Source organism: Triturus cristatus, chromosome 12 (genome assembly GCF_964204655.1).
Source record: "Triturus cristatus chromosome 12, aTriCri1.1, whole genome shotgun sequence".
Lineage (NCBI taxonomy): Eukaryota > Metazoa > Chordata > Amphibia > Caudata > Salamandridae > Triturus > Triturus cristatus.
The window spans coordinates 18862207-19378535 of NC_140595.1; the positions used below are offsets into that span (position 1 = coordinate 18862207).

Below are 516329 nucleotides of genomic sequence, written 5' to 3' on the forward strand. Positions count from 1 at the left end.
GGTGTTGTTCGTTTACACCACAAGGCAAAAGTATCGGTGTGCTATTTCGAAAGTGCTCTCTGGGGGACGAGTGATTGCTTTCGTTTATGATGGGGGGTAGGGGACTGAGTCTTTTGTCCTGGAATGTTAATGGACTGGGGGACAGGATAAAACGAGGTGTGGTCCTGCAGTTCCTCAAACGAATTTCACCTGAAATAGTTTTTCTGCAGGAGACACACCTCATTGGCAACTCCTTTTGTGCTATGAATCGACGGGGCTACCGCCTTGTGGCCCATTCGGGCTTCACGTCTGGTTCAAGGGGTGTGGGCATCATGGCCAAGAACTTGCTCCCGTTGGAAATTGATGAGGTGATCCATGATGACAGGGGACGTTACACGGTTCTGGTGGGTAGAATGGAGGGCAGAGTGGTCGTTTTTGTGTCTGTCTATGTCCCGCCAGGGTTGCAGACGACCACCTTTGCGGATCTGGGACGCCTCCTCCTTGGCCTTCCGGAGGGGATTCTAGTGGTTGGGGGGGGATTTTAACGCTGTGGTTTCTGGAACGGAGGATCGTCACCCCCTAGGGATCTCCCCCGTGCCCAAGCGTGGTTGTCTGGCCTCTTGGATACCTTGGGGCTGGTGGATTGTTGGCGTTTGAAACATCCCACGCAGCTACAGTACACCTTTCATTCTGGGGCCCACGGTAGTCTCTCAAGGCTAGATTATGTCCTGGTGCCGGCGGCGCATGCGGGGAGGATAGGGGAGGTGCGCCATTTGGCGCGGGGTATTTCAGACCACTCCCCGCTCTTGTTGCACTTTGATATTCTCCCGAGGGGAGAGGGTAGGGTGGTCCCGATTAATCCCTGGTACCTGCGTGACCCCACCATTCGCGCAGAGTTGGTTAAATCCCTTAAGCGATACTTTGACGATAATGTGGGGTCTGTGTCATCGGCGGTCTCTCTGTGGGAGGCGTTCAAGACGGTACTCCGGGGGGAGGCTCTGTCCCTTATTTCCCATTCCCGGAGGCGCGAGCGGGAGGAGGTGACCCGTATTGAAACTGAGATAACCGAGTTGGAGGGTGATCTAGAATGTGGGGTGACGGATGACAAATTACATGTTCTCCGACTCAAGCAAGCGGCCTATAAGGCCCTCGTCACGGAGGCGTCAAAGGGCCTCAGTAGAGAGCAACAGGGGAGGCTGTATGATGTGGGTGATAAGGCTGGTAAATTGATTGCGTGGCTGGACAAAAAGGAGAGAGCGAGTCGAGTTGTCCCAACGATTGAGAAACAGGATGGTGTGTGTGTCACTGAACCGGAAGAAATTGTTGACTGCTTTGCAGAATATTTCCGTGGGGTGTATTCCCCGGTGTCCTCCCGCTCAGAAGAGGATTCCCATGCCCTGCTCAGAGATATCGCGCTGCCTTCCCTTTCGGAGGAGGACAGAGTGTCGTTGGACGCCGCCCCAACATCTGAGGAAATTGCCCTCGCCATACGTTCGGTCGCTTCCGGCAAGGCCATGGGTCCTAATGGTCTTCCCATCGAGTTGTACAAGCTGCGACCGGCTACGTTGGCGCCGCATCTCCGTGCTATGTTCCTCGCGGCCCACTCGGCGGGTTCCCTCCCGCTAGACCAGCGTCTGGCTACTATTGTGGTTATTCATAAGGAGGGGAGGCCGCGGGACCGGGTCACATCCTATCGGCCTATTTCGCTGTTGAATGCGGAGCCCAAAATTCTCGCCAAGGTGTTGGCTACTCGGCTGGTTGGCGTGGTGTGCGACCTGATTCACCAGGATCAGTCCGGCTTTATCCCTCATCGCAACACTGCGCTTAACCTGCGGCGCTTGCATGGGGTGCTCGCACGTGTCCCGTTCATACGGGAGCCGGCCATCTTGGCGTCCTTGGACGCCACTATGGCGTTTGACACACTTGAGTGGCCATATATTTGGGCGACACTCGCGAAGTTTGGGTTTGGCCCAGGATTCATCGGTTGGGTAAAATTGTTGTACTCTGGACCGCTGGCACAGGTGGTTGTGAACGGTAGAGTGTCGGCTCCGTTCGAGCTGGGCAGGGGCACGCGGCAGGGCTGCCCGTTATCACCGCTCCTTTTCGCGCTTGCCCTGGAGCCCCTGGCGGAGTGGCTGCGGTGGGAACCTTCTATTCGTGGTCTCCGTTGGACCCCTGAGTATGAGGACCGCGTATCTCTTTACGCTGATGATATTCTTCTGTACCTGGCTTCCCCACGTAAATCACTGATAGTGCTGGTTGATGTATTGCGCTCATTTGGCCTCAACTCCGGCCTTGTCATCAACTGGGCTAAATCGTGTGTGTATGTTCTCTCTGGGGAGGATCCTATCCTTCCGCGGGGTTGTCCTATCCAGATCGCCCCGCGGGGATTTAGGTACCTGGGTGTCTTCATTACCCTGGACGCGGAGGCCCGATATAGTCAGAATTTGCTTCCCCCCCTCCAGCGCCTGAAGGAGGACGTCGCGCGTTGGAGGCGCTTGCCGCTCTCGCCGCTCGGCCGGGCGGCATTGTTTAAGATGATGTCGCTGCCACGTTTCCTGTACGCTTTACAGAACACAATGGACGTCGTCCCGGCGCGCTACTTTCGCGAGGTGGAGAGTCTGCAGCGCCGACTGTTTTGGGAGGGTAGACCGCGTATCGCCCTGGCGAAGCTGACGCTCCCGTGGTACGACGGGGGGGTCGCCTTCCCGGATATCAAGCGATATTATTGGGCCTCCCAGCTGGCTGCGATCAATCACGGCCTGTACGGGCCCGCTCTAAACCCTGCCTTTGAAATGGATAAGATGTTACTGCCGGGTGGTGATTATAATCGGGCGCTTTACTCTAGCTCGCTCGACGCACGTCTGACGGGCCCCACGCGGGTCATGGTACGAGTGTGGCACGCGGCTAACGTGGCGATGGGGTGGAGGGACCGCTTGACCCGGGCGACGCCACTATACGCATCTGAGCGGCTGGGCTCCCTGTGGACCTCGAAGGGCTTTGAGAAGTGGGACATGATAGGCATCAGCAGGGTGGGCGATCTCTGGACGAGGGGGGGATTCAAGACGTTCGATGTGCTGCAGACAGAATTCCAGCTGCGGGACAGGGAGTATTTTCGATATCTGCAGATTCGTCATGCGTTGTGCTCCGTCTTTCCGGACGTCCCCTCCATCCCGGAGTACTCCCCTCTGGAAGATAGAGTGCTGGATAGGCATGTACCGGACGGCACGATTTCATAAATTTATAAAAAACTTATCAATGACCGTTCGGGACTGCTGACTAGCCTTCGTGAGGCATGGGTTGCCGATGGACTGGAGCTGGATGACGAGGACTGGGTATCTGCGGTGGCCTCCCCGAAAGAGGTGGCCATACCGGCCCGCCTTCGCTTCGTCCAGCTCAAGATACTCCATAGGGTCTATGTTACGGGGCCGAGGCTGATGCGTATGGGCTATGCTGTGGACGGGTTGTGTAAGCGTGGGTGTGGCTCTTTGGGGACCTTTCTCCATATTTTGTGGGAATGCCCGGATGTGGCGCGATTCTGGCGTGGTGTGCATGAGGTTTTGCGGGTAGTTACGCGTGTGCCGCTGCTGCCCGAGGCGAGGAGATGTCTTCTGAATGTGTGGGAGCCCACCGACTACTCGGTGCCGCAGACGTGGTGGGTGACTCTGGGATATATGGTGGCCAAACGTGACATTGCTCAACTGTGGGGTTCCCAGAGGTCGCCGACTGTCGCGGCGTGGAAGGATAACATGGATTGGTGCATGCTTCGGGAAAAGGTGGTGTATGTTGCGAGAGGTAAGCCTGGGACATGGGTGAAAGTATGGGGCCCCTGGAACGCCTACCGTGGGGGAATCTGTACCCCGCCGTTATTGCCCGATACGTCACCGGCCCCGTCTCCTTAGCCAGTTTGTCTTCCCGGTTCTGGGCAATGAGTCTACTTAGTCCCCGTCCTGACCTTTTCCCCCCCTCGATACTCCTATGGACTAGTGGGGTCCCCCTCCTCGGGGAGCACATGCTGCTGTTTTCGATTGTGGGTTGCCTTGCGGATTTGTTTTTTGTTGTTATTTATATTTAAAAGAAACCGTTATGTGGGGTCCGGATGGTGTGGCTGCCAACGCTTCTTCCAACTCCTGTGACTTTCCCTCTGCCGCAGCATGCGTGCTATTGTCTGTATCACATGCTCCTTCTGCTTGCTAGCGGCCGGCCTGAAGGTTGTAGGCCCATCATTGTAAATTTTTTGGATTCTGTAATAAACGGTTTCAAAAAAAAAAAAAAAAAAAGAAAATGATGGGCAGGGCTTCAAGTCCCCTTCTGAAATCTCCTCTACCCCAATATGTCTTGCAGAGCGAGCAGCGCATGCCCGCTGCAACACTAGGAGAGACCTAACAAGTCAGACACAGTGACTTTAAAAACAAGCCAGACCTAGTGACTTCAAAAACAAGCCAGACCTAGTGATTTTAAAAAACAGCCAGACCTAGTGACTCCAACAACAAGCCAGACCTAGTGACTTTAAAACCCAGCCAGACTTGGTGAATTCAAAAACCAGTTAGACCTAGTGACTTCAAAAACCAGCCAGACGTAGTGACTTTAAAAACAAGCCAGACCTAGTGACTTTAAAAACAAGCCTGACCTAGTGACCTCAAAAACCAGCCAGACCTAGTGACTCCAACAACAAGCCAGACCTAGTGACTTTAAAACCCAGCCAGACTTGGTGAATTCAAAAACCAGTTAGACCTAGTGACTTCAAAAACCAGCCAGACCTAGTGACTTTACAAACAAGCCAGACCTAGTGACTTTAAAAACAAGCCTGACCTAGTGACTTCAAAAACCAGCCAGACCTAGTGACTCCAACAACAAGCCAGACCTAGTGACTTTAAAACCCAGCCAGACTTGGTGACTTCAAAAACCAGTTAGACCTAGTGACTTCAAAAACAAGCCAGACCTAGTGACTTCAAAGACCAGCCAAACCTAGTGACTTCAAAAACCAGCCAGACCTAGTGACTTTAAAAACCAGCCAGACCTAGTGACTTCAAAAACAAGCATTAAACATGCAATAGGTCTCGCCTTTCATTAAGTTAAAGCCATTTGCTTTGCTATACAATACCATTAGCAAAGCAAAGTTCTTTAACATAAAGGCGAGACCAATTGCATTTTCAATGCTTGTTATACTTACCATCAGGGGGAAAAACCAATTATTAACTCTACCACCCTTTACAGCCTTTGATGTAACTTCAAAGACTGCATTATAGTTACTTCATAGTCTCATCATTTCAAAACGGAAGCATTTTCAATATGCTATAATGTAACGAAGTCATCGTTGTTACTTATTTAGGTTATGCAACTAACAACCATTGACAAAGCCAATAGTACTAGCTTGTTGTAAGTGTAATGTTACTTGCTGTATTATATATCTGGATGTAATGACAGAAGCAGAAAATACCAGTCAGGTGGCACACTAAACTAAGCACAGACTTTCAGTTGACATGTTTTAAGTCACGCCCGAATTTACATCGGTCATGCCCCTTTGAGGGACCCGCGCCCCCAATTTTTTGGATCCCACTTAAACCCCTGACTGCATCTATAACAGTGACCAGTCAGTGAACGCCGCCACGTGAGGCAACTGGTGTCACACAAAGTAAATTATAACGTTGTAATCTACAGACAGACGCGGGGATCTCAAGCTATTAACACAATGCTTCTCTACGGCCCGTGCCATCACATGGGGATGCAGAGACCGCCACGAAGAGCAATGTTTCTTGGCCTTGTAGTACGAGTTACTTATTGTAACAGAATTAGGGTTCCTATGGCACACCTTCATATATATATATAGTAGATCTATAAACATTCAAGATCAAGTGTATGGAAACTATAAAGGATAATTCTCCCTTCTTCTTTTTCACAATAAACGAGATACAGTAACAGGGATTCAAAACATTAATTCAACACGATCCAATTTTAGTGAAAATCTGTATTTCTTTATTCTTGTCCGTGAAGATATTCCATTGTTTTCATAAAATATTCCTAGCACATTATAGCCAACACGTGTTTCATCTTGTCCTAAGACTTTCTCAAGGCTGGAATAGTAAACAAACTAACATGAATATATTGACACACGAGGACAAACACATATATAACTTTAAAACGAAAAAGGAAACGTATCCATTAAGCAATGTGCCAAGGTTGACACAGGAGTAGTAGCATAGCCAGTCATAATTGTATATACAGGCCAAAATATAGACTATGTATATTATACTTCTGCATTTTAATATTGTATCACCAAGCACAGAGCAAGAGCGGAACAAGTTGAAATGTGGTCATTAACATGAGAGTAGAGAAATGTGCAAACTTTTAGAGTCCCAAATCACCCAAGAACCACTGTGAAACCCTAAATGGGGTGCAACCAAAACCCTAAAAAATATATTAAACCTACCATTTGAGTATAAAGCTGCATATCATATAATAGTAGTAGCCAGAGTTCTTTGAAACATGATGAGATTTATTTTAAAAAAAACATAAGTAGGTACTGGTATACCCCTCAGAAAACTGGAAGAAAAGAATATCAACCGAATCAGAACAATATATAACCTTGCCCTGAAATGAATTGAACAACATGCACCAAATAAGTTAAAAAAATATAAATATAAAAAATGCATCTACTATCACAATTGTTTTCAAGTTCGAATCCCACTAATGTATGGGAACTATAACATAACTCACTTCTCGTAAATATGGATCAACTACATCAGACCACTACAACCCTTCTGAGTAAAAAGGTAACTCATGTAAATTCATAAACAGTGTAGCTTGTTTATTCAAAACAAAACTTCATGTAACGAATATGTGTTGTCATATAGTAACAACAAACTCACATTCCCCTACTATCAATGTATAGATTCTAAACTGATAACTACCATCAAACATAGTAAAAATACACATTAAAAGGATACACCAGCTCGATGTCCCCTGAACCGTTAAGATACCGTGCTTCTATCAAAACGTGGTGGAGTAGAATGTAAACAACCTTAATCAATAATTAAACGGAGTTGCATCCATTCATTCTGAAACTACCAAACCTTAGTACAAGTGCCCTGAATACAATTAAAAGCACAGAACATCATATATAAATGAAACCCTCAATTACCCTGTCACTAAACCAAAAGGGCCTTTCTCTCTAAGTAAGCGACACTCACCTCTCACATGAGAACACAATTAGTCAAAAATGCCATCACCAGGCTTCATGTATTAATTCAGTTTCCACGGTACAAATATGATAAATTGTCGCCTGTAACACAAATAATAACATGCTGCTACACTTTTGTACGGCATCTAATGATTTAAATAGGCATATCACCTCTTCTAAGCACTTACCGGACAAAAGTAAATGAAAACGCCGATCCGCGTGTTTGCGCACCAATGATGGAAATGAAACGCGAGAAACACTCGTGTTTTAAATGGCGCCTCCTTTCATTTCAACCAGTCACATGACTTCTATCCACCCAAGTGAGTATAAATAAACAAAGGACATAGCGGAGACCTGAACCACATACCGCAATGCAGCGCCATCTTGATGTGTATATAAACAAAGGCGACCCCATAGTAAAAGACAATGTGCAAGCCGAGTTTAAAGCTATATTTAACTGATGTGACTTGCACAAACATCCAAATTAAAATAAAATAGATGATGTCACTAATGTTCACACATAGTGCTCATCACTATCTAGAGCGGGTCAACTCACACATTAAACTATTAATTGACACCTTAGGGAGGAAGGCCTTGAGCGCCAAACGTATCGCCCGTAATTCCAGAAGGTTTATGTGAAGCAACCTTTCCTCTTGAGACCAAAGACCCTTGATCTCCAGATCCCCCAGATGCGCACCGCACCCTAAAGTGGAAGCATCCGTTATCACTGTGGCCACCGATGGAGGTAGATGGAAGGGCTTTCCTTGAGACAGATTACCCTCCACGCTCCATCAAGACAGATCCGCCGCAGCTTCTCTGGAGATCCTCACAGACTCCCTGAGATCTCCTTTGTGCTGATACCACTGCCTGCGGAGGCACCACTGGAGCGCCCTCATGTGCCAGCGTGCATGGTTGACCAACAGAATGCAAGAAGCAAACAGACCGAGCAGGCGAAGGACCTTCAGGACTGGAACAACCGCTCCATTGTAAAACAAGGGAATCATTTCCTGTATGTCGAGAATCCTTTGTGGAGGTGGGAATGCCTGACACACAGTAGTGACCAGTACCGCCCCTATGAACAGGTTGCGCTGAGAGGGCACCATGTGAGATTTGGGCACGTTTATCGAGAAACCCAATTTGTACAACAGCTGAGTTGTAACCTGCAGATGATGAAGCACCTTCTCTGGCGACTCCGCTTTGATCAGCCAGTCGTCCAGATAGGGGAAAACTGAAATCCCCGACCTTCTGAGATGGGCTGCCACCACTGCCATCACCTTCGTAAAGACTCAAGGACCGCAAACTGATAATGTTGTGACCCTACCGTAAACCGGAGATAATTCCTGTGGGACTTCAGGATGGGGATGTGGAAATACGCATCCTGCAAATCGATCGACACCATCCAGTCCTCCTGATGCAGCGCTTGAAGAACCTGCGCAAGGGTGAGCATCTTGAACTTCTCTTGCTTCAGAAAAAGATTCAAGATCCTGAGGTCCAATATTGGACGCAAAGTGCCATCCTTTTTCGGAATCAAGAAATACCGGGAGTATCATCCCTGACCCCTTTCCCGCTCTGGAACCACCTCTATTGCACCTTTTTTTTAGTAGTGTCAGGACTTCCTCCTGCAGGAGAAGAAGGTGGTGGTCCTCCGAGCAAGTACCTTGGCAAGGAGGGTAATTTGGAGAGAATTCCCAAAAGGGAAGGGCGTACCCATTTTCTACAAGATCTAGAACCCAAAGATCTGTAGTAACCGATTCCCAATCTTGTAGAAAATGGGTAAGCCGGCCCCCCACAGGACCAGCATGATCCAGAATGGTGGATCTAGGGCTGCTTTGCAGTGGTGGGAGGGGCTGAGGAAGAGTAAGAGGAGGAGGAGGAAAGCTGTCGACCTCGAATGCGACCTCTGACTCTGCCTCTGTAGCTCTTATACAGAGTGTTCTGCTGTTGCTGCTGCTGCTGCTGGGGCTGTCTGTATGAACGAAAGGATGACCTTCCAAAGCCCCTGTATCTCCTAGGCTGAGTTTGAAGGCCCAAAGATTTAGCCATGGCCTTACTCTCCTTAAATCTTTCAAGCGCAACACTTGCTTTTTTACCAAAAAGTCCAGAGCCATCTAAAGGCAAGTCCAGGAGCGTTGCCTGCACATCAGGGGAGAACTCGGAAGATTTGAGTCACGCACTCCTCGTAGCAACAGAAGAACCCATGATCCTTGCGACCGAATCAGCTGTATCCAAGCCGCTTTGGATTACCTGACGTGCAGCCGCTTGGGTATCCGACAGGACCTCATTAAAGTTCATCCTATCCTCTTCTGACAGCTTTGGGGCCAATTGCTTAGCTGAATCCATAAGAGCATGGATATACCGGCCCAAAAGACAGGTGGCATTCGTCGATTTTAAGGCCATACTGGCAGAAGAGAAGGCCTTCTTAGCCGACTGGTCTAATTTCTTCGCATCACTGTCACTCGGGACTTGGGTAAAAGCACCTGTAGATTTTCTGGAACAGGCAGTCTGAACCACCAGCCTCTCCGGAGAAGGATGAGATGTTAAATGTGAGAAGTTGGCCTGATGTATGATGTCACTAGTTCTAGTGTACACCTTATATCAGTCCAAACAACCCTTATGGTGATTGGTTGTAAAGTCAACCTTATAGACCAGCTATCCTAGTGGTAGCATGGACAAGAGCAGTCTTAGGCTAAACTCTGAATGGCATGTGAAGCCAGCTGTGATACCATATATAATCCCTTGAATACCAAATGAAAGGACACCACAACAGATATATATATAAAATAAAGTGTATTTATTCTAGTCAAACCCTCAGCACTCTTTATGAGATTCGAGGTAAGTACAAAACAGTCTTATTTAAGCATACATTAAGTCACACAGGTAAGTAATACAGTTAGGCCCTAGGGGCCACGCAAACCATATACTAAAGAAGTGGTATAAGGACCACTGTCACGGAAATAGAATAGGCCTAGGCCTAGGGAATCGCTGGGGCTACACTACACTACCAACAGTTAGGAAGTGGGAGGCCCACGGGATTCAGGTGCAGAGTGGAAACACTCATGCGTAATGCGTAAAAGTCAATAGAATCACTAGCAGTTAGAAATAAGCAGTTTTAGGACACTTCTGGTATAGCTAGAAAGTCGAGACTCGGAAACTAGACCCTAGGATAGTCAATACCCTTGTGAGCACCGAAGTACCCAAGTTACCTAGCCCACGGGCTGCGGGTGCATAGGTGTGAACTTGCGTCGGGTTTCGTCGTGGACTTCTATGGATGCCTGAAGGAAAGTTGCTGACAGGCAGTCAGTGAAGAGTGTCCGGTGGATCCCAAGGCTGGGATCAAGAAGAGAGGATACCTGCAAGCAGAAGGGACAGAGTCTGGGTCACTAGCCAGTGACCACGTGGAACCAGGAAGGAACCAGGCGATGTCGTGAAGATTGCAGGTGAAGCTTGTCGCAGCAGCCACGGGTACCAGGAGACGTCGAGGATGACCAGGACCAGGAGGCGAGCTGTCCCACTGTGGTAAATATTTCTCCTTTACCGGGACTGAATTTGATACAGGAACATAATAAAATAGCTCAGTAAAATGAGAGGCAGAATCCGTGGTATTAGAGGTTCGGAATGGGCTTTATTCCAATAATCGATTATAATCGGTTGCTCCCAATGTTCCGTCACCACGAAGGTTCAGGAAGTGAAGCACATACTTTATTGACAAGAAATGACTTTTATAGTACATACATGACAATGAAGTAAATGCAGTAGGCGTAACAATTGATAAGGAAAATGACGAGTTGTTCTGCGTAACCAGAAATGGGTGTAATAAAGAGTAAAAAGGAACATAATTGGTGGTGATGTCACCTATAGGTGGATCTATAAGATAATACTTGGCATAGATGCGCGCGCAGCAGCATGACGTGTAATTGACGTGTAACTAGGGGGTGAAGGGGACTTGACATTTAGCTCTACATGTGGAGACAAGAAGTCTGAGGGGTCAAGTCAACCTAATCCCAAATCATATCTAACATCCTATGTTTAAAGAACTATGTTATCCATAAAAGAAGGACTCTCGGACAGAATCTATTCTATACTGACTGTGCGTGCATGTACAAGCGTCTAAGTGTCTACACTAAATGCGAGGGGGTAGGAATATTCCATGGTAACAAGGCTATGAATTACTTGCATGAGGACAGAGAAACCGGCCTTTTGCTCGGTAACTGGAAGAATGTTTACTTAAGCTACTAGGCAGGAATGCATCGGCTGAGGGGGAAGCAGATAACTCGAAGGTGAAATACAGTTCTTGGCAGAGAATAGGCTGATGTCAGGCTTCGTGAGCCGCGCAGAGAATGAGACAAAGTTCATGGTCACAGATGCAGGCTCAGACTGGAGCTTTCAGAGGCAGAAGGCAAGAAGAGTTTGATGACAGAATCAGGGCCTACTTGCCTGGACTGTAAAATGGCATAAGTGAACCATATAAAGCCGGTGGCTTTTCATACTTAGGAATGGAATATCCGGCCTATTCATGGCGGATCTGACAGAGGACATGTTGACGGTGGACGCACATGTGTTTGCGTCTTTATAACTGGAACTGGAGGGAACACACATGTACTTGTGACATGCACATAGAACCGTTGGGGTCCAAGATAGGGGACATAACTGACCAGAAAAATCCATATTTCCACACCACGAAGGCTCTTGCTGTCGGTGGTGTCGAAGTCGAACTAGGACTCACCAAGCCTTGGCAAGCGGAACCCACGAAGAATGGAGGACTTGCTTCTGGTGCAGACCAGGAAGGTCTGGGGTGCTTCTCTTTTGCAGAGGAGCGGGAGCCAGTCTGGAGGAGCCAAACCAGCAGTGAAGATTCAAAGGTGTGTCGTCGCAAAGGCCGCTAGCCAACGGGCAAGCAACCGGACAGACGCGGCAAGCAGGAAAATGCAGAAGGGCCCCACGCAGGACTCGTGGAGTGTGGGGGACTGATCTTCAGTGCAGATGGTGCTTGGGGTTGGGGCTTCTCAATCCCCGGTGCACAACTTCGAGGGTACCTCAGAAGCTGCGCTGGAAGATACTCCCCACTTTTCCCAGGTAGCCGGTCCCACGTCTCTCGTCGCCTCCACGGATCTCACCTCGGATGTGGATCAGGGTCGGAGAAGTCTGGAAGTCAAGGCTCTGGTCGGGCTCTGCAGTCCGTCCCTCGTAGAACTTCAGCAAAGCAAAGGGTAAGTCTCTTGATGGTGCCTGTTTGCACAGGGTAGCCACTCCTTGGCCACAAGGGAGATTCTTCAGTCTTCTTCTTTCGTCGAATGTCCAGAGTTTCTGTTCAAGTTGCAGGTTCAGGATAATCTAATCTCCTGGGGCCCAGCTACCACTCTTATACTTATCTGGGGGGCTGGGTTGCCTGCTAGGTCACGCCTTATGGGTGGGACCTGGGAGGGGGGTGGTTACACCCCCTTCCCTTTGACCAGTTTCGCGCCAGGACTGGGGCTGGTGTGCCCCAGCACCGGTTTGAACTGGACTATGCATAGGACACCTTGTGTGCCCCAGGCAGTGTCTCGTTTCTTTCATCCCTCCCTGCCCCAATACACTAAGGCCTGTCTGGGGTGGTGCTCGCACCTCCCAATACAGGAAACGTATTGTCCAAGCCTCCCGTGCTGGGATCACTCCCAGCAGCAGGAGGTCAGACTTGTGTCGTGGCAGCAGCATCCATTTTGTGATGCTGGGGCTCTGGTTAACTTTAACCGGGTAAGTAGGTTTCAGCATGTCTTCTCCCTCTAGAAGGGAGGGATAATATCCTCATCCCCAGAAATGGGATGGGGGTATTATTCCAAAGTGTTAGACACCTTACACAACATGTTTTGATAAAGCCAAACCATAGTTACCATAACCGTTTAAGATTATAAGGCACTTTAAGAGTATATGGTAGGCTATATCATAGAACAGCTATAAGGACATGGTTCCGAAAGCTGCAGACAGGATCAGCTCATGCTAGAGCACCATCTCACATGTTACCAAGCACTCTGCCTCCAGGATTGTTAAGGCCTGCCATAGGAGTGGCTGATAGGTACACATGTGTCTATATATAAGGTAGGTATAGGAATACTACACCTAAGCAAGGGGTGATTACACGACCTTGCCCCAGCTGAGTGATCAGCCAGTTGTGTCATAATGGAAGGCCAGGCCAGGGGTGGCATAATACATGCTGCAGCCCCTGGTAGGCCTAGGATACACCTATGCCCTGGGTACCTAAGGTACACTGTACAGGGGCCAATAAGGTGATCCTATCCAAATGGGTTATGCACCTAAAGTACATAGTATTAATTTAGAGAGAGAACAGCAGGGCTGTGGGTCTGATTAGCAGGCCCACAGCCACATCTAAGTCGAAAACCAGTAAAGCAAAAGCAAAAAGTGGGGGTGAACATAGAAAGCAGACCCTACTCTCCTACATTAAAAAGTCTGGGTCCCCTGGAGCTGCCCTATACCTCCTAGCAATGACCTTAGAAACTGAAGGAGCAGAGAAGGGCTTACACCATACTTCCATTACAGGTTCTATAATGGCGTCATTAAAAGGGAGCAAAGGCTCCGATGCAGAGGAAGGAGAGTGTAGAACCTCTGTCAGGATGTTAGGCTTAAACTCTGCAGATGGCAACTGCAGATCTAGAAGTTCAGACGCCTTCTTAATAACAGCGTGGTATGGAGCCACATCCTTTGAAGGAGCATCAGCAGGAGGGGTAATCTCCCATTCAGGCGACAAATCCAGGCCACTAGCCTCCTATAACTCATCAAACACATCGTCTGACTCCTTCAGCTCATCTTCTACTTCCTCCACCAGGTACCTCTGTTCCTCCAGCACCCTTTGGACCTCCCTCCTAGATCTGATCCTCACAGCAGGAGTCGGCGGCGATGTGACCGAATCCGACGGCGCCGGCGTCGAGCGTGGATCCAAAGGAACAGCCGGCGTCGAACGAGGTTGAGTCGGCGCCAGTGAAGAAGGAAGCGGCGTCGATGTCCTCGGCGCCGGTAGATGCCAAGACGGCGTCGCCGTAAAAAAATGGCATGAAAGGAGCCTGAGAATAAGCTTGGGGAACCCCCAAACTGAAGGCCATAGGACCCATAGGACCCGAAGGTGCACCAGAGGGGTACAAGGCTCTGGAGAAGACCCCATACATAGCATTAAGATAATGCGACGGATCCTGACCTGGGGCTGGAAACGATGGATATGGCTCAGGCATCACCGGACTCGGGCCGACCGGTGCCAACGGTGGAATCTGCGGAGCCGAAGGCTCACCCGGAGCTGGAAGCTCCTCAATCGGAACAGGAGACGAAGCCAGAGCCGGGGATGGAGCCGGCATCGGAGAATGCTCCGGTGAAGCCACAGGTGATGACAGGCCAACAGGAGAATCAGGAACAGGCGAAGGAGACACAAAGTCCTTACGGCGTCGGGAGGGCGATGTCGATCTCAGAGCCGTCTCCCTATCCGAGCAATGTCGAGATCCATGCCTCTTCTTTTTCTTGTGCTTCTTGGACTTGGAAGCATGTCCCGAAGTCGATTTTGACGCCGACCTCGATCTTCTGGCGATGAACAATTTGGCTTCCCTCTCCTTTAGAGCCTTTGAGCTCATTTTGCATCAGGAAGAACATCCATCCACATCGTGGTCCGATGAAAGACACCAAACGCAGTCTTCATGCGGATCCGTTATTGACATGTGCTTAGCGCACTCGTGGCAAGGCTTGAAACCAGACTCCTTCATCATCATTTTCAGCTGAAGACAAGAAGAGAGAAAGAGCCAGCAGAAAACAAAGTATCAAATACAGCTACAGAGAGAGTCCCGAAAACCGTTAGTGTCGACTGCGCGGAAAAAAGGGAACTGACGTCATCACACCAACTAGGTCTTTTTATGGAGCCGGTGACGTCAGCGGAGTCGCGAGCGGAGCCGTGTCTCTGTGACGTCGTCTTCGACCTCATCGGCGTGGACTGCTACAAAAGTTTCCGAATGTTGCTGGCGCAGGGGATATTCACAAGGTGAGGAATCCACTGGCAGATGTATCCATCAGAAAGAAGGACAGCGCCCGTTTTGGGTCCAGACGGTGGAGCCTCTCTTCCTCTTTCGAGGGATGCGGAGGCAGAAAGAAGGTGGGCAGTGTAACAGACTGGCCGATGTGAAAGGCAGTTACCACCTTAGGGAGAAAGGAAGGACGAGTCATTAGAACAACTTTGTCTGGATGGACAGAAAGGAAAGGAGGCTTAGAAGAGAGAGCCTGGAGCTCACTCACCCTTCTAGCAGAGGTGATGGCAACCAGGAAAGCAGTCTTAAGCATCAGCAGACAAAGGGGACAATTATGCTCAAAGGGAACGCACATCAGATAGGTCAATACTAGATATAAATCCCTCTGAGGCATTACGAAAGGGACAGGAGGGAACATGTGGGGCTTTAAAAAGAGAAGGCTTATCAGGAAGCCGTAAGAAAGCAGAAATAGCCGAAAGGTATCCCTTGAGGGTGCCCAGAGCAGAGCCCTGCTGGGCCAGGGAAAGAAGAAAGAGGAGAACCTCAGAAAGAGGGGCAGAGAGGGGATCCACAGCCTTTGCTGTGCACCATGCCACAAATTTGTTGCACCTGCAGGCGTATACCGATTTTGTGGAGGGACGCCTGGCTGCCAGAATAACATTACAGACTTCAGGAGGCAAGAAAAATGGCATAAACTGCCGCCGCTCAATCTCCACGCATGGAGGTGGAGGCTGGACAGGTTCTTGTGGAGGATCGTCCCCTGCTGCTGCAACAGAAGGTCCTCCTGAAGAGGCAGTCGGATCGGGGGATCGATCAATAGACTGAGTAGCTCGGGATATCAGTATCTTCGTGCCCAATCCGGAGCCACAAGGATGACTTGGGCCCGGTCTCGCCTGATCTTCTTCAGCACTCTGGGCAGAAGTGGTATAGGCGGAAAGGCATACAACAGACCGCAACTCCACTCGCAACGAAAAGCGTCTCCGAGCGAGTGCCGCCTTGGAAATTCCAATGCGCAGAACTGCTGACATTGCGCGTTCTCTTCGGTGGTGAATAGATCTAACCAAGGCTCTCCCCACTGCAGAAAGAGGCCTTGCGCCATGTCCGAGTTCAGACGCCATTCGTGATCCATCATGCACAGGCGGCTGAGTTCGTCTGCTCTAGCGTTCAGAGAGCCCGCCAGATGTTGAACCACCAGGGTGATGCCCTGATGTTCCAGCCATGTCCAGAGGCACAGAGCCTCCTGACAAAGGGTCCATGACCCCACCCCGCCCTGTTTGTTGCAATACCACATGGCGGTGGTGTTGTTCATGAACACCTGCACTACACTTCCCCGGACAGAGGGAAGGAATGCCTTCAGTGCAAGTCGGTTCGCCCGCAGCTCCAGAAAGTTGATATGGAGCCGGGACTCCGCCGGAGACCAGAGGCCTCTGATCTCCGCCTCTCCCATGTGGCCCCCCCATCCCAGGTTGGGGTAGGGAGAGGGATCTGCCACTGACCCAATCGCGGTCCGTGAGCCACCACTGCAACTGTCTGGCAGTGCCCTCCGAGATCAAGACATGGTCGGACAGGTTGCCCCGATGCTGGGCCCACTGAAACTTCAGGTCCCACTGCAGAGCCCGCATCCGCCATCTGGCGTGATGTATCAACAGGATGCAGGAGGCCATCAGACCCAGAAGCCGCAGCACCAACCTGACCGAAACCGGGATAGAAGCCAAAAGATTGGATTGAGAGCCTGAGTATCCCGGACCCGCTGTTCCGGAGGATAGACCCGAAACTGCACCGAGTCCAGAACCGCTCCGATGAAGAGGAGCTTCTGGGAGGGACTCAGATGCGACTTTGGCACATTGATGGAGAACCCCAGCAAATGCAAGAGGTCGGCCGTAGTCTGGAGGTGGGAGACGACTGCCTGGGGCGAGCCCGCCTTCAACAACCAGTCGTCGAGATAGGGGAAGACTGGAACCCCTAATCGGTGCAGGTGAGTTGCGACCACCGCCATCACTCTCGTGAACACCCGAGGGGCACTGGTGAGGCCGAAGGGGAGCACGGTAAACTAAAAGTGCTTGTGGCCTACCGTGAACCACAGGTAACGCCGGTGGGCCAGCAGGACGGGGATGTGGATATAAGCGTCCTGCAAGTCCAATGCTACCATCCAGTCTCCAGGGTCTAGGGCAGCCAGAACCTGAGCTAAGGTGAGCATCTTGAACTTCTCCTTCCGGAGGAAGGCGTTGACGCTCCTGAGGTCCAAGATCGGGCATAGGCCCCCTTTGCCCTTCTTGGGAACCAGAAAGTAGTGGGAGTAACAACCCCAACCTACTTCTGGGCCAGGAACGCGCTCGATGGCCCCCTTTGCCAAGAGGGCCGTAACTGCCTCCTGCAGAAGTTGCAAGTGATTCCCCGACATGCGGTGGTACTGCGGTGGCATGGCTGGAGGGGTCGCCTCGAAGGGGAGGGAGTAGCCCCTTCGGACAATTTGCAGCACCCACCTGTCCGATGTGATGGTACACCAGTGGAGCAGGTGATGGCGAACTCTGCCTCCCACTGGCGTGGAATGGGCCTGAAAGCACGGACTAGGAGGGCTTTGAGGCAGATGCTGCCAGGGTAGATGTGGATGGACCGGCTCGTTGTCCCCCTGCTCCGCCTCGGTGGAATCCTCGTCCACGAACGCGTTGAGACTGGTTCTGCGGCCTGTGGCTAGACGGACGTGAGGGGGCGCCCCTTCCTTGGCCACGAAAGGGACGAAAAGCGGAAGTTTGCAGGCGCGGGCCGAGACGCCCAAGGACTTAGCCGTAGCCCTGGAGTCCTTAAAGCGCTCCAGCGCACTGTCCGCTTTGTCTCCAAAAAGGCGACTGCCATCAAAGGGCATGTCAATGAGGGTGCTCTGGACATCCCCGGAGAAACTCCTGGACCTCAGCCAGGCGTGGCGACGAATCACCACCGTGGTCCCCATTGCCCTGCCTAGCGAGTCCGTTGTGTCCAGTCCACATGGATTGCATGCCGTGCCGCATCTCGCCCCTCGGCAAGAGCCTGGGCGAGCCGTGTCCAGGCCTCCTCCGGACACTGGGGCAGCACGTCCTCTACCGCATCCCACAGGGAGTGGGAATAACGGTCCAAAAGGCACGCAGTGTTGATAGACCGCAACCCCAAACTAAGGGGGGAGAACAGTTTCTTCCCAAACTGTTCGAACCGTTTGGAGCGGACGGGAAGGAGGTCTGGGAAGTAGAGGCCTGGATAACCAGGCTCTCGGGCGTGGGGTGCAACGACAGAAAACTGGGGTCGCCCGGTGCAGGGCGGTGGCGCCGGGCCACGTTCCGGTCCACAGGAGGGACTGTGGAGGGCTTGGACCAGGTGCCCTTCAGAACGTCCGACAGTGCTTCATTGAACTGCAGCAGAGGCTCCGAGGAGCTTGCTGACGGTTGAAGCACTTCAGTGAGGGGATTAGTCCTCACGGCCACAACAGGCAGCTCCAGCCCAAGGGCTTCAGCCGCCTTGCGCAGCACCACAGAAAATGTAGCACCTTCCTCCGAAGCCACTGTCGGAGGAGAGATGAAGCCAGTGTCAGGGGAGGTATCAAGACCACTGGCATCCCCCAGGTCGTCTGCCCAGTCCTGAGATAACTGGCACTACCGTGCCAGAGGATCCTCAGACCCCTCCCAGTCGTCACCGTCATCCGATTACTGGTATACAGGTGGAATGATCGGAGCCGGGTGGAAGATGAACCTGTCACCCATCGGCGTCGGAATCGGCGCCGGGAGGTGCCGCTCCGATGCCGGGCCCGGACCGGAACTAAACCGGGGAACGGTGTCAGCCGAAGGCGGCGCCAGGGGCGGCACCAGAGGGGTCAGCACCGGCGGAGGGATCGTAAGGTCGACCGGCGTCGACCGGGAATCAGGCCTGGATCCCGCGGTGACCTGCGGCGTCGGGACCGGAGTAGACGACGGTCTCGGGGCCGGAGCCACCGGATCGCTAGGCCTCCCAGTCGTGCCTGCGGGGCCCGAAGGCGCGCCGGCATGTGTCGACGACGGAGCCAGGCTCCTCATGGCCATGAGGAAGTCTCTGATCTCCGCCGGAGTCGCGTCCGACCCAGGGACCGGAGGGTATGGGGTCGGACGGGACTCCCGCGGCTCCGACAGAGCCGCGTGGGTGGTGCCACCCGAACCCTCAGCCGAGTCGCGCGACCGGCGAGGGGAGCCAGAAGAGCGATGACGCCTCTTCAACTTCTTGCTGTGCTTCAACTTACCGGAATGCGAAGACTTCGACCCCGACGAGCGGTGATGACTGCGGCTCCGCGACCGGTCCCTCGACCTCCTCCTCGACCGGGATCTTGAGTGGCACGGAGCCGACTGACGGATCTCGAGCAGCTTGCGGGACCGCTCCCGCCTAGCCTTCGAGGTCAAGGCCCGGCAGTCGAGTGATCCGTGACCGATATCAGTCGGTGACAGGCGTCACAAGGCTTGAAGCCAGGCATCCCTATCGGCACCAGAGTCGAGGTCGACTGGAAATGGAACCAAAAGAGTTAAAAAAAAGTTTAGTCAAAAAGTGACTAAAAGGGTATGCTCTTCCCGGATCGGCGCTTACTGGCGTGGAAAAAAGAACTGACGTCAGCGCGTGAGGGCGGCGTCTAAGTATTCTGACGACGTCATCCCGGCGATCACGACGCCGACGACGGACGTGGAGCCACAGACAACGCCTAGCGACGCGCAAGGGTATTGCTGATATAAAATCTTTCCAGATCCAGCGTGACGCCTGGGGATATTCTAAGGTGAGGAATCTAACTAATGTGTTTCTTTCAGAAAGGATCCTACCTGCCTGTACCATTTTGGAGTGTGCGTGTGTGGGGGTGTAGGGAGGAGATGCATGTGAGCGTGTTATACAGAGAACACGTCTTGCTCTCTTGCAAAGTGCTCTAGTGCCTTTAGAAGACTGTAAACGTGATGCTTCTGCGCGTCTTATACAGAGAAGTTAGAGAACACGTCTTGCCCCAACGCCATTGCGCTAAAGAAGATTGCAAATAATAAAAAAATATAAAGTACACGTCCCTGAAGCGCAAGAGCATAAGTGCCCAGGGAACTTGCAGCTCCTCTGGCTGCGTCCAGTGCCCGCTGAAAGGCCGCTGCAGTGTTGATATAGGTGCTCGCCCTGGAGGACGTGAAGCCTTTCGTGGCAGTTCACATGTCGGCCTTGAAGTTTGCACTGTGCGTTTGTAAACAGAGCCTCAGCCTCAAGGTCCCCGCGGTCAAAGCAAACAGGGAAAATAAAAACTTCTCTACTAGGCACGCAACATGGTTGGGACCAGGGCTTTAACTGAAAGATGAAACAACCACGGTAGCGCAAAGGCAGCCACGTGTTTATTTTCGCATCGCGCTTTCGCTTTAAGTAAGTGAAAGCGCTATGCGAAAATAAACACGCGGCTGACTTTGCCAAAGCCGAATGTGAAGGAAAAAGTGCGTACCGACTAATGCAGGAGAGAGTGTCACGCCGCCAGTAAACGATCCAATACCGGTAGGCAGGGCCAAAAGGAGACAAGGCGGCAACAAGGAGGGATTAAGAAGCCTCCTTTACAATCAGAAGCCAGCATTTTGCATGGAAGATGACGCTACCCAATTAAAAAGAAGGGGGGGGGGCTTCACCTCCGCCTCCGAGAGCTTCGGAATCTGTATTGATTCCAAGAAGCTCTCAAATGCCAAGACAAACCAGACCTAGTGGCGTCAAATGCAAGCCAGATCCAGTGATTTCAAAAACAAGCCTGACATAGTGACTCCTCCAAAAAAACAGACCTAATGACATCAAAGCAATCCAGACCTAGTGACTTTTAAAACATGCCAGACCTATTTGTCAGGATCTGATCGTATCGCGCCTACCGTAAAGAAAGGGCCACATCAGTAGACTAACTACACCTCCCAGAAGGCCATCCTTCTGGGAGGGATCCAACACATATAATAACGTACTACGTGGGGAGCGTTGTACGTGATTCTGTTTGGCGGTTGGTGTTTCCCGTTGTCAGAGCGGCTACTCTGACCGTGTTCTGCGAGATACCACGCCTGGGGATTGTACCGCGTTCTCTGCTGAGACACGGACGGATATCAGGACATTACCGCTGAGGCTCCCACGAAGCCGTCTGGTACGTTCCTCTCGGCTGAGCGCGAGCGCCTTCCACGACCTGCAGTCTCTGTGGTGGGCTGTGCAGAGACTCCATCTCTTCCCAACGGCAGCAGCGGAGACAAGCGAGCAGGATCTGGCTGTTCCTCGAGGGGAGCTACCTTTCGAGACTTTGATAGCTACCGGCGCTGAATCTCAAGTACCGGTAAACTCCCTGGGCATCCAGAGAGGATGTCCAATTATAGGGGCGCGTAGTGTCTTTTCTTTTCGAACTAATTCATCTGGGAAAAGCGAACTCTTGGCTGGGACAGCTGTGCATTCCCAGGAGTCCTTATTTTGGCGTTCTAGTGCCAGTACATTGGAAGAACAGTGGCTTTTGGAACTTGTTGATGCTCTTTTGATTTTACAAGCGAACTGTGCCTGAATACTGAGAAACTTTCCTTGGTGTTGGAGTTGGCCCGTTTTCGTAGTTTTGTGGAAGAGAGAGTGGAAGACAGTGGGTATGTATGGGGTATGTCAGGGGCAGTTTACCATCATGGCACTGTTGTATGAAGCCTAATCATTTGTGTTCGCCCTTTAGGTGTGTGTACCTTTCCTATGGTGAGAGACGTATCCTGCCAGAGTGAGGGAAGGGGTCCACCTCGGGAGCACTCCTTTTTAGGTATGGTTGGGACGCTAGTGAGATTTACATGAGAGTAGACAGAGCGTTGTACCCTATTAATCCTTTGCTTATTTTGTTGCAGGTCTTCCCTCTTCCACCGCTGTTCCTACCCTAACCCTATCCCTCGCTTGACTGCCTTTATACTCTGTGATCTTATTTCATCAGAGTGTGGGGAAGTCAGGAGGTGGACCCCTTTGAGCATCGCCCTGATCCTGAGGAGCTTAGTTGATCTTGACACTATTGACTTAAAAAACGAGCCAGACATAGTGGCGCCAAAAACAAGCCAGACCTAGTGCTTCCAAAAATAAGCCAGACCTAGTGACTTCACAAACAAGTCAGAACTAGTGACTCCAAAAACCAGCCAGATGTAGTGACTCCAAAGACAAGTTAGACTTAGTGACTTCAAAACAAGCCAGACATAGTGACTTCAGAAACAAGTCAGTCATAGTGACTCTAAAAACAATTCAAACCTAGTGACTTTAGAAACCAGCTAGACCTAGTGATTTCAAAAACAAGCCAGACCTAGTGACTTCAAAGACCAGCCAGACGCAGTGACTTTAACAACAAGCCAGACCTAGTGACTTCAAAAACAAGCCAGACCTAGTGACTTTAAAATCAAGCCAGACCTAGTGACTTCAAAAACCAGCCAGATGTAGCGACTCTAAAGACAAGTTAGACCTAGTGACTTCAAAAACAAGTCAGTTGTAGTGACTCTAAAACCAATTCAAACTTAGTGACTTTAAAAACAAGCCAGACACAGTGACTTCAAAGACATGACAGACCTAGTGACTTCAAAAACCAAGACATAAATTGTGACTTCAAAAGCAAGTAAGACTTAGTGACTTTAAAAACAAGCTAGACCCAGTGACTTTAAAAAGCAGCCAGACCTAGTGACTTCAAAAACATGCCAGACCTAGTGATTCCAAAAACAAGCCAGACCTAGTGACTCCAAAAATAAGCCAGACCTAGTGACTCCAAAAACAAGCCAGACCTAGTGACTTTAAAAACAAGCCAGACCTAGTGACTTAAAAAACAGCCAGACCTAGTGACTTTTAAAAAAAAAGCCTGACCTAGTGACTTCAAAAACAAGCCAGACCTAGTGACTTCCCAAACAAGCCAGACCTAGTGACTTAAAAAATCAGCCAGACCTAGTGACTCCAAAAACAACCCAGAACTAGTGACTTAAAAAACGAGCCAGACATATTGGCATCAACAACAAGACAGATCTGGTGACTACTAAAAAGAGGCAGACATAGTGACTTCACAAACATGCCATGCCCAGTGACCAGTAAAGCAAGCCAGACCTAACGACTTCAAAAACAAAATAAACCATACCTAGGGGCATCAAAAGCAAGCCAGATCCAGTGACTCCAACAACAAGCCAGACCTAATGACATAAAAAACAATCCAGAGCTATTGACTTAAAAAACGAGCCAGATATAGTGGCGTCAGAAACAAGCCAGACCTAGTGCCTTCAAAAACCAGCCAGACCTAATGACTTAAAAAATAAAGGCAGATCTAGTGAATTCACAAACAAGTCAGAACTAGTGACTCCAAAAACCAGCCAGGTGTAGTGACTCCAAAGACAAGTTAGACCTAGTGACTTCAAAACAAGCCAGACATAGTGACTTCCCAAACAAGTCAGTCATAGTGACTCTAAAAACAATTCAAACCTAGTGACTCCAAGAACAAGCTAGACCTTGTGTCTTTAAAAACCAGCCAGACCTAGTGACTTAAAAAATCAGCCAGACCTAGTGACTCAAAAAACAAGCCAGACCTAGTGACTTCAAAAACCAGCCAGACCTAGTGACTTCAAAAACCAGCCAGACTTAGTGTCTCCAAAAACAAGCCAGACATAGTGACTCCAAAAACAAGCTAGACCTAGTGACTTTAAAAACCCGCCAGACCTAGTGACTTAAAGAATCAGCCAGATCTAGTGACTCCAAAAACCAGCCAGACCTAGTGACTTTAAAAACAAGCCAGACCTAGGGACTTCACAAATAAGCCAGACCTAGTGACTCCAAAAACAAGCCAGACCTAGTGACTTTAAAACAAGCCAGACCTAGTGACTTTACAAACAAGCCAGACCTAGTGACTTCAAAAATCAGCCAGACCAAGGGACTCCAAAAACAAGCCAGACCTAGTGACTTTAACAACAAGCCAGACCTAGTGACTTTACAAACAAGCCAGACCTAGTGACTTCAAAAATCAGCCAGACCAAGGGACTCCAAAAACAAGCCAGACCTAGTGACTTTAACAACAAGCCAGACCTAGTGACTTTAAAAACCCGCCAGATCTAGTAACTACTAAAAAGAGGCAAACATAGTGACTTCACAAACCTGCCATGCCCAGTGACCACTAAAACAAGCCAGACCTAATGACTTCCAAAAGAAAACAATCCATTCCTAGTGGTGTCAAAAGCAAGCCAGATCCAGTGACTACTAAAACAAGCCAGACATAGTGACTCCAACAACAAGCCAGACCTAATGACATCAAAGCAATCCGGACCTAATGACTCTTAAAACATGCCAGACCAATTGACTTCAAAAACGAGCCAGATGAAAAAGTTATTTACCTTCGGTAACGCTTTTTCTGGTGGGTACAGTATCTGCCTCTGGATTGCTCACCTTATGAATATCCCCTGCCGCAGCATTCCGCAGAATTTTTTCCTAGCTCTTCACGCTGATTAGGACGTTGGCTCCGCACGCAACACTGCATGACGTCACCGGAGCCATAAGAGAGCCTCGTTGGAGTGATGACGTCAGTTCCACCCATTTTTTCCGTGCCTCCGAGGCGGGCAGGTGGACCGACAACAGATTCAAAGTATACACAGTACACAACATTTGAACAAATATACATAGTACAAAATCAAAGAGGAAAGCTAAAGGACATAAGCATTTCCTATAAATGTACCAGATAGAAAGAAGATACAATTTAAAACAACATGCCAAACAAGGCAATCTTTATGGTATACAAAGGTGGACAACGGGGAGGCGGGTGGGTCAGTGAGGAATCCATGCAGATACTGTATCCACCAGAAAAAGCGTTACCGAAGGTAAGTAACTTGTTCTTCTGATGGATACATCTGCCTGTGGATTCCTCACCTTATGAATAGATTCCCACAGCAGTCCTGCTCCCGGAGGAGGGTGTCCACCCTTCTATACCAAGAAGTCCTGCAAGACAGAGCGAGCAAAGTGGATCTCCATCCTCATTTCGGAGACAAAGCAATAATGCTTTGCGAAAGTGTGGTGGGAGGCCCAAGTCGCTTCCTTATAAATGTCCAGTACAGGAACAACTCTGGCCAGAGCAGAGGTGGAAGACTTGGCTCTAGTAGAATGAGCTCTAATACCCTCAGGTGGATCCTTACCAGCAAGGGCGTAGCAGATCTTGATGCACAAGATGATCCATCTGGATAGAGTGCGCTTGTGCACAGCCTTGCCTTTTGTGCATCCAACGTAGCCCACAAAGAGCTGATCGTCCATAGGCAAGTCCTTTCTCCTGTCCAAATAAAAGCTCACCGCTCTTTTAGGGTCCAGGCGGTGAAGTCTCTCCTCCTCCTTAGAAGTGTGAGGGGGAGGATAAAACACAGGGAAAGTTATGGACTGCCCCCGATGAAAGGGAGTAACTACCTTAGGCAGAAAAGCAGCCCTGGTCCTGAGGACCATCCTTTCAGCATGTATGGTCAAAAACGGGGGGTTTGAACTAAGAGCCTGAAACTCACTCACCCTCCTTGCTGAGGTAATGGCTGCCAGAAAGACTGTTTTAAAAGACAAAAGCCTCAAAGGACAGCTATGTAAGGGTTCAAACGGGGAACCCATCAAAAATGTTAAAACAAGATTTAGATCCCATTGGGGCATAACAAAGGGAGTAGGCGGAAACCTATTGGTAAGGCCCTTGATAAACCTCAAAACGATAGGAGACTTAAATAAAGACGGCTGATCAGGTAGACACAGAAAAGCCGATAAGGCCGACAAATAGCCCTTAACCGTGGCCACAGCACAACCTTGCTGAGCCAAGGAAAGAGCAAACTTAAGAACATTCAACAAGTGGGCCTTTAAAGGATCAATGGATCTCTCTCCACACCATTTAACAAACTTAGACCGTCTATAGGAATAAATCGACTTTGTGGAGTTTTGCCTGGAAGATAAGATAAAATCCACAACATCCGGCAGGAGAGAGAAGAAACTCAGGTTGCCCCGTTCAATCTCCAGGCATGAAGGTGCAGGGTCTGGAGGTGAGGGTGTAGAACCTGCCCCTGCGACTGCAAGAGGAGGTCTGCCCTGAGAGGGAGACGGAGCGAAGGGTGCGAAGAGAGGTGAAGAAGATCTGTGTACCACACCCTTCTTGGCCAATCCGGGGCGATCAAAATGACTTGGGCCCGGTCTTGCCAAATCTTCCTCAGAACCCATGGAATCAAGGGTATGGGAGGAAATGCGTAAAGGAGTTGTGGGCTCCAATCCAATTGAAACGCATCCCCCAGCGCTCCCTGCAGCGGAAACTGGAGACTGCAGAACAACGGGCACTGCACGTTCTCTTTAGTGGCAAACAGGTCCAACCGAGGAGATCCCCACATCCGGAAGATGTGATGGACCACCTTCGGATAAAGCCGCTACTCGTGATCGGCCGAGAAACGCCGACTGAGACTGTCCGCACGAACATTCAGCACACCGGCTAGATGATTTGCAAACACAAAAATCTGATGGTCTTGAGCCCAAGACCGAGTCGCAGAGCCTCTTGACAGAGACGATATGACCCTACACCTCCCTGTTTGTTGATGTACCACATCGCAGTAGTGTTGTCCGTCAGGACCTGAACTGACTGACCGCAAAAGGAGGGAAGGAAGGCCTTTAGTGCCAAACGTATCGCCCGCAATTCCAGAAGGTTGATGTGAAGCAACCTTTCCTCTGGAGACCAAAGACCCTTGACCTCCAGATCGCACAGATGAGCACCCCACCCTAGAGTGGAGGCATCTGTGATCACTGTGGCCACCGGCGGAGGAAGCTGAAAGGGTTTGCCTTGAGACAGGTTGCCCTGCACACTCCACCAAGTCAGCTCCGCTGCAGCGTCTCTGGAGATTCTGACTGACTCCCTGAGATCTCCGTTGTGTTGAAACCACTGTCTGCGGAGGCGCCACTGGAGCGCCCTCATGTGCCAGTGTGCATGATTGACCAACAGAATGCAGGAAGCGAACAGAACGAGCAGGCGAAGGACCTTCAGGACTGGAACAACCGCTCCATCGTAAAACAAAGGAATCATCTCCTGAATGTTGAGAATTCTTTGTGGAGGAGGAAAAGCTCGACACTCATTAGTGTCCAGTACTGCCCCTATGAAGAGGTTGCGCTGAGAGGGCACCAGGTGAGATTTGGGCACATTGATTGAAAAACCTATGTTGAACAACAGTTGAGATGTTACCTGCAGATGATGAAGCACCATCTCTGGCTGCTCCGCTTTGATCAGTCAGTCGTCCAGAAAGGGGAAAACAGGAATCCCCGACCTTCTGAGATGAGCTGCCATCACCTTTGTGAAGACTCGAGGTGCAGTAGTAAGACCAAACGGGAGGACCGCAAACTGGTAGTGCTGCGACCCTACCGTAAAATGTAGATACGCATCCTGTAAGTCGATCGACACCATCCAGTCCTCTTGCTGCAGCACCAGAAGAACCTGAGCAAGGGTCAGCATCTTGAATTTCTCCTGCTTCAAAAATTCAAGACCCTGAGGTCCAGAATAGGACGTAACCTGCCGTCCTTTTTGGGGATCAGGAAATACCGGGAGTAGAATCCCTGACCCCTTTCCTGCTCTGGAACCACCTCTATCGCACCTTTTTGTAGTAATGCAAGGACCTCCTTCTGTAGAAGAAGCAAATGCTCCTCTAAACAAAAAGCTTGGCAAGGAGGGTAAGGAGGAGGAAATTCCCAAAAAGGAGGTGCATACCCGTTTCGTTTCGTTTGAAAAACTTTATTCGATTCTTGTGAATCATAAAAGTACATAGTTATAGTAATAAAACATTGCTTAAAATTAATCCATATTACATTTTACACATACTAAATATAATCAAAACAACATATAAAATTTCTTAGCCAGGTTTTCTATAAACTACCATTTTCTTTATATCAATCCAAGGGTGTAAAAATAAATAAGTAATAAAAATTGCTTAAGGCCCTATTTCCCAATTTCCCTATCACATTTCATATCTTTTCCTGATTCGCAAGACAGTTCTAATAAAATTTAACACAGCACAACATGTGACGGCATTGGACAAAGAACGTAAATAATTAAAACCATCCTGATATGAACAAGGGACAATTTCCCTCAGGATGGGCCTAATAAAACGAGCCCTTATATCTTTATACATAGTGCAAAACAGCATACGGTGCATTGTGTTCTGTTCGGCTAGGTTATCACAAGGACAGGGAGTCAGTCTCTCACACCAACTCACCTGATTGGGAAAAGCCACAAGAAAGTGCCATGTGCAGAGACGAAACCTCGTCAAAAGGAAGCGGAAAGGTGTATGAGTACTAAAAGATAAATAGAATTGATGAAGATTTGGGATGGAGTCTCATCGTGCAGGTTAGATGCAACTAGCTCATTATAATAAGCCTTTTTAATCATTGTTTTAATGTTGGTTGGTATACCATCAGGATTTTCAAAATAATTGCCTAAGCCAATCTTACTTAAGGCATTTTTGACATAACAGAGCCAGGGAATAGACGATGCATTTTCTATACTTAGACAGTCCCTTATAATTGCTCTAGTAAATGATAGTTCTTTCGATGACCACACTTTCCCCCATAGAATCATGGGCGCAATTTTAATTCTATCTTCAACATAATCAAATCCCAGCTCAGAATTACAAAATTTGGTAGGAGAGCTAATCAACAATCTTTTTTATAAATTTGTTTTCCAAAATTTGCAATTGGCTGCTTCTTTGACTTCCCCATATTCCCGCCCCATAGGTTGTGACTGACCAGCATTTTGATTTATATAAGACACTGGCGTATGTCCTAATTTGCACGCAAAACGAAACAGGCCCTCTATTGTTCTACTGGTCTGTTGGGCCCTAGTCACAACCATGTTGTCTCAATTTAATTTATTATTAAAAACATTCTCGTTCTCTACAAGATTTAAAACCCAAAGGTCTGACGTGACCGATTTCCAACCCTGTAGAAAGTGAGACAGCCAACCCCCTACAGGACCCACATGATCCAGGATGGGGGATCAAGGGCTGCTTTCCTGCGGTACCAGAGGGAGCGGGGGAGTCAGAAGAGGAGGAGGAGAGATTGCGGGCAGAACCACGCTGGCGACCTTTGACTCTTCCTCTATAAGACTTATAGAGTGGATTCTGCTGCTGCTGAGGTTGACGCAAGCTGTGAAAAGATCTTCCAAAGCCACGATATGTTTTGCAGCCAAAACCCCTTGACTGGGTTTACAATCCCAAGGATTTCGCCGTGGCTCTGCTATCCTTAAACCTTTGCAAAGCCAAATCGGTCTTTTCCCCGAAAAGTTTAGATCCGTCAAAGGGCAAATCAAAAAGAGTGGCCTGGACATCAGGGGAAAATCCAGAGGATCGAAGCCAAGCTTGCCTTCTTGTAGCTATGGAGGAGCCCATAACTCTGGCCACTGAATCAGCCGTATCCAGGCCTGATTGAATAACCTGTCTAGCTGCAGTCTGAGCATCCGAAAGAACCACCATAAAGTTTCCCCTTTCCTCATCAGGTAACTTGGGAGCCAACTGTTTTGCAGAGTCCATCAAGGCATGTATTTAACGGCCCAAAAGACAGGTAGCATTGGTCGATTTTAGTGCCATACTAGACGAAGAGTAGACCTTTTTAGCTGACTGCTCCATTTTCTTAGAGTCCCTGTCAGCTGGAGCCTGAAGAAAAGCACCTGAAGATTGTGTGGAGCAAGATGCCTGCACCACTAAACGTTCTGGAGATGGATGAGAAGTGAGAAATAGTGGATCCCCTGGTGCAGCCCTTTATCTTCTAACCACAGCCTTAGAAACAGCAGGCGAAGAGAGTGGTTTACGCCAAACCTCGAGGATAAGCTCCAATAAGGCTTCATTAAAGGGTAACAGGGGCTCAACTGTAGAAGAAGGCGAATGCAAGAGCTCTGTTAACAAATTTGGCTTATACTCAGCAGTAGGTAACTGTAAATCCAAAAGCTCCGCAGCTTTTCTTATAACCATATGGTAAAGAGCTACCTCTTGAGGAGGAGAAGCCCTTGTTGAAGAGAGTTCCCACTCAGGGTAGGTGTCCAATCCACTTGCCTCCTGAATTCCCTTGAATTCATCTAGAGACTCTTCCAATTCCCCCTCTTCTACTTCCTCTCTGCGATACTGCTCCTCTTCCAACAGTCTCTGTGCCTCTCTCCTTGAACGGATCCGCGGAAGCGGCGTCGATGGCGTCGTACGTGGCACCGACTGCTCCCGAGCCAACATCGAAGGAGGCTCCGAAGGAGGCATAAGATCCATACGAGGCCAAGAGGAAGACTCACCAGATGGTGCCGGGGATTCCATCAACAGCGTCGAGACCCTTGGAGCCGTAACTGCCATGACGGCGCCATCTGCATGAAAGGCACGAAGGGTGCCTGGGCATAGTACTGGGGCACGTCCAAGTTGAAAGCCAGCGGAGCCACGGGACCGGAAGGTGCTCCGGATGGGAAGCCGCCCTTGCAAACACTTCGTATGTTGCATTAAAAAAATGCGACGGATCCGAACCTGGAGTCGGGAACTGTGGATACAGATTTGAGCCAGTATCCAAACGGGGAATCTCCGACGTCGAAACAATCGGACCCACTGCCGAATCCACCGCCGAATCCACTGGTTCATTTTCAGGCACAGGAGAAGATGGATCATCATGCACGGCTCGGCTTTGGAAGCCGGTGAATCCCTCGGCGCCGGAGACTACGCCGAAGCACCTTTAGGCGAAGGAGACCTCTCCAGAGTCACACGAGGTGAAGGCGAGAGCGAAGGAGATACAAAGTCTTTATGGCGATGTCGAGGAGCAGGCGAAGGTGACCTCGAAGCCTTACCCTTCATCGAACGGCGCCGAGATCCATGTCTTCTTTTTGTCTTATGTTTTCTTGACTTCGATGTATGCGAAGTCGACGACTTCGACTTATCTCTCTTACGCCCTCTTCCTTCCTTCTTCGCCTTGGCCAGAAACAACTTGGCCTCCCGTTCTTTAGGCGCCTTCGGATTCATTTTCCTGCAACAGGAACAGTCCTCCACGTCGCGATCCGACTACTAGCACCATAAGGAATCTTCATGGGGTCAGTGATGGACATGTGACCCCCACAATCCCTACAGGGCTTAAACCCAGACTTCCTCGAAGACAACATCGCAACAGCAACAGTTAAGGTTGAAGGAACAACAAAGTAACTCTACAAAATATGAAGAGTGCTAGAAAACCGTTACGGGTCGACGGCGTGGAAAAAGCCGACGAGGCTCTCTTATGGCTCCGGTGACATCATGCGGAGTCGCAAGCGGAGCCGACGTCCTCGTCGGCATGGAGAGCTAGGAAAAAATTCTGGGGAATGCTGACACAGGGGATATTCATAAGCTGAGGAATCCACAGACAGATGTATCCATCAGAAATAGTGGCGTCAAAAACAAGCCAGACCTAGTGCTTCCAAAAACTAGCCAGACCTAGTGACTTAAAAAATAAAGCCAGACCTAGTGACTTCACAAACAAGTCAGAACTAGTGACTCCAGAAACCAGCCAGATGTAGTGACTCCAAAGACAAGTTAGACCTGCTACTGACTTCAAAAAAAGCCAGACCCAATGACTTCACAAACAAGTCAGGCGTAGTGACTCTAAAAACAATTAAAACCTAGTGACTTTAAAAACAAGCCAGACACGGTGTCTTTAACAAGACAGACCTAGTGACTTCAAAAACAAGCCAGACCTAGTGACTTTAAAATCAAGCCAGAGCTAGTGACTTCAAAAATCATCCAGACCTAGTGACTTAAAAACATAAAGCCAGACCTAGTGACTTTACAAACGAGTCAGAACTAGTGACTCCAAAATCCAGCCAGATGTAGTGACTCCAAAGACAAGTTAGACCTAGTGACTTCAAAAACAAGTCAGTCGTAGTGACACCAAAACAATTCCAACTTAGTGACTTTAAAAACAAGCCAGACACATGACTTCAAAGACATGACAGACCTAGTGACTTCAAAAACAAGACAAAAATTGTGAATTCAAAAACAAGTAAGACTTAGTGACTTTAAAAACAAGCTAGACCTAGAAACTTTACCAAACAAGCCCGACCTAGTGACTCCAAAAACAAGCCAGACCTAGTGACTCCAATAACAAGCTAGACCTAGTGACTTTAAAAACCCGCCAGACCTAGTGACTTAAAAAATCAGCCAGATCTAGTGACTCCAAAAACCAGCCAGACCTAGTGACTTCACAAACAAGCCAGACCTGGTGTCTTCAAAAACAATAAACTAACAAACAACACAGTTCAAGGGGAGAGTCCAAGGGAATGAGTTTAAAGACCACTAAGGATTATATCCCCAAACAACTAGTATTATCAAACAATGAAAATCCTAGGGTCTATACAATTACCGGAGGTACCAGTAAACGAAGGAGCAAAAGAACGGAAAGAAGCAAAACAACACCACCTCCAAGTTGTAACCTAAACCGGTGCGGTGATGGTCAACCTATTTGGTAAGAATTGGCAAACAGAGTGCGTCTAAGGGCAAATCCCTTTTAGGACTTAATCCCTCACTCACCAATGGTGACATGCTTCATCATAGGGACTCTCCTCCCAAAGGAAAATCCTAGTTCCTTTGGGGGCTACAACCCCCTCACTGAGAGGGAGGAGCTCAGGGATGTTTTGTTTATAGTTTTAGAGGATCGACTAAATCCACATATGATGAGCCAGGATGTATGAGTGAGGATGCAGCGCAAACAATATAGAAGAATTAGTGAATATGTGAAAACAAGTGATGGTTAAAACTGGCTAGGAGGCATCAAAACTATACTTTAATCAGGAAATGCCCACTGTCGGGATTAAAAAAGCAGTGAGTACACCTGCGGTATGGATTTAAACCGTTATGGTGTAAATTTAGATGGTCAACATGTTTCAGCCCTAGAAGACCCAAACTGGATCAGGCTTTCGTCAGGACCTTGCAAACAAGCTACTGCCAAAAGTGAAGTGAAAAAAACTGAAAAGGATATGGGGCCAGAACACTGTCATTGGCCTCTCATAACACCTGCCGATACCTGTAATAGAAAGTAGATGACATGCATCAGGTATATACACAATTGTATCAGCAATGTGAAAACGCACTGAAAATAACCTGTACAACCAATCTTGATAAAAAAGAGATAAACACCTTACCCGCCAATGCTGGGTTCAGGACCTCACCTCTACCTGGCAGCCGCTCAGGAAGGCAGCACCGCTCTACAAAAAATATATTTAAAATTTGTAGAGTGCAAATACAGGTAGGTAAACACTCAAAAGAAACCAAACCTGATCGTACAGTGGTAAAAGTAACCACCTGTACCAATCATATAAGCTGTGCTTTGTGTATAGAGCTGTTAAAAAAGGGGGAGGGGTTCGCACACAAAAATACCAGTAGTAAATAACCGCTACAATGGGTCTGGTACGGCAGATCAAGCAGCAAAAGGCTATTACACAAGTAGCCATTTACCCCAATCCCATGTAACAAATACACGCACTCCATAGCAACTATGTTCATAGTAATGGAGAAGCACATAAAGCAATATCTGTCTTGAAATCTGGACTGACACTAACCATAGTGTCATCTCATAATTGTAAAAAGATGGGACCATATCACTAATGCCTAGCAACTAAACATAGTCTAGTTCCCAAAAATCCCCCAAACCAAGGCGTTTACTGGTACCTCCGGTAATTGTATAGACCCTAGGATTTTCATTGTTTGATAAGTCTTCAAAAACAAGCCAGACCTAGTGACTCCAAAAACAACCCAGAACTAGTGACTTAAAAAACGAGCAAGACATAGTGGCATCAAAAACAAGCCAGATCCAGTGACTACTGAAAAGAGGCAGACATAGTGACTTCACACACATGCCATGCCCAGTGGCCACTAAAATAAGCCAGACCTAATGACTTCCAGAACAAAATAAACAAGACCTTGGGGCGTCAAAAGCAAGCCAGATCTGGTGACTTCAAAAACAAGCCAGACATAGTGACTCCAACAACAAGCCAGTCCTAATGACATAAAAAACAATCCAGACCTAGTAACTCTTAAAACATGCCAGACCTATTGACTTCAAAAATGTGACAGACATGGGGGGCGTGGTTTGGACGCCGGAGAAGATGGCGGCTTAGCGCGGCGCTCCTCCCGTGGACGGCGATCACGGATCGTTTTTGGGAGTAACGAGCCATGCTGTGCCGGTGAAAGTACACACAGGAGGATCGGAGGGTAGTATCTCCGCCTAGGCTGAATCTGGGACAACTGGGTGCCTCTGAGGACGAGATCTGACTCGGAGCACTGGAGCCGGTTCCCATGCGGTAGCTGCGAGCGGCGCCTGCGGCCACGGGACCCTGCCGAACCCGGCAGATCACGCCGGTACTAACGCGAACCTGGAACTATGATCGGCGGACAGCAGAAGGGACCCTGATGCACCTAAGGACATACGGCAATCGTGAGCAATTTCTATGTTGTATTGGGGTCTGACTACGTCGATGTTTGATGTCCCAGCCATGTGGAACGCCGTGAGGTAAAATGGCGGCCGTCCCTGGGTGACTGTCAAAGCGTGTGTGCACTGGCCTGAGAGAGGTGGTCGGCATGGGAAGTAACGTCCTTGACCTGCAGGAGGGATGGTATACTCTCTATCACGCGGGCGTGTCAACCTGTACAACCTCATCGCATAGGGCGATTCCGAGAGCCTCAGGCGCACGAAACATCAAGATGGCGGCGATAGTGGCTTCTGCCGGTTTGTGAGGCCCATGTGGGTTCGGCGGAGCTCGGAGCTATTGTATTGAGGTGGGTGACCAGCATCGGTCTGCTAATGGAGTGATGGGGAGTGCAATGTCATGGGACCAGAGCGCTACGGAAGCTACTGAGGCCGCGAAGGCGACAGCAGATGTCTGGTTTCCAATGTAAAACACAGGGCTGCTGCAAGAAACTCCCATGTATTTTTCGGGTGGCGGCGATGGTTGTAAAGCGGCGATTAGTGGATTCTTTTAGTGTCACCACGAACAGCATCGGCTCATCTGAAGCTCGACACTGCATTTGTGTATTCAGGCTACACATGTAGGTCACTGGTCTGTAATAAGTGCACTGTAGACGGCAAGGGTGGAAGGCAAATGATCTAAGAGATGGTCTGCTGACGGATTTGCTCTCATAATGTGCTTCTGCACTATCTGCTAAGATGATGTTTGAATATGACGAGGTGGAGCTGCAGGTTGGGTTGGGCGCCCGTGGTGTGCTATGTGCCTAACTCTGCACCTGGACCCATCGACATCACTCTCTCTACGTGGTACAGGCCTAATATGGGGCACTCTAAGCTATCAACTTTCTGATCTCCCGATAGTACCGGTGACAGGCGGTGGAGGGATACCACAGCAGTATCAGAACAACATTGTATATCTAATCGGCACACGGCTGTAGGTCCGAACAGGAGGCTTTTTGCTGCTAGCTGACTGGGCCTCGATCTGATAGGGCCTTAGTGGAAATCGTATGCTGGGATCTCAAGTCCGGTAGGCGGTTCTTCGAAACGAATAAGATGGGGGACAAAGACACAAAAAATCTCAAAAGACTCAAGGCTGAACCTCCTAATCCGATCTCCCCTGTCAAAGGTAAAAAGGATGTAACAGACACGATGGACATGATACTAAATAGATTGGAAGAGGTTAGGGAGATTGCGAAAGCCACGAAAGAAGAGATTGTGGCTATCCGGAAAGACATCAGGGATACAAATGCCAGACTTACAGAATCGGAGTCAAGAATTAGTCGGCTGGAGGACACGGAGGTTGCAACATGTAGCTCACTTAAGCGCCTGCACATCTCCTCGGAGCAGATGTCAAGGAAGTTGTCGGAATTGGAGGACAGAAATCGGAGAGGGAACCTAAGGATCTTTGGAATTCCGGAGGGTTCCGAAGAGTCGTACGAGTCGTGTGTCCCATTCCTAGAGGCATGGTTTTCGCAGGCCACCAATCTCAATTTCCGTCATCCATTAGAGTTTGATAGAGCTCATAGAGTCCCTGGAAGAATTACACCGGGTCAAAAAGGCCCACGGCCTATTGTTTGTAAACCCTTACGTTATCAACACGTGGATCAAATACTGTCATTTGTGCGTAAGAACAATCATATACTTTGGAAATCCAATAAAGTTTACATATCTCAAGACTACAGCAAAGAAACTGTTGACACGAGGAAAGCCTTTCTTGCCCTACGTCCTCAGTTGAAATCGCTGGGCCATCAGTTTGGCTTTGTGGGTCCTGCAAAATTCCGGGTAGTCATCAGAGGGTCTCCACAGGTCTTCACAGATCCAGTGAAATTGGGGCGAATCCTGGAAGGCGATGTAGAACAACGTATGGAGACCTCGTCGGTGGTCTCTGCTTCCTCCTCAAAATAGGTCTCTTAAAGGACTATGGCAGTCTGTTGTGCCGATGTTACGTTGATGGCAATATAACGATGGGTCCTGACGTATTGTTGATATATTGTTGATATATTGCTGATATATTGCTGACATATTGAGGTATTACAGCGTTGGTGTTGGTCTATTGTGCTCAAGTAGAGGGTCGCACCAGACCTATTCAGACCTCTTCAGACCTCTTTTTGTACTATCACATAGAATGTGTGCAATTTGAATGCTAATCACCAATAGAATGCTACTCACCGGTCTGTAACTGATATATGAGCGGATTCCATAGCTATGGAGGTATATCTAATGTCTCCTCAAAAAAGGATCTCGCGGGTGGGGGAGCGGGGAGGCGTCATTGGGAGTGGTCCAAGTGCACTATGCCTCTGTTCGCTGGTTGTCGCTTTGATGCATGCCTCTGCTTGAGGGAAACATGTGTTACGCATAGGTTACGCATAGGTTACGCGCCATTGGGGATGATCCAAGTTTCATTTGTCCATACTCACTGGTTGTTACGTTAAGAAATGCTGCTGATTGTAAGAAGCATAGGAATTATGGGTTATGCACCAGTTATGTAATGTTTCATACAGTTGGTTAACTCCTTAATTGTTGACATGCACGAGGAACTCGTCCAAGGGAAGGATGTCATCTTTCCGAGTCACCATGTCTACTAGTTTTTCTCGGGGTGGGGAGGAGGGTGAGGGTGGGTTGAGACGGAAGGGGGAGGGGGGAGGGAAGAGGGGGGCAAGGGGGGGTGAATGTCTATTTTTTGTATTTATTTCCTTTTATATCGGTTCTGTCTATGTCATGGTATGGTGCACACCTGGTCCCACGTCATTTTATTGCCAATGCCTTTGCCGATTGTCACACCAGGGCCCGGATAGAATGCGGTGCCGAACCTTTTCGGCTAACATTTTTCGGCCGACGCCAGCCTCAGTTAGTCGGACTCAGTATAATGACCCTGGTAACCCTAGTATTGTTGCTATGCTTGTGGGGGGGTTGTTGGGAAGCCTGAAGGGGGTTTACGTTTGTACACTCAGGGGTAAACTGTTAATGCTCTATCATTTTAGCTACTGATTAGATATGGTACTGTCTACGATTAATACTCCTGTAGGAATAACAGGCTTGAATCATCTGAAAATACTTTCTCTCAACGTCAAAGGCCTTAACCAGCCCGTTAAACGCCAGAAAGTGCTGGATTATGCAAGGAGGCAAAGAGGCGATATTGTCCTGCTGCAAGAATCTAAACTTGACACTCAGCAGTTTCACAGTCTCAGGAATAAATATTTTGTTGAGGTAGCGGGTTCAAGTGCGATAGGGAAGAAAAATGGGGTCCTGACACTGATTGCAAAAAAAGCTAATGTTGATCTACTTTCCTCCACTACTGACACTAAGGGACGGTGGGTGATGACCAAGTTGTTTAAAGACGATACTGAATTCTACGTCACGAATGTATATGCTCCTAATACATGTGATCTGACGTTCTGGGCCGACCTAACCAAGCAATTAGAAACTATCCCCGACTCAGCCATACACATCCTTGCAGGGGACTTCAATCTCCCATTTGATCCCATTTTAGATAGAGACTCCAGATGCTCCTTCCGGGGTAATAGATCTCATAAGGCCTTCACTAACCTGTGTTCCCGTTTCCAGCTTGTAGATACATGGAGGTTGCAGAACCCCGATGGGAGGGATTACACCTTTTATTCTCCTCCACATGATTCATTCTCTAGGATTGATTATTTATTTATCACTAAAAATGGAATTCCCAGAATAGAAGAATCTTCCATAGAACCCAGGGTTTTATCTGACCACTCATGCATCTCCCTGTCCATATCCAACGTCAAATCGTCCACCAGACAATCAATATGGAGATTTAATGAGGAGGTCCTTGAAAAGGAGCAACATAGAGTAATGTTAGAGACCGCAATTAAAGAATATTTACAGCACAATATTAGGGGGGACACTACGGACCTGACCCGTTGGGAGGCATTGAAGAGCACGATACGAGGAGTCGTAATTAAAATAAAATCGGCTATAAACAAAAACCACAACAAGGCGCTGGAGACGCTGGAGGTTGAAATTGCGGGGTTAGAGAAGAAGCACTTGTTGGATAGGAAGGAAGAAACTATGAATAAACTGGCCAACAAAAAGTACGAGTATAACAAAATAGTGAGTGAGAGAGCAGGGATTTGGCTCAATAGGAGGAAACAATTCAAATTATGTGAATCTAATAAGGCGGGGAAGAGCCTAGCCGCATACCTTAAATTCAAAATACAGAAAACTATGATAAATTCCATCAAAGATCAGGGAGGGACTACGCATTCAGATCCGGTCAAGGTGGCGGAGGTTTTTAAAAATTTCTATGAACAGCTTTACGCCAAAAATACAGAAGTTGTTGAGCCAAACATTGCTGGCTACCTGGGGGAGTGTGATCTTCCATCCCTTTCTAATATGGAGCGCGACGAGCTTAACGCCCCCATCACGCTTCAAGAAGTTGAGTCAGGCATTAAATCATTAAAATGCGGTAAGGCACCCGGGCCGGATGGGTTCACAGCCAGATTTTATAAGAGTTTCTCCTCTCTCATCTCACAACCGCTACTGAACCTATTTCAAGAAATTAGCTCTGTAGGTGAAGTGAAGGGCACGCTATCTGAGGCCATCATTGCGGTACTTCCAAAGGAGGGGAAGGATCCAACTCTCCCAAAGAATTACAGGCCTATATCGCTTATAAATCTAGACTGCAAACTCCTAGCCACGATTTTAGCTAATCGACTTCAGTTGGTCCTGCCCAAACTGATACACGCTTCTCAAGCGGGCTTTTTGAAACACAGATTGTCAAGTGACAACACAAGAATACTAGCTCATGTGCTCGAAAAAGCAAAACTGTTATCTACTCCCACTGTCGCAATTACACTGGACGCCGAAAAGGCCTTCGATAGAGTCGATTGGACCTATCTGAATGCGGTCTTAAATAAATTCGACTTGGGCAATTCCTTCACGAAGATGGTGATGTCGCTATATTCCTGTCCCACTGCTAGAGTTAGGGCTGGAGGTTCACTCTCCTCTGCGTTTCAGTTGCACCAAGGCACTAGACAGGGATGTCCGCTCTCACCGTCACTGTTCCTTTTGGCCATTGAACCATTTCTGCACCACTTGAGAACTAATGAGAATATCGCTGGAATTCCATTTGGTGATTGTGTTATAAAACTGACCGCCTATGCGGATGATGTCCTAATTGTATCAGAAAGGGCGGAGGAGGCTATATCGGCCCTTATGACTACCATCGACGACTTTTCCAGGGTGTCAGGATACAAGTTGAATAAAGATAAAACTGAGGTTAAAATGTTGAACAACTTGGGAAACAGGGAAGTTATGGGGACTTCTGGCCTGACGTGGCAGCCAGGTTGCTTTAAATACTTAGGACTGGAATTTGACAAAGACCTAATCACGACACTGGGGGTTAATGAGGACCTAGTCTTGAAAAAAATAACTAAATTGCTGGAGGGATGGTCGCCGAAATTCCTTTCGTGGTGGGGTAGGGCGGAAACTCTGAAGATGATGGTGACTCCTCTGGTGAACTATCTGGCTAGTATGCTCCCGATGGTATTTTCGGAAGCCTTCTTAACAAAGGTAGGGAGGCTGTTTGGTGAGTTCCTGTGGCAGGGGAAGAAGCCTAGGATATCAATGAAAAAACTTCAGTTATCAAAGGGCAAAGGAGGCCTGGGTCTCCCTAGCTTCAGGGATTATCAGACGGCATTTCTCTGCAAACAAGGGGCACAGTGGTTTACTGAGGGGGCGGAGTATACTCCGCTGTGGATCGGTATCGAAAAATCCCTAATTAGGGACGCTCCTCTAGTGGCACTGCTCACAATGGACCTTTCTCACCTGCCTCATTCCAGATACATTCTACTCAACACCAGAAGAGCAATGTTGAGGCTTGATCAGACTCATAAAGTGGGGTTGCTTTGGAGGAAGTCTACCTTGATTTCCTTATGGTATAACCCATCCCTTAAGATGGGAGGGAAACCCATGCTGTGGGAGAGCTGGTCCAGAAATGGAATTAACCTAGTGCGGGATTTATTTGAGGGGGGATACCCGTTGCCTTTTTCTTCGCTTCAGACAACTCATAATCTGTCACCAATGGACTTCTATGATTTCTTGAAACTCAAGGTTGTTTTGTCTCCTCGCTCCCTCAGCGCGGCAGACCCTTGGCTTAAGACCCAGGTTCCACGATTTCTGAAATCAGGTCATTTTGTGTCCAAAATTTACAAGTTACTCTTACCTGAACCGAACAGGGCACATAAGAAAAATGAAGCTAAGTGGGAATCTGAGACAAACTCTACTGGTTTAGTATTTGACTGGGGCATGATACATACCACTGCCTTAACGAATAAGATCTCACCGATTTTAGCCCAAACCAAGTACATGCTCATTAATAGGACATACTGGACGCCAGAAAAACTCCATAAACTTAAGTTGAGGGACAGTCCACTTTGCTGGAACTGTGACGCGGAGGTGGGAGACTTAACCCATATGTTATTTGGTTGCTCCGCGCTGGGTCCGTTCTGGAGGAAAGTGTTTGACTGTATAGATCATATACTTAATTTCAGGTCTAAAAGAGAGTTTGTCTACGTGCTCCTGGGAGTGTTGGATCAGGATTTACACAATGACAATGATCGTCAGTTGTTAGATGTTCTGCTCACTTTAGCCTGCAAGGTGGTGTTGTGTAAGTGGAAGAGCGCATCTGAGGTATCATTCAGGGTTTGGCAGGAATGGCTCTCGTTTTTAAGAGGTGCGGATAATCCGGCTCTGCACTCCTCCCCGTGGCGTGCTCCCCACAAGAGGCTATGGAAGGCCCTAGACAGATCGGCATTTTCATTTGACCCACCCTGAAGGGAGGATAGGGATAGAGAAGATAGGGCTGCACACATAGGTATAGGGCAATGGCTATCAGGGCACCCTACCGCACTAGCGCGAAGGGACAATGATGCGCTGTCAGTGGTACCATGACATATTTCAGTCTTTTAGTCTTTCAGTCCTTTTATTTTTACTTAACAGCGCATGGTATCGCTAGTCCAGGAGTTAGTCGATGCTCTCGGATGTGAGGTCCTTTCGTTCTGTTCAGTTCTAATGATCTCATTGTACCGATTGTGATGACTCTGTACTCATATGTATCTGGAATGGAGGTGTACCACCTACAGAATCACCAAGCTCAGGACTAGCGCCTTGTTATGTAACGAGATTTCATGTGTCATTTATTGTATGTCTTGTCTTTTCCATGCTTTTTGTTTTTTCAATAAAAAAAAATGATTTGAAATAAAAAAAAAAAAAAATGTGACAGACATGGTGGCGTCAGAAACAAGCCAGACCTAGTGCCATTAAAAACCAGCCAGATCTAGTGACATAAAAAATAATGCCAAACCTAGTGAGTTCACAAACAAGTCAGAACTAGTGACTACAAAAACCAGCCAGATGTAGTGACTCCAAAGACAAGTTAGACCTAGTGACTTCAAAACCAAGCCAGAAAAAGTGACTTCAAAAAACAAGTCAGTCGTAGTGACTCTAAAAACAATTCAGTCCTAGTGACCTTAAAAACAAGCCAGACACGCTGACTTTAACAACAAGACAGATCTAGTGACTTCAAAAACAAGCCAGGCCTAGTGACCTTAAAATCAAGCCAGACCTCGTGACTTCAAAAACCAGCCAGACCTAGTGACTTAAAAAATAAAGCCAGACCTGGAGACTTCACAAACGAGTCAGAACTAGTGACTCCAAAAACCAGCCAGATGTAGTAACTCCAAAGACAAGTTAGACTTAGTGACTTCAAAAACAAGGACAGTCGTAGTGACTCTAAAAATAATTCAAACTTAGTGACTTTAAAAACAAGCCAGACACAGTGACTTCAAATACAAGATGGACCTAGTGACTTCAAAAACAAGACAACAATTGTGTATTCGAAACCAATTAAGACTTAGTGACTTTAAAAACAAGCTAGACCTAGTGACTCCAGAAACAAGCTATACCTAGTGACTTCAAAAGCAAGCCAGACCTAGTGACTCTAAAAACAAGCTAGACCTAGTGACTTTAAAAACAAGCCAGACCTAGTGACTCCAAAACAAGCTAAACCTTGTGACTTCGAAAACAAGCTAGACCTAGAAACTTTACAAAACAAGCCCGACCTAGGGACTCCAATAACGAGCTAGACCTAGTGACTTTAAAAACCCTCCAGACCTAGTGACTCCAAAACAAGCTAAACCTTGTGACTTCAAAAACAAGCAAGACCTACTGATTCCAAAAACAAGCCAGACCTAGTGACTTTAAAAACAAGCCAGACCCAGTGACTTTAAAAACCAGCCAGACCCAGTGACTCAAAAAACAAGCCAGACCTAGTGAATTTAAAAACCAGCCAGACCTAGTGACTTAAAAAAATTTAAGCCAGACCTAGTGACTTCACAAAAAAGTCAGAACTAGTGACTCCAAAAAGCAGCCAGATGTAGTGGCTCCAAAAACAAGCCAGACCTAGTGACTTTAAAAACCAGCTAAACCTAGTGACTCCAAAGACAAGTTAGACCTAGTGACTTTAAAAACAAGCTAGACATAGTGACTTCACAAACAAGTCAGTCGTAGTGACTCTAAAAACAATTCAAACCTAGTGACTTCAAAATCAAGCCAGACACTGCGACTTTAAAAACAAGACAGACATAGTGACTTCAAAAACAAGCCAGACCTAGTGACTTTAAAATCAAGACAGACCTAGTGACTTCAAAAACCAGCCAGATGTAGTGACTCCAAAGACAAGTTAGACCTAGTGACTTCAAAAACAAGTTAGTTGTAGTGACTCTCAAAACAATTCAAACCTAGTGACTTTAAAAACAAGCCTGACACAGTGACTTCAACGTCAAGACAGACCTAGTGACTTCAAAAACAAGACAAAAATTGTGAATTCAAAAACAAGTAAGACTTAGGGCCCGATGTAGGTGGCTAAATACCAGTCGGTAACCCCGAAATTCAGTAAATTTCAGGGTTACCGACTGGTATTTAGCCATTCCTAATGTATGTGATGATTCGGTAAATACCGAATCTGTATATACCGAATCGGTATTTACCGAATCTGTATTTACCGAATCGGTAAATGCAATGTAGAAAGCACATAAAAGAGTGCTTATGTGCTTTAAGAATTTGTTAATAACCACCAACTTCAAGTTGATGGTAATTAACGAATTCCTTTAAAAATTTACTTTAAAATTTTTTTTAAGTGCCATGTGGCACACATCCATGCCCTTAGGGCATGTATGTGCGCCACATGTGCACACAGGCACATTTCAGGCGTGCAGGACACCCTGGCACCCTTGAAATACCTCCTGAATTGCTAATACAGAATGGCTTTACATTCATTCCTATGGGCCTCCAAGCCCATAGGAATGAATGGGTACGTATTCCTTATTACCGAATCGGTATTACCGATTCGGTAATAAGGAATATTAAGGAATCGGTAATTTTTACCGATTCATTAGCTACATAAGAAATACCGATTTCTTAATACCGAATCGGTAAAATTCGGTATTAAGAATTCGGTATTTATGGATTACTTAGTGACTTTAAAAACAAGCTAAACCTAGTGACTTTAAAAACAAGCCAGACCTAGTGACTCCAAAAACAAGCCAGACCTAGTGACTCCAAAAACAAGCTAGACCTAGTGACTTTAAAAAACAGCCAGCCCTAGTGACTTCAAAAATCAGCCAGACCTTGTGACTCCAAAAACAAGCCAGACTAAAGTGACTTCAAAAGCCAGCTAGACCTAGTGACTTCAAAAACAAGCCAGACCTAGTTACTCAAAAACAAGTCAGACCCAGTGACTCCAAAAACAAGCTAAACCTAGTGACTTTAAAAACCAGCCAGACCTAGTGACTTCGAAAAATAGCCTGACCTAGTGACTCCAAAAACAAGCCAGACCTAGTGACTTTAAAAACCAGCTAGACCTAGTGACTCCAAAAACAAGCCAGACCTAGTGACTTTAAATACCAGCCAGACCTAGTGACTTTAAAAACTAGCCAGACCTAGTAACTTCAAAAACCAGCCAGGTCTCATGACTTCAAAACCAGCCAGATCTCATGACTTCAAAACCAGCCAGACCTAGTGACTTTAAAAACAAGGCAGACCTAGTGACTTCAAAAATAAGCCAGGCGTAGTCACTTTGCCAATGCTAGTTATTTAATACAGACGCTGACATGGTGTGGCTCCACTAGAGTAGCCTTGTCAGGCACTCCAGTATTCACTCACGTAGGGCGAATCTCCCATGCTGTTCTCAGGCTCGCCCTAGTGGTTAATAGTATTTGAGGCTAGGGGTTCACTCCATACCCCTCGAATAGGCATGGGGTAATGTCACCTACGAGGAGGCTCCCTGGTCTTCCTTAGTGGCAGATAAGTAAGTGGACAAAGTAAGCTTAGTGTCACCAAGATTTTGGGAATATCAGGGGCATGTTCCAGCAGATTATGCCAGCCATACAGGGACCCTAAAGAGTCCAGAGCTCTGCAGCTCAGCACTATCCCCAGATGGTTCTTGCAAGCGGCAGAGATGACCATAGCGTGAGGAGTGACTTATGAGGGGTCACGCCATGGGCCCACTGCAGGCATGGAACATTCACCCCCAACTACTAGTTGAGGAGTAAAACGCAGTAATGAAGGTTCACGGGTCCCATCAGTCCTCTAGGCCCCGGTGCAACTGCAACTGCTCCACCAGGGAAAGCTCTGCCCCTTGGGATGAGGGGTTCTTTGTGTATTTGCTTGGAAGTGGCTTGAGGCAGCCTGGAGCTAAACTGTCCCTCCCTCGGGGCCCCAAGGGTCCAGTCCCACCTTCAAGTCTCTCCTTTCCGTTGCCAGAGTTCTCCAGGAAGATAACAGGGGCCCCTCGAAGAATGTGAACTGGAGCACAGAGTCTCCTATATCTCACAGAAATTCGTTGGCCGTCAGCTGAATGGGGCCCATTGAGGGTTTGGGGGCCCCCTAGGCCACAGGGGCTGCAGGGGCCTGCGTAACGCTCTGGGCTGCAGGACCAGGACAATGGGAGGTAAGGCCTCGTGGCGTTTCCTCATACACTGAACTTCTAGAACATTCACATGTCAAGCACGAACAGCCAGTCACTCAGTGGCAGACTGATCTATTCAGCTTCTTGTCATCATTCACTTTAGGCTCCACCCCACTCATTCCCCTGTGACTCCGTGACAGCACGCTGGCACCCCCTGTGGGTCTCACAGAAGCACTGCACACAGACAGCGAACTATAACAGCAAACCTTGACATCGCCCATCGTGAGACGTCTGCTGGTACGTATGACTGAAGTCTCTCTAACATCTCTGGACACAAAAATTTACACCACCAATCCCATATCTGCCATCTGAAACCCCAGCGTCTGTGACCCCCTCAGAGCCGCCCAAGTCCCAGCCCCTAAGGGTGCAAAGCGACTTTCGGTGGAGTCTGGAAAAACACATAAACAGATAACACTCAAAAGTGTACCCACGGGAAAAATGCTGTAAAAAGCGCTGTACCAAAAAAGAAAGAGAAAGTTAATCCGTTCGTTTGTTGGAACAACATTAATTTACAACGACATGCCCTTTGTCTCTTGTCTCCAATATAAATTAGTCTCGACAAGGCTGTTTTGCTCGTGCGTGACGAAGTAGGTCCTCGGACCGGGAGGACTGGGTTGGAAGCCCCTGTGGAGCGCGAGTAATGGAACAGCAATCAGTGCATGTCAACCTCACCGTGGCCACTAGGTGGCGCCAGGCACCCGAGAAACCCCTGACTCCTCGCAGATGGAGTTCAGTGACAATTGTGCTCTCAGTAGCCTCTGCATCACAACGCACAAGCACCCTCCAGACAACACGGGAGAGTCAGTCCCTGCACACTCGTCCAGCACCCTCAGATAATCTGTACAGTTGTGCATCACCGCTATCACACCATCATATATATATCACCAAGGTATATAGATGTGGAGTTATAAAGAGTAAATCTACACCGAGTGCATGTTAGTGTGGCAGTCAAGGTTCTAACGTGCAGCCTGGTGGGAGAACGGGCCCACTCGTGAGCGGAGCTCACACCTACTGCTCTGGATTGCAATCCCAGAAGCTCTGGGCGCTCCACTTCGGATGTCAGTCTCAATTGTGCACTTCTCACAAGCTCTGTAAATCGCATATGATCGAAAACGCGGTATTTATATAGTTTAGGCTGTCAAAGTGCAAAAATTCACTAGAAAGAGTCAGGCCTTGTAGAGCGCGCGGCGCGGCGAAACAAGATGGTCGCCACGTGAAGAGCTCCGCTCGGTCGAGCCGGCTCGAACACAAAGGAATCCCGTAATTGCAGCGGAGCTTCGTGACAACGATGGATTTCGACATTGGAGATGGCGGTGACTAATTTGGCAAGTTTTTAGACCGAAAATGCGGTCTTTTTGTCACTCTATTTGCTGAATTCTGTTCCTCTCAGACAGCGGCCGCCATTTTGTCTTCCATGCAGCGTTTTTTTTTTTTTTTTTTCTGCTGCAATCATGTTCTCTTGCCAAATCCTTGCTTTAATTCAGAACCACTAAAGTGGAGGCTGCCTTTTTTATGTCATGCCATTTTTCCATGGGTATTTTTGTTTCCTGTTGGACTCCTTCAGTGTCTTTATAGTAATTTAGCATCAAATCTCCCAACAACTACTGAAAAGTGACTATTTTGTGCAATCCTCAAGTGTTGTCCCCACTTTGCTTCAATGGCAAAGTCCTTATTATACAGTCTCTCTGGTGCTGCTGGTGTTGCTGGTTCCTTTGCGCCACTCTAACTGACAATTCGCTTTTTCTCTGAGGCGCGTTTCTAGCACCCCATATTTCAACGCTACCCATCGCTGCGCTGTGTTGGAGAATTGTCGTCATTTGTTTTTCACTCTGAGCTACACTTCCTCTTACTACTGCTTCATCAACACTATTGCTGCTCTGCCTGCTGTTTTCATTTGTCATCATTTGTCACTATCTGCTGTGATACCTCCAACACGGACACCGAGCATTCACACAAACCTCATGGAGGCTCCTCAGGAGGTCGGAAGGACACGAATGCTTCTTCTGTTAAACGTACCAAAAAAGATCCGCCTTCCCCAACTAAGTCTCCGCTGCCTCTTACTCTTGAAGACATTATGGAGGAGTTGCGTCTTATCCGTCCTTTTATGACAGACACTGTTACCACACTTCAGAGGTTAGATGACAAATGGTCTAGCCTGGATACAAGACTTTCCGATGTAGAGCAGAGGATTAGTGATGCTCAAGATGTGGTCGCAAAGGTCAACACTCTCACCAAAGAAGTCAGCCAGCTCAAGAAGGTTGCGGAAGATTTAGAAAACCGTAATAGGCGCAATAACCTGCGCATTTATGGTATTCCGGAGAGTTCTGAAGGGTCGGATATGATCCAATTTTTGAAAACTCAAGTTCTTCAAATTGTTGGCCTCCCGAAATCTTCAGATTTCAACATACAATGAGCCCATCGTTTGGGGCCAAAGAATACATCTCCTGCGTCTAAACCTCAAGGAATTATTGCATATTTCCTTCTATACTCAGATCTCATGACGGTTCTCCAAGCTTCTAAGCAACATAAGCAAATGATTTGGTCTGGCCACAAAGTCTTTTTCACCCAAGACGTCTCTAAACCTACGGCTTATCGTCGAAAGGAATTTTTGGATCTTAGACCTGCATTGAGAGCCATGAATGCACACTACGGTTTAATTCATCCTTGTTTTTTCAAAGTGACCTATAAAGACAGAACTTTTAGTTTTGAAGATCCTGCAGACCTGCGGAAGTTCATTCATACTCACAAAGGAGAACTTATGGAATTGAGCAAACCCTAACTGTTCTTTGTTAATGTCTGACTATTGAGTCTTGTTCTATTTCTATTCTAGTATGTATAGTATAGTTCTTATGCTTCCTTTGTTCACCCCATCTTTTGTCTTGCAGGTCTCTCCCATGTGGTGTTTTTGTTAAGGTCACCTTTTGTACCGTCCTGCTGTATACATTGTGCATTCCACTCCGTTGCTGTTTTCTTTCCCTAGATGTTTGGTAAGTTCCTTCATTTGTCTTATTTGATTGCCTTTAGTTTTAGACTTTTACTTCACAGTTTTTAATTTTTTTTTTTTTTTTGGCAATCTGTTTTCCTAGGTGTCTCTTCTTAGTGTGGCTGTCTTGTTCTTCGTTGCCCCCCTCCCACATTAATGTTTTTTGTTCAATTGTTCCCTGTGGCTGAAGCCCATTGGCTTTTTGCCATCCTCCTTTGGATGCTTTTTGGGGATCTCTGTTCCCCTTTACCCTCCTTTTTACTCTTTCCCCTTTCCTCTCACTTTCTTTCTCCTGCCCCTACTTTCTTTTCCTTTCTCCATTCCTTTTTATCCCTTTCATCTCAATATTTTTGGCAACATTCACACTACTTAACCTACTTTACATTTTCCTCTTTCCTACTTCTGCTTATGGTACACCATTATTTTTCTCCTCTATTTCTGTCGCCATCTCCGTGGTGGACACTTACCTTAGCTTCTTCGTTCCTGGTTGTCCTTTGTCTTTTACATTTATTCACCATCTATCTTCATTTTTTCTCTAATTTTCCACTTGGTCTTAAATTCTATATCTCCTTTTGCTTATTTTTATTTTACTTCCAGAAATGAACAGTCTTCGTGTTATTTCCTGGAATGTGAAAGGAATTCGAAATCCTGTTAAAAAACGTGTTTTATCTCATTTAGCTACACTGAAATGTCATGTTGCACTGTTACAAGAAACTCACCTTAACTCACAAGATTTATCTTCACTACGTAAACAATGGGTTGGGGAGGCTTTTTGCTCTCCGGCAGTGAATAGTAAAAATGGTGTTATTATTTTGTTTCATAAATCATTGTCTGTTCAGCTGCATAATGAACTCCATGATAACTGTGGTAGATGGCTACTTTTAAATGTTACTGTCAATAATAGACAATTTTCCTTCTGTAATGTTTACGGCCCTAATGGTAGAGATTTAACCTTCTGGAAGGACTTTTCTATGCTACTTTCCTCTCATGCGAGTGATGATTTGATTGTAGGAGGTGATTGTAACCAACTTATGGATCCCTTTCTTGATCGTAAGTCACTCACCAGATATGTTCCTAATAAAATGCAAAAGTCCTTTTTTAAAGCCATCTCTTCTAGAGGTCTTATAGATTCATGGAGACTTTCTCACCCTGACACCTTAGAATTTTCCTTTTTTTCTCCAGTGCATGCATCACACTCCCGTATTGATTATATCTTTCTCACCCAACATGACCTCCAATTTATGACTAATTCAGAAATAGGCTCTATTCTTATATCCGACCATGCCCCTGTTGTAATTGACATGGATTTTCCCTCACCTACTCCCACCTCTCGGCGCTGGCGCATTCATAACTCGCTCCTCCTTGACCCACAATTTACTGAACAATTTACGCTCTTTGCAGAAGATTTCTTTACAAACAATCTTCATTCTACTACTCATTTTCATTTTATTTGGGATGCTTTCAAGGCTGCTGCCAGGGGATTTATTATTGATTTTGTATCCCGAAAAAAGAAATTAGCCTTATCAAAATCAGCTCAAATTTTTTAACAAATTAAAGACCTCGAGCACCTTTACTTTACCAAGAGTTCCTCAGAAACACTTTCTTCTCTCATTAAAGCAAAAATGCAATACAACAAACACTCTTGGGATTCTGCATGTAATAACCTTCTCAATTTTCACCCGAAAATGTACGGGGAACGCAATAAGGCTGGTAAATCTCTCGCTACCTTCTCTCAAAATTAAAAAACAAAAATCCAAAATAATAACCATTACTGATTCACAAGGGAATCATCAATACACCGACGACAAAATCCTTGATTGTTTCGTTCAATATTATTCTTCACTTTACACTCCGGAATCCGTTCCCTCTCCTACCCAAATTGACTCTTTCTTTCTGTCTATTCCCAGGTCCTCTGATAGTTTTATTGATCTTTCTTCCCTAGATGCCCCCCTCTCAGAAAAAGAAATACGTAACGCTATTACTCTTCTTCCCAAGGATAAAACTCCAGGTCCAGATGGTTTTACGGTTCGTTTCTATCTTCACTTTAAGGATATCCTGTTATCACATTTATTCTCGTTGATTACTTATTTTCTTGCACAAGGAGAATCCAAAGGCTCTTTCACACAGGCAATGTTATGCCTAATTCCTAAAAAGGACAAAGACCCCTCCCTCTGTAAAAATTACCGACCTATTTCCTTAATCAATACTGATTGTAAAATGTATGCTAAAGTTTTGGCCTCGTATTAATATAATTATTCCTAGCCTTACCAACATTTATCAATCTGGGTTTGTTAAAGGCAGGTCCATTACTGATAATTCGAGAACTTTTCTCAACATAACTATTTAATATATCCAATTGTTATACTCTGCCCCCTCTACTTCTATCTGGGTTAATGGATCTCAATCTCAATATTTCTCTCTGCATAGAGGAACCAGACAAGGTTATCATCTCTCCCCTCTTCTTTTTATCCTCGCGCTAGAACCCTTTTTAGAAAAAATTCGACGTTCACCATCATATACTGGTTTTACATTTCAGAACATTGATATTAAGTTTACTGCCTATGCGGATGATATTTTACTTTATATTTCTAATCCGACCACTTCTTTACCTTCACTGTTTTCCTTGTTACAAGAATATTCTCTGGTTTCTGGATATAAACTTAATATAGATAAATCTGAGGTTCTACCCCTTAACAAATTTTGCCTTCCTCATATGTTTCAGGGCTCTGGCCTTGAATGGAATTCTAGTAATATTAAATGCTTATGTATTCTTTATGCTAACACAATTAGTGAAACTATTAAGCTTAATCAGAAAGATATAGTCAAAAGCTCTCTTCCCTTATAGATAGTTGGTCTCCCCTTTATTTTATCATGGTGGGGGAGGCTAGCCACCATTAAAATGATTTTTCTTCCTATTGTTAATTTTTATCTCTCAATGCTTCCAATCTCCCTTCCACTCTACTCTTTTAAAACAATAAACCTCATTTTCACACAGTTTTTATGGAAAAAACGCAAAGCTAGGATCTCTCTTTCTCGTCTTCAGCAACCCAAAGATTTGGGTGGAGTCAACTTCCCCAACCACTCTCGATTCCATTCGGCTTTTACCTTAAAACAAATTTGGCCTTTTCTATCAGGCTCGACTGTCCCTCCCCTAACAGCTTGGAGTTCTATTGAACTTGCGCAAATTTCGCCCTTCTCATTTATTACGGCCACTCGCTTATCTCATCCCCCGCAGCGTTTTCTTATGCGCCGTTCTATGTATATATATATCCAGATTTATTTAGGTTTTTTTGTTGCAGTTTTAGAGAGGGCGAACTCGACTGAAGGTATTGGAGAGCTTTACATGAGCACCAGGCCTGCAGTGATCAGGGGAACACTTTGCCAGTCCCTCGGAAATGCAGGGGTAACGGGGAGTCCTACCCTAGTTGAAATGCCCAAAACTCTCCTCTCTCTGCTGTAAATTGGCTTTATGTATGGTAGTTTCTTCGGAGATCTGGATTTGACCCAGACTTGGGCCCAAACTTTTGTCCGGAACCCCACGTCCGGGTTATTGAAGGCTGGCGTGCCGCGCTCCAAGGCTGTGCAGTGGTGTTTCCACCTCATGCCTCAATCATTCACTACCAAACACATCCTGCCTCTTTACCTGACTGTTTTCCATCCCTGCTTTCTACCTTTGACACTGCTTTCCCTCTTTCGCTTCCTCCTCTTTTTGTGTTTTTCTCTGTCTTGCTCTTGGTCAAAATCTGTTGAGTTTAAAATAAGAGCACGTCCCCAAAAATAGAATCACTTGCAGCCACCGTCTCAAATTAAGCTCTAATGTGGCCGAAGAATTATCGAAGCAATCCCAATGGGCTGCCTAGAGCCACCAGCAAAGTGATTGGTTAATAATGAGCTTACGTAAAAGATTTACATAAAGCGAGGAATGAGGCAGAGATGTTCACTTTCTCCCTTATTAATTGATATTTATGTAGAACCTTTATCAGGCAGAACCAGGGAAACTTCAGAGATAGCGACATTTAATATAAGGGGATTTGAGAAAAGGGAGCTCTCTATGTCATAACCTTGCTGTGTTTACAAGCTGTCCAGAGACGAGTATCCCCAAAAAGGAGGGAACAAACAGATATTTTGGCAATCCCTGGTAAGGCAACTGATACAAAATCAGAAACTTTAGTTTAATACCAACTTTCAGGCAGGAGATTAGATCCCTTAGAGTCACTGCTGTTCCCAAAGTGGGATTGCTGACTCCGATTAATTTAAAAAGAGTGACGGATGAAGTCAGAGAACTACCTGAGCGATGAGAGGGTATCCGCTCAACTCTATAGGGAGGATCAACTGGATGAACATGTCCCTTCTTCTGAAATATGGTTTTATTTCTCAGTTTATCCTCTTTTGTTTATTAATGTGAGATACAGAATGCCAAAGATATGTGTAATGTCTTTATCTATGGAGGGGCACAGACTAGTGTGGAAGATATCAACCGGTGCTTTAAATAGGGGTGGATGAGCCCTGCCAAACTTTCGGTTATCCTGTTGGGCCTTTAAAGTCTTATGTGGAGATGTGGACTTGTACCCCACGCCCCTTCTCAGAGCTTGGCTTGGACTGCTCTGTCTCACCACCACGAGGGTCAAGAGTGGCTGTAAGAAATGTAACTCTCGTTGCCTGTCTCCTCTCTCCTCTTCCCCCCTTGTTTCCATCCCCTTTCTCTCTCTGTCTCTTTCTCTTCTTTCTCTTATTCGCGAGCTACCGTCATGTGGGGTTAGCTAAACATATTTCGAAGTAAAAAACGTGCCTGCAACAACTCTGCTAACCCTGTAACAGAAACGCCAAAGATGTTCATGTAAGAAAAAAAATATATATATATATATATATATATATATATATATATATATATATATATATATATATATATATATATATGTGAAGTTAAAAAAAGAAAAATTCTGTGGAGCCATTCATGTGCGGCCAGAGGAAGACTTCCTAAGCACAGAATGAGCACCACTGACCACTAGGGGGGGGCACCTGCATGCTTGGCGCTCAGTTTGCTAGTAATGTGGCCTCAGAACACCAGAGGAAAAGGACTCCTCAATTTGAGGCAGAAATTCCTTGCCCCTCCCCCACAAATCAGTGTCCACATTTCATCATGAACTGCACCGGCGGTGCATTTTTATTGCCTTCTGTCCTAGATGAAATCAGCCTTTCTCCTGTCCATCTTCCTCGGAGCCCCTGGCTTTAGCAAGGTGAGCTCCACTAGGTGTAGTGGTGGCAGCAACAGAGGTTCATGCTCCGTGTCCAAACTTAATGAAGTCCAGACCTTCAGTTGAGAACATTACACGAGCTGGTCCTTCCCTGGTAGTGCCGCATGAACCTGGAACTCTCTGCCTCCCAGCCACCTGCCTAGTCACCTGCCATCGGCCCTCAGGCTCCTTCTATGCGACAGACACCTCGGGTAATCACCCATGACCAGACGTACGTGCTCTCTCCACCAGGATCTGGACTACCTCCGTCGTGTGACCCCATCGTCCAAATCGAAGCTTTAACTGTGTACGACCTCTGGCCAACTGCTGTAACTGTCTCTTGTGGTAACTCCCGCACACGTCCACCAAAACAAACGCTCGAGTTTAATCACTGCAACTGGAACCCGCTGTGCCCAGGCATCCTGCTACTGTTGTAAAGAGCTCTGGTTCCTCCGAGCCATGCCCGCGCTATGTAAAACTGCCAAACTAAAATAAATACATCAAATACACAAATGAAGGGGCCTTGAGGGTGGTGCGTGTTGCAAACAGCCAGGCTGCCATCATGTGCTCGCTGCCTCCGCAGTGGCGGTGCATGCATTGCTTTCACTGTGGTCGAGTTTCTTCCAGAGTGGACCCCTCTCCCTGCCAGTGGATGATGGCAGCAGGCGTCACAGTGTACGCTGTACAATGCTGGCTTTTCCAGGGCGCGAGTGTGGCACTTCTCGGTGTACGTGCATGCACATGACCTTTGACACTTGTATAGTATAGCGATCCCACTTGGTAGTGAAACAGCTGCTCCCTTCATGCTTACTGTACCCAGGGCTTGAAGTGGGCCGGGTCTCACCAGGTCTGAGCACTCGAAGTTTTTTAAAGGAAGCCTCGAAACGGGTTTCTCTTGGGCTCTGTTTTGTGCCCTGGCACAGGCGGACTGCAGTGACAGCAGGCACATGATGCGCGCTGCTCACACTGCTCACTTCTCACTAGTGGAGAAGCTACGACATGACGTCATGCCAGGTGAGCGTTGTAGGGGAAGGGAAATCCTTTAAAGAGAGTCATTCTCTCTGGATTTCCCTTCTCTCTTTGAAACTCAGGAGCAGCAACATTGCCGTGTCACCAGGGCTGTAAGTGGAAGCTTTTTCAATATTATATACAGGCCATAGTTGCTGCTTATTTGTCTTAAGCAACTAACAACCATTGACAAAGCCAGTAGTCCTAGCTTGCTGTAGGTATGATGTTACTTGTATCATATCTGGATTCAATGACAGAAATAGCAATATAGGAGTCGGGCAGCACACTCTGCTAAGCACAGATTTTTAGCTGGTGTTTTTGAGCCACGCCCATAATTACTTTGGCCACGCCCCTTTGAGAGCCCCCCTCGTTTTTTCATCCCACTTAAAGCCCTGACTGTACCACACATACGCTCTGCACGTGAAGACTACTGTATAAGAATATTTTATCTTTTATTGTACTAACTTTGGCTTTTTTTTAATTTATACTGTATTTTATCTGCATTTGCACTTTTATGGCCCTAGTGGGCGAAATAAAGTTATTTTAAGTGACTGGCTCTGCACGTGTAAAGTACTGTGCTGCACATGTACACTAGGTGTGTGCACACGGGGAGCAGGCGTGGCTTCAGGGTCGGTGCTTGAACCGGTGTCAGCCGGAAGAGCAGATGCTAGAATGCTCCAGCCCCATCACCCAGATGCAGAGTCCTGGAGCACAGCACAAGAGTCTGTGTGCACTGGGTGACCCGGGGGAGGGGGGGGGGGCCTGAGGGTCATTGCTGTGACCAGCTCTTGTGATGTCAGCAAATACAACCGGTGGTGCAAATAATGCGGGAGCAGTGATTCCTCGCGGCGGACCGCCAGCAGCCGCTGGGCAAGGGTTCTTCAAAGTAAATAGATGGACAGTTTGTGTCCATGATGTCACCTCTGCCCCCCCCACTTCCGATCTGTGGGCAGCATCATTAGGAAAATCAGACAATGAAGGCTCACACGCGGAGGTCGACGAACGAAGGGCGCAGCGTCGTGCCAGACGACAAGCGCGCACACTGATGAAAATACACTGCGTATCTTCAGCCACGACTTTCACAACAAGCATTTGCAATGCAATAGGTCTCGCATTTTGCGAGAGTTAGAGCTATTGTCGTCGTAAATGACAATGTCTTTTTCCCATTTGTTTTGGTTTGGAGTGTAGTGGATGTTGGTGTGAAATCATGTGGGTTGTATTGGAATTATTAGTTGTGGTATGATGTGTACATTTGTGGTGTGTTTTGGAGGTATGTGGTGTGTTGTAGAATTGTGTTGTGTATTTGAAATATGTGGTTTTGTGTGGGATTATGTGGTGTGTTTTGTGAATGTGTGGAGTTAAATTGTGTGGCTGCGTGTAAACTGAAAGGTATATGTTAGAGCTTTATGCTTTTTTGCCCAGTCTTTTATCATCCTAATCTTGCTAAAACGGTTCATTTAGGTAGAAACCAATGCTTGTTATTTAAGAGAACCCCTAACAATGATGTTATGTTTTAAATTCTGAATTTGTGCTTTTCCTGAATATGGACTCTTAAACTATATTGCCTACTAGTATCTATGACATGTCACTCCTACACTACACCGTGTAGTTCTGTATGATGTAACATTTCCTATACACTGATTTACACACATGATTGTCAATGCACAAAGTGTGTGATGTAAAGTGATCTGACACCCTACACTAATATGAGTGGTGCTATAAAACTAAATTAATCTGAGAGACAGTGGTTATGGTGGCTTGAGGGGCACTGTTAAAGGGTGCTAGTGCGGGAATCCGTGGCAGTGGTGGTCATGGGGGGGAGTGGCAACAAACATTGTCGCGCAGGGCGCCACCAGTGTTAAAGCCGGCCCTGGACCAAAGCATCCAGTTTTCTGGTCTAATCGGTGATGCAACAGGCAGGGTGGTGGGATTAGTCATTTTAGACACCAACACCCATTATTGGCCAGAGCCTTAAGAAAAGATGAATTCCCCAAACAAAACTGAAACAGTTTCCTACTAATCCAGTTTGCGCTGTGGAGCGTTGTGTTACTTGAGAAATGTTGCAGTATTTTTCTCAGACTGTGCGACAAACACTCAAGAGAAGCAACTGTGCAGCTCTAGGTGTAAAGTTCTGCTCCCTCTGCGCCACCAGACGTGGAAGCCTGGAGGTTCTTGAACACAGGGGAGTTGCACATAAACGCAGCCTTTGAATTTGCGATCCATATGAATGATCCGCCTGTTTGCTGCCCACATTTGATAAGCAAGGAATGTGAAAGGAAGGACGCTTTATGAAAATAAAAAGTAACACGCTCTCTGGAACACAAAGAAACATGATTGCAGAGACACGTTTAAGACTAACATCATGAAAACATTCCCTAAAAAATGGAAGTGAAAGTTTTTTTGTTTGTTTGCTGTTCTATTCCACGCACACCTAAAACTAGCGCTGTCAGGGGTTTAATGCTCAGTGGGCGATGGTTTGTATCCTGTTGCCTAGAACCAACGGGGGCTGAAAGGAACAATTGCCCCATTCCTGGGTTGACTACCTCAAAAAAACAATAAAACGCACTAATGGGCGCCTATCTTAGCCCTGCACCTCATTAATGTTTGTGCGGTGACCCTCCGCGACAGTTCAGCGCTGAGTTACTGGGTTCAAGTCACACCCGGCCGCGGGCAGGGGGAGGGGGGTATCATGTATACACGGGAAGGGGAGTAAATCAGTGCTTGTCTCTGAAACCACTGTCTGGGCGGTCGAGTTTTAGCTACAGATCCACTGCAGTGTCATCACTTTTAGAAGTTAGTGAAAGAATCACGTGATAGGTGATTACTGCAGCACACTATTGTAAATCATTGTAATTGCCATTATATCGCGCTTACTACCCCTGATGAGACGTCAAAGCGTTTAGCGCAATGCCCAACAGAACACATTAGACAACAGATATCAGATCGTCCAAGGCAGGTCCGATTTGCCACATAATCAGGTAATGCCTTTCACCACGGAATGACACCCGTGGCTTTGCATGGGTGCAATTGCCTCCAAAGTATTCATGAAAAATTTAAAAGCGCTGGCCTCCTGAAGCTGCTGTTGAGTGATGCAGCACGGGGGCTGAGGGGTAGAGGGGGAGGGCTTTAACAGGAGTTTTTTATTTTATTTATGCACGACAGCAGAACAGAATTTAAATAAACAAACCTTATGAAAGCAGTCCTTGCGCTTAATATTTTTTTTAAACGGCCTTTGTTATTGCGGATATGTATGTATTTCAAAATGAATTCATAAACCAAAGTGCACATGCAAATGAATCTCTTACCTGACTCCATGACGAGCCGTGCGCGTTCTCTGACTCGCATGCTCCTTGTACTACAAGTTGGGGGAGCCGTGCTGCAACATAACGTGCAGCACCCGGGGGGCAGGGAAGGCACGACAGGGATGAGGGGCTGCAAGCCGCAGGCGCCATTGTTGATTGATTTGAGTGAGGCGCACAAAACAAAAGAAATGTGCACCTGCCATTCTGGGACATGAAGCGTGCCTCGCGCTTTGAAAAATAACACAAAGCGCATCTTAAAACCACAGGTCTTTTTTTAAAGAAAATATATTTTGGCCTGAGCAGCTTTAATAGTGCAGCAGCCATTCTAGAAGCAAAAAACATATGTTAAAGCTCAGCCACGCTGCTTTAAAAAGGGCTGCAGATGAACAAATGTTACTTACCTGTAAACTGTGGTTCTCCAGTATTGGTTTCTTTCATAGATTCACATGCTTGAATATTCCCCGTCGTCGAAGTGGGAGTCCCACCGTACATAACATAGCAATGTAGTAATAACATAAGCCCATGTATGCATATATGAAAGTAAAACCATAGAGATTAAATAGATAGACAACTTGTCACCTCTATAACATATCACTGTCATTATGTTTTAGTCCAAATTCCAGCCAATCAGGCGTCTTAGAATGTTCTCCTCAGAGGCTCAGGCCCTCAGATTTTCGTATCACAAGAGTGAAATTGAGCCAAGTAGAAAAAAAGAGAGCCTCTGAGGGGAGGAGGGTGGGTCGCACGTGAATCTATGAAAGACACCAATACTGGAGAACCATAGTTTAAAGGTAAGTAACTTTTGTTCTTCTCCAGTATTGGGGTGTCTTTCATAGATTCACATGCTTGAATAAGAGTAGTGAACAGTGGTATCAGAACAATAGAAGGTACATAAGAACCAATGTAACCACAATACCCAGTACGAAAAGACTATAGGTATATAAATATAAACATGTACACACACATATATCTATATTACCTACTGGCAGTCGCCAGTAGGTAGTTATAGTTAGGACCTATTTTCCATAGGAAATCCGCAACATTCTATTTGGAATAACGTTGGCGCCAATTGATGAATCTTCGCAAAATTTTCCAAACTTTTGGCCAGCTCCGGTCCGCACCTATCCTGAAAATTTCACGGTGATTCGTCAAGCGGGGGCCGAGAAAAAAGGGGGGTCCCACAACACGTTTTCCCTCTGCATTTTCTCATAGGACCTGTTGACGCAGCTACGGCCCGAACTGCTGAACGGAATTACACTACATTTGGCAAAGAGGTAGTCCTCAGTTCAGACTCGTGCCTTTTGCTTAAATGTGGTAAATCCATCAATAGTTCCTGAGAGAATTAGAGTTAAAAAGATAGATATATCTGGGCGGAGCCTAACCACACATCTCATCGTGAGATCTGATTGGCTGTCAGTACTTCATCCAAGAAGTGTTGGCAGCCATCTTGGGACCACTATACATGATAGCACCTCATTAAAAAGCATTGCAGTTAATAGAAGTTTTTAAGACTTTAGTTACATTATAAATCATTTGTTGATGGTACCATACTCATTTTAGGAATTGTGGTGTGTTCTAAGGTGATTTTACCAGGTGAAAAAGCCTTCTGCTGTGATATCATGAATCATGTTTGAGAGAAAACTATTTTCTCATGCTTTTCCCACAGAGGTTTGGAAGGTGATCTATAAGCTAAACTGAGAGCATATTTTCTGTAAATTCACATTATCTTTCTCAGTCATGTGAGAATGAAGTCTGACATTCTCAGTAACACATGTACATCCAACAAGGGCAGAGACTGTCAGTTGATTCCTTTGTGTTCTACTGCAGCTTCCCAGAGTGTTCTAAAGAACAACTAGAGCGCTAACAGTCCTACTTATGACAAACGTATTGCACACCAGAAGCCATCTTGATTGGAATAAAGTGGTAACTCTTAAAACATCTTATTTAAAAAGGAACAAAATGAGGGGGTTCATTTTGCCATAGAAAATATGATTAGTGCTGCTGAAAGAAAAATTAGGGCACATTTTGAGTGACTTTTCAAATCCTCTTCTATTTCATTAAAAAATTCTGACATGCAGACTGAAACATGCACTTTCAATACCAGCAGCAGACTTCCCTGGTGAGCAGTAGCTTTACTACAGTGATCTAATGAGCAACTAGAGTGCTAACATTCAGAATTTATGGCAAATGTGTGACACATCTGAATGCCTTCTTGATGGTATCAAAGTAAAAAACTGAAAGTATTTCCTACTGAGGAGACTGTAGTAAATGAGGAAATTAGGAAACTTCATAATAAATAAGTCTCCCAAAATGGCCACCAGAGACAAAAGAGCCCAAATGTAGCCCAAATATCACCCAGATGTAGACCAAGTATAGCCCAATGACAGAATGTCCCAGAGTGTTCTTAAGAACAACTAGAGCACTTACTGTCTTACTTATGACAAAAGTATGGCACACCTGAAGCCATCTTGATTGAAATAAACTGGTAACACTTAAAACATTTAATTTAAAAAGGAAAACAATGAGGGAGCTCATTTTGCCATAGAAATTATTATTAGTGCTGAAGAAAGAAAAATTAGGGCACATTTTGAGTAACTTCTCAAATCTTCTTCTATTTCATAAAAAAATTCTGATATGCAGACTGAAACATGCACTTTTAACCCCTTGTGTGCCCATGACGAGCTGGACTCGTCATGGGCCGCGGTTGCGCTGTGCCCATGAACCCCGCCCGCTAATGCAACGCCCGGCACAGGGCGGGGAAAGGGCGTGGCACACAAGGGGTTAATACCAGAAGCAGACTTCCGTGGTGAGCAGTAGCTTTACTACAGTGATCTAATGAGCAACTAGAGTGCTAACATTCAGAATTTATGGCAAATGTGTGACATATCTGAATACCTTCTTGATGGAATCAAAGTAAAAAACTGAAAGCATTTCCTACTGAGGAGACTGCAGTAAATGAAGAAATTAGGAAACTTCATAACAAATAAATCTCCCAAGATGGCCACCAGAGACAAAAGAGCCCAAATGCAGCACAAATATCACCCAGATGTAGCCCACATGTAGCCCAATGACAGAAGTGTGCAAAACACTTATTTTTTGTGTATTTGCAGTTTTATATAGTGTAGACTTGTCAGGTATTGATGTGCTTTACATGAGCATTGGTTACATCACACAAGATCAAATTCATTTTGGTTGTAGACATGGGGAGATTAAGTGATTTGACCAGAATCACAGAATGTGGAGCTGAAGCAGAAACTGAAACCTGGTTCCCCAGTTGCAAAGTCTGCAGCTCTAGAAGTAACACCACATCCTCTCCCCTAAGTGCAACATTTAATCAAGTGGTCAACTGGATAAAAAAACATAAAGATTACAAATAATGTAAAAGTTCTTTGTCGCTATTTGAAAACTCAGAAAATATATCCTCATTTTAGTTTTTTAGAGCACTAACCATAATTTTGATGCAAATAAGACCCTCTCATATATGTAATTTCTAACGGAAATGCTCTAGGTATTACAGTTTTGATTACATCAAGATGACGTCAGACGTTCCACACTTTTGTAATAAATATAGAATGTTAGCAATCTAGTTGTTCATTGGGATACTGTTGAGAGGCAGAGGCCAGGGGCACGGACTCTGAAATTTGAAGGCAGGTAGGAGAGTGCAGAGGAAACAATTTGACCACACTGGGCAGGCAGGAAGGGCAGTGGCAGCACAACAGACTATGGAGGGCAGTGGAAAGGGGGGCAGGGGCAACAAACCAACAATACAGGACTGGCAAGAGAGGCTGTGGCAATATAATAGACCATTGTGGGCAGAAGGAAGTGGCAGTGGTAGTACAACCATACATGCCAACAGACCCATTTCAGCCAGGAAACGTCCAATGTTTTTAAGCTCAAATGGGCTTTATTTGATCTGTCTCCTGTCTACAATCTCCTCTTTTTCAATGCAACTCAAAGGGGAAAATCAATACCCCAGTTTATTTTTCAAAATCTCCCTCTTACCAAGTTCAAAATGTTCGCAAGTATGGTACATGGGATCATGGTAGGCAGGAGGAATTGGGGTTGGGACATGGACTCGGATAACAGAGGACAGGAGGGACATGGAGAGGTGCACCAAACTGACCCTACAGGGCAGGCATCAGGGTTTGCAGCAGCACAATACACCACACAGGGCATAAGGGACGGGAGTGCAGCACAACAATCCATAGAAAGCAATAGGGAGGGGACAGGACCATGCACATGGACAACAGAGAACAGAGGGGAAAGAGGCAATGGTAGCTAGCTGACCATAATGGACAGACAGGAGAGAAAGCTGCAGCATAACAGACCATAAAGGGCAGGATGGACAGATCAGGGGCATTACAATGGAACAGACAAGCCAGGAGGGAGGGAATAGGGGACTGCACATGGAAACTGAGGGCTGGGGGCAAGGGGGCAGGGCAGGCGCAGCAAGATGACCATGGAGGTCAGGCAGGATGGGCACTAGAAACAAGACACACCATGGAGAGCAACAGTGAGACTATGATAGCATACACACAGACCATGGAGGGAAGGTGGGAGGGGGTCTGGGGCAGCTAGCTGACCACACAGGGAAGGTGGGAGGGGCCATGGCAGCACAGAAGACCATGCATGGCAAGCGGAAGGGTTAGTGGCAGCACAATGGCTATGATGGGCAAGAAGGAGGGTGCAGGGGCATGCACAAAGGACCTTGGAGGATAGAAGGGAGGGTCAGGACCTGGGCACAGACAAGAGTTCAGGGGAAGGGGCCTCACAACAGACCGTGCGGGGCAGGCAGGAGGAGCAGTTGCAGCACAACAGACCAGGGAGGGCAGAAGGGTGTGGCAGTAAAATGGACCATGGAGGACAGAAGGAAGGGGATAGGGGCATGGCATGTGGACAGGCAGGGTGGAGGTGGCAGGGACAGGTTACAGTCATCTGACAATGCTAGGCAGGTGGGAGGGGAGTGGCAGCTCAACAGAACACTCAGAGTAGATAGGAGTGGCAGGTCCTGGAACATGGTGGGCAAAAAGGATGGAGCAGGGGCATGCACAAAGACATCGGAGGGCAGGGGGAAGGAGAATAGGGGCAGCAAGCTAAGCACAGAGGCTAAGCAGGAGGTCAATGATGGGCCATAGAATTGGGCAATGGAGGGCAGGAGGAGTGGACTGGTACATCATGCTAAATGGAGGGCAGTGGCAGCACATCAGACCATGCATGGCAGGAGGGAGGAGGCTAGTCCATGGATTCAGACAACAGAGGATAGGGTGGAGGTGGATGGGGCAGCAAGCTAACTGTTCAGAGAAGGTGGGTATTAGGAACTTTATTGTTTTTAAAATGTGTGTCTGTGCAAACTACTTAAAATATGAACAAGTGTGCAGCATAATCTCACTTTTATTCAGGAAGAAGAGGACGTTTGTTACTGTGAATCCGGGCTCACTTGGCAGAAACACCCCCTGACCCTCCACCCCCATCGCAAAATGTAATGCCCGTGAAAAGGGTAGGTGGACGCAGTGTTATATAGAACATAGTCCTGAGAGCACGATTGAAAATGAAAACTAGATATAGTATATGGTATAAACTATGCACCAAAAAGTGTGATATAAGATGAACCGGAGCGTGAAATATAATATGCAATACATTGTGCGCAATGACAGATTCATTGGAGAGCACGAGATAGCACAGGCACTAGCGCGTGCTATGCGATATGCGCCTTGGAGTGTAATATGCACAGGGCAGTGTTGTGTAACCTAACTAGTCTCTAAAGTTGTAATATAAAATATGTGCTGGGGTGTGTAACGTTGCATATGCACTGTGACAAAGATATGGATCCCAGATTGTAATATGTATGGCATAGCACTGTGCGTTATAACATAGGCATCGAGGAAAGCATGTTAGATGGGGCAAAATAACCCGTGTGAAGGCAAGTGTGGCATGACATATTCACGGGGTGGTGTTACAGTGTACATGGGCTAGAGAGTGTCATAGCATACGCACTAGCTGGTGGAATACAACACAGAGGTGTGTGGCACTCGGCGGGCACTGGTGGGTGTAACACAGCATTGGGCTCAGCCAGGAGCACGCTGCGACTCTCAAGTGAGGTTCGTCCCCTTTCCAGAGAGTAAAATAAAAATTATTACACATCCGGCTGTGGATGTGTGTTTTATTAACCGTGAGGGGGGTTTCTTGCATAGTTTGGTCGAATTTTTGTCGAATCCCCTTTGAATGGCTTGGTGTGCATGTGTATTAAATGTGCCCGTCAATAGCTACCCATGTTTGTATAAATAAACGACAAGGGTGTCTACTTGGAGAGTACTCACCGGCGGGGGCGCCGAGATTAGGCACAGTAGGGTGTCAGACACGTCAGAGCTTCACTAGCGGTGTAAATACATTCCACGTGGATTCATTGTATGCATAGTCGCCTTTTAATGAATATCACGCAAATCGTCATGGTGATAGGTACATACGGTTTGTCCAGCATGTCCTAGGTGTTTCTATAAATATATATTTTTTTAAAATATTAAAAAACAACGGCCGGCCCCTGGGGATGGGGTCCCCGGGGCCATAAGTGGCCTGAGGAGGGGGGCAACGCAGCCCCCCTCCTAAAGAATAAAAAACAAAAAAGGCCTTGTCCCGGGGGTTGGGGTCCCCGGGGCCTATTAAGGCCTTGGCAGGGGGGCCACGCGGCCCCCTTCCAAATTAAATTTTTTTCAACAAAAAGAATTAGGGTGCAGGCCCTGGGGGATGGGGTCCCCAGGGCCAATAAATTAGAAAAAGAAGGGGGGCCACACAGCCCTCCTTCTTAAAAAAAAAAGACCTGCATCGCGCCGGAGGTCACGCCCTCTCCTTGCGGCACTCTGCAAACGGGCCCCCTGGCCAGTTGTAAGTTGGGGAATTAATTCCCCTTCAATACTGAGGGTCCCTGAGGGCAAACTAGCCCAACAGGTATCTCCAGTATGCGCCAGGGAGCTGCGTTGCAGACAGGTGTTCTGAGGACACGCCCCTTTTTACACCTCTATGCAACGTAGCTCTGTGGCGCTTACTGGAGGTACCTAGTGGGCTAGTTTGACCCTAGGGACCCTTAGGATTCAAGGGGACTTAATCTCTCAACTTAGAACGGCCACAGGGCGCGTTTACACAGTGGTGAAGGGAGGGGACGGGGCCTGAGGTAACGTGTGCAAACACGCCCTATGGCGCGTTTTAAGTTGGGGAAATAATTCCCCTTCAATCCTGAGGGCCCCTGGGGGCTAACTAGCCCACCAGGTGCTTCCAGTAAGCGCCACTGAGCTGCGTTGCAGAGAGGTGGTCCAGGCCGTGCCACTTTTTACACCTCTCTGCAACGCAGCTCTATGGCGCTTACTGGAGGTACCTCAAGGGGACTTCCCACCTTAAAACGGCCACAGGGCGTGTTTACACAGTGGGAAAGGGAGGGGACGGGGCCTGAGGTGATGTGTGCAAACACGCCCTGTGGCGTGTTTTAAGAGGTAGTTTTAATCCCCTGCCCTATTATATACTAGGGGCTTACAGAGGAGGTCCTGATAATCACAGGGGGACCCCAACGCATAGTGTTCCCTAGTGTATGTAGGTGTTTTCACTGTATTCTGAGTGTCTTTTAACATAGCACTGGCTCTAGGACTGATTAGTCAGACTCAGTTACCACCAGTATCCGTCTGAAAAAGTTGAGGGTACAGGATGACTTTGCAGCAAGGCTTCTTTCTGCTCTTCTGTTTGTTCTTTCTGCACGTTATCCTTCTTCCTGCACTTTTCTTCGTTTTTGAGGACTTCTGTTGCTTCTTTCTGCATTTCTTTTTTTTCTTTCTGTGCGTTTTTTCTTCTTTCTTCACATGTCCTATCTCTGTAGGCATAGTTAGAAATTAGCATTTAAAAAACCTTTGAAATTCACTGAAAAAACCATAGGTTTCAGGCACATTATAGTTAGGAATTAGCATTTAAAAAACCTTAGAAATTCACTGAAAAAACCATAGGTTTCAGGGGCGTTATAGTTAGCTGGACTTTTCACTCGTACTAAACCATTGAAATTCCCCCGTTATAGTTAGTTCAGCTAACTATAACTCGCGCGCCCGCTATGCACTGCTGATGACGTCACATATTACATCACTCATGACATGGTCAGTGACATCACTCATGACATCAGTGATGACAGCTCAAATGACATCCCTTATGACATCATACTTGTGATAGAGTGGCAGACCTCCTCTCCCCTTAATATAACCTTTGATACACACATTCAAAAATAGAAACTAAAATTTTCAAAACAATGGACATACCAATACCAGTTACAACAACCTATTCAGTAATTCTAAGACCCACATACACATCCACTCATTCACCAACAGTCCTATACAGTCACTCATACATGTACTCACTCATCATATGTACTCATCCACCTATACATCCTGTTACACAACGCCACTCATCCATAGAGTTACTCACACACATAGTCACTCATGCTAATAACGAATCAAACATCCATTTACTTGCACATACAGTTATACACACACCACCAAACTTACTTCTACAGAAACTTACACATACTTAGGGCCTCATGTAGGAAGCCAAATACCGGTCGGTAACGGCCGATTTTCGGTAATTATACCGTTACCGACCGGTATTTTGGCTTTTGAGATGTAGGGGAAGAATTTCATGATTCGGTATTTACTGAATCGGTAAAATTACCGAATCGGTAATATTACTGATTCGGTAAATACCGAATCATGAAATGAGATGTAGGGGGAGTGTGTGGTGGGTGTGGGGATTCGTTATTTACCACCAACTAAAGGTTGGTGGTAAATGACGAATAGGTGACAAAAAGCATTTTTGTGCACGTGTAAGTGTGCAATGTGGCAGACATACATGCCCTTAGGGCATGTATGTGCGCCACATGTGCACACATGGCCGAATCAGGGGTGCAAGAGGGTGTCAATGTGACACCCTGCCACCCTTGCATGTGCTCCCCCATTACCGAATCGGTATTTATCGATTTGGTAATGAGGCATACCTTCCCATCAATGGGAAGGTATGCCTCATTACCGAATCGGTAAATACCGATTCGGTAATTACCGAATTTTTCCGATTCGGTAATATTTACCGACTCATTACCTACATTGCATTTACCACTTCATAAATACCGAATCGGTATGATTCGGTATTTATGAAGTGGTAAATGCCAGCCCACCTACATAAGGCCCTTAGTCTTTTAAACAATCACTTATAGAAACACATACTTATTCATACAGGAATTCTTTCAATCTTTCACTCTCACATATACTCACTTATATACACCAATAGTCACATATACTAGTTTAAAACATATGTAGTTACTCATAAAGACACTATTGAGAAAGTGATTCACTCACTAACACACCCATGCACACACTCATCCACCCATACAGTCCTGCACACATGCTGTCTTCAACACATACAAACAGTGAGTCACTCATTCATGCACCTATGCACTACGTAATACCCCCCACCGAATCATACAGACACTCAGACACTCATACTGATACTCAAAAAACCAACTAATAACCTATATAGACACTCATGTAGCTACTCACCAACCCATGCAGCCACTTATACACAAAGTGAGAGACTGATACAGATATTTAAATATTTAAACATTACTCACTAAGCCATGCATTCACTAAGATACACTTAATCAGTCAGTTATACAATCAATTTTTCAAAAACAAATCATCCATTTAGACACTTATATACCCATTTATTCTTCCATCGACCTTGAGATATACATATATAAAACATATGTAATTTTCAGAAAAACACACATTCACTGGATGATGTCATCAGTGATGTCATGAGTGATGTCACTGACCATGTCATGAGTGAAGTAATAAGTGACGTCATGAGCAGTGGATTGCGGGCGCGCGAGTTATAGTTATCTGAACTAACTATAACGGGGGAATTTCATTGGTTTTTTACGAGTGAAATGTCCACCTAACTATAACCTGTGTGAAACCTATGGTTTTTTAAGTGAATATATATATATATATATATATATATATATATATATATATATATATATTACCTACTGGCGGTCGCCAGTAGGTAGTTATAGTTAGGACCACGTTTCCATAGGAAATCCGCAACATTCTATTTTGAATAACTTTGGCGCCGGTAGACGAATCCTCGCGAATTTTTCAAAATAGGTGGGGCGCTACGCTCCGCTCCTACCCTGAAAGTCTCGGGGGGATTCGTCAAGCGGGGGCTGAGATAAAAGGGGGGTCCCAAAACGCGTTTTTCCCATGCATTTTTCCATAGGACCTTTAGACACAGCTACAGCCCGAACGGCTGAACAGAATTACTTGAAATTTGGCAGAGAGGTAGCCATAAGGTCAAGGAAGTGCCTTTTGCAGGTCTGGTGTAAATCTGTTCAGTATTTCCGGAGAAAATAGCATTTAAAAGCATATATATATATATATGCGCGCAGGGTGCGCGCACCGTGCGAGCACCGTGCGAGCACCCTAACGTGCGCGAGCGTAATTCTGATTGGTGGTTACATGTTAGTCAACGTTCGAATCGGTCGAAATCAGGAAGTGTCGGCCGCCATTTTGTTTGTTTTCAGTGCGAGAGTGAAAAAGGAAGGTGGCGAACGTGAAAAGGGGGCAGGGTAGAGAGTTCCTGACCCCCTAGCCTTTGTCAGGGGGTCCCTGAAGGACCCCGAAGGCAAAAAAAAATTTTTTTTTTTTTTTAAATCGCGGGGGTGCGCAAAAACACACAAAAAAAAAAATTTTTACAAAAAAACAAAAATAATTCGCAGGGTGAAAACCCCAAAAAAAAATAATAATAATTTTTAATACGTAGTTTATTGTAAAATAAATATATAAAAAAAATAATACATAAATAAATTAGCATTTAAAAAACCGTACAAATTCACTGAAAAAACCATAGGTTTCACACACGTTATAGTTAGGAATTAGCATTTAAAAAACCTTGCAAATTCACTTAAAAAACCATAGGTTTCACACATGTTATAGTTAGCTGGACATTTCACTCATAAAAAACCAATGAAATTCCCCCGTTATAGTTACTGCAGGCAACTATAACTCACGCGACCGCAATCCTCTGCTGATGACGTCAGATATTACATCACTGATGACATATGTGTCTTTCTGAAAAATAAATATTTGTAATATATGTATAGCTAAAGATTAATGGAAGAAGACATGGGTAAATAAGTGTCTAAATACAGTATTAGCATCAGCAGAGGATTACGGTCGCGTGAGTTATAGTTGCCTGCAGTAACTATAACGGGGGAATTTCATTGGTTTTTTATGAGTGAAATGTCCAGCTAACTATAACATGTGTGAAACCTATGGTTTTTTAAGTGAATATATATATATGTATATATATATATAAAAAACAACAAAAGTACCTTGTATACAGGAGGAGGGAAGCATCAGAGGCTCACCTTATTTAAAAAGGTTACGAAGGACTCCTTGTCCCACAGCTGTGTCAGTGTTGTCCGCAGTATCCAGACAGTAGTGTCTTGTTAAGGTGTGTCTGCTGGACCATGTTCCAGCTCTGCAGATGTGTTGAAGAGGCACCCCAGCAAATAGCGCAGTGGAAGAGGAAACCTTTCTGGTAGAATGCGCTCGAACAGTTGCAGTAAGTGGTTTTCCAGCTTGTTGATGGCAAAAGGCAATTGCAGTAGATATTCAGTGTGCAATTGTTTGTTTGGTGACCGGATGACCATTTCGCATCCGTCTATAGGCCACAAAAAGTTGGTCATTATTACGAATAGTAGCCGTTCTTTGAAGGTAAAATTTCAGACATCTCTTGACGTCTAAAGAATAAAGTGTCTTCTCGGCAGGAGTTTGAGGATTAGGGAAAAATGTTTTTAAAACGACTGGTTCATTGAGGTGGAAATCCGATGGCACCTTGGGGATAGAGGCCGGATTGGAGCGGAGCAAGACAGAGTCCTTGGTAAATTGAAGAAAAGGCGGTTTAGTAGTAAATGCCTGTAAGTCACTGACTCGACGAGAGGAAGTGAGAGCCAGAAGTAGAGAAGTCTTCCAAGTAATACATTTGAGATCGACTTTATGGATTGGCTCAAACGGGGGTTTCATGAGCTGTGCTAATACAATGTTCAAATGCCAAGGAGGAGGTGGTCGACGAATCGGTGGAAACATCCGAAAAAGACCCATTGAAGAATTGTTGAATTACTCTTGAAGAGTAAAGAGAGTTAGAGCCATCTTGACAAAACCGTGAGATTGCTGCTAGAAAAACATTAAGGGTAGAATACGAGAGGCCTGATTTTGCCAGGTGTAAAAAGAAAGGCAAGAGTTGCTCTGGCGTGGAATGAATAGGATGTACTTCATTACACCATAGACAGAATCTTTTCCATTTGAGTTTATATGTTTTCACAGTTGAAGCTGTTCTAGCCTTAGCCAAGATCTCTCTACAGTCTAAAGGAATGTCCAAATTTACAAATTCATAGTGCTCAGGTTCCAAGCCGCTAAACGTAGAGATGCTGGATCGGGATGACAAATTTGGCCGTGTTCCATGGTCGGAAGATTTGGAAGAGGGCTTAGAATGATCAGATCACACTGTAACAGGAGCAGGAGTTCCGTGAACCAGATTTGTCAAGGCCACCGGGGGGCTATTAGAATAATGTGACAGGGTTTCTTCCTCATTTTTCGCAGACCTTTGGGGACTAGAGGTATCGGTGGAAAAGCGTAGGCATATATTTTCGACCAGTTCATCAAAAAGGCATTCCCGCATGACTTTGGTTGGGGAAGCCAACTTGTGTAGAACAGGCATTTGTGGTTCAGATGTGTTGCGAACAGATCCAGATTCGGGGGACCCCATAATCGAAAAATGTGATCCAGTGTGGGTTGATGTAATTCCCACTTGTGATTGGTCGTGGATGACCTGCTCAGGGAATCCGCAAGATTGTTTGACGCTCCCAGAACATGCACTGCTGTGAGGACAATGTGATGTTGAATCGCCCAATCCCAAATTTGTTGAGCCTGAAGGGACAGCAGGATGGACCTTGTACCCCCTTGTTTGTTTATGTAGTGCATGCACGTTGTGTTGTCCGTCCGGATCAACACCGAGGCTCCTTGTATGATAATGCGAAAAGCTTTCAGAGCCAGAAAAATGGCCAGTCACTCCAGCAGGTTGATGTGCCAGGTCTTTTGTTGAGTGTTCCACTTTCCTTTTACTGTTAGTCCCTGCAAATGCGCACCCCAACCCTCGAGAGATGCGTCTATTGTGAGAGTGAAATTTGGAGTATCCACCAGAAATGGATGACCTGAAGAGACATTTTCCTCGAAAGTTCACCACAGTAGAGCTCTTTTCATCCGAGATGTGACCTTGACCATATCGTTGAAGGATCCTAAGACTTGAGCCCATTGCTTGTCCAATTCCTCCTAGATAGGTCTCATTTTTAGGCGGCAGTGAGGGACTAGAGGAATGCAGGATGACAACATCCCTAGGAAAGATTTCAAATGTCGGACAGAAACGGACTCTTTTAAACGGAGGGAGACCGCTAGATTGCGAAGTCGTAGACGTCTTTCGTGCAACACAAAAGCTTTTGCTTGCTTGGTGTCTAGGATGGCTCCCAAGAACAGTCTGTTTTGAGCCGGGAGAAAATGAGACTTGTCCATGTTGAATGTAAGGCCCAGGGACTGGAAGAGGGACCTGCAGAAGAGAGTGTGTTTGGGTGCCTATTCGAACAACCGTGCCTTCAGCAGGCAGTCGTCTAGATATGGAAAGATTTGCACTCCTTGTAAGCGAAGGCAAGCTGCCACCAGTGCAAGGACTTCGGTAAACCCTTGGGGAGCGGAACGAAGGCCAAATGGAAGAACTTTGAATTGAAAGTCTTTTCCGGCCACTCTTAATCTGAGAAAGTTCCTGTGTCTTGGCAGAATGGCAATGAAAATAAGCATCTTGAAGATCCAAAGTTGTCATATACTCCCCCTTGGGATAGTAAAGGAAGTACCTCCTGAAAGGACAACATGCGAAAAGTTTGTTTTTTGATGTATTTGTTCAGGGCACGTAGGTCCAGAATGGGGCGCCATTCTCCCGATTTTTTTTTCTGTATGAGGAAGAAACTTGAATAAAATCCTCTACCCTTTTGTAGTTTTGGTACCACTTCGATCGCGCCCGTTCTTAATAAAATTGTGAGTTGATTTACAAGTTCCTTTAGGTGGGCAGGAGGGGGACCTTTAGGTAGAGAATTGGGTGGAATCTTTACAAACTCCAATGCGTGTCCCCTGCGCACAATATCCAGAACCCATTGATCGATAGTAATCAGTGACCATTTGGAGTAGAAGTGGGAGATTCGACCTCCAACCCTTGAAAAAGCAGGAGGAACCTGGGACGGTGAATGGTGAAAGTCATTGTTTTTTGGAGGGATCCTTTCCACTGTAAGAGGATTGACCTCTGTATTGCCTGTAGGACGAAGAATGCTGTTGTCTGTACGATTGCTGATTCTGGGAGGAGTAGCGTTGTTGTCCTTGTCTATATTCCGCAGGTTGCTAGAGAAACTGTCACCTGTGCTCTGATTCTCTCTCGTTTGGACTACGCCAATGCCCTTTATGCTGGGGTTCCTGGGTACCTTATTAAAAAACTTCAGGTGGTCCAGAACATGGCGGCCAGACTACTCCTGGGCATTTCGTCAAGGAAGAGTGTTACTTCTCATCTGCACTCTCTTCACTGGCTGCCCGTGGCGGCTAGGATCAAGTTCAAACTCTTGGTCCTGGACCATCGTGCCCTCCACGGTCAGGGTCCCCTCTATCTCCAGAGGCACTTTTCTTTTTATGTCCCTTCGCAGGCCCTGCGTTCTTTGTCCCTCTGCTTTGCTTATGTCCCGCGTTTCAAGCTCCAGAGGATGGGGGGGCTGTTCCCTCATGGTTAAATCCAGCATGGCCTGGAATGCTCTTCCATTCGCTCTTCGCTCTACTCATGATCTTGCAGCATTCAAAAAGAAGCTTAAAACACATCTTTTCGTAAGATGGGTCCTTCGTCTACCCCTTGGGTTTCGCGCCGGGATACTCACGAGTAGCTGAGCGTGTTACAAATGGACATAACATAACATAACAAATATTGATTGGAGTTTCCTTGAAAGGAAGAAGAGGAGCCACGTCCTCTTGCGCCTCGAAAAGGCTGCTTTTTAACTGGAGAGTTCCGAGTGCACGGGCAGTGTCGGTGTCCTTTTTTTATTGTTTGAAGGGCATCGTCGATATGTTGGCCAAACAATGATTCACCGTCATAAGGCATGTCCAATATTTTTGTCTGTACCTCTTACCGGAAGGACGTGGCCTTTAACCAGCCCTGTCGCCTGAGGACTGCTGCACCAGCCAAAAGACGGTAATCAGTGAAAGACACATAAACAGCACAATCAATAATTTCCGAGGAAATTCTTTCTCCTTCTTGAAGAATTTTTAATGCCTCTGCTTTAGACGCCTCTGGTATTAGATCTACAAGGGATGATATGTCAGACCACATTTGTCGGTCGAAACGGCCCAAGATAGCTAAAGAATTGGCTGCACGAACTGTAGTTGCCGCCATAGTGGAAAACTTCTTGCCAATGCCATCAAGGCGTCTACCCTCTTGGTCTGGCAGTGCAGATAATGGAGATGATGGGTTTCTGGCCCGACGCTGTGCTGCCTGAGTAATAATGGAATCAGGCTTTGGTTGCGCAATGAGACAAGCAGGTGAATTTGCAGGGGCTTTGTATTTCTTATCCAGCCTCGATAGAACAGCTGGAATTGAATTAGGATTTTGCATGAGCTTGAGGCCTTCTTGCCAGGCTGTGTGTCACAAGTAGAAAAATCCTCTTCTTGAAGGTCATCATCATCATCAGAGTCCTGACATTTTATAAGAAGTTCAGAGGGACTGCGAGCAGCCCGAAATCTGTCTTCATCCTCTGATTCCTCCTTGTCAGAAGAAAATAATTCAGCTGGAGGTTGAGAAGGAGTTTGAATTGGCATCAGGGTATCGAAAGAAGAAAGTTGCTGTTGAAGCAAAGAGCTTGAAGCCTTCAATGGTACCAGATCCATGGATGCAGTTGTAGCTGTCACCGTCGACGATGAAGCCACCGTCGACAACGAAGCCATCGTCAATGACGAAGCCACCGTCGATGAATGCTTTTTCTTATGTTTGCTTGCCACCGTCAACGAAGTCAAAGGCACCGTAGATGAAATAGGTCTCACCTTAATGGATACAAACGTCGACGGTGAAGATGCCGACGACAGGATCATAGCTGGCTTCATAGACACAGATGTTGAAGTCATCGACGTAGACGCAACGACAGCAGCTCTCGTCGACGGAGGAAGCGACGACGAGCTTGTTGATGAGATAGGCAGTTTCCGACGTTAAAACTGCGCAGGTGGTGTCTTTGACGCATGAGAATCAGATCTCGGGGGCGTAGAAGGTGCAGAAAGACTCAGAGGGGAAGAAATCACCCCTTTTGAAGTTGAAGGTTGGATAGTGGGCTTATCCACATGATGTTTCTTCCCCACTTTAGGTTTTGGAGAAATCTTTTGATACTCACTGGTTCTCTTCAAGGATGAAGAAGTCTTGACTGATGACACACTTTCCACATCTGAGATAGGGCTCTCTGAAGTCTTCAACTTCTGTAGCCACAGAAGGAGACGCCCTTCTCTGTCCTTTAGAGTCATCTGAGAGAAGGTTCTACATATTTTACAATCCTTTACCTGATGTTCAGGGTATAGGCAATAGATGCACTTTTTATGAGGGTCTTCAGAATGAAGTCTCTGTTTACCACAGGTTCCACAAGGTCTGAAGAGGGATTTCTTGGTGGTAGACATCATAAAGCTAACTTTCTAAGAAGAAATGAGAAGAAAAATGAGCTTAGCTCAGGGAGACTCCCTTCACACGACGTGCGGTAGAAAATCTGAGGGCCTGAGTCTCTGAGGAGAACGTTCTAAGAGGGTGCTGACGTCTGATTGGCTGGAATTTGGACTAAAACATAATGACAGTGATATGTTATAGAGGTGACACGTTGTCTATCTATAAAAACTCTATGGTTTTACTTTCTTATATGCATATATGGGCTTATGTTATTACTACATTGCTATGTTATGTACCGTGGGACTCCCACTTTGATGACGGGGAATATTTAAGCATGTGAATCTATGAAAGACACCCCAATACTGGAGAACATACAATTACATACACATACATTCACATGTGTCTAGCTCCGCTGCTATCGGGCATCAGCAACAAAATAATAGGAAAATGTGTGGAAAACAGACAGCAATAAACTCGATCGCAGGTTACAAAAAAAACAATACCATTACTGCTGAGGCTGCCGCAATGTTTAACAAGCTGTCACTTCGTGAATACGAAAAAACAAGCATTTTCAATGCAATAGGTCTCGCATTTGCGAGATTTTGAGCTATTGGCATTGTAAGTGACAATTCCTTTTATTTATGTGTTTTGAAAACCTGCAAGCAATGACAAGAAGTACAAAGTGCACATAACTAAAGGCATTTTCATTTACAATGCCAATAGGTCAAAGTTCAGAGAATGCAAGACCTATTGCATTGTAAATGCTTGTTTTTCTTGTGACAATTACTTTGGTCCTAGTTGGTGGCCCTGTCAGTTTCCGCCACCATGTTATATTCTATCTAGAAAAGCTGATTCTGTGTATTTGGCTCTCGTTTCTACTGCCTTTCAGATGGGCAAGTCTACTAAACTTCCTTCTTTCATTGCCCCTCCTCATCCCTTCGCGTAGGGCCAGCGGTTGCAATGCCGCACCTCCTGCTAACTTTCTCCTATTCCAAGTTCCAAATCTATCCCTTTTTTCCAGGGCACTAGGAGCGCTCCAGCTGGAAAAATGCAATTTTGCCTGGAGCCCGTACATGCTTGCATCATTTTTGGAAGCATCTCTGACACTGGAGATGTCAGTATCTTAGAAAGAATTTGAATCATGCAGACAGCTGACAAGTGATATCCTTCTGTTTTGCAGTTAGTCCTTGTAAATTAAGCGAGGTATTGGCACGGAAAGTGCGGCGGAAGCAACTGTAAAGTGTGCGCACATGTTTAAGTGGCAGGAGAGAGTGCGTGGCAGAGTGAAAGGCAGGGCAGGGAATAACATCAGGATAGGTGGCAGGATAAAGTGCTTGGCACAGGAAGAGGCACGGGTAGACAAAAATATAAGGATAAGTACCAGGACACACTGCCAGCGCCTATTTTTCGTCCTAGTCCGATCCTGATGAAGAATCATAGCAGTAGAAAGCACTGTAGGAATGCTTACAGTTGGCACTCCTGCATCGGGCCCTAGTGTGCTGCATCCACTGCACAACTGGTAGCTACACCCCTGGGTGTTTCTATTAGTTCAGGTTATGGGTGGGTGTTTATGAGCGGCCACGATTGAGCATTGACAAAGCCAATAGGTTGGGCTTGTTTTAGCTGCATGACCCGTACTGTGTGATAGGTCTGGATGCAAATATACGAAGGTCACAGAAAGACACCAAACTCCTGGAGTGGCACGCTGTTTATATGTTTGAAGCCACGCCCTTAATTACGTAGGCCACACATCTTGGAATGGATTTCTAGTTACCCCCTCCCCACCCTTTGAGAAACTCCCTTCAGTTTGTTCATCCTAGGTAAAGCCCTGACGCCTGACCTAATTAACTAACCAACTTTACCAGCTTGACGAGGAATTACTGTAGAAGGGCCAGACCTGGTGATTTGGATAGAATGGGAAGAGACATGCCAGGGGACAAACAGAAGACGATAGAAGGAAAGGAAAAGCGTGGGAAGACCCCAGAGAGGAGTGCGAGCCAACTGCGGAGCTATGAAGTGCTGGATGCTTGGGACCATCCATCATACATGTCTGACAGCTTAATCTTATGTTTTTTAATCCGTGTTAGTTTCCCATTCCTGCATCTCCTTTCACTTGTTCGGTTCTGATCCACCGAATAGACAAAGAACTGGAAATAAAGAAAGCACATAGATAGGTTGGTAGCGCATGCCACAGACTGCGCACAATTGAAGAATTAATGTGCGCCCGCATGTTGCGCCCACTAAAAAGAAGGATATTGAAGGCGCTTGAATAACAGGCGTGCATCTAACACGGCGGTACTCCTTGAACTGCTTCACAAGGATGAGTCGGAAGTTGTTGGCCAATGTCGACCCTCTACCGCCCACCCAGCATGAGACGATCGCTTTTCTTGGTGTGGGGAGAAGCTGGGGCTCTCCACTCCTGGGAGAGGGGTGCTCTGACGCACACTTCTTTGTATAGTGCTGGGTTATTTAGGTTCTGTAGGAAGCTGGGTTATATACAGGGCCAGCTTCCTACAGGGTCCCCCCACATCCCGCCTGTAGTGGGGTCCTACACTGGGCGTGGCCACTTCTCGATCACAGGTTGTGTCTGGGGGTCTCTGGCACATGATAATCAGACGAGGGGGGACTGCTCCGACCCCCTCTGTCCGAACAACAGTGCGCTTTACAGATTTTTATGGAGCGGGGGCAGTGGAGTAGGTCACTACTGTAGGTAGATCAAGAAAGGTGACAGATGTTAATTACGCAGACACCGAAATGAATCAACTGAATTCAAAGCGTTACATCCGCATTAACGCCAAATGAAAAGCTTTGCCGTGCATGCTGACAGAGCCAATTCACGAGTGAATAAAACAACAACAAGCATTTCCGTGTGCGATCCATTCTGGTTTGACTTCAAAGGGATGCTGAGGGTGAGGCGGGATCCGAGGGCCCTACGCCATGTGGAGCAGGTACTAGGCGCTGGGAGGAAAGGGGCATCTCTGTCCCTAGATTCTTAAAAGACCGGATGGTATGTGCCGACTTAGAAATGTGCACAATGCTGTGGAGTTTACATTGCACAGCAGTGCCGTTGTTACCAGGAAGTTTCCGGGCCAACTGTGGGATGAGCCAATTATGTTAACACGAGTCTGTTGATGTACAGCTTGTGATCGGAAACAGATACTCAGGCACTTTTGGAGAGGCTCCAAAGGACAGACAAGCGCTAATAAATCAAGTGCGTGGTGGGAGCGTGAAAGGCTCCTATCACTACAAAGGAGATGCTAGAGAGGAGACGCCATGCGCGTGCATATCGCCTGTCCAGGCGCGCACCTGGTTTGTCTCCCTTCGTGAATGAAAGCCATAACAATAGAGTCTCGCCAAGTGAAGCAGCTGCGCTGCATTCACTAGGCGAGACCTAAAAAAGCACTTACCCACTATTTAAAGGAGAACGTGTAACGCCACAAGTAAACGATCAAGTCCGAATGGGCGGTCCCAAAAGTAGACGGGGCGGTAACAAAGAAGCCTCCGTTTCAATCGCAAGCCAGCGTTCACAATAAATGATGACGCCAGCCAATAAGAAAGATGGGAGGGGGCTTCAACTCCACTTCTGAAATCTCCTCAAAGACAATATGAATGGCAGAGAGAGGAGCGCATGCACACTGCAACGCTAGGCGAAACATACAATATCAAGACGGGCTGCTAAAGCCCTTATGGTGGGGAAACAAACCAACCTAAAATATCCACAGCCCCCTTACAGCCCTCACAGAATCAGTCACACTCTAGAGGCACTCTCACAGGCCTCACAGTCACACTTCAGAGGCACTCTCACAACCCTTGCAGACTCACAGTCACACTCTAGAAGTGCTGGATGCTTGGGACCATCCATCATACATGTCTGACAGCTTAATCTTATGTTTTTTAATCCGTGTTAGTTTCCCATTCCTGCATCTCCTTTCACTTGTTCGGTTCTGATCCACCGAATAGACAAAGAACTGGAAATAAAGAAAGCACATAGATAGGTTGGTAGCGCATGCCACAGACTGCGCACAATTGAAGAATTAATGTGCGCCCGCATGTTGCGCCCACTAAAAAGAAGGATATTGAAGGCGCTTGAATAACAGGCGTGCATCTAACACGGCGGTACTCCTTGAACTGCTTCACAAGGATGAGTCGGAAGTTGTTGGCCAATGTCGACCCTCTACCGCCCACCCAGCATGAGACGATCGCTTTTCTTGGTGTGGGGAGAAGCTGGGGCTCTCCACTCCTGGGAGAGGGGTGCTCTGACGCACACTTCTTTGTATAGTGCTGGGTTATTTAGGTTCTGTAGGAAGCTGGGTTATATACAGGGCCAGCTTCCTACAGGGTCCCCCCACATCCCGCCTGTAGTGGGGTCCTACACTGGGCGTGGCCACTTCTCGATCACAGGTTGTGTCTGGGGGTCTCTGGCACATGATAATCAGACGAGGGGGGACTGCTCCGACCCCCTCTGTCCGAACAACAGTGCGCTTTACAGATTTTTATGGAGCGGGGGCAGTGGAGTAGGTCACTACTGTAGGTAGATCAAGAAAGGTGACAGATGTTAATTACGCAGACACCGAAATGAATCAACTGAATTCAAAGCGTTACATCCGCATTAACGCCAAATGAAAAGCTTTGCCGTGCATGCTGACAGAGCCAATTCACGAGTGAATAAAACAACAACAAGCATTTCCGTGTGCGATCCATTCTGGTTTGACTTCAAAGGGATGCTGAGGGTGAGGCGGGATCCGAGGGCCCTACGCCATGTGGAGCAGGTACTAGGCGCTGGGAGGAAAGGGGCATCTCTGTCCCTAGATTCTTAAAAGACCGGATGGTATGTGCCGACTTAGAAATGTGCACAATGCTGTGGAGTTTACATTGCACAGCAGTGCCGTTGTTACCAGGAAGTTTCCGGGCCAACTGTGGGATGAGCCAATTATGTTAACACGAGTCTGTTGATGTACAGCTTGTGATCGGAAACAGATACTCAGGCACTTTTGGAGAGGCTCCAAAGGACAGACAAGCGCTAATAAATCAAGTGCGTGGTGGGAGCGTGAAAGGCTCCTATCACTACAAAGGAGATGCTAGAGAGGAGACGCCATGCGCGTGCATATCGCCTGTCCAGGCGCGCACCTGGTTTGTCTCCCTTCGTGAATGAAAGCCATAACAATAGAGTCTCGCCAAGTGAAGCAGCTGCGCTGCATTCACTAGGCGAGACCTAAAAAAGCACTTACCCACTATTTAAAGGAGAACGTGTAACGCCACAAGTAAACGATCAAGTCCGAATGGGCGGTCCCAAAAGTAGACGGGGCGGTAACAAAGAAGCCTCCGTTTCAATCGCAAGCCAGCGTTCACAATAAATGATGACGCCAGCCAATAAGAAAGATGGGAGGGGGCTTCAACTCCACTTCTGAAATCTCCTCAAAGACAATATGAATGGCAGAGAGAGGAGCGCATGCACACTGCAACGCTAGGCGAAACATACAATATCAAGACGGGCTGCTAAAGCCCTTATGGTGGGGAAACAAACCAACCTAAAATATCCACAGCCCCCTTACAGCCCTCACAGAATCAGTCACACTCTAGAGGCACTCTCACAGGCCTCACAGTCACACTTCAGAGGCACTCTCACAACCCTTGCAGACTCACAGTCACACTCTAGAAGCACTCTAGAAGCCCTCTCAAAGCCCCCACAGTCACACTCTAGAGGCACTTTCACAGCCCTTACAGACTCACAGTCATACTCTAGAGGCACTCTCACAGCCCTCTAAATCACACTCTAGAGGCACTCTCACAGCCCTCAAAGTCACACACTAGAGGTACTCTCACAGCCCTCACAGTCACACTCTAAAGGCACTCTCACAGACTCACAGTCACTCTCTAGAAGCACTCTAGAAGCATTCTCAGAGCACTCACAGACTCACAGTCCCAATTAGAAGCACTCTCATAGCCCTCACAGACTCACAGTCACACTCTACAAGAACTCTCACAACCCTCACAGACTCACAGACACACTCTAGAGGGCCCTCTCACAGCCCTCACAAATTCACAGTCACACTCTAGAGGCACTCTCACAGCCCTCACAGACTCGCAGTCACACTCTAGAAGCACTGTCACAGCCATCACAGACTCACAGTCACACTCTAGAGGCCCTCTCACAGCCCACACAGACTTACAGTCACACTCTAGAGGCATTCTCACAGCCCTCACCGTCACAGACTAGAGGCAATCTCACAGCCCTCACAGACTCACTGTCACACTCTAGAGACACTCTCACAGCCATCACAGACTCACAGTCTCACTCTAGAAGAACTCTCACAGCCCCCACACTCACAATCACACTTTAGAGGCCCTCTCACAGCCCTCACAGACTCATAGTCACACACTAGAGGCACTCTCACATCCCAAACAGACTCACAGTCACACTCTAGGGGCACTCTCACAGACTCACAGTCACACTCTAGAAGCAATCTCACAGCACTCACAGACTCAAAGTCACACTCTAGAGGCCCTCTCATAGCCATCACAAACTCATATTCACACTCTATAGGCATTCTCACAGCCCTCACAGTCACACACTAGAGGCACACTCACAGCACTCACAGACTCACAGTCAAGCTCTAATGGCACTCTCACAGCCCTCAGAGACTCACTGTCACACTCAAGAGGCACACTCACAGCACTCGCAGACTCACAGTCAAGCTCTAGTGGCACTCTCACAGCCCTCACAGACTCACAGTCACACTCTAGAACCCTCCCACAGCCTTTACAGACTCAGTCACACACTAGAGGCACTCTCACAGCCCTCACAGACTCACAGTTACACTCTAGAGGCACTCTCAAGCCCTCGCAGACTCAGTCATACTGTAGAAGCAGTCTCACAGCCCTCACAGACTCACAGTCACACACTAGAGGCACTCTCACAGCCCTCACAGACTCACAGTCACACACTAGAGGCCCTCTCAGAGCCCTCACGGTCACACTCTAGAGGAATTCTCACAGCCCTCACAATCACACAATAGAGGCACAATCACAGCCCTCAGAGACTCACAGTCACACTCTAGAGGCCCTCTCACAGCCCTCTCAGACTCACAGTCATACTCTAGAGGAATTCTCACAGCCCTCACAGTAACACACTAAAGGCAATCTCACAGCCCTCACAGGCTCACAGTCACACTCTAGAGGCATTCTCACAGCCCTCACATTCATACACTAGAGGCACTCTCACAGCCCTCTCAGATGCACTGTCACACTCTAGAAGCACTCTCACAGCCATCAAAGACTCACAGCCACACTCTAGACGCCCTCTCACAGCCCTCACAGATTCACAGTCACACTCTAGAGGCATTCTCACAGTCCTTAAAGTCACACACTAGAGGCACTCTCACAGCCCTCACAGACACATTCTAGAGGCACTCTCACAGCCCCCACAGACTCACAGTCACACTCTAAAAGCACTCTCACTGCCCTCACAGACACACAGTCACACTCTAGAGGCACTCTCACAGCCCTCACAGACACACAGTCACACTCTAGAGGCATTCTCACAGCCCTCACAATCACACACAAGAGGCTCTCTCACAGCCCTCACAGTCACACTCTAGAGGCACTCTCACAGCTCTCACAGACTCACAGTCACACTCTAGAAGCACTCTCACAGCTCTCACAGAATCACAGTCACACTCTAGAAGCACTCTCGCAGCCCTCACAGTCATACTCTAGAGGCCCTCTCACAGCCCTTATAGACTCACAGGCACACTCTAGAGGCATTCTCACAGCCCTTACAGTCACACTCTAGAAGCATTCTCATAGCCCTCACAGACTCACTGTCACACTCTAGCCGCCCTCTCACAGCCCTTACAGACTCACAGTAACATTCTAGAGGCCTTCTCACAGCCCTCACAGAGGAGTAGTCACAGACTTCTGAAAGCACCCCTCCCTGAGTGCCAATCACACACTAGCAGACACATTCTTACACTCCTTGCACACTAACAGTCTCATGCTACCGACCGCATTCTCCCATCCAGCACAGTAGCAGCCAGTCACTGGAGGCACTCTCACTGCCGTGACAGACTTACAGTCACACTCTAGAGGTATTCTCACAGCCCTCACAATCACACAAAAGAGGCACTCTCACAGCCCTCACAGACTCACAGTCACACTCTAGAGGTATTCTCACAGTCCTCACAGTCACACACCAGAGGCACTCTCACAGCCCTCCCAGACGCACAGTCACACTGTAGAGGCACTCTCACAGCCCTCGCACACTCACAGTCACACTCTAGAAGTACTCTCACAGCCCTCACAGACTCACAGTCACACTCTAGAGGCCCTCTCACAGCCCTCTCAGACACACAGTCACAATCTAGAGGTATTACCACAGCCCTCACAGTCACACAATAGAGACAATCTCACAGCCCTCGCAAACTCACAGTCACACTCTAGAGGCCCACTCGCAGACTCACAGTCACGCTCTAGAGGCACTCTCACAGCCCTCACAGACTAACAGTCACACTCTAGAAGCACTCTCACAGCCCTCAGAGACTCACAGTCACACTCTAGAGGCCCTCTCACAGCCCTCTCAGACTCACAGTCACACTCTAGAGGCATTCTCACAGCCCTCACAGTAACACACTAAAGGTAATTTCACAGCCCTCACAGACTCACTGTCATACTCTAGAAGCACTCTCACAGCCCTCAAAGACTCAAGTCACACTCTAGGGGCCCTCTCATAGCCCTCACAGACTCTCAGTCACACTCTAGAGGCATTCTCACAGTCCTTAAAGTCACACACAAGAGGCACTCTCACAGCCCTCACAGACACACTCTAGAGGCACTCTCACAACCCCCACAGACTCACAGTCAAACTCTAGAAGCACTCTCACTGCCCTCACAGACTCACAGTCACACTCTAGAGGCATTCTCACAGCCCTCACAATCACACACAAGAGGCACTCTCACAGCCCTCACAGACTCACAGTCACACTCTAGAGGCACTCTCACAGCTCTCACAGACTCACAGTCACACTCTAGAAGCACTCTTACAGCTCTCACAGAATCACAGTCACACTCTAGAAGCATTCTCACAGCCCTTACAGTCACACTCTAGAAGCATTCTCATAGCCCTCCCAGACTCACTGTCACACTATAGCTGCCCTCTCACAGCCCTTACAGACTCAAAGTTACACTCTAGAGGCATTCTCACAGCCCTTACAGAAGAGTAGTCACAGACTTTTGTAAACACCCCTCCCTGAGTACCAATCACACACTAGCAGACACATTCTTACACTCCTTGCACACTAGCACTCTCATGCTACCGACCGCATTCTCCCATCCAGCACAGTAGCAGCCAGACACTAGAGGCACTCTCACTGCCATCACAGACTTACAGTCACATGCTAGAAGCACTCTCACAGCTCTCAAAGACTCACAGTCACACGCTAGAAGCACACTCACAGCCCTGACAAACTCTCAGTCACACTCAAGAGGCACTCTCACAGCCCTCACAGACTCAGTCACACTCAAGAAGCACTCTCACAGACTCACAGTCACACACTAGAGGCACTCTCACCACCCTCACAGACTCACAGACACACACCAGAAGCACTCTCACAGTCCTCACATACTCACAGTTACACGGTAGAGTCACTCTCACAGCCTTGACAGACTCACAGTCACCCTCTAGAAGCACTCTCACAGCCCTTACAGTCACACACTAGAGGCACTCTCACAGCCCTCACAGACTCACACTCACAATCTAGAAGCACTCTCACAGCCCTCACAGACTCACATTCACACTCTAGAAGCACTCTCACAGCAGTTACAGACTCAGTCACACTCTAGAGGCATTCTCACAACCCTCACCGTCACGTACTAGAGACCCTCCCACAGCCCTCACAGACTCACAGTCACACTCTAGAGGCACTCTCACAGCCCTCATAGACTCACAGTCACACTCTGGTAGCACTCTCACAGCCCTCAGAGACTCACAGTCACACTCTAGGGGCCCTCTCACAGCCCACGCAGATTCACAGTCTCACTCTAGAAGAACTCTCACAGCCCCCGCAGACTCACAATCAGACTCTGGAGGCCCTCTCAGAGCCCTCACAGACTCACAGTCACACACTAGAGGCATTCTCACAGCCCTCACAGTCACACACTAGAGGCACTCTCACAGCCCTCACAGTCACACACCTGGGGCCCTCTCACAGCCCTCACAGACTCACAGTCACATTCTAGGGGCATTCTCACAGCCCTCACAGTCACATACTAGAGGCACTCCCACAGTCCTCAGACTCACAGTCACACACTAGAGGCATTTTCACACCCCTCACAGTCACACACTAGAGGCACTCTCACATCCAACACAGACTCACAGTCACACTCTAGGGGCACTCACACAGCCCTCACAATCACACACAAGAGGCACTCTCACAGCCCTCACACACTCACAGTCACACTCTAGAGGTATTCTCACAGTCCTCACAGTCACACACTAGAGGCACTCTCACAGCCCTCCCAGACGCACAGTCACACACTAGAGGCATTCTCACAACCCTCACAGTCACATACTAGAGGCACTCCCACAGCCCTCACAGACTCACAGTCACACTCTAGAGGCACTCTCATAGCCCTCATAGACTCACAGTCACACTCTGGTAGCACTCTCACAGCCCTCAGAGACTCACAGTCACACTCTAGGGGCCGTCTCACAGCCCACGCAGATTCACAGTCTCCCTCTAGAAGAACTCTCACAGCCCCCGCAGACTCACAATCAGACTCTAGAGGCCCTCTCAGAGCCCTCACAGACTCACAGTCACACACTAGAGGCATTCTCACAGCCCTCACAGTCACACACTAGAGGCACTCTCACAGCCCTCACAGTCACACACCTGGGGCCCGCTCACAGCCCTCACAGACTCACAGTCACATTCTAGAGGCATTCTCACAGCCCTCACAGTCACATACTAGAGGCACTCCCACAGTCCTCAGACTCACAGTCACACACTAGAGGCATTTTCACAGCCCTCACAGTCACACACTAGAGGCACTCTCACATCCAACACAGACTCACAGTTACACTCTAGGGGCACTCACACAGCCCTCACAGACTCACAGTCACACTCTAGAGGCCGTCTCACAGCCCTCTCAGACTCACAGCCACACTCTAGAGGCATTCTCACAGCCCTCACAATCACACACAAGAGGCACTCTCACAGCCCTCACACACTCACAGTCACACTCTAGAGGCCCTCTCACAGCCCTCTCAGACTCACAGGCACACACTAGAGGTATTCTCACATCCCTCACAGTCACACAATAGAGGCAATCTCACAGCCCTCACAAACTCACAGTCACACTCTAGAGGCCCACTCACAGACTCACAGTCAAGCTCTAGAGGCACTCTCACAGCCCTCACAGACTCACAGTCACACTCTAGAGGAATTCTCACTGCCCTCACAGTAACACACTAAAGGCAATCTCACAGCCCTCACAAAGTCACAGTCACACTCCAGAGGCACTCTCACACCCCTCACATAATCATTGTCACACTCTAGAAGCACTCTCACAGCCCTCACAGTCACACTCTAGAGGCCCTCTCACAGCCCTCACAGACTCACAGTCACACTCTAGAGGCATTCTCACAACCCTCACATTCACACACTAGAGTCACTCACACAGCCCTCTCAGACTCAGTGTCACACTCTAGAAGCACTCTCACAGCCCTCAAAGACTCACTGTCACACTCTAGATGCCTTCTCACAGCCCTCACAGACTCACAGTCACACTCTAGAGGCATTCTCACAGTCCTTAAAATCACACACTAGAGGCACTCTCACAGCACTCACAGACACACTCTAGAGGCACTCTCACAGCCCCCACAGACTCACAGTCACACTCTGGAAGCACTCTCACTGCCCTCACAGACTCACAGTCACACTCTTGAGGCATTCTCACAGCCCTCACAATCACACACAAGAGGCACTCTCACAGCCCTCACAGGCACACTCTAGAGGCACTCTCACAGCTCTCACAGAATCACAGTCACACTCTAGAAGCACTCTCACAGCCCTCACAGTCATACTCTAGAGGCCCTCTCACAGCTCTGACAGACTCACCGGCACACTCTAGAGGCATTCTCACAGCCCTTACAGTCACACTCTAGAAGCATTCTCATAGCCCTCACAGACTCATTGTCACACTCTAGCTGCCCTCTCACAACCCTTACAGACTCACAGTAACATTCTAGAGGCACTCTCACAGCCCTCACAAAAGAGTAGTCACAGACATCTGAAAGCACCCCTCCCTGAGTACCAATCACACACTAGCAGACACATTCTTACACTCCTTGCACACTAGCAGTCTCATGCCACCGACAGCATTCTCCCATCCAGAACAGTAGCAGCCAACCACTAGAGGCACTCTCACCGCCGTCACAGACTTACAGTCACACTCTAGAGGTATTCTCACAGCCCTCACAATCACACACAAGAGGCACTCTCACAGCCCTCACAGACTCACAGTCACACTCTAGAGGCATTCTCACAGCCCTCACATTCATACACTAGAGGCCCTCTCACAGCCCTCTCAGACTCACAGTCACACTCTAGAGGAATTCTCACAGTAACACACTAAAGGCAATCTCACAGCCTTCACAGACTCACAGTCACACTCCAGAGGCATTCTCACAGCCCTCACAGACACACAGTCACACTCTAGAAGCACTCTCACAGCCATCAAAGACTCACAGTCACACTCTAGAGGCCCTGTCACAGCCCTCACAGATTCACAGTCACACTCTAGAGGCATTCTCACAGTCCTTAAAGTCACACACTAGAGGCACTCTCACATCCCTCACAGACACATTCTAGAGGCACTCTCACAGCCCCCACAGACTCAGAGTCACACTCTAGAAGCACTCTCACTGCCCTCACAGACACACAGTCACACTCTAGAGGCACTCTCACAGCCCTCACAGACACACAGTCACACTCTAGAGGCATTCTCACAGCCCTCACAATCACACACAAGAGGCTCTCTCACAGCCCTCACAGTCACACTCTAGAGGCACTCTCACAGCTCTCACAGACTCACAGTCACACTCTAGAAGCACTCTCACAGCTCTCACAGAATCACAGCCACACTCTAGAAGCACTCCCACAGCCCTCACAGTCATACTCTAGAGGCCCTCTCACGGCCCTTATAGACTCACAGGCACACTCTAGAGGCATTCTCACAGCCCTTACAGTCACACTCTAGAAGCATTCTCATAGCCCTCACCGACTCACTGTCACACTCTAGCTGACCTCTCACAGCCCTTACAGACTCACAGTAACATTCTAGAGGCACTCTCACAGCCCTCACAGAAGAGTAGTCACAGACTTCTGAAAGCACCCCTCCCTGAGTACCAATCACACACTAGCAGACACATTCTTACACTCCTTGCACACTAGCAGTCTCATGCTACCGACAGCATTCTCCCATCCAGCACAGTAGCAGCCAGACACTGGAGGCACTCTCAGTGCCGTGACAGACTTACAGTCACACTCTAGAGGTATTCTCACAGCCCTCACAATCACACAAAAGAGGCACTCTCACAGCCCTCACAGACTCACAGTCACACTCTAGAGGCATTCTCACAGCCCTCACATTCATACACTAGAGGCACTCTCAGAGCCCTCACAGACGCACAGTCACACTGTAGAGGCACTCTCACAGCCCTCGCACACTCACAGTCACACTCTAGAAGTACTCTCACAGCCCTCACAATCTCACAGTCACACTCTAGAGGCCCACTCGCAGACTCACAGTCACACTCAAGAGGCACTCTCACAGCCCTCACAGACTAACAGTCACACTCTAGAGGCCCTCTCAGACTCACAGTCACACTCTAGAGGCATTCTCACAGCCCTCACATTCACACACTAGAGGCACTCTCACAGCCCTCTCAGACTCACTGTCACACTCCAGAGGCATTCTCACAGCCCTCCCATTCACACACTAGAGGCACTCTCACAGACCTCTCAGACTCACTGTCACACCCTAGAAGCACTCTCACAGCCCTCAAAGACTCACAGTCACACTCTAGAGGCCCTCTCACAGCCCTCACAGACTCGCAGTCAAACTCTAGAAGCACTCTCACTGCCCTCACAGTCACACTCTAGAGGCATTCTCACAGCCCTCACAATCACACACAAGAGGCACTCTCACAGCCCTCACAGACTCACAGTCACACTCTAGAGGCACTCTCACAGCCTCACAGTCACACTCTAGAAGCACTCTCACGGACTCACAGTCACACACTAGAGGCACTCTCACCACCCTCACAGACTCACAGACACACACTAGAAGCACTCTCACAGTCCTCACAGACTCACAGTTACATGGTAGAGTCACTCTCATAGCCTTGACAGACTCACAGTCACCCTCTAGAAGCACTGTCACAGCCATCACAGACTCACAGTCACCCTCGAGAAGCACTCTCACAGCCCTCACAGTCACACTCTAGAGGCACTCTCACAGCCCTTACAGTCACACACTAGAGGCACTCTCACAGCCATCGCAGACTCACACTCACAATCTAGAAGCACTCTCACAGCCCTCACAGACTCAGTCACACTCTAGAGGTATTCTCACAGCCCTCACAGTCACACCCTAGAGGTACTCTCACAGCCCTCACAGACTCAAAGTCACACTGTAGAGGCACTCTCACAGCCCTCTCAGACTCACAGTCACACTCTAGAGGAATTCTCACAGCAACACACTAAACGCAATCTCACAGCCCTCACAAACTCACAGTCACACTCCAGAGGCACTCTCACACCCCTCACAGAATCACTGTCACACTCTAGAAGCACTCTCACAGCCTTCACCATCACACTCTTGAGGCCCTCTCACAGACCTCACAGACTCACAGTCACACTCTAGAGGCATTCTCACAACCCTCACATTCACACACTAGAGTCAATCACACAGCCCTCTCAGACTCACTGTCACACTCTAGAAGCACTCTCACAGCCCTCAAAGACTCACTGTAACACTCTAGAGGCATTCTCACAGTCCTTAAAGTCACACACTAGAGGCACTCTCACAGCCCTCACAGACACACTCTAGAGGCACTCTCACAACCCCCACAGACTCACAGTCACACTCTGGAAGCACTCTCACTGCCCTCACAGACTCACAGTCACACTCTAGAGGCATTCTCACAGCCCTCACAATCACACACAAGAGGCACTCTCACAGCCCTCACAGGCACACTCTAGAGGCACTCTCACAGCTCTCACAGAATCACAGTCACACTCTGGAAGCACTCTCACTGCCCTCACAGACTCACAGTCACACTCTAGAGGCATTCTCACAGCCCTCACAATCACACACAAGAGGCACTCTCACAGCCCTCACAGTCATTCTCTAGAGGCCCTCTCACAGCCCTTACAGTCACACTCTAGAAGCATTCTCATAGCCCTCACAGACTCACTGTCACACTCTAGCTGCCCTCTCACAACCCTTACAGACTCACCAGCACACTCTAGAGGCATTCTCACAGCCCTTACAGTCACACTCTAGAAGCATTCTCATAGCCCTCACAGACTCACTGTCACACTCTAGCTGCCCTCTCACAACCCTTACAGACTCACAGTAACATTCTAGAGGCACTCTCACAGCCCTCACAGAAGAGTAGTCACAGACCTCTGAAAGCACCCCTCCCTGAGTACCAATTACACACTAGCAGACACATTCTTAAGCTCCTTGCACACTAGCAGTCTTATGCCACCGATAGCATTCTCCCATCCAGACCAGTAGCAGCCAGACACTAGAGGCACTCTCACCGCCGTCACAGACTTACAGTCACACTCTAGAGGTATTCTCACAGCCCTCACAATCACACACAAGAGGCACTCTCACAGCCCTCACAGACTCACAGTAACACTGTAGAGGCACTCTCACAGCCCTTACAGTCACACAATAGAGACAATCTCACAGCCCTCACAAACTCACAGTCACACTCTAGAGGCCCACTCGCAGACTCACAGTCACACTCTAGAGGCCCTCTCACAGCACTCCCAGACTCACAGTCACACTTTAGAGGAATTCTCACAGCCCTCACAGTAACACACTAAAGCCAATCTCACAGCCCTCACAGACTCACAGGCACACTCAAGAGGCACTCTCACACCCCTCACAGACTCACTGTCACACTCTGGAAGCACTCTCACATCCCTCTCAGACTCACTGTCACACTCTGGAAGCACTCTCACTGCCCTTACAGACTCACAGTCACACTCTAGAGGCATTCTCACAGCCCTCACAATCACACACAAGAGGCACTCTCACAGCCCTCACAGGCACACTCTAGAGGCACTCTCACAGCTCTCACAGACTCACAGTCACACTCTAGAAGCACTCTCACAGCTCTCACAGAATCAGTCACACTCTAGAAGCACTCTCACAGCCCTCACAGTCATACTCTAGAGGCCCTCTCACAGCCCTTATAGACTCACAGGCACACTCTAGAGGCATTCTCACAGCCCTTACAGTCACACTCTAGAAGCATTCTCATAGCCCTCACAGACTCACTGTCACATTCTAGCTGCCCTCTTACAGCCCTTACAGACTCACAGTAACATTCTAGAGGCACTCTCACAGCCCTCACAGAAGAGTAGTCACAGACTTCTGAAAGCACCCCTCCCTGAGTACCAATCACACACTAGCAGACACATTCTTACACTCCTTGCACACTAGCAGTCTCATGCTACCGACAGCATTCTCCCATCCAGAACAGCAGCAGCCAGACACTAGAGGCACTCTCACCGCCATCACAGACTTACAGTCACACTCTAGAGGAATTCTCACAGCCCTCACAGTAACACACAAGAGGCACTCTCACAGCCCTCACAAACTCACAGTTACACTCTAGAGGTATTCTCACAGTCCTCACAGTCACACACTAGAGGCACTCTCACAGCCCTCACAGACTCACAGTCACACTGTAGAGGCACTCTCACAGCCCTAGCACACTAACAGTCACACTCTGGAAGCACTCTCACATCCCTCTCAGACTCACTGTCACACTCTAGAGGTATTCTCACAGCCCTCACAGTCACACAATAGAGACAATCTCACAGCCCTCACAGTCACACTCTAGAGGCCCTCTCACAGCACTCCCAGACTCACAGTCACACTCTAGAGGAATTCTTACAGCCCTCACAGAAACACACTAAAGCCAATCTCACAGCCCTCACAGACTCACAGTCACACTCCAGAGGCACTCTCACACCCCTCACAGACTCACTGTCACACTCTGGAAGCACTCTCACATCCCTCTCAGACTCACTGTCACACTCTAGAAGCACTCTCACAGCCCTCAAAGACTCACTGTCACACTCTAGAGGCCCTCTCACAACCCTCACAGACTCACAGTCACACTCTAGAGGCATTCTCACAGTCCTTAAAGTCACACATTAGAGGCACTCTCACAGCCCTCACAGACACACTCTAGAGGCACTCTCACAGCCCCCACAGACTCACAGTCACACTCTGGAAGCACTCTCACTGCCCTCACAGACTCACAGTCACACTCTAGAGTCATTCTCACAGCCCTCACAATCACACACAAGAGGCACTCTCACAGCCCTCACAGGCACACTCTAGAGGCACTCTCACAGCTCTCACAGACTCACAGCCACACTCTAGAAGCACTCTCACAGCCCTCACAGTCATACTCTAGAGGCCCTCTCACAGCCTCTGACAGACTCACAGGCACACTCTAGAGGCCCTCTCACAGCCCTCTCAGACTCACAGTCACACTCTAGAGGTATTCTCACAGCCCTCACAGTCACACAATAGAGACAATCTCACAGCCCTCACAGTCAAGCTCTAGAGGACGTCTCACAGCCCTGGCAGACTCACAGGCACACTCTAGAGCAGGGTTACCAATAGTACGGCCCGCGGGCTGCCAGCGGCCCGGCAAGCCTTCCTTGGCGGCCCGCGGACCTTGCAGACATCCTACATGTGTTTTAAAAAAAAATTAAATAGTGTAAACACTGCTGGTTGCAGCAGCCCGGACTCTGAGACTCTGCCCTGTAAGGGCCGGGGGATTCCAGTGATTGTCAAAGTGGAGATGCAGGGGCCTAAGAGGTGACATACAACAAAGTTTTATTAACATGTAAATGGTCTTTTAAAGACCTGTGATGTACTCAGGTGTGGCTGTGTGTGAGTGCTGGGAAGTTGTCTCAGGGCGGCTGTGTGTGCGCGCTGGGAAGCTGTCTCAGCCCATGCTGAGGGCTGACACACACACGGGTGAGATGCAGTGCTTAATTTGTGCCGGGGCTTTCCGGTGCTTAGCACCGGCACCTTTTTATCAGGGCCGGGTCTACGCTGCCAATTTACATCAATGACGCGACTGCACTGCAGTCTGCACATTATGCGTCCAAGTAAATTAAATAGATTTGCCTGACAGACAGACACTAGAGGCACTCTCACCGCTGTCACAGACTTACAGTCACACTCTAGAGGTATTCTCACAGCCCTCACAATCACACACAAGAGGCACTCCCACAGCCATCACAGACTCACAGTCACACTCTAGAGGTATTCTCACAGTCTTCACAGTCACACACTAGAGGCACTCTCACAGCCCTCGCACACTCACAGTCACACTCTAAAGTACTCTCACAGCCCTCACAGTCACACTCTAGATGCCCTCTCACAGCCCTCTCAGACTCACAGTCACACTCTAGAGGTATTCTCACAGCCCTCACAGTCACACAATAGAGACAATCTCACAGCCCTCACAAACTCATAGTCACACTCTAGAGGCCCACTCGCAGACTCACAGTCACTATCTAGAGGCACTCTCACAGCCCTCACAGACTCATAGTCACTCTCTAGAAGCACTCTCACAGCCCCAGAGGCTCACAGTCACACTCTAGAGGAATTCTCACAGCCCTCACAGTAACACACTAAAGGCAATCTCACAGCCCTCACAGACTCACAGACTCACAGTCACACTCCAGAGGCACTCTCACACCCCTCACAGACTCACTGTCACACTCTAGAAGCACTCCCACAGCCCTCGCAGACTCACAGTCACAATCTATAGGCACTCTCGCAGCCCTCACAGACTCACAGTCGCACACTAGAAGCACTCTCACAGCCCTCGCAGACTCACAGTCACACTCTATAGGCACTCTCACAGCCCTTGCAGACTCACAGTCTCACTCTAGAAGAACTCTCACAGCCCTCACAGACTCACAGTCACACTCTAAAGGCACTCTCACAGCCCTCACAGACTCACAGTCACACTCTACAGGCACTCTCGCAGCCCTCACAGACTCACAGTCGCACACTAGAAGCACTCTCACAGCCCTCGCAGACTCACAGTCACACTCTAGAAGCACTCTCACAGCCCTCACAGACACACTCTATAGGCACTCTCACAGCCCTTGCAGACTCACAGTCTCACTAGAAGAACTCTCACAGCCCTCGCAGACTCACAGTCACACACTAGAAGCACTCTCACTCCTCGCACAGACTTGTTCTTTCACCATACCTACACTAGCTTGACAGTAATGACTGAAAGCATGCCTGGCAGGCCTTCCTACAAGCAGGCAGTAGTCGCAGCCCATAACAGAAACACACAATGGCAGAGTCAATAGCTCTGGCTTTCATTTTCCTTTATATGCCTGACCTATTGGTATTCTCAGCGTGTGATAGTCTGCTGTAGGTTGTAATGCATGCTCCCCATTGGTTCTCTGTTCCCTGCTGCTCAGCAGTGTGTCTTGTCATGCAATGTTAGTGAGAGCCTGAAGGAGTGGACAGTTGGAGAGAGCGGGCCGAGCAGAGAGGATGCTTCTCCTGGTGGGATACTTTACTACGTAACCTCTTCAATATACCTACGACCTGTCATTCGACATGAACTGGCTACCTGACTGCTGCTCACGAAGACAGCACATTTAATTTCAACACAAGGCTTGTTCAATGAGTGCTTTGGGTGTATACTACGCCTGGAACTGTCCGTATTCATTCAGTGCAATTTGTTGGCATTCAGTGCACCTGTGAGTAAGGCAGCTTATTTGTCTGCTGGGCTTGCTGCAGAGATCTGGGTGCACTCTGCGCGTCACAGCTTGGAGTACTGTCAGAACGTGGTTGATTTGGGCAATAGAGGTAGCTGTTATCAGTGCTTTGAGATGTTGGTGAGTAAGTGTTATGCTGAAGATAACACGGGTTGTTTCCAGCAACTTTGCAAGTGTAGCAACGCTTGCAGCGCGCGCAGAGACAGTCAGTGCAGAAACAAGAAGATGAAACAAGAGACTATCAGTTGGTGCCATGGCAATGAGTCAGACGTGGCAGTGGGGAGACAGAGAGAGAGAGACAGCTGATCAGGCAAATGCGCGCTGGCAGAAAAACGCAACAGGCACAGAAACACAGAGCACATTGCAGCGACAAGAAGAACTGGCAACCTCCTACAAACTAACAAAAAACAAAGGCTTCATCTGTGAATTATCTGGTGCTTTTTGAAAAAAATAATGTTTTCTAGCGGTTATATTTCAAAACAAAAGAAGTTTTCATTAAAAAAAAACGGTGTTACGTTTCTAAGGTATTGCAGCAAGTGGTAATTCGCAGACCTGAAGTAATTCTTATGAAGCAGGACATGGCATTGTATATAATTTGAAAATTAACTGCAATTATAGAGAAAAGTAAAAAAAAAAACAATTACACAATCAAACCCTTTAGCCAACAAAATTCCCAGGTGGAACACCAAGTTTGAGGTATCTTTGTACCCACACTAAAAGGTTGCGAGATCCAAATCACCTGGGAGAACAAAGGCTTCCTGTGATATCTGCACCTATTAAAACTCCTCTTCAGGTCAAAGCAGTATTTCAACTAAGCTCCACCCACAGGAGGCAATGCAGAACAGGGGTGCCTATTAACAAAGGATAAGTATAAGTGTATATTCATTAATTTGTATATTTAGAAAATACACCCATGTGCAAGTCTACACTTTTTTGCCATTCATTATTTCTTACTGTAGACCGATGCCTTTATGTAGACACACGTCTTGACTGCCACAAATTGGTGGTGGTGTTTTCTGCAACAGGATTTATGAGTGTAAAGTTACTTTGCTCAAGTCGTTGGAAATCTCCACCACCGTGGCAGAGATTTCTCTATGGGAAGCTATAAGTAAACTATAAGAAAACTAATAAAGTGTATTATTCTCAAAACATTATTAAACATATTTGATGTAAGATATAAATTAATTTAATATTTTTTTTTTATCCCATAGCTAATAAAGAACAAGTTAATTACCTTCAGTAACAATATATCTAGTAGAGACAGGATCTAGTCACAGATTCCTTACTTTAAGATCTTCCCCAGGTGGCAGACTGGATCCAGATACGGTTTTCCCACAGTAGGTTCGCGCGCCAGCAGAGAGCGTCGAGCAATTTCGCAGCGATGTTGTCTCTGGATGTGATGTCAGTGGAGCCCGTGTAACCCCTCCGCCGATGCGCTGACGTCAGTTTCTTCGTGACTATAGTTCGCACTCAAAACGTGGAGCCACATACCAAAAGTGTTGTTTGGAACAGTGTGCCAAGACAAGAAGGCTCAGGACAGAAAACAGGACAGCAATGTTCATGTGACCCTTTAAGAGAGAGACAGAACTACCAAAGGTACCACCGTACTGGACGGAAGAGTATGCAGGGTTAAAGCAGGAAAGAACCTGCGACAAAACCAGGATATCCCCAGAGAAGACATCCCATTAGCCTACAACACAACAAGGATGTCTGCAAGGAAGATATCACAAATACAGGCGCCATATGAATGGAGTAACATTTAAAATAGTTTGTAGTGCGGGGAGGATGGGAGGGGCGCAAGGAATCTGCAGCTAGATCCTGTCTCTTCCAGATACATCGTTACCGAAGGTAAGTAACTTGTTCATCTGATAGAGACATCTAGTCGCAGATTCCTTTTTTAGAATCAGATACCTACGCCATACCATCCCGAACTGGGACTACTAAGAATGCACAAGTAATATGAACCCGGTCACAAGACAAGAGACTGGGGAAAGAGGACAACTGAGCATTATCAACTCAGTCAAAAGGTCCGACAAATATACTTACTCACAAAAAGTCCTGCATAAAGGACCAGGTGTTAAGGATTCTACACCGGAAACCATAGGATCAGAATGCCAGTTGGCCTGCCAAAGCAAAGCCAAACGAATGCAACAGGAGAAACAGGGAAGTCTCAACCCCGACGGCATCTGACCCAGGTATATAATGTGACAACAACTGCAAAAACCACAGGGCAGGCAGAATAACATCACGGTGAGAAGAGAAATATCCATGGCAAGAAGAATTGCCAGTAATGGACCTAACAAGGCCACAATGATCACAGAGCGAACCTATGACACTGAATAGGTTATGTGCATTACATAACCTCTGAAAACCCCACAGAGCAATCTTTCATTATCGCAGTGGAATATGCTAATGAAACAGAAACACTAGCACAAATCATCTGCCAGAAGTGCCCATAAATAGAAAAAAGAGAGAGCTTTAGACAATGGAAGAGCTCTTAGGACAATGCATTGAAAAATACAGATATATGGAAATATACAGGTGAACAAATGTAATTAAGATATACAAAGGTATACCGACAGTCACGTATATCCCCTTGGAAAAAGGGGAAAGCGTCAGAATACGTTACTCTACCCAAAGGGAATACGTAATAATAATATGGAAGAATGGCAGTAATAATGGTACGAAGAACCGATACAACAGCATAACGAAAAGGAGTGGAAGAGTACACAGAAAAAAACACTCTATGTACGCCACGATGGGGAGGAAGGAGCACAGAACCCACCATAAGAGGAGGTAACATAATAACTAACAAGCATTGGCATAGCCAATAGGTCTCGCTTTTGGGACCTTATAAGTATTTAGTTTTGCAGCTCAATATCCTCGGTGCAACAACATCAACGTTTGCATGGCTAAACACTTATAAGGTACAAGGTTTAGCCATGCAACAGCTGATGTTGTTGCACCAAGGATAATGTGCTGCACAACTAAATACTTGTAAGGTCCCAAAAGCGAGACCTATTGGCTATGCCACTGCTTGTTTTTGTTTACACTGGAATCTATGTTGTATGTATGGATTTCTTCTCAGAAGGCTGCACTTGATGAATCAGATGTGCATTTAAGAGACTCAGGCTGTGTCTAGTGGAAAGAGAAGTCCAAGGGGATGGGGCCTTCAGATGTGCCCCCCCGAGTGGGGCCTGTTAATGCTGTTTTTTTTCATGTTCCTCCCGTGCCGTCAATGCATATGTTCCGACCGGTGGGTGTTCATTTCCATGTAAGGGCAGCAGTGGATTGCGGGGAGATTGCTGAGTGGCCCTTATTAGTTTGGCGGGGGGAAGAGGGGTAGCGTTGTGTTTCCCTGCCGTTTTGGGCAGGAAGGGAGCCTGCATATGGTGATTTAATGAAGGGCTTGGGCGTTATATCTGCTATACCCGAGCAAAGGGTGCTGCCCAAAGCAGCTCATAGTTTAAGCCCTGCATAAATTATGAAAGCGGCGTGTACTCCGGGAGCTTGCTGGAGCGCGGCCTTGGTGAAGTGGCTACATGCTCATAAAGTAAAACAGCAGGAAATGTGTGTGAAGAGCAAAATAAAAGGAAGAATGAAGTGTCTGCGCTATACCAATAATGTCAGAAAAAGGCCACATTAAATAAAGTAAATAAATAATACAGCGTGGTCAAGTACCTGCACGGAGGGATTCAGTGTGGAAGAGAGGCGCGTGCGAGTGGCAGGCTGCGCTGCTTTCTTTGTTGCAAGCGACTGTGGGAGGGCACCTCAATGGAAGAATCAAACGACTTTAGCCACTGATCACATCCTTCTATTCGGAAACGATCATCTAGTTTGTGGCAGCAAAGGAGGATATGCTGGCTAGCTCCCAAAAATAAACAATGAATGATTGGGTTACAGAACAACATAATTGCTACTTGTGAAGCGCAAACATATCACCTCTTTTAAGGGTTTCGAGGCGCTGGGGATCGTTGGGGCAATTAACTGAGCGACTGTTCAGAGTCACATGATGAAAACAAGTTACTTACCTGTAACTTTGGTTCTCCAGTATTGGTAACTTTCATATCATAGATTTCCATAGCTTGTATCATTCCCCGTCGTCGGAATGGGAGCCTTGGTTCCCATTCCGACGATGGGGAATTATACAAACTATGGAAATCTATGAAAGTTCCAATACTGGAGTAAGCTTAGCTGAGCTGCCGCCGACGATCGAACCGTGAACCCCGCACCCCGGAGACAGACGCTCTGGCCGCTGCACCACACCTATTCTTTATATATAACTGATATTACTGGCAAGCCGGGGACGGAAATTTTTAAACCCTGTATAGAACAGTAAAAATTGGTCCTTCGAACTTCTTGCTATGTGAGGGTGGGGCAAGGAAGTGGTTATCCCTAGCCTTGTGCATCAAATAATGTATAAGAAGGAATAAGAATAGTAAACACAAATGTGAGTATATGGTGCACCTCAGCTCAAACTCTTAGGGAACAATACACACGGATTAAAGATATCCACTGGTTGCCAATTAAGGGGAATGCCCGCACAGACAGCGAAACAATGCAGAATATGACCAGCTACTTAAAGTAAGATGAATACAATAAAACAGGTTTGAGACCCTAGGGGCACTACTGGCTGGGCGACGTATTGCAGTTCATGGCATGAGCAAGCCCCACATTGATCAAGCTGAACACAGGGCGTGTTAGAGTTGGCCATGGAAAGGCAAATGGAAATTATGAGTAAGATGAAAAGGTAAGACCTGGCTAACTGGGCTGCAATGATTCAGGTATTGTCTAATAACCCTGACAGTGGGTCTCCTTAAACTGGTCGGTGTTCTGTGTGGGGAGAAAGAATAAATAGTGATGGCTTCTGTGGTGACTGGGGTTCAGTCTGATGGGTGCTGGAGAGTAGTAGCCAATGCAGAGGTGTTGCGCAGCAAGGTGTGCTTGGTACAGTAGCTCCTGCTCGCCCTATGGTCGTCTATAAATGTTTCTGACAGTTTAAGAAAGTAGCAGGGAAGATGTAGAAGGAACGTTTCAAGTTTGACAGAGTAAATAGAAGGTGAGGAAGATATCGTGAATGTTGACTTGACAGCTAGGAAATTATGTAGGGGTTCAGATTTGACAGTATTTCACTTTGTAAATTAACCATGAAATGTGGGGGAAGAATGAGGACAAGATAAATAGATATGAGATACTGGAAGGCTCCGAGTAGCAGAAGAGGAGGAAAGAAAATATATTGTCCTTGAAAGGGTAGAGCATAAGGCTGTATACATCAATCCACTACTGAATGTCAGAGAAAGAAGTACTAAGTACTAAGTAAGGGAAAGAAAAATGTCAGGGTGTTATGTGGAATGAGGCTCAACCAGGGCAAAATCCCTCAAAAGAGAATTGAATGCATTATGCACCTGGAGGACTACCATTACCATTTGGAGGTGTAGAGTTTTTTCAACTCTTAGAATACACAGACACAGTACACAAATGGGCCATTTAATGAATGCAGTTTGAGTATGAACAATAGCTAAATACCTCTTAGGATTATTGGAAGTTGTTTTTAATGTATCAAGGCACATTGTAAACAGTGATGCAATCTTAATATAGAGTCATTAAGGAGCATGCATCTCTTAATGGTGCACCGACCATGTGAAGCAGGTGTCCATATTCTGATTTCCAAAGTGAATGTAAAGTAGCCATGTCTTACATTGCTGAATTATAGGACACTTACAACAGCACCAAATATTGATGAGTGTTGTGCCAAATTCTATCTAAACGAATGAATTTGCTTCTGTATCATCATAATACATCAGGTAAAAAGCAGCGTGGCAGAAATATACACATCTAGTTCTTGATGGCAGGAATCATAGGCATCCGGATGCAATGTGAAACCATATAAATCTGTTCTGCCAGAATGCAGATCCTGCTGCAAAGAAAACCACTTGACATGTGGGTTCTTAGGAACGTTTTCTCAATAAACTAGCTGTCTTATAAAGGGATGAGGCCCCTAAATAAGCCAACCTATACATTTCTAAGTGTATGTTCATTGGGACATGCATTTAGGTAGACTGATCCCCTTGTAAAGCAATCCCCGAATTAAAGTATATATGCAGGTACAATAGAATAACTTTGTGCCTCAATACTAAGTCATATGTGGACACTTCCTGTTGTGTAGGCACTCGGCCCCAGTAGCTTGTTGTGGCCTATATTTGTAATAAGTATGTTCATGCCTCTTTAATTGTGATGCAGCCCCTTGGAGTCCTGCATACATCATATGGAATGTGATGCCCCTAGACAACAATATACTTATAGAGAGTTATTGAACAGCTGGCCTTGTGTTGGCTGTGCAGTTACATGGTGGATGCATAAAATCTGCGTATGTGTTCCCTTAACATAGCTGTGAGGTAACTCTGCAGCAAACGTAGAAAACACCTCAAGAGGTTAAAATTACCAGCACCCTTTCGGGTCAGGCCAGTGTGAAAATACTGAGAGCATTCCGATTGTAACAACATTAGAAAAACTGATTAACAACATGTTAGGTTATTTCCAAAACAACTGTTATACCACCACAATCAACAGGATACAAACGTGTATTTAGTATGCCGAAAAACGATTTTTTTTCTACGAGCAACAAACATACTTTCACCACAAAAGCGCCAAATTACTCCTAACACTTAAGTTTTGATTTGATTACATCAATAGGATTTAAACAAGGTGAAGAATATGGAGTTTAATCTACGGTAGAATATTAGAAAACGCAGACTTCACGGGGAAGAAATGCCAAGCCCCCCCCCCCCCTTTGATATTTTTAAGTGTGTTTTTTTGGTATAAAGTGCATTAATGTTCATGTTATCAGAACCTGCTAGCAAGTCACCAGTTTGTTCCTGTGACATCTATGCAGCTTCCAATCCATCAAGGGGATTTTACTAATATTGCAATCAATACTGGGAGGGAGGGGGGCAGATCGGTGGGGGGAGCACTCAAACTATCAGGATTCAGAAGAGCTCAAAACATCAACTTTTTGGAAGAGCATAAACACATAGCTTGTAGTAAGAGGGAAAACTGCCTACAACATAGAAGTTCATGTTTTATGAGGGGGAAAATTGGGGGGGGGGGGGGAATTTGAAGAATCAAAATGAAAACATGTTTCGGCAAACCCATCCTTACTATGAAGCGTTGGGGGCGTATAGCACGTTTCATGTTCGTTTTAAGAATTAACATGATGTGAACGAGCCACAAGAGAGGTATTCCCCATTAAAGAACTCTTGATTTGCTTGGTCGCAACAGACCTAGGACCACATTTCAATGTATGGCTACGTCTACGAACGATATTTACAAGTGTGTGCATAGATGAAGACGCGCCTCATAAACAGTTCAAAATACAAGCCCAGTTTAAAACCGAGTTTGTCATCTTTTGCCATTTACCTTCCACCGGTCTTCCTACATGCCACTGGAAGTCTTACCCTGTACCCGGAAAAACACAGACTAAGTTTTAGTGGGGGCAAAACAACAGCACTGGATGGATTCCTTTGGTATGCAAATAGAAGGAATGTCCAAGATATAAGCCCTTAAACAGCGGCAGCACAAGTTTCACAGGGCGGGGGGGGGGGGGGGGGGGGGGGGCAGTGTAGTGAGCACGTTACAGATGTCCCTCAAGGACAAAACTGACTTCCCTTTTTACATTAAACATATTGGTTCCGCTGTTCCCGACAGAAATAGCTATCTGCACTGCATTTTGTCACAGGCAATATTTACAATGTGGACGAAAAGAACTGCTCGCCGACATACTGAGCAGACAAGCAACGGCCACGAGCGCGGCTGCGAGACGAGATATGTGGAGGGGGAGGGGGGAGAAGGGGGAGGGGGAGAAGCGGGAGTTGGACGCGCGGCCGAGAGACACGCTCTGTGACGGGAGGGGGAGCAGGGGGTGAGCCATAAAGGAAAGTCAGGGCACAGAAAGCTGCCGGCTGCACGCGTGCACGCTCGCGTGAACGCAAGCGCTAGGCCGTGTGGCAGCACTTTTAAAAGCCCTAACTAAATGTCTTGCAGAGCAGGGCATGCGCTGGCTCAGGCGAGACCTAAAAAGGGGAGTAGCTTAAGGAAACCCCCCTAATAGCACAATGCAGTGCTGGACCTCAAGTACAGTCGTACTTTCCCTCAAATGCTGCGAATAGAAGCGCCCAGATGACTTTAGTGCAATGCCTCTAGACCGTAGAAGGGATAGAAACTGGATTTCGTAGCAATAAGTCAGTAAGGAATAAACTGGAAGGTATGTAATATACAAGGCAGCCAATATAGATACATCCCCATGCCATATATAGACAAATATGGACCATAACGATAAAGCAAATCCCAACTATCTGCCAGTAGGGTCATGGAAAGAAAGGGACCGTCTTCAAAGGGACAAGAACCTGAAGGCTAGACGAGAGGAAGAAGAAGCAACCAGGGGCAAACACCAGAAGGCTAGCACCTCCACGGCTAACGGAACAATGGTAATGAACACCATCATAACCAGAAAGAACTCCTTATAGAGGAAATAAACACTCCCGAAAAAAGGGAGGCAAGAATAGTAACACAGAGCACCACACCACCCCAAAAGCGAAAAATACGCACAAAGCAGTCACCTGACAGGTAATGGTTAAGAAACCAACATGGCCAGACAGAACGCCTAATAGAGGAATTGATACTCTCGATAAGAAGGCAGAAAGAGTAACGCACAGAGTTATAGCATTTCAAGGGTGAAAAGAGAATACAAATGTAGTGTAAGGCTACAGCCCAGCCATGTGGCAACCATAGATAACGGAACCAAGAACACTTCCTAACTTTGAGCCCTCAGAAGCAGGAAGGGTCACCAGGGCCATGGTAGACAGCAGTTTTACATGCCACCCACAGGAGGCAACGTGCCACCACAGGCGGTCACACTGAAGTAGTGACAGAATGGACAGTGTCACTGTGCAAGAAAAGAACTGCTGCACAGAAGACAGTGAGAGGTAATTCCTAAAAGGAGTGCTGTACCATTCTTTTTCCTCATAAGAGAAAAGGTGACGGCGGCACCTATCCAAAACAGGCTGAACTCAGACCCGTAGAACACCGCTCTGAGGAGGAATACCAAACATAACTATGAACCTATTTGGTTGATTTATCAGGTGGATTAGCTTTTAACTGATACAGGGCCGAATCAGCCTACTCTCCAAAGAGATGGATGCCATCAAATGGCATATTGGGAAGTGCGTATTTGACAGGCTCCGAAAATCCCGGCTGTCGCCGTAGCGCCACAGCCTGAGGCATACTTTTACCGACAGAATCAGTGGTGTCCACGCTACACTTGATAACACATTTGGCAGCTTCTTGGCCATCCTGCACTAGTTGGAGGAGCTCCTGCCTAGCTTCCTCCGGCACCGAGGGCAGATGCTGTGCGACAGAGTCCCACAGAGTGTGAGACGTTCTGCCTAAAACACAGGTAGTATTTAAGGATCGCCAGGCCGCAATGGCAGAAGAGAAGAGACTACGACCACAAGTATCTAACCACCTGGAGTCCTTGCTAGGGGGGACCACCGGAAAGACAAAGGGGTCCACCGACGCAGTGGCAGCCTGCATTACCAATATTTCAGTGGTGTGATGCCGCAGGAGGCAGGGAGGATCTCCTGGGGCAGGGTGATGTCTGTGGCCCACTGCCTGGTCAACAGGCGGCCCAGTGACAGGTTGTGCCCAAGTCCCCAACAATATGTCAAAGAGGGACTTGGGCATCAAGGGATCTGTAGTTAGTTGCACAGAAGGAAATTCTCAATGCAAAATTGTAGCTGCCCCTCTCAACTCTTCTTAAGACCTCTGAGAAAGAGGAACTATCCTCTGTCACTATGCCTGGAGGGGAGATCAAGTCCAAAGCAGGGGATGACTGCAAGCTGCTAACACTCCCTAGATCAGTCATCCAGTGATCCTCCAAGGGTGGTGGGGCAAGAGCACCCAAGAGAGTTTGCTCCACATCCCTCTTTCCGCCTTCAAAACGAGTCTCAGAATGAATAATATCCGAATTAGGTGGATCCGCATCGAGTGGCGTGGCAGACATTGCAGTCTGAAGAGGAACTGACGCTGAGGGTGTGAACCCCGAAGGGCTGTGAACCGGAACCATGTTGACTCCACTATCAGAGTCAGAGGACCCCTCTGCGACCGAGGCCGAAGCCGCCGGCGAGGATGCAGCTGGGATACTCCCTACCTCTTTGGGGATGGGAACTGCACCAGAGGAAGTCGGCAGATCAAAGACCTGCTGAAGTGAAAGAAAATATTCTTTCATCTGATCGAGGTGTGCCCCGGCTCCCGGGCATTCAGGGAGGCGTGGGTTTGTATGAGGCCTCTACTTTTAGGGGATGCGAGGTGATGTCCAACTTACGTTTGGAGCGTGGGGTCTTTGGTGACTTGTGGGAAGCCGATGGTTCCTCACCTGAGCGACTCCTTGACCTGTCTAGAGTCTAGCCGGTAGCAGTCTCTCCAGGTAAAGGTTTACTGACAGTGTAATGGGTGCAAGGATAGCACCACGTCTTGCCAGACAGGCCATAACTAACCAGAAAAAGAATTTTATGAGTAATCAAGCATAACACAATTAACCTAACTCTCTTAAACAGATTATATATTCTGGATTCTTACAGATGATGACCAATTAACCAAACATTTCTATTAGTATTTTTTAACAATCTCAATATGGAATGTTCATTCATTACCTTACGCATCTTGGGCATCTCTGAACACATCCAACAAAGGTGGATCATAGAAACAGCAATATTTAAAATCCCAAGAAACTGGATCAAGAATCCTTTCAAACAAGATTCCACACAAACATTTGATTCATGTGTTAGGTTCTCAACGTCATTTATGTAACATGATTTAAAACTTGTGTCTCTCCGTCATGAATTCCAAAACACATAAAGGTACGGTGGCTTCTACAAACCTATTTTTATCAGTGCTATGGTATGAATCACTGATACATAAATTACCAGGATTCAGGCGTGGATAGGGGTAAGCCCAAGAGGAGAAGAAAGACCAGTCTTATTGGAAGAGGACGCCCCGCTCAAATAATGTGACCTGCTTTTTTCACAGGCAACTCTCCCAACCCTGGTAGGAGAATACCTCAAGGGCAGACTCGGCCTCCTAGTAAACCCGATGGAGGGAGTACTTAAGTAAAATAATTTCTTGGACAAAACAGGGGGATCCAGATTAAGGAAAAGTACCTAGAGATAGCCAGGTTTTCACCTTTATTAGTGGTGACCTCTGGTGCATCTAAAACCAACTACACAATGTAATGAGAGTACAATGGCTCAGACCATCGTCTTATCGTCAACATGTTTCTCCCTATTCTAAATTGGTCGGGGGCATTCTTCAGGGATAAGGAATCCAAAAGACGTAGACTAACAAATAGTCAATAGTAAAAAGTTAAAACCATGCATTAGAAGGACCAAAGTATATCCTACCTGGTCTTAGTGCTAGTAAACCCTCACTAAGGGGATACCGGCCATCCAGTCTGGGAAGGGACAATGTCCTCTGTAGTCACACAGTCATCAAGAGGTACACCGTGCGGAAGCACCTTAATCCGTCCTCACCCCGCCGCATCCTGCACAGTGTACCTCTTAATTAATGTGTGACTGCCTGAAGGCCATGCAGAGAAGGGGCCGGCCGTAGGGCCTGTCCAACCTCCAGGCCTGGTTCTCAACTTTCACGGCACACAGGTAAGCATCAGGCCATCAACGCAGACTGAAGCAGGTAGGGGGTGTCTGTGTGTCTCATTCAGAGACGTTTTAAGGCATGGGCAAAGTGTGCTCTGGCCCAGGGCCCCCATCTTTCAGTGGGCCCCCTGATAGAGCCAGCTCTCTTCTGCGGAGAGCCTTGCCCTTGTGACCTTGAATAATTCTTACACAGATTGTTTTAAATACTGTTTTCCTTTCATTTATTTTTAATGTGGGTGATGCGCAAGAGTCTATTACAAACATTTTGCAGAGAAATATATTAATGTTTAATACATAGTTTTTTTAAAATCAAAACAGGACCTCACGAATGAGAAATAGGAGGGTGCCACAGAGATTATTTGCAGCAATACTACACATCTGTATTCTTGAATATTGGATGTAAACACATTTAAAATATGGATGAGTGTGTCTGTGCACTGTCAGTGACCTGGCCAAAGAGGGCGTGTAACAGCTGAAATTAGATAATAAATTCAAAGCTATTCCAAGCAGGGGCCCCCCAAATACGTTTGGCCCAGGGCCCCCAAAATCCTTAAGATGTCCCTGGTCTCATTCTATCAGACTGGAACTGGGGAGGACAGGGGCTGTGTGTGGCCAAGTGGTACAGAAAGTAGCGGGGTATCTGTGTGTCTCCTTTGTAGAGACTGAATCCTAGAGATGATGGGGCGCAGGTTGGGAAGGAGCGGGATCAGTAGTCTGTGTCTTCCATCAGCACACAGATCCTGGATGAGTCTGCCTGGCTCGGCGTCTTCCTGTCTGTGACGAGCACGTGACATTGGCAGATGCGGAAATGCAGTTTCCCATCAATAACAGGGAGCGCACATGCGGTAAGGGAACAGGGTTAATTACAAGACAGATGCAAATTAACCTCAGAGGACAGCTTTTGTTTCCATTACATCTAATTAGGAAATGAAGTACTTTCCCCAGACCGCTCATTGAATCTGTGCCTGCTACTGAGGTCACGAGGAAGGGGAACTCATCACTTTCCTTCAGAGCAGCAGACAAACCCCAGGAACACCTGAGGCCCGAGTATGACCCCTAGATCGGAAGCAGTTCAGCCAGGCCTGGCTCTTCCTTCTCATTCTAGTACATGCAGTGATATGGTGCACGTGAACCGATGGGGACAGGGTGCACTCTGGTACATGCAGTGATCTGATGCATGTAAACCGAGGGGGACAAGTGCACTCTGGTACATGCAGTGATTTGATGCATGTGAACCGAGGGGGACGGGTGCACTCTGGTACATGCAGTGATCTGATGCATTTGAACCGATGGGGACAGGGTGCACTCTGGTACATGCAGTGATTTGATGCATGTGAACCGAGGGGGAGAGGGTGCACTCTGGTACATGCAGTGATCTGATGCATGTGAACCGAGGGGGAGAGGGTGCACTCTGGTACATGCAGTAATGCACCTACACTAATTTAAGCAAAGGGCACACTGGACATGCAGTGATGTGCTGCATCGTTATTGAGGGGGACAGGGTGCATATTGGAACTTTTAGTGATGTGATTCACCTATTGCCAGTGAAACAATGTGCACATGAATCATGAAAACAAGCGGTGATTCTTTGTTGAGCGAGGGCCTTTTGGGGGATACAGACAAGGCGTTGGTACGCATCCTGATGCTACTCCCTAGTTATGAATGTGTTTGTGTACTTGGTTTCACTGATCCTTCTGATAAGTGTGCGTGGATCCTAGTGCAAGGGAGAAGATGAGCCCCCTTGTGCTGTTTGAATTATAAAATAAAAAAAATAAGAATATTCAGGGTTCAGTGGGCCCCTCGTTCCTCTGGATCACGGTGCCACTACACCTGCTGCGCCATGGGAGCTATGCCCTTGGTTTCATTGGTGTTTATTTTTTTGACTGCAGAACACCCAAAGTGTAGCCCCTTTCGGTGGTGAGTGGCGGTGGTAGAAACAAATCCATTGCCCAGGGTCACAAGTCTCTTCACCTGTTGCCATGAGGGACTCTGACTGGTCACTAGCCAATGGCTTGTCTCATTTCCGAGGCTGCTGGGTTCAGCTGAGGGTCTCTGGGCCAGTGGCCTTTGTTTTGGTCCCCATACATGTGAATTTGCTGGTCTGGACAGGAAGTTTCTGCAGGCAGCAGTGGAAGCCCCAACACCCTGCACAGCTGCGTCGGCTCACACCCCCCTCCCAACAAAGCCTCTTTCTTCCGCCACTCGGCCGCCATTTTGTAATGTCTGTGTTTGACGAGGACAGAATCCCTTCTGTTCTGTTGTCATTCCCATGCAGGGCCCACTACACGCGGAGGCGGCTGTGCGATGACTTCAAGGAGCAGGAACAGAGGAGGCCTCTGTCCCTGATGAACACAACCACAGAGGCCGAAGCATCTAGAAGGATCTGTCAGCGCAGCCTCTATGCGGAAGCAGCTGGGCCAGTGGGTGCGAGATGGGCCGGGGTGAAATAATGTTATTGTGGCCTTTAGCCAAGGCACGCATGCCAGTCGCTCATACAATGGGTCTTCATCGAGCTCTTGAGTGAGTGAGACTGACTGTCCATGCACAGCACTCACATATACAATGGGTATTCATCGAGCTCTTGAGTGAGTGAGAGTGACTGTCCATGCACTACACTCACGCACACAAAGTGTCTTCATCAAGCTCTTGAGTGAGTGAGCGTGACTGTCCATGCACTGCACTCACGCACACAAAGTGTCTTCATCAAGCTCTTGAGTGAGTGAGAGTGACTGTCCATGCACTGCACTCACGCACACAAAGTGTCTTCATCAAGCTCTTGAGTGAGTGAGAGTGACTGTCCATGCACGGCACTCACACATACAATGGGTCTTCATCTAACTCTTGACTGTGTGAGATTGACTATCCATGCACGGCACTCACAAATACAATGGGACTTCATTGAGCTCTTGAGTGAGTTAGACTGACTGTCCATGCATGGCACTCACATATACAATGGGTCTTCATCAAGCTCTTGAGTGAGTGAGAGTGACTGTCCATGCATAGCACTCACATATACAATGGGTCTTCATTGAACTCTTGAGTGAGTGAGACTGACTATCCATGCATGGCACTCACATATAAAATGGGTCTTCATCGAGCGCTTGAGTGAGTGAGAGTGAATGTCCATGCACGGTACTCACACATGCAATGGGTCCCCATCAAGCTCCTGAGTGAGTGAGAGTGACTGTCCATGCACTGCACTCACACACACAAAGTGTCTTCATCAAGCTCTTGAGTGAGTGAGAGTGACTGTCCATGCACTGCACTCACACACACAAAGTGTCTTCATCAAGCTCTTGGGTGAGTGAGAGTGAGTGTCCATGCACGGCACTCACACATACAATGGGTCTTCATCAGGGTCTTGAGTGAGTTAGAGTGACTGCCCATGCACTGCACTCACACACACAAAGTGTCTTCATCAAGCTCTTGGGTGAGTGAGAGTGACTGTCCATGCACGGCACTGACACATACAATGGGTCTTCATCGAACTCTTGAGTGAGTGAGACTGACTATCTATGCATGGCACTCACATATAAAATGGATCTTCATCAAACTCTTGAGTGAGTGAGACTGACTGTCCATGCATGGCACTCACATATACAATGTGTTTTCATCAAGCTCTTGAGTGAGTGAGTGAGTGTCCATGCACGGCACTCACACATACAATGGGTCTTCACCATGCTCTTGAGTGAGTGAGAGTGAGTGTCCATGCAAAGCACTCACACATACAATGGGTCTTCATCAAGGTCTTGAGTGAGTGAGAGCGAGTGTCCATGCATGGCACTCACATATACAATGGGTCTTCATCTAACTCTTCAGTGAGTGAGAGTGAGTGTCCTTGCATGGCACTCACACATACAATGTGTCTTCATCAAGCTTTTGAGTGAGTGAGTGAGTGTCCCTGCATGGCACTCACACATACAATGGGTCTTCACCATGCTCTTGAGTGAGTGAGAGTGAGTGTCCATGCCTGGCACACACATATACAATGGGTCATCATCTAGCTCTTGAGTGTGTAAGTGAGAGTGAGTGTCCATGCACGGCACTCACATATACAATCAGTCATCACCTAACTCTTGAGTGAGTGAGAGTGACTGTCAATGCACGGCACTCACAAATACAATGGGTCTTCATCAAGCTCTTGAGTGAGTGAGAGTGAGTGTTGATGCATGGCACACACATACACAATGGGTCATCATCTAACTCTTCAGTGAGTGAGCGTGAGTGTCCATGCACTGCACTCACACATACAAAATGTCTTCATCAAGCTCTTGAATTAGTGAGAGTGACTGTCCATGCACAGCACTCACGTATACAATGGGTCTCTATCAAACTCTTGAGTGAGTGAGAGTGACTGTCCATGCATGGCAACACATATACAATGGGTCTTCATCAAGCTCTTGATTGTGTGAGAGTGAGTGTGCATGCACGGCACTCACACATACAATGGGTCTTCATAAAGCTCTTGAGTGAGTGAGAGTGAGTGTCCATGCACGGCACTCACATATACAATGGGTCATCATCTATCTCTTCAGTGTGTGAGAGTGAGTGTCCATGCACTGTGCTCACACATACAAAGTGTCTTCATCAAGCTCTTGAATGAGTGAGAGTGACTGTCCATGCACAGCACTCACATATACAATGGGTCTTTATCGAACTCATGAGTGAGTGAGAGTGACTGTCCATGCACAGCACTCACACATGCAATGGGTCCTCATCAAGCTCTTGAGTGAGTGAGAGTGACTGTCCATGCACTGCACTCACACACACAAAGTGTCTTCATCAAGCTATTGAGTGAGTGAGAGTGAGTGTCCATGCACGGCACTCACACATAGAATGGGTCTTCATCGAGCTCTTGAGTGAGTGAGAATGACTGTCCATGCACTGCACTCACGCACACAAAGTGTCTTCATCAAGCTGTTGAGTGAGTGAGCGTGAATGTCCATGCACTGCACTCACGCACACAAAGTGTCTTCATCAAGCTCTTGAGTGAGTGAGAGGGACTGTCCATGCACGGCACTCACACATACAATGGGTCTTTATTGAACTCTTGAGTGAGTGAGACTGACTATCCATACATGGCACTCACATATAAAATGGGTCTTCATCGAACTCTTGAGTGAGTGAGACTGACTGTCCATGCATGGCACTCACATATACAATGGGTCTTCATCGAGCTCTTGAGTAAGTGAGAGTGACTGTCCATGCACAGTACTCACACATACAATGGGTCTTCATCAAGGTCTTGAGTGAGTGAGAGCGAGTGTCCATGCATGGCACTCACACATATTATGGGTCGTCATCAAGCTCTTGAGTGAGTGAGAGTGAGTGTCCATGCACGGCACTCACATATACAATGGGTCTTCATCTAACTCTTCAGTGAGTGAGAGTAAGTGTCCATGCACGGCACTCACACATACAATGGGTCTTCACCATGCTCTTGAGTGAGTGAGAGTGAGTGTCCGTGCATGGCACACACATATACAATGGGTCATCATCTAGCTCTTGAGTGAGTAAGTGAGAGTGAGTGTCCATGCACAGCACTCACATATACAATCAGTCATCATCTAACTCGTGAGTGAGTGAGAGTGACTGTCCATGCACGGCACTCACAAATACAATGGGTCTTCATCAAGCTCTTGAGTGAGTGAGAGTGAGTGTTGATGCATGGCACACACATACACAATGGGTCATCATCTAACTCTTCAGTGAGTGAGCGTGAGTGTCCATGCACTGCACTCACACATACAAAATGTCTTCATCAAGCTCTTGAATTAGTGAGAGTGACTGTCCATGCACAGCACTCACGTATACAATGGGTCTCTATCAAACTCTTGAGTGAGTGAGAGTGACTGTCCATGCATGGCAACACATATACAATGGGTCTTCATCAAGCTCTTGATTGTGTGAGAGTGAGTGTGCATGCACGGCACTCACACATACAATGGGTCTTCATAAAGCTCTTGAGTGAGTGAGAGTGAGTGTCCATGCACGGCACTCACATATACAATGGGTCATCATCTATCTCTTCAGTGTGTGAGAGTGAGTGTCCATGCACTGTGCTCACACATACAAAGTGTCTTCATCAAGCTCTTGAATGAGTGAGAGTGACTGTCCATGCACAGCACTCACATATACAATGGGTCTTTATCGAACTCATGAGTGAGTGAGAGTGACTGTCCATGCACAGCACTCACACATGCAATGGGTCCTCATCAAGCTCTTGAGTGAGTGAGAGTGACTGTCCATGCACTGCACTCACACACACAAAGTGTCTTCATCAAGCTATTGAGTGAGTGAGAGTGAGTGTCCATGCACGGCACTCACACATAGAATGGGTCTTCATCGAGCTCTTGAGTGAGTGAGAATGACTGTCCATGCACTGCACTCACGCACACAAAGTGTCTTCATCAAGCTGTTGAGTGAGTGAGCGTGAATGTCCATGCACTGCACTCACGCACACAAAGTGTCTTCATCAAGCTCTTGAGTGAGTGAGAGGGACTGTCCATGCACGGCACTCACACATACAATGGGTCTTTATTGAACTCTTGAGTGAGTGAGACTGACTATCCATACATGGCACTCACATATAAAATGGGTCTTCATCGAACTCTTGAGTGAGTGAGACTGACTGTCCATGCATGGCACTCACATATACAATGGGTCTTCATCGAGCTCTTGAGTAAGTGAGAGTGACTGTCCATGCACAGTACTCACACATACAATGGGTCTTCATCAAGGTCTTGAGTGAGTGAGAGCGAGTGTCCATGCATGGCACTCACACATATTATGGGTCGTCATCAAGCTCTTGAGTGAGTGAGAGTGAGTGTCCATGCACGGCACTCACATATACAATGGGTCTTCATCTAACTCTTCAGTGAGTGAGAGTAAGTGTCCATGCACGGCACTCACACATACAATGGGTCTTCACCATGCTCTTGAGTGAGTGAGAGTGAGTGTCCGTGCATGGCACACACATATACAATGGGTCATCATCTAGCTCTTGAGTGAGTAAGTGAGAGTGAGTGTCCATGCACAGCACTCACATATACAATCAGTCATCATCTAACTCGTGAGTGAGTGAGAGTGACTGTCCATGCACGGCACTCACACATTCAATGGGTCTTCATCAAGCTCTTGAGTGAGTGAGAGTGACTATCCATGCATGGCACTCACAAATACACTGGGTCATCATCTAACTCTTGAGTGAGTGAGAGTGAGTGTCCATGCACTACACTCACACATGCGTTGGGTCTTCATCGAACTCTTAAGTGAGTGAGAGTGACTGTCCATGCACGACACTCACCTACAATAGTTCTTCATGAAGCTCTTGGGTTAGTGAGAATGACTATCCATGCATGGCACTCACCTACAATGGGTCGTCATGAAGCTTTTGAATGAGTGAGAGTGACTGTCCATGCACAGCACTCACATAGACAATGGGTCTTTATCAAACTCTTGAGTGAGTGAGAGTGACTGTCCATGCATTGCACTCACATATACAATGGGTCTTCATCATGCTCTTGAGTGAGTGAGAGTGACAAACAAGTTACTTACCTTCGGTAACGATGGATCTGTAAGAGACATATATTAGTTATAGATTCCTCACCTTAGAATTACCCCCAGGCATCAGACCGGATCCGGAGAATTTTTCTTCAGCAATACACCTGCACATCGGTAGGTGGCGTCGGTCGACTCCGCGTTCATCGTTGGCGTGGTGATTGCCGGAATGATGTCGCGGTATCTACTTAGATGTCGCCCCTGCGCGCTGACGTCAGTTCTTTACACAAAATTCCACGCCAGAAGCGCAGAGCTATGCAAGACACTGACCACTGGTGCACAAAACTAGGGCCTTGAAAGGGAGTCCCTTACTCTAGAAGTCATTTCGCAGAACAGGGAGAATGGGTAGAGCGGTAAGGAATCTATAACTAATATATGTCTATTACAGATATATCATTACTGAAGGAAAGTAACTTGTTCATCTGAAAGAGACTATTAGTTATAGATTGCTTACCTTAGAATAGGAACCCCAGCAATACCAATCCCGGAGGTGGGTCTGCGAACCAAGTTCACACCAGGAAGTCCTGGAGAACTGAGCTGCCAAAGAAGCAGTCTCTCCAGACATGGCTGTCCAGGCAGTAATGTTTAGTGAACATGTGCAATGATGCCCTTGTCTCTGCCTGGCAGATGTCATTGAGGGGGACTCCATGTCCCAAAGCAGTAATGGCTGCCGTCGACCTGGTGGAATGGGTGCGCAACCCTACTGGAGGCTCCTTTTTAGGTCTCGGCTAGCGAAGGCTGCGCTTGCGCAGTCTCGCTCGCGAGATTTAATGATTTCAGTACGGGGCTTGAACCCGTCCCTATTCTCCATTGGCTGGCTTCCTAAACGGAGGCCAGCCATTGGAGGAGAGGGGTGTCTGTCCGTTTAAACCCCGTCTTTTTCGGATTCGGGGGCGTGTTTTTTCGATTCTTTCTCTCCTCTGGAATGTAAACATTCCAGCCAATGGCAAGAGGAGAGAAAAGAAAAACACGCCCCCGAATCCGAAAACGCCGCTGCGTTTCTTGATGTAACAATGAGGCACGCCCTTACCGCAAGCCTTTTCTACATCGACTGGTTGTGAATTGGAATGCAGCCTGTGATGCAGTATGCGCTCCAATACCTTCAGGTCGAGTTCACGCTTTATGAATGAAGGGAGCCCGATGGGGAGGGTCACCTTGGTTTCAGAGATGGTTCGGAGTACGGGCCGCCCGCTCTGCAAACAGAGTCACAGGGGTTCTGCAAACGATGGGTGACTTCTGGTGACGTTGGCGCTGCCTGCGGTCCAGCCGGGCACAGAGGCTGGATAATAGGGGAGTGCTTGGACACCCACTGCTGTGGAGGTATACACACAAGCAGGACTGGCGCCAGAGGGGATGGGCGCGGCCCCCAAACCGAGCCAGGCACAGTGAACTTTACACAAAATTCTTCAGACACGTACAGTGTGGTGTGCCATCTCGTTTTAGATTATATCGCTGCATCCTGCCTTAGGGAGATTTTGAGATCACGAGTAGTCTACTACAGTGAGACAAAGTCTCTCGCCCTTTCCCCAAATTTTATGGATGTTTGTTTTTATTTTCACATCATCAACGTAGGCGCCATCTTAGAACGGCATAAATAAAACCAGTAGAGGACAGTGGTGGTCTCAATACCCACGATGTGATTAGACTCCTTCATATGTAATATAAAGAGAATCCATGCACTTAACCCTCTATCTCCCCTTTGTAAGTAAAGTCACAACCAATCGCAGGCGCTATAGGGTCCAACGTTTCGATATTGTCGGTCTGCGCCATCTTCGAACGGGCTGGGAAGACCACCCCCACCTACCCAAAGCCTGGAAATGCGGTTGTATCCTGACCCGGGGCTAGCACTGGCTGTACGTTCAGAATCACACGTGACTGTGGAAGAATACGTAGGCATATACTGCCAAACAGGAATACAGAGCAGGATCTCCCAGGAGAGTGGATGCGGATAGCGGCCAGAGCTTATGATGGGGTAAATGAGGAGCCTGGTTCTAATCTCAGCCTCGTCTCAATGCTCTGTGTTTCTGGGCAAATTATCCTCAAGGAGTCTAAACAATTAATATGCTTTTTTTTCTTTCTTATGTGCTGTTGTGCAATGTAACGGGTGGTTAAGCGTAGCGCTCCAATAACTTCGGGTCGGGTTTTTGATTTAAAAAAGTTAAAAGATGGATGGCGCTATATCTTGCTCATATAAACCATCTCACTTACAAATTTCAGAAAAGAATTAGATAAAAAAAATTACAGTATAATACAGTAATAAATTCAAATCAATCCTGTTAAAATGTGTCATTACGCAGAGGGTGTACGGGAGGGACAACGCACGCTCTAGTATGTGGTCTGACGGCTAGAACTGCCGACTATAGAGCTGAGAAAAGATGGTTGGAACCTTCGGTTCGATTCCACATCCTGTGATTCTGGGCAAACTACTTAATTTCTCCGTGCCTAACAAAAATGTATGTATCCTAGTGTAACGTAACTGGTGCTCATGTAAAGCGCTCCAAATAAATCTAAATCTGCGTTTAGAAAATAAATAAAAACTAGTTTATTTGCGTGACGTCACTTCCGCAAGACAAGCGCGCGCACCAATGACGAAACTTCCCCAAGCACGGGCGCGCCTCTTGATTTAAGAAGAATCAAAAAGGGATAGATTAAACATAAAAGTTTTTATTAAATGAACACATCCTGAATTTCTGTATTTGAAGAAGATCTCATATTTAGGGATAAACAAAAACAACACTTTTCGCTTATTCAAGACCCACTGGGTTTGACATCTTGTAGGTCTAGCCTACACCGCTTGCACTGCAGGATGATCTAGTGCTAGTGCATCTACGTGCGGACTTGACTCCTTCCACCACTTTGGATTGACTTATGTAATTCATTTAAAAATCGTAGCCTCCAAATGGCTAATAATGGGTTCACGTCGCACCTTTTTATAAAGTGAACTCCCATGGAGTATTGCCTCAGGAGCTGCTTCCTTGCCGTTATCTTCTTCTTTTTGTTATTTCCACAATAATCGATTACGGCTATTGATAATTGTAATCAAAAGCTCGTATGGCTCCATTCAATGAATTTAACTGCTTGTTTCCCTCTTGACGGGAATTCAGCCCTAGGTGCTATCAAAATCACCCCACTCTCTTCTAAAATACGTGAACCAGGTTTTGTGTGTGTGTCACCCTCCCCCCCCCTTTATGTGCTAAGCAAGGGATGTACAAGCCCGAAGGAAAAGTGCTCTGTGCAAGGTATAGAGCATGGACGTGGGCCACGCAGAGTCTCTCGAGCACCCGGTATTTGAAAACATCTGTGCAGTACACTAAATAGTTGATTTACAATTGTTGCCATCAAATATAGAAATTCGGAAACCACACCTTCATGTTCTATTCTGTCACACTCCAGTTACAGGCACAGTGGGCTTAAAAGGGGCGTTAGGTTGAAGTCTCCGCAATTGTTTTAATAGTCGATGTGGCTAATGGTTTATTAGGTCTCAGCTAGCGAAGGCTGCGCTTGCGCAGTCTCGCTCGCGAGATTTAATGATTTCAGTACGGAGCTTGAACCCGCCCCTCTTCTTCATTGGTTGGCTTCCTAAATGGAGGCCAGCCATTGGAGGAGAGGGGCGTCTGTCCGGTTAAGCCCCGCATTTGTTGGATTTGGGGGTGTGTTTTTTCAATTCTTTCTCTCCTCTGGAATGTAAACATTCCAGCCAATGGCAAGAGGAGAGAAAAGAAAAACACGCCCCAGAATCCGAAAACGCCGCTGCGTTTCTCCAAGGCATTTCTGCTTCACCTCGGAGAAAGGCGGTGGTGTTAATGGCGTTCTCTCCCCCTGCTCTTGGCTCCCGTGTTCAGCTGCTTCTCTGGTCTCCTCCCCCCTGTCCTCTCAGGCTGGCCCCTACTAAGTGTAAGCAAAAAAGAACATATTCAACAAGGTGCATAAAATACTACTGAAAATGCGATACAAAATAGAATTTCATTACCTTATTCCTGTACGCTCACTTTTTATGTTGTTTTCAGCAGCCTCATAAACTGAGCCGTTCGTTACGATTCCTTACACAGCTTTTCAATAAACCGGGAAAAAAATCTGGCATTGGTATCTAGTTAATGTAACAATGAGGCACACCCTTACCTCAAGCCAGCGAGGCGTGTTTTCACAGAAGTATTTCCAGTACACGAGAATTGCTCGATGTAAAGTTGGAGACAGTCCAGCATGCAGGGCTCGTCAGAAGCTCTCCAGTTCCCAGTCGGTTCACGTGACCCACCCTATGTTTCGAAACTCAAAAACGTTTGGACTCGTGTTTTTTGGTAGATGCCATTTATTTGACTAAAGAAAAAATATATATTTTTAACCATCACATGTTCGCAAATTTGAAGCACTTCTGAAGGAATTTCAGAGATGGAAACGCTCTTGGAAAACACGAGTCTCTGGGGTAATGACAGCTCATAAGAAATGTGCATAACAGGCATTTCTAGGTTTCTTAGGGTGTGTATTCAACGCCAGGAGCTGCTTTCACTTGCGAGATCACAGCAAACTGCTCCGTTTTTCGAGGCTGCAGGACACAACATAAACACCGAGCCTGCAGGAGTAAGGTATTGTCATACTGAATTAGCATATTTTGGAGTGATGTTGCATACGTTTATATATGGCCCAGCAAATACAGCGGAAATGTTAGCTATGACTGGGAACTGGGTTTTATAGACTTGGAAGTAATTTGATTTTCTCTTTCAGTTAGCCAAGGTTATACCCAGTTTATTCATCTAATCATCGATCATCAATAGAAATCCATTTATTTGATTGGGCATTTTTGACTCAGTTTGTAATAGTTTAATGAGCTGCATGGTACTAGAGCGTTACCATAAAAAAATTAACATATTGTGTCTGATAAAACTATCACCCTAAGAAAAACAAGATGCATGTATAGATTTGAAAAGTATTGTCTGGATTACCTATATTGCAGAGATTTATTTTATATAACGCTAACTTGACTCGAATCCAATCAGGTATCAGATTGCTGAAATACAGTATACTGTATGTCATGATGACTCTGGTGTTTAATGTTCTTCCTAGAGAGAGATCGGAGTTTTGTCTAGTGGAAGTTTTGGCTCCTGGAAAGGTAGCACATAGGGTTAATGTGCCTGCAGCAAAGAATATGTACCATGCAGATCACAAAGTGCACATAATGTAAATAGGTCAGTGGGCTACTGCGTGTGTGTGTAGGTGGCTCTGTGGGTGGCTCTATTTGTGTGTGGGTTGCTCTATGTGAGTGGCTCTATGGGTGGCTCTGTGTATGTGGGTGGCTTTGTGTGTGGCTCTGTGTGTGGGTGCAAATGCAACAGGTCTCGCATTTGAGAGTGATTAATCTATTGACATTGTAAATAACAATGCAGTTTCTTTAAATGTTTTCAAAACAAAAGCATAAACAAAAATAATGTAATGAGCAATGCCAATAGCTCTAACTTTAACAATGCCGAGATCATTGCATTGTAAATGCTTGTTCATCAAGGAATAACAGATTTTAATGCAAAGAACAATCCATGGTTCGTTTTTGCATGTCCCAACCTTTCTTGGCGCCCACATAGCCAACAAGGAGCTGATCATCCACCCCGAATTGTTTTGTGCGATCCAAGTAGAAAGATAGCTCACGTTTTGGATCCAGACGGTGGAGCCTCTCCTCCTCTTTAGAAGGATGCGGGGGCGGGAAGAAGGTGGGAAAAGTGATGTTCTGTCCAATGTGGAAAGAGGTAACCACTTTGGGTTGAAAAGAAGGCCTAGTTTGAAGGACAACCTTGTCCAGATGAACAGCAATGAAAGGAGGCTTAGAAGACAGAGCCTGAACCTCACTCACCCTGCGAGCAGAGGTGATGGCAACCAGAAAAGCAGTCTTTAAGGTCAAGAGTCTGAGAGGACAATGATGTAGTGGCTCAAAAGAAGCACACATGAGGTAGGTTAAGACCAGATTCAAGTCCCACTGGTGCATTACAAAAAGAATAGGAGGAAAGAGGTGAGTAATGCCCTAAAAAAATCTATTTACAATAGGCGACTTGAAAAGAGAAGGCTGATCAGGAAGGCGATGAAAGGCCAAAATGGCTGATTGATAGCCTTTAAGGGTGCCCAGAGCAGAGCCCTGCTGGGCCAAAGATAGAAGGAAGAGGAGAACCTCTGAAAGAAGGGCAGGAAGGGGATCCACAGCCTTTGCTGTGCACCATGCCACAAATTTGTTCCAGCTACAGGCGTATACCGTTTTAGTGGAGGGACGCCTGGCTGCCAAGATGACATTACAGATAAGGGTGGGCGTAGTGGGCGTAGTGGGGCTACGTGAAGCAGCACGTAGTGTGCCCAAATCTACGCACACTACGTGCTTCGCGTAGCCCCACTACGCGCCACCCGCCTCCCGCCCGCCCTCCTTTTAAATCAAACCCCCGGATTTACAATAAATAGTAAATTAAAGAAACTTACCTGAAACGCGGCGTCTCCGGGGCTCCCTCTTCCATTTCAAACTTCTTCTGACTAATGCGCATGCGCGGACGCCCGCGCATGCGCATTTCCTGCGAGAAATGTGCATGCGCGGGCGTCCGCGCATGCGCATTAGTCAGAAGAAGTTTGAAATGGAAGAGGGAGCCCCGGAGACGCCGCGTTTCAGGTAAGTTTCTTTAATTTACTATTTATTGTAAATCCGGGGGTTTGATTTAAAAGGAGGGCGGGCGGGAGGCGGATGGCAGCGGCAGGCAGCTACGCTTCGCCCTGGGTGTGCGTAGCGCTAGCCTGCTTCGCCTACTTCGAAAACTGCGAAGCAGGCAGCGCTACGTACACTACGTGGGCGAAGCGTAGTGTCTCGCCCAGGGTTAATTACAGACTTCGGAAGGAAGGTCAAAATACGTCAACTGTCACCGCTAAATCTACACGCAAGGAGGTGGAGGTTGGACAGGTTCAGGAGGAGGACCGTCCCCTTCTGCTGCGACAGAAGATCCTCCCAAAGAGGCAGTTTGATCGGAGGATCAATGGCCATGTTCAAGAGCTCGGTATACCAGACTCTTCGTGCCCAATCCGGAGCCAAAAGGATGACTTGGGCATGGTCACGCTTGATCTTCTTCAGCACTCTGGCATGAAGTGGTATAGGCTTGAAGGAGTATAGAAGACCTAAATTTCACTCGCGACGAAAAGCGTCGCCAAGCGAGTGCCGCCTTGGAAATTCCAACGTGCAGAACTGCTGACATTGCGCATTCTCTTTGGTGGCAAAGAGATCTAACCAAGGCTCTCCCCATTGCTGAAAGATACCTTGCACCACCTCCAAGTGAAGATGCCATTTGTAATCCATCATGCACAGGCGGCTGAGTTCGTCTCCCCTGGAGTTCAGGGAGCCTGTCAGGTGTTGAACCACCAAGGACATGCCCTGATGTTCCAGCCACGTCCAGAGGTGGAGAGCCTCTTGACATAGGGTCCATGACCCCACCCGCCCTGTTTGTTGCAGTATGGCGGTGGTGTTGTCCGTGAACACCTGCACTACTCTCCCTTTGACAGAAGGAAAGAGTGCTTTCGGTGCAAGACTGATGGCCCGGAGGTCCAGTAGGTTGATGTGGAGCCCAGACTCCGCCGGAGACCAGAGGCTTTTAATATCCACCTCTCCCATGTGGCCGCCCCATCTCAGAAGTGACGCATCTGTCACCACTGTGAAGTCTGGTGGGGGATGGGAGAGGGATCTGCCGTCGACCCACTCCTGGTCTGTAAGCCACCGCTGCAATTGGTGTGCAGTGCCCTCCGAGATCTGGACGCAATCGGAAAGATTCCACTGATGCTGCGCCCACTGGAACTTCAGGTCCCACTGCAGAGGCCGCATATGCCACCTGGCATGATCTACCAGCAGGATACAGGAAGCCATGAGGCCCAGCAGCCTCAGGGTCATTCTCACCGAAACCCAGGATAGAGGCTGAAACATCGGTATCATAGCCCGAATATCCCGGACTCGCTGCTTGGGAGGATAAGCCAAAAGTGCGCTGGCTCCAGAACTGCTCCGATGAAAATGAGCTTCTGAGAGGGAATCAGGTGTGACTTTGTCATGATGATAGTGAACCCCAGCGAGAGCAGGAGGTCTGCCGTAGTCTGGAGGTGGGAGACGACAACCTGGGGCGAGCTCACCTTCAACAGCCAGTGATCGAGATAGGGGAAGACTGGAACCCCTGATCGGCGCAGATGAGCTGCGACCACCGCCATCACTTTCGTGAACACCAGAGGGGCGCTGGTAAGGCCAAAGGGGATCACGGTAAACTGAAAGTGCTCATGGCCTACCATGAACCGTAGGTAATGCCTGTGAGCCGGCAGGACGGGGATGTGGAAATAAACCTCCTGCAAGGCCAACACTACCATCCAGTCTACAGGGCCGAGGGTAGACAACACCTGAGCCAATGTCAACATTTTGAACTCCTCCTTCCGGAGGAAGTGGTTGATGTCCCTGAGATCCAAGATAGGACAGCAGGCCTTTGTCCTTCTTAGGTACCAGGAAGTAGTGGGAATAACAACCATGATCTACTACTGGCACAGGGACTCGCTCGATGGCTCCCTTGGCCGAGAGAGGTGTAACTTCCTGACGGAGAAGGGCCAAGTGAGCCTCCGACATGCGATGGAGTGTTGGTGGCTGCGAGAAGTTGGCCTGATGTATGATGTCACTAGTTATAGTGTACACCTTATATCAGTCCAAATACCCTTATGGTGATTGGTTGTAAAGTCAACCTTATAGACCAGCTATCCTAGTGGTAGCATGGACAAGAGCAGTCTTAGGCTAAACTCTGAATGGCATGTGAAGCCAGCTGTGATACCATATATAATCCCTTGAATACCAAATGAAAGGACACCACAACAGATATATATATAAAATAAAGTGTATTTATTCTAAGCAAACCCTCAGCACTCTTTATGAGATTAGAGGTAAGTACAACACAGTCTTATTTATGCATACATTAAGTCACACAGGTAAGTAATACAGTTAGGCCCTAGGGGCCACGCAAACCATATACTAAGTAAGTGATATAAGAACCACTGTCACGGAAATAGAGTAGGCCTAGGCCTAGGGAATCGCTGGGGCTACACTACACTAGCGTTAGTTAGGAAGTGGGAGGCCCACGGGATTCGTGTGCAGAGTGGAAACACTCACGCGTAATGCGTAAAAGTCAATAGCAATAGTACAGTTTAGAAAACGGTAGATTTAGGACACTTCCGGAGTAGCTAGGAAGTTGAGACTTGAAAACTAGACACTAGGATAGTCGCTATCCTGATGAGCACCGGAGTACCCAAGTTACCTAGCCCACAGGCTGCGGGTGCATAGGGGTGAAGATGCGTCGTTTTCGTCGTCGACTCCTATGGATGCCTGAAGAAAGATGCTGACAGGCAGTCAGTGAAGAGTGTCCGGTGGATCCCAAGGCTGGGATCTAGAAGAAAGGAAACCTGCAAGCAGAAGGGACAGAGTCAAGGTCACTAGCCAGTGACCACGTGGAACCAGGAAGGAACCAGACGATGTCGTGAAGATTGCAGGTGAAGGTGAAGCTTGTCGCTGCAGCCAGGAGGACCAGGAAGCGTCGAGGATGACCAGGACCAGGAGGCGAGCTGTCCCACGAAGGCTCTTGCTGTCGGCGGCGTCGAAGTTGGACTAGGACTCACCAAGCCTTGGCAAGCGGAACCCACGAAGAACGAAGGACTTGCTTCTGGTGCAGACCAGGAAGGTCTGGGGTGCTTCTTCTTTGCAGAGAAGCGGGAGCCAGTCCAGAGGAGCCAAACCAGCGCAGAAGATTTCAGGGTGCGTCGTCACAGAGGCCACTAGCCAGCGGGCAAGCAACCGGACAGACGCGGCAAGCAGGAAAATGCTGAAGGGCTCCACGCAGGACTCGTGGAGTGTGGGGGGCTGATCTTCGGTGCAGATGGTGCTTGGGGTTGGGGCTTCTCAATCCCCGGTGCACAACTTCGAGGGTACCTCAGAAGCTGCGCTGTAAGTTACTAGCCACTTTTTCCAGGTAGCCGGTCCCACGTCGCTCGTCGCCTCCACGGATCTCAGCTCTGCTGCAGATGTGGATGAGGGTCGGAGAAGTCTGGAAGTCAAGGCTCTGGTCGGGCTCTGCAGTCGGTTCCTCGTAGAACGGTCGCAAAGCAAAGGGTAGTCTCTTGATGGTGCCTGTTTGCACAGGGTAGCCACTCCTTGGCTACAAGGGAGATTCTTCAGTCTTCTTCTTTCGTCGAATGTCGAAGGTCCAGAGTTTCTGTTCAGTTTTGCAGGTTCAGGATAATCTAAAGTCTTGAGGCCCAACTCCAACTCTTATACTAATCTGGGGGGCTGGGATACCTGCTAGGTCACGCCTTATGGGTGGGACCTGGGAGGGGGTGGTTACACCCACTTCCCTTTGTCCAGTTTCGCGCCAGAGCTGGGGCTGGAGTGCCCCAGCGCCGGTTTGAACTGGACTATGCAAGGAACACCTTGTGTGCCCCAGGCATGTCTCATTCCTTTCAGCCCACCCTGCCCCAATACACTAAAGGCTGTCTGGGGAGGTGCTAGCACCTCCCCAAGCAGGAAACCTATTGTCCAGGCCTCCCTGGCTGGGATCACTCCCAGCTGCAGGAGGTCAGACTTGTGTCGTGGCAGCAGCATCCATTTTGTGATGCTGAGGCTTTGGTCAGAGGCTAACAGTTGAAGTATTGATTTTAACATGTCTTTCCCTCTAGAAGGGGGGAATAATATTCTCATGTCCAGAAATGGCATGGGGGTATTATTCCCTAGTGTTAGACACCTTACACGACATGTTTTGATAAAGCCAAACCATAGTTACCATAACCGTCTAAGATTATAAGGCACTTTAAGAGTATATGGTAGGCTATATCATAGAACAGCTATAAGGACAAGGTTCCGAAAGCTGCAGACAGGCTCAGCTCATGCTAGAGCACCATCTCACATGTTACCAAGCACTCTGCCTCCAGGATTGTCAAGGCCTGCCATAGGAGTGACTGATAGGTACACATGTGTCTATATGTAAGTTAGGTATAGGAATACTACACCTAAGCAAGGGGTGATTACACGACCTTGCCCCAGCTGAGTGATCATCCAGTTGTGTCAAAATGGAAGGCCAGGCCAGGGGTGGCATAATACATGCTGCAGCCCCTGGTAGGCCTAGGGTACACCTATGCCCTGGGTACCTAGGGTACACTGTACAGGGTCCAATAAGGTGATCCTTACCAATTGTGTATGTACCTAGGGTACATGGAGTCCATTTTACAGAGAGAGCAGACAGCCTGAGACCCTGAATGGCAGGATCTCAGGCCAACTAAGTCGAAAAACCAGCTAGACACTAGGCAAAAAGTTGGGGGTAACCATAGTCAGATATCCACCTTCCTACACAACCCCCCCCCAAACGAAAGGAGATAAGTCTGGCCTTGACAAGGTAAGCCTCTATTGCCTGAGTGGCCATATAAGGAAGAACCAGCACTGGCATGGTTACCCCCTGTCTCATGGTCCACTAAGCAATCCCTCATCCTAAAGATATCATAGGGTCTCCACCATAGGGAATCTCTACCTTTGGTGTGTCTTTGCAAAGTAAAAGGCTGGTGTTGAGATGGAGTACTGAAGTGAGTGTCCTCAAAGTGAGGCCTCAGCTTCCTCCAATCATCCTCCACCATGGATGCCTTTCTTTCTCTAACTGAGTTGCACTGTGCTCTCAGGGTCAGCCTCTGGCTACCTAAAGCTGGAGGCTGGGTCCCTTTTGTGGGCTTACTGGAGGGACAGGTCAGGTTTGGGGCCCTAAGGTCCCATGTTTGCCTGTGCCCAACAGAATCCCTCTGGGGGAGGTCCCTAACTACCTGTGAAGGGGATCCCTCAGGAATGTTTTTACCCATCACCTGGCTAGGGCTACTAGCCAGGCAATCCTCATTCTTTTGATGGGGGGGTTCTTGTGGACAGGGGCCCTCTTGGGGTCCACTGGCCTCCCTGACCTCTGCAGCCCTGGGCTGACTGAGGCAGGGTAGAGAGAGGCAGGCTACCTGCACCAGACTGGGTCCCACCTTGGAAGGGGCCACTGACATCAGAGGCTCTGCCAGGCCAGGCCTGGCTACCTCTGGGGCAGTTCCTTCACAAGGGGTGAGGTCAGATCCCTGAGGAGGCTGACCTTTTCCTAATGTCTGGGGAGAGGGAGACTTTTCTTCCTCCCCACTACTCTCTGTTTGTGTGGAGTGATCCATAGTTTCAGGCTTCACTACACCTATATCAGTCTGAGTATGGGCTGAGACCATTACAGCCGTGCCAACCTTTTCAGGAAGGCACTCAGTTTGTGTTTGAGCTGTGACTGTCACAGCTCTGCCAATTTCTACAGGGAAGTCTGTCTGTGCCTGGGCTGTGGCTACCACTGCCCTTCCAACCTTTTCAGGTAGGAAATCTGCTTGGACAGGGGTTGTGACTGGCACAACCCCACTACCCTTTTGGGAAAGGCCTACCATTTTGGAATGGGTGTCTTGTTCAACTCCAGCCCAAGCTGAGAGTTCTAAGTCATTCCCCAGTAAGCAGTCCACAGGCAAGGTTGGAGACACTGCCACACTTTTAGGGCCAGTGACACCTCCCCAGCTGAGACATACCTCTGCCATGGGATGACTGTTCTGATTGCCATCAATGTTAGTTACCTGGTATGAGAAACCAGGCAAAAGCTGCTCAGAGGGAACTAGCCTATGGGCCACCATAGTGATGCTAGCTCCAGTGTCTCTGTAGGCCTCAGCTTTTCTACCATTGATGTAGGGTTCCTGTCTGTACCTACCCAAAGTGTTGGGACAGGCAGTGAAGTTGGCAAACCCCATGCCACCATCACAGACAAGAGTAGCTGCTGTAGGGGAATTGGCTAAGCCAGAGTCCCCCTGTGTTCCCCAAGAAAACCCAACCAAATTTTTGGGGGCACTCCCACCACCTGGGGGATTACTGCTGACAGTAATAGGTGGTGTGACAGGAGTAGTTGGAGGAACAGTTTTGTTTTTAGCCTGTGGGCAACTGCTGTCAGTTTTCCAATGCCCAGGTGTTTTACACACATGGCAGTAAGGCTTTTTAACTGTGGTAGAGGAGGGAGCTTGGGACCCACCACCTTGTGTGGAGTTTTGGAGCCCTGAGGAAGATTTCTCTTTTGTTTTATCCCCACCCTTCTCTTGAGGCTTGGTGGTATCTTTCCTTTGGTCACCACCCTGATTTTTAGGCCTAATCCTGGTCCTGACCCATTTATCTGCCCTCTTTCCCAATTCTTGGGGAGAGGTCAAATCTGAGTCTACCAGGTGTTGATGGAGAAGCTGGTTCTGACAATTACTAAGGATCTGCTCCCTCATAATCAAGTTGTACAATCCTGTATAGTCCTGCACCTTGCTGCCATTTAACCAACCTTCCAAAGCCTTAGTGGCACAATCCACAAAATCAGACCAGTCCTGTGTCTGTGTCTTCTGGGTGTCTCTGAACAACAACCTATATTGCTCAGTGGTTAAGCCAAACCCATCTATCAGAGCACTCTTCAGGACTTTGTAATTGTTTGCATCCTCATCACTGACTGTGAGGAGCTTGTCTCTACCTTTGTCAGAAAAGGAGAGCCACTAGATAGCTGCCCACTGACTCTGGGGAACCTGCTGTACTTTGCAGGCCCTCTCCAAAGCAGTCATCCACTTGTGGATGTCATCCCCATTCTGGTATGGGGGGACTATCTTGCTAGGGTTTCTATGGTCATAAGACCTATCCCTATCTCTAGGAATGTTGCTGCCACCAGTGGGTTCTAACCCACTTAACTTTTGTTCTCTAGCCAGAGCAAGCTTCTCCTTGGCAAGGGCAAGTTCTTCCCTCTGAATCCTCAGATTAGCTTCCCTCATTCTGGCTTCATGCTCCTTTCTCTCATGGGAAGTCATTCCCCTGTGAGAGGAAGCATTAGAGATGTTAGAGACATGGGAGTGGATGGATTCCCTTGAGGGGGATCTGTCCCTCCTGCTTCTCTGTGTAAGCCTACTTGGGGGTCTGTAAGGGGGGACCCCATGCAAACTCCCATGTAAGCTTAGGTTAGCCTGGCTAAGTCTTCCTACTTGGCCCTGGCTGTCTACCTCTTCATCTGAAGTCTCCTCTGACTCCTCTGTGGTGGGTAGACCCTCCTCTGTACCTAGGGTACCTGCCTGAGATGCCCTAATAATGTCATACTCCTCTAGGAGTTGTCTTAACTGAAGGAGGGTAGGGTTTGCACCCTGTTTTATTCCTCTGGAGGTACACAAGTGTCTCATCTCCTGGAATGTTAAGGTATCATATCTAGAGGGGGTCTTTTGCAGACCTGATCCTCCTGAGGGAGCATCTACTTGATCTCCTCTCAGAGACATGATCTAGTGAGGGTGTGGTGTGTGCACCTACCTACACTAGTTGTATCTACTAAACCTCTCTAGTAGTTGTAGTCAGGGTGTGTTACTCCCTTCAACCTACAACTACAAAGTCCAGTAGGACTTAAGTATTATAACCTATGTTATATGTACCTAGACAATATCTGTGTGATCTTTCAATTTAATATCTCAAGATTACAATGGTATTACAACAGCAAGCTCAGATCCCAACCGCTGCTCACCAATGCGAGAAGTTGGCCTGATGTATGATGTCACTAGTTATAGTGTACACCTTATATCAGTCCAAATACCCTTATGGTGATTGGTTGTAAAGTCAACCTTATAGACCAGCTATCCTAGTGGTAGCATGGACAACAGCAGTCTTAGGCTAAACTCTGAATGGCATGTGAAGCCAGCTGTGATACCATATATAATCCCTTGAATACCAAATGAAAGGACACCACAACAGATATATATATAAAATAAAGTGTATTTATTCTAAGCAAACCCTCAGCACTCTTTATGAGATTAGAGGTAAGTACAACACAGTCTTATTTATGCATACATTAAGTCACACAGGTAAGTAATACAGTTAGGCCCTAGGGGCCACGCAAACCATATACTAAGTAAGTGGTATAAGAACCACTGTCACGGAAATAGAGTAGGCCTAGGCCTAGGGAATCGCTGGGGCTACACTACACTAGCGTTAGTTAGGAAGTGGGAGGCCCACGGGATTCGTGTGCAGAGTGGAAACACTCACGCGTAATGCGTAAAAGTCAATAGCAATAGTACAGTTTAGAAAACGGTAGATTTAGGACACTTCCGGAGTAGCTAGGAAGTTGAGACTTGAAAACTAGACACTAGGATAGTCACTATCCTGATGAGCACCGGAGTACCCAAGTTACCTAGCCCACAGGCTGCGGGTGCATAGGGGTGAAGATGCGTCGTTTTCGTCGTCGACTCCTATGGATGCCTGAAGAAAGATGCTGACAGGCAGTCAGTGAAGAGTGTCCGGTGGATCCCAAGGCTGGGATCTAGAAGAAAGGAAACCTGCAAGCAGAAGGGACAGAGTCAAGGTCACTAGCCAGTGACCACGTGGAACCAGGAAGGAACCAGACGATGTCGTGAAGATTGCAGGTGAAGGTGAAGCTTGTCGCTGCAGCCAGGAGGACCAGGAAGCGTCGAGGACGACCAGGACCAGGAGGCGAGCTGTCCCACGAAGGCTCTTGCTGTCGGCGGCGTCGAAGTTGGACTAGGACTCACCAAGCCTTGGCAAGCGGAACCCACGAAGAACGAAGGACTTGCTTCTGGTGCAGACCAGGAAGGTCTGGGGTGCTTCTTCTTTGCAGAGAAGCGGGAGCCAGTCCGGAGGAGCCAAACCAGCGCAGAAGATTTCAGGGTGCGTCGTCACAGAGGCCACTAGCCAGCGGGCAAGCAACCGGACAGACGCAGCAAGCAGGAAAATGCTGAAGGGCCCCACGCAGGACTCGTGGAGTGTGGGGGGCTGATCTTCGGTGCAGATGGTGCTTGGGGTTGGGGCTTCTCAATCCCCGGTGCACAACTTCGAGGGTACCTCAGAAGCTGCGCTGTAAGTTACTAGCCACTTTTTCCAGGTAGCCGGTCCCACGTCGCTCGTCGCCTCCACGGATCTCAGCTCTGCTGCAGATGTGGATGAGGGTCGTAGAAGTCTGGAAGTCAAGGCTCTGGTCGGGCTCTGCAGTCGGTTCCTCGTAGAACGGTCGCAAAGCAAAGGGTAGTCTCTTGATGGTGCCTGTTTGCACAGGGTAGGCACTCCTTGGCTACAAGGGAGATTCTTCAGTCTTCTTCTTTCGTCGAATGTCGAAGGTCCAGAGTTTCTGTTCAGTTTTGCAGGTTCAGGATAATCTAAAGTCTTGAGGCCCAACTCCCACTCTTATACTAATCTGGGGGGCTGGGATACCTGCTAGGTCACGCCTTATGGGTGGGACCTGGGAGGGGGTGGTTACACCCACTTCCCTTTGTCCAGTTTCGCGCCAGAGCTGGGGCTGGAGTGCCCCAGCGCCGGTTTGAACTGGACTATGCAAGGAACACCTTGTGTGCCCCAGGCATGTCTCATTCCTTTCAGCCCACCCTGCCCCAATACACTAAAGGCTGTCTGGGGAGGTGCTAGCACCTCCCCAAGCAGGAAACCTATTGTCCAGGCCTCCCTGGCTGGGATCACTCCCAGCTGCAGGAGGTCAGACTTGTGTCGTGGCAGCAGCATCCATTTTGTGATGCTGAGGCTTTGGTCAGAGGCTAACAGTTAAAGTATTGATTTTAACATGTCTTTCCCTCTAGAAGGGGGGAATAATATTCTCATGTCCAGAAATGGCATGGGGGTATTATTCCCTAGTGTTAGACACCTTACACGACATGTTTTGATAAAGCCAAACCATAGTTACCATAACCGTCTAAGATTATAAGGCACTTTAAGAGTATATGGTAGGCTATATCATAGAACAGCTATAAGGACAAGGTTCCGAAAGCTGCAGACAGGCTCAGCTCATGCTAGAGCACCATCTCACATGTTACCAAGCACTCTGCCTCCAGGATTGTCAAGGCCTGCCATAGGAGTGACTGATAGGTACACATGTGTCTATATGTAAGTTAGGTATAGGAATACTACACCTAAGCAAGGGGTGATTACACGACCTTGCCCCAGCTGAGTGATCAGCCAGTTGTGTCAAAATGGAAGGCCAGGCCAGGGGTGGCATAATACATGCTGCAGCCCCTGGTAGGCCTAGGGTACACCTATGCCCTGGGTACCTAGGGTACACTGTACAGGGTCCAATAAGGTGATCCTTACCAATGGTGTATGTACCTAGGGTACATGGAGTCCATTTTACAGAGAGAGCAGACAGCCTGAGACCCTGAATGGCAGGATCTCAGGCCAACTAAGTCGAAAAACCAGCTAGACACTAGGCAAAAAGTTGGGGGTAACCATAGTCAGATATCCACCTTCCTACAGTGGCATGGAGGGAGGGGCAGTCTCAATGGGGAGGGAGTAGCCCCTTCGGACTATCTGCGAAACTCACCTGTCCGATGTGATGTTGTGCCAGTGGTAGAGGTGATGGCGAATCCTGCCACCCACTGGCAACAGGTGGATCCGAAAGGTCAGACTAGGAAGACTTGGAGGCGGATGCAGAGGGGCCACTGGTGAACTGGCCTGCCAGCTGGCCCCCAGATCCACGGCACTGGGTCCCACGTCCCTGCCCGTGCAGAGCTGAGTAGCTTGTGCCGGCCTGTGGCCCTGGGTGGAACATGGTGGGACACCCCTTCCGCAGCAATGAAAGGGGCGAAAGGCGGACTAAACAGGGCTAGAGGTGGCAGCGAGGCTCAAGGATCTTGACGTAGCCTGAGAGTCCTTGAAGAGCTCGAGATTGGACATCCCCGGAGAGGCCAGTGTACCTCAGCCAGGTGTAGCGTCTCAGGGCTACTGACTTAGAAATCGTTCTACCTAGCGAATCAGCAGTATTCAGCCCACATCGAATAGCGTACTTCGCTGCATCTCTACCCTCTGCAACCGCACAGGAGAGTACAGTGTGGGCCTCCTCTGGGCTCTGTGGCAGCACTTGCACAACCGTGTACCACACAGAGTGGATGTAGCGGCCCAAGAGACATGCGGTGTTCACCGACCGCAGTCCTAAGCTGGTCCAGCTTCTTGGATTCCCTATCTGGGGGAGCAGTAGGGAATGCACCTTTGGATGTTGAGGCTTGGCCGACCAAGCTCTCAGGGGTAGGGTGTTGGGAGAGGAAAATTTGCTCTGGGCCAGGCAATGACGTCGGGCAATCATCCTATCCACAGGAGCCCCGGTGCTGGGCTTGGACCAAATGCCCAGAAGGATGTCTGTGAGGGCCTCGTTGAATGGCAGCAGGGGCTCTGAAGAGGCCGCTGCTGGCTGAAGCACCTCAGTCAGGAGGTTAGTCCTGACTGCCACCGTAGTAAGCTCCAGGCCCAAGGCCTCAGCCGCTCTATGCAACACCACAGTGTAGGAGGCTCCCTCCTACATGGCCACGGTAGGGGGAGAAAGCACACCCAGGTCTGGGGAGGTGTCCAGTCCACCGGCATCACCCAACTCCTCTCTCCAGTCCGGCTCTTCTAGCTGCTCTGCCAGAGGGTCCACAGACCCCTCCCAGTCCTCCTCACCCTCCTCTGGCTGCCACTCAGGGCGATAAGGATCGACAGTGGTACAAAAGAACCGACCGGTGCCGGTACCGGTGTTGGTCGACTCCGGTCCTGCTCAATGTCCAAGTCGAGGCGGAGGCCGGAGTCGCTGCGGCCGGGGACACAACCGGCAGCGGAGGCGTCGTCAGAGGAATCGGCGCATGGGGAGGTGTTGTGAGGTCAACCGGCACCGATCTGGATCCAGGCCTGGATCATTGGGGGCCCTGCAGTGCCGAGGCTGGAGCCGCTGGCATCGAAGGCCTAGAACCCCCAGCTCAGTCCACGGGCGGAGTCGGGCTGCCCAAAGATGGAGTGGAGGTTTTCGTAAAATGCACAAAGCTGGGCATGGGACGATCTGCCTCCTGGGAAGGGAGGGAAGCTTGGAGCCGTCCCAGCAGGCAGACGGGGAGTAGGTGAAGAGCGACTGTGCTTCTCCGCCTTCTTCTTGTGCTTCGACTTACCCGATGACAAAGACTTCGAGGAGGAATGATGGTGGTGACTCTGCGACCGGTCCCGCGATCTCCCTCTCGACCGGGACCTCGAGCGGCGGGATGCTGACTGCCTGGTCTCCAGAATTTTTGGGGACCGCTCCCAGAAAGACTTCGGGTTCATGGACCGACAGTCGGAGCACGACTTCGGGTCGTGGTCATGCTCCTGACACAAGAGGCACACGAGGTGTGGGTCCGTGACCGACAACAATTTGTGACAGGAATCACAAGGTTTGAAGCCGGTATGCCGATGGGACATCCCTATGTGCACCAGGAGTCAAACAACTGGAAAAAGATGTTGACAAAAGTCGAAAAAGACCTAGTAAAAAAAGAGTAAGGGTACCGCTCTCTGGATTTTTGCTGGCTGCAGCAGAAAAAGTAAGAACTGAAGTCAGCACATAGGGACGGCGTCTAAGTAGATACCGCAACGTCTTTCTGGCGATCACAATGCCAACGACGAACGTGGAGTTGACAGATGCCACCTACCGATGGGCAGGGGTACTGCTGAGAAAAAATTATTCGGATCCAGTCTGACGCCTAGGGGTAATTCTAAGGTAAGGAATCTATAATTAATAGTTTCTTTCAGATATAGGGGTCCAATCTCAGTTCTCAATTCCATGATGATTCCATGGGTGGCCATTACTTTCTCCAGTTGTGGGACAAGCTCCTTTGCTGGTTTAGAGATAACAATCTCAACTTTAGGGTATTTAGAGAAACTATCAATAATTTCAAACAGCGACCATCTTGTAAAGCTAAGAAATCTGCACTTGGGGTCATCCATGGATCTAGTGGGATCTCTTTGCTGATTATTGGAGCCTGAGGGTCACGTGGTCTTGATGCTGGACAGTAAGAACAAGCAACTACAATTGTTTCCACCATATTATCAAGCCAGGGAAACCAGCCTTTACACAGAGGCCACTCTTAATTTTGACCATATTGACCGGCATGGGCTATTGGGGCCATACTCAGTGCAAAGTTTGTGGTATGACTAGATAGATCCCACTCAAAAGGGACTGTACTGACATCCCTTCAGATTAATTTCTTACATTATACAACAATGCGAGAATTTGAATGGCCTCAGGAGGGCAGGTGGACAGGTTTGAAATCAGTGAGCTCCATTCTCCATTATGGCAAGTTTGGATCAGAAGATGCAAACTGTCATCATTATCAGTAGCAACTTGAATGTCTTCTAGAGACATGGCCCTCGAGTAGGATCGTTCCACGATCAGGCTGATATAATCTTCAGTCTAAATGTGTTTTTCATTTCTTTACCTGTAGCACGCCGAGGGTGTCTGGATAAGTAGTCCTGGGATTCTGGGAAACAGATAGATGCACAAGTTACTACTTGTGTGATGATATATCTTTAAGAGACATTAGTTAGTGATAGATTTCTTACCTTAGAATATCCCCAGGCGTCAGACTGGATCCAGAAAGTTTTTTCATTAGCAGTACCCTTGCGCGTCAGTAGGTGGCGTCGTGCTGCTCCGCGTCCGTCGCTGGCGTCGTATGCCCCGAGATGAGATCACGGAGACTACTTAGGCGCCACCCATGCGCACTGATGTCAGTTCTGAGCACGACTTTCCGTGCCAGGAACGCAGAGCCATGCAAGAAACTGACCACTGGTGCCATGAAACTAGGGCCCTGAAAGGGGATGACCTTAACCCTAGAAATCTGTTCGCAGAACGGGGAGGATGGGTGGGGCGGTAAGGAATCTATCACTAATGTCTCTTACAGATATATCGTTACCCAAGTAGTAACTTGTGCATCTGAAAGAGACACGTTAGTGATAGATTCCTTACCTTAGAAAAGATACCCCAGCAATACCAACGCCGGTGGTAGGTCTGCAAATAGATTACACCAGAAAGTCACGGAGAACAGAACTGCCAAAGAAGCCGTCTCTTTGGACCTGACTGTCAAGGCAGTAATGCTTGGTAAACGTGTGCAGCGAGAACCACGTTGCTGCCTGACAAATGTCCTGCAAGGGGACCCCGCGTCCCAAGGCAGTAGTGGCCGCCGTTGCCCTAGAAGAATGGGCACACAGCCCCACAGGAGGCTCCTTCTTAACCAACGAATAACAGGCCTTGATGCAGAGAACGACCCACCAAGAGATGGTCCGCTTGTGCACAGCCCGACCTCTTTTGGCGCCCACGTAGCCAACAAAGAGCTGGTCATCCATCCGGAACTGTCGTGTGCGCTGCAGGTAGAACGAGAGCGCACGTTTTTGGATCCAGACGGTGGAGCCTCTCTCCCTCTTTCGAAGGATGCAGAGGCGGAAAGAAGGTGGGCAAAGTGATGGACTGCCCAATGTGGAAAGGCGTGACAACCTGTGCCAAGAACGTAGGACGGATCCTTAAAACCATCTTGTCTGGATGAACAGAGAGGAAAGGAGGTTTGGAAGAAAGAGCCTGGAGCTCACTCACTCTTCTGTCAGAGGTGATAGCTACCAGGAAAGCCGTCTTGAGAGTGAGAAGACGCAAAGGACAGTTATGAAGAGGCTCGAAGGGAGCGCACATCAGATATGTCAAGACAAGGTTTAAGTCCCATTGAGGCATTATGAACGGCACAGGAGGAAACGTGTGTGTAATGCCTTTCAGGAAAAGGGTTAACAACCGGGGACTTAAAAAGAGAAGGCTGATTTGGAAGCCGTAGAAAGGCGGAGATGGCTGAAAGATAACCTTTGATAGTGCCCAACTCAGAGCCCTGCTGGGCCAAAGAAAGAAGGAACAGAAGGACTTCGGAAAGAGGGGCAGAAAGGGGATCCACAGCCTTAGCTGTGCACCATGCCACAAACTTGGCAGGCGTATACCGTCTTAGTGGAGGGACGCCTGGCAGCCAGAATGACATCAAAAACTTCGGGAGGAAGATCGAAAGCTGTCAACTGTCGCCACTAAATCTCTACGCATGGAGGTGGAGGCTGGACAGGTTCGGGTGGAGGACCGTCCCCTGCTGCTGTGACAGAAGATCCTCCAGAAGAGGCAGTCGGATCGGGGGATCAATCGCCATGCTGAGTAGCTCGGGATACCAGTATCTTCATGCCCAATCCGGAGCCACAAGGATGATTTGGGCCCGGTCGCGCCGAATCTTCTTCAGCACTCTGGGCAAAAGTGGTATAGGCGGAAAGGCGTACAATACACCGCAACTCCACTTGCGACGAAAAGCGAGTACCGCCTTGGAAATTCCAACATGCAGAACTGATGACATTTTGCGTTCTCTTCTGTGGCGAATAGATCTAACCAAGGCTCGCCCCACTGCTGAAAGAGACCTTGCACCATGTCCGAGTTCAGACGCTATTCGTGATCCATCATGCACCGGCAGCTGATTCCTCCGCCCTGGCGTTCAGAAAACCTGCCAGGTGTTGAACCACCAAGGTAATGCCTTGATGTTACAGCCATGTCCAGAGGCGCAGAGACTCCTGACATAGGGTCTAGGACCCCACCCCGCCCTGTTTTTTGCAATACCACATGGCGGTGGTGTTGTCCGTGAACACCTGCACCACACTTACCCGGACAGAGGGAAGGAATGCCTTCAGTGCAAGTCGGATCGCCCGAAGCTCCAAAAGGTTGATATGGAGCCAGGACTCTGCCGGAGACCAGAGTTCTCTGATCTCCGCCTCTCCCAAGTGGCCTCCCTATCCCAGGAGGGACGCATCCGTCACCAATATGTGCTCCGGTTGGGGAAGGGAGAGGGATCTACCATTGACCCAATCGCGATTCGTGAGCCACCACTGCATTTGACGTGCAGTGCCCTCCGAGAACTGGACATGATCGGACAGGTTGCCTTGATGCTGTGCCCACTGGAACTTTAGGTCCCACTGCAGAGTCCGCATATGCCATCTGGCATGTGGCACCATCAGGCCCAGGAGCCGGAGGGTCATCATGACCAAAACCCTGGATAGAGGCTGAAAGATTAGAATCAGAACCCGAATATCCCGGACTCGCTGCTCAGGAGGATAAACCCGAAACAGCGCTGAATCCAGAACCGCTCTGATAAAGGGGAGCTTCTGAGAGGGACTCAGGTGCGACTTCAGCACGTTGACGGAGAACCCCAGCAAATGCAGGAGGTCAGCCGTAGTCTGAAGGTGGTTGACGACTGCCTGAGGCGAGCCCGCCTTCAACAACCAGTCGTCGAGGTAAGGGAAGCCTGACACCCCCGACCTGCACAGGTGAGCTGCGACCACCACCATCACCTTCGTGAACACCCGAGGGGCACTGGTAAGGCCGAAGGGGAGCACGGCAAACTGAAGATGCTCCTGGCCTACTGTGAACCGCAGGTAACGCCAGTGGGCTGGCAGGACCGGGATGTGAAAATATGGATCCTGCAAGTCAAACGCTACCATCCAGTCTCCAGGGTCGAGGGCAGCCAAGACCTGAGCCAGAGTCAACATCCTGAACTTCTCCTTCCGGAGGAAGCGATTGACGTTCCTGAGGTCCAAGATGGGGCGCAAACCCCCCTTGTCCTTTTTGGCCACGAAAGGAACCAAAACCAGGCGTGGGTGTGTTTTTCGTGGAAAGACCTAAGGACTTGGCCGTAGCCCGCGAGTCCTTAAAACGCTCCAGCGCACTTATCGTCAAACAAACGGGTTCCATCAAAGGGCTTATCCATGAGGGAGCTTTGTACATCTGGGGAGAACCCGGTAGATCTCAACCAGGCGTGGCGACGAAGCACCACAGTCGTAGAAATGGCTCTACCCAGTGAGTCCACGGTGTCCAAACCACACCGAATGGCGAACTTAGCAGCATCCTTACCCTCGGCAACAGCTTGAGACAGCACAGCTTGGCCCTCTTCAGGACACTGAGGCAACACCTGTGCAACAGCATCCCACACCGCGTGGGAATAGCGGCCCAAGAGGCAAGCTGTGTTCACCGACCGCAGCCCTAAGCTGGCTGAAGAAAACAACCGCTTGCCGAACTGCTCCAGCTTCTTAGAGTCCTTATCTGGCAGAGCCGTGGGAAAGGCACTCTGGGACGTCGAAGCTTGGATGACCAGGCTCTCGGGCATAGGATGAGTGGTCAGAAAGGCAGGGTCACCCGGCGCCGGGCGATGACGCCTGGTGACATTCTTATCCACTGGTGCCCCCGTGGCAGGCCGCGACCAAGTGCCCAGCAAGACGTCAGTGAGGGCGTTGTTAAATCGCAGCAGGGACTCTGATGAAGTGGACGCCATCTGGAGAACCTCAGTGAGGAGATTAGTCTTCAGGGCCACCGTAGGGAGATCAAGGTGGAGGACCTCAGCGGCCCGACGAAGCACCATCGTGTACGAGGCGCCCTCCTCCATGGTAGGCGGAGGAGAGGCAAACCCGGGTCAGAGGAGAGATTGAGGCCGCCGGCTCTGAGTCACACTGACGAGCAAGAGGGTCCTCGGACCCCTCACAGTCATCCTCCACCTCCGCCGTATGCGGGACAGGCTGCGGCGGCAGGGCAGGGTCTGGGGAAGGAACAAACGGCGCCGAGAACGGTGCCAGACAGGGCCGAACTGGCGCCGTGCCCCAGTGCGGATCCCAGGTAGGGACAAAAGTGTCCAAGAACCTGGGCAGGGGCGGGACAAATGGTACCCACTGTGGCGCCGGAGGCGGAGCCGAGGGTGGCGCTGGGGCCGGAGCCGGCAGTGCGGGACCTTGTGGCACTGTGGCCGGAGCCAGCGGCGCAGGATCCTGCAGCACCGGGGCCGGAGCCGCCGGCGGCACCGACGGCCCTACAGGATCCTGACACGGGACCGCGGGGCCCGAGGGCGCACCGGCGGGAGCCCGAGGCCTAAACAGGTGGTCCAAGGTGGCAAGAAATTCTTGCACCTGAGCAGGAGTCGCTGACGGACCCAGGTAAGGTGGGTAGGACGCGGGACTCCCGGGCTCCGAAGGAGCCGCAGGTGCAGAACCCCTGTCCCCCTCGTCTGCATCTGAGGATCGACGGGGGGACGTTGGAGAGTGACAATGCTTCTTCCACTTCTTCCACTTCTTTTTGTGTTGTCTCTTACCGAAATCCGAGGGTGAAGACTTGGAGCCCGAGGAGCGATGATGGTGGCCCCGCGAGCGTTGCCTGGAGCGGCCCCTAGACCACGAACGGCACGGGGATGAGTGCCGGACCTCAAACAGCTTCCAGTGCCGCTCCCTCAAGGCCTTCGGGGCCATGGCCAAACAGTCCATGCAGGCCTGGGAGTCGTGGTCGCTCTCCAGGTAGTAGAGACAGATGTCGTGTGGGTCCGCCACCGACATATTGCGCCGGCTGGCCCCACAAGACTTAAAGCCAGGCATCCGTACGGCACCAAACTCAAACTTACAGGAGACAAAAAGTCTCAAAAAGATAGTCAAAAAGTGACTAAGGTACGTGCTCTAACCGGATCTGCTCTTACTGGCGCGGAAAAAGGAAGAAGTGACGTCAGTGCACATGGGTGGCGCCTAAGTAGTCTCCGTGACGTCATCTTGGCGCATACGACGCCAGCGATGGACGTGGAGCAGCACAACGCCACCTACTGATGCGCAGGCGTACTGCTAACAAAAAAACTTTCCGGATCCAGTCTGACGCCTGGGGATATTCTAAGGTAAGGAATCTATCACTAATGTGTCTCTTTCAGATAAACCACTGAGAATGAGTACTCCTCCAGCTGAAGAATCCACGTCTCAAGCTGTGGCAAGGGCTTTGACGATGACCCTTGAAATAAAAGAACGAAATGTTTGTGGTCTATATAAATGAATGCCCATAAAATTAAAAGGGGGAGTGACAACACCTCCAGTGTATTGTAATCGACTCTTTCTTGATGTGTGAGTATTATTGTTTGGTAGGGATCAAGGCCCGGCTAGCGTTAGGGTGCCCACTCCCAAAATGGTTGCCTCTGTGACAAGCCAGAGGGCCTAGTATCCACTGACAGCTCAGAATCTCTAAGCAGATCGAAATACTGAAGTGTAGTTTCTGCCAGCAGTGTGTCCTTTGGATGAATTGTTGCCTGATGCACCTCCATCCAGCTTTAAGTGGTAGTAGATTTGGTCAGCTCTAACAGTTTCTGTCAAGGAGGTGAGATTCCTTATGAGCCTTCCACAATCAGTCGCAATATCACAGGAACTCCTGACTTGTAATACAGATGTGGGACTAGGTGCTGGTTTTATGTTTACAACTTTGGATGAGTCAGAAGTTACGCCCCGACTGAGAATTAGTTTCCAAAAAACTGATGGTCGGTTTTAAAAATTCCTGTTTGATGCAGCTGTGTGTGAAGCCTCATTCCCATAATCGATGGAGGACACTTTGAAGTCTGGGGTGATGTTCCTAAATGGTTTTGGTATGTACCAGTAAGTCATTGCTAAAGGTTACAATACAAATGATTCCATCCAGGACTTTTCAAATTACATTCTGAAATACATTTATTGCACTGAAAATGCCAAAATTGATTGTTTTGTATCATCATAAATCTAGATGAGTGGAGAAGGTGGTGATGTACCTGGATTTTGGGTTCGATAGAAGTTGGTGATAGTCTGAGATGAGGTCTAACTTCAAAAACAAGCATTTACAATGCAATGGTCTCGGCAATATTATAGGTAGAGCTATTGGTATTGCTCATTATTTTTTTATTATTTTTGTATCCCTAAATAAATGGCATTGTCATTTCTATTGGCATTAGCTTTTTTTTTGCATATGTGATACCTATTGCATTAGCAGAGAGAGAGTGAGGTAGTGAGATAGAGAGAGAGTGAGGTATTGAAATTGAGAGTGAGGTAGATAGAGAGTGAGGTAGTGAGATAGAGAGTGAGGTAGCTAGAGAGTGAGGTAGTGAGAGAGTGAGGTAGTGAGAGAGTGAGGTAGTGAAAGAGTGAGGTAGTGAAAGAGTGAGGTAGTGAGGGAGAGGGATGGTGTGAGGTAGTGATATATAAGCATAGAGTGATGTTGTGATGTAGTGAGATAGAGAGAGAGGTAGTGAAAGAGAGAGTGAAAGTGAGGTAGTGAGATAGAGAGTGATTGAGGTAGTGAGTGAGAGAGAGTGAAGTTGTGAGGTTGTGAGCTAGAGAGTGAGGTAGTGATGTTTTGAGAGAGAGAAGTTGTGAGGTAGTGAGATAGAGTGGAGTAGTGAGGTAGAGAGAGTTATGTAGTGGGAAAGAGTGAGGTAGTGAAACAGTGCTGTAGTCTTACACATAGAACTACACCATACTCTTTTTCAAATATTCATTGGGCTGTTGGCCTTTCCAGCTGTTCTCTGTGAAGTAAGCCAGCCCATGTACAAGTAATAAATAAAACCGACGACTAAAATCTGTAGTAGTCTATTTGCACAATATAAGCGTATTTCCTAGTTTTTTTCTTGAGCAAGACTTAGTGTGGACATGGGCATTGGGGTCAATGTAGCAGGTTCTTTATATTTTCTGTTTGGTCTTCTACTCGAAGCAGGCTTGAGAAGTCACGATTCCAAGGTTAAACGCTCAGGCATTTAATAAGGGAATCTGCCATCGGAGGTTCTTTCTGAATTCCTGAGAGAGGGAGAGGTAGGAGAGAGAGAGGGGGGAGAGGGAGAGAGAAACTAGAACACAATTTTATATATAAAAAAGTGCTCAAGAGTTAGTAGTTTTTAAGGCATACCAACCAATCAGCCATGCATTTGACTGAAAACCCCACGCTAAAAATCATTTTATAGCTGAAAGGAAAAATGGTGCTCATACAAGAGTGAAAACTGCCTATTGCACTTTAAGAATTGCACACTGCCCCAGTCCATAATGCCCTGCAGAATAAGTCAGTTCATTTTTACTCTTTCACATAGCTAGGATTCCCAAACTTTCTCAGAAGCTACTTTAAAGTTTATTTTTAGGTTTCAATATTTTCATGGTCAAACACAAATGGCCTGGCAGTCAAATACATATCAGCCACCGCAAGCAGTGGCAATCCACCCATCGGGTGCTATGGTGCTGGCTTGCGAATGCTTTGCCTACTTCCCTCTCTAATTAGACTGCTTGACCTTACAGGTTTTACCGGAAAACAAATGTCACGGATAGTTTAGTTATGTGTGGCAGCTGATGGAGCAGAGGGCTCAAACTGCTGGCTTCACTGGCACTGCGCAGGTAAGAAGAGAGTGATTGCTCACAGCCCCGCCTCACACATTCACAATACATAGCTGATACCTGCAATAGCCACAGGGAGCCAAGTATGAGCCATAGAAGAGTTTCAGGACTTGTCAATCAGGCGCCCTTGAGCCCCATGAAAAGCTAGGATTGATAAGGAGGTCCCGCCTCTAAGTGTATTCTGGCTGCTCATTTGTCAGAAGCTTGGGAACCTAATACAAGGAAAAGGTTCCAATCGGTGTAACTTCCGCTTGTTTTTTCTGGAATGCAGAGCAGTTTCCACCAGGTTAGTCGAGGTGCAGCACTGGGAAATTACAATAAATGACATGCTGCATATTAACACTTTTTCTTGTGTGGTCTCGGCAATATTCTAGGTAGAGCTATTGGTATTGATCACTATTTTTTTATGCACTTCGACAGCCACAATTGTAGATATATCAGCCGGCACTAAGACAGGAGAGGCCCCGGCAGCGCTGGACGTCACCTCGCGACGGGTGCTGAGAGAAAGGCCTGCGAGCTCCGGAGCACATCAAGAAGGTGCGGCCCCACTTATCTCCATCGCGCTCACGCCCGCCGCTCCTCCCGCACAGTCACTGATTCTCCTGCGGCGGCCCCAGAAGAGACGCGGAGGCCAGCGGGTAAGCCGGCACAGCTGGGTGCACTACCAGTGGCTCACATAGCTTACTCGTTGGAAAAGCCTGCATTAGAGTGTGTGTACTCCTCCCTGGGCGATTGGCTAACAACGCCCTCTTCGCCCGTCTCGCCCCTCAATCTCGCCCGGGTGCTGAATGCCTTGTTCGAACTATGCCCACGGCTGGCGGTGGAGAAAGCTATCTTTGTTGCGACGACCCTGAAAAAAGAGAAATGCAACATTCCAGCTCAGTGCCATGCTCGACTTGTGGCCAGCAGGTGACGCTCGCGCTCCACGTTAGTGATTCCTGGCCCGAAATATTTAGCCAACACAACTGTGGCTACTCTGGTTTCGTAGAGACAAAACCCCCCGAAAGAATGCTGCGCCGGTGGCCTTGTTCGCCCGGTTAACGGCAAGGTAGGCTCAATCATTTCATCCCCTGCTTGTCACGTTCCTATAGTATCCGGTGCAAACGTCTGAGGCGGCACCGCCCCGACAGGGCCCGCTGTTGCTCAAATCTCGTCCCGCGGTGCTTTTTTGTCTCAAGCAGATAGGGGCGTGGGCTCGACGTTCAGGCGAGGGGGCTCCTTTTGTGGTGGGGGCTTGCTGCTTAACATATGGTTCGTGCCCCTCTTTGATAAAGATAAGCCAAACAAGGACTCCAGTGACAAAAAAAACACAGGGGCAGGCAAACGTTCTCACTCCGAAGCACTGGCGGAAAGACGGACGTGCACAGAGGCACGTGCGCATGGAGACTAACTGAAAGTCAAGCTTGTACAGTCAGATACACTCAGAGACAGACACCAGCACAACAACACGGCGCCGAACGGATGGATCGTCACGGGCAGACAGACGACAGCAGAAAAATGGCGGATGGGAGCTTCGAAACTTTTTCGGATTCGGGGGCGTGTTCCTGCTGTTGTAAAAGGGCGTGGCTAAAAAGTGGAAAGAACAGCAAGGAACACGCCCCCGAATCTGAAAAAGACGGAGCCTATTTGGAGGGACGGCTCTCTCCTCCAATGGCTGGCCTCCGTTTAGGAAGCCAGCCAATGGAGGAGAAGCTAAAAGAGAGGCGGGCTAAATAGCCACTCTGGAAAACATTAAATCTCCGACTTCCGGTTCTGCCTTCGGCAAACCGGTAGTCCTCGACCTAACCAACATGCTTAAAGATGCCTGCTCCAGCAAGGAGTAACAGCATGGGTCTCTAGATTTCTTCTGCAATGTCAGTGGCAGCAAAGTACATCTCAAGTCATTCAACCCAGAGTTTCCATGTGGGCGTGCCGGATATTTCAAATGGCCTAGTAGCCAGGATAGATTACAGTGCCATGTGAGCACCAGGTGGTATGCAGTTGGAGCTTGAACTATATTCTGTACAAGTTTAGCCAAATAGAGCCACTGTGCAATAATACTGATGGTCATGTATTTCTCTCCTTTTCTGTTTTTTTTTAAAGAATAGAATACTTCTCACGCTACCTGGCGAACAGAATGACTTGAACCAGTGACTCTTTGTCCTTACAGCACCTATTCTTGCTGCCTAGTCTTTTATGCAGGCACACGTTACCTTATTGATGACTGCAATACTAGCTCTTACATTTTAAGATTAGTGGTGCGGATGGCTACCAAAGGCACTCGAAACAGAGCTGGTGAGGGGAGTAAGACCTGAAGAACGTGACCTTGATGCTCTAGTCGCCATGCAGATGAGCTGAAATGCTTAAAAATCTCTGATGTGAGTGATGGGGATTGAGGGGGCATGGTGCTGATGAATGATAGCCAACTAATGAGTTGGTGAATCCTCCAGCTGCAGATTCCAACTGTGGGGGTGTAATTTGGAGAGTTTAGCACTCAAGTGAGATGGGAAAGGCAGGAGCACGTCGAATGCCTATCTCTGTCACCATTGATCTATTTGAGGCTAGCGGTGAAATGCAGCACTGCAAGTGGAGAAAAACTGCCACAACGGTCTTGTGGTTTGTGGGCACAGTTAGTGCTGAGGCACAGCCAAACCACTTTTTAATTACTTGCCTTATACCACTAAGGCAAATCCCAAAAATCCAACATACATAGGGAGACTCATTAGCTCAACGGGCCACCTTGTCTCCATTCCTGAACTCAGCGTTTGCATAACATTGTTATTAGGTGTATTGGTCCAATTGGCACAATTAAACCAACATTATAACTGCCAGAATGCAGTATGTTAAATCAAAACCCATAAATGTAAAAGCTGTGTCCTAGTGACATAGATTCAACTGGACAGAAGAGGTGGGGGAGAGGATGTGGTGCAGTGGCCAGAGCTGCCGACTCTGGAGCTGGGGATCCGAGTTAGAGTCTTGGTGTCAGCGCAACATCCTGTGATTCTGGGCAAATCACGTAACCTCTCCGTGCCCATGGTAGGGCTTGGATACTCTCACGAGTGATAGGCTGCGCTATATAAATCTACAAACAAGGCCTAAATGTGGTGAGATAAACCATTATCCATAGCACTGTACATCTGGAACAGTAAAAAAAAAGACCTCCAAACAAATGTGGGAGTGGCTTTAGTTTGATGATCACTCATTTAACTTCGCGCAATTTTCATTAACCAAATGCAGGCCCAATGGATTTATGCGATTGTGCGACCACTGTGATTTTTGGATAATTTTAATTTGCCACAGAATCCATCATCTGCTACATAATCTGCAGATTTTAACAAACAAAAAAGTATTTTCTATCTCAAACGGTTTAAAGGTTGCTAAAAATGCAGCAAACGTGTTGCGGTGTGGTGGAAGACCCTTTATAAAGCTGGAATGGTCAACTTTCTGTTGATTTGTGCTAAATTTGAGTATTACATTTATTCTAATGGGGTGCAACCAATGCCCAAACAGTGTTGCCAAGTTTAAAAAGCATTGAAAATGCAATAGGTCTCGCCTTTGATTAAGTTAAAGCCATTTGCTTTGCCAATGGTATTGTATAGTAACGCAAATGGCTTTAACTTAATTAAAGACGAGACCTATTGCATTTTTAGTGCTTGTTTACTAGCTGTTCAGAAGTTTTCCTTTGGAACGAATGTCGGTAGCTACGGTAAAGCAAGCCTTTGCAACAGGTAAAATCTTGTAAAGAACAAAAGAAAAGTTGCCAAGGAGGCCCTCTTCAATCCCCACTGGGTTCACCACTACCCTTGGGTTCGGAAGCAGCGTGCTGCCCAGCGTTAAGTGCTTCAATGCTTTATCTGGAGTAGTAAGCGCTATGAATTCAATCGCGATATTGATGACAGCAATTATTGCACGCTAATCCGGATGGGCACACGATGAAACAGAACACGCACATGTTGAAGCACCGATGCGCACGTGCACACACGGATAATTGATTACTCCAGCCGGACTGACTGAGCGCGGTGAGGCTGGCAAGAAGATGTTCGGACGGAACAGACATGCAACTGGCTGACCTAAAGGTGGATATATAGATAAAATGACACAACTGGATGACAGAGGGACATAAAAGGTCGAATGAGTGGTTGAACAGATTGATTGACGAATTAACACAGGTTGATCACCAAACAAATAACTAGAAATTAGATGGAAGGATAACTGCAGAGAGAGAGAGAGGGACAGAAAGATGGATAGGGGAACGGACAAACGGATGAATGGACGGAAAGATGAAGAGACGGACAGACAGATGAAGAGACGGACGGAGAGCTCTCCAGCTCGCACAAGGACATTAAAAAGTATCTACATTAATACACATGTGAAAGAGACAGCCTATAGATGTTACACGGTGCCAGTTCGGAATTTCACTTGTCAAAATTAATTGGGGATGTTTTACCCATTTTGCTGGAAGGGAGGCTGGCGCGATTGAAAATGGCACAGTGATGCCCGTTTGTAGGGTTCAATGGACGCACACCACACTCATTGACGTTTGCCACATATAGAGTTTAAAATCGTAAACCACTGAAACCGCCTTGTATTTTTAATGTGATTTGGAATGGTTTAATGCATTGCCTGTGTAATTTGAACGTGTATGTTAAAGTCCCATCACTTTGTGGAAGGTGGATGAAGAGAGCGTCCACAGGTGGTAGCTGCACGCGCGCGCCTTGCGCTCCTCCCATCTGCGCAGCGCAGCAGGTATCACCTACCTAGCGGCAGCACAAAGAAGGGGAACCAGCAGAAGATGAAGACCCCCATCACGATGGCCAGTGTCTTGGCCGCCTTCTTCCTGTGGGAGAACTTGAGCAGGCGCACGGAGAGTGAGCTGCGGAAGGTGTGGCTGGCCTTGGCCCGGGACAGCAACTCCTCCAGCACGCTGCGTTAGAGGATGCGCAGCACCACCTCCATGGACTTGCTGCGCTCCTTCTTGATGGCCGCCTCCAGGCTGCGCGTGGTCTGGCGGGCCACCACGTAGATCTGGAAGTACATGACCAAGATCACAAGGAGCGGCAGGTAGAAGGAGCAGAGCGACGAGAAGAGGACGTAGCCGGGCTCCTCGGTGATGCTGCACACGCTCTCGTCCGGCGGAGGGGGCTCCTTTCAGCCCAGCAGGGGCCCGATGGAGATGACCATGGAGGAGAGCCAGAGGAGGACGAGGAGCACCACAGCCTTGCGCTCCGTCATGATGGTGGGGTACTTGAGCGAGTACTTGATCCCGATGTACCTGTCTATGGAGATGATGCACAGGCTCATTATGGACGCCGTGCAGCACAAGACGTCCACCGCCACCCGGACGTTGCAGAGAATGCGCCCAAAGGCCCAGAAGCTCAGCACCTCCAGGGTGGCCGAGAAGGGCAGCACCGTGGTGCTGAGCAGCAGGTCGGCATTGGCCAGGTTGAAGATGAAGTATCTGGTGACCGTCTGCAGGTGCCGATTGAAGGCCACCGACAGGATGACCAGAATGTTGCCCACGATGGCGAAGAGGATGAAGACGGCCAGGAAGATTCCCACCCCGATGGCCTGCGGGTCCAGGGGCAGCAGGGACGCGAGGGTGCCATTGTTCTCCGAGGCATTCCCGGCCTGTGAGAATCGGTCGGGCTTCGTGCGGCTCCCATTCACGCTGGCATTCCCAAAATCGGCAAAAGTCATTTTAACATGGTCCGGAGAAATTCGGTTCCAAGCGAATGTTAGGTTGGGCGGCAGGCATCCTCGCTGCCCTGCCCCCTCCCCGTTAGCAGAAGTTGGGTATCGAGGTCCGCGGATCGGTAGACGCAAAAGTGCGCACAGAAGACAGCTTCATTGCGAATCCATCACAGAGCTGCTACTCGACCAGTTAGTGGACAAACTACAGTACCCCCCTGGGTGGCTCGCCATGTCCTCCTGAGACTTTGGGATTACCTGCTTTCAACTGGTGGCATCGCCCGGCAGAGGGAGAATCCTTTCTGTGTGTAAGCATCACTCGAAGCGCGAACAGCCCAACACCAGCTGCGCCAGGCCCTCCCTCCCCGAGCCAGCACATGGCAGCAAGTGCACCTCACAGCAGCAGCTCTTCATTGCTCTGTGCCCTCTGCCCCTCCCGCCTTGATTCCTTCTCCCTAGTGCCTGCCGGCAAAAGATGGTCCAAAAACACAGAAGGGAAGCTGTCCCCTCAACTCCAACCCACCTCGCTCCCCGAAGTCCTCCCTTCTCCTCTCGCTGCCACTTAGTGCTTGAGTTGCAGAGTGGGTGATGTATCTGCCGCAGCTGCTAGAGGGCGGAGAAGATCAACTTTTCGCTCTTTACGGCTTAAGCGGAAGATACTAATTTTAGACCGTGTCGGTACTTAGCAGTTCCAGGTAGCATCCGGCGCAGACTTCTTCTGCTGAAGGCGCTCATGTCACGATGGCCGGGGAATTCTCTCCTCAGGATGACGCTGAAGTTAATGGGGTCCACCTCCCATCCGTCCCCAGTCCGGAGAACGTGTAACACACACGGACTATGGAGACAGGTGGGCGAGGGAAGGAAGGGAAGGAGCAGCTGGGAAAGGGATCTGGAACGAAACAAGCACACCGTCAGACACCCGTCAGTAGTGACCCACTTGTTGCCTCCCCCCTCCCACTTTGCCATGGTTCCTCACCTGTCACCTTCCAACCCGGGGTTTTGAGGGTTCTCTGGCCTGGCCTGCGTGACGCTCAGTTGAGGTTAGCACTGACGTATCACCGCAGAGCCCGGGCGAACCCTTGGGATCGTACCGGACGAGCAGAGGGACGCTGCCCCCCCCGGGAGCAAAAGCCAGCACTTGAACGGCAGTGCTTGATGCCCCCCAGAGCGCGTCCTGGATCAGGGTCACTTCCAAAAGAACGAGGAAATCGCCTCCCTGAAGGCTAAAGGAAAGAACAGTACTCACAGTTGTGCAGTGCTGAAAAAAGGAACGGGCGCTGCTACTCTAAACCCGGAACTCCATGGGCTGAGGAGCGCACCAGTCCGCGCTACTACTCTGTACCCGGAACTCCGTGGGCAGAGGAGCGCGTGGAATGGATGAGGGACAAAAACAGGAACGTGGAAAGTTGTTCCGACGCGTACCCGCGTCGGGGCTCACCGGCGAGGTTTTCACCTTTGCGCTACCACTCTGGACCCGGTAATCCTTGGGCAGAGGAGCGCTGATGGGGTTTCCCTGGAGTCTGGAACGTTGAAGCTTGGGAGCTCCCCGCGGTCTTCCTTGCTTCAGGGAAGGCGGCGAGGTAACACTGCTGGAGACGGAGAGTCTGGATACAAGGACGAGGGTAAGGCCGAGGACGCAAGGCTGGAACGTTGATTCCGAAACAAGAGTGCGAACAGGACTGGCTGGAATCATCGGCACCGCTTGGTGTCTGTTGGCGGTTTTAACCGCTGTCGCGCTCGGCGCCGAACACGTGGGGCGTGTTCTGCCGGGCGTCCTGGGAAACGTAGTTCCCCCGCGTGGCGGGGATGTGAGCGGTGTACAACCGGTTCTCGCCACCTGACAGCTCACCTGCTGAAAGTTTTTTATAACACATAGGCCTCGAAAAAGAGCAGCTCTTTAAAGAATGAACAACCCTCGTAATGATGCATGTTACATGCTGCAACACGTGTTTTGCATAATTTATGGTCTGTATTGTAAAAAAGATCAGACTATTTCAATAAAATAAAGGAGGCAGATTAGAAAAACTGATCTCATGGCACTGCGAATCTCCAAACAGAGCCACCTTAATCCCTCCCCGCTCCAAACGTGAACTTTGACCCTTGTTGCATCTGGCATCAATTATCCGGGGGTCGCTGAAGCCCTTTGAAGCTGCCCCATGGAAGTGAAAACTCGCCCGTCTGCGGGATGACGGGCTCGTTCAGCCTTTATTTACTCCGTGCACAGGAGGGTCCTCAAAGACACTTGCATGCATTTCTCAATAATGCAAAACTTTCCGGGGCGTTAACATCCAGCAGAAACGCTGCGTGGAGGCACGCGGTCTTGGTGCATGTAAACTAAGGATAACAAGAAAACCAAGCGCTCATCATTCCCGCTGTTTATGTTTGCATCACGCTTTCACTTTAAAGTGAAAGCGAGATGCAAAAATAAACATGAGGCGCCATGTCTCCTTTTTTGTCCAGCCTAATCAGAGAGGTGTAAGCAAGGCGGCGTGCCGAAGCTTCTGATAAGAAACTTCGTCACGACCGCCGTAATGCAGGCGATCCAGTCCTGATGTGCCGGGCAAAAAAGCCAAAGGGAGGCACCCTAAACCCTCATTTTCAAGGGGAAGCAGCGTTTAACATAAAGGCTGATGCTACCCAATGAAAATGAGGGGCGCGCCTCGAGTCCCCTTCTCCAAAGTAACTTGATTACTATAAGTCTCGAGGAACGCATGCGCGCTCCAACGCCAGCCGAGACATAAATAGGACAAAAAAATTAAGTAATAATGTCGCAAAACGTGCCGCATTATGCTGCATAATTCGCCTTTTTTTGCAGCATGATTGTAATGGTCCTGACCATGTGTGACTGAGAGTGAAAACTGTAAACGAGGTCGTACGAGTCCCCTTCTTCACAGGCACTGTTCCTTTAAATATGCAAATGAGCTATCCAAAAATAGCCCAACATAACATCCCGGCTCCCTTCAAATGAAAAAGCTCGTAGCGTCAGCCTTCTATCTTTTCCACTCGTCAATCAGAGAGAAGGACCAATACCATACCAGGAACCTCTTGTCCGCCCTTCTCTTGCTCACATTTAAACCAATCCGGTTCAGCCATAGGGGTGTGTCCGCAATGATCTCTCCACCCCCTGTTTTTGCTGTTCTTTCGCTTCCACTGAGTGTAGAGAAACCAAAACAGGACTTACAAATAGAAGGTCTCATGATGGGCCCGGTTACTCGAAAGTAATCAAGGGGCACCCATTTCTGAAAGGAGTTATTTCCCCCTTAGCATGGCACAAGTAACTTATATACATCCAATATACAGTAGTTGTGCAAAAGAAAATGAACTTAACTTTATTGATAGTACAAAAATCAAAAGAAATTGGAGGAAAATAACAAATCTATCTTCGCATATTGTTCTTAAATATCATCTCATAACATAATACTTGTATACATATAATTATCATATTGAAAAATCCTTCATGGTATGCATCTTTAAAGCCTTCTCTCCGCTGTCTTTATATACATCAGATACCTATACATTCGTTAAAGATGGCCGCCTAATGCGCGAACCTGACAGGGATTAGGGGCGGATGTTGGTGACGTCAGTCAGTTCGGGGCGTGTCCTGAGGTGCGCTGCAGCCCAATGGGCGGTACGGTGGGCGTGGCCTGAGGCGCGAGCCGTGGGGGAATCTAAGGATTGGGCTTGCCGTCCGTACAGAGGCTGCCGCCGCCGCCAGCGCGAGCTCCGGGCCCGGGTGAGGTAGGGCACGCGCGCGGGGGGCGCGGCTCCTTACTGTATTACAGCCCTTGGGGTGCGATGGGGACAATTCATCGGCCTTGCTTGAGCCGAAGGTGCGAGCAAGGGCAATGCATGCATTGGAATATGCAGACAGCTGTCGCCAGTCAGAATGCATAACGGGGGGGAATTTCAGGGCTTCCTTGGGTTGTGGGGTGTCGGGATCAGGGCTGCAGCTGCACCCGCCTGCATCAGGGGTTTTGCATGCTGCCACGCTTGAGGCTTTCACAGTGTGCCGTGCATCTGGGCCTCCTTCATCTACCTACAGCCCCCCCTCACACCTCTGTCATTCCGCTTTCATCAATTTACATTTCCCTCCTCCCCGTGTATACCACCCATGGCCCCCACTTTTTAATCTCACAGTGCCCAGGTTCAGATCCCTCCTCTCTTCCGTTATATAGCTTCTCAGCATCCCTGCGTTGTTCTTGCTTTCACCCGGCCGTACAAACCTACCCTTCGTCTTCCACGGATGAAAGTCCCCTCACAATACCAATCCTTTCCTCTTCTCCCCACTGCCCCCCATTCACAAACACCCGCCTCACCCCACTTAAAATCCTGGCTAGCAAATGGACATTCATAATCCATTCAGACCTCTTTCCTGTGTCTCCTGCACCCCCTTAGCGTCCAGCGTGTAACGCAGACCCTTGCGGCACAGGGGCCCCCAAACCTCCAGGGGCCTCACAAACCTTCACTGGACCCTCATTCAGCCCAAGGCCTGTGGAGGTCTGTGCTTTCCAGCATATGTATTTGCCACCTACTTTCACAACCCACACCATCCCCCTACTTATACACTATCTTCCACGCCTCCACTAACATTCTCATCCCCCAAATCACTTACATCGACTCCCTCTGTCCTACTCACAGCCCCTCTCGTTTTCCGATTATTTTCATCTGTCTTTTATTCCCCCTGTACATAGCCTATTCCTCGTGCCCTCCCTTGCTGTTCTTGTATTATATATATCCTCCCCAGCTATATGCTTTCCTATCTTACATCACCACCCAATTGGGTATATTAAAAAATGATACACAAAAAGGAGCATAAGGGGGAAATAATAATCAGGTGGCCCCCCCACTCATTAACTTGTAAATCCACAAAACCTGATTATTCACGAACACTAACTAACGGATGTGTGGAGCAGTTTAAACACTATATCTGCTCGCGGGCTGGCTTTTACAATTATTACCCCTCACCTCCTGATCCGAGTGTTCAATTTCTACTATTTGACAATACACCAGACGGCATTTCATCTAGAGATCTCAAGATCAATTCCGTCTGGTGTGTTGACAAATAGTAGAAATTGAACACTCGGATCGGGATATATATTAAAAAATGACTCAGGTACATAAATACGGTATAAAACTTAAGATGCATGACAAATGTAAGGTGAAAATGTAAAGGATGCAACATTTGGGGAAAATAGCAAAGTAGGCAGCAACCAAATAAAAGGAACAACAGTTGGATTGAGACAGGGTGGCCACAAGGCATTTGAGTGACAGAGAGAAGGTTATGAGAGTAAAGGCTCTAAACGCATGTGAACAGTCTAGAGAATATAAAAAGGGACAATAAGGAAAGGGATAGAGCTGGATAAGGAAGAGAATTATGGTCAGTTGGCGGGAGTTAAATTCAAGACTGATAGGAACATTGAGTGTCCATTGCACTGACATAAAGTAATAGACTGAGAAATATCGAACAATAGCTAGGATGACAAGAGTTGACGATAAGGAGTTTCGGCTCTTTTGCATCAGCATATTTCCCAGTAGACACAGAATGGTTAAAACCCTTTGATACATTAGGCCCTTAGTGTCAAGAAAGGCAAACGAAATGTTGAACAGCCCATATTCGTCCAAACAAGTATGAGTTTCGGATCAATTAAATTGAGAGGTGTATCGAAAATGACGCCAAGGATGGTAGCTGAGGAAGAGAAATAAAATGACAGTTGGGCGTTGGGAGGAAGGTCGGCATGGGGACACGCATGCAGGAAACAAATCGACTTTCTGTTTTCAAAGGATTACTATTAAGAGAGTGGGAGACATCAGCGCTGCACGGAAGGTAAGTAATTAGAAAGAACATTGAGTAGATTAGACTTAAAGATGGGGCTAGAAACATGGGTCACCAGTGGTCTCTCATTTCCACCTTCCACCCCCATCTCGGCTGTTATCCCCTTAAATCGCCACCTCCCCTCCCACTAACTCTTGATACTTACGCCCACTTATATCCTCCAACCGTCCTTCCTTGCTTGCAGGGTGTATCTTTCCCCCACTCACACAACTCTCCCTCTCCATCCTAACCCCCAACACCTTTGAATTCTGTTCACACATTTCCATCCCTATGCTTGTGATTCATTACCTGTGCCTACCTCGTGTTCCAAAATCCTGCCCACGCCTCCACTGCTTACACCGTAAAGCTATACCCTGCCAGCTGGGTAAAATGTACTGCTTACATTATTTTTCACCCGCTTCCCTGGCACGTGTTTATCCATTGCCACTGTGTACAGGCCATCAAGCAGTTTTCCCATTTACTATTTCATCCGCTCTTTCTGCGCTCTTACACACTCCCCTATGTACATCTTCACCCCTATTTTACACAGTCTTGTGTGCATCATAAAAGGCACAATACAAGATGGCGCACACATGCCACTCCTCGCCCTAAGCTATTACACCAACCTAGTCTTTCTGATCACAAGTCCACCACCCTGTCCTACGCTTCCTTTTCCAATTGCTTACTCATTCCACCTTGGCTGGTTTTACTTCATATTTAAAGCGGATAGCCCCAAAACACAAAAAAGGGGGGTCCGACATATGCAGGAACCGGCCTTGAGAAGATGGTGTACCCTGCCGCCTGATCTAAAAAGGTCTTTATGCTAAAATGAAAAAACTAAATATATCCATTACATGAATTTGTAGCTGCAAAGAAAGCAAGGGTTGCATAAATTTTTTTTTTATTAATGATTTCCCCATGAGAAATGCAGTGTCGTTCCTTTCTAAGAAAACCTGTTATTCTCGGCCTTCAAAAATAGAGAATGAAGTGATCCCACTTGAAAACTTTTATCCAGAGTATTGTTTTTTGTTTAAAATGTTATGTTGCAGCTGACATTGTCACCTATTACGTCATTTTAAGCTTTGTTTTTTCAGTGTGTGTGTATATATAGAGAGAGAGAAAGAGAGAGATATATCTAGGTTTATGTCTTAGGGTGATAAGAAGATGAGCGTGGCCTGTTACCTGGGTTAGCAAGAGGGGTATTTTCTTGAGAAAGTCAATAATAAAGTGCCGAATTTCCCTCTTCAGTGGGCAGAGCTGGCGAGCGGTTGGCGTTGCTTGACAGCTCTTGGCTGGAGCTATCCAGCACCGGCAGCAGTGATGGTTAATTATTAAGCCCAAATAGTTGAGGGCCATGGGCGTCCTAGCCCGGTGGCTTGTGGTGGTCTTTGATGAGGTTCTTCGGAGAGCCTGTGTCTGCATCTTGGTGGTGGTACCAGCTCTTGGGATGTGTCCACACAGTGACTCCTGCTGGGTTTGTAACAGTGATCACAGCCTGTGCCTGAGAGGGAACAGTGTTTCTCTTGCAGCCGCGTGCCTGAGGGCGCTGATCTTTGGAAAGAACTCAGTTTGCGTTTTTGTAGCTGCTGCCTGCTACGTGTTGGAATGTGTGTTCCAGCAGCGAGGGTGCCAGCTGTGAGGGCCCCTCGGTGTCTGCCCTCAGGGCGGATAAAGATCCCTCCTTCCAGTGCCAGCACCCCCTTCCGGTGGCAGGCGTGCGGCATGTAAACAAAACATTAAGACAGGGAAAAACGCGATAAACGTAAACCCTCACTACAGGCCCCACCAGAGAGCCAGAGGTGGGGGCGGTTAACGCCCCGAGCTGCCACTTACCTGGATTTTGGGGTAGCCCCCACCCCCCCCCCATTTATAATAGCATATTTCTATGCCTGTACTAATCTAATCCTAATGTTTTTGTTGTTGTTGTGATTGCCACCTTTTATTTTATTTTACTTGTTTAGTATCCTGTTTGTATCTGTAACATGTAAGTGTGTAACTCTCCTCATGTAACGTACTTGATTCTATTGTGAAGCGCTCTGACACCGTTTGGTAAAGTCTGCGCTATATAAAATGGCCTAAATAAATATTATCCCCACTGTGGACTCCTCCAGTGTCCCTTGAGGTCTTGCTATAGTGGGTGACGTATTCACCCACAGACCTTATTGAGGTGTGCGTGGTGTTTTCTCAGACCCTCGCTGAAGTGTGGGGCCTGGTTGGCATGTCCACATTAAAGCGCCATATGTCTGTTCATCAACCCCTGTCCAGGTGCGTGCCACCCAATAGTGCCTTGCGAGGCTGGTGTACTATTTGGTGCTTGCCACACACAGACCTTCCAGGCTGTGGTGTCTTGGTGCCCACGGTTACAGTCACCCCTCATATAACGCCTGGCACAGACCGAGCTGTGTCTTGTTGCTGATACAAAATTACTGCAGCCATTCATTTGTTGACTTCGGAAGGCTGAAAGAGTGAGTTGGCCCTGCAGTTGCGCCTGTGCGACACGGCTGGGCTCTGCTGTGATAGAAGACGGTGTTTGTTTTTATATGTGCACTACTGCCAGTGTAAACGGCCGCACACTCGTATTCTATATGCAGTCATCGTGTTTCCGAGCCCCGGGCCTCTCTTTGCGCTCTATGGCCTCAGGCGCGCTGTAATCATGCAGCGCTTCACAAGCCGAGCTGTGGTGAACTCACCCGTGTCAGGAATGCGCTGCTCGTGGCTTCCGTAAGGGCGGTGCCTGGCAGAGTATAGCGCCTCAGGTTACAACGCTTTGCTGCCCTCATGCGTGTGCTCACTGCTGTCCCGTCCCAGACTCTGTGGTGTCTCACTGCAGCGAAAGAGCTGCGTGCAACAGGCTGTAGGGTCATTCTCAATAGTGCCTCGAAGACAGCCTTCCTTCCAGAGTTCAAAAGGCGCTGAGCTGGTGATTACTGTTTACTGGTGCTTAGAAACGTAGAAGTGAAAGGCTCACACTGCTTCCTGCTCTTAACTCGGATACCTGCTTCGTCTCCAGCTCGCTTCCGCTGTCCTCTGCACCGCTGACCTCCCCCGCTACTCCTGGGATGGGCATGCACGGACTGTCCTCCTCTGGGACAGAATGTTCTAGAATATTACCCCTCTGCTTACCTACCATCTGTGCAGACACGAGGGGAGCTTGTGAGTCGGCAATCCCTGGTTTCTGCGCTCCTTCAACCACTCCCCCCCCCCTTTAGGTAAATTGCTTGGAATGGAAGCTGTGGGCACCAACCCTACCTACTTCAAGCCCAACCGGGTGCCTAGAGGCACAGTAAGTGCTTTCCCTCACACCGGGCTGCACTTTATAGCAGTGACTGTCGAGCTCAGTCAGGCAGGTAGAGATGGCCAGGTAGAGGTATTCACAGGAGTTTTGTGGGGTGGGGTTCCCTGTTAGGGTGATCAGGCATCCCGGATTTGCTAGGACGGTCCTGGTTTTTCACCAGCTGCCCCGGCAGATTTCAGTAAATTTAGCTCATGTCCCAGTGTTTTAAGAGCATCGACTATAAACAGCGTGAGGTGCTTTTTATGTTTTTCAAAGCAGGGATAGTTAGCAGTTGTTTCAAGAAAGCAATTTAATTAACAGGCAAGCTACTGGGTTTAAAAATTGCATTTTAGGTATGTTCTTACTGCCTGTTCTGTAATTCTCTGCTGAGCAACGCTGTCATTCTGTGTGCTCGCTTGAAGTAAAATTGTAGTCCTCCTATTTTTGTGAAATGTCCCGGTTTTTGGCTTTAAAATTCTGGTCACCTATCTCCTATGCCTATCTCTTGAGGGGTGCACTGTAGTTTTGGGAGCTGTTCATCCCATAGAGCTGCGTTGGGCTACACCAACCGCACCACTTTAGCTTTCTCCAACAAGACTGTTAATGGCGTTCAAATATTTTTTTCCTGAATTAGTTCGCCCTGCTGGTTGAGCCGGGATTAGACTGATCCAATTGAAGCAATGAGTTAGCCACTTATCCTGATTGCATTAATTGTAGGGTTTACGCTGGTGGGGTCATGGCTGGCCTTGGTCTTTGAGCCCTGACTTCGCTGGTGTATGTAGGTACGTTCATAGCTGCCTTGGTCTTTCAGCTTGGTCTTCGCCGTTGTATGCTATTTGGGTCACGGATGGCTTTGCTGTTCTAGTCAAGACTTTGCCAGTGTATACAGGAAGGGTCAAGTTGGCGGTGGTCTTCTTTTCAAGTTTTAACTGGTGTATTCCAGTAGGGTCACGGCTGGCTTTGGTCTTCTACTTGAGGCTTTGCCAGTCTATGCTGGTAGGGTCACGGCTGGCTTTGGTCTTCTTATCAAGGTTTGACTGGTGTATGCCGGTAGGGTCACGGCTGGCCTTCGTCTTCTTATCAAGTTTGACTGGAATATACCGGTAGGGTCACGGCTGGCCTTGGTCTTCTTATCAAGGTTTGACTGGTGTATGCCAGTAGGGTCACGGCTGGCCTTGGTCTTCTTATCAAGGTTTGACTGGTGTATGCCAGTAGGGTCACGTCTGGCCTTGGTCTTCTTATCAAGGTTTGACTGGTGTATGCCGGTAGGGTCACGGCTGGCCTTGGTCTTCTTATCAAGTTTGACTGGAATATACCGGTAGGGTCACGGCTGGCCTTGGTCTTCTTATCAAGTTTGACTGGAATATACCGGTAGGGTCACGGCTGGCCTTGGTCTTCTTATCAAGGTTTGACTGGCGTATGCCAGTAGGGTCACGGCTGACCTGGGTCTTCTTATCAAGGTTTGACTGGTGTATGCCAGTAGGGTCACGGCTGACCTGGGTCTTCTTATCAAGGTTTGACTGGTGTATGCCAGTAGGGTCACGGCTGGCCTTGGTCTTCTTATCAAGGTTTGACTGGTGTATGCCAGTAGGGTCACGGCTGGCCTTGGTCTTCTTATCAAGGTTTGACTGGTGTATGCCAGTAGGGTCACGGCTGGCCTTGGTCTTCTTATCAAGGTTTGACTGGTGTATGCCGGTAGGGTCACGGCTGACCTGGGTCTTCTTATCAAGGTTTGACTGGTGTATGCTGGTAGGGTCACAGCTGGCCCTGGTCTTCTTATCAAGTTTTGACTGGTGTAATCCAGTAGGGTCACGGCTGGCTTTGGTCTTCTACTTGAGGCTTTGCCAGTCTATGCCGGTAGGGTCACGGCTGGCCTTGGTCTTCTTATCCAGGTTTGACTGGTGTATGTATGCTGGTAGGGTCACGGCTGGCCTTGGTTTTCTTATCCAGGTTTGACTGGTGTATGTATGCTGGTAGGGTCACTGCTGGCCTTGGCCTTCTTATCAAGGTTTGACTGGTGTATGCCGGTGGGATCATGGCTGGCTTTGGTCTTCTAGTCAAGGCTTTGCTGATGAATGCCTGTAGGTTGACAGCTGGCTTTGGTCTTCTAGTTGTGGCTTTGTTGGTAGGGTCACAGCTGGCCTTGGTTTTCACGCCTTTGCTTTGCCAGTGTATGCTGGTAGGGTCACTCTGGCTTCGGTCTTATTGAGGTTTTGCTAGTTTTTGCTGGTGGGACCACGCTGGCTTTGGTCCTCTAGTTGAGGCTTTGCCAGTGTATGTCGGTAGGGTCACACCTGGCTTTGGTCTTCTAGTTGTGGCTTTGCCAGTGTATGCCGGTAGGGTCACACCTGGCTTTAGTCGTCTAGTCTAGGCTATGCCGGTAGGGTCAAAGCTGGCTTTGATCTTCTATTCTAGGCTTTGCTGGCGTATGCCGGTAGTGTCACAGCGGCGTTAGTTTTCTAGCCTTGGCTTCACCGATGTGTGACAGTAGAGTCACAGCTGGCTTTGGTCTTCCTATAATACCTTATCTGCTGCTTATTGTCAACAATTTTTGTGACGCATATGATATTTAGTTTTGATATTTTTTATTATTATTAGAAGTAATGCTATTTCATTGTTTAACAGTATTTTTGAAGATGACCTGATCTAGGGCGGAACCTCAAATACTGCGAGGGCTTGGACTGTGGACATATTCGGGCGAAAGCAATGCAATGTGACTGCCTCAAATTTTGATAACATTTCGGCATTCAAATAAAAAATAACTTGTGCAAAGTTTAAACTTGAATGCAGGTTTTTAGATTAAAAGACATTAACGTGGTAGTAATGGCAAACCACATTGTTCTTTTTTTTTTCTTACTCCATTTTCTTTGCTTTTATTGTTTAACTAGTATGTTTTTTTTGTCCTACCTGTCTGGAAGTGTGTACGCAATATCACCCAATGAATCCAAAAGTAGGCGATACACCTGTGACTTTTGAAGGGCTTCGAGAGAAAAAAAGGATCTTGACAGACAGTCATTTGAGTAGCAACTTTTTTGTAGCTTTTACCTGAAGTTCTTGAAATTCAGAGGTAGGTTTTACAATTATGTGTCCACCAAGAAACCTTCTCTGGCTTGTGCTCAAGTCCTGATTGTGAGGAGGAAATCTACCAGTCGGGGATTGCAGCAGTGGGGCTGATTACCCGGTTTCTTTCCTCTTATACTCACGTTAAGGGTTTCCTTTTTTTTGGTTTTGTTCTTTCATCACTTGGTTGAAGTTGTTTGAAAGCGTTCTCTTTGCATCGTTCCTGCTCCACCTGGCTGAGCTTGCTTACATCTGTTTCCCATCTTTGTTAATTAGTTTGAAAACTGTTTGTTGGGGCCTTATGTTCTCATGGGAGCTGAAGTTCTATAGGTTCTTTTTGTTACCTCTGAACAGTATGTAAATGTATTTCTTTGGCATTGTCGCAGTTTCAGGACTGAGCTTTCCATTTACAAACCTTTTCATTGCTGCTGCTTCAGTCCAGTTGGTTCGGTTGAGGTGACCCTGACTCAGGACTACCGCTCCCAGAATGCATTGTGTCCAGGTGGCAAGGAGCCACCTCTTTACTCATTGAAGATGTCCTTGCCTAAGTCGTTCTAGCAGCCTCTGCTTTGGCGCTCACTGATGTACGAGTGGTTCCAGCAGAGCCCTCCCAGGTCTTTCTGCAGGTGAAATATTTTTTCCTTGTAGGGCCTCCTTAGCCTCCTCTTGTGGAAGCAGTTCTCCTCTTCAGTGTTCTTGGTTTATCCTTCGCATGGCACGTTGGTACCCGGGGCTTTGCATGCAGCTGGCAGCACGGGGCGTGTGAGACTGGCATAGACAGGGTGGTGACCTGGGGAGCAGGTGCAGGCTCCACAGATATGGATTCTTGGTGCCCCTTCCTGCTTCTCCTATCTCCTTGGTGCGGAAGGGCTTTCTTGAGAGCTGGCACTGAGCCCTGGCCCTCTGCCATCTTCACACTGGTGCGGTGACAGATCTGCAGTGCACAGCTGCAGCTGTGCACAGCCCCTCCTCCCCGATTTTCGTGCATTAACAGTGTTTTACTACATCGGTACTTCTTGGCAGCCTCAACGGCTCTCAGCACCTGGCACACCTATGTGACCATTTAGTTAGGAGATGCAGAAGCTGTAAATTGTATTCTATTCCATGTGGTTATATGTGCAGGGCTGTTGGAGGGGGAGGAGTGGCTGGTGCCGTACAGCGTTATGCACCACCAACCCTTAATCAAAGGGGTGGGGGAAATTATGCCACCCTTCTGCTAGTGATGGGAATCTTGTTGTGCATGCAAAGTTTCGGGGTGATCTGTTAAGTGGGTGGTCAAAAAAAGTGGGTTTCCCATGTTAATTCCCATAGAATCTTTAGACACGCCTGCAGCCTGAACCGCTAAACAAAATTACACCAAATTTGTCAGAAAGCTAGCTTTTGATCCCCAGATTCTGCTTTTTTGTTATTTGGTGTAATCTGTTCAGGAGCTTTTGAGAAATTAAAGAAAATCCAAAATTGTATATCTGTGGCCACAAAGTATTTGCAACAATTTCGCAACAAATCGCGAATGCGCGTGACAACAGGAATGCTGTGATTGGCTAGCCGCAACCTGAGCAGAGTTACTGCCGCCATTTTACTTCATCAGAACAGTCCCTGGGGCTCAAATGAAATGGGAGAAAGTTGCATGAGGCATCAGGTTGGATGTGACCTAATCCCACAGCTGCAATACAAGGGTCATTGAGGGACCCCTTATGTGTATAATATGTCAAGAAATAGTTTTTTTCCACACCCCGATATTTACGTATTTGTCTCAGCCGTCAGCGTGGCACCTGTGTAATGTCGCTACGAATTCGCGAATATCAGTAAAAAAAAAATTCACAGACTCACTCACATGCACCCATTCACACACCTACTCAGACTTGTGCATCCACTCACACACCTACACACACTTATGTACCCACTCACAGACCCACTCAGATTCATGGACACACTCACATACCTTCTTGGAGACGCACACATCCACTCATACAGCCACTCAGACTAATGCACCCACTCACAAACCCATTCAGAGACTTATGCACCTTCTCACACACCTCACACTCACGCACCCACTCATAGAGCCACTCAGAGACTCATGCACCCCCTCACAAACCCACTCAGAGACTCATGTACTCTCTCACACACTTACTCATAAACTCCCTCACAGAGCCACCCAGACTCAAGCACCTGAAGATCCACTCAGACTCATCCACCCTCTGAGACGTTCACTAACACATTTATGCACCCACACAGACATTTATGCACCCACTCAGACTCATGCCACCACTGGCACATCCTCTCAAGAGTCACAGCCACTCACAGACACACTTAGAGACTCATGTACCCACTCAGACACTCACACATTCACTCACAGATCCGCTCATAGTCATGCACCCACTCAGAGACTTATGCACAAACTCACACACCCGTTCTGAGACTCATGCATTCACTGACAGACCCACTCAAATGCTCACACATTCACTCACAGACCCACTTGGAGTCATGCACCCACTGAAACAACCCACTCAGACACTCACTGACCAACTCACACTCATGCATCCACTCATAGACCCACTCAGACACTCATGCAGCCACTCACAGACCCACTCAGACACTAACGCACCCACTCAGACTCTCACACTCACTGACAGACCCACTCATGCATTCACTCACACACCCACTTACCCACACAACCACTCTCTCACCCATACAGCCACGCGCACACCCACTCACAGATCCACACAACCACTCACACACCTATAAAGCAAATGACACACCCACTCACACACCCGTACAGCCATTTACACACCAATACAGCCACTTGCACACCACTCAGAGCCCCACACAGCCAATTACCCACTTATACACCCACCCATCACACACTCACACTCCCACACAACCACTCACACATCTATACACCCACTCATTCACCCATACAATCACTCACACACCCTCTCACACAACCATACAGTCACTGATAAATCCACTTAGAGAACCACTCACACACCCACTCATTGACTGACAAAGGCACTGAGGCACCCACCCACACAGCCACGTTTACAACCGTACAGCCTCTTACACACCCACTCATACACGTATAAAGCAAAACCCCGACAAACCGACTCACACACCTACTTCAGAACCACACAGCCACTCATACACCCAGTGTACAGGGAAGTTATAGGTAGGAAATAACACTAAAAAGCCATAGAAATTCACAGAAAAAAACACAAAGGTCATAGGGACGTTAAAGTTAGGTTCAGATTTTACACACATAAAACCATAGAAATTCAGCATTAATAGCCATGTCAAGAAACTTTAACTGGTGCCCTAAGGTAACTAACTCACGCCCTCGCCATGCACTAGTAATCACCCCACATATTGCACCAGTCACATCTCCTATGACATAATTGACAATATCACTGCAACATCTGCAGTAAAATTGATGAGAAAACTGTGTGGGGGCTCAAGTTATAGTTACCTTAGGGCACAAGTTAGTTTCTTACCCTGGCACATGGCACTGAGGTGGACTGTTTTCTTAATTGGGCAATTGGCATGGAGGTGGACTGTCCTCTTACAAGGCCACTAGGAATGGAGGTAGACCGCCCTCTTACCAGCGCATTAGGCACCGACAGTGGACTGCCCTCTTGCCTGGGTACAAGTTGGAGAAGTGGAATGTCCGCTTACCAGGGCACCAAGCATGGAGGGGGTTGTACCCTTAGCAGGGCTCTAAAGACTTGCCTTATAGTTCATAGCAGAGGCATGTGGGTCTGTTTCAGTTGTAAGATATTGGCTGTGGGTGTGCCTCTCCTCAAGCTGGTGCCCTCCCCTCTTATCTGCCTGCACAGACATTCGGAGCAGGACCCCCAGGCAAATATTTTTTCAACTAAAGCTTGTGCTGCCTTTTTGAGTTCAAGGGGATAGTGCCGCACTAAGGGAGAGAAGCATCTGCCCTTCCCAATGTTGGTTGGGGCACTAAAACTGAAGTGTGTGACACCGGGAAAGCGGCTGCTTGCCCTGATGGTTGATCACAGATTGGTCTGGGGTTGCTTGGTTCCAGGGTAAGTAATGGAGGCCGTTTGTTCTCCTAGATGAGATCAGTGTTGTAGCTGGTATGACTGTGACAGAAAGAGTTGGTGTACCGGTCTTGTTTTGCACTCGGCCTGCTTGGTGTATAATGCTAGAATTGGTTGGCTTATTATGCTGGCTTGACATAGGATCAAGGTTGGAATATGATGCGGGCTGGCACATGAGTGGGCTAGCTTGGCACACGGTCGGGTTGGTTTGTAATACTAGCTTGAACAGGGCTGCTTGGCTTATAATGCTGGCTGGCACAGGATTGTGGTTGCTTATAATGCTGGCTTGGCACCAGGTCGGGTTGGTTTATAATGCTGGCCTGCACAGGGTCGGGCTGGTTTATAATGCTGTCTTGGCACAGAGTTGGGTTGTTTTATAATGCTAGCTGGCACAGGGTCGGTTGGTTTATTCTGACTTGACATAGGTTTAGGAATGATGTCTGCTGCAGAATTGTTTGCGCTCCCAGCTGTAAACAGAATTGGTGCAGTTTTGAGCTCCTTTCTGCGCATGGGTCAAGCCTGGTTTTCTTTTTACAAGGGGCACAGGATATCTGCAGGTTCATATGATGTGGACTGCTCAGTTGTATGGTAAAATATTCCTATTGACTTCCCAGTGGTCATGATGGCTCTTGCCTGCAGACTGTTCAGAGTTCGAGCAGAACATTTCCCGCCTCCTTCTGGTTGGTAATTGTGGATTTTTAAAAGTTTAGTATTTAATTTAGATTTTATAGTGTTGTGGGAAGTAATGTATTAATAATGAATTATTAATAGGTTATTTAATATTAATTCGTTGGTAATTAATTATGGTAATAGTTTGTTTTTTTTAGGAGCGGGTTGTGGGGTTTATAGGGGTAAAGGGTGGGAAGTAATTTATTTATCATAAATTTATGATTTTTTTAAAAATGTTTGAATATTTATTTAATTTAGATGTTATAGTGCTATTTGTAGCAAGTGATTTATTATGAAGTAATTATCAATTGGTTGTTAATTATTAATAATGAATTCATTGGTAATTCATTATGTTAATTGTGTAATTTTTTTTAGGGGCAAATTGCGGGGCTTATAGGGGTAAAGGACAGGAAGTAATTTATTCTTAATGAATACAATTTAAATATGGCAATTGTGTAATTAATTTTAGATGTGAGTTGTGGGGTTTATAGTGCTAAAGGGCGGGCAGTAATTTATTTTTAATTAATTATTAAGTAGTTGTTAATTGATATTGTATTATTTTAAAATTAATTATGAAAATGTTGTAATGATTTTTAGGTGTGGGGTTTATAGGGGTAGAGGGTGGAAAGTAATTTATGTTTAATTATTAGTTGATCATTAATATTAATTAATCAATTGATAATTGGGGTAATTATTTTTTGTGGGAGTTTTGGTTTTATAGGTGTAATGATTGGGGAGTAAATTAATTTTTATCTGTTCATTTGTTTTTTAATTATTATTTATTTAATTGATAGTTTATTATGTTTTTTTTTAAATTCAGATGTGTGTTGTGCAGTGTTTGGGATAGGAAATAAAAAAGATTACATTTATGTAATAATTCATGTTTTTGTTTATAAACCATTTCTATTTAAAAATAGATATTTGTAAATTATTTTAAAATGTATTTATTAAAATATTTCTATGTATTTGTCATATCTATTTAATATTATATGTTTCTATTTTTTAGATTATTTCAATACTTTTATATATTTACCATTAAAAAAATAATATTTTGTGTTGGCGATATTTTGTTTGTTTTTAATTTTGAACTGACTGGAGTGGGAATATTAATTTTTTCCACTCCGCTATCCAACACTTCCCTATTGATGCACTGACTGGAGTGGGGATATTAATTTTTACCCCTCCGCTATACAACACTTTCCCTACTGTTACAGTCACTGGAGTGGGAATAGTAACTTTTACCCCTCCGCTATCCAACACTTTACCTACTGTTGCACTCACTGAAGTGGAAAACTTAGGTTCACAGACTTTAAAATAGTTAATGTTTTAATTTAGAATATAATTTTTTTTCTTAGTGTTTGTTGTTTGTTAATGGTGTATGTGTGTGTTTGTGTGTGTATATTTATATATATATATATATATATATATATATATATATTTGTACATTTTCATAAATACTATCATAAAATAAATGAAAATAAATATTTGATTAATTGTTTTTAAGAATATATGTATATATTACATTTTATATACGTAAGTTTACATTTTTTAAATTACATTTATTTGTTATTGTTAAAATGTATATGAATCTAATTAATTTTTTACGTACATTTTATTTCATATATTTAATATTATTGTTTATACATATTTTAAAATCGATATTTTGTACAACTATATTTTTTACATTGATATTTCCCCCCGATATTTTTGTACTTACCATTATAAATATAGGATGTCGATATTTTTGTCATCAATATTTATAGCTCGATATTTGTTTATGGGGATATTTTAAGGGTCGATATTCTATCAGTGAACCTGGTCATGGTGGGTCTGCTTGCCGGTTGGTCATGGTGGGTCTGCTTGCCAGTTGGTCATGGTGGGTTCTCTTGCCGGTTGGTCATGGTGGGATTGCACACAGGCTGGTCGGGAATAAGGTTTTCCTGCTGGCTGATTAAATTCGTCAAGCCCAATGGCTGGTGAGAGTTCAGGGAGAAGCCTTGTTGGGTGTCTCTGGGAAAGGACCCGTTGATGCTGATCGACAGTGACTTGTCGGATTGCAAAGATGTTTCTACAGAATCGGCCACTTTCCTTGATGATGGGTATTTCAAATTCCTCTTGCCTCTGGGTGGTAGGAGAAGACTTGACGCCTTGTTTAACAATTTCAGGGGCTTCATCACCATAGCTGCTCTAGGTATCCCCATGTCTATGTTCAGCCCCGAAGGCTCGAGCCTGGGGAAGTAGTCTCTTTTGGGGTGGTGACATGGCTGGCCTGTATGGTCCGCTTTACCATGCCACTTCTTGTTTCGTGATCCTGCAACCTCTCAATTAAAGGGATTCCTCTACTTCTTGGTGGCCTTTCTTGGGCCACCAAGCTAAGATGAGCTCATGCCGAGAGGAGCAAATAGTTGTGGTCCTGATTATCCACTGCCCTTGGGTTTCCAGCATGGGAGAAAACAGACAGGTTTTGAATTTTAATCGAAAATTGTTTGAGTTGGACGGAGGGAGGCTTTTTGACCAACTTTACCCCCACTGAGATTTTCAGCATTCTGAAGTGGATAGAATAAGAGTAACACTTAATGTCAGTGTTTTACTTTTTGTATTTAGTGTCGATGAGTCATGTGGAGGTAATTTGCTGCTCCCTCTCTAAGGTGTGACATAGCTGACAAAGCTTGTTATGAATGGATCTGTGTGTTGGCTTGGGCTTGTTGCTTTTTTGTGTTTGGTATTTTGGAATGGTTGTTTGGCACCTCCTAAATAACGTGACATGATTGTGAACTTGGGCCTAAAGTGGTTGTCTCCACTAAGGGATGCCTCCTCTCGGCTGTGTTTTGTATCCTTTCCACAAGCAAAAGTCCTTCTCTTCAGTGACGCAAAACCAACTGGTGTCATTTCCTGTCTTCTGGGGGTCCGTTTAGAAGGAACAGATACAGGGAGGGTATTAATCATTGTGATTTACCCCGTACCCATTACTTTTATAATGAAACCTGCCAACCCCAAGGGAGCATCGCCATATTTGACACAGGTCGGGCGTAAAAAGGAAAATATAACAAGCATTGGCAAAGCCAATAGACCTTGCATTAGCTGATAGCCTTTTGTCTTTATCAATGCTTTGTGATGGTTTTCGCAAACCTTCATTGTTGAGGGAGGTGCTGGGCCTTTGTCAGACCAAAAACCTTTGGCTAAAAGCAAAGATATATTTTTGGTTTTGAAAAGCACTCATTGCCATGGTAGTCCCTGATACTAAAGGGAACTCTTATTTTTTCAGTGGATGTGCTCCTTGTGAAAGAGCAGAATGCCGTCACTCACTGTGAAGGTAACCAATGACTGAAGTGGGCTGACCTACTGCCCCACGCTGCATGATGTAATGGTTTGAAGAAAAATGTGAGTGACAGAATAACAGACCACTGTATGAAGAGGTTTGACCGAAAGCAAATATAAGCAAGTATACTATACATTTAATTATGGCAAAATGCAAAGGATTTGGCTTACATTAGACCTAACAATTTGGCGAAAAAGAGTTCTATTCCTGGGTCTTGCGACAGGGCCGACCTGGGGTGTCCCGGACTGTGGGAGAGGGTTCTCTACCTGTGACAGTGTGCTGGAGAAGGTGTGGTCACCTTGTGTCTGGAGGGATTTTCTTCTTTGTATTCCTGTGTGAGGGTCTCTGTCTGTATGTACAGGCTCTCCTGAGCACAGACGTGGTCTTAAAATCCAGATATAAGCATAGTGCTGATGTACTCAAGCAAGGGACTCCTTGGCACTGGAGCTGTTACATTCAGCACTAACTGGAGCCCTCAGGCTGGTTCACAAAAAGGTTCTCATATTTTCATTTGTCGCAACAAAAGTTTGTCTGCAAACCCAGCCTGTGAGCGACGGTTGGGCCAGCATTTTTCAATGGCTAGATTAGGATCGGTTGCCATCCAACAGGAGTGATTGTGTCTAACTCTGATGCCATTTCAGAGGCACCGACCGGTCAGATATTCATGCTTTTTATGTCTGACCTATTGTTTACATTATACATGAATTGGGCTTTGGGTCCACCCCTTTTATCCATTGGCTTTGTTGGAGCTGCCTCGTTTAGCCATTGGCTTGAGACTTTGTCAACTAATTTTTGCCTCAGCGAGTCCAGTGGGAGTATTCATCTCACCCAAGGCTATTGGCTGGTTAGGTGTATCCTTCCACCTCCACTCAAGTGCGTGCAGTGAACTTTACGACTGTAACCCTCACTGTGTGCTCCTGCTGGGTCTCTTTCATATGTCTCACTCTGTTGTGCTGTCACCGCAGAGCCTTTGTCTTTGCCAGTGCTTGTTACCGTAGGCTTGTGCATCTCGGATCTATGCCTGCCTGTCAGACTGCGAGCGACCGTCGTGACTTCTGCTGTTGACCCCTCCCTCCTTAAAGGGCCTTATGGGATTAAACTCGAAGTCTTATAGTAGCCTGTGGCCCGGAGGGCGACGATTTGCTGAGCACCTCAATGGCGGGAGCCAGGCACGTGGCCGGGAGGCAGCTGGCTGCTTTCGGTCTGAATCTTTTTTTAATGATTCCCTTAAAGCAGATTAAAGCTTGTAAGTGGCTCAGCGGAGGTGGGATGAAGCCAAATGTGTTGATTTGTGCGCGCGCTTGTGCAAAGTATCCGGGTTGTAGTGTGCGGGACCCAGAAACTGCCAGGTATTGTCCAGCATTGGTAGCTTACTGCTTAATCCCGCGACGTTTCGTAGAAATCCAGAAAACAATATTTGCATACTGTGCAGTGTAATTGTAATCTTTGTGCAGCCAGTGGTTACCATGAAAATCTCAGACCGCTCCTAACCCCCGGAGGGCTCTCAAGGGGCACCTGGCCGGGTGTTAAACCCAGAGAGCGGCCCCTGGCCGGGTACTGAACCCAGAGAGCAGCCCCTGGCCGGGTACTGAACCCAGAGAGCAGCCCCTGGCCGGGTACTGAACCCAGAGAGCAGCCCCTGGCCGGGTACTGAACCCAGAGAGCAGCCCCTGGCCGGGTGCTGCTCCCAGAGGGGGCCTCTGGCCGGGTGCTGCACCTTGCGGAGGCCCCTAGCCCGGTGCTGCACCTTGCGGAGGCCCCTAGCTCGGTGCTGCACCTTGCGGAGGCCCCTAGCTCGGTGCTGCACCTTGCGGAGGCCCCTAGCTCGGTGCTGCACCTTGCGGAGGCCCCTAGCTCGGTGCTGCACCTTGCGGAGGCCCCTAGCTCGGTGCTGCACCTTGCGGAGGCCCCTAGCTCGGTGCTGCACCTTGCGGAGGCCCCTAGCTCGGTGCTGCACCTTGCGGAGGCCCCTAGCTCGGTGCTGCACCTTGCGGAGGCCCCTAGCTCGGTGCTGCACCTTGCGGAGGCCCCTAGCTCGGTGCTGCACCTTGCGGAGGCCCCTAGCTCGGTGCTGCACCTTGCGGAGGCCCCCTGCTCGGTGCTGCACCTTGCGGAGGCCCCCGGCTCGGTGCTGCACCTTGCGGAGGCCCCCGGCTCGGTGCTGCACCTTGCGGAGGCCCCCGGCTCGGTGCTGCACCTTGCGGAGGCCCCCGGCTCGGTGCTGCACCTTGCGGAGGCCCCCGGCTCGGTGCTGCACCTTGCGGAGGCCCCCGGCTCGGTGCTGCACCTTGCGGAGGCCCCCGGCTCGGTGCTGCACCTTGCGGAGGCCCCCGGCTCGGTGCTGCACCTTGCGGAGGCCCCCGGCTCGGTGCTGCACCTTGCGGAGGCCCCCGGCTCGGTGCTGCACCTTGCGGAGGCCCCCGGCTCGGTGCTGCACCTTGCGGAGGCCCCCGGCTCGGTGCTGCACCTTGCGGAGGCCCCCGGCTCGGTGCTGCACCTTGCGGAGGCCCCCGGCTCGGTGCTGCACCTTGCGGAGGCCCCTGGCTGGGTGCTGCGCCCAGTAGGGGCCCTGGCTGGGTGCTGCGCCCAGAGGGGGCCTCTGGCCGGGTGCTGCACCTTGCGGAGGCCCCTAGCACGGTGCTGCACCTTGCGGAGGCCCCTGGCCGGGTGCTGTGCCCAGAGGTGGCCCTTGGCCGGGTGCCGCCCCCAGAGGGGGCCCCTGGCCTGGTGCCGCGTCCAGAGGGGGACCCTGGCTGGAGGCTGCACCTGGCGATGTCCTTGTTGGGTGCTCTGCCTGGCGGCCCCTCGCCAGATGCTCCACCTGGTGGGCCACCACCGGATGTGTGCAGCACCCAGAGGACACCGGTTTGTTTGTGGAGTAATCGCCATGGCTGTGCTGTGGGACTTTCTGTCCTACTCCCGGAATCCTGGATTACCTCAGCGCTTGCCTTTTGCTTGATTTTGTTTTTCAGGGTAGCTCCTTTGGCAACGAGGGTGGCACCAGAGGGGGGTGGGTGGTACTGCCAGCATGCTTGTATCGTAGAGAAGCCAGAACAGAGGGCACATCTACACATGCACGTGTCTTGGGAGCATTTCTTTTTTTGTCCTGATAATTCTTCTTCCATCTGGCAGTGGGCTGAAATCTGTGCCACCCTCCCTGGGGATGGGTGATGTCATCGTAGTAAGCTCTGTCGCGCGCTCCTGCCTGGTTCCTTGCACCGGGTAGCAGTGAGTCTAGCGGTTATTGTGTGAGATATCAGCTCTTCTAGTGATTCCAGGTCTGTTTATGGTTCATATGAATATTAAAGCTCAGGTTGCTAGCCTCTGCCAGCACCCATACCTCTCTCCGCCCGCGTCCCTTCATGTACACAAAGGGTGCATGCCCTACTGCCTTTCTGATGTACAGGCTGGAATGTCTAGTAGAAGGAGCTGTGCAGGTATCAGGGACAGGTGCATCAATCTATAGCCTGACATTATCAGGGACATCAGATATGAAAGAGGGCGCTGTGCAGGTAACAGGGACAGGTGCATCAATCTATAGACTGACATTACCAGGGACATCAGGTGTTAGAGGGAGAGCTGTGCAGTTAACCGGGACAGGTGCATCAATCTATAGACTGACATCACCTGGGACATCTGGTGTGAGGGGGGCTGTGCAGGTAACAGACAGGTGCATCAATCTATAGTCTCAAATTACCAGAGATATCGGGTGTGAGAGGGGGCTGTGCAGGTATCAGTTACAGGTGCATCAGTCTATTGACTGACATTACCTGGACATCAGGTGTGAGAGAGGGCTGTGCAGGTAACAGGGACAGGTGCATCAGTCTATTTACTGACATTACCTGGGACATCAGGTGTGTGAGGGGGCTGTGCAGGTTATCAGGGACAGGTGCAGCAATCTAAAGACTGACGTTACAGGACATCAGGTGCGAGAGAGGGGGGCTGTGCAGGTAACAGAGACAGGTGCATCAATCTATGGACTGACACTACCAGGGACAGGTGCATCAATCTATCAACTGACATTACCAGGGATATCCGGTGTAAGAGAGGGAGCTGTGCAGGTAACAGGAATAGGTGCATCAATCTGTAGACTGACATTACTAAGCACACCTGGTGTTAGAGAGTGAGGCTGTGCAGGTAACAGTGACAGGTGTATCAATCTATAGACTGACATTACAGGACATCAGAAGTGAGAGGAGACTATGCAAGTAACAGGGACAGGTGCATCAATCTATAGACTGACATTATCAGGGACATCAGGTGTGAGTGGGGCTGTGCAGGTAATAGGGACAGGTGCATCAATCTATGGTCAGACATTACCAGGACATCAGGTGTGAGAGGGGGCTGTGCAGGTATCAGTTACAGGTGCATCAGTCTATTGATTGACATTACCTGGACATCAGGTGTGAGAGAGGGCTGTGCAGGTAACAGTGACAGGTGTATCAATCTATAGACTGACATTACAGGACATCAGGAGTGAGAGGAGACTATGCAAGTAACAGGGACAGGTGCATCAATCTATCAACTGACATTACCAGGGATATAGGTGTGAGAGAGGGCGCTGTGCAGGTAAAGGGAAAGGTTCATTAATCTACAGACTGACTCCACCAGGACAACAACTGTGAAGGGACTGTGCAGGGGAGAGAAAAAGGTGTATCAATCTGTAGACTGATATTATGAGAAATATCAGGTGTGAGAGGGGGCTGTGCGGGTAACAGGGACAGGAGCATCAATCAATAGTCAGACATTACCAGGACATCAGGTGTGAGTGTGGCTGTGCAGGTAACAGGGACAGGTGCATCAATCTATAGACTGACATTATCAGGACATCAAGTGTGTGAGGAGGTTTTGCAGGTAAGACACACAGGTGCATCAAGCTAGAGACTGACACCACCAGGACAACAGGTGTGAAAGGAGGTTGTGCAGCTAACAGACAGGAGCATCAATCTTTAAAGTGACATTACCCGGTGTAGTGGAGACGGAGGTCCAGGTACACACGTTGCTATGTTAGCATAAGCGTCTTAGAAGTTAAAACACCATCTTGCCACTTTTGCTGCTTTTGCACACAACACTGCAGATAGATGTTATTATATGAAAACTGCTTGCTTGCCTTTTCTTTACATGAGAACGGTCAGTTGTTCACATCCCAAGACGTACACCGCGACCTTGGTCTGAACATTGTGTGCAGAAACAGTCTGGGCCAACAAACAATGTATGTTTCTGAATTCAGGTTGATCGACCCATGCTCTAGCCATAACACGCACACAGCTGCAAATATCTGATACTCGAGCGCCTTTAATATTGCAGTTTGCATGCATGAGACACTCACTTTGGAGAAGACTTTTTCCAGACATAGAGCAAAGCTGATCCTGTGATGTGATTCACCTAAGCTGATATTTACGGATAGGGGTTCTGAGGTAAGTTTTTGGTACACCGCAATTCACTGAGGTCCTGGTTTCCTGCGCATAGTTCTGTGCATGTGCAGAATCCCTGCAACACCGGAACAGGTGTGTTAGAGGGCTCTGGGCAGGTAAGCGGTACAGCTGCGTCACTCTACAGACTGACACTATCAGGACAATAGGTGTGAGAGGGGCTGTGCAGGTAACAGGGGCACGTGCATCAATCTATAGACTGACACTACCAGGGACAGGTGCATCAATGTAAATACTAACATCACCTTGGACATCAGGTGTGAGAAAGGGCTGTGCAAGTAACAGGGGCAGTTCTATCAAACTATAGACTGACACTATGGGACTTCAGGTGTGAGAAAGGCTGTGCAGGTAACAGAGACCGGTGTATCAATCTATAGACTGACTATACCAGGGAGATCATCTGTGAGAGAGGGGCTATGCCGGTAACGGGTACAGGAGCATCAGTCGGCTGTACAGGTAGCTAAGGTAAGGAGTGAAGGTGGATATCCAGCCATACATGAACGGTCTGCTGTGAGAAGGGACTGTGTCCTGAATGTATAAGTAACTTGTAAAGCTGCTTCTGGTGCTCACCCTCTGTGTGTGAAGGAAGCTTGCACCCCCCGCTGCTCCTTGTAGCCGCATGCATTGAACTGGGGACCAGGAAGGCTTCCAGGCAGTCTGTATTTGATCATTGTGGGCTCCCTACGACAGTTTGCTCTCCCTGCACCTCTTATCTGACCCCTTCTTTGTGGGTGTATTGGGAATGGTGGGGAGATACCCTCTCAGTCTGATTTCATTGTGTGGTCTCTCACTTTTCTCAGACCCCATAAACTGCCTTACAAGGGGACCCAGAAGGCAATGACTTGGTGGTCCCCGGCCTTCACTCTCCGGTTCTCAGCGCTGACTCTTTATCCCAGAAGGTGGCACGTGGGGTTGCTGAAATGTAAAACATCCACAGTGTTGACCCCTCAAAAGCTGCCGTTGTGGCTTCTCAGACAGGGCTACCAAAATGCTCATGTGAAGAATAAAACATGTGCATGTACGGCAGAAGTGCCCGGGTGAAGTGGCCTTGTGCAGCGTGTACAGCAAGTCAGTAGTCGCTAGTGACGGTGTTGCTCCCCGCGGAGTGAGAGATGTATGTGTGCGCAGTACAAGAGGGTGGCATGGCTCCAGGCTAGGGATTCCCCAGTGCATGTGTGAACCCAAGAGGGTGGGTGTTAATGTTGCATGTGTCCCCTCTACGCCCTGCTCAGACCACAGTAACCAATGAAGTCGGTGGAACAGGGAACAAAGAGTGTTTGGGACGTCAGACTGTTTCTGCACTTGCAAGAGGGTTGAAATGTAACTTACTGTAAAGCTACTTGCAGCATTACCTCACAGATGAATGGAATAGAGTGCATGTCGTCAAACGTGCTGACGCTCGGCATCATGAGATATTCCTACTTTGGAAGTGGACGGTATCCCAAGGAAGATTTTCTTCCTCTTTGCCCTCTAACTGCTGCCCTTGGCACCTCTACCCTGGGTGAGGCTTAAACAGGCCATTGACCAGACCTTTTCTCGAATGCTGTGGGAGACCCCGACACTGACTCTGTGTCACTGGGACTACTGAACATACTCCTGTTCCCTGTGTCACATGTGTACATCCTGCTGAGTACTTGTGACGTCAGATCACATGACTGCACAGATGGATGGAAGGAGTTACATTTTATAGATTCACATGCTTGAACCAGTCCCTGTTGCCGGCCTGGAAGCCCTTTGGAACAATGCTGAGGCCACAGTGTATATTTACACCTGATAACAGCGAACTTAACTCTGACCTTTTGCATCCCATCAACATCATTGTAAAGTTAGAACTTTCTATTGAAAGTCAAGCAGTTGTGTTGCAAAACTTAAGTCACCCACCAGGAGTAAGTCTTCACTGCTCCCTCCTCACTATCCCTGGGGAGTCAAAGCCTAGGGAGGAGGGTCTTGGCAGAAGTATGCGACTCCTGAAGACACACGGACAACAGCATCACTTGTTACAAGTATTCCCTAGTTAAAGTGAGTCCTCTGGTCCCGGGACTGCGTCTTTCAGGCTGACCCTGCACCAGAGCCACTGGAATTATGCAATTGTGTGGCCACGGCGATTTAGCATAGATATAGATTTGCTGCATTTACCACATAATCCATCATCTGTAGATTTTAACAAAAAAAATTGTTTCTCGTTCAAACGGATCAAAAGTTACTAAAGATGCAGTGAGGCTTTTGCTGCAGAATGGAAGGTCTTTTGAAACCTAACGAGGTGCACCCAATGTCCAGAACGTGTAAAATCTACAAAATAATTAAGTAACACTATTAGAAAATGTGCCGCATTGTGTTGCGTAATTTGCATGTTCTTGCAGCATAATTTACTCAACCCTGCCGCATAATTCCGTTGGCCCTGCCCTAGGCCTGGGCGGTAAATTTCGTTCCGCTCGCGGAATTTGCGAAATTTGGGTAATTTCGCGTTCCGCGGAGAACGCGAAATTGCCCAAAAATCTGCTTTCCGCAACTTCGCGAAATTTTTTGGTTGTTCGCGTTCCCAAAATGCGTGTTTGCGAGATATTTCTCCCCGAGCACGCACTCAGCGATTGTGAGCAGGAAAAAAGCATCGCGAACAAGCAATTCCGCATGTTCGCGGAATTTCTGCGTGTTCGCGGAGATTTTTTTACCGTTTCACGGAGATTTGCGTAACTCGATTACGCAAATTCCGTCCACCCCCACCCTGCACCAGCGACGGACGGAGTGCCCTGCGGGCCCTGCATCTCATCCCTGTCCACAGGCGGCTGCCTGGCTCCAGGTGGGCATCTGGGGGTCTGCAGCCCTCTCTTGGGATGGAGGGTGTGAGCTGCTCACAGGAGCCTGGCGAGCTCTGGAATGTCTCGGATGGGTCTGAAAGTGGATCGTGTTTGAGGAGGGCCTCCCCACCCCGCGCGTCTCTTTTGAACTCGTGGGCAGATGAGAGAGCCGGTGCTTTCGGGATGGGAGGAGATGAGAGAGTGACACGTTCGAGCAGTGCAGAGTTGGGGGCTGTGGAAGGGCTGTAGTGTATAGATAGGGAAGGGGTGTGGCCCCTTCTGTGATATTTCGCACTTGGATGGCGGCCTTTCAAGCTCGCGTACGCGCTGGAAACCAGGGGAGCCTCAGACACTCGCTGCTCCGCCCTTGCGCCCCTCCAGGGGGCGCCGCCGCACTCTTCTCTTCTTACGAGAAACGGGCATCAGGGTGACCCGGAGTAAGCAGTAGGGGGCCGGGGCCCCAGCTGCATAACTGCCCCCTTCTCCGTGACTGAGCAGGCAGAGCACTGGCGGGGAGTGCACGCTGAAGAGCTGCAGCACTAGCAGTGCAGGCGCAGAAGAGGTGCAGCAGCACACGTGCTGCAGGTACAGGAGAGGAGCAGCACTAGCAGAACAGGCACAGATCACGTGCAGCACAAGCAGTGCAGGCTCGGAAGAGCTGCAGCGCAAGCAGTGCAGGCACATATCACATGCAGCCCAAGCAGTACAGGCACAGAGCACGTGCTGCCCAAGCAGTGCAGGCACAGATCACGTGCAGCACAAGCAGTGCAGGCACAGAGCACGTGCAGCACAAGCAGTGCAGGCTCGGAAGAGCTGCAGCGCAAGCAGTGCAGGCACATATCACATGCAGCCCAAGCAGTACAGGCACATATCACGTGCTGCCCAAGCAGTGCAGGCACAGAGCACGTGCAGCGTAAGCGGTGCAGGCGCTGAAGAGCTGTAGCACAAGCCGTGCAGCTACAGAAGAGGTGCAGCCCGAGCACTGCAGGCAAAGATCACGCGCAGCACAAGCACTGCAGGCACAGATCACATGCAGCACAAGCACTGCAGGCGTGCCTTAAACACTCACGTGCTGCTCAGGCAGCACACGCTTTCCTCACAAGCAGGGCAGGTGCTGCATCAGTACCAGCGCAGGCGTGCCTTAAACACTCACAAGTGACGTACAGATATGCGCCATCTTGGCTGTGGTGTCCACAGGCACAAAGAGAGTGGCCAAGGTGAAGTCCCTTATCACTACATAGCACCAGGGACCACCAGAACATGGCTGACTAGTGTAGTCATTTTTTACTTTGTGCTGGAGTTACAAAACTAAGGCCATTGGTAAAGAGGCCAGTACCTCTCGCTATTAAACCGATTGCTTTGCCAAACTTTTTAAATTCTCTATGACGTCGTAACGGCATGTGCATCCACAGTGGCCATGTTTGAATAGGATATCTTCATATATTAGAAAATGCACTGAGAAGCGCATGGCTGCCCAGGGCGCATCCGCATCCAAGGTGGCCATCTTTGAATGGAGAGTGGTGAAATATCATGAAATGCATTCAGAGATGGTTTTTCTAGGGATATGCAGACATCCACAGTGGGCACCTCTGAACGCAGTTTGTTTGAGAGGCTTCATTCAGGGATAGAGAACATGAATGCTGCTTTATGTGTGACCGCCGTCTTCAAGTGGGATTTATTAAAATATGAGTCATTGCGATCTTAGATGCCCACGGTGCATTCGCATGTGTAGGTGGCCATCTTGGAACAGTTTAGGCTGGCCTCCGGCCGCTAACCTGGAAAGGGAAGGGGCCTTTAGGGGGCAGGTGGACGCTGGGTGGAGCTTGGAAAAGGGCTGGAGTTAAACAAAAAATAAGTGGCACTCTGTACTGAAGAAGGCAGAGTGAAAATAATCCCTCACTTCCAGTGCCATGTCTGATGTCAGCAGTGGAAGAATGCATCATCCAATGAAAACACTGAAAGTAAAATGCCAACAGACGAATGGGAGGAATGCCAACAAATCAATAGCAAGGTAGTGGGACGGGCAACAAAACCATCCAATCATGATGAAGGGGCTGCTCCAGAGCCCACTGCAAGGATGTCTCATGTCTTGGAAACAGGCCTGACAAAGAACTAAACCAGCTGGAGGAGGGACCTGGAATGTATGTGACTGATCTTGTTTGGAAATGTTCACAGTGGGTTCATATCAACAGATGTTCTGTCTTAGTTGTGACTACTTTTCACACAGCACCAGTTTCACCTTTTATACACAAGCATCCATTTTGCTGTGGTTGTTCATTTGTTAAAGAACCTCATAACTGCAAGAAGAGGTTTAAAATTGGGGCTGCTGGGTGCAGTACCTTGTACATGGTCATTTTCATATAATAATTTTCTTCCATTATCATCCTAGTAAAACTACTTTCTGTCATGGGACTCTTTTTAGCTTTTTAACTTTGTATTTGTAAAAATCATTGTTTTTAAATTTCTGTATCGCTGTCTACCTTGATTGTATTTCTTTTTCTCCAAATACAATAAAATATTTGGGGGAAATAACATTCAAGATATTGAATCCCGGAAGATTCCCCGGAGAATAAATATCCCTGAAGTTTTCAGACCTGATGTGGGGGGGGGGGGTGGAAGGCAGGAAGGAGGCTGTGTGACATGGGGATGGTGAATTTCTCACTTGTATCGTTCTTATATTTCAGTGTCAGCCGTCCCAATGCACACTCCCCCCTCTGTGTATCAAGGATGACAAGTAGACACATCTGCGGTGAACATCTCGAGGTGAGTGTCACAGGGTGGGTGACAAAGAGAGGGACATGGGTGCCAACATTTAGACGTGCAAACTCTGGGTAGCATTAGGCCAGTTGGGCCTCCTGGGGTGCAGGCCAGTTGTTAACCTTGTGTGTAGGAACCTATTGCAACTTCCAACAGGTTTGCATAACTCACAACCACTGTTGCTCCTTAATAATGAGTCTGGCTTTAAGGCGCTACGACGTGTACCCTTGTTATTGCTACTCAGGATCTCTGCGTTCCACCGAAAGAAGAAGCCATTTGTAGCAGAGCGATGGAGTGATCTGGAGAACTTTTCACTTCTCTGGCACTACTTTTTAGATGGTCCTTAGGAGAGTAGTGTCCTGGTCCCTGCAGTCCTGGCTTTTTGGTTGAAGGGAGTGTGTGTTGGGGGCGCTGAAACCAGCTCTGCCATTGTTCTTCTACTTATGAGTGACTCTGCGTCAAACTCTTTGAATGCAAGCTAGGATGATCACTCCACCGCGCGAAGCATAAAATATGGAGGTGATCTTACGTGAAATGGACTCTCCACCTTGAGACTTGCCTTCCCTCGTCATCGCCCTTGCACTGACGTCACTCAGGATGGAGGTCGTCGCGTTGGCCGAAGCAGCCCAGTGTGCTGGTAACTTTAAATGTAACCTGGTCGGACAGTCCCTGGTTGAAGTATTGCATTTTGCAAATTCCAGTATTTGCCAGTGCACCTCCAGAGTACTCAAAATTCACAAAAAGGCTATTATTAGCAAGAGGCGGTTTAAATGGGAGTGTTTATAGATTTAGTACTGTAGTCCGGAAGTTATGTGAGGTCAAACTCTGGTGGATCTTCTTCCTGAAGATCTATTCTCGCTCTGACACAGAACTTAACAAGCCAGCGGGCAGTAATGGCTGAAGCTGCTGTGGAGTGCGTGCTGCTAAATGCCCAACACTTCAAAGATGGTGCGAACTAGATGGCTGCTGTCCTGGTCCTACCTGGTGCACCTGGAATTATGCCCACACCAAGAATTCTAAGTCTTGATTCTACCTCTGATCTCTTACTTCCACCACCCTACACTTCTTGTCTCTTCATCTCATGAACACCGAGGCCGCCTGATCCTGATTCCACCTCACGCCTCTTTCTTCCACCCCCTACACTTTCTGTCCCTTTATCTCATGAATACCGAGGCTGCCTAGTCTTGATTCCACCTCACGCCTCTTTCTTCCACCACCCTACCCTTCCTGTCTCTGGGCTTGCGGTTAACCCAAAAGATGAAAAAGACAACTTGTCCAGTGCGCACTCTTGTCTTAAACCCAAACCAGCAGAAGTAGAAGTGATCTACGCTGCAGGGAGTGGAAGGAACCACTACAGGAAAAGCATAACCCGATAACACCCCAAGCAGTTTCTATTGAAAACAGCCTCTGAGGTTGACAGTCCACAAAAGAACAGCAGGAAGATTTACAAAACGAGGCCGAGCAAAACTGGTATCAGACCTCGGCTGAGAATTTCTGAAACAAATTCATTAAGCCTCCAGTTTTGTCTCCATAATTGACTGTACTCTTCGGCCACTATCAAAGATTTGAGAAAACTCCGAATTGGGTCTCCTTTAGTGTCGTCTGTCTTGGCAGTGCTAGACTGCTAAACGCTTAACATCCTTAAGTCAATGCCTGCACGTTCCCACAGGCATTGCAAGGAAGGAGGGTGTTGCTAAGTTTTCTTATTTACAAATTTTAGTTGGTTTTCTTCCCCACTTAGCTAACGATTGCGAATGTTGCAGACTTTAAGTGCAAGAAAAATATTCTACAAATATAGTAGTTTGTGGGACGAAATGTCTGTGAAAACCCCATTTTGGGAAAAAAAATTTGCACGAGAATTTTTGTGAGGTTTATTTACAAAACTCTGCACCTTCTGCAGGTGGCAAAGTTATAATCTTTGCAGGCGACATTTACATTTCTTTGACCCTTAACTGTACTATGCTATCGTGTTCAGTGTTCTGGGCTCGCCCCGGGACTATTTGTTAAGGTATTTTTAGGAGCACGCCTTGTCTGTATTGTACTCTCCTTCCAGTAAGACACAAATAGAGGAAAGAGAGCGCTGCAGGGGGTGCTGGGGCGGTGAGACTCTGTGTAGACAGAATGGGAAACTTAAAGAAGTCACCAGACAAGTCATCACTACAGTACTGTCTGTGTTAATTGGGGTTGTGGTGGTGGGCGATGATGCACTGTGCTACTCAAGTCTAGCCTAGAGGTAGGCTTTGGCTGCCTGTTGTTGAAAGACCTCTTGTGGACCATACTAAATCTTACAGGGGCTTACAGCCAGCTCTTTGCTTCCTATTGGTTGTCTTTCTTGTCACTCTTGTTTGCACGCTTCTTATTTGATGGCTGTACTTCATATTCTTGTGTTTATCCCTCCGCTGGAGCATTGTTTCTTTAACCTCCTCTCAGTTGGACGACTTCTATCCAACCACTGGTCACAACCAAGAAACTGCTTTTTAGGTCTCGCCTGGAGTTAGCAGCGCCCATTCGCTGCCCACGCCATGCAAGGGCTTCTTGGAATCAATACGGTTCCAGAAGTCGTGTGTCAGCTCCGCCTGCAATTTTTATTTGTGCGCGTCGTTTGTCGTCATTCATTATGCTAAACATAGTGTAATGATTGCACCGGCGGCATTTTAATCCCTCACGCTTGCCACTGTGTCCGCTTTTGGCCCGTCCACCGGAATTGGATCTTTTACTTGCGGCGGGAGACAGTGTCTCTTAATTAGCCGCTAAGCACTTTTTTTTAGTATTACCGCATTTATCTTCAACAATGGCTGACGTGCCTTTCATTTCTCCTACACGCTATCTTGTTACTATACACTTGAGGCGCGGTGTCTTGCGTGTGGGATGCGTTTTGTTGCCAGTTTATTTGAAATCGTCAGCCGCCGTGTCTTTTGCTTTATTATTGCCATTTGTTTTGTTCCGTGAACTCGCCAGCACATAATCCGCTCCCAAATCGGAGCTTGTTTTAAGGTGATGTTTGGAAAATGATTCCCGTTTGCATGTGAGCTGAAACCTTTCAGAGCAGCAGATGTAAGTGTTCAACATGATTCTAATGATTCTAAACACAATTTGTGTATAGTGATGTTCCACTCTATCGCTGAAATGCTGGCCGCTCTACTCTTTTGCTCAAAGCTGGAGTTTATGGTACTTTTCCACGACACTACCAAAGTTAAAGAAAATCCCTGAAGTTTTGGATAAAGGATTCAGTGCTTCTCATTAAATTTAGAGGCTGATGCTCGCTGAAATGTGATTCTTTTATGTCAACACAGGGCTGGGATCCAGCTCTATGAGGCCAAGATCTAAACGGAAGCCCTATTCACAGCGTAAGAGAGTAGATGGTACACAGCCACCTGAGTACAGTCTCTGTGCAAAGCGGTCAGAAGTTGTTTACTCCACGCATTTGGTGCACAGTGAAAGCGGTGGGATTCAGGGGCGTAGAGTCGGGGGAGAGGGGGTGTTTGGGGTGTTGCACCCCCAAGTAAATGCATTTTTGGCTTGGTAGTTTGGCCCTGAGTTGGGGGTCTGCTGCCTGTTTTGTTTTTTCTTGTTGTCATCATTTCACTAAATTGTTTTAACTTGTTCATTTTTGGGATTTGAAGATTAACTAAATGTAGTGATCGGTTTATCAAAAAAGTAGAAAATCTGCACGCCCCCCCAGCCCCCTATCATTGACTAAGCTATACTTGATTAAAAATATTGTCAAGAGCGAGTTTTATTACGTGTGCGTAGGGATATAAGAAAACAGCAATAAAAAAAAAAAAAGAAACGTAAACACAAAGAACGCTCTCCCAAATATTATTCTAGCTATTATGTAGAGCGTGAAAGGCGCCAAACAGAAATCAGCCCTGCCTAAAAGGATTAAAATTGAGATTAAATTCTTCCATCAGACAGACAAACCGGGCATTCAAGTACCCTTAAAGGAAGTAGATAACAATTTGCTGCTTTCAGTAGATCTAACCTGTGCTACCACCAGTTTTCTCCATATACATGCCAGTTGTTTGCTTTGTTTTTCATAGATACCTTACTCCAAATAACCAGCATTGGCATAGCCAATAGGTCTCGCCTTTGGGACCTTATAAGTGTGTAGGCATGTAAATGTAAATTGATACTTGTATAGCGCACTACTCACCCGCAAGGTTCTCAAGGCGCTTGTACGAATACCGCTGTGGAACCCATACTGGTTTTCCCTGTGAGGCGTCCACTCCTGGGCACCCCCAAGGTGGAGGCCAGGCATCCTTAGCGTTGTGGGGGCCGTTGTGGAGATTAAGCAAGCTATTGCCCAGAGTTGCAGAGTGGGACTCCATGATTGGAATGGCACAGAGGCGAGAATTATCAGGTCCGTGGAATTTTGAGCCCAAGACCCGCTGAGGCGGGGAATTGAACCCTGGTCCCAGGCTATACCTTTGCATCAGGGTCTGTCACTCTAATCATTGAGCCACACTTCTCCACTGCAACAGTTGATATTGTTGCACCAAGGATATTGTACTGCATAACTAAATACTTATAAGGTTCCAAAGGCGAGACCTATTGGCTATGCCAATGCTTGTTTCTTTTTCTTTCAGCGCTCTGTGTGAATGAATGAATGAATGAATGAATGAATGTATGTGTGTGTTCTCTCCCTCCTGTACTGCTTCACCACTGAAATTCTCCCCCATCGTACGCTCAGCCGTTGTGGAACCGTAAATAAAAAAACACAAAAATGTGTGGCGCACCGTGATACTTGTGGACCCAACCTTGATGATGAATGCATGTTCCTTCGTGGTGCCCTAGGGCCGCTCACTATGGAGACGCATACATGCGCATGCATGATGACACGTGCACATACTCATCATAGTCAGTGGCTTAACAATAGCCCTCGCAGTGGCGAAGGGCTCGGAACTCCAGGGGCCCTCGTCCGCACTGTGCACGGGGCCCCTGGCCTGAGAGCTCATGACTAGATCCAAAGCGTGCGGGAACCTTTCCATGTACATTTTGCAGGGGGCCCCCCTCAAACTTCGATATGCCACTGATCGTTGAGCTGTAATAAATAAAATTGCCAACGCTGTTTGGCCTTGCCATTTTTAATGCCAATCTATAAGACCTATTGAGTTTGCCACCGATTATCTTTACACAGATGCTGCTGCTCCAAAGAGACCTACGTCATTCAGAAAGTGAGAGGCGCGTGAATGTACACTTAGGGGAGACGACTCAGATTATGGCTAAATTAGCAGTTGCCCCAGGATTTTGGACAGAATTAAATGTTCACCAGTTTTTGCAGAAATAGCAAATGTCATTGCATTTTGCAGGCTATTAACACGCTGGGATCGCATCTCTTCAAGTTAGTTATACAGAATAATGTAATCAATGTGAAGGTTTCTTAAAATGTTTTTAAAAAAGAGGTACACTTGTTTAAAATCCGCCACTGCACTCGGCCTGGGCTGTGTCTTCTACTTGTGTTTTTCACATGTCTTTCCCTTCTTTCGCAGCCTCCAGCCAGCTGAGTGGGTCAGAGTCCCAGCTGCTGTGACCTGGAGTACTACAAAGATGTCCTACTTTGGGGAGAATTTTTGGGTAAGAGTCACTCCTTGAATGTCCTTGTTTTTCTTTCTTTGTGGGAGTGCTTTGTTTGCATGTCTTGTGCAGATTCTGCATTATTTGATTGGCTGTTTTCTCCTCGTCTCAATCCGGCACCCTGCATAGTTTCCTATGTTAAGGTCTCGCTTAAGGCAGTGCATAAGCTGCGTTGCGAAGCATATCCAGCGGGCTGCTTGGCTTCATTGCTAACTCTCATTTGCTGGCTTCTGATTCTCGAGCACATGCTCACATTCATTCCTTTTCTTGTGTTTGTCCTGTACCGGAGCATGGATGCTTTTTCAGGCGCTACTTTTTAGGTCTCTCCTAGGCAGCCCTTAAGCTGTCTCTTCGAGATATGCTATATTTAGGGATGACTTTAACCTCTGCCCATTTTTTTAATTGTCTCCTGTCACTGTCCTTAGTAAATGATGGCTTTTGATTCATGAATAGTCCCTCCTTAGTACCTCCCTCTCTTCTGTTGTTACCTCCCATGAGGACAGCCCCTCTTACATGTGTCCTTACTCTCTGTGTTTCATTAACAGTTGGGAAGCACTGTTTAGTTAATGTTTGCATGGGCGGCCACCGCATTTCTTTTCCAATTATTTTCTTTTGAAGGAACGGGGCACACCGTGCTTTAGCTTTAAACATCTAAAGCCAAAGTGCGGTGTGCCACCATTTCTACAAAAGTTGGTAAATTGAGCAAGAAAAAAGGTAGACGGATGCCATATTTGTTTTCCATTTATTTACTTTTGTTGCAATGGCGGCACGTAGCACTTTAGTTTTAAACATCTTAAGTTAAAGCACTGCGTACCGCGATGGTTACAAAAGTAAATAAACAGAAAACAATTGCGGTGGCACTTCCTTTTTTTGCCAATTTATTTACTCTTGTAGCAATCGCAGCATGCCGCACTTTAGCTTTAAACATCTGAAGCACGGCGTGCCGCGATATCTACCAAAGTAAATAAATACACAAAAAAGGCACACGGCCACTGTGTTTCTTTTCCGCGTATTTACTTTTGTACTAATCTATTCATGCCGTGCTTTAGCTTTTAAATACCGGACGCTAAAGGGTGGCGCTAGGTTATTGGCTTCTGCAGTCTTTTCTTGCACCTGTGCATTGTTACATCTACCTTCGCCCTACGCATCAGAATTTCAGTGTATGCATCATGGATTTCAGCGAGTTTGAGCAAGACCACATCTGCAGCAGCAGGCTAAGCTCTACCGTGTTTCCTGTGTGTGTCAGTGATCCCTGTTGCTTGTGAATAAATAAGGCAGGCCTAGGCCTGGTGCTGGGGCAGGGTGCAGTACCTTATATGGCTAAAAGAGGTCCACTGGGGCACCTAGTAGGAGGCAAAAGTGCGGCATCCTTTCTTTGCTTCATGGAATTTTTTAGGTCGAGCATTCGAGACCTATTGTATATACTTTAGTATATACTTATATGTGTATGTACTTTGTGGGCTCTGGAGATCAGCCCTAGGACTTGTCTCCTTCCGCTTAGGGAATTTTTTTCTGTTCAACTGCCTCTATTTAACTGTCTTGATAGAAAACGACCAGTAGAGGTCAGTAAAATACCAGAGTTCCTTTCTGATTGTTCAACTGCCTCTATTTAACTGTCTTGATAGAAAACGACCAGTAGAGGTCAGTAAAATACCAGAATTGCTTTCTGCTGAGGGACTTTCTTTTTTTTTCTGGCAACTGCCTCTATTTAACTTTCTTGATAGAAAACGACCAGCAGAGGTCAGTAAAATACCAGAATCACTTTAGCATTCTCTAGATTCCAGGCCATAGAAATTGTCTTCCACGAGCACCCGTTGACAGGAATATTTTTTCCAGATATTGTATTTTCAGTGGTATGAGCACAAAAGGCCCTGATTTTATATTAAAAACAGAGCTTTGGACTATACCATTTCCCGCTTAAAGGAAATATTGCTCTCCATGTGTTCTCACACCTGGCATGTCACGCAGTTTGGTGCTTACTTTCCCTCCATGTTAAAGAACAGTAGATGTTTCAGCACCCAGGCTAATGTGCTAAATACATATAAGGTCCCAAAGGCAAGACCGATTGCATTGCAATTGCTCGTTTTAATTAGTTATGCTACTGCTAGGATATTTTTTGAGGAAAGAAAATTCTAACAAATATTTCCATTTGCAACGACAATAGCTCTACATTTAACTAATGTGAGACCTTTTGCATTGCAAATGCTTGTTTCGTTTCATGTGAACCCTTCACGAGAACGTATGTTTTTCAGCTGTCTCGTTTGTGTGCTTCTCCCCCACCCTGAGCAATGCTCCAAATTTCTCTTGTCCGTGTGTTCCTCCCCAACTCTCCCCGTCTTGCCTAATCACTTATGCGCTTACCCCACTCTGCCCTGTGTTGTTTCCCTCCACTCTCACCTCTGTCTCGCTTTCCTCATCCAATGCCCCTGGGTTGCTTTTTCCACCTGTGCCTCGTGGGTTGCTTTTCCCACCTGCCCCCCCCCCTGGGTTGCTTTTCCCACCTGCACCCCCTGGGTTGTTTTTGCCACCTGTGCCCCCTGGGTTGCTTTTCCTCACCTGCGCCCCCCTGGGTTGCTTTTCCCACCTGCAACCCTTTGTTGCGTCGGCTACCACCACTCACATTCCCCCGTGTCCCTCCATGCAGTGTTGCTTCCCCAGCCCCCTATAAAGAAAAAAAACACTTTGGGGATTTCCCCACCCTTTTTTGTTACTGAACCAACTTGAATCGGTAACCTAAAATAAAAAAGCGTCTTTCATTTTATATTTGTGCACATGATGGGCACACTTATGAAATGAGGCTATGGCATAACAACATCCTTCTTTTCTTTTTATTAATTATTTAGTCATGCGACACACCATTGGGGATGCTGTGCTGCCTGGCCAAAACCACTGTAAATACAATGGGTCCCAAAGGCGAGACCTATTGTCTTTGCCAGTGCTTCTTATTGATGTGTCTTGTGGGTGACAATTTAAGTGGTTGTCTCCACCTTACTATCTGGTGTACTCCAGGCTGATTGTGGCTCACAAGTGATTTATCTTCAGCAAAAGGACAAACTTTACTGATTCCTTTAGTTATTGTGTTGTCCCTTCCTGATACAGTCTGGGGTAGTTGCCTCCTCATTGTAATGTCCTCCAACTAGGCACTGCAGTGGTTGTCTTCTCCTTGTGGTGTCCTTCAGGGTGAGTGCTGCAGAGAGTGTCCCCTAAAGGTCCTTCATCTTCGTGGCCAGGACTACTGCTGACACCTATGGTTAATATGATTTCCTCCTTTTGATGCCCTCCAAATGAGCACTGCACTGTTTGTCTTCTCTTTTTAATGCAGTGTGGCGGTTATTTTCTTCTTGTAATGTTCTGTTTTCTCAGTGAGCACAACAGTGATTATATTCTCCTAGTAATGCTCTCTTCTCCCAGTGGGGACTGTAGTGGTTGTCTTTCCCTAGTAATGTTCTGTCTTTAAAGTGCGTTCTATAGTGGTTGTCTTCTCCATGTACTGTTCTGTCCTTCAAGCGATGCCTCTGGTGGTTGTCTTTTCCTAGTAATGTTCTGTCCCTCAGTTGAGTGCTGCTTTGTTATCATCTTGTAATTTTGTTTTTTTCCGAATGAATGCTACAGTCGTTGTCTTCTCCATGTAGTGTTCTGTCCATTAGGTGAGGCCTGCAGTGGTTGTCTTCTCCTAGTAATGTTCTGTCCTTATAGTGAATGCTACAGTGGATGTCTTCTTTTGGTGTTCTGTCCTTAAGATGAAAGCTGCTCTTTCTCCCTTTATGTTTTCCAAGAGAACTCTACAGTTGTTGTCATCTCATTGTAATGTTACATTCTCCAAGTGAGCATACAACTGTAGGCTTCTCCTTGTAATGTTTTATACACCAAGCGAGCACTTCAGCGCTTCTCTTGTTATGGTTTGTCCTTCGTAGAGTACAGTGGTGGTTGTCTTCTCCTTGTAGTGTTTTATACACCAAGCGAGCACTTCAGCACTTCTCTTGTTATGGTTTGTCCTTCGTAGAGTACTGTGGTGGTTGTCTTCTCCTTGTAGTGTTTTATACACCAAATGAGCACTTCAGCGCTTCTCTTGTTATGGTTTGCCCTTCATGGAGTACTGTGGTGGCTGTTTTCTCCTTGTAGTGTTTTAGCCTCCTGGTGAGCTCCTCAGCAGTTGTCTTGTTATGGTTTGTCCTTCGTAGAGTACCGTGGTGGTTGTCTTCTCCTTGTAGTGTTTTATACACCAAATGAGCACTTCAGCGCTTCTCTTGTTATGGTTTGCCCTTCATGGAGTACTGAGGTGGTTGTCTTCTCCTTGCAGTGTTTTATTCTCCATGTGAGCTCCTCAGTGCTTTTCTTGTTATGGTTTTTCCTTCGTAGAGTATTGTGGTGGTTGTCTTCTCCTTGTAGTGTTTTATACATCAAGTGAGCACTTCAGCCCTTCTCTTGTTCTGGTTTGTCCTTCATGGAGTACTGTGGTGGGTGTCTTCTCCTTGTAGTGTTTTATTCTCCAGACAAGCTCCTCAGCAGTTTACTTGTTATGGTTTGTCCTTCATGGATTACTGTGGTGGTTGTCCTCTCCTTGTAGTGTTGTATATATCAAGTGAGCACTTCAGCGCTTCTTTTGTTATGGTTTGTCCTTCATGGAGTACTGTGGTGGCTGTTTTCTCCTTGTAGTGTTTTATTCTCCAGGTGAGCTCCTCAGCAGTTTTCTTGTTATGGTTTGTGTGAGAAGTTGGCCTGATGTATGATGTCACTAGTTATAGTGTACACCTTATATCAGTCCAAATACCCTTATGGTGATTGGTTGTAAAGTCAACCTTATAGACCAGCTATCCTAGTGGTAGCATGGACAAGAGCAGTCTTAGGCTAAACTCTGAATGGCATGTGAAGCCAGCTGTGATACCATATATAATCCCTTGAATACCAAATGAAAGGACACCACAACAGATATATATATAAAATAAAGTGTATTTATTCTAAGCAAACCCTCAGCACTCTTTATGAGATTAGAGGTAAGTACAACACAGTCTTATTTATGCATACATTAAGTCACACAGGTAAGTAATACAGTTAGGCCCTAGGGGTCACGCAAACCATATACTAAGTAAGTGGTATAAGAACCACTGTCACGGAAATAGAATAGGCCTAGGCCTAGGGAATCGCTGGGGCTACACTACACTAGCGTTAGTTAGGAAGTGGGAGGCCCACGGGATTCGTGTGCAGAGTGGAAACACTCACGCGTAATGCGTAAAAGTCAATAGTAATGTTACAGTTTAGAAATAGATAGATTTAGGACACTTCCGGAGTAGCTAGGAAGTTGAGACTTGAAAACTAGACACTAGGATAGTCACTATCCTGATGAGCACCGGAGTACCCAAGTTACCTAGCCCACAGGCTGCGGGTGCATAGGGGTGAAGATGCGTCGTTTTCGTCGTCGACTCCTATGGATGCCTGAAGAAAGATGCTGACAGGCAGTCAGTGAAGAGTGTCCGGTGGATCCCAAGGCTGGGATCAAGAAGAGAAGAAACCTGCAAGCAGAGGGGACAGAGTCAAGGTCACTAGCCAGTGACCACGTGGAACCAGGAAGGGACCAGGTGATGTCGTGAAGAGGTGAAGGTGAAGCTTGTCGCTGCAGCCAGGAGGACCAGGAAGCGTCGAGGACGACCAGGACCAGGAGGCGAGCTGTCCCACGAAGGCTCTTGCTGTCGGCGGCGTCGAAGTTGGACTAGGACTCACCAAGCCTTGGCAAGCGGAACCCACGAAGAACAAGGGACTTGCTTCTGGTGCAGACCAGGAAGGTCTGGGGTGCTTCTTCTTTGCAGAGAAGCGGGAGCCAGTCTGGAGGAGCCAAACCAGCGCAGAAGATTTCAGGGAGCGTCGTCACAAAGGCCACTAGCCAGCGGGCAAGCAACCGGACAGACGCGGCAAGCAGGAAAATGCTGAAGGGCCCCACGCAGGACTCGTGGAGTGTGGGGGGCTGGTCTTCGGTGCAGATGGTGCTTGGGGTTGGGGCTTCTCAATCCCCGGTGCACAACTTCGAGGGTACCTCAGAAGCTGCGCTGTAAGTTACTAGCCACTTTTCCCAGGTAGCCGGTCCCACGTCGCTCGTCGCCTCCACGGATCTCAGCTCTGCTGCAGATGTGGATGAGGGTCGGAGAAGTCTGGAAATCAAGGCTCTGGTCGGGCTCTGCAGTCGGTTCCTCGTCGAACGTTTCACAAAGCAAAGGGTAGTCACTTGATGGTGCCTGTTTGCACAGGGTAGCCACTCCTTGGCTACAAGGGAGATTCTTCAGTCTTCTTCTTTCGTCGAATGTCGAAGGTCCAGAGTTTCTGTTTAGTTTTGCAGGTTCAGGATAATCTAAAGTCTTGAGGCCCAACTCCCACTCTTATACTAATCTGGGGGGCTGGGATACCTGCTAGGTCACGCCTTATGGGTGGGACCTGGGAGGGGGTGGTTACACCCACTTCCCTTTGTCCAGTTTCGCGCCAGAGCTGGGGCTGGAGTGCCCCAGCGCCGGTTTGAACTGGACTATGCAAGGAACACCTTGTGTGCCCCAGGCATGTCTCATTCCTTTCAGCCCACCCTGCCCCAATACACTAAAGGCTGTCTGGGGAGGTGCTAGCACCTCCCCAAGCAGGAAACCTATTGTCCAGGCCTCCCTGGCTGGGATCACTCCCAGCTGCAGGAGGTCAGACTTGTGTCTGTGGCAGCAGCATCCATTTTGTGATGCTGAGGCTTTGGTCAGAGGTTACACAGCAAAGTAGGATTTTAACATGTCTCTCCCTCTAGAAGGGAGGAATAATATCCTCATCACCAGAAATGGTATGGGGGTATTATTCCAAAGTGTTAGACACCTTACACGACATGTTTTGATACAGCCCAACCATAGTTACCATAACCGTTTAAGATTATAAGGCACTTTAAGAGTATATGGTAGGCTATATCATAGAACAGCTATAAGGACATGGTTCCGAAAGCTGCAGACAGGCTCAGCTCATGCTAGAGCACCATCTCACATGTTACCAAGCCCTCTGCCTCCAGGATTGTTAAGGCCTGCCATAGGAGTGACTGATAGGTACACATGTGTCTATATATAAGGCAGATATAGGCATACTATATCTAAGCAAGGGGTGATTACACGACCTTGCCCCAGCTGAGTGATCAGCCAGTTGTGTCTGATTGGAAGGCCAGACCAGGGGTGGCATAATACATGCTGCAGCCCCTGGGAGGCCTAGGGTACACCTATGCCCTGGGTACCTAGGGTACACTGTACAGGGTCCAATAAGGTGATCCTTACCAATTGGTTATGTACCTAGGGTACATGGAGTCCATTTTACAGAGAGAGCAGACAGCCTGAGACCCTGAATGGCAGGATCTCAGGCCAACTAAGTCGAAAAACCAGCTAGACACTAGGCAAAAAGTTGGGGGTAACCATAGTCAGATATCCACCTTCCTACAGTTTGTCCTTCATGGAGTACTGTGGTGGTTGTCTTCTCCTTGTAGTGTTTTAATCTCCAGGTGAGCTCCTCAGCAGTTTTGTTGTTATGGTCTATTATGCTTGTTTTGCTTGTACTTGGGTACCCCCAGATTGGGTACTGGTGTACCCTTGTAAGTCCCTATTATATGGTACTAAGGTACGCAGGGCATAGGTACACCAGGGTTCCCCAATGGGCTGAAGCATGAATAATGCCAGCCATGGGAGACTACTCAAATTGTGACTACAGGCCTGCCATTGCAACCTGTGTGTGCAGGTGCTAGCACCGCTTACGACAGATGTACGTTTTCTTATTTCTGAGGTCACTATACTTAAAACCTATAAGTCGCTCCTAAGGCAGGCCTTTCAATCCTGAAGGCAGGGTGTTTGGTTATAAGTGTGCCCATGCATGAGCAGGACACCCCTACAAATGCCGAAGTCCATTCTCCAGGCGTTGTAAGTTTATTAGCCATTACGATACATAGTGGCCATGGGTCATTCAGTGATGGCTAACTCTAAACTGGCTGTAATGAACCCTGGCATGTTTGGTATCAAACATGTTGGTATCGTACCCCCACATTGTAAACGGTGTTGGAGGTATGATTCCATGCACTGTAAAGCTCCTCCGGGAGGCCCTCAGTGCTCCCGGTACTAGTCTTCTAAACCCGGACAGCAAGCTATGGCTGCTGCCCACCACAGAAACGACTCTGCCATCCTGTTGCTGAGCCAAGCTCAAGCAGGGGAAGGTAGGATAATAGCTTCCTGTCACAGGGAGGTGTTACCACCTTCCAGACAGGACTTAGTGTATTGGACCAGGGTGGCGGCACTTGCCAGCGCCACTAGACTGCTTTGAAGGGCACATTTGGTGCCCTCCTTGCATACTCCAGTTGGAACCAGTTCAGGGAGCCTTTGGCTCCTGCTTTGGCGTGAAACTGGACAAAGGACATGGGAGTATCCCCTCCACTGTCCAGGACCTCCTCTGGGAGGGACCCCTGAATCGTCCTAACCCTTTCCTGAGGGTACTTAAGGGCTTACCTGTGGGTGGCTCTTCAGATTCGTTGTGGGACAAGATTCAGATCTGAAACCACTTCATCTCCAACCATCTGGGCACTTTGGACTTCATTGGACTTAGATTTGGGAACCGAGACTGCAACTGGAAGACTCCTGCTGCTCCTGGTCTTGTCGTCCTGACAGCCTTCTGCATCATCTGTGCCTGTTCTCCATACAGGTTCCTCTCCAGGTCTTTGGGTATCCAAGACACCTGAAGGAATCTCCCTTGCAATGAAGGAGTCACTCCCCTGCATCTGCAGGCACCGCAACGAAGCTGACCGGTCTGCTGTTCCTGAGCTCCTACAGACTCTGAAAGGTTCAGCAACACAGTAGTTCTGCACCCCCCTTGAGGCCTGCACTGTCTTCTCACTGAGTTTGAAGTCAGTATCCCTCACTGGAACTGCTGAAGCAGTACTCCTGTGCACTGCGTCAACCTGCCATTACCAAGGCTTGTTGACTCTCTTCTCCAGAGATCTTCGGGCTCCAAGAAGCTCCAGCATCTCTTGTTACCAAGATCTTCAGCCTCACCGCATCCTCTGCACCGTGGGCCTGCATCATATGTGAGCTGCTCGAGGTCCTCTTGCGACTCCTGGGCCTCCGGCCTGTGGGTCCTCTTGAGGGTCTAATTTGGCTTCTGTGGGCACCCCTATTTACTTTGGGCATACTCTGACTCACCTGCACTTGGTGAGTCCCTAGGACCTTGCTGGTCCAGACACTGCGTCTTTTTCGTCTGCCATGTTTGTTGCCGCTGCCAAGGCTTGTTGGTGCTCCTGTCAGACACCGATCCCCTGGCTCTTGACATCCGACGCGGGACAGCTCGTGAATGGCTCCTGGTCTTCCACAGCGTCGCCTGGTCCGCACAGCTACAGCGCCAAGGTCACCGTCAACTTGCCTGCATCGTCTGACATCGGTGGGCGTTCGTCTTCCTTGCCTCCTGGTCACTCCTGAGTGGCATAGACTCTATCCCCTCTGCTTGTAGGTACCTCTCATTCTAAATCCACCCTTGGATTCCACAGGACTCTTTCACCTCCTTCGCCCGCGGCATCTTTACTGAAGTCCTCCATTGTGGTCTACAGCGGTTTCCGATGTCAATCCGCACCTATGCACCTGACTTCCCTGGTGTAGTTATCCTGGTTCCAGGGGTATCCACAAATGGGATGACTCGCAAACCTTCCATCTTCCACAGGGTTTCTTCAGGGTCTTGTGGGAAGGGTCCTTCTTCTCGAAAACTGGAATGGCGACTTCCCAATTGACTTGTATTAAGCACGTGGTCGTTTTTCCAATCTGCACATGGCCTCTGTGGGGTTCCTGGGTCTTACCCTGGATGGTTCCTTGGGTCCCCGGCTCTTCTAAGTTTTCTGGGTCTAGTATCGAGTTAGGACGTGGGTTGCATTCCACTTTATTAGTGTATGGTTTGGCCTCCCCCTGGAGACCACTGTGTATTTGTGCTACTTACGTGTTCTATTACTGAAGTATTGTGTGTAATGTGATTATATCTACGGAGAGGAGATATTTCAATGTGTTAGTGTGTGTTTATAATAAATACATATTTGTATAACACACTCTGTGGTTCTTTTTCACTTAACCTACACTATATGATTAGTACTGGTAAAACAAATTGCTTCACACTCCTTCTGGACTAAGCCTGAAGGCTGGTCTCCACAGCTACCACTTAGAGAGCCTTCTAAGGTTGTCTAAGACCACTAAAATCACCATAAGCGTTTTCTGGATTAGCGCAAGGTGCTCCACTTACATTAGTGTGCACCATATACTAAGCCAGCCTCCTACAGGCAGGAAACCTGACAACTCGAGTTCCACAGCACAATGATGGCTTCACTGAACACAGGAGTGTTTGGTACCAAACTACTACTCTCAATAAAACCACACTGATGCCAGTGTGGGGTTTATTGTAACATGTACCCAGAGGGCACCTCAGAGGTCCCCCCTGAAAACCTACCAACCTTGGTGTAGTCACGGCCTGGCTTTAGGCAGCCAGCCCCACCAGACATGTTTCTGGACCCCTGAGTTGACAGTCACTGCTCTCTGGGACCAGAAACATACACATCCTGGGTGGAAGTGTCACGCCACCTCCACCAGGATAGGCCAGTACTCAAAGGGGAAGCTTCAAAGGCCTGCTACCTTTATAATATGACCCCAAGTCTCTGCTGCTAGCAGCAGATGGCAATCCCTGGTTTACACCCCCACTTCGGGTGGGAAAACCAGCAGGAAACCCGAGGAAGAATAGGAGGTGTGCCTACCTCTGCCAACTCCACCCATGGGATGGGGGAGGCGAGGTGGAGCGCATCTTTCAGTCCCTGCCATCTTGAAGATGGGGAGACCCTCCAATCAGGGCTAGGTCTATGCCCCCTCCCATAGGAGGGTAGCATAATTGAGGGTGTAGTCATACCAGGTAATGTGCCCATTAGCCCTACCTGCTACTCACTGAAAATGCCCCCTATATCTAGTAGTCTCCCTCAGACCCTGAAACTAGTTACCTGTGACCGAAGAAGGATGAAGAAGACTACTGACTTGGCCCCAGCCCTACCGGTCTGTCTCCAGGTTCAAAGATACTACGAGAAGGCGGCACCTACCCTGCAGCCAACGACTTCCAGAAACCTGAGGGAAACTGCCTGAACGTGGACAAAGACCAGAACTCCAGAGGACAGCAGTTCTGTCCTAAAGAATCCAACACAAAGTACCCCAGTGCCCGCTGGAACTGAGAGCCCTGACCACTCTACACAAGATGCCTACAGCCCATATCCAGGTGTCCCACTGACCCAGAACAGGTTCCCCAGTGACCCTGACCTCAAGGGCAGTGTTGGCTGACCCTTCCTGGACTCTACGAGGACACCTGCAGCCTGAATCCAGAGACTCTCCCTGACTGCGACCGGCTCCGGGGCCTTTGTGAGCTGAATAGACGGTGCCTGTACGACCCTCTACATCTCAACTTACCTCTGCTGTCGTCGGTTTTCCTCAGGTGCGACGCATGCAGCCAGTTGTTCCGAAGCAAGTTTTGTTTTGAAAAGCACTGGGCGTCTGACGCTGAATTTGCACCCTGCCTCCTCTGTACAGCTGGTGGTGTATATTTGGTTCTGCTTTGTGGCCCCTCCCTCTGCTTGCTCTAACCCCCAAAGATGTACTTACCTGCAAGCATTGTGGCTTCGAGCACCCTCAGTCTACATTGAAACACCTTGTGCTGAACTCCGATTTTGACATTTGCACCCAGTCGCTTCTGTGCCGCTGATGGTGCAGTTTTGGTACTCACCTGACCCTTGCTGACCTTTGGTCATGAAGTTATTAACTGTAAGTCGGGTACTCACTTGTATGACCGTATTATTGTTTTCCTGCATAGGATAGCATTGAACTCTTTGAAAATGGCAGTCGACTTTTGAAACTGAAAAGTCTTTTTATTTTTTAAACGTACTAACCTTATTGCGAAGATCTTAGTCTTAAAATAAAATACAGACAGAGTATAATCTTCTAAAATTGGTCTGAATCTCCTTCTTGAGTCGTGTGTCCATTAATGATCACCGTTGTGCATTAACTGTTTTACACTCCTCTGTGCTTGGCCGAAGGTACTCAACCACACTACCACTAATAGAGCAATTTTGGTTTTAACACTGAGCCCTGTAGACGGAGGGTAAATATCTGTACTCTCTGCACGGATGGTATAAGCACCTAGGGGCATGTCGCATACAGAGCCCGCTTCCTACAACAGTGCCTCCAGGCCCTCGGCGAGAACCAATATCTCCGGGTCCCGCGTGTTTCCACGCTCCGTCTTCCTTTTAAAGCCCCCCCCACACACACACTTTTCTGATCGAATCGCTTTCTCCTGCTCTGAAGCCTGAGGCCCCCCTGACAGCAGCTCTTGGGGGGGGGGCAGTGTATTTTTACTCCACAGTTGACATGTTCCTACGCTGGCTCTCAGGGCGCTGGTTGTGTGGGAGGAGAAGCGAGTAATTGGGGACGGGGAGGGCGCGTTCTGCGCCGCCGCCAAAAATAACCACTCCAGATACACACAAAGAAAAGGACAGACCGCGGGCGCGTGTGACGCCGCGTGGGTGCGGGGACGTGCGTGCGGGCTCACGCTCTGCACCCCTGAGTCATGCACGGCGTGCGCGCCGCTGGGAGGGTGCAGGGACGTTACTCCAAGGCCCTCATACTGCTGGATGTTCGTTACCGACACCGGGGGGTCATCTGGGTCGTTCCAAGATGAAACCCGAGGAGTGACCCGGGAATGTGTTCTCGCAGGTGTGTTACTGGGATTAACTCCTTTCACCTGGATTTCGATGCATAGATTTCATTTCCCTTCCACGGCACTGGTAGTTGCTGTTACCAGCCTTATCAGAATTCAGAGGGCATTCGTAATGTGGTCCTTCGTGTGCGCATTGTTTCACCCCTTGAAACGCTCCGCGCCTCCCTCCCGCAGACTGATGAAATGCTGGCAGAAGATGAAAGGTTGGCACCGTTCTTGGTTCCTCGACAGCTCTTCACCGGAAGAGTCTGTGGGTGACCGGGTATTTGTACTGTTAAAGTCCTCGTAGTCTGTGTCCCGTGTTTTTTCTCCTTCTGAAGTAAATTTCGGAAAAGGATGAAAATCGTGTCCTCTCAGAAATTGTGCCTTTCCTTATACCAACAACAAAATCAGCATTTCAAAGGCAATAGGGCTGGCCTTTGTTTGCATGCAAGTTTTGGAAATCTATACCATATCCTTAAAATTGGCAACTAGAAAAATACAGTGTTTGTCCCAGTAGCACACTGACCCTGGCACTGAAGTGTACCACCAGTCTGTGCACGCGTCATTAGATCCGTTGTCCTTGGAGTATTATGTGGTGGGCTGAAGACAGACCTGTGGACGAAAGGGGTGGCGGGATGGGGTGACCCTAAGCCCCCAATATCTGGATTTTTTAAAAATATGATTTGTTTGGAAAACATAGTAGTCAGATAGCTGAAGCTGTGTCTGAGCCAGCCCTAAAATCACACAAGTGACCGGTAGTGTCATGCAGCACCTCACAGTTCGTTCTTCCGAAGTAAGCACTTGCACAGACATTGGGCAGGGGAGACTTTACCTCCGTCAACCTTAGTAGGATGAAAGGCTGCCATGTTCCCACCTGAGAGGTTAAAGGCAGGGGCGCTGTCCCGCCTTCCTCCCAACAAAATCTCAGCAGGGTCTTGAAAGGATAGAATGTGCAGGCTTCGACCTCGTCCGTTCATTGGTGGAGGGATTTAGAGGCTGCTCTGTGATGAAATGCTGACCCTCTGGCTATTATGTCTCATTTTGAAAGATGAAATGCTGATATGACGCATGCGCCTCATCCTTTGTAAATTGGAAGAATACTTGGTTGCTCTTTTTTTAGGTCTCGCTAGAGCCAGCGCCTGTGCTGCTCTGCGAGACATTTAGTAGTGGCTTTAAAAAGTGCTACCACAAGCTGCTTTGGCTGGCCTAGCGCTTGCGTTCACGCGCGCGGGCAATCGCCAGCTTTCAGCGCCTGATCAGGTGCCATCTGTCTTTCCTCTCACTTGATTGCTTTCACGCTCCTACGACCCTCCCCCGCCGTGTCGCGCTGCTTTCATTGGCGCGCGCGGCCAATGCTTGTTTTTTTCAGTGTGTGCGGTGAATTTCAACCAGACCCGGGATGACACGCTCTCCTGCTTCCATGACCATCATTTGTTCCTTTTGTTGTTGTGAATTCATGCTTTCCTGCCAATCTCTAATCCGCGCTCTCCTTTAGCGCTAGTTTTTATGTACTCTCTGTACTCACTGTTTGAATGCTGTTTCTTTATTATTTTATTTCCACCGCCACCCTACGGCACCCTCCTGTCTTCTCTCTCGTGGCCGCTCTTGAACCACTTTCTCCTACTAAGATGATTTGGTCATTCGCGTTTTCTTTGTAGCTCACCAGTGGAATCCCGACCAATTGCTACAGACATGGCCTTCCGCTCTTTAATCTGTTTGACTTGTTGGTACCTTGAGTTTTTGTCTTACACATAGGAGAAAAGAAATAATCAAGTGGACATACTTATGTATACACTTCAATAACATTGTTTAAGTAAGCACACTTGCTCTGTGAGTACTTTACCTTCTGTTTAATACCAAATGTAAGCACAGGACGCTCCCAAACAGCACTTTCCACGAGTGTGTTCTTTTAAACTTGATATTGCCTATGATGTTATATGGACTAGGCTGCAACGTCACCATCAGTGTAAAAAGCTGTTCCCTTTTTCGTCAATAACATAGAATACCATTGAAAACGCGCACATTATACATTATGAGAAACCTTTAGGGTATGTTTGCCAGAAGCCGAAGTGAGTCCCGGCAGCAAAAGAAGAGACGCGCTACATGTTTCATCTATCAATCAATCAATCAGTGACACTTGTAAAGCGCGCTACATACCCGTAGGGTCTCAAGGCGCTGGGGGGGGGGGGGAGGGGGGGTGCCGCTACTGCTCGAACAGCCAGGTCTTCAGCTTCTTCCTGAAGGAGAGGTGGTCTTGGGTCAGGCGCAGGTCGGTAGGGAGGGAGTTCCAGGTCTTGGCGGCCAGGTAGGAGAAGGACCTTCCTCCTGTAGTCGCTCTTCCAGATACGATCAAAAAGGCGCTACTCGAACTAAGGCATACATCACACTCACACACTGCATATACAATGGTGTGCACTCTGCAGGTTTGAGCAGAGAGAGCAGGTCGCTGTTGGGGAAATCCATACAGTAGACCTAGTGTCTCCACCGGGAAGGTAATAGCTCCGCTTCATCGACAACATTATTAACGTTCGGCAGCTTGCGTGATGTATATATAGATGTGTGTCTGAAAACGCACAGACATATTCATACAACACCCTACTTCCTCGGAGGAAGAGAGCAAGCACACGAGGACTGCAAGATCAAAGCTTCAGCATTGTGTTGGGCCTCCCTCCACGCAGCAGCTAGGATATATAGACACACACACACGCACATTCTATCTACACATGCACAGTAATGCTTTGACCTTCTGTACTGAAACCATTTGATCTGTTTAAAGGAGGCTCTATGAAATATTCAATTGATGCTGTGAGCCTGTTCAGACTAGGGGGTTCAAAATGCTGCAGGGACCGACTTTATACAAGCTCTTCTCATTCCTTGGACCTAATTTGTCATTGAAATACCTGACCGACGTGCTCATTTTGATCTAGAACTTAGAATTTTTAAAAAACGAACGAATATGGGTAGCTGTATAATAGGGCAAATTATTTCTATGCATAACAGCAAGTAATCCGCGGAATCCCCATGTACTCGGAATAGTGAAATCGGCTATTTTCTGGTCGGTGAAATAGAAATGGCGGCGCCTGCTGCACCGGTTTGCTTTGTTCTTTGTTTGGGTGCAGTTGGGAGACTAATCTAGCAAACCCAAATAGCTTATTTTCGGTCCCCAGATTACTTCTGACTTCATCCCAACAATGTGATGTTTTAGTTTGTGCGAAATAGGCAAGGCACGTGTTCGGTGTACATTCGTCCGTATAGGCCCTGTGCTGTTCAGTGTAACGGCGAGACTTCGTTAGCAAAGTCATGTTCAGAGATAAAGTACGAAGCCCTCGTAATGCCGCAGCTAGGGTGTTATTAAAACATTTCAATATGAAACTGCACCTTTCATTGGACTCCCAAATCAAATATGTTTAAAATCGTGAAAAATTGTGATTAAAGTTGCGATACCTGGTGAAGTGAGGAACTTTGTATAGAGAAAATTGATGTCAAATGTATTAAACAAGATTAGAATTTAACCTTGTCCCGAAACTCTGAGATCAGACAAAATAGTTATTTATTTACACGTAATAAAGACTAGAACTCATGTGAGGTCTATATTTCTGCCCTCTCGCATAGCCAATAGGTCTCGCATTTGGGACCTTATAAGTGTTTACCCATGCAACAGGTGATGTTATTGCACCAGGGATATTGTGCTGGATAACTAAACACTTTTAAGTTCCGAAAGGCGAGACCTGTTGGCTATGCCAATGCTTGTTCTTGATGGATAAAACGCTGGTTGTAGGAAATGGAAGTTCAAAAGAATGTCAAGTAGACAATGATGAAGTTAAACAGGAGATGCTCTTTAATACATCCTCACAAGTTCAGTCACAGCAGAGAATGCCGCTTACGGCATCACATAAACTCCCCGTCCCTCTGAAAGATGCCACCCGCAACCCCGAGCGAAGCAGTCACGAGCCGCGATGACAGATCACGCTCGCGACGGCCACGCTCCGAGCTCCCAACGCTGGTGCATCACCTTCACTCTTTCTTGGAGGGTAAAAGGGCGGGCACCGCTCTTGTCCCTCCTAAGTGCCCTCACTCCATCACAAAACAGTTGATTCTTTACATCGACGAGGCAAAGATGAAACGCTGAAACATGGTCACATCCTTTTCAAAGTGAAGCGATAAACTGATGACGATCAGCCATCTTTTTAAGCGATGAAAGGCGGGCACTGGCTCCTCCTTTTGACTTCCCGTGGAGGACAAGGGTGACTGACATCCTCTCGTAGTTTGAAAATGAAATCCGGATAGTTAACTGCCCTCTTTTGTTACCCTCCATAGACCTCGGCATCTGACCCTCGTGAATCAGTAGTGACCGGATGTGCGTCAGCTTAGGAGCCCGCGCTCTCCCCTTTCACTAGAAGCCGTGGTCCGCTTCAGGACTGGACTAAGCCGGACACTTCACCCATCTTGTTCTTCGGCCGAGCTCCTTTGCTCGGCTCACTTTACATTGGCTGCAATGTAGCGCTGTCATTGCTGTCCAAGGCGCTATGAGCGTCTGCTCGTACGTGAGGTAAAGAGGCTGAGGCGGTGTTTGTGCCACGTGGCAGCGCCAACCCAGACAAGGGGGAGGGGGTGGGGGGACGTCAGGAGGGCTCATAATCGCCTTTTACTAACGACCGTTTATTCGGCCCCCTCCCACGTGATGGTCCCTCAGATGGGCGCAGTCTATTCTGCATGGCGCCTCATGCCTCAACTCAGTGATGTACCCCGGTCTTAAGCCCCCACTGCCACGAGTGTGCACACGGAGGCGTGTGTACCGCCCCCCATGTGCGCGCCCTCAAAGCTCCCTGCACCATTTGGATGCAAGTCCAAGACCCCTCGCGCCGTGGGCTAGTTCAGGCCTGGACCGGATACCCCAGGCCGGGACTCGGGCCTCGCATGAAGATTGGACGAGACTCAATTGAAGTGTGTGAGGCCCGTGACAGGAGTGAGTGAGACTCCACTGAAGTGTGTGAGGCCTGTGACTGGGAGTGAATGAGACTCCATTGAAGAGTCTGAGGCCAGTGATGAGTGAGTGAGACTCCATTGAAGTGTCTGAGGCCAGTGATGGGAGTGAGTGAGACTCCATTGAAGTGCCTGAGGCCTGTGACAGGAGTGAGTGAGACTCCATTGAAGTGTCTGAGGCCTGTGGCAGGAGTGAATGAGAATCCATGGAAGTGTCTGAGACCAGTGATGGGAGTGAGTGAGACTCCATTGAAGTGTCTGAGGCTGGTGACAGGGAGTGAGTGAGACACTTTGAAATGTCTGTGGCCAGTGACGGGAGTGAGTGAGACTCCACTAAAGTGTCTGAGGCCAATGACGAGGAGTGAGTGAGAATCCATTGAAGTGCCTGAGGCCATTGACAGGAGTGAGTGAGACTCCATTGAATTGTCTGAGTCCCGTGATGAGTGAGTTAGACTCCATTGAAGTGTCTGATGCCAGTGACGGGGAGTGAGTGAGACTCCATTGAAGTGCCTGAGGTCAGTGACAGGAGTGAGTGAGACTCAAAAGAAGTGTGTGAGGCCTGTGACGGGGAGTGAGTGAGACTCCATTAAAGTGCCTGAGGCCAGTGACAGGAGTGAGTGAGACTCCATTGAAGTGTCTGAGGCCAGTGATGGGAGTGAGTGAGACTCCATTGAAGTGCCTGAGGCCTGTGACAGGAGTGAGTGAGACTCCATTGAAGTGTCTGAGGCCTGTGGCAGGAGTGAATGAGAATCCATGGAAGTGTCTGAGACCAGTGATGGGAGTGAGTGAGACTCCATTGAAGTGTCTGAGGCTGGTGACAGGGAGTGAGTGAGACACTTTGAAATGTCTGTGGCCAGTGACGGGAGTGAGTGAGACTCCACTAAAGTGTCTGAGGCCAATGACGAGGAGTGAGTGAGAATCCATTGAAGTGCCTGAGGCCATTGACAGGAGTGAGTGAGACTCCATTGAATTGTCTGAGGCCATTGACAGGAGTGAGTGAGACTCCATTGAATTGTCTGAGTCCCGTGATGAGTGAGTTAGACTCCATTGAAGTGTCTGATGCCAGTGACGGGGAGTGAGTGAGACTCCATTGAAGTGCCTGAGGTCAGTGACAGGAGTGAGTGAGACTCAAAAGAAGTGTGTGAGGCCTGTGACGGGGAGTGAGTGAGACTCCATTAAAGTGCCTGAGGCCAGTGACAGGAGTGAGTGAGTGAGACTCCATAGAAGTGTGTGAGGCCAGTGACGGGGAGTGAATGAGACTCCATTGACGTGTCTGAGGCCAGTGATGAGTGATTGAGACTCCATTGAAGTGTCTGAGGCCAGTGACGGGGAGTGAGTGAGACTCCATTGAAGTGTCTGAGGCCAGTGACGGGGAGTGAGTGAGACTCTATTGAAGTGTCGGAGGCCAGTGACGGGAGTGGTGAGACTCCATTGAAGTGTCTGAGGCCAGTGATGGAAGTGAGTGAGACTCCATTGAAGTGCCTAAGGCCAGTGATGGGAGTGAGTGAGACTCCATTGAAGTGTCTGAGGCCAGTGACGGGAGCGAGTGAGACTCCATTGAAGTGTCTGAGGCCAGTGATGGGAGCGAGTGAGACTCCATTGAAGTGTCTGAGGCCAGTGACGGGGAGTGAGTGAGACTCTATTCAAGTGTGTGAGTCCTGTGACGGGGAGTAAGTGAGACTCTATTGAAGTGTCGGAGGCCAGTGACGGGAGTGGTGAGACTCCATTGAAGTGTCTGAGGCCAGTGATGGAAGTGAGTGAGACTCCATTGAAGTGCCTAAGGCCAGTGATGGGAGTGAGTGAGACTCCATTGAAGTGTCTGAGGCCAGTGACGGGAGCGAGTGAGACTCCATTGAAGTGTCTGAGGCCAGTGATGGGAGCGAGTGAGACTCCATTGAAGTGTCTGAGGCCAGTGACGGGGAGTGAGTGAGACTCTATTCAAGTGTGTGAGTCCTGTGACGGGGAGTAAGTGAGACTCTATTGAAGTGTCGGAGGCCAGTGACGGGAGTGGTGAGACTCCATTGAAGTGTCTGAGGCCAGTGATGGAAGTGAGTGAGACTCCATTGAAGTGCCTAAGGCCAGTGATGGGAGTGAGTGAGACTCCATTGAAGTGTCTGAGGCCAGTGACGGGAGCGAGTGAGACTCCATTGAAGTGTCTGTGGCCAGTGATGGGAGCGAGTGAGACTCCATTGAAGTGTCTGAGGCTGGTGACAGGGAGTGAGTGAGACACTTTGAAATGTCTGTGGCCAGTGACGGGAGTGAGTGAGACTCCACTAAAGTGTCTGAGGCCAGTGGCGGGGAGTGAGTGAGACTCCATTGAATTGTCTGAGGCCCGTGATGAGTGAGTTAGACTCCATTGAAGTGTCTGAGGCCAGTGATGGGGAGTAAGTGAGACTCTATTGAAGTGTCGGAGGCCAGTGACGGGAGTGGTGAGACTCCATTGAAGTGCCTGAGTCCAGTGACAGGAGTGAGTGAGACTCCATTGAAGTGCCTAAGGCCAGTGATGGGAGTGAGTGAGACTCCATTGAAGTGTCTGAGGCCAGTGATGGAAGTGAGTGAGACTCCATTGAAGTGCCTTAGGCCCGTGATGGCAGTGAGTGAGACTCCATTGAATCGTGTGAGGCCAGTGACGGGAGTGAGTGAGACTCCATTGAATCGTGTGAGGCCAGTGACGGGAGTGAGTGAGACTCCATTGAAGTGCCTGAGGCCAGTGACAGGAGTGAATGAGACTCCATTGAAGTGTCTGAGGCCTGTGATGGGGAGTGAGTGAGACTCCATTGAAGTGCCTTAGGCCAGTGATGGCAGTGAGTGAGACTCCATTGAATCGTGTGAGGCCAGTGACGGGAGTGAGTGAGACTCCATTGAATCGTGTGAGGCCAGTGACGGGAGTGAGTGAGACTCCATTGAAGTGCCTGAGGCCAGTGACAGGAGTGAGTGAGACTCCATTGAAGTGTCGGAGGCCAGTGACTGGAGTGAGTGAGACTCCATTGAAGTGCCTAAGGCCAGTGATGGGGGAATCGTGTGAGGCCAGTGACGGGCAGTGAATGAGACTTGAAGGGTCTAATGCCAGTGAGCGGGAGGGAGGGAGACTTGAGGGCTGTGAGGGAGTGTACAGAACGACGGGTATCGTTCTTGGGGTTCACAGTGGTTGAAAGCTCCCCTCATCCTCGCAGTGTTGTAGTTTTTAACTCTCTACCTAACAGCGGTTTGTAAGCCTCAGTGCGAGTATCCGATACCCAGGATTACATTCAGGAACCAAACCAGAAATAAATGGCGCCGTCCGCGGATCTCCTGAGCTTTCATATTCCCTGCGCGGTAGCCAGGGGCAACCACCCTGCCCTGGCAACTGGGGTTACCGGGGCTACTGTAACCTGCCCTGGCAACCGGGTCTACCGTAGCCTTTTCCTGGCAACCAGGATTACTGGGGCTAACCTAGCCTGCCCTGGCAACTTGGCTTACCGGGTCTACCGTAGCCTGCCCTGGCAACCGGGTCTACCGTAGCCTGCCCTGGCAACCGCCGTTACTGGGGCTAACCTAGCCTGCCCTGGCAACTGGGCTTACCAGGGTTACCGTAGCCTGCCCTGGCAACAGAATCTACTGTAGCCTGCCTGGCAACCAGGCTTATTGGGGCTACCGTAGCCTGCCCTGGCAACCAGGTCTACTGTAGCCTGCCCTGGCAACCAGTTCTCCTGTAGCCTGCCCTTGCAACCGGGCTTACTGGGGCTAACCTAGCCTGCCCTGGCAGCTGGGCTTACCGGGAAAATGTAACCTGCCCTGGCAACCGGGTCTACCGTAGCCTGCCCTGGCAACCGGGTCTACTGTAGCCTGCCTTGGCAACCGGTTCTCCTATAGCCTGCCCTGGAAACCGGGTCTACTGTAGCCTGCCCTAGCAACCAGGGTTACTGGGGCTACCATACCCTGCCATGGCAACTGGGCTTACTAGAGCTACCCTAGCTTGCCCTGGCAACCGGACTTACTGGGGCTACCATAGCCTGCCCTGGCGACTAGGCTTACCGGGGCTACCTTAACCTGCCCTGGTAGCGAGACGTACCAGCCTACCACTCACTCACCGAGCCCTGATGAGAGTACCGCAGCCGGCCCTGGAACAAAGGCTTACCAGTGCTATCTTATACTGTGGCCCCGTGCAAGCTTCCCTCACACATGTGCTTAGATACAACAAGAGCTATAATAGTGTTGGTTAATCTCTCAGAATACGTACAGCATAGGGAACAGTGCAAGCTTCCCAATTGAACAGACACCCTAGGCGGCAGCAGCAGCGCAAGCTTCTCTCACAGACTAAGTAGCCCTGCAAGCTTCCCTCACAGACTTAAGTAGAAGTGTAGGTTTCAGTGCCGCTGAACAGATGACCCAGGTGGCAGTTCAAGCTTCCCTCACAGACTAGATAGCAGTGTAAGCTTCAGTGCCTCTGAACAGATGCCCGAGGTGGCAGCAGTGCAAGCATCCCTCACAGAATAGGTAGCAGTGTAAGCGTCATTGCCACTGAATAGACTCCCCAGGCAGCAACAGTGCAGGCTTCCTTCACAGACTAGGTAGCATTACAAGCTTCCTTCACACAATGGGTAGCAGTGTGAGCTTCAGTGCCACTAAACAGACACCCTAGGCGACAGCAGTGCAAGCTTCCCTCACAGACTAGGCAGCAGTGTAACCTTTAATGCCACTGAACCGACACCCAGGCGGCAGCAGTGCAAACTTCCCTCACAGAACAGTAACAGTGTAAGCTTCAATGCCACTAAACAGGCGCACCAGGCAGCAGCAGTGCAAGCTTCTCTCACAGACTAGATAGCAGTGTAAGCTTCAGTGACTCTGAACAGACTCTCCAGGCGGCAGCAGTGCAAGCTTTCCTCAGACTAGATAGAAGAGTAAGCTTCTGTGCCATTGAACATACACCCCAGACAGCAGCAGTACAAGCTTCCCTCACAGAACAGTAACAGTGTAAGCTTCAATGCCACTAAACAGGCGCACCAGGCAGCAGCAGTGCAAGCTTCTCTCACAGACTAGATAGCAGTGTAAGCTTCAGTGACTCTGAACAGACTCCCCAGGTGGCAGCAGTGCAAGCTTCCCTCACAGACTAGATAGAAGAGTAAGCTTCAGTGCCACTGAACAGACACCCCATACCACAGCGGTTCAAGCTTGAACAGACCAGGTAACAGTGTAAGTTTTGATGTCACTTAATACATGCAGACTAGGCGGTAGCAGCGCAAGCCTCGTTCAGATACAGAATAGGTGAATTTCCTGCAGCAAACAGTACAAGCTTCGACATCCAATAGATAGGCTGTAGGCAGGTCCTCGATTAAATATTGATTAAGTTGCTGCGATCGGATTGCGTGAGGATCTGTTTCTATAGCTACGTAACCGACCTGAGGTGCCAACATTTTACACCAATGGTGGGGGTAGATGGGGTTCTGCGCTGCGAGAATCGGTGGACTTAATCACAGGTATATCCACCTTTCATGAATGTAATTTTAAATGTGACGTGCATAGTGTTTCATGTTCCTAGCCTCAGCACAGGCAGCGGTAATGTGAAATGCCAAACCAGTACATCACTGCCAGAAACAGCACAACTATCGCTTAGATACAGCGGTGCAAGCTTCCATCACATGCAGAATATTTACAACACAGAAGAGCAGCCACGATCTTTGTGTTGCTTGGCCAGTTGGAGGCATGCATTATTGATACATGAGCATTCTTGTGCTGGTGACATCAGGGTCCAACTGTCGTCCCCAGTGGCCTCTGTACAGTTAGCACGTTCAGTTCATATGTGTTCTTTAACTCATGTTAACTCCTGCCATGAGCCGGGAGGACCAGGACGTCTCTTCTGCCTCAGAAGCTTTCCTTAAGCTGCCAAGCAGGCGCAGCAGGCCGGCCACTCCTTGCAGAGTGTGTGTGTGTATATTATTTTACCTCCTTCTATAGCACCTCTATCTTGGCTTATAATCACATTCTCGCCCTACGAAGGATACGTATTGCAGAACCAGCTGATGTGCAAGGCAGAGACGGGGCGCAGCTCCTCGGGGGTGCTCACTCTTGGCTACACAGGGCAGGCTAGAGACAGGTCAATAGCTACACAAGCTCTCCAGGGCTGCTGATGAGGGGGTGTGATGAAGGCATGTTCAGGAGATCAGGAGCAGAGAGGACTTGTTGAGCCAGGTCTGTGTGACTTGCGACAAGAGGCGGGAGAGGTCTTCAATGAGCTCGTGGACGTCAGTCACTTGATACACATTTTGCATTAAGGAGGGTTCTGTAAGGGCGTGGACCTGGTGGGGGTGAGGGAGGAATGGTGTTGATGGGGGTAGGGAGTGAGAAGGTCATATGGCGTTGGATGTGTGAGTTTAAGGCTAGCGGTGTGTTTTAGGGTCTAGACGTGGTGTCAGAGTGATGGACGAAGATGTCCGCGTAACACCAGGGTGGAACGGATCCTTCAGGATCACCAGTTTCTGTTTGAGTTTTGGAACTAAGACTGGGGTCCTTGAGTCCTGATCCTACTGTTGTCTTAATTATTGATGTTCTGGGTGGTTAGGGTGAGGTCGGTGGCGCAGCAAGTCTCTTCCCAACACGATTCATTGACGATAGAGAGCTTATGAAGGGAACAGAGATCTTTGTGAAGAAAACGAGGGAGCACCAAGTCCTCATTCAAGATGACAGGTTTTGATGACAAGAGTGTTGGCAGTCTAGTTGTTGCGTGGAAGAGGACAACGTCTTGGGAAGATGGCCGCTGGCCAATGGCAGATGGTGATGTATGCAAAAACAACAGTTGATGGACAGAATGCAGAACAATGTCATACATTCACCCCAGTACAGAGATCTGGGCCTAAATCCATCGTTTTTTTGCTCGCCATTCCAGTTTGAACCCAGCCATATGCAAATCAGTCTTGACCCTGTGCCAGTGGCGGCTCCTCCATACGGGCGTTTGGGCGCCGCCCCCCTGCTTTCTCGCAGTGCGAGAAGGCAGAAACATAAATGGTAATAACTACCATTTATGTTTCTGCCTTCTCGCACTGCGAGAAAGCAGAAGTGCCTGATCGGGGGTGGGCGGTCCTGCTTGAGGGCAGGGGGGAGTGGCTTGCCCAGTGTTGTGCATAGGGACTGTTTGGCCGGCCCTGGGGCCGATCAAACAGTCCGTATGCACAACACTGGGCAAGCCACTCCCCCCATGCCCTCGAGCAGCACCGCCCACGGCGCCCACTCTACATAGCGAAAATGGTCCCGGCTGGGGCGCTCTCTACTGCGCCTCAGCGTTGTGATTGGCAGAGCGGAGGGAGGGAGGCTGCCTTTCATTAATGACGACATGACGACGAGAGCTTCAGGACGGCGGGAGCGGCAGTTTGGACGCATCCAGAAGCTGCGGTGTTGCAGGACGGAGCGGGAGTTGGAACGCATCCAGAAGATGTTGCAGGACGAGGATGGTAAGTTTTATAATATTCTTTCCCACCCGCCTCCACCCCCCCGTGACGACCCCCACCCCCATCATGCCGGCCGTTACTGTGAAGTTATGAATGTACAAAACTATTTTAGGCCCTCCTTAGGCCTAAAATAGTTATGTACATTCATTACTATTTTAGACCCTCCGGTGCCGTATCAATGCCAGTCAGGGCCGGCTTTAGGGCGGTGCGATCGGTGCCACCGCACCGGGTGCTGGAATCCTGGGGGCGCCGTGTTTGAAAGTTTATTATGCCTTTGAAGCACCTGCTGCAGCGTTTCTTTCACCCCGCAATTACCAGGGCTCACATAAATGTCAAGATAACTCGTGCCGCCATTGCTTCTAATTCTCATCAAGCCATTCCGTTTCGATAACAAAGAATTGTAAATGGAAGCTTTTTGGAAAAAACTGCCAGAGTGATGGCGCGTTCTTCTGATGGAAACAAAGGTTCATTTCTCAGAATTTCAGCTCTGTGTGGAAGTTGTGTCGCTTGTATTGGCGGATGGAAAAGGCTGCAGCCGAGGAGCGGTGCGCGCGTGAAGGCGTCTACGTCACCTCATACTCACACCAATAGACCTTTTCTTCTCTGAGAATATCGTGTGATTAATTATCTTCCTGGAGAGAGAGATCAGCATTTTGTATAGTTGTGGTTTTGACTTGGGTGAAGTTAGTGCAGAGGGTTAATATGCCTGCTGCAGAGAACGTGTACCATGTAGATTACAGATGTAAACAGATCAGCAGGTTACTTGCAATGTATAATTTAAAGTCCTTAGTCCTAATATAGAATAGTGAGGTATTAACTTTCATCCTAGAACTGCATACACGCTGCAAAGTACAGAACATTGATCAATGTTGCAAAAAGGGTTAATTTGGCTAGAAATCGATTCCTATTATTAAAGAAAACTCCCAACTATGCTGTTTCTTTTTCGACTCTGAGTTTGTGCTTCTCCACACCAAGCACTCTTAAACTATGCTGCCTACCAGTATGGATGACATGTGACTCCTACACTTTTAGTCCTTTGGCTTACGTAACATTTCCTACACAGTGATTTACACATGTATGATTGAATGTCTGTGTGTAATATGCGTGTGATGCAAAGTGCTCAGACACCCTACACTGGTATGAGTGGCGCTATATAACTAATTCAATGCATCTGAGAGAGTGTGGTTATGGAGACTTGGTCACTGTTTTCGCCACCCAATCTTTGGCCATAATGGAGACCTGAGGTGACATATAGTTCATCTTTCTTTGGCAATAAGGTCAGGCGGCTAACGCCAATGTTCCCTTTTCTTTTAAAATAATGCAGTCAGGCTAAATGGATGGCACGGGTGCAAGCAGGAATGAAGCACGATATGGGACAGTTTTAAATGTGTTTAATTATTTCAAGTCTACATATCCTACCTACTTTTATAAATATTCTTGCTTTCTGAAATGTGGTTTAACCTGCATCCTTTGGGCCTTTTTTTTTTGTTCTTCAAAATTTCCTTGGCGTGAGGGTCCTGCAGTTCCCCTTTAGTCAACCAGGCTCGCTATGACACAAAACACATTTAGACCCTTTTTTTACGCCCCACCACTTTCAAATGTCACCAGCCACCACTGCCCTGTGCCTCATGGGAACAGTCCAGCCGGAACTGCCAAGCCAGGTCCTATGTGGGAAGGGTATGCCCAGACCTGGGTCCCGTGCTCACTGTGCCACTGGAGTCAAGCTATCCTGGCTGAAGAGGGGTGAAACCCCGAAACCGGTCCTAGGATGCTTGATTCCGGTCCAGGGAAGACATGGCTTGGCAGTTCGGGCTGGACTGTTCCCATGAGGCACAGGGTCAAGACTGATTTGCATATGACCAGCTCTAAACTGGGGTGGCATGGTGAGCAAAAGAACAATGGATTAAACCCAGATCTGTGACTGGGGGTGAATGTTTTGCCAATGTACAACATTCCGTCCATCATCTTGTGTGTTTAGATGGTGATGTATGACCAGAGTGGCCTTAGTGACTGTAAACCAAGGTGTGGACGCGTCGTCGTTGCAGGTATAAAGTCACGTTAGGCAGGCAGCACTCGGGACCTGTGTAACAGTAACTCTGTGACCACACGTCACCACGGCAAGCCTCTCGCACTAGGACGTGGTTTTAGGCGCTGCCCGAGGGCCACCAATGGATGCACGGGCTTGAGCTGTAAGGGCACCGCATGTTACCATCGCTGACGTCAGGCATGTACACGTTTAATGTCTCCGTGGATTGTTGCAGTTTACACACAGCATTCCCTGGGTCAGCATGGATTTCTGCTGGGGCGACGCTGGCCTTTAGGATGAAAAAGAGAAATATGCGGCGCCCTGGAAAAGGACCGGCCGGCAATCCATTCCACCCGACCTGTGACCTTAAGGGGGGTCCGTTTCTCCCGTTTATGTTGACACGGGTCGGATCTAGTCGGTCACTGCCCCTCACTTGTGAATCCTGTCCCCGCCCCTCTGCCCCATCGGTGCACACAGCCTGAAACTACAGCGCCTCAAAGCCCGCCTCTTGGTGTTAGGTGCGCTATATTAACAGTGTTGTCCCAGGCCAGCACAGGTTTCGGGAATGCAAGCTATGTGTGCACAATAAACAACAGCCTGCTGCTGTTCCTATGTTGGAAAGCAGCAGGATTTGAGAAGGAGCCGCACAGTGTGACGCAGGGCGTGGCTGCTGTTGTTGGGCTTCGCAGGGCTTTTTTTGTTTTCTTCTTTACGTTTCTACTTTATTTATATTTTGTAACCCTTGCACCTCACTTGGGTTGAGGCTTTTCTGGGGTCCTGTGCAGTGGACGGATTCTGTGTAGTTCCCTGTGTGCAGACCAGTGCACAACTGAAGAGTCAGTTCATCGCTGTAGCACGTACCTTTTGTTTGGGGGGGGGTGCCTTCAGGCTTACTTCAATAAGTGAGGGGGTGGGAAGTCGGCGAGACAGTGTAAATAGAATGTCATAGAATGCTTGGCCAGGCTCTGCTGTACTCTAAAAGGAAACTGCACTGTTTAATAGGGAAATAAAAAGAAATCCAATTTAAAAATGGATGAAAAAAATATTTTTGGGGTGAGTGAAGGCCCAATGGCTATTATCGCCCTTTAGTGCGGGGTGTTCCTTTCTTCTGCCAGGGCCTTGGCCAGGGAGCACTTGTATCCAAGGACCTCGGTTCGGGTAAACTCTGGATACCTGGGAGAGCTTTCATCCTGCACAGGGGCCTGAAAGCTGCTAGGGCGTACAGAAACGGGGACTCTGGACCCAACTCCGGCCCTAGGCTGACCCCTGCTTCCAAGGGTGGAATAAAGTGGTCTCGCACAAAATGCGTGGATGTCTTAATTAAAAACGCTGTGCCCCAAACACGTATCCCAAAAACCCACAAACAAGATATCCCAGACTCCACCCACCCAGGTAGGGCTCGGTGCTCCAGGGGGGCAGCGGTTATGGCCTGGAGTCCGGGTCCAGTCACCAGTGTCTAATGGGGGACACAGTCCACAGAGTGGTCACTCACTGGAGTCTGACCTCCCTGTCTGGGCACTGGTGGGTTGATGAGGCCGTGCTCAGTCGCTTGGTGTTTTCAATCAATCCATAAGTATTTATAAAGCGGTGAACGCCTCAAGGCGCTAGGGGTTGCTAGTTCTGGTTAATTTGTATCTTAAAAACCACTAGTCATGGCAGGTTGTTCCTGTGGCCTGGGCACCCGGTGAGTAACTGCTCCAACCAGGACCTGGCTGAGACCCTGGGCGCAGCTATAAATGTTGATGTCTCTGGAACCTTCCGTGGTAGGAGGCCATCCAGCAGCTCTGGGGCCGGGGTAGTCTCCTCATTCGCGGGAGACTGGAGCGACATCCCGGCCCCCCGTCGAACAAGAGAGTATACCTGCCTGAAGGGGTCGGCCCATGCTCCGCGCTCTCGCTGGTTCCACACAGCTCCTCGCTTTTCCTCTTGGTGATTCTTGCTTCCTTACGGGGTTGTGAGATGTGGGGACCTCCTGGCTTTCTGGGCAGTGTCAGTTTGTGGAGTCCCAAGTCCACTGGGATTTCTGAGGCTCTTCCGGCTGGTCAGTTCCCCCCTCCTGGCAGGTATTGTCCAGCTCCTTGGCAGAAAGCCAAGCTCTCGTCTGCACAGGTCACACACTGCAGACTCCAGAGCCCTGTCAGGTGCGGCCCAGCCTGCAGGGGTCTTGATAACCACACTGCAGACTCCACAGCCCTGCCACGGTTAGGACCAGCCTGCCACAGCCCTGCCAGCTTTCGGCCCAGCCTGCAGGGGTCTTGATAATCACACTGCAGACTTCACAGCCCCGCCAGCTTTAGGCCCAGCCTGCCACAGCCCTGCCAGCGTTCAGCCCAGCCTGCAGGGGTCTTGATAACTACACTGCAGACTCCACAGCCCTGCCAGGGTTCGGCCCAGCCTGCAGGGGTCTGGATAACCACACTGCAGACTCCACATCCATGCCAGGAAGATTAGAAAGTGTCCCGAGGAATTCAAACGTGGATTGTGGAAGAACAGTACCTGAAAGCAGAGGGGACAGTGTTTGTCACTCAAAAGTGACCAGGAGACTTGGAAGACGGATGTCCTCCGATGTTGGGTGCTTCAGGTAAGATGACGGTGACTTTGACTTTGCAGCTGCGAGGACCAGGTGACGCTGAGGGCGACCAGGACCTGAATACTTGCTGTCCCACGAAGGATGTCGAGTGCTGAGGGCTTAGTGTCCGGCGGAAGCACCAACAAGCCTTGGCAAAAGCAACCACGCAGGAAGTCAAGAAGGTGCACGGTTGGGACCAGCAAGGTCCAGGGGACTCACCACAAGCAGGGGACCCCAAGGAGAACAAAGATGATCCTCAATTGGACCCACAGGCCAGAGGCACAGGGATTGTGAGAGGACCTCAAGCAGCTCACCAAAAGGAGCAGGCCACAGTGCCCACGAGGTGGTGTGGCTGAAGATCTTGGTGCAAGAAGTTGCGGGAGGTTGGAGATTACTTGGAGTCAAATGCACTTGTCACAGAGTTGCTACAAACATATGCACTTGCAAAAGTACGATGCAGCCCACACAAGAGATTCTGACCTCAAGACTTGATGAGAGGCTAGCTCGGGCTTCGGGAGATGTAGTTAACCACCACTTGTGTTGTTGATCCCTTCAGAGTCCGAAGGAGCTCAGGATCAGCAGACCGGTTAGCAGTGTTGGGGTGCCTGCAAATGCAGGGAAGTGACAACTTCACTTCAAGGGAGATTATCTTCAAGTGTCATGGATGCTCCACAGGTCCTGCAGCGATCCTTTATGGTGCACAGACGATGCAGCAGACTGAAAGGGAGACGAAGTCAGGCCCAAACGAAGTCCAGTGAGGTCCAGAGTGACCAGACGGTACAAGTGCAGTGGTTTCAGTTCTGAATCTTGTCCACGACAAATTTAGGAACCTACACTCAGGGAGGCCCTTAAGGCCTTAAGCTCCCAGGACTGGTTTGAACAAGACTATGCACTGGGACACCAGATGTGCCTCTCATGCAGACTTTCAGGCGCTGGCAAGCGCACCTACTCAGCCCTAATACACTAAATCCTGCCTGGGAGGTGGTCACACCTCCCTGTGACAGGATGCTTATTGTTCTGCCTTCCCCTGCTCGAGCTTGGCTCGGCAGCAGGAGGGCAGAAATGTGTCCCTGGTCGGCAGCTACCATTTTGTGCTGTCCAGGACTAAAATGCTGGTACCGGGAACACCAAGAGCCTAACGGAGGGCTCTTCCATTGCATGGAATCATACCTCCCACACTGTTTATGGTGCGGGGGTATGATTCCAACGTGTTTGATACCAAACATGATAGGATTCGTTGCAGCAGTTTTCGATATGGTCATCCTGCGGTCACGCGATGCCCCTCTATATAGTATATGGCTGCTTCACTGACAACCCGGGAGAATGGACTCCATAGGCTGCAGGGGTGTCCTGCTCATGCAGGGCCACCCTCTCACTTAGAACCAAGCACCCTGCCCTCAGGATTGTTAAGACCTGCTAGAGGGGTGACACAGGTTTTAAGTGCAGTGAACCTTAGATATAGTAAACCTATATCTTTCGTGAGTGGTGCATGCACCAGCCTACACAGGCTGCAATGGCAGGCCTGTAGTTCCATTTTGAATGGTCTCTCAGGTGTGGCATAATACATGCTGCAGCCCGTGTGAGATCTCTGGGGTACCTATGCCCTGGTTACATGGGCACCATATACTAGGGATTGACAAGGGTACCCCAGTATCCAATCTGGGGTCTATCTAAGTAAATAACACAACAGTTTACGGAGAAAGCAGATAGACTGGGGTCTTGATTAGCAAGATCCCAGTCCGACTAGTCAAAAGCAGCTTCACATCAGCATTGGGGGTAAAGTGAACTCCGGGGTAAGGGCTTTGGAGAGAGGAGTTGGCCTAATGGCTAGGGCGCTCGACCTCGGACCTGGGGAACTGGGTTAGAGTCTCAGTAATGATGCTGAACAGCCTGTGATTCTGGGCAAATCACTTAATCTCCCCCTGCCTAACAAACAAAAAAAAACAAGCATTGGCATAGCCAATAGGTCTCGCCTTTGGGGCCTTATAAGTATTTAGTTATGCAGCACTATTTCCTTGGTGCAACAACATCAACTGTTGCATGGTGTTGGACCCGGCCTCGTGGCGTGGCCCATCCAGACCCATAGCGACACCAGACTGACCTCTACACCCCACCCGGCCCTGATTAACGCAGCCTACCCGACCCAGTCCACACCTGGTCCCCCACAGAACCCGGGGCTACCCACGTCCTTCCCTCCATCTTCCCGACACCGGGCACCCTCCCCCCTCCATCGGCCTCGCGGCCTCCAGTGACCAGGCCCCGCACCCCAGATAGCCGACCTCGACCCAAGGGCAACCCAGGCCTAGTCGCGCCATGCCGGCTGGGGGGAGAGAGAGCTCCTGGTGAGCAGAAGAGGGAGGAGTAGTTTCACTCACACCTGGCCTCCTCTCAAGAGATAGTTTCGATCGCCCCTCCGGCCACCCTGAGGGCTGGCTCCACGCCTGCTGCGTGTCTGGGATCCCTCCCGACCCCGCCTTGAAAGGATCAAAGGGCCGCGTGGCAGGAACCCCCAACAAACGACCCCCAGGCGCCAAGACCCCTGCCCGTGAGGACTCCGGACATCAAAGAGGAGTCGACCTATAACAAGGGGCGCACTCGGACCCTCGGCAGTTGAATCCTGGAACGAAGAGAGCCCTGCTGACGTGGTCGCGGCTGAAAGAACATCCTCCCAAGGTCCGATGGAACTCTTGGAACCTCGGTGAGCCCTGCAGACAGCGTCGCGGCCCCACCTGGCAGAGACGGACTTCTGCCTAAAACATCCGAGCCCTGCTGACGTGGTCGCGGCTCCCCTTGCAACCTTGAGAACTCTGAGCCCTGCTGACCGACTCGCGGCTCCTTGAAGATTGTCCGACCTCCAACATCCTTGCTCTAGCCCTGCAGACTTGGTCCCAACTCAAGAGACATTCTGGTCCGGCTGGACCCCTAAGATCGTATCGTATCCCCCGGCTCGAGGATTGAGAGCCGTGCGCCGGATACGCACCTGCATTGACCCTGATCCTAAGACTGTCCCGCTACCCCTACCCCAACCGAGACTTTGTGAGCCCTTGCTCTACTTGTACAGACGCCTCTGCGGATCATAAAGGTCCTGATATTTCTAGATAAAGAATACGTGCTTCAGAATCTACGGTGTGGTGTCTCTGTGTTGCATGGTGCTAAATCAGTGTGTACGATCCTAGGTACGAGACCCAGCCCTGAGGGGGTCTCCCCCAGTGCTCGGCTACCTCTCCCGGGAAAGGTGGGTCGCAGGGTGGTCAGGTACATATTCTGTCCTTCCCTGAGGCTGGCCCTTCTAACACATGGCTAAACACTTATAAGGTCCCAAAGGCGAGACCTATTAGCTATGTCAATGCTTGTTTTATATTGATGGGTCCCCGGCAGCTTCCCTAAAATGAATATGTTTGTAAAAAAAAAACATTGACAAAGTCAATAGGCTAGCAGCCAATGTCAGACCTACTGGATTTGCAAATGCATGTGCTACTTCTGTGCTATCAATAATACAGATATTGGCATAGAAGGTATAGCTCACAGTGTGAATAGATAAACAAAAGAGGCTAAATTGTTGCTTATATGTTTTTTTGTTTTTAATTAAACACTGACAGAACAGGAGGAATAAAACTCACAAACTCTTAATCAGGCCTTCTCATGCCAAGCACTTCGAGTCTGGAACCACCACCCAGCAGAAGTCAGACTCACATGAACTTGCTGGCTTTGTGAAAATAGCTGAAAACACATTCATTCTAAATAAATTTGAATCTTAAAGCCGGAAAATCCCCTTCCACTCTCCTGTGTTTTTTATTTCTTCAAAGTGGACGTACACTGTTATATGTAAAAGCACTCCGCTGTCCCTATGGCGAGGTTCCCCTGATGTAAATATCTATAATAAATACACCAATAAAATGTTATCTATGTTTATGCTTAACAATTTATAAAAAAACAAAAACTGGGTGGTTTTGCGGAGACTGGTAGTGCTGAAGAAAAGGATGGGGGTGAGCAGAGAGGGAGGTCACACTAGTCAGTTAATGTTATGCAGCCACAGTCAGGACGCTCTTGGTTAAGTGATCTGCGATGACTAAATGAGCTCCAGGAGAAACAAAAGTCCCGAAAGTGTAGCCAAAGTTAATGCAGCGTTAATAATGGGCAACAGAGGGATCCGGGTCAGGCTAGGCGAGAGGGGGAGGAGATGTGGACTGCCGACTTTGGTGCTGGAAACCAGGGTTCGAGCCTTGGGCAAATCACTTAATCTCCCCATGCCTGAATGTGTAATGTAAATACGGTGCTCATGTAAAGCGCTCCACTACCTTCGGGTCGAGTTCGCACTTTATAAATATGCAACCAAAAAAAGAGCAGCGAAAAATGGGGTCAGGGATGATGATTAAGCAGGCCCGCCAGGAACGCCCCAAATTCTCCTCGGATGAAGTAATGTCCAGAGCAGATAGAGAGAACATTTTTAATTAAGGGGAGAGAGAACATTTTTAATTAAGGGGTCCTCGGGGAAACAAGGGCTCAGAACTACAACTTATCCGACCTAAACTACCAGAGATGGAAGCATTTCTGTTCGAATGCTGAACCTTGTGGCCACAATGAGAAAAACAATATCTGAGCGGTGGGCTACAAGCGGTGACACTGAGATCAGCGAAACTGTACACAGGGGCAACCACATATATCGTAAGAAACATTTTAAGAACATCGCTTGAAGCGCAGCATCCAGTGAAGCGTTTGCTGCCGAGATGCAGAAGTTAAAGCATGAATCGATGGCGTGCTGAGCCAAATAAACACTGCACTCTGCAAACAAGGAAGTTAACCGCGGGTCGAAAGTGATCGCGGGGGAAAATTGCTACTGCCGGCTACAGCTTGCAGTGCATGTGCGCAAGTGGTGCGCACGCAGCAGTAATCACGCCATATGGCGTCTCTGCTCAAGCGCGCGCCCGCGCACTTGCACTGCAAGCTGTGGCCAGTGGTAGCATTTTTTGAAGCCCTTACTTAAAGTCTCGCCAGACCAGCGCAAGCGCTGGGTCAGGCGAGACCTAAAAATGAATGTGTGTCCTCATGTAACGTAACTGGTGCTATGTAAAGCGCTCTGATACCCGATTGGATTCGGGTCAAGTTCTCGCTATCTAAAACTCTGCAAAAAAATAAAAGGGGCTGTGGGTTGCCTTACAGACTACATATCACACATCCAGTTGGCACCCCACCGTCTCTACCAGTCACACACCCACATACAAATGCACCCACAGCCCAAACAACTCACCCTAATAACACACCCATACAAATGCCTCTCTCCCTCACACAACACCCATCCATACTTCCCAGGGCTAGTGCAAGAGCGGCTGAAACAGACAAGTTACTTACCTTCGGTAACGCCTTATCGGGTAGAGACATGATCTAGCTGCAGGTTCCTTATCTTTACATTTCCCAGGAGTCAGATTGGATCTGAGTGATTTTTCTTTGCACAATACCCCTGAGCGCCGGTAGATGGCGTCGGTCAGCTCTGCTTGACATCAGTGTCATCTGCACCGTTGTGACGTCTGCATCAACTATATAGGCACCACCTTGGAGCGCTGATGTCAGTTAGTTTTCACGATTTTCCACGCCAGAAACGTGCTGACATTACTGTGTTTGAACAATTAGGACCCTGAAAGGGATCAGCCCTGACCCTAGAAACCTGTCCACAATGTGGGGAGAATGGGTGGGACTAGATCATGTCTCTACCAGATAATGTATTACAGAAGTAAGTAACTTATCCATCTGATAGAGACATGTAGCCACAGATTCCTTACCTTTGAATAGATACATAAGCAATACCAACCCGGAGGAGGGACTGTAGACCAGGAAGTCCTGCAGGACAGTGACCAAAAAGGCCATCCCTGCAGAATTGACTATCTAGGCAGTAGTGCTTAGTAAACATGCACAGGGATGTCCACGTTGCTGTCTGACAAATGCTGAGGCTGGAACCCCATATTGCAATGCCGTTGTAGCAGCCTTGGCTCTGGTGGAGTGAACCCATAAGCCTTCAGGATGCTGCTTTTGGCTTTAGCATAACAAATTTTGATGCGGAGGACGACCCATCGCGAGATAATCCTCTTCTGCACCGCACAACCTTTCGTGGTTTTAACATATCCCATGTAGAGTTGGTTGCCCACCTGGAACTCTTTAGTGCGGTCAAGGTAGAACGACAACACGCTTTTTGAGTCCAGGCGGTGGAGTAGCTCCTCTTCTTTCGAGGAGTGCGGAGGAGAGTAGAAAGTGGGCAAGGTGACAGATTGCTCCACATGGAAAAGTGTTGCCATTTTCAGTAAGAAATAGGCCCTAGTGTGAAACACCAATTTATCAGAGAAGCTGGTCAAGTAAGGATGCTTGGAAGACTAAGCCTGCAATTTGCTGACCCTCCTGGCAGATGTGATTGCCACTGAAAAGACTGGTTTTCTGGTAATCAGCCGGCAGGGGCAAATGAGCAGAAGTTTGAATGAAGCACACATCAGAAAGGTAAGAACCAAATTAAGGTCCTACTGAGGCGTAATGTAAGGGGAAGGTGGGAACATATGTATAGAGGCCTTTGAAGAATCTATTTACAATAGATAATTCAAATAATGAGGGTTGGTCTGGCAGCCTCAGGAAGGCAGACAGGGCTGAAAGGTGCCCCTTGAGACTGCCCAGTGCAAAGCCCTGCTGGGCAAGGGGCAAGGTAAAAAGCAAAACTTGAGAAAGTGAAGCAGACCTTTCTGTACAATATTTTACAACTTTGGTTCCACCGGCAGGCATACATTCTTGGTGGAGGGCCGCCTGGTCACCAAAATAACAATGCAAACTTCAGGAGGAAGGTCGAATCCTATCAACAGCCGCCGCTCAATCTACACGCAAGAGGGCGTAGAGTTGACAGGTTCAGGCGGAGGACCCTCCCCTGCAGCGGTGATAGAAGAACCTCCCGAAGGGGCAGCCTGATTGGAGGATCCATACTCATTTTCAGAAGCTCTGGATACCAGACTCTCTGTGCCCAGTCCGAAACCACAAGAATGACTTGGCCCCAGTTGCTCTTGATCTTAGTGAGCTCTCTGAACAGAAGTGGTATGGGCTGAAAGGCCTATAGGAGGCCTGAGCTTCACTCAAGACGAAAAGTGTCTCTGAGCGACAGCTGCCTTGGAAACTCCAGCGCGCAAAGCTGCTGAGATTGAGCATTCTTGGTGGAGATGAACAGATCCAACCAAGGCTCTCCCCCTTGTTGAAAGAGACCTTGCTCCACCTCCAGAAGGAGACGTGATTCATGATCCGCTAGGCATCGACAGGCGAGTTCTTCCGCCCTGGCGTTCAGAGAACCTGCCATGTGTTGAACCACCAGGGATATGCCTTAATGTTCCAGATAGGTCCAGAGAAACAGGGACTCTTGACAAAGGGTCCATGACTCCATCCACCCGGTTTGTTGCAGTACCACTTGGTGGTAATGTTGTCCGTGAACACGTGAATCAGCTTTCCCTTTATTGAAGGAAGAAAGGATTTCAATGCCAAGAGAATCGCTCCGAGCTCCAGCAAGTTGATGTAGAGTCCAGACTCCACCGGAGACCAGAGTCCTCTGATCCTCACCTCTCCCAGATGGCTGTCTCATCACAGTAGTGATGCATATGTCACTACTGTGTGGTTTGGTTGGGGAAGTGAGAGGTGTCTGCCTCTGACCCAATGGCAGTAGGTTAGCTGCCACTGCAGGTCCTGCGCAGGTCATCCGAGATCTGAACCATGTCTGAGAGATTCATCTGATGCTGCTCCCACTGGAACTTCAAGTTCCACTGCAGAGCCCACATATGCCATCTGGCATGTGTCACTAGCAGAATGCAGGAGGCTCAGTAGCCTCAGAGTCATTCTCACCAAAATCCAGGATGGAGGCTGAAACATCTGTATAATAGCCTGAATAACCTGGACTTGCTGTTCGCGGGGATAGGCCCAAAACTGCACTGTGTCCAGGACAACTCCAAAGAAAGGGATCATCTGAGAGTGAGTCAGGTGTGACTTCTGCATGTTAATAGTGAGCCTCAGCAAATGCAGGAGGTTTGCCCTAGTCTGGAGGTGGTAGACGACAGCCTGCGGGAAGCCCGCCTTCAACAGCCAGTTGTCGAGATAGGAGGAAGACTGGCACCCCTGATCTGTGCAAATGAGCTGAGACCACCGCCGTCTCCTTGGTGAACACCATAGGGGCACTGGTAAGGCCAAAGGAGAGCACGGTGAACTGAAAGTGCTTGTGACCCAATGTAAACCGCAGGTAGCGCTGATGAGCAGGCAGGACACAAATGTGAAAAAAGTCATCCTGCAAGTCCAACGCTACCATCCAGTCTCCTGGGTCTAGAGCAAACAGGACCTAAGCTAGAGTGAGCATCTTGAACTTTTCCTTTTTGAGGAAGTAGTTGAGGGCTTGGAGATCCAGGATAGGACGATGCCCCTTGTCATTTTTCGGAACCAGAAAGTAGCGGGAATAGCAACCACAGCCTACTGTTGATGCTGGAGCCCTCTCTATGGCTCCCTTCGCCAAGAGAGTCCTGACTTCCTCCTGTAGCAAAGTCATGGAGGGGGGTAGTTTCAAAGGGGAGGGAGTAGCCCCTTCAGACTATCTGGAAGACCCACCTGTCTTAGGCGGGGTTCTGCCAGTGATGGAGGTGATGGCTAATCCTGCTGCCAACTGGCCACCCATGATCTTGAAGGTACGTACCAGGAAGATTTGGAGGCTGAGGTTGCAGGGGGGGGTGTTGGACTGATCCGACCACTGGCCGCCCGACCAACGGGGTCGGAACGAGCTGGCTCACGACCAGGCAGAGGTTGTTGAACTTGAGCTGTCTTCTGGATTGGGTAGGACTGGCAAAGCTGAAAGCCCCTTCCGTAGCCACAAAAGGCAGAAGGGGGGCATGGGACCACTGAAGGTCCCAAGGACTTTGCCGTAGCCAATGAGTTCTTAAAGTGCTCCAGTGCCATTTCTGCCTTGTCTCTGAAGAGATGGCTGTAACCAAAGAGCATGTATATGAGCGAGCCTGGACATCCCCTGAAAAGCCAGATGTCTTCAACCAGGCATGGCGTCGAACAGCCACAGTCGATGAATTTGCTGTGCCCAACGGGTCGGTCGTGTCGAGACCTCAGCGAATGGAAAACTTGCTGCATCTCTCCTGTCTGATACTGCTTGGTAATGGACAGCCTGGGCCTCCTGCGGGACCTGTGGCAGAACTTGTGCAACCATTTCCCACAAAGTGTGGGAATAACGGCCCAATAAGCATGCGGTTTTCGCCGACCGCAATGCAAGGATGGTGGAAGAAAACATTTTCTTATCCCAACTGTCCTGCCTCTTGGATTCCCTGTACTGGTTTGCAGACGTGAATGCGCTTTGGGAGGTAGAGGCTTGGACCAACAAGCTCTCTGGGGGGGGTAGGGTGGTTGGTGAGGAAATTTGGGTTACCTAGTGCATGGCGATGGCGGCTGGCAATTGTCCTATTCAAAGGATCCCTTTGTTCTGGGCTTGGACCAGGTTCCCAGTAGGACATCAGTTAAGGCCTCATTGAAAGGCAGCAGGGGTTATGAGGAGGAGACACCCGCTGCAGGACCTCTATCAAGATATTAGTCTTGATTTCCACAGAAGGGAGCTGAAGGTCCAGGACATCAGATGCCCTTCGAACCACCATAGCCTATCCATGGTAGGGGGAGAAAGTAGGCGAGAATCTGGAGAGGTATCCAGTAAGCTGACCTCACCCAATTCCTCATACCAGTCTATTTCTTAATAAGGCTTGATAAGGCTGGTCTTGTAAAGGGCCCTGTGATCCCTCCCAATCTTTTTCTATTCCTAGCCCTTCAGAATAGGGATGAGGAAGCAACCTAGAACCTAAGGGTTCTAGTGGCACCAAGCTGTCGGTAAGAAAAATGGTGCTGGCGCTGGCAGTGTCAGGAGTCTTGGCGCCGGGGCCAGTGCCGGGGGAAGTCGCAGTGGTACGACCAGTGTCAGTCCGAATCCATTGCCAGATCCGTGGATGGTCATCGGGGCCCGAAGGCGCGTCGGTAGGGTCAGGCCACCCAAATATAAGGCACATAGCATTATAAAATAGTTTGAGCTGGATGGGGGTCACTCTGGCTCCCGTGGACGTGGGGAAGTGCGGAGCCGACCCAGGTGCAGGTTCCGAGGAACGATGCCTAGAGTGCTGAGACTCCTCCGTCGAGTCAGCCAATGGATGGGGAGAAGTTGAAGCGCGCTTCGACTTCTTATGTTTTTTGTGCTTCTCATCTGACCGAATCTACGACTTTGAGTGGGAAAATAAAGACTTGGGACTCCTTCGGTAACGAGACCTCCAAGAAAAATGATGCTGTGCCGAGTGCTGGGCCACAAGCGGCTTTAGGTAGAGCTCCCTTGAAGCTTTCGGAGCAATGACATAGCATTCGGAGCAATGACATAGCATTCGGAGCACGACTTTGAGTGCTGGTCAGGCTCCAGACACCAGAGATAAACCATGTGTGGGTCCATCACCGACATGGCACGTAACAAGTGCTGCGCGTGACAAGTGCTGCATGGCTTGAACCCAGAAGTTTTCTTGGACATGATAGGAAAAACCCTACACACCAAAAAAGGGGGTCACAAAACGTTGAATAAAGTCCGTCAGAAAGCAACAGAGGGTAACTCTCTTCACGGATCTACGCTGGCTGCCGCTGAAAGAAAAGAACTGACGTCAGCGCACAGAGGTGATGCCTATATAGGTGATGCGGACGTCACAACTGTTCCCACCATGTCGCGTGGAGCCAACCGACGCAACATACTGGCGCGCAGGTGTAGTGCTCGAAAAAGAATCTTCCGTATCCAGCCTGACACCTGGGAAATTCAAAATATAAGATATTTGTGGCTAGATGTCTTTATCAGATACTACGCTCACAAGTGGGTGTGAAAGGCTTGTGGTTTTCTTTGAAGCAGCAGGATGTGTGGCCCGTAGGGTGCTAGATGTGCGTCCTAACACGGAAAGCGATTTTGCGCGGCACAGACACCTCGTGGCACTACAGTATTAATTTTGCACAATGTTAATTACACACTGGGTATCGCAAGTGCAACGAGGACTCCTCCCCTCTATAGCAATGTCCCCCTTCAGTGCTTGCTCTTTGTGCTGCCTGCCCCCTCTCCTTTCGCTCCAGAAAATGACACTTTATTTTTTTTTCTTGCAGGGAGAAAAGAACATGGGGTTCGGGGTGCTGTACCACAACATGAAGCACGGGCAGATCTCCACCAAGGAGTTGGCTGACTTCGTTCGAGAGAGGTAAGGGTGGGCGGTGCTGGGGGCAGGGACAAGGAGCGACCTCGAGTGAGGTAGGGGGCCTTCCGCAAGCTGTTTCCATCCTGTGCAAGGGCCTCCAGGTTGTGCCAGCCTGGTGAGGTCTTCTGGGGCTAGCACGCACACCTGGCAATGCCACTAGCTCCCCCCTCTGTGGATGCCATCAGCACTCTGTACAGAGGCCTCTGTGAAGGCACGTGAGCTTCAAGGAGCACGTCTCTAGGGCGGCGCCCTTTCACTGATGCTTCACTGCTGCCATCTGGCTGGAGTGGCTTGGACTGTGTGGCATCCTGGCAGCGGAGGGCCCATGAGGTGCCAGCATGCAGATTGTTTGGGATAGTTAAAGGATTGCATAGTTAAAGAAGATGCCTCAATCACCTGCCCACACCGGCCTCTGCCTCAGGTACCTGCCCAAACCCGCTTCTACCTCGGGTGCGTGCCCACACCCACCTCTGCTTCAAGCACCTGTCCACACCCACCTCTGCCTCCTGAAAATGCCCACCTCTGCCTCAGGCACCTGTCACACCTTCTTTTGCCTCAGGCACCTCCCTACACCGTCCTCTGCCTCAGGCACATCCCTAAACCTGCCTCAGGTACCTTCCTACACCCGCCTCAGCCGCCTTCCTACACCCACCTCTGCCTCAATCACCTGCCCACACCACTGCTGCCTTGGGCACCTGCCCACGACCACCTCTGCCTCAGGTGCATGCCCACACCACACCCACCTCTGCCTCAGGCAACTGCCCAAACCCACCTCTGCCTCAGGCTCCTAAAAATGCCCACCTCTGCCTCAGGCACCTGTCACACCTTCTTTTGCCTCGGGCACCTCCCTACACCGTCCTCTGCCTCAGGCACCTCCCTAAACCTGCCTCAGGCACCTTCCTACACCCGCCTTCCCACACCCGCCTCTGCCTCAAGCACCTTGCCCACACCCGCCTCTGCCTCAAGCACCTCCCCACCCCACTTCTGCCTCAGATACCTGCCCACAGCCCCCTCTGCCCCCGGTGCCTGCCCACACCCCCCTCTTCCCCAGGTGCCTGCCCAATTCCCCCTTTGCCTAAGGTGCCTGCCCGTTGCCTGCCCACATCCCCCTTTGCCTCAGGTGCCTGCCCACACCCGCCTCTGCCTCAGGCATCTCCCTACACCTTCCTCTGCCTCAGGCACCTTCCTACACCCGCCTCTGCCTCAGGCACCTTCCTACACCCGCCTCATCCTCAGGCATCTTCCTACACCCACCTCAGCTGCCTCCCTACACCAGCCTCTGCCTCAGGTGCCTGCCCACAGCCGCCTCTGCCTCAGGCACCTGCCCTCACCTGCCTCTGCCTCAAGTCCCTGCCCACAACCGCCTCTGCCTCAGGCACCTGCCCCACACCTCCTCTCCCTCAAGCACCTGCCCCATAGCCGCCTCTGCCCACAGCCACCTCTGCCTCAGGCACCTGTCCTCCTCTGCTTCTCCCTCAAGTACCTGCCTCATGCCCCCCTCTGCCTCAGGCACCTGCCCACATCCCCCTTTGCCTTTAGGTGCCTGCCCACACCTTCCTCTGCCGCAGGCACCTCTCTACACCTTCCTCTGCCTCAGGCACCTCCCTACACCTGTCTCTGCCTCAGGCGCCTTTCTACACCCGCCTCTGCTTCAGGCACTTCCCTACAGCGGCCTCTGCCTCAGGCACCTCCCTACACCGCCCTCTGCCTCAGGGGCCTGCCCACAGCCTCCTCTGCCTCAGGCCCCTGCCCTCACCCACCTCTGCCTCAGACACCTGCCCCATAGCCGCCTCTGCCTCAGACACCTGCCCCATAGCCGCCTCTGCCTCAGACACCTGCCCCATAGCCGCCTCTGCCTCAGGCACCTGCCCCATAGCCGCCTCTGCCTCAGGCACCTGCCCCATAGCCGCCTCTGCCTCAGGCACCTGCCCCATAGCCGCCTCTGCCTCAGGCACCTGCCCCATAGCCGCCTCTGCCTCAGGCACCTGCCCACACCACAACTGCCCCAGGCACCTGCCCACACATGCCTCTGCCTCAGGTGCGTGCCCACACCCACCTCTGCCTCAGGTGCGTGCCCACGCCCACCTCTGCCTCAGGTGCGTGCCCACGCCCACCTCTGCCTCAGGTGCGTGCCCACGCCCACCTCTGCCTCAGGTGACTGCCCACGCCCACCTCTGCCTCAGGTGACTGCCCAAACCTGCCTCCTTAAAATTCCCACCTCTGCCTCAGGCACCTGTCATACCTTCTTTTACCTCAGGCACCTCCCTACACTGTCTTCTGCCTCAGGCACCTCCCTAAACCTGCTTCAGGCGCCTTCCTACACTCGCCTCTGCCTCAGGCATGTTCCTACACCTGCCTCTGCCTCAGGTGCCTGCCCACAGCTGCCTCAGTCTCAGGTGCCTTCCTACACCGGCCTCTGTCTCAGGTGCCTACACCGGCCTCTGCCTCAGGTGCCTGCCCACAGCTGCCTCTGCCTCAGGCACCTGCCCTCACACACCTCTGCCTCAGGTCCCTGCCTGCCCACACCGACCTCTGCCTCAGGCACCTGCCCTCACCTGCCTCTGCCTCAGGTCCCTGCCAGCCCACAGCCGCCTCTGCCTCAGGCACCTGCCCTCACCCCCCTCTGCCTCAGGTCCCTGCCTTCCCACACCTACCTCTGCCTCAGGCACCTGCCCTCACCCGCCTCTGCCTCAGGTCTCTGCCTGCCCACAGCCGTCCCTGCCTCAGGCACCTGCCCTCACCCGCCACTGCCCCAGGTGCTTGCCCACATCTCCCTTTGCCCCAGGTGCCTGCTTACACCCCCCTATGCCCCAGGTGCCTGCCCACATTCCCTTTGCCTCAGGTGCCTGCCTACACCCCCCTTTGCCTCAGGTGCCTGCCCACTTCCCCCTTTGCCTCAGGTGCCTGCTCACATCCCCCTTTGCCTCAGGCGCCCTCCTACACTCGCCTCTACCTCAGGCGCCCTCCTACACTCGCCTCTGCCTTAGGAACGTTCCTACACCCGCCTCTGCCTCAAGTGCCTGCCCACAGCTGCCTCTGCCTCAGGCACCTGCCTTCATCCCGCCTCTGCCTCAGGTCCCTGCCCACACCCGCCTCTGCCTCAGGCACCTTCCTACACCCGCCTCTGCCTCAGACGCCTTCCTACACCGGCCTCTGCCTCAGGTGTCTTCCCACAGCTGCCTCTGCCTCAGGCACCTGCCCTCATACCGCCTCTGCCTCAGGCACCTGCTCACAGCCGCCTCTGCCGCAGGTCCCTGCCCACAGCCGCCTCTGCCGCAGGTCCCTGCCCACAGCCGCCTCTGCCGCAGGTCCCTGCCCACAGCCGCCTCTGCCGCAGGTCCCTGCCCACAGCCGCCTCTGCCGCAGGTCCCTGCCCACAGCCGCCTCTGCCTCAGGTCCCTGCCCACAGCTGCCTCTGCCTCAGGTCCATGCCCACAGCCGCTTATGCCTCAGGCACCTGCCCCACGCCCGCCTCTGCCTCAGGCACCTGCCCTCACCGGCCCTTGCCTCAGGTCCCTGCCCACAGCCGCCTCTGCCGCAGGTCCCTGCCCACAGCCGCCTCTGCCGCAGGTCCCTGCCCAAAGCCGCCTCTGCCTTAGGTCCCTGCCCACAGCTGCCTCAGGTCCCTGCCCACAGCCGCCTCTGCCTCGGGTCCCTGCCCACAGCTGCCTCTGCCTCAGGTCCATGCCCACAGCCGCCTATGCCTCAGGCACCTGCCCCACGCCCACCTCTCTCTCAAACACCTGCCCTATAGCCGCCTCTGCCTCAGGCACCTGCCCACAGCCGCCTCTGCCTCAAGCACCTGCCCTCACCGGCCCTTGCCTCAGGTCCCTGCCCACACCCACCTCTGCCACCTGCCCTCACCCTCCTCTGCCTCAGGCACCTGACTGCCCACAGCCGCCTCTGCCTCAGGCACCTGCCCTCACCCCCCTCGGCCCCAGTTGCCTGCCCACGCACCCCTCTGCCCCAGGTGCCTGCCCACTTCCCCCTTTGCCTCAGGTGCCTGCCCGTTGCCTGCCCATACCTTCCTCTACCTCAGGCACCTCCCTTCACCTTCCTCTGCCTCAGGCACCTCCCTACAACCGCCTCTGCCTCAAGCACCTTCCTACACCCACCTCAGCCAACTTCCTACACCCACCTCAGCCGCCTTCCTACGCCGGCCTCTGCCTCAGGTGCCTGCCCACAGCCGCCTCTGCCTTAGGCACCTGCCCCACACCTCCTCTCCCTCAAGCACCAGCCCCACAGCCGCCTCTGCCTCAGGCACCTGCCCACAGCCACCTCTGCCTCAGGCACCTGCCCACATCCTCCTTTGCCTTTAGGTGCCTGCCCACACCTTCCTCTGCCTCAGTCACCTCCCTACACCTTCCTCTGCCTCAGGCACCTCCCTACACCTGCCTCTGCCACAGGCGCCTTCCTGCACCTGCCTCTGCCTCAGGCACCTCCCTACACCGGCCTCTGCCTCAGGGGCCTGCCCACAGCCGCCTCTGCCTCAGGCCCCTGCCCTCACCAGCCTCTCCCTCAAGCACCTGCCCCATAGCCGCCTCTGCCTCAGGCACCTGCCCACAGCCGCCTCTGCCTCTGGCACCAGCCCACACCACCACTGCCTCAGGCACCTGCCCACACCCGCCTCTGCCTCAGGTGCGTACCCACACCCGCCTCTGCCTCAGGTGCGTGACCACACCCACCTCTGCCTCAGGTGCGTGACCACACCCACCTCTGCCTCAAGTGCGTGCCCACACCCACCTCTGGTGAGTGCCCACACCCGCCTCTGCCTCAGGTGACTGCCCACACCCACCTCTACCTCAGGTGACTGCCCAAACCCGCCTCTGCCTCAGGCTCCTGAAAATTCCCACCTCTGCCTCAGGCACCTGTCACACCTTCTTTTACCTCAGGCACTTCCCTACACCGTCTTCTGCCTCAGGCACCTCCCTAAACCTGCCTCAGGCGCCTTCCTACACCCGCCTCAGCCGCCTTCCTACACCCGCCTCAGCCGCCTTCCTACACCCGCCTCAGCCGCCTTCCTACACCCGCCTCAGCCGCCTTCCTACACCCGCCTCAGCCGCCTTCCTACACCCGCCTCTGCCTCAAGCACCTGACCCACACCCGCCTCTGCCTCAGGCACCTGACCACACCACCTATGCCTCACGCACCTGCCCACACAACCTCTGCCTCAGGCACCTGCCCACACAACCTCTGCCTCAGGCACCTGCCCACACCCCCCTCTGCCCCAGGTGCCTGCCCACACCCCCCTCTGCCCCAGGTGCCTGCCCACACCCCCCTCTGCCCCAGGTGCCTGCCCACTTCCCCCTTTGTCTCAGGTGCCTCCCTACACCTTCCTCTGCCTCAGGCACCTCCCTACACCCGCATCTGCCTCAGGCGCCTTCCTACACCCGCCTCTGCCTCGGGTGCCTGCCCACAGCTGCCTCAGGCACCTGCCCTCATCCCACCTCTGCCTCAGGTCCCTGCCTGCCCACATCCACCTCTGCCTCAGGTCCCTGCCTGCCCACAGCCACCTCTGCCACAGGCACCTGCCCTCACCCCCCTCTGCCCCAGGTGCTTGCCCACATCCCCCTTTGCCTCAGGTGCCTGCCTGCCCACCCCCCCCCCCCCCCCCCTTTGCCTCAGGTGCCTGCCCACACCCCCCTAGGCGCCAGTTGCGTGCCCACATCCCCCTTTGCCTCGGGTGCCTGCCCACACCCGCCTCTGCCTGAGGCGCCTTCCTACACCGGCCTCTGCCTCAGGTGCCTGCCCACAGCCGCCTCTGCCACCTGCCCTCTACCGCCTCTGCCTCCGGTCCCTGCCTGCCCACAACTGCCTCAGGCCTCCCCCGCTTCTCCCTCAAGTACCTGCCCCACACCCGCCTCTACCTCAGGCAACTGCCCTCACCCGCCTCTGCCTATTGTATTTAATTCTTTGGGTTTTTTTTAGCATATGACTGTGCACCACCAGGGTTGTGCCATTTCCTTAGGGGGGGTTCATTTACTCTGTTCACGTTTTTTAGTGCACCAGTACTGTTCACACTCGGCCCTTTCAACCCCGTTGCGCAGTGAGTGGAAAGCGCGGTTTGGGTCCCTGCGGCCGGTGGGGTTTGTTTCAGCGCGTGGAGGGTGCTGTGCCCGGCACTCGAGCCTTCACCCCAACCCCGAGAGCCTTATGGTGTGTGCATTGCATGTGTATTTCTCCTCATGCTTCCTTTGTGTTGTTTCTTTGAAGGGCTGCCATCGAGGAGACGTACTCCAAGTCCATGGTGAAACTCTCCCGCCTGGCGAGCAACAGCAGCCTGCTGGGGTAAGAGGGGGCCTGGGGGCCGGGCAGCCCGACAAGCGCCCCACACCCCTGGGCTCTGCCACAACATGACGTCACTTGTTGGTTCTGTTCTGCTACATAACAGTGCTTCAGTGTACCCAATGTAATAGTTGGTGCTTACCGGAATTGGAAGGGTTAAAAGAGAGTTGCTCTGTCGGGGTTCAAACCTCTGGCCCGCAGATGTCAGCAGCAAGTGTTTAACTGGCGCCGCCGCTCACGCCCGAAGCCCAGCCGCTCACGCCCGAAGCCCAGCCGCTCACGCCCGAAGCCCAGCCGCCCACGCCCGAAGCCCGGCCATTATCTGCCTTCAACATTTTGTGTAATCCTGGTTTGAACGGATTGTTTCAAACACAAAGGGCAGCATTGGAACCCCCCCCCCCTCCCCTGCTCTCATTGGCTGCTGTCCCTTAAACGTGTCTGCACAGCTGTGGACCACTAACGCGGGGTTTTCATTGTTGAAAAAAACACTGGTTTCCCAACGCATGTTTCACTGTGATGACGTCATACCATTGGCATGTGTTCGATAGTTTACGGAAATGACATCATGACTGTGAAATATGCGCTTCATCCAGTAGGGTGGCCTGTTCGCACCTCCTTTCCTCCCTCCATCTCATTGATGTCCATGTCTAGAGAGCGCCCCACCCTGCAGATCTTTGCTATTGCAACTTGTTTAATTACAGCTCCTGTGAAAGGCAAACAAAGGCAGACCGTTCTAATCTTAGCCAGGGCTCTTTGTTAACCCAGTCTTACAGGAAGCAGCTTCAAACACCCGACTTCTACAGACAATGTTTATTTGAATAAAGCAAAACCTGTTTTATCTCAAATCTTACATGTGTGTGAAGTGAAGGAAATTACGCTGTATTGATTGAACTCCTTTAATAGATATTGATGAGTATATATATGAGTAGGAAACAGGCGAGTGCCAAGTGCACAGCTACAGTTACAACTCCGCTCTGAACTCCCCGTGCCCGGCTCGATTCCATGACATAGTATACATTCCAAAGCGCATACACCACGAGCACTTAAAGGTACAATCACTATAAAGCATATACATTTAAAATGTAATAAGAACACAACACAACAGTGTGACTGCATGTTTATATGTAGTCTTTTCCTATTACTACGAACACTCTTTTCAGTGAATGCTTTGATGTTTGAAAAGTCCTCTTTTCCATGCAAACGGCACCAAATAAAACTGTAATATAAGTATTATGCACCAGGTAATATGTAATATCGTATATTGCGATTTTAGTGTTCCGGTGGTGTGTGCAAATGACTTTCCGTGGGTTGTGATGTCACCAAATCCCCTTGATGGCTATATTGGGCCTTATTAAACGTTGTCTCGCTATGTATCTTTTATGCGTGTGTATATTATCTACTGGCGGTCGCCAGTAGATAGTTATAGTTAGGACCGTGTTTTCATAGGAAATCCGCAACATTCTATTTGGAATAACTTTGGCGCCGATTGATGAATCCTCGCAAAATTTTCAAAATAGGTGGGGCGCTCCGCTCCTACCCTGAAAGTCTCGGGGGGATCCGTCAAGCGGGGGCTGAGAAAAAAGGGGGGTCCCAAAAAGCTTTTTTCCCATGCAATTTTCCATAGGGACCTTTAGTCCAAGGTACAGCCCAAACGGCTGAACAGAATTACTTTAAAGTTGGCAGAGAGGTAGTCCTCAGGTCAGGGATGTGCCTTTTGCATATCTGGAGTCAATCTGTTCATTAGTTCCTGAGAGAATTGCAGTTAAAAGTACATACATATCTATAGGCGCGCACCGTGCGCGCACGGTGACGTGCGCGAGCGCAATTCTGATTGGTTGTTAGATGTCAGTAAACATTCGAATCGGTCGAAATCAGGAAGTGTCGGCCGCCATTTTGTCTCTCGCAATCTGAGGCAGTAAAATACAAAGGTGGAGAACGTGAAAAGGGGGCAGGGTGGACAGTTCCTGACCCCCTAGCCTTTGTCAGGGGGTCAGGGAAGACAGGGAAGACAATCTATTGCCGCAATTTTATACATTTTGAATGTTTATATTTGTGTTTTATCTTTTTTATTTAATATTGTGTTCATTGGAAAACGTCTTTTTCTGTTATTGTACTTGTATTTTATTCTGTATTATGTTAAGAATTTTTGATATATTTTTTATAAAAAACGTGTCTTTTTTTAGAAAGTGTATTGTGTTTTGGTTATATGTTTGTTTATATATAAAACACTAACAGTTGCTGATAATAAAGAGATGATTTTTAATTTCATTGCTATATGGTACACTGGCTCTTATTAAAAGTTATTCTATCGTTCTGGTTTTATATCAATTAGCCTAGTGGCTGACATTTGTATCAATTTTGATTGCCTAGGAATATACTTTTCATGGTCACTGAAGGACCCCCAATGGTGAAAAAAACATTTTTTTTTTATTTTTTAGAAAAAGCACGGTGCGCGCACTGTGAAAAACCTGAAAAAAAAAATATTAATAAATACATAACTTAGCATTTAAAAAACCGTACAAATTCACTTAAAAAACCATAGGTTTCACACACGTTATAGTTAGGAATTAGATTTTAAAAAACCTTGTAAATTCACTTAAAAAACCATAGGTTTCACACATGTTATAGTTAGCTGGACATTTCCCTCGTAAAAAACCAATGAAATTCCCCCGTTATAGTTAGTGCAGGCAACTATAACTCACGCGACCGCAATCCTCTGCTGATGACGTCAGATATTACATCACTGATGACATATGTGTCTTTCTGAAAAATAAATATTTGTAATATATGTATAGCTAAAGATTAATGGAAGAAGACATGGGTAAATAGGTGTCTAAATGCAGTGATGTAATATCTGACGTCATCAGCAGAGGATTGCGGTCGCGTGAGTTATAGTTGCCTGCACTAACTATAACGGGGGAATTTCGTTGGTTTTTTACGAGGGAAATGTCCAGCTAACTATAACATGTGTGAAACCTATGGTTTTTTAAGTGAATATATATTTATGTCGAACAGACATAGGGAACCCTGGAGAGTTCCCAGTATTAACCCGGAGATCAACACCTTTAAACACAAGCAACTCTTTAAATCTGCCCACCACAAAGGTTTGTTTTTCTAGCAGGATTTTTAAGTGTAGGTTAAACCCAGTGCCATCCACGCCGAGCTAGAGACATCACAAAGCTTTCACCATTTTATCCAATGTCTTTAAGCATAGGATTAGCACGTGCTGTACACTCCGAGCTAAAAAATGACAAAGCTTTTACCACTCCAGGCACAGTATTACAGCTTTGGATTGGTAAAATACCACCCAAGCCTACATGTACTAGGTAGAAGCTGCTTCTGAGTAGGAGTGGGTGAAGAATTCCACTCCGCTTGGGGAGTTTACAGAGTTTTGCAACTCCGCGCAGTGAGAAGTTCTGAAAAACTCCGCAGAGATTTTTCTTTTGGGGGCTCGCCAATGTTTAATTGGATAGTGAGAGAAATCGCATGCTAGACCACCTCCTGGTGATATTTCTGAATGAGGCTGTTGCAGCAGGTTACGACCTCTCTCATTGAGAAAGCTAAATCTCGCATTCAGAAAGCAGCCGCTTGCGTTGAGAAAGCTGCCTCTCGAGTAGAAAATCTACTCAAACGGCAGAAAGAAGCAGGGGTCTCTGGCGCTCCACGCGATGCTGTTCGTGCTGCTTTTAGAGCACGGAAGAGACTCTTGGCGCTAAAAACCATGTGAGCGGCGTGACGTACTGCACTCTGCCGTTCGTGGAACTCCGCGTAGTGCAGCATTATTTTCGGCGCTTTGCGGTGTTTGACATGGCCCAACTCTGCCCAGGCCTACTCCTGCTTCATGTGTGGTTCCCAGTTCTATTGTTTCAACAGGGTTGTGTGTCTTAAGTTTCAAAATGTGTGCACCACTGGGGGTTCACTGGAAGGACAAGTATCTGGGTAAGAGATAAGAAAGGGGTCAGCTGAGGGGGCAAGAGTGGGAAGTCTGACCTAATTAATACTACACAGTAACGAGCGCAACTGTGTAATGTGCATGTGTATATGTCTGTGTATATATATATATATATATAACAATTTCTTTGAGACTGACGTAAATGAAATTGCCACAGTGCCCATTATAAAGGTTCAAAGGAAACAAACGTGCCTTTTCTTTGAGAAGAAGAAAAAAATTAACGTGTAGTCAAAAGCTTGCCAGGAGTTATTTAAAAGATATTTTACATTCTTTTTGGGAAGTTCCATCTGCTGAGCATCCATAAAGGAAGGAAGGCTCCCTCGGGTGATAGCGACGTGTGACCGGGGTCTGAGGACAATGCTCCTGGCCTCAGAGTGGGGAGGGTGAGTTTGCTGGGGGAGGGGGCGAGATTGAGAGGTTGAAAGTGGACCAGAGTTTGTAGTGGGTGACTATGTAACATGTGATTTCCTCTGCGCCGTGGAGTCTGCTGCTACTCAAATTAAATCTGCAGAGCTGTTGAATTCTGGGCTGTTCTTTTCAGCCTGTCCTGCGTGCACCAGCGAGTATTCCAGAGTTGGTGTACAGCTCTGTCGGAGAAACTCCCACTTGGTTTGTAGCACCTCATTCTAACAGTCCAAGGTGCCACACACAGCTCTAGTAGTGTAACCCATCCCTGCCCGTCACGGTAATCAACAAATGTACCTCAGCAATGAATCATTGGCTACACGAGCACGAAGATGGGTGCGCGGCTCAACTAATGCACCTCGCTCCGGCTCTGCAGTGCCCTTGCTTGTCCAACATGTGGTCTACACAAAACTCCGCTGTGTGTCCATGTGGAGGAGCCACAGCAGAGGCAAACCGTGGCATCCGAGAGCATGAAAGAGGAGGAGGAGGAGGAAGAGGAGCAGGAGGAGGTGTGAGGTCTTTGCACATGGTCAGTGGGTGTGTAACTCAGCGCAGTATGAGGTGGTTGGTTATTGGATGGCTTTGCAGGTGAGGGCGCATGGTTTGTTGGACTGACAGCAAGATGGTGGCAGGCTGTCGGGTGACGAGAAAGTGAAGGTAGTTTCGAGAACCATAGACTTTGGTGCCCAGCCTGAAGTAGGACACCGAGTAGACTAAAGACCAGCAAGTGATGGTTAAGGTAGCCGTCCAAGTGACAGAAGTTGAACGCTTTGAGGGCAGTTGTATCCATGGGAAGGACAAACCCTCCCAACGATGATCTGCAGGCAGTTGCAGAAGAAAGAAACTGCATTTGAGTTTGGAGGGACTAAACAATTGTGTGCTTAGATAACTGATATGACAGCAGTGTTGGGCAGAACTGGTTGCAAGTTTCACGAGACTTGCGTCTTCATGTCGTGGCGTCACCCAGAAGTGGATTGCCTGCTTCTGGACTATGCATACTAGGCTCAGTGCCATGGTGGAATGATGTCCTCTATCTTGGGTTGTGAAAGCTTTGGTTTTGGGTGCAGGTTCGGTGAAACTTTTTAATGCTGTCACAGTTTGGCTCCGAGGCTGAGGGAGTCCTTGTTTAGCTTCTGTTCCAAAGCTGCACTCGTACTGTTGAGCTGGTGCCTGACCCTAGCTCATAACCCTGTCCTGCGGTCTTATGTGGAGAAAATGTTTGTATCTTCTCAGATGTGGGAGGTGAACCCCGCAAGCGTGCACCAGGTCTCCTGGTTAAGGAGCCTCTAGTTCTGAGGCTTGAGACATCACCAATGACTCTAGTCGAGGAGACGAGAGTAGCTTCTAGTTCGAGTGCCGGATGCACTGCTGAGGTTTGAGGAGAGCTCCCAGAGACCCTTGCACCCTGAGTCTTGAGCGGACCTGTGCCCCTTGCTTGTTACATCCCTGAATCTTGTTGTTCCTAGTGCCAAGTCGGTCATTGATTAGCCTGAGCGTCTTCTAACGCGTTGACACCTTCTGGGTATCCTGCTATCTCTCTTTTGTCCAACCCTTCCTGCCGGTCTTGAATTAAAATATTTTATGATCTCTTTCCCAGGACTTTTGCTCCCGTCTGGGAACTGTTCCGGACCTCCTCAGACAAGCTGGCACTCTGCCACCAGGAGCTGGTGCGGAAACTCCACGACCTCATCAAAGAGATCAACCGGTATGGGGAGGAGCAGGTCAAGGTGCACAAGAAGGTGGGTCCTGGCGACCTCGACCAGTGGAGGGGGGACTGTCCGAAAGGTGGCTTTGTGGTAATGGTGAGGGTTGAGGCCTCATCAGGAGTCTGTGTTGGGTTTCCGTCTGGCACAGACCATGCATGTGATGGGTGGGTAGCTTATTCTCATCTCGCGCAGACCACATAAATAAAGGTCTGGGAGGTCTCATTCTCGTTGGGGACCTGTAGAGCCCAGATCACCCCACAAGTACTGGTTAAGGAGACACTAGTGGAATTTTACGGACACACTAGTGGAATTTTAAGGACCGGTCATAATGTGAAGCTTTTCTATTAAAAAAAATGTTAGTAGTTCTACTTTGTTGGGAGTAGGGCTTCCAGCATCCTTATACTACCACCCCTCCTGTTGTCCAGAGTGTTGCTATCCCTGCTTCCTCCCTTTGTCACTGCCTTCCACCAATCTCCATGTCTTTGTTTCCATCTCCCTAAGTCCAAAGAGGAAGTGTCCGGAACCCTGGAGGCTGTCCAGGCGCTACACAGCTCTGCACAGCTCCTGCAGAAGTCCAAAGAGAACTACTGTATGAAGGCCGTGGAGTACGAGAGGCTGAAAAAGGAAGGAGTGAACCAGAAGGAGGTGGAAAAGGTGAGTGAGATGGGCCAGTTGAGTGCCCATGCATCGAATAACCATCCCTTGCGGGCAGGGTCTTTGGATGAGGAGAGGCCCCACAGCATAGCCGCACCTTAGACCAACAGACCGTGGCATGCGTGGTCTTCCTGGTTGATAATGGCAGTGGATAAAGCCAGCCTACAGTGTTCACTGTGCTGTTCGCTAAAACGCGAGGACTTGCTGGATGTGCCATACATTGAAAAGGCTGTTTGGCACTTCTCAGATGAACACTGCTAGGTTTTATACAGTGTCGCTGTGAAGTATCACATGGTCATATGATTGCACAGTTGTAAATTGGGACAAACTTTCATGGATGGTAGATGGTAGATGCACCACTTTTATGGTTGGAAAGAAAAAAAGTCAGTGCTTCACCTTTAGCTCTTGAGCAAGAGGAATGTGCCATGTGAACATTTTTTGGCAGTTTTCAACAAACCAACCACAGCTCAGTGCCGATACTGATTACCACATGCACCATCCATATTTCGATCAGAGGTCAACTTCATGGCATAAAAGCCAAGATGATTCTGGGTGTCCCACACCTTCCTCTCACGTTCATCCATATCTCTTTGGAGGTACTCGCTTTGAAGACGTCCAGGGACAGTTTTACATTTTTGAAAGTCCTTAATCTGGAATCGCCCTCCAGCATGATAATCCCAAGCGACCAATCCAGTCTTACAGGAAAGTAACTAAAATGTACTTTGCAAACCTTCTTGAATCTTCTACCTTCGGAGGCCCGATAAGTGGTCCTCCGCCCTCCATTCTGTTTTAGGTTTATCTTCCAAGCCCCATGTTCTCCACTGAGTTCTAACTAGTGGGCCATCAGTTGTGGCACGAATAAGCTTTGCTCTCCTAGTTGGGTGAAGAGGAAAGATCTGATTTACAAAACAGACATTTCCATTCAAAACGAGAGAGCCTTCTGGAGCACGGGCAAGCTTTTGACCCTGAGGAGCATGAATCGAGGTGTTTTGATTGGAGGGTAGCATTTCTCATGTTCTCTCTTACCTAATCCTCCATTTAATGTCTTCACCCTCTCATAATTAGCATGTCTGTAGATATGTGCGTGTCTGTACTGTAATCATGCCTCTCCCCTAATTGCTTTAATCAGCACCCCTACATTTATGATACAACTAATCATTCCCCTTGTAGTTACCGCTTTAGAGAATAGTCACGCTCTCCCTGTTCTTGCTGCACGACTTGTTACCAGTGACTGATGCAGTAATGAGGCTTCTCCATTATTTGCCAGTAAATACTACTGCAGGTTTGGTGTGAAGATCCACAGCCGCATATTGTTTGCTAGCCTGACTTGCCTCCGCTCGGCTGAAGGGGGAGTTTTTGTTGTCGCCAATTGGTCGGGAGGGGAAGATGGTCTTCCAGCCAGTGGGTCAAGGGTGAGTCTCTTGGAGCTACAGATAGCAGAGTTTGTGTTGCAGCCATTGGACTGGAAGGGGGAAGTCTTCCATGCAGCCATTGTGCAGGGAGGTGGAGTCTGTGTTGCAGTTATTGGAGCCTTTTTTGGAACCATGGTGTTAGGGGTGGGCCACATCTTATTGCCAGCAGAAAGGGTTCTCAGTTGAAGTCATTGTGCTGGATGGTTTTGTCGTGTAAGCATTGTCCAGGAAGGCTTCTGAATTAAAGCATTTTTGCAGGAAGGGTTATGTCTTCCAGCCATTGGGCAGAAAGGGTTATGTCTTCCAGCCATTGGGCAGAAAGGGTTATATCTTCCAGCCATTGGGCAGAAAGGGTTATGTCTTCCAGCCATTGGGTAGAAAGGGTTATGTCTTCCGGCCATTGGACATAAAGGGTTATGTCTTCCGGCCATTGGACATAAAGGGTTATGTCTTCTAGCCATTGGACATAAAGGGTTATGTCTTCCAGCCATTGGGCAGAAAGGGTTATGTCTTCCGGCCATTGGGTAGAAAGGGTTATGTCTTCCAGCCATTGGACATAAAGGGTTATGTCTTCCAGCCATTGGGCAGAAAGGGTTATGTCTTCCAGCCATTGGGCAGAAAGGGTTATGTCTTCCAGCTATTGGGCAGAAAGGGTTATGTCTTCCAGCCATTGGGCAGAAAGGGTTATGTCTTCCAGCCATTGGGCAGAAGGGGTTATGTCTTCCAGCCATTGGGCAGAAAGTTTATGTATTCCAGCCTTTGGGCAGAGATGGTTCTGTCTTCCAGCCATTCGGCAGGAAGGGTTATGTTTTCCAGCTACTGGGCAGAAAGGGTTATGTCTTGCAAACATTGGGAAGCAAAGTTCTGAATTCCAACCGTGTGACAGGAAAGGTTGTCTTGTGACCATTTGGCTGAAAGGTTATGAATTGCAGCTATTGGGCAACAAGGGTTATGTCTTCGACCATTGGGCAGGAAGGATTCTGTTTTGCAGATGTTCAGTATTGGGTTGTCCGCCTTACAGGCATTGAGGGACGAAGGTGGTGAATAAGCACTGTGCATCAGTCGCCTCCTCGAACCTCCCAGTGATTGAATAACTAAAGTGTTGATAAGCAATGAGTGTCTCGACCTAAGGAGATGGTGGACAAAAAATTCTGAAGAGCTGAAAAATCAAAGTGGTATCCGGGGGCCAGTGGTAGAAGTGACCTTGCACCAGGGAGGTGCTACCTAGCCTGAATAATGCAAAGTGTAGCAATTTGTAACAGAGATCATGCTTCAAAACGTGTGTTACAGGAAAGTAGCACCTTGATACGTCTGAGAATTTAATGTATATAGTTTTAATTTAATAAAATCCCACAACTGTTTCCAAAATCCACATCCGTGCTACTAAAACAGACCAGTAAGTTGTCCCCCTGTCTGTCCCTCCTTCCTCCCGCAGGCAGAGCTGAAGTCCAAGAAGGCGGCGGAGGGCTTACGGCGAGCTGTCGACAAGTACAACCTGGTGCGGCAGGACTTTGAGCTGAAGATGCAGGATTCTGCTCAGGTAACTGGAGGTGGGGTGCATGTTTCGGGGGAGAGGATGTTAAGGGGTGGTACAAGAGGAGCAGTGAATGCTGCTACACAGAACCCAGCCTGTGTATCTGCCTTTTGTGAACAAATTGTTAACGGGAATATCCGGTCTTGGTGGCGTACCTAGGCCCCGGTATGGAAGCGGCAGTCATATTTCAGTCAAGATGTACGCTCAGCTCTGCCAATGTACTTCGCTGCTGATCTTCTCTGCCAGTTCTATAATGCTCACAGTTCCGCAGTACTCCACAGTCCTGACCTCTGATTCTTCTTACTTGTGAAGTCGTTGGAGGTGGTCACAGCTTTGAAAGTGGCTATTTTAATCCTCCGCTGCAACCCCTGCTGGGGCTACGCCCCACTCTATCAGAACCCAGTACAGGTAGGTTACAGCCCTGGTATTCCAAGGCCCCATCAGCAGTTCCCTGCCCCCTATTCCTGTACCCACAAAGAACTGGCCTCAACACTCAGCAGGTTTGATTTCAGCGTGAGGCCGCCTTTAAACCTCAAAAACTTTGAGATCGAGGATAGGTTATTAACATGTTCACTCTGTAGGTATTTGGCACGTGACCAGCGGGTTCATATTCCTAAAGGGAATCAACACAAGACGGAGATGGTGATGTTTATAGAGGTTCCTCCAAACAGTTTGTGTATTTTGTGGAAGTATACTTAAGCTGCAATCCTGGTGGGAGGGGGTAAATTGGGCTTGTCTTGTAAGCTCATGACTTCTGTGATAGAACTGGAAAATCTGACCCTGTATCTTGTCCACTGTCAGAGGTTCCAGGAGCTGGAAGATGTGCATCTGAGACACATGAAGGTCTTGATCAGCTGCTACTCGCATTCCATCGAGGACACGCATGTGCAGATCGGACAGGTTAGTGGTGCGCACTGCCCAGCCCCCGCAAGCCAACCTGCACTTTACTCCCCTGTTCCCAGACCTTCATTTGAGTAGGAAAATACAACTTCAATTTAGATTGTAGATGATCAAAAGAGGGTTCTACGGCTTTGCGGTTTTCCCCCTCTGTGGCACTCTCCTTACCTCCTTGGAAGCCACCTGCATACTCCAGCACTGGGTGAAAGGCACCTCAAGTACCCCATGATTCTTAATGTGAGACACCATCTTTGGATTGTAGCTGATCAGCTGAGGGTTCTTGGCCCTCAGACTGCTCTCCGTACCGCCTTGGAAGAACTCACCACCAGTGCCAGTCCAGCACCCGGTGTAAATCGCCTCCAGTGTCCTGTGACCCTCGCGTGAGTCACCACCTTTGGATTGTAGTAAAGCAACATAGGGTTCTTTAGCTCTGCGACTCTCCACCCCCTTGTGCGACTCTCCATCCCCTTGTGCGACTCTCCATCCCCTTGTGCGACTCTCCACCCCCTTGTGCGACTCTCCACCCCCCTTGTGCAACAATCCATCCCTGTGTGCGACTCTCCACCCCTGTGTGCGACTCTCCACCCCCGTGTGCGACTCTCCACCCCCGTGTGCGACTCTCCACCCCCGTGTGCGACTCTCCACCCCCTTGTTCGACTCTCCACCCCCTTGTTCGACTCTCCACCCCCTTGTTCGACTCTCCACCCCCTTGTTCGACTCTCCACCCCTTTTGTGCGACTCTCCATCCCTTTTGTGCGACTCTCCATCCCCTTGTGCGACTCTCCATCCCTTTTGTGCGACTCTCCATCCGCTTGTGCGACTCTCCATCCCCTTGTGCGACTCTCCATCCCCTTGTGCGACTCTCCATCCCCTTGTGCGACTCTCCATCCCCTTGTGCGACTCTCCATCCCCTTGTGCGACTCTCCACCCCCTTGTGTGACTCTCCACCCCCTTGTGCGACTCTCCACCCCCTTGTGCGACTCTCCACCCCCTTGTGCGACTCTCCACCCCCTTGTGCGACTCTCCACCCCCGTGTGCGACTCTCCACCCCCGTGTGCGACTCTCCACCCCCGTGTGCGACTCTCCACCCCCGTGTGCGACTCTCCACCCCCGTGTGCGACTCTCCACCCCCGTGTGCGACTCTCCACCCCCGTGTTCGACTCTCCACCCCCTTGTTCGACTCTCCACCCCCTTGTTCGACTCTCCACCCCCTTGTTCGACTCTCCACCCCCTTGTGCGACTCTCCACCCCCTTGTGCGACTCTCCACCCCCTTGTGCGACTCTCCATCCCTTTTGTGCGACTCTCCATCCCTTTTGTGCGACTCTCCATCCCCGTGTACGACTCTCCACCCCGTGTACGACTCTCCACCCCGTGTGCGACTCTCCACCCCGTGTGCGACTCTCCACCCCCGTGTGCGACTCTCCACCCCCGTGTGCGACTCTCCACCCCCGTGTGCGACTCTCCACCCCCGTGTGCGACTCTCCACCCCCGTGTGCGACTCTCCACCCCCGTGTGCGACTCTCCACCCCCGTGTGCGACTCTCCATCCCTTTTGTGCGACTCTCCATCCCTTTTGTGCGACTCTCCATCCCTTTTGTGCGACTCTCCATCCCTTTTGTGCGACTCTCCATCCCTTTTGTGCGACTCTCCATCCCTTTTGTGCGACTCTCCATCCCTTTTGTGCGACTCTCCATCCCTTTTGTGCGACTCTCCATCCCTTTTGTGCGACTCTCCACCCCCTTGTGCGACTCTCCACCCCCTTGTGCGACTCTCCACCCCCTTGTGCGACTCTCCACCCCCTTGTGCGACTCTCCACCCCCTTGTGCGACTCTCCACCCCTTTGTGCGACTCTCCACCCCTTTTGTGCGACTCTCCATCCCTTTTGTTCGACTCTCCATCCCCTTGTTCGACTCTCCATCCCCTTGTTCGACTCTCCATCCCTTTTGTGCGACTCTCCACCCCCTTGTTCGACTCTCCATCCCTTTTGTGCGACTCTCCACCCCCTTGTGCGACTCTCCACCCCCTTGTGCGACTCTCCACCCCCTTGTGCGACTCTCCACCCCTGTGTGCGACTCTCCACCCCCTTGATCGACTCTCCACCCCCTTGATCGACTCTCCACCCCCTTGTTCGACTCTCCACCCCCTTGTTCGACTCTCCAACCCCTTGTGCGACTCTCCACCCGCTTGTGCGACTCTCCACCCCCTTGTGCGACTCTCCACCCCCTTGTGCGACTCTCCACCCCCTTGTGCGACTCTCCACCCCCTTGTGCGACTCTCCACCCCCTTGTGCGACTCTCCACCCCCTTGTGCGACTCTCCACCCCCTTGTGCGACTCTCCACCCCCTTGTGCGACTCTCCACCCCCTTGTGCGACTCTCCACCCCCTTGTGCGACTCTCCACCCCCTTGTGCGACTCTCCATCCCCCTTGTGCGACTCTCCATCCCTTTTGTGCGACTCTCCATCCCTTTTGTGCGACTCTCCATCCCCGTGTGCGACTCTCCATCCCCGTGTGCGACTCTCCACCCCCGTGTGCGACTCTCCACCCCCGTGTGCGACTCTCCACCCCCGTGTGCGACTCTCCACCCCCGTGTGCGACTCTCCACCCCCGTGTGCGACTCTCCACCCCCGTGTGCGACTCTCCACCCCCGTGTGCGACTCTCCACCCCCGTGTGCGACTCTCCACCCCCTTGTTCGACTCTCCACTCCCTTTTGTGCGACTCTCCATCCCTTTTCTCTCATCCCTTTTGTGCGACTCTCCATCCCTTTTGTGCGAACTCTCCATCCCTTTTGTGCGAACTCTCCATCCCTTTTGTGCGACTCTCCATCCCTTTTGTGCGACTCTCCACCCCCTTTGTGCGACTCTCCACCCCCTTTGTGCGACTCTCCACCCCCTTGTGCGACTCTCCACCCCTTTGTGCGACTCTCCACCCCTTTGTGCGACTCTCCACCCCTTTGTGCGACTCTCCACCCCTTTTGTGCGACTCTCCACCCCTTTTGTGCGACTCTCCACCCCTTTTGTGCGACTCTCCACCCCTTTTGTGCGACTCTCCACCCCTTTTGTGCGACTCTCCACCCCTTTTGTGCGACTCTCCATCCCTTTTGTGCGACTCTCCATCCCTTTTGTTCGACTCTCCATCCCCTTGTTCGACTCTCCATCCCCTTGTTCGACTCTCCACCCCCTTGTTCGACTCTCCATCCCTTTTGTGCGACTCTCCACCCCCTTGTTCGACTCTCCAACCCTTTTGTGCGACTCTCCACCCCCTTGTGCGACTCTCCACCCCCTTGTGCGACTCTCCACCCCCTTGTGCGACTGACTTTCCACCCCCTTGTGCGACTCTCCACCCCTTTGTGTAACTCCGCTTACCTCATCCTTAGGAGCCCTCTACACGGCTCACCACCTGTGCCACTCCAGCACCTGTGCAAGTCACCTCCGAGTCTAGTCACCTTAAAAGCGAGGCAGTGCATCACTACCCTGCAGTCCCTGCAGCCTCTGTAAGACTTGTAGTTGATTTCCTCACCGCTGTGCCTTTTCTCTGTCCCTCTTCCCCCGTTCTACCAGGTGCACGAGGAGTTCAAACAGAACATGGAGAACATCTGCATCGACAACTTGCTAAAAAAGTTTGCTGAGAGCAAAGGGACTGGCAAAGACAAACCAGGTGAGTTCTGTGGCTGCGCCTGTGCACCAGGGATTCAGTACAATGTGGCAGAGAGGAGAGGGCTATGTGCAGCATATAGAGCAAGGTGCTGTCAAATCCTTGTCAGTTCAGTCAGCAAGTGACCAACATCATGACTGCCTCCCCAGGCAAGAAGCACTTCTAAAGGGATTACAGATGTACAAACAGTTGCTATTAGTTGCTAAAAGCTAACTTTTTGACAGCATGTTGTTATTTTAAAAAAACACACATTTTTGAAAAGACAATTGGAACTATTTGGCCAAATGTTGCAAATAACATTTATAGCTTTTGCTGAAAAACTCACTTTTGTTTAAAAGTGAGAACAGTTATTAAAGCCTGAGCTGTTAATTACACTTTAAAAGCTGTGCAGAGTTAGAGTTTTAACTAAAAGTTTCTTACAATTGCAGATTTTCATCTGCTTGAATGTGTTTTCACAGGTTTATTCCTGAGCAGTTAACATAAGTAATAAATGTAACACATGTTGGAAATATCTTGGAATCAGCAACATTTAGGGCACAATTTCCAGAACTTTGCTCAAGCTTTAATGCCCATTTTAGATGTTCCTCAGTGAAACTCCTGATCACTTGATACATCTTGAGCAGGAAGTTACTTCTTTGTGGACTCTAAGAGAAGTCCCAGCGCCCACCCTCTCTCTGCATCAGTGAGGGCTTGTGTGAAGTGGATGCCATGCTCGGTCCAGGAGTGCGCTCTCGTACAGCCCATTGTACTCACATCTGTGATTCTGCTAAAATAGCTGGTGGCACCACATGTGCTCATCATGAATGGAGTACATAAAGTTGCTTAGCTTCTCTCCTCACATACTACATGTATGTCTCACAGGAATTATAGGTTACGCGTTGGCTGAACAAGGGAGGGCGTCCATTTGAAAATATGGACTTAAGCGATGCGGTTTATGGTGCGGACCTGTTTTCATCTTCTGTTTGGGCGTATCAGTGCCATCACACAGCTTTCCCTTTAGATTGCCCACTGTCCAGTCAGGTGCTCAGTAAGCATGCATGGGGTGAGGTGTATATACGTGAGCTTAAGGCTCACAAAACACCATCCCAGTCTCTGTAAGTCTCACTGGGTGATCCTCGTCAGTAGAGCTCACGTGACACACACCCGCTTCCACGGTTCCTGCAGGACTTTTCTGCTCGAATCAAGTCTTGCTCAAGAGCGCGATACAGACGATGTAGTAATGAGTTGCGGGCATTCCAGCAACTATCTCTAGGACAATTCTGACTTCAAAGCACTCTGTCCCTTGCAAACATGACATTTCAGACTGCTTGTCCCTTGGGGCCGGGCGAAGAGTTTAACAAGAAAAGAGGAATGGAGAAAGAACGAGCGCTTGTGCCTCTTAGAAAGAGGCAGGGGACATTCGTACGCCTTTTTCCTTGGCATCCAAGTCACAGTTTCTTGCTTCATTATGCACATATGTAAAACCAGAGGCACCCTTACTGGGTGCATCTTTCTCCCCATCACCGCTGTGCCAGTCTTTGCTCCATCCTACCTGTGCTGTGCCTGCCTCTGATGCCTCACCCTCACTGCTGCGGCAGTCTTGGCTCCACTTACCTCTGCTGTGCCTGCCTCTGATGCCTCACCCTCACTGCTGTGGCAGCCTTGGCTAAACCTACCTGTGCTGTGCCTGCCTCTGATGCCTCACCCTCACTGCTGTGGCAGCCTTGGCTAAACCTACCTGTGCTGTGCCTGCCTCTGATGCCTCACCCTCACTGCTGTGGCTGCCTTGGCTCAACCTACCTGTGCTGTGCCTGCCTCTGATGCCTCACCCTCACTGCTGTGGCTGCCTTGGCTCAACCTACCTGTGCTGTGCCTACCTCTGATGCCTCACCCTCACTGCTGTTTCTTCCTACATTTTGTCTCACCGTCTCCTCTTTCTTTACAGGCTCAGTCGATTTCGACATCTACAGCATCCCTTCAGCGTTGGAAGGTAAGTAGGTCTTCGGGCGATGGTGTTTTGTAAACGCCTACTACTCAGTAATGCGGGAAGCATAGAATGCACAGGAGTGTAGACACAGTGAGCGTCAGTGGAGTATCTGTGTGCAGCCTCTTCTGTCTGCGCTCTGGCCTCTGCTGTCTGAGGAAGACTGATATTGGCATGAATGAGAGAGAAATATTTTTGTAGCAAAGCTCACCTTTAGGCATTGGAGTGGAGAGGGTGCTGGTGAAAGTTTGATTGAAAATGTTTTTAAAGTCCAGTGCACCAGGGTGAGCCACTGCTGTTTGGAGGAGTGTAGCTGTGGCTTGTAAGATTGGAATCTGACCGTGCACTCATTCAATAAATGGTCTCCCTGTGCAGACTTTCTAGAAGAGTGCTAACTACTGTGTGTTGGGGGAGGGGAACAGTGAGGCTTAACTGCACTAGTTTCCCAGCTGTGTGAATCATGTACTGTAGTGGCTGGATGTCAAATATTAATTTTTGTCCGTCCCTTTTTGTCACAGCGTGCTAAAAGCCACCAAACTGTGTGTCTGTCTCTCACACTGCTTCATTTATCACATTACTAAGTGCCGAGTCCCATAATATGATAACCGTCCCTCTGTGGTCATCACACAGAACATGCAAACACTTCCCACACACGATGAACAAGCAAAGAAAGAGAACTCACTTTCAGCCACACACCCTACACAGTGTAGCGTGCTACTCATGTAGACAAGCGCTCCAGCGCCCCATGTGCGGGTAGTAAACACTATATAAATGCTGCAGTAGAATACAATAAGCACATGCAGGCGGTTAGGTTTGGAAACAGTAGAAGAAGAGTGGAATCTGACCTAATGAAAAGAACGAAGAAACCAAAAAGAACGTCTCCTGGAACCCAAGCCCTTTATCCGTCGCGGTGCGAAATGATAAGAACCCAGAAAAATGGCCAAAGACTTGGTAGTGCTAGATGCGATGAAGGGCACATTCCCGCCACTCACAGTTCATCAGAGGTCCCCTGGAGGTGCCCCCCAAAGAGCAGCATTCAGACTAATGCACAAAACAGAAAAACCTGCTTCCTGAAAAAATGTAAAACCGACATGTTGATCTTAAAAATGACCAAGATGCACACTGGATAAGACGTGATGTCTCGATACGTGGACTGCGGTGGAGCGAGGATAGAGAAGATAACATTTTGTTATATGCTGACGATATCCTGATCTATTTGGCGTCCCCACGGGCATCAATTAACAGCCTGCTTAACGTCATTACTAATTTTGGTAAATATTCGGGGTACACTATCAACTGGTCTAAGTCGGTACTCTACGTCTTACATGGCCCCCGCCTAAACTACCTCGTGGATACACGATTGAAGTAGCCACTGTAGGTTTCAAATATCTAGGGGGATCTATATTACACCCGACCCAAAAATATTTTATGATCGAAATCTTCTTGGCCCCCTCCGACGGCTACAAGACGATGTCAAACACTGGAGGTCACTGCCCTTGTCCCTCCTGGGAAGGGCTGCCCTATTTAAAATGCTTGCACTCCCTAGATTTTTATATATGCTCCAAAACTGTCCATTCCCAATTGCCAACACCTATTTTACCGCCATCAAGGGAGAAATCCGCACTTTATTGTGGGATGGAGGAATGCCTCGCATTACCCTCCGGAAACTGACAAAAGGGTGGTACGATGGGGGAATTGCCCTTCCAGATTTACGCCTATATTATTGGGCCACACAACTAGTAGCCACTAACCAATGGAGTCATGGCTCCCCATCTAATCCCGCCTTTCATCTAGAACGCTATCAAACTGAATGAGAGGGCTATCTAGGCGCTCTCTAGTAAGACCCGAAGAGGCCGTTACTTGGGGCCTATGTTGCAAACAGTAACTATCTGGCACCAGACCACCAAACGCTTGGGATGGGCAGACAAACTTACAAAAGCCACACCGCTTTGGTCCTCTCAGCGACTGGGTCTGCTGTGTCACCATACAGGATTCGATAAATGGGACACTATTGGTATTACTAATATAGGGGACTTAATACATGGACAAACTTCTCACCTTCATAGAGCTCCAAACCAAACATGCTTTTGCACCGGGTGAAGTTTTTAGATATTTACAAATTAAACATGCCCTTCTCACCAACAGTCCAGATGTATCCTGTCTGCCAGACTTTTCCCCTTTAGATGACCGATTACTTTCAGAACCGCTCCCAACAAAGGCTGTCTCCTGCACATATCGAAAGCTTTGTAACAACTTACCGGACTCCTTCCAGACTCTTCAGGAAAAGTGGCAGACAATGTGGGGCCACTGGATGAAGACGACTGGCAGACTGCGTTAATGTCCCCCAGGGAAACAGCGATAAATCATCGCTTTCGCCTTATTCAACTAAAAATCCTACCCAGAACCTATCTCTCAGGTTTGTTTCTGGCCAAGATAGGCAGTCGGGCAGACGCACTCTGCCTCAGATGGTGTGGTCAAGATAGTACCTTTTATCATGTCTTGTGGGACTGTCCCGAGATACGCCCTCTATGGAATAATGCAACTAAAAAACATGAGGGACACACTGGTCAAACAGCTTCAATTATCACCACGGTTGGGAATTTTGAATATATGAGAACCCACTGATTTGACGGAAATCGAGCAACAATGGGTGGCATTGGGGTACCTGTTAGTGAAGAGGGCTATAGCAATGCTCTGGGGATCTGATAAACGGCCTTCAACGAATGGATGGGTGGCGGAGATGGACCGATGCATGATAGTGGGGAAGGAGGTCTACAAATTACGAGGTTGCCCCAAGAAGTGGGACAAGAAATGGGGGGGTGGAACACCTTTAGGGGGGAGATTTGTACTTTACCAATGGAAGACATGGCGATGCGCAGACAAACTGAACAATAATCTCCCAACTGTCTAGTTTATGTAACACATGCTTATTGATTTTTTTTTTTTTTACCATATTTGATATGCAATATGATATTGCAATGATGACTCTGTGCTTTCAATTTAATAAAATAGTTATATTAAAAAAAGAAAAATGACCAAGATCTCCTTGGGTTTAAAGCACACAATTCCGAAAGCCTCACTGTCCATATAACAATCCTAGTAGATGTAAGAAATCCCTCTAGGTTTATTAAATCAATCTATTATTAGTTCAGCTTTTAGCCTTTACATAGACTTTGTCCCCCTATGTGTTCACAAATTGCTTGTCACGGATGATATTGGAGCAGGACGAAGGCTGATTTGCATATGGCAGGTCTTGTTTAGTATGGCACAGTGGGTGAAAAATGATGGACAGTAATGCGGCCCAGACAGTCCCCATGGCTGAACTCAGTTCAAGCGTTCCGGCCATCACTTTGTATTTTGTTGTAGAGGACTTGTGGAAATCTCTTCTTCCTTCTTGTATGCACTTGAAGCAGCCACAAGTACTCTGATGCATGTGACATACTACTCCAATCAGGGAAATGAGGTGGTGCTTTGTACCACAGACCCCCCTGAGTTTATTACAGTCAGTCACTGGGTTTCCATCATTGGCGTCTCTGTTGGCTCCACTGACTTTAACCCACGGCCCAGTGCTCTGGTCCATTCGCCGAGGGCCTGCCAGGTCACAGCCATGAGTGTCCTTCCCTCCTGAGGGCTGGGTGAGAGTCACTAATCTCCCCCGCCTACGGATGCCAAGCAAGGCATGGGGGATACATTAGCAAAAATGTTAAAAGGGCGAGAGAAATATCCTTGCTCGTTGGGCCAGTTTGTTCTTCGTTCACAGATAAAAGTCCCGCTTTGAGAATGTTTCTTTGAGCAAGAACGCTTCGCAAACCTGTGTTGCTGGGAAGCGAGCTGCCATCAGTGGGATCTGTCAGTAGAGCGTGTGGTTCTCCCCTAAGGTGCTGAGGTCATTGCTTCTTCCCTCTGGCAGGTCACCTTGGTGAGGTATTGACATTCGCTCCCTGTGACGGTCCATTGGCAGTCGGCCTGGGTGTACATAAGGCCCTTTGTTTTTCTGCAGCAATAGCCAATGGCCCATTGTTTTTCTGCAGCAATAGCCAATGGCCCGTTGTTTTTCTGCAGCACTTGCAAGGCATCAAGTTTATGGGCTCTGTGAAAGGTGTTGGGCCGGGTGAGTGTGGTTCCCATGTGCATATAGCTAGATTGCCTAGTAAGGCATCAAGTTTATGGGCTCTGTGAAAGTGGTGGGCCGGGTGAGGGTGGTTCCCATGTGCATATAGCTAGATTGCCTAGTAAGGCATCAAGTTTATGGGCTCTGTGAAAATGGTGTGCGTATAGGGTGATTAATATTAACTGTGCAGTAGGCGCTTCTCATTAGCATCCTCTTAGCACAATTTTTTTGTTTTTTTCAGGAGTGAAACGAATTCGCGTCAAGCCTTTTCGCATCCCAGGGCTGGGACGAAAGGAGAAGGGGGCGGATTCCGTGTGAGTAGCACTACTTTATTGTTCTGTTTTTTTTATTGTCTGTGCCTTAATGCATTCTGCTTCCTATTGTCTGTGCCTCATCAAAACCTGTTTTATATTGGTTGTTCCTCAGAGGCAATGGTTTCCTATTGGGTGTGCTTCTGGTATGTCTGTCGAGTGTGCTGCACTGCTGTACCTCACTCAGTTCCTTTTCCATTGTCCCTGCCTCATCAAAATCTGTTTTCTATTGGCTGCTCCTCAGTGGGGTCAGTTTCCTATTGGGTGTACCTCTGTTTTGTCTGTCATATTTGCTGTATCTCACACTGTCTGTTTTCCATTGTCTGTGCCTCATCAAGGGCTTTTTGTGGTGGCTGTCCCTAACTGGTGTCTGCTTTCTGGTGTCTGTGGCTCAGCGGTGTGTCCTACTGAGGGTTTGTTTAAATGTTCCCAGTGTTTGTGACTCAGGAAGCTCTGTTGGCTCTGAGCCGTCACTCTGCAAAGTCTGTTTTCGCTTTTTAATACCTTGCTGACTTCCGTTTCCTGTTACTTGGTAATGTTGGTTAAGCTGGTTTGTTACTGGTTATACTTTGAGGTTTTCTTATTGGGAGATCCTGTGGCGGGATTACTGTTAACTAGACTCCTACTGGCTCTTTGAGTGGGTGTGGTTTGACTTTGCTGGTCTTTATTTTCAGGCTTTACATGACACTTTGTTTCCCCCCTACAGGGAGTCTCAGGATGTGGATGGCATGGTAAGTCACCCCTTTTCAGGGCTTTGTACAAACGTTCTTCAAGTGGGGTTGTCACAGTGGTGGTGTGGGGAGAAGGGCGGTCACAAGATGCTGTTAAAGGGCTTGAAAGGAGCAGTCTATGCTCTCTGTATGTAAACAGTAGAAGGAACCATGTGACGGTAACTGGCATAAAACGGTGTATGTGGAACCAGGAGGTGCTCTGAAGGTGCTCAATGCCTGTGGTGTGTGAGAGAATGGGTGCCGCCTTATTGACTGTAGTTGCGGTGATTCATTTGGGGTGAAGTTATTGCTATATGGGGTATCGTGAGGGGGCAGGAGTTGCCATGTGTGGATGGGTAAAAGATGTGGTGTAGGATCGGTCTGATGGTGTTCGAGAGAGGGCGAAAGGTGGTATCGGAGATAGAGTGGAGAAGCAAAGAGTGAACGTGTGAGTGAAGTGTTCAGTCAGTGTTGGGAGTGCTTTGATGAGCTGGGATGGTCTAGGGGTGGTGGTGTGACAAACACTGGTGTAAGATAGATGACGGAGGGTAGTAGGCGTTGTTTGAGGTTCCCGCCCTGAAGATGCCAATCGGTGTTGTGAGGGAGAGTAGCAGGTGCTGGGCGAGGTTCCCGCCTTGAAGATGAGTGGGAGTAGCATGTGCTCGTTGAAGATGAAGTTCTCACCCTGAAGATGCCAAGGAATATAATGATGGAGGGTAGAAGGTGATATGTTAGGATGCGGATCTCGCCCCGAAGAAGCCAAGAAGTTTTGTAAGGTAGTTTAGCAGGTGCTGTTGGAGATGAGGTTCCTGACTTAATTTAATGAAACTTTCTCATCATGAAAACTTCAGCTCATCCCCTGAGTGAACCTGATGCTCAGTCAGTCCAGCCGCCCTAGACCACCTTTCCGGACAAACTAGTGCTGAGGACTAGAGCCACCTTTCTCCCAAGGGTTGTAAGTCCCTTTGATGTTGGACAGTCCATAACACTTCTGATGTTCTGTTCTCCACCTCACCCATCTAAAGAGGAGGAGAGACTGCGTTTGGATCCCTGAAGAGCACAGAGCTTTTACATCGATCATACCAAAGACCATCTGGTAGACGATCAGCTCTTTCTGGGACATAGAAAGGGAAGGCAGTGCAGTAAATGGGCTCGGTCGAGGAGGTCAGCCTTCTGAATTAAGTCCTGAAATGCGTTGGCTTTCAAGTGGCTACTAAAGGATTGAGGGCTTCTTTTACAGGGCCACGGCTGCTACAGATGCGTTGGCACATGGAGGGCCTGTACTCACCATTTATCAGGTCAGACCGTGGCCATCCGTGCACACGTTCAGGAAGCTCTGCCGCCTAGATAGCCAGGTCTGATGGGAAGGACGCTTTGGTGTTCACTCTAGTAGAACATTCTGGTGTGAGCCATTCCACAGACCCACCACTGCCGCAGGTACTGCTTTGGTATTTATTCTTAAGGTGAGAAATCTGCGATTAGAAGTATCCAGCAGAGGAATGAGTTAGTTACCTTCGGTAACTCCCCATTAGATACTCCCACCATCCTCCTACCTCCCTGGTCTGTAGAATGGTCTGTTTTCCGATCTAAAAAAGGTCCCCCATTAGATATCTGCATACTGGCACACATTATTCGTTGGAGCTGCCCGTCTAAGAACAGTGTCAAGTAAGAAATTGTGATCAGTGCACTTGGATAGTGTCAGTAAATGCCCTGGCCATAACGTCTGGGGCAGAAATAAGTTGAGGCGGAGTCACACCACGCTATCTCTCTGCGTTCATGGGGTATGCTGTAAAATCTCCCGAATCCAGTCTGGAGTCTGGGAATATTCTAAATGCTAGAATTCTGTGGTTAGACTTGTTCTTGCCTGTAAATGCATAATCTTCTAAACTCCGGCAAGGTTGGTGATAAAAACTGAAAACTGTACTTTGAAGTTAATATTAAGCATTGGCAAAGCCAAAAGGCGTGGTGTTGGCAGCCAGAATTCTGGTTTTAATGATTGTTTTGCCAAAACTTAATTGTGGTGGATACTACGAGGCCCTCAATCAATTAAAAAAAAAAGAAATATAAAAAACTGGTTACTAGCAAACTTTTTTTTATTCCCAAAAGTATACATTTCTATAGTATTCCCTGGCACTGAACACCTTTGTTTGTATCTACTCCTTGTGAAAAGGTAGGATGCTGTCACTGAGTGAAGTTAGTCAGTGACTGACGTGAGCTGATGCACTGCCCCATGCTTTGTAGTAAATAAATCCGTATTTGTGAAGCACAAACTACTCACCCTTACGGGTCTCAAGGCGCTGGGGGCCGTCGTGGAAATTAAGTGAGCTATTGCCCAGAGTCACATGGTGCTGAGCTGAGCTGCCGACTGCAAGCCCATACAAGTATTTATTTAAATGTTTTGGCTGATGCGAAGTACATCAGGAAACCGCTGCTTCACTCTAACAAGTTGTGGCTTTACTGTTTTACAACTTGTTCACAGTATAGATATGTGTAGCCACCATCAGACAGGCTTTGCCTTTCAGCACCGTTTTGCAAGCACTTTTAGAAGATTCCCAACACTATGTCCTTCTTTGGCATTAGGGTGAGAAATATTAGAGGCATATGTGAATACAGAAAGGTAGCGCTTTCCCAGTGTAAGAGTAGTGCCGATGCGGTAGTTGGACCAGCCTCAGGCAGCCTCCAGTGAGTTTCCTCTCAGCAGAAAATGACTAGTTGTGTGAAAGGTCACGGATGGTGTGGGTGCTTGGTGGTTCGGCTGCATCTCACCTTGGACCGTCGACAACAGCTTAGACTTTTTTCCTTGTTTCTTGTAGAACTGCCCTGATGTGGAAGTTGATGATGAAGGCTTCACTGTGCGACCCGACATTAACCGGAATGATATCCTTAACAGTGTGTATTGGCAGCTGCGTCCAAGTAGGTCGCGTCTGTCCTTGTTGTGCTCTGTCTCTCGTGTGCTTCTTCCCCATCAACATGCCAGAATTATTATCTCCCTTCCAATCCACACCTCTCTCATGTTCCCCCACCACTTGCGTGCAAATAAAAAGAAATCTAAAATTGTATTTTTGAAGGCACTGCAGTTTGAATTCCCATTAGCTGCCGGGTGCGCTGCTACAACAAAAGTGTCTTACCGCTTAAAACGATTTAAAAAAATGTTTCCAATCTAAGTGGGGTCCTCCATCTCAGCTCATTTGGCAATAAAACAAGAATGACGCCCATGCCATTCTTTCGGCGTGCGCACGGATGGTGACACAGACGCAACCATCATAATGAATGCGCATACCTACAGAATGTTCCGTCATTGCACTTTTTATTTTATTGGCTGATGCTGCGCAGCATTGGAACAAAACATTTTTCGTTTTACTGATGCTGTACAGAATCTCAAAAAGCATTGCAAATTTAATAGGTCCCAAAGATGATACCTATTTGTTTTGACAATGCTTGTTTCTTTTTTGTCTAGCAATGTATGAGAGTTCATGTTTTCTTATTCTCTCGTGTGCTGCACACCGCCACTAAAATACCTGTGCTCCCCCCCTTGCTTTCCCTTATCCCGCCCTTAACTTGCATTTCCGTTGGTCCTCCACCCGCAGTGTGGCTGTTTCACTGAGGACCCGTTTGTCGGAGGTTGCCCAGTGGATGGACCTCAACTGCCTGAAACCTAATGCAGGTAAGACCAAGGTCCTTATCGTGGGCAAGCAGCCTTCAATCTGGTCCCCTGCCTGGTGGCCAGATTCGCTTTGACCCCTTCCCCCCCAAAGCCTAGGGTTAAAAATCTAGGCATTTGGTTTGATGAAATCTTAAGTTTGACAGCCAGATCACGGCCTTGTTGGGCCAATGTTTTAGGATTCTAACATCACTCGAGAATATCATCTGGTTCTTGCCTGAATTGGCCAAAATCAGTAGTCCAGGCACTGGTTAGTTCCAAACTTGACTACCGCAATATTTCATATGTGGGAGTTTCTCAATCTTGCTTGATGAGACTTCAGCGTATGCAGAACACCACAGCTCGGTTGCTGCTGAACCTTCCGAGGCAGGCTTCTATGGGCTCACTTTGTAAACTGCACTGGCTCCCTCTGAAGCAACGTCTCTCTTTCAAAACTCTGTGCTGTTGCTAACAGGGCTTTTACTAATGCAGGATCCAGTTATTAGCACCCCCTCATCAAGCCATACTCCCCTTTGAGGCGCCTTAGGTCTTCGGGGGCTCTGCTGGCTATGTTCCCGCTGTGAAGAAAGTTTGCACGGGGGGTAGTTCCTTTAGCTTTTCAGCATCCAAGCTGTGGAACTCCCTTCCCCGTCATTAAAGACAGAATCAGTGTTCCTCAAAAACTTAACCCTGGTTATTCAGATAGGCTGTTTTCTGACTCTTTTAGGCTGTTTGTGTTTCTGGACCATTGAAGCTAGACATTTCCGTGGTAGGATACTTTGAGTGTAGTAACTATGCGCTATATAAATTTCATATAAACACACAAAATGCAGAATAGGTATGGGGCTCAGTGGTGCTCTCATGCGAGGGTAAGAAATGGCTGGAGGGCGTTGGACGGTAGTTGCCCACTCTCATGTGGAGGCTGAATGAAACCATACGGACCCTGTAGTACTCGTCAATATCTTATCCTGCATTGGACATTACCGCACTAAAAGTCGGGGTTACTGATTGCATGGGATGCTTCGAATATGGTGCCTACAGGTCAGCTTTTTGCAGAGGAAGAACAAAAGTTACTTACCTGTAAACTGTGGTTCTCCAGTATTGGTGTCTTTCATAGATTCACATGCTTGAATATTCCCCGTCGTCGAAGTGGGAGTCCCACGGTACATAACATAGCATTGTAGTAATAACATAAGCCAATATAGGCATAAAAGAAAGTAAAACCATAGAGTTTTTATGGATAGACAACTTGTCACTTCTATAACATATTACTATCATTATGCTTTAGTCCAAATTCCAACCAATCAGGCGTCCGCACCCTCTTAGAATGTTCTCCTCAGAGGCTCAGGCCCTCAGATTTTCATAGCATAAGAGTGATATAGAGTCAAGGAGAAAAAAGAGCCTCTGAGGGGAGGAGGGTGGGTCGCATGTGAATCTATGAAAGACACCAATACCGGAGAACCACAATTTACAGGTAAGTAACGTTTGTTCTTCACCAGTATTGGGGTGTCTTTCATAGATTCACATGCTTGAATAAGAGTAGTGAGCAGTGATATCAGAACAATACAAGGTAAATAAGAATCAATGTAACCACACTACCCAGTTCGAAAAGACTATAGGTATATAAATATAAACACATATATAGATATAAATAGATATATAAAAACAACAAAAGTACTTTGTATACAGGAGTAGAGGGAAGCATCAGAGGCTCACCTTATTTAAAAAGATTACAAAGGACTGCCTGTCTCACAGCTGTGTCAGTGTTGTCAGCAGCATCCAGACAGTAGTGTCTTGTAAAGGTGATTCTGCTGGACCATGTTGCACCTCTGCAGATGTGTTGAAGAGGCACCCCAGCAAATAGCGCAGTGGAAGAGGATACCTTTCTGGTAGAATGTGCTCGAACAGTTGCCGTAAGTGGTTTTCCAGCTTGTTGATGGCAAAAGGCAATTGTAGTAGATATCCAGCTTGCAATTGGTTATTTGGTGACCGGATGACCCTTTCGCATCCGTCCGTTGGCCACAAAAAGTTGTTCATTCTGACGAATAGTAGCCGGTTTTTTTAAGGTAACATTTCAGACATCTCTTGGCGTCTAAAGAATGAAGTGTCTTCTCTGCAGGAGTTTGAGGATTAGGGAAAAACGTTTTTAAAATAACTGGTTCATTGAGGTGGAAATCCGATGGCACCTTGGGGATAAAGGCCAGATTGTTGCGGAGCAAGACAGAGTCTTGGATAAATTGAAGAAAAGGCGGTTTAGTAGTAAACGCCTGAAAGTCACTGACCCGGCGAGAGGAAGTAAGAGCCAGGAGTAGAGAAGTCTTCCAAGTAACGTATTTGAGATTGACTTTATGGATTGGCTCAAACGGGGGTTTCATGAGCTGTGCTAACACAATGTTCAAATGCCAAGGTGGAGGTGGCCGACGAATTGGAGGAAACATTTGAAAAAGACCCCTGAAGAGCTGTTGAATTACTCTTGAAGAGTAAAGAGAGTTAGAGCCATCTTGACGAAACCGTGAGATTGCTGCTAGCAAAACTTTAAGGGTAGAATACGAGAGGCCTGATTTTGCCAGGTGTAAAAAGAAAGGCAAGAGTTGCTCTGGCATGGAATGAATAGGATGTACTTGAGCTTCATTGCACCATAGACATAATCTTTTCCATTTGAGTTTATATGTTTTCACAGTTGAAGCTACTCTAGCCTTAGCCAAGACCTCTCTACACTCTAAAGGAATGTCCAAATTTACAAATTCATAGTGCTCAGGTTCTAAGCCGCTAAACTTAGAGATGCTGGATCGGGATGACAAATTTGGCCGTGTTCCATAGTCAGAAGATTTGGAAGAGGGCGAAGAATGATCGGATCGCACTGTGACAGGAGCAGGAGTTCCGTGAACCAGATTTGTCGAGGCCACCGGGGGGCTATTAGAATAATGTGACAGGGTTCCTTCCTCATTTTTCGCAGAACTTTGGGGACTAGAGGTATCGGTGGAAAAGCGTAGGCATATATTTTCGACCAGTTCATCAAGAAGGCATTCCCGCAAGACTTGGGTTGCGGAAGCCAACTTGCGTAGAACAGGCATTTGCGGTTCAGATGTGTTGCAAACAGATCCAAATTCAGGGAACCCCATAACCGAAAAATGTGATCCAGTTTGGGTTGATGTAATTCCCACTCGTGATTGGTCATGGATGACCTGCTTAGGGAATCCGCAAGATTGTTCGACGCTCCCGGAACATGAACTGCTGTGAGGACGATGTGATGTTGAATTGCCCAATCCCAAATTTGTTGAGCCTGAAGGGACAGCAAGATGGACCTTGTGCCTCCTTGTTTGTTGATGTAGTGCATGCACATTGTGTTGTCCGTTCGGATCAACACCGAGGCTCCTCGTATGATGCTGCGAAAAGCTTTCAAAGCCAGAAAAATGGCCAGTACCTCCAGCAGGTTGATGTGCCATGTCTGTTGTTGAATATTCCGTTTCCCTTTTACAGTTGGTCCTTGCAAGTGCGCGCCCCAACCCTCGAGAGATGCGTCTGTCGTGAGAGTGAAATTTGGAGTGTCCACCAGGAATGGACGACCTGAAGGGACATTTTCTTCGAGAGTCCACCACAAAAGAGCTCTTTTCATTCAAGATGTGACTTTGACTATATCGCTGAAGGATCCCGAGACTTGAGCCCATTGTCTGTCCAATTCCTCCTGGATAGGTCTCATTTTCAGTCGGCAGTGAGGGACTAGAGGAATGCAGAAGGACAACATTCCTAGGAAAGATTTCAACTGTCGGACAGAAACAGACTCTTTTAGACGGATGGAAGCTGCTAGATTGCAAAGGCGTAGACGTATTGCGTGCGACACAAAAGCTTTTGCTTGCTTGATGTCTAGAATGGCTCCCAAGAACAGTCTGTGTTGAGCTGGGAGAAATTGAGACTGGTCCATGTTGAATGTGAGGCCCAGGGATTGGAAGAGGGACCTGCAGAAAAGAGTTTGTTTGGATGCCTGTTCGAACGACCTTGCCTTCAGCAGGCAGTCGTCTAAGTATGGAAAGATTTGCACTCCTTGTAGGTGAAGGTAAGCTGCCACCGGTGCAAGCACTTTTGTAAACACTCGGGGAGCGGAACGAAGGCCGAATGGAAGAACTTTGAATTGAAAGTCTTTTCCGGCCACTCTGAATCTGAGAAAGTTTCTGTGCCTCGGCAGAATGGGAAGATGAGAATAAGCATCTTGAAGATCCAAAGTTGTCATATACTCTCCTTGGGATAGAAAAGGAAGATCCTCCTGAAGGGACAACATGCGAAAAGTTTGTTTTTTGATGTATTTGTTCAGGGCACGTAGGTCCAAGATTGGGGTGCCACTCTCCCGACTTTTTCTGTATGAGGAAGAACCTTGAATAAAATCCTCTGCCCTTCTGTAGTTTTGGCACCACTTCGATCACGCCCTTTCTTAATAAAATTTTGAGTTGATTTAAAAGTTCCTTTAGGTGTGCAGTAGAGGGACCTTTTGGTGGAGAATTGGGAGGAATCTTTACAAATTCCAATGCGTGTCCCATGGGCACAATATCCAGAACCCATTGATCGGTAGTAATTAGTGACCATTTGGAGTAGAAGTGGGAGATTTGACCTCCAACTCTTGAAAAAGCGGGAGGACTCTGTTATGGTGAATGGGGAAAGTCATTGTTTTTGGAAGGAATCCTTTCCTCTGCATTGTCTGTAGGACGAAGAATGCTGTTGTCTATATGATTGCTGATTCTGGGAGGAGTAGCGGTGTTGTCCTTGTCTATATTGATTGGAGTTTCCTCAAAAGGAAGAAGAGGAGCCACGTCCTCTTGCACCTCGAAAAGGCTGCTTTTTAAACTGTAGAGTTCCGAGAGCACGGGCAGTGTCGGTGTCCTTTTTTTATTGTTTGAAGGGCATCGTCGATATGTTGGCCAAACAATGATTCACCGTCGTAAGGCATGTCCAATATTTTTGTCTGTACCTCTTGACGGAAGGACGTGGCCTTTAGCCAGCCCTGACGCCTGAGGACTGCTGCACCAGCCAAAAGACGGAAACCAGCGGAAGACACATCAATAGCACAATCAATAATTTCCGAGGAAATTCTTTCTCCTTCTTGAAGAAATTTGAATGCCTCTGCGTTAGACACCTCTGGTATGAGATCTACAAGTGATGATATGTCAGACCACATTTGGCGGTCGTAACGGCCCAAGATAGCTAAAGAATTGGCTGCACGAACTGTAGTTGCCGCCATAGTGGAAAACTTCTTGCCAATACCATCCAGGCGTCTACCCTCTCGGTCTGGCGGTGCAGATAATGGAGATGATGGGTTTCTGGCCCGACGCTGTGCTGCCTGAGTAATAATGAAATCAGGCTTTGGTTGCGAAATGAGACAAGCAGGTGAATTTGCAGGGGCTTGTATTTCTTATTCAGCCTCGGGAGAACAACTGGAATAGAATTAGGATTTTGCATGAGCTTGAGGCCCTCTTGCCAAATAAAATCGATGATGGGAATAGAATGGACTTGTTTTTGAGGCTGATCTTTAAAATCATATAGGAAACAATCTTCCTCTCTGGTGGTCATAGGAAGGTGGAATCTTTTTGCTGCTCTTTCCATGAATAAATGAAAACCACCTATGCCGACTGGTGGAGAATCCAGAGGAGCTGGAGCAGCGGGAGACAAGTGTTTGAATCTGATAGTTGTCCCATTCAGAAAGAAGGGATCCATCATCCAGCTCACCGTCTTCCTTGTCACCTTCATCATCATTCTCGTCGTCATTGTCCTCCTCTATGATTTGAGGAGCATCGTGATGTTGAATTCTGGTCGCCGACGTAGGTGTGGTAACTGATTCTCTAGTAGGAAGAGGTTGTGGAGGTACTTGCGGCGTTGGAGAAGTATGTACTGGATGTGGAAAACGGCGGTAGTAATCATCCAACATGAACTGGAGTTTGCAAATAAGAGTTAAAGGTATCTATGCCATAGGAAGTTCCTGCGCAGGTTGTGTGTCACAAGTAGAAAAATCCTCTTCTTGTAGGTCATCATCATCAGAGTCCTGACATTTTATTATTTATTTATTTATGTCATTTGTAGAGCGCTTGAATCACCCCAGATGGGATATCTCTGCGCTGAGGACTAATAGAGGTGATGACTTAAGTGTTTAGAAAAGTGATGTTTTGAGTTTTTTCCTAAAGGTCAGGGAGTCAGTGCAGAGGCGAATGTCCAAAGGTAGTTGGTTCCAAAGATGAGGGACTAGGTAGGAGAATGCTTTGCCTCCTAGTCTGGTTTGTTTTATCCGTGGAATGGTAAGAAGGCCCTTTCCTTTTGAGCGGAGGGTACGTGATGGTGTGTGTCTGACTAGTTTGTCTGCCAGATATGTTGGTCCCATTTGGTTTAGGCCTTTGAACACCATACAGCAGATTTTAAATTGAATTCTTTTGCGTATTGGTAACCAGTGTAGTTTGTGGAGAAGGGGGAGAGAGGTGGCTCAATAAGGTGCACTGGCTACCAGACGAGTTGCTGTGTTCTGGACCACCTGTAAGCTGTTCAAGGAGGATTCTTTGGCAGCGATTAGCACAGCATTGCTGAAGTCCAGACGGCTGAGTACTAAAGCGTGTACCAGAGTTTTCTGAGTGGAAGGGGGGAGGAAGTGAAAAACCTTATAAGAATTTCAGAGGGACTGTGAGCAGCCCGAAATCTGTCGCCATCCTCTGATTCCTCATCGTCAGAAGAAAATAATTCAGCTGGAGGTTGAGAAGTAGTTTGAATTGGCATTAGGGTATCCAAAGAGGAATGTCGCCGTTGAAGCAAAGTGCTTGAAGCCTTCAGTGGTACTAGATCCATGCAGTTGTAGCCGTTACCGTCGATGATAAACGTAATTGTTGAGACATCGTTGACGACGAAGCCACCGTCGTCGAAGCCACCGTCTACGACGAAGCCACCGTCGACGAATGCTTTTTCCTATGTTTGCTTGCCGCAGTCGACGAAGTCAAAGGCACTGTAAACGTAATAGGTCTCACCTTAACAGATACCAACGTCGACGGTGAAGATGCCGACGACAGGATCATAGCTGGCTTCATAGACACAGAAGTTGAAATTGTCGATGTAGACGCGACGACAGCAGCTCTCGACGGAGGAAGCGACGATGAGCTAGTCGACGAAATAGGCAGTTTCTGAGGTAAAAACTGCGCAGATGGAGTCTTTGACGCCTGAGAATCAGATCTCGGGGGCGTAGAAGGTGCAGAAAGACTCAGAGGGGAAGAAATCACCCCTTTTGAAGTTTGGATAGTGGGCTTATCCACATGATGTTTAGGTTTTGGAGAAACCTTTTGATACTCACTGGTCCTTTTCAAGGATGAATATGTCTTGATTGATGACACACTCTCCACTTCTGAGAGAGGGTTCTCTGAATTCTTCAACTTCTGTAGCCACAGAAGGAGACGCCCTTCTCTGTCCTTTAGAGTCTTCTGAGAGAAGGTTCTACATATTTTACAATCCTTTACCTGATGTTCAGGATATAGGCAATAGATGCATTTTTTATGAGGGTCTTCAGAATGAAGTCTCTATTTACCACAGTTTCCACAAGGTCTGAAGAGGGATTTCTTGGTGGTAGACATCATAAAGCTAACTTTCTGAGAAGAAATGAGAAGAAGACTGAGCTTAGCTCAGGGAGACTCCCTTCACACGACATGCAGTAGAAAATCTGAGGGCCTGAGCCTCTGAGGAGAACATTCTAAGAGGGTGCTGACACCTGATTGGCTGGAATTTGGACTAAAACATAATGACAGTGATATGTTATAGAAGTGACAAGTTGTCTATCCATAAAAGCTCTATGGTTTTACTTTCTTTTATGCCTATATTGGCTTATGTTATTATTACATTGCTATGTTATTGTGGCGGAGTCTCGGGGACAGAGTCGGCTACCAGACCAGGATGATGTAAAGCAGGTTTTATTTTGTACAACACTTTCTTTTGGCGGGCTGCACGTCGGGACGTTGTCGATGAGGGGGACGCTGGTTTGCTTCTTCTTGACGACTCCAGGCTGAGATGCAGGGGGTTGGTTGATTCACCACTCTATACGTGTCTGGACTGTCCTTCCCTCGTGGTGGTTGCGTCTCGGGTGGTACAGGATGACCCCGTGGAGTGGCCCAGGAAAACAAATGAAAAAAAGAAACCAAGTATTAGGACAACCGTCCTTTACTACTGACAATAGGGACCGGGAGTGAAGGAAACCGAGTGCGTAAGTGCTTTTCTTACTCCGACTCGTGTACGAGGACTTAGTGCTCAGTGAGGGGGGGGGTTTCAGTACACACGTGATATATACACTGGCTATTGGTACGGGTGCTCACAGCGTAGGCGGTGTCCTTCTGCCCACCCAGCCCGCTACCCTTCCCCGTACCTGTTCGAGCCACGCTCCTCCCGTGGGAACGTGGCGGGTCGGCTCGAGGTGTCGTTGGCCTCCTGGCTTGATGGGCTCCTCTCCTCTCGTCTCCTCCTCTGGCGTGTTCCTCTCTCCTCCTCTCCAATCCGACTCTCGACTCTCCCTTCGTCTCCACTCCAACTCTCCTTCTGCCTCCAGGGAAACGCCGTCCGTCGTCTTCCGGGATTCCTCTGGCTTTGTAACACCCCCCCCCTCGTGACGTCAGCAGGGGGTGGGGTCTCGTCGTACTGATAGGCCGAATTAAAGGAACCACGATCTGTTTCATGTGTCCCACTTTGCGGAGGATACAGATACCATTCGTCCGATGTGCAGGGTACTGCTGGTTGCTGTAGGGGAAGAGAGGGGGGCACAAGATCGCCCTGTGAACATAGTTTCCAGGGACTCGTTGCTGCCTCGGCTATCTTCTCCGCCCCGTCACAGTTATGTACCGTGGGACTCCCACTTCGACGATGGGGAATATTCAAGCATGTGAATCTATGAAAGACACCCTAATACTGTAGAATTTAGGCTTCAGCAATTAGCGTAGCTACAGCCTACTCCCCGAGACATGAACTGTTGGCAGTGGAAGCAAACCAGAAGATGATGCAGTCATGATGACTCTACTGCATGGTCATAGTCCTGAGAAAGCAGCTTAGAACCCTATAAATGGACAATGCTAATTACCTAGTAAAGCCTCTAGACTAGTGCTTCCCAAACTTCTTAGAACCACAACCCAATTTTTAGAGCTACACATGTTTGCGACGTACCTAGCTTTAACAGTTATTAGGCGGGGTGATTTTTAATGTAATTCTAGACATGTTTTCAAAATGCTGTGAATAACTAATATAACATGCCGTTGCAATTTATGTCAGAACCTTGACCACGCCCTTCGATATGCTTTTGTGGGACTGTGGCCAAGATATTGATCTGCCCATAGAAGTGGCAGATGGTGAACTGAACTGGAGCTGGAACACCTTTCAGAGTGTGTTGCTGGCTTGTGGCAATTGTTCACTAAAATCACAAGCCTTATGAAAAATCTTGGTTTTGATACCAGTGATTTTTAACACATTTCTGAAAGAAATTTGTATTCAAATGAGGCCCAGCGGTGCACTTTGAACAAATAAATATACAGGCAATGAAGGTGCAAAAAGTCTTATTTCAACCTCGGTGGAGGGAAAAACATCAACGTGTTTGGCAGTCAGCGCCTTGTTCACAACATTGACCACCATTTTTAAAGTGACTTCAATACAAAGTAAAACGGAAGTGAAAAAAGAACACATAGAAGACAGACCGGCCTGGTTTGTCAAGCGTAAGCGCCATCTTGACTAGTGAACAGTCATCATAGTAATACATACAGAATTAAATAAGATCGTCCTGCAGTTCACTCAAGGTGCAGCGCTCATGTTACTATGACATAGTATAAACATAAGATCTCTTAATCCTATACGGTTCCAGTGGGCTTGTGCCGGGAGGAATTATAAAGAAATAAACATATACATAATCTAAATCAAAACAATACCATAAATTCGGTAACTTCTATAAAGCTTCATATCGTAATGCACATGCAATTCGTACTGTTAAATCATTGATGTCACTCTAATAATGCCCAAGTGGGCTTGTTGGATGTAAGCGCCATCTTAGCAGTTACACTACCTGCATATTAATGCATATAGTAAGATGTAAGACCGTCTACATTCCAAAAATAAATGCAGTGCTCATGGTACTATAAAAGTGTGAAAAATAATATATAAACATAAGATCACAGTTCAAAACCTATAAAGCCTCTGTGGGCCTGTCCCTGATAAGATGATAAACAAATGGGCATAGTCTTAAATCCAAACAATTCCATACATTTGGTATGTTCTATTCAAATGTGAATTGTAGTGCACATACCTTTTATAATGCTGTCATTTATTGTCACAAAAATAATACCCAAGTGGGCATGCAGGTCGTACAGATGGTGTCATACATCCTTACTCAGTGACAATCACTCTGCCTAACTTCTCTCAAAGTGCTTCCAGGTTGAATTTCTGGAAAAAAACATATCAATCAAAATAACATTAAAATTCTGTATAGAATAGACAGTCAAAGAGATTGCAGCTCTGGCAGAAACTCGAAAACAGAATTAGAGGCTCACATGCATCGCTTCATCAATATTGAGGCCAAACGGTTCCTTACACTCCATTTTTAAAATGTACCTTGGCTCAAGCCTCCTGAGCGCCCTTTCTCTGTTACCACCTCTCATCTGCCTGGGCACACAATCTACCACCCAGTACTTAAGTAGGCTGTGAACACCCTGGTGTACTTTCTGAAAATGGCGGGCCACCGGATAGTCAACATCCACATTTTTGATTGCTCTCAAATGTTGCAGGATTCGTTTTTGGGCCGGCAGTATAGTGCTGCCAATATAAGTCTTAGGAGAAGAAAACAAGTTACTTACCTGTAACTACAGTTATCCAGTATTGGGGTATCTTTCATAGATTCACATGCCTGAATCATTCCCCGTCGCCGAGGCGGGAGTCCCCGGTAAATAAAAAAGTAGTGCCAAAATGCTAGTAGTAGTAGTAGGCCCAAAGAAAAGGCCCAAAGCCTGTATCTTAGCAGCCTATCTACCTCATTATGCAAAAAGAACCAAGAATTTGGTAACAACCAATCAGACACCAGCACCCTTCTAGAACCCTCTCAGCAGAGCCAGTTCTCCTCAGATTTTCGTAGCACAAGTGGGAAGTGAACGTCCCAAATTATATAGAACTGACTCTACGGGGAGGAGGGTGGGTGCATGTGAATCTATGAAAGATACCAATACTGGATAACTGTAGTTACAGGTAAGTAACTTGTTTTCTTATCCAGTATTGGGGTATCTTTCATAGATTCACATGCCTGAATCAGAATAGCGAGCAGTATACCAAGTATACAGTCGTTTGCGGATGGCGGGAGACTAGTGCTGATACTCCCTAATTGCATCCACAGCTTGTTAACAAGAGGTATAAGAAAAGATCTTAAAATTCAAAATATGCCATCTATAAAGAGAAAAGCATGTTAACATGAAAGCAAATCATCATTGTAACACATTGCATTGTTATATTAAAGATATCAACATCTTACATATTAAAATATGAAAAAAGGGTACCTGAAGGTATCTCAAAGAAACAGATGTCGTAGTACAGCTTGCCCAACTGCTGCATCATCACGATGCGTAGATTGGAGGCAGTAATGTCTGGTAAAAGTGTGGACATTTTTCCACGTCGCAGCACGGCAGATATTTTCCAGAGTCACACCAGCAAACAATGCTGTAGACGCTGCTACTGTCCTCGTGGAATGGGCCTTGGGTTTCCTCAACAGAGGCCTGTGAGCCTTGTCATGGCAGAAAAGTATTGTAGATGCTATCCATCTGGCAATGGTGTATTTTGTAACCGCCTTTCCCAGAGTAGTTTGGCCATAAGCCACGAATAATTGATCAGACTTTCTGAGGTTCTTTGTTTTCAGAAGATAGAATTTAAGACATCTCTTGATATCGAGAGAATGTAAGGCTCGTTCCACTGGGGTGGATGGATTAGGAAAGAAAGTCTTTAACGTCACTGGTTCATTAAGATGAAACTGTGAAGGCACCTTAGGTATAAACGTTGGATTAGTTCGGAGGTGCACGTAGTCTTGAGTGAAGCGTAGAAAAGGTTCCTTTACAGTAAACGCCTGAATTTCACTCACTCTTCGAGCTGATGTTAAAGCCAGAAGTAAAGCAACCTTCCATGTAAGGAATTTTAGGTCAGCCTTGTGGATGGGCTCGAATGGATGCTTCATTAACTGCAATAAGACTGTGTTGAGTTCCCATTCCGGTGGCGGAAGTCTGACCGGAGGAAACTCTCGGAATAGTCCTTTCATAAACTGTTTAATTAAAGAGGATGAACAAAGAGAAGGGCCATGAGCACCCCTTCTGAATCTTGAAAGTGCAGCTAAGTGGACCTTGACTGAAGGGAAAGAAAGCCCAGATCTTGCCAGGTGTAACAAGTAAGGAAGGATCTTTTCTGCAGGGTCATCCACCGGGTGCACCTGGTTTGCTTCACACCAGCAGCAAAACCGTTTCCATTTTAGACGGTAAGTTTTTATCGTGCTCTAAGCTCGTGATTTTGTTAATATATCTCTACAGTCCTGAGGGATATCCAGGTCCTTAAACTCTAAGAAGTCAGGAGCCATGCGTGTAAATATAGGGACTGAGGGTCCGGGTGGAGAACCTGACCCTTGTTCCTTGACAGCATTGTGGGCGTCAGGCGAAGACGGATCGGCTGGTCCTGTGATAGTAATTGGAGCTCCTGAAACCAGTATTGGCGTGGCCATCTGGGTGCAATCAAGATGAGACGACAGCCCTCCAACTTCATCTTGCGTATGACCCTCGGTATCCGGGGTATCGGGGGAAAAGCGTAAGCACAAATCCCTGACCATCGCATGGACAGGGCATTCCCCCTTGAGCCCTGTTGAGGGTATCTGCTGGCATAGAAGCGGCATTTCTTGTTCTCCTTCGTGGCGAACAAATCCAGCGGTGGTGTTCCCCCAAGCTCTGAATATTCTGAGCACCTGAGCTTGCTCTAGCTCCCATTCGTGGCAATCTGATTGGGATCTGCTGAGCGTGTCCGCTAATGTATTGCAGAGACCTCTGACATGTTCTGCTCTGAGGGTTATGTTGTGGAGTGTGACCCATTCCCACAACTCCTGAGCTTCCGTGGAAAAAGTTGCTGATCTTGTTCCTCCTTGTTTGTTCACGTAGAACATGCTGGTGGTATTGTCGGTTCGAATCAGAACCGAAGAACCTGCAATCCTTGGAAGGAAAGCTTGCAGAGACAGAAAAATTGCTCGCAATTCCAGACTGTTGATGTGTTTGTTTTTGTACTCTGGGGACCACTTCCCCTGTATCTGTAAATCTTGGAGATGACCTCCCCATCCTTCCATGGAAGCATCGGTAGTGAGGACAAAGTCTGGAATTTTCTGAATGAAAGTAAGTCCTTCTGATAAGTTGGGAACATGGGACCACCAACGTAGAGCGCTCTTCATGCCTGAAGTGACTCTGATGATGTCGTCGAAGGAGCCCTTCACCTGCTGCCACTGAAGGTGTAACTCCTCCTGCAAGGGTCGCATGCGGAGCCGCGCCAGAGGAACGAGGTGTATTGCAGAGGAGCACATCCCTAGCAGCGACGCGAACATCCGGACAGAAACTGACTTTCTTTTGGAAATTCGGATTGCTAAGTTTTGAAGATGAACCTGCCGTTCGTGAGACAAGAATGCCTTGCAGCGGACGGTATCTAACAGCGCGCCCAAAAAGGGAAGGATCTGCCTTGGTTGTAATTGAGATTTGCTCCTGTTGATCGTAAGCCCCAGAGAATGGAACAGACGAAGAGATGTTGTCACGGCAGTCTTGACTGATCTTTCCGATGGACCCTTTATTAGCCAGTCGTCTAAATATGGAAAGACTTGGATTCCTTGGGAGCGCAACACTGCTGCCACTGGAGCTAGGCACTTCGTAAAGATCCTTGGGGCAGATTTTAACCCAAACGGGAGCACCTTGAACTGGTAATGGGCGCCAGCCACTGTGAAGCGAAGATACTTGCGATGCTTCGGATGTATTGGGATGTGAAAGTAAGCGTCTTCCATATCTAAGGAAGCTAGAAAATCTCCCTCGTTGAGGCAACCTAGAATTTCCGCCAGAGTGACCATGCGAAATCCCTGCTTCTTGAGGAATCTGTTCAGATTGCGAAGGTCTAAGATTGGGCGCCACTCCCCTGATTTCTTCTTGATGAGAAAAAAGCGGGAATAGAATCCCGTCCCCTTTTGAAGCGCAGGAACCTTCTCGATTGCGTTCTTGAGGAGCATTGTTAAAGCTTCTTTGAATAGTAAGTGAAGACGAGGGGGAGGGGGTCCCTTGGGTGGTTTGTTGGGTGGTTTGGTGACAAACTCTAAGGTATGACCGTTGTGAACCAGGTCCAGAACCCACTGGTCCGACGTAATTTCTTGCCACCTGGTCGCAAAAGTTGAAATTTTTGCACCCACAGGGAGGGGAAAAGGAGTGAAAGGCGCCCTGCAGAAATCATTGCTTCCGTGAGGTGTCTCTTCCCTGATTCTGCGATCTTTTTCGTCCGCCTTGACGAGAGAAACCAGATGTATTGGTCTGTCTGTAGGAAGACTGATATGATTGCCGATACTGAGGCTGGTACCTATTTTGTTGGGTATGATAACTTCCTCTGGAAGAAAATCCACGGCCCCTTGCTCCTCTGAAGGTACCTCTTTTGTATTGCAAGGAGCCCAACGATCTTGCAGTATCAGTATCCGTTTTAATTGCTTGGAGCGCATCATCTATGTGTTTTCCAAACAATGATTCGCCATCATAGGCCATGTCCAGAGGTCCAGACAAAAATATTGGTCTGAACGTGGTAGCTTTCAGCCAACCCTGGCGCCTAAGAACCGCAGCCCCAGCCAACTGGCGAAAGTTAGTATTCGCAATATCCAGTGCGCAGTCGATAGTCTCTGAGGCTGCACGCTCACCCTCCAACAAAACCTTTCGAGCATCTTGCCTGTTATCCTCTGGGATGAGGTCGATAAAGCTTGCCATTTCTGACCACATCTGGCGGTCATAACGCCCAATTATCGCTAGGGAGTTGGCTGCCCTGATGGAAGCAGCTGCCATAGTTGAAAAATTTTTCCCAATTAGATCCAGTCGGCGTCCTTCCCTATCCGGTGGTGTAGTGACCGGTGCTGCCGGATTCTTAGACTTTTGTTGGGCAGCCTGAGATATAACCGAGTCTGGACGCGGTTGACCTGTGAGACAAGAGGGACTGTCGGCTGGAGCACGGTATTTTTTGTCAATCCGTGGAAGCACCGCTGGTACTGATGCCGGGTTTTTCATGATTTTAACCCCTTCTTTCCAAATATAGTCAATGATAGGGATAGCTCTCGTAACCTTCCTTGACTCCTCCTTAAAATCATGCAGAAAACAGTCAGACTGCTCAATGGTTACCGGCAAGCTGAACCTGGTCGCAGCTCGCTGCATAAGGTTATGGAACCCCCCTATATCTTCTGGAGGCGAATCAGATGGTAGAGGGGTAGGTGGCGAAGGCATAGGGATTATATATGAATCCCAAGGGTCTGCTGGGTCTGGCAACTCGCCCTCTTCGTATTCCTCCTCCGAGGTTGTATCCTGATGCGGGTCCTGTGGAGGATCAGGCAGTTGAGGCATTGGGGCTGGACCCTCAGGCAGAGGCAATGGGTCCGGCTGCGGCGCAGTCTGTGGAACCTGTGGAACGTTTGGCTGCGGTGGAAAACGCTGCTTATAATCTGCAAGCATGGCCTGTAGGTCTTGTATCAAAGTAGGAGGCAGATGTGACATCTCATTCCTACGAGGTTGTGAGTAGCAGGGTCTATGATGCGGAACGATTATGTCTTCCTGATAGTAATGCCCTTGATGATCCTCATCCTCATCGTCCTCCTGACATTTGATGTGCAGTTCCGAAGGATGGCGCGCAACCCCAAAGGGCCCTTCGTCCTCGTCGTCCACATAATCATCATCGTCACACTGCACATAAGTTTCCAGGAGATGCGAGGGAGTAAGCGGTGAAATGTCCTGCCTTTGAAAAGACTTTAGTTGAAAAGTCCTGGTGGAAACTGGAGTAGAGATCATCGTCGACGAGGTCGTCGTCGACGGGGTTGTGGTAGACGGGATCGTCGACGGTATCGTAGATGGTGCTATCGTCGTCGACTGGCTCGTCGTCGACGGGCTCGACGTCGATGGAATCTTCGTCGACGGGCCCTTCGTCGACGGGGTCTTCGTCGATGGAATCTTCGTCGATGGAATCTTCGTCGACGGGCTCGACGTCGACGAGCTCTTCGTCGACGGGATCTTCGTCGACGATGGAATCTTCGTCGACGAGCTCTTCGTCGACGAGCTCGACGTCGACAGGCTTTTTAATGGCGGAATCGTCGACGGCGGTACTGCGGACTTCGTCGACGAGGACTTCGTCGACGACCCCTCGACGGTGGGCTTCTTTGAGAGGATAGTAATCTTCGTAGACATAATAGGTGAGGTAAGCGCCGTCGTCGTGAATGTTTGCGTCAATGAAGAAGCAGACGAGGTGACAGAAACTGAAGATTGAGAGTAAGCCAAAGATTTTGAAAGGCTTTTACTCACAGTTTGCTTGACTGTAGATTCCTGAGGAGAGTGCGCATCAGAAGTAGAATGATGCGATTTCTGACGCTTCTTCCCATCGCTGGAAGAGCTGTCCTGCGATCTAGCTCTCTTGCTAGAAGTAGAGGCTTTGTCATCCTCCTCAGCCGAAGAGGATTCAAGCCACAAAAGCACTCTCGCCTCCCTATCCCTGAGAGTTTTTGTAGGGAAGGTGCGGCAAATCTTGCAATCTTTTGCCTCATGTTTAGGGTAGAGGCAGTAGATGCAGTCTACATGTTGATCATCAACATGGACTCTCTTCCTGGTGCAGGTCCTGCAGGACTTAAATAAAGCCTTCTTGTCTGACATGCTGAAGCAAGTTGAAAGAAAACTGAGAGGCACTAAGGGAGACTCCCTTCCACACGACGTGCGGTGAAAATCTGAGGAGAACTGGCTCTGCTGAGAGGGTTCTAGAAGGGTGCTGGTGTCTGATTGGTTGTTACCAAATTCTTGGTTCTTTTTGCATAATGAGGTAGATAGGCTGCTAAGATACAGGCTTTGGGCCTTTTCTTTGGGCCTACTACTACTACTAGCATTTTGGCACTACTTTTTTATTTACCGGGGACTCCCGCCTCGGCGACGGGGAATGATTCAGGCATGTGAATCTATGAAAGATACCCCAATACTGGATAAGGACGATTTTCACTGCGACAACCGGAAATGCATCCGGCGGTAATGACTGTGCGATGGCAATTGCGACTGCAGCGACGACTTGGACGAGCAGGAGTGTCGTAAGTGGCAACAGTAGCTTCCAACTGCGTGGGGAGGCACTAAGACCTGAGGGGGGAGCAAGTGGGCGAGGCAGCTGTGGGCTTGGGAAGGTTTCTTGACTTCAAGTCAAAGCTATTGTTTTTAGTACTCGTTTGTGGCCTGAACAATATCGCCCATCAAAATTGCACAAAAATGCACACAACGAAGTGTTTTGGAGCGTCACCAACATGCAATACTGTGGTAGTGGACCAAGCATAATGTGCACCATGTGTTGACAGTTCGTGTTTGAAGAACCCTTTCAAGTCGGAGAGAGCCCACTGCATAGAAATTTTGAAATAAATGTATGATGCTGTGCTGCCCACAGTATATTATAACAATATTGTAAGTCGCCGAAGAGTGCCGTAACCATATATAGGCAAACGGCCAAAGGCAGAGCAGCTTTTTCATGGGAATGAAACTTCGAGTTGACGTCATATATTCCTAAATCATTTGAAGCAGTGGCGTAACAAAGGCCCCCGCAGTTCCAGGGGGCCTCTTCCGCGCGGTACCCTGGCCTGAAAGCTTCTGAGTGAGTCCGGAGGGGCCCCCTCCATGTACAACAACACTTGAAAGCCAGCGTTTATTTAATGCATCTTTAATCGACATAGCCTACCTTCCTTTATGCATCTATATACCTTCCATGTAGTTATAGTGCTATATATTTATTACTTTTCTTCTAATTCAGTATATCCAATGCACTTCCCAATTTCTTACCCTATACCTCTATCTATATGTCCTCTACCTCCACTCTCTTTCATCCCAAACCCTATACCACTACTATGATCCCCAAAATAACCCTTTCTATGCTCTTCCCTACTCTATCCCTTGTTGCGTCATTTCATACTTCTTTTACTATTCCGATCCCCAAAACAAGCCTTTCTAAACCCTTCCCTCTGACTCTTATCCCTCCACCTCCCTTTTACTTATCCCTCCACCTCCCTTTTACTTATCCCAAGCCTCGTTCCACTGCTATGAGCTCTAAAACATCCCTCTACAATCCTTCTCAATCCAAATAACTGAATAACATTTCCACCACTCACATTACTTTTGTTTTTCACCATAGTAATTCCCCACTAACCCTTAATGAGTTCCGGAGTTGCATGCTACTCGCCGAAAAAGCACTTCAACACCTCATCAGGGGTAGCAAGCGCTATATAAATGCAAACCTTTTTCCCTCTTCTATGCCTACGCTATCCTTCTCAATCCAAATAACTGCATAACGTATCAACCACTCAAATTACTTTTGTTTTTCACTATAGTAATTCACCACTAATCCTTTATGGGTTCCGGAGTAGCGTGCTACTCGCCGAAAAAGCGCTTCGAAGCCTCGTCAGGGGTAGTAAGCACCATATAAATGCAATTACAATACAATACAATTTATTTATTCATTTAGAATTGCTTAACAGCTGCCTAGCCCTCACAGCCACTTTCACTCATGTCTGTTGCATCATTGCCTGTCCATTTGCAACAGCCTCCTCCGTTACATGAAAAGCATTTTAAAATGTATTTTGTATTAAATATAACAGATCGAAGCAGTGTCTGCCATCCTAAGTCAGTAAATAAATAACAAAAAGAAAATGTTGTGTCATTCTGTAGGCAAATGCATGCACGGTGACACTTGCACATTCCTATAAAATGATACAGCTAAGCCATTGTGCCTTTTTGTTTCTTCTGTTATTGCCAGTGCAACACAGCGTAACAATGCACATCAGTGGCGGTTGGGAAATGTTGTGTACATCAGGTTGGGTATTTGTTTTATTTGCAGGTTTAAATAAAATGTAACATGAGCAGAGCATATAAATGTAAAGGAGTCAGTAACCAAGATAACTGGTGCTTCAGCCTGCCATTGCAAGGAATTCTTTTGAGGGAGCGACATGACCACTGCTGCAGAACTGCAAGCAGCGACTGTAGTCTGCCGAGGTGAGCGCTAGGTAACTGCAGACAGTGATGGTACTCTACAGAGGTGAGCGCAAGCTATCTGTGGGGCGCGATGGTACTCTGCAGAGGTGAGTGCTAGGAAACTGCAGGCAGCACTGGTACTCTACAGAGGTGAGTGCTAGGAAACTGCAGCAAGCTATGGTACTCTGCAGAGGTGAGCGCAAGGTATTTGCAGACTGCAATGGTACTCTTTAGAGGGGAGTGCTAGGAAACTGCAGCAAGCTATGGTACTCTACAGAGGTGAACGCAAGGTATCTGCAGACTGCAGTGGTACTCTACAGAGGTGAGCGTGAGGAAAGTGCAGCAAGCGATGGTACTCTACAGAGGCGAGCGGGAGGAAACTGTTCGCAGTGATGTTACTCTACTGAGGTGAGCACAAGGAAACTGCAGGCAGTGATGGTACTCTACAGAAGTTAGCTCTAGGAAACTGCAGACAGCGATGGTATTCTACAGAGGTGAGCACCAGGAAACAGCTGACAGTGAAGGTACTCTACAGAGTAGAGCGCAAGGAAACTGCAGGCAGGGATTTTACCCTACAGAGGTGAAGACAAAGAAACTCCAGGCAGCGATGGTATTCTACAGAGGTGAGCACCAGGAAATCGCAGGCTGCGATGGAACTCTGCACAGTGAGCTTGAGGAAACTGCTTGCAGCAATGGTATTCTACAGGGGTAACCGCGAGGAAACTGCAGGCAGAGATGGTACTCTGCACAGTGAGCGTAAGGAAACTGCAGGCAGCTTTGGTATTCTACAGAGGTATGCACAAGGAAACTGCAGGCAGCGATGGTGTTTTACAGAGGTGAACGCGAGGAAACTACAGGCAGCGATGGTACTTTGCACAGTGAGCATGAGGAAACTGTAGGCAGCGATGGTATTCTACAAAGGTGAGCATGAGGAAACTGCAGGCAGCGATGGTATTCTACAGAGGTGAGCGCGAGGAAACTGCAGGTGGTGATGGTACTCTGCACAGTGAGCGTGAGGAAACTGCAGGCAGCGATTGGTATTCTGAGGTGAGCATGAGGAAACTGCAGACAGCGATGGTACTCTGCAAAGTGAGCGTGAGGACACTGCAGGCAGCGATGGTATTCTACAGAGGTGAGCGCGAGGAATCTGCAGGCAGCGATGGTACTCTGCAAAGTGAGTGTGAGGACACTGCAGGCAGCGATGGTTTTCTACAGAGGTGGGCGCGAGGAAACTGCAGGCAGCTATGGTACTCTGCACAGTGAGCGTGAGGAAACTGCAGGCAGCGATGGTGTACAAAGTTGAGCGTGAGGAAACTGCAGGCGGCGATGGTACTCTGCACAGTGAGCGTGAGGAAACTGCAGGCAGCGATGGTATTCTACAAAGGTGAGCATGAGGAAACTGCAGGCAGCGATGGTATTCTACAGAGGTGAGCACGAGGAAACTGCAGGCAGCGATGATACTCTGCACAGTGAGCGTGAGGAAACTGCAGGCAGCCATGGTATTCTACATAGGTGAGCACTAGGAAAATGCAGGCAGCGATGGTCCTCTGCACAGTGAGCATGAGGAAACTGCAGGCAGCAATGGTATTCTACAGAGGTGAGCGCGAGGAAACTGCAGGCCGTGATGGTACTCTGCACAGTGAGCGTGAGGAAACTGCAGGCAGCGATGGTATTCTACAGAGGTGAGCGCGAGGAAACTGCAGGTGGTGATGGTATTCTGCACAGTGAGCGTGAGGAAACTGCAGGCAGCGATTGGTATTCTGAGGTGAGCATGAGGAAACTGCAGACAGCGATGGTACTCTGCAAAGTGAGCGTGAGGACACTGCAGGCAGCGATGGTATTCTACAGAGGTGAGCGCGAGGAATCTGCAGGCAGCGATGGTACTCTGCAAAGCGAGTGTGAGGACACTGCAGGCAGCGATGGTTTTCTACAGAGGTGGGCGCGAGGAAACTGCAGGCAGCTATGGTACTCTGCACAGTGAGCGTGAGGAAACTGCAGGCAGCGATGGTGTACAAAGTTGAGCGTGAGGAAACTGCAGGCAGCGATGGTGTTCTACAAAGTTGAGCGTGAGGAAACTGCAGGCGGCGATGGTACTCTGCACAGTGAGCGTGAGGAAACTGCAGGCGGCTATGGTACTCTGCACAGTGAGCGTGAGGAAACTGCAGGCAGCGATGGTGTTCTACAAAGTTGAGCGTGAGGAAACTGCAGGCGGCGATGGTACTCTGCACAGTGAGCGTGAGGAAACTGCAGGCGGCGATGGTACTCTGCACAGTGAGCGTGAGGAAACTGCTGGCTGCAATGGTACTCTGCAGAGGCGAGTGCATGAAAACTGCACAGCAGCCTGTTCTGACCAGAATATCTTTTACATATGGGTTTAGTTCCTAGCACCATTTATCCACCTGCTCCTTGGCGCTCTCCAAGACTCTGGGTGTTTGTGTCCCCTCTCGCTCCTTGTGCCCTTCCTAGCAATCCTTCCTGAGAGTTCTGCGATTCCACAAGACCAGAAATGTCTGTGTGCCTTTTCTGTTTTGGATCCATCCTTCTAGAGTGCTTTGCATCTAAAGCAGAGGCAGATTTCTTATCTGCAGTTCTAGATGTCTAGAAGTCTTCTATACATTAACCGGTGTTTCCACCACTTCCTGTGGCATGTGGTGTTCAATTTTTTACATTTATAGGGTCAGCCAAGAGGCATTGTCAGCCCTTGCACCTTCATCTGTCAAGGGCTTTGAGCTCAAACATCCATGCTCCCTCTGTCACTGACTCTGGAGCCTCTGATGACCCGTTGCCCACCCATGTGCACTGGCATGGACGTTGGTCTAGTTTGGTGCAGTGATCTACATTAACTTAATCATCTGGGTAGAGTGCTGCTTTCAAGGAGGGTGGGGAGGGTTTTGTAGGCATACTCCTAGAGTCTCACGGCCCCATCCACTGGACAGACGTGGGTACGTGCCAGCATTAGATTGGGATCAAAAATAGGCCCAGGCACCCTATAAAAAAATGTCCTACAGGCACATTTGCGGATTGTGATTTTTTGCAAAAAACTGCTTCAGTGTTTTAAGTATTATGAAAAGGAGGGGGGGTGGTCTCTAAAAGAGGCATGCTTTCTTAACTTCACGGCAAATATTGCCTGGACTCTTTGTACACGGATTAGTTCACACTAGTGACCCACACCTGATTATAAGTGAGGCCACGTCTGCTCAGGCCTCCTGCCCTTGCTCAATCTCCATACATTATTGGGCGGTCCAGTGAGAGACTGGGAATGACACCTCCGCCCCTTGGTAAAAGAGAGGTAATGGAGGCCCATCTACCCCCAGAAAGGCTGCTCAGGCCCCCACTGGGAAGCTGGCCGCATCTGAACAGCAAAAACACAGCCCAAATCGTCCACCACACTGGCCAAAGAAGTGTCCCACAGCTGCAACTCAGATACCAGCCCATCGTCCATTGCCTGAGTGCCCTCATTAGCAATCCGACTCTGGTGCTTGCATCGGGAACACTGTTTATAATTAAGGCTCCCTGTTTTCCGGTTTTACCGATTATTACAGATAAATGCAGACAGAAAACCATTTATTTTCTTGTCTGTATTTATTTTTAAATGTGGATAAAAACAGAAATCGGATGCTTTTTGAATGATTCTAAATACAATTTGCGATGACTGCCAGGCCAATACCTGTGTGGATTGATAGGTAAGGGGGTTAGAAAAGAAATACATTTTAGTAAAGAGGCTTAAACAGCAGTAGGTATGCACAAGGCTGATACTGAAATGTGCATATTTTCGTCTAAGTGCATTGATGTATCTTTTGTGGGTGTTCATATCACTGAAACCTGGCAGGCATTCAAGCATGACTGCACATTTATTGGTTAAATAAATGTGGAAATATACCTGTTTCAGCTTTACATTTTTCCCAAACCCATAATAAATATGGATAAATACAGATAAAGTTCACAAAAAATAAATATGGTTAATACAGACGCAAATGACAAAAAATAAATACCATAACACCGGGAGCCCTATTTATAATGTTCTTGATGTTGTTATGGACAGTGCAGAATGTGTGCGCCGGGCCTGCTGTTGACAATCACCCTTTGCACAAAGTGTTGACATGCAACCGGTGGCGCCCCGAGCAGTTCTGGCATTTCCTCTTCTCTCTGCTGGCTTCCTGGCTGGCTGAGGGGAGGACCCGGGCACGTGGCTTCTCGTGAGTGCTTCCTGTGCCCTTTTTAAAAACATGTTTTGATGGCAGGAAACCGCCGTTTGAGGTCTGGTGTCTGGGTGTCTCGCTAGAAGAGCATGGTGAGCGAGGACCTCATGCTTTTGTTGATAGTCGGATCATTTCCGCTCACCTCCCATGCCCCCCCCCCCCCCTAATTCTGCGTCTCTGTCTGGCTTTGATGATTTCCTTCTGAGAGTGAGTTGATGGTAGGTGATAACTGTGTCAGAGTCTAATTTTACCCTCTCTGGTTCCAATCAAAGGGGACTGGTGCTTATAATGTTTGCCATCGAAGGTGTCTGGCAGCTGTGATAGCCGAAGAGCCCTTTCCAACCTTTCGATCACTCTTGAAATGGCCCAGATTATGAACCAGCCAGTTTTCGAAGGTAGAGGATGCAAAACTACTCCTTACTCCCCCCTCCCACCTAATCGAACACCTATTACCAAAACCGCACAACCTGGTGTGATGTAGGAATCGGCAGTGTCGTGATTGATAGCCCCTGAGTATTAGTTTTTGTTTTGAGGGAAAAAAAAATATTAACACTTTTAAATGTTTTACATACATAGCATTATTAATATCACATCATTATCAAATCCCACCCCTGATTACTAGTTGATGATCGCCCATGTTGCGGGTTGAAGTGTAAATGCAGTGATGATCTCACCCACAATGCGCCATCCTGTGGTGGTTTTGAGTTCCCTCCTCCCCTTAAAGTTGGAAATCTACTTTTCATCCTTTCAGTTGCTTCCACCTGACCATTTGTGATCCAGTTCATGCTGAGTTCCATTGTCATTCATTGACCTGGGTATGGCATCGCTGAAGCTGGGGAGCGTGTGGGCACTGGGCACACCAGCAGCTCCTACGTACCTAGCAGTACTCCTTTGACTGTCGTTTTGGAGGCAACAGACAGACTGGCACTTTAGTGACTCCTGGAGGACACGTAAGTATGGCACTAGGTGCGCTCCAGACAACACTGATGCAACAGCAACACCTGCAGGCCTGTCGGGGTATGACATTTGCCAAGGCCCTGGAGAGAGCAGACACAACAGGTGCCTCACTGGCACTTGGACTCCAGCCTCAGTAGGTGATTTGTTGAGCGCCTGGTGCAGCAGTGTCACCTCGTGACTCTATAGCATGACAGTTGTTTGCTACTACTTCACAATGCACCTGGTGGTCCATGAGAGTCCACTTCTGTGAGCAGATGGACACATGTGCAGGAGCGACCCCTATTGGCAGGCGGAAGTATGACACGACGGATGCGCATGTGCGTCAGCAACACCTGCAGGACGGTCACGTTATGGTGCTGACTGAGGACCTTGGGTTTGCAGACTCTGAGGGAGCGTGATCCGTAGTGCCCCTTCTGTCAGTGTAGAGTAGGGATCGGGGCTGTGCACTGATCCCAGCTTACATCATGTCGCTGCAGCGCCCAGCTCTCAAATGGGACTTAGTGTAGAAAACAGAAGCCATAATGGGCCCAATGGAAAGATCAGGGAAGAGTTATTGTCGTTTCATGAGTGTCGCTAAACATTGCTGAACTTTACCTTTATGCCTGTTGTCCGGGTGCATGGAGGGCAGCGCCAAGGAACAGACTGGAAGCCTGACATGTCCCACTGCATCTACAAAGTGTGCACAGTAAAGTGTGTTTAAACCAAGCCATTAGAGCTTCTGTAGGGAACTTGTTAGTCTCCGAAGGAGCTCTTTATAGAAATCTGAAGCTGGCGATAAGGCAACCTGGGGCTTTAACTGACATTGTTGTGACTATAAGGCACATAGTGTGGTTTTGAAACCTTTGTAAATTACTCCATTTGTAACCACCAGGTGACAGTAGCCTGCAAAGTATGTGAATCTGTAGCAGACAACAAGTTCCATGTAAAAAACTGTTCCATATTGGTAACTTTTTAAAAGTATATGCTTGGCAGGTTGTAGCATTCTTGCACCCCTTGGCCCTGCATACCCAGAGAAAGCCTCCCCGCCCGTGGTTTCGCACCCTTCTTGCAGTAAAGTTGTAAGATCCTTGACACCCGCGCACAGGAACAGGAGAACAACTTCTGCTCCTCCAGCGACTCCGATTTTGACGACAACGAGGGCCCTCGCCGCTTCCACATCCAGATCAAGCCTTTCCAACCACGGGATGAGAACTGCAACACGGAGGCTGCTGTGGAGGAGCTGCGGGCGACTGTGGGCACTCTCATCCTGCCACCCTCCACCGGGGTAGGTTGCGGGCATGGCATGCGTACAAGTCGCTGCTGGTTTGGGCTGGTAGTTGTACCTTGAGTAAAGGGCTAACTATCACCTTCAGATTCTAAACCTTGGTGTCTTTTTTCTTCTCTCTCTTCCATGGAACAGGTGACGATGAAGAGAAACTCTTCAAGTAAGTTGATGCAGAGGACGTATCTGGAGCATAATGTCAGGAGAGCGGCAGGGTCTGGGGCAGTGGAGGTTCAGCAGACCCTACCATCGAGAACTCTAGCATGGGGGTTGTCACATAATGTCTGGGGAGCGGCAGGGTCTGGGGCAGTGGAGGTTCAGCAGACCCTACCATCGAGAACTCAAGCATGGGGGTTGTCACATAATGTCAGGAGAGCGGCAGGGAGTGGGGCACTGGAGGGTCAGCAGACCCTACCATCGTGAATTCTAGCATGGGGGTTGTCACATAATGTCAGTGGAGAGGGGGAGGGACTGGGGCAGTGGAGTGTCAGCAGACACTACCATCGAGAACTCTAGCATGGGGGTTGTCATATAATGTCAGTGGATAGCGAGAAGGACTGGGGCAGTGGAGGGTCAGCAGACTACCATCGAGAACTCTAACATGGGGGATGTCTGGCAGATCTGCTAGCGAGTAGCTGTCTGGACAGGGAGGATTGTAACTGAAGTTTGGGGAGTTAGTGAGTGACCCAAGATTACACCAGGCATTCTTTAGCAGCCTGGATCATTACAAAAACAATACTGGATTCTGTGCCTGAGTGGGCCTCTTGACCTGGAGGCACAGATGAGACAACCACAGCAGGGGATGAATGAATGTCAGAGTTCTCTTTTACCTCTGCCACTTAGTTACTTTTTACCTCCCCTGGTTCCTCTGTCTTTTTCTTCTCACCCCCCTTCCCCCCCCCCCCCCCGGTTCTCTGATACTAGTTTCCTTTATTTTTTCTCCCTGCTCTGCCTTCCCTCCTTAGCACTTCATGTTGACAATTTATCCATTCCCTAGACTTTTTCGTGTAGAGCTTGGAAACTGAATTAGCAGCTGGGGTTGCCTACCTCTCAGGTATTGTAGAGGTTGAATGCTTGAGAACGGCCTCGTCAAGTGCTAATACATTCGCAGGAATATCTAGTGAATTGATTTTGTTTGATTTTGCAAGATATTCCAGTCCCTTCGTCTGTGCTCTTTTAAAAGACATTGTGATTCAACATCTTTTATTATTACGTTTAACTACTCTAACCCCTGAGTAGCCCAGTTTTTTAAATTTTTTAACTTGATTGTCCTGGGTTTTATAGTTAAAAACGTAAGACTGAATTCGTTTTTCACCCAAGTGTCACTTCTACACGTGCTATTTTTCAAGGTTAATTGCAATTAACTTAATACAACCAACTCCTCAAAATGGCGGTCTTTGGCTATGATTCACTGATTAAGTCTTCGGACACTAAGGCAGCCCTGTAAATTTGATCTGTCTCGCCCATCAAAGCTAAAGAAAGATGAGATTCCGCTCAGCAGCTCCAGTCCGTCAAAATCACAAGGCTTCGCATGAGGCTTCCATATGACCAGGGACGTGCGCACAAAACACATTAAATTTGCTAGCTGCCGGCTGTATCTACTAAAAAGAATAATGATGCTTCTACCACTAGAGATATTCCACATGCCTGCTAAACTGTGGTCATATCAAGTACAGACTTTCAGATGTGTTCTTCTGCAGGTTTGCTAAATCCACTCTGGCTCCTCTCAATGTAGCCCTCTTTGGTGTGGGCAGACTAGCCGTAGCCGTAACATTATCGCAATCCTTAGGGATTGGCTTTCTATACAGGCTCGAATCCACACTTGCGTGACCATCAAGGCTATTCAGCGGAACCCCTCTTCAGCAGCCTGTATGTTCTGCATGGCTTGTGGTGTATTAGGGCCTCAGAAATGACCTGACCTCCAGTTGGAAACTCCCAAGTTCAGATCCTAGCAGTCTTCAGTTCAGTCATATTGATCCGCTGCAGCCAGTATTCGGAACCCATACGTCATTCATTTATACGTTATCTGCTGTGGACCGTCTGCAAACCTTCAAACTTTCCTCCTCAACGCGGAGTCTTTGTTTCGCCCTCTCATTGACTCGTCGCGGATCGTTGTTTTTGCTCCCTTCCTGAATTCAAATCATGTACTGTACAATGTGTCCATCGAGCTGCTGTCCACGTGTGCTCCGGTTACCTGTAGCCTCCTGTCCTAACTAGTTGGGTGTGCATGACCATATGCAACAATAGTTAGGTTTGTGACCGGACGTCGGTCTGTCCGTGCTTTCGCTGAGGTCCACCTACCTCTGGGGCTGCTTTAGACTTTTGGGAAAGCCATTATCAGTTCATCAAGAAGGAGAGGTGTGTCTGGCACCTCCGACTGAAGCTTTGTATATCGCTATCGAAGACTAATGCTGCTTTCAGAAATCAAATATAAGGTTTGATTGTCCTTAGCTGGAACTGGGTGTTGAAAGACGTAGTGTGTGAGACTCGGGGTGCAGAGCCGCATGCCTTCCTCACCAGCTCGATGGGTTTATTGTTCTGACCCTCTCTCGTGGGCTCCTGGTTCACGGAGCCTGTCTCATCGCGCTTCCTTACTTCCCTCTGCTGCATCCTGGCTGCAGTCTCACGGGTTCTTCACACAAAACCCATGGTAAACTACAGAAGGATTCCCAACACTTTGTCGACTTGATGTAGGGGTTTTCTCTTTTGATTGCACTGCAATCTCCGAAAAACCTACTGTTCACGATTTATATCTTCACCCACTCCGTAAGCTGCAAGTTTGTTGACCCTATAATGACATTGACATGTACTTCACCTCGTATTACACAGTCTTTACATTTTGAACTATCCATGTTTTACTGGGTAGACCCTCCCTCGGCTTATGAGCTGTGATTCTCAGAAAAGACCTGTTAAGGTCCTAAGAAAATTCTGTGAAAGCTGATCTCTGAGGCACTCAAGTTTCCTCAACTCACCGCCCTCCCCCCTCCCCCCACTCCCCGTCCATTATGGTTTTGCCACAGGTGCTGCCTGTCATTGCTGTTATTCAACTTTCTGAACTTCCAAATGGGCTCCCATCGACTGCACTTGAACACATGTTTCTGTTTGTTGTTTTTCAGAATATGCAGGGCTACCAGTGCAAAACATATTTTTTTAACTTATTGGAGGACGCGTTTGTACAGTCGGTTATGTTTTTTTTCTGGAATATAGCTTGTTTACACCGTTTCAAACACAATCAGGGCTTTCCTTATAAACTTAAGTACATTTTCTAAATGCAAGTTTTCATCCTCAGTAACCAAAATTAATTTCACCATTGGTTGAAATCCCTGTGTGTTCCTCCCTGAACCTCTTCCAACCCATTCTCACTCCAAATGCAGAACTTGTATTAGAAAGTGTAATTTTCTACCATCCGTTGAATTTTAGCAAGGCTCATTCCTAAAAATGTCAGTTCCTTGGGGGGCATACATACTTTTGGTATTTCAAACTTTTTTCTATCATTGCTGATGAATTTTCTATTTTTTCTCAACTTTCCTCTTCCTTCAGCTAAACCACGTGACACTTATGTGATGCGGGTGGTTGTCGACTCTGTGTAACGCGAGTAGACTTAGCACGGAATCTGTTCTCTGGTATGATCTGTGAAATAGGGCACCCTTTTAGTAAGTTCATCTCAGTCCTAAATAGTTTCATGGTTTTGCCCATGGCCGGTGTTGCTCAAATGCATCTCGGTTGGAGTTCTATTGAGATACTGGTTTTTCTAAGTTAATGATAGATTATTTACCCCAACAAGGTTTTTCTGACTCCTTCCTCAGCATATGCCTGCAAGGATGCATCATCGAGCAGATTAGCATACCCGCCCACTGTTGGCGTGCCACCATTTTTCAGCCGCATCTTTTTGACAACCTCCCCCAGATCCGACAGCTGCTCTTCTGGCAGTTCACCATTTTAATGTGGACGGGGCGTCCTCGAGCGGGACTCGCTGTTACAAACATCCTGCGCTGGAGTAAACTTGCTCTTTTGGTCAGCGATTTACATGCATTACTCTTACTTATTCTCTGTAGTTGGTAATTGCCCCTTTCCAATTGTGCTAAGTAGGTTTCACAGGATGCGGGTTGCACTAGATGTCTGCTTCTAGGTCCAAGTGCCTTCTAGGTAAGTAGATGTTATTGACTCCCCGGCTGGAAGACCGGTACTGATTAGCCTGAAGTAAGCTTCACCAGGCGTTGTCCTAGGATTTGAGCAGGGACTCCAATAGTGCGCTCATTTGTGATAGAATATTCCCTTGTTCTTGTGAAGCTTTCATACAGTCCAATAACAACTAATCCTGTTATGGAATCCCTCGCCTTTTGTTCTAAATAGTCCAGTAAGAGGCTGATCAGTGTCTCCTTAGAATATCACAGACTAGTTTTTCGTGTCTTGGTAGTGAATTTTGGAGCTTTAAATTACGGTCCTTCAAATTTAATTCTAAACTGTAAGCCAAACAATGTTCCCACTTTTATTTTTCAGTGATTAATTAAGCTCCTGTGTACTCTGTTTTTCACAGACTATAAACCTCTGAAACATCTCAGTTTGGTCTTCTCTGAACGTCATAAGCATGGATTTAATTTTAAATTTTTTTTAGTTTAAAGTGTGATAGCACAATTGTGTCAGTTCTTTTTTCATGTTTTCCAAATGTTAATCAAAGAAGTTTATTCTAGGTTTTAGCCATTTCGTTCACACATTTGAGAACTTTATTTGAAAGTATTTTCAATATTGCAAGCTGCACTCCTGTACAAAGATGGCTGCTTGTAAGGCAGAGTCTAATGATGAGCTTGTATTGGAAGCCTGTAACCGTCGCCTCATTGTGAATATGACAGTACATGAAGTCAAATGCGTAATAGTGACCTCTTCCGCACCCTCCTCCTCACGTATGGGGAAAGAGTGGTTGTGCATTAGTGGGCCAAAGTGGTGACAAAATGATGGGGGCAGATTGAGAACCTGAGTAAAAAAACTCACACGGTGGGTGTTCACCTCTCACTGAAACTCGTGTAGATCGACCTCTAGTTTGAGATCTGCTGGAGGAGGGATCCCAGTGGCGTAAGGAACCTTGAGCGGGCTCCCCTGCAAGGTACGCGGAGGGGCCACCTCTGGACTCAATCAGGAGCTCTCCACCAGAGTACTGTGCTGAGGGGACCCTCTGGAGCTTGGGCCCCCTCCCCCCGCACGGGCCTGTGTGACGCCCCTGAGTGAGCCAAAATGTGCCATGGGGTTGAGATCTCGGAGAGAACGAGACCCGTCCTTGGGGCTGGATAGCCTGTTGCGATCCACGGTGTGTTTCTTGACCCAACGCTGATTTCGCTTGAATTCTCTGCTCATCTGTTTATTGCTCCCTTCAGTTTTAAGTCTTTGTTTCATGGCGCTTTGAAATGCTTTTAGTGACGTTTCTTGATAACGTCTGTGGTTAGGCTGTCGGTTACTCGTCATCTTACCATATCTCTTACTTCCCCACCGGTAAGGATGGTCGTCCCACGAATCTGAGATCACACCTCTTGCACCTATGTGACTTGATAAGGTCTTTGCGGGTACAATCCACGCCCTCATTTATCATCCCCATCCTGTGCAGCACAACACGGGAACACTCGGAATTGATCAGGGTTTAAAACTCTTATAAATTCTGAATAAAACCGGAAGCCATTGTCTGGTCCTGAGGCCCTCTAAGTGGGTAACTCTCAGTATCACGTTATTTTTTTCATGCTTTCTGTAGCCAGGCATCCAACACGAGGGACAGCAGGGAGTGTACCAAGATGGCATCCAAGGGGCCCCTTCTACTTCCAGATTATGAGAATTCTAGTGTGAAAAAACTGGAGAAATTGTCTTTTTCAAAGGCCCTTCCCCTCCTGTTGAGGGGTGATCTGATATTTCATAAGAGGGTGTTAAGCTTGTTTATTGGGGCAATACTACACCAAAGTTACCTCATGCTTTTATTTTTATTTTTTTTACCAGGGCATGCCGCCGTTGTGAATCCCGCTTCTGTCGATGCTGACTCGGAGGCCATGCCTGGGGCAGGTAGGTGGTGTCCAGGCTGCATCTGCCGGGTGTGCTCAAAATGTACAGGAAAACCTATGCATAAATTAAAAACGTGGGAGGTTGGTTCCGGAGGGTTTCTATGCCCAGCTTTTTGGCAGTGCTCTCTGCAGCCATGGTTATGTATCCTCACTGTTTTCTAGATAGTGACAGACTGTTTCCAGAACCTTCTGCCAGTCTCATTAAGGACTTTTTGATTAGCCTTACAGTGGACTATTTGATGGTATGACAAAAAAATCTCTCATCAAACCGCTGTCGATTTCTCACTTTTCTTCCCTTCAGGTGAAGAGTCTCGGAAGCTCCCCGCGCCCTCGCTGACATCACGCACGAGCAGGTAACACCCAGGGACCTCCCTTTCCTGCCACTCAGTCCCACCTAGCAGCGCTGGCTTTACTCTCCTACCTCACGAAGCCTCAGGCCGGCAGCCATGTCTTCTCTTTCACAGCGTGCTATATTGTGCTTGGGTGTTGAGAGATTCTTAGAGTTACTACTATGCTTACCACGTGCAGTGTGGAGGGGTCTGCTATGACTGTAAGGGAATAAATAATAGGAAGTGCACATCCCAAATCAAATCAGGTGTTTGTTAAGCGCGACTACTCATCCGTAAGGGTCTCAAGTTGCTGGGGGATGTGGGGGAGGGGGGGGAGGGGGGTTCGCAGGTTTCAGTCCATCAAGGAGGGGGGTCTGTCGAAGAGCCAGGTTTTGAGGTTTCTTGCGAAGATGCGGAGCGATGTTATCTGTCTGAGGTGGAGCGGAAGGTTGTTCCAGGCTCTGGCCGCGCGGAAGGAGAAGGAGCGACCTCCCGATTAGGTCTTTCTGGTGCGGTGGACCATGGCGTAGGAGAGCTGGGCATTTTGGCGGTGACCCAGCTCCACTGACCCTGGATAGTGTCTTTGCATGTACCAAAAAATGAGGCTTTTCTTCCTCTGTCATGTAATGTACCACCCTTATCTTCTTTCTGCCCCAGCTCCTCCATGAGATCTTCAGGGGACCCTCCTGAACCCCTCTTTGGACCACCCCTAGAATCGGCTTTTGAACAGGAAGATCTCACAGGTGAGAAGGGGTGGTGGGATAACATGGGTGGTTGGTGGTGGACAGGTGTGCATGGCAGAGGCAAATGTGAGGTGGTGTGGTATGTGGTTGGTGGCATAGGAGCAGAGTGTGCAGACGGTAGTGGATAGAAGGCGATCATGTGTAGTAGTAGCTTGGAATGTAGATGAGGTGTAGAGGTGTGGTGGACGTTAGTCATTGGGGTTGTGGGGAGTTCTTTGTCACATTGGGTTAGTTCGAGGCATGTGGGCTGCTGAATTCATATCTGTGCATAGATCGCCGCCTAGTGTTGGGTCCGGATGTTTGCACGTTGTTGTCCTGGAAGAGTCTTCGAAGTATCCTTGGATAGGTGACTCCTCCCCTGGACTACAGTGCGCATGGGCATCCTCTCCATCCTCAGATTGGTTTTTTCCGCCATTGGGTTCGGATGTGCTATCTTAGCTCAAGTTAGGAAAATATTTGGTCGAGGCCAAAAGGCCTTTAGTTCGCGTCGGTACTGTTTATCGATCGGGTTTCGGTAGCATTTTGTTAGTTTACTAACTTTCAGCACCGACTTCTTTCGCATTTACCTGTCCATCGACTACTTCGACGATGGAATCCAGGACGCCATTCAAAAGGTGTCCGGTATGCAATGCGAAGTACCCACACATCGACGTCCATCCGGTGTGCAACAAATGCCTTTCGCCGGACCACGACGAATCGACATGCATGGCCTGTGCCCGGTTCCGTTCCAAGAAGACTCTAAGGAACCGAAGAGCGGCGAGACTCGAGGCGCGGCACGCGGCACCGGCCCCAACAGACATCTTCGACGAGGCCGACGTCGAAGAATTAGAAGTCATACCCTCCAGTCCCGTTTCCGAACACGACCCCGGATCGGACGAGGGCGATGAGTCACTCTTCCACAGAGGTGAAGACGACACCGAGGTAGGAGACGACGAGGAGGCCTTAGGGGCCGAAGAGAGTAGCTCCAATGATGAACAAGGCCTACCTGTTCAAACCGAAGAAACACCAGCGCCACAGCCTTTGGCTCCGGTCGAGGGATCGCCTTCGGGCCTTACCCGAGACCCATCCCGTAGTTCTTCGGCCCCGCCCTCGGACGTTCGGCAGCAGCCATTGCTGCATAAGCCAGCTGGTTTCCCTACCACAAAACCGAAACCGAAAGCTGCTCCGGTTCATACGAAACCGAAACTGAAAGTAGCGCTAGTGGGATCGAGGCCTTCCACGCCTTCGACGCCAGCGCAACGCGTCGGCACCGACCGCACCAAGAGGGACTTCGGTGCCGAACTGGAATCGGGCGACATCGGAGTCGACAAGCGGAAAAAGGCCATCGGCACCGAGAAACCTACTCGGCTACCGACGCCAACAACACCGAGGGCAATACCGCCCGCTTCGCCTCGCGTCGCTCCCTCGACGACGCCGATGCCTCACCTATCGAGGACGTCGACGGTGATCTCCACACCTCGACTCGAGGACCCGCCGGCACCGAAAAAATCCACGCCCGGCTCTACGAACCTGCCCGGTGCCAAAGCCTCAAAGACGCCCCAAGTGCGGCCTGCTGCGACGCAAAGCAACAAAACCAAGGCGGCCCTCAAAGACCCGTCGGGTTCCGGCACGATCGGAGCTCCAGCAACCTCTACGGGGCCAGCCAACATTACCTTCGGCTTGCCTCCGTCAACAATCCCGAAGATGTTCCAACTCAGGACACGGGTTACCCAGACTCCGGTTCCACCGGACGAGACGTCTCCGTCACGGGTCATCGACGCCGACACTGGCAGGATGATTCTCCACGACCGAAGAATAACTTCGGAACCGCCATTGGACCCTTTCAGGATCCCACTAAAAAGGAAGCTGCCGGTGGAATCAGAACCTCTCCTTTATGAACCGTTCCATTTCTCCTACCAGGATCCACACCGGTTCTCCCCCACGCGCTCCGACACGGATGCATTGGAGGACTACATGGATGACCAAGCACCCTACCATGTAGACACAGACCCTGATGACCAGCAGGACCCTGATCAAACTTGGGGCGACCCTGCAGACCCCAGTGCACCTCTCGATACACAGGACCCACAACTCTATGGGGCAAAAACATCTCCCACGGAGGATACTGCGGCGTTCAACGCTCTTATTGAACGTGCTGCGAATAACCATGGGGTACAGCTTCACTCAGATACCATCGAGGATGACTTTCTAATGGACACTTTTGCATCCTCAGAAAGACATGTAAAAACTCTGCCAATGCTTAAGGGGGTCCTCAAACCAGCTAAGGACATTTTCAAGGAACCCACCAGGGCACGAGTGATAAATCCCAGGATTGATAAAAAATACAGATCAGCACCTGGGGATCCTACTTACATCAAAGGACAATTACCACTCGACTCCATCGTCGTAGCGAATGCTCGCAAGAGGGCACACTCGCAAACGACAGGTGACGCTCCTCCCCCGGACAAAGAGTCCAAGGTGCTAGAGACCTCCGGCAAGCGAGTTGCCGCCCAGGCTGCCAACATATGGCGCATAGCCAACACTCAAGCGCTCCTCGCTCGCTACGATAGAGCGCACTATGACACATTGGAGCAACTACTCCAACATCTCCCTGACCAGTTCAAAGAAGGTGCAGAAATTCTTATCAGAGAGGGGCAGCTACTCACAAATGCTTCCATCAAATGTGCACTAGATGCTGCAGACACGGCTGCCAGGGCCATAAACACAAGCGTCATGCTGCGACGACATGCCTGGCTACGAATCTCAGGATTCAAGCCTGAGGTACAAAATAACATACTGAACCAGCCCGTCAACCCCGACTATTTATTCGGCCCAGAGGTTGACACCACCCTCGAAAAGATAAAAAAGGACACGGACACTGCAAAGTCCATGGGCGCCCTCCAAACTCAGTCCTTTCGGAGCGGCTCCTTTCGTCGCCCCGGAAACAAGGGGGCAGGTAGAGGACAGGGGTCACAACAAACGTATAACAAAGGCAATACACAGACCACCTATGATAAAAACACCCGAGGTGGATATCGTGGCTCCAGTACAAAGGGCAGAGGACGTGGCTACGGCAACACCAGGTCCTCCCCCAAGAACAAGCAGTGACGCCCTCTCCCTTCCTCCCGACCACATAACACCTGTCGGGGGAAGACTACAAAGGTTCCTGTCCACGTGGAACTCCATCACCACGGACAGGTGGGTCAAAGATATTATAAAATACGGTTACTGTCTGGAGTTAACCTCCACTCCACCCACAATACCACCAAGAAACCGTCCTATGTCCTCAGAGCACTTAACGCTCTTACAGCAAGAGGTGCAAAGTATGCTTCTAAAAGGCGCTATAGAGGTCGTCCCCACCCACGAGCAGGGTACAGGGGTGTACTCCCTCTACTTTTTAATTCCAAAGAAGGACGGGTCGCTCAGGCCTATATTAGACCTGAGACCCCTGAACCAGTACATTCTTTCGGAGCACTTTCACATGCTCACCCTACAGCAAGTCCTTCCGCTTCTCAAGCAGGGAGACTTCCTAGCCTCACTGGACCTCAAGGATGCGTACTTTCACATACCCATCCACCCCTCACACAAAAAATACCTCAGGTTCACTGTTCAGGGGCAGCACTATCAGTTCAAAGTCCTTCCCTTCGGCGTGACAACAGCGCCCAGGGTTTTCACGAAGTGCCTAGCTACGGTGGCGGCACATTTACGGAGGCAGCATATACACGTCTACCCCTACCTAGACGACTGGCTCGTTCAAGCGAAGTCAGCCCAGCAATGTGCAAGCCACATGTCCCGCACCATTCACCTTCTTCACAGTCTGGGATTCTCACTAAATTACCCAAAGTCCCATCTCCAGCCCGCACACGTACAACAGTACCTAGGTGCGACTATAGACACTCTGGCGGCCACAGCTCAGCCAAATTTAGTGAGGATCAACAGCATACAACTGCTGATCTCCAAGTTCAAACCCTATCACTCGCTTCCAGCGCGAGTGTTTATGCAGTTGATAGGCATGATGGCCTCCTGCATCTTCATAGTCCCGCACGCGAGGTTACATATGCGCCCACTTCAGGAGTGCCTAGCACGTCAGTGGAATCAGGCTCAAGGACAGTTGAAAGACCTAGTGTTGGTGAGCGGTCGGGCATACAACTCTCTGCATTGGTGGAATCCACAAAACCTTTGCAAGGGCCGACCGTTCCAAGAGCCTGTTCCGCAAATAGTACTGACAGCGGACGCGTCTCTCCAGGGATGGGGAGCTCATGTACTCCACTACACAGTGCAGGGACTATGGACGACACAACAGAAGAAGATGCACATCAACCTTCTGGAACTGATGGCAATCTTCCTGGCCATGAAGGCATTCAAAGTACATCTGTGCAACAAAGTCGTGTTGATCCGGACGGACAACATGACTGCCATGTACTACATACAGAAGCAGGGAGGAACACACTCTCCACAGTTGTCTCATCTGGCTCAGAGCATGTGGAAGTGGGCCATTCAGAGGAACATGTTCCTCATGGCGGAACACCTCCCCGGCAAGGACAACCAGATGGCGGATCCGCTCAGCAGACACAGCCACCAGATGCACGAGTGGGAGTTACACCCATCAGTACTCCAACCGTACTTCCAGCAGTGGGGTCATCCAGAGATAGACCTATTCGCGACAAGCAAAAACGCAAAATGCCAAAGCTTCGCCGCCAGATTCCCACATCCGCAGTCGCAGGGCAATGCGATATGGATGAACTGGTCCGGCAGATTTGCGTACGCTTTTCCCCCAGCGCCGCTGATACCGCTGGTGGCTCGCAAACTACGACAACACTCCCTGACACTCGTCCTAGTTGCTCCCACGTGGGCACGCCAGCCGTGGTACACCACCTTCCTCGAACTTTCCGTGGTGCCGCATCAAAGGCTGCGGATCAAACCCGCGCATTTGACGCAGAACCATGGAGAGGTTCAGCACCCAGATCCGCAACAGCTGAACCTGGCGATCTGGCTCCTGAAGTCCTAGAGTTTGGCTATCTCAACCTGCCACCTGACTGTATGGACATCATCAAGGAGGCCAGGAGACCCACTACCAGGGCTTGCTATGCAGCCAAATGGAAAAGGTTCGTCATTTATTGCGGTAATAATGACATCAACCCGCTGGACGCATCCATCCACAACATCATCTGTTACCTCTTACACCTATACCGATGCAATCTGGCGTACACCTCTATACGTGTCCATTTGACCGCAATATCAGCCTACCTGCAAACCAGGCAGCACCTCTCTCTATTCAGAGTGCCTGCCATCAAAGCATTCTTGGAAGGGCTCAAACGAGTCATTCCACCTAGTCACCCACCGGCTCCAATGTGGAACCTCAACTTGGTCCTCACACGCCTGATGAGTCCACCCTTTGAACCTCTACACTCATGCGAGATTCAATTCCTTACCTGGAAAGTGGCCTTCCTAGTAGCGATCACTTCCCTAAGAAGAGTTAGTGAACTCCAGGCACTAACCGTTCAAGAGCCATTTATTCAGGTTCACGCCAACAGGGTCGTACTACGTACCAACCCCAAATTCATGCCCAAGGTAATATCGCAGTTCCACATGAATCAGACTATTGAACTGCCCGTTTTCTTCCAAAACCCACAAACTGTTGCAGAAAGGGCACTACATACACTAGATGTACGGAGGGCCCTCATGTACTACATCGACAGGACTAAACCATTCAGGAAGACAAAACAACTGTTCGTTGCCTTTGCCCCACACCACAAAGGTAACGCCATCTCCAAAGCAGGGATAGCCAGATGGATAGTTAAGTGTATTCAAATCTGTTATCAAAAGGCAAAACGCACATTAACTATTCCACCACGAGCCCACTCAACACGTAAGTTGGGGGCTTCCATGGCCTTCCTAGGAAATATTCCCCTGCATGATATATGCAGAGCAGCCACATGGTCCACTACACACACATTTACAAAACACTATTGTGTAGATGTGCAGTCAAAACAGCAGGCAGCTGTAGGACAGGCTGTTCTCAAGACACTTTTTCAGACCGCTGCAGCTGGCACGGGTAGCCGCCGCTAATAGAGGGCACTGCTATGTATTCTATGCACAGATATGAATTCAGCAGCCCACATGCCTCGAACTGAATATGCTACTTACCAGTATGCATCTGTTCTTGGCATGTAGGGCTGCTGACATTCATATCGCCCTCCCTCCTCCCTGGCGCCTGTCGCAGCTGCAGCTCTCAGAATTACTGCAAGCATGGTCATCACTTTCTGTATCTACTCCATCACTGCCACAATGGCGAAAAACAATCTGAGGATGGAGAGGATGCCCATGCGCACTGTAGTCCAGGGGAGGAGTCACCTATCCAAGGATACTTCGAAGACTCTTCCAGGACAACAACGTGCAAACATCCGGACCCAACACTAGGCGGCGATCTATGCACAGATATGAATGTCAGCAGCCCTACATGCCAAGAACAGATGCATACTGGTAAGTAGCATATTCATTTTCAAGCGTTCCTCAGATGGAAAGGAGTTCAGTTTCAGGTTGTGGGTGGGTGGATAGGGTTCAGTCAGCTTACTGTTTTTGCATAGTAGACCAGTACACTTTAACTGGCTACCTCATCAGATAAGTGTGTGAATGTTTTGTGTAGTGCACTCTGAACTGGATGGACTTCAGGCCCTTCCAAGTTGGACATATAAGGCAGCTAATTTAAAGAGCAGGGCTCTTCTCAGACTCGCACAATTATGTTAGGTAGATATACAAGCATCTAACCATTGTTTTGTTGCGTCAATCTTTTCTGGATTTACTTGCTCTGCATTATTCCGCCATCTAGTGGTTGGTTCCGGAATAGTCTTCTTTTTTTTTTTAATGTGGGCATCGCCCATTTTATGCTATGTCCCTCCTTGGATGACATCACATATATGTCCGAGAAGCCCCACTGCGCGGTTGCCATCTTGGATGGTTTGTTTTGCAATCCTCTTCTGTGGCTCCTTTCTTTGACTCCTCCTTTTCTGTGGAGCAAATATGTTTCATGTTTGAGGAGGTTGGAGGGTTTCAAGCGAATCCAGTAAACTCTTCAAGCTCCACAACTATGCATACAGGCACGCGACCTTTCCGTTATGCAATTTGACTTTTGTGGCCTCACATACTGTGCATTGACTTTGTACGGCTTTATCCTGTTGGGAGGTTGTGTTACAATGAGTTTGTATTTGCAAGCAGATGTTATAGAACTTTCTGGCCCACCTGAGCTTCATTGTTCGCTTGGATATCTACACAGTAGTGTTTGGAAAAGGTATGCGTGGAAGACCATGTTTTTGTTTCCAGAATTTAATACATTGTCCTTCTGACATCCAGCGTGTGGAGACCCCTTTCTGCGTAAGATTTCGATTGCTATAAAAAAGCTGGTAGCTGTGAGGATTAGTCTTTATAATAGTCTAGCGAGGGCGGGTGCTCCCAGCGAGGGCGGGTGCTCCCAGCGAGGGCGGGTCCTCCCAGCGGGGGCGGGTGCTCCCAGCGGGGGCGGGTGCTCCCAGCGAGGGTGGGTGCTCCCAGCGAGGGTGGGTGCTCCCAGCGGGGGCGGGTGCTCCCAGCGAGGGCGGGTGCTCCCAGCGAGGGCGGGTGCTCCCAGCGGGGGCGGGTGCTCCCAGCGGGGGCGGGTACTCCCATCAGCCTCATATAAGAGCATTAGGATATCACACAATTGTACTTCTGCAGACGGGATGTCTGTTACATTTCTGACAGAATACCCATCTCCCTCACTGTGAATCAGATCGTTCTTTGGGGTGTCTGCCATACCATGCATCATTCGGACGCATGGTGACACCGACTGTAAGCCCACACTGCCCCACTCTGTTACCACGATCGTAACTTTCTGTCATTTAGCTGCGGAGGACGGTATGGGGAGTGTCATTTACCAAATCTACCTGCTGAGTAACACCATTTTTAAGAAAGGAGTATCGCACGGTTGCAGTTGGAAAACAATTCATATTACAAGAAGTGCAAACTATCCTGCCCTGTGATTTTGTAGGTCTGGCTTTTGAGATTACTTGATACGTCTTGCCTGGCGATTGCTTTTCTAAACTTTTTTACATAATGTGCATGCATAGAGGGGCTGTTGGTCAGAGAGCTTCATCCATTGATCTGTTAAATTGTCATTCCCATTTTGCTTCCCCCCACCACAACATATAGCTTGGGACAGCGCATCAGCCCACTTTACCTATTGGTTCTTTCACTTTGAGTGACTGCACAGAGCCCATGCAGATTGTTGACATCCGCCTAAAAATAGTTCCGTTCTCTTCAGTTACAAAACTGGTTTAAAGTGGGTTTTTTATTTTGTTTGTTTTGTGTGTGAACTTTAAATGCCTGCTATGTATTTTGCCTGCACTTCTGGTGCTCCGTTAGATAGTGATACATTGTCTGTCTCGCTTTAAAGTCATAAAGTGTTTTAAATTACATGGTAGCTGCCTGTGATTTGAGGTCTTGGTTATATTGTGGGTTATTCTTGTCAATAATAAAAAAAACACATGGCTAGCTGCTGTTTGTTTTTAATTGTGTAATCTTTATTTTGCGTTGTTTAGCTGTGCAGATTCCATCAGTAGAAACACCGATCACAATAACTATCAGAGCAGTGAGATATGCATCGTTCTTTCAGAACTCCTGGAAAAACTATGTCCTCAAAATATTCTTACTCTTGATATGGTTTCCTGACTGATACTGTCGTAGACTTCTTGGTGCCTTTAGATTTCACTGGTAGTGTTCAGAGTCAGTCAGTACATACATCCGGAGGACCAGTCAATCCATATGTCTTTTGGTTAAGCATCTTCTTGGTGCCGGAAGGCAGGGTAAAGCAGACTACAGAGGATCATAATGTAGAATGTAGGACAGAAATGTCCAGCGTGTGTCATAAAGTGCTGGTTAAGTGCTTCATCCTTGATTTAGGATGTTCTTTTAATTGTAGAAACCTATGCCAACGATAAGGAAGAGCGGGAGTGAGTTGGAATCAACTTTTAGACACTTTTAGCAGGTGGCACCAATTCCACTTGCCTTCAGGGGACCATGTGGGAATAGTAGACCCTTTGTTTCAACTTTGTTGTCACCGAACTCTCATCGTTTGAGTCTGGAGACAACGTTCTGATTGGGGGTTGTCAATTTCGTGGAGTTACATAAAAACTCAGTGAGATTCCGCAGAGTTCTGCCAACAGGCAGGGAATATGCCTCTAACGCTGCAATTTAGTGCCGGTAGCGCGAGCAGCCCTGAAAAATCAGCATCACCGACTCCATGCGGTGCACAAGAGCACGCAGCCATTCAAGATGATTTTGCTGCTGGTCGAGTAGACAATATACTCGAGAGTCAGCCCTCTTCTTGTGAATCCACTGTTTAGAAAATTGCTCTTGGGGTGTGCCAAATCTCACTCGCCAGCTCACATTTTCTAAAGCCTCAAGGGAGAAAACTTTCACCACCCGTCGATTGGTGGAATTTGGCCAGAACTCTGCATTAAAGAGTAACCGGCAGTGACCAAAATTCCACCAATTCCGCAGGCAGAATGAAACGTTTCGTCCACCCCTAATTGTTATAGGCACATTCTCAGAGCGGATGAGCACTGCTAGAACCCCGGACCACACAGCAAAATTCTTAGACGCCCAGAAACTTTCTTTCCAAAAGTCTTCATAAAAAAAGTAGAATGGGAAAAATAAGTAGGAGGTTGTCACGCAGGACGTCACCGTTTACAATTAGAAACTGATAATTTGCGTTAACACCAGTGTTTCAGCATTGCTTTCCTTTCTTTTTATTTTCATTATTGGAAACTAAGATTGGTGATTTTTTGATAATGCATGCGCTGGAGTAATTAAATAAAATTAAATGGTTGGAAAAGTGCAAGTGGGTGGGAGGAGCTGCTATTTGGTTGTCTTTTGAGGCGCTTCAAGGCCACCTTGACAGGACATGGGGACTCCCCAGGTGTTTGACGCGAGTTGCTTGGCTTTGGCAGAAGGGTAAATATTAGAACATTAGTTGCTGCTTCTTCCCCCTACAAGCAGCTTATGCCAAACGCTGCCATGCTTCCAAGAATTACTCAACAAGTAATCGGACATGGAAGGAGCTATTCGGAACTGTGCTCATCTTTCTGTTTTTGAGAATAGTGGAAGGAAGTCCATATGTTAAAAATGAGAAAGTTGAAAGTTTGAAAAGTCTTTTGTTTGAAGAGCCTCCCGTTTTTGCTTTTTAATCAGTATGCAAGATTTATAGTGCAGAATAATCTTGTTTATACAGAGTACCGTTACAAACTGGTACATATTGAAGGTGTCTGTGATAAGTTTAATTTATTTTCTTTGTCTTATGCCTAGCTTCTGGTGTCTACGTCCTGACTTCCAGCCCTTCGCTCTTCTCCTCATCTCCTGAAAATGTAGAAGATTCCGGCCTGGACTCTCCATCTCACGCGGCACCTGGTCCATCTCCTGATTCCCGGCCGTGGACTCCCCGGCCTATCACACCTCAGAGCCCAGCCACACAACGGAACACAAAGGACTCTCCGGTCTTCCTGGAGGACAAGAAGGGCTCCACCCCAGCCCTCTGCGGCCACCCCACCAAGAGAGCGGATCGACGATCATGGCGCCTGCGCCCTGGGTCCTCTCCTCCTAGCCCCACCAACAGTTCCCAGCGGGATTCCTTATTCAACAACTTCAGCTGCTCAACATTTGAGTCCAACACGGAGGAAGAGACTGGCTTGTGGACTGGCACGAATGGCCCCCGATGTACCCGCTCCGGAGGACTCGCTGGCAGGTCATTAACAGACCCCTTCTTCCGAACTTTGGGCGCGCCTTCTGTCTCCACGTCCTCCTTGGAAGGTTTGAACTACTGGAGGGCAAGACCGCCCAGCCCTGCACGACGACAGCCTTCGGATGGCGATGCCAGTGCCTCGTCCAACTCAGTCTCCTCCTCTTCTCCCACGTCTCTTCCTGCGGAGTCATCCAGCCCTTCTCCGTGCACCCATCGACTTTCCAGCTCCAAGGACTCCGAGCGGAACTCTCCCACATGCAGACCGACTGCTCCGGAGCCCTCAATCACTGTAGGTGGGTATAGAGAGTAGAAAAAGCTGGCAAAGACGGTCATGGTCTTACACGTTTGGGCGCAATGGATAGATTGAATCCTGTGTTGTTTGACTACACAGATGTATGATGGGGTGTACGACCATGCAGAGCATTCCCACTGAGTCTTATGTAGTTACTTATGAGGTTTAACTTGTTTTCAGAATTTCATTCAAAATATTGTCTACTTAGCTTTTTCTCTGTAGTCGTAAAAGAAAGGAATGCATTCACTAAATCTCCATAGTCCTACACTGTTGGAGTGTGTCCCAGTGATGGGCAGAGCAGCCTGGAACCTCTGTTTCACTTTTCTACTTTCTAATCACCATTAATAGAAATTGTTCTCAGACTTGGGCTTGTTTGACAGAGGGTTCCATAATCCATTGCACCTTTGGTTTTCTGAATGGGTTGGGGTGGCACTGTGAAAGACGCTCCTATTAGAAGTGCCCTTTTAATTCCTATCGGGCCGATAACAGGAGTTAGTGTCTCCATCGCAATTAGCAGCCAAAACCTCTGTGTAAAAGTACAGGGAAAAATTAGAAATTCACAGGGGCATCAGACCTGAAGAACAAGTTACTTACCTTCGGTAACGATGTATCTGTAAGAAACATTAGTTAGTTAGATTCCTCACCTTAGAATATCCCCAGGCGTCAGACTGGATCCGGAAAGATTTTTGCAGCAATACCCCTTGCGCGTCGCTAGGCGTCGTCTGCGGCTCCGCGTCTGTCGTTGCCGTCGTGCGCCGGAATGACGTCGTCGGAGTACTTAGACGCCGCCCTCGCGCGCTGACATCAGTTCTTGTACATAGCTTTCCGCGCCAGGGACGCTGAGCCATGCAAGAGACCGACACTGGTGCCAAAAAATCTAGGGCCCTGAAAGGGAGAAACTTAACCCTAGATGTCTGTTCGCAGAACGGGGAGGCTGGGTGGGTCGGTGAGGAATCTAACTAACTAATGTTTCTTACAGATACATCGTTACCAAAGGTAAGTAACTTGTTCATCTGAAAGAAACATGTAGTTAGATTCCTCACCTTAGAATAGATACCCCAGCAATACCAACCCCGGTGGTGGGTCTGCGAACCAAGATCACACCAGAAAGTCCTGGAGAACAGAACGGCCAAAGTGGCCATCTCTCCAGACTTGGCTGTCCAGGCAATAGTGCCTGGCGAACGTGTGCAGTGAAGCCCACGTCGCCGCCTGACAGATGTCCTGCAAGGGGACTCCCCGTCCCAGGGCAGTCGTCGCCGCTGTGGCCCGGGTGGAATGGGCTCGCAGCCTAACAGGAGGGACCTTTTTCGCCAAAGAATAGCAGAGTTTAATACACAACACGACCCACCGCGAGATGGTCCGCTTGTGCACAGCTTTACCCTTCTTCGCACATACATATCCAACAAAAAGTTCGTCGTCCACCCGGAACTGGCTTGTGCGGGCCAAATAAAATGACAGCGCACGTTTTGGGTCCAGACGGTGGAGCCTCTCTTCATCTTTTGAAGGATGCGGAGGCGGAAAGAAGGTGGGCAGCGTGGCAGATTGCCCAATGTGAAAGGGAATCACGACTTTAGGAAGGAAAGAAGGACGGGTCCGGAGGACAACCTTATCCGGATGAACCGAAAGGAAGGGAGGCTTAGCTGACAGAGCCTGGAGCTCACTCACCCGCCTAGCGGAGGTGATAGCCACCAGGAAGGCAGTTTTCAGAGTCAGTAGACGAAGTGGACAGTTGTGAAGGGGCTCAAAGGGAGCGCACATCAGAAAAGTAAGAACAAGGTTCAAGTCCCACTGAGGCATTACGAAGGGAACAGGAGGGAACATATGAGTAATGCCCTTGAGAAAACGGGAGACAACAGGGGACTTGAAAGGAGAAGGCTGATCAGGAAGCCTCAAGAAAGCGGAGATTGCAGCAAGATAACCCTGCAAGGTGCCCAGAGCAGAGCCCTGCTGGGCCAAAGAAAGAAGAAAGAGGAGAACCTCAGAAAGAGGGGCAGAAAGGGGATCCACAGCCTTTGCTGTGCACCATGCCACAAATTTGTTCCACCGGCAGGCGTATACCGTCTTTGTGGAGGGACGCCTGGCTGCCAGAATGACATCACAGACTTCAGGAGGCAAGTCAAATGGCATCAACTGTCGCCGCTCAATCTCCACGCATGGAGGTGGAGGCTGGACAGGTTCGGGTGGAGGACCGTCCCCTGTTGCTGCGACAGAAAGTCCTCCTGAAGCGGCAGTCGTATCGGAGGATCGATGGACATACTGAGTAGCTCTGGATACCAGTACCTTCGTGCCCAATCCGGAGCCACCAAGATGACTTGGGCCCGGTCGCGCCTGATCTTCTTCAGCACTCTGGGCAGAAGTGGTATAGGCGGAAAGGCGTACAACAGACCGCAACTCCACTCGCGACGAAAAGTGTCTCCGAGCGAGTGCTGCCTTGGAAATTCCAACGCGCAGAACTGCTGACATTGCGCGTTCTCTTCCGTGGCGAATAGATCTAACCAAGGCTCTCCCCACTGCAGAAAGTGACCGTGCGCCACGTCCGAGTGCAGACGCCATTCGTGATCCATCATGCACTGGCGGCTGAGTTTGTCTGCTCTGGCGTTCCGAGAGCCCGCCAGATGTTGAACCACCAGGGTGATGCCCTGATGTTCCAGCCATGTCCAGAGGCGCAGAGCCTCCTGACAAAGGGTCCACGACCCCACCCCGCCCTGTTTGTTGCAATACCATATGGCGGTGGTGTTGTCCGTGAACACCTGCACGACACTTCCCCGGACAGAGGGAAGGAAGGCTTTCAGTGCAAGTCGGATCGCCCTCAGCTCCAATAGGTTGATATGGAGCCGAGTCTCCGCCGGAGACCAGAGTCCTCTGATCTCCGCCTCTCCCATATGGCCCCCCCCATCCCAGGAGGGACGCATCCGTCACTACGACATGCTCCGGTTGGGATAGGGAGAGGGATCTGCCACTGACCCAATCGCGATTCGTGAGCCACCACTGCAGCTGGTTCGCAGTGCCCTCCGAGATCAGGACATGGTCGGACAGGTTGCCGCGATGCTGGGCCCACTGAAACTTCAGGTCCCACTGCAGAGCCCGCATCCGCCACCTGGCGTGAGGTACCAACAGGATGCAGGAGGCCATCAGCCCCAGAAGCCGCAGCACCAACCCGACCGAAACCCAGGACAAAGGCCGGAAGATGGAAATCAGGGCCTGAATGTCCCGGACCCGCTGTTCCGGCGGATAGACCCGGAACTGCGCCGAATCGAGAACCGCTCCGATGAAAAGGAGCTTCTGGGAGGGACTCAGGTGCGACTTCGCACATTGATGGAGAACCCCAGCGAGTGCAGGAGGTCGGCCGTAGTCTGGAGGTGGGAGACGACTTGCTGGGGTGAGCCTGCCTTCAACAGCCAGTCGTCGAGATAGGGGAAGACTGGAACCCCCTGATCGGCACAGATGAGCTGCGACCACCGCCATCACTTTCGTGAACACCCGAGGGGCACTGGTGAGGCCGAAGGGGAGCACGGTGAACTGAAAGTGCTCCTGACCCACCGTGAACCGCAGGTAACGCCGGTGGGCCGGCAGGACGGGGATGTGGAAATAAGCGTCCTGCAAGTCCAACGCTACCATCCAGTCTCCAGGGTCTAGGGCAGCCAGAACCTGAGCTAAAGTGAGCATCTTGAACCGGTCCTTCCGGAGGAAGGTGTTGACGCTCCTGAGGTCCAAGATCGGGTGTAGGCCCCTTTTGCCCTTCTTGGGAACCAGAAAGTAGTGGGAATAACAACCACGACCCACTTCTGGACCAGGAACGCGCTCGACGGCCTCTTTGGTCAAGAGGGCCGAAACTTCCACTCGTAGAAGATGCAAATGATCCCCCGACATACAGTGGTTCAGCGGTGGCATGGCTGGAGGGGTCGTCTTGAAGGGGAGGGAGTAGCCCCTTCGGACGATTTGCAGCACCCACCTGTCCGACGTGATGGAGCGCCAGTGGAGCAGGTGATGGCGAACTCTGCCGCCCACTGGCGTTGAATGGGCCTGAAAGCTCGGACTAGGAGGGCTTTGAGGCGGATGCTGCCGGGGTGGATGTGGACTGACCGGCACGTTGACCTCTAGTACCGCCTCGGCGGAATCCACGTCCGCGACCGCGTGCAGGTTGGGTCTGCGGCCGGTGGCTGGGCGGACGTGAGGAGGCGCCCCTTCCTTGGCCACGAAAGTGACGAAAGGCGGAAGTTTGCGACCGCGGGGCCGAAGGACCTAAGGACTTGGCCGTGGCCCGGGAGTCCTTGAACCGAGCCGGTGCACTGTCCGCCTTCTCACCAAAAAGGCGAGTGCCATCAAAGGGCATGTCCATGAGGGAACTCTGGACATCCCCCGAAAATGACGTGGACCTCAGCCAGGCGTGACGCCGAAGTTCCACCGTGGTGGAAATCGCCCGACCCAGCGAGTCCGTGGTGTCAAGTCCACACCGTATGGCGTGCCGTGCTGCATCTCGACCGTCAGAAAGAGCTTGAGCGAGTCGTGTCCGGGCCTCCACCGGACACAAGGGCAGCACGTCCTCCACCGCATCCCACAGAGAGTGGGAATAACGGTCCAACAGGCAAGCGGTATTTAAAGGCCGCAGTCCCAAACTCAGGGACGAGAACAGTTTCTTGCCAAACTGCTCTAACCTCTTGGATTCCCGATCCGTAGGAGTGGACGGGAAGGAGGATTGGGAGGTTGAGGCCTGGATAACCAGACTCTCGGGAGTGGGGTGTTGGGAGAGGAAACTGGGGTCGCCCGGAGCAGGGAGGTGGCGCAGGGCAACGTTCCGGTCCACAGGAGGGACTGTGGAGGGCTTGGACCAAGTGCCCTGCAGAACGTCAATGAGGGCCTCATTAAACTGCAGCAGAGGCTCAGTGGAGCCTGCTGTCGGTTGAAGGACCTCAGTGAGGACGTTAGTCCTCACGGCCACAGCAGGCAACTCGAGCCCGAGGGCTTCGGCCGCCTTGCGCAGCACCACTGAGAAGGCTGCACCCTCCTCCGAGGCCACAGTCGTAGGAGAGATGAAACCAGCTTCCGGGGAGGTATCCAGACTGCTGGCATCCCCCAATTCCTCTGCCCAGTCCTGAGAAAGTTGGGCCTGAGCGGCCATAGGGTCATCATACCCCTCCCAGTCGCCCTCGTCATCCGATTCCCGATAAACAGGAGGAACGATCAGAGCTGGGCAGTAGATGAAGGGTTCACCAGTCTGCGCCGGCATCAGAGCCGGGCGGCGCCGTGCCGGCGTCTGGCCCGGACCGGGGCTAAACCGGGGAACGACATCGCCCGGGGACGGCGTCGGAGGTGGAACCGGTTTCGGCACAGGCGGAGGAGGCGTCGTAAGGTCGACCGGCGCCGACTGAGATCCAGGCCTGGATCCCTCGGGGACCTGCGGCGTCGGGCCGGAGCCGTCGACGGCGCCAGGGCCACCGCCGCCGGCACGCGAGGTCGCCCAGTCGAGTCCGCGGGGCCCGAAGGTGCGCCGGCAGGCGTCATTGGCGGAGCCAGGCCCCTCATGGCCGAGAGGAAGGCACTGACCTCTGCCGGAGTCGCGACAGTCCCAGGGACCGGCGGGTATGGGGACGGACGCGGCTCCTGCGGCTTCGACGGAGCTGCGGGGATGGGACCATCCTGACCCTCGGCCGAGACGCGCGACCGGCGAGGGGAGTCCGAAGAGCGATCTCGTCTCTTGGACTTACCGAAGACCCCGACGAGCGATGACGATGGCTGTGGCTCCGCGATCGGTCCTTGGACCTCCTCCTGGACCGGGACCGAGAGCGGAGCCGAGTGCCGAAGCTCGAGAAGCTTACGGGACCACTCCCGCCTAGCTTTCGATGTCAAGGCCTGACAGTCGGGGCACGACTCCGCGTCGTGGTCGGCCTCCAGGCAGTAAAGGCACCGGCGATGATGATCCATCACCGACATCAGGCGATGACAGGCGTCCCAGGCCTTAAAACCAGGCATCCTAACCGGCACCAGTGTCGAGTCGATAGACCAAAAAGAGTCAAAAAGTTAGTCAAAAAATGACTAGGGGTAAGCTCTTCCCGGATCGGCGCTTACTGGCGCTGAAAAAAGAAGAACTGACGTCAGCTCGCGAGTGTGGCGTCTAAGTACTCCAACGTCATTCCGGCGCACAACGCCAACGACGGACGCGGACCCGCAGACGACTCCTAGCGACGTACAAGGGGTATTGCTACAAAAATCTTTCCGGATCCAGTCTGACGCCTGGGGATATTCTAAGGTGAGGAATCTAACTAATGTGTTTCTTTCAGATAATCCTTATTTCATGGTGGTCCCAAAGGCTCCTAATAGGCCAGATGTCCCCGCCCCCCCTCCCCAAAGTAAGTGGGACCCTCTGGATCTGTAATTCTGGCAGTGGGAGAATCTGGCCCATTTTCCTGGACAATGCTATGAGAGCTATTACAGTGATCCCATTTACAACACATTTTGTTGACTTGTTAGCAGCTACTCGAAGTCTGCAACTGGTTTTAACATTGTTGCAAATTTATTTTGTCCTTGTGAAGTGTTCGCTCTACTGCTTAAACTGACAATGGCTTACGTCCATTCTCATAACTGTGTGCTCTGTAACTCTGAAAAACAAACTGGCGACCAGGGACTGACCCAGGCCAGGGTTTCTTTTCCAACTTCAAAATAGATTTTAAAAGACTGAAATATAAAGATAATGGTTTTTCCTCCTGAGAAAAGTATGTTCTAATGCTTCAAGTTTGTCTTGAGGAGTTGCATGTAGTGGTCTGCACAGACTCTAGACTCAAGTCTGTAAACCGACCTGTTCTAAGATCTTCTCTCGCTGTGTTGCAGATCTGTCCCTGGTGACGAGTGAAACCTCCGCCTGCGATAGCCTGACTGTGGCTCCGCCTCTGCAGCGGCCGAGGGCCAAGAGGGTATCATCTGGACGCAGAAACGGGGGCCTGGTGGGTTCCAGTGCTAATGCTTGCACAGCTATGTGGGCTTTTAATTTCTGTAGGTGCAGGGGGGGAAGGCTTGTTTGTTATGGAGTTTCCATGTAGCACCACATATTGGACTGTGCTCCTGCCCTTAGAGATTGAGAGAAAGGGATTTAACCAAGTTTCACTGTAGAAAACGTCTCTCAGGAGCTGCATCTTCCAAATCCCATATAGGTAATGTGGCAGTGTGAATCTCTTCTAGATTTACATATTGTGCATAATTCATGTTCTAGTGATGGGGTCTGGTAGTGCTGGGTTGCAAAACTTCTCTCCACTCTTCTTGGGCGTCAACATAGGTCAAGTATGGCGATGACATCAACTGTAAGACCACAGTGCCCTGATATGTAATAACCATTTCAGATTATTTGTTTCCGATGTTTGGTTCGAGGTGCGCTGAAAAGAGGTATTGATGAAGACATCGAAATTTCATCAAGAGACACTGAAGCTGTTGAGGGTACATCCATTACTGTTTGACACTGGATCCAGGTTTTCATGGATATTCTTGGAGGTGGGGGGGGGGGAGGTGGTCGATATAGTCTGAAAATGAGAAGGCTAAACAAACAATGGGAAAGCGGTGAGCCTACTCCTCCATCTCTGATTTGCAGTGAATTGGAAAAGTCTTCCACAATTCCAGAAACGAAAAAAAAGATTCCTGCGGTAGCCCAGGCATTGCAGAAACAGGCTGAAAACAGCAGAAAAAGCAAAATGGCGGTACTTCGACCCCAGATACTGCCATCCTTGGTCTCCGGGGAATACGCAGTCGATAAGCTTTTAAGTGATATTTGCTTATGGCCTTACCACCTTTACTCCTGTGCCATTGATTCTCCTAGTCTTGGAGAAGTTCATGGCATCAAACCTGGCTTTGATCATAGTAGCTGGCAGGTGGCCAGTCCGGGCCTGGCTCTCTCACCTAATGTAAAGAGCTTTTATGTAATAATACAACACACAAAGACACACTCACAATGCAATTGGCAAGGGGTTCCACCCAAACCTGGGAACTACAGTTGATGGTTGGTTCCAGAGATAGCCATATTTAGCTATTTTCAAATGTCTGAAAATTTAGGCAGGCACTGTAATGGATGAGGTATTTATGGAGGTGCCAGAAAAACAATTTTCACCACTGTATGTCTGATGGAACTGTAATAGTTCGGCACTTCACACGTCTAGTAGATTGCAAGATAACTTACGCTTCCGTGACGGTGCATTTGTCAGCAATTGCAACTCGGATTAAGAGAGCGATCTCAGCCATGAAGAGATTCATGGACGGGGCTAAGAGACTTTTTTCTTCATCTACTCTTCCTGCACTTCAGTGGAACTTACATTTGGTGCTAGCAGACCTCATAAAGTCATCTTTTTAGCCCATGCACGTCTTCACTGAAGTACCTTGCATTAAAGACAACACTCCGAGTGGCAGTCACATCTCTAAGGAGTGTAAACGAGTATCAGGCATTCCTGCTATGGGAACTATATCTAACCACTTGCAAGGATAAGGTTAGCTTCAGAACTTGTCCTAAATTCCTACTTTGTGTTGCCATTCCAAATCAGCAGGACCATTAAACGTATGGCATTGTTCCAGAAGCCGACAAACAAAACAGAGAAACCAAAAGCACTATATATGTTAGATGTAATAAGGGTACAGATGTGATAGAAGCACAAAACACAGATCTTCAGAAGGACCAACCACTTTTCTATGGGGCACTCATAACAGACACTGGACACAGCAGTGATGAAAAACATCATCGTGATATAGTGCAAACCATTCAACACTGTTAGATAATGGCTATTGAGATACTGTAATTGAAGCCTTGGGCTCATTACAGTGGGGAAAAAGCAAGCCAGGCTTGCACGACATTTGCAAGGCAGCTAAACGGCCATCAGAACACGCATTCCAGCTGTATTATTGCGTAGCTATAGAGACCAGCAAGTAGGTGGCAGAAGGGAAATAAGTTGTCAAAAATGGTTCCCATCCTCTTTCTCTAGAAATGCCCTCCATATTGGAGGGGTGGGTAACACCGCTGTGTACGCTATGCACAGCATCTGAATCTAGAAGAGAGGTCCAGCACTCCTCTCACCGCCGCTCCGGGTCTAGGGGCCATTCGCAGGACCGCTCGCGGGACCGGAGCCATCGCACCTCGGACTCTAAGTCTTCACCTTCAGATTCCGGTAAGCGACGCCATAAGAAGATTTCGAAGAAGCGTGTTCGCTCTCTGAGGTCCCCCCGTCGCTCCCCGGAGGGGGATAGGGGCTCCGCCCCTGCGGCTCCTTCAGAGCCTGGGAGTCCCGCGGGCTACCCGCTATTCCCAGGTCCGATGCAAGAATTTCTTGCTGCCATGGACCGCCTGTTTAGGCCTCGGGCTCCTGCGGGCCCCGCGGTCCGGTGTCCGGATACTGTTGACCCGGTGGCGCCGGAGCCACTTAACCAGCGCTTGCGGCTTCGGCCCCACAAGGTGTAGCACTGCTGGCTCCGGCCCCACAAGGTGTAGCACTGCTGGCTCCGGCCCCGGCGCTGCCCTTGGCTCCGGCCCCAGCGCTGCCCCTGGCTCCGCCACAGGCGCCGCACTGGGTGCCGTTTATCCCACCCCTGTCCCGGTTCTCGGACCATTTCGTTCCGACCTGGGATCCTCATTGGGATGCGGTTCTGGGTCGGCCCCGGCCGGCGCCGCTCCCGGCATCGCTGGCCCCCTCTCCGGCTCCGGTCCTGCCGCCGCTGCTGGCTCCTACCCCGGAGCCGGATGAAGACTGGGACGGCTCCGAAGACCACCTTGTGCGGCAGTGTGACTCCGAGCAGGATTGGGTGGATGAGCTTCAAGATGTGGGTGAACTTGATGTGTCTTCTGACCCGGGGTTTGCCTCCCCTCCGCCTACTATGGAGGAGGGCGCTTCCTACACTATGGTGCTGCGTCGAGCTGCGGAGGCTCTCCTTCTCGACCTCCCCTATGGTGGCCCTTAAGACCAACCTCCTTACGCAGGTGCTCCAGACGGCGTCTACGTCGTCGGAACCGCTGCTCCCTTTCAATGAGGCCCTTACCGAAGTCCTCTTGGGCACTTGGTTGCAGCCGGCCTCTGGGGCACCGGTGGATAAGAACGTCGCTAGACGTCATTGCCCGGCGCCTGGTGACCCTGCCTTCTTGACCACTCACCCCACAACTGAGAGCCTGGTCATTCAGGCCTCGACGTCGCAGAGTGCCTTTCCCACAGCTCCGCCGGATAAGGACTCTAAGAAGCTGGACCACTATGGCAAGAGGTTGTTCTCCTAGGCCAGCTTGGGGTTGCGGTCGGTTAATACCGCCTGCTTGTTGGACCGTTACTCCCACGCCGTGTGGGATACGGTAGCAGAGGTCCTGCCTCAGTGTTCTGAAGAGGTCCAGGCCGTCCTTTCCCAAGCGATTGCGGAGGGCAAGGATGCGGCGAAGTTTGCCATCAGGTGTGGTCTGTACACGGCTGATTCCTTGGGCAGGGCAATTTCCACGACTGTGGCGTTGCGGCGTCATGCCTGGTTGCGGTCTACCAGGTTCTCGCTTGATGTCCAGAGCTCGCTCATGGACATGCCTTTTGATGGCTCTCGCCTCTTCGGCGACAAGACGGACAGTGCCCTGGAGCGCTTTAAGGACTCACGGGCTACGGCTAAGTCTTTGGGTCTTTCCGCTAAGAGCCCTGCCACGCCTGGGTTTCGTTCCTTTCGTGGCCAGGGTTAGGGCGCCAAGTCGCGCTCCTCCGCAAAGCCTGTGCAGAACCTGCCTCAGCGTGGCCGCGGACGGGGTTTCCGCAGTTTACCTTCCCGATCAGGAAGTATTGAGTGGTTGCTATTCCCACTACTTTCTGGTCCCCAAGAAGGACAAGGGGGACCTGCGCCCCATCGTGGACCTACGGGACGTAAATCGCTTCCTCTGGAAGAAGTTCAAGATGCTGACTCTGGCTCAGGTCCTGTCTGCCCTGGACCCTGGAGACTGGATGGTAGCGTTGGACTTGCAGGACGCTTATTTTCACATTCCCGTCCTGCCGGCCCACCGGCGTTACCTGCGGTTCACGGTAGGCCAGGAGCATTTTCAGTTTGCTGTGCTCCCCTTCGGCCTTACCAGCGCCCCTCGGGTGTTCCCGAAAGTGATTGCGGTGGTCGCAGCTCATCTGCGCATGTCAGGGGTGTCAGTCTTCCCCTACCTCGACGACTGGCTGTTGAAGGCGGGTTCGCCCCAGGCAGTCGTCTCCCACCTCCAGACTACGGCCGACCTCCTGCATCTGCTGGGGTTCTCCATCAATGTGCCGAAGTTGCACCTGAGTCCCTCTCAGAAGCTCCCTTTCTTCGGAGCGGTTCTGGATTCGACCCTGTTTCGAGTTTATCCTCCCGAACAGCGAGTCCGGGATATTCAGGCTCTGGTTCCGCTCTTTCAGCCTATTCTGGGCTTCAGTCAGGATGACCCTCCGGCTTCTGGGCCTGATGGCCTCCTGCATCCTTCTGGTACCGCATGCCAGATGGCATATGCGGGCTCTGCAGTGTGACCTGAATTTCCAGTGGGCGCAGCATCAGGGCAACCTGTCCGATCATGTCCAGATCTCGGAGGGCACTGCACAGCAATTGCAGTGGTGGCTCACGAATCGCGATTGGGTCAATGGCAGATCCCTCTCCTTTCCCCTACCGGAGCACACTGTAGTGACGGATGCGTCTCTTCTGGGTTGGGGAGGCCACATGGGGGAGGCGGAGATCAGAGGACTCTGGTCTCCGGCGGAGTCCCGGCTCCATATCAATGTTCTGGAGCTGCGGGCGATCCAGCTTGCACTGAAGGCATTCCTTCCCTCTGTCCGGGGAAGTGTAGTGCAAGTGTTCACAGACAACACCACCGCCATGTGGTATTGCAACAAACAGGGCGGGGTGGGGTCGTGGACCCTATGTCAGGAGGCTCTGCGCCTCTGGACGTGGCTGGGACATCAAGGTATTACCTTGGTTGTTCAGCACCTGGCAGGTTCTCTGAACGCCAAGGCGGACGAACTCAGCAGCCGGTGCATGGTGGATCACGAGTGGCGTCTGAACTTGGACGTGGCGCAAGGTCTCTTTCTACGATGGGGAGAGCCTTGGTTAGATCTATTCGCCACCGAAGAGAACGCGCAATGTCCTCAGTTCTGCACGTTGGAATTTTCAAGGCGGCACTCGCTCGGAGACGCGTTTCATCTCGAGTGGAGCTGCGGTCTGTTGTACGCCTTTCCGCCTATACCACTTCTGCCCAGAGTGCTGAAGAAGATCAGGTGCGACCAGGCCCAAGTTATTCTTGTGGCTCCGGACTGGGCTCGAAGAGTATGGTATCCCGAGCATCGATCCCCCGATCCGTCTGCCTCTTCGGGAGGATCTTCTGTCGCAGCAGCAGGGGACGGTCCTCCACCCGAACCTGTCCAGCCTCCACCTCCATGCTTGGAGATTGAGCGGCGACAGTAGACACCTTTCGATCTTCCTCCCGAAGTCTGTGATGTCATCCTGGCCGCCAGGCGTCCCTCCACTAAAATGGTGTACGCCTGTAGGTGGAACAGATTTGTGGCATGGTGCACAGCTAAGACTGTGGATCCCCTTTCTGCCCCTCTTTCTGAGGTTCTTCTGTTCCTTCTCTCTTTGGCCCAGCAGGGCTCTGCTCTGGGCACTGTTAAAGGTTATCTTTTGGCCATCTCTGCCTTTCTACGGCTTCCAGATCAGCCTTCTCTTTTTAAGTCCCCGGTTGTTAACCGTTTTCTTAAGGGCATTATGCATACGTTCCCACCTGTGCCCTTCATAATGCCTCAGTGGCACTTGAATCTTGTCTTGACTCTTCTGATGTGCGCTCCCTTTGAGCCCCTTCATAACTGTCCCTTACGTCTTCTTACTCTCAAGACGGCTTTCCTGGTAGCTATCACCTCTGCCAGGAGAGCGAGTGAGCTCCAGGCTCTTTCTTCCTAACCTGCTTTCCTTTCTGTTCATCCGGACAAGGTGGTTCTGAGGACACGTCCTTCTTTCTTGCCAAAGGTTGTCACGCCCTTCCACATCAGGCAGACCATCCCTTTGCCCACCTTTTTTCCGCCTCCGCATCCTTCAAGGGAAGAGGAGCGGCTCCACCGTCTGGACCCAAAACGTGGGCTCGCATTCTATCTGCAGCATACACAGCAGTTCCGGGTGGATGATCAGCTCTTTGTTGGCTACGTGGGTGCCAAAAGAGATCGGGTGGTGCACAAACGGACCATCTCCTGGTGGGTCGTTATGTGCATCAAAGCATGTTACTCCTTGGCCAAGAAGGAGCCTCCTGTGGGACTGCGTGCCCATTCGACCAGGGCAACTGCAGCCACTGCTGCCTTGGGATGCGGTGTCCCCTTGCAGGATATTTGTCAGGCAGCTACGTGGGCCTCGCTGCACACGTTTACCAAGCACTACTGTCAAGTCCGGAGAGACGGCTTCTTTGGCCGTTCTGTGCTCCGTGACTTTCTGGTGTGATCTTGTTTGCAGACCCACCACCGGGGTTAGTATTGCTGGGGTATCTATTCTAAGGTAAGGAATCTATCACTAACGTGTCTCTTTCAGATGCACAAATTACTACTTGTGTAACGATATATCTGTAAGAGACATTAGTTAGTGATAGATTCCTTACCGCCCCACCCATCCTCCCCGTTCTGCGAACTGATTACTAGGGTTAAGGTCATCCCCTTTTAGGGCCCTAGTTTTATGCACCAAATGTCAGTTTCTCACATGACTCTGCGTTTCGGTGCAAAAAGTTGTGTACAGAACTGACGTCAGCGCGCATGGGTGGCGCCTAAGTAGCCTCCGTGACGTCATCCCGGCATGCATGACGCCAGTGACGGGCGCGGAGCCGCACAGCGCCACCTACTGGCGCGCAGGGGTACTGCTAAGCAGAAAACTTTCCGGTTCTAATGTCAGACCTCGATAGTCCGCCCAGCATCTCCAGATCTTATAGTGCTTGCGTGGGCATCCCCTGGCAATGAAGATAGGCTGTTCAACCCCATACAAAAGTCCAGCCCGTTCTTCTATGCGACAAGGACGGGGCCCTAGGTGCCTTCCATGCCCTGGCGATGTCCCTCTTCGCCAGCGTGAGACCCAACAGCATGAGGTGTCTCTTGTAAATATTACCGCCTATCCCCTCCATGACATGCAGCAAGGCCAATTGTGGTGTGCGTGAGAGCCTCCACCCCAGGACTAAGATAGACAGTCAAACACCCTCCTCCAAAAACGATCCAAGGACAGACAATGCCATACCGTGTGAATGAATGTGCCCTCCTCCCGCCCGCAGCGAAGACACTCGGGGGAGGCAATCAACCCCGCCCTCCACAAGCGGACCTGTGTATAGTAGACCCTGTGAAGGTACTTTGACTGGGCAAGGCGGAGTCGCATAGCTATAGCCGCACACCGTGGTGCAGCCAGGGCCTCCGTCCAGTCCTCCTTCTCCAATGAACCCATGTCCTCCTCCCAGTCCCCCCGGAGCTTCTGCAGTGTAGAGGAGCAATGTATAACCAGGGACTGGTATATACGGGAAATTTTCCGGTCTGGCAAGTCTCCCATGAAAACCTTTGCTTCCAGTGGACTGAATTCCAGCAGGGACTCTAAGCCCTCTAGGGCGGGGGATAGGGCATGCCGAAATTGAAGGTAGCGAAAGAACTGGGACCGTGGCATATGAATCTCGGCCTGAAGATCTTGGAAGGATTTGAGTGTCAGGCCCCTCATGACATCCCCCAGTACTGAGATGCCTATATTGTCCCACCCCCGAAACCCCTGCAACACCGCCAATTGAAGTAGTCGCCCATTGTTCCAGAGGGGGGGTCTCCCTAGTCAAGGTATTCCACCAACCCATCCATCGCAGTGCCTGTCTCCAAATCAGGAATGCCACCCTCGTAACAGCCGGCAGAGAGCGCCTCAAGGGCGCCGAGTATAAAATTGTGTGTACTGAATGGTGTCCCATAAGCCATTGCTCGACAGCGTATGCCGGATCTCCTCTATCACCGTACCACCACTCGTTAAGGACCAATAGATGCGAAGCTTGGCAATACGATAGGACATCCGAGGATGCCAGCCCCCCGCAGTATGTTGACAAGAAACATGTACGCAGAGCTACGTGAACTTTACCCCCCTCCCATAAGAACTGCCCAAGCGCTGCATTCACCTGCCGGAACCATCGAGGCTAGATCTGATGTGGATTGTTATGCAGCTGATAGAGGAGCCGGGGGAGCGCCACCATTTTGAAGATGGCCAACCTGCCATACAGTGATAGGGGCATACAAGACCAGGACTTAATGTCTTCCCGGGTCCGTGCCCATACGGGAGCCAAATTTCGCTCCCAGGAGATCGCGGGGACATCTGACAAGAACACTGTGAGAAGTTGGCCTGATATATGATGTCACTAATTCTAGTGTACACCTTGTATCAGTCCAAACAACCCTTATGGTGATTGGTTGTAAAGTCAACCTTATAGACCAGCTATCCTAGTGGTAGCATGGACAAGAGCAGTCTTAGGCTAAACTCTGAATGGCATGTGAAGCCAGCTGTTATACCATATGTAATCCCTTGAATACCAAATGAAAGGACACCACAACAGATATATATAAAAATTGAATGTATTTATTCTAGTCAAACCCTCAGCACTCTTTATGAGATTCGAGGTAAGTACAACACAGTCTTATTTAAGCATACATTAAGTCACACAGGTAAGTAATACAGTTAGGCCCTAGGGGCCACGCAAACCATATACTAAGTAAGTGGTATAAGGACCACTGTCACGAACACAGGATAGGCCTAGGCCATCGCGGGGGCTACACTATACTACCAACAGTTAGGAAGTGGGAGGCCCACGGGATTCGGGTACAGAGTGGAAACACTCACGCGTAATGCGTAAAAGTCGATAGAATCACTAGCAGTTAGAAATAAGCAGTTTTAGGACACTTCTGGTATAGCTAGAAAGTCGAGACTCGGAAACTAGACCCTAGGATAGTCAATACCCTTGTGAGCACCGAAGTACCCAAGTTACCTAGCCCACGGGCTGCGGGTGCATAAGTGTGAACTTGCGTCGGGTTTCGTCATGGACTTCTATGGATGCCTGAAGGAAAGTTGCTGACAGGCAGTCAGTGAAGAGTGTCCGATTCAGGTTAATATAATTTAGCAGGGCCCAACTAGCTACTAATATACTGGGCTAGTGGGCTGGGCTACCTGCAAGGTCCCTCCTATGGGTGGGACCAGGAAGGGGAGTGGCTACACCCCCTTTCCTTTATCCAGTTTCGCGCCAGAGCTGGGGCTGGAGTGCCCCAGCACCGGTTTGAACTGGACTATGCATGGAGCACCTTGTGTGCCCCAGGCATGTCTCATTCCTTTCAGCCCTCTCTGCCACAATACACTAAAGTCTGTCTGGGGAGGTGCTAGCACCTCCCCAAGCAGGAAACCTATTGTCCAGGCCTCCCTGGCTGGGAGGGCTCCCAGCAGCAGGAGGTCAGACTCGTGTCTGTGGCAGCAGCATCCATTTTGTGATGCTGAGGCTCTGGTGAGAGTTAAACAGCAAAGTAGGATTTTAACATGTCTCTCCCTCTAGAAGGGAGGAATAATATCCTCATCACCAGAAATGGTATGGGGGTATTATTCCAAAGTGTTAGACACCTTACACAACATGTTTTGATAAAGCCAAACCATAGTTACCATAACCGTTTAAGATTATAAGGCACTTTAAGAGTATATGGTAGGCTATATCATAGAACAGCTATAAGGACATGGTTCCGAAAGCTGCAGACAGGCTCAGCTCATGCTAGAGCACCATCTCACATGTTACCAAGCACTCTGCCTCCAGGATTGTTAAGGCCTGCCATAGGAGTGGCTGATAGGTACACATGTGTCTATATTAATGGTAGATATAGGTATACTATATCTAAGCAAGGGGTGATTACACAACCTTGCCCCAGCTGAGTGATCAGCCAGTTGTGTCTGATTGGAAGGCCAGACCAGGGGTGGCATAATACATGCTGCAGCCCCTGGGAGGCCTAGGGTACACCTATGCCCTGGGTACCTAGGGTACACTGTACAGGGTCCAATAAGGTGATCCTTACCAATTGGTTATGTACCTAGGGTACATGGAGTCCATTTTAAAGAGAGAGCAGACAGCCTGAGACCCTGAATGGCAGGATCTCAGGCCAACTAAGTCGAAAAACCAGCTAGACACTAGGCAAAAAGTTGGGGGTATCCACTTTCCTACAAACACCCCTAGATATTTCAGTCCTCCCATCGCCCGCTGAACCGAGGGGATCCACGTGCCCAAGCCTGTCTGCTCTCCCAGAAGCCATATTGTCGATTTGCGGGGATTCATATAAAGTCCTGAGGTCTCCCCAAAGATCTGCATAATTCGCAGCAGTCGTGGTCCCGTCCTATCTATGGCCGTAAGGAAGAAGAGGACATCATCCGCATACAATGCGATCCTGTCAGACAGGCCTGGGGCCCATTCAAACCCCCGAACCTGCGCATCTATACGCACCCAAGCAGCTAGAGGCTCCATGGCTAGCACGAACAAATGCGGGGACGGGGCAGCTCTGCCTAGTGCCCCGTCCGATGGAGAAGGAAGAGGATGCTGCCCCAGCCACCCGCACCGACGCCGTCAGGTCTGTGTATAGGAGCATGAAGTAGGAGAGAAAGCGTGGTCCAAAGTTAAGTCGTCTCAACAGAGCAAAGAGATAAACCCAGCTTAGCGAGTCAAACGCCCTGTCCATGTTGGCCAATAGAAGTGCCGCTGGTTCCCCCAACCGCCGGGCAGCTGCTATCGTCACATGCGCTCGCCTAATATTGTGCCTGGTTGCCCTCTGGGGCATAAATCCAGCCAGGTCCAGATACACCAGGGCGGAGATGTGGGGCAGAAGGCGATTGGCCAAGGCCTTGGCCAAGACCTTAGCCTCCACATTTAAAAGAGAAATGGGACGATACGAAGCATGATTCTCCAGTGGCCTGCCCGGTTTATGGAACACCTCCTCTGCATGTCTCCAATCAGGAGGGAGCAAACCTCGCTGTCGAGCCTCCTCTATTACGGGGCGAAAATGAGGGGCCAACTGTACAAAATAGCTCCGGAAGAATTCACTGGGGAATCCATTGGGTCCCGGCGCCTTTCCGGGGTTAAGTTCCCCCAATGCCGCACCCAATTCTTCGACTGTCAATGGGAGCTCCAGCTGGTCCCTCACCTCATCTGACACTGTTTTGGGCGGTTGATCAGTGATAAATTTGTCTATAACGGCAGGCGATAGGCATTCCTTGGGCACATAATATTCTGCAAAACTTTCCAGAATGGCTAGGGGGTCCATACTTGGTTCTCCCGCCTGGTCTGTCATGCCTGGCAGGGCCTGGGAATGGAAGGTTCCTTGGCACAGTCGATGCAGCATCTTGCCAGACTTATCGCCCCACTGATACACTCTGCTGCGTGTCGCTAGCCAGGCCTGACGGGCTTCGTCCATCAATTCGGCCGCATAGCTCTGCTGGGCCATCAATAATTGCCTCCGAAATTGGCCCCCTCCTGCTTCGCGGCTCCTGCGCTCAAGAGCTTCAATTTCCAGTTCCGCCCGCCTTAACCCCTCTCTACGTTTCCTACGTGCCGCCGCGCACCAAGAAATATCTGCCCCCTGAGTGGGCTTCAGAGCCTCCCACAAGGTCTCCGCACCGGAGACGGAACCCGCATTAGTTGTTAAGTAGTGATCAAGGGCGTCACTCATATCTTCTCTGTATTCGCCATTCTGCAGATGCCATACTGAGAAGTGCCACCTAAACGGCTGTTGTCCTTGCCCAGTCTGAAGCGTAAGAGCTATCGGGGAATGGTCGGAGAGGTCCCGGGTCAGGATCTCCGCCGACACCACTCTACCAACTGCCGTCCTGGGGACAAAGAGGTAGTCAAGTCTGGAGTACGAGTCATGCACCGCAGATACATAGGTGAACTCCCGGTGATCGCCATTAAGGCGCCGCCACAAATCAGTCCAGTCTAGCCCCGTCACCAAGGAGTGCAATCTCGTGGTGTGGCCCCCCTCCTGTCCACCCCCAGCCTGCCACCGATCCCTGGTCAGCTCCATGACGTCTTTCCAGTCTCCCCGACCACCGATAAAATATCCGGCATGTCTGTCCATAGAGTCATCAATCGTTCCACTAAATTCCACTGCAGAGGGGAGGTGCATAGACACAGCCCAGCACCAGGGGGTCTGCCCCAATCTTGCCCTGAAGGAATAAGTAGCGCCCCTGTATGTCGGACCACTGTCTATCATGAGTAAAAGGAACCCTGCTGTGTATCAGAATCGCCACCCCCGTGAACCCCTTGCGAAACCAGAGTGCAAGACCTGCTGAAAGCCAAATTGCTGAAGGCAGAGCGCCTTCGTACCCATGAGATGTGTTTCCTGTAGCATAAGTATATCGGCTCCGGCTCGCTTAGCGTAGCGGAGCAGGGCCCCGCGTTTAATTCTATCCAGGGCACCACGGACGTTCCAGCTAATAATACGGAGAGTGCCTGGTGTCACCTGCTCTCCTCTGGGCGTACTAGCCATTTGGGCGGACATCTGCACCTATAGCAATTGCGGGGACATTTCGGTACAAGGGAGAAGAGCAATGACCTAGCAGTAGCCGTGCGATCGGACAACAAAACCAACCCCCCCCCCCAACAAATCCCCCACCCTATACCTCAAGAACATTGAAGCATCTGTCGCGGTGGGGCTGGACCCGGATCCCCAACGGGGGACCGGAGTCCGCTCCAGCCAATGGATCCCCAACATACAGCCCCTGGGCATGTCCCCCGCCGGCAAGGGCCCGGCAGAGAAAAACCAGCCCATATCATAGTCCTCTCCGACCAGCGTTAAACAGTTAGGCAATGTAGTGCTACGCAGCTCCTCGTGGACCCAATCATCAATCTGCCGATAACTGGCGCCCTGGCACCGAGCCTCCCCCAGAGGATGTGCCCCAGGACCGGGAGCGACACCGCGACCGTCTGTTACTCTTCAGCTGCCCCCGGGGACCTCTCCGGGCCATCTCGCTTGATGAGGAGTCCGATTCTCTCCCAGGTGGCGTGTGGACCCTCACCCGCACTGTGTCGTCAGTCCATTTAAACACCTCCGGAGTGTCGAAAAAGTGTGTGCGGGAGCGGTACACCACCCGAAGGCGGGCAGGGAACAGAAGAGCATAGGGAAGTAATATTGGTTTTGAAGCTTGAAACTCTTCTAGATTCACATGCGACCCTCCCACCACTCCAATGAAGGAGGGTAGTGGAGGAAGCACTGAAAAGAAAAAAAATCTTACATTGGGGACACTTATATTGGGGCTTTTTGGGCTTGCAGTTGATGTTATATCCACGTTTCACCTATGCATCTGCCTACCAAGAGTTGCAAAACTTTTCTTAATCCTATACTTCCGTGCCCATCCGCTAGATGCCAGAATTATGCACAGCATGTGAATCAAGAGACGTTTCAAGCTGTAAAACAATTATTACAGGTAAGCAACTGGCTTCGTAGCCCCAGGCACTAAGGTACCGTGAATCCCCATGACAAACTAAGGTTCACTGTTTGGACCTCCCTACTTCTCTGTGAGCCTTTCGGCAAGCTGACCTTCACTCGAGTAGATCAACTTAGTCTTCTGTTTTCCACATTGATCGCATTATTATAACTTCAACTGCTATACAAAGTTCAGGCCATGGAGCATCTTTAAAAATGCTGCACACGCAGCTAGCCAACACGTTTCAAAGTGAAATTCCGCCCTTCCTCAAGGGAACCTGATCAAGGACTGGAGGTTCAGTTTGAAACGCGTAGGATGGGTCCATGGAGGGCACTAATGTACCCACAAATAGTAATTTGTATTTCAAATCCATCACTCTGTTTTTGTTTCACTCGCTCAAAGAATTTCCTTAAATTCTATATTTTTTTCATGTCATCTGTGAATATATGGATGATGTCCTATAAGTGGGGGACTTACTTTCTCCAAATTTTTAGAGTTTAGCATCCCTGTCTTGATATTTGAGTGTATTATGTCTCTTGGTGGAGGGCTTTGCAGAGAAGCTATGGTCCTGTCAGACCTCACCAAAGAGAGAGCCCTCTTAGTTTGAGAAAGTCTGCTGTTGTTCCTGGAACTGTTCTGTTGACTGACCTTTTACCCTTTCCGGAAAGCCCAGAATTAGAGATGATTTCAGAGGTATCTACCCTATGTGTTTGTGGCCTTTCTCTAAAGTGTGTGGGATGCCTCATGTCCAGTGAATTTATAACAAGGAGAGCGGTTTGAAAAACCGATCAGACTTGGATTGATATCTTCATGTGAAGGCCTGCTTGCTGAAAGGTTCATAAAAAAGTAATGATCCTCAGACATTATATTTTCATACAATCAATTTTGAATGTTTTGGTGGCTATTGGGCTGGATTGAAACGTGATTTGGGAGGGAGCGAAGATGTGCTTGATGTTTTCAGCGCTGCAGACCTCTTCATATGACCTCTCCTTCTTTTTACAGTCTCGCTCTCTGACTCCCTCGCCGTCACTAGCCCCTAGTCCTCTGTCGGTGGCCTCCGGCTGTCTCAGTGATCGCGGCTTCTTCATTTCACCCCAGCTGGGTCTCGGTAGGTATTGGCGCTTCTGCAGCCTGTTGCCTACTGATTGAATGTGTCATTTTCAAAACCCTGCCAGGCGATTAAAGTGCTTTATAAATGGCATAATTCCATTCAGAGTTTCTAAAGATAGTTATTGAGCATGTGTGTGTGTCAGAGTGTGTGCACTGGATCGCTTGCTGTCTTAATTGGTCTGCCCAGGATCCCTAGTGGCTCTAAATTGCTTTAAAAGGTGGTAACCTAGGTATTGGGGCTGTGTAAAATGTTGAATTCTTTTGGTCTGGGAGAAAGTTTTCAGCCGTGCCCTTTTTATTGATTTTGTCATATTGTGAGAGGCAGAAGTATTGTTGCTGACCTTCCGTCCTTCTGATATCTTCTACCGCACCGCCACCAGCTGGCACAGAATAAAAAGTGCACCTGTCTCAACTGTGCCTTAATGCCATTCTGTACTTGGCCCATAGGTGTCAGTACTTGCAGTGCAAATGATGTGCTATTTCTCCATTGAATAAACCTGATCTGTTGTGCTCCGCCAGGTCATTCCCGGGGGCCCAGCCCCGTGGTCCTTGGTTCCCATGATACTTTGCCAGTGGCAGCTGCCTTCACAGAGTACGTCCATTCCTATTTCAAAGGAGAAGACTTGGAAAGGTAGGAGTGAGCAACTATTTTTTTGATGTCTGCATGGTGCTGGTTAAGTGCCCACCTCTCTCTGTTTGTTGTGTTGCTTTCCTGGTGGGGTTGGTGAGCTTGACCTTTGGTGGGTATAACTTTTTTTTTGGGGGGGCGGGGTTTAAACTGATCTATTCAGGTGTATTCTGAAGGCTCTCCGCATGTCTCCATAAGGGATATCTTTTTATGTGAAGCAATCAATCAATCAATAATTTGTAAAGCGCACTACATACCCGCAAGGGTTTCAAGGTGCTGAGGGTGGGGAGAAGGGGGTGCTGTTGCTACTGGTCAAACAGCCAGGTCTTGAGTTGTCTCCTGAAGGCTAGAAGGTCTTCAGTTTGTCGTAGGAAGTGGGGGAGGGTGTTCCAGGTCTTGGCAGCGTGGTGGGAGAAGGATTTGCCTCCGGCTGTGGTTCTACGGATGCATGGGACGGTAGCCAGGGAGAGGTCTGCAGAGTGGAGTTTCCTGTTGGGTACGTAGGAGAGTCAACTGTTGAGATAAGCTGGGCCAGTCTTGTGGAGTATCTTGTGTGCGTGGATCAGGAGTTTGAAGGAGATTCTTTTGTCGACAGGGAGCCAGTGTAGGTTCCTCAGGTGGGGGGTGATGTGGTCGCGGCACGGGACTATGGGGGTCAGGCGTGCGGAGGCATTCTGGATTCTTTGCAGTCTGTTAATGAGCTTGGTCGGGGCTCCGGCGTAGAGGGCGTTTCCGTAGTCGAGTCTGCTGCTGACTAGGGCCTGGGTGACTGTTTTCCTTGTGTCTGTCGGAATCCATCTGTAGATCTTGCGGAGCATACGGAGGGTGTTGAAGCAGGTGGAGGAGACAGCGTTGACTTGTTTGGTCATGGTGAGTTTCGAGTCGAGGATGACTCCCAGGTTGCGAGTGTGGTTGGTGGGTGCGGGGGGTGTCCCCAGCGACGTGGGCCACCAGGAGTCGTCCCATGCTGAGGGGTTGGGCCCGAGGATGAGGATCTCCGTCTTGTCTGTGTTCAGCTTAAGGCGGCTATCCTCCATCCAGTCGGCAACGGCCGTCATTCCCTGGTGGAGGTTGGATTTGGCGGTGAGGGGGTCCTTGGTGAGGGAGAGGCTCAGTTGCGTGTCGTCAGCGTAGGAGATTATGTTGAGGTCGTGGTGTCGGGCGATGCGTGTGAGAGGCGCCATGTAGACATTGAACAGTGGCGGGCTGAGGGAGGATCCCTGCGGGATGCGGCAGATGGTCTTGGAGGCTTCAGAACGGGGAGGCGGACTCTCTGTGTTCTGCTGGAGAAGAAGAAGGAGGTCCAGTCCAGGGCCTTGTCTCGGATCCCTGTGTCGTGTGCGTAGTGTGCGGTGGCAGACGGTGTCGAAGGCGGCCGAGGGGTCCAGAAGGATGAGGGCCACCGTCTTGCCGTTGTCCAGTAGGATACTGATGTCGTCTGTGGCGGCGATGAGGGCGGTCTCGGTGCTGTGGTTGCTGCGGAATCCTGACTGGGAGGGGTCCAGGATGCTGTTGTCTTCGAGGTAGCGGGTGAGCTGGACGTTGACTATCTTCTCGATGACCTTTGCTGGGAACGGAAGCAGGGAGATGGGCCAGAAGTTTTTGAGTTCGCTCGGTCCGCCTTGGGTTTCTTCAGTAGGGCGTTGATCTCGGCGTGTTTCCAGCTTTCAGGGAAGGTCGCGGTCTCGAATGAGAGGTTGATGATGTTGCGCAGGTGGGGTGCGATGGAGCTGCCGGCTTTGTTGAAGATGTGGTGTGGAAAAGGGTCCGACGGCGAGCCGGAGTGGATTGTGCCCATGGTCTTGATTGTGTCTTCGATGCTCACGTTGGCCCAGGTTGTCAGGGGGTCGTGGTCGGTGGGTTGTGTTGGTTCCGGCGTGTTGGGGCATGTTAGGGTCGTCCGGGGGTTGACGCTATCTTGGATGTCGGCGATCTTGCGGTGGAAGAAGGTGGCGAGGGAGTCGCACAGGGCTTGCGACGGCGGGATGTCGTTGGTGTTGGAGCTGGGGTTGGAGAGTTCCTTCACGACATTGAAGAGCTCCTTGCTGTTGTGTGCGTTGTTGTCGAGGTGGTCTTTGAAGGAGGTCCTCTTGGCGGTCCTGATGAGGTGGTGGTGGTTGCGAATGGTGTCTTTGTGGGCTGCACGGCTTCCTGGTGACTTCTCGCTGTGCCATATGTTCTCTAGCTTCCGGCAGGTGCGCTTTGACGCTAGGAGTTCCGGGGTGAACCAGTTGGCTCTCTTGCTGGTGTCTCTGAGGGTTTGTTTTTTCAGCGGGGCTAAGGTGTTGGCGCAGTCTTCCATCCATCGTCTGAGGGTGCGTGCACCATCATTAGGGTTGGCGGGGTTGGTCGGTGGGTTGAGTGCGAGGTTTGTCTGTAGTTGTACTTCGGTGATTTTGCCCCAGCAGCGGCCGGGGATCTGTAGGGTGCAGTGATGTGCAACGGGTTTCCGAAAGGTGAAGTGGATGCAGTGGTGGTCGGTCCAGGTGGGTTCGGAGACATAACGGCTTGAGGAGAAGATGGCGTCAAGCGTGTGTCCGGCGATGTGGGTCGGCGACGTGATGAGCTGTTCCAGTCCAAGGTTGGCGAGGTTGTCAATCAGGGTGGAGGAGTTGCTGTCGTCGTTGTTCTCCAGATGGAAGTTCAGGTCTCGGAGGAGGATGTAGTCGGTGGAGGTCAGTGCGTGCGTGCTGATGAAGTCGGCGATGGCGTCGCAGAATTGTGGTCGGGGTCCTGGTGGTCTGTATACGAGGGTGCCTCTTAGGGTGGTCTTGGGGTCCGTGTGGGTCTGGAAGTGCATGTGTTCGGCGGTGCTGAGAGTGTCGTCTGTGTTTGTTGAGACTCTGATGGTCTTCTTGTGGACTATGGTGATTCCTCCCCCGGCTCCGTTGGTGCAGTCTCTGCGGGCGATCTTGTATCCGTCGGGGATGGCTATGGCGATGTCTGGAGAGGACGCCTCGTTCATCCAGGTCTCGGTCAGGAAGGCGACGTCTGGTGCTGTGGTGTCGAGTAGGTCCCAGAGCTCGACGGCGTGTTTGTGTGCGGAGCGGGTGTTGATCAGGATGCATCGGAGCTGGTTGTGTTCTGTCGTGGTGGGTGGTTCTGCGTCTTTGATGCAGGAGAAGCTGCAGTTCTGGCAGGCGAAAGGGCCTTGGGTGCGCCTCGGGGTGGCCCTGCAGCAGGTGGGGGTCCGTCCTGGGTTGAGAGCGAGGAGGGTGCTGGTGTCATATCGGAGGCGGTCTTCATGGCTGGTGCGGGGGCCAGGGGTTCTGGCGCTGGGCGCGGTCCAGGCGCAGACGGGCTTGCCTTCGGCGCGCCTTTGGCGCACCAGCGGCGAGACCGCACAGCGCCCGCCATTTTAAGGGGAGGTGGGAGGGAGGAGCAGCTGGGTGGCAGGAGGCGAGTGGCAGGGGGCAGCAAATGGGCGCAGGGGGCGGGGCCGCGGGGGATGCAGCGGCGGAAAAGCACTGAAGGCAGAGATGGGCAGCGGGGCAAAGGGGAACAACGCAGACGAGCGGGGAAACGAAAGAGAAAATGGGCAGCGGGGCACAGGGGAACAAGGCAGACGAGAGGGGAAACAAAAGAGAAATGGACAGCGGGGCACAGGGGAACAAGGCAGACGAGCGGGGAAACAAAAGGAGAAGGTGGGCAGCGGGGCACAGGGGAGCAAAGGCAGACGAGCGGGGAAACAGAAGAGATAATGGGCAGCGGGGCACAGGAGCAAAAGGAGCAACAAGGCACTCAGAAGTGCAGGTGGTGCTGCAGTGGGGGGGGAGCTACCTAGCTCGCAAGGTCAAGAGTCGCTCTTCTCACCGCGCAGCGGCCACCATTTTAAGGGGAGGTAGGAGGGAGGAGCAGCTGGGAGGCGGGTGGCAGGGGGCAGTGAATGGGCACGGGGGGCAGGGCCGCGGGTGATGCAGCGGCAGGAAAGCACAGAAGGCAGAGATGGGCAGCGGGGCACAGGGGAACAAGGCAGACGAGCGGGGAAACAAAAGAGAAAATGGGCAGCGGGGCACAGGGGAACAAGGCAGACGAGTGAGGAAACAAAAGAGAAAATGGGCAGCGGGGCACAGGGGAACAAGGCAGACGAGTGAGGAAACAAAAGAGAACATGGGCAGCGGGGCACAGGGGAACAAGGCAGACGAGCGGGGAAACAAAATGAGCAGGTGGGCAGCGGGGTACAGGGGAGCAAAGGCAGACGAGCGGGGAAACAGAAGAGAAAATGGGCAGCGGGGCACAGGAGCAAAAGGAGCAACAAGGCACTCAGAAGCGCAGGTGGAGCTGCAGCGGGCGACCTACCTGGCAAGGTCAAGGGTCTGCGTTGGACTTCATCGGCAAAAATAATGTATTGCTTTGATAGATGAACCCTTCGCCATCGACCTCGCCAGAGCTCATCTTTTTCTAATTTTCCCTGAAATTTCGACGGGACAATTTATCACTTTTCTAATCATTACAAAAGTCTGGGTTCACATTTTAATCTCGCTACTTTCTCTGCACAGTTTTCTCTTTTCCCTCTAGGTATTCCTTCTTGTCTGTTTCTTGTTCCTGTTGCATTTCCTTTGATTTCCTGTTTCCAGATTAATTTTTGCTTTTGTTGTTTAATCTTAATTTATTTGCGAGCTTCCCTGTTTCCCTTTCTTAATGTTCTAAAAAAAATATTTTCCTTCTACTAAATTCGTACTTTTTGCTTTCTTTTCCCTCCTGCATTGGATTTTGTTTAGTTCTTTCCACATTCTTTTATTGTACCTTAGATCACTTCAAGTTACTCATTTTTTCTACCTTTACTCTGCTCTCCAATTTTATTGGGCCTTTCCTTTATTGCCTGGCCTTCTTTATGGTGGTTGCCTCTCTTCTGTGATTAGTCTGTCTGGTTTGCTTTTTTGTCTTCTGTCATATGAATATTCTGATATTTGATTTAAATATTCTGCCTTGACTTTGTTGGTTTGATCGCCACTTTTAAAGTTGTATCTTCCTTTTCCTTTGCTATTTTTGTCCTTTTTTTAGGTCTCGCCTGAGCCAGCGCGCATGCGCTGCTCTGCAAGACATTTAGTAAAGGCTTTTCAGCTTCGAACACACGCTCATGCGTGTGCTTTTTTAATATTAACCCGCGATTGGCCTTTGCGTGCGTCTTTCTAAGAAAGACAGCACACAATTGGCTCAAAGCGGGTGCATGTCCCGCCTTCTCTGGTCCTTAGCCTAGGGTCCGCGGGAGCAAGCTTTAACCCAATCTGTTTCCAATCATCGCGTTGGCGGTAATTGGAAACAGATGGTGCTCGTGTTTTTTAGGTCGAGCCGAGCGCGCGCGCACCACTCGCGCTGCTTTTACTTTTGCCGTGCCAGCTGTTCCTGTGACTACTGCTCCTCCCTGTGCCCTGTTGTTCCTGTACCTCCCGTGCCTGCTCCCTGTACCTCCTGTGATTGTTGCACCTCCCTGTACCTGTTCCTGGCACCTCTGGGATCCTGAGCCTGCTACTTCACCTCCGAGCGACCTGCTCGCTGCACCCACTGAAGTTGCACGTCTTGTGCCCGCTAATTTCACACCTCGCGGTGGTTTCATCCACCCCTGCCTGCTCACTGCTCCCCGTGGTTACTGCAGGTCTTTTCCGTCCTCCCCGTGCCTTTCCTGCTCGTGCTTGCTGTGCCCGTGCCTGCTGCTCCTCACTCTCCTGGTTGCCTTTGTTTACAGCGCTGCCTGCTGCAGGGAGGGGAGCGGGGGACAGGCCCGAGAAGCTGGGTACGGATCTGCCGGCTGCATGAATGGAGGAGGGAGCGAGGTGTGTGCACACCGACTGTGCCTCTGTGTACGGAGGAGGCAGAAGCGGAAGAGACTGCAGACGGGTGCATGCAACAGAGGGGGTTCAGGCACATGCACTGCTCCTGTGCAGGACAGGCGCAAGGGACTGGTCCATGCATGGACACTTCTGCTAATGGGAGAGTTGTGTGCGCTGCCCATCTTCAAGAGCGCCTCAGGGAGCGGACCTTACACTGCGTGTGTGTAGTGACTACCTTGGACCAGGCGCATGGACTGCCCCTCTCTGTAGGTTAGGCGCCAAAGATTGGCCCTTGCAGCGACTCTTACGGAAGCTAGCAGGAGTGCACCTTTTCCGTCTACATGAACACCTCAGTGCTTGAAGCATGCACTGTCCTTCTGCAGGACAGACTCACGCCACTCCCACTGCAGGAGCTAGAGCCAAGTTGGGTGCAGTTACTCTGCAGGACGGGTGTGTACTTCTTCCACACAGGAGAGAGAGCCGAGTCAGATGGTATGTACTGCCCCCAGTACTTAAATGGGAAAATAGTAGTGCTGCCAGGTACTCTGTACTAGAGTACCTGCTTGTTTCTGAGAAGTGCTGTTACTCTCCAATGCAACTTTTTCTTGAGAAGTGCAGGGACACTCCCTCTCAAAATAAAAAAGTGCAGTACTCAGTACCGGACAATACCTGCCCATTTAAAGCACTAACTGCCCCCTTTCATGAGTGTCATTCGAAACAGGTGAACTCACTGATACACCCCACATACCACTCAGTACCACATAATTACAAGCCACATAAGTAGACTCTACTCAATGCAACATAAATACACTCCATTTAATACCACTCAGTGCCACATAATTACACATCACATAATTACACTCTATTCAATGCAACATGAATACACTCCACATACCGCTCAGTACCACATAATTACACACCACATAATTACACTCTACTCAATGCAACATAAATACACTCCACATAATACCACTCAGTGCCACATAATTACACGCCACATAATTGCACTCTACTCAATGCAACATAAATACACTCCACATAAATGCACTTTATGCCCCATGCCACCAATGAACATAAATGCACTCCACACCATGACACAATTTCACTAAGCATAATTTCACTCAACACCACAGTTCCAGGCCACACAATTCAACTCCACACATTTCCAATACACACCACATAATTACACACCACACAACACATTTCAACTCCACAACTCCACAATCCACACCATATAGTGTCACCACCTGAGCACCAAACATCACTCACCACCACCATTTTGCATCAGCGCACCACCTAAGCATGACCAGACATCACTTAAGCATCACGTCAGTCTGCCCTCTGAATCTGGCATCTATTGATTCTCCCATACTGTCCGTCCGCTGCTCGTGGTCTAATTAAATTACTGTTTTCCAACCTCCACTCCCCCGTTATTTATGTCCCGCTCCCCCATAACAATTTTTTTATTACAAACAAGCATGAGAACAGGCAGGAAGAAGTTGCCAGCAGTGCAAGTACAAAAAACTAGAAGACATTTTTTATGTTAAAATCTTTTTTTAATCAGGTTGTTCAGTTGTATATAATGTTGTCTTGGTTTGTATAAAGGTAACAAAAATGCTTAACACTTTGTATTATAACTTTTCAACATGATACACAGCAGCCACAATGCTCTACAACATAGCCAAAAGTTCTGGCTAAACACATAAGGTCCCAAAGGCGAGACCTATTGGCTATGCCAATGCTTGTTTGGTTTGCTCCTCCGTTCTGTTTGTGTTTTTGCATCGGTTTGCCATTTCTTCTGTTACCCTAATAACCTTTTCTCCATTTTTACTCAATTGCAGTTTTCTTCAGTCTTTTAATGTGGTTGTTTAATCTTTTTTTATTTGCGTTTTCACTAGTCCTTTTCAATATCTTTCGTTCATTTTACTTTTTGTTGTTCATCCTTATACTTGTTTTTTTTTAAGTTTTATTTTTTGTTCCTCTTTTTCTTTTGGAAGTGTTGATTCTTTTTTTTTTCATTTCGTAATTTAAAAAAGTCTCCTCCTGTGCCTATTCTCATTTACTTCCTCTTTCCTCCCAAGGTGTCATTGTTTTCACTCACTCGCCCTTTTTCAACCACACACATGCTTTGAAAGTTGTTACGTGATCATCAACCAGGCTTCAGCTTTGAAGTCTGGCACATTTGATGATACCCCAAGAGCCATTGTCTGGTAAGGAGTGGATATGCACTCCCCTGGGATGTGGTGATGTCATCTTTAAATGTTTTTTAATCACTTATCTTACACTGAAGTCATGAGTTATGAATCGCCACTCCCCCGTAGAGGTTAGGGTGATTGTCAATGATACAAATATCTATCATTTGAAACATGCATTGAAAAATGCAAAAAATGTTGTGGTCCCAGAGCCTGCTTTCTGCGCTTTCTTAGTCCTTGCTAATAAGATTCAGTTAAAGTGTAAAACCTGGCTGTAGGCTTTGTAATCATTTTGCTACAAGGCTGTCCGGGATGCACCCTATCCTGTTGTCGTTTTATGGCCCGCGGATGGATGCAGCCTCAGTACTGTACTTTACCCTGTACAGTACAATATGTGTAGAGAGTAGCTGTTTTCTGGGAATCATGTCTCCACTTGCCCTCAATCTTGTTCTCCTCCCTTTTTAATTTTCTGTATTTTATTACTTCTTTTACACTTTTCTTGTTTTTCCCACGTCAGATGCTTGGTGAAGATCACTGGGGAAGTGACCATGTCATTTCCAGCCGGCATCGTGCGAGTTTTCAGCTCAACACCTCCACCGCCTGTGCTCAGCTTCCGGCTCGTCAATACTACTCGCATCGAGCAGTTCCTCCCAAACTCAGAGCTTCTTTACAGGTAGGAGTGGCGAGTAGTTGCTTAGGTGTTGTTGGGAAAGAGTATGGTTACCAGAAAATTCTGAAGGTGCAGTGGTTTGTAGTGCACAGGTGCATAGGACACTTGGAGCATGTCCAGGCCTTCGGGTTCACCATTGTTGAAGATTGCGGCCTGCCTCATTGGAATGTGGGTGTCTGACTTATGTGCTGGGAAGAGGTAGGCAGGCAGTTCATCGGAAAGGGTAAGGTGTGAAGTGCAGCCAGGAAGGAGAGTCACTAGCTTGTGTTCCTAATTGTCACTATTCTTCCCACAATGATCCATAAATGGTGGTAGCCGAATCTGGGGAGAATTTTAGCTGCACAAGTAAAACTGTTCTATCTGGGCCTTCATGGCTGAAAATGGTTGAATGCACATTTTTTGGGTGTAGTAAGTAAAAGTGCATATTCCTGAAAGTGGGGAGGTAAGTGAAAAGAAGGGATGGTTGACATGCAGAGAAGAGGAGCTTCATAAATATTTGTATCTGCTCCACTGATTGTGGTTAATCTGTGAAATGGTGATCTCCTTAGCTTGGATCCTCCGTGGCTGCGAGGAACTGCAGTGACACATGGCGCTGTACTCACTGCTTACACTGTTGCACCAGGGAGGGATGTCACCACTACTTTTGTTAACTTCCCCTGCATATCTTTCTTGTTTTGTAGTGATCTGTCCCAAAGTGACCTCCGAACGAAGGATTTCTGGCTGAATATGCCGGCTCTGACAAGCAATCTCCAGCGACAGACGGAGCAGGCCCCTGGAGCACCTTACTATAATGTGGCACTGCTTAAGTATCAGGTACCCCCTTATCCGCTGAGTATTCTTGCCTGAACACACATATCTGGCAGGCCCCAGCCCGTCTTCTTGCCGAGCTCCGGGTGTCTCTCCTCTGCTATCCTCAGTGGATGCACTGCATTCCCTGATGACCCAGCCTCTCAAATCTGTGCACCCAACTTCTGGGGGCCCCAATCATTCTGACTCCCAGTGCCTTTCAACTGGAAACCCGGGCTACCAGATCTGCCCTCCATGTTAACCCTCATGTTCTGCATCCTAACATTGGGATTCGTAAACTCCCCCCTCGTAATCTGCTCTTCAGGAGAGATAGGCACACACAGACATGCACACACCACATCACCAACGATCTCCACTTGCTATATTTCTAAAAACCCTCCATGAAAAAACTGTCCTTGATTTTAAAACTTTGTGTTTCCCTCCCTTGTTGAATGTCGCTCTCCCTCCCTTCTCCATGTCTCTTGACTACCCTAAATTGCATGTCTGCCTTAATCTCTCTTTCTTTGAAACAATATACCTGCAACCTGCCGATATCTATTCATTTCATCAACCAGTTGCTTCTCACATAACCCCATTGAAAAGGACCACCCCTAAGGCATTAGAGTACCTTAAAGAAAGTGGAGTGAATGCTTGGGATGGTTTGATAGCACAAGGCTAATGCCAACTAAATTTGGGCTCCAGGGTAGCATACTACTCGACCGTAAAGTGCTTCCTTACCTCATCAGGGGTATTAACCGCTTTTTAGATGCAATTTCAATTCAGTACATCTGTGGCCTTGTATGAGCTTCACCTTCCAGTGCCCTTCATTCTCTCTCAATTGCAAGTTTGTCATTAAAACTGTTGCCCAAGTATGCTCAACCTGATAGAGACGTTTAGCCTCAGATCCATTATCTTTGAATTCTCCCCAGGTGCCAGACTGAATCCGTAAATGTTTTACAGCAGTACCTCTGCACGTCTGTAGAGGGTGAAGTGTGACTCCATAGCAATGTTGACCACCGGATGTGATGACGACGGAGTCCATATAAGCCCTTCCCTGACGCGCTGATGTCAGTTTTTAGATCTCGCCTACGCAGCGCGCATGTGCTGCATAGGAGACCTTTAGCCGTTGTGCAGCTCTTTTTTCAAAGCACATACTCGTGCTTGTGGTGGCATACACCTTGCAGGAGTGCGCAGCGGCGTGCCACAAGCATGAGTATGTGCTTTGAAAAAGAGCACACTGCGCGTGCACGCATACACGCACGCACCGTATTGCTTTTAAATATCAGCCTTATATCCGCATTGTTTTAAAATATCAGCACCACTCCCGTTAACTTTGTTGAATTCTTGCTCTGATGAGTTGTCCCACTGCATGAAATGCTAAGGCAGTACTTCGAAACTGGATGCGTTAGTATTTGCTTGTCTAAGTAGTTCAATTTTTTAAATTTCGTGTTCTTGTGACCGCTATTTTTAAAGTACTTAGTCTGATAGAAGTCTCCTTAAGGAATGAATTTTGACTACTTTTTTTTTTAAACCCATTCCAGTCCTTACATCATGAGGTCTGCCTCGATGCGAGACATGATGTGCCAATCCTGTGCTACAAAATGTTCATTTTCGGCGCATTGTCCTCCTCTGCCTCTATTCATTCTTCTTCCCTCTGTCACCCCACACTCAGTCTCTCTTCATTCTCTTATCCGGTGTTCACCCACTCTGTTTTCAATACCCTGGCTCCTCCATGTTTTTTTCATTCTTCCACTCCCCTGTCTCCCTGGAATCAGTAAGTAGCTCTCCTTCCTGACTCAGAGCACTTGAAGACGTCATGATCGCACCCAATTTCAGAAACACCATGTTCGTGAATTGATTTCTCCATGGGGAAACTTGAAGTGAGGCTCAAACTCTGTGATAGAAACTGTGGTTTAGATTTTGCATCTCACATCCCCTTAGTGAGGCTGTACCACTCTCCATCGCCGCCCCCATCCGCTGCCTGCCATCCCTCGTCCCATCGCTCGGGCATGTTGCCCAAACCGAGGTACAGTTTTGCACTGTGCCCACTCATCGCCTGGCCCCGCTTATAGCTTTCAATTCAGTCAGAATTCTACTACCGGGCGTAGGGCTGCAGGGCACAGGGTATTATGTTCGCAAGCACCGGTGCCTTACATTGAGGGGTGTAAAGGAGTCTGGTGTACCCCCACAGTAGAATGGGGGCACCCACACATTACATTTCAGAGGGGATCACTCGGACCCTGCTGCCTGCCTGCAAAAAATAAAATGACATATGCAACTTAGAAGTTGAAGCCAGCTGGCCAACCACAGGTCACCTGCGGGTTATATCTGATAGAGACTACTAGCCGCAGATTCCTTAACGTAGAATTACCCCCAGGCGTGAGACTGGATCTGGAAACTTTTTTGCCACAGCATCCCTGCGTGCCGGGGGGACGGCACCATGTGACTCCGCCCTGACGTCGTCCGCATCCGTGACATCAGCGAGGATACAGAAGTCCCACCCCGGCGCGCCTACATCAGTTTTTTCTCTTTTCTGCGTGCAACGGATTGTGTCCTGGCCTGTTTTTGGGCCTTCTATTCTAAACACGCTTTGGCATTCAGTGGAACAGTGTGCGACTGCCTTCGGGCTTCAAAACGTGTACCTCCTGTGTGCGTCCCATGTCGGCGATGGACCCTCACCACGACTCGGAGAGCTGCGACGCCTGCCAGCACCTTATGCCTAATTCATGGCGGGAGCGCCGGATGAAGTTGCTGTCGGCACGCTTGTCCAGGTCGGTGTCATCCCAGCGTCCGTCCTCTACCTCGGAAGCAAGGAACTGCCAGTTTCGTCTGCAACAGCGTCTTTTGCAGCGGCCCCGAGGGCGTGGCTCGCAGGCTGGTAGGTCCTTCAGTTTATCTCCGAGGCCTTGTCCTCCTTTCGCGGTGGGCGCCTGCTCCCCCCGGGACATGCGTCCTCACCTGTCGCCTTCCTATCCACCGTTTCCTGGCGTAGAGGCGAATAGGGCCCAAATGACAACCTACACGGAGGCGCTGCAGGCTTCTTTGACCCTTCCTCCACCTCCTGAGACGTCCGCGGATCCCTTGCCTTGCGCGGGGTCTTCTGTGGAGTTGCCGGCGGCTCCGGCGCTGGAATTTTCGGCTCCAGGTCGTAGGAGAGTGGTGTTGTCGAGGTGTGGTCCTTCGGGGCTCCCCTCTTCAGCGCCTGGCGTCCCTGCCTCACCGCAAATCCCTACGGGGCTCCCTGTGGCGTCGCAGGAGACTCCCGGGACTCCGGGCTTGCCCCCGAGTCCCCCTCGGTCCTCTGAGCATGCAGCTGCCTCACCAGAGGTCGAGCCGGTGCCGCTTTGGTGCCAGGAGCCTTCCTCCCCGGCATGGTGGAGTCACGGGTAGAGGCAGGGACCTAGGGTGCTTTCCGGAGTCCCCCTCAGTCCTCGGCGCGGACGGCTGCCCCGTCTGAGGCCGAGCCAGCGCCTTTTCGGCGCGGCTCCCTTGCCGTTCTGGCGTCGACCCCGCCCCACCCTCATGGTGAGGACGTGGTGGCAGGAGTCGGGCCCACTCCGGCGCCGACTGACACCGCTCAGGCGCCGGTGGTGGACTCCCCGGAGACAGGGCGCCATGTTGTTGCCTTTTTACCGGCATCTTCCAGGGAGGGCTCCTCGCCATCCCCACAGCCTAAATCCTCGAACCCTTCTTTCCGTGGCTCGCGGGTGGCTTTTTCCCTGGCCTCTCCGCCTTCTGGGGTCCCTCAAGTTCCTCATTCATCTGTGTATCCTCCACTATTCCGGGGCTGGCCGCTTCCCCCTGGACATGGAGAACGGCGGCTCAGCCTGCAGCCGTCGCCCACGGAGGAAGTACTTTCTCCTCGGCTGCGCCCTATGGAGGCTAGTGTTGCCTTTCTTCGGGCCATTTCCACATCCGCTGGTATTCTGCGGATGGGTGAACCTGTCACTCCGTTGCCTACGGACAACCTTTTGGAAGTTCTCCACCAGGGCTCTGGTGGCCGGGAGTTGTTCCTTCCCTTTGAAGCGTCACTCCACAATTCTCTTATGGGGGCTTGGGGGCGCTCTGCCACGGGTGATCCAGTGCCTCAGGCACTTCTGCATCATCACCGCCCTGCTTAGCAGGACCCTGTTTGTCTTTCTTTCCACCCTTCTACTCAAGGCTCTCTTCTGCGGAATGCCTTTCCGTGTTTGCCTGTGGTGTTGTTGTCTCGGGAGGCCCGGTGGTTGGATTCATGGGGGCGTAATGTCTTCGCTTCTTCTAGCGCTGCTTTGCAGGCGCTTAACACTTTGTGTGTATTGACCAGGGCTACTTCCAGTCTGTGGGACTCTGTCGAGTCCCTTCGTTCTTATGTCTCTCATGAGGATGCCCATGCTGACCTACGGAGCCATGTGTTGGATGGTAGGGAGTTGGCCGCATTTACTCTTCGTGCGACTTTGGATGTCGCCATGTCTGGCTGCGTGATGCTGTTTTTCCTGAAAATATCAGGGAATGTCTGGTTGATCTGCCCTTTGACGGGGTCCTTCTGTTTAACACTCATGCGGACTGCGCCATTCAGTGTCTTCTAGCGGGGCTCCGTCTACCTCCTCCTCCTCCTCCTCAGTGGGTGGTTTTGTTCATACTCCGGGTCTTAGTGGGAGGTGTTATCCCACTGCTCCTGGAATCTGGTGTTGGGGTGAATGTTACACTTTCTTGAGGTGTTCTGTGTCCTCGATGTCCTGAGTTGACCTACCTCTTCAGTTGGCTGCGGGTTCAGCCCCTTTTGGCAAAGAGTGTTCTTTTTGGCTGCTTACTAAGCCTTCTGTGGTTTCTGCTGCAGGTTTTCTGATTGGTTCTCTGATGCGGGATTGTTTCCCTAAGAGTGGTTCCATACCTCTGGGGCCGTGTCCTACCCTACGTGGGGTATTTGTAGCTATTGGATAGCCCTGCCTTACACTGGGAAGGTGTGGACTTCCCCTTGCGAGTTCCTTGCCTTCCTGGTGGTGTTGTATGCCGCTGGTGCATTTTGTTGGGCAGCTGCGGCGTTGTGCTGTAGTGTTTTTGCCTTTTGTCTGCCGTTTGGCCTGGTCCTCTGTCTGGGGTCCAGAATGGTTATTTTCCTGTGTTGACGACTTGGTTCGTCCTATTTGTTTCTCCTCTTATTTTCCGGCTGGTGGCTGGTTGGCACCCAGCTGCGCCTGCCGGTTCTTCTGGTCCATGGCCAGGGGCCTTGGAGGGAGGCCTGGCGCCCCTGCTTCTGGTTTTTCGGGAGCCTTCTCGGACTATGTTTTTCTCTTCCACCTGCCTTATTACTGAGGCGCTGTTCTGTCTGGCCTGTTGATGTCCAGCTGTGATGAGTTTGGCTGCCCTCTTCACGGGGTGTGTTTCCGGTGGAGGGCTCTTGCCCTCGTTTCTGCTCTTCTCCTTGGAGTCTCTGGGTTGCTCTTCTTTTTTGGTGCTCCCCTGAGTTGCCTGTACCTGGGGCTTCCGGTGGAGGTCCCTGGTCCATTATCTGCTGGCCTCTTTTCACGTTGCCTGTACCTGGGGCTTCCGGTGGAGGTCCCTGGTACATTGGCTACTGGTCTCTTTTCGTATTGCCTGTACCTTTCGGCTTCCGGTGGAGGTCCCTGGTACATTGGCTGATGGCCTCCTTTCATATTGCCCTTCCTTCTCCTGCTTGGTGAGGGTGGGGCTGCCACTTGTTGTCGTGACACATCCCCTGTGGGTCGGTGTTCTCTGCGACACTGCAGTTCTAGTCTTTTGGTGGGGGGGGGGACTGGGCTCTTTTCCCTGTCCCTGTGGCTCATCCCCTGTTGGGGAGGACTGGGTTCTTTCCCTGTCCCGGCGATTATCCCCTGTCGGGGTCTTGGGTTCGCCTGAGCTGGGGAGGTCCTCTCGCAGCCCCTCCTTTCCCTTGGGTATGGCTAGGGTATCTATTTTACGTTAAGGAATCTGCAGCTAGTAGTCTCTATCAGATGTACAAGTTACTTACCTTCGGTAACGATGTATCTGATAGAGACGATTCTAGCCGCAGATTCCTTCACGACCCGCCCTTCCTCCGAGGGCCCTCTGGGTCTTCTGCACTTGCCTGCCTCCGGGTGGTTGCCTTTTTTGAGTGTCTTTCTTATTCCCTCCTTCGGGGGATACTCGCCTTGTTGTTCCCTTCTTGTCTTTATAGGCACTTCTGCACCCTGACCTCCAGTGTGGGGTTCGCTCGTGCGTCTTCTTCCCTTTGTTGCCTGCACTTCTGTCTTTGGCAGTCCCTGGGGTTGAGGTGCCTTGGCTGGTCTTGACTTTGGCGTTCTGGAGACTTTCTCCCTGCTAGTGTTGTCTGAGGTTGTATGGTCATTGCTCTCCGTTCTGACCTTGGTGTCCCTTTCTGTTACGGGCGGTGGTTGCAGACTTCTTGGTCTGCTGTGTATTTTTCACATGCTTCTGCCCCGGAGAGGCTGTTGTATTTGTTTGCGGGATTGCTTTCCAGTAGGGGTGCCCTGTTCTTTCATTCCAGATCTTGGTGCCTCAGTGCCTGGCTCTAATTCTGGATGGTTCTGTTCCTCACCATTGTTTCTTTCCCTTCTGTTTAGTGGGGCTTTTTCGCACACTGTTCCAGTACTCTCACGGTTTTGTTAGTGATGGCTCCGCGTTGTGGCGCGGAAAAGTTCTCCGAAGAAAACTGACGTAAGCGCGCCGGGGTGGGACTTGTGTATTCTCGCTGATGTCACGGATGCGGGCGACGTCAGGGCGGAGTCACGTGGTGCCGTCCCCCCGGCGCGCAGGGATGCTGTGGCAAAAAATTTTCCGGATCCAGTCTCACGCCTAGGAATCTACGGCTAGAATCGTCTCTACCAGATACATCGTTACCGAAGGTAAGTAACTCGTACTTAAACACATTTGTGCCCTATGCCCACATGATCACGAACCAGATGATGAAGGACGCATTATTGTAATGGTATTTTTTGTTTTTCCGAATCTGCGGCCCAGAAGAAGGTGCTTTGCAGTCACCCTGTGTCCCATGGTCCCATGAAAATGTGTTCTTTGCACTTTCGAAGGAAATAGGTTGGAGCAGTTCCCCTCACAGCCGTCTCTGCTGTGACAGGCTCCAGGCAGTACACAAACAGTACCAGTAATGGCAGCAGAGCGGCATGGACACAGCATTGACATCTGCCTTCTGTGTGGGAGGGAGACAACTCACTAGCACTCAGGGCAGACACGTAATGCCAGACTGGAGTCAACCGTTATCACATTTTATTTAAGTAGATGAGCTGTCTGCTTCTATTTCCACATAGCTTACTTTGATAGGACAGAGGCACAGACCACCTTTGACTGGGTTTGTTTGCGTTATTGGGAGTAGAAAGTCATGGGCCTTGATCGACTGGGAGAAAGTAAAGCAGCAATTTACCTTTTCTTTGCACTGTCAACAAGCATTGGCATAGCCAATAGATCTCGCCTTTGGGACCTTATAAGGGTTTAGCCATGCAACAGTTGATGTTGTTGCACCAATGATATTGTGCTGCATAACTAAATACTTAGAAGGTCTCCCAAAAGCGAGACCTATTGGCTATGCCAATGCTTGTTTCTTTTTCACGCTTCCAATGTGGATCCGGTAAGCTGTTCCCCAGGCCGTTTTTTTGGTCTGTTTAGACATTTTTGTTGACTGAACAGTGTGCCATCCTTTTTCCTATGTCCTCAGGTTTCAAACCCTGTGGGTCCTGTGGAAGACAGATATCGGCCACGGACCCTCAAACTCTTTGTATGTGGTGCCTTGTGAAGCACCATGACTCCGACAAGTACGACTCCTGTCGCAAACTTTGCCCAAAGGCGTTGTGGGGACACCGCATGAAGCTCTTACTGGTGCGGTAGTTGCATGCCTCGTGTTGTTCGCGATCTCGTTCTCAACTCAGAGAACGCCTGAGAGCCTGCCAGGAGTCATTCCTGTGGGTGTCTCTCGTTCTTGACATCCAAAGGTTAGTTTAGACACAAGCAGTCAAAGTTGCAGCATTCCCTGACTTTGCTGTGTACGCGCTGCCTCCCCAACACCCCCTCCTGGCCTCTGGCTGTGGAGTCGTTGCAAGAGTCTACCACGCACCTCCCTGCCTTCCCTGCAGCTGAAGCGACTCTAGACCACATGCAGTACTATTCCTCCCTACGTGCCATCTTTGGGCTTCCACCTCCAGAAGATGCACCTTTCAGCCTCAAGGAGGTTAGAGGAGCCTTGACTGAATCCACGTCGGTGGGGTCACCCTCAGTTTCAGTTAGGCCCTCTGGATCTGTAGTTGGATCCCTGTCGGCTCTGGTGCACAGCCCTTCGGAGTTCCAACCTGCAACACTGCTATCCGATCAGCCGTCAGCAGCCGTGCCGATCACCACTACGCCACTTCCCCTATCCGATGCAGAGACGTCGCTGCATCGGTGCTGGACGGCATCGGGCGCGGTCCCAGTGGTACTGTTCACCTCCAACACTTTTCCTCATTCTGAAGAGGGAAAGGATGTCGCACAGCGGCCAGAGCTGCCGATTTGGGATCTGGGTTAGTCTCTCTGGGTCGGAGCAATATCCTTTGATTCTGGGCAAATCACTTAATCTTCCTGTGCCCATGGACAGTGCCTGGATACCCTCCTGAGTGTTATGCGGAGTCTGTGCTTCCCTATAGGGAAGCATTATATGACCTTTTGTTGGGGACTTGGGCTAAGCCCACTGCGGGGGCCTCTGTGGACCAGTCTATAGCACGTAGACACCACCCGCCCCAGATGATCCGGCCTGCCTTCTTCAGCATCCTACTCCATATAGTGTTGTGGTACAGGCCGGTATAGCCTCTCCTGACCTCAACACCCTTCCTAATGTACCTCTGAGCTGGGAATCCAGAACACTGTACAATTGTGGTATGAATATTTTCTCCTCCACCAGTTCAGCATTACAGTCAGTTAATACCGCTTGCATTCTGGGCTGATTTTCCCATGCATTGTGGGATTGCACCTGCTACCGTCGCTTTTAGGTGAGACCCGGAATACTTTTACCCAGATACTCCAGGATGGACAACAGGCGGCTAAGTTGACAATATGATGTGGTATGGACACCACGCATTCAGTGAGTCAAGCCATGGCTTTTTCAGTGGCACTCCGCCATCATGCCTGGCTCCACAACTCCGTTTTTAGGTCTCGCCTAGCGTTGCAGCGCATGCAGTGCTCGCTCGGCGAGACCTAAAGTGAGAGAGGAGATTTAAGAAGGGGGCTTGAAGCCCCGCCCATCATTTTCATTGGGTCGCTTCAGTGTTTAGGCTAACTGCTGGCTTCCCATTGAAAAGGATGCTTTTGGGCCACTGCCTTTTCTCCCTTTTGGACAGCCCATCTGGACTGGGTCGTCTGCTTCACGGCTGTCGTGAAGCACTTTCTTTATCTTTAGGGAGGGCCATCTGTTTCTAATTAGCATGGCCTATGCTACTCCGCTGCTCCTAGTGCCTGTGTGAGGAAGTGTGCGTGCTGGTTAACATGTTTCGTGCCGTGGTTTGGTCCCTAGTGGATCCCCTCGCGCTTCACCATCACCATTTCTCTAAATTAATGCTGTTATTAGACTTATTTTACATTTTCCTGGGATCACTATACTCTGCACCATATATATTTATTTACCTTTTACCATCATGGTTTTCCAGTATTTACCACAATTTACAATACCGGCTTTACCATTCCAAAATGGCGGCCACGCTCAGCCGACGTATCGACTTCCGGGTTGAGTCCCTAGCGCACTTGGGACACGCCTTCCCCGCCCCCGGTTTACTTACGCTTTAAACCACTTAAACACCAGAGTCATCCCATCTACCGCTACTCCGGAGTCCTCTACACGGCAGGGCAGGTTAATAGGCACCGACGAGGGGTTGACTACATGAGTATTACTCCGCTGCTTTACATCGACAGGCTACTGGCAGAGGTATGTCGATGCGAAGAACCCTTACCGATAGCATTTCCTTCTTTACAGTGATTCCCCCTCGCCGCCGCGAGGACTTACGAGGAGGCCCTTTTCCTTCTCGTGAGGGGTAAACTTGTATTTCACTTCCTTCAGATTACTATGCACAATATTGTCGTCACTAATGACAACCCGATCAGCATACTCCAAATGGGATTGTTATTAATTATGTTAACCCCCACTGCACCTTGGTTTATCCCACACGCAGTGTCTACCAGCGTCTCCGCGTTGTGTGACTGCATCACTCGGGTGGCCACCACGATAATACATGAGAGCCTTTTTCTCCAGTTACACTCTTTACAATAAGTATGCACTTCTGTTTGTGTCACTAATGTACACTACAAAATGCATGGTGATATGTATATACAAGCACCATCAAAAAACGAGTGCATGTTAAGTCTTCCACAATTCAGGCTGGTGCACCTTCATCCATCCTCTAACCAGCATGCACCAACAAGCATTGAAAGGGAGTTCCTTTAGATGTCTTTTGATTGTCCAGCATTTATTGACTTGTCTGACATGGAGTATCTATATGTTTGTTTGTTCCTTGTCTTTTGTCTCCCTTCTCTTTCCCCAGGTACTAGGCTGGGACACGAAAACAGTGTCCCCCACAGTGCAAATCGCGCATACCACCTGATTAAGAGGTGCTATAGGAATAAAGAGTGTCCATTCTCTTTTCCTTTTTCATCTCTATGTTTTTTACACATACGGTCCTGACAAACCACGAGGGGATCCACTAGGGACCCAACCACGTCGCAAAACATGTTGACCAGCACGCACACTTACACACACGGGCACTAGGAGCAGCGGAGTAATACCCAGTCCTCTATGCCATCTATCAATAGAGGGTTGCCCTACGCCCCTGTATACATTTTAACCTTACCCCCGGACCTACGAATAAAATTATCCCCACCGCACCGGTGGGTAATTTTAAAGCACCACACCCCTTTTCTTAGGCCCACACATCCGCATGCACAACTGCGGCGTCTCCTAAAAAGGAACTCTGACAAAGAGCCCTCTCGCGGGGCCCATGGGGGACTGCAGCGCCACCCCCACGAGGAGCAACGCCCAGTGATGAAGCATGACACCCGCAAGGGTGTGTGAGGGCACCAAAGTCTAAAGGAGAGACTCCCCACCTAGCAAGGGACACTAACTATAGAGACTTTTTCTTCTCATCTACTCTCTGTGACCAAATCGCCCACTGATCTCTTCTTCTTTTTGAGGAACAGTTCCCACATAGTGATTAATCAATATTTCTTGGGAGTATTGGTACTGGACCTAGTCTTTCTAACTCACTCCCCGTCCCCCCCCTCTTCCAGTTTCATACCTGTCTTCTTGCCCAACAGCTTATATTTTAAAGAAATAAAAAATAATGGTGTTCGCTTTTTGAAAACTAGATCTGCTGCTTCACTATTGAACCTCTCCTCTATCTCCAAAAAGTTTTTGTAGTGAAGCCTTTGACTGTCAACCAGATCCGTGAGAAACAAAAAAAACAGAAACAAAGTTTGCGATTTTAATGTGCAGAACATTGAACACAAGATGGGATTTATTCGCTGGGTGCCTCCCTCTAGTGTCGTACAAAAAATATAATACGATGCGAATCTCAAACCAAATTATGCCTTTGAGTTGAAACAATAGATGTTACCGTGTGCGCGTCATCGGGAATCATTTTAACTTGCTGAGAAGATATAGGTGGAGTCTGGCTGCAGAGTTTTCAACACGCAAAAATCTGCAGCAAGCTCTAAACCTACTCCGATATCTCAGCAGAGGCCAATCCTAAAAATATATTTTTCAATTTTATTGCATGTTCCCTGACACAAACCATTTATTGGGAGCCTGCCCATGCCAGTGGGGTGGGGCAGAGCTCTGGGGTTCGGAGAGATAGGCACGCACTCGTATTTTACCGCAAGTGCCTTTTCAAAGGCAGACACTAGACGATAAATGCGGCGCTGTTACTCATTATTTCTTAACAAGGCTCAAGCCCCCGTAAAAAACAAACCACATCTGGCTCTCATCCCAGCGTGTCCATTCTTATTTTATGTAAATGTCTTTTTTATGTATTTCTTTCCATGTTCTGTCGACACTCCAGCCCAGCCTGCCTTCCCAACGCCGCCGAGGACCCTGCGCGATCTCCGCACCCACAAGGGCTGTTTCGTGCCGTTCTCAGGTACCGTCAAAGTACGGGATAAACAACAGTTCAGGACGCTGGCTCTCGTTCGGCGGCCTGCTACTCATTTCTGCGAGTGTAAGTGCTCTTAGATTCATGCGCGTGTCCGGTTTACTCAACTCTGATGGAAATATGTAGATTGCTGTGGCTCACACATCATCCCCTGTTCTTTCCCTCTTACCTAGGGGTGTTACAGTGGGGGAATGGAGGCAAATACAGGTCACGGGCGGGTCCAACTCTCAATGGTGATAGGTAACTTTCTAGATTAAATGTGCTTGAGGCATCCTTAGTGACCACACCATGTTCAGTGCAGGCACTTGTCGACTGGATTTCTATTGAGGTGACTGGCTGCTATGCTGGTACCAGAGAGTTATCGCATTTGTCTGTGTGATTTAGTGACTAGAAATTGACAGTGGTAGAATTTCTCGATAGGTATTACTTGTATACCACACTTATATTTCTTATCAGACCTAATGTACGTTGGTGGACAGCGCACCATTTTTAAGCAGGTATACGAATGGACAGTACCTGCGTTTCCTAACAGGGGTGCTATAGTTAAGATTTGACAGCGTCAGCACTTCTCAGTAGGAGTGGTATTTAATTATAAGAGATGGTACCACCAGTGCGCAAGGCAAAGCTACTTCGTGAATAATTGTTCCTGGTCCAAGTGTTAGGCACTCTCAGTGAACAAACATATTGCAAATCCCAAGTCAGACGTTTGAATCAAGGGATCTGCGTTGCAACAATTACAGTTTTTATTAAAATTGGATATGTAACCGTCTCCCCAACACACTCACTTTAATGATATGTCTTAAAATTCTCCATGCCTTATTTCCCCATCTCACGTCTTGTCATTTCTTCTTCTCTCTCTGCCCCCAACACACTTTTTTTTTTTTTACTTTAATAAGCGCGGCGCCGTCTTCGTGCTATGCAATAGGTGTTGCTTTTGGTATTGTAAATAACAATGCCTTTTCATTTTTTTAAAGGCATTGCCATTTACAATGTCAATTGCGCAAAATAATGTCATTGCAAGACCTATTGCATTGTTAAAGCTTGTTTTGGGAGGCTGTTCAGGACATCTTGGTAGACCTGACATCTGTTTGTCACACATGCCGACTCTGCATTGCAGCGTTTTAGGAACATTCGGGGTGCAACAGAATCTTAAACCTGTTCTTTCTATGGTATTTTGCTCCCATTGTGCGGATGCACTGTTGCCTATGCTCCCGTTTCTATGTGGACCAGCTTCTGCATGCCTTAGTCATTCCTAGGTATGCTTATGGTACTTTAGTATCCCTTATATGGGATTTCCAGTTATGAATCTCCGGGGAGATGGTGCAAATGGCCTTCCACCTTGCCCCAGCGCCCTCCTTCAGGTGTTCTTCTCCTTCTTACTTATACCGTATCTGCCGAGGCAGCACGATAACTTGTTCATTCGGTGTCAAAGGCCTCTCTAGGTTCCAATCCCGCCACTGCCGGGAAGTGATATTACAGTGGGATGGGTGTTATAGTCCATGGCCTGCGGTATGTTGTCCGTCCCTGGCCTAGGCCGTGTCCCCACATGGACTGTTTCTCTATCACTGTGTTTTGACACTTCTTATCGTGCTGCTCTTGCTCTGCCTTGACAAGAGGGACTCCGGCCTCTGTTCTCTCTGGCTTCCCTGTGGTGGCATCTGGCCGGTATTTCTGCTGTGGGTGGCTCATGCTCAAGAGCTGGTTCTCTTGTACTGCTGCCCTTTATTTAGACTGATTCCTCCTGCGAGAGGATGCTTTTTACTTAACGTTTAGAGGGAACGCCTTCTACCTTTGTTGGCAATGACAACACTTCTACAAGAGTTCAGATACCTACCTCGGCATTTAGTTGCCTCACTGATCACTCTTAAGCTCTCGCCATCTGCCCCTTTCTTTGTGTTCGTGGCTGTTTTTCATCTTGCATTTCCTTCTTCTAATGCGTGTTCCTTAAACCCTGTGGTTCCGTCTCTCTTGGATGCAAGGGGCTTCTTTACCCCCTCTGGATGTAATATTAATGGTGGTTCCTTTCACTCCTCCACAGATTGTGATAGGTTTTCTAACCCTACAAGGTTCGTTATACCACTTCTACTTTTTTTCCTTCTTGTACATTCCCTTTGGAAGATGTGGGGGCCCGGTTTTCCTTTTTAATATATTTTGGTGTATTGAAGACTTTTTTGTGCTTAGATTTATACTTTTCTGTAATTTTTCTGTGCCTGTCTCCTGTAGAGGTATTCTTTCCTGGCCTCAACACTTGTTCTTGTGTGCACTGCGACTCATTCTGTTGGTTCGGCTTTTCTTAAGTAGTGCCTTGTTTTTGGACTACCTCCCCCCCTTTTTCCAATCCAGTATCTTTTATCCAATGCTTCAGCCAGGTCTCTATCTCTCTGTTTCATATCTCTTCCTATCGGATGTTGTGGCTGGATGCTTGTTCTAGGCCTTCTGTGTGTTAGCCTTTGCTTCAGCTTCATCTTCTTATAGACCCAGCATGTTGTCTTGTTTTGTCTATTCTAGCTAGGTTTTTTCAAACCTGCTGTTTTCTTCTAGATATTATCTCAAAGGCCAGATTGTAGCCTTCTCAGTCAGTTGCATTGTTTTCATGTTGGGCTGCCATTATTTTCTTGGAGTGTGTTGTTCTCCACATTCTCCATCTACTTATTGAGTACTATCCGCTGATTGCTCGGCTTCGGCCTCGTATATGGTTCTGATATCATCATAGTGACGGCTTCTCTCTGCGACATATATACATGAATACATACAGATGCATTTTATGTATATATCTAAAAATATGTAAATACTAACATATAAATATATATATAATTGTGTATGTATATATATATGTTCGAGGCATATGAGCTGCAGATTACATACTGTGCATTGATCGCCATCCGGTGTTGGGCCCGGATGTTTGCAGTTGTTTCTCCTCTTGGAAAGTCTTTGGAAGTCACGAGGTATGTGACTCCTCCTTTGGATCATACTGCGCATGGGCTTCGGCTCCATCGTCAGATAGTTTTTTTCCGCCATCGGGCTCGGATGTGTTCTTTGCGCTCCGGTTCCGAACAGTTTACAGTTCTTCTGATCGGCGCGCAATCCTTCCCTTTCTGTGGTATTGTTTTCGATCGCGATCTCCACACTCGACACGACTCTCATCGTTCGAAGTTTTTGATTCCGGTCGTTGACGAAGGCCTTCGGGCCTACCTAAGCTCCGGTCCTGGCTGATGGACAGGACTCCATTTAAGAAGTGTCCTCGATGTGGGTCCAAATTTCCCCACACCGATCTCCATGAGGTGTGCAACCTCTGCCTCGCCCCAGAACACGAGGCTCGATACTGTCCGGCGTGCAAATCCTTCCGGTCGAAGAAGACCATTCGGGACCGAAGGGCGAGGAGTACCATGGCACACTCGTCGACACCGATCCCCGACGACATCTTCGGAGAAGGCGTCGATGTTCCAGAAGAGCAGCAAACCGAAGAGGGCCTCGTCAGCGCCTCTGAAGCCGATGACTCAGATGTCGAGGACATCACTCCGGCCCAGAGGGGCGTGAGTACTAACATCGACCCCCACCCTCGACGGCATCGAAAAAGGCTTCGGTCATGCCTTCACCCTCAGGCCTAGGCATGACCAAAGACATTGCTTCCCACACCTCGCCTTCGGGCCCGGTTAAGAAGCCCATCAAGCCTTCTGGCGGCTCCGGCTCGAGCCAGCCTGCCGTCGGTGCCGAGAAACACTCCTCCTTACCGGCGCCGAAAAAGAAAATGGCCTCCTCCTCCTTCGCGCCGAGCTCCACACCTAAGCACTCGGCGCCGAAGACAAGCACCAGCTCCTCGGTACCGACACTGTCCCCGGAGCCGAGCAAAAAATCCAAAGCCCTCGACACCCACACCTCGAAACCGAAAGTCATCTCGGAGCCTAGGAAACAACCAGCCATCTCTAAGCCGCACAGTTCAAAACAACGAACCGATGCCGACTCCAAGACTAAAAAAACCTACGGCGCCAACGCCTTCGGGGCCGACGGATCGGCCACTCACTGAGGAACTATTTCGGCCTGATCCACTACAAAAAACACTTGTCAAAGACCCTAAGACTGGACATTTGATGCTCAGCATCAAAAAGAGACCGCTGGACGAGCCTGCCCCAGCCCCACCTCCAAAGAGGAAAGACTTTGCTACCTCCCCTTTGAGAATACCTTCACCACCACCTCCTCCTCCCCCACCTCATCATTCCCCCACACCCACTCCGGATGAGGATGATAACGATGTCTACGATGACACAGGGGACGAGCCCCATGACCAACCCACAGGGGACCCCACTCCTACAGGCTCCCCAGACCCATGGGACGACTATAACATTCCAGACGTCCCTAACATCCCACAGGACGACCTTTACGCTTCAAGACCGTCCCCCCTGGAAGACACAATGGGGTTTAACCAACTACTCCATAGGGCTGCACACTACCACGGAGTTGATCTCCATACAGACCCCATGGAGGAGGACTTCCTCCTAGATACCTTTGACACAACACACAGGGCCACTTCCATCCTGCCCATGCTTAAAGGGGTTATCAAGCACGCGCCAGAGGTCTTTAAAGACCCGGTCAGGGCCAGGGTCATCAACCCTCGCATCGAGAAGAAATATAAGGCTGCCCCTACAGACCCCACCTACATCAGAGGGCCAGCACCACTAGACTCCTTAGTAGTGTCCACTGCAAGAAAGCGTGCAAACTCCCATGCATCAGGCGAGGCACCACCACCTGATAAAGAGTCCAAACTCCTAGACGCCTCTGGCAAGCGCACTGCATCCCACGCTGCCAACATATGGCGCATCGCAAACACGCAAGCGCTTTTGGCAAGATTTGACAGGGCACATTATGATGAACTGGAAGCCATAATGCAACACCTCCCTGACAAATACAAAAATAGAGCCAACGAGCTAATCCAGGAGGGTAAAACCATCACCAACAGCTCCATTCGCTGCGCTCTAGATGTAGCTGACACCGCCTCTAGGGCAATTAACACCAGCGTCCTCCTCAGTAGGCATGCCTGGCTACGAATTTCAGGTTTCAAACCCGAGGTGCAGGCTTCCACCCTGAACCACCCCTTTGACCAGGAACATCTGTTCGTCCCAAACGTTGACGTTGCCCTGGAAAAAATGAAAAAAGACACAGATACGGCGAAGTCTATGGGACCCTTACAGTCGCACCCTCCCAGGCGCTCCTTTCGCCGCTCTTCCTTTGAAAGCACCTCCAGAGGCTACTCCTCCGACAGCGCTTCCACTTCCTATAAAGCCCCTACCCAATCCACCTTCACCAGGGGTTACCAAAGAGGCGGCTTCAAGGGTAAAATAATAAAGGCCTCCACCCCTACCCAATGACTTCCCTCCACTCCCCCCAGACCATCCCACTCCGGTCGGGGGCAGACTCCACAATTTCCTTCCTGCCTGGACTACTATCACCTCAGACAAATGGGTAACACAAATAATTCGGTCAGGCTACTGCCTCGAACTAACATCTACCCCCCAAAACATTCCACCCAAACAACGCCCAATGTCACAGGAACATTTGTCACTTTTAAAGCAGGAGGTAATCTCCCTCCTACAAAAGAGTGCGATAGAACTAGTTCCTACCCACCAACAAAATATGGGAGTTTACTCCCTATATTTTCTCATACCAAAAAGGGATGACACTAAGGTCCATCCTGGACCTCAGACCCCTAAATCACTATATACACTCAGACCATTTCCACATGGTCACACTCCAGCAGGTACTTCCCCTGCTCTCCCAAAACGACTTCCTTGCCACCCTAGACCTCAAGGACGCCAGCACCAGTAACTGTACTGGAAATCACTCCAACAGTCACTATAACCCCAATTACTCTGGCTATGGCTGAGCAGGAGGAGCAAGTACTGCAACACCAACCCATTTGCAATATGCCAGAGAATGGTCATGAGATTGTAGATCTTGGCGCCACTTCAAAACATTTGGGAGATTTACTGGAGGTTCCTGACGGCAAGGAGAAAGCTGATGGGGATGAGATAACTCCCGATCCAACGGACACCGACAGGGATCCTTCAGACTTTTATTCAATATCGGAAGGAATGGAAGACGCGAGATGGTCAGATGACTCTGAACTGGACATGGAAACTAACACTGGCTCAGAGACGGAGAGCGACCAAGACGCGCGAATAGCAGAATCCCGGGAAAATAAAAGAGCTACCATACGGAAGAAGAGGGCCCAGGGACTAACTTGGGATTATTCCCCTCCTACCGCACTGGGGTCTCAAGAACAAGCCACCGGCTCTCAACCGACGCAGCGGTGCTCTCCAAATCAACAGGATGCTACGCTCTCCACGGTGATGGATACAGTCCTCCTGGCTATCGCCTCTCATCGAGAAGAGACATCAAGGGATGGACGCAAAGCACAACTTGCTTTGCATAAGGTCCAGGGCGTAGTGCGTAAACTGTCAAGATCTGTTACTACATTTAACACCCGAATGACAGAAATGGAAGACCGTATAGTTACTAATGAGGCAGAGGCTGCAGCCACACAGAAACAAGTGGGATTACACGAAGCAGAATTGAGTGATGTAAGATGGAAGCTCGAGGACATGGAGAATCGCTCACGACGTAACAACCTACGCGTTCTCGGAATACCTGAAAATATTGAAGGTACTGATATTCGAGCCTTCATCATTCAACTTTTCAAAGATACACTTCCTGAGCTTTCTTCATGGAATTGGGAGAATGAGGTGCAATGGGTCCATAGAACTCCAATCACTATGCGACCCACGCGGAAGCAAGACAATTATCCACGAGCAGTTCTTGTGTTTTTTGGAAACTTTCTTCTTCGACAAGCCATCTCGGATAGAGCCAGGCCAGAAGCTCGACGGACTAGGGACTCCATTTCCTATTTTGTAAGACCGGACTTTTGCCACACGACGGTGGAGAGGAGATGGCGTCTGCGACAACTTATTAAACCCTTTATGGAGAAGAAAGCTTTAGTTTATCTTAATAACCCTGCTAAGTTGAAAGTTGTATACAATGGCCAGACCAAATTTTTTACTTCGGAAGCAAAAGCCAAAGAGTTTTTAGACAGTATCACTTAATGGTCTATTAGCGATATTGAGAATGGGAAGAAACCTGTTATACTGAAACACTGATATATACAGAATAGAGAATTTTGGAAATAAGAGTTGACGAAAAGGGAGAGAATTGAGAGTGGATTGGACATCATTCGGAGTTTATAAAGATAGATTGATAGAATGATAGAATGATATAAAGATATATCAGAATTACTAGTCTTTATATGCTTCTATAAGCCTCTCTATATCTTCCTTATTATTTTTGGGCTTTCTTTTTCCCCTCTTTCTTTTTTTTTGGGTGGCTTGGGAGCATCTCTCCATCACTAAAGACTCTTATAGAGTCTAATTGCCTCACATCATGGGTGGGGGAGGGTGGAGGGTCGGGTGCAGGGGTCTGCTGGGAGGGGGGGCGGGAGGGGATACTGGGGGGGAAAAATGCAGAAAAGAGCTTGATCTGTAGTATAGGAACCTTTAAAGGCTTTTTTGTTATTATAATCTTCGTAAGTGACTGGAGTTTTACATCAACTATTTTGATTGATCGGAATGGAGTAAATATCGAATGCAAAGTCGGCTGGTGGTGGCGCAAATTATTTAGCATTGGTGGTATCGGTCCAATGGGGAATAGTTTTGAATGGGGAGAGTAAAACTGCGATGCTGGAATGTAGCGGGTCTCAATGATGGGAGAAAGCGGGCCCAACTGTTTCAACTGCTACGTCAGGACCCTGTTGACATTCTGTGTATTCAGGAGACTCACATAGCTGGATGCGATAAAAATTTATTAAAATTTCCTGGATATAACCTGATGGCAGCAACATCTCAAACATCTAAAACGCGTGGGGTTGCTATTTTGGCAAAACCCGGTTTGGGGAGTCCTAGACGTCGACTCGTCGACAAATATTTGCATATTTGACTGTCACCTGCATTTCGTGAAGCGCTCGCTCGCTGGTTACACCTGACCGCCCAGCAGATCTATTGCTGTAGCGGAGAGGGTTGCCACAGCAACGCCGCCCTCGGTCACAGGACACGCCCAGCGGCGCTGACCACGCCCACAAGCCCGGCCTTAAATTGACCCGAGCTGAGTACTAGCGCTGTCTTACAGACTCTCTCCTGAGGCGGAAGCCGGGAGATTTTAGCTCACTAGCACGCTGTGTTTTTAAAAGCATATTTGACTGTCACCTGCATTTCGTGAAGCGCTCGCTCGCTGGTTACACCTGACCGCCCAGCAGATCTATTGCTGTAGCGGAGAGGGTTGCCACAGCAACGCCGCCCTCGGTCACAGGACACGCCCAGCGGCGCTCACCACGCCCACAAGCCCGGCCTTAAATTGACCCGCGCTGAGTACTAGCGCTGTCTTACAGACTCTCTCCTGAGGCGGAAGCCGGGAGATTTTAGCTCACTAGCACGCTGTGTTTTTAAAAGCATATTTGACTGTCACCTGCATTTCGTGAAGCGCTCGCTCGCTGGTTACACCTGACCGCCCAGCAGATCTATTGCTGTAGCGGAGAGGGTTGCCACAGCAACGCCGCCCTCGGTCACAGGACACGCCCAGCGGCGCTCACCACGCCCACAAGCCCGGCCTTAAATTGACCCGCGCTGAGTACTAGCGCTGTCTTACAGACTCTCTCCTGAGGCGGAAGCCGGGAGATTTTAGCTCACTAGCACGCTGTGTTTTTAAAAAGCATATTTGACTGTCACCTGCATTTCGTGAAGCGCTCGCTCGCTGGTTACACCTGACCGCCCAGCAGATCTATTGCTGTAGCGGAGAGGGTTGCCACAGCAACGCCGCCCTCGGTCACAGGACACGCCCAGCGGCGCTCACCACGCCCACAAGCCCGGCCTTAAATTGACCCGCGCTGAGTACTAGCGCTGTCTTACAGACTCTCTCCTGAGGCGGAAGCCGGGAGATTTTAGCTCACTAGCACGCTGTGTTTTTAAAAGCATATTTGACTGTCACCTGCATTTCGTGAAGCGCTCGCTCGCTGGTTACACCTGACCGCCCAGCAGATCTATTGCTGTAGCGGAGAGGGTTGCCACAGCAACGCCGCCCTCGGTCACAGGACACGCCCAGCGGCGCTCACCACGCCCTCTACGTTTATCCGAACCAACACTATTTACATGCATAGGAACCGGAAGCGCAGCGGACGAGCGCAGCGGGCGCGACGATTGCGCGCCGAAGGCGCGCATAAGGCAAGCTCGTCTGCGCTCGTCCGCGCCGAGTCCGGGCCTAGGGCCACCCCCCTTGCTCTGCTTGGTCCGCGGCCCATCGCCATTTCTCCTCTGCTATCCTACTCCTCTGCCGAACTCCTGAGATACAAACCACACGCCGAGAAAGCCCACCCCATACCCCTCCTCAACTACAACTCTTGCATTGGACCGCTTAAATGCCCCTCTTGCACGGAAACGCTGTCCACAGACACCACTATTTCTCCACCCACAGTATCTGCAGCCCTAATAAACGTCCGGTCCTTACCTAAACACAAAATTGAAATCGCTGAGTTTATTGACTCCCATGATCTGGATATACTATTTATCACCGAGACATGGGGAGACGAATCCTCTGGACCTGACTTCAGAGATGCCACGCCTAACAACTATTGTGTAAGCAAGCTAGATAGACCCTTAAGAAAAGGCGGAGGAATAGCAATTATACACAAAGAACACCTAAGACTAACAACATCAGAAATAACTCTTCCTGAATGCGAGGCTCTCCTTTTCGCAATATGCATCTCCAGTAAAACTACTTTTAGAGGTTTGCTAATCTACCGCCCCCCAGGATCTAGATCAAAATTTCTCTCAAACTTAAACAAAATCATTGAGATGACTATTGGATACCAACACTTCACCGTTTTAGGTGACTTTAATTTTCACCTTGAATCCTATGAAGACCCGGATACAGGAATGCTACTCGGTGACTTGGAGTCAGTAGGCCTCACGCAAAATGTCAAATCACCAACCCATTTAGCAGGGCACACCCTAGACGGCCTATTTACCAACAATAAAGACATCACAATCACTAAGGTCATCCCTTTAATATGGACAGACCACTCGGCAGTATGCTTTTCATTTCCCAGTAATCCTTGTCTACCCTCCCAGACAATTTCTGGATCAACAAAATTCAGAGACTGGAAGAACATTAATCTAAACCAGCTCACCCAGATCATACAGGATAGCCCTCCGCTAAACACTCAGGACCCTGTAGCTGCTTCAGCTACTTACCTGGAGAATCTGAACGCAGCCTGCAACAAACTAGCCCCTACAAAAACCTCTCATAGGAACAGAAAGCTGGTCTCCGCCCCCTGGTTCTCGGAACCCCTTAGACTACAGCGCCAATATTGCAGAAATCTAGAAAGGCAATGGCGCCGACACTATAATAATGCCGACAAGATTAGCTATAAACACGCCCTCTCTAATTACAAAAAACTGATTACATCCGAGAAAACCACCTACTACACTAACCAAATAAATCAGGCCAAAAACTCATCAGGAAAACTGTTTCAGGTGGTAACATATCTGTCCAATCCTCTGACACCCTCCTCGGAGGGATCTCAGGCCCTTTCAGATACACTTGCCACATTTTTCGAGGATAAGGTCAGAGCCATCTTCTCCACTTTTTCGCCTAATCCTTCCGTATCCCATACCGAGCACTCCACCGCCAATAATACGCCACAGTTTTCTGCCTTCGAAAACACCACGAAAGAAATTGTTCAACCCCTGATCGTCCGAACTAAATCCGGATCACCACTCGATCCATGCCCTCCTGCCGTCCTTAACCTCGTCGCAGAAGCCGTTGCCCCGTCACTTATTACCATCTGCAACGCAATGTTTACATCCGGCACCTACCCTTCTGTATGGAAAGAAGCCATTATTAAACCACTTCTCAAAAAACCCAGCTTAGATCCTTCTCTCCCAGCCAGTTACAGGCCTATTGCATGCCTCCCTTTTCCGGCCAAAATCTTTGAAAAGATCATGAACCAGCAATTGTCAACGTACATCCATAACAACAACTTACTGGATGATACTCAGTTCGGGTTCCGTCAGGGACACGGCACGGAGACAGCTCTCCTGAAAGCCGCGGACGAAATACGATCCACTATGGACAATGGAGGAGCTGCAATCCTCATACTTCTAGATCTGTCCGCAGCCTTCGACACGGTCGATCATACCATACTGATCGACCGTGTCGCGGCTATAGGAATAAGGGACAAGGCTAAGGAGCTTCTCGCCTCATTCCTGTCAAACCGCCTACAAACGGTGAAGTTGGGACAATTCACCTCCCAGACTTTCTCCCTGCCTTGCGGTGTACCACAGGGCTCCTCGCTAAGCCCGACACTATTTAATATATATGTGTCTGACTTAGCGAGGGTCATCAAATCCTATGGAATTTCTCTCACCACATACGCAGACGACACACAACTTGTGTTGTCCGTATTCGATGATGGCCATACAGTAGCTTCAAACTTCCAATCTGGCATGAAAGCAATAAGCTCCTGGATGTCATCAAACTGCCTTAAGCTGAATTCAGATAAGACAGAAGTGATGACATTCGGGAGACTACAACCAAGCTGGTCTCCACAATGGTGGCCCGAACGAATGGGACAACTTCCAGAACCAGTAGTCAAGGTGCGAAATCTGGGGGTTGTCTTTGACAACAAATTGTCCTTCCAGCAGCATGCAAATTCAGTGGTTTCATCCTCCTTCTATACCTTAAAAAAGATCAAAAAACTCATTCCGTACTTACCATCTTCGGCAGGCAAAACTTTAGTCAGCACGTTAGTCTTTTCTAAAACGGACTATTGTAACGCCTTGCTTCTAAATGCACAACAAAAGGTCCTCAATAAACTACAGACCGTACAGAATGCAGCAGCCAGGATCCTGCTACCCATTCCTAAATTTGCATCGGTCTCCCCTTACATCCAACAGCTACATTGGCTGCCGGTGAGGAGCCGCATCAAATTTAAAGCCTTGTGCATAGCCTACAAAGCGATCCACAATCATGGCCCTCTATTTCTAAAACAAGCCTTTCACCCGCCCGAACAGCGAAGAACACTGCGTTCATCCTCAGCCCAGCTGCTAACAGTCCCCCGTACAAGAAAGGCTAACTGGGGAGACAGACGCTTCACCGTTGTCACAGCTAGACTGTGGAACACTCTCCCTCTTCACATCAAATGCGCACCGACTTTGCTCAATTTCAGAAAAAAATTGAAAACATGGCTGTTCCAAGCCTAAACCCCCCTTCCCCTACAGAGAGTTCTGTGACAACAGCGCCGAGACACCTTCGGGTAATTGCGCGCTCTAAAAATCGCCATAAATAAATAAATAAATAAATAATATGGTAGGTGGGTTGTGGTTCAACTGGAATTGGATATAACCATTTGCTCACTTTACGGTTCTAATCTGGATGACCCACAACTCTTTATTGAACTTGAACTAGAATTGGCTTCTTGGGCTGGTCCACTTATCCTGTGTGGTGATTTTAACATAAATATAGAAAAATTAGTAAACAATAGACTCCCACGGAACTATAGTGGCCGGAAAACCTGAAGTCTATAGGGCAATATCTTGTCTGATGGATAGTCATGATTTAAGGGATACTTGGGACACTTTGAGGCAGAATGATAATGGCTTTACCTATTATTCCTATCCCCATAATAAGTATGCTCGATTAGATTATATTATGACATCAATGCATAGGACAGCCTTAATTGATATAATTAAAGATCCCAAAACTATTTCTGACCACAATGCACTCACATTAATTTTTGAATTGGATAGTTTTAATAGATCTAATATCCAATGGTCATTTGACCGGAAGCTTTTTTTGAACCCAGATTATATCAACTATATTACATCAGTTTCTCAATCTTTTTTTGAGTGTAATCAATATAGTGCATCCAGATTTAGTGTATGGGACTGCTTTAAGGCAGTAATCAGAGGAGAGACTATAGCGTATGTAGCTAAATGTAAGAAAACTCAGGATAATATTAATAAGCAACATAAGGCGGCACTTATCAACTTGGAAATAGTACATGCCAATCAAATCCAGCAAGGAACACCAACTTCTGATATACTACAAAAATTACTGATTTTAAAAACCGAAATTAATAGCTCGTTAACGCAAAAAGCAGCGGAAATATATCAAGCCAATAGAAACAGAATTTATGAAGCAGGGGAAAAAGTAGGGAGGCAACTAGCTCTCAAAACTAGACAAAAAGAGACATACAACAAAATAAAGAATATAGAATATAGAATATGAGGGCCAACAGTATACCTCCCCTCAAGATATAGTAGATGTCTTTCGAAAATACTACCAAAAACTATATCAAAATGATAACGAGCATCTATCTACAAGAGACATGAAAACCTTTCTTAGCGAGTGGTTGCCGGAATCAGAGCTATCTAGAGTACTTGATCAAGGAGGTAGAGAAGAACTAGAGAAAGAAATCACAATGGTAGAGTTAGAAATTGCTTTGTCGGATCTAGCTAATGGGAAAGCGGCTGGTCCTGACAAGATCCCTTTAGAGTTGTATAAGGTGCTGGGCAAACAGATACTCCCCTATTTACTAGACCTGTTTCTAGGAATACAATATCACTCAGCTACACCAGAGTCTTGGAAACATACCAACATAGCAATATTTCCAAAAAAGGGGAAACCCCCCCAGCTTCCATCTTCATATCGACCTATCTCACTTATAAACTCTGACTCAAAGCTATATTCCAAGATACTTGCAAACCGAATGAGGGGGATCATTGAACATCTTGTATCCCCATGGCAACAAGGTTTTATCCCGGGGAGAGGAACAACTGACCATACCCGTAGAGTCATTGCCTTATTTGACATCATGGGCGTCATGGGGGGAGAGATGTCAATGGTCTTACTCGATGCCGAAAAGGCATTTGATCGAGTGTCTTGGCGGTTCTTATGGGAAATGATGGAATACAATAACTTCGGCCCAGGCTTTATCAAAGCTTTAAAAGCTCTGTATGTCAGCCCTAGAGCTAAACTATTTATTGATGGCTTTGAGTCAGAGTTTATAGAGGTAAAAAGAGGCACTAGGCAGGGCTGTCCTTGTTCCCCGATATTATTTGCCCTAGTGATTAATCCTTTAATTTTAAAGCTCCTTAACTCCTCCCAAATACAACCAGTTATGGTGGGCTCATACTCTACAAAAATATTGGCATATGCCGATGACATTGCTGTGCTTACAACGAATCCAGACGAAGCAGTAGCAGAAATAGAACAAATAACCCAGGATTTTGGTGTTTATTCTGGCTACTCACTTAATAGAGACAAAACCATGGTGTTATGTACAAATAATACTATATTTGAAAGTCCTTACAAAGTTAGAAATGCAACTTATCTTGGTGTAATTATTTCTCCTGAGGTAAAAGAGATTAACCGACTTAACTATGATCCTTTGATTAAGGTAGTAAAAACAGATCTTAAGAGGGTAGATAACCTACATCTCTCAATAATAGGGAGATCGAATTATATTAAAATGAGTATATTTCCCAGAATACTTTATCTGTTCCGGGCTATTCCATTGATTGCCGACGGTAGTATTATCAAAATTTTTGACTCCACGATATCTAAATTTATATGGAACTACGGTAAAATAAGGAGAGCATTACCATTATTAACTCTCTCCGTACATAGAGGTGGCCTTGGTATCCCGAACCTGACATTTTATCTCTGGGCGACATTACTCCAACAAATGGGCCCTCTCTTTAAAGTTAAACCGGCCAATCTACCCAACATAGACTCCTATATTCCTTCTATTTTTGAACTGGGATTGGGTGAAAAATGTCAAGGGCTATTTTTGAGACAACTGGAAGCGTCTTATTACAAAAAGACCAAGTTTAAGGTGATTGGAGACGCATGGAAAACCTGGAAACTTGCCTCAAAACAATTAGGTATACCCAAAATAACAAGATATACATCTCTGTGGCATAGCAAGATCATTTCATCATCTCTGATAGATAATGTCTCTAGGAGATGGGAGAATTTAGGCATATATACACTTGGTCATCTTCTTGGACATAATTTTATTCCATCTTTTGAGGGACTACAGCAGAGATTTGATATTCCATCTACAGATTATTTAAAATATTTTCAAGTCTTTACTAATATACGGAAATCAAAACTTAATATCAACTTAGATAGTTTTCCTTTTTTTTCTATTATTGAGAAACGAGCTACTAGGATAGGCACTCTATATGATATATTCTCTCAATCCTCTAAAGACGATTTAGATCGTGTGGAGAGATCCTGGGCACAAAAACTTGGAAACCCAGATGTAGATATTGACTACTCCCTAACTCTCTACACAACATTATTTTTAGCGCCCAATCTCAAAGCACAATATTTCAAAACTATTTACAACCTTTATTTTACCCCGGCCAAACTTTTTACCTGGGGAATGCGACTAGATGATTGCTGCCCTAGATGTAGACAGGGACAGGCAAATTTAATTCACATGTTTGCCGAATGTCCAAAATTGGATAATTTGCAAACATTGATTGGAGGATTTTGGACTCAAATATTCGGGCGGATTCTTAGATCCTCCGCTACCCTATTTCTTTTAGGTTTTGATGAATCTTTGGGGTACAGCTTGGAGGAACAGAGGATTGTCTTCCTGGGCACAGCCGTTTTTCGTATCATTTTGGCTGCTTGTTGGAAAGATCCCAATGTACCTACTTTTCAGATGTGGCTTAGCCGATTTCTTGCCATATATAAGCAGGAGACAGCTATATATAGTACAAGAGGCAGGAAAACTAGACTCCGGGTACCCAGATCTGGGCCCCAATTTCCAACTGGTACTCCAATGTATGATCACCCCCCTGTAGAGAGAAGGGTTGATATGATTTGATGATGTAAAACATGTAGAGATCTACTTTGCATTTTCTATATTTTATATTAATTGTGCATTCGTATTGTGCTGTAATGATTTTGTTTTTCTTATCTGATGTACTTCTTGTTGTATTAAGAATATATATATTTTGTTTGTTTGAATGAAACAGATCATGCTCAATAAAAACAAAAAAAAAAAAAAAAAAACAAAGGACGCCTATTTCCACATTCCTGTTCACAAGGCTCACAGGAAGTTTCTCAGATTTGTAGTGGACGGTCAACACTATCAATTCAAAGTGCTCCCATTTGGAGTCACCACAGCATCACGGGTGTTTACCAAGTGCCTAGCGGTAGTGGCAGCACACTTGCGAAGACAACACATCCATGTCTTCCCATACCTCGACGACTGGCTAATAAAAGCCAGCTCATACAACCAGTGTGTACAACACACTCACGCCACTATCGAGCTACTTCACGAACTGGGCTTCACAGTAAACCATACCAAGTCCCATCTGCAACCATCCCACGTAAAACAATACCTCGGTGCCACCATAGACACCTCAAAAGCGCTAGCCTATCCCAGTCCTGCCAGGATAGCAAACATTCAGGCTCTCTGCACCAAATTTCAGCCAGAACACTCTATTCCAGCTAGAGTGTTCATGCAACTTCTAGGAATGATGACCTCTTGCATATTCCTAGTACCTCACGCAAGACTCCAGATGCGTCCTCTCCAAGAGTGCTTAGCGCGCCAATGGAGCCAGGCCCAGGGTCAGTTGACAGATCTGGTGTTGGTAGACGGTCGTGCCCATCGCTCTCTGCAGTGGTGGACCGCCAAAAACCTTTCCAAAGGGCGACCGTTCTTAGACCCGGTTCCTCAGATAGTACTGACAGCGGACGCATCGCTCTCCGGCTGGGGAGCTCACCTTCTACATCACACCATGCAGGGGAGGTGGACACCTCAACAGAAGTTACTCCACATCAACCATCTAGAGTTACTAGCCATATTCTTAGCCCTAAAGGCCTTTCAGACACAGGTCTCACGCAAGGCCGTCCTAGTCCGCACGGACAACGTGACAGCCATGTACTATATACAAAAACAAGGCGGCACACACTCTCCACAGCTCTCTCACCTAGCACAGAGCATATGGAGATGGGCAATACCCCCAAAAATCTTTCTCCTAGCCCAACATGTCCCAGGAGTCCAAAACACTATGGCCGATCTGCTGAGCAGACAAACACAACAGATCCACGAGTGGGAACTCCATCCACAAGTTCTTCACCCGTACTTTTAAATGTGTGGCCATCCACAAATAGACCTTTTCGCCACCCACGAAAACGCCAAATGCCCAAGCTTCGCCGCCATGTATCCACACCCATTGTCCAAAGGCAATGCGATATGGATTAACTGGTCAGGCAGATTTGCGTATGCTTTCCCGCCTCTCCCACTCATTCCATTAGTGGTGCGCAAACTACAGCAACACTCCCTCACTCTCATTCTAGTAGCTCCAACTTGGGCCAGACAACCGTGGTACACCACACTGCTGGGACTATCTGTAGTACCGCACCAAAAGTTACACCTCTCTCCACGCCTCTTAACCCAGAACCATGGAGAGATCAGGCACCCGGACCCAGCTCAGCTCAACCTTGCGATCTGGCTCCTGAAATCCTAGAATTCGGTTATCTTAATCTTCCCCCTGACTGTATGAACGTCATTAGAGAAGCTAGACGACCTACCACTAGAGCTTGCTACGCAGTCAAGTGGAAACGTTTCGTGATCTATTGTCACAACAATAATATCAATCCCTTAGATGTGTCCATTCAACACATCATAGGCTATTTAGTACACCTACAAAAATGCAACCTAGCCTACACATCTATTAGACTGCACCTTGCTGCCATAGCAGCTTATCTGCAAAACAGGCAACATCTCTCACTCTTTCGAGTACCTGCTATAAAAGCCTTCATGGAAGGCCTCAAGAGGATAATTCCCCCCAGAGTGCCACCCTCACCTGTCTGGAACCTAAACATCGTTCTCATGAGACTAATGGGGCCTCCCTTTGAACCCCTACACAAATGTGAACTTCAATTCCTAACATGGAAAACTGCTTTTCTTGTAGCCATTACTTTCCTCAGAAGGGTCAGTGAGCTACAAGCACTCACCATTCAAGAATCCTTTCTGCAAATGCACCATAACAAGGTTGTTCTCCGCACTAATCCAAAATTCCTCCCTAAAGTCATTTCGCCTTTTCACCTAAACCAATCTGTGGAACTGCCCGTATTCTTCTCACAGCCACAGACCATTGCAGAAAGAGCTCTACACACACTAGATGTCAAACAAGCCTTACTCTACTACATCGAGAGGACACAACCCTTTCGTAAAGACCAAACACCTGTTCGTTTCTTTCTCACCACCACACAAAGACAACCCCATCTCAAAATCTGGGATAGCTAGGTGGATTGTTAAATGCATACAGATTTGCTACCACAAAGCAAAACGCATGCTATCTGTACCCCTAAAGCCCACTCTACACGTAAAATAGGGGCTTCCATGGAATTCTTAGGCAACATCCCCTTAGATGATATCTGCAAAGCAGCTACATGGTCTACACCGCACACTTTCACTAAACACTATTGTGTAGATGTGCAAACTAAGCAACAAGCTAGTGTGGGCAAGGCTGTACTCAACACTATTTCAAACTACTGCAACAGATACTGGTGGTCACCGCTAGGAGCGAGTACTGCTATGTAATCTATGCACAGTGTGTAATCTGCAGCTCATACGCCTCAAACGGAATATGCTACTTACCAGTATGCATCTGTTCTTGGCATGTAGAGCTGCAGATCTACACACGCCCACCCGGCTACCTTTATCTGCTCCAGTTGATCTTATTTAGATACAGCACACATGGGCATCTTCACTGCTTATTACTACGCTCCATCATTTCCCTGCAGGAGAAAAACAATCTGACGATGGAGCCGAAGCCCATGCGCAATATGATCCAAAGGAGGAGTCACATACCTCGTGACTTCGAAAGACTTTCCAAGAGGAAAAACAACTGCAAACATCCGGGCCCAACACCAGGGGGGGGGTGGGGGTGGAGGTGTGGGGGGGGGGGGGGGGGGGGGGGGGGGGGGGGGGGGGGGGGGTGTGTGTGTGTGTTGTGTGTGTGTGTGTGTGTGTGTGTGTGTGTGTGTGTGTGTGTGTGTGTGTGTGTGTGTGTGTGTGTGTGTGTGTGTGTGTGTGTGTGTGTGTGTGTGTGTGTGTGTGTGTGTGTGTGTGTGTGTGTGTGTGTGTGTGTGTGTGTGTGTGTGTGTGTGTGTGTGTGTGTGTGTGTAAAAAATTGTTTTGGAATAAATTAATTGAATACTAACTGGTCACTAACAGATGAAATGGAAAATATATTTAATTGTAGTATTATTGGGACCCATGGATTAGGATAAAAAGAAAAAAAAGTATTTAGATGGTTCAAATTGGAAATTTGCATTTGGACAGAAAGGAATTTTTAAATGATTGTGGTTCTTGTGGATAATTTGAAATAAGTTTTTCTTAGAATAGTTGGGAGACAATTAGAAAAAGAAAAGGGTGCTCCCAACAAAATAAGAGTAAAAACAAAGGAAATCATGAATTGTAAAAAAAAGTTATCTACTTAAGGAAATGTATATCTAAAATTAAAAGGTATAATATTGTTCTGCCCCCGGGCGTTTTAGAAAACAGGTTTCTGACAAATGGTATTGAAGCGTATTGGTAAACTGTGGAAAGGTGTGATGTTGATTATAATTGGGTGATGGTGGAAAAAGGAGGGAAGTATCCCTTTAAATAGACGCACTATATAATGTATCTCCATGGCCCAGTAGAAGGCATTTTGCCGAAACGCGTCAGCCTGGAATTATCAGTACGGAGCACTTTTGTCTTAAGAATGGAAAAATAAAATGTGTGGAACCATACCAGATTTATGCCGTCTCATATTTTTAACGTCGAGAAGTGAATGGGATTGTTTTGAGGAAAGACGGGAACTGAATTTATATATATATTCCCTCCCGTGAGTTAGATATAAGCTGGCTTTTCTTTTCCTCCTATGTGAGTTATACATTGTTGTTGTTTCTGTGGTGTTACCACTTTTCTTGGCAGTTTTTTCTCCGGACAACCAATACTGATTTTGTTGTATTCGCATATATCTGTTCCAGCATTGTTCAGTGCTCCTTCCATGATGGATGGTTTCTTGAATTCTTTCTCCTTTGTCTCCATGGAGCAGGTTTCCCTGCTTACTGAGTTTCTAAAGCAAGGGGCTGTAGCTCAGTGGCATTGCCTGTGGGCTTTGGTTCCTCAAGTCACGGCAGAACATAGTCAGACCTCATCATCGGAGCGTTCAGTATTATGTTTCTGTTGAATGTTTTCTTCAGACACATTTTTTTGTTCGTTCGTTTGCTACGGGTAACGCTGTTTCCATGCTTTTCAATGTCTTTATGGCTTCTGTTGGCTGTGGTCCTTACCACAGTTCTTAGGATGAAGCGTATGCTGTGGCCCACCTAAATTCCTAACAGTGTCCGGGATCCTCTGTCTTATTATAGACTGGCTAGTTCTATTCAGAGATTATTAGCAAGATCAGTTCATAGACCCTCCTCCGTGGATGGTTTTGCTATGGTATCTAATTCAAAGGTAAGGAATCTGCGGCTGGATGGCTCTATAGGATGAATAGGTTACTTACCTTCGGTAAGGCCTTTTCTGGTAGAGACAGGATCTAGCCGTAGAATCCTTACCGACTCTCCTATCCTCTCTGTTCTGTGAACTGGTTTCTCCTTTTAGCTAAAAGATCATTTCCTTGGCTTCATAATGCCTTTCATTAGGACTTTCTACTTGTTTGACATTAAGATGTCTCTTTTGACACACTTTTTCCATAGACAGTTTCTATAAGTGGCTCCTCATTTTTGGGGCATGAAATAGTCACAGAAGAAACTGACGTCAGAGGAGGGCTTATATGGACTCTTATCTACGTCCCATCCGGTGGTCCTCTACCAACGCGCAGAAGTATTGCTGTAAAAAAATCCAGATCCAGTCCAGTGCCTGGTGAGAATTCAAAGGTAAGGAATCCGCAGCTAGAACCTGTCTCTACCAGATAAGCTGTTACCGAAGGTAAGTAACTTATTGTTTACACCTCTTCTGCATATTCAACCCCCCTGCACCCCCATCTCCTTTCTGCCCTTTAGTGTAGTATCCCAGAACCTCCTTCTGTGTTGCCCCCTTTTCTGCTTTCTCCTTCCATCCCCTCAGTTTCGTGTCACCTGCACGTTCTCATCTCTACATCACTTGGTCCATGCTGTTCCACAGGTATCCAGACCAAGCCCCGGCTCAACTCCGCTGCGCCTGGCGGCCTCCTGGACATGCGAGCCTACCTGCACACGGGTCAGCGTGGAGTACGCCTACAACGCATGTGCAATGGCAACACCTGCCCCACTTAACAACATTCAGATCCTTCTACCTGTGGAGGAGCCGGTCACCAACATGGAGCTGCACCCGTCTGCAAGCTGGTGAGGCTGGAAGAGAGCTGGGGTCTCAGGAATGAGTCCTTGACCCCTGTGTACGGCCCTGAAGTAGTGTCTATGGGGCATGTGATATTTTGGCGATGGGGGTTGGCGTTTAAGGCAAGGTTTTCTGGTATTTAGTTGAGTTCTGAGTAAAAGAACGTTTCTGATTTCCAAAACTTCCTTCCCAAGACATCAGCATTGCTTGAAGTTCAAGGGCCCTGGAGCAAGCAAGAAAAATGGCCCCTTTCACTGCTGTTGTGTTAGTGAAGTACAGCAATTATCAGGGTTGAATATGCCCTGGTACAAGTGCACCTGCTGCACCAGTGGTAAATATGTCCCTCTCCCAAAAGTTATGCTTCCTGCTGGAAAGGAAGGTGTGATGAACACCTGTTAATCCTGGGAAAGTTTCCTGCTTTCTCAACTGCCTCTAATTAACTGTATTGATAGAAAACGACCAGTAGAGGTCAGTAACATACCAGAACTGCTTTCTACTTGGTTGTCTTTCTTTTTGTATTTTTCTGGCAACTGCCTCTATTTAACTTTCTTGATGAAAAACGACCAGCAAAGGTCAGTAAAATACCAGAATCACTTTAGCATTCCCTAGATTCCAGGCCATAGAAACTTGTATTCAACGAGCATCCATAGACGATAATATTTTTTTCAAATCTTGTATTTTCAGTGATATGACCACCGAAGGGGCTGATATTATATTAAAAACAGAGCTTTGGACAATACATTTTCCCGCTGATAGGCAGTACTTCTCTCCATGTGTTCCCATACCTGGCGTGTTCTGCAGTTTGGTGCTTACTTTCCCTCCATGTTAAAGAACAGTAGATGTTTCAGCACCCAGGCTAATGTGCTGCATAACTAAATACATAGAAGGTCTCAAAGGCGAGACCAATTGCATTGCAAATGCTTGTTCTGTATCTGAGCTTCACCCTTCCCTGAGTTCTGAGGCCTCTCTCTTCCTTCCTGGGCCATGGGGAGAGAAGACAAACCTCTCACCATGGTTCAGTCCACACCTGTGAAGTGAGAATGACCAGGCACCCGTCAGGCTTCCTGGTCTGTACTTTGGAACTTTACTTTATTTATGGGGTGTTGTGTCATAGTGGGGGTTTCCTGCTGCTTGTGGCATATGCCACATGCCGATAGATATGCAGCAAATTAATTTTTTTTTTAATGTCTCCTTGGGACCGCTGTCGCTTTATAATGTTGAAGGTGCACATGGTTTCCCGCAAATGTCCACGTCACAGAGGAGCGTGGCAAGTGTTTTAAATTATATATTTAGCCGTCAGCTCAATACACAGTGCCTTGTCCAAGGTGTCGATATGTAGTGGGACGTGCTGCCTCCTTTCACTCATTGTCCTCTCTCTCCCTCTTTCCTACCTCATACTTCTTATATGTCCTCCCCCACCTCACTCCCCCCTCTGTTTCCAGGAGCTTGGAGGAGAAGCGAGTACTGTGGCGCCTTCCAGACCTCTCGGAGGGAAATGAAGGTAAAGGACACTGGGGCGGGGGGAGGGGGGCTGGCTGGCTGGGGGAGAGTGGAGGTGTGACTGGCTGGGGGAAGGACAGGTGTGACCGAGGGAGGAGAGTACAGGTGTGACTGGCTGGGGAGGAGAGTGCAGGTGTGACTGGCTTTGGATGGGGAGTTTAGGTGTGACTGTGGGAGGAGTGTGCAGGTGTGACTGGGGACAATGCAGGTGTGACTGCGGGAGGAGAGTGCAGATGTGACTGGTCGGGGGTAGAGTGCAGGTGTGACTGGATAGGGGGGAGAGTGCAGGTGTGACTGGGAGGAGAGTGCAGGTGTGACTGGCTGGGGGAAGAGAGTGCAGGAGTGACTGACTAGGGGAGGTGGGTGCAGTGTTACTGGCTGAGGGTGGAGAGTGCAGGTGTGACTGTGAATGTAGAGTACAGGTGAGACTGGCTGGGGAGAGAGTGCAGGAGTGACTGGGTGGCGGGAGAGTACATGTGTGACTGTGGGAGGGGAGTGCAGGTGTGACTGGCTGGGGGAGGAGAGTGCAGGAGTGACTGACTGGGGGAGGAGAGTGCAGTGTTACCGGCTGCGGGTGGAGAGTGCAGGTGTGACTGGCTGTGGATGTAGAGTTCAGGTGAGACTGACTGGGAGGAGAGTGCAGGAGTGACTGGCTGTGGATGAGAGTACTGGTGTGACTGTGGAAGGGGGTGCATGTGAGACTGGCTGGGGGAGAGTGCAGGGTGACTGGCTGTGGATTGAGAGTGCAGGAGTGACTGGGGGAAGAGTGCAGGTGTGTCTGGCTGTGGATTGAGAGTGCAGGAGTGACTTACTGGGGGAGAGCGTGCAGGTGTGACTGGCTGTGGGTGGAGAGTACGGTGTGGCTGGCTGGGGGAGGAGAGTGCATAAGTGACTGTGAGAGCACAGTGCACGTGTGACGGCCTGGGGAGAAAACCTATATGTGTGACTGACTGTGGAAGATTTCACTTGTGACTGACTGGGGGAGCAGACTGTGCATGTGACTGGCTGGGGGAAGAGAGTGCAGGTGTGACTGGCTGTGGATGGAGAGTGCAGGTGTGACTGGCTGTGGATGGAGAGTGCAGGTGTGACTGGCTGTGGATGGAGAGTGCAGGTGTGACTGGCTGGGGGGACAGTATAGGTGTGACTGTGGGAGGAGAGTGCAGGTATTACTGGCTGTGTGAGGAAAGTGCATTTGTGACTGCCGTTGGGGTAGAGAGTACATGTGTGACTGTGGAAGAACAGTTTGCGTGTGACTGACTGGGGGAGGAGACTACGCGTGTGACTTGCTGGGGGAGGAAAGTGCGCATGTGACTGTGGGGAGTAAAGCAAAATTATAATTGAGTCAGTGGAGTGGCTGTCTGAAGTGGAGGGGCAGCTGAGCTCTGAGTGCCTGGGGGGCAGAACTGTGAGTGCCTGGGGGGGCGGGAATGTGTTTGGGGAGGAGAGCTGCGAGTGCCTGGGGGGGCAGGGGTATGTTCTGGGGAGGAGAGCTGCGAGTGCCTGAGGGGGCAGGGGTGTGTCTGGAGGGGATAGCTGTGAGTGCGGGGGGGGGCGGGCAGGGGTGTGTCTAGAGGGAATAGCTGTAATTGCCTGGGGGGGGGGCAGGGGTGTTTCTGGGGCGGAGAGCTGCGAGAGCCGTGGGGGGGGGGAGCAGGGGTTTGTCTGGGGCGGAGAGCTGCGAGAGCCGGAGGGGGAGCAGGGGTGTGTCTGGGGCGGAGAGGTAGGAGTGCCTGAGGGGGCAGGTGTGTATCTGGGAGGATAGCTGCGAGTGCCAGGGGGGGGGAGGGAGCAGGGGTGTGACCTGGGGAGGAAAGCTACGAGTTCTTGAGGGGCAAGGGTGTGTCCTGTGGAGGAGAGCGGCGAGTGTCTATGGGGACAGGGTGTCTGGAGGGATAGCTGCGAGTGCGGGGGGGGGCAGGAGTGTGTCTGGAGAGGAGAGCTGCGAGTGCCCGGGGGCGAGGGTGTGTCTGGGGAAAAGTGTTGCGAGTGCCTTGGGGGGGGGGGGGGCAAGAGTGTCTGGGGAGGAGAGGTAGGAGTGCCTGAGGGGGCAGGGGTGTGTCTGGGGAGGAGAGCTGCGAGTGCCGGGGGGGGGGGGGGGGCAGGAGTGTGTCTGGGGAGGAGAGCTGCGACTGCCTGGGGGGAGGCAGGGTGTGTCTGGAGGGGAGAGCTCTGAGTGCCTTGGGGGCAGAACTGTGAGTGCCTGGGGGGGCGGGAGTGTGTCTGAGGAGGAGAGCTGCGAGTGCCTGGGGGGGCAGGAGTGTGTCTGGAGGGGAGAACTGCGAGCTCCTGGGGAGCAGAGCTTGAGTGCCTGGGGGGGGGCACGAGTGTGTCTGGGAAGGAGAGCTGTGAATTCCTGGGGGTAGTGTGTCTGGGGAGGCAGGGGTTTGTATGGGAGGGGAGCGGGGAGTCCTTGGGGGGGAGGGGGGGGCAGGGGTTGCATGGAGAGGAGAGCTGCGAGTGCCTGGGGGGGCAGGGGTGTATCTGAAGAGGAGAGCTGCGAGTGCTTTAGGGGGCAGGGCTGTGTCTAGAGAGGAGAGCTGCGAGTGCTGGGGGGGCAGGGGTGTGTCTGGAGGGAAGAGCTGCGAGTGCCGGGGGGGTGCAGGGGTGTGTCTGGATAGGAGAGCTGCGAGTGCCTGAGGGGGCAGGGGTGTGTCTGGAGGGTAGAGCTGCAAGTGCCGGAGGGGGGCAGGGGTGTGTTTGGGGCAGAGAGCTGCGAGTGCGGGGGGCAGGAGTGTGTCTGGGGCAGAGAGCTGGGAGTGCCGGGGGTGGGGCAGGGGTGTGTCTGGGGTGGAGAGCTGCGAGTGCCAGGGGGCAGGAGTGTGTCTGGGGCAGAGAGCTGCGAGTGCAGGGGGGGCAGGGGTGTGTGAGGCGGAGAGCTGTGGGGTGGCAGGGGTGTGTCTGGGTAGAGAGGTGCGAGAGCCTGAGGGGGCAGGGGTGTGTCTGGGAGGAGAGCTGCGAGTGCTGGGGTAGGGCAGGGGTGTGTCTGGGAGCTGCGAGTGCCTGAGGGGCAGGGGTGCGTCTGGTGCAGAGAGCTGCAAGTGCGGGGGGCAGTGGTGTGTCTGGGGCGGAGAGCTGCGAGTGCCGGGGTGGGGTGGCAGGGGTGCGTCTAGGGCAGAGAGCTGCGAGTGCCGGGGTGGGGTGGCAGGGGTGTGTCTGGAGCGGAGAGCTGCAAGTGCCGGGGGGGGGTAGGGGTGTCTGGGTCGGAGAGCTGCGAGTGCCGGGGTGGGTTGGCAGGGGTGTGTCTGAGGCGGAGAGCTGCGAGTGCCGGGGTGTGGTGGCAGGGGTGTGTCTGGGGCGGAGAGCTGCGAGTGCCGGGGGGGGCGGGTTGGCAGGAATGTGTCTAGGGCGGAGAGCTGCGAGTGCCAGGGTGTGTCTGGGGCGGAGAGCTGCGAGTGCGGGGGTAGGGTTGTGTCTGGGGCGGAGAGCTGCGAGTGCGGGGGTAGGGTGTGTCGAGGGCGGAGAGCTGCGAGTGCCGGGGGTGTGTCTGGGGCGGAGAGCTGCGAGTGCCGGGGTGTGTCTGAGGCGGAGAGCTGCGAGTGCCGGGGGGGTGCAGGGGTGTGTCTGGATAGGAGAGCTGCGAGTGCCTGAGGGGGCAGGGGTGTGTCTGGAGGGTAGAGCTGCAAGTGCCGGAGGGGGGTGCAGGGGTGTGTTTGGGGCAGAGAGCTGCGAGTGCGGGGGGCAGGAGTGTGTCTGGGGCAGAGAGCTGGGAGTGCCGGGGGTGGGGCAGGGGTGTGTCTGGGGTGGAGAGCTGCGAGTGCCAGGGGGCAGGAGTGTGTCTGGGGCAGAGAGCTGCGAGTGCAGGGGGGGCAGGGGTGTGTGAGGCGGAGAGCTGTGAGTGCCGGGGTGGGGTGGCAGAGGTGTGTCTGGGTAGAGAGGTGCGAGAGCCTGAGAGGGCAGGGGTGTGTCTGGGAGGAGAGCTACGAGTGCTGGGGTAGGGCAGGGGTGTGTCTGGGAGCTGCGAGTGCCTGAGGGGCAGGGGTGTGTCTGGTGCAGAGAGCTGCAAGTGCGGGGGGGGGGCAGTGGTGTGTCTGGGGCGGAGAGCTGCGAGTGCCGGGGTGGGGTGGCAGGGGTGCGTCTAGGGCGGAGAGCTGCGAGTGCCGGGGTGGGGTGGCAGGGGTGTGTCTGGAGCGGAGAGCTGCAAGTGGCGGGGGGTGGGGTGTAGGGGTGTGTCTGGGTCGGAGAGCTGCGAGTGCCGGGGTGGGTTGGCAGGGGTGTGTCTGAGGCGGAGAGTTGCGAGTGCCGGGGTGTGGTGGCAGGGGTGTGTCTGGGGTGGAGAGCTGCGAGTGCCGGGTGGGGGGGTTGGCAGGGATGTGTCTAGGGCGGAGAGCTGCGAGTGCCAGGGTGTGTCTGGGGCGGAGAGCTGCGAGTGCGGGGGTAGGGTTGTGTCTGGGGCGGAGAGCTGCGAGTGCGGGGGTAGGGTGTGTCGAGGGCGGAGAGCTGCCGGGGCTGTGGGGGTAGGGGTGTGTCTGGGGCGGAGAGCTGCGAGTGCCGGGGTGTGTCTGGGGCGGAGAGCTGCGAGTGCGGGAGTAGGGTGTGTCTGGGGCGGAAAGCTGCGAGTGCCGGGGTGTGTCTGGAGCGGAGAGCTGCAATGGCCGGGGTGTGTCTGGAGCGGAGAGCTGCGAGTGCCGGGGTGTCTGGGGTGGAGAGCTGCGAGTGCCGGGGTGTGTCTGGGGCAGAGAGCTGCGAGTGCCGGGGTGTGTCTGGGGCGGAGAGCTGCGAGTGCCGGGGTGTGTCGGGCGGAGAGCTGCGAGTGTCGGGGGGGTAGGGGTGTGTCTGGGTCGGAGAGCTGCGAGTGCCGGGGTGAGTTGGCAGGGGTGTGTCTGAGGCGGAGAGCTGCGAGTGCCGGGGTGTGGTAGCAGGGGTGTGTCTGGGGCGGAGAGCTGCGAGTGCCGGGGGGGGGGGCGGGTTGGCAGGAATGTGTCTAGGGTGGAGAGCTGCGAGTGCCAGGGTGTGTCTGGGGCGGAGAGCTGCGAGTGCGGGGGTAGGGTTGTGTCTGGGGCGGAGAGCTGCGAGTGCGGGGATAGGGTTGTGTCTGGGGCGGAAAGCTGCGAGTGTGGGGGTAGGGTGTGTCGAGGGCGGAGAGCTGCGAGTGCCGGGGGTGTGGGGGTAGGGGTGTGTCTGGGGCGGAGAGCTGCGAGTGCCGGGGTGTGTCTGGGGCGGAGAGCTGCGAGTGCGGGAGTAGGGTGTGTCTGGGGCGGAAAGCTGCGAGTGCCGGGGTGTGTCTGGGGCGGAGAGCTGCGAGTGCGGGGGGTGGCAGGAATGTGTCTAGGAAAGAGAGCTGCGAGTGCCGGGGGTGTGGGGGCAGGGGTGTATCTGGGGCGGAGAGCTGCGAGTGCCGGGGTGTGTCTGGGGCGGAGCGCTGCGAGTGCCGGGGTGTGTCTGGGGCGGAGAGCTGCGAGTGCCGGGGTGGGTTGGCAGGGGTGTGTCTGAGGCGGAGAGCTGCGAGTGCCGGGGTGTGGTGGCAGGGGTGTGTCTGGGGCGGAGAGCTGCGAGTGCCGGCGGGGGGGCGGGTTGGCAGTAATGTGTCTAGGGTGGAGAGCTGCGAGTGCCAGGGTGTGTCTGGGGCGGAGAGCTGTGAGTGCGGGGGTAGGGTTGTGTCTGGGGCGGAGAGCTGCGAGTGCGGGGGTAGGGTGTGTCTAGGGCGGAAAGCTGCGAGTGCCGGGGTGTGTCTGGGGCGGAGAGCTGCGAGTGCGGGGGGGTGGCAGGAATGTGTCTAGGAAAGAGAGCTGCGAGTGCCGGGGTGTGGGGGCAGGGGTGTGTCTGGGGCAGAGAGCTGCGAGTGCCGGGGTGTGTCTCGGGCGGAGAGCTGCGAGTGCCGGGGTGTGTCTGGGGCGGAGAGCTGCGAGTGCCGGGGTGGGTTGGCAGGGGTGTGTCTGAGGCGGAGAGCTGCGAGTGCCGGGGTGTGGTGGCAGGGGTGTGTCTGGGGCGGAGAGCTGCGAGTGCCGGGGGGGGGCGGGTTGGCAGGAATGTGTCTAGGGTGGAGAGCTGCGAGTGCCAGGGTGTGTCTGGGGCGGAGAGCTGCGAGTGCGGGGGTAGGGTTGTGTCTGGGGCGGAGAGCTGCGAGTGCGGGGGTAGGGTGTGTCTAGGGCGGAGAGCTGCGAGTGCCGGGGTATGTCTGGGGCAGAGAGCTGCGAGTGCGGGAGTAGGGTGTGTCTGGGGCGGAAAGCTGCGAGTGCCGGGGTGTGTCTGGAGCGGAGAGCTGCGATGGCCGGGGTGTGTCTGGGGCGGAGAGCTGCGAGTGCGGGGGGTGGCAGGAATTTGTCTAGGGCTGAGAGCTGCGAGTGCCGGGGGTGTGGGGGAAGGGGTGTGTCTGGGGCGGAGAGCTGTGAGTGCCGGGGTGTGTCTGGGGCGGAGAGCTGCGAGTGCCGGGGTGTGTCGGGCGGAGAGCTGCGAGTGCCGGGGTGTGTCTGGGGCGGAGAGCTGCGAGTGCAGGGGGGAGGTGGCAGGAATGTGTCTAGGGCGGAGAGCTGCGAGTGCCGGGGGTGTGGGGGCAGGGGTGTGTCTGGGGCGGAGAGCTGCGAGTGCTGGGGTGTGTCTGGGGTGGAGAGCTGCGAGTGCCGGGGTGTGTCTGGGGCGGAGAGCTGCGAGTGCCGGGGTGTGTCTGGGCAGAGAGCTGCGAGTGCGGGGGGGGTGGCAGGAATGTGTCTAGGGCGGAGAGCTGTGAGTGCTGGGGGTGTGGGGGCAGGGGTGTGTCTGGGGCGGAGAGCTGCGAGTGCCGGGGTGTGTCTGGGGCGGAGAGCTGCGAGTGCGGGGATAGGGTTGTGTCTGGGGCGGAGAGCTGCGAGTGCGGGGTAGGGTGTGTCTAGGGCGGAGAGCTGCGAGTGCCGGGGGTGTGGGGGTAGGGGTGTGTCTGGGGCGGAGAGCTGCGAGTGCCAGGGGTGTGGGGGTAGGGGTGTGTCTGGGGCGGAGAGCTGCGAGTGCCGGGGTGTGTCTGGGGCGGAGAGCTGCGAGTGCGGGAGTAGGGTGTGTCTGGGGCGGAAAGCTGCGAGTGCCGGGGTGTGTCTGGAGCGGAGAGCTGCGATGACCGGGGTGTGTCTGGGGCGGAGAGCTGCGAGTGCGGGGGGGTGGCAGGAATGTGTCTAGGGCGGAGAGCTGCGAGTGCCGGGGGTGTGGGGGCAGGGGTGTGTCTGGGGCGGAGAGCTGCGAGTGCCAGGGTGTGTCTGGGGCGGAGAGCTGCGAGTGCGGCAGTAGGGTTGTGTCTGGGGCGGAGAGCTGCGAGTGCGGGGGTAGGGTGTGTCGAGGGCGGAGAGCTGCGAGTGCCGGGGGTGTGGGGGTAGGGGTGTGTCTGGGGCGGAGAGCTGCGAGTGCCGGGGTGTGTCTGGGGCGGAGAGCTGCGAGTGCCGGGGGGTGCAGGGGTGTGTCTGGATAGGAGAGCTGCGAGTGCCTGAGGGGGCAGGGGTGTGTCTGGAGGGTAGAGCTGCAAGTGCCGGAGGGGGGTGCAGGGGTGTGTTTGGGGCAGAGAGCTGCGAGTGCCAGGGGGCAGGAGTGTGTCTGGGGCAGAGAGCTGCGAGTGCAGGGGGGGCAGGGGTGTGTGAGGCGGAGAGCTGTGAGTGCCGGGGTGGGGTGGCAGGGGTGTGTCTGGGTAGAGAGGTGCGAGAGCCTGAGGGGGCAGGGGTGTGTCTGGGAGGAGAGCTGCGAGTGCTGGGGTAGGGCAGGGGTGTGTCTGGGAGCTGCGAGTGCCTAAGGGGCAGGGGTGTGTCTGGTGCAGAGAGCAGCAAGTGCGGGGGGGGGGCAGTGGTGTGTCTGGGGCGGAGAGCAGCGAGTGCCGGGGTGGGGTGGCAGGGGTGTGTCTAGGGCGGAGAGCTGCGAGTGCCGGTGGGGTGGCAGGGGTGTGTCTGGAGCGGAGAGCTGCAAGTGCCGGGGGGGGGGGGGGTAGGGGTGTGTCTGGGTCGGAGAGCTGCGAGTGCCGGGGTGGGTTGGCAGGGGTGTGTCTGAGGTGGAGAGTTGCGAGTGCCGGGGTGTGGTGGCAGGGGTGTGTCTGGGGTGGAGAGCTGCGAGTGCTGGGGGGGGGGGGGGGTTGGCAGGGATGTGTCTAGGGCGGAGAGCTGCGAGTGCCAGGGTGTGTCTGGGGCGGAGAGCTGCGAGTGCGGGGGTAGGGTTGTGTCTGGGGCGGAGAGCTGCGAGTGCCGGGGGTGTGGGGGTAGGGGTGTGTCTGGGGCGGAGAGCTGCGAGTGCCGGGGGTGTGGGGGTAGGGGTGTGTCTGGGGCGGAGAGCTGCGAGTGCCGGGGTGTGTCTGGGGCGGAGAGCTGCGAGTGCGGGAGTAGGGTGTGTCTGGGGCGGGAAGCTGCGAGTGCCGGGGTGTGTCTGGAGCGGAGAGCTGCGATGGCCGGGGTGTGTCTGGGGCGGAGAGCTGCGAGTGCGGGGGGGTGGCAGGAATGTGTCTAGGGCAGAGAGCTGCGAGTGCCGGGGGCGTGGGGGCAGGGGTGTGTCTGGGGCGGAGAGCTGCGAGTGCCGGGGTGTGTCTGGGGCGGAGAGCTGCGAGTGCCGGGGTGGGTTGGCAGGGGTGTGTCTGAGGCGGAGAGCTGCGAGTGCCAGGGTGTGGTGGCAGGGGTGTGTCTGGGGCCAAGAGCTGCGAGTGCCGGGGGGGGGGTGGGTGGGGCGGGTTGGCAGGAATGTGTCTAGGGTGGAGAGCTGCGAGTGCCAGGGTGTGTCTGGGGCGGAGAGCTGCGAGTGTGGGGGTAGGGTTGTGTCTGGGGCGGAGAGCTGCGAGTGCAGGGGTAGGGTGTGTCTAGGGTGGAGAGCTGCGAGTGCCAGGGGTGTGGGGGTAGGGGTGTGTCTGGGGCGGAGAGCTGCGAATGCCGGGGTGTGTCTGGGGCGGAGAGCTGCGAGTGCGGGCGTAGGGTGTGTCTGGGGCGGAAAGCTGCGAGTGCCGGGGTGTGTCTGGAGCGGAGAACTGCGATGGCCGGGGTGTGTCTGGGGCGGAGAGCTGCGAGTGCGGGGGGGGTGGCAGGAATGTGTCTAGGGCGGAGAGCTGCGAGTGCCGGGGGTGTGGGGGAAGGGGTGTGTCTGGGGCGGAGAGCTGCGAGTGCCGGGGTGTGTCTGGGGCGGAGAGCTGCGAGTGCCGGGGTGTGTCGGGCGGAGAGCTGCGAGTGCCGGGGTGTGTCTGGGGCGGAGAGCTGCGAGTGCGGGGGGGGGGGTGGCAGGAATGTGTCTAGGGCGGAGAGCTGCGAGTGCCGGGGGTGTGGGGGCAGGGGTGTGTCTGGGGCGGAGAGCTGCGCGTGCCGGGGTGTGTCTGGGGCAGAGAGCTGCGAGTGCGGGGGGGGGTGGCAGGAATGTGTCTAGGGCGGAGAGCTGTGAGTGCCGGGGGTGTGGGGGCAGGGGTGTGTCTGGTGCGGAGAGCTGCGAGTGCCGGGGGTGTGGGGGCAGGGGTGTGTCTGGGGCGGAGAGCTGCGAGTGCGGGGATAGGGTTGTGTCTGGGGCGGAGAGCTGCGAGTGCCGGTATGGGTTGGCAGGGGTGTGTCTGGGGCGGAGAGCTGCGAGTGCGGGGGTAGGATGTGTCTGGGGCGGAGAGCTGTGACTGTGGAATTTGAATGAACGTTTCTTTGGACAGAGGAGTTCCTGTGACTGAGGAGATGCATGAATGATCTTGGGCAAGAGATAGTCACTGTGAGCGACGCAGGATAAAGGAGTTATTGGTAATGGAGAAGGAGCGGGAAGGTGGGTTGGTGCGAGGGGTCTCTGAGGGGCAGGTAGAGGAGTGGTGATTGAAAGGGGGACTGGGGGTGTGGCCAGCAGAGTAGAGAGGTTGGTGACTGGCTGACTGGAGACGGTTCGTATGAATGACTGACGAGCAGGGAAGACGCGTGCCCGAGGAGTGGACTGGGGCCGTGGGGTGGCCTGGGAGCCATGGGTCCTTCCTGGTTCAAGCAGAGAAAATGGGCTTCCAAGCCTGGCGGTTGAGGGGTAAAATGCAGCCATAACTGGTGTTTAGTGGGCCCCTGAGTCTCTTGGGCTGTGGTGCCCCTGCACCTGCTGTATGTATGTAGTGCAGAAGGGTGGTGGTGTAGACAGGAGAGGCCGTATGATCTTCCGACGCTAGGTGTCGCTGCAGCATTGGTAATGTGCCCAGGCATGCATGCAGGACCAGCTCTTGGTGGTGCGCTGTTCTGCCAACCGGCCTCAGGTTTACGTGACTTTAGTATCTAGGACGGATTTTGCGGAATACTTTTGCCCAAGTCCATGATTTGAAGACTTCTACAAAGCTGCCACGCTGTAGCAGGTGGTGAGAGATAGGGGTGTACGTGACCCCGGCCCTCAGGTCTGTGGGCTCATGCAGGGCACATCCGTAGCTCTGCCCTGGGCTCACGTTGGGCACCCCACCTTCACAGCCCTGGGCTCGCTCTGGGCTCATGCCGGACACCTCCACAGGCCATTTCTGCTCGTGCTTACGTGCCGTGTGTTTTGATAGTTGGCGAGTGCTTGCCATGGCGAGTGCTTAATTTGTATATGATTTTTTTTTTCTAAAGTGCCAGGGCTCTCGTCAGGAGGCCACTGCAGCTTGCACCACACATTTCTCTGCTATGCTGCGAGTCATGACAACACAACTAACCATCACACTCATACAACTGTGACAATTTGGATTATTCCAGGCCCTAAAGCTATATGAATGGGTTGGGCGGCGGGTAGTTGTCATTTTAATGCATATTGAATTAATACTCAACTATTAACGTGGTCATCTTTAAATTAGCCAAACAGCGCCACCTTGTGGCAGACTGGCACAAGCTCCGGTGTTGACAAGTAAGGGTACCGAGCACCGGAAACCACCGGCTCCAATTAAGCACTGGCCCTGGCACGTGGTCTTGGCATGTTGTCTGCTCTTGAGGCTAGCCCTATCTTTTCTTCTTCGGCCAGCGCTGGCTGGGTGAGGGCTGGAGCTGGGGGAGGGGCTCTTTGCACATGCTGTGTCTCCATATTAGGGTGTGGCCTAGTTTACTGTTGCAGGCGCTGGCTACCTCGGGCTCATGCTGGGCACCGCTGCCAGTTGGCCGTCCCTGTGGCTCGCGCTGAGGTGTGCGTGGTGTTGGAGGTGAGGGCAGGGGCTGTGCCACCCGCTCAGGGACTGATGCCCATGTTCTCTTCCTTTGCAGGCACGGGGCACCTCTCTGCCAGCTGGCAGCCTCTCTGCGGGCCCAGCAAGGCCTCCCTGGTGGCCGCCCAGTTTACCAGCGAGGGCAGCACCCTGTCCGGGGTGGACCTGGAGCTGGTGGGCAGCGGGTACCGGATGTCACTGGTGAAGAAGAGGTTTGCTACAGGTAGGTGATCTGGGAGGAGAAAATATCGTGGTACCCACAGGTTTAGCGTTACACTCCCAACTAACCCTAAACTCTGCTGTATCTTCATGTGCCCTACTTAGGTTTATTTCACATGCTCAGCTGTGCTCTCCTCATTCCTGCACATTATACCCCGTGCCCAGCTGTCCTTTCCTCTCAGTCCTGCACATTATAACCCGTGCCCAGCTCTGCTCTCCTCATTCCTGCACATTATACCCGATGCCCAGCTGTGCTCTCCTTATCACTGCACATTATACCCTGTGACAAGCTGTGCTGTCCTCAGTCCTGCACACTATACCCTGTGCCCAGCTGTACTCTCCTCAGTCATGCACATTATACCCCATGCCCAGCTGTCCTATCCTCTCAGTATTGCACATTATACCCCGTGCCCCGCTGTGCTCTCCTCAGTCCTGCACAGTATAGCCCATGCAAAGCTGTCCTTTCCTCTCAGTCCTGCACATTATACCCCGTTCCCAGCTGTGCTCTTGTCAGTCCTGCACATTATACCCCATGCCCAGCTATCCTTTCCTCTCAGTCCTGCCATCCATCACTGATTCTACTCTGTGATATTTGTATGGATTCTGTTTAATTTTAAATGTTGTTTCCCTTCTAGGTAAATACCTGGCCGGCTGCTGATTTACCATATACCCACATTCCTGTTTTTTTGTTTTTTTAAAGACGACTCACTCTTTTGCACTTTTCAAGAATGCTCTTTGCAGTTGTTGTTGCTGGTTTTTTAAACACTGGATTGTCTTTTCATGTCCCCTCTCTTTGGGAGAGCAGGTAAAAGCTCTCCAGCCGCCCCAGAGTCTGACTAACGTGTGTGGACACTGGTGCAAAGCTGGTGGCGTTCGTGCAGCTGGCGCTGCGACTAGCATTCTCAAGAAGAAAAATATATTATATATATATATATATAAATATATGTAAAAAATGAATGTTACAAATAAATGCACTGAAGAGAACTGTGCGTTTTGCTTATTTCTTCCTTGAGAAGTCCATTGCCGATGTGGTGTTATTTTACACACGCCTTGATGATTGTGGCAGGTGCACATGTTCGAAGTGATGTCGATGGCGGGTAAGGGTAGGAGGAGATACCACTCGGCGCATACCTGGACATGTTGAGGGTAGTCCCAGATTCCTTTCAAATATTTGAAGTAGCCTGTAGTGCCAAAACACTCTAGGCCTTTGCCTCCTGAACTTTCTAGAACCATGGCACACTTTTTAGTACGACAGACTTTCGTGACCCACCCAGCTTTAATGGACATGAGACTGGCAGGGTTTTTTTTTATGTAACTAAAGCATCATGTGGTAGTGCGCCGCCATTTAAAGACTGCGCATTTTCCATTGAAATGGCCACTAAATTTGCGCACACATGCAGTTTTACTGATACAACTATATACACACACATAATAATGTGTGGAAATCCGTTTTTAGTGAATATTTATTATTTGTACGTCATCAGTTAAAGTGTCTTGATTTCTTTTAGTCCTGGTGAAATCGTTGCTTCCATCAAAAAGTGTTCAATTTTTGCTTTCATAACTGTTGAATTTGTACACTTCATTTACAGGTATTTATATTTTGTTGTGTTACCAAGATGAGATCCTACAGTCTTTCCCTTCACAATTCCTGTACCCCAGCCAGATTGTCACATAATTCACTTTACTTTTCTTTCTCTGACTGCAAAGTGAGAGGAGTTTGTAAACACCAATCCCCATGTTATCAAAATAAGCAGCAATTTCTCAGAAGACCTAGCGCAGAGGTATTCAATCTGTGGGGCGGGACCCCCAGGGGGGCCCTGGAGGCATGGGAAGGGGGTCGCGCTCTTCATTTGCTAAAGAAAACGGCCCAGGCGGTTGATTCCGGTAGTTAACATGTTTTCCCTGGAGTGTTATTCAGGGACTTTCCTCTGCTGGGAAATCGAAGAAAGACAGACAGATAAACACACCTTTCTACGAGTGTATTGCTGGCCTGAAAGAAATGCAAATGTGCACAACCAGTTAATCTGCAAATGTAAAGGATTTGCAGATTAACTCGTTGTACACATTTGCATTTCTTTCAGGCTAGCAGCACACTGGCAAAATAACGTGTGTTTAGTTGTCTGCCTAACTTTGATTTCTCTGGACAGGAGAGTTCTGCTACAGTTAATTGATTAAATCGCTTTTTTGAGTGGTAGTGCACAGAGTTTACTGAGCTGTGAAGTGCTTGCTTTTAATAGTTATTGTATTTACATAGTTCTTACTATCCCTGAGAATGTTTCGAAGGGACAGTTATGTAAAAAAAATTGCAGTACATAGGGTCTGGTTATTACTAAAATCTATGGGTCTTATTTCCAATGAAATGGTGTAGGGCAGCTCTGCAAGTATTTTTGCTGCACTGCCCTATGCCAATTCAAAAGTACCGGAATGGACTGTATTTATAAGATACAGTGCACCTCCTGTCCTTTCTGCCGGCGCACAATTTGGTGCCTAGCGCCAATGCAGGCACCCTTGCACCATGGTTCAAGGGTGTTTGCATTGAGGGCAGGATTGTTTTTGTGAAAGAAGGCACGTCTTCCTGCGCAATAGAAAGAGGAAACAATTGAAGAGAAATAAAGATATTCTCCTTGCTACGCATCCCCTGGGGGCAGGGTGCAGTTTTGACCCATCCTCAGGTTTACAGATCCTTGTAAATCTGGGAATGTGTCACAACCTATTGGTAAACACACGGCAACACCCATGGAATGCCCCCCCCCCCCCCACGCAATGTAAGACAACGCACCAACTTGAGCTGCGTTGCCTTACACCATATCTAGGAGGCCATGAAAAGCCACCCAAAGGGACCTTGCGTGACCTCGTAGATACGGGGCTGCTCTCTGCGCAACCAGAGCGTCATAGAAAAAGGGGCACCAGCTGCACAAGGGGCTTATAAATAAGCCCCTATATTTTGGAACATCAACAATATAATGGGGTTATCTTTAAACCCCAAAACCAGTGGCACGACATTTGTTGCATATGCAAATGTTCATGTTCTTTCAACCTTTTTTCTTTCTTTTGATTACTGTTGGCTCCATGTTTCATTCTCTCTTTCCTAAAACATTTTCCATCCTCATGCAAGGAACTGCAATTTTCTAAGTTTCTCATGTTTAAGTGGGCCATCCGAACCTCTTCATCAAAAACACGTACCAAGGCAATGTCCATTAAAAGCAGTTTATTAACACCCAATGCATTTCGGGCCTCGGGGGCCCTTCGTCAGGGGTAACTGAAATTGACAATAGAATATGCATTACAATCACAACCAATATAAAAAACGACATTTCATTTAAATACTGTGAACGATACTATTTTGTACTCCGTTTTACAAATAACGGGCATTCTAAACATTAATGTTGTCTTCAATTTACAGCTCAACCAATATTCATGTGACTATAGCAGCTAGAGTTCCGTTTATGCACATTACAACCGAGTCCTCGTTCAGGAAGACCATTCCTTCTAAACAACCCCAGTCTCTACCTCCCCGTATGTATCCATTGTCATGTAGTATGCCCTCTCAACTTCTCATTCCATGGATTAAATCCTTATTACCACCCCTAGTGTAACCACCCTCATTCCTTAATCCAACCCCTCGCATACCTGCTGTTAAAAACGCATCATCTTCTCATCCTACATCGAAAGATTTCCTCACCATTAGATGTCCTTGTCGTTGTTCACCACTATTTCAATTTGAACTCTACTCCTCCCCTTCTATCACGTGGTAGTGTAACCCGGAACCAATAGTGGATGGCTGACCATCTTCTAACACTCGGTCTCCCATAATGCACTACAAATGCTAATACAAACCATAATCATTGTCATGCTCATAATAAATCCATTTCACTGAGTTAGATAATGTCACGTACATTTGTTTTTTCGCACCGCTAACAATGTCAAAAAATAAAACAATATAACGAGTGTGATCGTGAATGTATCCAATGTAAATTAAATACTTTATCAGTGTCCATCCGACTCCCGTAAACATATTTTAAACATGCTCTTTGGACAATGATGTTCCGCCTTGCAAGGGACATGGGAAAATTCCGCCGTTTTGTCATCGTTTTGTTTTCTCAAAGTGGGTGCTAATCCGATAGGGCTGATTCATCAACAACGTTATAAGGGAGCGGGTTGCACACCTATATTTTGGAAGCAGCCAGTATATATTTGGATGCACCATTTTATCGTAGAACATTTTGCACATTTTATAGAGGTCTGTTTTATACTGTGTAATGCAAGTATAAAATAGCGACTTAAATAGTGACAGTGCTTTCTGTCGCAGGCTGTGACCTCATAGCACTAAAAATACACAAGTCACTATTCTCAACTGCACCAACCACGATTTAATTCTTTGGCGCTCTACTTTCACACAGACTTTTGCAATGCATTAACTAATAGAGGTTTCCTAATTTATTATATTGCATTTCCCACTGAGTAACAACTTTTTCAAATGTAGTTATTATTCATTGAAGCTGCCCGTTATTTTTTATGTAGCTACCTGGCGGTGAAAAACCTAAAAAATGTACGTATGTTTTAATTATGATGAATTTTGTTCAGCTAGCTCCAGTTACATGCAGCTGTAAATGCCAAGCTGTCAGCATCCCATGAAATATAGCATGGTTTTCCTCTAATGCCGTGCAATAAAGTTGCAGCCCATGCATTACAGCTATTATACCAAGGGCCACTGGAATTATATGATTGTGCGGCCGTAGCAATTTTAGCATAATTATAAATTGGCCGCATTTGCCACATAATCCATCATCTGCCGCATAATCTGCTAATTTTAACACAAAAAAAATGTATTTACTCAAAAGGTTTAAAAGTTACTAAAAAGCAGCAACAGGTGTTGACGCTCTGTAGAAGGCTCTTTGGTAAGCTGCTCTGGTCACCTTTTTGTTGCTTATTGCTATATTTTAGTGATAAACTGACTGGTACTAATGAGGTGCAACCACAGATTGACTATTTCTCTGGAGAACATTTATGGTTGTCAATGATAAGGACTACCAGGTTCTAGAATTGTTTTTTTGGGAGGGGGTCCTTACGCCTCATACATTCTGATGGGGGGTCTTGGCATCAAGAAGTTTGAAGACCACTGACCTAGAGTGACATTTGACTTCTTTCTTTAAAGCATCACAAATGTGACAAGATAAATACAGAGTTTAACCCCTTCTATGTGTCGGAAGCACGGGAGCCACCTGACACATAAGTGCTCATGTGCATCGAATTACTCTCGCGCATCCGACGCCATGGCACAGGGAATCTCACTGGTGCGGGCACCAGAGGTAGTCCTCAGCTCCTGAGGCTGTATTTTAGGTTTCCCTGAAATGACGATCAGCGTGCACGTCGCGCATACGTTATTTCAGGGAAACCGAAACTGAAATGAGCTCAGGGGCTCTCCCCTTTTTAAGGGTAACAATCCCTGATCGATCCCTGTTTGGGGATCGCCCCAGGAGGGTGTCCACCCTCTAGGTACCAGGTAGGGGGGAGCGGCCCGTTGGGCAAGGGTCTTTGCTCCTCCCATATAATTTGGGTGAATTCAGTCTTTCTGCCCCTCCTGGGGGACAGATGGGGGCAGTAGCCCCCAATCTCATTCCCCCCCGGGGGGAGGGGGGACAGAAAGCCCACTAGATACCAGGGATTTTATTTGGACATTTTAATTAGGGGTGGAGGCTGCCCAAAACGGGCATGCCAATGCCCCCACCCTCTGCAACAATTACAGTCTTTCTGCCCCTGCTAGGGGGGCAGATGAGGGTAGTAGTCCCCAATCTGCCCCCCCGGGGGGCATAAAGCCCACTAGATGCCAGGTTTTTTTTTCTCTTTTAATTTAGGGGTGGGGGCTGCCGAAGATGGGCATGCCAATGCCCCCACCAACCCCCCCCCCACAAAATTCCAGTTTCCTGTCCATCCTGGGGGGCTGATGCAGGCAGTAGCCCCCAATCCACCCCACTGGGGGGGGGGGGGGAGAAATCACACTAAATACCAGGGATTTTCTTTCCACTGCAATTAGGGGTGGGGGCTGCCCAAGAGGGTCATGCCAATGCCCCCACCCCTCCCCCCACAAACTTAGTGTTTCTGACCCATCCTTGAGGGGCAAATGCAAGCAGTAGCCCCCAATCTGCCCCCCTCCCCAGGAGGGCAGAGAGCCCACTAGATACCAGGGATTTTTTTCCCACTGGAATTAGGGGTGGGGGCTCCCCAAAATACAGTTTTTTTGCCCCCCCCCAAGAGGCAGATGGGGCAATAGCCCCTTATCTGCCTCCCTAAGGGGGCAGAAAGCCCACCAGGCCACAGGGATTAAATTTTTTTTTTTAATGGCTGCCCAAAGTGGGCATGTGTTCTGCTTGGGTTTTCGGAACCCGCTCAGCAGAGCCTCTCTAACCCAAACCAGAACGTTACCCCCTCCCTAGGGCCTATTTACACCTAAATAACCACATATATGTACCACCTAAGGACAGGGAATTCCTACTATATATACCAAGACCTACAAGTCACAGCCTCGCTGTCCCAAATGGACCCAGGACTTCCTGCCCAGACGGCAGCCACAGACTTCCTGCCCAGACGGCAGTCACAGCCTCGCGGTCCCAAATGGACCCAGGACTTCCTGCCCAGACGGCAGCCACAGCCTCGCGGTCCCAAATGGACCCAGGACTTCCTGCCCAGACGGCAGCCACAGCCTCGCGGTCCCAAACGGACCCAGGACTTCCTGCCCAGACGGCAGCCACAGCCTCGCGGTCCCAAACGGACCCAGGACTTCCTGCCCAGACGGCAGCCACAGCCTCGCGGTCCCAAACGGACCCAGGACTTCCTGCCCAGACGGCAGCTTTAGACAAGTCACAGCCTCGCGGTCCCAAACGGACCCAGGACTTCCTGCCCAGACGGCAGCCACAGACTTCCTGCCCAGACGGCAGTCACAGCCTCGCGGTCCCAAATGGACCCAGGACTTCCTGCCCAGACGGCAGCCTTAGCACGAGTTCATCCTATAATTACCACGACATCAGTGTTACTATATATCAGATCACACAAAGACAGCTAGTTGAGCACAACTTGTTCCCCAGTTCGAAGGGCTCCTTTCTCCCTTATTCAGTTACCACCTACCTGATCAGGATTAACATCTGTTCATGTTAAGTCACAGCTGACTAGAAGAATAGGTTACCCTCTTACACAAGAACACGTAGCACATATTGCTTTACTACAAACTGAATACTTTATTTAGTTATTACATGCACACTCACGGAACATAATACATATCAAAGAAAAGTGAAAGATTAAGTTGCACACTCTAATAGTAAGGGGTTGACATCACCTTGGTCGTATGTAGCCTGCACTCAATGGTCATCTAGGTTCCCTTCTCGTCTGCGCCTCGGCTTCGCCTGGAAGTCACACCTCCGCAATCACGGGTTTACTCCCGTCTCCCTCTCCGAGTCACTGGGACCTCTTCCTCATCGGCTACTCTCTTCTCTTTGGAATATCTATCTCTCGGTTTTTCTCCACCTCCAAGTTTGTCATCTGTCTTCCCTGGAATAAGTAGCAGCTTTACTACTAACGGCCAGGTGCCGCCCATGGACAAGAAGCAAGTGCCAGTATCTGCCTCAAACTTTTACTAATATAGACGTGCATTTCCTCATGGAAAATTCCAGCCCGTAACCTGCCGCCCACCAAATTCTTGTACCTCCCCGTGCCAAGGACACGTTCCCAGCCGGCCGGCCTGATGTAGTGTCTTCGGCATGAAGAAAAATACAATCCTTCGATAAGGGCCGGCCTGAACCGGTTCTCTCCAAGCGAATAACACCTCCTAACTAAAACACTGCCTATGACCTAGAAACATCCCGAGCTGCCAGAGCAGGAGGAAAGATGGAGTCTCTCCCGTTTAAGGCCTACCAGGCCTGAATTCAGCACGGCTCCATGAAATACCCTCACTACAGAACAGATTACCCCTAATGCTAACGAATCTATCCCCTAGGATATATATATGCAAACCCTGATCTATGGGGAAGAACACAGGATCATGTCGAAGTGCCTAATAAATAGGCTCTATACACTACTCTAACCCTTAGACTTGAATGGAAAGAGACTGAAGTCACCTAAATCACCCTTCAACACAATAAGACCGGAAAGATCGAGCAGTACATTTCACCCTTGACTTCAGTCTATTATACATTCATTAAATGGAGCTAACATCTGTGGAAGAATAATATGAAACAAAGCTAACTGATCTATGTCTAGTACCAAGTGTGCAGAATTGAAATAATGAAGGAATACACTGAATAAAGCAACAGATAGAAATCAAAACCGCAACAGCAATCAAAATACCACCTAATATTTGGCGTAGCGCGTGTATATCAGGTAACCAATTAAAGAGCCAGTCAAACCAGCCCTGGTCAATGTGTTTTCTAACTTCTTCTGTTAAGTCACGCAACTTGTCGATGTGAGCACGAATGGATTGTGTATGGTCAGACAAGTTAAAACAACAGAGACCTTCGAAGTCCGAGCAATCATGTCCATGTTTAAGCAAAAGATAATCAATGGCTGCTCTATTTTGCAAAATGGCCCTACGTTCACCCTGGGCGTCTAATAGCATGTCAGACAAAATTGTAGAAGTATGATTAATAGATTTCACCATCCAGCAGGCCATTTTCCCAATAGATTTGGCATTATAAACCGCCAAAGCAGGAACACCAATAATTGAAACAGCTAAGCTAAGGTATTCAGACTTGGAATATAAATGCAAAGATGGGTCACAATCCTCCTGTAACATTACAGTATCTCGAAGCACACGAGAGTTGGCATTCGGGTGCGATGCAAACATCAACAAACTGAGTCTCGTAATGGCACAAGGGCCTCCGGAAATGTTTGCAGGGACAAATGGCCAGGAAGTATTACCACATGAGAAAAGCCATCCGGCAGGTAGTAACATCGTGCAATAGTGACTGGGGGTAACTACCAAACTATTACAAGTCATATTGTTCTGAACTGAAACACATGTGGTCGGTGTCCTTTGAAAGCACAAAGTCCGTTCGTGAGCGGTAAATGAAGTGGCGCCTTTTAGTTTGAGGCGTAGACATTCAGAGATCGCACTAGGATTACACGTAAGAAAGAAGCACAAATCACCTTATGTGATATTATAAGTAAGTATTTGGGACTGGATGGGGGTTTGCTCGTTCGGCAATTCAATACATAGGGGGCAATATACATGGGTAGCAAAATCACCCAGGAGAATATTGGGACGGGCCTTCGAGACATTAAAAATATGAGTTAAAGTTTCCAATAAGGCGGGGACAGCAACCAGGCAGGTCGCCAGAATGTCATGGACAGATCTCATCGGTGTCAAACAGAAGTGAGGGGCGTCAGTCACCCTTTTGGCAAGTGCGGTCCAAAAGTTCGATGATGAATCCCATGCAGCGAAGGAACGCAACACTCGGGTTCCCAGTTCATCCCGGGTTGATAGGACCCCTCCTTTCTCGTCGTACCAGTCCGAAAACAGTCCGGCTCCGACACATCCTGCAGCAACAATCCAAAGAATGATCTGAAAGAGAACCAAATACAGGCATTAATCATTCTCGTAAATAACATTTATCAGCCGGGACCGCTTCCCAGCTATCTTTCCCTGGTCTCATAACCAAAATGGTATTATCCTGACCGGTGGCAATGACCTCTGCTTGTTCAGGGGGATTCTTAGGCGACTGCACCCAAACTCTGGCCCCAGGATTATCCGTGGAGCCAAAACCTTTCTGGCCACGTACAGTTAGCAACGTTGGAGCAGTGCCTTTCATTAATACACCACTGAAAACAGGCATTATGAGTAATTGAGCCACTCGGTCAGTGCGATGTATCAGTAAGTCAATCTCACTGCTATTCAGCAGGAGCACCTTAATCTCTCCCTGATAATCACTGTCGATAATTCCTCCAAGCACCTGAATGCCTTTTACAGCCAGCCCCGATCTAGGGGCGATCAATCCGAAATTTCCAGGTGGTATCTGAACACCAACACCTGTCTCTATGATGACTCGATCTCTACTTTTTATAACAATGTCATCCATAGCATGCAAGTCTAAACCTGCCGACCCTGGGGTCGCTCTACATGGAGCCAAAGCTCCGGGAGTAATTTCCCAATACATCACGGTTTCTCTGATTTCATTAGGCATAGCCTCAGCATTCGGGGGAAACAAACGCATGAGTGGAGATTCAGCATTTAAAAAAGGACGATTGTTCAAAATCAATAGTGCTTGGGGCAAAAAGTCTCGCCAATTTTTATACTTGTCATCCGTTAACTTACGCAGCTGGTCCTTTAGCAGGCCATTCAATCTCTCCACCAGGCCCGAGGCCTGTGGGTAGTAGGGGATATGGAATATCCATTCAATATTGTTTTCCGCACAGAACTCCTGTACCAATCTTCCACGAAAATGGGATGCATTATCAGATTGAATTTGGAATGGCACACCATAGTACATCATAATTAATTCTAATGTTTTAATGGTATTCAATTGGGTAGCTTGCTTACAGGGAAGGGCTACCAGCAGGCCACTGTATGTATCAACAATAGTGCAAACATATTGACAATTCCTACTCATGGGAAGTGGACCAATGTAATCGATCTGCCAAATTTGAGCGGGCAATTTGCCGCGATGTAAATGACCTTTAACAATTTGGGGCACCTTACGCCGTCTGATATGCTGACAAACGGGGCAGTGTAAAATAACATTTTTGATTAAATCTAAGGGAATATAAATTCCTCGATCAGCAGCCCACCTGCTAGTGGCCTTCTCTCCAAAATGTCCTGCCTTCTGGTGTGCCCATTTCGCCAATCCCGCAATATCAGAATCTTGCCTGTCCACCACTGCCTCAGCAATTTTAGACTTCTCATCTGCAATGTTATGAAAAAATTTGTCAAGAGAATCTATCGGGGTGTGAGCGTCCACATGGAAGATTGTAACAGTACTCTGTGGGAGCATCTCCCAAATTTCTTGCCATAACTCTTTTCCCCATAATTCTTTGGAATGTAACTTCCAATTATGGGAATGCCAAGTTGGCAACCAAACAGCCAGTCCATTGGCAGTAGACCAAGAATCAGTGAAAATATGACATGTACCAGGTAACTCTTGTTTCAAAACTTGGTAAACAGCGTAAAGCTCGGCAAATTGGCTGCTTTTACCTTCACCAGTTGTGCTCAACAATTTCTGTGTGATCGGATTATAGGACACCGCCTTCCAGTGCCGTGTCATCCCTATAAACCTCGCTGAACCATCAGTGAACCAAACATGGTTTCTTTCCGCTGCGGACAAATCATCAAAAGGCTTACCCCACTTGACAGGAGACTCCTGTGCTAAAGGTACGGAACATTCACTCTCAGTCTCAGTCGATGGCGCTCGCGCCACCTGCTCATGTAAAGAAGCAATTCCTTTCGGGCCCACACGTGCCCTGTCTTGTATGTACCATTTCCATTTAATCACACTCGCCTCTTGAGCGTGTCCAATTCGGTGAGTTTTCGGCGAACTCAGGACCCACTGCATGATAGGAATTTCCGGACGCAGAACTATATCATGTTCCAAAGTCAATTGCTCGGTATCCACCAGAGCCCAATAACAAGCAAGTAACTGTTTCTCAAAGGGTGTGTAACGCTCACCAGCATCAGGTAACTTTTTGGTCCAAAAACCTAACGGTACTTTACTCCTGCCTTGTTTCTGCCACAAACTCCAATTTGCATAAAGGCCCTGTACAGACACATTCAAATCCACGTCACCATCACGTACAGGCCATAAATCCAGAGCATGTTGAATTGCCTCTTTTGCCAGACTAAACGCATCTTGCTGTGGTTTATCCCATTCAAATGCATTCTTTTTACGCGTGACCCGGTACAAGGGGGCCAATATTTGACTCAAATGAGGAATATGCTGGCGCCAAAAGCCAAACAGACCAATGAAGCTCTGGGCTTCTTTCCTATTTCTAGGAACTGCAAAATCAAGAATCTTCTGTTTAACCTGAGGGATCACTTCACGGTGCCCTTCATGCCAATTAATACCCAAAAATTTTACAGCCTGGGACGGACCTTGCAATTTATCTGGGTTGATTTCCCAACCTTTCTCACGCAGGCACTCAATGACTCTGTCTAATTGGGTCTGAACTTCCTCTTGTGTTTCGCCTTGGATCAAAACATCATCAATATAATGACATATCTGAATTTGGGGATGAACCGGTACCTCAGCCAAATGCTCTGCCACCAGCCGGTGACATATCGTAGGACTATGCACATAGCCCTGGGGAAGACTTCTAAACGTCATCTGACGCCCGTTCCACGTAAAACTGAATTGTTCCTGACACTCTGGGGCAATCGGAATTGAAAAGAAAGCATTAGCAATATCAATGGACGCGTACCATGTACCTGGATGCTTTTGGATTCTCTCAATAAGTGTAATAACATCCGGTACTGCAACAGTCAAAGAGGGTGTGTGCTTGTTCAATTCTCGATAATCAACGGTCATGCGCCAAGAGTTATCACTCTTACGCACCGGCCAAACAGGATTATTCCAAGCAGAAGTAACTGGGGTTATGACTCCTGCATCCACTAACTCCTGAATAGTGGTACTAATCTCCTCATGACCACCTGGAATACGATACTGCTTCTGACGAACCACTTTTGTCGCATGGGGAACTTGTATGGGGGGCATTCTTAAACGACCAACCCGTATAGGTCTGGACGATATATAATGCGTTGTTCCAAATTGGTAACATCCGTCATCTAGATGCAAAGTCATTCCTCTCAAAATATCAATCCCAATTATGAATTCTAGAAGTGGCACTACTAGTACAGAATACTCTTTTCTAGGAATTCTACCTATTCTCATTTCAAGCAAAGTTTGAACTGCAGGGGTTTCTTTTCCACCTAATCCGGTAATAGTAAAAGGCTGACCTGTAAACTTCTTTGATTTTCCATGAATAAGAGTGGCCTCCGCTCCTGTATCTACCAATGCTCGGGCCCTTTGGATATTACGATGTCTCCAATAAATATCAATATCTACATAGGGTCTATTATCTCTGTGAGCCCATCTGTGTACCGGAGCTTGACCTATTTCCTAGTCATTCTTACTGCATTCTGTGTACCAGGATAGATCAGGATAAAGACTCTCACGTTTCTTAGGTATCGGTACCTCCTGTTCATATCCATTCCCAGTACGGAACGGATTCGTATCTTCTGCATTGTACTGCGGGTTACGATCGACCAAACTGTGACGATCCTCTCTCCTCCTCAACTCAGGGGATTGATCCCTATCATCTCTACGTCTGCTGTAAACATAGTCAGTTCTCCCCCTTTCTCTTTCCCCCTCTCTCTCCCTGTCTCTCTCTCGACGGGGGGACACATCACGTGCAGAACGTCGATCATCACGACGAACAGAGCGCCCACGGCGGTCGTCATCACCGCTACCGTCAGAACCACCACGATCACACTCAGTGGTCCGAACACGCCGGGCACCCTCCTTTCGATCCAAGCCACGTTTGCGAAACAACTCCCACAAACGAGCGGTAGTCTCACCATCAATATCCTCCCTCCGCACACCATCAGCCAGAAGACCAGAAAAAAATATCACGTCTAGTAAGTTTATTTTCACCAGGAGTACGAGTGTCAGGCCGGGACTGCCGTTCAGGTTTAAACCACTCACCCAACTCACCGAGTTGGCGCACCGATTCCAAAACCGTAGATAATACGTTACCAGTCTGATTAATCAATAAAGTCATCATGACCTGCTTATAAGCAACAGGGGAAGATCGAATGATACGGTTCCGCACAGAAGATGTCAATGAACCATCAAGCAACCTGTCAGCAGTACCCAGAAAAATTGCCGTTTTCATCACCTCCTCTTTGAGACGTTGAGCAGCATCACGCAAAGTATACCACGGCTTGTCATTCACAGGCCAGTCAGATTCAGTAGGATATTTTAGATTACAACCCTCAGTCGCCAATTGGAGTAAAGAAATCTGACCAACACCATTATAGTTACGAAAATGATCCTGCACAGTAGAATCCAAACTCAAGGAACAGAAGTTTAAACAATCGCCAGTATCCAACATAATACCAGCAGCGCCCAGTTCATAAAGGCGCACCATCCATGTGAGCAAGGACTCACCAGCTCGCTGCCGAAATCGCTGCAAAATATCACTAATTTCCTGCTGAGTAAAGTCTTCTAAACAGTCCAAAGAAATACCCTGCGGAGCATTGGGAGACTGCTGCAACTTCCGACGGAAAACTGGATGCGCAGAAACCGTGGGACGAGCATCACAAGGAGCCCGATCAGTACTCGTAGAGGGACAATCAGTGTAAGAAGCATTGATCCCACTCGAAGAACGAGCGTAATCACGGGGTGCACCATCAAAGGTGCGAGAAGCAGACTTACAATCATGGCGGGAGCGAGAAGACTCGCGCTTGGCAGACTCCTCACCCGAGGAACAAGAATCCGTCGAGTTCCAGATATTACCATCCCATTCATCAGGATTCCAATCCAGCCCAGCTGTCGCCACGACCAGACGCACCTTTCGCGTCGAAACCCGACCGCGCCTGTTCTTGTATTTATAACGAGCAATTCGCACAGCCGCCCGTTCGGCAATAGTTTGGTAAGTCTCAAGTTTATCAGCAAGCAACTTATTTTGACACCGCAACAAAGTATGAGAATTCTGAATCTCAAAGTGCGCTTCCACATCTTTAAGAGATATCTGTAACTTCAACAATCTCTCATGCAGAATCCTGTATGCAGACAAAAGAATCCAACCTCTGCGCCCCAAAATGGGAATCTCCTCACCCTTCGATACGGGTGCCTTCTGCAAACAAGCAATCACATCAGCCGGCTCTGCCAGCTCCAAAGAAGAATTCCAATTCTCACTCAAACCAGTGGAATCAGCCCACTCACGGGCCAAGGCTTCATAAGGCGTTGAATCCCATCCGGGAATATCAACGGGCAACTTAAAAGTAGATTTAGACCTTCTAGAAAACATCGTGAAAAAGGAAAAAGAAGAAAAGAAGAGAAAGAAAAGAAGGAAGAAAAATAAAAACTATACACACAAATATACAAAAATAAAATGCAAACAAAACCACGCACGCGCCGAAAGCAAACACAAGACAACCACAACGCACACAGGTTTCGTAAACGGTTCGTGACGCCAAATGTTCTGCTTGGGTTTTCGGAACCCGCTCAGCAGAGCCTCTCTAACCCAAACCAGAACGTTACCCCCTCCCTAGGGCCTATTTACACCTAAATAACCACATATATGTACCACCTAAGGACAGGGAATTCCTACTATATATACCAAGACCTACAAGTCACAGCCTCGCGGTCCCAAATGGACCCAGGACTTCCTGCCCAGACGGCAGCCACAGACTTCCTGCCCAGACGGCAGTCACAGCCTCGCGGTCCCAAATGGACCCAGGACTTCCTGCCCAGACGGCAGCCACAGCCTCGCGGTCCCAAATGGACCCAGGACTTCCTGCCCAGATGGCAGCCACAGCCTCGCGGTCCCAAACGGACCCAGGACTTCCTGCCCAGACGGCAGCCACAGCCTCGCGGTCCCAAACGGACCCAGGACTTCCTGCCCAGACGGCAGCCACAGCCTCGCGGTCCCAAACGGACCCAGGACTTCCTGCCCAGACGGCAGCTTTAGACAAGTCACAGCCTCGCGGTCCCAAACGGACCCAGGACTTCCTGCCCAGACGGCAGCCACAGACTTCCTGCCCAGACGGCAGTCACAGCCTCGCGGTCCCAAATGGACCCAGGACTTCCTGCCCAGACGGCAGCCTTAGCACGAGTTCATCCTATAATTACCACGACATCAGTGTTACTATATATCAGATCACACAAAGACAGCTAGTTGAGCACAACTTGTTCCCCAGTTCGAAGGGCTCCTTTCTCCCTTATTCAGTTACCACCTACCTGATCAGGATTAACATCTGTTCATGTTAAGTCACAGCTGACTAGAAGAATAGGTTACCCTCTTACACAAGAACACGTAGCACATATTGCTTTACTACAAACTGAATACTTTATTTAGTTATTACATGCACACTCACGGAACATAATACATATCAAAGAAAAGTGAAAGATTAAGTTGTACACTCTAATAGTAAGGGGTTGACATCACCTTGGTCGTATGTAGCCTGCACTCAATGGTCATCTAGGTTCCCTTCTCGTCTGCGCCTCGGCTTCGCCTGGAAGTCACACCTCCGCAATCACGGGTTTACTCCCGTCTCCCTCTCCGAGTCACTGGGACCTCTTCCTCATCGGCTACTCTCTTCTCTTTGGAATATCTATCTCTCGGTTTTTCTCCACCTCCAAGTTTGTCATCTGTCTTCCCTGGAATAAGTAGCAGCTTTACTACTAACGGCCAGGTGCCGCCCATGGACAAGAAGCAAGTGCCAGTATCTGCCTCAAACTTTTACTAATATAGACGTGCATTTCCTCATGGAAAATTCCAGCCCGTAACCTGCCGCCCACCAAATTCTTGTACCTCCCCGTGCCAAGGATACGTTCCCAGCCGGCCGGCCTGATGTAGTGTCTTCGGCATGAAGAAAAATACAATCCTTCGATAAGGGCCGGCCTGAACCGGTTCTCTCCAAGCGAATAACACCTCCTAACTAAAACACTGCCTATGACCTAGAAACATCCCGAGCTGCCAGAGCAGGAGGAAAGATGGAGTCTCTCCCGTTTAAGGCCTACCAGGCCTGAATTCAGCACGGCTCCATGAAATACCCTCACTACAGAACAGATTACCCCTAATGCTAACGAATCTATCCCCTAGGATATATATATGCAAACCCTGATCTATGGGGAAGAACACAGGATCATGTCGAAGTGCCTAATAAATAGGCTCTATACACTACTCTAACCCTTAGACTTGAATGGAAAGAGACTGAAGTCACCTAAATCACCCTTCAACACAATAAGACCGGAAAGATCGAGCAGTACAGCATGCAAGTGCCTCCACCCCCATTCCCCCCCCCCAAAAAAATTGCCATAGTCTTTCTGCCTCCTCCGGGAGGAAGATGGGGTCATTAGTCCCTAATCTGCCTGATTTTGTTGTTTTTTTATACGTAAGGGCGCTTGGCTGGCAGTGTGCGTGGATGGCGCTTGGCTGGTGGTGTACGTATGGGTGGTGTGTGTGGATGGTTGTGTGCCTGTTCTGACTCATGGCTGGTGGTGTGGCTTGCATGGATCACCCAGTGTTTTCTTACCCAGAATCCCCCGCAAACCTCAAATTTACTTACAAAGTCACATTTTCCTCACATTTCTGTGTGGGTAAGTTGTAGGATCACCGTGCAGGCACAAATTTCCTACTACCAAGCATTCCCCTTGGTGTCCCCCGAGGAAAATGATACCTCACTTGTGTGGATGCTCAAGGTAGCGTCAAACGAAAAACTGCCCTTCTATACCCACTTTGGGCCCCCCTCAATTTCTACACGTTTTTGGCCCTTCCATGTCATAGGCATTTGGCCCATCCACACAAGTAAGGTCTCATTTTTATCAGGAGACTGAGGGGAATGCTGGGTAGTAGGAAATTTGTGCCGTGCGGTGATCCCACAAATTTCCCACACAGATATTAGAGGAAAATGTGACTTTTTAGCTAAATTTGAGGTTTGCAGCGAATATTTGGAAGGAAAATGTTGGGGGATCAGTGCCAGCCACACCTCCCTGGACTCCCACGGGTGTCTAGGTTTTAGAAATGTCTGTGTTTTTTAGGTTCCACTAGATGTCTGCAAACCAGGGACCAAAAACACAGGTGCCCACCTATCTATCACAAAATGACCTGGTTTTCAAGGGGGGTCACCTGCGTTTTTGGTCCTGGTCTCAGCGGCCATCTAAGGAAACCTACCAAACCCACACATTTTTGAAGACCAGACAACCGGGGGAGTCCAGGGAGGTATGGCTTGCGTGGACCCCCCCCCCCCCAACATTTTCCTACCAAGATCCACTGCAGGGGATTCTGGGTAGGGAAATGTTGGGGGGGGTCTATGCAAGCCATACCTCCCTGGACTCCCCAGGTTTCTAATTAAAAAAAATGTCTGGGTTTGATAGGTTTCCCTAGATGGCCACCAAGCCCGGAGCCAAAAACCCAGGTGACCCCCCTTGCAAAACCAGGTCGTTTTGTGATGGGTAATATTGATGTCTTCTCAATACGTTTTGGGCCCTCTCCTGTCGCGGGTACTTGGGCCACCCACACAAGTGAGGTATCATTTTTATCGGGAGATCTGGGGGGAACGCTGGGTGATAGGAAATTTGTGTCAGCCTGGTTGAATCTGGGTAGTAAAACATTGTGGGGTCCATGCAGGTCATACCTCCCTGGACTCCCCCGGGTGCCTAGTTTTCAGAAATGTGTGGGTTTGGTAGGTTTCCCTAGTTGGCCGCCGCGCCCAGGGCAAAAGATCCAGGTGACCCCCCCCCTTGCAAAACCAGGTCGTTTTGTATAGGTAATCTTTGTCTCCTCAATACATTTTGTGCCCTTGCCTGTCACGGGCACTTGCCCCACCCACGCGAGTGAGGTACCATTTTTATTGGAAGACCTAGGGGAATGCGGGAAGGGTGGAATTTTGTAGATTCACACAGAATCCAGAACTTTCCATCACAGAAATGTGAGGAAAATGTTTTTTTAATTTTTCTTAACGAAGTTTGAGGGTTGCAGGGAATTCTGGGTAACAGGGCCTGGTGAGAGCAACATGTCACCCCCTCCTGGATTCCCCTGGGTGTCTATTTTTCTAAAATGTATAGGTATGCTAGGTTTCCCTACGTGCTGGCAGAGCTAGGGTTCAAAATCTACAGCTGGTCACTTTACCAAAAAAGGGTCAATTTTCACTGTAAATATGTGCTGTGTCCACTTTGCGTTTTGTGCCATTTCCTGTTGCGGGCACTAGGCCTACCCACACGAAGATTCCACAACTTTCCATCACAAAAATGTGAGGAATTGTTTTTTGTTTTTTTTTTTTACAAAGTTTGAGGTTTGCAAGGGATTCTGGGTAGCAGAACCTGGTGAGAGCCACAAAAGTCACCCCTTCCTGGATTGCTCTTGGTGAACAAGTTACTTACCTTCGGTAACGATGTATCTGTAAGAAACATTAGTTAGTTAGATTCCTCACCTTAGAATATCCCCAGGCGTCAGACTGGATCCGGAAGATTTTTCTTCAGCAATACCCCTTGCGCGTCGCTAGGCGTCGTCTGGGGCTCCGCGTCCGTCGTCGTGTGCCGGAATGACGTCGTCGGAGTACTTAGACGCCACCCTCGCGCGCTGACGTCAGTTCTTGTACATAGCTTTCCGCGCCAGGAACGCAGAGCCATGCAAAGACCGACACTGGTGCCAAAAATAAAATCTAGGGGCCTGAAAAGGATAACCTTAACCCTAGATGTCAGTTCGCAGAACGGGGAGGATGGGTGGGTCGGTGAGGAATCTAACTAACTAATGTTTCTTACAGATACATCGTTACCGAAGGTAAGTAACTTGTTCATCTGAAAGAAACACGTTAGTTAGATTCCTCACCTTAGAATAGATACCCAAGCAATACCATCCCCGGTGGTGGGTCTGCGAACCAAGATCACACCAGAAAGTCCTGGAGGACAGAACGGCCAAAGAAGCCATCCCTCCGGACTTGGCTGTCAAGGCAATAATGCCTGGCAAACGTGTGTAGCGAAGCCCACGTTGCCGCCTGATAGATGTCCTGCAAAGGGACACCTCGTCCCAAAGCAGTGGTAGCCGCCGTGGCCCGAGTAGAATAGGCGCGCAGCCCAACAGGAGGGTCCTTTTTTGCCAAGGAGTAACAAATTTTGATGCACAAAACGACCCACCGAGAGATGGTCCGTTTGTGCACAGCTTTCCCCTTCTTAGCACCCACGTATCCAATGAAAAGTTGGTCGTCCACCCGGAACTGCTTTGTGCGGTCCAGATAAAAGGAGAGCGCACGTTTTGGGTCCAGACGGTGGAGCCTCTCTTCCTCCTTGGAAGGATGCGGAGGCGGAAAGAAGGTGGGCAAGGTGACAGACTGCCCAAGATGAAATGGAGTCACCACTTTCGGAAGGAAGGAGGGACGAGGCCGAAGGACAACCTTGTCCGGATGAACAGACAGAAAAGGAGGCTTTGAAGATAAAGCCTGGAGCTCACTCACCCGTCTAGCCGAGGTGATGGCTACCAGAAAAGCAGTCTTAAGCGTCAGCAGACGAAGAGGACAATTATGAAGAGGCTCAAAGTGAGGGCCCATTAGAAATGTGATAACAAGATTCAAGTCCCACTGAGGCATTACAAAAGGGACAGGAGGGAACGTGTGAGTAATGCCTTTTAGAAAGCGTGTAACTACAGGGGACTTGAAAAGAGAAGACTGATCAGGAAGCCGCAAGAAGGCAGAGATGGCAGCAAGATAACCTTTCAGGGTGCCCAGGGCAGAGCCCTGCCGGACCAAAGAAAGAAGAAACAGTAGAACCTCAGAAAGAGGGGCGGAAAGGGGATCCACAGCCTTTGCTGTGCACCCTGCCACAAATTTGTTCCACCGGCAGGCGTATACTGTCTTTGTGGAGGGACGCCTGGCTGCCAGAATGATATCACAGACTTCAGGAGGCAAGTCAAATGGCATCAACTGCCGCCGCTCAATCTCCACGCATAGAGGTGGAGGCTGGACAGGTTCGGGTGGAGGACCGTCCCCTGCTGCTGCGACAGAAGATCCTCCAGAAGGGGCAGACGTATCGGAGGATCGGTCAACATACTGAGTAGCTCTGGATACCAGTACCTTCGTGCCCAATCCGGAGCCACCAAGATGACTTGGGCCCGGTCGTGCCTGATCTTCTTCAGCACTCTGGGCAGAAGTGGTATAGGCAGAAAGGCGAACAACAGACCGCAACTCCACCCGTGACGAAAAGCGTCGCCGAGCGAGTGCCGCCTTGGAAATTCCAACGCGCAGAACTGCTGACATTGCGCGTTCTCTTCGGTGGCGAATAGATCTAACCAAGGCTCTCCCCACTGCTGAAAGAGACCTTGCGCCACTTCGGAGTTCAGACGCCATTCGTGATCCATCATGCACTGGCGGCTGAGTTCGTCTGCTCTGGCGTTCAGAGAGCCCGCCAGATGTTGAACCACTAGGGTGACGCCCTGGTGTTCCAGCCACGTCCAGAGGCGCAGAGCCTCCTGACAAAGGGTCCACGACCCCACCCCGCCCTGTTTGTTGCAATACCACATGGCGGTGGTGTTGTCCGTGAACACCTGCACGACACTTCCCCTGACAGAGGGAAGGAAGGCTTTCAGTGCAAGTCGGATCGCTCTCAACTCCAACAGGTTGATGTGGAGACGAGACTCCGCCAGAGACCAGAGGCCTCTGATCTCCGCCTCTCCCATATGGCCACCCCATCCCAGGAGGGACGCATCCGTCACTACGACATGCTCCGGTTGGGGAAGAGAGAGACTCTTGCACTTGACCCAATCGCGGTCCGTGAGCCACCACTGCAACTGCTGTGCAGTGCCCTCCGAGATCAAGACATGGTCGGACAGGTTGCAGTGATGCTGGGCCCACTGAAACTTCAGGTCCCACTGCAGAGCCCGCATGCGCCGCCTGGCGTGATGCACTAGTAGAATGCAGGAGGCCATCAGCCCCAGAAGCCGCAACACTAGCCTGAGCGAAACCCAGGATAGATGCCGAAAGATGGGAATCAGGGCCTGAATATCCCGGACCCGCTGTTCCGGCGGATAGACCCGGAACTGCGCCGAATCGAGAACCGCTCTGATGAAGAGGAGCTTCTGAGAGGGACTCAGGTGTGACTTCGGCACGTTGATGGAAAATCCCAGCAAATGCAGGAGATCCGCCGTAGTCTGGAGGTGGGAGACGACTGTCTGGGGCGAGCCCGCCTTCAACAACCAGTCGTCGAGATAGGGGAAGACTGGAACCCCTGATCTGAGCAGATGAGCTGCGACCACCGCCATCACTTTCGTGAACAACCGAGGGGCACTGGTGAGGCCGAAGGGGAGCACGGTAAACTGAAAGTGCTCTTGGCCCACCGTGAACCGCAGGTAACGCCGGTGGGCCGGCAGGACGGGGATGTGGAAATATGCGTCCTGCAAGTCCAACGCTACCATCCAGTCTCCAGGGTCTAGGGCAGCTAGAACCTGAGCCAAAGTTAACATCTTGAACCTTTACTTCCACAGCAAGGCATTGACGTTCCGGAGGTCCAAAATAGGGCGTAGCCCCCCTTTGCCCTTCTTGGGAACCAGAAAGTAGTGGGAATAACAACCACGACCTACTTCTGGGCTCGGAACGCGCTCGACGGCCCCCTTGGCCAAGAGGGCCGAAACTTCCTCGTGGAGAAGATTCAAATGATCCCCCGAGATACGGTGGAGCTGTGGTGGCATGGCTGGAGGGGTCGTCTCAAAGGGGAGGGAGTAGCCCCTTCGGACGATTTGCAGCACCCAACTGTCCGATGTGATGGACCGCCAGTGGAGCAGGTGATGGCGAACTCTGCCGCCCACTGGCGTGGAATGGGCCTGAAAGCTCGGACTAGGAAGGCTTTGAGGCGGATGCTGCCGGGGTGGATGTGGACTGACCGCGTCGTCCACCAGAACCGCCTCGGCAGAAACCACGTCCGCGACCGCGCGCAGGTTGGTTCTGCGGCTGGTGGCTAGGCGTACGTTGTGAGAAGTTGGCCTGATATGTAGTGCTCACTATTCTAGTGATCACTGTGTATCATTCCAAACGACCCTTATTGATGATTGGTTGTAAGTCAACCTTATAGACCAGCTATCCTAGTAGCGTGGACAAGAGCAGTCTTCAGGCTAAACTCTAGAGGGCGTGTTAAGCCAGCTGTTTACCATCACATATACCCCTTGAACACCAAGTGAAAGGACACCACACAAGTTGTTATGAAAATAAAGGATATTTATTTATAACGCGACTACCCTGGCTCTTTATGAGTCAGGGAGCTAAGCACACTACAAAACTCTTAGGAAAATACTTCTGGTTGCACAATTTACACAAGGGCACGAAACCATTTACACTGCAAGTGGAATGGGAGAGGTTAGAAAGTTTAAAGTTACTGATTCCGGAGGAATCCGATCAGTGGGACTAAACGAAAAAGGAACTGGACACTTGTAGAGTGAACCTACGATGGAGCACCGCGATGCTCGAGTTACCTAGCCCAGAGGCTGCGGCTGCGTGGGGTTCAGCAAGATGTCGGGAGTCCTCGTTGTAGTCTCAGGAGCCTGAAAGAAGAAGTTGCTGGCAGGCGACCAGTGTTGATGTTCAGAGAGATCCAAGCCTGGATCGGTGATGAAGAAAACCTGAAAGCAGAGGGGACTCAGTTCTCAACCGCTAGCCAGCGATCGTGTGGGTACCAGGAAGGTACCGGCTGAAGTCACCTCGACCAGGTGAGTGGACGACGTCGGACTCGGCTGTTCCTCGGACCAGGAGGCGCGGCGGCGACCAGGATGGAGGGCGAGCTGTCCCACGAAGGTGTCTGCTGTCGATGATGCTGGGCCCAGGAATGGGGCAGCGGATCTTGGCAGTGGCAAGCCCACGCGGTGGAGTCAAGATGGCGTCTGGAGTGGACCAGGAGTGTCCAAGGTACTCCTCTGTTGAAGGGGAGCAAGAGCCAGTCTGGAGCAACCAGACCAGTGATGAAAGTCTGTCGTGGTGCGTCGTGAAGAGGGCCACAAGCCGGGCGGCGAGTGGTCGGACAACGCGGTGAGCAGCAAGGAGCAGAAGGGCCCCCACGCAGATCTCGGGGATGCTGGGGAGGCAGACTTCGGTGCTGGTGCCGCTCAGGGTTAGGGCTTCTCAAACCCTAGGTGCACTCACTCGAGGGTCCCTCGGTGGGCGTGCTAGATAAGCGTCGTGCAGGCTCTGAAGATGGCCGGTCCCGCAGGTCTCGTCACACCTACGAATCTCAGCTGGGCTGACGATGTAGGTAGAGGTCAGAGATGGCAGGGAATCCGGGTCTCGTCGAGCTGGACAGTCTTGATCCGTGGGAGAGACGTACAGCAAACCGCAAGCGCTTAGGTGGTGCCTGCTGGTGCAGGGTGGCTACTCCTTAGCCACAAGGGAGAGTCTTCAGAAATAGTCAAGAGTTCCTTTCGTGGAAAGTAGTTCAAGATTCAGAATTATCCAATTTGGGAAGGGGACCCGCTCCCACCTTTATTCTAGGAAAAAGGGGCTGGCCCGTGACCAGGTCCTACCTATGGGTGGGCCCAGGAGGGGGGTGGTTACACCCCTATCCTTTGTCCGGCTTCGCCCCAGCTCAGGGGCTGGTGTGCCCCCGAAACTGGTTTGAGCCGGGCTATGCACAGTGAGCACCGGGGTGCCACTTGCAATCACCTTCCTTTCAGCCCTGCCTACCTGGGATGCACAAACCCTGTCTGGGATGGTGCTAACACCGCCCTCGACAGGAAACCCTTTGTCCGAGCTCCCCTCGCTGGAAGGTCTCCCAGCCGCAGGAGGTCAGACTTGTGTCTGGTGGCAGCATCCATTTTGTGATGCTGAGGCTTGAGTCAACTTTAACCGGGGTTCAAGGTTACTTCCATGTCGTGTCCCTCTAGAAGGGTGGAATGCTAACCCCGTCGCCAGAACTGGCGAGGGGTTCGTATTCCAATTCGTATGACACCTTACTCGACATGTTTGGGTGATGCGATGCCAAAGTTAGCAAATAACCGCGAGGATTATAATGCACTTTAAGGTAGTTGGCCCGCGTCACCATGGAACGGCTATTAGGATTTGGTTCCGCAAGCCGTCGACGGGCTCAGCTCGCGCCAGAGCACCATCTCACATGATTCCCAGCACTCTGCCTTCAGGATTGATAAGGCCTGCCATAGGAGTGATTGACAGGAATCCATGCGTCCATTTTAGGGTTAGGTATAGGAATACTACACCTACAGCAACAGGTGATTACACCACCTTGCCCCAGCTGTCGTGCAGCCAGTTGTGTCAGATTTGGGCGGCCATCTGGGGGTGGCATAATACATGCTGCAGCCCCTGGTAGGCCCTGGGTACACCGATGCCCTGGATACCTGTGGTATGCTGATACAGGGACTGATAAGGCGGCCCAGTTCCAATTAGTGAATGCACCTAATGTACATGTGTGTTAATTTCGAGCTAGGCTGTGGGTCTGATTGGCAGGCCCACAGCCGGGGAAAGTCGTAAACCAATGAAGCAAAAGCAAAAAAAATCTGGGTGATCATAGGATTGCAGACCCTACTCTCCTACATACGTGAGGAGGTACCCCTAGCTTGGCCACGAAAGGGGTGAAAGGCGGAAGTTTGCGACCGCGGGGCCAAGAGGCCCAAGGACTTGGCCGTAGCCCGGGAGTCCTTAAAGCGATTCAGCGCACTGTCCGCTTTCTCGCCGAAAAGGCGAGTGCCATCAAAGGGCATGTCCATGAGGGTGCTCTGGACATCGCCCAAAAAGGACGTGGACCGCAGCCAGGCGTGACGTCTAAGCGCCACTGAGGTAGAAATCGCCCTACCCAGCGAGTCCGTAGTGTCAAGCCCACATCGGATAGCATGGCGCGCTGCATCCCTCCCATCGGCCAGAGCCTGGGTAAGTCGTGTCTGGACCTCCTCCGGACACAGGGGCAGCACGTCCTCCACCGTATCCCACAGAGAGTGGGAATAACGGTCCAAGAGACAGGCGGTGTTCAAAGACCGCAGGCCCAAACTAAGGGAGGAGAACAGCTTTTTGCCGAACTGTTCCAGTCTCTTGGAATCCCGGTCCGGCGGAGCGGTCGGGAAGGAGGATTGGGAGGTAGAGGCCTGGATAACCAGGCTCTCGGGGGTAGGCTGTTGGGACAGAAAACTGGGGTCGCCCGGAGCAGGGCGGTGGGTCCTGGCGACGTTCCTGTCCACAGGAGGAACTGTGGAGGGCTTGGACCAGGTGCCCTGCAGAATGTCAGTGAGGGCCTCATTGAATGGCAGCAGAGGCTCAGTGGAGCTTGCTGCAGACTGAAGCACCTCAGTGAGGACGTTAGTCCTCACAGCCACGGCAGGTAGCTCGAGCCCAAGGGCTGCGGCCGCCTTGCGCAGCACCACAGAGAAAGCATCACCCTCCTCCGAAGCCACAGTCGGAGGAGAGATGAATCCAGTGTCTGGAGAGGTATCCAGACCACTGGCCTCCCCCAGTTCATCTGCCCAGTCCTGTGACAGTTGAGCCTGAACGGCCATAGGATCCTCGGATCCCTCCCATTCGCCCCCATCATCCGATTCCTGGTATGCAGGAGGAAGGATCGGAGCCGGGCGATAGACATAATGTGTCTCCAGCGGCGCCGAACGCGGCGTCTATCGGCGCCGGGCCCGGAGCGGGGCTGAACTGGGGCTCGACGCCGAGCGGAGCCGGCGTCGGAGGTGGTACCGGTGTCGACGCCGGCGGAGGAGGCGTGACGAGGTCGACCGGCGTCGGCGGGGACTCGGGAACGGGTCTCTCGGGCACTTGCGGCTTTCGAGGCCGGAGCCGTCTACGGCGCCGGGGCTGGAGCCGCCGGCAGGCAAGGTTGCCCAGTCGGGTCCGCGGGGTCCGAAGGCGCGCCAGCGGGCGTCGACGGCGGAGCCAGGTTCCTCATGGCCGAGAGGAAGGCACTGACTTCCGCCGGCGTCGCGTCAGTCCCAGGGACCGGTGGGTATGGGGACTTGCGCGGCGCCTGCGGCTCCGCTGGAGCCGCGGGGGTGGAACCACCCTGACCCTCGGCCGGGTCGCGCGACCGGCGAGGGGAGTCCGAAGAGCGGTGTCGGCTCTTGGACTTCTTGGAGTGCTTCGACTTACCCGACGACTTGGAGTCAGACGATCGATGATGACGTCGGCTGCGGCTCCGCGACCGATCCTTGGACCTCCTCCTGGACCGGGATCGAGAGGGGCGCGGAGCCGAGTGGCGAAGCTCGAGAAGCTTACGGGACCGCTCCCGTCTAGCCTTCGAGGTCAGGGCCTTGCAGTCCGAACACGACTCCGCGTCGTGGTCGAGGCCCGAGCAGTAAAGGCACCGGCGGTGATGGTCCGTAACCGACATCAAGCGGTGGCAGTCAGCACAGGCTTTAAAACCAGGCATCCTACCGGCACCGGAGTCGAGACAAGATCAAAAAGGATCGAAAAAAGTTAGTCAAAAAGTGACTAATGGGGTAGCTCTCCCGGATCTGCGCTTACTGGCGCGGAAAAAAGAAGAACTGACGTAAGCCCGCGAGGGCGGCGTCTAAGTACTCCGACTACGTCATTCCGGCGCACGACGCCGACGACGGACGCGGAGCCGCAGACGACGCCTAGCGACGCGCAAGGGGTATTGCTGACGAAAAATCTTCCGGATCCAGTCTGACGCCTGGGGATATTCTAAGGTGAGGAATCTAACTAACATGTTTCTTTCAGATGTCTAGTTTTTAAAAATGTATAGGTTTGCTAGGTTTCCCTAGGTGCCGGCAGAGCTAGGGTTTAAAATCCACAGCTAGGCACTTTGCGAAAAAAGGGTCCGTTTTCACTTTAAAAATGTGGTGTGTCTATGTTGTGTTTTGGGCCATTTCCTGTCACGGACACTAGGCCTACCCACACAAGTGAGGTACCATTTTTAGGTCTCGCCAGAGCTTTAGCGCTGCTCTCGCGATAGCTTTTGTAAAAGGGGGATTTGGAAGGCCGCCAACTACAGTGCATGTGCGCCGGGCGCGCGCACCATTTGGCAGCCTGCGTGATCATTTCGCGGCCGCTTTGATGTTCTCAGTGAGCCGCGCGGCCACTGAGAACATCAAAGCGGCCGCGAAAGTGCACACCATTTGCCACCCCCTCCCTTAACCCACTTCCTGCTTGTCCTGTGATTGTATCTGTGAGCATGTCACCACACCTCTGTTAAAACAAACTTTCTCTGTTATCCCTCAAAAACGTTTACCTTTGAGTTGGATTGGCATCACGCAGCATGCCACCCTGGTGCAGATGTTAGATATGTGCCCTTTCCATCAGTGCGGCAGCTCTCCGCAGTGATGGAAATGTGGCAAAAGAAGTTGCATTCATGGTAAGGGGTGTGTTTTATCACGTTAACCAAATCATTCTCTATTTCGTTGCTCCTCAGAAAAGGCCTCGGTGAACTAATTTCACAAGGGCTCAACATGCAGTGCGAGAATTTGCTCGGCACTTGGAAACAGCAGGCACGGTGACCCGGCTTACTTCATGCCTCGTGGATCATCTTAAAGCGATGGTGCGCTGATCTCCACAGCACCCTTATACCACAAGGGGTAGAAGGTCACAGGCCATGCCAGTGGCGTAAAACAAAATGATGGGACCCCGGAGTCTCTCATAAATTACTGAGGCGGAAGGGGAGTCACACTGAAAGGTTTGGGGCCCTTCGAGGTGCTGCAGGGGCCACTGGGGCCTCCTTTACGCCTTTGGGCCATGCCGTGATAGAAAGAAATAGGTGCCTGACTAGCAGGTCAGGAGATGCAGGGTTTTAGTGCAACCACGAGGTCAATGTGTAGTGACTTCTGGCCTAAGTGAGGTAAAACCTGGAGCTATCCGGTCCGCTTTCAACAATTCTAATCTTTTTGTGGATTCTCCAATACCGTAGAACAAGGACAGTTTGAGGCCGTCTTGCCATCCGGCTCACCGGAGATGCCACATTTTGACACGCCTACCCGCGACCTCTACCCTCCCTGCTAAGCCCCTGCCGCAAAAATGCCAGCCTTGTTCCTCCGAGGCAAGTCTGTGCCAACTATGACATTTTGCGGCGTAGCTTTCACAATGCTCATCTGCCCTGTGGCCAAACTTGTACTTTGGGCACTACATAATCGGCTCTTTGTGCTTCGATCTGTTATCGTTGTTGCACAACTTCTTGTATGCCGTGGGTAGGCATGTGGAGTGCGGTTCCTGGTGGGCATGCGTGTCCTTAGATGAGCCCTGCTGCGCCACAAGGTGCCTCATCCACCGGTGCCTATTTGCCCACAAGAGAGCAGCGACGGGGCCTTTTGTGTGTGAGACTGGGGAGGTTAAGAGGGATTTTTGCTATCCCCTGCTAACAAAATGTAAGATCTTCTCATGTAAGTTTAGAAACAAATCTGTGCAAAAGCCGACAAACCGCAAACTTCCCCAGCAGCATAGGGTGCAAAGGCAGAGCAGTGTGAGGCTGCCCAACATTTCCCGAAGCCCGCCACAAAGGAGCGCAGTTGCCGCTTGTCCTGGAAGATTTACAGCCTTCACGGGATTATTTCTTTTTTATATAGCGCGAACTCGACCGAACTGTATTGGAGCGCTTTACATGAGCACTACTTACGTCACACAAGGAAACGCTCCTTTTTGGTAGGCGCGGGAGATTAAGTGATTTGCCCAGAATCAAAGGCTTTTGAGCCGACATTGAGCCTTGTTACCCTGTTTGAAAGACGGCAGCTCGGACTGTTAGGCCACATCATAGGTCTCGCATTTGCAAAAGTTTAAGCTATTGGCATTGTTCATGACAATGCCTTTTTTATCTATTTTATAAAACAAACACATAAATAAATGATATTATCATTTACAATGCCAATAGCAAGTGTTGCATTATTATTAGCAATGCCAACTGCTCACACTTTTATAATGCGAGACCTATTGCATTGCAAATGCTTGTTATTGGGAGATGTAGGGGGACTCAGAATTGTAGAGCAACTGTTATTACCTATTGACTTTATATGCACTTCTGCATTCCTAAAGTAAGACAATGTGTAAAAAAGTAACTTTGAAAAATGTCCTGCAATTCACAGGCTAGTATGGGTAACCACAATTTCAGGGATGTGCAAATAGCTACTGTTTCTAAACTCTATTTTGTTCTCATTTCGGAAATACATAGTTGTCTTCGATGCCTATTTTTCACTCTTTCTATTTTACCAAATGAATTGCTATATACCCGGTACACAATAAAAAACCACTGCAAGACGCTGCTCAGTTATTGGCTCTGGGTTTCTCGGGTTCTTGGTGAACCTACAAGTCCTATATATCCCCACAACCAGAAGGGTCCAGCAGATGTAACGGTATATTGCTTTCAAACATCTGTCATACTTAGAAGAAGTTACAGGTGAAAACGTTGGCACAAATGGCTGTTTCTTTCAACTCATTTTCAATTTTTGGTATTTTCAACTGCTAGTTTATATTTAAACAAAACCTTGAGGGATCTACACAAATGACCCCTTGCTGAATTCAGAATTTTGTCTACTTTTCAGAAATGTATAGCTTTCCGGGATCCATTATTACGTTCACACACATTTCTACCACTAACTGGAAGGTGGTTGAAAGCACAAAAAGAAGCAAAAATAGGCTATGTACTAGTAAAATGGCAAAACTGTGTAAAAGATTTTAGTTTTCTGACAAAAGTCTGCTTGTCCCTGAAAGCTGGGAAGATGATGATTTCAGCACCACAAACCCTTTTTTTAATACTATTTGCAGGAGTAAAACCAGGCACTTTCTTCTGCAGCACTTTTTTTTCCCCATTTTTCCACAAAAAAACAAAATATAGCTGTATTTTAGCTAATTTCTGGGTCCCCTCCAGAAGAATCAGCAAATGCTGGGAACCTTTAAAATCCCCATGATGCTGGAAGAAAAGGACCCAAATTTGTTGTGGATACCTTATGTGGTCAAAAAGTTACGGGGGCCTAAGCTCGAACTACCCCAAACAGACAAAAAAAGGCTTAGCACGGGGGGGATGGGAGGCCTAGCAGCGAAAGGGTTAAAGGCATCTTCATTTATTGCTTGGACTTTCACGACCCACCAGAGTTCGGCCTGGGAGACAGTGAGCTAGACAGCAGGGCTTTTTTCGTGACTTGTAACTTTAAACCGGAATATTTTGACATCACTTACTCCTACTCCAGGGCATACACCTGAAAACTGACCCGCGATGTTATTGAAGTCCTTTTGTCTTTCTTTTGGATAGACTGGCGAGGGGCAAACCGCAGACTGGTGCTTGTAGTCTCTTCACCTTGATAAATGAGAGGTGACATTTTCTTTGCAGGGTGTAAATTAAGTTTTCTCCAAACAATTGGGTTTTTTCATGCTTTTTGGAAAGAACGATTCACTGGTGCGCTGATTATAATGTAATGCTCACGTGGCATTGGACTGCTTTGTTCGGATTAGGTTGCAGCGAGCCTCCAAGACATCCATTTTATTGAGGCTCGGATGTAGGGTCGCGTTGAAGTATGTAGTGTCTGCCTACTTTTTGGTCTGACTTCACTTACATGGCGCTTGGGTACAAGGCGCTAGATTTTCGGAACCTCTTACTGTAATATTGTCAAAGAGTCCTTTGAAGGCCCTGTCAGAGGGACCAGACAGATTAGCATTTTTTCTATGATTTGTCTGACGCCTGTTTCTTCGCTGGTGCTGGCTCTGGGTGCTAGACTGGACAATGCTGTGGGATAGCTGCTCTCGCTGTCGAGTGTCCACCCAACCAAAAAGAAACATAGTTAACTCTAAATGAGTAGCAACGACCCTTCAGCATATATTCATTTATTGGGATACCCCAGTTGAACAAGTTACTTACCTTTGGTAAGGCATTATCTGGTAGAGACTCTATCTAGCTGCAGATTCCTTACCTTTGAATTTCCCAGGCCTCAGACTGAATCTGAAAACTTTTTCTGAGCAATATCCCTTGTGCATGCCATAGGGTGGTTCCATTCGGCTCCGCGTGACGTAGGCATCGTTAGCGTCGGTTATAACATCACGTTACCTATATAGGCGCCACCCAGGTGCGCGGACGTCAGTACTTTCAATTTTTTCCACGCTAGAAGAGCAGCGCCACAAAATAACTGACGTAGTCATGTGCAAAACTAGGGCCCTTAAAAGGGGGGGTAACCCTAGCTCTACATCATTAGTCCGCAAGGCGGAGAGGCATTGGTGGGGTTGTAAGGAATCTTCAGCTAGATAGTCTCTACCAGATGATGCGTTACCGAATGCGCTCATGGCAGATTCCTTACCTTTGAATTAAATACATTCCGGTGATGGGTTGTGGACCAATACCTCAAACTAGGAAGTCCTGCAGGACCGAACGGGCAAAATGCCTGACTGTCCAGGTAGTAGTGCTTGGCAAACGTGTGCAAAGATGCCCTCATTGCTGCCTGACAGATGTTCAGGACTGGGACACCCTACCCAAGGCCTTAGTCGCAGTCTTTCCACTGGTGGAATGGGCCCATAATCCCTCAGGGGCTGCTTCTTTACCAAGGCATAGCAGAACTTAATGCAGAGAACAACCCGGCAAGATATGGTGCTTTTCTGCACTGCCGTTCCCTTCTTAGCTCCCACATACCCCACAAAGAGTTGGTCATCCATCCGGAACTCTTTTGTGCTGTCAAGGTAGAACGACAACGCTCTTTTTGGGTCGAGTCGGTGGAGACTCTCATCCTCCTTAGAGAGATGCGGTGGAGCAAAGAAGGTGGGCAACGTGATGGATTGACCCATATGCAATGGGGTCATGGCCTTTGGTAAAAAGGAAGCCCATGTGTGAAGCACCATTTTGTCTGGAAAATACATCCGATAGGGAGACGAGCAAGATAACACCTTCAACTCACTTTACCTCTGGACAGGTGTAATCGCCACTAAAAAGGCTGTTATGATGGTCAAAAGCCGGAGGGGAGAGTTATGTAAAGGCTAGGTAGGTAAGGGCCAAATTAAAGGTCCAACTGTGGCATAACAAAGGGTGTGTGTAGGAAGGTGGATATCTGACTATGGTTACCCCCAAATTTTTGCCTAGTGTCTAGCTGGTTTTTCGACTTAGTTGGCCTGAGATCCTGCTATTCAGGATCTCAGCCTGGCTGTTCTCTCTTTAAAATGGACTCCATGTACCCTAGGTACATACCCAATTGGTTGGATCACCCTGTCAGCCCCTGTACCAGTGTACACTAGGTACCCAGGGCATTGGTGTACCCAAGGCCTGCCAGGGGCTGAAGCATGTATTATGCCACCCCAGGCTTGGCCTAACAATCTGACACAACTGGCTGATCACTCAGCTGGGGTAAGTTGGTGTAATCACCTCTTACTTAGGTGTAGTATACCTATACCTAACCTTAAATGGTACACCTGGTAACCTATAAGTCACTCCTATGGCAGGCCTTAACAATCCTGAAGGCAGAGTGCTTGGTTCCATGTGAGATGGTGCTCTGGCATGAGCTGAGCCTGTCTGCAGTGGTCGGAACAACTTCCTTCTACTGTTTCCAGATATCGTCATACCATATACTCTTAAGTGCATTATGAACCTCGCGGTTAAATGCTATCTTTGGTTTGGCTTTATCAAAACATGTCAAGTAAGGTGTCATACGAATTGGAATACTAACCCCTCGCCAATTCTGGCGACGGGGTTAGCATTCCACCCTTCTAGAGGGACACGACATGTACAGGACCTGAAACCCGGGTAAAATCAGACATAGCCTCAGCTCCACAAAATGGATGCTGCCACCACAGACACAAGTCTGCCCTCCTGCTGCTGGGAGTCCTTCCAGCTTGGGAGGTGTGGACAAAGGGTTTCCTGCTAGGGGAGGTGCATGCACCACCCCAGACAGGATTTTGTGTATTGGTCAGGTAGGGCTTGAAAGAAACCAGACATGCCTGTGGCTCACAAGGAGCCTCGGTGCATATGCCAGTTCAAACCGGTCCTGGGGCACACCAGTCCCGGGCCTGGGGCGAGCTGGACAAAGGATTGGGGGTGTAACCACCCCCCTTCCTGGTCCCACCCATAGGGAGGGACCTAGCAGGTAGTCCGGCCCCTAGAATCCGCTTAAAGGTAGGAGCTGTGTCCTAAGACTTCAGACATCCTGGAATCAACTTGAAACTAAGAAGAAGACGGGAACTTCGACATTCTGCTGCACAGAAGACTGAAGGAAATCTCCCCTGTGGTCAGGGAGTGACCACCTTGCTAACGCAAGCACCATCCAGCGAATCAACGTCTGCTTTGCCGCCGCCTCCCGCCGGTGCCCGAGCCCAGAGACTGACAAGACCTGGACCTCCAGACCTCTCACCGCCCGATCCACAGTCCCTGAAAAGAGGAGACCCGTGGAGGCAACGAGACACGTGGAGCCAGCCATCTTGGAACGACCACGACAAGCTGACAAGTGCAACAACCGAGGCTCCCTCCAAGTTGTGCTTTGGGATCTGAGAAGCCCAACCCTCGAGCAGCATCTGCACCAAAGGTGAGCCCTCCAGCATCTCCACGATCTGCGTGGGGCCCTTCTGCATTTTGCCACTCGACGCGCCTAACCGGTTGCTGGCCCGCTGGCTAGTAGCCATCTTGGCGACGAACTTTACGAAATACACCGCTGGTCTGGTTGCTCCAGACTGGCCCTTGCTCCCCTCCAAAGGAGCAGTCCCTCTGACCTTGCTGGTCAGAACCATCAGCTTATTTCATCTCCTACAACAATTGCTTTTGCCAAGGCTTGTTTGCTTCGATCAAGTCGCCGACACCGCCGACAGCGAGAGCCTGCATGGGACAGCTCGTGAACCGACTCCTGGACGTCGTCGACCTCCAGGCACCACGTGGCTGCAGAGACAAGCTACACCTTTCTTCCTGTTTGCACCCGACATTGCCTGGTACCCACCTGGTGCCACGCTGGTCACTGGCTAGTGACTGTGAACACTGTCCCCTCTGCTTACAGGTCTTCAACATCTCCGATCCACTCTTGGATCCACCGCATCTCTCCCGGACCGACCGCCTGCAGCATCTTTGTCTTCAGGCTCCACGGAACAGATAGAAGAAACCCGACGCACTTCGAGGCCTATGCACCCGCTTCCTGTGGGTGAGGTAAAGCTGGCACTCCTGTGCCCAAGTGTGGTATTACATCTCTAGTGCCTGTGTTCCAAATCTTGAGTTCCTAGTCCATCCGGAAGATCCTCTTTGCAGTAACTTTGTACTTTTTACGCACCCATTGAAACCTATGGGAGCACGCGTGTGACTATTTGCTCTGCACACGCCACCCGTGGACCTCCTGGTCACTAACTGAAGTTAGCTCCTTGTAGGCCCAGCGATTCTAGAGGCCCTAGGCCTTTTCCCTTTTCTGTTCGTGGTACTTATACCACTATTTTAGTATATGGTTTGAGCGGCCACCAGGGCCTATCCATATAAAGTGCAACTTCTGTGTATTCTACTGTAATCTTGTTTGACGATTTGTGCTCCTGTGCTCATAAAGAGACTAGGGGTTACTTTGAGAAATAAATACATATATATTTTGAATATATATCTGTGTGGTGTCCTTTCATTGGTATAAAAGGGGGTTGCATTTGGTAAAACAGCTGGCTTAACACGCTTCACGAGTTTAGCCTCAAAGACTGCTTAGCCTACGCTACCACTAGGGCAGCTAGTCCGAAAAGGTTGACTTACAACCACACCATAAGGGTTGCTTGGCATGGTACAAGGTGATCACTTTAACTAGTGAGCATCATATACCAGGCCAACTTCTCACAGTGTGGGTGGAAACAAGTGAGCCACCCCTTTTAGAATTCTATGTACAATCGGAGACTCAGAGAGAGGGCAGGTCTGGCAACCGCAAAAAAGCAGGCAGAGCTGAAAGGAAACTCATGAGTGTTTCCAAAGCAGAGCCCTGCTGGGCAAGGGTCAAAATGAATAAAAGAACAGTGGAAAGAGAAGCAGAAAGGGGATCAATAGACCTTTTTGTACAGTAGAATACAAATGTCTGCCAACAGCAGACGGACACCATCTTAGTGGAGGGCTGCCTGGCTGCCAAAATAACGTTACATACTTCGGGAGGAAGGTCAAAAGCCATCAACTGCCGCTGCTCAATCTCCACGCATAGAGGCGCAGAGTTGACAAGTTCGGGTGGATAACCCTCTCCTGCTGTTGCGACAGAAGATCCTACCGAAGGGGCAGCTTGAATTAAGGATCGATGCTCCTCTTTAGAAGCTCTGGATAGACTCTCCTCGCCAAGTCCGGAGCCACAAGAATGACTTGGGCCCAGTTGCTCCTGATCTTCAGAACCGTGGGCAGGAGTGGTATGGACGGGAAGGCGTATCGCAGACCTCAGCTCTCCTCACGATGAAAAGCGTCGCCGAACAATAGCCACCTTGGATCCTCCAGCACGCAGTATTGCTGACACTGTGCATTCTCTTCGGAAGCGACCAAATCTAACCAAGGCTCTCCTCACTGATGAAAGACCTTGTGCCACCTCCGACTGGAGACACCATTCATGATCTGCTAGGTATCAACGGCTGAGTTTGTTCGCCCTGGCGTTCAGAGAACCTGCCAGGTGTTGAACCACCAGGGTTATGACCTGCTGTTCCAGCCTTGTCCAGAGACGCAGGGCCTTTTGACAAAGGGTCCACGACTCCACTCTGCCTTGCTTGTTGCAGTATCATGTGGTTTTGTCCATGAACACCAGCAGTAGCTTACCTTTGACAGAGGGAAGAAATGCTTTTAATGCTAATCAAATTGCCCTGAGCTCCAACAAATTTATGTGGAGCCTCGACTACGCCAGAGACCAGTGTTCCCTGATCTCCACCTCTCCCAGATGGCTGCCCCATCCCAGGAGTGACACATCTGTCACGACTGTGAGGTCTGGTTGGGGAAGGGAGAGGTGTCTGTCGTTGAACCAATCACGGTTTGTTAACCACTACTGCTAACCTTTCTCAGTTCCTTCTGAGATCTGAACCACATCGGTGAGATTTCCCTGATGCTGTGCCCACTGGAAATTCAAGTCCCATGGCAGAGCCAGCATACGCCACCTGGCATGCTTTACTAAAATGATGCAGGAGGCCATGAGGCCCAACAGCCTCCAAGTCCGTCTCACTGAAATCCAGGATAGTGGCTGAAACATCGGAATCATAACGTTAATATCATGGACTCGCTGCTCGGGAGGATAGACGGAAACTGCACTGTGTCCAAAACAGTTCAGATGAAAGGGAGCGTCTGAAAAGGAGTCAGGTGTGACTTTGGCATGTTTATAGAGAACCCCAGCGAATGCGGGAGGTTCGCTGAAGTCTGAAGGTGGGAGACGACAGCCTGGGGCGAGGACACCTTTCAACAACCAGTCGTCGAAGTAGGGGAAGACTGACACCCGTAACCTGCGCAGATGAGCTGCAACTACCGTCATCACCTTGGAGAACACCCAAGGGGCACTGGTGAGGCCAAAGGGGAGCAACGGAACCTGAAAGGTCTCGTGGCCTACCTTGAACCACAGGTAACACATGTGGTCCCACAGGATGGGGATGTGAAAATACGCATCCTGCAGGTCAAACGTTACCATCCAGTCTTCTTGGTCTAGGGCAGACAAGACCTGAGCTAGAGTGAGCATCTTGAATTTCTCCTTCTTGAGGAAGAGATTAACGGTCGGGATATCTAAAATGGGCCGCAACCCTTTGTTCTTCTTCGAAATCATAAAGTAGTGGGAATTACAGCCACTGCCTACTTCTGCACCCAGGACCCTCTCTATAGCTCCCTTGGCCAAGATAACTGTTACTTCCTCCTGTAGCAATTTTAAATGATCCTCCATCAGCCGTTCCTGATTCGGCAGAATGGGAGGAGGGAAAGAAAGGAATTAAAGAGAATAGCCCTCCTGAATAATCTTGAAGACCCACTTGTCTGAGGTTATGGACCTCCAGTGGGGGATATGATGAATAATTCCCCTACCAACTCGAGGGGTGTGGTCTTGCAGAGTTAGAATAGGAGTGCTTGGAGGCTGCGGCTGCCGAGGTCGGGGTGGCCGACAACTTCTGGCTTCCATTCCTAGGCCAGAAAGAGCTGCGTCCTCGTCCCCGCGCAGCTTGGGAAGACTTTGCAGGACGGGGGCTGGGATAGGGGTGACAGGGCAGGAAACCCCTTCCGTTGTCACGAAAGCTAGACTAGCCACGAATAGTAGAACAGAGGCCCAAGGATCTGGCCATCGCTTGAGTCCTTGAACCTCACTAAGGCTGAATCTCTTTTCCCAGAAAAAGCGGGTTCCATCATAGGGAATGTCCACCAGATTTGCCTATGCATCACCCGAGAAGCCAGTCGTCCTAAGCCAGGCGTGGCGCCTCAAGGACACTGTCGTGGGAATCCATCTGCCCAGCAAATCTGTTGTATCAAGGTTACCTTTTGGTGAATTTTGCTGCATCTCTCCCGCCCTTAACTGCCTGAGAGAGCACTGCCCGGGCCTCCTCCGGTACTTGTGGCAGCACTTGCACAACAGTCTCCCAAAGGGAGTGGGAGAAACAGCCCAATAAGCATGCCGTATTCACCGACCGGAATGCCAGGCCGGAGGAAGAAAACATTTTCTTCCCAAATGAATCCAGCCTCTTGGATTCCCTATCTGGAGGAGAGGAAGGAAATGTGCCTTGTGACATAGATGCCTGCACCACCCAACTTTCTGGGGTGGGGTGTTGGCTAAGGAACTTTGGGTTGCTTGGAGCTGGGCAATGGTGGCGTGCAATTGTCCTATTCACAGGAGCCCCTGTGCTAGGCCTGGTCCTTGTGCCTAGAAGGACATCAGTAAGTGCTTCATTAAAAAGCAAAAGTGGTTCCGAAGTGGAAACCCCAGGCTGAAGCACTTCAATCAGGAAAAGATTCCTGACCTCCACTGAGGGTAGCTCCAGTCCAAGGACCTTGGATGCCCTCTTGACCACCATGGCAAAAGATGCCCCCTCCTCCCTAGTCACGGTTGGCAGAGAGGGCATGCCAGTATCTGGAGAAGTATCCAGTCCACTGGCTTCCCCAAGTGCCCCATACCAGTCCAACTGCTTTGCAGAGTCATCCTCGTGTTCCAGAGGGTCCATAGACTCCTCCGATTCCTCTCCCAAGCTTAACACGTCCACAAAGTTTTCCAGCGACAACATAGAACCCCTGGGTTCAATCGGCATTAGAATTAACGTCTAGCGACGTCGTTCTGACTCCATGTCGTTGGAGATAAGGATGGGGCTGGCACCGCATATGGGCATCAGTGGTGCCAAAGGCACCAACTTCGGGTCCGATGCTAGAGGAGGTCGCGGTGGCACGACCGCTGCCGTCCCAGATAAGCTATCGGATCTCTGAGGCTCCACCGGTGCCGATGGCGTAGAATCTGATGGGGCTCCTTCCTACCTGCAAGACCCGAAGGCTCACCAGAGGTATCGGCCCACTCAAATACACGGCGCATGGCCTCCTAGAACTCTTTGGTCTGAGTTGGGGTCACTCCAGCTCCTGGAAACGGCAGGAGGAGCAAAGTCGACCCTGGCTCCGGCTCCATAGAACCATCCCTATAGCGTTGGTGCTCCTTACCTCCTTCGTTGACGAATGACAGTCGAGGTGAAGATGAAGTCCGCTTGAACTTCTTCTTCCTCGTGTGCCTCTTCCCCGAGTGTCCCGACAACCTTGAGTGGGACGAAGAGGACTTTGGGCTCCGAGAGCGGTCCCACAACCACCTCTATCTCAATCGGGACTGAGACCTCCATGGAGTCTCGCTTGACAGTATTGGCTGTCAGGCCACAAGGAGCTTCAAAGCTCGCTCCCATTGGGTCTTAGAAGCCATGGCCCAACAGTCCAAGCACGACATAGGATGGTGGTCGCGCTTGAGACACCAGAGGCAGAAGAGGTGGGGATTGGTACCCGAAATCATGCGGTGCCAGGCCCTGCAAGGCTTAAACCCTGTCTTCCTCGAAGACATCCTCGCACACAATTTAACAAAATCTGGAAGTCAACAAAAAGTTGAGAAACGGCCTGTCAAAAAGCGACAGAGGGGTACCTCTTCCTGGATCGGCGCTTGACTGGCGCTGAAAGAAAAGAACTGATGTCCGTGCGCCTGGGTGGTGCCTATATATGTAGGTACTGCAACATCATAACCGACGACGTCACGCGGACCCAAATGGAGCCACCCGATGGCGCGTACAAGGGGTATTACTCAGCAAAAGTTTCTGGATACAGCCGGACGCCTAGCAAATTTAAAGGTAATGAATCTACAGGTAGAAGTTGTAGGAGAGTAGGATCTGCTTCTTATAGTTACCCCCACTTTTTGCTGGCGTTTCACTGTTTTTCGACTTTAGTCTGGCTGGGGCCTACTAACCAGGACCCCAGCCTAGCTGCTTCCTCTCTAAAATGATTCCCAGTACTTTAGGTATACTCCAGATTGGATTCTGGGGTACCCTTATAAGTCCCTAGTATATGGTATACTATGTACCCAGGGCATAGGTACCCCAGAGGCCTACCAGGGGCTGCAGCATGTACTATGCCACCCCTGGGAAGCCTTCCAAAATGACACCACTGGACAGCTACTGCAGCCTGGGTAAGGTGGTGCATGCACCCTTTACTGAGATATAGGTTCACTATATCTCTCCATATCACTGCACATATAAACCTATCAGTCACCCCTATGGCAGGCCTTACTAATCCTGAAGGGAGGGTGCCCATGCATGAGCAGGGCCCCTCTGCAGCCTTTGGAACCTTTATTCTGGGGTTGTTTGTGATGCAGCCAAACCATATACTCTTAAGTGCATTATACCCAAACGGTAAATGCTAACTTTGGGATTCCTGCACAGAAACTTGTTGTGTTTGGTGTCAAACACCTTGGAATCATACCCCCACACCAGTAACTGGTGTGGGAGTATGATCTTACCCTTCTAGAGGGAGAGACTTGACAGCACCGGTATACCCGGTACCATCTAACAGAGACCTGGCATCACCAAATGGATGCTGCTAGCCACAGACACGAGTCTGCCCTCCTGCTGCTGGACGAAACCCCGGCAGGGGAGGCCTGGACAATAGGTTTCCTGTCACAGGAAGGTGTCACTACCTCCCAGACAGGCTTCAGTGTATTGGGGCTGGGTGGGTGCACTCCAAGAGAGCTTTGAAGTTCAGCACTGGGGGCACATTTGGTGTCCCTGTGCATAGTCCAGTTCAAACCGGTTGCTCTGGTGCGAAACTGGACAAAGGAAATGGGTGTAGCCACTCCTCTTTCCTGACCCTCCCATAAGTGGGTCCCTAGAGCTTGTCCAAACCTTTCCTTGGGTATAAGAAAGGAACCCCTGGCTACAGGACTTACACCTGGACGAAGCTCTGATACTGAATTCTGGAACTTCGACAATCTACATTGAACTAGATGACTGAAGAATCTCCCTTGGAGTAAAGGAGTTACTTCCCTGCTTGGCAGGCACCAAAGACGCATCTGTCCGGTTTGCATCACCGAACCTCCCACCGGTCTCCGAAGAATTTTGCAACACAGGAGGTGGGTTTCTGTGGTCTCTGAGGTCGATCTGTGCACTCAACAATTCTGAGGCCTGTATCCCTCGTGGAAGACCGTGCAACCCGAACCCCTGGACACCGCGACCATTTGCAAAAGCATCAGCTTTCCAACTACTACAGCTGAGCTTTGGGTTACTTGTAGACCTGACCCGAGCAGCATTTGCACAGAAGATTGCCCGCCTACACTCCACGAGTGTTCCGTGAGCTGGCCCTTTGTGTTTTCTCTCGAGGTCCCTTCGCGATCCCTGGTCCGTCGACTAGTGGTTCCATGTGAAGGTAACTTTAACTTTAATTGGGCTTACCTGGTTGCTCCAGACGTGCCCTAACTCTCCATCGCTTAGGGCAGGGGTACTCACAAACTTTCTCTCGGGGCCAAATTTACAGTGTGGATTGTGGCTGAGGGCCGCACCGGTGGAGGCGGGGTCAGAGGGGGAGGGGCGGGGCTAAAGCAAAAACAAAATTGTGACCATGAGGTTGAACACAGGTCCCTGCAGCAGACGCCTTCGTCCACTGAGCCACCAGACCCGGAATACACACATGTTAGACGGACCGGGAGGGTCGGCCGAGGACACGGGGAGAGGTCTCCGGGGAGAGCCGTCTCCAGCGATCGTACAGACAAATAACTTCCCCCCCACAGACAGATACCACACAAGGATAAGATTTAGCGTTCTTTATATGCACTTCTTAAGGTACGATGAAATGGTACAAGGAGGTCCGGACTCAGGGGTCCCCTCGATTAAGTCTCTCAAGGTAGGGAAAGGGGTAGCTGGACAGTCTGTTTACCAGTCTGGTAGTTCGGATGATATGGTGATTAGCTCACAATCCTCGAACTTGGTGGTTTAGCTGGTACGGGCCGCGGCAGCGCCAGCAGGTCCCGGTGGAGATGGTCGATACACGGTCCGCGGCAGCGCCAGCAGGTCCCGGTGAAGGTGGTCGTTACAACGGTCCGCGGCAGCGCCAGCAGGTCCCGACGAGGATGGATGTTGCAGAAGGTCGCGGCAGCGCCAGCAGGCAGGACGATAGTTCGCAAGGTAGGGCTACGGCAGCGCCAGTAGTCCGTCAAGGCGGAGTTCTCTCGGTGTCTCTCGACTCCAGGATACAACTGCCTCCCTGCTCCGGAGCTGCCCCAGTTATAGGGCAGGCGCCCTTTGATGTCCGGACCCTCGCACTTGGAGGTCGGAGGGTCCGGGATGAAGGTGTCCAGACACCCAGCAGGGGGTGGAGCCAGCGCCTGGGGGAGCTGGAGGCGATCGGCACCTGGCGGGGGAGAGTCCTTGGCGCTTCGTTCTCCCATTGACCTGCCAAGTGGTCCGCTCACCTCCTGGGTGGAGGGTGGTGCCGGGATGTCGGGGCCGGCCAGGCCCAGGGTTAGGGTCGGATGGAGGCCACGCGGCCTCGTGGCGCAGGGCCCAAGATGGCGGCTTGACCCGGCCGGGGGAGCCGGTGGTGGCTTGGGTCCGTGATACATGGAGGTCCGAGGGCAGGAATTCCGTCGGGAGACGGGGTGCGGGTGATTCTCGTGGGTCACGCCTGGTGGGCCTGGGCTGGGGCCCTGTCATGCGGGGAGGGAGCCAGCCCTTCGTGTGGCCTGTCCAACAACACATCTCTCTCTCTCACCCTTCCCCTCCCTCCCCCTCTCCCTACCTCTCTCCTCCTCCCTCTCCCTCCCCTTCCCTCTCCCTCCCTCCCCCTCCCTCTCTCCCCCTCCCTCTCTCCCCCTGTCTCTCCCCCTGTCTCTCCCCCTGTCTCTCCCCCTGTCTCTCTCCCTGTCTCTCTCCCTGTCTTCCTCCCTCCGTCGCCCTCCCTCCATCTCCCTCCCTCCCTCTCCCTCCCTCCCTTCATCTGTCTCCCTCCGTCTCCCTCCATCTCCCTCCCTTTGTCTCTCTCCCTCTGTCTCCCTCTCCCTCCATCTCCCTCCCTCCGTCTCTCTCCCTTCGTCTCTCTCCCTCCCTCTTCCTCCCTCTCCTTCCGTCTCTCTCTGTCTCCCTCCCTCTGTCTCCCTCCCTCCCTCCGTCTCCCTCTCCCTCCCTCCCTCCGTCTCCCTCTCCCTCCCTCCCTCCGTCTCCCTCCATCTCCCTCCCAAAGAAAGAAGGGGGTCTGGGAGTTATTAGACCTCAGTTTATAATAAATGTGAGATAACGTGTGCCTTGGTGCTTTCACTGTATCCGGGCAGACTCGAAATGGTGTCTGCATAAAGCAGACGATGTGAACGTGAAATCGAGCGCAGTTAACGGCGGTGTGTTCCAGGGTGACCAAGGGCGGTACACTTATAACATCCTGGGCTCCTCGCCCTGTTGACCGGGGGCGAGCGGTCCGTGTGACTACAATTGAATTGATGGACACGGAGACAAAGGCTGACCGAAGCGCGGGCTTCGGCTCCAACGTAGTTCATCCAACCGGAGGGTTCCCTTTTCTCCACAGCTCATTGGAGAGACAGCCTGCAGCCTCCGGTTGAGTAGCCAATCGTTGCACACTGCGGGCTATTTTCGAACGTGGGGCGGGAGCTTCAGCCAACCAGAGCAGCCCTCCGTCTTCGAGTGCATAATAGGGCTCTTGCCTGCCTGAACTCCATTCTTCCTCGCTCGTACACCGGTACGATATCTGAAAGGTCCGCGGGCCGCCAAGGAAGGCTTGCTGGGCCGCTGGCGGCCAGCGGGCCGTACTATGAGTAACCCTGGCTTAGGGAGTCCCCAGGACCTTGCTGGTCCGCACCGAAGCATCTTTTCTCTTCCTGCGTGGGTTGCTGTTGCCAAGGCTTGTTGGGTCCAATCTGGGCACTGAAACCGCAGCACTCGACCTCCTTCGTGGGACAGCTCGAATCCAGCTCCTACTCATCGCCGACGCCTCCTGGTCCTCGTGGCTGCAAAGTCAAGCTTAACCTCTTCGCACCTGAAACACCCGACATCGGTGGGCATTCGTCTATCGTGCCCCTGGTCACTGGCAAGTGACCCAGGCTCTGTCCCCTCTGCTTTCAGGTACTTCTGATCTTCGATCCAGGCTTGGATCACACCGGACACTTCTCTCCTTCCCTGCAGCAGCACTTTGCAGCAGATCGCCATTAAAATCAACGACGATTCCCGACACCATTTGACACCTATGCACCCGGCTTCCCTGGGTGAGGTAACTCGAGTACTCTGGTGCTCCTGTGGGTGCTGGCCCTAGAACCCCCTAAGTCTAAACAGGTTTGCTCAAAGTCCTCTCCTAGGTGTCCTTAACTTCTAAAAATCCAACCGCGACTTTCCCATAGAATAGTATGGGGCTCGTGGCTGTGTTCTCACACTGCACACGTCCCCCGTGGGTCTCCTGTGTCACTACCTTGGGTGGTTCCTTGGGGTCCCAGCGATTCTGCGTGCTCTAGGCACTGTCTCTAGTCAAGTTGTGGTTCTTATACCACTTTCTTAATATATGATTTGGTCCACCCCTAGGGCCCATTGTATATTGTGCTATCTACTGTCGTTTTAGAACTGTATTATTGTGGGCCTGGCTCTCTAATCTCATAAAGGGATTAGTAGAGAGTGTTTAGAAATAAATACATATATATTATATATATATATATATATATATATATATATATATATATATATATATATATATACCGTGTGTGGTTCTCCTTTCATTTAGCAATTCAAGAGGTTATAATCTGGTAAACCAAGCTGCTTTACAGTCCTTCAAGACTTAGCCTGACGGCTGCTCTCCATAGCTACTACTAGGATAGCTTTCAATAAAGGTGGTCTTTAAACCTATCATCAATAAGGGTTGTTTGGACTGGTGCAAGGTGCCCACTATAACTAGTGGACAGCATATGCCAGGCCAACTTCTCACAGAAGTCTCTATCAGATATGCCTGGCTATTACTCAAGAAACACATTTTTTAATTCTCTCTGTTCAAGAGCACCCTGGCCTTGGTGTCATGTTATGTATAGATGTGGCGTTGATGACACGCTATGTGGTAGATGTGGCGATGGGGAACATGGTATGTGGAAGACATGGCCATGGGGGCATGGTATGTGGTAGACGTGGCCTTGGTGGCTCGTTATGTGGCAGACATGGCCTTGGTGGCTCGTAATGTGGTCGACGTGGCCTTGGGGACACGGTATGTGGTAGTCGTGGGTTTGGTAATATGGTATGTGGTAGACATGGCCTTTGGGGCACAGTATGTGGTAGACGTGACATTGGTTGCATATCATGTGGTAGACCTGGCCTTGGTGTCACTTCATTTTGTTGACGTGGCCTTGGTGGCACTTTGTGGTAGACATGGCCCCAGTGGCAGTTTGTTTTGGAAGCAGCTTTGGTGGCACGTTATATGGTAGACTTGGCCTTGATGGCACCTTATGTGGTAGCCGTGGGCTTGGGGGCACAGTATGTGGTAGATGTGGCCTTGGTGTCACTTTGTGTGGTAGACGTGGCTTTGGGGGGCACGGTATGTGGTCTGCAGTAGTTTGATGGTGCAGAGGGCTCCATGGGGACACGGGTGGGAGGATACCAGTTGTCCCAGACCCAGAGGAGTCTGCTTGAAGAGGTTTGTAGGTTGATGGTTCTCCCTAATGGGTGGGTGGATTTCACTACAGTGGTGTGGTGTACCATGTGTGATGGGTTGTTGCAGGTTCTCTGTCCTGAGGTTCACGGGGGATGGTTGATTATGGAGACTTCCTGCTCACACGAGTAGTTTCCTTCGAGGTGAAGCTCGCAGTAACGCCCTCCTGTGCAGTGTAAGTAGGTTCTTGTAAAGTAAGATCGTATCCAAAATCCAAGCAGAAAGAAGTAAGCAGTGTTCAGTCTTCAAACCAGCAAGAAGTTTATTATTCCAGCAAGACACGGGAGTACTGCTGCTCTAAACTAAGTACAACTGTAGAATGCCGTAACCGACTGTGGAGCCCTTACCGAGCAGACGCAGCACGAGAGATGCACCCTCAAACATAAACATGTTTGAAGATACACTCACGAGCAGCGTCTGCACGAGTGTAGAATACATAGCATGTCACTGTAATAAACATAAAGAAAATACCAAAGTAAATGTAACATAAATAACAATGAAACCCTACCTTTACATCATCTCCTTTCCCATAAAAATGAAAAATAAAGTCTAAAAATAAATAGATATTTTACAACATATAGTAATCTTTGAATCTAGTAGGAATGGAACAATTGCGGTAAGATTTACATAAGTTAGCGGTCATACTTGAAGAAGTAACTCTAGGTTGACAAACAGGAGACACATGTGAAGAAGCAGAAGTGACAATTGAAGAGGATAAATCCTGAGAGACAACTTTGTCAGATGACGCTCCTAAAGGAAAATGTGAACAGTCATAATCATCTGTGGCAGAGCTCTTGCGAGTAATAATTCTGTTGGCCTGTGCTTGTTAAATTTTAACCACAGCTCTTTTACTCCACCATCCTTTCCTTTCCAAAAAAAGTGAACCTTTTGAGGTTTTGACAATTTGAATGGGTAAAGAAAATTTAGATTCTCCTTTCATAACCTTTTTTGGATTCTTGAGCAAAACCCAATCTCCAATCTGAAAATCCTTTGTGAGAAAAGAACATTGCGAATCAAAATGTTTCTTTTGAACATTCTGTTTGATGAATACATTTTTCTTCAGCATAACTTTGTCCTGACAAGCCAAACATGAAGTATCATCCTTCTTGATAAGACCAGTTATCCAGTTAGGACAAATGTTACCATTTGGATTTCTTTTTTTAAGCAGTCTGAAAGGAGAAATACCCGTTGTGGAGTGAGGAGTGACCAAATAGGACCAAATTTTCTTTCTTAAAAATAATTCAACAGGAAGATTACAAGCTAAACCTGTTTGAATACCCTCCTTTAAAAATCTGTTCATCCTTTCAATGAGTCCATTCGATGATGGGGAGTAGAGAGCCACTTTCAGATGTTTGACATCATGAGCTTTGAAGAAATCTTGTATGGTTATTGAGCAAAAGTGCGAACCATTATCTGTAACAACCTCTTTGGGAGAACCTTCTGATTGAAAAACTCTGTTCAAGAATTTTATAACAGCAATGGAATTAGGAGAATCACAAAAATCAAAATCGACCCATTTTGAGTGATAGTCAATGAGCGAAACGATGTAGCGTTCACTGCTGGGAAGAAGATTGAACGGGCCAGCAAAGTTCATAGCAATCTTTACCCATGCCTCCTCAGGTACAGGTACAGGGTGAAGAGGAAGTTTGCTGATCTTCCAATGCTTATCAGAAAGTAAACAAGTTTCACATGCATCAATCCATTGAGTAACATCTCTGTCCAAAGCAGGCCACCAAAAATGTTCCTTCAGTTTTCTACAAGTTGCTCCAACTCCTAGATGTCCATCATGAGCAGATTCAATTAATTTACTTCGAATAGAAGAGGGAGGAATACATTGGTCACCACGCATCAAAATGTCATTAACAATAGAAAGGTCATCTGAAACTTGAGCATAAGACTTTAATGAAGCAGGAAGGGAACGTTCTCTGGGCCTTCCAGAAATAATCATATTCCTGACTGCTTGTAATATTTGGTCATCATCATATGCCTGAAGCCAATCAGATTGTGACAATGCGGGAAAAATGGACAAAGAGTCATTAATAGATGCCACTACACATTCTACTTCATCAAATTTTGTGTCAGGAAGATCATCTTTTAAGGGAAGTCTAGAAAGACAATCCGCTCTGACATTGAGGCCACCAGAGATATGTCGAATAGTGAAATTATATTCATGTAGTCTTGAAAGGATGCGTACTAATCTAGCAGAGGCTTTACCAGTACCATTTCCGTTGAGAAGATGCAATAGGGGTTTATGATCACTTAACAGTATAAAATGGCACCCCCAAATAAAACTTTTAAACTTTTCAACGGCCCAGGAGCAGGCAAGTGCCTCTCTCTCTATAGTGCTGTAATTTCTTTCAGCAGAAGAGAGAGACCTGGATGCGAAACCTATAGTGTTCTCTTTTGCACCAAACCATTGACATAAAACAGCTCCCAAACCCAATTGACTTGCATCAACAGAAATGTGGCATTTATGTTTTGGTCCGTTTCCCTGATCCTTGTGATGTCGTCATCACGTTGTGTGAGCCTTCAATCCGGATGTCTTTCGTTGCGGGGATCGAGCAAAATGCTCAAAATTCAGTTAAAACTGAACCACGGGTCGTGTTTTGTCCAAAGAAAGCTCGGTCAGTTCCCCAATTCCCTGCGCAACGATGAAGACAGCAATACAAGGTAGGACACAACTCTTTTGTTGCGAGCGCGTAGCTCGTAGCCTCTTAAAAGTTGTATAATTGTGAAAAGCTGGAAAATCCCGTCGCCAAATGTAAAGTAGGATCGTATCCAAAATCCAAGCAGAAAGAAGTAAGCAGTGTTCAGTCTTCAAACCAGCAAGAAGTTTATTATTCCAGCAAGACACGGGAGTACTGCTGCTCTAAACTAAGTACAACTGTAGAATGCCGTAACCGACTGTGGAGCCCTTAACGAGCAGACGCAGCACGAGAGATGCACCCTCAAACATAAACTTGTTTGAAGATACACTCACGAGCAGCGTTTGCACAAGTGTAGAATACATAGCATGTCACTGTAATAAACATAAAGAAAATACCAAAGTAAATGTAACATAAATAACAATGAAACCCTACCTTTACAGTTCTGGTGGTTTGAGGTCTCCTAGTAACCTGTGAGTTTGGAGGGGACTGTTTTGTTTCCACCGAGATCGCCTCGCTGTGCCATTGTTCTTGACTTTGGTAATTGGTGTTTTGGCCTCCCACCTGGCACGCCCCCGTCTCTCTGTGCGTGCCACCTCCCGCGGGACGTTCTACAGCGGGATCTTTCTTTTTGGGGGAGAACAGTTGCTGGTCCAAAGGTAATAGGGTTTTACTCGCACAGAAACCTTGACGGAACCAGAGGCTGTAGTCCAGTTACAGGGGTCTCTTTTACTCTGAGTTTGGGGTTTCCATTCAATATCAGGTCTTTTCAGCTGATGTTTCTTTTTTGTTCTGAACATTTCGTGTGTTTTTATGAGATTATTAAATTTATCTTGATGTGGAGCGCTTTGACGTGGGTCCTTTTGACGTAGCGCTACAAGACGCTGTTAGGTTGCCTCTGGACGCTGAGGGTGCTGACGTAAAATACAGCTTCTTGTAGGGATTGGTGGAGCTGCAATCTGATCAGATGACTCGGGAGCCACGTCATCGTTCATCACTCGCGACCCTTGTTTTGTGACGAGTTCAGCTTAAAGAAGCTCTTAATAGCTCGGTTTTTAAAACTTGAATTGGTTCTGTTCAGCCCTCGAGATTCGCTTTATGGCCCCCAAACTCTGGGCATTTGGACAGCACTCAGGAGAGGGCAGAAGCTAGGGGCAGTCTGGGTCCTTGAACAGTACACAGGAGAGGGGCGATGCTGGGGTAGTCTGGGTCCATGGACAATACTCGGAAGAGGGCAAAGCTAGGGGCAGTCTGGGTCCTTGGACTGTACTCAGGAGAGGGGTGATACGAGGGGCAGGCTGGGTCCTTGGACTGTACTCAGGAGAGGGGCAATGCTGGAGCAGTCTGGGTCCTTGGACAGTACTCAGGAAAGGTGCAATGCTATGGGCAATCTGGGGCCATGGACATTACTTAGGAGAGGGGCGATACGAGGGGCAGTCTGGGTCCTTGGACAGTACTCGGCAGACGGATCATGCTAGGGGCAGTCTGGGCCCCTGGACAGTACTCAGGAGAGGGCAGAAGCTAGGGGCAGTCTGGGTCCTTGGACTGTACTCGGAAGAGGGTAACGCTAGGGGCAGTCTGGGTCCTTGGACGGTACTCAGGAGAGGGATGATACGAGGGGCAGTCTGGGTCCTTGGACAGTAATCGGGAGAGGGACGATGCTAGGGACAGTCTGGGTTCTTGACTAGCATTCGGGAGGGGCGATCCTATGGGCAGCCTGGGTCTCTGGACAGTATTCGGGAGAGGGGCGATGCTAGGGGCAGTCTGGGGCCATGGACAGTACTTAGGAGAAGGGCGATGCTAGGGACAGTCTGGGTTCTTGACTAGCATTCGGGAGGGGCGATGCTTGGGGCAGTCTGGGTCCTTGCACTGTACTCGGGAGAGGGGCGATGCTAGGGGCAGTCTGGGTCCTTGGACAGTATTCAGGAAAATGGCGATGCTAAGGGCAGTCTGGGTCCTTGGATGGTACTCAGGAGATGGGTGATGCTTGGGCAGACGAGGTCCTTGGATAGTACTCGGGAGATGGGTGATGCTAGGGGCAGTCTGGGTCCTTGGACAGTACTCGGCAGAGAGGTGCGATGCTGGGTTAAGTCTGCGTACTTGGACAGTACTCAGGAGAGGGCATAAGCTCGAGGCACTCTGGGTCCTTGGACAGCACTCAGGAGAGGGGCGATGCTGGGGGCAGTCTGGGTCCTTGGACAGTACTCAGTAGAGGGGCTATGTTGGGTAAGTCTGGGTCCTTGGACAGTACTCGGGAGAGGGGCGATGCTAGGGGCAGTCTGGGTTCTTGACTAGCAATCGGAAGGGGCGATGCTAGGGGCAGCCTGGGTCCTTGGACAGAATTCGGGAGACGGGCGATGCTGGGTAAGTCTGGGTTCTTGGACAGTACTCGGGAGAGGGGCGATGCTAGGGGCAGTCTGGGTTCTTGACTAGCATTCGGGAGGGGAGATGCTAGGGGCAGTCTGTGTTCTTGGACGGTACTCAGGAGAGGGGCGATACGAGGGGCAGTCTGGGTCCTTGGACGGTACTCAGCAGAGGGGCGATGCTAGGAGCAGTCTGGGTCCTTGGAAGGTACTCAGGAGAGGGGCGATGCTAGGGGCAGTCTGGGTCCTTGGACGGTACTCGGGAGAGGGGCGATACTAGAGGCAGTCTGGGTCCTGGGACGGTACTCAGGAGAGGGGCGATGCTAGGGGCAGTCTGGGTCGTTGGACAGTACTCAGGAGAAGGGCGATGCTGGGGCAGTCTGGGTCCTTGAGCAGTACACAAGAGAGGGGTGATGCTAGGGGTAGTCTGAGTACATGGACAGTACTCTGAAGAGGGCAAAGCTAGGGGCAGTCTGGGTCCTTGGACGGTACTCAGGAGAGGGGCGATGCTAGGGGCAGTCTGGGTCCTTGGACAGTACTCGGCAGACGGATGATGCCAGGAGCAGTCTGGGTTCTTGACTAGCATTCGGGAGGGGCAATGCTAGGGGCAGTCTGGGTCCTTGGGCGGTACTCAGGAGAGGGGCATGCTAGGGGCAGTCTGAGTTTTGACTAGCATTCGGGAGGGGCGATCCTAGGGGCAGTCTGGGTCCTTGGACAGTATTCAGGAGAGGGGCGATGCTAGGAGCAGTCTGGGTCCTTGGACGGTACTCAGGAGAGGGGCATGCTAGGGGCACTCTGGGTCCTTGGACAGTACTCAGGAGAGGGACGATACGAGTGGCATTCTGGGTCCTTGGACGGTAGTCAGGAGAGGGGCGATGCTAGGGGCAGTCTGGGTCCTTGGATGGTACTCAGGAGACGGGCGTTGCTAGGGGCAGTCTGGGTTCTTGACTAGCATTCGGGAGGGGCGATGCTAGGGGCAGTCTGGGTCCTTGGACGGTACTCAGGAGAGGGACGATGCTAGAGGCTGTCTGGATCCTGGGATGGTACTCAGGAGAGGGACGATGCTAGGGGCTGTCTGGATCTTTGGACAGTACTTAGGAGAGGGGCGATGCTGGTGCAGTGTGGGTCCATGGACAGTACTCGGAGGAGGGCAAAGCTAGAGGTAGTCTGGGTCCTTGGACGGTACTCAGGAGAAGGGCGATGCTAGGCGCAGTCTGGGTCCTTGGATGGTACTCAGGAGAGGGGCGATGCTAGGGGCAGTCTGGGTCTTTGGACAGTACTCAGGAGAGGGCAATGCAAGGGGCAGTCGGGGTTCTTGACTAGCATTCGGGAAGGGCGATACTTGGGGCAGTCTGGGTCCTTGGACAGTACTCGGCAGACAATGATGCTAGGAGCAGTCTGGGTCTTTGGACAGTATTCAGGAGAGGGGCGATGCTGGGGCAGTCTGGGTCCTTGAACAGTAAACAGGAGAGGGGCGATGCTGGGGTAGTCTGGGTCCATGGACAGTACTCGGAGGAGGGCAAAGCTAGGGGCAGTCTGGGTCCTTGGACGGTACTCAGTAGAGGGGCGATGCTAGGGGCAGTCTGGGTCCTTGGACAGTACTCGGCAGACGGATGATGCTAGGGGCTGTCTGGGTCCTTGGACTGTACTCAGGAGAGGGCAGAAGCTAGGGGCAGTCTGGGTCCTTGGACAGTACTCCGGAGAGGGGCGATGTTGGGCAGTCTGGGTCTTTGGACAGTACTCAGGAGAGGGACGATACGAAGAGCAGTCTGGGTCCTTAGACGGAACTCAGGAGAGGGGCTATGCTGGGTAACTATGGGTCCTTGAACAGTACTCGGGAGAGGGGCGATGCTAGGGGCAGTCTGGGTTCTTGACTAGCATTCGGGAGGGGCGATGCTATGGGCAGTCTGGGTCCTTGGACTGTACTCAGGAGAGGGATGATACGAGGGGCAGTCTGGGTCCTTGGACTGTATTCGGGAGAGGGGCGATGCTGGAGCAGTCTGGGACCTTGGACAGTACTCAGGAGAGGGCAGAAGCTAGGGGCAGTCTGGGTCCTTGGACTGTACTCGGGAGAGGGGCGATGCTGGGGAAGCCTGGGCCCTTGGACAATACTCGGAAGAGGGCAACGCTAGGGGCAGTCTGGGTCCTTGGACGGTACTCAGGAGAGGGGCGATACGAGGGGCAGTCTGGGTCCTTGGACAGTACGCGGGAGAGGGGCGATGCTAGGGACAGTCTGGGTTCTTGACTAGCATTCGGGAGGGGCGATGCTAAGGGCAGCCTGGGTCTTTGGACAGTATTCGGGAGAGGGGCAATGTTAGGGGCAGTCCGGGTCCTTGGACAGTACTCAGGAAAGGTGCAATGCTAGGGGCAGTCTGGGGCCATGGACAGTACTTAGGAGAAGGGCGATGCTTGGGGCAGTCTGGGCCCTTGGACTGTACTCGGGAGAGGGGCGATGCTAGGGGCAGTCTGGGTCCTTGGACAGTACTCGGCAGACGGATCATGCTGGGGGCAGTCTGGGTCCTTGGACAGTATTCAGGAAAGGGGCGATGCTAAGGGCAGTCTGGGTCCTTGGACAGTACTCGGGAGATGGGTGATGCTAGATGCAGTCTGGGTTTTTGACTAGCATTCGGGAGGGGCGATTCTAGGGACAGTCTGGGTCCTTGGACAGCACTTAGGAGAGGAGCGATGCTGCGGCAGTCTGGGTCGTTGGACGGTACTCAGCAGAGAGGTGCAATTCTAGGAGCAGTCTGGGTCCTTGGACAGTACTCAGCAGAGAGGTGCGATGCTGGGGAAGTCTGGGTACTTAGACAGTACTCAGGAGAGTGCAGAAGCTCGAGGCAGTCTGGGTCCTAGGACAGCACTCAGGAGAGGAGCGATGCTGGGGCAGTCTGGGTCCTTAGACCATAATCAGGAGAGGGCAGAAGCTAGAAGCAGTCTGGTTCCTTGAACAGGACACAGGAGAGGGGCGATGCTGGGGCAGTCTGGGTCCTTGGACAGTACTCAGGAGAGGGCAGCAGCTAGAAGCAGTGTGGGTCCTTGAACAGGACACGGGAGAGGGGCGATGCTAGGTGTTGGACAGGCCACACGAAGGGCTTGCTCCCTCCCCGCACGACAGGGCCCGAGCTCCGGCCCACCAGGCATAACCCACGAAAAGCACCTGTACCCCGTCTCCCGACGGATCTTCTGCCCTCGGACCTCTACTCATCACGGGGCCCAGCCCCACCGGCTCCCCCGGCCGGTTCAAGCCGCCATCTTGGGGCCTGCACCACGAGGCCGCGTGGCCTCGCCCCGACCCTAACCCCGGGCCTGGCCGGCCCCGACATCCCGGCACCACCATCCACCCAGGAGGTGAGCGGACCACTTGGCAGGTCAATGGGAGAACGAAGTGTCAAGAGCTCTTCCCCCGCCAGGTGCCGATCGCCTCCAGCTCCCCCAGGCGCTGGCTCCACCCCCTGCTGGGTGTCTGGACACCTTCATCCCGGGCCCTCCGACCTCCAAGTGCGAGGGTCCGGACATCAAAGGGCGCCTGCCCTATAACTGGGGCAACTCCGGAGCAGGAAGGCAGTTGTATCCTGGAGTCGAGAGACACCGAGAGAACTCAGCCTTGACGGACTACTGGCGCTGCCGTAGCCCGCTCTTGTGAACCATCGTCCTGCCTGCTGGCGCTGCCGCGGCCTTCTGCAACATCCATCCTCGTCGGGACCTGCTGGCGCTGCCGCGGCCCGTTGTAACGACCATCCTCACCGGGACCTGCTGGCGCTGCCGCGGACCGTACATCGACCATCTTTCCGGGACCTGCTGGCGCTGCCGCGGACCGTGTACCGACCATCTCGACCGGGACCTGCTGGCGCTGCCGCGGCCCGTACCAACTAAACCACCAAGCTCGAGGATTGTGAGCTAGTCATCATCTCATCCGAACTACCTGACTGGTAAACAGACTGTCCCGCTACCCCTTACCCTGCTTTGAGAGACTTGAATCGAGGGGACCCCTGAGTCCAGACCTCCTTGTACCGTTCAACCGTACCTTAAGAAGTGCTTATAAAGAACACTGAACCTTATCCGTGTGTGGTATCTGTTAGAAAGGGTAGACGGACCGGGAGGGTCGGCCGGGGTCAGGAGGAGAGGTCTCCGGGGAGAGCCGTCTCCAGCGATCGTACAGACAAGTAACTTCCCCCCCCCACAGACAGATACCACACACGGATAAGGTTCAGTGTTCTTTATAAGCACTTCTTAAGGTACGGTTGAACGGTACAAGGAGGTCTGGACTCAGGGGTCCCCTCGATTCAAGTCTCTCAAAGCAGGGTAAGGGGTAGCGGGATAGTCTGTTTACCAGTCAGGTAGTTCGGATGAGATGATGACTAGCTCACAATCCTCGAGCTTGGTGGTTTAGTTGGTACGGGCCGCGGCAGCGCCAGCAGGTCCCGGTCGAGATGGTCGGTACACGGTCCGCGGCAGCGCCAGCAGGTCCCGGAAAGATGGTCGATGTACGGTCCGCGGCAGCGCCAGCAGGTCCCGGTGAGGATGGTCGTTACAACGGGCCGCGGCAGCGCCAGCAGGTCCCGACGAGGATGGATGTTGCAGAAGGCCGCGGCAGCGCCAGCAGGCAGGACGATGGTTCACAAGAGCGGGCTACGGCAGCGCCAGTAGTCCGTCAAGGCTGAGTTCTCTCGGTGTCTCTCGACTCCAGGATACAACTGCCTTCCTGCTCCGGAGCTGCCCCAGTTATAGGGCAGGCGCACTTTGATGTCCGGACCCTCGCACTTGGAGGTCGGAGGGCCCGGGATGAAGGTGTGCAGACACCCAGCAGGGGGTGGAGCCAGCGCCTGGGGGAGCTGGAGGCGATCGGCACCTGGCGGGGGAAGAGCTCTTGACACTTCGTTCTCCCATTGACCTGCCAAGTGGTCCGCTCACCTCCTGGGTGGATGGTGGTGCCGGGATGTCGGGGCCGGCCAGGCCCGGGGTTAGGGTCGGGGCGAGGCCACGCGGCCTCGTGGTGCAGGCCCCAAGATGGCGGCTTGAACCGGCCGTGGGAGCCGGTGGGGCTGGGCCCCGTGATGAGTAGAGGTCCGAGGGCAGAAGATCCGTCGGGAGACGGGGTACAGGTGCTTTTCGTGGGTTATGCCTGGTGGGCCGGAGCTCGGGCCCTGTCGTGCGGGGAGGGAGCAAGCCCTTCGTGTGGCCTGTCCAACATGCGTCCCCCCCAGCTGAAGGCGGGGAGAGTCACCCATCTCCTTGGGGACTCTCTTCGTCGAGGCGGAAAAAGCGGGACAGGCCATCCGCGTTGGCGTGGTCTTGGCCTGGTCGGTGCTCCACGGTGAAGTCCATTCCCTGCAGGGAAATGGACCAGCGCAAGAGTTTTGGGTTCTCCCCCCGCATCTGCATCAGCCACTGCAGGGGTCGATGGTCGGTTTGTACCCGGAAGTGGGTACCGAAGAGATAGGGCCGGAGCTTTTTGAGGGCCCACACCACTGCGAAGGCCTCCCTCTCGATGGTGCTCCAGCGCTGTTCTCGGGCCAGGAGACGTCGACTGATGAAGGCCACCGGCTGGTCATGACCTTCGGGGTTTAACTGAGAAAGGACGGCTCCGATGCCGTGGTCGGAGGCGTCGGTCTGTACCACGAATTCCCGACTGTAATCGGGGGCCTGGAGCACAGGGGCGGTGCACAGGGCGGCCTTCAGCTTCTCGAAGGCCGCTTGACAATCGGGGGTCCAGTTAATCCGCTTCGGTTGGTTCTTGGACGTGAGACCCGTGAGGGGCCCCACGATGCTGCCGTAGTCCTTCACGAACCGCCGGTAGTAGCCGGTGAGCCCCAAGAAGGCTCGGACCTCGGTCTGGGTGACGGGGGGCTGCCAGGACTGGATGGCAGCAATCTTAAGTTGTAGCGGGGCCACCAGCCCGCTTCCCACTTGGTGCCCAAGGTAGGTCACAGACCCTTGGCCAATTTGGCACTTGCCGGCCTTAATTGTGAGGCCGGCCCGCTGGAGGGCCTGTAGGACCTCTTGGAGGTGACGGAGGTGGTCGGGCCAGTGGCGGCTGTATACAGCGATATCGTCCAGGTAGGCAGCGCTGAACTCTTCGAGCCCCGCCAAGACCTGGTTTACGAGGCGTTGAAACGTGGCGGGGGCATTCTTCATGCCGAAGGGCATGACCTTGAATTGGTAGTGGCCATCGGGGGTAGAGAAGGCTGACCGTTCCTGAGCCCTGGGTGTGAGGCCGATCTGCCAGTAGCCCGCTGTTAGGTCGAAGATACTAAGGTAGCGGGCGGCCCCCAGCCGGTCGATCAGCTCGTCTGCTCGGGGGATCGGATGAGCGTCGGTCCGGGTGACAGCGTTCAAGCCCCGGTAGTCGACGCAGAATCTCAGTTCAGGTGCGGTGCCGGGGACAGCGGCTTTGGGAACCAATACAACCGGACTGGCCCAGGGACTGTCCGAGGGCTCGATGACCCCGATTGTGAGCATCTTGGCCACTTCCTCCTGTATGCAGGCCCGTACCCGATCTGGTACGCGGTAGGCCCGGTGTCGGACAGGGGGACTGTCCCCGGTGTCCACGTCGTGCAAACACCAAGGGGTGACCCCGGGGGTGAGGGAGAACAGGGTAGCGAACTGCAGCAGGAGGTTCCGGCAGCCCTGGCGTTGCTCCGAAGTGAGGACGTCAGAGAGCCGGACCCCGTCCACGGAGCCGTCATTCTCCTGAGTCTTCAGAAGATCCGGGAGGGGTTCGGAGTCTTCCTCTGCCCCACTGTCCGTAGCCATCAGGAGGCTGAGTTCTGAGCGCACAAAGTGTGGTTTGAGTCGGTTGGTGTGGAGGACCCGAAGGGGGTTCCGGGAGGTCCCCAGGTCGATGAGGTAAGTGACGGGGCTTTTGCGCTCGACCACTTTGAAGGGCCCCGTCCACTTATCTTGCAAGGCACATGGTTCGGTGGGGGACATCACCCATACTTGTTGTCCAGGCTCGAACTCAACGGAGGAGGCATTGTGATCATACCACCTCTTCATGTCCTCCTGGCTGGCCTCGAGGTTCGCCTTGGCCATCTCTCTGAAGCGCCGGGTCTGATTGCGTAGGGCCAGGATGTATTTGAAGACGTCTGGAGGGGTCTTTAGGGGGGCCATCTCCCAACCTTCTTTTACTAGGCTGAGGGGCCCTCGCACAGGGTGCCCGTACAGGAGTTCAAAAGGGCTAAAACCGAGGGACTTCTGGGGAACTTCTCGGTAGGCGAAGAGGAGGCACGGGAGTAGTACATCCCACTGGCGACGGAGGGGCTCTTCCAATCCCCCAATCATCCCCTTGAGAGTGCGGTTAAAACGCTCCACTAGTCCGTTCCCTTGGGGGTGATAGGGGGTCGTGAATCTGCAGGTGACCCCGCATTGTTGCCAGAGGGACTTCATGTATTTGGATATAAAGTTCGTGCCTCGGTCGCTGACGACTTCTCGGGGGAAGCCTACCCGGGAGAAGATCCCCATTAGGGCCCGGCCAACCACCGGAGCTGTCACGGTCCGTAGGGGCACCGCCTCGGGGTAGCGGGTGGCATGGTCCACCAGTACTAAGATGAACCTGTGTCCTTGTGCCGTGCGGGGGTCCAGAGGCCCCACAATGTCTATCCCCACCCTCTCGAACGGGGTGGTGACCACAGGGAAGGGTTGCAGAGGGGCTTTCAGCTTCCGACCACTCTTCCCGCTGGCTTGGCATGTGGGGCAAGATCGGCAGTGGTTCAGGACGTCGTTCCTCATTTTCGGCCAGAAAAAGTGGGTCACTAGGCGGCTGTACGTTTTGTCCTGGCCCAGGTGTCCAGCCAGGGGGACATCGTGGGCCAGGTTGAGCAGAAAGTCTCTGAAGCGGAGAGGTACCACCAGTACTCGACCGGCCCCCAGCTCGGCGATTCTTTGCTCGCTGTATAGCAGGTCGTTATCCCAGTAGACCCAGTGAGTTCCGGTGGAGTCCCCTGCGTTCTGGGCGCTGGCTTGTTGGCGGAGTCCCTCGAGGGAGGGACAGGTCTTTTGTTCCTGGCGGAACTGTTCTTGGGTGGGCCCCCCTTCTTGACGCCACTGAGCCAGGTCAGGAAGGTCCTGGGGTTGCGCGTCCCCTTCGGTCGTCGGGTCTGGGAGGCTGGCCTCGTCGTTGTCTTCTACTGGGGCGACCGGGGGCGGAGGTGCTGGCCATTCCGGTTCTTCTGATCGGGGGACGGCACGGGCGGCCATGGACCGGGTGGTTATGCAGGCCCAGTCCGGGAGGCCCAGCATCCCCAGGTGCTCTCTTCTCTCAACGGTGGCCCACGGGGAACTCTCGAGGTCATTCCCCAGGAGGCAGTCCACGGGGGCATCGTCCCGGACCGTCACCTTCAACAGGCCGGAGACCCCTCCCCATTCGAATGGGACGCAGGCCATTTGACACATACTCTCAGAGTTGTCTGCCGAGCGGACGGGGCAGAGAATGTTTGGCAGGATCTGCTCGGGCTTCACCAGGTGACAGCGGACGGCCGTCACACTGGCGCCTGTGTCACGCAAGGCCTCGGCTCGCTGTCCATTAATGGTCACCCACTGACCGTATTTCCTGGTGTTAGCGGGTAGGGGAGCCCGCGGGACCATGTCTCTTCCCCCTAAGCACGCCAGGACCATGGCGGCCGGTTCCCACTCTTGCTGGGCCGGCTCATACTCTTCTGGTTCCTCCGATAATCGCTCTTCCCCCAGGGCGGCGGCAGCTACCTGGCGGGGCTTGGGTGTTTGGTTCTGCGGGCAGCTCGGGTCATTGGCGTAGTGGCCGACTCGCTGGCATCGGTGGCACGTGACGTTGGCTCGGAACCCAGGACGCCACGGGGGGTTGCCCCGGCCGGCCGGAGGCGGGGTGCTGGCCACGGGTGCCGCTGGCAAGGCGTCTCTCCCTCGCCCCTGGCCCCCTCCTCCTCCCCGAGGACGGTGCTGGCCTTGGTTGCTTCTGTTCTGTTCGTGTGGCCCCCTCCGGCCCACTCGGGTGCTTTCCCATCGGTCAGCTTCGGCGGCGAGCTGCCGGGGGTCAGTCAGCTTACTGTCGAGGAGGTGCTGCCTGAGCTCGACGAAACAGTTGTTCGACAGGTGCTCCCATACCATAAGGTTAAAGAGTTGTTCGTAGGTGGTGACATGGCTCCCCTTGATCCAACCCTCGAAGGCACGGCTGAAATAGTTCACGTATTCTACCCAAGTTGTACCTGGGATCCGGGTGCAATCTCTGAACCTCTGGCGGTACATCTCGGGTGTGAGGCCGTAGCGGGTGAGGAGGGCAGCCTTCATGTGGTCGTAGGACGACATTTGGTGATCTGGGAGCTGCAGTAGGGCATCGCGACCCTCGTTGATAAACCTCCCCCAAAGTCCGGCTCCCCAATCACTCCGGTCGATCCGGTGGGAGGTCATGGCGATCTCGTAGGCTTTAAACCACTGTTGTATGTCGTCTTCTCGGACATACTCGCGGACAACATCCTTGGGGATGTGGACTTTTTTCTCGATTGGCCCCGGGGTGTGTGGTCGCTCAGGCACCCCCAGCTCTTTATTCTGTTTCCGAAGTTCTATTTCCGCTAGTTGGCGCTCATGCTCGAGCGTTATTTTTTTCTCCTCCAGCTCTCTCTGTCTCTGCTTCTCTTCTCGTTCTTCTCGGAGCCGCATATGCTCGAGGTTGAGTTTCTGTTCAGCTAACTTGAGTTCCCCATCCATCTTGAGTCGTGCCATTTCCAACTCGTGCAATCTGGTTCTTTCTCTTTCTCGGATCTCCTCCTGCGAGAGGCCCGTTCCCCGCTCCTCGGGAGCCGTGGCGTTCCCCTCTGGTGTGATGCTGCTTTGGTCGGAGGGTCCGGCGACCCCAGTTTCTGTCCACGACTCTAGGGCGTGCTTTAGATCATCCTTGGTACTCAGGCCGGTGGTAGCAATGCCAAGTTCTATGCAGAATTGTCTCAGTTCGCGGTGGTTGTATTCTTCTAACTTATCCATTTGGAATTTCTCGGTGGAGCTGCTATCTTTGGCTGACATCGTGTTTTTGTCGTGGGGTGAGCTACTCTCTGTACGATTACGCGTTGATTCGGATCCCGCCGCTGGCCACCAATGTTAGAAAGGGTAGACGGACCGGGAGGGTCGGCCGGGGTCAGGAGGAGAGGTCTCCGGGGAGAGCCGTCTCCAGCGATCGTACAGACAAGTAACTTCCCCCCCCCACAGACAGATACTGTTGGACAGGCCACACGAAGGGCTTGCTCCCTCCCCGCACGACAGGGCCCGAGCTCCGGCCCACCAGGCATAACCCACGAAAAGCACCTGTACCCCGTCTCCCGACGGATCTTCTGCCCTCGGACCTCTACTCATCACGGGGCCCAGCCCCACCGGCTCCCCCGGCCGGTTCAAGCCGCCATCTTGGGGCCTGCACCACGAGGCCGCGTGGCCTCGCCCCGACCCTAACCCCGGGCCTGGCCGGCCCCGACATCCCGGCACCACCATCCACCCAGGAGGTGAGCGGACCACTTGGCAGGTCAATGGGAGAACGAAGTGTCAAGAGCTCTTCCCCCGCCAGGTGCCGATCGCCTCCAGCTCCCCCAGGCGCTGGCTCCACCCCCTGCTGGGTGTCTGGACACCTTCATCCCGGGCCCTCCGACCTCCAAGTGCGAGGGTCCGGACATCAAAGGGCGCCTGCCCTATAACTGGGGCAACTCCGGAGCAGGAAGGCAGTTGTATCCTGGAGTCGAGAGACACCGAGAGAACTCAGCCTTGACGGACTACTGGCGCTGCCGTAGCCCGCTCTTGTGAACCATCGTCCTGCCTGCTGGCGCTGCCGCGGCCTTCTGCAACATCCATCCTCGTCGGGACCTGCTGGCGCTGCCGCGGCCCGTTGTAACGACCATCCTCACCGGGACCTGCTGGCGCTGCCGCGGACCGGTACATCGACCATCTTTCCGGGACCTGCTGGCGCTGCCGCGGACCGTGTACCGACCATCTCGACCGGGACCTGCTGGCGCTGCCGCGGCCCGTACCAACTAAACCACCAAGCTCGAGGATTGTGAGCTAGTCATCATCTCATCCGAACTACCTGACTGGTAAACAGACTGTCCCGCTACCCCTTACCCTGCTTTGAGAGACTTGAATCGAGGGGACCCCTGAGTCCAGACCTCCTTGTACCGTTCAACCGTACCTTAAGAAGTGCTTATAAAGAACACTGAACCTTATCCGTGTGTGGTATCTGTCTGTGGGGGGGGGAAGTTACTTGTCTGTACGATCGCTGGAGACGGCTCTCCCCGGAGACCTCTCCTCCTGACCCCGGCCGACCCTCCCGGTCCGTCTACCCTTTCTAACATTGGTGGCCAGCGGCGCAATCCGAATCAACGCGTAATCGTACAGAGAGTAGCTCACCCCACGACAAAAACACGATGTCAGCCAAAGATAGCAGCTCCACCGAGAAATTCCAAATGGATAAGTTAGAAGAATACAACCACCGCGAACTGAGACAATTCTGCATAGAACTTGGCATTGCTACCACCGGCCTGAGTACCAAGGATGATCTAAAGCACGCCCTAGAGTCGTGGACAGAAACTGGGGTCGCCGGACCCTCCGACCAAAGCAGCATCACACCAGAGGGGAACGCCACGGCTCCCGAGGAGCGGGGAACGGGCCTCTCGCAGGAGGAGATCCGAGAAAGAGAAAGAACCAGATTGCACGAGTTGGAAATGGCACGACTCAAGATGGATGGGGAACTCAAGTTAGCTGAACAGAAACTCAACCTCGAGCATATGCGGCTCCGAGAAGAACGAGAAGAGAAGCAGAGACAGAGAGAGCTGGAGGAGAAAAAAAAAACGCTCAAGCACGAGCGCCAACTAGCGGAAATAGAACTTCGGAAACAGAATAAAGAGCTGGGGGTGCCTGAGCGACCACACACCCCGGGGCCAATCGAGAAAAAAGTCCACATCCCCAAGGATGTTGTCCGCGAGTATGTCCGAGAAGACGACATACAACAGTGGTTTAAAGCCTACGAGATCGCCATGACCTCCCACCGGATCGACCGGAGTGATTGGGGAGCCGGACTTTGGGGGAGGTTTATCAACGAGGGTCGCGATGCCCTACTGCAGCTCCCAGATCACCAAATGTCGTCCTACGACCACATGAAGGCTGCCCTCCTCACCCGCTACGGCCTCACACCCGAGATGTACCGCCAGAGGTTCAGAGATTGCACCCGGATCCCAGGTACAACTTGGGTAGAATACGTGAACTATTTCAGCCGTGCCTTCGAGGGTTGGATCAAGGGGAGCCATGTCACCACCTACGAACAACTCTTTAACCTTATGGTATGGGAGCACCTGTCGAACAACTGTTTCGTCGAGCTCAGGCAGCACCTCCTCGACAGTAAGCTGACTGACCCCCGGCAGCTCGCCGCCGAAGCTGACCGATGGGAAAGCACCCGAGTGGGCCGGAGGGGGCCACACGAACAGAACAGAAGCAACCAAGGCCAGCACCGTCCTCGGGGAGGAGGAGGGGGCCAGGGGCGAGGGAGAGACGCCTTGCCAGCGACACCCGTGGCCAGCACCCCGCCTCCGGCCGGCCGGGGCAACCCCCCGTGGCGTCCTGGGTTCCGAGCCAACGTCACGTGCCACCGATGCCAGCGAGTCGGCCACTACGCCAATGACCCGAGCTGCCCGCAGAACCAAACACCCAAGCCCCGCCAGGTAGCTGCCGCCGCCCTGGGGGAAGAGCGATTATCGGAGGAACCAGAAGAGTATGAGCCGGCCCAGCAAGAGTGGGAACCGGCCGCCATGGTCCTGGCGTGCTTAGGGGGAAGAGACATGGTCCCGCGGGCTCCCCTACCCGCTAACACCAGGAAATACGGTCAGTGGGTGACCATTAATGGACAGCGAGCCGAGGCCTTGCGTGACACAGGCGCCAGTGTGACGGCCGTCCGCTGTCACCTGGTGAAGCCCGAGCAGATCCTGCAGAACATTCTCTGCCCCGTCCGCTCGGCAGACAACTCTGAGAGTATGTGTCAAATGGCCTGCGTCCCATTCGAATGGGGAGGGGTCTCCGGCCTGTTGAAGGTGACGGTCCGGGACGATGCCCCCGTGGACTGCCTCCTGGGGAATGACCTCGAGAGTTCCCCGTGGGCCACCGTTGAGAGAAGAGAGCACCTGGGGATGCTGGGCCTCCCGGACTGGGCCTGCATAACCACCCGGTCCATGGCCGCCCGTGCCGTCCCCCGATCAGAAGAACCGGAATGGCCAGCACCTCCGCCCCCGGTCGCCCCAGTAGAAGACAACGACGAGGCCAGCCTCCCAGACCCGACGACCGAAGGGGACGCGCAACCCCAGGACCTTCCTGACCTGGCTCAGTGGCGTCAAGAAGGGGGGCCCACCCAAGAACAGTTCCGCCAGGAACAAAAGACCTGTCCCTCCCTCGAGGGACTCCGCCAACAAGCCAGCGCCCAGAACGCAGGGGACTCCACCGGAACTCACTGGGTCTACTGGGATAACGACCTGCTATACAGCGAGCAAAGAATCGCCGAGCTGGGGGCCGGTCGAGTACTGGTGGTACCTCTCCGCTTCAGAGACTTTCTGCTCAACCTGGCCCACGATGTCCCCCTGGCTGGACACCTGGGCCAGGACAAAACGTACAGCCGCCTAGTGACCCACTTTTTCTGGCCGATAATGAGGAACGACGTCCTGAACCACTGCCGATCTTGCCCCACATGCCAAGCCAGCGGGAAGAGTGGTCGGAAGCTGAAAGCCCCTCTGCAACCCTTCCCTGTGGTCACTACCCCGTTCGAGAGGGTGGGGATAGACATTGTGGGGCCTCTGGACCCCCGCACGGCACAAGGACACAGGTTCATCTTAGTACTGGTGGACCATGCCACCCGCTACCCCGAGGCGGTGCCCCTACGGACCGTGACAGCTCCGGTGGTTGGCCGGGCCCTAATGGGGATCTTCTCCCGGGTAGGCTTCCCCCGAGAAGTCGTCAGCGACCGAGGCACGAACTTTATATCCAAATACATGAAGTCCCTCTGGCAACAATGCGGGGTCACCTACAGATTCACGACCCCCTATCACCCCCAAGGGAACGGACTAGTGGAGCGTTTTAACCGCACTCTCAAGGGGATGATTGGGGGATTGGAAGAGCCCCTCCGTCGCCAGTGGGATGTACTACTCCCGTGCCTCCTCTTCGCCTACCGAGAAGTTCCCCAGAAGTCCCTCGGTTTTAGCCCTTTCGAACTCCTGTACGGGCACCCTGTGCGAGGGCCCCTCAGCCTAGTAAAAGAAGGTTGGGAGATGGCCCCCCTAAAGACCCCTCCAGACGTCTTCAAATACATCCTGGCCCTACGCAATCAGACCCGGCGCTTCAGAGAGATGGCCAAGGCGAACCTCGAGGCCAGCCAGGAGGACATGAAGAGGTGGTATGATCACAATGCCTCCTCCGTTGAGTTCGAGCCTGGACAACAAGTATGGGTGATGTCCCCCACCGAACCATGTGCCTTGCAAGATAAGTGGACGGGGCCCTTCAAAGTGGTCGAGCGCAAAAGCCCCGTCACTTACCTCATCGACCTGGGGACCTCCCGGAACCCCCTTCGGGTCCTCCACACCAACCAACTCAAACCACACTTTGTGCGCTCAGAACTCAGCCTCCTGATGGCTACGGACAGTGGGGCAGAGGAAGACTCCGAACCCCTCCCGGATCTTCGGAAGACTCAGGAGAATGACGGCTCCGTGGACGGGGTCCGGCTCTCTGACGCCCTCACTTCGGAGCAACGCCAGGGCTGCCGGAACCTCCTGCTGCAGTTCGCTACCCTGTTCTCCCTCACCCCCGGGGTCACCCCTTGGTGTTTGCACGACGTGGACACCGGGGACAGTCCCCCTGTCCGACACCGGGCCTCCCGCGTACCAGATCGGGTACGGGCCTGCATACAGGAGGAAGTGGCCAAGATGCTCACGATCGGGGTCATCGAGCCCTCGGACAGTCCCTGGGCCAGTCCGGTTGTATTGGTTCCCAAAGCCGCTGCCCCCGGCACCGCACCTGAACTGAGATTCTGCGTCGACTACCGGGGCTTGAACGCTGTCACCCGGACCGACGCTCATCCGATCCCCCGAGCAGACGAGCTGATCGACCGGCTGGGGGCCGCCCGCTACCTTAGTATCTTCGACCTAACAGCGGGCTACTGGCAGATCGGCCTCACACCCAGGGCTCAGGAACGGTCAGCCTTCTCTACCCCCGATGGCCACTACCAATTCAAGGTCATGCCCTTCGGCATGCAGAATGCCCCCGCCACGTTTCAACGCCTCGTGAACCAGGTCTGGGCGGGGCTCGAAGAGTTCAGCGCTGCCTACCTGGACGATATCGCTGTATACAGCCGCCACTGGCCCGACCACCTCCGTCACCTCCAAGAGGTCCTACAGGCCCTCCAGCGGGCCGGCCTCACAATTAAGGCCATATTTAATGACAACAAGAGCGCCCAGAAAGGTCAACCAGGGACCCTGGGAATTATGTATTTCAAACAACAATGGACCCTAGAGAGAAAAGATTTGAAGTATCGGTAAATAAGGACCCAATCAGTGCTTATTTCTTGAGACTTGTCCAGCCGGACAGAGGTCAGGAATTTTACTAATATCAAAAATATCAAAATTTTCAAAAATTTCATAAAGTGGGACACAAGCCTGTGTCCAATACATACATCAAAGCACACAAAACAAACAACAGAAGGTTCAGGCACGAAGTAAGGTTTGTTATAAGTAACTGAAAATGAAGAAACAAACAATTCAACCAATACCCTTATGTATCACAATTGATATTTACAACATATAGGGTATTTGTAGGTGTCGACGGCGTTTCGATCCTATAAGGAAATTGCAAGGATCATCATCAGGACAAGGACAATAATGCCTGTGAGGTATAACCTGAATGACCGCAGCAGCAGTTTTTCCAAAGTTGGAGAATTCCGGCAATACGGCGAGCTGCCGTATTCACGGAACACTGCTCGCCGTATTGCCGGAATTCTCCAACTTTGGAAATACATTGATTATCCTAGGAGTCCCTTTTGACTCCCTTCGTTCCAAGTTGATACGAGGTGTCTATTCCTGCCCTTGCCTATCTGCTACGCCCCTCGGCCCTAGCATACAACACTGCTCTCGTTTCACTGCTGCTGCGGTCATTCAGGTTATACCTCACAGGCATTATTGTCCTTGTCCTGATGATGATCCTTGCAATTTCCTTATAGGATCGAAACGCCGTCGACACCTACAAATACCCTATATGTTGTAAATATCAATTGTGATACATAAGGGTATTGGTTGAATTGTTTGTTTCTTCATTTTCAGTTACTTATAACAAACCTTACTTCGTGCCTGAACCTTCTGTTGTTTGTTTTGTGTGCTTTGATGTATGTATTGGACACAGGCTTGTGTCCCACTTTATGAAATTTTTGAAAATTTTGATATTTTTGATATTAGTAAAATTCCTGACCTCTGTCCGGCTGGACAAGTCTCAAGAAATAAGCACTGATTGGGTCCTTATTTACCGATACTTCAAATCTTTTCTCTCTAGGGTCCATTGTTGTTTGAAATTCACAATTAAGGCCGGCAAGTGCCAAATTGGCCAAGGGTCTGTGACCTACCTTGGGCACCAAGTGGGAAGCGGGCTGGTGGCCCCGCTACAACTTAAGATTGCTGCCATCCAGTCCTGGCAGCCCCCCGTCACCCAGACCGAGGTCCGAGCCTTCTTGGGGCTCACCGGCTACTACCGGCGGTTCGTGAAGGACTACGGCAGCATCGTGGGGCCCCTCACGGGTCTCACGTCCAAGAACCAACCGAAGAGGATTAACTGGACCCCCGATTGTCAAGCGGCCTTCGAGAAGCTGAAGGCCGCCCTGTGCACCGCCCCTGTGCTCCAGGCCCCCGATTACAGTCGGGAATTCGTGGTACAGACCGACGCCTCCGACCACGGCATCGGAGCCGTCCTTTCTCAGTTAAACCCCGAAGGTCATGACCAGCCGGTGGCCTTCATCAGTCGACGTCTCCTGGCCCGAGAACAGCGCTGGAGCACCATCGAGAGGGAGGCCTTCGCAGTGGTGTGGGCCCTCAAAAAGCTCCGGCCCTATCTCTTCGGTACCCACTTCCGGGTACAAACCGACCATCGACCCCTGCAGTGGCTGATGCAGATGCGGGGGGAGAACCCAAAACTCTTGCGCTGGTCCATTTCCCTGCAGGGAATGGACTTCACCGTGGAGCACCGACCAGGCCAAGACCACGCCAACGCGGATGGCCTGTCCCGCTTTTTCCGCCTCGACGAAGAGAGTCCCCAAGGAGATGGGTGACTCTCCCCGCCTTCAGCTGGGGGGGACGCATGTTGGACAGGCCACACGAAGGGCTTGCTCCCTCCCCGCACGACAGGGCCCGAGCTCCGGCCCACCAGGCATAACCCACGAAAAGCACCTGTACCCCGTCTCCCGACGGATCTTCTGCCCTCGGACCTCTACTCATCACGGGGCCCAGCCCCACCGGCTCCCCCGGCCGGTTCAAGCCGCCATCTTGGGGCCTGCACCACGAGGCCGCGTGGCCTCGCCCCGACCCTAACCCCGGGCCTGGCCGGCCCCGACATCCCGGCACCACCATCCACCCAGGAGGTGAGCGGACCACTTGGCAGGTCAATGGGAGAACGAAGTGTCAAGAGCTCTTCCCCCGCCAGGTGCCGATCGCCTCCAGCTCCCCCAGGCGCTGGCTCCACCCCCTGCTGGGTGTCTGGACACCTTCATCCCGGGCCCTCCGACCTCCAAGTGCGAGGGTCCGGACATCAAAGGGCGCCTGCCCTATAACTGGGGCAACTCCGGAGCAGGAAGGCAGTTGTATCCTGGAGTCGAGAGACACCGAGAGAACTCAGCCTTGACGGACTACTGGCGCTGCCGTAGCCCGCTCTTGTGAACCATCGTCCTGCCTGCTGGCGCTGCCGCGGCCTTCTGCAACATCCATCCTCGTCGGGACCTGCTGGCGCTGCCGCGGCCCGTTGTAACGACCATCCTCACCGGGACCTGCTGGCGCTGCCGCGGACCGTACATCGACCATCTTTCCGGGACCTGCTGGCGCTGCCGCGGACCGTGTACCGACCATCTCGACCGGGACCTGCTGGCGCTGCCGCGGCCCGTACCAACTAAACCACCAAGCTCGAGGATTGTGAGCTAGTCATCATCTCATCCGAACTACCTGACTGGTAAACAGACTGTCCCGCTACCCCTTACCCTGCTTTGAGAGACTTGAATCGAGGGGACCCCTGAGTCCAGACCTCCTTGTACCGTTCAACCGTACCTTAAGAAGTGCTTATAAAGAACACTGAACCTTATCCGTGTGTGGTATCTGTCTGTGGGGGGGGGGAAGTTACTTGTCTGTACGATCGCTGGAGACGGCTCTCCCCGGAGACCTCTCCTCCTGACCCCGGCCGACCCTCCCGGTCCGTCTACCCTTTCTAACACTAGGGTAGTCTGGGTCCTTGGACAGTACCCGGAAGAGGGCAACGCTAGGGGCAGTCTGGGTCCTTGGATGGTACTCAGGAGAGGGGCGATGCTAGGGGCATTCTGGGTCCTTGGACGGTACTCAGGAGAGGGGCGATGCTAGGGGTAGTCTGGGTCTTTGGACAGTACACAGGAGAGGGGCGATGCTGGGGCAGTCGGGGTCCATGGAGAGTACTCGGAAGAGGGCAAAGCTAGGGGCAGTCTGGGTTCTTGACTAGCATTCAGGAGGGGCGATGATAGGGACAGTCTGGGTCCTTGGACAGTACTCAGGACAGGGGTGATGCTAGGAGCAGTCTGGTTCTTTGGACAGTACTCGGGAGAGGAGCGATGCTGGGGGCAGTCTAGGTCCTTGGAAAGTACTCTGGAGAGGAGCGATGCTGGGGGCAGTCTGGGTCTTTGGACAGTACACAGGAGAGGGGCAATACGAAGGGCAGTCTGGGTCCTTGGACGGAACTCAGTAGAGGGGCTATGTTGGGTAAGTCTGGGTCCTTGGACGGAACTCAGTAGAGGGGCTATGTTGGGTAAATCTGGGTCCTTGGGTGGGCTGCAGGACGGCGCGGCTGCCCGGGCGGAGGCCTCCGGCCTGGAGGAGCAGGACTAGATCGCTGGCAGTGGCCGCTTGATACGCTCTGTCTCCTGGCGGGGGGTCGTTGCCCTGTCGTGGAGGCAGCCACTTCCCTGGCGGTGCTGCAGCGGCTGGAACATTGTTGTTGTGCAGGAGACGACGACCACCCCGGAGGACTCTGAGGCTGTGGCTGGGTGAGAACTTTCTGATGTGTTGGGGGAGGCCCGGGTGTTGCGGCCCTAGACTTGGAGGGGAGGCGGGGGCAGGACCTTTTTCATGGTTTGGTCAAGGGCAGGATAGCCCTGCGGCCTTAATAACTGCGGGACTCTGGTTTGTGTGGCGCCTGGAACTCATTGCACGGGCCGGTCTACGAGACAAATGGGCCATGGCCTAGATGACTAAATGGGGGCGTTTGGAGGGTGCCTTGCAAGTTTAGATGGGTGGGGTGGCTCGCTGCTGATGAGAGTGTTGGGGTCCCCCCTAGAACTAATGGTGGGGAGGCGATAATAGCTCGAGCTGCACTGAGACTGGGGGCTTGGAAGTGGGGGCACGGCCATATGGTGGACTGTTGAGAGTTTTAGGGTAGCTGTTCATCGGAAGCCCCTGCCCCAGTGCTGATAGCTTTCATGGCCCCTCTGGGGGCTGGTTCGGGGATGGTTTTGTATGTTTGTTGTGGGGTAGGGAGGGGGGTGGGACTGGGGATCTGTCTGGCCAGGTTGGGGGTGGTCGGCTGTGGGTGGTGGGCTGGGAAGTTAGGGGGACGTTCTGCCGTTGGGAACTGTGATCCGCACTGTCTGTTGAGTGGCAAGCTTTTTGTCTTACTGTTGTATGGCTGTTTCAGACTGTCTGGAATCGAGTGGTGGGAGGGGACTCCCACTTGGCCTGTGCGCAGCGGTGGTTGCTGTATGTTTCTGCCCGGATGACTGGAATAGGTGAGCGGAAGGGGGACACCGGAGAAGGGGCCATTAGAGCGCTGACGTGGAATGTCCGGGGGCTGAACGATTATCGCAAACTCAGGAAAGTTTTAAATTATCTCCACCGGCATCACATTGACCTGGCACTACTTCAGGAGACTCACCTTCCTCTTACAAGTAGACTGTTAGCGGCGAAGGGGCTAGTGGGCACCAGCGCGGCGGCAGGCTTTACATCACATTCCAGAGGGGTGGTTACTTGGGTAAACCCACGATCGAACTTGCGGTTGACGTCGCTGACCTCCGACCCGGACGGGCGTTACTTAATAGCGAGGTGCGCTGGTAAGGGCCATGACTTGATTGTAGTCAATGTGTACGGCCCCAATTACGACTCCCCTGATTTCTATGATGCACTGGCGGCACAATGTAGGCTGCACGTGCACACTGGCATGGTATGGGGTGGTGACTTTAACTTCACATTCAATCCGGAATTAGACCGCTCCTCGGGGCCAGCCCGCCGCCCGGCGACCGCCGCCCTACATATGAAGGCAGAATTAATCAGGCTAGACATGCTAGACATCTGGCGGCATCGCCACCCGGGTAAAGGGGGCTTCACGCATTACTCGGCATTCCACGACGTGCATACCAGAATAGACTATTGGTTGGTGTCGCGGTCACTGCTCGCGTGCGTTAAGGACTGCGAGGTTTTGCCGCGCACATTGTCGGACCACTCCCCTCTTCTACTAGTACTAGCTACCCCGCACCGACGAGTACCGCCGTTCATGTGGCGGCTGCCGCCTTACTCACTGCTGGATGACGTGTTCCGGGGGGAACTGGCGGACGAAATAGACTCGTTCTTTGAGGTAAACTCAGGCTCGGTCCAGAGTTTCCAAACGGTGTGGGATTCGTTCAAGGCTTATATTCGCGGTGTTGCAATGACTAAGCATTCGGGCGTGCTTAAATCCATCCGGCGGCGACTTGGGGCCCTGGAGATGCAGATTGCTCAGCTGGAGGAGAATCAGGGGGCTTCGGCGGACCCCGAGGTGGCTACGAGGCTGCAGAACCTGGTCACTGAGTTCAACAGTGAAGCGGACCGAGGGGTGCAACATGTGGGGAAGTACGCCACGGCTCGCACTTATGGGGAGGGCGAGCGACCGGGATCCTTGCTTGCGGGGATGCTCCGTAGCTCTGGGCGACCCCTGGTCATTGACGAGCTCGTCACTACCTCGGGCGATGTGATCACCGATGAGACGGGGATCATAGAAGAATTCAGGGCCTATTATGCGGGACTGTATAAGTCTCGGTCCTCTCACATGGAAGAGGAGGTGGACGACTGCCTCGGTTGCATTGAAATGCCGTTTTTGTCCAACTCGCGGCGGGAATTCCTGGCGCTGCCCATACAAAAGGATGAGATCTTGGAGGCTTTGGGAGGTATGAGGGCGGGCACTGCCCCGGGAGCGGACGGGCTGACGGTGGCCTTTTATAAGGCCTTCCAGGACCAGCTCCTTCCGCACCTCATGGCTCTTTTTGACGACATATGTCTTGAAGGCTGCATGCCTGACACGATGCGAGAGGCCCTGCTTGTCACAATTTTAAAACCCGGGAAGCCTTCCAACCTGTGCGGCTCCTATAGGCCTCTCTCCCTGATTAACGTAGATGCCAAGATATATGCAAAGGTGCTGGCCACGCGTTTGGCGCTTCTGGTGCCGGAGCTCGTGACGCCGGAGCAAGCAGGCTTTGTTCCTTCCAGGAATCTCACGTACAATATCCGCACGGTCCTTGGAGTCATGCAGCATGTGCGCCCAGAGAGTAAGGCCATAGCGCTTTTCCTGGATATGGAGAAAGCGTTTGACTCAGTGGAATGGCCGTTTATGGTGCGGGTGCTGAGGAAGCTTGGGCTGGGAGAGTCTTTTTTGCAGATGCTTGGTGCTTTGTATTTCAGGCCCACTGCCCGGCTGCGCCTCGGCGACCGAGTCACGGAGCCGTTTGCAATCACTAGGGGGACCAGGCAGGGTTGCCCTCTCTCCCCACTCCTCCACGCGCTGGTGGCGGAACCTTTAGCGTGCGCAATAAGAGAATACCACAGATTTGAGGGAATCAACTTTCCCTCCTATAAGATCGGTATTTCTACCTACGCGGACGATACGCTGCTGTACATCCGAGACCCGGAGGAGAATCTCGCTTCTATCTTGCGGGAGGTGGTCCGGTTTGGGGCGCTGTCGGGCCTCAGGGTCAACTGGAACAAATCGCTAGCATTTCCGTTGACTCCGGCTACATTGCCATTCCCAATGGAATACCATTTGCAGTGGACAACGGACTCAATCCGCTACCTGGGAGTTCGGCTGCATAGGGACCCGGAGGTCTTGCTGAGGGAAAACTATGGGGTAGCTTATTCAAAACTTGTAGACGAGGTGGAAGAGTGGAACAAGCTCCCTTTGTCGCTGATGGGCAGGATTGCCATCATGAAAATGATCATCCTACCGCGATTTCTGTTCCTCTTTAACAACATCCCTATAGTGCTCCCCAGGTCTTTCTTTACACAGCTGACTCAGACCCTTACCCGACTGGCCTGGGGTGGTAAACAACCTAGAGTCCAGTGGAAAGTGCTGACACTGCCATACGAGATGGGGGGGCTTGGAGCTCCGGACCTAGAGAGCTACTACAGAGTGGCGCAGGCGTCCCATTTGCATACGTGGATACACGCCGAACCAGACGTTCCGCATGTGTTGCTGGAGCGCTTGTTTGCGGATCCGCTCCCACTCCCAGCGACGGTCTTTCTACCCGTGGATCGTAGGGTGGGTCTGTTGGACTCGCTCGGAACTACTAACCATGCGTGGCACGCGATTATGAGAAGGCAAGACCGTGACCTCTTATACTCTCCGTTGATGCCGGTGGAGTGGGCGGTTTGGCTCCCCCCTCTGAGGGAAGCAGGGGTGAAACGGGCGCTGGGTGATTTGGGAATAGTTAGGATGGCGGACCTGTTTCAAGACGGAGGGGCCAAGACGCTGGAGAGTGTTGCCTCGACTCAGCCGGGGATCACGTTACTCCAGCGCTTTCAATTCCACAGGGTTCGGGGCGTGTTGCTGTCTCTTTTGGGGCCGTCTGGTGAGGAACCCCCCGAAATCCCGGAGCTTTCCTATGTCATTAAAACTGCGGCGCCGTCCAAAATGGTCTCGATCCTCAAAAAACTAGGTGACCAGCAAAGGGAGCACCAGTGTTCTGCAGCGCGGCGAGCCTGGCAGACGGATCTTGAAATGGACATTTCGGATGAGATGTGGAAGTACTGCTGCTCTAGCACCAAAAAGATTTCCTTGAATGGTCGACACCGATTAATACACTTTAAGTTTTTGCAGCGGGTCTACTACACCCCTGAAAGGCTACATAGGTACGGGTTGCGCCCCACGGCGGAGTGCGAGCGTTGCCATGTCCCCGTGGCTGACTTCCTACACATGGCCTGGCTTTGCCCAGGTGTTGCCCGGTTTTGGACGGCGGTGTTCCGGGAGTTGAGCCAGATCTTGGAAAAAGAGATCCCCCCTGATCCGGCCCTGGCATTGTTGGGCTACTCCAGGCCTCTTCCGCGGGCGCTGAGGCGCCTGACGGACATGGCGTTATTGATCGCGCGGCGCGTCGTGGCGGCCTGCTGGATGAGAGGGCCGCTTCCTACTAAGAAACGATGGATTAGAGGTATGCTGTATTGCAGCACGCAGGCGGAAACGTATAGCGAACTGTTACCCCCTAGGAGTCGCCCCAAGAACTTCTGGGCGCTGTATAGAACATACATGACTGCCGGAGACCCTGAGGAGGTTGGTCAGGAGGAGACACAGCGCGAAGCCCCGGGGGCGTGCAGTGGGGAGGTGGGGGGAGTGCCACAAGAATAGGACTCTATTGCGGTGTGATGGGCTATGACGTCAGTGAATCGTCGGTGATGGCGGCCGGTTTGCGGGAGGGGGGTCGGGGTGTCCTCCGTCTGCGGCGTGTGCTTCTTAGCAGTGTGCTTGCGAGACGGAAACGAGAACGGCAGTGTTGGAATGGCCTGGAAGCGAGGGGCTCAGTGTCTGGTCGGAGTTCGGTGCCTGGGTTTGCGACAGCGTGTACACGTAGAAACGATAAAGGAGGAGACAGTGGCATGGTGGCGGACGGGGGGGGGGGTTGGGTGTTGAGATATGGTTCACGAAACCTTAGGGGTTTGATCAGACTAGCGGCAGGTTGGCTATGCGGGAAGGTTAGGCTACTGTGCAGGCTGGGGGCGAATACGTATTTCACGCATCGGTAGTGATTCGGTCTGGACTGCTTGATGTAGAATTGCAACGCCGCCGGTCCCCAGGGATGTCAGCTAAATGGCTGTGTGAGAGATACTGGACCGGTTCCGAAGAGCTCGCTGGAGCAACCCATTGTATTAGGAGCCTATGGCAGTCTGACATGTCTATTTACTATATCTCAATAAAGGTTTTTCAAAAAAAAAAAAAAAAGTCTGGGTCCTTGGACAGTACTCGGGAGAGGGGAGATGCTAGGGGCAGTCTGGGTTCTTGACTAGCATTCGGGAGGGGCGATGCTATGGGCAGTCTGGGTCATTGGACGGTACTCAGGAGAGGGGCGATGCTAGGGGTAGTCTAGGTCTTTGGACAGTACTCAGGAGAGGGGCGATGCTAGGGGCAGTCTGGGTTCTTGACTAGCATTCGGGAGGGGCGATGCTAGGGGCAGTCTGGGTCCTTGGACGGTACTCAGGAGAGGGGCATGCTAGCAGCAGTCTGGGTCCTTGGACAGTACTCAGGAGAGGGACGATGCTAGGGGCAGTCTGGGTCTTTGGACAGTACTCAGGAGAAGGGCGATGCTGGGGCAGTCTAGGTCCTTGGACAGTACTCAGGAGAGGGGCGATGCTAGGGGCAGTCTGGGTTTTTGACTAGCATTCGCGAGGAGCGATGCTAGGGGGAGTCTGGGTCCTTGGACAGTATTCAGGAGAGGGGCATGCTAGGGGCACTCTGGGTCCTTGGACAGTACTCAGGAGAGGGACGATACGAGTGGCATTCTGGGTCCTTGGACGGTACTCAGGAGAGGGGCGATGCTAGGGGCAGTCTGGGTCCTTGGATGGTACTCAGGAGACGGGCGTTGCTAGGGGCAGTCTGGGTTCTTGACTAGCATTCGGGAGGGGCGATGCTAGGGGCAGTCTGGGTCCTTGGACGGTACTCAGGAGAGGGGCGATGCTAGAGGCAGTCTGGGTCCTGGGACGGTACTCAGGAGAGGGGCGATGCTAGGGGTAGTCTGGGTCTTGGACAGTACTTAGGAGAAGGGCGATGCTGGGGCAGTCTGGGTCCATGGACAGTACTCGGAAGAGGGCAAAGCTAGAGGTAGTCTGGGTCCTTGGACGGTACTCAGGAGAGGGGCGATGCTAGGGGCAGACTGGGTCCTTGGACAGTACTCAGGAGAGGGGCAATGCAAGGGGCAGTCAGGGTTCTTGACTAGTATTCGGGAAGGGCGATGCTAGGGGCAGTCTGGGTCCTTCGACAGTACTCGGCAGACGATGATGCTAGGAGCAGTCTGGGTCTTTGGACAGTACTCAGGAGAGGGGCGATGCTGGGGCAGTCTGGGTCCTTGAACAGTAAACAGGAGAGGGGCGATGCTGGGGTAGTCTCGGTCCATGGACAGTACTCGGAAGAGGGCAAAGCTAGGGGCAGTCTGGGTCCTTGGACGGTACTCAAGACAGGGGCGATGCTAGGGGCAGTCTGGGTCCTTGGATGGTACTCAGGAGAGGGGCGATGCTAGGGGCAGTCTGGGTCCTGGGACAGTACTCAGGAGAGGGGCGATGCTAGGGGCAGTCTGGGGCTTTGGACAGTACACAGGAGAGGGATGATGCTGGGGCAGTCGGGGTCCATGGACAGTACTCGGAAGAGGGCAAAGCAAGGGGCAGTCTGGGTTCTTGACTAGCATTCGAGAGGGGCGATGCTAGGGACAGTCTGGGTCCTTGGACAGTACTCGGCAGACGGATGATGCTAGGGGTAGTCTGGGTCCTTGGACGGAACTCAGTAGAGGGGCTATGCTGGGTAAGTCTGGGTACTTGGACAGTACTCGGGAGAGGGGCGATGCTAGGGGCAGTCTGGGTCCTTGGATAGTACTCAGGAAAGGTGCAATGCTAGGGGCAATCTGGGTCCTTGGACAGTACTCAGGAGAGGGGCGATGCTGGGTAAGTCTGGGTCCTTGGACAGTACTCGGGAGAGGGGCGATGCTAGGGGCAGTCTGGGTTCTTGACTAGCAATCGGGAGGGGCGATGCTAGGGGCAGCCTGGGTCCTTGGACAGAATTCAGGAGACGGGCGATGCTGGGTAAGTCTGGGTCCTTGGACAGTACTCGGGAGAGGGGCGATGCTAGGGGCAGTCTGGGTTCTTGACTAGCATTCGGGAGGGGAGATGCTAGGGGCAGTCTGGGTCCTTGGACGATACTCAGCAGAGGGGCGATGCTAGGAGCAGTCTGGGTCCTTGGAAGGTACTCAGGAGAGGGGCGATGCTAGGGACAGTCTGGGTTCTTGACTAGCATTCGGGAGGGGCGATGCTAGGGGTAGTCTGGGTCCTTGGACGGTACTCGGGAGAGGGGCGATGCTAGAGGCAGTATGGGTCCTGGGACGGTACTCAGGAGAGGGGCGATACTAGGGGCAGTCTGGGTCGTTGACAGTACTCAGGAGAAGGGCGATGCTGGGGCAGTCTGGGTCCTTGAGCAGTACACAAGAGAGGGGCGATGCTAGGGGCAGTCTGAGTACATGGACAGTACTCAGAAGAGGGCAAAGCTAGGGGCAGTCTGGGTCCTTGGACGGTACTCAGGAGAGGGGCGATGCTAGGGGCAGTCTGGGTCCTTGGACAGTACTCAGGAGAGGAACGATGCTAGGGGCAGTCTGGGTTCTTGACTAGCATTCGGGAGGGGCAATGCTAGGGGCAGTCTGGGTCCTTGGGCGGTACTAAGGAGAGGGGCATGCTAGGGGCAGTCTGGGTTTTGACTAGCATTCGGGAGGGGCGATCCTAGGGGCAGTCTGGGTCCTTGGACAGTATTCAGGAGAGGGTCGATGCTAGGAGCAGTCTGGGTCCTTGGACGGTACTCAGGAGAGGGGCGATTCTAGGGGCAGTCTGGGGTCTTGGACAGTACTTAGGCGAAGGGTGATGCTTGGGGCAGTCTGGGTCCTTGGACAGTACTCGGGAGAGGTGCAATGCTTGGGGCAGTCTGGGGTCTTGGACAGTACTTAGGCGAAGGGCGATGCTAGGAGCTGTCTGGGTCCTCGGACCGTACTCAGGAGAGGGCAGAAACTAGGGGCAGTCTTGGTCCTTGGACGGAAATCAGGAGAGAGACTATGCTGGGTAAGTCTGGGTCCTTGGACAGTACTCGGGAGAGGGACTATGCTGGGTAAATCTGGGTCCTTGGACAGCACTCAGGAGAGGCGCGTTGCTGGGGCAATCTGGGTCCTTGGACACTACTGTGGAGTGGGGTGATGCTGGGGCAGTCTGGGCCCTTGAACAGCACTCTGGAGAGGGGCGATGCTAGGGCAGTCTGGGTTCTTGGACAGTACTCGGGAGAGGGGTGATGCTAGGGCAGTCTGGGTCCTTGGACGGTACTGTGGAAGGGGTGATGCTGGGGCAGTCTGGGTCCTTGGACGGTACTGTGGAGGGGGTGATGCTGGGGCAGTCTGGGTCCTTGGACGGTACTGTGGAGGGGGTGATGCTGGGGCAGTCTGGGTCCTTGGACGGTACTGTGGAAGGGGTGATGCTGGGGCAGTCTGGGTCCTTGGACAGTACTCGGGAGAGGGCAACGCTAGGGGCAGTCTGGGTCCTTGGGCGGTACTGTAGAGGGGGTGATGCTGGGGCAGTCTGGGTCCTTGGACAGTACTTATGAGAGGGGTGGTGCTAGGGGCAGTCTGGGTCCTTGAACAGTACTTAGGAGAGGGGTGATGCTAGGGGCAGTCAGGGTCCTTGGACGGTACTGTGGAGGGGGTGATGCTGGGGCAGTCTGGGTCCTTGGACAGTACTCGGGAGAGGGCAGAAACTAGGGGCAGTCTTGGTCCTTGGACGGAAATCAGGAGAGGGACTATGCTGGGTAAGTCTGGGTCCTTGGACAGTACTCGGGAGAGGGGCGATGCTAGGGGCAGTCTGGGTCCTTGGACAGTACTCGGGAGAGGGGCGATGCTAGGGGCAGTCTGGGTCCTTGGACAGTACTCGGCAGACGGATCATGCTAGGGGCAGTCTGGGTCCTTGGACGATACTCGGGAGAGGGGTGATGCTAGGGGCAGTATAGGTCCTTGGACGGAAATCAGGAGAGGGACTATGCTGGGTAAGTCTGGGTCCTTGGACAGTACTCAGGAGAGGCGCGATGCTGGGGTAATCTGGGTCCTTGGACACTACTGTGGAGTGCGGTGATGCTGGGGCAGTCTGGGGTCTTGGACAGTACTCGGGACAGGGGCGATGCTAGGGGCAGTCTGGGTTCTTGGACAGTATTCGAGAGAGGGGCGATGCTAGGGGCAGTCTGGGTCCTTGGACAGTACTCGGCAGACGGATCATGCTAGGGGCAGTCTGGGTCCTTGGTCGATACTCGGGAGAGGGGTGATGCTAGGGGCAGTCTGGGCCCTTGAACAGCACTCAGGAGAGGGGCGATGCTAGGGCATTCTGGGTTCTTGGACAGTATTCGGGAGAGGGGTGATGCTGGGGCAGTCTGGGTTCTTGGACAGTACTGTGGAAGGGGTGATGCTGGGGCAGTCTAGGTCCTTGAACGGTACTGTGGAGGAGGTGATGCTGGGGCAGTCTGGGTCCTTGGCCGGTACTGTGGAGAGGGTAATGCTGGGTGTTAGACGGACCGGGAGGGTCGGCCGAGGTCAGGGGGAGAGGTCTCCGGGGAGAGCCGTCTCCAGCGATCGTACAGACAAGTAACTTCCCCCCCACAGACAGACACCACACAAGGATAAGATTTAGTGTTCTTTATATGCACTTCTTAAGGTACGATGAAATAGTACAAGGAGGTCTGGACTCAGGGGTCCCCTCGATTTAGGTCTCTTAGGATAGGGAAGGGGTAGCGGGACAGTCTGTTTACCAGTCAGGTAGTTCGGATGAGATGATGGTTAGCTCACAATCCTCGAGCTTGGTGGTGTAGCTGGTACGGGCCGCGGCAGCGCCAGCAGGTCCCGGTAGAGATGGTCGATACACGGTCCGCGGCAGCGCCAGCAGGTCCCAGTGAAGATGGTCGATGTACGGTCCGCGGCAGCGCCAGCAGGTCCCGGTGAGGATGGTCGTTACAACGGGCCGCGGTAGCGCCAGCAGGTCCCGACGAGGATGGATGTTGCAGAAGGCCGCGGCAGCGCCAGCAGGCAGGACGATAGTTCGCAAGATAGGGCTACGGCAGCGCCAGTAGTCCGTCAAGGCTGAGTTCTCTCGGTGTCTCTCGACTCCAGGATACAACTGCCATCCTGCTCCGGAGCTGCTCCAGTTATAGGGCAGGCGCCCTTTGATGTCCGGGCCCTCGCACTTGGAGGTCGGAGGGTCCGGGATGAAGGTGTCCAGACACCCAGCAGGGGGTGGAGCCAGCGCCTGGGGGAGCTGGAGGCGATCGGCACCTGGCGGGGGGAAGAGCGCTTGACGCTTCGTTCTCCCATTGACCTGCCAAGTGGTCCGCTCACCTCCTGGGTGGATGGTGGTGCCGGGATGTCGGGGCCGGCCAGGCCCAGGGTTAGGGTCGGGGGGAGGCCACGTGGCCTCGTGGTGCAGGGCCCAAGATGGCGGCTTGACCCGGCCGGGGAAGCCGGTGGGGCTGGGGCCCGTGATGCATGGAGGTCCGAGGGCAGAAGTTCCGTCGGGAGACGGGGTGCAGGTGCTTTTCGTGGGTCACGCCTGGCGGGCCGGAGCTTGGGCCCTATCGTGCGGGGAGGGAGCAAGCCCTTCGTGTGGCCTGTCCAACATGCGTCCCCCCCCAGCTGAAGGCGAGGAGAGTCACCCATCTCCTTGGGGACTCTCCTCGTCGAGGCGGAAAAATCGTGACAGGCCATCCGCGTTGGCGTGATCTTGGCCCGGTCGGTGCTCCACGGTGAAGTCCATTCCCTGCAGGGAAATGGACCAGCGCAATAGTTTTGGGTTCTCCCCCCGCATCTGCATCAGCCACTGCAGGGGTCGATGGTCGGTTTGTACCCGGAAGTGGGTACCGAAGAGATAAGGCCGGAGCTTTTTGAGGGCCCATACCACTGCGAAGGCCTCCCTCTCGATGGTGCTCCAGCGCTGTTCTCGGGCCAGGAGACGTCGACTGATGAAGGCCACCGGCTGGTCATGACCCTCGGGGTTTAATTGAGAAAGAACGGCCCCGATGCCGTGGTCGGAGGCGTCTGTCTGTACCACGAATTCCCGACTGTAATCGGGGGCCTGGAGCACAGGGGCGGTGCACAGGGCGGCCTTCAGCTTCTCGAAGGCCGCTTGACAATCGGGGGTCCAGTTAATCCGCTTTGGTTGGTTCTTGGACGTGAGACCCGTGAGGGGCCCCACGATGCTGCCGTAGTCCTTCACGAACCGCCGGTAGTAGCCGGTGAGCCCCAAGAAGGCTCGGACCTCGGTCTGGGTGACGGGGGGCTGCCAGGACTGGATGGCAGCAATCTTAAGTTGCAGCGGGGCCACCAGCCCGCTTCCCACTTGGTGCCCAAGGTAGGTCACGGACCCTTGGCCAATTTGGCATTTGCCGGCCTTAATTGTGAGGCCGGCCCGCTGGAGGGCCTGTAGGACCTCTTGGAGGTGGAGGAGGTGGTCGGACCAGTGGCGGCTGTATACAGCGATATCGTCCAAGTAGGCAGCGCTGAACTCTTCGAGCCCCGCCAAGACCTGGTTCACAAGGCGTTGAAACGTGGCGGGGGCATTCTTCATGCCGAAGGGCATGACCTTGAATTGGTAGTGGCCATCGGGGGTAGAGAAGGCTGACCGTTCCTGGGCCCGGGGTGTGAGACCGATCTGCCAGTAGCCCGCTGTTAGGTCGAAGATACTGAGGTAGCGGGCGGCCCCCAGCCGGTCGATCAGTTCGTCCGCTCGGGGGATCGGATGAGCGTCGGTCCGGGTGACAGCGTTCAAGCCCCGGTAGTCGACGCAGAATCTCAGTTCAGGTGTGGTGCCGGGGGCAGCGGCTTTGGGAACCAATACAACCGGGCTGGCCCAGGGACTGTCCGAGGGCTCGATGACCCCGATCGTGAGCATTTTGGCCACTTCCTCCTGTATGCAGGCCCGTACCCGATCTGGTACGCGGTAGGCCCGGTTTCGAATAGGGGGACTGTCCCCGGTGTCCACGTCGTGCAAACACCACGGGGTGACCCCGGGGGTGAGGGAGAACAGTGCAGCGAACCGCAGCAGGAGGTTTCGGCAGCCCTGGCGTTGCTCCGAGGTGAGGGCGTCAGAGAGTCGGACCCCGTCCACGGAGCCGTCATTCTCCTGAGTCTTCAGGAGATCCGGGAGGGGTTCGGAGTCTTCCTCTGCCCCACTGTCCGTAGCCATCAGGAGGCTGAGTTCTGAGCGCACAAAGTGTGGTTTGAGTCGGTTGGTGTGGAGGACCCGAAGGGGGTTTCGGGAGGTCCCCATGTAGATGAGGTAAGTGACGGGGCTTTTGCGCTCGACCACTTTGAAGGGCCCCGTCCACTTATCTTGCAAGGAACATGGTTCAGTGGGGGACATCACCCACACTTGTTGACCAGGCTCGAACTCAACGGAGGAGGCATTGTGATCATACCATCTCTTCATGTCCTCCTGGCTGGCCTCGAGGTTCGCCTTGGCCATCTCTCTGAAGCGCCGGGTCTGATTGCGTAGGGCCAGGAGGTATTTGAAGACGTCTGGAGGGGTCTTTAGGGGGGCCATCTCCCAACCTTCCTTGACTAGGCTGAGGGGCCCTCGCACAGGGTGCCCGTACAGGAGTTCGAAAGGGCTAAAGCCGAGGGACTTCTGGGGGACTTCTCGGTAGGCGAAGAGGAGGCACGGGAGTAGTACATCCCACTGGCGACGGAGGGGCTCTTCCAATCCCCCAATCATCCCCTTGAGAGTGCGGTTAAAACGCTCCACTAGTCCGTTCCCTTGGGGGTGATAGGGGGTCGTGAATCTGTAGGTGACCCCGCATTGTTGCTAGAGGGACTTCATGTATTTGGAGATAAAGTTCGTGCCTCGGTCGCTGACGACTTCTCGGGGGAAGCCCACCCGGGAGAAGATCCCCATTAGGGCCCGGCCAACCACCGGAGCTGTCACGGTCCGTAGGGGCACCGCCTCGGGGTAGCGGGTGGCATGGTCCACCAGTACCAGGATGAACCTGTGTCCTTGTGCCGTGCGGGGGTCCAGAGGCCCCACAATGTCTATTCCTACCCTTTCGAACGGGGTGGTGACCACAGGGAAGGGTTGCAGAGGGGCTTTCAGCTTCCGACCACTCTTCCCGCTGGCTTGGCATGTGGGGCAGGACCGGCAGTGGTTCAGGACGTCGTTCCTCATTTTCGGCCAGAAAAAGTGGGTGACTAGGCGACTGTAAGTTTTGTCCTGGCCCAGGTGTCCAGCCAGGGGGACATCGTGGGCCAGGTTGAGTAGGAAGTCTCTGAAGCGGAGAGGTACCACCAGCACTCGACCGGCCCCTAGCTCTGCGATTCTTTGTTCGCTGTATAGCAGGTCGTTATCCCAGTAGACCCAGTGAGATCCGGTGGAGTCCCCTGCGTTCTGGGCGCTGGCTTGTTGGCGGAGTCCCTCGAGGGAGGGGCAGGTCTTTTGTTCCTGGCGGAACTGTTCTTGGGTGGGCCCCCCTTCTTGACGCCACTGAGCCAGGTCAGGAAGGTCCTGGGGTTGCGCGTCCCCTTCGGTCGTCGGGTCTGGGAGGCTGGCCTCGTCGTTGTCTTCTACTGGGGCGACCGGGGGCGGAGGTGCTGGCCATTCCGGTTCTTCTGATCGGGGGACGGCATGGGCGGCCATGGACCGGGTGGTTATGCAGGCCCAGTCCGGGAGGCCCAGCATCCCCAGGTGCTCTCTTCTCTCGACGGTGGCCCACGGGGAACTTTCGAGGTCATTCCCCAGGAGGCAGTCCACGGGGGCATCGTCCCGGACCGTCACCTTCAACAGGCCGGAGACCCCTCCCCATTCGAATGGGACGCAGGCCATTTGACACATACTTTCAGAATTGTCGGCTGAGCGGACGGGGCAGAGAATGTTCGGCAGGATCTGCTCGGGCTTCACCAGGTGACAGCGGACGGCCGTCACACTGGCGCCTGTGTCACGCAAGGCCTCGGCCCGATGTCCATTAATGGTCACCCACTGACCGTATTTCCTGGTGTTAGCGGGTAGGGGAGCCCGCGGGACCATGTCTCTTCCCCCTAGGCACGCCAGGACCATGGCGGCCGGTTCCCACTCTTGCTGGGCCGGCTCATACTCTTCCTGTTCCTCTGATAATCGCTCTTCCCCCAGGGCGGCGGCAGCTACCTGGCGGGGCTTGGGTGTTTGGTTCTGCGGGCAGCTCGGGTCATTGGCGTAGTGGCCGACTCGCTGGCATCGGTGGCACGTGACGTTGGCTCGGAACCCAGGACGCATCGGGGGGTTGCCCCGGCCGGCCGGAGGCGGGGTGCTGGCCACGGGTGTTGCCGGCAAGGCTTCTCTCCCTCGCCCCTGGCCTCCTCCTCCTCCCCGAGGACGGTGCTGGCCTTGGTTGCTTCGGTTCTGCTCGTGTGGCCCTCTCCGGCCCACTCGGGTGCTTTCCCATCGGTCAGCTTCGGCGGCGAGCTGCCGGGGGTCAGTCAGCTTGCTGTCGAGGAGGTGCTGCCTGAGCTCGACGAAACAGTTGTTCGACAGGTGCTCCCATACCATAAGGTTAAAGAGTTGCTCGTAGGTCGTGACATGGCTCCCCTTGATCCAACCCTCGAAGGCACGGCTGAAATAGTTAACGTACTCCACCCAAGTTGTGCCCGGGATCCGGGTGCAATCTCTGAACCTCTGGCGGTACATCTCGGGTGTGAGGCCGTAGCGGGTGAGGAGGGCAGCCTTCATGTGGTCGTAGGACGACATTTGGTGATCTGGGAGCTGTAGCAGGGCATCGCGACCTTCGTTGACGAACCTCCCCCATAGTCCGGCTCCCCAATCACTCCGGTCGATCCGGTGGGAGGTCATGGCGATCTCGTAGGCTTTGAACCACTGTTGTATGTCGTCTTCTCGGACATACTCGCGGACAACATCCTTGGGGATGTGTACTTTTTTCTCGGTTGGCCCCGGGGTGTGCGGTCTCTCAGGCACCCCCGATTCTTTATTCTGTTTCCGAAGTTCTATTCCCGCCAGTTTGCGCTCGTGTTCGAGTGTTATTCTTTTTTCCTCAAGCTCTCTCTGTCTCTGCTTTTCTTCACGCTCCTCTCGGAGCCGCAGATGCTCTAGATTTAGTTTCTGCTCGGCTAACTTGAGTTCACCGTCCATCTTGAGCCGTGCCATTTCCAACTCGTGTAATCTGGTTCTTTCTCTTTCCTGGATCTCCTCCTGCGAGAGGCCCGTTCCCCGCTCCTCGGGAGCCGTGGCGTTCCCCTCTGGTGCGACACTGTTTCGGTCGGAGGGCCCGGCGATCCCAGTTTCTGTCCACGACTCAAGGGCGTGCTTCAAATCATCTTTGGTACTCAGGCCGGTGGTAGCAATGCCTAGTTCCATGCAGAATTGTTTCAGTTCGCGGTGGCTGTATTCTTCTAACTTATCCATTTGGAATTTTTCAGTGGAACCGCTATCTTTGGCCGACATCGTGGTTTTGTCGTGGGGTGAGCTACTCTCTGTACGATTACGCGTTGATTCGGATCGCGCCGCTGGCCACCAATGTTAGACGGACCGGGAGGGTCGGCCGAGGTCAGGGGGAGAGGTCTCCGAGGAGAGCCGTCTCCAGCGATCGTACAGACAAGTAACTTCCCCCCCACAGACAGACACCACACAAGGATAAGATTTAGTGTTCTTTATATGCACTTCTTAAGGTACGATGAAATAGTACAAGGAGGTCTGGACTCAGGGGTCCCCTCGATTTAGGTCTCTTAGGATAGGGAAGGGGTAGCGGGACAGTCTGTTTACCAGTCAGGTAGTTCGGATGAGATGATGGTTAGCTCACAATCCTCGAGCTTGGTGGTGTAGCTGGTACGGGCCGCGGCAGCGCCAGCAGGTCCCGGTAGAGATGGTCGATACACGGTCCGCGGCAGCGCCAGCAGGTCCCAGTGAAGATGGTCGATGTACGGTCCGCGGCAGCGCCAGCAGGTCCCGGTGAGGATGGTCGTTACAACGGGCCGCGGCAGCGCCAGCAGGTCCCGACGAGGATGGATGTTGCAGAAGGCCGCGGCAGCGCCAGCAGGCAGGACGATAGTTCGCAAGATAGGGCTACGGCAGCGCCAGTAGTCCGTCAAGGCTGAGTTCTCTCGGTGTCTCTCGACTCCAGGATACAACTGCCATCCTGCTCCGGAGCTGCTCCAGTTATAGGGCAGGCGCCCTTTGATGTCCGGGCCCTCGCACTTGGAGGTCGGAGGGTCCGGGATGAAGGTGTCCAGACACCCAGCAGGGGGTGGAGCCAGCGCCTGGGGGAGCTGGAGGCGATCGGCACCTGGCGGGGGGAAGAGCGCTTGACGCTTCGTTCTCCCATTGACCTGCCAAGTGGTCCGCTCACCTCCTGGGTGGATGGTGGTGCCGGGATGTCGGGGCCGGCCAGGCCCAGGGTTAGGGTCGGGGGGAGGCCACGTGGCCTCGTGGTGCAGGGCCCAAGATGGCGGCTTGACCCGGCCGGGGAAGCCGGTGGGGCTGGGGCCCGTGATGCATGGAGGTCCGAGGGCAGAAGTTCCGTCGGGAGACGGGGTGCAGGTGCTTTTCGTGGGTCACGCCTGGCGGGCCGGAGCTTGGGCCCTATCGTGCGGGGAGGGAGCAAGCCCTTCGTGTGGCCTGTCCAACACTGGGGCAGTCTGGGTCCTTGGGCGGTACTGTGGAGGAGGTGATGCTGGGGCAGTCTGGGTCCTTGGGCGGTACTGTGGAAGGGGTGATGCTGGGGCAGTCTGGGTCCTTGAACGGTACTGTGGAGGGGGTTATGCTGGGGCAGTCTGGGTCCTTGAACGGTACTGTGGAGGGGGTGATGCTGGGGCAGTCTGGGTCCTTGAACAGTACTTGGGAGAGGGGTGATGCTGGGGGCAGTCTGGGTCCTTGGACGGTACTGTGGAAGGGGTGATGCTGGGGCAGTCTGGGTCCTTGGACGGTACTGTGGAAGGGGTGATGCTGGGGCAGTCTGGGTCCTTGGACGGTACTGTGGAGGGGGTGATGCTGGGGCAGCCTGGGTCCTTGGACGGTACTTTGGCAGGGGTGATGCTGGGGCAGTCTGGGTCCTTGGACAGTACTCTGGAGAGGGCAACGCTAGGGGTAGTCTGGGTCCTTGGGCGGTACTGTAGAGGGGGTGATGCTGGGGCAGTCTGGGTCCCTGGAAAGTACTTATGAGAGGGGTGGTGCTAGGGGCAGTCTGGGTCCTTGAACAGTACTTAGGAGAGGGGTGATGCTAGGGGCAGTCAGGGTCCTTGGACGGTACTCGGGAGAGGGGTGATGCTGGGGCAGTCTGGGTCCTTGAACTGTACTGTGGAGGGGGTGATGCTGGGGCAGTCTAGGTCCTTGAACGGTACTGTGGAGGGGGTGATGCTGGGGCAGTCTGGGTCCTTGGACGGTACTGTGGAGAGGGTAATGCTGGGGCAGTCTGGGTCCTTGGGCGGTACTGTGGAGGGGGTGATGCTGGGGCAGTCTGGGTCCTTGGGCGGTACTGTGGAAGGGGTGATGCTGGGGCAGTCTGGGTCCTTGGACAGTACTCAGGAGAGGGGTGATGCTGGGGGCAGTCTGGGTCCTTGGACAGTACTCGGGAGAGGGCAACGCTAGGGGCAGTCTGGATCCTTGGGCGGTACTTATGAGAGGGGTGGTGCTAGGGGCAGTCTGGGTCCTTGAACAGTACTTAGGAGAGGGATGATGCTAGGGGCAGTCAGGGTCCTTGGACGGTACTGTGGAGGGGGTGATGCTGGGGCAGTCTGGGTCCTTGGACAGTACTCGGGAGAGGGGTGATGCTGGGGCAGTCTGGGTCCTTGGACGGTACTGTGGAAGGGGTGATGCTGGGGCAGTCTGGGTCCTTTGACAGTACTCGGGAGAGGGGCGATGCTGGGACACAGAACAGTTAATACTTCTCAGTGGTTTTCTTGTCTTTCTCTGTGCGGAGGGGGCGTCCTTTACAGCAGTTTGCAAGGGGCTTTGCTGTTGCTCGGGGTCTGAGGCCTGGTCAGCAGTTGTGCCGGTGATGGCTTAGTTCTGCCTCTGCACCTTTGAAGTTGTCGCGTCACCGCCCTTTTCAGGTTCTACTTGGTTTGGGGGAAATCTAGACTGGCCAGCACAAGATCTTTGAGTCTGCAGATATTATTTCTTCGCAGGTGGTTAATGAAAGTGTGTTTTATCAGTTGGCACTTGTATTGTCTGTAGCAGGAGAGGGGGCTATTACACTTCATTGGATACAGAATTAAAGCTTCTCAGTGGGGGGGTATTCCTGGGGAACTGTAGAAAACCCTTTGAGGTTGGCTTGATGTGTATTCCAGCCTCAAACCAGACACCTCCACAACAGGGCCGACCAAATCTTTACACAGGATGCGGATGGAGCGGATCAGCTCCATACCGTTGGCCCTCTCATGGTACTTGGTTCGCGGGTAGGTAGAGTTAAGGAGGTGGGGGGGCCATATGGATTGTACTTGGTGGGTGGGATGGAGGAGGAGCGTGGGGTCATTCCCAGGGGTACATGAAAGTGACTGAACCCCTAAGTATGATAAGTTTCCACCGAAAAGGCAGAGTCGCCTAAGTGCAGCAAGGGAAGTCGCATCCTTTAGTACGCAGGGTGCAACCGAGCATATAGCTGCTAACTGTGTAGTTAGTCTCGGGTCAGAGGTCACCAGGTCTGTCGACTTTCATTCTTACACAGTTGTTGTTGGCTTGGTGCCAGGTCGATGAAATGGCATTTAAAAAACTCGCACAAACAACACTAGCATTTTACTTCCGCATTCAATTTGTTAGTGTGCATTCCTACCAATAAGCAAATGACTTGAAACTTCCTCCTGGACTTCGGCTGAACTATAAAGGACGCTGCTTTGGGCTGCCTTCCCTACAGCAGCTGTTCTCACCCAGTAATATGGCTTGCGTTAATCTTGCTGATAAAACCCAAGGCTCGTCGGCTGCTACACTCGTGCACATGGTCTGCAGCTCTCTCGCGCGTGGCACAATGTTTAGCTCGAGCCTGCTAGTCGTGCACTGTCTGTCTGGTGCTCACCTAGAACACGCAGGGGCTCGGAGCCGACCCAATACTCCCTTAAAGGAACCTACTTTTTTCTTTTCACTTAAGCACTCCATGAGAGCGCATGTGTTTTCCAGCTGTCTAACACGTCTGCTTCTTTTGACCCCCGTACTGTGCTCGCCGTGTGCTTCTCGATGCCCCCTCCGCTCGCCGTCGTATGCTTCTCCTCCTATTGTGGCTTTCTCCCGTGTGTGCTTTTCTCAAGCTCCTCGTATCACTCTCTGCCCAATAGCTCCGCACATGCTCCACATTGCGCTCTTGCCTGTTGCCTCTTTCACACGACACCCACCGTCTTGCTTCTGCCTCCACTGAGTTGCTTCCCCATCCACCCTCTCCCTTCAAGCTGCTTCCACCCACCCACACCCTCTTCTCTCTCGAATGTTGCATCTGACCCCCGTGCCATGTGGTTTCCCTTCCATCCCGCTCTTCCTTGGTATTTATACCCCATCTCCACAGGTGCTTCAATTATAAAATGTATGCATCATGTTGTAGGTGCACGCATGCGTAGTTCGTATGCCTGAACATTGGTCCCACTACTGTTGCATAGCGCATTTAAAAAAAAAAAAAAAGTTTCCTGCATGCTGCACAGCAACGAGGATGCTCTACAGCCTGGCTAAAAGTATTGGCAAATCCAATAGCTGCCAAAAGCAAGACCTGTCGATGCTGCTGATGCTTCTTCCTCCGTGCAGTCAGTGCCCCTTGACGGCGATCCTTGTAATGGCGAGGCGCGCAGTCACACCCCAGCTTGTTTGCTGTTCCACTTTCGAATTCGAGACACACTCTGCCTTTTAGCTCCCATTTATTTTTACTTTTACTTTTCCAAAAAGGCGCCTAATGTCCTGAATTACAATTATGACCGGCTCGGGGACATTTAGTTGTTACATGAGCTTTCCTGGCCACAGATATATATATATATGAATTACGAATAGCCTTGTACAAAAATGTTCATAACGTTTATTGTATTTTTTTCATGTCTATCACGCCAATTATGCGTCAGCCAATCAAGTTTGTTATACCTTGCACTTGCACTTGAAATTTCCCCTGCATAGCCTCAGGCGTCATGTGATCAAGGCCTTCCGTAGGCTGAAACGCGTCATGCAGGCATTGCTGTTCTAATGATAATAAACTAAATTTCTCACCCGCATCCTGGGTCAGCGTTCGTTTGTTCCTGGTCTCCTTTGGATTTGAGGCGCACAGGAGCGCTTCAAACGAAAACTCCGTAATATATATATATATATATATATATATATATATATATCTGTGTCATCCTTTCGCTCAAGGCCAAAGTGAACGTCTTCCACAGAGTGTCTAAAGTTTCCGTAATTTCAGGCGCAGCCCACTTGACAGCTGTCAGAAACGGGGTGTACTGTGACCCTAGAATCAGTGAAGGTTCTCCTTTGTAACCCCATCTTCACTCCAATGGGTGCAGCGCTTGCACCCCCTCAAGTGAGCACACGTGATGCTGCTGCCTTCTCAAGGAAGATGGATTCCTTCCTCCTGTCAGAAGAAAGGGGGCGCTCAAGGGCCTCTGTGCATCGCTGCCGCACTCCTGACTCGATGGGTTGTCAGTAGCTGGAACCTAAGGTGCTGCAACTGCTAAGACTTGGGGCGGAGACGGGGGGGGGGGGGGGGGGGGGGGGGATTGGTGTTTTAATAGTAGTCATCCTGAGGTCTGCTGAACTCTGGGTGGCAAGTGAGGGACTCACAAAGACAGACTGCACGGCCCGATCGCGAAGTACATACAGTTTATTGTGCACAGCGCCAAGTAGGCAGGACCGACCGTACACGGAGTGTGGGCGCATGTAAATACAATCCACCCGCCACAGATCATACAACCCTTGTGCTGGAGCAGAGTTTTCTGTTGAAAATTTATCGAGTTTTAAGCTCCAGTTTTGTTTATATGTTTTGATTAAAAATACTAGTTTAAAAACACTAATTAATAGTTTGTCGTGTTGAAGTCGGACTAACCAACATTATTAATGAGAGAAATTACACGTGGGAATGCATATATGTTGCTTAATAATAATGTGCGGGGTTAATTAAATGAATGTCGCAAAGTGCTATTTGTTTAAAGCACAAACGCTTTTAAAAATAACGTGTACTAATGCTTTATTGTGTCGCAAAAGGCTAGTTAAATACATACACATAAGGGTATTAGTGGGAATTAACACTGTTTAATCATTATGCTGTGGTAACGTTGTTTTGTGTCTCTTTTAATTAAGATGGTCTGTTTTGGCCTAAAACAAGATGGCTGCCATTTACAGCCTGCACTTGAGTGATTGAATTTTGGTGAGAGGCCTTGTTGAACATGGTCGAGAGTCACCTGACCACAGCCTTTGCCTGGTTAAGAAAGTTTTCCGTGAGGACAGCAGCTCTGGGAACGTTTCCAGCTGTCCTTGGATAAGGATGAAGCCACAATGAACAATGATAAATCTGCGGTGGCTCTGCCAAAATGGTTAGATCATTGTCTTGATCAGATTAGATTGCTTGTACATTGGCTTTTGATTCATTGATTTATTGATTGATGTTGGTATATGTACTAATACTATATGTTGAAGTCGTTGTGTTGAGTTTTATGTAGTGCTTCTGGAACTTGGGAGCTGGTGACGGTTCCATAGTAGGGCAGAGGGAAGTGTGTGCTGCTCTCGGGAAAGACGGGATTGTTGGAATTACCTGTATGTATGCAGGAAAAACGTGTAACAATTGAAGTTGCGCGTCACATTGTCTGGGTTCGGAATCAGTGACATCGTCGTGTGTTACTATTAGGGATATATTTTCGGTATAAAAGGAGTGCGTATGGTAGCGAAGGTTATCTGTGAAACTCTGGTCTTAAGTCCCAGGGATCCGTAAGGTTCACCGTTAAAGCTTATTGCGGGAGGAGTAATAGGTATTCTCTGAGCTTGTCTGAAGGACTGGGCAGAGGTAAGCGCTGCTTGGTTAACGTGTGTTATAATTCTGTAGTGGGACAGACTGTTCGCTGATCTCGGGAAAGGCAGGATTCTGTGTGCATGTGCTACATTTCCTGGTGTGAAAGTGCGTGAATGTATGAGCATTTAGTTGATTGTAAGACTCTTTGGAGCAGTCCTAGAGGAAACAGTTAATGGATGCATGTTAGAAGGGCAGAGTAGAGGGATGTGCTACTGTGTCAACGAGAGTAATAATTCCGTAGTGGAGCAGAGGTAAGCGCTGTTCTAGAGAGAAGCGGGATTCTTGTGAGGAAGAATTTTCTTTACTACTCTGTGGTTAGCGAAGCAGACAATGGAGATGTTTATATGTTGTAACTAATAGATTTTGTGGAATTTGAAACGAAGTCTACTGAGAAGGCTTTGTAAAGGAGGGGTAGACGAGTGACAGGAGACGGGAGCAGAAGCGACTGCAGCGACTGCTGACGTCACACAGACCGCGCTCTGATTGGGTAGTGGATCAGAAAAGTGCTCGCGCTAGGATTGGTGCGTTGGTGTGAGCCGCGCAGGGATTGGAAGGAGTACAGGGTGACGTAGACGCTCCAGGATTGGTGCGTTGGTGTGAGTCGCGCTGTTATTGGACAAAAGATCGTACAGTTGCGGAAGGGACTAGAGAATATTGGTAAACGTTAAAATGTATTACCAACCGGAGGAAAAGAAGAAGAAATCCTTGTTTGGTAAATTAAAAAAGTGGTTCGACAAGGATAAGAACATAATAACCAGAGAGGGTGAATTGCTACCTCCGACGAAAACTCCTGCATCCTTCATGGTTGCGAAATATGGGTATCATACCTGTATATGGTTAGATAACTGGGCTAAGTATACTAAGGAAGATGGTGTCTTAGCGTTTCCGGAACATGGTTCATTTAATTTGGCTGTGTTGAGAAATTTACGGGAAAAGATGATGTGTCTAGAGCCTAGACCAAGGCCGACACAGTTCGAGGCGGCGGTGGAATGGGAAGATGAGGTGCATGAGCGAGAAAAGCAGAGGAGTGGAGGCAACTATAGGTACTTTTTTGGGAGGAAATATGATCGTGAAACTCATCATGATCGAATGAGGAGATGGCGAGATGCTAGTATGTCAGAGGGATTATATCCTATGAGGACAGTTGACGAGAAGGAAGAGAGGAAGGGTACAGAAAGGGTGCCTAATGCAGAAGCAAGAAGGTATGGAGCTAATGATTACGAGGATGAGGTCTTGGATGACATGATTTACAAGAGACCACCGCCGTATAGACCAGAACCAGAAGAGAGTACGCCAGTTGCCACTCCTGTGAGAGATACTTTGCAGATTATTAAAACTGATGTGGTGACACCTGATCCAAAAAGTGGTAGCTCTTTCATGGAAAGGGAAAGAGAGAGAGAGCGAGAGAGAGAGAATCGAGTCAGTGACGAGAAAACAAGAGAATTAGCCAGAACGACATCTGAGCTGACTGAGAAAATCCGAGAGTTGACGAAAAATCTTGAAGCAGTTACGGTACCTGTAACTATTGGTCCGGTTGTGCCTATTTTTGATAAACAAAGAATGGGTGAAAATAGTTTGACAGTTCCTTATGTTGGAAATGGTTTGGTTGGTACTTGCACTTTGGAGAAATCAGGAACGAGAATAGGAGGAAATAATTTGAGACAGACGAGACATGACATCTGTAGTGGAGGATTAGATGTGCAGCCTAATTCAGGATTGAATACTGGTTGTTTGGGAGGAACGATTTTGGAACCACAGAGGATGACAGAACAAGTGGGTGCAGTGAAGAAGTCTACTGAAATAACAGCTGAGGATTTGAATGATTGGTTGAAGGTTCTTCAGAAGAAAGATAAAGATTCACAGGCAATTGATGTAGCCAGGTTGCGCATAGAATTGGAGGAGCTTATTGCAGGGACAATTCCTACAGATATACTCAAAACCCATCATGATGGAGAGTTGTTATTCATGTGTAAGAGCATCACCTGGAGGGCTAAGAGTACACATGACAGGTTAAGAGCAATAGCGAGTGAACAAGGAGTTGACATGGATAAGGTGAAAGCTTTGCAGAAGTCTTACAGGATGGATTTTACAGACAAAGATATTGAAAATCTGAATGGTGCTGGTAGAACAGGATAAATTAAGGAAATGATTACCTTATTGCGAAAATGGGGTGACGTGGAAAAATGGAAGGATAGATGGTACAAAAAAAGGGAAGATTCAGTGGATAGGACTTACTCAGCTTTTCCTGTGAGAGAAAAAGAGAAAACAGTGGATGCTTATCCTATGAGAGAGATTCCTGGAGGTGGATATGTACATGTCCCGTGGACTAGACAGGATATTTTGTCATTTACGAATGATTTCCCTCGATTGAGAGAAAAGCCCGTCGAGTGGTATAGGCAGGTAGACAGGTTTGTGAAATTGTCAAAAGTGCTGTGGATTGACCTAAATAGTCTGTTTGATATAATTGTTCCAGCAGACTTGTGGGCAGAGTGTAAAATAGTTGTAGATTGGCCTGCTAAGGAGTATCCAAGAGATCCGAAAACAGGAGCACCAGATCCAGAGGTTATGAAGAAGTATGATCAGGTAATTGTGTTCCTGAAAAATAAAGTACCCCCGAAAGAGACAGACTGGGTTAAGATAGATCGAACACATCAGGAAGCAAAAGAATCAGTTCATGCTTTTTACGAAAGGCTGATACTGGCTTTCAAACAGTTCAGTGGAGATGAACACCTGGGTGATAAGGATTTTAGTCATTTTGTATACAGATTTGTATATGGCTTGAGACCTGAAATCAGTGAAAGAATACGTGAGCATACAGTTGATTGGCAGAGTAAAAAGATTGATGAAATCTTGAGACATGCAAAGTACTTCAGTGATGAGATTGAAGCCAAACAGAGAAAGCTGAAAGAAAAGGCAATGTGGGCACAGGTGAAAGTTGCTGAAAGACAAGAAGCACAGTTGATGGAACAGGCAAATAATCCAGGAATTAGACCCAGATATGCGGGAAAAGGAAAGGGGAATTTAGAGGAGGCCAAAAAAAAGTTCCCTTGTCACAACTGTGGACAATTGGGGCATTGGAGATCCGAGTGTACCAATCCACCATTAGTGAGTAATGAAAATAAACCCTTAAATCAACAGGTGCAGAACGAAGGGTGTAATCAACAGCAGCAACAACAGAAGGTTGTCAGACAGCAGAGCCAAGAGCCAAAACCGCCCTTGCCGCAGAATAGAGGGTCCCAAAAGTATAACCAGGACTCCGGATTCTACAATGATGAGCAGGTAAACAAACCGAGACGTTCTAACCTGGTACAGCAGTACTGGTTAAAGAATGAGGGGAGTGAGTCTGAAGGGGACTATTGACGGTGCCGAAGAGAGGAGGAAGAGTGCATACTTGGTGCAACTCTAGAAATAGACCAGGCAGGACCATTTGTAGATGGGAAAATAAATGGGGAGAGTGTTTTTGGTAGACACAGGAGCGACGAGATCAACTGTCAGGTCAGCAGGTATTAGAAATCTTCCTCTCTCGGATGAAGCAATCCAAGTAGTTGGTGTAGCCAATACACAGATTAAGACTCGTCTTACCGAACCAGTAAGGGTGAGAATAGGGACATTTTCAGACATGCACAGATTTGTTGTCTGTGACACTAGTCCAGTGAATTTGTTAGGTAGGGACCTATTGTGCAAGATGAATTGTACAATTTTCTGTACTCCGGATGGAATTGCTTTTGAGACACCGGATGAGTTTGTTTTGTACCGAATGACCTAGATAATAGAGAGAGTGAGATTGTTGGTACATATGCTGTGTTTAATCCAGATGATTTGCCTCAAGAGTTGAGACACACAGTGAAAACAGCAGTTTGGGATTTTACTGGAGAAGATGTGGGATTGATGAATAATGTAGATCCAGTAAAGATTTCAGTGAAAGAGGGGATTGTTTATCCTAATATTCCTCAGTATAGATTGACACCGGAAATAATTGAGGGAATAACTCCTATAATTGACAAAATGATTCAACAGGGTGTTTTGAGAGAGATACTGAGTAGCCCGTGTAATTCACCGATAATGGGGCTGAAGAAACCTAATGGAAAGTTCAGGATTGTACAAGATTTGAGAAAAGTTAACAAATTTGTGGTGGCATGTTGTCCCATTGTGCCAAATCCTTCAGTGATTTTGTATCAGATTCCTCATGATGCTGAGTGGTACACAGTGATTGATTTGTGTCATGCTTTCTTATCAATTCCATTGCATCATGACAGTCAGCCGATTTTTGCATTCCGGTTTGGCCAGCGTATTTTAGCATGGTGTCGTATCCCACAGGGGTATACAGAGAGTCCTTCGATATTCAATCAGTTATTGAAGAAATCATTGGAGAGTTTGATCATGCCTGAAAGCTCAGTACTAGTGCAGTACATCGATGACCTACTTGTGGCATCGAAGACACGTGAAGCTTGTGAAGTAGATACCATAGCTTTACTGAATCATCTGGCAGATGGAGGGTTAAAGGTATCTCCAGCCAAATTGCAATTTTGCAAGAAAGAGGTGCATTATCTTGGACACAATTTTGAAAAGGGTCTGAGAAAGGTGACCGATGACAGGATCAAAATTATCAGAGGAATGAGAGCCCCGATGACCCAGAGAGAAGTGAGGATGTTTCTGGGGATGGTGGGTTATTGTCGTCAGTGGATAAGTAATTTCTCCCTGATAGCAAAGCCACTGATTAAGTTGACTAAAAGTGAGGTGAGAGACCCATTGGAACTGGATGGTGAACAGATGGCAGCATTTGAAGAGCTGAAGAGCAGAATGTGTGAAGCCCCTGCTTTGGGAATGCCAGACTATGAGAAAGAGTTTGAGTTGTACTGCAGTGAGAGGAATGGTTGTGCACTTTCAGTGTTGATTCAGAAGCATGGACAACTGAGAAGGCCGATTGCGTACATCTCATCGACACTTGACCCCGTAGCTGTGGGTTTGCCAGGTTGCCTGAAAGCAGTAGCTGCTACATGCAGAAGCTTGGAACAGAGTGAGGGCATAATAATGGGATATCCTGTAAGGGTATTCGTACCTCATGATGTGGCAATTCTTTTGACAAGAAGCAGGACTCAGTACATGTCACATAGTCGGCTGACTAAATATGAGAAAATCATTCTGGGAGCATCAAATGTGACTCTTGAGAGATGTGTGAATGTGAATCCAGCAACGTTGTTACCAGATGCTGACAATGTGAATGTTGGAGATGATGTTGATCATGATTGTTTGGATGTGCTTGATTATTGCACAAAACCCAGACCAGACATAAGAGATTTACCGTTGCCTGAGAGTGATCATGTGTTGTTTGTGGATGGATCATGTTTGAGGACTGATGATGGTGTGTTAAGTGCAGCATATGCAGTGTGCAAGGTTTCAGAAGTTATGGAAGCTTCGCCTTTGAAAGGAGTGAGATCTGCTCAAGTGGCTGAATTGGTGGCATTGACAAAAGCTTGCAAAATTGGGAAGAATCTGAGAGTGACTGTGATGACTGATAGTCAGTACGGATTTGGAGTAGTTCATGACTTTAGCCAGCTTTGGCTACAGAGAGGTTTCTTGACGTCGAGTGGGACTCCAATAAAGAATGCTGAAGTGATTGGAAAATTGCTTGAGGCGATACAGCTGCCTAAAGAACTAGCAGTTGTGAAGTGTGCTGCTCATGGACAAGGAGATGATTTTGTTACTCTTGGTAATAGATTTGCCAATGACATAGCGCAGTATTGTGCGAAAAATAATCATTCGATTAATAGGGCACGAGAAAAGGAAATGTCTTTTTGTTCTGTGATGTTTACTAATGTCCTAGAAACGGGGGATGAAGTGAAACAGTTGCAGGATGAGGCAGGAGATGAGGAAATGAGAGATTGGATCAAGGCAGGGTGTGCCCCAAGGGAGACAGATCATGTTTGGATCTATAGAGATGGTAGACCAGTCATGCCTAACTCCATGTTGTCGACAATGGCAAGAATGTATCATGGCCAGGGACATTTGGGAAGGGATGCGATGATAAGGTCTTTTAAACAGACCTGGTACAATGCAAAGTTCAGATTGATTGCAGAGAGCATCTGTCAAAGATGTTTGATTTGTCAACAGTTCAACACTGGGAAAAAGATAGTGGTGAGTCTAGGAACAATAGGCAGAGAAGGAGGTCCTTTTACCAGAATGCAAATTGATTTCATTGAAATGCCCCAAGTGAACAAATTGAGGTATGTTTTAATGGTAGTCTGTTTGTTCTCAAGATGGGTGGAGGCCTATCCGACTAGGAGAAATGATGGAATAACAGTTGCAAAGTTACTGTTAAGAGAGTTGATTCCTAGGTATGGGTTCCCAGTGACAATTGAGTCTGACAGAGGTGGACACTTCTATAATGAGCTCATGGGTTTAATTTGTGAAGCATTGAGCATACAGCAGAAGCTACATTGTGCATACAGACCAGAGGCTTCTGGAGTCGTTGAACAGATGAACGGCACAATAAAAAACCGAATTGGTAAGATGTGTTTAGCCACTGGAATGAAATGGCCTGATGTCTTGCCTCTAGTGCTGATGACTATTAGGTCTACTCCAGATAGAACCACGGGTTTGAGTCCGCATGAAATCTTAATGGGACGTGCGATGAGACATGCTTTTGTGCCTGTCAACAAGTTGATGACAATAACTGATGACATGATTTTGGATTACTGTAAAGGCCTGGATAACGCAGTTCATTCTGTGTTTCACCAGGTTGGAGAAGACGCTACCACACTTGAGAAGAAGCAAGCCCATGATCTGAGTCCAGGGGACTGGGTGAGGATTAAGGTGCACAGTGTAGGAAGGTGGATATCTGACTATGGTTACCCCCAACTTTTTGCCTAGTGTCTAGCTGGTTTTTCGACTTAGTTGGCCTGAGATCCTGCCATTCAGGGTCTCAGGCTGTCTGCTCTCTCTTTAAAATGGGCTCCATGTACCCTAGGTACATTCCCAATTGGTAAGGATCACCTTATTGGACCCTGTACAGTGTACCCTAGGTACCCAGGGCATAGGTGTACCCTAGGCCTCCCAGGGGCTGCAGCATGTATTATGCCACCCCTGGTCTGGCCTTCCAATCAGACACAACTGGCTGATCACTCAGCTGGGGCAAGGTCGTGTAATCACCCCTTGCTTAGATATAGTATGCTTATATCTACCCTTATATATAGACACATGTGTACCTATCAGTCACTCCTATGGCAGGCCTTAACAATCCTGGAGGCAGAGTGCTTGGTAACATGTGAGATGGTGCTCTAGCATGAGCTGAGCCTGTCTGCAGCTTTCGGAATCATGTCCTTATAGCTGTTCTATGATATAGCCTACCATATACTCTTAAAGTGCCTTATAATCTTAAACGGTTATGGTAACTATGGTTTGGCTTTATCAAAACATGTCGTGTAAGGGGTCTAACACTTTGGAATAATACCCCCATACCATTTCTGGTGATGAGGATATTATTCCTCCCTTCTAGAGGGAAAGACATGTTAAAATCATACTTCACTGTTAGCCTCTGACCAAAGCCTCAGCATCACAAAATGGATGCTGCTGCCACGACACAAGTCTGACCTCCTGCTGCTGGAAGTGATCCCAGCCAGGGAGGCCTGGACAATAGGTTTCCTGCTTGGGGAGGTGCTAGCACCTCCCCAGACAGCCTTTAGTGTATTGGGGCAGGGTGGGTTGAAAGGAATGAGACATGCCTGGGGCACACAAGGTGTTCCTTGCATAGTCCAGTTCAAACCGGCGCTGGGGCACTCCAGCCCCAGCTCTGGCGCGAAACTGGACAAAGGGAAGTGGGTGTAACCACCCCCTCCCAGGTCCCACCCATAAGGCGTGACCTAGCAGGTATCCCAGCCCCCCAGATTAGTATAAGAGTGGGAGTTGGGCCTCAAGACTTTAGATTATCCTGAACCTGCAAACTTGAACAGAAACTCTGGACCTTCGACATTCGACGAAAGAAGAAGACTGAAGAATCTCCCTTGTGGCCAAGGAGTGGCTACCCTGTGCAAACAGGCACCATCAAGAGACTACCCTTTGCTTTGCCCAAGTTCTACGAGGAACCGACTGCAGAGCCCGACCAGAGCCTTGACTTCCAGACTTCTCCGACCCTGATCCACATCCACAGCAGAGCTGAGATCCGTGGAGGCGACGAGAGACGTGGGACCGGCTACCTGGGAAAAGTGGCTAGTATCTTCAAGCGCAGCTTCTGAGGCACCCTCGAAGTTGTGCACCGGGGATTGAGAAGCCCCAACCCCAAGCACCATCTGCACCGAAGACCAGCCCCCCACACTCCACGAGTCTTGCGTGGGGCCCTTCTGCATTTTCCTGCTTGCCGCATCTGTCCGGTTGCTTGCCCGCTGGCTAGTGGCCTTTGTGACGACGCACCCCGTAATCTTCAGCGCTGGTTTGGCTCCTCCAGACTGGCTCCTGCTCCTTTGAAAAAGAGAAGCATCCCAGACCTTCCTGGTCTGCACCAGAAGCAAGTCCTCCGTTCTGCGTGGGTTCCGCTTGCCAAGGCTTGGTGAGTCCTAGTCCAACTTCGACGCCGCCGACAGCAAGAGCCTTCGTGGGACAGCTCGCCTCCTGATCCTGGTCATCCTCGACGCTTCCTGGTCCTCGTGGCTGCAGCGACAAGCTTCACCTTCACCTGCAATCTTCACGACATCGCCTGGTTCCTGCCTGGTTCCACGTGGTCACTGGCTAGTGACCTTGACTCTGTCCCTTCTGCTTGCAGGTCTCCTCTCTTCTTGATCCCAGCCTTGGGATCCACCGGACACTCTTCACTGACTGCCTGTCAGCATCTTTCTTCAGGCATCCATAGGAGTCGATGACGAAACCCGACGCAACCTCACCCCTATGCACCCGCAGCCTGTGGGCTAGGTAACTTGGGTACTCCGGTGCTCATCAGGATAGTGACTATCCTAGTGTCTAGTTTTCCAGTCTCGACTTCCTAGCTACTCCGGAAGTGTCCTAAATCTGTCTATTTCTAAACTGTACTATTGCTAGTGACTTTTACGCATTACGCGTGAGTGTTTCCACTCTGCACCTGAATCCCGTGGGCCTCCCACTTCCTAACCTTTGGTAGTATAGTGTAGCCCCAGCGATTCCCTAGGCCTAGGCCTATCCTATTTCCGTGACAGTGGTCCTTATACCACTTACTTAGTATATGGTTTGCGTGGCCCCTAGGGCCTAACTGTATTACTTACCTGTGTGACTTAATGTATGCATAAATAAGACTGTGTTGTACTTACCTCTAATCTCATAAAGAGTGCTGAGGGTTTGACTAGAATAAATACACTTTATTTTATATATATATCTGTTGTGGTGTCCTTTCATTTGGTATTCAAGGGACTATATATGGTATCACAGCTGGCTTCACATGCCATTCAGAGTTTAGCCTAAGACTGCTCTTGTCCATGCTACCACTGGGATAGCTGGTCTATAAGGTTGACTTTACAACCAATCACCATAAGGGTATTTGGACTGATATAAGGTGTACACTAGAACTAGTGACATCATACATCAGGCCAACGTCTCACATTGGTGAGCAGCGGTTGGGATCTGAGCTTGCTGTTGTAATACCATTGTAATCTTGAGATACTAAATTGAAAGATCACACAGATATTGTCTAGGTACATATAACATAGATTATAATACTTAAGTCCTACTGGACTTAGTGGTTGTAGGTTGAAGGGAGTAACACACCCTGACTACAACTACTAGAGAGGTTTAGTAGATACAACTAGTGTAGGTAGGTGCACACACCACACCCTCACTAGAATCATGTCCCTGAATGGAGATCACACTGATGCTCCGTCAGGAGAGGAGAATCCTAGACAGGTTCCCTCTAGATATGATGCATTCACTTTCCAGGAGATGAGACAACTGTGTACCTCCAGGAGATTAAAACAGGGTTCCAACCCTACCCTTAGACAGCTAGTGGAGCTTCTGGAGGCCTATGATGCTGAAAGAGCTGCCAAGTATGGTGCCATAGCTGTAGATAAGGGTCTACCCACCACAGATGAGTCAGATGAAGAGGTAGACAGCCAGGGCCAAGTAGGAAGACTTAGCCAGGCTAACCTAAGCTTACATGGGAGTTTGCATGGGGTCCCCCCATACAGACCCCCAAGTAGGCTTAACCAGAGAAGCAGGAGAGACAGATCCCCTTCAAGGGAATCCATCCACTCCCATGTCTCTAGCATCTCTAGTGCTTCCTCTCACAGGGGAATGACTTCCCCTGAGAGAAAGGAGCATGCAGCCAGAATGAGGGAAGCTAATCTGAGGATTGAGAGGGAAGAACTTGCCCTTGCCAAGGAGAAGCTTGCTCTGGCTAGAGAGCAAAAATTGTGTGGGTCAGAACCCACTGGTGGCAGCAACATTCCTAGAGATAGGGATAGGTCTTATGACCATAGAAACCTAAGCAAGATAGTCCCCCCCATATCAGAATGGGGATGACATCCACAAGTGGATGACTGCTTTGGAGAGGGCCTGCAAAGTACAGCAGGTACCCCAGAGTCAGTGGGCAGCTATCTTGTGGCTCTCCTTTTCTGACAAAGGTAGAGACAAGCTCCTCACAGTCAGTGATGAGGATGCTAACAATTACAAAGTCCTGAAGAGTGCTCTGATAGATGGGTTTGGCTTAACCACTGAGCAATATAGGTTGTTGTTCAGAGACACCCAGAAGACACAGACACAGGACTGGTCTGATTTTGTGGATTGTGCCACTAAGGCTTTGGAAGGTTGGTTAACTGGCAGCAAGGTGCAGGACTATACAGGATTGTACAACTTGATTATGAGGGAGCAGATCCTTAGTAATTGTCAGAACCAGCTTCTCCATCAACACCTGGTAGACTCAGATTTGACCTCTCCCCAAGAATTGGGAAAGAGGGCAGATAAATGGGTCAGGACCAGGATTAGGCCTAAAAATCAGGGTTTTGACCAAAAGAAAGATACCACCAAGCCTCAAGAGAAGGGTGGGGATAAAGCAAAAGAGAAATCTTCCTCAGGGCCCCAAAACTCCACACAGGGTGGTGGGTCCCAAGCTACCTCCTCTACCACAGTTAAAAAGCCTTACTGCCATGAGTGTAAAACTCCTGGGCATTGGAAAACTGACAGCAGTTGCCCAAAGGCTAAAAACAAAACTGTTCCTCCAACTACTCCTGTCACACCACCTATTACTGTCAGCAGTAATCCCCCAGGTGGTGGGAGTGCCCCCAAAAATTTGGTTGGGTTTTCTTGGGGAACACAGGGGGACTCTGGCTTAGCCAATTCCCCTACAGCAGCTACTCTTGTCTGTGATGGTGGCATGGGGTTTGCCAACTTCACTGCCTGTCCCAAAACTTTGGGTAGGTACAGACAGGAGCCCTACATCAATGGTAGAAAAGCTGAGGCCTACAGAGACACTGGAGCTAGCATCACTATGGTGGCCCATAGGCTAGTTCCCTCTGAGCAGCTTTTGCCTGGTTTCTCATACCAGGTAACTAACATTGATGGCAAACAGAACAGTCATCCCATGGCAGAGGTATGTCTCAGCTGGGGGGGTGTCACTGGCCCTAAAAGGGTGGCAGTGTCTCCAACCTTGCCTGTGGACTGCTTAATGGGGAATGACTTAGAACTCTCAGCTTGGGCTGGAGTTGAACAAGACACCCATTCTAAAATGGTAGGCCTTTCAAAAAAGGGTAGTGGGGTTGTGCCAGTCACAACCCCTGTCCAAGTAGATTTCCTCCCTGAAAAGGTTGGAAGGGCAGTGGTAGCCACAGCCCAGGCAAAGACAGACTTCCCTGTAGAGATTGGCAGAGCTGTGACAGTCACAGCTCAAACCCAAACTGAGTGCCTCCCTGAAAAGGTTGGCAAGGCTGTAATGGTCTCAGCCCATACTCAGACTGACATAGGTGTAGTGAAGCCTGAAACTATGGATCACTCCACACAAACAGAGAGTAGTGGGGAGGAAGAAAAGTCTCCCTCTCCCCAGACATTAGGAAAAGGTCAGCCTCCTCAGGGATCTGACCTCACCCCTTGTGAAGGAACTGCCCCAGAGGTAGCCAGGCCTGGCCTGGCAGAGCCTCTGATGTCAGTGGCCCCTTCCAAGGTGGGACCCAGTCTGGTGCAGGTAGCCTGCCTCTCTCTACCCTGCCTCAGTCAGCCCAGGGCTGCAGAGGTCAGGGAGGCCAGTGGATCCCAAGAGGGCCCCTGTCCACAAGAACCCCCCCATCAAAAGAATGAGGATTGCCTGGCTAGTAGCCCTAGCCAGGTGATGGTTAAAAACATTCCTGAGGGATCTCCTTTACAGGTAGTTAGGGACCTCCCCCAGAGGGATTCTGTTGGGCACAGGCAAACCTGGGACCTTAGGGCCCCAAACCTGACCTGTCCCTCCAGTAAGCCCACAAAAGGGACCCAGCCTCCAGCTTTAGGTAGCCAGAGGCTGACCCTGAGAGCACAGTGCAACTCAGTTAAAGAAAGAAAGGCATCCATGGTGGAGGATGATTGGAGGAAGCTGAGGCCTCACTTTGAGGACACTCACTCCAGTACTCCATCTCAACACCAGCCTTTTACTTTGCAAAGACACACCCAAGGTAGAGATTCCCTATGGTGGAGACCCTATGATACCTTTAGGATGAGGGATTGCTTAGTGGACCATGAGACAGGGGGTAACCATGCCAGTGCTGGTTCTTCCTTATATGGCCCCTTAGGCAATATAGGCTTACCTGGTCAAGGACAGCCTTATCTCCCTTCGTTTGGGGGGGGGGGGGTTGTGTAGGAAGGTGGATATCTGACTATGGTTACCCCCAACTTTTTGCCTAGTGTCTAGCTGGTTTTTCGACTTAGTTGGCCTGAGATCCTGCCGTTCAGGGTCTCAGGCTGTCTGCTCTCTCTTTAAAATGGACTCCATGTACCCTAGGTACATTCCCAATTGGTAAGGATCACCTTATTGGACCCTGTACAGTGTACCCTAGGTACCCAGGGCATAGGTGTACCCTAGGCCTCCCAGGGGCTGCAGCATGTATTATGCCACCCCTGGTCTGGCCTTCCAATCAGACACAACTGGCTGATCACTCAGCTGGGGCAAGGTCGTGTAATCACCCCTTGCTTAGATATAGTATGCCTATATCTACCCTTATATATAGACACATGTGTACCTATCAGTCACTCCTATGGCAGGCCTTAACAATCCTGGAGGCAGAGTGCTTGGTAACATGAGAGATGGTGCTCTAGCATGAGCTGAGCCTGTCTGCAGCTTTCGGAATCATGTCCTTATAGCTGTTCTATGATATAGCCTACCATATACTCTTAAAGTGCCTTATAATCTAAAAACGGTTATGGTAACTATGGTTTGGCTTTATCAAAACATGTCGTGTAAGGTGTCTAACACTTTGGAATAATACCCCCATACCATTTCTGGTGATGAGGATATTATTCCTCCCTTCTAGAGGGAGAGACATGTTAAAATCATACTTCACTGTTAGCCTCTGACCAAAGCCTCAGCATCACAAAATGGATGCTGCTGCCACGACACAAGTCTGACCTCCTGCTGCTGGGAGTGATCCCAGCCAGGGAGGCCTGGACAATAGGTTTCCTGGTTGGGGAGGTGCTAGCACCTCCCCAGACAGCCTTTAGTGTATTGGGGCAGGGTGGGCTGAAAGGAATGAGACATGCCTGGGGCACACAAGGTGTTCCTTGCATAGTCCAGTTCAAACCGGCGCTGGGGCACTCCAGCCCCAGCTCTGGCGCGAAACTGGACAAAGGGAAGTGGGTGTAACCACCCCCTCCCAGGTCCCACCCATAAGGCGTGACCTAGCAGGTATCCCAGCCCCCCAGATTAGTATAAGAGTGGGAGTTGGGCCTCAAGACTTTAGATTATCCTGAACCTGCAAACTTGAACAGAAACTCTGGACATTCGACGAAAGAAGAAGACTGAAGAATCTCCCTTGTGGCCAAGGAGTGGCTACCCTGTGCAAACAGGCACCATCAAGAGACTACCCTTTGCTTTGCCCAAGTTCTACGAGGAACCGACTGCAGAGCCCGACCAGAGCCTTGACTTCCAGACTTCTCCGACCCTGATCCACATCCACAGCAGAGCTGAGATCCGTGGAGGCGACGAGAGACGTGGGACCGGCTACCTGGGAAAAGTGGCTAGTATCTTCAAGCGCAGCTTCTGAGGCACCCTCGAAGTTGTGCACCGGGGATTGAGAAGCCCCAACCCCAAGCACCATCTGCACCGAAGACCAGCCCCCCACACTCCACGAGTCCTGCGTGGGGCCCTTCTGCATTTTCCTGCTTGCCGCGTCTGTCCGGTTGCTTGCCCGCTGGCTAGTGGCCTTTGTGACGACGCACCCCGTAATCTTCAGCGCTGGTTTGGCTCCTCCAGACTGGCTCCTGCTCCTTTGAATAAGAGAAGCATCCCAGACCTTCCTGGTCTGCACCAGAAGCAAGTCCTCCGTTCTGCGTGGGTTCCGCTTGCCAAGGCTTGGTGAGTCCTAGTCCAACTTCGACGCCGCCGACAGCAAGAGCCTTCGTGGGACAGCTCGCCTCCTGGTCCTGGTCGTCCTCGATGCTTCCTGGTCCTCGTGGCTGCAGCGACAAGCTTCACCTTCACCTGCAATCTTCACGACATCGCCTGGTTCCTGCCTGGTTCCACGTGGTCACTGGCTAGTGACCTTGACTCTGTCCCTTCTGCTTGCAGGTCTCCTCTCTTCTTGATCCCAGCCTTGGGATCCACCGGACACTCTTCACTGACTGCCTGTCAGCATCTTTCTTCAGGCATCCATAGGAGTCGACGACGAAACCCGACGCAACTTCACCCCTATGCACCCACAGCCTGTGGGCTAGGTAACTTGGGTACTCCGGTGCTCATCAGGATAGTGACTATCCTAGTGTCTAGTTTTCCAGTCTCGACTTCCTAGCTACTCCGGAAGTGTCCTAAATCTGTCTATTTCTAAACTGTACTATTGCTAGTGACTTTTACGCATTACGCGTGAGTGTTTCCACTCTGCACCTGAATCCCGTGGGCCTCCCACTTCCTAACCTTTGGTAGTATAGTGTAGCCCCAGCGATTCCCTAGGCCTAGGCCTATCCTATTTCCGTGACAGTGGTCCTTATACCACTTACTTAGTATATGGTTTGCGTGGCCCCTAGGGCCTAACTGTATTACTTACCTGTGTGACTTAATGTATGCATAAATAAGACTGTGTTGTACTTACCTCTAATCTCATAAAGAGTGCTGAGGGTTTGACTAGAATAAATACACTTTATTTTATATATATATCTGTTGTGGTGTCCTTTCATTTGGTATTCATGGGACTATATATGGTATCACAGCTGGCTTCACATGCCATTCAGAGTTTAGCCTAAGACTGCTCTTGTCCATGCTACCACTAGGATAGCTGGTCTATAAGGTTGACTTTACAACCAATCACCATAAGGGTATTTGGACTGATATAAGGTGTACACTAGAACTAGTGACATCATACATCAGGCCAACTTCTCACACACAGAAGGAGAAATTGCTTGGTTCCAAGGTGGGGAAGGCCAAGACAAGTTATTCTGACTACGACAACTGCAGTAAAGTGTGCCGGTGTGAAAAATTGGGTGCATGCGAGTCATACTCTGAGAGTTCCAAATCCAAAAGAGGGGACTGGTAAGGAGTATTTTGAAGAGTCAGATTCGAGTGATGATGTAGAAACTGAACCAGTGAGAAGAAGGAAGAATCCTGAAAGAAGTGAAGGAGAAAGAGAGTCAAGTGATTTTTTCTTTCCAAGAGAGGCTTCAGGAGAAACCTTGAGAGTTTCAGGGGAGAGATCAGATTCTGTAAGAGTGCCTGAAGTTCCAACAAGCAGTAGAGAAAGAAGGGAAAAGAGAAATTCCACAGAGACTACACCTGAATCAGATGAAGAGGTTGAAAATCCACTTGAGATTACACCTGAAGAAGCAGGGTCAGTAGAAGATAGAGAGGGACAGTTTGCGGAAAATCCCCGAGGAGGTGTAGGGAACGTTCCTGATGAGCTAGGTGAAGGGACAAGTAGACAGCAAGAAGATTGCGTGTCGGAGACCCGAGGAGGGACAGAAATAGGGAAGTCTCAATCAGTAGTGGAAAAGACTGTGGAGCGAAAGAAAGTTGTTGAAGAACAAGAGGCGAATGAGACAGAATCAGATGAGAGTGAAAATGAGAAATCAGAGGGTCGAGTTCTGAGAAAGAGAACTTGGATCGGAGAGAGAAATAATAAAGAAGTGAGACCAAAGAGGGTTGTAAGAGGAGATCTTTGGCCTAACAGGATAAAGAGACTAAGGTACAGACTGACCCGAGCAAATTCATCAAAAGCTGAACAGGTGAACGAGGTGTCGAGTCAGAATCAAGCAAAAGGTGAAAAACAAAAGGTTACAAAGGAACCAGAGGAAATCAAGAGAATCAGAAAACCTAACCAGAAGTATAGGTCACCGGAATGGACGTACGTGGCACTGTCTGAAGGTGAAGAGGCAGAAAGTCAAGGAAATCCAGAGGGGACCATACGTAAAGTGGTTGAGGAGAAAACTGTTGGAATCCTGAAAGTAATCTTGACTGACATTGGAGAGGAGTCGGATGCACAGGATGTTGTTGATGATCTGATACAGTTCGATGTTGCTGAAGAAGAAGTGAAAAGTGATGAAAATCCAAATTGAGTGAACTAAAGGAGTCACTTGGAGAAGTGAAAAGAAGAAAATCTGAAATTAGCTGTTTGAAATAATCTAGTGTTCTAGTGTTTCGGTAGTGGAGTAGAAGAGGCTAAGTCAAAAGACACTGCCAAAGTAGTAAAATGGCTAACACAGAAAATAATCAAAGTAGATGTGCCTTTTTGATAAGATGGTGTAGAATGTGCTGCTGCTGTACTGGGTTATTAATGCTATTATGGGGTGTATTAGCTTTATTAGTTACTTTTAGAGTAACAATAGGTACTTTTGGTATACATACTGATAATGTGACTAATGTAGAGAAGAGTTCACAAAAAGTAGTTCCAACTAGAATTAGTAATATTTACATACATAAAGATAGGTCAATTAATGATTTTTCTAGCAATGTTTTTTCAAAGTTGTTGTACGAATACGTAAAGACAATGGAAGTTAGGGATTGCTACGTTTGTATGCAATTACCTGCATCCGTTTCAGAAGGTGTTACTTATCACCATTTACCAGCTACGTATGGAATTTCCTGTAGTGTGTTGAGTAGTGTTTTTTATTTGTTAGGGAAAATAGATTATGAGATGTCTAACAAAGATAACATTTTTGGACAATTGCCTATGAATAAAAGGCTGAATCCAGCTAAAGAAGCTAACATTTTTGGTGAGATTTTTATTGAAAAAGAAGAATTAACTTTAGATTACATTTTTAAGAACAATTTAACTTGCAGTTTGAAAGAAGAGGAGAAGGCTTTCCTAAACATGGTAGAGGAAAGGAGAATGAGCATGCATGAAAAGGCAGGGAAATATAAAGTGAGTGAGACAATTTGGGATATTGAGATGGGAAAGGAATTGATGAAAGGGGCTAGTCCAACTTTGGCTTTAGATGCACCACAGAAGGGTAAACTATGCATTACCAGAAGGAAATCCCAATATGATACATATTTTGTTGGGACTAGTGAGTGTCATGATACATACTTCATTGCAACAGGATGGGGTTTCAAGAGAGAAACTTGGTCAGAAATAGTTGGTGATATATTTGGAGCTTTAATTCCAGCAGTGGAAATTTCTTTGAATGCATATGGTATTCGGAAACTGTCAACAGTGGTGGATCGCTTATCGACAAGTACCGCTGGAGGGTTTCTTTTGGTAAATACGGAGATGATTGCCGTATGTGCCATGTCTATGCAAAATCGACTTGCCCTTGATATTCTTTTGGCCAAGGAGGGTGGAGTCTGCGGAATGCTGAAAGTTCAACATTGTTGCACTTACATTCCTGACGAAAGCAAAGACCTAAAGGTCTATATCAAAAATATTACTGATTTGCATGAAGAATTAGTACCACTGGAAGCTGAAAGTATCTGGACTAAAATAGCTAATAAGATAGTTGCTGTTAAGAGTTTTATTGCTAAGATAGGTAGTACCATTATTGGTAAAATATTATTTCCATTGACTTGTGTAATTGTTGCTTTATTGTTATTAAGATTGGGGTGTTTGTGTTGTAAAAACAGGGGAGGGAAAAAGAGAATAATTAGAGAAAATGCTGAAAAGAGACAAAAGAGATCAAGGAGAGATCCACAAGAAATAGAATTAGAAGAATTGAGGGAGAGTGTTTACTTGGAGACAAAGAGGGATGATGTGAGGGAGTCTGGTGTTTAATATTGTGTCATAAAAGACATTTTCAATTTCTCCTAAAATTGGGACTTAAATTTTTTTTTTTTTTGGGTTGGTTTGTGGTTTTTTGTGGTGATAAGATATCACCAAGGGGGGGATTGCTGGAGCAGAGTTTTCTGTTGAAAATTTATCGAGTTTTAAGCTCCAGTTTTGTTTATATGTTTTGATTAAAAATACTAGTTTAAAAACACTAATTAATAGTTTGTCTTGTTGAAGTCGGACTAACCAACATTATTAATGAGAGAAATTACACGTGGGAATGCATATATGTTGCTTAATAATAATGTGCGGTTTTAATTAAATGAATGTCGCAAAGTGCTATTTGTTTAAAGCACAAACGCTTTTAAAAATAACGTGTACTAATGCTTTATTGTGTCGCAAAAGGCTAGTTAAATACATACACATAAAGGTATTAGTGGGAATTAACACTGTTTAATCATTATGCTGTGGTAACGTTGTTTTGTGTCTCTTTTAATTAAGATGGTCTGTTTTGGCCTAAAACAAGATGGCTGCCATTTACAGCCTGCACTCGAGTGATTGAATTTTGGTGAGAGGCCTTGCTGAACATGGTCGAGAGTCACCTGACCACAGCCTTTGCCTGGTTAAGAAAGTTTTCAGTGAGGACAGCAGCTCTGGGAACGTTTCCAGCTGTCCTTGGATAAGGATGAAGCCACAATGAACAATGATAAATCTGCGGTGGCTCTGCTAAGATATCAAGGAAGAACATTTGTGAAAGTAACATTTGCAAGCTCGAGTTTCCTTCTTCCGTCTTTTTATTTTTGTGATTTTTCCTGAGCGGAGGTTTCCTAAATGTAACTGAGTGACATCCTTTCCTGCTCGCTCTGCTCAGCGGCTCAGCGGATATTCAACATTTGTTTGTTACTTTTATTTGTTATTTTCCCTATAAATATGCTAGACTAGAGAGGGTCCGTGTTCATTGCTGTGCATTGCTGTTCTTCGCAGTTCATTGCGTTCACTGCGTCCCTTGCTGTTCCATTGCGTTTTGGACTTCTTCCTAAACCTATGCTGAGGACGGCAGCTCGAGAGACTTTACTGAGAGATCTGTCCTGACCCTTTGTTGCTAGAATAGGTAACTATGAGAATAATGATTTTTCTAATGATTGACTTTACATTTGGATTAATTTAGATAAACAAGCATTTGTTTGAATTCCGGTGTCGGGTGTTTATTCCTTGTCATTTATTGAGTTTCAAATGTATTTTCTATGTTTAAAATCATGACTCAGGACAATGGTCGTTAAGGTTGCATTGACCTCATTGTAGATGCAGATTGGTTTAGGTTTCTCTCCTATATTCAGTGTGGATAGAGTAATAGTGTGAATTTAGTGTGATGGGCCCTAGCGTATGATGTGTGTTTGTGTGTGTGACTCTAGGTTTACTCTGTCCGCGGAAGCAGGGAGAATTTATATGTGCCGATCTGCAGCACTTGTACATGGACGGCTCCATTACACAGTCATGCATGACTTCAGACCCCTGTACAAAGCCTACAGGGTGGGTCCTTTCTACTAAGCATTTGCGAAATTCACGTTCTATGTGTTTCTGTAACTGCGAAACGTTGGCAAAATTGCATGTTATTCAGCAGAATGCAAAACTGACCTTTGACGCCATACTTAAATTCGTCTTCGCGTCTACTTTACCTGCGAGGACGCATTTTGCGTCAATAAAATAGTGCAAAAAACAAGTGTTGCAAACAGTTGCTCATCTTGTGGTTGACGTGAATGTTGATCCCGTGCGCTCGTTCCTAAGTTTTGCCTTGAACGATATGTAAATTATGCCATGTGGTAAAACAGCTTCATTTCGTGAATTTCACGAAACAAACCTAATTACCCGAATTACGTGAGATTCCGCCAGCATAACAGAAATTTCGTCGAGGCCAACCTACTTTTACATTAGGTGATCAAAGAAATACAGAGAGGGCGTGTGCACACCTTTTTTTCTATTAGTATTTTAAGAACGAAAATTCTGACTGTGTAGGTGGGAGGCGGAGGGAAAGTAGTCCGGGAGCTCCAGGGAGGATCAAGAAAGGCTTGGGTCTAGCAGCTGAGATAAAGCTGCGTGTAACAGTCATCCGCGGTGCCGGAGGTTCTGTGGGAGGAGAGAAGGAGTTGGCTTAACGGCTAGAGGGCAGTCGACCTCGAATCTCGGGAACCGGGTTCGAGTCTCGGCAATGACGCTGAACATCCTGTGATTCTGGGCACATCACTTCATCTCCCAGTGCCTAACCAAAATGAATGTGTCCTCATGTAATGCAACTGGTGCTATTTAAAGCGCTCTGATACCGATTCGGGTCAAGTTTGCGCTATATAAAACTCTATAAAAAAAAAAAAAAAAAAAATCTATTTACCTTGCTCCCCATGACAACCGAGGAAAGTCATTTCCGTACCACATCTGTAACCAGCGGGCTTCACTTTGAAACTGCTACATTATTGATCTTTATGTTCACTTGAGAGCCCTGATGAAGTTCAGTTTAACTGAACGAAACGCGTTGACTGCAACCTTAGCTGTGTTTTAAAGAAAAGAAAATGTAACATTCTCAATAAAGAAAATAACTAACATACAAAATGAACTTTGGACTTTTTTGTGGTGCACCATCCTGTGGCTTATGTTTAAAGATCACGACTGATGGCAGAGGGGTGGGCATGTGTCCGCCACACTGCCCCAAGCTAAGATGGACTGTTGATTTAAATGGCCAAGCAGGACAGATAGGTGGGGCAGTGTAGAAGTGGGCAGTAGGAAACCAAATCCCAGAATATGATCTCCCTTTACTACTCAGGAGATTCAGAACAAATGATGTTGGGAACTAAAAATTGACATCTCAGGACTGGGAAATGATTGTGAGAGGGTCATTCATATTCCATTATTTTAGTGCTTTATTTAAATGGCAAAACGTCTTGATCCCCCTCAAGTTAAAGGGAGAGAAGTATCTGATATGGTTCAGAGTTGGCGCCAGGGACTTTAGAGGGCGCAATCTTACTCAGAATCACATTGTTATGAAATGTTTTACATAGGAAAAGAGTTGTGACACCTGAAGTCCACCTGAGGTACAGACTCAAACACCAGATCATCATGGAAGGGGACAAGAGAACAGCACAATATAAAACTAAAGACCACTAAATATAAAAACTACTTTCATGAAAAGTTCATCTCCCAGGCTAGCAGGGGACTGCAGAGAGGGGCCTGGGGGAGGCTCCTTTCAGAACTTCTCGTTTGGGGGTGGGGTAGCAGAAAATACACCCTTTAAGATCTGCCCTAAGCGCAATCACAAATTCCCATGGTTGGCCCAACGTGGAAGGACGTGGTCCAGATGGACCACAGCGAAGTGCCTGCTCAACGTTGAAGGCCTTTTGCTTTAAACCGATTATTCGGCATCGAATAGATGGAGGAAGGTTGCGCTAAGCCCTTATGCAGCACCAAGACTCTGTTAAGACATAACTGATGCGGTCTTCAAAGGATTTGAATTCGATGATCTGGGAGAACTTTCCAGCAGCCCAGAGGTTCAAGAAGAGTGAAGCCCAAGTCTGCCTCGTGAAGACTCCACCAACGGAGGCCAAGATTCTCAAGTGCCTCCGATGAAGCCTGCACTCGGCAAAGACTAAGCCATGGATCGCTTCTGTCGACGTCAAGGACCAACCTCAACAATTACAACATCACAAGGACAGTGTTCGACCGTCCGACAGGTGATCGTCCTCATAATGAGCCTCAGCTCCCCACCAAGGAGCCGCCATGACTTCTCCGAGGAACGACTTTGAAAGAAAGCTCGACCTCCGTAATCTGAGCTGAAACTCATCACACCTGCTGTTATGGTTTGTCATTAACCGACTGAGTGACCAAACTGTTGCCTTCTTGCCCATTGCGAATGTAGAATGCCAGAGCTTCAACTCCTGTTACCCCCAAGTCTGTTCTCTCGGGAATTGGCTGTGAAAAAAATGGCTGAGGACGTTTGCGTGTGCTTTTCCACGCTCCCAGTGAGCCGTAACACAATGCTGCAAGTGGCACATCGATCAGGGTACTCTTGTCCCTTGGAGATTTCCAGACATCCACATTAAGAACTTCTTTCACGTCAAGATTTACTCTGTCTCGCGTTCAACTACTTCATCCGGAACCCGAGAGCCGCAATCCAGCTTTTTGTCTCCTGAGGTCATCGAAGTTGGTCTCTTGCTGCTGTTGCTAGAATGTCTGTAAGTCTTGATGGCCTACGACTAAAGGTTGCTGTGTGTAAATGGAAACATTGTGTACCTTCATGTATTACACATGACGTCACGTCAATCCTTTAGCGGCAAACATCCAATATATGGTCAGTCACCTCTTATAGTTGCAGAAAACAGGGTTTCGGAGACACCCTGATATGTGCCCCTTTATCTACAATGGCTGCATAACTTCAGAATAAAGGCCAGTATCTACTGTTCATAAAGGCTGCCAGGAAAGGGTTACAGAGGGTCATTCCCACATGGGACCTCAGTGTAGTCCTTGCCAGATTCAATGGAGCACCCACTGAACCCCTCCATTGTTGCTTCCAGTTCCTCTCTTAGAAAGCGAGGCTTCTATGCGCTGTCACTTTCCTAGGTAGAGTTAATGAGCTTCAGCTATGCACACGTCGTCATTTTTTGCTAAATGTGGTTTGGTCTTTACTGACATGTTTTTTGTAAAAGCCACATGCTCGTACTGAAACTTTTCTACTCACTGTTCCTACGAAGGAATGTGAGGCTCTTTGTAGGTCGGGCAGGTACTGTCAGAAAAGCTTCAGTTTTGAGTTTATTTTACTTGTCACAGCTAAAGAATTCGATCTCCAAGGCGTACCTTGCACTCTGGATGTGTAGGTGGGGGCATTCAGCTGTTTTGTGCTAGAGCTAAACACACACCACATGTAACCCACAGGGCAAATTCCACCCGTCACAAAGGAGTAGCAGCTTCTTTCATAGCAAACGTCCCTTTAGCAGACATCTGTAGAGCAGGTACCTGGTCTGCACACTATGAATGTCTATTGTGTGGAGTCATGCCCGCCAAGAAGCCCAGGAGGGCAAGCTGTGCCCAGAACGGTGCCCCACGGATCTCCCTCTCTGCCCCTAGGCCTGCGCTCTCGCGGTCGGGGCGCTGCTTCAGTCTGGGGCTGCAGGGTGTGTGCAGACGCACATGTTCCAACTGCAAAGCGTTTCCTACCTGTAACAATCGGTTTGTGGCTTGCATTTCCTGCAAGGGTGCCAGGCAGGAGAGAGTTGCCAGTTGTACCTATAAAGTGTTCCTGCCTGCATTTGGCTCTATAATATCACTTCACTAGACAAAGACGGCCGGATACCTGCCTTTCTGCTCTTTCACTCGCCTCCCTGGAGAGGAACACACAATTTGAGGGGCATTCCATGTTCTGTTGCTTTGTATGTTTCAGGGGGCGCTTTGTGAGTCGCCTCTAAGCTGAAATCACCTCTTCGAAGAATAACCCGTTGTACTATTCAAAGCTCACCATACATAGGAGCGTATACAGCACGAGGAACTACCCTATGGTAATACTATAGACCAGTGTTTCCCATACTATATGGTGCAACCAACTGGTGGGTCGTGAATTTGGAAGCGATACATAAAAGTGCCTCTAAACTCTGAATTTATCTTGTCGTATTGGCTGTGCTTCAATGAGAGAGGTCAAACATTAGTCCATGTCTTCTGACAAATTGATGCTTATGTGTTTTTTAAAATGGGGTTTGGCATTTACAAACCCTCACTTTGCAGTCAGGGAAAGAAAAGTAAAGTGAAATGTGTGACCATCTTGCAGGGCTAAAGGGAGTGTGGAAGAAAAGGATGAAGGATGTCTTTTTTTGTGACACAAGAAAATGTAAATACTTGTAAATGAACTGTACACATTCAGCAGTTCAGAAAGTAAAAGTGAAGCACATATTTTTGTGATTCTGGAGTGGGATGGAAACAAAGATTTTAATAGAATCAAAACAAATCGAGACACCTTTACTTGATGATGCTTGAATGATATATATTCACTGAAACCCTATTTCCACACATTATCATTTGTGTGCAGTATGGTTTTAGCATTACAACTGTATGTCTATGCAAATTTAGTGGCCCTTTCAATGGAAAATGTGCTGTCTGTAAATGACAGTGCGATACCAGACGATGCTTTATTTACATTTAAAAAATCACCCGCCTCAGGTCCATTAAAGCTAGGTGGGTCGCAAAAGTTTGTCGTTTTAAAAAGTGGATTGTGGTTCTAAAAAGATTTGGAACACCTGCTAAAGACCCTTTGGAAAATAATTTTATGTGTTAAAACCCCAGGAGCCATGTTGAGTACATTACATGAGTGGTAGGCATTATTGTACTGCTTCGAGACACTTCTGCACCAGGGAGCTTTGGCCCAACAACCAGTGCACAAATGCCATTTTCTCTTACAAGTTTAAATATAATTTTTTGTGCCAGCCGGTTATTGGAAATATTGGTTGCACGGCTTGGGCAAGATTTTCTGGCACCACTGTAATATTCATCAGCATTGATATAATTTACATCACCTTCACATTAGTGTACATCTCTATGCAGTACAGGGACAACAGTCCTAGTCAGCCTGGAGTTTTGCTATTACTTTTAATTGGATTTTGGAGGTTTGGGTTTTAATACTGCTGCTGTGCAGAAACAACATTATTGTTTACCGTGATGCTGTGCCCTCACCCACCGAGGTGGCGTGCTTCATCATACTCCAAGCACCAGGTTTTACGCATGGACTCAAGCCGGCTCCTGATGAACTCTTGACCACCTTACAGATCCTATCTTTCGAAGCCACGCTACTCATCAGCTGTGAACCACAGCACGGGTTTGGAGAAAAGTATGGTGGTGGTAGTGTTCTCTTTTAATAGAAATGTCCTCTTTATTGGTATCTCCTTGTGATAAGATTAACAAGCATTGGCAAATCCAATAGGTCTTGCCTACTCGAGGTAGTGGCTTTGTCAATATTTTTTTGTTGCCATTTTGTAAAGCAGAATGGCGGAGTGTTGAGAAAAAAATTTGCTATAACGCAGCCAGCAAAAGGAGGTAGGACAGGGCAGAAGGCAATACGGAGGGAGTGTTAATGTTAATTAAATTTATAAAACGCATAGCTGCCCTAGCAACGGGACTTCCCAGCGCTGACCACCGGACTAGAGTACCACACCAAAAGAGCAGCAAAGCAACCAGGACCTCCTAATATATGAAAAGCCAGGTTTTGAGCTTTTTCCTGGAATCAAAATGATTCCTGATATTAGGAGGTCCTGATTGCTTTGCTGCTCTTTTGGTGTGGTACTCTAGTCCGGTGGTCAGCGCTGGGAAACCCCGCTGCTAGGGCCACTACCTGCAGATTCCTTAATTTTTAATTAAATACCATAGCTATACCTCACTGGAGGAGGGTCTGAGAACTAATCCTACAAAGGTTCTCAGAAAGAACTAACCGGTCAAAACTAACAACCAACCAAATGTATGTAGGAATAGCAGAATAAGAGCTAGGCTCTTAATAGAATCCATGATCACTGTCACACAACATATAAAATGAAAAACAACCTTACAGGTCAGAGAGAATTGCCCCTTGAAGGAAAAAAGGGTTGAAAACCACCTGAAGAACCATCTGTTGGATGACAGACATTAACCTCTGTCCCCCAAAGGGATAAGAAAACTTGATGACCAAAAAGAGTCAAATGCATGATAAAAATAATAAAATCTGCATTGTTCGTGCCAATAAAGAATCAGAAAAAGAACTGTCCTGAGAAAATCGCAAAACAGGACTGTTAAGAACTAATTTCTCCAAGGGAAAGATGAACGACAACACATCCTTGGTATAAATAATTTAGTTTTGAGTAAATTAATATTCAAATTCATCCTATGCACCAATTATATAACATCCTGCCACGAAGTTTCATATACATGGACAGAAATATATATACTTACAAAAATGTGTCACCAGGTACTGAAATTCACTCGGCAATTCACAGGATTTCACTGGCTAATAACTTCTGCCAGCACACAAGAACGTATAAAGCTTGCCTCTGTACAGTCTTCGGTGCCATAGTCCAACAGACTGAACACAATTTCGAGCTCTGAATAAGCTCAAACACCAAGAAAAGCGAGAAAAAAGAATCAACCACGTATTTGATTAAAACCTTTTTCTTTTCTCCTTTATTATTTTTAAAACAAATATGTGTAACACATATAATACAGTCATGTATACACTGTATACATAAGAACTAACTAGAACTGAGAAACCTGTTCCAAAAAGCGCTTTTCAATAATATTGGAAAAGTTAACACACCTAAAAGTGCAGTTCCAAAATATCTTATGAAAAAACTCCTTGTCAACAACATGCCCATACTACATCTGTGATACAAGACAATATATGAAACGCAGCAGCACATTATATCAATATGAGAAGCTGGCTTAGTATACGGTGCACACTTATGTAAGTGTAGCACCCTGCACTAATCCAGACAACCCTTATGGTGATTTTAGAGGTCTTAGACACCCTTAGAAAGCTCTCTAAGTGGTAGCTGTGGACAGCAGCTTTCAGGCTTAGTCCAGAAGGAGTGTAAATCAGCTTGTTTCACCAGCACTTAATCTTATAGGTGTAGGTTAAGTTAAATAGAACCACACAGTGTATATATAAAAATATGTATTATAAGACACTCACTAACACATACAGATATCTCCTCACCGGAGATCTACACAACGCAACACAATACTTTGCAATAGAATCAGGTAAGTAGCACAAATACACAGGGGTCGCCAGGGGGAGACCAAACCATATAATGCCTATATTTACATAATGTCCTGTGCAATTGTGCTGTGTGGAGACACATTGAAACACTCAAAGCTTATCTGCACTGTTTGAGCAATTGCTGTGCTAGGAAACAAACAAACATGACACGCCGACAATAAATGCCCACAAACATGTCTCTATTTCATGTCACACACATTGAAACTTCCCGAATCCCGGCTCGTGCCCTATGTAACTTGTTTTCTTGTGGCTAAATTTGGCAGGGTTGACATTCACGGCTCCACATCAACCTTAAGGTTAAACAAACTACAACCACATGTGTGATCTGTAACATCAGGCAATGTGAGACAGGAGGATGAAAAGGCATGACAAAAAAGGGAAATGCACAGTCGTTAAAGCATTACATAAAATAGGCCCATCCCCGCCAAGTGCCACACGTGAATCACTGTATTCTGATGAGGTGTCTGTCCAGGGGATGGTTCCGGTTTCGAACACCACCACATCCAGCATTAAAGGTAAGGCCGGATGCACAGGACATCACAGCAGGGCCGCGGCAGGATGGTCCAAAATCACTCCGCCCACATTGCTCGAATCAGGCCTGAATGGAGGCACAGTGGACAGGGATGCTTATATAGCAACATCCCGGGCCCTCCTCTTCTGGTTACGTTTGAGATTTTAGTTTCATGATCAAAGTGTTGAGAGTAACTCACATAGTGATGTGTGAGCCATATTTGTTAGGCCTGTCCTCACCCAGTCTGTATTGCCGCGACATGGCATAACAAGCGCGGCCAGTCATGGGATGGATAGAAGATGTGAACGTGGGGACTGCCTTTACTGGCAGAGAAAAAAATTTCTCCAGTGTATCACGCTGCCAGTAAAGCATCCAATCCCTGCTTGACTCACGTAGTGATGTGTGAGCCATATTTGTTAGGCCTGTCATCACCCAGTCTGTATTGCGGCGACATGGCATAACAAGCGTGGCCCGTCATGGGATGGATAGAAGATGACACGCCTTTACTAGCGGCGGAAAAAAAAGTCCCCAGTATATCACACCGCCAGTAAAGCATCCAAACTCCGCGTGCACATCTTCTTTCTCATTTGTCTCCCCACATGCACGCTGGAATCGTATCAATTCCAAAAGGCTTCTGCATGGCAGAGGAGCGCATGTGCTGCTTTTGCAAGGCCGAGACCTAAGAACAAGAAGGACCTTTCCCAGTGAACCATGAAGAAACCCCTGTGGAAGACAGAAGGTTGAAGAGCCTTGGATACCCTAGGAACCAGGATACCTACACCGGGGAAGCTGGTGCATAGGTGTAAAGTGGCATCCGAAACCGCTGTCGAACTCAATGGAGGACTTCAGGAAGATGCCGCTGCTGGAGAAGGTGAAAGTGTCCGGAGGAGCCCAAAGGTGGATTGAAGATGAGAAGTACCTGCAAACAGAGGTGACAGAGTCTATGTCACTTGGGAGTGACCCCGAGGCCCAGAAGATGAATGCCCACCGAAGTTGAGTGTTGCAGGAGAGCTGACGATGACCTTGGAGCTGCAGCTTTGCAGACCTGGCAACGCTGTGGAAGACCAGGAGCCGTTCACAAGCTGTCCCACATCGGATGTCGAGAGTTGAGGGTTCGGTGTCCGTCAGCAGGACACCGAACAGGCCTTGAAAACTGCAAACAACGTGGAAAGCAAAGAAGATGCAGTGTCAGGACCAGCAAGGTCCAGGTGACTCGCCACAAGCAGGGGAGTCAGAGTAGACCCCGAGCAATCAGGGGAGCCCAGTGAAATCAAAGATGACCCTCAAGGGGACCCACAGGCTGGAGGCACTAGAGTCGCCTCGAACAGCTCCACAAAAGATGCAGGCCCACGATGCAAGTGATGCGGTCAGGATAAAGATCTTGGTCACAGGAGGTGCTTGAGGATGGGGCTACTTAGAGCCCGAAGATCTTGGAGGAAGGAAGCCAACAAGCCTTTGCAACAGCAAGTCAACGCGGTGCACAGGGATTCGGTTCCTGCGGTTCCGACGAGAGATACTGGCCTCAAACTTGGTGAGAGGACAGGGCAGGCCTTGAGGGATGTGAAGAATTACCACCTGTGTTGCTAGGCCTTTCGGGGTCCGTGTGAGCTCAGGATCAGCAGTCCGGTCAGCTTTAGTTGCGGTGCCTGCAGATGCAGGGAAGTGACTCCTTCACTTCAAGGGAGATTCCTTCAGGTGTCTTGGATGTCCACAGGCCTTTGAAGGTTCCTGTTTGGAGCAAAGGCACGGATGTTGCAGCAGACGAGCAGGGCAACAAGACCAGGAGCAGCAGGATTGTTCCTAGTTGCAGTCTTGATGCCCAGAGCAAAGTTCAGGGAAGTCCAGAGTTCCCAGACGGTCAAAGAAAAAGTGGAGTCTTGAAATGAATTTTGTCCCATGGCGAATTTAGAGACCCACCCTCAGGTAAGCCCTTAAGTACCCTAAGTAAAGGGTTGGGATGATTCAGGGTTCCCTTCCAGGGGAGAGGTCGTACAGTGAGGAGGATACTCTCATTTCCTTTGTCCAGTTTCACGCCAGAGCGGGAGCCAACTGCTTCCTGAGCTGGACTATGCAAGGAGGGCACCAAATGTGCCCTTCAAGCAGACTGAGTGGTGCTGGCAAGCGCTTCCACCCTGCCCCAATACACTAAACCCTGTCAGGGAGGTGGTCTCACCTCCCTATGACAGGATACATATTATTCTGCCTTCCCCTGCATGAGCTTGGCTCAGCAGCAGGAGGGCAGAATCGTGTCTCTGGTCGGCAGCAGCCATTTTGTGCTGTCTGGGTCTAGAAGGCTGGTACCGGGAGCACTGAGGGCCTCCCGGAGGAGCTTTACAATGCATGGAATCATACCTCCCACACCGTTTATCGTGTAGGGGTATGACTCCAACATGTTTGATACCAAACATGCCAGGGTTCGTTACAGCCAGTTTAGACTTGGTCATCGAGTAATACTAATGACACATGGTCACTCTATGTTTCGTAGTGGCTGATGCACTTACAACCCAGGAGAATGGACTACGAAGTTTGTAGGGGTGTTCTGCTCATGCCGGGCACCCTCACACTTAGAACTGAGCAACCTGCTTTCAGGATGGAAAGGCCTGCTTTAAGGATGATATATAGGTTTTAAGTGCAGTGACCTTAGATATAAGAAAACCTATATCTTTCATAAGTGGTGCTAGCACCAGCTTACACAGGCTGCAATGGCAGGCCTGTAGTTACAGTTTGAGTGGTCTCCCATGGGTGGCATAATACATGCTTCAGCTCATGGGACCCCTGGGGTACCTATGCCCTGGGTACCTCAGTACCATATACTAGGGAATTATAAGGGTACACCAATATCTAATCTGGGAGGTACCTAAGTACTTACCATAACCAATTTAGGGGAGAAAGCACAGAGACTGGGGTCCTGGATAGCAGGATCCCAGTCAGACTAGTCAAAGACAGCAAAGCACATAGGCAAAAAGTGGGGGTAACCATAAAAGCAGATCCTACTTTCCTACACCCCCCCCCCCTCCCAAACGTAAGGAGATGAGACTAATCTTGCCCAGTTGACTCTTCATTTTCAAGTGGAAATATCTGGGGAGTCCATCTGCATTGGCATGGTTACTCCCAGGTCTATGTTCCACTGTATGGTCCATCCCCTATAGGGAAATGGACCACCAGTTTTGGGTTTTCACCCTTCATCTGTCTAAGCCATTAGAGGAGCTTGTGGTCTGTCTGAACAAAGAAGTGAGTACCAAACAAGTATGGCCTCAGCTTCTTTAAGGCCCTGACAACAGCAAAGGTTTCTCTCTCAATGGCTGACCAACATTTCTCTCGGGGGTCAACCTTCTGCTGATAAAAGCTACTTGTTGATCCTCTGCATTAAGTTGGGATAACACAGCCCCTACCCCTATCCCAGATGCATCTGTCTGGACAATGAAAGTTTTAGAGTAGTCAGGACTTTACAGGATGGGAGCAGTGCACATGGCCTGCTTCAGGTCTTAAAATGCCTTTTGACAGCCTACTGTCCACTGAACTTTCTTGGGTATTTTCTTAGATGTAAGATCATTCAGGGGAGTCACTATGGGCCCATATACCTTGACAAATCTTCTGTAGTACACAGTCAGGCCCTAAAAAGCTCTGAACCGAGTCTGGGTAATGGGAGCAATCCAGTCCACAATGGTCTGGATTTTGGTCTTCAGTGGTTGAACCTGGCTTCCACCTACCAGGTGGCCCACACACACAACCTTGCTCTGCCCTATCTGGCACTTTGTGGCCTTGATAGTGAGGCCTGCCTTTTGCAGGGCCGCCAGAACATTCCTGAGGTGGACCAGGTGATCCTCCCAAGTGGAGCTAAAGATAGCTCTTTCATCTAGATATGCTGCACCATAGCTTTCCAGGCCTGTGAGAACTTTGTTCACCAGCCTCTAAAATATGGCGGGTGCATTTTTCAGACCAAAGGGCATTACAATAAATTGATAATGCCCACTGGGGGTTGAAAATGCTGTGTTTGGCTTGGCATCCTCCGCTAGTAGCAAGCAGTCAGGTCAAATGTACTCAAACTTGGCTGAGGCCAAAATATGAATAAGTTCACGTGCCCTGGGAATAGGATGGGCATCAATCCTACTGACTGCATTGAGGCCTCAGTAGTCCACACTAAACCTCATCTCTCTTTTTCCCCACCCTTGGTGTGAGGTTTTTGCACAAGGACTACTGGACTAGTCCCGGGGCTATCTGAAGGCTCAATGACCACCAATTCCAGCATGTTTTGGACCCCTGTTCTGATGCACTGTTCCCACATGCCAAAAGGCATTGAAGTAGGCCAAAAATAGAAGGCCCTAGGAACCACCTCTCTGGATCCTCATTGTAGTGTGGAAAAGAAAAACTGATGTCCGCACACTGAAGGAGCCTTATATGGCTCCACCGAAGTCATATCCGTATACGACATCACTGCAGAGCCGCACAATGACTTGGATGACCCGGGAGAGATTAGCGACCTTCAACCTTTCCTCCCACCAGAACTGACTGCTGCCTTTCCCATTCCGCTCTACTTTTGGGGTAGGTTTTAAATGCTGGCTTTTTGATTGGATTTTTGTATACCCGCAATCCCGACTTGCCTTGCCCTGCTTGCATCTTACCGGGGCTCCGGCCGAGACGTGAGGGTCTTGTTGCCCACAACAGAGCCGCCTCGAGAGTGCGGTGACGCTGCTGCCTTTATCACCGAGTTTGTTTCCCTTATCCGCATTGATGCACCTGCCTGACCCTGTCGCTGCCTTCCTCTTCGGGGCTGATGCCTGGGCGCCCATGACTTTCCAACTTTCCCTGGATTTCTTTTTTTTTGTGTTGAAATTTTTTATTGAATTTTATAAGACAAATACATTAGAGCATATGCAATAATAAATAAAAGAGAATAATTACATGTTAGAAGGAATCATGGAATAAGAAATTGATAAATAAATACGATATAAATATGCGTTTAAATAGATAAATACAACTTGATGCAGCAAAGATATCAAAACCCAGCATAATATATAATAAGAGTGAGCAATAGGGAAAAAAGAGAGAAGAAAAACATAGTGGGATAAAGAGTGCTGGAAATATAAAGAAATAGAACAAAGGAAAAATAATTAAATAAAAGCAGAGGAGTACCACAACGGAGGAAGCAAATGATTGTGAGGGAACAGGGAGAAGAGAAGACAAAAGACAGAAAAGTGAAAGTTAATTAGTGTGTTTGAGTAGAAGTGGAGGCCGGAGGGTCAGCAGCATTTGATTTAAGAAATGGAGACCATATTCGAAGAAAGGTGTCATTTTGATCTTGAAGATTATAGATTGTACGTTCATGGGAAGCAGTTTGCATCATGGCCACCAACCAATCCTCCTGTGATGGAGGCATAGTTGATTTCCAATGACGCAGTATACATATTTTGGCAGTAGCAATTGAAGTATGAAAAAGACGGAGTTGTGGCTTCGTGAGCTTTGGGGAATGACGTAAGTCATGTAGGAGAATGTTAGTAGATGTAAGTGGCAATTTTAGGGGCATGGTGGATTTCAAGGTAGCACCAATAAAAGTCCAATAGGGTTGAATACTAGGACACTCACAGATGATATGAGTAATATCACAACCTGAATTGAAGCATCTCCAGCAGTTAGAATGCGAGAGAAGACCAGCTTGGTGTAATTTGACAGGAGACCAGTGCCAATCATGCAGAATTTTAAAAAGACAAAATTTAAGCCTTGATTCACGAGCTCCCTTATTTAAACTCTCTAGAATCAAATCCCACTCAGCATCGGAAAAGGAGATGGAGAGACGAGATTGCCATTTACGCTGGAGATCATGTGAAAGAGATTTAGAAAAAAGATGAGATGAAAAAATTTTGTATATACCAGAAGTAACACCCTTAAGTTTCCCCCAAATGTGCAAATAGGATAATATAGGGGAGTCCTGTAGGAGCCATGGTGATGATCCCATATGGGTCTTTAAACATTGTTGGAGTTGAAGATATTTGGAAGAATGATGAAGGGGAAGATCGAATTCTACCCTGAGTTGAGAGAATGACTTAAAATCCCCATCATGTAGGAGTTGATCCGGATAGAGAATACCTGCAGCTCGCCATTCAGACCAGGATAACATACGGCCATTAATACGGATCCCCGAATTATTCCACAAGGGAGCCTTAGCATGTATTCTGGAGTTTGAGCCTAATAATCTGTGACTTCTCTGCCAGGATTTATGCATGGCGGAGAGTATCGGGTTTTTTGGGTCAGAACGACTAGAGCCAGTACCATACAGAGGAGAAAGATTTGATTCCGAGGATAGAAGATGTCTTTCTATTTGAACCCATTGTGGTAAATCCTTGATGCCAGGTAAAAAATATGAGATTTGGGAAATATGTAACGCCAGAGAGTAGTGCTCAATAGAAGGAAGACCAATTCCGCCAGATAATTGGTGAGCCTTCAACTTAGTGATAGCAAGTCGCGGTTTCATAGTACCCCAGATGAAAGTTTTAATCTGGGCATCTATTGATCGAAGTAAGGATAGAGGGATCTGCAAAGGAAGCATACCTAGAATGTATATAAACCTCGGAAGGGTAACCATTTTAACCGCCTGAGTTCTGCCCCAAAGAGAAAGGCCCAAAGCCTTCCATTTGTCAAAATCTCGTTGCATTTGGGATATAAGAGGAGATAAATTATCTGCAACCATGTCTTGCAATCCTTTATTAACGAGGACACCCAAGTATTTAAGGCGTGAAGGCTGCCAATGAAAAGGGAATCCAAAAATGGCTGCTTTGGTGGTACCGTTAGAGATGGGCAAAGCTTCACTCTTGTCCCAATTAATCTTATAACCTGAAAAAGAGGAGAAATCATTGATAATGTGAAGAAGAGAAGGAATCGACCGGGGAAGACGGGTAAGTGTGAGTAGTATATCATCAGCATATAAGTATATTTTAGAATGTCCAATTGGAAGGGGGACACCAGAGACCTCATCCGATTGACGAATGGTGGCGGCCAAGGGTTCCATAGCCAGAAGAAACAAAAGAGGGGATAGTGGACATCCTTGACGTGTCCCTCTCTTAATAGTAAAGGTGTCTGATAGAAACCCACCGCAATTTACCTGAGCAGAAGGATGATCGTATAATAAGCGTACCTTATCAATAAATTTCTTGCCTAAACCAAATCTATCCATGACCTTGAAGAGATAGTTCCATTCGATGCGGTCGAACGCCTTTTCTGCGTCAAGTGAAAGGGCTAACGCATCATCCTTAAGATGTTGAGCCGACCATAATGCATGGGCCAGAGAACGCAGATGATTCCTAGAGGATCGACCCGGTACAAAGCCTACTTGAGAATGGTGTATCAAGGAAGGCAAGACCTTACGCAAACGCGAAGCAAGGATGCTGGCCAGGATTTTAATATCAGTATTTAATAAAGAGATGGGGCGATAGCTACTGCAGAGCTGGGGGTCCTTACCTGGCTTTGGAAGCACAACAATAATAGCCTTGTTAGAAAGAGGTCCAAGTGAAGATGAACTATCCGCCTCCTGGAATGCGGTATGCAGGGTATCAATAATATTGTGACCTGCCCAGCGATAGAACTCAGGGGGAAATCCATCTTCACCAGGGGCCTTGTGATAGGGCAGGGCAGTAATCGCACTAGAGACCTCATCTCTGGTTATTTCACCCTCTAGGATGGCTCTGCCCTCCGCCGAAAGAGAAGGAAGGTGTACTTTTGCAAGAAATGCTGTCATTTTATCCGGGTCCATTCTACTATCGGAGGTGTAAAGAGATTCGTAAAAAGAGGCGAACTCATTAACGATGTCTTGAGGTTTCGTGCACAGGTGACCTTGCGTAGATCTAATGGCCGGAATGGCCATGGACGCCTCCCTCTGACGCAGCTGCGCGGCTAATAACCTTCCCGCCTTTTCCCCTTGCTCGTAATGCCGGCCTTTCATTTTCTGTAAAGCGAATTCTGCTTTGGATGTAAAAAGGCTATTTAAGGCCATTCGGGCTTGCTCTAGTAATTTGCGGTTTTGTAAAGACGGAGATGCGGCGTATAAGCGAGAATAAGTTTGTATATCAGATTCGAGTTCACTTTGTCTCCTTGCATTTTGTTTATTGGCAATTGCTGCATCACGCATTAATTGCCCCCTCAAAGTAGCCTTCGCCGCGGCCCAAAGAGTCCTGCTGGAGGTGACAGACCCCTGGTTAGTAGAAAGATAATTTTGAAGGTGAGATTGCAGTTGGGCCTTACCAGCAGGAGTCCTGTGGCGTTGGATGCTCATACGCCATGGTTTACGCCCAGGCCGAGAGAGACCCAGATCAAGGGAAAGGAGAACCGGAGAGTGATCAGACAAGGCCGCTTCCAGTATGCAGGAGTCTGTAACGAATTGAACTGTATTATGAGAAATAAGGAAATAATCAAGACGAGAAAATGTACCATGGGCCGAAGAAAAGAAAGTATATTCCTTATCCGTTGGATGGCTAAAACGCCAATGGTCAACCAGTCCGATATCTGATATGATGTCCCCCAACAAGGCTCTGTCTGACGCATTGCCCCTATCTAATGGGCCAGTTTTGTCTAGAATGGGATCTTGCGTCACATTCCAGTCTCCACCAATCAAATATTGTGAAGCATTAATTTCAAGCAGCAAACGGGAAAGTTGAAGAAAGAATGTTTTTTTGGTACCCGTAGGGGCATAAACAGACCCTACACAAATGTGAGACTCTCCAATTTTAAGTTTGGCAAATACATAACGGCCATTTACATCTGACCATGTTTTAGAGACAGTGACCGGGAGGGATTTGCGAAGGAGGATTGCTACTCCACATTTGCGGAGAGGGCCTCTGTCTGAGGAATCGTCTTGTTGAACACTACTATGGATAACCTTACCCACCCAGTCTCTGCAAAGTTTGTCCGACTCCAGAGCATCCAAATGGGTCTCCTGAAGCAAGGCCACATCTACATGTTTGGTCTGGAGATAGGAGAGTACTTTCTTCCGCTTTATGTAATGGGTGAGGCCATGTACATTCCAGGTGATCGCATTCAGAGAATGTGCCTGTGTCATAGTAGAATAGAGCAAAAATCAGGAGGAAGAAGATAATATAAAGCACAAAACAACGTGATGAACCAAACAAAAGGAAAAGGAGAGAAATGACAAGAGAAAGAGGAAACAGAAAGAATATAAGTGGAAGTAGTACTTCTAATCTAGATAAAATGCATAAAGAAAACAATAAAAAGATAAAGACGAAAGGAGGTAAGATTTAGAAAATAGTACAGTAATAAAGAAATTATGGAATAATAGCGAGTAAAGAACAAGAAACCGTAAGACTGTTACCCGCGGGTCTGGGCGCACTAGAGCGCCGCCGCGGGAAAAGACCCCACAGAAAGAGAGAAGCAATTAAGAAGGCATTAATAATATAGAAGAGAAGCCCAAAAGAGCGATATAAAAAAGAACAAAAGAAGATAGAGAAAGCCAAATAGAGGTTGAGAAGCAACACTACAGAAGAAGAGAGATCCTACAGTAATTAAATGTGAGGCAACCTCAGCGTATAAAACATATCATACACATATATCAAAAATCTATACCAATATGCATACGAGCAAATAAGGTGATACAACTATAATCAAACAATTAGGCGCCAATGCACCCGGGTAACTGCAAAACCAGTTGAGAATATGCAATAAAATTGTAGCATGAAAAGTGAGAAATACAGGGAGAAAAAAGAATAGCATTATAAGGCAGAGATATAGCAGAAGGCAAAGTGAAAAGGAAAAGAGGTAAGATTAGAAGTTAATGAGAAAAGAGGTGAGAAAGAAAAGGCAATCAGATATTATAACAGCGAAAAATGCCAAAGATATATAATAATGGTTTAACAATATAAACAAGGCCCATAAGGACCGGAAGTCTACGATAAACTGCCAATAAGTCAAGAAGTGATTTTTCCCACATGAGGAAGTATTATTCAGTCCGCATCCGAGGGGGTTTTAAGAGGAGAGCGGGACTTGTCCCTTTGTGAATCTTGTGGGAATGTGGCTGCTGAGACCGACTGTATTGCTGACTTCCTATCTTCTTGTGAGCGGTGAAGTCTTTCAAGGTCCCTACCACGAGGCCGAGGACTACTAGGAGGGCGTCTGCTGCGGTCTGGCAATGGAGTAGAAGACTTATAGGGAGAATGGGACTGATCCTGCTGCGAAGATGAAGTGAGAACTTCCATATCTTGAGGTTGAAGACAGTCCAAGAATTGCTGAAGATGCTCTGGATCATGAAAGTCCTTAGAAACTCCATCTTTGGTGATCCGAAAACGTGCTGGTTCAAATAGGCCATACTTAATGCCTAATTGACGTAATTGAGGTCGCATAGAAAGAAAGGCTTTCCGCCGCTCATTTGTTTCTTTAGAGAAATCAGCTGCCATATGAATCCGATGGCCATCAAAGGAAAAAGAACCTTGTAACCGAGCAGCAGCCAATAATTGTCTTGTTTGATCGTGACGGAGAAAACAGGCAATGATCGGTCGTGGTCGCGCAGCAGGATCATTGCGTGGGGGGCCAAGTCTATGAGCCCTCTGTATCTCCAGAGGTGGAGTGAAAGAAATGCCAGTCAGCTTTGGAAGTATATGACACAAAAATGCACTGGAGTTTTGTCCTTCAATGCGCTCTGGAAAACCAAAAAAACGGATGTTGTCCCTCCTACTACGATCTTCCAAATCAATGAGCTTACTATGTAAGAATAAAAGGTCTTGTTCTTTGTTTGGAAGGGAATCAAATCGTTTCTCCATTGCCAGAACTCTGGAGTCCAGGGATTCAACCTTCACATGGAAGCTGGAGATTTCTGCTCTAATTGATTTAGTCTCCTCAGCCAAGGACGTGATTGTAAGGTTCATGTCATCTAACCGGCGACTAACCTCAGTTATTTCATGCAGAATACGCTGCATAGTTGCCGCCGACGCTTGCCCACCATTAGAGGGCGCAGCGTGAAGGGCCGAGGAGGATGCATGGCCCTTCGTTGGCATAGTAGTAGACTGTTTAAGAGCTTCTGCGAAAAGAAGTGGTTTAGGAGACTTATTTCCTTGCTTGGTAGCAGACATTTGAAGAATAGGCTTGATGGAGACTTTGAAAATACGTGAAGGCGTCTTTCCGTGTGGTGAAATACTTATATGTGAGCACAAAAAATATGGCAAAGTGTCGGAATATACAGAGCAGCACAATTAATAACTGTATATATATATGATGGTAGGACACTGGCCCCCCCAAGAGAAGAAACCCATGTCTCACCTTCAAACACTGAAATGCGAAAGCATATTTTCAAAAAGTGGTATCTGTGCAATAACAAGGCATCAATTATCGCTATAGTCAAAAGGGCGCAGAAATATAACAGTAATAGAATGAAAAACAGCGTATGTGCGCTTATGGCGGTGACAGACAAATTTGCGATTATGACGGGACTAAATTAATCAATATTCCAGAATGCAGATTAGTCATGGACCATACAGGAACAGAGGGCACAATTCCTGACTGAAAAAGTTGACAAGAGCGCTATGACGACATTATGAGGAGACACAGTCTAATGTAGGTCAGTCAGTCTGCTCTTAAAAAAGCCATTTTCATGAAGCACCAGCGTAAACAATAGTCAAATAGCGCAAAATTGTAGTTGCAGTGAAGATGAGAGGAAACAACTCTCAAAGGAACGAAGGTTCCGTTTTTTGTAAATTTCAGCTGAGCTTGAGGAACCAGAACTTCCCATTACAAGAGAGCCATTGACCATGTAAAGGATGAAGTGCACAAATCCTGTGCGAAATGCGCGTCAAAGGTGCTACAACAGTAGTATGGAAGAAATTAGCCCTACCAGTAGCTGACGAACAGCGCGGCAAAAAACATGGTTCCTGTCAGAAATTCCTGAACTCTGAAGGAGGCGTTGCTGCAGGCATGTTGAAGGAGGCGCGGCCAGAGTGAAACCAGGCAGGCGCCCGTTGTCAACGTCGGGGGCGCGGCTTCATGAGGAGAATGAGGCGGCCTGAAGGAACACGTCAGGCAGAGTGCGCCGGGCAACATCACCACAGAACATCGTCGAGGCGGTCATCAACAGAGAGCCGTTGTCATGCCTCCGAAACTCGCCCAAAGCCTGCCCTCCATCTTCCGGTTGCAGCAGGGCACGAAGAGGAGATTCGAAAGCCGGTGGAAGGTGAGAATATTCCCTTAAGGGCTCATCCCGCGGCGGAGCTCATCCGTCAGGCGGCCATCTTCCTGCGTGGCCAGACCACGCCCCCTCTTATTAGTTCAGTTCTTCATCACGGTGTATTTCAAACTGAATATGAAATATCCGTTGGACGACCGTAACTGTGCATTGCTGGCAGGTGTCCAATTAGTTTTCCCTGGATTTCTGATGACTCATGAGGGATTGATGACCTCCAGCCTTCCTCCATTCCAAATCTGGTGACTGCCCTCCCCATTCAGCCCTGCTCCTGGGGTAGGTTTCCTTGTTGGCTTTTTTTTACTAGATTTGTGTTTGCCTGCAATCCCGCCATTTTGTTGCAAGGCACTTGGGGTCCATGAACTGAATCCTCCATCTTACGGTCTTCCCAGACTGATTCATGTCGCTGGTCAATGCCTTGTACCACCTTATTGACCATCACCCTTAATCGACCCCTCTTGAGTCACCTTCACCCCTCTCTTTTTGCAAGATCATGGTGAGGCACCCTTTTTGCCCTCTCCCTCAGACTTGTTCCTTCCCTAAATGTGACCTGATCCTGTGAGGGAATCTGGCTCTGAAGGTGGTTGATTACGGGAACCCTACCTGTTTGTTTGACTTTTGACTTTTTGGTGGACGGTCTGCTGTGACCTGATCTGCATTTGATACCCCTTTTACTTTATCCCCCTTACCCTCTATGCTCCATTGGTCTTGTTTTTCTATGCTATTTAATGTTCTAGTAACAGATGTAATCTTGTAACTTTGTAACAATGTGTAACCTCATGTAAAGTGCTCTGATACCTCCGAGTCTAACTAGCCCTATATAAAACTCTTCAAATAAGGGTAAACCAACACAGACAGTGAACAGAGGAAGGGTGAGGGTAAGCCAACACAAACAATGAACAGAGGAAAGGTGAGGGTAAGCAAACACGGAGAAAGAACAGAAGGAGGGTGAGGGTAAACCAACACGGACAATGAACAGAGGGAGGGTGAAGGTAAGCCAACAAGGAAAATGAACAGAAAGAGGGTGAGGGTAAGCCAACACGGACGAGGAACAGAGGAAAGATGAGGGTAAGCAAACACAGACAATGAACAGAGGGAGGGTGAGGGTGAGCCCACAAGGACAATGAACAGAAAGAGGGTGAAGGTAAGCCAATACGGACAATGAACAGAAGGAGGGTGAGGGTAAACCAACACGGATAACAGAGGAATGGAGGGTGGTGGGAAGGCACTTGGACAACTGAAGGAGAGGGTAAGAAGACAGGCAGGTATGGACTACGGAGGAAGAGAAGTACACAAGGGAACCAGCTGAAAAAGACTCACTCTGGTAAAGTGTTAAAATGTAAAGAAAAAAGTAGCGCCTATTCAAATGAGCAGTGGAAGGACACAAGTAATGCATCCATGCTTCAGGTAATGGACAAGCACTTGATGATGAAGAAGGACTACGACAGCTGACAAACATGAAGCAAGCAAATGAGACTGCAACTGAAGCCAACCAATGGAAAGCACTGGGTGACCTCTAAGCACACTGATAGAAAACACAAGGTCTTGAAGAGACTGCACATGCACAGTCTAGGCAAGACCTACAAATGGAGCTGATCTGACAGCTTTTTCCAGCTCTTCAGAAGCAGGTCGCCAACATGTTTCTGCCCTTCGCTTGCCTTACATGGGTCTGTACCCTTCTTCAGGACCTTGTTGCTCTACATAGGCATGTCATAGGGTTGCATGAAAAACAAACCTAGTGGTGCTGTTCTTCTGTGTAGAACGAGGATACATGTCCTGGTTGGCATGATCAATCCCTGGCCCTATCAGTCTGCGTGCCAGGGGAAGGGGAGGCCTTCGGCACTGCCTAGAGTCTTCCCTTCGCCCTCAGTTGAAAGAGAGTCAGAGCCTCTTTAATCTGCTGGTTTGACGCCTGAATGTCCAAGCGTGTGGACTCTACCAACTAATACAGGGGAGTATGCAAACTACTCGCATATCGGCGTACACTCCCCAGTGCATTCTGGTAATTGCAGTGTGAAAAACTTTCAATACCTCACGAGCCAGCAGGAGCCCGAGCACACCTGAGACTACCTTTAAATTGCGCCTGAACTTAAGAAGGCCGCCAGGGGCCACAACTCACCCTAACCCACTCCGGTGAGTCACTAACTCCCAGAATAGTTTCCTCTCCTCCTGAATCTCTCCTCGCCCTGTCCCTCCGGCCACTTCATCAATGTGACACTAGCGCGCGCACCCTCAAGGCTACCAGCTCCCCCTCCCTACTGTGCCTGACCCTAAGATGACCACCTGAGGCACGTAGCTTACACCTTCTATCTCCCCACATAAGCATTTTTCTAACTCTCTGCACACAGTGGTGACCCCAGCATTCTCCACCGCCTGCGCCTCAATCTGCCAGCACTCCCGAGTCTGCTCTCAATAACTAGCCCAAGGAAAACAGCACAAGTCTGTATCACTCTCATACTACCCTTTTAAGACGGCTCTGGAAACACTTGCCTCCCGGCCTTCCTAGACACAAGACCTTCTGCCACATCAGCCCACACCACCCCCTCTTCTGTGAACCACTTAAAACCGCACGGCCCGAACTCCTTCTTGATCAGTTTCCCGCCTAACCTCTCACCCAAAGCAAAAAAAAAACTTTAAGCAAAAACTGATCGGAAAACATCCTGAATCCCTATTCGCAGACATCTACCACTGCTCCTCCAGAGGACAGGTAAAGATGGATCTCATTTTCCACACTGAAAGACCCGAAATTTGGAACTCCATCCTCAGATTGCAGCTTAATATCTCCAAAACAACCAACACCTCACATAGCTGCAAACTGACACTATCAGCTCCTAACTGCACATGGCGTACTGGAAATACCACTGTGACCATCTACTCCAACGGAACAGTCCTGATACAAGCCAACAACGACAATCTAGAGTCCTTTGACGTCCTCTTCCCATCACTCTGGACTGCCCCCTCTCGCGCACTCCTCCCCTCCCGCCCCTACGCCTCCCGCTGAAGAACTGGACCCGCCATCAGAACCCACCCACCTTTCCGATGCCCCCTAGTAACCATAGCCGCCCCTCGCCACGCGACACCACCCTCACCACCTTTAAAGAGAACAAGTCCCCCTCACTTCCCCCCTCACCCCCATCCACCTCAATCCAGCTCGAATAACTTTAACACACTGTCTCTGACTTCCAACCACCACCCCAAACCCACATGCAATAAATCACCTACACCCCAACACAACCCTCACCACCCTGCACTCACAGTCACACTTAGAACCCACACGGACAATACAACCACAACAAGTCAACCCAACAACACGAGACTCTCCCCCCCCAGGTCTAACATACTCACCCAGGACCCGCCCCGGTACCTCACCAACTTAGAGACTGGGCAGCGACTCTCCCTGTTGGAAAACCAGATAGCAACCATTATCCAGGGTTTTAGGGGAATCCTATCCAACCTCGCCGTGCCCCATCAGCCTCTACGTACCCGCTCCTTTCCCCACCCACCCACCCACAACAAAGGTCTTCCAAGGCTCCCCTCCAGAGATGGATCTCTACCCCCCTCTCCAATCAGACACAGAGACCTAAAAGAACTAGAGATGCAATGTCTGAGAGTGAAGCGGCTGACCTCGCCTCCTCATACGACAATCCCATTACTGTCACACTCCAATCCAAAATCCAGGTGATCACCGGACTAGGAAGAGACCAGGCCCCTCCGAAATCCCCCAGACCTCTGGCCACTCGCACTATCATCTCCATTGCCCCCCGAATGAAGAAACCCAAAACAGAGACGACCCCCAGCAACTGCATGCTCATAAACTGCAGATCAGCCACCAAGCATGCCACAGAGCTAGCAGAATCCATCCTCCTGTACAACATAGACATAGCATTCATCACCGAAACTCAGCTAAATGATTCCTCCCTACCACTCCTGGACACTCTCGTCCCCCCGGGCTTTGCAATCACCATGAAAGATAGAAAAGCCCAAAGAGGAGGTGGCATAGCAATCATCCACAGAGACAATATTTCCGTGACTGAAACAGACTCCTGCAACTATAACACCTTTGAATGCCTAACTGTCAACATCAACACTAGCAACAAAAAAACACTCATCTGCCACCTTATCTTCCATCCTCCAGGCAACACCACCATATTCACTGAACACCTGTCTAATTTGGTTGCCCACTGCTCTCTCCGAGATGCAAATAACTTAATTCTGGGTGACCTCAACCTACACTGGAATGAAAACAACAACCTGCTAATCCAGAACCTGAATGAGCTCCTATACAATAACAACCTTACCCAACACTGCACAGAGGAAACTCACAACAAAGGAGCAATCCTAGATGCCATTATCACCAAACGCGACACAGTCACGATAAACCACACCCTGCCCGTGGATTGGTAAGATCATCACTTAATCCTCTTCCACCTCACTCAACTGGTCACTTTCCAACCACCCACCCAAGACCATCCCAAATGGACGAGAAACTTAACTCAGATCACCATGACTGACCTGGAAGAAAGGGTTAACTCCCTCCTCACTACTTCCGGGGATGATCTATTCACTACAGAACTCACTGCCCACTACAACACTACCTTGACATCCATTCTAGACCAAGTAGCCCCCCTGAAACTAAAGAAAACCAGGAACATCCCATCGAGATCCTGGTTCAACACGGACATTAAACAAGAAAGGAGACAACTCAGAGCTACAGAAAGGCTATGGAGAAACAACCCCTCCACAAGCCTTCTCGAACAACTCAAAGCAGCTCGAAGGAAGTAAAAAAAACACATCTGTAGTGAAAAATCCACCTTTTTCTGCTCCGCCCTGGACAACGCAAAAAACAGACCCAACAAATTGTTTAAAATCATCAAGCAACAAACCTCCAAGCCCTCCGGATCCTCTATTCAAGCCTCCAAGGAATTGTGCGAAAACTTCGCCAAATTCTTCGAAGAAAAAGTGACCGAGACTGAGCTCTCACTAGACACCAACATCAATCCTGCCTACAAAAGCCTGCCTCCAGTGACTATAGAAAGCACGTGCTTGCACCCCAAGAAAACATGGAAGTCCTTCAACCCCATCCCGGAAGCCGAGATCCTCAAGCTAATCTCCACCTCCAAACCCGCCTGTCACGTCCTTGACCCTATATCCACCCAATTGACCAAAAAACTAAAACTCTCCATAGCCCCATTCTGGTGCAGGAGTATCAACAGCTCCCTGAGAACCGAGATCATACCTGAATGCCTCAAAGTCGGACAAGTCACGCCACTACAAAAAAAAAACAGGTCTTGACTGCAAGGACCTGAACAACTACAGACCTGTCTCTAATCTCCCCCTCCTATCCAAAATCCTCAGAAAATGCGTCCTCTTACAACTGACGCAGCACATGGACATCAACCTTCTTGATCCCCACCAATCGGGGTTTCAGAAAAGGCTATAGCACAGAGACCGCGATCCTCAACATCACAGATACATCCACAAATCACTTGATACCAATCCATGCTGCCTACTCATTCTCCTGGACCTGTCAGCAGCCTTTGACATGGTTGATCACCAACTACTCATCAAGGCCCTACAACAAAGGGTAAGTGCTGATGAGGTGGTCCTACAATGGTTCTCCTCCTTCCTACACAACCATTCGCAAAAGATAAAAATAAAAAACTTTACCTCCGACCTACACCCCGTCACCAGGATCGTACCCCAAGGTTCGATGCTCTCACCACAACTGTTCAACATATACATGGAACCCGTCACCACCATACTTAAAAATGCCAACATCCCCTTCCACCTATATGCAGATGACAGCCAGATCTATCTCAAAACCTCCTCCTTAGATGACATCCTCAGACTAAATGACACTCTAAAAGAAATCCAACACTGGCTATCTCTTAATCACCTAAAACTCAATCACGACAAAACTGAAATCCTCCTCATCTCCAACAAAGAAGAGAACCCTCAAATTGCCGAATGGCTTAAAGCGATGGATGCTCTCAATGGTAATCTCACTCTGGCAAAATCACCCTAGACCCTAAACTCGACATGGACAATCACATTAAAAACTCTACAAAGAGTGCCTTCCTCAATCTGAAGCTACTCAACAAAATTAAACAATTTGTCCCCACCAA

At 49.8% G+C, this 516329-nt stretch overlaps 1 protein-coding gene and 1 pseudogene across 4 annotated transcripts; one reads left to right on the top strand and one right to left on the bottom strand.

The window, feature by feature from the left end:
* Positions 1–146999: 146999 nt before the first annotated feature.
* Positions 147000–147947, bottom strand: LOC146772226 (alpha-1D adrenergic receptor-like; annotated as a pseudogene).
* Positions 147948–151549: 3602 nt separating this feature from the next.
* Positions 151550–379579, top strand: FCHO1 (FCH and mu domain containing endocytic adaptor 1). Of its 4 annotated transcripts, none has more exons than XM_085639705.1 (29): positions 151550–151676; positions 179042–179120; positions 184604–184688; positions 225595–225686; positions 231897–231971; positions 237923–238064; positions 238533–238685; positions 241533–241637; positions 242433–242531; positions 246088–246184; positions 248106–248150; positions 252497–252569; positions 253273–253297; positions 256090–256153; positions 282399–282580; positions 282716–282740; positions 288554–288616; positions 288917–288968; positions 289602–289687; positions 300005–300730; positions 307555–307667; positions 322144–322249; positions 322771–322882; positions 331360–331515; positions 332193–332325; positions 365656–365855; positions 367290–367348; positions 378435–378599; positions 379231–379579. In XM_085639705.1, exons 3-29 carry the CDS (start codon positions 184662–184664, stop codon positions 379251–379253), a joined length of 3198 nt encoding a protein of 1065 aa, XP_085495831.1. In that variant the 5' UTR covers positions 151550–151676; positions 179042–179120; positions 184604–184661; the 3' UTR covers positions 379254–379579. The 4 variants fall into 4 exon arrangements, with proteins under 4 accessions (XP_085495831.1, XP_085495834.1, XP_085495835.1 ...); XM_085639708.1 differs by having other exon boundaries at positions 151593–151671; XM_085639709.1 differs by having other exon boundaries at positions 151623–151768.
* The last annotated feature ends 136750 nt before the right edge of the window (positions 379580–516329 follow it).

Bases quoted from the DNA above. Each gene is read 5' to 3' on its own strand.
- FCHO1 (XM_085639705.1), top strand. From the start codon at position 184,662: ATGTCCTACTTTGGGGAGAATTTTTGG. The intron at 231,972-237,922 runs GTAAGAGGGGGC...TCTCTTTCCCAG, and splicing joins AGCAACAGCAGCCTGCTGGG to GACTTTTGCTCCCGTCTGGG. The intron at 322,883-331,359 runs GTAGGAGTGAGC...TTCCCACGTCAG, and splicing joins AAAGGAGAAGACTTGGAAAG to ATGCTTGGTGAAGATCACTG.